Genomic DNA, 525,572 nt, shown 5'->3' on the forward strand with positions numbered 1-525,572 from the left:
TTCCAACTTTTACTCAATTCTGACTTAAACTGGAAGGATGACATAGGCAATGCTGCAGGGTGGGCGGGACAGAGACTGGGGAACAGTTACAAGATGCAGAGACACTGTCTTTAACCATACTGGAGACTTGCTGTAAGGGGTCCTTAGAAGACACGTTCGAAAAAGGTGAGTCGTTTCGAGATATGAGAGTGCCATGAATATGACTCACCAGTGGCTGCAATCTCCATAGGATCCAATGCAAACATGTGATAGAATGGAGAGACTTGATTCCAAATCGCTGATAGAATTTCTACCATAAATCGCAACACTTTAGATCCAAAAAGCCGCTGTATTGGTAATAGGTTTTGTTCATTTATTATGACTTCAATCTAGCACTGCATTTCGTAAGTGACTCCTCACATAGCACACAATCTGCTGTATGTGATTATTCTCCATGAGTCACCATCCTCCCTCACTATAACCCTGTGGACGTATTACAGAACCTCTGTTACACTGTCTACATGGCATGAAGATAGAATGCATAAAAAATATTGTTTGTTGGCGTGGGAAATATCTAGCACCGGTAAGAGGGAGTAGCAAATATCGGCTTGATACCACGTTTCTTAACAGAATCCCCTTCCAAACTCTGTAAAAAGGGCATTTCTTTTTACGTGCTTACACAGCTAGCGACATGCGCCTGCACTTTTGGTCTGTTAATACACACTTCGTGATCACTTTCTGCATTCAGTGTTGCGGTATTTGTGTGGAAGACCATATCTTGATTTATAAAACATATTTAGTTTTAACACGGATATCGTTAGCGATACTGTGGAATATAGACTGTTTTTATGCACGATGATATTAACATGGTCATTGTGATCGTGTTCTTTACACTTGGACGCTTGTAAGACGATTGCATCGCTCCTCGTAAGACACACCGCTGCCATACACAAGAGAAACAAATGAGGCCTGTCCACACATTACGGATTTTCACCTAATGTTGTATGACACCAGCAGCATTAAGTTACGGGCGAAGTATTATACATAGTAGGGGATGTGTAGTAGATTCCCTGCGATCAGCAGGCTTATAAAGCTTATGTCAGAGTCTAAAATTACTGTGATGATTGTTCTGACATGTGCAAAGAAAATGACTGTCTGGTCATTAGGGAGGTATGGATTTGATATGGGAGACTGCTATTTCGACGCACCAATAGCCTTAAGGGGGATGAAAGGTTTTATGTGGGAAATTAAGTCCAGTCATAAGAAGGAGTTAGATATTGATATTTCCAGAGCCACAGCTGTCAGGACGAGGTACTCCAATACCTCGCTCATTGTCGAACGTCATCAGATTGGGGAAGCATTCGTGATATTTAATTGCAATGACTGTCATAAATATGAGGGTAGTTTCCTAGGATGACAGTTTTTGGCATGCAGGGCACATGACGGAGGTAACCTAGGGCAGGAACGAATGGGCATTTCTGGTTTAGAGCTCTCATGAGCCTTGATATCCATATTCCTACCATTCCAATCATCCCCGAATGCCCTCCATGGCTGGAGGTAGTGCATCCCCCAGCAAACACATGCGTCCACGATGGCAGCTGCGGTCATGGCGGCAGTTTTATCTGACCTGTGAGCGTTGGTGTTGGTGGAGTATAAACTGACACTACAGACATGATCGTAGTTTAGGTATGTCCTTCTCAGTACATCCCAGTGGACTCTATTTTGTAGTGGCATTTGCGGTTTTCTCTATCCTATCATGCAGTAGGCCTTTCCTCCTCCTTCTTCCGAACGGAGTGGAGTAAATGAATTTAGGAATTCTGCAGTGCTTCGAAAACCCAATTCCAGCATCAAATTCTCAATTGGTAGTGATCTACAACTTCTAGTCACGACAAATACGACTGCTGTGGATTCGATTATGACTTACATGTATGGTGTTTAGTGCTTCTCAAAACATCACAGTGGATTCTATATTGTAGAGGTATTCGTTGTTGTCTCTATTCATTACTGCAACAGGCCCTTCCTCCTCCTTCCAGATGTCGTGGAGAGAAGCAATTTAGGAGTTCTATAGTAAATCAAATAACCAACTCAACATTAAATTCCCATTGATCAATTTATTTTTCCCGGTAGTGTTATTGCAAGAACACACACTGGTCCAAAAGTCTCGCAATTTGTTTAAGGGCACAGTATGCAAATGAGCTGAAATTTGAAATTTTCAGCTACCTCCAACGTAATGGACTCCCTGCTGAACGACCTAACTACGCCAGTATCCACCAAAAGGACGCAAGGAAAATCAAATTCAGTATGGTTTGGAAACCGAGCAGTTGCAGGGCCGAATCCTGCCAAATATACCAGTCCAAATATCCACCAATATGATACAAGGAAAAACTGGTCACATACAAAGGGTGTCGTCTTCATTAGTGAGTCAATCAATCTGCTAGAGTGAGGGAGTATTTCCAAGACATCTACAGTAGCGGGTTTGCCAGGTATTAGCTACTGTGTGCAGGACAAAGGTGGGGTTAGCGTGCCAGACGACATACTCTATACACTTCTTCTTGAATGTCTTTGTTCCATCCACAATTGGATTCTTAGTTAATGAGTCAATCAGTTTGCTACAATGAGGGATTATTTCGAAATCCTCCACAGCTGGGGATTTGCCAGGTATTAACTACTGTGTTCAGGACAAATGTGGGTCTAGTGTGGCAGACGACAGACACTACCTACTTCTTCTCGAACATCTTTGTTCAATCCACAGCTGGATTCCATAACAGTAGAAGTGTGAGAACAAAGGTCTGTACCAACAACCAATATCAGGTCTGCGTGAGTGGCGAGAGGAACAGGGGAGCGGTATGGAAAGGAGGAGGGGTGGAGGACCATCATGGTCTGTGTGTGTTTGCATGCGTTGTTTCAGACAACCAGGAAGCATCCACTTGAGAGATAGAGAGAGTATGTGCTTTAACAAGAATTTCTAGGGTATCAAGTATCACAGGGTTGCCACTACCTGAAGCTTATGTTGAGGGGCTAGTGTAACTTCTGGTCTGTGTGTTGCACGAGTCGGCTGTCTGTGCGTCAGCTGACAGCAGTCGCGGGACCGAGTGAGTTTAGTGCGGCCTGCACATGTGGGAGTATGCGATGCGGCCAGCCCAGCGAAGTGGACAGAACATGGGTGCTCAATTACTTGTGTTCAGAGCTAAAGATCTTTTACAGTGTAATTTCGTATGATTAGTGTTTCATGACCGTACAGCTTGCTTGATTGGTTTTAAAAGGCGATCTATCAGTTTATTTCTTTTTGATGAATTTTACAAGACCTGCATCTTCCAATGTCGCACAAAATAATGAGTAAGAGAAATCGAACCCCATCGAATTGAATTTTGTTAATAAACAGTATACCCTTGGCTATGCAGTTTAATTTCCTATTGTGAAATCCTTCCTCTTCAGCACTGATCCACCAATTTACAGTTGGAGCAGGGTGGTGTGGGACGGGAGGCTTGGAGGTTTACCACAGCTAAAGGAGTTAATTCATTTATCGATTTAATTAATTAGTCCATAAAATTGATAGTGTGGGAGAGGGCCACTTGAATAACTCAAGTCGAAAAGTGTACATGTACTGGCAAGGGGGAGGCGAGCGGTTTGGAGGTTTACCGGAGGTTTGTGGAGGGGGAGAAAGAGGGGGAGGGGTGGGGGGTTTCTTGGAAGCAGAGAATATCCCCTGGAGATCACAAATTAAACCCAGGAGGTCATAAATCATATAATAGGATAATACATTAAGGGAAAGGGAGGTGTCATAAACCATTCAAGTTTGCCCTCGAATGTACGAAACCTGCAGTAAGAAAATGCATGAAAATGAGGTTTGTCCAACTACTGATATGGCGTGTAACTACGTCGATCCATGAGAAACAGCGTGTTTCAATCGAGTTCCTAGTTGTAACATTAAGAGTGCAATAAGAATTCCACAGTTAAATGCAGAGGAGAGAGTGAGTAGGTGGAAAGAGTACATTGGAGGCCTCTATAAGGTGGAAGACTTGTTTGATATTATTCAAGAAGAAATAGGAGTCGATTTAGAAGCGATAGGGGAATCCACTATTAGAATCAGAATTTAAAAGAGCATTGTAAGACTGAAGTTCAAACAAAACAGAAGGCATAGATAACATTCCACGAGCATTTCTAAAATCCGTGGAATAAGTGGCAACGGATCGACTATTCACGTTGGTGTGCACAATGTTTAAGTATGGGGATATACCATTAAACTTTCGAAAAAAATATCAGCCACAAAATTCCCAAGACTGTAAGAGCTGACAAGTGCGAGAGTTATAGCACTACACTTACTCATAAGAATAACTTTCATAAGAATGGAAAAGGAAATTGAGGATGTGTTAGACGACGATCAGTTTGGCTTTAGGAAAGGTAGAAACACCAGAGAAACAATTCTGACATTGCGGTTGATAATGGAAGCAAGACTAAAGAAACATCAAGATACATTCAGAGGATTTTTGTACCTGGAAAAAGCGTTCGACAATGTGAAATGGTGCAAGATGTTCAAAATTCTTATGTATATAGAGGCAAGCTATAGGGAGAGTTCGGTTAGTATGCAACACACACGTGATAAGGTAAGGAATTAAGAGGTTCTGCATAGAATCAGAGAGGTAAGGAATGTATGGAAAACACTAATAAGAATAAGGGACAGAATGGTAGGACGTCTGTCAAGACGTAAGGGAATAACTTCCATCGTACTAGAGAGATCTGTAGAGGTAAAAACTGTAGAAGAAGACAGAGACTGGAATACATCCAGTGAATAATTGAGAATGTAGGCTGCAATTGCTACTCTGGGATGAAGAGGTTGCCACAGGAGGGGAATTCGTGGCAGTCCCCATCGAACCAGTCAGAAGACAGAAGACTGACGATAGGAAAAAATGAATGCAGAAGAACTCGCCCACACATAGAACAACCTGCCCGTCAGCGTGACAATTCCAGAACACACACGAGTCCTGCGTCATCTACAACAATCCGACGCCATGCGTTCACTGTCATCGATCGTCCTCCATACAGTCTCAACACAGTCCTATGCGATTTTCATCTGTTTCCAGAACTTAAAGAACACCATTAAGAACTTCACTTTGAAAGTGATGAAGAGTTTGAGGGGGAGATGAAGTTGTCGCTCTGTCGAGAACATCACACATTCTACACTGGCTGTATCAACAAACTGGTCTCTCGTTGGGAGCAATGTTTTCGTCCCCAGGGTCACCATATTGAGAAACAAATATGTAGACATAAAGAACAGAGGCCTAAAATACTAATAAAGTACATTTATTTTTAAAAATGCTTTAAGAGTTTTGACATAGTATATTCCGAGTCCTTACTTTGTAACACACCTAGTTAAATTCAGATGTGCTGCCCATCTGTTTGTAAATTATTAAATTGAGTTTATGTTTCCCTAAAATATAGTTATAACGAAAGTTTATTGGAATTTAAAGCAAACCAGTGGTTGTCGTTTCAAGGATTTCGATTACAGAGTGTTTTGATTAATATTTCTTTCTAAAAAACTGAGTACCGATTGGAAGTACTTGCTTCAAAGATCGTTATGCTTATGATTAATTTCTTGTGATCCTAAATCCGTTGAGTTTAACTCAGTCGGAGTGTGTAGAACATTATGCTGTGCTCAATTTTATTTCAGTTATTAACTCAAGTTTGTCGTTGTGTATTGATATTCACTCAATTTATCAATAAATTAAGAAGTGCTCAAATGTTAACTTGAACTTAGCCACTCGATTCCAATCATTTTATCCTGTCCCTCCAAGCCAGCTCGCTGCACCGTTGTGTAGGCGGTCTGCAACTGAAACTATAAACCATGAACCATTAACCGGGATAGGCTTTCAGTAATGTAGATAAATGCTGTATATTAATTTCTGTTTAGTTCCGACCGTCTTTCCAAAATCGTATCATACAACAGTATGTTTGTACTACACTCTGATTTACTGTTAAGAAAAAATGATGAATGATAGGTGTGTATGAATTTATTATTAATGAGAGACGATTAAAAGACAACTGCAGGGGAACAGACACGAAACAAAGCAGGACTTGAAAACGGGAATAAAAACCTGAAACGCATTACTCTACACCTTGAGAAAAACGTAAATGGTGCACTAAATTTTTAATTAAAAGATATGTTGAAGGATGATACGCAAAACAAAGTTTCCCACCCCTGTTCACGCTAATAAACAGCTACGTTAGTCAGTCACTACAAATAGTGGTTCACTAAATGCATTTTTATCGTTCTGTAACTCATAGATGTTAAACCTGAGGATCACCAGTTGAGAGGTACAACAGCTGGGCGGCGTCTGTTTGCTCTTTAGATTTGCAAGATCGCCCAGAAACCTGCCGCGTTGCCTATTAGGATGTGGGACTATGTGACACGTTGCCGGAATGGTCCCACCGTCCTGCTTGGTATTGTTTCTGAGAGCCGTCGCGGTCCCTGGCAGTAGCCGGACAACTTGGACTGCATCTCGAAATGTTTTATTCAGCGAACCGCTCTGGCCACGAGGACGCATGTGAATGTCATATGCGAGACCCGATCGGACACAAATGTGTGTTTCAAACTGCAGTAAATTATTCAGAGCGCCGGCCGCAGAACAATAGGCGAGGAACAGCGACTAGCTTTTAGAGAGATTCCACATGAAAAGCACGCACAACGCGTTCAGGGAACATCAGCTATAAATATTTGTTTCTAAAAATGACGTTTGAATTTCTTTCAGTTTCTGATCATCTGTGACGTTCACACTACTCTTATGCTAATTCTCATTCTTTAACATACTCGACGCTTAAGGAAAATTATAAAATTAGTTCCATATTTCAGTGATTAACTTAACAACATAAATCGAACCAATGTTGAACGATGTACAGTAGTTCACAGACAACATGTACGTCATTTGCTTGTGTATGTGGTTACATACTGGGAACTCAAGTATACGACTGGCCATTAAAACTGCTACACCACGAAGATGACGTGCTACAGATGCGAAATTTAACCGACAGGAAGAAGATGCTGTGATATGCAAATGATTAGCTTTTCAGAGCATTCACATAAGGTTGGCGCAGGTAGCGAAACCTACAACGTGCTAACATGAGAAAAGTTTCCAACCGATTTCTCATACACAAACAGCAGTTGGCCGGCGTTGCCTGGTGAAACGTTGTTGTGATGCTTCTTGTAAGGAGGAGAAATGCGTACCATCACGTTTCCGACTTTGATAAAGGTCGGATTGTAGCCTATAGCGATTGCGGTTTATAGTATCGCGACGTTGCTGCTCGCGTTGGTCTAGATCTAATGACTGTTCGCAGAATATGAAATCGGTAGGTTCAGGAGGGTAATGAACGCCGAGCTGGATCCCAACGGCCTCGTATCACTAGCAGTCGAGATGACAGGCATCTTATCCTAATGCCTGTAACGGATCGTGCAGCCACGTCTCGATCCCTGTGTCAACAGATGGGGACGTTTGCAAAACAACACGCATTTGCACGAACAGTTCGACGACGTTTGAGGCAGCATGGACTATCAGCTCGGAGACCATGGCTGCGGTTACCCTTGACACTGCATCATAGACAGGAGTGCCTCCGATGGTGTACTCAACGACGAACCTAGGTACACGAATGGCAAAACATCAATTTTCGGATGTATCCAGGTTCTGTTTACAGCATCATGATGGTCGCATCCGTGTTTGGCGACATCGCAGTGAACGCACATTGGAAGCGTGTTCAAATGGTTCAAATGGCTCTGAGCACTATGGGACATTACATCTTAGGTCATCAGTCCTCTAGAACTTAGAACTACTTAAACCTAACTAACCTAAGGACATCACACACATCCATGCCCGAGGCAGGATTCGAACCTGCGACCGTAGCAGTCCCACGGTTCCGGACTGCAGCGCCTAGAACCGCACGGCCACCGCGGCCGGCCCAGACACACAGTTACAGTTTTAAACATCTTACAATAGTTTCATCATTTGTTACATTTCAATTCTATCACAAAATTAATTGACATTTTACATAAACGTTAATATTCACATTGAAAATTGTTTACAGTTTCCTTAAGATAATGACATGAAACAAACAAAAAGAAATGAAATCAGAACATCAGTTACACCAGTTTATCGAAAAATCAGATGGAAAGAAATTTACTTATATATACAATAGTACAGCGTCGTTGTTGTTACAAAAGGTCAAAACTTTGAAGACATAACCGATATTCAAGTCAATGTGCACGTGAATTGAACAACATCGCAAAGAACTCTCCTGACAATTTCATATGGTTGTATGCGCTGTACACAAGTCGTGGAAGACTTTCTAGAACACCTGTAGCATTAAAACTGCTGTCTTACCGTTTCATTATTTTTTACTAATCCAGGCTCGAAACGTGTTGGACTAACATAGTATTATGTGCCTCATGAAATAGCAGAATCAAGCAACAAACGCTGAAAATGTAACTGATAGTGTGGAAAATAAACGAACCAACATCATGAAATATTAATGATATTTTTACTCATTAACGAAACCTGGCCTAATTTTTTGGAGGTAGATATCTCTTGGAAAGGGCATTTGAGAGGCCAAAAGCGAAGACTAATTATGATATGTGATTCTTATCCTCAGCGATCTTATAGCTAAGCTCTTCAATGTGTTAGGGGTTCTAATTAGATTCGTCAAACATATTCCATCCGAAGTTGTAAATAAATGCAGTTATATCCAGAAGTGCAACACCAAAAGATAAAATTACATTACCTATAATTAAAAGTCTTTAATGTGCAGCCTCATATATGTTGATTACTTTTTCAGTACTATAAAACATATCATAGGAAGCGATGTAAATTTTAAATCGAATCGGAAAAGGTAACAGCTTGTGTGGTAATGGTGGCGAAGATCTTCCCTTTTCTCATTATATACTAGTAGACATCACAAAGCAAGTTACGCATCGTTGTGGGAGGCCATGTAATTGTTACTACACGCTGGACTACACTGGTTCCACTAGTGACACAGATCAAGACATTATTTTTCAACATGAGCCACCAAGCCTCTGTAAACAGCAGTGTAAACGTTGTACTAATAGTTCAATTCCTCGACGTTAGAAATTCAGCCCTTGGCCTCTCGGAGCCATTTGACAACCGCTGTGTGTAGGTCTTCGCCTTCGGGAAATTTGCTATTTCTGCCAATCAGTTCCTCGGTTACCGGGACTTGACGTATTTTGTCGATTTCCATGACCTTCTTTCCCGATTAGTATCACGCACATCTGTGCTGCCTTGGTCACATTGTTGGCACCATTTCATTACGGTTGGGCGTGACACTACATTTGGTCCATATATCTCCAGAATGTCACTCTTAATCTGTCTGGGATTTAGACTTTTTGGCAACAAGAACCATACCATCATGCGTATTTCAATTATGGAGTACGTCATTCCTGTTCACTACATCAGTGTGATACAACGGAAGAGATGTGTCTGCAGAAAACCCAGGACATGAACTATCCTTTGACAAAGCACCGCTCATCTTGCACAACGATCTTACTATGGGACTACACGTCCCATCGTATCTTCACTAGTAATATTAGTTATGGCAATGATTAACATGTCATTAACAATTATCTTTCATAATACACTACTGGCCCTTAAATTGCTACACCAAGAAGAAATGCAGATGATAAACGGGTATTCATTAGACAAATATATTATACTAGAATTGACATGTGATTTCATTTTCACGCAATTTGGGTGTATAGATTCTGAGAAATCACTACCCAGGACAACCACCTCTGGCCGTAATAACGGCCTTGATACGCCTGGGCATTGAGCCAAATGGAGCTTGGATGGCGTGTATAGGTATAGCTGCCCATGCAACTTCAACACGATACCACAGTTCATCAAGAGTAGTGAGTGGCGTATTGTGACGAGCCAGTTGCTCGGCCACCATTGACCAGACGTTTTCAATTGGTGAGAGATTTGGAGAATATGCTGTTCAGGGCAGCAGCCGAACGTTTTCTGTATCCAGAAAGGCCCGTACAGAACCTGCAACATGCGATCGTGCATTATCCTGCTGAAATGTAGGGTTTCGCAGGGATGAATGAAGGGTAGAGCCAAGGGTCGTACCACATCTGTTCTAAGTTCTAGGGGACCGATGACCTCAGATGTTAAGTCCCATAGTGCTCACAGCCATTTGAACCATTTTTTTTTTTTGTGCGTGTGGTCCATACGTAGGCAATGTGTTAGAATATGTAGAATGCAAAACCTCGGGTGAATACCCGGTCTGTAAGGGAGCGGTAAAAGGTGGATGGCAGGCGAGCGCGGGAAAATGCACGTGGGCACTGCACGGCACAACGGGCTCACGAGTAATAGTTGGAGCTTGGCACTGGTTTGAGCAACACCTTCTGGAGCGAGGAGGCTCTCCTGGAAGACGTAGCTTCACTGAGCCTCGGGTATGCCGTTCCAGCGCTCACACAGCATGGCAAAAGTCCATAGGCACTACATGGAAAAGTACTGCGACGCAAAGAAGAATTAAAGTGCCGATACGTCAAGAGCCATAGCTGTGGTTGTATGTGTACTCTGTGCCTCCCATCTCGCCGCCCGCCAACCGTCGCATCGATGCAAGCAGGTTGAAACTTTTAGTACTGTATTCGTATTGAGTGAACCTTAATTTTACCAGAACTTTCCCATCATTTAATTATCCTCACGACTAACCTAGACAGGGTCCTTTCCAAACGTTGTGCAATCCGAGTGTCCCGAAATGAAAAATTAAATTTTGTGTTAATAATAATTACTTGCAGACCTACCTATGTTAGAATGGTGTTTAAAGAACTGTTTTGTTAATGACCCAGTAAATGAATAACGAAGGTCTAACGAAGTTGAAAGATAACTTTAATATTGATATAGTAATGAAGTTTAATTATTTCGAGACAGATATAAAGGTATTTAAATGAGCAATAAATAAGATAAAAAGAGTAGTAACTCATATACTGGAAATCTTGAACACATAATTATTTCAGTAATCAATTTTTTTAATATAGTGATCATAACAGTTTCAGGGTCCCCCCCCCCTTTTTATTCATTGGAATTCTGAAGTGCTCTAAATTGGTTTAATCAGCAAAAGTTAAAGTCAATATAAAAGCCAAAATTTATCAGTATTTTATCTTTATCAAAATTGACATTTTGTGTGTGGCTCGAAAGCGCTATTTCTAGGGTAACCTATGCCCGATTTTAATCAGATCAATAGACAGTACGAAGTTTTGTAGTATACATTATAGTGTAGTGTTATGTATTCGTGGTTTTCCATATCAGTACAGAATGTGAAACTATCAGTTCAATAGATATTCTGGTTCTAAAATTCTACTATATTATGCAGTGTTACAACTTGTTGTTTTGCATGAATATATACCAACTTGTACAGGGAAGAAACTCAGTTACTGCCTAATTAGGCTGGCGACCGTATTATTATCAAATTGGTAGCATCTTCTGGTTTGCTTTTGGTCCATCCTGACGTGTAATTGCATTTCGAACTTACTTGATGGATCATTGTTATTACAGAGTGGGTGTAAGTCTGATTTGCCACCATTCAGGTACACGCAGTCGATATCTGTACGAAAATCCTTTCTCATAAGATGAAGCCCGCTCACTTACCATAGTACAGCTTTAACGAGTATTGTGTGCCCCACGCGCACGTTACACTTTCACTTTAATTTCTTCCCCTTGTCTATTTGTGGAAGGTTTAGTCTGATCATGGTGTGATGGCTTCTTCCAGAAAAGAACTGTAGACATTTTTTGTTTCAATCTAGTCACCGCAGGCGTCCATGTGCCTTTGTTTTTCTTCAGGAAACAAGGTACACATTTCACAAACCTTTCTTCCTTTAACAGTGCGTTTTGGGTAGTGTTTTTAACTCTTGATTTAGAGATGTTACTCCACAGCAATTTGAAGCACAACATCTCTGACACGCTACAGTAGCATGTTAACTATTTAATACGGACTTCTCACAAATGATTGGTGAAATGTACATCTGTGGTTTCTATTTGTTCTTTGAAGATGCCACCTTAGCTGACGTCGCTTATATGCAAGTAATAAAATCAAAGTCAACTTTTTGGATGGGCGGTGTATGATCCTAGATGTTCAAAGTTTGATGAGAAAATATGCCAAAAAATATGGAAACTTTTGCTCTACTCACTGTTCTAAATTTATTGTTGCTGTTATTCCATATTTTACACAGAACAGAATGTCTTGTCTGCTCTTTTTTAGAAATTAACACAGAGAAACATTTGGTAATTACTGAAACGGCATCACTGGCCGTTTTACATAAAATTATTTAGTAGTGTTAATCATAAATCTTAGGTCATCTGAAGAAGATAACTACCAGAGCTTATCTACAATATCATTCAAGTATTTCATCACATGCATATATTACCCGGTGGTAATGGCTATTTTAAATCCTTGTAATAATTGAACAATAAACTCAGATGGCTTCCAATTATCAATCTTACTATGAGCTACAAGAAAACTGAAAATATAATTTTTTTATGTTTTGAATATTCAGGGTACACAGGGGTTAGTCAGAAAGTTTCCAGTATCAGCCTGAAAACATGAAGATATGTAATTAAGTTTCAGTTTGTTTGAAGTTACATATCTACAGCCCTGGTACACAACAAAATCCCCACTCAACAATGCCAACGTACGGCACTAGAGGAGTGAAAACGAAATGCTGCTGCCTAGTGATGAAGTGTGGTATCATTTGATAATGCGTATTTTTTCAAGTGAGTAACATAATGTACACAATAACATGCCTTGGAAAGACCACAAAATATAGCAACTGGCGATATATTATTATTTAAGATTTGTACCATCAACCTTTCTGAAATACAAACTGTGATATGCTAATTACATTATTTACAATGTGTGTGGTTACTCCTGAGTATATTACTTTTTCGAATATTTTGAAAAAAGTTGTCAGTGACGAAACTGAACGTTATTATCAACTTTGCATGGCTATAACATTGGTTGTAGAAGGCTGGATATTCGCCGTTGCAGGAAAGTTCCACCTCGACAGTCACCCTGTTGTTATCCTGGAAATGCACGCCACAAATAGATTCTTCATCTAAGGAAAGAAGTCACTGGTTGCCATGTCACCATGTGAGGGGAATCCGAGAGAGGGGGGGGGGGGGGGTAAGTAGCCCAAACAATCAGAATGTGTGTTTATAGTCTGTAAAGAATGAGTCAGAGCGTACTGAAGGGAAACAACCCTTCTACAACGCATTCAGAGTTTTGTGAGTGTAGGGAAACTATATAGTATCATATGAAACAGTGGTTAGATGGCGCAGACGAATTCAGTGTGGTCAGACAAGTCTTAATGGCGGAAAACAGAGTAGAAGTGGAGACGCTGAAGCTCTAACACATGCAGATCACAATAAAGGCGATAGAAAAAAACGTGAGAGCCAGGCATGGATCAGTTTTCATCTTGCACTACACTTTGGACATGACGAAGGTCAGCGCAGCTGGGTTCCACAACTACACACACCCATTCAAAAAGTTCGTCATTGTCAAGCAACAGTGTAATGTTTCAGTTGTGACAAGCCAGTGCGGGTAAAGTATTTAACAGTCTAATTACCAGGTGCAAGTGCTGAGTGAATCACAGTGATCTCGAAACAGAGGATTAAAGCTAGAAATGACAACATTCTGATCCACTACCATCACCAAATGTGACAAACACCCAACCAACATTGCGGAAGGTTATGATAAATGTTTCCTTGGTACTGTAACGTTGTGGTGTTAACTGACTTTGCTCATATGGGGCTAACAATCATAGGATGATACTAACGGAATCTCATGACGATGATTACAGCCACAGCTTTGCAGGAAGCCTTCCACATAAGTATTTTTGCTCCATTACATTGGTCCAACTTATTCTTCATGGAGTACAACCAGCACATATGCTGCTTTTTTGGGCTACCTAATCTCCCCCCGCCCCCCCCCCCCCCCCACACGTCTTCGATTCTCACATGGTGACATGGCCCGCAGTGGCGGTGAAAATCTAGTTTCCTTACTGACAACTTTTCTCAAAATATTCGAAGAAGAAATGTACTCATGAGTAACCATACATAGTGGAAACAATGTAATTAGCATTGCAGTTTGGATTCCAAAAGGGTTGCTTGACTGGAAATGTTATTGTTCATTCACTCATCAAACACTACAAGCCTAAACAACAACATAGCTCCAGTTGCTACGTTTTGTGATCTTTCCAAGGCATGTGATTGCATAGGCCAAGTTACTCCCACAGGATTCAATCTTGGGTCTACTTCCATACTTAATATATGTGAATGACTTTCCTCTTACAATTTATGAAGCGGAATTCGTACTTTTTGCAGTAGATACTAGTGTTATAATAAAGCCCATTAGCGAGGAGCAACAGAAGAGTTGACAACTGAATTTCCATGAATCCTTAAGTGGTTCTTTCAAAATGGACACATCCTAAACAACGAAAGAAAACCACTAAATTCAGTTCTGTGCAGTAAATAGAGCCATACCAACAATTGAAGCTGTACATGAGCAGGAGTCAGCAAATAGTGCAGAATGCTCCATATTTTGGGTGTGCATATTGATGAAAACTTGAACTGGCACAAGTATATCACTGAGTTTTCCAAAAAATCAAGTTCTTGATTTCATTGCTAATCTTGGAAGCAAACAAATCAACTGTCTGACAAATTTTGCACATTTCCACCCAATAATATCTTCTAGAATAATTTTATATGGCATCTCATAACTTAGAAAGAAATTATTGATTATACAACAGCAAGCAGTAAGAATAATATGAGGTTTTCACCCAAGGACATAATGTAGGTACCTCTCCAGGAAGCTAAGCATTTTAACAGTGCCATCAGATATATTCGCTAACGAAATTAATCATAAATAACCCATCATAATTTGAGGACAAAAATGATACCTACTACACTGGAGGGAAAAATGGCCTTTATTACACATTTTAAATCTGTCAGTGGTTCAGGAAGGGATTCAATACACAGCAACAAAACTTGCTTTCATACACCCAATAACATAAAATGTGTAACAGGTGGTGATGCAAATTTTAAATTTAATTTAAAATTAATTGTCATGAACAACTCTTCTATTACACTGACGAATTTGTATTTAAGAATTGGTAGCGAGTAAAAAGATAAGTGATGTTGAATAATGTTAACGCTGATCATGTATACATTTCCTCTTAACTGATTCGTTCCGTATCATTCTGATAAAAGAATTGTTCACATGATCTGTGGAATGTGTAATTAACTAACATGTCGCACTGAATGATGAATATATAGACAATGATTCACACCAGATTTATTGATTTTTTTTTCAAGACAATAATTCAAACTTAAGTTATTATTTCTAATTACATATCTACAGAGTGAATCAGAACACCACCAACATACTTCCTCACGATGTAGTAAGGACCAAAACACGAGAAAGTCCAGTAAACATTGTCACTAAATGTATACCTTAGAGCTATGAGCACTCATTCAGTACAAGTACCGTGTTTCAGGGTATCGAAAATGAACAAGCGATCCTAGCTCTCAAAGTATTCTTTCTCATGCTGGAAGCTCCTTCCTTTTATTCACCCAAGCATTTGTGGACACTAATGTGTCATCTTCTGTGTGTCAAATTTATTTCAGTAAAATGTAACATAAAGTTCATGGTCGTTTATCTATTTTAGTCCTACGAATTGAAAATGTATATTGTTGTGCTTTGTTTCGGCTGCTCAGATGAAAATTATTTGATTATGAAAATGTATTTTTACAGATCGGCTATTTTTTGCCCTTTCTTCTGTCCTTTTGACAGAACATCATTTTCTAAGTAGTCATGAAATTTGTGTTTTTTCGAAATAAAATAGTTGTCATGTATGTCACTGTACTTACATTTTCCATCCTGCTGTTTATCTTTCATGGTCTATTTCTATAAATACTTTGTATACTATGCTCACACCGTTTCCTATACAACTTTTTCTCACGTTCCCTTCACACATATTTTCCAAAAAACGTGATTTGAGCAAACAATTATGTCTCCATACTCGATGAGATGTGCTATGTCACTATCGCTGCTCACTTGTTCATCTTTTGGATTGCGTTTAGTTTGGTGCTAATTTTGAATGTCCCCTGAGAGCTATTATGGTGTGTCTGGTGGAAGAGAACTTATTTGAAGCGATTTGTGTGTATGTGCATATGAAATCAGAGAGAGAGAGTGAGAGAGACAGAGAGAGAGAGAGAGAGAGAGAGCTGGGAGGGAGAGGGAAGGGAATTAAGAAACAGAGGTTTTTTTGTAATTTATCGTGTACGATTTCTATTTTTATATGTGTAAGTGTCTTTATATAGTTCACTGAGGGTTCCAAACAGTGTTCTGTAGCACAGCGTCATGTTATTGTTCAAGACTTCTTTCCTTGTGTTATTGCTTTTTTATGTGGTAGTTCTCCTCTGTTGTGAGTTTTTCGTAGAGGCTGTTGCTGTCTTTGAGTAACTTAAGAGCAGTCTCAATGTTTTTTTCTTAAATGAGATGATCTGCAGAAATGGGGTGTTCAGAATATATTGTTTTAAAATTTTAGCGTATTTGGTCCATGTGTAAAAGATTGAAACGAATTGTAGATTATTGATGGTTTGACGGAATGAATTGATAAATTCCAGTCTTGGAGAATTTATCTGTGAAGGTGTTCTTAGTGACTAGATTTTCCTACACTGTGTTATTTATGAGGAATGATATTTCTAATCATTGTTCCTTCAGAATATTTGCAACTCTGAAGACGTTTTTGTTGATGTATTTTAATACATGCCATGCAGTGTTCTTTATTATGTTTTCCTGGTTCCCTGTGTATATAAAGCGTCTATTTTCCTGGTTCTCTGTTGCGGCTGATAATTTGTGTTTTTACTGTCTTTTTCGTCTTGTTGATAAGTTTGTTTATTATTTGTTTATTGTAGCCGTTTCTTCTCGCTATGTGCTGTATTGTGTTTAGTTTCTGTGTGTAGTGTTTGTCCAGTGGAGTTATGTTGAACCTATCTAGCATATACCTGAAAATTGAGAATCTGTATGTTGCTGGTGATTGGAATGGTTGTGGTTCTAGATTTCCTGAATATTCAATATTTACATTTGCTGTTGTTTGATGATGTCATCTACATAATAGTACCAGTATATAACCTTGCATTTTTTTAATAATTTCATTGAATATTTTGCTTTTAATATGGTTCTGAGCTATGTTTACAAGTAGATCGTAGCTGGGTTAGCCCACTGGTAGATCTTCTTTTTGCAGACAGAACTCCATGCTGAAAGTGAATTACTTCTCTTCTGTTGAAATCTTTAGGAGGGTTTCATTTTCACATAGCTAAGCATTTGTTGTGTTCCCTTGTCTCTGCAGTTGTTCTTTAATGATGCCGATTGTTTCTCCTACTGACAACTTCGCCTTCATTTTGGAGATGTCAACAGATATAAGGTTTGCAGATGATGGTATATTTATGGTTTTTTTTCTGTCAGTTCAATGTATGTGTGCACCCAGTTAGATGGTAAGATGGTACATTTATTAAGTTGAACTATTACATTTTTGTATTTTTTTTAAACTGTCTAAGTTACATGCTTCAGGATCGCTTTGTGTCATAAATTTAGCTTGAGCTGTTTTGGTGGCAATATTGATAGCCCTTAGAACTTTCTGTATATTTCTTTGCTACGTCCTGGTGGTATCACTGATTAATTTAATGATGTCCTCTTCTATGAATTCTTCTGTTTTGTTGATGTATTGTGCCTCATTCATAACAAGCAGGGTAGTCCATCGATTCACCCTGGTAGTGATTGCTTTGTGTTTTGTAACATTTTGTTTAGTTTTCCAGACATGTTTTTTCTACTGTTTTGTTATTGATCTTATATGGTCCTGTTCTCCCTGATTATGTGTGTTATCTCTTCTGCTACCACTTCCCTTGTAACGATGGCCCTGAAGTTTAGGTTTTACAACTTTTCTCTTTCATTATATCCTCTTTCCACAGTTAATTTTTCTTTTACTTTGAGTGTCATTTTTATGACCATATTGTGTTTGGCCCTCTTTTTATGTAATTTTATCTTTTGCTTTGGTCATTTTATAATAGCTAAACTGACATGTCTGTAAATGAATTTGTGTTGGACACCCATCTTATCTTCTTTCTTCATTGGTGTGGTGGATTTTTTGCAGTGACGTCTTTGAATCTTCATTTTCATTAGTATTTCTATGTATGATTTGATTCCTTGAGTGATATCATCGAAATGGTAAGATATTTTTATGAGATTATGTGATGCAATCTGCATTTTATATAACTAAACAATGAGCTGCTGTTTTTTAACATATAGCAAACTAGTTTCTTGTTTTACCCAAAAAATGTCGGCTTTTCTTTGGGTTACTTGTGCTGTGGGTCATTTCCTCTTTACACTAGCTTTTAGAAAACCGGACATTATACACTTCTGGCCATTAAAATTGCTACACCACGAAGATGACGTGCTACAGACGTGAAATTTAACCGACAGGAAGAAGATGCTGTGATATGCAAATGATTAGCTTCTCATAGCATTCAACAAGGTTGGCGCCGGTGACGACACCTACAACGTGCGAACATGAGGAAAGTTTCCAACCAATTTCTCATACACAAACAGCAGTTGACCGGCGTTGCCTGGTGAAACGTTGTTGTGATACCTCGTGTAAGGAGGAGAAATGCGTACCATCACGTTTCCGACTTTGATAAAAATCGGATTGTAGCCTATCGCGATTGCGGTTTCCCGCGATTGCGGTTTATCACAACACAACATTTCTGCTCGCGTTGGTCGAGATCCAGTGACTGTTAGCAGAATATGGATTCGGTGGGTTCTGGAGGGTAATACGGAATGCCGTACTGGATCCCAACGGCCTCGTATCACTAGCAGTCGAGAAGACAGGCATCCTATCCGAATGGCTGTAACGGAACGTGCAGCCACGTCTCGATCCCTGAGTCAACAGATGGGGACGTTTGCAAGGCAACAACTATCTGCTCGGACAGTTCGATGACGTTTGTAGCAGCATGAACTATCAGCTCGGAGATCATGGCTGTGGTTACCCTTGACACTGCATCACAGACAGGAGCGCCTACGATGCTGTACTCAACGACGAACCTGGTTGCACAAATAGCAAAACGTCATTTTTTCGGATGAATCCAGGTTCTGTTTACAGCGTCATGACGGTCGCATCAGTGTTTGGCGACATCGCGGTGAACGCACATTGGAAGCGTGTATTCGTTACCGCCGTACTGGCGTATCACCCGGGGTGGTGGTATGGGGTGCCATTGGTTACACGTCTCGGTCACCTCTTGTTCGCATTGAAGGCACTTTGAACAGTGGGCGTTACATTTCAGATGTGTTACGACCCGTGGCTCTACCCTTCATTCAATCGCTGCGAAACCGTACATTCCAGCAGAATAATGCACAGACGCATGTTGCAGGTCCTGTACGGGCCTTTCTGGATACAGAAAATGTTCGACTGCTGCTCTCGCCAGCACATTCTCCTGATCTCTTAGCAATTGAAAACGATTGGTCATTGGTGGCCGAGCAACTGACTGGTCACAATACGCCACTCACTACTCTTGATGAACTGTGGTATCGTGTTGAAGCAGCATGGGTAGCTGTACCTATGCACGCCATCCAAGCTCTGTTTAACTCAATGCCCAGGCGTATCAAGGCCGTTATTACGGCTGGAGGTGATTGTTTTGGGTACTGATTTCTCAATATCTATGCACCCAAACTGCGTGAAAATGTAATCACATGTGAGTTCTAGTATAATATATTTGTCCAATGAATACCCGTTCTTCATCTGCATTTCTTCTTGGTGTTGCAGTTTTAATGGCCAGTAGTGTATTACTACTCCGACAGAATTAGTGAAACTTAATGTTTAGGTTAGTTTTGCATAGCTGTACTGTTGTATTCTTGAATTTGCTGTTGAGCGTAATGGGAAATGCTTGGTATGGCTTTGAGAGAATCTTCTTGATAGGGCTGGAAAGTTTTGTTGTCCTGTTGGCGCTTTTTCTGTGTTTAAATTTTGAAATATTTATTTCTGTATAAGCACCATCTTTGCAAACACAATGTACTTTTATTTATTCACCAGACATTTTTGAACACATATGTGTCATCTTCTGTGGGTTAAATTTATTTCGCTAAAATATAGTTCTTTTCTATTTTAGGGCTAAAAATTGTAATGTGTGCATTTGATTTGGTTTGTTTCGATTGTTCAAGGGAGTCAAAATCTGTATACAGAATAAAGAATAAACAAAAAGGTTTTTCACATTTAACAGGTCTCTTCTGCGTGTGTAGTCTCGAACAGGGTGCCATTTCACTCATTGGTAGACACAATCTTTCTGCTTTCATAGCCCTTAAGCCGCAGGATTCGAAGAACTATACTGAAGGACTAGATTAGGCTGCTTCTTGCTTCCATCAAAAACGAACTGTTCCACTGCAGCAAGTCAATCGGCAGCTACCGACAACTCGACTTGTCATTCAAATCTCATATCAAGAGACCTCATTTTGCAACATTAGAAATCCGATTAAACGTTCTTTCAGATACGGACTTCTTCACGTGAGATGATACACCTCATACGAAGTTTCAGATCAACATCCATTGCAAACCAATAGGAAATCCAAGTCAGAAGGTATTTTATATTGTAGCACACATGTTTTCTCGCCTCCACTGGTTATGGAGTGCGGGAAGGAAGACTGCTTTAAATACCTCTGTGGGCAGTGTACTTAGTACGATTTTGTCCTCACGGTTCCTGCGAAAGGGAAACTTAGGGAACTTTAATATATTCCTAGATTCCTCATTCAATACCTGTTCCTGGAACATTAAGTATGATTTTGCAGGATAGCTGCCGTCTATCTCCAACAGACTTTCTGTTCACGTTTTTCAACCCTTTTGTGATGACCCTCCGTAACTCAAACAAGTCAGCGAACAATTACAGTAATATTGTTTGCGAAAATTAATTATATCCTGTTAGTCCTATGTTTAATGGTTCTCAGTCACTTGAGCAATATTCTAGGACAGGTCGCACAAGTGCTTTATGAGTAATCTCGTTTGTAGTCATTTCGTTTTTTCATTATCCTATCAACGAAATGAAGACGCCCATATGTTTTATATAATACGTATCCTTTGTGATCATTCGATGTGGTATCGTCACAAAGTTTTTAATATTTATAGATAGATATACTCATAATAATATGAGTTGTTATTGTGAATGTTCTCACTGTTCTTATAAGCACGTACGGCTTGCTTATAACCAGGTCATGGACACAGACGTGGAAGTTTCCACGACAAAAATTCGGTAAGACTTTATTTAATGCATGAAACACATGCACACAAAACTCTTCCAGTCACATTTTCGAAAAGTAACAACGTGCTAGGCGATGTTGGTCGCTCTTTACAGTCAGACGTCAAGCTGCGCTTCCTTTTGCACGCTAGGTGGAAACAGAACGTGGCATTACGATGAGAAGCCGCAACGAAGAAAGGCATTAAATTTTCATTTGACGTCTCGCAGTAAACTGCAAAATAAGTGCGCGGTACCAGTATGACGTACATTTAAGGTATGCTCCGTTTCTTGGACCCTGATAATTGCACAAAGCTGCTTTTTCCCAGTGTCCGTCATGTTAAATTCATAGGAATTCGTTTGTTATCTTTCTCAGTACTGAGTAACACAGAGAGCACGCTTTAAAATTTTCCCTCGGGAATTTCGCGCTTTCAGACGTTCCTCTGTGTACTGTCTCTCTACGGATGTTGCTTTACCTGTTTCCTTTATTTCCTTATATGTGTGTGCGTGTTGCTACCTGCCTAAATGAGAGTCATTATATCCGTCCTTTCATCCTTTTTCATCATATATACTTGTCCTGCGCCTACATCCGTCCTTGCAAACCCGAAAATATGACAAATTCGAATGTAATTATTCTCCCTCCTCCCACCGACACTCCCCTCCCCCCTGCTCTCACCACGCTGTCAACCCTCCCTATATGTACTGTTATGCACTATTCGTTTACATTTGTACGTCTGGGTGCACCAGTGTGATCCGTCATAGCTCATTACCTGACTCCTTCTCAATAAACACTTCCAAAGAGATTCTTGCGCATCAGAGTGAGTGAGCAACTACATCTACTTTACCCTCATGATTCTTAAATACGTCACAGTGTTTGGTGCAGCGTGTTTCGTGAAGAAACAATACTTCCCTTGCTTACTGTTCCACTTACTAATGCTGCGATGAAATGATGAACGTCGGTAACCTACCGCATAAGCCTTATTTGTATGTTTTTTCGGTTGCGATCATTTTGTGCCGTAATTCAGCACAAAAATCCACAGTCAGTTCTAGCATTCTTACTGTCTCCTATCGCCTTCTTCATCTCTGTAATGGGAAAGACGCCAAGCCGCACTGTGGTTTAGACAAGGTTAACACTTGCTTTTTATTTCATTCTGTTTATAGGATTTACCAGCATACACCTTTAAATATTTCTGATGCTACAATGAATTATCTATACCTAATAATTAATCCAAATGCGTGCAATGACAATATGTGAAATGGGTAACTTCCGTTAATAAGAACATATGTTTAAACATAAAATTTTGAACAGCACAATATACATTAGAGAATACAATTACAACACTGGTTTCGCTCCTTCAAACCCACCGGCTGCCTGGTGAAAACAACAGACCTATATTTAGCTTTGCCTAAAAATGGTCCGTAAACGTATTTGCTCCTCTTTTTACATAACTGCTTGCCCCTTTTCCTCCCTTCACACCCTCCAGTTTAAAAAGTCTTGCTAATGTTTCTACGTTGCGGTACTGCAATAGAAAGTGTATTTTTACCTTTGTGGCCTTTTATGCTGAAGCCAACTGATCTGACGTTTAGTGACTAGCAACGCTTTAATAGCTGCAAAGTTTCTTTTTTTTTTTTTTTTTTTGAGTCCTCAATCATCAATCCTCTGACTGGTTTTATGCAGCCAGCTACGAATTCCTCTCCTGTGCCAACCTCCTCACCTCTGAGTAGCACTTGCAGCCTACGTCCTCAGTTATTTGCAGAAAGTATTCCGATCTCTGTCTTCCTCTACACTTTTTGCACTCTACAACTCCATCTAGTTGGTTGGAAGTCATTTCCTGATGTCTTAACATATGTCCTATCACCCTGTCTTTAGTCAGTGTTTTCCACGTATTCTTTCCTCTACAGTTCTGTACATAAACTCTCATTCCTTACCTTATCAGTATTTCCATCATTCGCCAGTAGCACCACATCTCAAGCGCTTCGATTCTCCTCTATTCCCTTTTTGCCACAGTCCATGTTTCATTACCATGCAATGCTGTGCTCCAAACGTACATTCTCAGAAATGTCTTACTGATATTAAGGCCTATATTTCATACTAGTAGATTTCTCATTACCAGGAATTCCCTTTCTGCCAGTTCTAGTCTTCTTTTGATGTCCTTCTTGCTCCGTCCGTCATTGGCTTTTTTGCTGCCTAGGTAGTAGAATTCCTTAACTTCATCTACTTCGTGACCACCAATCATGTTAAATTTCTCGCTGTTCTCATTTCTGCTACTTTACATCAATTTACTCTCAGTCCATACGTGCCGGCCTGGGTGCCCGAGCGGTTCTAGGCGCTACAGTCTGGAACCGCGCGACCGCTACGGTCGCAGGTTCGAATCCTGCCTCGGGCATGGATGTGTGATGTCCTTAGGTTAGTTAGGTTTAAGTTGTTCTAAGTTATATGGGACTAATGACCTCAGAAGTTAAGTCCCATAGTGCTCAGAACCATTTTTTCAGTCCATACTCATTAGACTACTGTTCATTACATTCATCAGATCACGTAAATCTTCTTCACTTTCACTCATGATAGCAATGTTACCCGGAAATCGTACTATTGATATCCTTTCACCTAAATTTTAATTCCACTCCCGAACCTTTCTTTCGTTTTTGTCATTGCTTTTTCGATGTACAGATTGAACAGTAGCGACGAAACACTACATCCTTGTCTTACATCATTTTTAATTCCAGCATTTCGTTCTCAGTCGTACACTCTTATTATTATCTCTTGGATCTTGTACATATTGTATATTACCACTAACTCCCTGTAGGTTACCCCTATTTTTCTCAGAATTTCGAACATCTTGCACCATTTCACACCGTCGAACACATTTTCCAGGTCGACAAATACTATGAACGTGTATTGATTTTTTCTTTAATCTTGCTTCTGTTATTAATCTCAACGTCAGACTTGCCTCTCCACAGCTTTTACCTTCCCTAAAACCAAACTGATCCTTATGGAACACATCCTCAATTTTCTTTTCCATTCTTCTATATGTTGTTCTTACCAGCAACTTGGATGCATAGAGACCTTCAGTGTACTCTTCTCACCTATCAGCTCTCTTCTCTACATTTTACAGTGGAACTCCCGTTGAACTCGTACTGTTACCACCCTTGCTTTTAATTACACCGGAAGTTATTTTTACTTTCCTGTTTGCTGAGTCAGTCCGTCCGACAATTATTTCTTTTTCAATTACCTCACATTTTTCTGGTGCTGCCATTTCATCTTAGCTTCCATGAACTGGCTATTTATTTCAATCTTCAGTGACTTGTATTTCTGTTTTTTCTGAATTTCACTGAACATTGTTTTACTTCTTTCTTTCATCGATCAATTGAAAAATTCCTTGTGTTACCCATTGTTTCTTCGCAGCTTCCTTCTTTGTACCTATGTTTTTCTTTGCAACTTTTGAGAGAAGTCCTTTTTTCTTCAACTATACTTCCTACTTCACTATTCCTTTCTGCTGTATCTATAGCCTCAGAGAACTTCAAGCTTATCTCTTCAATCTTTAGTGCTTCCGTATCCATTTTCTTTGCGTATTGTTTCTTCCTGACTAATCTCTTCGGCCTACTGTTCATCACTACTACATTGTGATCTGATCTGTATTTGCTCCTGGGTACACCTGTGTCTGACCATGACGTAATCTAACTGTAATCTTTCTACATCATCCGGCCTTTTACAAATGTACCTCCTCCTCTTGTGATTATTGAACAGAATTTTCGCGGGAACTTTATTACAGAACTCTTTTGCCTATCTCATTCCTTGTCACAAGCCCATATTCCCCTATAACCATTTCTTCTAATCCTTCCCCTGCAACTGCATTCCAATCCTCGACGACTATTAGATTTTCATCGCCTTTTACGTACTTGATTATACTTTCAGTATTCTCATATACTTTCTCTATGTGTTCATCTTCAGCTTGCGACGTTGGCGTGTATACCTGAACTATCGTTATCGGTGTTGGTTTGCTGTCGGTCCTGATAAGAACAACCCTAACACTAAACTGTTCACAGTAACACACTCGCTGCCCTACCTTCCTATTCATAACGAATCCTACTCCTGTTACACCCTTTTTCTCTGCTGTTGGTATTACCCTATGTTCATCTGACCAGAAATCATGATCTTCTTCCATTTCACTTCAACGACCACTACTATGTCTATATTGAGCCTTTGCATTTCCTTTTCCGGATTTTCTAGCTTCCCTATTACGTTCAAGCTTCTGATATGCCACACCCCGACTCGTGGAACATTATCGTTTCGTTGGTTATTCAGTCTTTTTCTCATGGTCTCCTCCCTTTTGCAGTCTCCTCCCGGGGATCCAAATGGGGGACCATTCCGGAATCTCTTGCCAATGGAGAGAACATAATGACACTTTTTCAATTGTAGTGCACATGTTCTGTGGATACAAGTTACGTGTCTTGAATGCAATGGTTTCCATTGCCTTCTGCGTCCTCACGCCGCTGATCATTGCTGATTCTTCCGCCTTTAGGAGCAGTTTCGCACCCCTAGGACAAGAGAGTGCCCAGAATCTCTATCCGCTCCTCCGCCCTCTTCGACAAGGCCGTTGGCAGAATGAGGCTGACTTCTTATGGCGGAAGTCTTCGTCTGCCAATGCTGATTATTTTTGGAAATGTAAGTGCGGCGGGTTTTGAACCCAAAACCAAGGTGGTTTTCATTACTAATCAAAGTTGTTACCCCTATACCACGACTAGTACCTTGGGGAAAACATGGCTGGGGCATCTGCTACCTCAATGTAAAGATGGACCTTTTGGTCATCGATTTCAACATCATAGTTGGTTGTTGTAGAACGCCTGGTAGCTTCTTAGGAGATCGTTCATTGACAGTAACTATGTCATCCACTGAACTCAAAAGAAGCAAATTCTTGTTCTTTTTCCTCTTATAGCATGTTAGAGTCATGTCGCCTGACTTTTAACGAGAACTGTTACGTAATTATATGTTCTATAATTTTTGATCGACCCCTCTTCTTAAAGTCATGACATCCGCACAACAGCCTCCCTGTTTCCTCCGATCAGCCTCACTCCATCGCCCCTTGCCCCCTCCCCCCATCTGCAACATATACCTATTTAAAGCTTCTTTCCATTTCATTTCACTGACCCCTACTACATTGAGCCTTTGCATTTCTCTTTTCCCATTTTCTAGTTTCCATAACATGTTCAAGCTTAAACTGCAGCTGCAAAACACAGTACTCTGTTATGTGATTCTGAGCATTCAAGATAGATTGCTAACACAACTATATATAGGTAAATTCTACATTCATGTACACATATTTTGTAGAGTCTTGTACTGCAAGGAAGCAAGGGAGAGGATGTTGTTACATGTGGCCAGTATCCTCTTTCTATAACACAAATGCACACTCGGATTGATACGGTCATTTATTTACATGAACTGGAAACATTTACTTAAGTTCAATAAAGCCCGCATCTCGTGGTCGTGCGGTAGCGTTCTCGCTTCCCACGCCCGGGTTCCCGGGTTCGATTCCCGGCGGGGTCAGGGATTTTCTCTGCCTCGTGATGGCTGGGTGTTGTGTGATGTCCTTAGGTTAGTTAGGTTTAAGTAGTTCTAAGTTATAGGGGACTGATGACCATAGATGTTAAGTCCCATAGTGCTCAGAGCCATTTTTTCAATAAAGTCCATGTTTTGTGGTGCAAGCACATCAGTAATAGTCCCCTTGTGGACAGATGTGATGTCAGTATCAGTAATCTTGCTAATACGAACTTTTGGGTCCTCACTGTTAGTAAAGTAAAATTCTGGTAGAGGTAAACTAGTACCGCTGTAGTCACTAATGTGGTACTATGTACTGTCATAGCCTGTGATGAACTAAACCCACGCTGCGAGTAAACTCACAGACGCCAAACTGGATGGTTAAGTGAGGCCCACCGGTCAGTGGCAGCGGACTAAATACATGCTGTCAGGAGGGCGTTGGCGTCGTGTTCCCTGTGGATGTGTCTCTGCCCTCTCTGGTGGTAGACGCACTCGACCCAGTGCCCACTAACTGACCTTCGAGCTTCATCTCCGCTGACCAGTGTGCTGGCGACAGCTTGCGCCAGCACATATTTTCTTTTCTAATTATTATAAAATATTTGAAAGTACATATTTAATTTTTCTTTTTTTAGATCTGAAAATGATCAAAACTGATCGAAACATGTAATCATTGAAAATGTGCACCTGATACAAAGCAATTAATGAGAATTATCTTACGTTATATAGTGTAGTTGTGTGCGAAGGTATTACAGCAGAAGTTGCTGATTCAGTGAGTTCCCTTCTGTATCTCTTCAATGTACCTGAAATGCTTGTACGCACAACATGCTCTGCCTCCCCGTATGGCATTGCCCATCTTTTCCTACGTAAGGAAAACCATTCACCAGGCACTTAAAATTTGTATCAACTGCAAGCCAAACCTTTATTTGTGGATTTTTTTTTGGGTCATCAGTCTTCCACCACAAATTCATCTCCTGTGCCAGCCTCTTCATCTCAGAGTAGCACTTGCAACCTATGTCCTCAGTTATTTGCTGGGTGTATTCCAATGTCTGTCTTCCTCTAGAATTTTTGCCCTCTACGGTTCCCTCTAGTGACATGGAGGTCATTCCCTCACGTCTTAACTGATGTCCTCTCCTTTCTCCTTATCAGTGTTTTCCACTTATTCCTTTCCTCTCCGATTCAGCTCAGAAACTTCTCATTCCTTATCTTATCAGTCCACCTAATTTTCTACATTCGTCTGTAGCACCACATCTCAAATGCTACGATTATCTCCTGTTCCGGTTTTCCCACAGTCCGTGTTTCACTACCATACGATGCTGTACTCCAGACGTACTTTCTCAGAAATTTCTTCCTCAAATTAAGGCCTATGTTTGATATTAGTAGACTTCTCATGCTCAGAAATGCCGTTTTTGCCATTGCTAGTCTGCTTTTGATGTCCTCGTTGCTCTTTCCGTCACTAGTTATTTTACTGCCTAGGTAGCTGACCATCTCTTTCTTGACCATCAATACTGATGTTAAGTTTCTCGCTGTTCTAATTTCTGCTAATTCGCATTACTTTAGTCTTTCTTCGATTTACTCTCAGTTCATATTCTGCACTCATTAGATTGTTCATTCCGTTCAGCAGATCATGTATTTCTTCTTCACCTTCACTCAGGATAGCAATGTAATCAGCGAATCGTATCATTGATATCCATGCACCTTGAATTTTAATTACATTCCTGAACCTTCCGTTTATTTCCATCATTTCTTCTACGACGTACAGACTTAAAAGTAGGGAGGGGGAAGACTACGTCCCTGTCCTACACCGTTTTCAATCCGAGCACTTCGTTCTTCGTTGTCAACTCTTCTTGTTCCCTCTAGGCTCTTGCACATATTGTATATTACCCGTCTCTCCCTATAGCGCACCTCTGAAATTTCTCAAAATTTCGAACATCTTGCTCCATTTTACAATGTCGTAGGCTTTTTCCATGTGGACAAATCCTATGAACGTGTCTTGAAATTTCTTTAGTCTTGCTTCAGTTATCAACCGCAACGTCAGAATTGCCTCTCTAGTGCCTTTACCTTCTCCAAAGCCGAACTGATCGTCATCTAGCACATCCTCATCCGGCCAGAAATCTTTGTTTTCTTTCCATTTCACCTCACTGACCCCTAATATGTCTACATTGAGCCTTTGCATTTCCCATTTTCCATTTTCTAGTTTCCCTAACATGTTCAAGCTTCTGTCATTCCACGCCCCGATTGGTAGAACGTTATCCTTTAGTTGATTACTCAATCTTTTTCTAATGTTCATCTCCCCCTTGGCACCTCCTCCCGGAGATCCGAATGGGGGACTATTCCGGAATCTTTTGCCAATGGAGAGATCACCATGACACTTTTCAATTGCGGGCCACATGTCCTGTGGATACAAGTTACGTGTCTCTAATGTAGTGGTTTCCATTGCCTTCTGCATCCTCATGTCGTTGGTCACTGCTGGTTCTTCCGTCTTTTACACCGCTAGGACGAGAGAGTGCCCTGAACGTCTGTCCCCTCCACCGCCCTCTTTGACAAGGCCGCTGTCAGAACGAGGATGACTTCTTATGCTGGAGGTCGTCAGCCGCCAATGCTGATAATCATATTTTAAGCAGTGGAGGGATTCGAACCCGTTCAAGCTTCTGATATTCCACACCCCGACTCGTAAAATTTGTTGGTTATTCTATCTTTTTCTCATGATCTCCTCCCTTTTATTGTCCATCATCATGACACTCTTTCAATTATAGGCCACATGTCCTGTGGATACAAGATACGTGTCTTGAATACAGTGGTTTCCATTGCCTTCGCATTCCTCATGCCGTTGACCGTTGCTGATTCTTCCACCTTTAGGGGCAGTTTCCCACCCCAAGGACAAGAGAGTGCCCTGAACATCTCTCCGCTCCTCCGCCCTCTTTGAAAAGGCCGTTGGCAGAATAAGAGTGACTTCATATGCCGCAAGTATTGGTTGCCAATGCTTGTTATTAATCTAAATGTACGCAGTGGTGGGTTTTGAGCCCAGAACCGAGGACGCTTTGATTACTAAGACGCTACCCCTAGATCACGGGTGCAAGGCGTTCCTGGTTTACTGATCACATATTGAATGAGAGTGTATCTATCCTTGAAAGGAAACAGCTTCTCAGCCAAGAGTGATTTTTTCATATGGAACGTAATGCTACAAGAATCAGGCAATGAAAGAATTCCAAATACGAGTAGCAGGTGTAAAGCGACTTGTACTTAGTCTTTGGCAAAGTGTGTCCTTTTTTTCAACTCGCATAAATACCAAAATTTCTGTGACTTGTTCACATGTCCGTATCCACCAAAATCCATCAATAGTGGTCCTTCTACCAGTAGTTCATTGTGACACTTCTCATAAAGGTCCCTTCTTTGCAGATTTGCACCTCAAAATTACTTATTAAAAGTCATAGAAAATGGAATCTGTAGAATAAACTATTTACAGGAAGTATTCTACGAAAGAAAAGAACTCGCCAAAAGCACAGGTGCGGTCCTTGTAGTATTAAACGATGATTAACCCTATAACTGGCAGCAAAGCATTCAGTAAGTCGTATGAGGGCAAGGACGACACCACGTCCAATGATATGAGGGCTTGCTGAGAAAGTACGCCTCCGAATTTTTTATTCTGTTCTCAATATCGGTCGAGGTATTACATTTCATTCATGCTACTCGGTAGACTTTCCCGCTTTGCTGACGCAATTTACAATCCTCTGCCGCTAGAGGGCTCCGAATTACCGTGAGCAATATGGCAGTGTGCAACGTAACTACGTCGGTGAGTGAGAAACAGCGTACTGTAATCGCGTTTCTAATCGCAGAAAACGTGCTTTCAATTGAAATCCGTAGGATGATGAAAGCTGTGTACGTTTATGATTGTATCTAAATCAGGCATTGCGAGTTGGATTGTTCACAATTTTGACCCCAAGGACAAGAGAGCATCAGTGCAGTTCCGCTGCAAGGATACCAAACGCCAAAAAATTTCAAGGCCATTCCACTGGCAGGCAAAGTCAAGCTCACAGTTTTCTGGGATGATCAAGGCGCGGTGCATTTGCAATTCGTGCCTGAAGCCACCACCATAAACTCTGTACAATATTGCGAGTTCCTCAGAAAACTGAAAGCACGAATTCGAAGAGTTTGTCTACACGTGGATAACCTTCTCCTTCAGCACAACATTGCCAGACGACACACGAGCGCTGCGACATCTGCAACAATCCGACGCTTTGTGTTCACTTTCATCGATCATCGTCCATAGAGACCCGACTTAGGAAACCTTCTGATTTTAATCCGTTTCCAAAACTTAAAGAATACCTTTGAAGGTTTCACTTTGATGGCTGGGAAGCTGTGTAAGCAGAGGTGAGATTATGGCTCCGTCAACAAATTCAAACATTCTGCAGTGGCGGTATCAACAAACTGGTTACTCACTGGGAGAAATGTGTTCGTCGGCAGGGCGACCGTGTTGATAAATAGGTATGAAGACATAAAAAATGAAGAGACAGAATTTTAATAACGTTGCGTTTATTTAAAAAGCATTGAGAGTTTTCACGTCATAGATTTGGAGGCACCACTTTTCAGAACACTCTCGTGCTATTGTGCTGTACTAGGAATAGCACAATTATACTTAAACTAGCATTAGGCACCAACAAAGCTTTAATTTCATTATATTAGAGAATTAATACATTGTTCAACTTTTTTGAAGGGTTTGCTGTAGGAGTTACAACAGCAAACATCTAAATAATGCTCAAAGAATCTCTTCTGCTTATTTCCTTTGAATCTTCTGCGTCTACTTCGCTACTTCTTCCTGAGGTGGTCTCAGACGAGATATATCAACAGCTACATACGAGGGTTATTCCAAAAGTAAGGTCCGATCGGTCGCGAAATGGAAACGACTATGAAAATCCGATAAAGCTTTGCACAGATGTGTTGGGTAGTGTCTCTAGTATAACCCCAGTTAGCATCACGTCGCTCTTCTCATTTCTGAGCTCGCAGTGAGTGCGTAAAGATGTCTAGAAAATAGTGTCTGCCGCCAAGTACGAGGGCCTGGTGAGAAATTTCGCCTGAAGCTATGCAGCCAACATTACATAACTGTCATGCTGTTTCGTCTTCACGACAATTCTCAGCCGCATTCTGCAGGGGCAATAAAGATGCTCCTGCATTGTTTTCAAATGGAAATGTTAGATTACCCACAATACAGTCCGCAATTGTCTCCCCCTGAGTTTCATCTCTGGTCACATGAACCGCTGTCTTTGAAGACAACATTTTGACACAGACAACGAGGTGTAGGCCAGCGTGGAGAATTGGCGGAAAGCACTGGCGGCTGCCTTCTATGATGAGGCTATTGAAAAGTTGGTACAACGCTATGACAAAAGTCTAAGTCAGAACGGCGACTACGTAGAGAAGTAGCTGAAAGGTGTAGCTAATTGTTACAAGTAAAACATTTCTGATGTTCACTGTGGTTTCAATTTGGCAATCAATCGGACCTTACTTTTGGAATAACCCTCGTACATACTCCGGAAGCCACCGTAAGATGCGTGGCTGACGCTAACTTGTACCAATACTTGTCATTTTCTTTGCTGTTCCACTCGCAAATAGAGCGAGGGTGAAACGACAGTCTGTACGCCTTCGTATGAGCCCTATTTTCTCGTATCTTGCTTTCGTGGTCCTTACGCGAAGTGTATATTGGAGGCAGCAGCCGGTAACAAATCTAGCAGTCCGACCTGGTACGGATACCAAACACTCGAGCAGTACTTAAAATATGTCGCACCAGCACCCTGCATGCTGTCTCCTTTACAAGTGAACCACTCTTTCCTAAAATTCTCTCAATAACCGAAGTCGACACTTCGCCTTCCCTATCACAGGTCTCACATTCTCGTTCCACCTCATATCGCTCTACAACGTTATGCCCAGATATTTAAACGACTTGACTGTATCAAGCAGGACATTAGTAATACTGCATCCGAACTTTACACGTTTGATCTCCCTACTCTTCCGCATTAACTTACATTTCTCCACTCATCACACCAACTGTGAATTTCGTCTAAGTCGTCTTGTATCTTCCTACAGTCACTCAACTATGTGTAAAAATCGGCGGGACGATAGGTTTGTAAGCTACGTCCTTCGTGAGTGACTTACTTCTCGTCAGGATTATTCGAAAGACTCCCAGTCGAGTAACTCCCTGCGACTAGGTTCATATCACAGTGCAGTTTAAAGCGTTTCGGGCATTTTCACAACCTCATAATTGTTCGTCAATCGTGCCATCAAATGATTTTTGTATGCAAAAAAAAAAAGGTTCACATGACTCTGAGCACTATGGGACTTAACATCTGAGGTCATCAGTCCTCTAGAACTTAGAACTACTTAAACCTAACTGACCTAACGACATCACACACATCAATGGCTGAGACAGGATTCGAACCTGCGACCGTAGCGGTCGCGCGGTTCCAGACTGAAGCGCCTAGAACCGCTCGGCCACACCGGCCGGCAATACTTTCGTATGCAGTGCGTTACAATTGTGTCTGCTGTCAACCCCTGCTCCGATCATCGATCCCCTCCAGGTATTCCTGCAGTTCGACACTTTTTTCTGGAACTGCAACAGCTACAGCATAATTTATGATTAACCTCGTAAGATTTGATAATGTAAATCAGCCGCTGACCTGGTTCTGTGCGCTACCGATGGACACCCAAAACGTGTTGTTCAGGACTTTAGAGCGGACGTTGTGGGCAGCCGTGTGTGGGCGATGGTTAGGTGATTAAGAACACGATAAATGTGTGTTCAGTGACAATGACTCGGCTTCATCGCCATAATTCTACCGCTAAGAGCACAGAAGACTGAATTTACAGCACCTGGAGGCTACAGACAGACAGGTATGCTGCCTGCAAGAGGAGCTGAACGGTACGGCTAGATCGGAGTCGCAGCCCGCTCACCTGTCTCCCCTGCGTCCCCACGTGACTATTCTCGTTTCTCTGATTGGCTGCCAGGGATGCTTTAGACGAGCGTGCCTGCCTTAGCGACGATCTCCGAAGGCGGTACCCCATCAGGAGCACCCACTGTGAGAATTTTCTTATGTGAAGCGAGTATGGGTCGGTGCTGATATCCAGTCATTTCTGATGCTATGCCGGCCCACACCTACCACAACTCGACACTGATGCCTTTCTGCATCGTACAATGAATCAAAAATGACAAAACTAAATATTAAAGGTTTAAAATCACTAACAAAATTTCCTTCCCGCTCCGTCTGCCTGTCCACCATGTACAGTGCAGACTGCACCCGGGGTCCATTCGGCTAAACAGCCGCCAGACGCTTTGTTGAGAGCGATGGTGCCACTGGCTGCCGCTACTTTTGACACACAAAGCGACCCATCCCGTGAGACTGAGAGGCTGTAACAATCCCCTTCTGGTAGGTATAGAACTAACTCGCTGGTACTGTTGCAACAAGCGACGAGCTAATAAGCTCACGGCCTGCTCTGCAAATTATGCTGTTGCGCCGTCGAACCTCCGTTTAGGCAACAAGCACTGCGCCGCCCGCTGTAAACACGGCAAGTGCCGCAACAATAGCGCAGAGGGATGCGCTTAACTGCACCCCATGCAGAAATAAGCGAAGCAGTAGCGCGCCACAGTGTTGCACGTGAGAGGCTGAGGTGGTCGCCGCCGCCATTACCGCTTATGCCAACTACAAGTCGAAATTCACCAGAAACATCATAAGAACGTCAGTACATTACTGCAGGAAAGTCAGCAATGTGGCGGCTCTCCTATTCGGGCGTGTATAGGAAAGTTTAAAACTGTCTATCTGCTTACAGACTCCCATTCCCATGTGCTTATGAGACTGCACTACTGGCCATTATAATTGCTACACCAGGAAGATGACGTGCTACAGACGCGAAATTTAACCGACAGGAAGAAGATGCTGTGATATGCAAATGATTAGCTTTTCAGAGCATTCACACAAGGTTGGCGCCGGTGGTGACACCTACGACATGCTAACATGAGGAAAGTTTCCAACCGATTTCACATACACAAACAGCAGTTGACCGGCGTTGTCTGGTGAAACGTTGTTGTGATGCCTCGTGCAAGGAGGAGAATTGCGTACCATCACGTTTCCGACTTTGATAAAGGTCGGATTGTAGCCTATCGCGATTGCGGTTTATCGTATTGCGACATTGCTGCTCGCGTTGGTCGAGATCCAATGACTGTTAGCAGAATGTGGAATCGGTGGGTTCAGGAGGGTAGTACGGAACTCCGCGCTGGCTCCCAACGGCCTCGTATCACTAGCAGTCGAGATGACAGGCATCTTATCCGCATGGCTGTAACGGATCGTGCAGCTACGTCTCGATCCCTGAGTCAACAGATGGAAACGTTTGCAAGACAACAACAATCCGAACGAACAGTTCGACGTCGTTTGCAGCAGCATGCACTATCAGCTCCGAGACCATGGCTGCGGTTACCCTTGACGCTGCATCACAGACAGCAGCGCCTGCGATCGTTTACTCAACGACGAACCTGGGTGCATGAATGGCAAAACGTCATTTTCTCGGATGAATCCAGGTTGTATTTACAGCATCATGATGGTCGTATCCGTGTTTGGCGACATCGCGGTGAACGCACATTGGAAGCATGTATTCTTCATCGCCATACTGGCGTATCACCCGGCGTGATGGTATGGGGTGATATTGTTTACACGTCTCGGTCACCTCTTGTTCGCATTAACGGCACTTTGAACAGTGGACGTTACATTTCAGATGCGTTACGACCGGTGGCTCTTCCATTCATTCCATCCCTGCGAAACCGTACATTTTAGCAGGATAATGCACGACCGCATGTTGCAGGTCCTGTACGGGCCTTTCTGGATACAGAAAATGTTGGACTGCTGCCCTGCACAGCACATTCTCCAGATCTCTCACCAGTTGAAAACGTCTGGTCAATGGTTGCCGAGCAACTGGCTCGTCACAATAAGCCAGTCACTACTACTGATGAACTGTGGCATTGTGTTGAAGTTGCATGGGCAGCTGTATCTGTACACGCCATCCAAGCTCTGTTTGACTCATTGATCAGGCGTATCAAGACCGTTATTATCGCCAGAGGTGGTTGTTCTGGGTACTGATTTCTCAGGATCTATGCACCCAAACTGCGTGAAAATGTAATCACATGTGAGTTCTAGTATAATATATTTGTCAAATGAATACCCGTTCATCATTTGCATTTCTTCTTCTTGTAGGAATTTTGATGGCCAGTAGTGTACCATTGAAGGTTTCAGTTCAATTCAGTTTCAGTACAATAAATGTCTAGCCTGGCGAAACAGTCTAGTATCACGTCAGCAACGAATAATACAGAGCAAAGTTGAATGGTATATACTGTCTTTTCAGTTTCTTGACAGTAGCACTGGAGTCCAAATGCTCCATGGTAGCCACAGTATTGTCACCCTGCTGTCATCGCACATACAGTCTCGGTCGGGTACTTTATCTTCTCCAGAGGTTCCAGACATTGCAAATTTTTAAACCTTGCGCTTGTGAAATCAAAATGCATTAGAGGCAACACGGTGTCGAGTATAGACTCCAGATGAAAGCTGGCCTACGTGTGATAGTAACGAGGATTTCACAGTAAATGCGCCAAGGAAATTAAATACTGCTTCTGCAACACTGGAGCCTTTGGATGGTGGTAATATGAGGCCGAAACTAGTAGTGTGGTATACTAAAGGCATTCTTAAGATACAGCTGTGGTGATACATTTTCTCGCATGCTCCTACTTGATGTTGCAATTTTTTTCCGTATATATAATGATATTCTTAGAAACAGAGAAAAGCGGAATGGGCATACTAATATAGTTTACCTCTGAAAATTAGAGGACAAAAACCAAAACGCAGAAGTTGCGGGTCACAGGAAGAAAGGTATCGATAGCAATAGCTAGTTCCCTAATTCTAGGTGTGTAGAAGAAGACTGCGGTGAGGAAAAAACATGATGTTTCTAAAACTCGAAAGAGCAAGTTGCGAGGACTTCTATTTGCTGTTTGGGTACCTGTGACGCAATTGAATTTTCAGTGCTGAATTTTCCTGATATCGTGGTGGAAAAGAGCCGAGTACAATGGGCTGTTTCGGAAATAACGTATCTTACACAGATTGAAAAGTGAAATGAATAAATTGGTACGTATTGGAGAAAGTGTTTCTGTGTAGTGTTTCCCTGAACGTAAAAACACATAGCGAATCGCGGAAATTCAATTTTCTTCATCAAGGCCGGCCGAAGTTGCCGTGCGGTTAAAGGCGCTGCAGTCTGGAACCGTAAGACCGCTACGGTCGCAGGTTCGAATCCTGCCTCGGGCGTGGATATTTGTGATGTCCTTAGGTTAGTTAGGTTTAACTAGTTCTAAGTTCTAGGGGACTAATGACCTCAGAAGTTGAGTCCCATAGTGCTCAGAGCCATTTGAACCATTTCTTCATCAATCTACAGTAATCGTTCGAAGGAACACGAGAGGGAGGCAGAGTAAATGAAACAAGTTTTATAGGAACGTTAAGGTTCGTGTTAAGATACTATACAAGCCATAGCGTAATCAGCGGAGTAATAACACCGCTTAAAAGCAGCAATGAGACACTGCTAGAATGCAGACGAGAGAAAGAGCAGTAATTTTCCTAGATCGCTCTGCCAAAGCAGTGTTGGTTTGTGACTTCAACCTCTTTTTGCCCATCTCGTGTAATCCAGTTTCCGGAAAGAGAGACACGAAAACTTTCAGTCCCCACGGAGAAGCTTTATTCCAAATGTTTGCTGAAGAGTTTTTAATGGATCTACACAGGATCAGAGAGTAAAAGGTTTTTGCTTCTACCATCCTGAATGAAGACTACTACCTCTATACCTGGACAATTAAATATCACATATGATTCAATTAACTTAAGCCTAGACAGTAAAGGTTGTATTTCTTGTTGTTATCGTTTATGTACGAATCAGTATTCAACTGCGATGCATTTTATCATAACAATATTTGTTCAACAGTTTGCAGAAGTCCTTCCATACACGTTTCGAAATCTGTAAACCTGTAGACTGGATACGCATTTTTCCATGGCGCTGCTAAGAAACGAGGTGCGTTATTTACGATCACGTTTGAAATTATCAATCGATACGATTTCGCCGGTCTCGGTGGAAGAGCGGTTCTAGTCGCTTCAGTCCGGAACTGCGCTGCTGCTACACTCGCAGGTTCGAATCCTGCCTCGGGTTTGGATGTGTGTGATGTCGTTAGGTTAGTTAGGTTTAAGTAGTTCTAAGTTCTAGGGGACTGATGACCTCAGATGTTAAGTCCCATAGTGCACAGAGCCATTTCAACCAATAGGATTTCAACGATTTCTACACAACATACAGAGATGATGCATAAAGAAGATCACATATCTCGTACTCCAAAGCATAACCCACGCTTGAGAGATTATTGTCAATAAATGTCAACACTTTATTCTGAAAGCAGATATAACACTTAGGCAGAACAGAGTAGATAAAAATGGTGGGTTGAAATGATTGTTCCTCTGCAAACATCTTAGGAAAGGAGTTGTGGCTTTTCTGTAAATTTGTGACACACTGTTCTCCATAATAACTTGTTTCAACCGTGATCGTCGCTGGCATGTAACATTATGTGCACGGCTTCCATGCTATAGACCATTTATTCAATCATACATGGTTACAGAAACTGCGGTCTAACACGCGCTGCACCGGGCAGCCACAGTTACAACAAGTGCTGAAAATGGTTTCCATTTCCTTCAAACTCTTGCGCGTACGCACCTTAGCATGGATACGCTGCTCCAGTGTCTCCACATCTGGAATGGGCTCTGCATTCACGATACTTTTGAGGTGGCCCCTTAACCAGAAATCGTACGGATTGAGATCTGGTGTACGAGCAGGCCATAAAATTGGACCGCCTTGTCTGATCCATCGACCAGGCAAGACACGATTGAAAGGCGTCCCGACGTTAATCCGGATGTTAAAGGCGAAGGGAGCCGGAGCACCATCATGTAGCAGCCACATAACACTTCGAATCATCAGTGGCACTCCCTCCAGCAGGGGAGGCAAAGTCGCCCTAAAGAAGCGCAGATGGTTCCCCCCTGTTAGTTGGCCGCTGACAGGGAAGGAAGACTGATTCCAAAACACGGTCGCCAGTTATCCTGGCCCACAAATTCCGGATGCATCGATGCTGATGATTCGGTATCACCATACCATGGGGGTTCTGCATACTATCCCACTGTTATGATATTTGAAGATACGACTCCGGGTAAAGGTGGCCTCATCTGTGAATAGGATGGATGACTCAAATCCCGAAATCATGGTCCCATTTTGAAGAAACCAGTGACAAAACTGCTATCGATGTTGAGAGTCTGTCTCTAGTAAAACCTGCACACGCTGTTGAATAATAAGTGTAGTCACAGTTGTCATGGAGAATGTTCCACACTGTCGTCTAGCTTACCCTGTACTGGCGACCCAACTGCCTGGTACTGACACGGCGCTCGCCTTCTAAGGTGTTAATCACATCTTCCTCCAAGTCTTGTGTCCGAACATTTCGGGTACGTCCTTCATGATTTCCTGATTCCTGAAGCGACCCTATCTCATACCAACTGCGAAACACTGTCGCAAGCATTGAATGCTGTGGCTGGTGTCGGCGGAGATGCGTCTCCTGGTACAACCATGCTGCCGCCGCCGGTTGCCTTTTGCCTTTCCGTAAGTAGACAACATGTCGGCAAGCTCTCGATTCGAGTACGGAACTAATGGGTACAACGCTGTATCACATCCACTACAGGGCGAGTCAGCAAGAAAAGTGAATCGGACGCAAAATTACCAATGACTATGGCAGGAGAGGGCGCTAGGGTATGACGTATGAGGAACAGTACCACCTTCTAGGAGGAAACCATGCATACTGCAACTGTGGCTGCATGGTACAGCTCGGTCTCTGTAACAAAGTAATTGAATAAATGGTCTCTAGCATCGAAACCATGCATTCTAGGACATAATTTCATTAGACCTTTTCTGTTACGTATACTCTCATCGACAAATCCCTAGAGTTTGTATACGGTAGAAAAAATCACCCTGCATAACGCAAATATTATCGCAGCATTTTGTAATATTGACAAAACGAAGGGCCATATAATGCCACAGTAAAAGTATCTCTTCACTAGACTCTTCTTCCTCAGCCTTTACGGTTAGTTTTCACACATTCATACTTTTAACGTAAGATTCCTTTGCTTTCGATAACCGTCTACAAGTACAGCACAAATTGCCTGTAACCCACAAAGGTTAGCGATAGAAGTTATTTCGTGAGTTACTTGTAACTGCGCTCTCTACAGAATTTCCAATTACGGGAGACTAATCTCTAAAGATCGCAAGGTGATTTGGTTCAAATGGTTCAAATGGCTCTGAGCACTATGCAACTTAACTTCTGAGGTAATTAGTCGCCTAGAACTTAGAACTAATTAAACCTAACTAACCTAAGGACAACACACGCATCCATGCCCGAGGCAGGATTCGAACCTGCGATCGTAGGGGTCGCTCGGCTCCAGACTGTAGCGCCTAGAACCGCACGGCCACTCCGGCCGGCAGAAGGTGATTTACTTTTCCTGCAGTACCTATGCGAGCGATGGAGGTTTTGTTGACTATTGGAAATGGTGGCTGCGGCATGTCTAGAGCCGACATTGGCCGGGATACGACGAGGTGATTTTCCCAGGTCAGTCGGTCAGCTGACCCTACACAAGACAATCTACATCTACATCTACATCTACATCGATACTCTGAAAATCACATTTAAGTGCCTGGCGGAGGGTTCATCGAACCACCTCCACAATTCTTTATTATTCCAATCTCGTCAATCTCGTATAGCGCGCCGAAAGAATGAACACCTATATCTTTCCGTACGAGCTCTGATTTCCCTTATTTTGTCATGGTGATCGTTTCTCCCTATGTAGGTCGGTGTCAACAAAATATTTTCGCATTCGGAGGAGAAAGTTGGTGATGAGAATTTCGTGAGAAGATTCCGTCGCAACGAAAAGGGTCTTTCTTTTAGTGATGTCCAGCCCAAATGCTGCATCATTTCTGTGACACTCTCCACCACATTTCGGGATAAAACGTGCTGCCCTTCTTTGAACTTTTTCGATGCACTCCGTCATTCCTGTCTGGTAAGGATCCCCCAACGCGCAGCTATATCCTAAAAGAGTACGGAGAAGCGTAGTGTAGGCAGTCTCCTTAGACGATCTGTTACATTTTCTAAGTGTCCTGTCAATAAAACGCAGTCTTTGGTTAGCCTTCCTCACAACATTTTTTGTGTGTTACTTCCAGTTTATGTTGTTCGTAATTGTAATACCTAGGTATTTAGTTGAATTTACGGCCTTTAGATCAGACTTATTTATTCTGTAGCCGAAGTTTAATGGATTCCTTTTAGCACTCATGTGGATAACATCACACTTTTCGTTATTTAGGGTCAACTTCCAATTTTTGCACCATTAACGTATCTTTCCTAAATCGGTTTGCAATTTACTTTGATCTTCTGATGACTTCATTAGTCGATAAACGACAGCGTCATCTGCAAACAACCTAAGACGGCTGCTCAGATTGTCTCCAAAATCGTTTATATAGATAAGGAACAGCAAAGGGCCTATAACATTACCTTGTAGAACGCCATAAATGACTTCTGTTTTACTCGATGACTTTCCGTCAGTTACTACGAACTGTGACCTCTCTGACAGGAAATCACAAATCCAGTCACATAACTGAGACGATATTCCATAAGCACGCAATTTCACTACAAGCCGCTTGTGTGGTACAGTGTGAAAAGCTTTCCGGAAATCCAGAAATACGGAATCGATCTGAAATCCCTTGTCAACACTTCATATGAGGCTGGTCCCGGCGGAGGTTCGTGTGTGTGTGTTTGTCCTTAGGATAATTTAGTTTAAGTAGCGTGTAAGCTTAGGGACTGATGACCTTAACAGTCCCATAAGATTTCACTCACATTTGAAAATTTTTTGAACTTCATGTGAATAAAGAGCTAGTTGTGTTTCACAAGAACGATGTTTCCTAAACCCTTGTTGACTGTGCGTCAATACACAGTTTTCTTCGAAGTAATTCATAATGTTCGAAGACAATATATGATCCAAAATCCTGCAACAATCGAACTTTAGAGTAGACCGGACTGTTCCAACATTACCGCAAAGGGCATGGACGCTCCCAGGTGCCTGTCAATACGCCCGCAGCATGTGGAAGTAGTACAGGTTACCCATTAGGTTGCCCTGTTGTATGCACGCAGGTGGCACTTTGCCAACTCTGACTGAGGTCTCTTAGCCAGGGCAGTAAGACTGCACAGGCCACAGACAGCAGCCTGGCTGTCCACATATCAGCTGTTTGTTCAGCCGTTCCACCAATGGCCAGAGGACACGACTCTCCTCAGAGGATCAATCAGTTTGGAATATCCTGACGCTTTTTTTTTTTTTTGTCATCAGTCTACTGACTGGTTTGATGCGGCCCGCCACGAATTCCTTTCCTGTGCTAACCTCTTCACCTCAGAGTAGCACTTGCAACCTACGTCCTCAATTATTTGCTAGCCGTATCCAATCTCTGTCTTCCTCTACAGTTTTTGCCCTCTACAGCTCCCTCTAGTACCATGGGAGTCATTCCCTCATGTCTTAGCAGATGTCCTATCATCCTGTCCCTTCTCCTTATCACTGTTTTCCACATATTCCTTTCCTCTCCGATTCTACGTAGAACCTCCTCATTCCTTACCTTATCAGTCCACCTAATTTTCAACATTCGTCTATAGCACCACATCTCAAATGCTTCGATTCTCTTCTGTTCCGGTTTTCCGACAGTCCATGTTTCACTACCATACAATGCTGTACTCCAGACGTACATCCTCAGAAATTTCTTCCTCAAATTGAGGCCGGTATTTGATATTAGTAGACTTCTCTTGGCCAGAAATGCCTTTTTTGCCATAGCGAGTCTGCTTTTGATGTCCTCCCTGCTCCGTCCGTCATTGGTTATTTTACTGCCTAGGTAGCAGAATCCCTTAACTTCATTGACTTCGTGACCATCAATCCTGATGTTAAGTTTCTCGCTGTTCTCATTTCTACTACTTCTCATTACCTTCGTATTTCCCCGATTTACTCTCAAACCATACTGTCTACTCATTAGACTGTTCATTCCTTTCAGCAGATCATTTAATTCTTCTTCACTTTCACTCAGGATAGCAATGTCACCAGCGAATCGTATCATTGATATCCTTTCACCTTGTATTTTAATTCCACTCCTGAACCTTTCTTTTATTTCCATCATTGCTTCCTCGATGTACAGATTGAAGAGCAGGGAAGAAAGGCTACAGCCTTGTCTTACACCTTTCTTAATACGAGCACTTCGTTCTTGATCGTCCATTCTTATTATGCCCTCTTGGTTAATGTACATATTGTATATGACCCGTCTCTCCCTATAGCTTACCCCTACATTTTTCAGAATCTCGAACACCTTGCACCATTTTATATTAACGAACGCTTTTTCCAGGTCGACAAATCATATGAAAGTGTCTTGATTTTTCTTTAGCCTTGCTTCCATTATTAGCCGTAACGTCAGAATGGCCTCTCTCGTCGCTTTACTTTTCCTAAAGCCAAACTGATCGTCACCTAGCGCATTCTCAATTTTCTTTTCCATTCTTCTGTATATTATTGTTTTAAGCAGCTTCGATGCATGAGCTGTTGAGCTGATTGTGCGATACTTCTTGCACTTGTCAGCTCTTGCTGTCTTCGGAATTGTGTGGATGATGCTTTTCCGAAAGTCAGAGGGTATATCGCCAGACTCATATATTCTACACACCAACGTGAATAGTCGTTTTGTTGCCATTTCCCCCAATGATTTTAGAAATTCTGATGGAATGTTATCTATCCCTTCTGCCTTATTTGACCGTAAGTCCTCCAAAGCTCTTTTAAATTCCGATTCTAATACTGGATCCCCAATCTCTTCTAAATCGACTCCGGTTTCTTCTTCTATCACACCAGGCAAATCTTCACCCTCATAGAGGCTTTCAATGTATTCTTTCCACCTATCTGCTCTCTCCTCTGCATTTAACAGTGGAATTCCCGTTGCACTCTAAATGTTACCACCGTTGCTTTTAATGTCACCAAAGGTTGTTTTGACTTTCCTGTGTGCTGAGTCTGTCCTTCCGACAATCATATCTTTTTCGATGTCTTCACATTTTTGCTGCAGCCATTGCGTCTTAGCTCCCCTGCACTTCCTGTTTATTTCATTCCTCAGCGACTTGTATTTCTGTATTCCTGATTTTCCCGGAACATGTTTGTACTTCTACCTGTCATCAATCAACTGAAGTATTTCTTCTGTTACCTTATTTGTACCTATGTTTTCCTTCCCATCTTCTGTGATGGCCCTTTTTAGAGATGTCCATTCCCCTTCAACTGTAGTGCCTACTGCGCTATTCCTTATTGCTCTATCTATAGCGTTAGAGAACTTCAAACGTATCTCGTCATTCCTTAGTACTTCCGTATCCCACTTCTTTGCGTATTGATTCTTCCTGACTAATGTCTTGTACTTCAGCCTACTCTTCATCACTACTATATTGTGATCTGAGTCTATATCTGCTCCTGGGAACGCCTTACAATCCAGTATCTGATTTCGGAATCTCTGTCTGACCATGATGTAATCTAATTGAAATCTTCCCGTATCTCCCGGCCTTTTCCAAGTATACCTCCTCCTCTTGTGATTCTTGAACAGGGTATTCGCTATTACTAGCTGTTGTTACAGAACTCAATTAGTCTTTCTCCTCTTTCATTCCTTGTCCCAAGCCCATATTCTCCTGTAACCTTTTCTTCTACTCCTTCCCCTACAACTGCATTCCAGTCGCCCACTACAATTAGATTTTCGTCCCCCCTTACATACTTCATTACCCTTTCAATATCCGCATACACTTTCTCTATCTGTTCATCTTCAGCTTGCGACGTCGGCATGTGTACCTGAACTATCGTTGTCGGTGTTGGTCTGCTGTCGATTCTGATTAGAACAACCCGGTCACTAAACTGTTCACAGTAACACACCCTCTGCCCTACCTTCCTATTCATAACGAATCCTACACCTGTAATACCATTTTCTGCTGCTGTTGATATTACCCGATACTCATCCGACCAGAAATCCTTGTCTTCCTTCCACTTCACTTCACTGACCCCTACTATATCTAGATCGAGCCTTTGCATTTCCCTTTTCAGATTTTCTAGTTTCCCTACCACGTTCAAGTTTCTGACATTCCACGCCCCGACTCGTAGAACGTAATCCTTTCGTTGATTATTCAATCTTTTTCTCATGGTAACCTCCCCCCTGGCAGTCCCCTCCCGGAGATCCGAATGGGGGACTATTCCGGAATCTTTTGCCAATGGAGAGATCATCATGACACTTCTTCAATTACAGGCCACATGTCCTGTGGATACACGTTACGTGTCGTGTCTTTAATGCAGTGGTTTCCATTGGCTTCTTCATCCTCATGTCGTTGATCATTGCTGATTCTTCCACCTTTAGGGGCAATTTCCCACCCCTAGGACAAGAGAGTGCCCTGAATCTCTATCCGCTCGTCCGCCCTCTTTGACAAGGCCGTTGGCAGAATGAGGCTGACTTCTTATGCCGGAAGTCTTCGGCCGCCAATGTTGATTATTTATCAAAATTTAGGCAGTGGCGGGGATCGAACCCGGGACCGAAGACGTTTTGATTATGAATCAAAGACGCTACCCTAGACCACGGGTAGGCGAGGCTTAATCTGACACAAGTATACACGGCAAGCTTTTATCAACCACTAATGTAGAGGAAAACAGAGACTGGAATACAGCAGCAAATAAGTCTTCGGCTGCAAGTACTACTCTGAGATGAAGAGCTTGGTACAGGAGGGGAACTCGTGGAGAGTCTGACAGCCTGACGGAGGCGACGCTTTACCTGACACAACATTACAGGGCGAGCTTTTATCAACAACTACTGTAGAGGAAGGCAGATATTGGAATACATGCGCCGGCCGCGGTGGTCTCGCGGTTAAGGCGCTCAGTCCGGAACCGCGCGACTGCTACGGTCGCAGGTTCGAATCCTGCCTCGGGCATGGATGTTTGTGATGTCCTTAGGTTAGTTAGGTTTAAGTAGTTCTAAGTTCTAGGGGACTGATGACCTCAGATGTTAAGTCCCATAGTGCTCAGGGCCATTTGAACCATTTGGAATACATGCAGCAATTAAGTGAGGTCGTAGACTGCAAGTGATACCCTGAGAGCTCGGGGGAAGCCGCATCAAACCAATCAGAAGACGATGACTCACAAAAGTGCTTGTAGACAATGCACATCTGTGTATGTCACCTGTGAACAGGTACTGGAAGCATATCGTTCATCACAACTGTTACCTTCTTCCCTATTCGTTCCTGAAGATGAATGCATTAACTGGAAATCACAACAGAAATAGGTGTCTCATAGCAGTAAAGCGTGCCTAATTGGTTAATAAAACTAGAATTCCAGGACACCATTTGAAAATCAGTTCAGAATAGCGACCTTGCAAAACTACATGGACAGGATTACAATGAACTTACAGAATATTTGTTTGCGGCCTATTGTACACATACTATCAATAAAACAACTTTATCGAGCGTTTAAAGCAAATTGCAGGCAGATATGATCGGAACCTGATTTGAATGTTGACTCAACTCAAAGGTATGTTCATCCTCATGCACTGCCAGAAGTGTTCAGAAGTCTCATGTTACGGCTTTTCCTTAAAATTCTTACAACCATATCTTGCTGACTCGTGGTTATATGTGTGGCGGTATTTCCCCTTTCTGCCTCAGGCGCTGCTGCCCATCCACATCCATCAAAACCCCCTATCTGCATCTACATCAATAGGCATACTCCGAAAGCCAACTAATCCTCCGTGGCGGAGGGTATCATTAGCTGTTCCCACCTTCCCTATTCCATTTGCAGATGGCGCGTGGGAAGGATTGTCGCCGCAGCCTCTGTGTTACCTCTAATTTTTCGAATATTCACATCGAGGTCATTTCGCGAGATTTATGTGGTGGTGTAATACGTTTTGTGACTCTTTCGGAAAGTGCTTTGTCAAATTTCAATAGTTTCTTCGTGATGCATAATGCCGTTCTTGTACCGTATGCTGGAGTTTGTTGAACATCTTGCAATGCGCTCTCACCGACGAAACGATCCCGTGAGGAAACGCACCCTCTCCATTGGTCCTCTCTCTTCCATCACTCATACATCTACATCCATACTCCGGAAGCCACCTGAAGGTGTGTGGAGGAGGGTACCGTGAGTACCTCTATTGGCTCTCCCTTCTATTCCAGTCTCGTATTGTTCGTGGAATTAAAGATCGTCCGTATGCCTCGGTGTAGGCTCTAATCTCTCTGATTTTATACTCATGGTCTCTTAGCGTGATATACGTAGGAGGGAGCAATATACTGCTTGACTCCTCGGTGAAGGTATGCTCTCGAAAGTTCAACAAAAGCCCGTACCGAGCTACTGAGCATCTCTCTTGCAGAGTTTTCCACTGGTGTTTATCTATCATCTCCGTAACGCTTTCTCGATTACTAAATGATCTTGTAACGAAGCGCGCTGCTCTCCATTGGATCTTCTCCATCTCTTCTATCAACCCTATCTGGTACGGATCCCACACTGGTGATCAGTATTCAAGCAGTGGGCGAGAAGTGTCCTGTAACCCACTTCCTTTGTTTTTGGACTGCATTTCCTTAGGATTCTTCCAATGAATCTAAGTCTGGCATCTGCTTTTCCTACTGTTTATTTATGTGCTCATTCCCCTAACAGTCGGTCTGGACTGGATAATTACTTCTAGATATATTACAGTATATTCTGTTTCCAGCAAAGTTTTATGAATAGCGTAGTTGTACAGTAGTGGGTTTTGTTTCCTACACGTGCGAAAAATGTTATATTAACTCATATTTATGTTTAGGGTCAACTGCAAGAGCCTGCAACATTCACCAGTGCTCTTTAGATCATGCTGCGAATCGGTAGTATCTCCAAATGGTCCGACAGATTCTCGACTGGGTTTAAATCCAGAGAGTCTCGCTGCCAGACGAGTACGGTAAACTCATCCGGGTATTCTTCGAACAGTGCGCGTGCACTGCAAACCGTGTGATATGCTATCTTGTCCTGCTGGTATATTGCAGCGGGGGACATGGTCCCCACGGATAGATGGATATTTGTGTTGATACATTGTGCCTTTCAGAAGGTCGCGAAATGCCACCCAGGAAATGCCACGAAAATATCCCGCCAAACATAACGCTGCCTTCTCCGTCATGTACTCTTCCAACGATAGCTGCAAGCTCTTTGCTTCCTGGGTGATGGAGCATAAAACTTGACTAGACTGGAAGGGCCGCCTGTAACCACTCAATAGACGTCCAGTTGCCGTAGTGGCGTGCAAGTTCCAGCCGTTGTCCCCGATGTACAGCAGTCAGCATGGTTGCATGAAACAGGCACCTACTATGGAGGCCCATACGTAGCAACGTTCGCTGAACGGTCGATAAAGTATACTGTTTGTATCCCCTTGATTCATCTGTACGCTCAGTCACTCAACAGTTGCACTTTTGTTCGCCCGTACGCTTCTCGGCAACTATTGTGGACCCATTCCATTTTATGACACGTTGTGTACCATAGTTGCCTCGGGCCCAGTACTGGATAGCGCCATTTTACCATGCACGGTATGCACTATAACCGCGGGGGCACGTGAACAGTTTACAAACTTAGCCGTTTCAGTAATGATTCCAGTCTTGCGCCGAGAGCCAATTATCAGATAAATCACTCCGTTTCCGCATTACGACAACGACTGCACTATATTCGCATCCCTCTCGACGTGCTCTCTCCACTGCTAGTTCTACCACCGGCCTTCGGGGACTGGTCATTGCACGTCAGTGTCGACACAGTCTGCGGTCACATTAATGTGAGTACGTTCGCAACTAGGAGGGTTTCGTATGAGGCTCTGCGGACGCGCCACACTCTCCACTTTGAAAAGGATGTCATTCGTCACGTAGGGGAGAACACGACGACAAGTACTCAAAACATTGGCCAATCCGTGGGCTCCTGTACAGCTCATTGTTTTCGCTGTGTCCTTACTGAAGCAGGGTGTTTGAAAGTGATTCGATCTTCAAAGTTATTTTACATCGAAAAGGCATATTTCTGGGCACGGGTTCCTTATCAAAGCTTTATCTACAGAGTCACTTCCCCAGCCCTTAGAAGCCTGTAATAAGATTTGTGAAACGCCCTGAGTATATCAGCCTCTGGTCACAGAAGTGGTAACGCTAATGGTTTCGGCTTGTTACCAAGTCGTCAACTGATTATTTGAATATGTCACATTGTGAGAGCCTCTCTGGATCCCTGCACGGACGAGTTGTTATGTATCGAATTCAAATCATCTGATGATGAATTGGTTATACGTTACACCATCGAGACCTCAACCTCACATATAAAATAAAAAAATTTACAAAACATAGTGTTTTCATATCAGAAGATAAAAGTCTATGTAGAACCACACGGTTGTATTTAAACTGGAGGTCCAATGTGGTCTGTAATTATTGTACGGCAGCGGAACATGGTATGTATTCTTATGCGTTAATGCAGAACAGATTTACACTGAAAAAAAAATAGTTCTAATTTTGACCACCAGGTGTAAAACTGGCGCTGTGAATGCAATGAAGACCTATAGACATGTTTCTACATGATATGGATTATAATTGGGGCATAGGCAGAAAAGGTCAAAAAAATGAGAAAGGCATAATGTTAATTTTCTTACTAAACGACACTCACACAATTTGTACAGGGAGCACCGGAGACGTCGAACAGGTGCTGCATCCGTAAAATGACGTAATCATCAGTAGCTCGCAGCAGTTCCGCTGGAATATGAGCGACACGTTCTTTTATACTGACCTTCAGATCAGATAAAGACCGAACGTATCTCTCTATATAGGGGAGGGGGGGGGGGTGGGAGGGGAGCTTCTCCACGCCCACACCGGCATGACTGCCAACACAAAAGTCTACTGCCGTCCCTGCGTAGCGGTTACTGTTCACTAACTGAGGTCTTCGCAGGATGTGGGTACTGCGATGTTTGCGTACATCTGTTTATGATTAACCATTAATGCGCTATTTGAAGATAGTTTCGGTCGAAGATTTAACAAAGGATAGAGCATTGATGGGCAGAGAAGAAAAGGTGCGAATGCAAGAGCCAAGGGGAAAAACCTCTGCGATAGTCTGGTCGGATAGTAAGAGCAGAGGTTGCTCGCTTGCTATCTGCAACAGATCATGTAGGGGTTAGGTAAGTTAGTAGTGAGTATCATGCAGGAGGGTGCCTTTGTCGTTGCGTTGCATTGTCACTCGACGGCTGCAGCTGGGTACCGGCGTTGTCTTCTCGGCCGGCATGAGCATACCTGAAACAGCCGGATTCATCATCGGTTAGCATCCGACAGGTCATGTATCTGATGTACAGTGCAGGATAGTGTGGAGGTTTGTTTGTGTGCTAGTGTGCGAGTTTGTTGGCTTCCCTGCTGTTGCCTGTTGGTCGGCTATGACAGCAGATGGTATATTCAGTTAGTACTACTGATGTGCAGGGGCTCGCCGATGAGTTAGCTAGTGAGTGTGTGTTAACTCACCATAGGTGGTTACGCCCTAGGCGGCAGTGTCTTTGTTCGCTTTTGTTTCCACCTACGGTTGTGATCATAGTTCCCCATAGTCAAGATGAAAGGATTTTTCTAGTGTCTCCCGTTCCTGTATAGTCGTGTGGCAAGGTTTTTGAATACTCCCTTGAGGGTTTGAAAGCGGTATTCATTGTGAAGATTTGCCAGGCGAGTGTTGCGTGGACCATTGGTAATGATACGTAGCGTTTTTTTCCTTTTTGTTTTTTTTCTGTACAACTTGCAGGCGGCGCAGGCGTGTAGGAGTTGCTTATCCCCAGACAGGAGCTGTGTACGTCATCAGAGGTCTGATCAGCGTCATTTGGAACGTGTTCCTGGTAAACACATTCTTTTGCGCATCCCTAAAGCGAAAATTGGCGAGGGTTCAGACCAAGTGATTTTGCAGGCTATGTATCTGGAAATCCTCTGGAGATAACACGTTCGTGGAAATCAAAATATCCACGGGTGTGCTGCCGGTCTATAGTGTCCAACGGGCACAATATTTCGGCGATCATACATGTCGCCATCATCAGGTGAACTGACGGACTGAGCTCCTGTGAACGTGCCGGCACGGAGATCCGTACGCTATGGCTGCTCAGAGGGAACTGGGTTCGGTCGCGGCGGCGGCCGATTTAAATACCCTCCGCCCGCGGCGCGCTCCCTCCGCCGTCCGCGCCCGGCGCCACGGTCGCGCGGTGGAACAGATTGCGACGGCGTCTGAGATGACGTCAGTGTGATGTCTCTGTCCACCGTGGTCGTCACAACTATACGTCTGCTCGATTTACTCTTGATTAACCCGATCGCTGGTTCCCAAGCCTTGCTAAGATTATAGCCACAGTCACGGTTTATGAGGTCGTCATTGGTGCGAATTTCGATGGCCTCTCTAACAACGCTGTCCCAGTCTCTCGACGTCTGTACCAGAATCCTCGTGCGGTGATACTCCATGGCGTGATTTTCCGACAAACAATGTTCAGCGACCGCCGACTTGCTCGGATACATCAGTCGAGTGTGCCTCTGGTGTTCACGGCATCGATCCTCGACGGTACGCATCTTCTGACCGATATACGACTTGCCACAATGACACGGAATCTGGTACACGCCGGCCTTCCTCAAACCGAGGTCATCTTTGGCGCTCCCCACCAGTGCACGAGTTTTATTTGGAGGACAAAACACAGTTCCGACCCGGTGTTTCTTCAGAATGCGGGCGATTTTCCCCGAGAGTGCACCTGTATATGGAATAAATGCAGTGCCTACCTCCTCCCTCGCGACTTCATCCATCTCAATAGGTTGTGCTGCAGTGGTTGGGCGGAGAACACGTTGAATCTGCCACTCTGAGTACCCATTTTTTCGAAATACAGTTCTCAGATGTTCCAATTCCTGGGGTAGACTCTCTGCGTCAGAGATAGTGCGCGCCCTATGTACTAGAGTTTTAAGTACCCCATTCCTCTGTGAAGGGTGGTGGCAGCTGTCTGCGTGCAAATACAGATCAGTGTGCGTAGTCTTCCGATACACCCCGTGACCTAGGGTGCCGTCAGCCCTTCTCTTGACCAAGACGTCAAGGAAAGGTAATTTACCCTCCATTTCAGTCTCCATAGCGAATTTGATGTTGGGGTGTATGGAGTTTAGATGTATAAGGAAGTCAAGGAGTTTATCCATACCATGTGGCCAGATGACGAACATGTCGTCCACGTGACGGAAAAAGCAAGTAGGTTTCCATACGGATGGCGACAGGGCTTCCTCCTCGAAGTTCTCCATGTACAAATTCGCTACCACCGGTGAGAGTGGGCTACCCATGGTGACTCCCTCCGTTTGTTCGTACACTATAGACAGGCAGCACACCCGTGGATATTTTGATTATCAAATACGCCGGGAGAAACTCAAGAATCACACGTTCGTGGAAGATTATATCAAGCAGATCTTTCACTGGCCGAGGGATATGAGGTGTTGCCTTATCTTGCATCGAAAAACTTCACACAGCTGCGCTCTTCCACAGGATGAATCAGTTGCTGTGCAAGGAGGTTTGAATAACGTGCAGACGTCACTGTACACCTGCCACGCCCTCTGGCTGTAGTGCTTTTAGATCCACACTACACAGTCACATACGATAAGTGCAATGGCTCTTCGTGCACAGCACGTGGTGTAACAGCACCGCAGATTCTGAGTTCTGTGCATTCACTACACCCTGCAGTGTAAAACGTGCCTCGTCAGTCCATAGAATATTGCCCAGCCACATTTCATCAACTTCAGTTTTTGTCAGAATTTGAAAAGCATTTTCAGTACGTTGCTGTCCGCCCTGATAGCTGAGTGGCCAGCGTGACGGATTGCCGTCCTACGGGCCCCGGTTCGATTCCCGACTGGGTCGGGATTTTCTCCGCTCAGGGACTAGGTGTTGTGTTGTCTTCATAATCATTTCATCCCCATCTGGCAAGCAGCGCGCCCAATGAGGAGTCGAATGTAATAAGACCTTCACCAAGGTGGCCGGACCTGCTCCGTAAGGGGCCTCCCGGCCAATGACGCCAAACGCTCATTCACATTTCAGTACGTTGCAGCGGATCATGAGGTTTCAGCTTGTGCACCTTCTAGATCTTGTACAGGTAGCAGTGTAAAATAGACCGCAAAGCTTTGCGTACTGTTGACCATGGGGTGGACAATTCTTGTAACACTGCACGACCACTGATACTACCCGGAATACATGCTGCATGGTCAGTTACAGCAACAGCAACCTCATCATTAACTTCCACCGGGATAGGACGCCTTCCTCTTTCAGGTACCAAGCCAAGCTCACATGTCTTTCCGAATTTTATTATCATCTTCTTTAAGCGATTGAACGAAATTTGGCGTCTCCTCAGACCTCTCCGTGCAGTATTGTAGCGCCTGCCTTTCACGTAAAATAGTTTGACTAATAGCGCACGGTCTGCCTTCTCGATAGCCATAATGTTCAGTATTTTATGGCTTGTAAAATGACAGCGCGGACGTCATACGTCATACAAGCAGTGTAAAACACCAAATTTTTCACTTGGTGGCCATAACTCGAACTAATTTGTTTTCCGGCGTAAATCGATTCCTCATAACGCATTAGCATATTTATCAACTTTTCTACGGTGCGGTAATTGCAGACCGCACTGGACCTCCTTGAGGACTGAATTTTAATTGTAACCAACCGGTATTTATATTAGGATCATGCGCTATACGTATAAGTTATACCCTAAAATTTTGGGGCATCCTGTATTTGTAGAGTGCACACCTGGTAAAAAGAAATTTAATCTGAGGAACAAATTTTTTGAGAATATACGTCTGGAGCACAGCACTGTATGCAAGTGAGTCATGACCTATGGAAATGCGAATCGAAGTGTTCGAAAGGAGGTGCTACCGAGGGATACTGTAAATTACATAGAATGATAAGAAATGAGGAAATTCTTCGCAGCATTGGGGAGGAGAGGAAGATGTGGAAAATAGTGTCAAGCAGAAGAGACAGGATCACAGGATCTGTATTAATTCAGCAAGGAATACCTGCGGGGGTTATAGAGCTTTAGACCGTTGAAACAGTAGAGTAGGACAGAGATTGAAATACATCCAACAAATAATTGAGAACGTAGGGTTCAAGTGCGTCTCTAAGATGAAGACGTTGTCAAACAGGAGGAATTCGTAGTGTACCGCATCAAAGCAGCCACAAGACTGATACCTGTTGACCAAGTAACTGTTGTTCTGCGAACTAAAAGAATGTACAGTACTTCCTCCTTGCTCTTCGTTTTCGTCTTCGTCCTATCAGTCTCGAGAAAAAGTTTTATTTACTTCCCAGAGTAACTGCTCTTATAGAAGCTTTCACACGGCCACTCTAATCTGGCTGGCTAGTAGACTTCAGCTGTCTTCGTGCGTTATCATTCCAACGGCCTGAGAATGCAATAAAAATAGGAACTTCCCTATTTCTTGTTCTGTGTCTGTTGTCGTAACTGGTGCGTTCTTTTGTCGGTCGTAGAGCGCCTCTGCTAAACCAAATAAGAGCACGAGAGCTAAATCTCAAACAATGCGCAATAAAAGTGTTTATACAGTGCTCGTTAAGACTCCACTGAATGTCACTTCCCGCTGTCTCGTAAACGAAACCGAGCCACTTGGCAAGTGTTCCAAACAAATCTTCGGGAACAACTGGGGACGAGGAGTGCCAGCAATAAAAGCTACTGAATTAAGAGGGAAGCACTAAGTGAAACGTAAATATCGCCCGCCCACATTAATAACAGCTCGGAAATTATTCAAATGAAATGCAAACGAGGCGCCAGTAATCCGAGGGGGACGTGAGCGGCCGGCACGCATCGACGCCCTGCAGTCCCGTCACTGGTGGAAGATCCAGCGACGATCCGCCCGGGCAGTGGCAACCCTGCTGCACCACCACCTAACAAAGGAAAACATTATGTATAATTCCAAAGCCTAAGTAATAATTATTCTATCTGGATGTACACTGAAGTGCGATGCGAGGTGAGTCTGTAGACGTTCAAAAACGTTCAAATGTGTGCGAATTCTTATGGGACTTAACTGCTAAAGTCATCAGTCCCTAGGCTTACACACTACTTAACCTAAATTATCCTAAGGACAAACACACACACCCATGCCCGAGGGAGGACTCGAACCTCCGCCGGGACCAGCCGCACAGTCCATGACTGCAGCGCCCTACACCGCTCGGCTAATCCCGCGCGGCCTGTAGACGTTCATAAGAACTGTATCGGAACTGAGATTCTCCCTTTCTCGGCAGTATTAGAGAGCTGTTTGGATTTTCCTGGAAGTTCGTCGTAGGTCGGTGCAGCAATGAAGAATACTATTCGACTGGACAAAGGCGGTGGTCAGTCTGTCGTTGGACACATGAACACAATTCAGGCGTTAACGTGGAAAACGGTGTCAGTCACTAAAAAATCTAAAATCAGTTTTTGTGGAAAACGTGATAACAATCCACCCCAGTGGTATAAATGTGTATTCACACTACTCGTGCTTGCCAGACTTGTTCTCGTCATACTCGTCTGTCAGGAGAATTGTCAAACCTGTTGGCTTGCGCTCGTGCTGCTTCTGTCTTCGTCCACACTACTCCAGTTGCTTGCCAGACTTCGGCCCGTGAGCATCCGCACCGTACTGTCAGTACTGAAAAATGCCAGTTTTCTGATTTATAAAAGGACGAAGTGGTTACAGCAACTGCTAGCTTTCTTGTGACGCGTCTTTTAGCTGAGGAAGAAGGTAGAAGAAGACGCTACAAAGACGCAAGGAAACGCAGGTGGTGGATGACCGGAGTTTTCAGAAGCAGAAAAAGATATATAAGGAGTTATTTTATGGATGACTTGGATATTGAAAACATACATTTCAATACATTTTGCCGTATTTCCGCATCAGATTTTGAATATGTGATAATGTGATTGGACTGAAAATATCAAAGGCTGTTAGCAAATTTCGGAAAGCTATACCAATTACTGAGCGGTTGGCACTTACGCTCAGATAGCTAGCAACAGGCGATTCCTACACCAGCCTTAGTTTTGTATTTAAAGTCTCCAATAAAGTCATATCAAACATTGTCCTTGAAGTATGTGCAGCACTTACTGGCAGCTTGAAGGAGTTTGTGAACGTCAGTTAATGAATTATACAATTTTTTTACTAGTGCACCTTTATTCATCAGTTATAACGAAAAGAAATAGAAACATTTAGATTTAAAGAATGAGAAGCAATTATAGGCAAAGATTCTTAGTTTTGATATTATAGGTTATCTGCCTGGTGCTGACTGCAGTGTAATTAAGAAGAACTACACCCGACGCGTTTCGCTTTTATTTACAAAGCATCTTCCGTGGTACTGGTGTTTATTTCATTGTCTGCACCTTCACCTCTTGTTAGCAGTGGTTGGTGTCGACAGGCTTCATTTCACATCTTCATTTTTTTGGCATTTTGCGTTATTTCCTGCGCTGCACTATTTATAATTGACTTTCTTAATTGTTTTTCATTCATCACTGCTACAGTGTGGCGGATTGTGGAAAATGCGTTCGGAACACTTTCTCCCGTATTTCGGATAATAAGAAAGCCTATACTACTACAGCCTGAGAAAGCCCAAAGTGTTACTATGACTTGTATATACCACCATAATTTCTTGCGAAAAAGTTCTGCATCCAGACAAATTTATACCCCTGTAGGAGCAGTGGATGATGAGGAAAACGGACATTTAAAGCCAGGAACTTGGAGAAATAAGATCACTCCTGTTACTACGTTTACACGATTACCGAACATTCCACGACGTTCAACGCAGACTGCCCAAGACATTATAGATGAAATTCGCTGCTTATTTCATTTCCGAAGAGGGAAGATTGCTATGACAAGATGATTAACAATAACGTATTAGAGAAATTTTTTCAGCTTCTAGCTACGTACGTACCAGTGAGTGCCAGACTGCACACATTTCGAGTACCTACACTCCTGGCCATTAAAATTGCTACACCACGAAGATGACGTGCTACAGACGCGAAATTTAACCGACAGGAAGAAGATGCTGTGATATGCAAATGATTAGCTTTTCCGAGCTTTTACACAAGATTGGCGCCGGTGGTGACACCTACAACGTGCTGATATGAGGAAAGCTTTCAACCGATTCCTCATACACAAACAGCAGTTGACCGGCGTTGCCTGGTGAAACGCTGTTGTGATGCCTCTTGCAAGGAGGAGAAAGGGGTACCATCACGTTTCCGACTTTGACAAAGGTCGGATTGTAGGCTATGGCGATTGCGGTTTATCGTATCGCGACATTGCTGCTCGCGTTGATCGAGATCCAATGACTGTTAGCAGAATATGGAATCGGTGGGTTCAGGACGGTAATACGGAATTCCGTGCTGGATCCCAACGTCCTCGTATCACTAGCAGTCGAGATGACAGGCATCTTATACGCATGGCTGTAACGGATCGTGCAGCCACGTCTCGATCCCTCAATCAACAGATGGGGACGTTTGCAAGTCAACAACCATCTGCACGAACAGTTCGACGACGTTTGCAGCATGGACTGTCAGCTCGGACACCATGGTTGCGTTTACACTTGACGCTGCATCACAGACAGGAGTGGCTGCGATGGTGTACTCAACGACCGAACCTGGGTGCACGAATGGCAAAATGTCATTTTTCCGGATGAATCCAGCTTATGTTTACAGCATCATGATGGTTGCATCCGTGTTTGGCGACATTGCGGTGAACGCAAATTGGAAGCGTGTGTTCGTCACCGCTATACTGGCGCATCACCCGGCGTGATGGTATGGGGTGCCATTGGTTACACGTCTCGGTCACCTCTTGTTGGCATTGACAGCACTTTGAACAGTGGACGTTATATTTCAGATGTGTTACGACCCGTTGTTCTACCCTTCATTCGAACGCTGCGAAACCCTACATTGCAGCTGGATAATGCGCGACCGCATGTTGCAGGTCCTATACGGGCCTTTCTGGATACAGAAGATGTGCGACTGTTGCCCTGGCCAGCACATTCTCCAGATATCTCACTAATTGAAAACTTCTGGTCAATGGTGGCCGAGCAACTGGCTCGTCACAATAAGCCAGTCACTACTCTTGATAAACTGTGGTATCGTGTGAAGCTCCATGGGCAGCTGTACCTGTACACGTCATCCAAGCTCTGTTTTACTCAATGCGCAGGCGTATCAAGGCCGTTATTACGGCCAGAGGTGGTTGTACTGGGTACTGATTTCTCAGGATCTATGCACCCAAATTGCGTGAAAATGTAATCACATGTCAGTTCTAGTATAATGTACTTGTCCAATGAATACCCGTTTATCATTTGCATTTCTTCTTGGTGTAGCAATTTTAATGGCCAGTAGTGTATATATGTGAAGTTTTACCTTCATTAATTACTATTTTATCACTTTTATTTCCTCAAATAACATAATATACAAATAAAATACATGTAAATGTGCATTTGCTTAAATATAGTGTGCTTGAAAAATCAATGTTATTCATTATTATTTATTTATTACTAGCTGACTACCCAGCGTGCCCGATTTGTATTCCAGTCCTGTTAGTCCATTTCCTCCTTTCCCCTCTCTGACGTTCAGAGCTCATTTTGCCATAAACCCTACAATTTTAGCACAATTACATTTTTTTTAATTTTTAAATTTGAAATCTGTAAGCAATTACTAGGTATGTTCCTAATAGAAATGGCAGAAAGCTAAAATAAATATGAGAAAAATATCTTAAGATATGATATGATTAATAGTATATAAGGGAATAACACCAAAATATTTAAAAATAACAAATGTGGGGGGACCGAAATCTAAGCTGAGAAAGACGTACAGTTAAGTAGCCTTGGAGGCAGAAACAAAAAGGGACCAAACCCCAATAAGATTGATAATAGGTTTTTTATGTATTTCCAAAAATAATCATTTTTTTACTTACATCTGTGTTGATTGTCTTCCATGGATGATATTTGCTGTGCAGAAATTGAAACGCTTTGAAAGTGAACCAGTTTGGAGCATTCACTTCCTCTGTTGCGGTGGAATCCCATTCTTCACTTTTTTTAAGTTTATTTTGTAATGGGAGTTTGTTGCATCCCACAGCACAGGATATTGTTCATATGTATTTATGAATTTAATGGCAAAATCGTCGGACCACTCTATTTTAAAAGAAAAACCGATGTCCACAACAAAGAAAAAGAATAGTACCAAGGCCAAGCTGCACGTGTGCAGCGAGCCAACTGGTCAATGTTTGTTGCCGCCCACACCATTCACGCAGCTGGCACGCATCCCTTTCATGTACCAACAACAGCCGGAGCCAGACAAGCCGTATACTCGGAGCCTACCTCCATCCACATTACCCGTAAGGCTCGCAAGTCTCAGAAGTACACGAGCCACACGAGTAGTGTTGACGCACCTCAATGAAGCTAGCAAGTCGCTAGATGAAGTAGTATAGTTTCTGTAGGTTTAAAAAGATAATGTTAGTGACCCGTTGTGGCTGCTACGATTCTCGATATTGCGTGAGATGATGTCGATAATGGGAAGTATGATACGAATTTAATTTGGCTGTCAGTTTACCTTGTTTTCCTCACTAAACAGCGGTGTCAGAATGCACCTGCAGTGTTGCTATCGTCCCAACTGGGCTTGTATCATGCTCAGTCATGTCCAGATGCGAATTCAATATTCAATTGATGGAAAAAAGAGACAATACGGGGAAATCATATACCAAGGAAAAACACACAGGGCTGGTAAAATGATGCATATTTTGTCTCACAAGAACACGTTAAATGAGAGGTAGCCTGTTATAAGAGAAAATCGGTTACAGCACTCAAATTCAGCTAAGAAACTGGGGAGAAACAGTCTCGCTGCAAGTCAAGACACAAAAACAGTGAAATACGAAACAGTTACGGGCAATCTGAAGAATGGCCTAACCCCCAAAAGAAGAGAGAGTGTACCGAGAGATACTTGAAATACTAATATCATCACAATCAGGAGACCGTCGCAGGCAGGGGCAAGCAGTATACGATCACCGCACCTACTGTCTGACGCACATGCCATCGCGTTACGTCGGAATTATTAGCGATTAGCACGCGGAAGCTGATTGGCTGCCCATTCTGTAGTAAGTCGAGTGATCAGTGGCCACTATCAGTGTAACAAGCATGGGCATCCGTGCATAATGCACTTACTTGCTGACGATGGTAACGGACTTGCTCCAAGTAAGAACCGACTTCAGTTGGGGCGTCGATGGCGTCTCTCGTCACTTTCGTATATGAAGGCCCACCAACACTGTAGTCGTGTACCTCCGCTGACAAGAAGAGGAGTTCCGTGACGAACCTAACATCTGCGCCTCTTGCGAATTTGTTCGAGCCCTTGAAGACAGTGTCTGCGATCCACCAGCTGGGAGTCATAGAATAGAGGGCCTTCTGAAAAACAGCAGGCGGTGTGTGTCCGTCTGGTGTGATTCAAACCAACTGCTACCGTGGCCTTCCTACCTTGCAACCTCGGCCTACACTATTTGTTTGATTTCTGTATTAGGTAATTAATCTCAGGAGTCAGAAAATTACAAATTCTCCATGAGTAAGGGGTCTTGTGGTTACAAAAATCCACAGTGGTCCCTAACTGCTGGGGAAAATTCATTTTGCACGATTTACTTGGCGTTTATTTAAATCGAATTTTAAATTACGGGGGCGATATTCCCGTGATCTAGATCAGCCGACTTTTAATTTAAAACCAAAGCTGAATCTGTAATCAAAAGAGTTAATTAAATTTTATTTGGGTACTTTCCCTTTGTCACATGGCTGGACTAACTGCTACCATGGTTCCACGTACTTTGTGGCTAGGTAGGACAATATATCAGTGTTGGAATGAGTAAATTTCTTTTAATTTAGAACACGTTAAGAGCACGTCAAAGCTTTCTTCTCCAGTATAGCCATATATCTGGTTGTTGCAGAGCTCTCAATAGGAGTTTTCTACATTTATGTCAAAGAGATACAATTATTTGATTAAATGGGCAGTAACTCAATAAAAATTATGTTTTCTGTATCAATAAGTAAACGCTTCTTGTTCTCATGTGGCATAACTATCTCATTATAACTACAATCCTCAGGGCGTAATGTTTTTGTTCCTATATTCTGCTAGGTCGCTTGCAAGTTTTAGTAACAAACGTATGAAAATAAGGATATTTTGTCTTGCACAAATACATCATGTGCCATTAAAAGGAGTTTACCGTGTGCCGATGATCCTGAAACATCATGCCGCTGCTTCCACTTTCTACCACTGACAGACCTTCTGTGCTTGAAATTAGCACACGCTCGTGGCTCTAGGGCGACATGCCATTACAGTGACTCTCTCGAAGAGGAGAAAACAACTGTGACATTCGACACGGCATAACGCCCCCTACGGACATGAAGCAGGTGATATTTACGCCAACGTTCACCCACTCCAATCCATATTATAGCATTTTCCCGCCTATTGACAGGACAAAAATTCGTGTTTGTGGCAAATGAGTTCACAACGGTTTTTTACTGTTTCACAGTTACTTTTACAAATGATACTCCTCTTCGTCATACCGATAGAAGTTTTTCACTTTTAAAGGCAACTGTTGCTAGCCAAAGTACTAGCTGCTCTTGTGATAGGCAGATTGTAGATTGAATAAAATAATCAGTTTAAATGGCAAAGCCCTAGAAGAATATAGGTTGATTTTTGTAAATGGAAACAAACTGCTATAACGACAAGAAAACGTCATATGACCATATTGCAATTGCTGCGCACACTACAATATGTAGAGGTCCTTTTTTCCATCAGTATTCTGACTAGTCTGATACGGTCTCCAACGAATTCCTCTCCTTTGCCAACCTTTTCATCTCAGAGTAGCAGTTGCAATTTACATCCTAGGGGTGTAGCTTTAAAACAAGCACACAAGAGAACATACCAGGCAAGTGGTAATGTTCCGTTTGTACTAGTATTTCAGCTGGACACTCAAGACCGCAGTAGTATTGCCCATGACAATGGCTTGCTCTCACATCGGTAGTGGAGGGCGTGCACTTCACTGCTGTTCCCGAATCACTTCGTTGGAGACGTGTGGCGTGCAGAACTGTGCTGAGAAACGACGGTGAAGTATAAAAACCAGGAACAGGCAACATGATCTTTGCATACGTAGGGGCAAATGGCAATGGGTGGTGCTGGGAAAAGTATCTCCTCCAACAGTATCTGAATTGTAAACAGTTTGCAACATTGTTTCGTTGTTTATTCAGGGCAGTCTCCTTAACAGGAATGATTAGCCATAAAAGGCAAATACGCCCAGTACATACACAGAACTTTCGGTTGAACACAGTGAAATAACACGCCAGTATCTGCACCAGGCAGGTGGTCCGCCAGCATGGGGTAAGCCAGACGACAGTGAGAAACCTTTTCCAAGACAACTGTTACTATACGAGTCACTGACAAAGCATCCAGGCCTTATTATCTACCCAGATCTTTCCGCAGCAATACTATCATCCCTGGTTTGCCGCAAAGGCCACCACAGTGCAGCAATTTGTCACCCATCCTATTCATAGATGAAGCTACATTTTCCGGGGACGGTATTGTCAACCTTCACAACTACCATCTGCGGGCTGCGGACGGTCCGGTAGTGAACCATCAGCCCTGGTTCAACCCCATTGTGTTTCAATGGATTACTGGCGACTGCCTCCAGGGACCAGTAATCCATTCACAATGCCTCACAGGTAAGGCGTCTCTGCAATTCCTGCTGATGTTACGAAGGGTAATCCGATAGCGCACCATCTCACTTCTGCATTTCTGTGTGGATACATCTCGACAACATCTACTAAGGCCAGTGGTTCGAACACGCTGGTACAGTTGCGTGGTTCGCCCAATCACTGGAACTCAACCCCGCGAAATTTCTTCCTGGTGGAGCACCTGAAAGATGTCGTGAATGCAGAGCCAGTCCTAGATATACAGTTACTGGTACAATTAATGTATGCAGCATGTGATGCTGTTTGGTTGCAATGCCACATTTAACCATGTGAGTTAGTCGCTGCTGCTTCATATTCGCATATGCTTAGCGGTTCAGTGGTCTCATCACAACATGTCACACACTACATTGTACTATACAGCCGTGATGATCTAATTAATACTGTTTATCAGAGGCACCATGGATTCCCGGTAATATGTCCATGTAAACTAATTTGTTCCATGTTCTCTCAGCGATGGTGAGACATGAAATGTAAAATTGCTGGTGCCACAGAACGCCTCACCATCTGCATCAGACCTCCCGCGTCTCCCTGCACCCCCACCCACCGCATCCTTTCGTCAACCACCGACCGGACGCACACTGAGGCACCAGCCACTTACACTTCGTCCGCAGGTCGTTTAGAAGTTGCTTTTTTAGTTCTGCACTGAGCACTTCATCTAATTGAACACAGTCACTTATGTGCACCTTTTGCACCCATCGACAATTTTATACGTTTCTAAATCCTTGCCTAAAAGTGATGTAAATTTAATTTAAATTGATTTGGACGTATTTAGCTTACACACATGACCTATACGATAGAAAAATATAATGCTTTATTTTAAAAGTTGTAATTTGTTACTGTAACTTTTGAAAACAACTAAATAAACTAAGATCATAACCGTGTAGAATGAGTAACATTTCTTATGTTTACCTAACCAATTACATGTTCTTTGCACTTACTATTTTGTAAATAACATCCATCTGAAGCACCTTGCATATCCACATGAAGATATGGATCAGGTTATGTATCACTACTTTATCGTTTAATGCCTCTCGCTAACTCATCGTGCAGGGTGGGCCAAAAGTCACAAAGGGTTATAACTGCAAATAACATTTTAGACACTGGGAAGTAGTTTTCATTGACATTTCACTGACTTAAAGACCAAGAATGGGAGACTCTTTACATTTATGTATGGAATATAATCTCAGGTAGAAACGAGAGAAGAATAAACCCCTTCGTGACTTCTGGCCGACCCTGCACTTGCACTACAGGAGAAAATAGAGAATGATTCAGCAAACCATTAGTGTACAAGAGTGAAAAAATCAAAATAAATTCACAACGAGAAACTAGTGGTGAAATATACCAAAACATCACTCCCTGACAAGAGATAAACCCATCTCGAACAGTTTCACTCCTCGGTACGTTATTGGTCTCTCTTAAGACAATTACTCTTAAGTCTGCAATCGATTAGAAAAGAGTAATATCAGTAAAATTCATGCTTGCAGTAAATCGAAACCCAATGTCGTTATACATTCTTAAGAACTAAAAACTGAAAAATGCTACCACACAAAAATAAAATAACACTGCTTATGTCACGTGGGCCCTCGACATTATCATCCGCGTGCTCACTAACACATTACTTGAATTATTTCACAACGAGTGAGACACAGAGACTTCGTGTCATCACTGATTCTGTCTGCACAGCGTTAGAGTGCGCAACCCATCTTACTTTGTAGGGTCCCAGCTAGACATTCAGAAAATTTGGGAGAGAACATCCCCTTTCTTGAAAGCCTTGCAGGATATCACTGAAACCTTGTTGCCAATGTGTGAAAACTTTACCTGCATCTTCACTTAAAGTGCATCCTGTCTCTTCTCCACTGCTTTCTTGTTAGTGTCGATTCGTAGGTGCACTAGCTCTCTATGACGCAGGTGTATTTCGTTGGCATAGGCCCAACTTCCTTCACTTAATTCAACAGTTGACGACTCTTGAGAATTAGAATATAAGGCAAAGTAGTTGGCTCATAAGGAATCTTCTTATTGGTATTCTGAAAAAAGAGTAAAAATAATATTCCACAAGCGATATCTACTGTTTCAATACAACCTACAAAGCTTTCCTACTTCTTACGTGATTTTCTCAGTCGTGTTTGATGGGAGGCGATTTGTAGAAATGAATTCAGGCTTGGTCTTGGCAAAGACAGAACGGAATTGTGGACTACTACCAAAGATTACTTTGTCGCCATGTCCAACCTCTTCTTCCTCTTCTTCTTCTTCTTCTTCTTCTTCTTCTTCCAAGAGCTTTAGATCAACTGGCGCATTGCTGTTTCTTGATCCTTCCCCCTTTTTTGGGTGTACCGACGTTCCTTCTTCCTTTAGGAATGTATTGTAGCGATTGTTTTGGATACCCTTTTCTTTCTGTATGCTCTTTTGATTCACTCCTGTTTCCTTAATATTTCCATTTAAGATACAAGTTCCTACCTCCTTCCCGATAGTCTCGTTTTGTAATCTCTCTTTTCTTGTTACCCCCTTGAACTATTCGTGAAGCCTCATCTCACTTCCATGTAGTCAGCAAGGAACTGTTATAACCTTTTTAACTTTAGAATGGTGTCTCTTCGTAATTTCCCCTGAGTGTTCTTCAGATGATGCCACATATCATACTGATACTGAATCTCTCAATATATTTTTTCAATATCCACAGTCCCAGCCCAAGAATCTGGATGTGTTAACTTGTTCAGTAGTTTTGTTTCCTAATATTAATTTTCATCTGAAGAGTTGTGAGCCTTGCTATGCTATGTGTTCAAATTATTTTGCTTTCCTATTTTGCACAATTTATGTAGCGCTCTCTCTACGTTATCTTCGTTGCCCGTAAACATAATCTGGTCCTCAACAAACATAAGAATTTTGAAATTTCTTTCTTTGAAGATGCTCTGTATTTAAATTAATATTTCATTGTTATCAGTACCTCCAACGTCGTCTAAATGTAAATTACAAAGATCAGCGAAATAAAACATCCTTTCCTTGGGTGATATTTCAAGATTCTAGTTTTACAACTATTTGTTTTCCTTCAGGTGTACTTTGGGAAACTTCAATCAGATGTAGTGGTTTCCCTCTTCTTTTCACAATGTTCCATGGATTATCTCTGCGCACATTATCAAACGCTTTACTATAGCCTCCTGTGTGAATGTTGTGCGGGTATTTTCTTTTCTCTTTTTTTTTTAATGAGAAAGTCTTATCTGAGCAGGACCGTCCTTTCTGAAACCTGTTCGTTCTTCAAGTAATACGTACGCAATGTTTCTGATCGTATTTACTTTAATCTTCGTATATATTTTGTGTGCCATATTTTAGTTACACCTCTATAATTCCCTTCGTTTGTTCTTGACCCTCTTTTAAAAATGGGTATCACTATCGCTTTCGTCCATTCCTTTGATATTTTCCTTTGCTACCAGCATTGATTTAAAAATCCTAAAAACCTGATAGATATTCAGAAAGTTCTGTATTTAAATTATCCGTTCTAGGAGCTTTTCCGTTTTTAGAGCTTTTAAAACCTCTTGAAGTTCCTTAAATTCTATTTTTACCAATTTCCGAATGAGATCTGTTTATTTCTTCTTCTTCTTTATTATCGTCTTCTACCACCTCTTTCGATGACACGTTTCTTCAGAAATTCATCCAGTCTTCCCTGTTTAGAAGATTTAAACTTGACACATTCATTTGTTCTTTGTTTAGTCATCTCATTATTTTGAATTCGGCACATTTTATCAGTAAATTAAACGGCATTGTAGTACAGCCGGAGGACATATTGGACACTTTTGACATGGCGTCTCCGTTCGCCGTGGATCCGCTCAATGAAGTGTTGCAGCAGATGAATCGGATTTTTCCTCCCGACGTTGCGGAACTGTTTAAACATTGCCTCACAACCACGTACTTCAAATGGAACAAGGATTTATCTGAACAGACAGATGTTGTCGCTATGGAGAGCCCCTTAAGCCCGGCTATAGTGAAGTTCTTTATAGAAAAATTCGAGGAACAGGCACTGGAAACTGCGAATAAGAAACCCAATATTTGGTTCCGTTCCGTGAATGATACGTTTGTTTTTGTGGGGGCATGGCAGGGAGGAACTGGATTTTTATTAGAAACTCCTTTTTCTACATTAACGAACGAAAAAAGAGGGAATTGAAGGACAAAGGACCTACTCCTATACTCAGTGTAGTTTTAAGTGAAGCCAAACAAAAACGCACTTTTCAGACAGCCTGGTACTAAAAGTATGCTTGGCTGACTGCGAATGCAGTTAATAACAGAGTATATTGTTACGTATGTCTTCTGTTTGGTGGTGAAAAGGAATGATGCAATGAGGGCATTTGTACAATAAAGAACTTTGACAGAAAAGCACAAAAGTAAGAAATTTCAAAACGTCACCTGCAGGACAAAGAATCATTTCACATATTGGGCAAAAGTAGAATTGAGCACGCCCTTTCTGAAGCCGCTCGTCTGACGGCAAGAAAATAAAATGAACAAGCTGCATCCAACAGGAGAGTATTGGCTCGTCTTATTCAGGCCATTGTATTTCTTTCGCGGCCATCGAGAAGACGAATCCTCCTGCAACAAAGGTAACTATCTGAAATTGTTGGATTTACTAGCTCAAGGAGACCAGTTAATCCGAGACCATCTGTCATCATCTTCAACCTTTAAAGGAACTTCTCCAGATATACAGAATGATGTAATAGAAATTATAACTCTGGCAGTTAATAAGAAAATAAAATCTGAAATTCAGAATTGCAATTTCATTTCGATTCAGGCTGCTGAAACATTAGACGTGTCATGCAAGAGTCAAATGAGTGTAATATTCAGGTACTGTATTGCAGACAAAATTGAGGAAAGATTCATTGGATTTTATGACATTTCTGGAAATAAAACTGCTGAAGGTTTGTCAAACATTATTCATGCAGTATTGAAAGAATGTAATGTGGAAGGAAAAGTGGTTACTCAAACATATGAAGGCGCTTCAGTAATGGCGATCAGAGTAAGAGGACTACAACAATTGGTGAAGCAGTTCTGTCCCTATGCGCTGTTTATTCATTGTTATGCACACCAACTGAATTTGGTACTGTTACATGCCTCCAGAATCATACGACAAGTACGCATGTTAGTAAGTGATCTTACTGCATTCCATTCGTTTTTTTAGCAAATCATCAAAACGAACTGTATTGCTGACTGAGAAAGGATTTAAACTGTCGCATGCAAGCAACACTAGCTGGAACTTTCGTTCCAGGGCAGTTTCAAGAACGTCTAGTCATTTCTCAGGGCTATATAGTGTTTTTAATTATATATTTGATGATACAGACTCTCAGTGTGATGCACAATCCTTGAGCTGAGCTGTGCTGTGGGAATGAAACGACGGATGGATGATCCTACGTTTGTCTACTTGCTTTGCTTCTACCGAGGGTGCTTTGTTTATGTCGATCATCTCTTTAATGTTCTTCAGTCAAAATCTGCCACTATAACTGCTTGCCACGACGAAATAAGAAATGTTTTGAGAAACTTACAACAGTTAAGAACGGAAACATTCGTTGATGAATGCACTAAATGCAGCTTGTGTTTGAATGGCAACTTATCATTCTGTGACAGTCAAAAGACATCTCTCAGGGCATTAACTTACGAGATACTGGATTTGCAAATTGTTCAGGTGGAAAGAAGGTTTCAAGACTTTTCCCAAATTCAGTTTGTTGAACCTTTGAACGAAAAGTATTTCCCGAACTATCAAAAAGAATTCCCAAAGTTAAAACTACTTCAATTATTAGAACAGTAGCCTTCTTTCAAACAAGAACAACTTGAAAATCAACTGTGTAACATAAACGCTGATGAGAAAAACACTTATCTCCAAGAATTCTCTTTAAGTACATTGTCAACAATGATTTAAGCTCCGTTTATGAAGAAACAACGAAGTTCCTGCGTTTGGTTGTGACCCTACCCGCAACTACAGCAAGCACTAATCGAAGCATGAGTGCTCTTGAACGAGTGAAGAATTATTTAAGGAATTCAATGTCCACCATCCGGCTGTCTTGTTTGAGCACGTTAGCAACAGAAAAGACACTACTTGGAGAGCTACCCAGTGATCAGATCTTTGTAGACCGAGTTATAGACTTATTCGTGAAGTCAGTTATTATTATTATTATTATTAGTGGCGGTGGTAGTGGTAATGGTAGTAGTAGTAGTAGTAGTAGTAGTAGTAGTAGCTGTTGTTGTTTTATTTGATGCATTTTGTTTCATTTGTTTAAATTATTGTTTATTGTACTATTTTGTCTCCCTGTAATAACTACAGTCTCCCCAACCTTTACAACCACGCTACGCCACTGCAAACATCTGAACGATATCGAACCGAAGACTCAGTTTACGAAGGAGGAGGAGGCAGGTGGAAGATTAAATTTTCGTGAAGTACTAGTTTTCAAGAAAGAAGATGGCTGCTTGAGCCTCACAGTTTATGCGCACAGACTGGGATTCGAACCACCAGCCACAACAAAAGCGAGACGTCAAGAAAACGTTGTCGGATAGAGCGAGGAAAATCTGTGAACCAGAGCTGCTTGACGCAGAATTAAAATATGTCACCAATGCATTGCCCAAGAATGGTTATTCGTTCGCTGAGGTGAAAAGAGCGTTAATACCACAGCGTAGAAATCATAGTGATGCTCAAGCGCAGGTAAAATCGAAAGTTTCCCTGCTATTCATTAAGGGCGTGACATAACGCATAGGAAAAATCATGAGAAAGCGGAACATCGCGGTAATTTACACATCCACACGGAAGATACAAAATCATCTCAAATCGGCGAAGGATACTCGCCAGCCGCTGGAATAATCTGGAATTTGGAATTTATAGGATTCCGTGCAGTTTTGGTGAAGTGTACGTGGGTACTACGAAAGAAACTGTCAAAAAACGACTTGATGGGCGCAAGGACAATCTGAATAGCCGTCTTAGATTGTTTGCAGTCTAGTAAAGTCATCAGATGGCCAAACCGACTTGCAAAATGATTTAGATAAGATAACTGTATGGTGTGAAAGTGGCACTTGACCCTGAATAAAGAAAAGTGCGAAGTTATATGAGTACTAGAAGAAATCGGCTAAATTTGGATTACGCGATATCACACAAATCTGAAGGGTGTAAATTCAACTAAATACGTAGGGATTACAATTACAAATAACCTAAACTGGAACGATCACATAGATAATATTGTGGGTAGAGCAAACCAAAGACTGCGATTCATTGGCAGATCACTTAGAAGGTGCAACAGGAGACTGCTTACACCACGCTTGTCCGCCATATTCTGGAGTATTGCTGTGCGGTGTGGGATACGCATCTGGTGGGACTGATGGATGACATAGAAAAAGTACAAAGAAGGGCAGATCGTTTTGTATTATCGCGAAATAGGGGAGATAGTGTCACAGACATAATACGTGAATTGGAGTGGCAATCATTAAAACAAAGGCGTTTTTCGTTACGACGGGATCTTTTCATGAAATTTCATACACCAGTTTTCTCGTCCGATTGTGATTCTGTTGGTACCCACCTACATAGGATGAAATGATCATCACGACAAAATAAGAGAAATCAGGGCTCGCAAAGAAAAATTTAGGTGCTCGTTTTTTCCCGCGTGCCGTTCGAGAGTGAAACGTTAGAGACAGCTTGAAGGTGGTTCATTGAACCCTCTGCCAGGCACTTTATTGTGAATAGCAGAGTAATCACGTAGATGTAGATGTAGATGTAGATGTATATGAAGGAAATTGCAGAAGAGGCGGGACTAGCAGATCAGCTGTTGCGGAACACACTTTACAGGCAGGAGACCATCACATTCATTTTGACTGACAATGTTGAATGTTTATGGAAAAAGTTGAAGGCAATCGTAAAATGCGTTTTAGACAGGTACGTGCCGAGTAAAACTGTGAGGGACGGGAAAAACCCACCGTGGTCCAACAACTAAGTTAGGAAACTACTGCGAAGCAAAGAGAGCCTCACTCCAAGGTTAAACGCAGCCAAAACCTCTCAGACAAACAGAAGCTAAACGATGTCAAAGTTAGCGTAAGGAGGGCTATGCGTGACGCGTTCAGTGAATTCGAAAGTAAAATTCTATGTACCGACTTGACAGAAAATCCTAGGAAGTTCTGGTCTTACGTTAAATCAGTAAGTGGATCGAAACAGCATATCCAGACACTCCGGGATGATGATGACATTGAAACAGACGATGACACGCGTAAAGCTGAAATACTAAACACCCTTTTCCAAAGCTGTTTCAAAGAGGAAGACCGCACTGCAGTTTCTTCTATAAATCCTCGCACAAACGAAAAAATGGCTGACACCGAATTAAGTGTCCAAGGAATAGAAAAGCAACTGGAATCACTCAACAGAGGAAAGTCCACTGGACCTGACGGGATACCAATTCGATTCTACACAGAGTACGCGAAAGAACTTGCCCTCCTTCTAACAGCCGTGTACCGCAAGTCTCTAGAGGAACGGAAGGTTCCAAATGATTGGAAAAGAGCACAGGTAGTCCCAGTCTTCAAGAAGGGTCGTCGAGCAGATGCGTAAAACTATAGACCTATATCTCCGACGTCGATCTGTTGTAGAATTTTAGAACATGTTTTGTGCTCGCGTATCATGTCGTTTTTGGAAACCCAGAATCTACTCAGTAGGAATCAACATAGATTCCGGAAACAGCGATCGTGTGAGACCCAACTCACTTTATTTGTTCATGAGACCCAGAAAATATTAGATACAGGCTCCCAGGTTGATGCTATATCCCTTGACTTCCGGAAGGCGTTCGATACAGTTCCGCACTGTCGCCTGATAAACAAAGTAAGAGCCTACGGAATATCAGACCAGCTGTGTGGCTGAATTGAAGAGTTTTTAGCAAACAGAACACAGCATGTTCTTATCAATGGAGAGACGTCTACAGACGTTAAAGTAACCTCTGGCGTGCCACAGGGGAGTCTTATACGACCATTGCTTTTCACACTATATATAAATGACCTAGCAGATAGTGTCGGAAGTTCCATGCGGCTTTTCGCGGATGATGCCGTAGTATACAGAGAAGTTGCAGCATTAGAAAATTGTAGCGAAATGCAGGAAGATCTGCAGCCGATAGGCACTTGGAGCAGGGAGTGGCAACTGACCCTTAACATAGACAAATGTAATGTATTGAATGCTTAGAAAGGAGGATCCTTTATTGTATGATTATATGATACCGGAACAAACACTGGTAGCAGTTACTTCAGTAAAATATCTGGGAGTATGCGTGCGGAACGATTTGAAGTGGAATGATCATATAAAATTAATTGTTGGTAAGGCGGGTACCAGGTTGAGATTCATTGGGAGAGTCCTTAGAGAATGTAGTCCATCAACAAAGGAGGTGGCTTACAAAACACTCGTTCGACCTATACTTGAGTATTGCTCATCAGTGTGGGATCCGTACCAGATCGGGTTGACGGAGGAGATAGAGAAGATCCAAAGAAGAGCAGCGCGTTTCGTCACAGGGTTATTTGGTAACCGTGATAGCGTTACGGAGATGTTTAGCAACTCAAGTGGCAGACTCTGCAAGAGAGGCGCTCTGCATCGCGGTGTAGCTTGCTCGCCAGGTTTCGAGAGGGTGCGTTTCTGGATGAGGTATCGATATATTGCTTCCCCCTACTTATACCTCCCGAGGAGATCACGAATGTAAAATTAGAGAGATTCGAGCGCGCACGGAGGCTTCCAGACAGTCGTTCTTCCCGCGAACCATACGCGACTGGAACAGAAAAGGGAGGTAATGACAGTGGCACGTAAAGTGTCCTCCGCCACACACCGTTGGGTGGCTTGCAGAGTATAAATGTAGATGTAGAATCGGACATTCAGCAAACCTACGACCCCCCTTGGAAATGTCCTGCGCAGATGGGAGCGAAACGTCGGGTTTTTAAGTGAGATCCCTTAGACCACGGCATAATAGCCCGGAGTATTTTATTAATGGTGAATAGCGTCATCGTATGTGGTACAGACGGTGTCCGGTTTGTTGGTCTTGGAACCACTACTACTTAATCATGTAGCTCCTCCGTTGGTATCATGAGACTTATTGCACCACGTTCCATTCCTCACACCAAAGGAGAGTAGCTGGCAGTTCCGGGAATCGAGCTCGAGTCCGCCACTTGGTAGTCAGCTGCGCTGACAACTCAGCTAAGGAGGAGCAAATTTTGACAAGGAGATTAAAGAAATCCTTCTTAACAATGAATTGCATCACAGAAGTGAAGCACTTGGAGAAATAAACATTCAGACACGTAATTTGCGGGAGCGCACGCGCGCATTCACACATTAGAGAAACGATGTTTTTGCGATGTTAATGAGTCACATTTCAGATAGTAACTATTGTATGAATACATACTTTAGAACTGGTGCGTCCTCGGCGAATTTCGGTGCATGGTACTTCCTTTATCGTCCAAGTTCCTTCGCGAGTACCTACATCCGTGTAAGCCTAAGGGAAATCTCATTGCGCTGAGTAACATCCCTGTACCGCTTTTTGTGGAACTCTGGACGCACGATACTGGGGACGAAACGACATTCCACAAAAGACGCCTTGCAAGTGGTGTGCACGCGTGCCACTTAAAGGGGATTTCAGTCGGTAATGGCTGCACGGGGTACTTCCTCATTCACAAAGCGAGTGCACCTACAGGCGAAAGAAAAGCCACATTCCGCTGCGGCGCACCAGACCTACGAAATAACAGCCTCAAGACCCCCTTCCTCATTCATAAAGCGAAATCATCAAAAGCGCAAAGAAATTGTCTGAGCATTCACGGCCCTGCCGTCAGGTTGCGTAGATTATCGCTAATGGGAGGACGCCTGTAGAACACATACACTCGTAAGCGAAATAGAAATACCTTTTCTTAGCACATAAAACAATTTTCGAGCACTAAACCTTAAGATTAGCGTGTTTTCCAAGTCAGTTCGGGTCCATCTTCTACATAACCTACAGAAAATAATGGGAAGACATTCCAACTATCTTATGTAACAGTTGTCTGTATTAGCTTGTTACATATTTCGTTATAACCTATTAGTACAGGATTCTTAAAGAGAGAGGCTCCTTGGGATGCAGACAGAGTGTGAGAGCGCTCGGAATTCCTGGCGTACATCGGTTCTACGGAACATACGCCTGCACGGACGAGCCAAAACATTATGACCTTCTGATTAATAGTCTTTTTTTTTTTGAAAAAAAAAAACGGGACGCAGTAGCCGTTCTGCGTGGCACAGATCCGATAAGTACTTGCTGGGTTTCTGGACAATACCCTATGTGAACAAAAGTATCCGGACGGTCGAATCCCGATGGTCCCGTACCCGCTGCTGTCGTAATTGACGATGTCGTTACGTTAACTTGTGGACGCGTAGTGGTGGTCTGCTGCGGAACTCCATGTTCAAAAATGCACAGTGAACGGTGAGTTCCGAAACACTTGTTCGCGCACCAGCATTGTGCTCTTTGGCAGAGATGCTTTTTGTCAGGTGTCACGGACGCGCACCCATTTAGCGCCTAGTGGTGGATTGACTGTCCTGCCTCTTTCCGTAGATGCTCACGACAGTAGCACGTGTACATTCGACCAGCTTTGCCGTTTTCGACATACTCGTTCACAGGCTCTGCGTAATAATAATCTGCCATTTTTCAAAGTACCTTATCTCAATGGGTTTCCCCATTTACTGCCTTTACCTTCGCTGGAGTGGTTACCCGTCCGTGTATGCTCCGCTAACATACCTTTATAGCGCGTCGCGTGCCCGCAGCCCCACCAGGTGTTTTCCAACGACGCGGTGGGTAGTGATCATAATTGAGTAAGTAAGTAAGTACCTCAAAGAAGTGTAATAAAACGTACACTATGCATGTATGACTTACCACGCAACGTTCGGTACCGTCTGACGCACTTCATATTGGACACAGTTGTATAGAGGACTACAAGAAATTGTTACGAAATGCAGGGCTGTTTGCAGATGAACAATGCTTGATCAAAGAATGGTAGTTGTTAGTAAACACACCATGTGATCAAAAGTATCCGGACACCCCCAAAAACATACAATTTTCGTTTTAGGTGCATTGCGCTGACACCTACTGCTAGGTACTCCATACCAGCGACCTCAGTAGACATTAGCCATCGCGAGAGAGCAGAATGGGGCGCCACGCGGAATTCGCGGACTTCGAATGTGGTCACTTGATTGGGTGCCACTTGTGTCATACGTCTGTACGCGAGATTTCCACACTCCTAAACATTCCTAGGTCCACTGTTTCCGATGTGATAGTGAAGTGGAAACATGAAGGGACAGGTACAGCACAGAAACGTCCAGGTCGACCTCGTCTGTTGTCTGACAGAGACCGCGTACGTTTGAAGAGGGTCGCAATGTGTGATAGGCAGTCATCTGTCCAGACCATCACACATGAATTCCAAACTACATCAGGATCCACTGCAAGTACTATAACAGTTAGGCAGGAGGTGAGAAAACTTGGATTTCATGGTCGAGCCGCTGCTCATAAGCCACACATCACGTCGGTAAATGCCAAACGACGCCTCGTTTGGTGTAAGGATCGTAATCATTGGCCGATTGAACAGTAGAAAAACGTTGTGTAGAGTGGCGAATCACGATACACAATGTGGCGATCCGATGGCAGGGTGTGGGTATGCCGAATGCCCGGTGAACGTCATCTGCCAGCGTGTATAAAGCCAACAGTAGAATTCGGAGCCGGTGGTGTTATGGTGTGGTCGTGTTTTTCATGAAGGGGCCTTGCACCCTTTGTTGTGGCACTATCACAGCACAGACCTACACTGATGTTTTAAGCACTTCTTGCTTCCCGCTGTTGAAGAGCAATTAGGGAATGGCGTTCATAATGCACGGCCTGTGGCAGAGTGGTTACACGACGATAACATCCCTGTAATGGACTGGCCTGCACAGAGTCCTGACCTGAATCCTATAGAACACCCTACAGAACACCTTTGGGATGTTTTGGAACGCCGACTTTGTGCCATGTCTCAACGACCGACACCGATACCTCTCAGTGCAGCACTCGTGAAGAATGGGTTGCCATTCCCCAAGAAACCTTCCCGCACCTGACTGAACGTACGTCTTCGACAGTGGAAGCTGTCATCAAGGCTAAGGGTGGGCCAACACCATACTGAACTTCAGCATTACCGATGGAGGGCGCCCCGAACTTGTAAGTCATTTTCGGCGAGGTGTCCGGATACTTCTGATCACATAGTGTATGTGACACCACATGTCTACGCTCAAATCACACAACTCACCCAAATTACGGGCAGGTGCCTTGTGAGTGCACATCTGACACCCGACAGCGCTCCCGATGTGTTTCATTGGGTTCAGATGAGGCGATTTTGGTATGAATGGTATCACCATCTGTTCACTGTCATGACTTTAAAGCATTCTAGCACGATTCTGGCCTTGTGACATGTAGAGTTTTCTGCTGGCACATGTTGACGCCATCGGAAAAAATATAAAAAACATGAAACATTGCAGGTGGTTATCAATAATGTTCATGAAGTCCACAGCTTCGGACTTTCCATTACCACAACATCTACATCTACATCTACATGGCTCCTCCGCAAATCACATTTAAGTGCCTGATAGGACTTCTAATATTTTTAAAAATATCGGGAATCCAGATCTACATTGAAAAAATACCGTTATTAGCCCAATATATCCACAAGGAGTACTGATATATCGAACGAAAAAATATCGGCCTATAAAGATGTCAGCTGCACATCGTAAACATACTGCCGGTTTTAGAATTGTAGATTTGAGTATTGATTTACATCAACAAGCTAGCAGTCTCGTTATCCCCATTAAAGCAAAACTTAAAAGAAAAACACTTAATTAAAAGATCTGTAAGTTAGTGGTGGTACTCTGTGTAGATGAAAGCTTGTATTACAACATTTTTGTGTTCGACTGTTGTCGACAACTGGGTTTATGGTTCATTGTCATGCAATATTTCATTCCACTTAACCTCTTATACCTTATTTTCTTAATTTCTCATTGGCCACACGTTGGAATAAACCCTTTTCACGCCGATGTGGAAAAATTGCGTGCTGAACCTAAACGTTGCGGTATCCGTTGGTAGCGCCGAGCGCCGATTACGTCAGCATTTCTCCTCATTCGCCGGAAAGATCAGTTCTGTAGTTTAGAATTTTTTTCATCTTTTCAGCAACTTTTTCTGAAGAATGCCGATGTGAAGAAATAGCACACTAGTTGTGTTAATTTTTTATATTTTTAACACAGCTGGTGTGCTATTTCTCCGTATCGGAAATTTTGTTATTACATTCATACCGTGACGATTCAGTGCAATCGGACTTCTTTTGTGCCACCTATGCTTGCTTTACACAATCATAGAAAATGAGTGGAAGTGATGGAAGCTCAAAAAGTAGTAAGAGTCCGTCACACAGTGAAAGCAACATTATGTTCTACGCACTTTCAAAAGAACAGATTAAAAATATTTACGGAAAATTGCGATAAATATACATATCGGAAATGAAAATGTCGCCGATATAAATCGAGCATTATCGATTTAATGATATCATATCAACGGTCCTAGAGCAAAGCAGAGGATTAATCGAAGCATCTTCACACAAATTCTCTATTATACGGCTCTCGAACACGGTGATGGAGAAACGAACACCTATATCCTTCCATGAGAGTTCTGATTTCCATTATTTTATTATCAAGTTCGTTTCTCCCTACGTGCATCAGGACCAACAAAATATTTTCGCATTCCTAGGAGAGTGTTGGTGATTGAAACTTCGTGAGAAGACACCACCGCAACGAAAAACGCCTCTGTTTTAATGATTTCCACCGTGAATCCTATATCATTTCCGTGACGCTAACTCCCCTACTTCTCCATTACACGAAACGTGCCGTCCATCTTTGAATTTACACGATGTACGCCTAGTAAAGATCCCACATCACGCAGCAGTACTCAAAAAGAGGAACGAAAAGCGTAGCGTCTAAGTGTTCTGCCAACAAGACGCAGCCTTTGCTTCACCTACCCCACAACATTTTCTATGCTATTTTTCCTATTTCATTTGTTCATAATTGTAATTCCTATGTATTTAGCATTTGTACGGAATGTAGCCATCTATGGAAGTGAAACGTGGACGATAAATAGTTTAGACAAGAAGAGAATAGAAGCTTCCGAAATGTGATGCTACAGAAGAATGCTGTGGATTAGATGGGTAGATCACATAACTAATGAGGAGGAATTGAATAGAATTGGGGAGAAGAGGAGCCTGTGGCACAACTTGACTAGAAGAAGGGATCGGTTGGTAGGACATGTTCTGAAACATCGAGGGATCACCAATTTAGTATTGGAGGGCAGCGTGGAGGGTAAAAATCGTAGATGGAGACCAAGAGATGAATACACTAAGCAGATTCAGAAGGATGTTGGCTGCAGTAGGTACTGGGAGATGAAGAAGCTTGTACAGGATAGAGTAGCATGGAGAGCTGCATCAAACCGATCTCAGGACTGAAGACCACAACAACAATAAAATGTATTTAGTTGAATTTAGGGACTTAAGATATATTGTGTAATCGAAAGTTAACGGATTTCTTTTAGCACTCGTGTGGATGACCTCACACTTCATTATTTAGGGTGAAATGTCAATTTTCTAACCATTGAGATATATTACCTAAATCGTTTTGCAATTGGTTGTGGTCTTTTGATGACTTTACTAGACTATGAATGATAACATCATCTGCAAATAACCCATGACCTACTGAGATTGTCTCCTAAATCGTTTTTATAGATAAGGAATAACAGATGGGCTAGAACACTACTTTGGGGAAAGCCAGAAATCAATTCTTTTTTACTCGGTGATTATGCGTCAAGTACTACGAACTGTGATGTCTCTGACTTGAAAGCACAACTGAGACAATAATTTATAAGCTCGCAGTTTGATTACAAGCCGCTTGAGAGGTGCGGTGTCAAACGCCTTCTGGAAATCCAGAAATACGGAATCAATTGGAAAACCCTTGTCGTTAGCACTCAACACTTTTTCTGAGTAAAGAAAAAATGTTTCAGATGGCTCTGAGCACTATGGGACTTAACATCTGAGGTCATCAGTCCCCTGGAACATAGAACTACTTAAACCTAACTAACCTAAGGACGTCACACACATCCATGCCCGAGGCGGGATTCGAACCTGCGACCGTAGCGGTCATGCGGTTCCAGACTGAAGCGCCTAGAACCGCTCGGCCACAAGTCTGAATAAAGAGCTAGTTGTGTTTCACAATAACGATGTTTTCTAAATCCATGTTGACTATATGTCAACAGATCGTTCTCTTTGATGTAGTTCATAATGCTCGAATGCAATACGTTTTCCAAAATCCCGCTGTAAATCGACGTTAATGATATGAGCCTGAAGTTTAGTGGATTACTCTTATTGCTGTTCTTGAATACTGGTGTAACTGTGCACCTTTCGCGTCTTTGGCAAAGAATCTTTCGTCGAGCGAACAGTTGTAGATGATTGTTAAGTATAGAGCTATTGTGTCGGCATACTCTGAAAGGAACATAATTTATACGATCTGGACCAGAAGGCTTGCTTTTATTTTGTAATTTATCTTTATTCCTCCGATTCCACTGGCCCCTTCAGAACAAGTGAATGTTCTTCTTTGCATAATACTGCTCCTACTTTCCTGCGTCCTTGTTTCGATTCAGGTTTGAGCAGCCGTGCTCCTGAATATCGGCATATCCAGGCGCAACCACAGAGCTTGTTTCACAAAAACGTTATTCATCCGACCAGGCGACGGGTTTCAATTGACTCCGGGGTCCCGTCGCCACTGCAGTCGTAATTAATGTCATTTTGTCATCGTGGGAACATGCAGGTGTGGTGTGCTACGAGTTTCCATATCCAACTATATGCGCTGAACATGTATTCCGATAAACTTGTACACACACCAGCACTCTACACTTTCGTCAGATCTGGCACAGATTGCAGCTTATCCAGTCTTAAAGAACAGGCAAACCTCCGACCTCCACGTTAATGAGAGACGGACGTCGAGCACCTTTTGGCGCGTTTGCGTTTCACCGTGCTTCAAACACTTACCACAGAGTATAGACGTTTACGACAGTAGCTCGTGAACAGCCAACAAGCCTCGCCATTCCCGACCCGCGAATCCAGGAACCAGGGCTTAACAATATGCTTTTTTCAGTGGATTTCCCCACTTGCCACTTGTATCGTCGCTGGAATTATTTCCCATCCTTCTCTTATATACGCGTGCCTTACCACGCACCTGCCCGCCTCTCCGGTCTCGCATTGGGTGGTGGCTAGAACGCTTTTGGCTGAGCAGTTTATACAACATACTGCTGGTCGCCGAAATGAAAGAGCACGAAATCGGCAAGCAGGAAATATCAATTTGACGTGATGTGTTAGTAGTTTAAAATAACTGCCATATCAGCACTCCTGACCAGTTGGGTAGGATTAACGCCATTAACGTTATATACAAGGAAAGATTATGCTGCAAGAGGACAGACAAATTGTTCGTTCGCCTGTGTAGAGCGTCAATGACGAGCCTTGAGTCAGATATTGAACTTGGTTTTCAAGTAGAAATATCCACAATGACCGTCCGACAACGTCTGGAGCACCACTGCTGCTTCCCGTAACACTGAAGCACACACAAGCGCTCCGACTCTGGCGCTCCCAAATGCTGGAAATAGTGGTGCTAATACGTCGTCTTTATCCAGACGTGTCGGTACATGGGTACCAGTGTGTGGGTACTTATTACCACTAATTTTAGACCTGACATCTTGGGTTGTCGGGTGTTCTGCCGGATATCAGCGTCGTACTTGCACGATATTTCGGTCACGTAGCTCGTAACCTTCATCAGGTGCGACCTGAGACTGCTCTCCAAGTGGACCTGGTGCAGTATTTATGCCCATTGCCTTCCCCCTCCACCAACGGCTGTAGGCGCTTCCTCTGTGGTCCGCGCCCATTCCCTGCGACCTGCTGGAGCGTTGCAGCTCCGTTTTCCGTCCGCTGCGGTTCTAGATGTTCCCTCTGCGGTCCGCGCCCACCAAACCCGCTCCTGTGGGATTCATCTACGGTCTGGGGTACCAAGCGTTCCCCCTGCGGTCTGCGCCCGCTCACCACGACCTGTTGGAGCGTTGCCGCTCCGTTTTTCGTCCGCTGCGGCTATGGATGTTCCCTCTGCAGTCCGCGCCCACCAGTCCCACTTCTGGGTGTTCCATCTACGGTCTGGTGCGCCTGGCAGTCCGTCAGGGGCAGAGACATGGAGATGGAAAACGAGCCCCTGATGGACTGCCAGGCGCACCAGACCGAAGATGGAACACCCAGAAGTGGGACTGGTGGGCGCGGACCGCAGAGGGAACATCCAGAGCCGCAGCGGACGAAACACGGAGCGGCAACGCTCCGACAGGTCGTGGTGAGCGGGCGCGGACCGCAGGGGGAACGCTTGGTACCCCAGACCGTAGATGAAACCCCCAGGAGCGGGTTTGGTGGGCGCGGACCGCAGAGGGAACACCTATAACCGCAGCGGACGGAAAACGGAGCAGAAACGCTCCAGCAGGTCGCAGAGAATGGGCGCGGACCACAGAGGAAGCGCCTGCAGCCGTTGGTGGAGGGGGAAGGCCATAGGCATAAATACTGGACCAGGTCCACTCGAGGAGCAGTCTCAGGTCGCACCTGACGAAGGTTACGAGCTACGTGACCGAAATATCGTGCAAGTACGACGCTGATATCCGGCAGAACACACGACAACCCAAGATGTCATTAGATCGCCGAGAAAGCCTGAAGAGTTACAATTTTAGACCTGTTATCTCAAGCCGGCCACAGTGGCGGAGCGGTTCTAGGCGCTACTGTCTGGAACCGCGCAACCGCTACGGCCGCAGGTTCGAATCCTGCCTCGGGCATGGATGAGTGTGATGTCCTTAGGTTAGTTAGGTTTAAGTAGTTCTAAGTTCTAGGGGACTCATGACCTTCGAAGTAAGTCCCATAGTGCTCAGAGCCATTTCTTTTTTTTTTTGTTATCTCGAAGTTCTAAACAGGTCGTTCGTACTCAATAATCATTGTGCCGTACAATGCATTACAATGTGTACGTAGTAATAAGATAACAGCAACCATTCGTAATATTAACGTAGAAATAAAAAAGAATGCTGAAAGTATGAATCAATTAGAAAAAAAAACACAAAATTAACTCAGCTTCCAAGTGAATGACCTCCAGCTTATGCTACTAGATATGTTACTGGCAGCCTTGGATGAACACAAGATTTGCCGGATAACAACGAGTACACCATTTTGATTTTCAGATTGAAACGTGATTATTATTAAATGGTTCAAATGGCTCTGAGCACTATGGGACTTAATATCTGAGGTGTCAGTCCCCCAGAACTTAGAACTACTTAAACCTAACTAACCTAAGAACATCACACACACCCATGCCCGAGGCAGGATTCGAACCTGCGACCGTGGCGGTCGAGCGCTTCCAGACTGAAGCGCCTAGAAGAGCTCGGCCACACCGGCCAGCGATTATTACTGTTCGTTAATCAGTGAGATATTTTTGTTAGTAGGTAGGTGCTTCTGAGAGAGGATTACACACTACTTGGTATAAAACATTTTGTAAAATACAGGGGAAGTAATGGGAATAGCTATACATGGCCAAAGTTAACATGGATTTGTGGATACAAAGATCGGCCTATACTTCCACCACGGCTGTCAACTATAAATACATTTCTGGTCTGTAATTGTAAAACAGAATGAAGCACTGACCACCCAGAAAAAAATGTTGATATAAAGCTTTCTTTAGTGCTTTATTAAGCCTCATACAAGAATCAAACCTAGTACAGTACACGAATCAAGCAGTGTGATCCATCATCAAAATTATAAATATAATGAAAGCTTCTAGGATGGAGAACCACATACATAGCTCCAGATGTCATTGAGCATAATATCTTTAGTTTCACCCATATTGCACCTAAATCGACGTTTCAAAACTCTTAGTGCAGTTACACCTAAGGACATCTCTTCTCCATTTATACGCCGCGCGGGATTAGCCGAGCGGTCTCAGGCGCTGCACTCATGGACCGTGCGGCTGGTCCCGGCGGAGATTCCAGTCCTCGCTCGGGCATGGACGTGTGTATTTGTCCTTAGGATAATTTAGGTTAAGTAGTGTGTAAGCTTGGGGACTGATGACCTTAGCAGCTAATTCCCATAAGATTTCACACACATTTTTTTTCTCCATTTATGGAGTCAATAGTTGACGCTTGTGCCCAAACAAATTTTATTCCTTGCGTCTGAACATATTTGATATATCTTGTACCTGACCCACTGCCTGAACCAGTACGGCTTGAGGTTTGACGAATGGATCACTGACATTCATTTATCTTAGTTGTAGATACATTAATGAGCCTTCGTCTGTATACCAGTCGTTAATGTTTGTACTTTTTTAGATCCACACTATCATTGCCAACAACACTGCTTCCTAAATTGTGTACCTGTAAGCCTTGGGTAACAATTACCAATGGTCAAAGTAACTCCGAAACAGAAAAATCATCCACATGACCTCAGAAATCGTAATATACTGACCAAGAAACGAACCAGTGGTTTCCCGGGTTCGATTCCCGGCGGGGTCATGGATTTTCTCTGCCTCGTGATGACTGGGCGTTATGTTATGTCCTTAGGTTATGTAGGTTTAAGTAGTTCTAAGTTCTAGGGGACTGATGACCATAGATGTTAAGTCCCATAGTGCTCAGAGCCATTTGAACCATTTTTGAACCAGTGGTCTGTTTTGAGAACTGATCAAGTGATATAGATGATATAGTTGAATATACTGATGGCTTTGCAGTTAAATGATACATGTGGAGTTTGCACAACCAGATTGTAATGCACTATTCTGGTATACAATTGTAAGTCACAACATGTTCGCCAACTGTTGCTCAAGATAATCTGCACTACTTGGTACCATCTAGCGTATATTGGCGGAACTTTACCACCAGGAAATATATACTGAACAGTCAGCTGACAGCCAGCAGAGAGCTGCAAAATTTTTGGTGTATGATTGGTCAGAGTATCCACGGTGGTCAAAGTATATCTGGTTACAGTACTTACTTCTAGACCTATTGTTGCTACAGTATTTTACATTACCCACACATTACCGGCACTGGCATGTGTGTACCTTGGCAAGCCTCGAATCTACACATAATTCTGTGGGTGGCAATAGCATACAATATTAGATGCGTAGTTTCTGTCAATTGTATTTGTATGTGCCTATGATTATCGGTAATAGAGTGAGAGCTTCTTGTGATCTGTAGGCGTTATTTACATACCTGGAGCGTCCACTTGATCTTATAGACGGAAAACTGAGGGGTTGAATTGAAATATTCGATGTGCTACCATATTAACTGTAGTCCATAAGTTTTCGTCGCTTGCAATTATTTTCAGACTGCAGTCTAACTGTCTGCAGTCTCTTTCTGCTTGGATAAGGAGGCAACTGAAAATAACTTCATTAGATGCAGATATTTAGAATATCGAGCGTGACTTGTTAATAAGTGCACCATACTTCGGGTGGGAGCAATGTCGCGTAGTTTGATGCTGTGCTCTTTGCGCCTACTCGTGGTCTTGGGGTAGCGTCTTTGATTCATAACCTAAACGTTTTCGTTCCCAGATTCGAATCCCGTTAAACATTGACTAATAATCAGCATAAGAAGTCACCCTCATTCTGCCAACTGCCTTGCGAAAAGAGTGCGGAGGAGCGGACAGAGGTTCAGGACACTCTCTTGTCCTAGGGGTGGGAAACTGTCGCTTAAGGCGGAAGAATCAACAAAGATCAACGGCATGAGGATGAAGAAGGCAATGGAAACCACTGCTTTAACCATTACGTCTAAAAACGGAAGCATCCCATCAGTTTCAACCTCCATAGTAACGGTTTATAAAAAAACCAGATGGAAGTTTGGGACACAGTGTTCACCGAAAGCTGACACACACAGATTGCTATCTGCATCCTAAGAGTTGTCATCCACCACACCAACGTAGTGGCGTCCTTAGGACTTTTGTACGGAGAGCATATGCCATTTCCGACGCAGACAGCTTAACCCAAGAACTTGAACATTTGATGACTGTTTTTAAGGAAAATGGATACACCGAGAAGCAGATTCGTCGGGCTATGGAATTTGGACCATCTCCGGAGGTGTACGAAGAGGAACATAGATCTGTGGCCTTTCTTCCTTATGCTGGAGGCTTATCGTTTAAGATTGGACGAATTTTAAGGAATTTTAACATTAAGAGTGTTTTCTGTCCACCTTCTAAGATTAGGGCTCTGCTCGGCTCTGTGAAGGATGATTTGGGGCTTAGGAAACCCGGGGCGTACAAAATTCCATGTCAATGTGGGAAAGCTTACGTTGGCCTTTCTATTCGCACAGTGCAAGACAGGTGTGTGGAACATCGCCGACATACGAGGCTACAACAGCCGGAAAAATCGGCGATGGCAGAACACTGCCTAAATGAGGGACACAAAATGAAATTTGAGGAAAGTGTTGTGGTTGCCAACATTTCCGGTTTTTGGAACAGTGTGTATAAAGAGGCTATTGAAATTAGGTTTACTGATAATTTAATCAACAGAGACAATGGGTTTCCTCTTAGGAAAACGTGGAATCCTGTACTATCTCGCATCAAAACTGAACGTTCTTCGGTGCGGCCTTGATTGCGATATATTGTTGCCAGCAGTGTTTCACTAAGGGCAGCGCCACCTCCCTGTTTTGGAAGGCAGAAACCGTGATGGGCGGCGCAAGCGCCGTGTACTGAACGGTGGCCTATATAGGACGTCGATTTGCAACCTGGCGTCAGTTCTCAGCGGGACTCATCAGCATAAGCAGCATTTTCCTGAAGATGGAGAACAGTAGGATCGCAGAAATATCGAGTCAAGTTGATTTTAGGTTCCGGCAGCAAACCCGAAGAGACTTTCGAGACACGTAACGTGTATCCATAGGAAATGTGGCCTGTAATTGAAGAAAAGTGTCATGATGACCTCTCCTTTAGCAAAGATTCCGGAGTAGTCCCCCATTCGGATCTCCAGGACGGACTGCCTAGGGGGAGGTTACCATGAGAAACAATGAAAGAATAATGTTCTACGAGTCGGAGAGGGGGGGGGGGGTGGAGTGTCAGAAGCTAGAACGTGGTACGGAAACTAGAAAATCTGAAATGGGAAATGCAAAGGCTCAGTCTCGATATAGTAGGGGCCAGTGAAGTGAAGGGGAAAGAAGACAAGGTTTTCAGGTCAGATGACTCTAGAGTAATATCAATAGCAGCAGAAAATAATATAACGGAAGTAGGATTCGTTATGAATAGGAAGGTATGGCAGAGAGTGTGTTACTGTGAGCAGTTCAGTGATAGGGTTGTTCTGATCAGAATCGACAGCAAACCAACACCGACAACCATAGTTCAGGTACACATGCCGACGTCACAAGCTGGAGATGAAGAGATAGAGAAAATGTATGAGGATATTGAAGGGATAATACAGTATGTAAAGGGGGATGAAAATCTAATAGTCATAGGGGACTGGAATACAGTTGTAGGGGAAGGAGTAGAAGAAAAGGTTACAGGAGAATCGGGGCTTGGGACAAGTTATGACAGAGGACAAAGATTAATTGAGTTCAGTAATAAACTTCAGGTAGTAGTAGCGAATACTCTGTTCAGGAATCACAAGAGGAGGAGGTATACATGGAAAAGGCCGGGTGAAACGAGAAAATTTCAGTTAGATTACATCATGGTCAGGCAGAGATTCAGAAATCAGATACTGGATTGTAAGGCGTACCCAGGAGCAGATATAGACTCAGATCACAACGTAGTAGTGATGAAGAGTAGGCTGAAGTTTAAGACATTAGTCAGGAAGAATCAATATGCAAAGAAGTGGGATACGGAAGTACTTAGGAATGACGAGATGTGGTTGAAGTTCTCTAAGGCTATAGATATAGCAATAAGGAATAGCTCAGTAGGCAGTAGAGTTGAAGAGGAATGGACACCCTAGAAAGGGCGATAACAGAAGTTGGATAGAACAACATAGCTACATAGAAGGAAACTGCGAAGAAACCATGGGTAACAGAAGAAATACTTCAATATATAGATGAAAGGAGGAAGTACAAAAATGCTCCTGGAGACTCAGGAATACAGAAATACAAGTCGCTAAGAAATTAAATAAACAGGAAGTGCAAGGAAGCTAAGACGAAATCGCTTCATGAAAAAGTGAAGAAATTGAAAAAGAAATGATTGTCGGTAGGACTGACTCAGCATACAGTAAAGTCAAAACAACCTTCGGAGACATTAGAGCAAGGTTGACAACATTAAGAGTGCAACGGGAATTCCACTGCTAAATGCAGGTGAGAGAGCGGATAGGTGGAAAGAATACATTGAAACCATCTATGAGGGTTTAAGATTTGCCTGTTGTGATAGAAGAAGATACAGCAGTCGATTCACAAGAGATAGAGGACCTGGTATTAGAATCAAAATTTAAAAGATAAAATAAGGCAGAAGGAGTAGATAACATTCTAAAAACCGTTGGTGGAAGTGGCACCAAAACGGCTATTCACGTTGGTGTGTAGAATGTATGAGTCTGGCGACATACCATCTGACTTTCGGGAAAACATCATCCACACAATTCCGAAACGGCAAGAGCTTACAGGTGCGAGAATTATTGCAAAGTCAGCTTAACAGATCCTGGATCCAAGTTTTTGACGAGAATAACATACAAAAGAGTGTAAAAGAAAATTGAAGATGCGCTAGATGACGACAAGTTTGGCTTTAGGAAAGGCAAGGGCACCAGAGAGGCAATTCTGACGTTGCGAGTTAATAATGGAAGCAAGACTAAAGGAAAATCAAGACACGTTCATAGGATTTGTAGACTTGGAAAAAGCGTTCAACAATGTAAAATGGTGCAAGATGTTTGAAATTCTGAGAAAAATAAAAGTAAGGTGTAGGGAGAGACGGGTCATATACAATGTGTACAAGAACCAAGAGGGAACAATAAGAGAGGACGACCAAGAACGAAGTGCTCGTGTTAAAAAAGGTGTAAGGCAAGGATGTAGTCTTTCGTTCCTACTGTTCGATCTGTACATCGAGGAAGCAATGATGGAAATAAAAGAAAGGTTCAAGAGTGGAAATAAAATTCAAGGTGAAATGATATCAATGATACGATTCACAGATGGCATTGCTATCCTGAGTGAAAGTGATGAAGAATTCTATGATCTGCTGAATGGAATGAACAGTCTAATGAGTACAGAGTACGATTTGAGAGTAAATAGAAGAAATACGAAAGTAATGAGAAGTAGTAGAAATGAGAACAGCGAGAAACTTAATATCTGGACCGATGGTCACGAAGTAGAGGAAGCTAAGGAATTCTACTACCTAGACAGTAAAATAACAAGTGACAAGTGACGGACGGGGCAAGGAGGATATCAAAAGCACATTAGCAAAGGAAAAAAAGGCATTCCTGGCTAAGAGAAGTCTACTAATATCAAATATCGGCCTTAATTTGAGGAGGAAATTTGCGAGAATGTACGTCTGGAATACAGCATTGTATGGTAGTGAAACGTGGACAGTTGGAAAAACGGAACAGAAGGGAATCGAAGCATTTGAGATGTGGTGTTACAGACGAATGTTAAAAATTTGGTGAACTGGTTAGGTAAGGAATGAGGAGGTTCTGTGCAGAATCGGAGAGGAAAGGATTATGTGGAAAACATTGATAAGGAGAAGGGACAGGATGATAGGACATCTGTTAAGACCTGAGGGAATGACTTCAGTGGTACTAGAGGGAGCTGTAGAAGGCAAAACTGTAGAGGAAGACAGAAATTGGAATTGATCCAGCAATTAATATAGGACGTGGGTAGCAAGTGCTACTCTGAGATGAAGAGGTTAGCACAGGAGAGGAATTCATGGCGGGTCGCATACTGATACTTGTGTTGCAGTGCTTCTGGTCATACGGATTCAGCACCAGGCCTGTTTGTGTGCTGTGTATTGGGTACACAGCGCGAACACCTCTAGTTCACGTACCTGGCAATTTGGAAAGCAGCAGTTTCATTTCTGATGCCTGTTCCCTAGTTTCGTAGCTTTTAAACAAAATAACGCAAGACCTCATGTTACCCGTGCTGTCCTGACCTGCCTCAAAGCATGGTCGTTCGATAGCTGACCTGGCCATTATTTCTGCCCATCTAACACCCACTGGAAACATCTGGCCTTGGGATTCAGAGAGGCGGGCACGCAGCCATTCGGCAGCAACTGCAGCTGATGAAATGTGGCATAGAGTTGAAGTAGCAAGGAACGAGGTAACTTTATCTGTCAACCAGCTATCTTCGACTCCTTGCGTAACGGGGATGGACCCATTGTCTCTGTCAGTGGTGACTAGCTTGTGTAATAATTAATCACGCTCTATAGCTCCAAATGATAGAAATAATATTTTGTTTTTTTGCTGCCCAACTTTTGTTGAAATTTTAATCTACATCTACATGGTTACTCTGCAGTTCACACTTAAGTGCCTGACAGAGGATTCATCGAACCATTTTCATACTACTTCTCTATCATTCCACTCTCGAATGGCTCGTGGTAAAAAGGAATACTTAAATAGTTCCGTTCGAGTTCTGATTTCTTTTATTTTATTACGATGACCATTTCTCCCTACGTAGGTGGGGGTCAACAAAATATTTTCGCATTAGGAAGAGAAAGTTGCTGATTGAAATTTAGTAAATAGATCTCGCCGCAAAGAAAAGCGCCTTTCTTTCACTCCAACTCCCGTCTCATATCAGTGACATTCTCGCCCCTACTGCACGATAACAAGAAACGAGCTGCCCTTCTTTGCACTTTCTCGATGTCTTCCGTGAATCACACCTGGCAAGGATCCCACACCGCGCAGCAATATTCCAGCACAGGACGGACAAGTGTAATGTAGGCTGTCTCTTTAGCGGGTTTGTCGCATCTTCTAAGTGTTTTGCCAACAAAGCGCAGTCTTTGTTTCGCCCTCCCCACAATTTCATTTATGCGTTCTTTCCAGTTTAAGTTGATCGTAATTGTAATTCCTAGGTATTTAGTCGAATTGACAGCCCTTAGATTTGTGTGATTTATCGTGTACCCAAAATTTATCGGCTTTCTTTTAGTACCCATGTGGATGACCTCGCACTTTTCTTTGTTTAGTGCCAATTTCCACTTTTCGCGCCATACAGAAATTCTCCCTAGATCATTTTGTAATTGGAATTGATCGACATATGATTTTACTAGACGGTTAATTACAGCGGCATCTGCAAACAATCTAAGCGGGCTGCTCAGATTATCACCTATATCATTTATGTAAATCAGGAATAGCAGAGGGCCTTTGACATTACTTTGCGGAACGCCAGATATCGCTTCTGATTTGCTGTCTATCACTACGAACTGTGACCTCTCTGAGAGGAAATCACGAATCCATTCACACAATTGAGACGAAACTCCATATGCACAAAATTGGATTAATAGTCGCTTATGAGGAACGGTATCAAAATCCTTCTGGAAATCTAGGAATATGGAATGGATCTGAGATCCCTTGTCTACAGGACTCATTACTTCATGGGAATAAAGAGCTAGCTGTGTTGCACAAGAACGATATTTTCTGAATCCGTGTTGGTTGTGTATCAATAAGTCATTTTCGTCAAGGTGATTCATAATGTTCGAGTACAGTATACGCTCCAAATTCCTACTGCAAATTGAGGTCAGTGATATGAGTCTGTAATTCAATGGGTTACTCCTATTTCCTTTCTTGAATAATGGTGTGATCTATGCTACTTTCCAGTCTTTAGGAACAGACCTTTCGTCAATTGAGCGATTGTACATTATTGCTTAGAAAGGCGCTATTGTGTCTGCATACTCTGAAAGGAACCTGGTTAGTATAACATCTGGACCAGAAGACTTGCCTTTCTTAAGTGAGATGAGTTCTTTCGCAACACCTAAGATGTATACTTTTATGGCACTCATGCTAGCAGCTGTTCTTGTTTGGAATTCTGTAATGTTTACTTCGTCTTCTTTCGTGAAGGAATTACGGAAAAGTGTATTTAGTAACACCGCCTTAGTGGCACCATCATCGGTAACATTTCCATCGCTATCGCGCAGTGACGGTATTGACTGTTTTTCGCCCCTGGTACACTTTACATACGACCAGAATCTCTTTGGGTTTTCTACCATATTTTGGGACAATGTTTCATGGTGAGCAGTATATTTAATTTTTTGTCGCCGAATATGGAACGAAATCACTGAAGCGAAGTAATTGGTGCTTTAAATAAATAAATAAATAAAAAGTATTCCATATTTTGATAGGTAATAGTGTGTACCAAAACAAAACAGAAGTATCCACCAAACATGGGTTCTAAAACGCACACTATAAGAATTACGGGCATTTGTTCACAGCTACTGTGGAACACAGTTCTTCGACTGCAAGCTTTCTGCTATTACGAATGTCGTAATCAATTGAGGACAAGCTGCTCTGTTATTGTCCATGGATACAGCATGCAATAAACATCTATTTGTGGTGTTACCGTGCACTGTATTCAAATGGTTCAAATGGCTCTGAGCACTATGGGACTCAACTTCTGAGGTCATTAGTCCCCTATAACTTAGAACTAGTTAAACCTAACTAACCTAAAGACATCACACACATCCATGCCTGAGGCAGGATTCGAACCTGCGACCGTAGCGGTCAAGCGGTTCCAGACTGCAGCGCCTAGAACCGCACGGCCACTTCGGCCGACTACACTGTATTCCTTTTTCTGTGTAAGTACAGTGCATACATTATTTGTGATGCCACTTTTTTGTGTTCTGAAAAGTTTGTGCTTTTACACGGTAGTTTTATTTTTGCACTTACCGGCTACAGTCCTCTCTTGGTGCAGTTCTTCTGGAACAACTAATGCCCACTGAGCATACTGTGTAGCGATATAAGGATTACATTTCAATCTACATATTCCACAGGCTCAGAAATACGTGAGTATCAGTTTGGTTGAGTTCGGCCAAGGTGTTCGTGGTGTAGAACTTTCCATTTACGTCAGAGTAAATTGTATTCTGTCGTTATGAACCCATTTTAAGACACAGCTGTAATAATATTATCTGCAGTAATGCTATAATGGAAAGGTTCTTCACAAAAAGGTACAGATTAGGGTTGTTCGACATGTCATCCCAGGATTCATTAATTATCCAGTTTCCCCCTACCAAGTATTTCTAACACTTAAGTCCCATCCTGCTAACATGTATGCAGACTCATATCAAGAAGATAGATGCACAGACCGACTACTTTTTATTGTTATCTGGAAATACAGCACACTTCCCGTCAAACAGCAGCTTCTGTATCCAGAAAAAGCAAACACTCTGTCGTTGAGTCCGGACTGTCCTGGATAGCTGCTACTCAGCAACTTGCACTGAGTAAGGTGAGAAAGTGGACTGCTTCAATTCCCCATCCGGCCATCCAAATTGATTTTCCCTGTTTTCCCCAAATCTCTTAATCCAAACACCTGAATGGTTCATTAAAAAAAGACACTACCGATATTGCAAATATGAGCGTATTTCGAGATTGTACTTGACCACTCTTGACTTCAACAATGAAGGAAATTAACCTTTAATCGTCTTTTCTTCTTCAGATTGTGTGATGGTGAAGCAGTGGAAAAGTTTCAGTCATGGTCTTTCCCACGAACGTCTATCATCTCCCTCATCTTCCTGTCTAGCCAGCCACCGTTCTGTTAGTGGTTCAGACAAACTCTCGTACTTGTTTAGAAAAACTAATGTGGATCTTAGCACCGATATCTTACATTTTGTTACGCCACGATTCTGCCGGATGAAACAGACCGCTCTTGAGGCGAGTCAGCAAAACGGCATAAGGAGTGCCAAATAGGTACCATGTCACAAGAACACGCATTCAGTATCCAAAATCTGTATTCAGCAAGCTCACAATGAAGAAGTAACTGGACAGGGAATCTGAAGGGAGAGGTTGGAATTCCTTTACAGTATCGCCAGGACTGTGAAGTTACTGTTCGTTACTGTTCTGCTACCGCGCGCAGCGGAATTAGAATCAGCGCCAGACATCATGGACGTCAAAGATCCATAGAGGTCTCTGCACCATCGCGCCGTAGGTTGTGGCGGCGCTCGCCTCCTGGCCCGCTTTTAGTGTGAGGGCAGTACAGTGGAACACCTGGACCCAGCGGCCAATAGCGGCGCCTCCGATAGCGTACTTAAGTGCCTGCCTCGCGCTCAGCCATTACCTACCTTGGCCTCACTATTGACCGTCACCTCACTTGGATCCCTCATCTCCACTCCATCCAATCCAAAGCCCACAACCGCCTCCAACTCCTCAAAGTCCTCTCTGGCTGGACAAGGGGGTTGCACCCCTCTACCATCCTCCACACCTACAAATCCTTAATCCGTCCCATCCTCTGTTATGCCAGTCCTGCCTGGATATCTGCCTCCCCCCCCCAAATTCTATAAGTCCCTCCAGATCCTTGAGCTTCATGCACTCCGCCCCGCCTTCCGTATATACCTCCTGTCCCCCACGTGGATCCTCTATGATCTCAATCCTTTCCCCCATCTGCTACTATTCCTCGAACATATCCGCATCCTCTACACCTCCCGCTGCCTTGAACCCCCTCACCCCCTGGTTGCTCCTCTCCTCTCCCATCCCTGCCCCCTGCCACGTCATCACTGTTGTGTCCCCCTTACCCTCCATCTCTACACCCTACATCTCCTTTCCCAAGGTGGCTTCCATCAACTCCCCCTCCCAGATGATGCCCTCTCTCCCGCCATTTATCCCTCCTATCAACTCTGATCCTCACTCCCCCTCCTTTCCTCTGTCCTTTTCCCAGCCTCCCTCTCCCCCCCTTCCATCCTCTTTCTCCCTCTCCCCCCCTTCCATCCTCTTTCTTCCTCACCTCCCCTCTCTTTGCCCCCTTCTCTCCCCTGAGTCCCTTTACATTTCCCTCCTCTGCCTCCTCTCATTCCCTCTCGCATCAGCCCTTCTCCTCCTTTATTAGTCCTCTCCCTCCTTGGTTCCCCCCCCCCCCTTTTTTCGTTTTTTCCCTTCCTCCCTCCTTGTTCTTCCCCCTCCTCCAGGTCCCCCCCCCCCCATCTGCCTTTGGCTCAGGAGTGTCATCTTTGTGCCGCCACTTTTGTGCAGTGTTCTACATTTTCTACAGTGTGTGTTTTACAGTGAGTGTTCCGTGTTCTGTTTTTTGGGAAGTGTTGCGAACGGCCATCATACTGTCGCTGGGTGTGCCTTTTCTCTCTTGCGAACAGAAACCAGACTGTCGCCGTGTTTTTTGAATTGTGTGTGTACTATGTTACTTGTCTTATTCCTGTGTCTTTCATTAACGTTGCCAACCCCTTTCGCTTTCTGTTTTAACTTTCCGTATTTTTCCGCCATTTTACACTTGACGTCACCGTTTTACCGCCTGTTTTCCTTGTTTCTTTTCTTCTTCCGTTTTTTAAAATAAAAGTCTGTAGGCTGTAGAGCAGCGTACTAAGCTGCTGCCAGCCCGCCCCCTTCGGGGGGAATTGAAAATCAATAAAGGAAAAAAAATAGCTCAACCGGTCAGTCTAATCTCGCGTACGTCGGTTTACACCTCGCTTTGCGCTAGACTGCTTACTTCCTGGTTCATGTACGAGTGAACGTGTTTGTTTCCTTGTGACTCTGTTGTTCGGTCTTGTTGTATTCGTTCTGTCCTACGTTGGTCGCGTCCGTCCTCTTCCCCGTTGTGTTGTGGTTCGCGGGCCTCTTCCCGGGTCCCGCCGCACCTTCTGTCATTGCTACCCCGCGACCGTCCTGGTCGCAGTTACAACTGTTATGCCAGAAGACCTGGAGCAAAGTGTCATGGTTGGCTAATGGCTGGGCCTCAGGCCTTGGTTAGAGAGCAGAAGTGCTACTGTTCCATAAATGACAGCAGACCTGGATAATATATATATATATATATATATATATATATATATATATATATTACCAGATTTAGGCACCCACTTGTACTCACTATCAGCCACTAGCCGAAGGGAGGTCCACGACAGTCTAGACACCACGATGCATCAGCCAGCTGCCAGTGGTAGGCTCTGCCAACAACAGCCGCAGGCGACTTCCTGAGCTCAGTTACAATGCTGTCAACAAGGCGCGTTTCCATCTATCAGTCAGCTACCACTGGTAGCTATCCTGTCACATCGAAGTTTGAGCATGGGCTGTTTAACTGCCCAGTCGCCAGCACCTTGTGTGAACAAACACAATTGCTTTCCATCGCCCTGTGTGGGTACACACCATAGTCATCAACTACGCTAGAGACCACAGTTTGTCTCCGCATGCCCCAGTGTGCTTACTACTGAGACGTAGCAGCAGGCCAGTAGCTGCGACTGCCTTGTGTGTCAACCACTGGCCGCTGCAGCCACCGATCACTCTCCCCCCAGTGTCAGGGCCTCTGCTGTGTGCTGACTGCAGCGTCTCGCCAACCACTGCCACCACCATGGAGAACATGCAGCCCACCACCTCTCTGGAGGGGTAGTGCAGGCTCCAGGGCGCCACACCGGCTGAGACTGCTACGTCACGGAGGCCACAAACTGGCTCTGCAGCTAGGCCCCGGCTGCTGTAGTTGTTATGGAACGAGAGAAATTCAGTCAGCACTGTTTCCTTTAAGGATAACCATTCAATACCCGCCACCGCTCCACTGCAGCCACTCCATGGAACTTGACTTGCCATACATCCTAACCAATCGCAGACTGCTTCACCTTCCATCTCAGTGGCTGCTCGCCCTGACTGCTAAAATTTAATGTTGTTTGTAGGTCAGCGATTTAATTGGAGCAGGATCTGATGTACCCAAGAAGGAGCAGATGGCTGAGCTCATAAGAAACCTTTAAACAATTTGTACATCTTTTGTACATCTATTGACGTTTTATTGTTTATAAATACGCTTCGTTGAATGCGTTCTCATAGTTTTCCTTGTCTTACTTGCACATCTATCATAGATAGAAAGTAATATGAACTCATGGAGTATCTGTTTCATACTCTGATATGGCATTTAGGTCCCCGAAGCTTATTGTACATTTTAACATGCAAGCTTCATTGTCAGAGCTCCACTCTAACTTTATTAAACTTATGTTCTTTCCGAGATACTTACATAAGAGGAAGTTGTTGTTGTTGTTGTGGTCTTCAGTCCTGAGACTGGTTTGATGCAGCTCTCCATGCTACTCTATCCTGTGCAAGCTTCTTCATCTCCCAGTACTTACTGCAACCTACATCCTTCTGAATCTGCTTAGTGTATTCATCTCTTGGTCTCCCTCTACGATTTTTATCCTCCACGCTGCCCTCCAGTGCTAAATTTGTGATCCCTTGATGCCTCAGAACATGTCCTACCAACCGATTCCTTCTTCTAGTGAAGTTGTGCCACAAGCTCCTCCCCAATTCTATTCAATACCCCCTCATTAGTTATGTGATCTACCCATCTAATCTTCAGCATTCTTCTGTAGCACCACATTTCGAAAGTTTCTATTCTCTTCTTGTCTAAGCTATTTATCGTCCACGTTTCACTTCCATACATGCCTACACTACATACAAATACTTTCTGAAAAGACTTCCTGACAGCTAAATCTATACTCGACGTTAACAAATTTTTCTTCTTCAGAAACGCTTTCCTTGCCATTGCCAGTCTACATTTTATATCCTCTCCCAAATAGCAAAACTCCTTTACTAATTTAAGTGTCTATTTCCTAATCTAATTCCCTCAGCATCACCCGACTTAATTCGACTACATTCCATTATCCTAGTTTTGCTTTTTTTTATGTTCATCTTATACCCTCCTTTCAAGACACTGTCCACTCCGTTCAACTGCTCTTCCAAGTCCTTTGCTGTCTCTGACAGAATTACAATATCATCGGCGAACCTCAAAGTTTTTATTTCTTCTCCATGGATTTTAATACCTACTGCGAACTTTTCTTTTGTTTCCAGTATATTGATTGACTAATCTAGGAAAGTACACTGTCGTAACTTAACAGTAATTAACTCCTTGATATAAACGCCTCTCTTACTAATCGAACGCATGACAGATATTCTCTGTTTAAATTTCAGAGGATTCTTCCATTTAATGCCAGGTTGGCATCTATTTTTCCTACAACCTGCTTTAAATTACTTCGTACACCAACTCCCATATTTTTACTGGATGTCACTGTTTCCAGCGATTGTCGCCTGTTGTGTAATCAAACAATAACGGGTGATTCCGCGTTTTTCTGCGGAATACGTTATACTTGTATGTAGTCTGTTAGCTGCCAGTTTGCATCGATCACCTGCTTACCTCTGTGCATGTCGCTACAATTTTCTACCGCTGGAAGTTCTCTCTGTGCAACACATCCGCGAACAGTTTCATGTTGTTCCCACTGTTATCTAGTAGCTCATTTATATACATACTGTTTACAGTAATGGTCCTATAACGTAATTTCACTACGTCGGAAGCTATTATTACTTCCGATTGTTTCCCTTCGTTAAGAACAACACGCTACATTCTCTTATTCGGAACTCTGAAATACAGTGACTGACAAAGCTTGTCTGGTATTCATACTCTCGTATTTTGTACATTAGTTGCAAGTGCGAAGCTTTATTGGATTTGAATGTAAATTCAACTGCAGTCGACCGAGCAATCAGTGGCTTGTTTTTCTTTGGTTAATTTTTACAACGTTGTCTGTATGTATGAAACGCATCAGAATTGCATGCAGAGAATTTCTATGGACTTTAAATAATTCAGTCATTTGCCCTGGTGAAAAATTATTATTACTTTGTCTTCGAAAGTAATATTAACGAAGCACATTTTTGAAAATGATGTATATTCTTCATAGTATGACGTATTTATGTAAAGAAATATTCTAATTAATTTAGTGGTGAATTACGTACCAATTGTCGTGTCCCGACGTAGGTGGGAGAGGGAGAAAAGTGGTTACTGGTCAGTGTGGGCTCCCGAGCGGTACAGAGCAGAAGGCAGAAGGACAATTCACAGTGAAGGCATTTGATTCTTGTCCTCTATCTGAGCCAACACTGGTACAAGCATTTACTAGAAATGCAGGTGGTGAGACTTGGTAGGGAATTCGTTGTGGAGACTCTTGGACAAACAGAGTTTTGAAATAGCTGTTTATTCCAGACAGGACTAACGAATACACTGGTGGCTAGTTCTCGGGTTAGAAAAATCTTGACTAACACTGTTACAACAGCAGCCAGTGCAGACGTCCCAGGAGTGGATGCTAACCACAGTAGCAAACAGTAGCACATCTTAAGGCAACAACTTAGTTGCAAAACAAAACATACTGAATGTGCACTGTTCACTGTGGCAGACTTACGCGGGGCTGGACCGAGGCTGGAGTAGGCGGACGCAGCTTCGGCGCCCAGATCGTCTGACTGAGAACTCCGCCAAAATGCGGAATCTAGGGGTTTTAAAGAGTCGCGTGGGACCACTGTTTTTCCCACTTAAAGACACCCAGCCAATCCCGCAGGTCTCTTGCAGGCGCCTGATAATCACGGTTTAGTTAGGTCCCCCCTACTGCTCCTAAGGCGGGGATGTTAATGCACTAACTAAGTCCATATTTGGTATCAACATTGTTCAGCTGAAAGCTAAACGTAACTGCTCTGCCAAAAAAGGCTTGAAACATTATCTTTATACGTCATTTAGCCCCGCCCCTCGGGCTCCCCGGAGTAGGGACAGCTAGGTCAACAGTTTTTTGGCGTTTTCACGCTCTTCCTGACCCTTGTGAGCCTACTGACGTTGCTGTTCTCAGGGCTGGTATCAAGCTGGCTTTATACGTTAGTACGTGCCTGTTGGTTACAAAGTTCTACGGTGGCAACCTACCGCAGCGTCTAGACGACATATGACGTTACATGTTAATTCCTTGAAGAGTAACTAGCGCCCTTGGAACGCGTCTGGGGGCGTCTGTATTTTCGCAAGGCTCTCCCCTTACTGTTTACATCATGTAACGATATCTCTCCTAGTTTCGTCTGCCCTCAGCATCGTCTCTGCTTCCGCGCCTTGGAGCGCCTGTCCTCCTTTCTCACAGCTTCAAGATAACACTACAGTAGCAAGGAATAATCAATATATTACACAATGAATAATGTTAAACTAGATTCACTTATAACATATTCAGTACAAAATCGAGCGGTGTGAATCAGACAAATGTATTTGCTTCCGTTATAGGTCCAGTACCGTTGGGGCATACTGTTATTCTTATTAAAGAATGGGTCACACCTCATGTACAAAAATTATCCCATTTTTAACCTCTCATAGTCGGGGTTCACAGTCATGTAGATTCTTTTAAAGGACATCATATACGACGTTGACAGTAGAAATTATTTATTTCTTCATTGGAGTTTCGACCTTTGCGCCACTTTCAAGTGGTAATGCAAAAGATACTGCTTCAGCACATTCAGACTTTAAAATACTCCTGCATGTATATATGTCATCCCGTATAATATTCCCTATATCTGAAAGTCTTAACCCTTTCGCTGTTACAGACATGGTGTTTGCATTCTGTGCTGAGGCGGCTTTCGTTATGGCTGCACTGCTCGCCAAACGCTCGTGCCTCCATCTACATCTACATCTACATATACGTAGATACTCCGCAAGCCACCCTACGGTGCGTGTCAAAGGGTACCACGCACCACGACTTGTCATTCCCTACCTTGTTCCGCTCGCAAATTCAGCAACGGAAAAACGACGATCTACATGCTTCCGTATGAGTTCTAATTTGTCGTACCTTATACTCGCGGTCCTTACTCGCAATGTATGTTGGCGGCAATACAATCGTTCGGCATTTAGCTTCAGATGGCGGTTTTCAAAATTTCCTCCATAGTATTCTTCGAAAAGAGCGTCGGCTTTCCTCCAGGGATTCCCATTTGAGTTTCGGAAGCAACTCCGTGATACTTACGTGTTGTTCGATGGTACCGGTAACAAATCTAGCAAGCCGCCTCTGAATTGCTTCGAAGTCCTCCTTCATTCCGTCCTGATATGGATTCGAAACACTCGGGCACCACTCAAGAACAGATCGCACCAGCGTCCTATATGCGGTCTCCTTTACATCTGAACCACACATTCCTAAAATTCTCCCAATAAACCGAAGCCGATCATTCTCTTTGCCTACCACAGTTTTCACATGTTTGCTCCATTTCATGTCGCTTTGCAACGTTACACCCATATATTTAAACGACTTGACTGTGTGGGCACTAGTAATACTCTACCCGAATATTACAGGTTTGATGTTCCTACTCACCCACAATAACTTACATTCTTCCACGTTTAAGACACGAACTGGAAATTTTGTCTAAGTCTTCTGTATCTTCCTACAATCACGCAATTTCGACACCACCCACCACCAGCAAACGACCGCAGATTGCTGCCCACCCTATCCCCCAAATCATTTATGCATATGGAGAACATGAACCTTCCTATCACACTCCCCAAGGGCACTTCTGACGATACTCTTGCCTCTGATGAACAAACGCTGACGAGGACAACATATTGGCTTCTGTAACTTAAGAAGTCTTCGAACAATTCACTTATCTGTGTACTTATTCCATATGCTCGTACCTTAGTTTACAGCCCGCAAAGGCGCACCGTGTCAAATACTTCTCGGAAAGTTTCCAGAATGAGATTGTCACTCTGCAGCGGAGTGTGCGCTCTTATTAAACTTCCTGGCAGATTAAACTGTGTGGCGGACCGAGACTCGAACTCGGGACCCTAGCCTTTCTCGGAAAAGTGCTCTACCATCTGAGATACCCGAGCACGACTCACGACCCGTAGGCAGGAGACGAGGTACTGCCAGAATTGAAGCTGTGAGGACGGGTCGTAAGTCGTGCTTGGGCTACTCAGATGGTAGAGCACTTTTCCGAGAAAGGCAAAGGTCCCGAGCTCGAGTCTGGGTTCGGCACACAGTTTTAATCTGCCAGGAAGTTTCGGACCAGCGCACACTCCGCTGCAGAGTGAAAATTTCATTCTGGAAACATCCCCCAGTCTGTGAGTAAGCCATGTCTCCTCAATATCCTTTCTTCCAGGAATGCTAGTTCTGCAAGGTTTGCAGGAGAGCTTCTGTAAAGTTTGGAAGGTAGGAGACGAGGTGCTGGCAGAATTGAAGCTGTGAGGACGGGTCGTGGGTCGTGCTTGGGTAGCTGAGATGGTAGAGCACTTGCCCGCGAAAGGCGAAGGTCCTGTGTTCGAGTCTTGGTCCGGCACACAGTTTTAATCTGCCAGGAAGTTTCACTTCTCAGAAATATAGAAGTATGGAATCAACCTGTTCGCAGTACATCATGTGAGAAAAGGGAAAGTGAGTTTCGCACGAGCGATGCTTTGTAAATCGATGTTGATTCGAGGACGTAAGCTTCTCACTCTCAAGAAAGTTTATTACATTCGAACTGAGATTATGTTCAACGATTCTGCGCCAACCGGAAATTAGGGATATTGATATGTAATTTTGCGGGGTCCACTCTTTTACTCTTCCTGTATAGTAGAGTCAGTTGTGCTTTTTTCCAATCACTTGGGACCTTGTGCAGGGCGAGTTAGGTAAGGGGCCAATGCTTAGAGTACTCTTTGTAAAATCGGACTGGAATTCCAACCGTACGTGGTGATTTATTTGCTTTCAAATCTTTCAGCTGTTTCTCTACGCCAGGGACGTCTGTTAGTATGTCGCCCGTACGGAAGTCTGTCCGATGATCAAATGACGGAATGTTTGTAGGATTCTCCTATGTTGAGAGACGGCTTTCCGGCCGATATGAAATACGTATCATCTGGTTTTTCGAAAAGCATTAGGTGAAAAAAGATGATTTTTGCATAACTTACAGTCTGACACCTTCACTCGATAAAGAACTGAATTTATTTTCCTTATTCATCATAAATCCTGCGCCTCATCACATTACAGGAAAGTAAAACATTACGCGAAATTTTAAATAGTTCGCTAGAGACACATCTGCATCTACATATACACTCACATACATACCCGGCAAGCTATGGTATGGTGCGTGGTGAAGGGTACCATGCGCCACTACTACTCATTCCATTTTCTGTTCCACTCGCAAACTGAGAAAGTGGTAAGGGATTGCCTGTATGCCTTCGTACGAAACCTAATCTGTCTAATCTTATTTTCATGATCCTTACGTGAAATATTCGTTGGTGACAGTAAAATGGTTCTGCAGTCTCTAAATTTTCTCAATAGTGCTCCTCGAAAAGAATGTCGCCTTCCATCCAGTGATTCCTGCTTGAGTTTTCGAAACATCTCCGTACTACGTACGTGTTCGAAGTTACCGGTAACAAACCCAGCAGCCCGCCTCCGAATTGCTTCGATGTCTTCCTTTAATTTTTTAATCCTTTAATCGCAGACACCTGAGCAGTACTCGACAATCAGTTCATCAGTCGCCTTCCTACTACATCTTTACATGCTTATTCCACATAATATTGCTCTGCACCGTTGCACCTAGACATTTAACCGATGTCAAGCAGCAACATTCTAATACTGTATTCGAACATGTGAGAAGTCTTATCACGCGCTCTGGATAAATGGATGGATGAATGGGGTCATTGTATCATGAAGAGAAGAATAAAAGTGTAATGTAGGTTCTACCGTGACACTGGGTGAGCGAGGGCTGCCTAGGAGAAATTTTGAGAACTGTATTGTGAGGTCTTCGGTACTGGATTCTTGTGGTGGTGACTTAGTGTGGTGGTGACTGAGGGTAGTGGGACTGGAACTGTGTAAAGAAACTGGTTCTCTACTTCTAAAAAAAAAAAACCTTTTAAATAATAAAACATGACCTATACAAGGAATCTGATTAGCCCTGTTAGCCATGAACGAAAAAAAAAATTAGGTAATTCAGTACAGTTATTATATAGATGCGTTAAATCACTTTAACGGGGGCCAAATGAACAATTAAAGTCCACATAATTCCAGTAAACCTGCAAAAGTAAAAAAAAAAAATTGTAGGAGCCTACATAGACATCGCGCCTGTGCTAGATGCCCACAAAATACGTAATTTTGTTTTGAAGCTGACAGCTAAAGAGAAAATAGGTGCAGTTTTCAAGCAGTACTGGCGGACAGCATCAGCTGGTAATATACGTAATTTTATGATAGCTAATTTTACTACACAAAAAATAAAATATGTAGTCCCTCCAAAAGAAGTTACAAACAAACATTAAAATAAAATTATGACGAGCAGCAAAATGTCTGAGAAGAATTTTGAAAGAAAATTATTGATTGAACTTTAATTTGGCGGGTTCTCAGCACTATCAACAAGACGAAATAATGGACAGAATATTTATTGGGACTAAACAAAATTGAGATATTGTGACAGTATTTTTAAAATAGTTAATTCAACCGCAATTGTCTTTAATTTTGAAATGAGAGAGAGCGTAATAATTTTCTTTTAATGTCTTAACTGTGGCTGCAGGCAGTGCGATGACGTCAGCGGTGGTCAGCGCGGACGATGTGTGAAGTGAATCCTGGTTCGTGGCGTGAAGATAATGATGGATCCTCCTGTTTCATTAATATTCCAGTTACGGCGGTGGTCCACGTCTCCGTTGTAGTCGAATCAGCTGGCAGCACTGGCGCCATAATAATAGTTCCAGTATGCGCGTTGTCGTTACGCGAGCGACGTTTTATTATTAAAGGTTTATTAATCATGCGGTGGGGGGTAGGTCGGAATTATGCAACGTCATTAGCATTTAAGATATATATCCGTTTAATACCAATACTTCGTACAGTTCTTTCACTGTGTTACTACAGGAAAACAGTCACATGTGTTTTTTTACTGTAACAGTCCGTTAAACATCAGTTCAATTAAGTCGCCGTCTTTAAGACAGTTTGGACGATATTACAAATGTTTCTTGATCAAACCACAGCACTGTTCTTTTACTTAACATTTTGGTTTAGTCCACTTTAACGCAATTCTAACTGTTAGTGTCTCCACACGACAATGGTGTCTGATTCATGGCTAATTGTCACAAGTTCACACAGTTTGTAAAATGGTCACCGCAAACACTCGATACACTTTTCAGGTTTTACTGTTCACTTAATAATGCACAATCTCCTATTAACACAGCGGACGCACTGTAATTAATTGTTCCTCCGCGTATCACCGTCTTTCACGGCGAAATTTGGAACGTTTTGCACCCGCGAACCGACCACGTACCACAACTCACACGCTCTCTACCGATAGTCGTTCGCTCTCTTTCTCTCTCTCTCTCTCTCTCTCTCTCTGACACAATACTTCTCCGAGCCTAGCCAAAGATTTACAAACCATATAAAACCAGAACATTCATATTCGTACAATATAAAATATAAAACAGTAGCAAAATGAATGAAGAAAGAATGTGACGTATTAACAAATAAAGAATAATTGAAATAAATGATACATACTTACTATGACAAGGTAATGCACAAAAGAAAAAACTTACTATCGACTTTCGGGGAAAGCAACGTCCTTACAACTCGACATAAAAGTTTTCTGGGTTTGGTACCGCGTCATAATGTAAAAACTACTGCTGCTATAGAAAAGCCAACGTTTCGGCCACGATTGCAGCGGCCTTCTTCTGGGTCTAATGGTGCGTTCTAGCTATGCAGTGTCCTTTATATTTTGTTGTTAGTGTTCACTGCGCATGCCATTACGTCATAATTTTAAAAAGGTAGTTGGTTTATTGGTCACTTAAGGAAGAAGGAGAGGGAACTTTATTTTAATAGGTTATTGCGGTGGAGGGAGAACATGACCTCTGTTGTCCATCGGCTCTTGTGTTATGTGCCATGATTGGTGGCCACCGTCGAATGAGAAGTTTGCTGTGTGTTTACCAGCTGCTGGACGTCGGCCGCGCGGTGGCCACCAATCACGGCACATAACACAAGAGCCAATGGACAACAGAGGTCATGTTCTCCCTCCACCGCAATAACCTATTAAAATAAAGTTCCCTCTCCTTCTTCCTTAAGTGACCAATAAACCAACTACCTTTTTAAAATTATGACGTAATGGCATGCGCAGTGAACACTAACAACAAAATATAAAGGACACTGCATAGCTAGAACGCACCATTAGACCCAGAAGAAGGCCGCTGCAATCGTGGCCGAAACGTTGGCTTTTCTATAGCAGCAGTAGTTTTTACATTATGACGCGGTACCAAACCCAGAAAACTTTTATGTCGACTGACTCTGGCCGCGGAAGCCTACGCAATTATGTCCTTACAACTGCTGCACGTCATATGTTGCGAATGGGACTGAAGAAGAATATCTGGGCAGCAGAGAGTGAAATGGAATAGTTCTGGTACCTGTGGCCGTTTCAGTTAGATGCTATATATGGAACGGAAAGCCGGTCTAATGCACTGAACGTTATCATTCGGAGGGAAGAAAATTTTTCTTGATTGATGAATCTATGTGAATCCCTAATTACAGAATCGGGTGTATATAGATGATATAGAAGTCATAACATCCTTGACTTAAGGTTGGATACTCCGAAGATTTCACCTGTTAATTTGGTTGAGTTCTGTTTAACATTTGTGTTGGGATTGTCGGTCAACAACACTCTGTTTTCCTGCCGGATATTAGGTCTGGCGTTGCCAGGTACCAGCAGTTGTAGAGGCAGGCAGGTAGCTAGTAGCAGCCTAGTCCCACGCCTTCGCCGTGCGCTGCGGGCAGGCCCGTGCCACGCAGCGTTGGCTGCTGTGTTGTGATGCGCGCCACGCACCGCCCGCCGTGTCGGACGAGCTGAGGCGGTGGCGGGGCTGCGGGGGCGGCGTCGGCGGCGGCTGCGGCGGCGTCGGCAGCGGCGGCGGCTCGTGTGACGCGATCCTTGTAAGGCGGCGCGTGCCCTGCATTCAGCCGCTGCCAATGTCGTGGCGAGGCCGGCATGGCCTATGTACCGGCTCGACTCAGGGCGAACAGGACTGCGGGTACTTACGCAGTGTTGTCCACAAAAATTACTATACAACGAAGGATAGCACATTACGAAATTTTATTTATTGTGCGCATTCTTCGTGACTGATTTTTTTGCTATTTGGAGCTGTACGAGTTGCCCACCTCTGGCAGCATGTAACGTAACATTTTGTTATGGAAATCACTGTACCAGATACTGTGCCGTGTGTAGGAACCAAAGACGTTACTCCTTGCATAATAAAGCGAACATTATCATTGTATTGTCTCTGGTTTTTATTATCTCTGCTGTAGAATGTAATGTTAGTGACTCCGAGTTTGTTCTTGCTCTGACAAAGTCGTTGGGAACTTATAATTGTGAATGTTACGTATTACAGCTCGATTGTAACAGTAAAAGTTGTATTCAAGGAAGAAATAAACGAGTGCTCATCTGTGATAAATAATTAGGTGAGACTCGAACGTAAATCTTCCTCTTTCTAGTCACTCTAATTACTATTGAAAGTTACACTACGTCGACGTGCAGATAAAGAGACGCCGGGGAGTTTGGCGAACGAATTTGCAAATACACTACTGGTTATTAAAATTGCTACACCACGAAGATGACGTGCTACAGACGTGAAATTTAACCGACAGGAAGAAGATGCTGTCGTAGGCCAATGATTAGCTTTTCAGAGCATTCGCACAAGGTTGGCACTGGTGGCGACACTTACAACGTCCTGACAGGAAGAAAGTTTCCAACCGATTCCTCATACACAAACAGCAGTTGACCGGCGTTGTCTGGTGAATCGTTGTTGTGATGCCTCGTGTAAGGAGGAGAAATGCGTACCATCAGGTTTCCGACTTTGATTAAGGTTGGATTGTAGCCTATTTCGATTGTGGTTTATCGTATCGCGACATTGCTGCTCGCGTTGGTCGAAATCCAATGACTGTTAGCAGAATATGGAATCGGTGGGTTCAGGAGGGTAGTACGGAACGCCGCGCTGGATCCCAACGGCCTCGTATCACTAGCAGTCGAGATGACAGGCATCTTATCCGCATGGCTGTAACGGATCGTGCAGCTACGTCTCGATCCCTGAGTCAACAGATGGAAACGTTTGCAAGACAACAACAATCCGAACGAACAGTTCGACGTCGTTTGCAGCAGCATGCACTATCAGCTCCGAGACCATGGCTGCGGTTACCCTTGACGCTGCATCACAGACAGCAGCGCCTGCGATGGTGTACTCAACGACGAACATGGGTGCACGAGTGGTAAAACGTCATTTTTTCGGATGAATCCAGGTTCTGTTTACAGCATCATGATGGTCGCATCCGTGTTTGGCGACACCGCGGTGAACGCACATTGGAAGCGTGTATTCGTCATCGCCATACTGGCGTATCAGCTGGCGTGATGGTATGGGGTGCCCTTAGTTATAAGTCTCGGTCACCTCTTGTTCGCATTGACGGCACTTTGAGTAGTAGACGTTACATTTCAGATGTGTTACGACACGTGACTCTACCCCTCATTCGATCCCTGCGAAACCCTACATTTCAGCAGGATAATGCACGTCCGCATGTTAAAGGTCCTGTACGGGCCTTTCTGGATACAGAAAATGTTAGACTGCTGCCCTGGCCAGCACATTCTCCAGATCTCTCACCAACTGAAAACGCCTGGTCAATGGTGGCCGAGCAATTGGCTCGTCACAATACGCCAGTCACTACTCATGATGAACTGTGGCATCGTGTTGAAGCTGCATGGGCAGTTGTACCTGTACACGCCATCCAAGCTCTGTTTGACTCAATGCCCAGGGGTATCAAGGCCGTTATTACGGCCAGAGCTGATTGTTCTGGGTACTTATTTCTCAGGATATATGCACCCAAACTGCGTGAAAAGGTAATCACATGTCAGTTCTAGTACAATATATTTGTCCAATGAATACCCGTTTATCATCTGCATTTCTTCTTGGTGTAGCAATTTTAATGGCCAGTAGTGTACATACAGTGGCGTTCAAAGAACTCGAAAGCGCGCAACAAGAAATTTGACACAGCTCTTTACTAACATAATACCACACCACAAAACACACACAAGGTGAGTTTAGGTTCAGTGGGCATTTCCGTAAATAATTTTAAAACAAGAATACTTGCTAATCTTCTCTATAAAACCATAAAACACAATAAACGCAACAATATAGGCAGCAACTGGTGTAAACAGGCTGGGCATCGAGCCAAAGGAGCCTGTATGGCAGATATGGGTACGTCATCCCATGCTGCTTCAAAACTATCAGTTGTTGTGGTAATGTTTACCAGAGCCGATTTACGGCCCAAGCTACACAAGCGACCGCTTGACACGTCAAACTGAAAGGGGCACCAGACACACCCCTAGGGCACACTTTGTATGGAGGTGTATCGTTATTAGCAGCGAAAACAACATTTCCAATCTCACTATGTTTAGTTTTATTTTTAAAGATCTTGCCAAGAACCCAAGGAACTGCAACTAATGTGCAAGCATGGGTTGGAAGAAGGGGAGAGGCATGAAATGATATCACGATTGCGTAGCAAAATGTTGCCCAACGGACCTTGCCTATTAGATGACGCTCAGTTTAGCTGTAGCAAAGGTTAACTTACCAAAGGGGCAGTTCTGTCTTTGTGTTTGACCTTCCGCTGGCACGTTGGAAAAGTTACATGACTTGGCACTTGGGGTCTTCCAAGACCCCAGTTCATTTGACTGGAGCACTTTATTTATTGTTGGGTTTTGCCATTATTTCCCTGTTGTAACATGAAATTGTTATTTTCCACACTGCTTTGATTATTAGTAGATCATATATACCAAATGAAAATTTGTTTTTTGTATTTTATGGCACAAAATACACCATTACATAATTTTCGCACATTTTGTTTTACATTCCCTTTTGTTTCAATGACGTCATTTATTTTTTACAATTTAGATTCTTACATACTAAATATTATCAGGACATACCATTTTATTTGATCTTTTCGACGACAACTGATATATTTTCTTATTTACCTGATTTTGCTATATCTTTAGAGATTGTAACAAAAATGAAAAGAAAAAGGAAACTTCAGTACAAAAAAAAACTCTTCTAATTTCATTGTGATATAAATGGCCATGGCACCACGACACACTTACTCATTTTAACGACATTCTAAGCACATCACAATCTGTCTGGAATGAGAACTGCAAACAAATTTTCCACAGTAGTTACAAATTGTTTTTATTTCTTTATCTAGCTTTCCTGGACACAAAGAACACCTTCATCGTTTGTTGGTGGTTCGGTGATTCACAGGCGTACTGAGTCCTTGAAGCTCATAGTCATACCCAAGAGCAAGAAAACCACGTTTTGCTCCCTTGTGAAGGCATCTCCTATCAAGTAGTCTTCTGTTTATGCAAGGATGCACAAGCTGTCGTCCTAACTGCGGCAGGAACGTCCTCTTCTCATTTGAAGTCAGGTTTTGTGGGTAATGATACAACCATATAATCACTGCAGCGATTGCAATAATGTCGATCATACTATAGAAGAGTACAAGGGGCAAGGGCTTGGTGTTGCGCTTCACGCCTTAGGTTCCCACAAGTTGATCTATGGTGTCAACACCTCCCTTACGTTTGTTGTAATGCTCTATTACTTCTGGCTTCTTTTCGTTACCAACTACAGTTCGTGATGACTGAAGAGAGGAGACAAGTATAACTGCTGATAACTTCTTTGGTACATATGATACTAGTTATATGGAATCAGAGAGTCCAAACACAGAGGAATTTACTATTGTCGAACAATGTGGCTGCAGCTCTTTAGAAATTACAATCTTGTTTTTCCTTAGAGTTGCGACATAGGTGGTTTTCACCGCCAGCAATTCTCTCACTAAAGGTATGCTATTGAAAAAATCGTCAACTACAATTTTGCAGCCCTTACTGAACCATTTTGCAGTTAGATTTCTTATGACCCTGGAACTTTGATTTACTTCTCTCTGTTGGCGAGCTTGTTTTCCCAAGTAAATCTGTCCATTCAGTGCAAATGCATTTATAGAATCGCAAGCACGGCTCATTTTTATACCATATTTAGGAGGCCTGCTTTACATGTATTGTCGAAATGGACATTTCCCTCTAAACGCATCAAGCCGTTCATAAACAGTTATGTCAAAGCCTGGACTGTATATGGAAGAACTCTGTGAAATGAACATTTCCCAGATGCCTCCAAATGCAGCTAATTTATCATGAATCCCATGATCTTCCCTTGTTTCCTTATCGTCAAATCTGAGAAAATGTGCGATAGCTTGAAACCTTTGTAGGCCCACTGTTGCTCTGAAATTAGGCCTGCCATGTTCTTCCTTCCACTGTTTAGTCATATCTTCCTTCCTTGGTCTGCAGGCTCCAGAAGATATAAGCAAACCAATGTACGCCTCTAGTTCTTCCGCATCTAGTTCCTTCCATACCTTAGGTGCATTATTAGGATAATCTTCATTCCACTTTTTGTACACTCGCCTAGCCTCTCTGTTATTTTCCTTTACCACGACGGACATTATTTCTGGGGTAATTAGGAGCCCTAGGGCTTCTTTTATTGAACTAGGGGTACCACATTAGCACCAGTTTTGTCACGAATTATGAGATGAAGTTTGGCACTTAGTTGGAGGCTCTTTGTACCAAATCGTTCCATTTTTTCCAATGGAATTAGCTTTCATAGTGTTGTCATCACTAACAGTGTCCGCCCCCGTTAGCTGAGTGGTCAGCGCGACAGACTGTTAATCCTAAGCGCCTGGGTTCGATTCCCGGCTGAGTCGGAGATTTTCCTAATCATCATCATTTCATCCCCATCCACGCGCAAGCCGCCGAAGTGGCGTCAAATCGAAAGACTTGCAGCAGGCGAGCGGTCTACCCGACGGGAGGCCTTCGTCACACAACATTATTATTATTATTATTATTATCGATTATTCCCTTTTAAGAGAGCGTTTGAACTTGAATTCCTTCATGATGATTGTTTATGTTTTTTCTAAGCCCAAATTTTCTTCATGTGTTCACTGTGTTGTTTCTTTCGCTCCGCTGTCCATTTGCATCCCGGTCTCTTCTGTGTTGTGGTGTCAAATTTATGTTTTTTGATGATGTTCTGAATTCAGTTCTATTTTCTGTATCGTTTACTGTCATGTGTGCTTGTCTGAGGTCCTCTTCAACTTCTTTTATCCATTTTGTTTTTCCCCTGCCTGAGTTGATGACTTTAAGAATTCGCTTTGAAATTCTGTTTTCATTCGTCCTGTGGATATGTCCGTAGAACTGCATTCTTCTTTTCCTTATTGTATCCGTAATCTTGTCTGTGTATTTATATAATTCTGATGTTTGTCTCTTCTTCCAGATTCCTTGCTCTTGTATCGGGCGAAAATTTTCCTGAGAATTTTCAAAATGGTTCAAATGGCTCTGAGCACTATGGGACTCAACTGCTGTGGTCATCAGTCCCCTAGAACTCAGAACTACTTAAACCTAACTAACCTAAGGACATCACACACACCCATGCCCGAGGCAGGATTTGAACCTGCGACCGTAGCAGCAGCGCGGCTCCGTACTGGAGCGCCCTAGAACCGCACGTCCACCGCGGCAGGCTGAGATTTTTCCTTTCTTGTTTCTCTATTTCTTTGATTTTAGTTTGCCCACCTATTTGTTTTGTTTCAGATGCATACAGTGCCTCCGGAAGTACGACGGTGTTGTAGTGCCTCAATTTTGCGTTAATGGATGTGGACTTTTTGTTATAATAGTTCCACGTGAGTTTATATGCTTTCTGTAGTTTTTTTATTCTTTCCTCATTGGCCTTTAGGTTGATCCCTGATGGCTGGATGATTTCTCCCAGGTACTTAAAATGTGGTACTTGTACGATTTTCCCATGGGTTGTCACAATAGGCAATTTGTCTTGTGGCACTCTTTCTATCTACTGGGTTTTCTCATATGGGATTTGAAGGCCAGTTCTTTGTGCAATTTCGTGTAACTTCTCTATGGCATTAGTGGCTTCTTTTCTACTATGTGTGAGGATTGCTAGGTCATCCGCAAAAGCTAAACACTTCACATTGAATCTATTATCTTTTCTATTGCCAGTTTGGATTCCTGATAATTTTTTCATGAATGATATTAAAGAGTAATGGTGAAAGTCCGTCACCCTGTCGCACTCCAGTTTGGATTTCAAATGGTTCCGAGATATCCCCCATAAATTTAACCTTGGAGACTGTGTCAGTTAATGTTTCCCGAATGATTGCTCTTGTCTTTCTGTCAATGCTGAATTCTTCCAGCGCTTTGCAGAGCGCTACTCTGTCAATTGAGTCGTAGGCCTTTTTAAAATCTACAAAAGTAATCACTGGGTTTCGGGTGTTTCTCATCTGGAGAATCATTTTCAGATTCCAGATATGCTCTATGCATGATCGTCCCTGGTGAAAACCAGCCTGGTATTATCCTATTTGTGGGTCAGCTTGTTCTTCTAATCTATTCATGAGAACTTTTGATAGGATTTTATATGTGACCGGTACGAGTGGGATACCCCTGTAATTATTTGGATCAGTTTTGTCCCCTTTTTTGTGGAGTGGATGGATGAGTGAGCATTTCCATTCAGAAGGGATCTGTTCTGTTTCCCAAATGTTTAATATGATTTTGTGAATTTTTCCTGTTAATTTTTCATCATTTAGTTTCCATAGTTCTGCAATAATTCCATCTTCTCTTGGGGCTCTATTGTTTTTCAGTCTCTTGATAATTTCTACTATTTCGTTGATGGTTGGCGGTTTCGCGTCAGGATTTGGTGTAGACGTCTCGTAGTGAATATCCTCTGTAGGTCTTTCGCAGTTGAGAAGTTTGTTGAAATAGTCTGCGAGGATTTGGCAGTCATTCTTCGTGTTAGTTTCTAGTGAACCATCCGGTTTCTTGAAGCAAAGATTGGGTGGCTGGTATCCTGCAATATGTTCTTTAAATGTCTTTATAAAAATTCCTGGTGTTGTTCTTCTTAAAGTCTTGTTCTATCTCATCTAGTCGCCTTTTGTCATAATTTCTTTTTTCCCTCCGGATAGTTTTCGATGGTTGTTTTCGGATTATTACAAATTGTTGCCATTTTTCTGATGTTTTGTGACTATTGGAGTTTTTCCAGGCATTGGTCCATTCTTTTATTGCTTGGTCACATATTATATTCCACCAGCTGTGTTTTCTCCTTCTCGGGGGTTGACCCAATTTCATCGTGGATTTGAGGACGTCCACAAGTTCTGTCCAGTTTGTGGTGTTTGTCTGACTAATTTCCTGTAAGATGTTTTCCTTGTTGAGTTTTATGTATTCGGGGTCTGGTCTCAGCACTTTGTTTAGTTTTGGCTTTTTTCTATTGGGTTGTAATCTGGTCTTTATCTGTAGAAGATGGTGGTCTGAGTCAAAAAATCCTCTTCTCGTTTTCACATTCACAATTTCTGCTGTGTTACTCTTGGAGATGGCCACATGGTCTATCTGGAATTCACCCAACATTGTGGTCGGCGACTTCCAAGTATACAGTTTCTTGTTGGTTTTTTTTTAATTGTATTGACATAATTACGAGGCCGAAATTTTAGCAAAAGCTTATCAATCTTTCCCCATTCTTGTTAGTTCTCTTGTGAGCTGTATGGATTCCGGTGATTTTCCTGTATTTTTTCTCTTTATCTAATTGTGCGTTAAAGTCGCTTAACAAGATTATTACATGGTGTTTGGCAATTTTGTTTGTCGTCTCTTCAAGGTCATTCCAGAAGTCATCCACTTTCTGGCAGTTCTTCTTGTCATAGGTATTGTGGGTGCGTGTGCGTTGATCAAGGTATATGCTTTGTTGGCCGATTTGACGGAGAGCGTTGATATACGTTCTGAGGCAGACTGGAAGTCAATGACAGAGTCGCTGATAGATTTGTGGACTGCAAATGCTGTGCCAAACTGTTTGAGTCCTTTCTCGTTAATTTTAACTGCTTGTTTTCCTTTGTAGATCCTGTAGTTGTCTGTATCAAAATGGTTTTCGTCCGTAAATCGTGTTTCCTGGATTGCAAGGATTTTGATCTTGAATTTTTGCAGCACGTCTGTAAGTTGTTTGATCTCTCCCAGTTTGAAAAGAGTATTAGTATTAAGTGTACAGATGAAGTGTCTTTGTTTTGTGTGTAATAATTTGGACGTCGTCTGGTTCTCAACCTTAGGCGTAACATGATGCTCCTGGTCCCCCGGAATCCGATGACCAGGTAAAGCCAGCCTTGCGACTGGTGCCCGGGGTAGTGGATTCATTCCTTGTGTTACCATCATGTTTGGTTTTCAAGTTGAAAACTAACTTGTTGGTGGTCCTTCCGAGGAAAGATCACGAGGAATACGACTTGATTGTTGAGATCAAGACGGTTGCTGCATCCGCACCATCTAGGCGAACAGACGCTGACCCCTAACCGCTGGATACCAGGCAGACGTTAGTGGATTTCGGTTGATAGTTTTGGTCCACCCCAGAGTTTTTTATTTCCCCGGTACCCTCCATATCTGGAGAGCATTCCCCTATCCGCCACCTGGGGAGGCGCCCGATGGGAGACTATCAACTCCACACGGGACATGATATTATTATTATTATTATTATTGTTACAGTTACATCATCGGCACTGTGAATGACGTCATCTTCATTATCTTCCTCTTTCTCTTCCCTCTCTGATGGCAAGTATCCGTCACCATTCAGGTCAGAAATACTTTCATTATCGATATCAGCACCATCTTATCAGCATCTTCAGCCCAAACAAGTTTTCCATCAACCCTACACAAAAAATTAATCTCATGTGTGTAAATTCTAACATAAGTTATAAGACAATAGTTTCTCCCAAAATTCCCACAGTTTTCATAATTTGGACTTACATTATAACGAACAGACACTTCTCTTTTTATGAATAATATCATACATGAATGCAAAACTGTAAGATTTGAAAACAGATACTGTGCTTACCTAATAAAGCAGGCCTTCTCCCATTTCTCTGGCATCAACAATGCTGTCTGAAGCTTAACTACTGAGTAACCTTCATTGTTAATAAGTTCTGCCAACGTCAGCTATTTACTGGCAACACTGAGTCAATTACACCAGCTGGGGTCTTTGAAGACCCCAAGTGCCCGTTTTAGTTGATTCCTAAACTAAATCATCATAAATTAAAGAAATAATTAATTAATAGTATTTCAGAATGCTATTCATTTAGATCATAACTGCGAGAGAGATGTCAGGAACCATAAGTGTTGCAGGTCCAGTTAATAATGAAGTGCAAGAAGTGTATTGTATTGTACTGTATGTTATCTGGGGGCCTAGATACGACGGAGAGGCTCCGTCCCCGCCGCAGCCGCAGTGGTCCACAACCCCACGACGACTACCGCAGTCCACTTCACCCCTCCGCTGCCCCACACCGAACCACTCTTTCAGTGTTATTGTGCGGTTCGGTCCCCGGTGGACCCCTGCAAGGAACGTCTCACACTAGACGCGTGTAACCCCTATGTTTGTGTGGTAGAGTAATGGTGGTGTACGCATACGCGAAGAACTTGTTTGCGCAGCAATCGCCGACATACTGTAGCTGAGGCAGAATAAGGGGAACCAGCCCGCATTAGCCGAGGCAGATGGAAAACCGCCTAAAAACCATCCACAGACTGGCTGGCTCACCGGGCCTCGACACAAGTTCGCTGGTCGGATTCGTGCCGGGGACCAGGCACTCCTTCCCAATCCGGAAATCCGTGCGTTAGACCGCACGGCTAACCGGGCGGGCGCAATTAGTGTAAGTGGTATGGGGTCCCAAAAGGCACCACGTGTCCAGCGGAGGATTGATAATGGAAGCAAGACTGAAGTGAATTCAATGCACCACAATATTATTTATCGATTTAGAAAAAGCTTTCGACGATTTCAAATGGTGCAAAATGTGTGAAATTCTGCGAAAAGAGGTGAGGAGGGGTAAGCTATACGGAAAGAACGATAATCCAAAAATACGTGACCCAAAAGTATGTTCATATTTGAAAATTCAATAATTTACTTAACAACGAAGGAGGAGAAAGTAAAAATCGCCACACATGCTTGCAATGACATTAAAACAAAAGAGGTGCACATAATTATACAAAATTAATAATTAACGTAGCAACTGATGCTCTTTAGAATAAATGCTCAATATGTCGGCCATCATTCATCAACAACACGTGGTAGTCGAAGGACTACGTTGTGAACTGCACTGTACAGTATATGAGAAGGTGCGGTCAGAAATTACCGTCGAATGTTGTCTCTTAGCAACTGTCATAAGGTCGCACGATCGCATTAGACTTGCGACTGCAGGTAACCCTACAACCGATAACCTCACAGAGGGAGGTCTGGCGACCTGGGAGACTAAGCATAACGCAAGTGGCGGCTCAGCAAGCGATCCTCACCAAACGATGTGTGCAAGAGATCTTTCACACGTGTAACAATATGTGGTGGAGCGCCATCTTGCGCAGAAGTTGTACTTTCCAGCTGGTGTTTATCACACACAGCATGGCTGATACGATTGTGTAACTTTCGGCGTATCTCGCACCCATCACGATGACAGTCTGACAAGTAGCACTTCGTATTTCCTCTAAGATTGATGCGGTAAACCAACACCATACCGTGACTATCTCGTCATGCAGTCGGATTTCCACGACAGTTCTATAATTTTCGGCGGCCTACATTCTGTAGTTTTACACACGATTCTCACACGGCGTTACTGACATGTTACTGTCTAGCACCATATGTTGGCTGCTTTCTGCACCTTCGTTTGCTTTCAATAAAACTTTGTCATTTCAGGTATGTGTGTCAAGTCTTATCTCTCTGCCAACATTATTCAGTGAAATAGTGCATTTCTAAATGTTGACGGATTTTAAGGTCACCCTGTACAAGAACCAAGATTCAACAATGAGACTGGAAGACTAAGAACGAAGTGCTCCGACTGAAAAGGCAGTAAGACAGGGATACAGTCTTATGCACACAATGTTCTACATACGAACAAGAAATGACAGGAATGGAAGGTCAAGAGTGGAATTAAACTTCGGAGTGAAAGGATATCAATGATGTGTTCGCTGACGATATGATTATCGTCAGTGAAGCTAAGGAAGAATTATAGGCTCTGTTGAATGGAATTAACAGTCTAATGAGTGCAGAATGTGGACTGAGATTAAATTTTATTTATTTATTTATTTTCCGTGTACGCACGCTAAATAAAAGTACAGTGCAGTGACACAATATACTGAAAGTAATAACATAATACAGCAAGACATATATTTTTCCATTGAATGGACCAGTAGCCCCAGAATTGCGGCGGCTTTGATGGCCTTATCACTAGCTCCATTAAGATCCTCCGTGGTGTAAGGATTGGGCGGGTTTCTGCAGACCAGGAGACGTTATGTCTTCTGTTGGTCGCCACTCACATAAATCCTCAGTAATGTAGCCCCGCTTCCTGAGGTTCGCCTTGCATCTTGACAACACCATCTTCAGCCGGTTTAGAGCCTTCCACGTCGCAAATGGCAGATGAAAGCCCACAGTAGGTTTCTCTTTAATGTTCTTCGTGTCCCCTTCAGTTAATGAATCTCGCCATAGCTCTGTTCGAAAAGTTCTAGGTGCTGACGGAATTGCTGATGTTCCGTGCATGAAGCTCTTTCTTGACGTCAGCGTAGGTCTTTGTGCTTCATGCCCAAACAAGTGATGCCTGAGGTCGGATTCCTCCTTCTTTTTCTCAATTTCTGCGGCTGTTCTTCTGTGGATGTCAGGTGGCGTTGTTCCATCATTAAATAGATTTTGATGACAGGAGTTGGTCGTAAGCATCCATTTACAATGGATCCAGTCTCATCCAATGCGGTATCAATCTGTTTAGCACGTATGGAGTTGCACCACACAGGTGCTCATACTCTGCTACAGAGGAGCACACTGACAGGGCGATGTAAGGAGCACGTTAGGCTGTGAACACCAGGTGGTGTCAGTAAGTTTACGTATGTTTTTCAGAGCAAATACTTTCTGCCTTTTTTTTTTTTTTTAACTGAACATGCCGTCATTTGACTGTATTGTTGTTCATTTAATTACGACTCAGGTTTCGGCCTTTCATGCCATTTTCAGTGACTGAGTTTATGTCTTTAACATATATTGCAGACATCAAGTTCAAAATTGGTCGTAAATTAAGAAAAATATTCTTTCCCACGAAATTCCAGATGTAAAATCATCATCTTGTAAAAATATCAGTAAATCATGGTGGGAGCGTGTCATATTTAATAAAAACTGGTTTACTTTTATATAGCTACAAATGGAAACTTTTTTTGTAAAAAACGACATGCTCCCACTATTATTTATTGATATTTTGTAGAAGATGATGATTTTACATCTGGCATTTCATGGGGAGCGATTAGTTTTTTATTTATGGCGTATTTTGAACTTGATGTTCTGCAATACATGTTAATGACGTAAACCAAATCACTTTAAAATGGCATAAAAGGCCCAAACCTTGGTCGTAATGAAATAAAAAACAGTACAGTCAAATGGTGGTGTGTTCATTCAAAAATTATTGTAGGACTGTTGCTCAGTAATATCAAAAGCTTTCAGCATGGTTTCTTGGCAGTGATCTTTGAATGTGAGACTACCAACCAACTTCGGTACCAGGTACTTGGGAGTATCGTAGTGAAATAGTTGTTGCCCCCTCCGGGTAATATTTTATTTCCTCCTGGCTTCCTGGTTTCTCAGATGCCAGGCACAGACCTTTGTCATTCTGGGATTTGGTTTCAGATGGTTATTATCATAATTCTCGCCGAGATGCTCGAGGGCTGCTGCCAGCTGCGTCTCCTCTTCCTCAAAGGTTTTCCCTTGAGCTGCAGTTGCTGTGTCATCCGCATAAACACTGTCTGGAATGAGACCATTCTCCAAGGTCTCCCATCGGTTCTTTCTGTTATTCGCAGTGAGAAGAAACCTCATGTTTTGCTGGAAACACCGGATGACAGGTATTAAGCGGTAGCCTTTTGTGACTGAATATACCTTTACAATTAACTTCCTGTGGTTGACGACATTATACGATGCTAACAGATCTATGAATGCCTGTCCTTTGACTTACCCTCTTACGTATCTGTCTTCTACGTACTGCACCAGATCGAGGATCTGATTACATCGTGACCTTCCTGGTCGGAAACTCGACTGCTCATTTATAAGGTTTTTATAAACAAGTTGTGAGATGAAGTTCAGGATCAGCCTTTCTAGGACTAGGTATAGTTGTTAAAGAAAAGAAACTTATCGTAAGTCTTTGGGACCAGTTGGTTCCTTTCCACATAACGGAAGTGCTACAACGTCGGCTTTGCGCCAGATCTTGGGGATCTGTAATTCCGAAATGTAGGTGTTCGTTTAATTTAAGGTCAATTGCTTTGTTATTGACCAAAACATTTTAAATTGTTCTGCTCTTTGATCTACTAGGTCTTAAACTTTATTCTTCATAGATTGAAATGTTGCTTCCAGTTCTTCCATGGTGAAGGGAGTACCAACATAGTCTTTCTCATCAGAATTTCTTTGAAGCTTCTTGTACACAGTTTTTCTTTTAGTTTTCCCATTCGACAGTAGTTGACGTGCAATTTGATAAGATGTTACATTAAATATGCTCGAAGGAGAACTGGGGGTCATTGTTAAGTTTCTTCAGCAGTTCCTGCACCTGACGGCTGTTCTGTTACAGATCTAGCTGTGTCACTATATCACACTATTTCTCTCTTCTTGCTGCTGATACAGCGTTCAGTGGGAGAGTTAATTGAAGAAAGACGAAAGTAATGAGAAGTAGGAAAAACGAGAATAGAAAGTGATTTATCAAAATTCGTGATCACGAAGCAGACGAAGGTAAGAACTTTTGCTATATTGTTAATGGAAAATAACACATACTGGACGAAACAGGGAGGACATAAAATGCAGATTAGCTCAGGAAAAGGGGGTAGAAGGCATTAATGACCAATAGAAGTGTACTAGTCTCAAATAACAATGTACGATTTCGTCACAGAATTCTATGGCAGTGAATCGTGGGAAATTAGAAAACCGGAACAGAAGAAAAGAGGAGGACTCGAGATGTGGTGCTACGGACGAACATTAAAAACTGGGTGGAGTGATAAGGTGAGGAATGAGGAGGATCTCCCCAGAATCGATGAAAGAAGAAACATACGGAAAATACTGCAAGGAAGACAGGATAGAATGGTAGGACATACGTTAAGACATCAGAGAATAACCTCCATGGTGTTAAAAGAACCTGTAGAGAGTCAAAACTGTTGTGGAAGAAGAGAATGGAATACATCCGAGAAATAATTGAGGTCATAGAGTGTAAGTGCTCCTCTGAGATGAAGAGTTTGCATCAGGATTCGTGGCGGACTGCATCAAACCTGTCAGAAGGCCGTTGACTCAAAAAATAAAATAGATGTAGTTGATTGGAGAATGGTGGCGTGACAGTTCCTCGGTAAGTCGTGCTCACATGCTTTCAGTGGCTGAGAGATCTGGAGAATACGTTAGTCACAGTACGTTCGAACTGTAACGGCACAAAATTACTGCAGAACTTCCGCCTGCGTACCGTCCGTGTGACGAAGCCAGGTCAGTAACCAGGTGGAAAGAATTGCGGCTCGACCCACTGCTATTTACAACAGCCGTCCGATGCCTCCACTCCAGATAATATGACGTGACGCACTAACGTCGCACCTCCCACAACTGTCAGCGCATGCAAGCAGCGCTTAACAACGGCGGTGAGAGCCTACGTCAGGTTGAGACAGCCGGACTGTAAAGTGACGCCCAATCTGTGCTATGCTATCGCCGTAGTTCTACAGCCACTGGGCTGCGATGGAGGCACCTCAGCTTGTCCGCCCATCCCCCCAGCCCCCAACCGCACCACCGTATGACACCGTGTCTTTACTTTGTTTCAAGATTGCTAATATTGAGGAGAGGACAGCTCTCTCATAACAAATGTCCTCCGTCATGGAATTTGGTTTCTTAGTCTTTTCCCACGTATGCTTTACACCAGTCTTGTGATTCTTGACAATAGCTGTCCTGCTTGATAATTTTTTTTCTTTAACGTTTAACTGACCTACATCCCCTGGTCGGTCGTTCTAAAGTCACTAAACAAATTCTGTTGCAAATTGCAAGTAAATCTTTGTACTTCATTCTAGAAATACTCATAGTGACTTCAGATAACGTTGCACACAGTGAATCGTACAAATAGATGACCGTTGCCTGCCCATGATAAGCCCAACGGCTCCATGAAACCATTCCATATGACGAAAGAGGTATCAACGATTGTAATAAAGATCGAAATTTAGGGTCAGATAGTAATAAAACGATAGATAGCATCAGTGGGTGTAGTGAACGGTAAAGAATCTTAACGGTCCAACGCACTAGCACCCGAGAGAACAGATACATTATTAGTACGCTATGAACGATTGTACAGTCACGTCAAATTTCTTTAGTCAGGATATAGGTTGGTTTGCAACAAGGTAGGTATCCACGCGGCAGTGGTACTACGTATGCAGCAGCAATACATCATCGACATGGCGACTGTTGTTGCTGCTCCCTTTGATGCGGCTGAAGCTAGAGATACAACTCATGTGTTCCGGTGTCGCACAGGTGCACCAACTAAAACACAGAACACATTCATGAGTGGCAGCAAGTCGTATTTTCCCACCAATCCTTGCTTTCCATGCAGCATCACAACTGACGTATCTGTGTGTAGAGAAGCCGAAGAGTACGAACTTTGCTAGACAGCAGTGGCCATCGTCATGAAGGACTAGTACATGGGGAATAGTATGGGGTTCACTTGGGTTCAGCACTTGATTAACTCTGGTTTGCATAGTTAATTATTTGCATAGCAACGGTGACGTATCTGAGGTTTAGGCTGGAGGATGTGCAGTGGTCTGGAGGACATCGTGACATTACCTATATCCAAAGTAACAAAAGATCACAAGTAATACGCGCTGTCCTGACTAACCTCGACATAGAGGGTGTTCGACCATTTTCTGACCAACACATTCCCCTATAGGCAACACATCGTACTTCTACCAAATATAAATTTCTTCACATAGCTCGCCGGCAAGCTTAGCTGGGGGTTCTTGAGGCTATCTGCTTACTAACTGACGATATTCTATAGCATTACGATCGGAGAAACCGATACTTCTGCTCTTAATATGATAATGGCTTGGTACTATTAACTTCAAAATCTCTAGCTTATAAGAATATGTGCAGCATATCCAGTTCAAGACCTCTAAAACGTATACGCGTTGATCTAAAACCGAGCTGGAAATTCAGAACATTATTTTATCACAACTGGCAGTGGAGTAAGTACCGCGCATTTTCTTCTTTTGCAGATCGTGCTGTTAATAAAAATGATTTAAACTTCCAATAGCGGTTACATGTTTCCGCGGATAGCGACGCTGTGTATTTCCTCCGCGTGGAACGCTATAATAGTATAACGCCATGGGAATTACCAGATCAACGTTCGCGAGAGGTAATGTGTTGTTTTATTTTCTCCTTTATTTATCTCGTCGTTTCTGTTGTTTACTAAACAGGATACACAGGTAAAATATAAGGATAGTAATACCATTGCCTCTTGAAACGTGCGCTGTTGCCTTTATGAAAGAACATTACACTTTATAGCTTCGGCATTTTCTCGACGCTTTGAATGTGTGATAAAACTGCATACGGTAACTCTTCTTTCAGTACATACGGCTGAAGCGCTCTTCTATTATGCATGGAAAATATTCTAAAGCTTTATTGCTGAGGATACTAAATTAATTTCAGCTATTCATCAAGGCTGAACCGTACACATGCATAGTTTTAAAGAGATACCTATGGAAAATGCATACCTATGTAAATAATAGGGTCACTCCCAGATATCTTACCTACTTATGACTTCCCGACCTCTAAAATACACTGAAGTGACGAAAGTCATGGGATAGCGACATCTTCATATACATGTTGCGGTAGTATCACGTACACAAGTTGTAGAAGGACAGTGCATCGGCTGAACTGTCATTTGTAGTCAGATGATTCATGTTAAAAAGTTTCCAACGTTTTAATGGCCACAAGATGGGAATTAACCCTAGGACGCCTAAGGGGGGGTTCGTTGAACCCACAATTTTTTTATGTCCCCTGACTTTGCCCAAGTAACTTTCATACCACATATTCCCTTTGAGTTATTGTTTGTTGGCTATTTTATGAAACGTTAGTGTCAATATATTTTATAGAAAATTCCTGCTTTGAAAGAAAAAATAAATAAACTTATTATGGGTCCAACAACGCCCCCCCCCCCCCCTCAGGCTTTCATGCTATAGAAAATTTCCCTTAGAAGGATTTCGTATTCCTCATCTCCACAACAATGCAAGTTAGTTTCTTGTTGGTTGGTATTCTTGATATTCACAACAATCGGTTTACTTTCAGAGAAAGTGATTGTTGATGTCAGTCAGCTGTTATTTAGCTTGTAAACTTGCAGTGAGTTAGTGCAGTCCCCAACACATAGGCCTCCAGTAACTTTGGTGTCCTACACAGCAAAAACGAAACCAAGTAAGAACTTACTGATGTCAACAATGCACCAAGATAAAGGCACTGTTGGAGGAGAGAAGAATAAAACTGAGAGAAATGCATATTATAATTCCACTAAAGGTGGAACTGATACCATTGATCAAGTGGCGCGTATGTACACCTACAACAGGGGAACAAAGAGATAGCCTCTATCTGTATTTTACTCTCTCATCGACATTTGTGCTATCAATGCAACCACCATATTCATCCAGCAACATCCAAGATGGAATGAAGAGAAACACAACAAATGGAAACTTTATCTTCCGCAAGCTGGGATGGAACTAGTGAAATTGCAGGTAGAAGAAAGAAGTGCCAATACAAGAGGGTTATCTAACCAAATTGTTCAATCAATGGATACTATTGTACAAAAGAAAATCAAAGAAGTGACAACAGAAGCACGTCAGCCTCCTGCAGGGAAAGGTCGGTGTCATGTTTGTGTAAGAAAAGCTAAAACAAAGAAGCAGAAGTACAACAATCTAAGTAAACCAAAACAGTATTGTGGACAGTGTCATAAACATGTGTATAACACACATTCAGAAAAAAAATTGAAGTGTGTTTCTTGCCTTGAAGTTGAGGACTCAGAGTAGTCTATTGTATATGAACACATCTGTATTTTTAATTATAATATGTCAATTTTTTATTCACTCAATCTAATATTCATAAGAATTAACAACATTTATAAACCGATGCCTTAGTTAAAATACATAAACCATTTTGAAAGTTGTAATTTTTCGTCAGTTAACTTATTTAATACCTGTGGGCTCGCCGAACCCGCCCCTTAGGCATCCAAGTTAGAGAAAAAGGCTTGGGCGTCTTAGGGTTAACAGACTTTGAACGCGGAATAGTAGTCGGAGCTACGTGCATCGGACATTCCATTTCGGAAATAGTTAGGTAATTCAGTATTCAGTATTCCGAAATCCACAGTGACAAGAGTGTGTGAAGAATACAAAATTCAGGCATTAGTTCTCACCACGGACAACGCAGTGGCCGACCGCCTTCACTTAACGACCGAGAGCAGCGTCGTTTGCTTAAAGTTGTCAGTGCTAACAGACAAGCAACACTGCATGAAATAACCGCAGAAATCAACGTGAGTCGTACGACGAATGTATTGAGACAAGAAGGCGTAATTAGCCATTAATGGGCTACGGCAGCGAGTGCCTTTGCTAACGTACGACATCATATGAAGTGACTCTCCTGGGCTCATGACCATATTGGTTGGACCCAGCACAAGTGGAAAACAGTGGTCTGGTCAGATGAGTATCGATTTCAATTGGTAAGAGGTGATGGTGCCGTTCGAGCGTGACGCAGGCACCACTAAGCCCTGGACCCAAGTTGGCAACAAGGCGCTGTGCGAGCTGGTGGTGGTACCATAAGGGTGTGGATTGCGTTTACACGTAATGGACTGCTTCCTCTGGTTCAATTTAAACGATCATTTACTGGAAATGGTTATATTCAGGTACTTGGAGACCATTTGCAGCCTTTTGTGTACCTCGTGTTCCGAAACAGTTTCTTTATGGATGACAGTGCACAATGGCACCGGGCCACAATTGGTCGCGATTCGGTTGAAGAACATTCTGGACAGTTCAAGCGAATGATCTGGTCACCCAGAGCGTCAGATCTGAATCCCATCGAATATTTACTGGGTGTGATCGAGAGGTCAGTTCGTGCACAAAATCTTGTACCGGCAACACTTTCGCAATTGTGAACGGCTATAGAGGCGGCATGGCTCAATATTTCAGCAGAGGACTTCCATCGACTTGTTCACTCCATGCCACGTCGAGATGCTGCACTACACTGGACGAAAGGAAGTCCGACACGCCGGCCGCGGTGGCCGGGCGGTTCTAGGCGCTTCAGTCCAGAACCGCGCGACTGTTACGGTCGCAGGTTCGAATCCAGCCTCGGGCATGGATATGTGTGATGTCTTTAGGTTACTTAGGTTTAAGTATTTCTAAGTTCTAGGGGACTGATGACGTCAGATGTTAAGTCCCATAGTGCTCAGAGCCATTTGAACCATTTTTGAAATCCGACACGATATCTGGAGGTATCCCAAGACTTCTGGCTCTTCAGTGTACTTACAGAGCTTTTACTTGTGTTAATGAAAGAATTAATTCTCGGTCTATTGTTGCGTGCTCTTGCACTGGAAAGAAGAGCATACATACTTTATTGTACAGCAGCTTACGTTTGTTGCTGTTTCACTTGAAATTAAGATCCTATCAGTCTAAATTTACGTTAACATGTAAACTATGCTCACCACGTGGTGCAAAGTACCTCTGATATAGCTATCTCTGCCTCCTCTATCCAGCTCTATTATCGGAGAAGAGGTAGAGAAAGCCTCCGGATAAGCTCTGATATCACCAACTTTTTGCGTCAGTGTAATTTTACGAGGTAAAAATTTGACAAAGTAGAAAGTTGCCTGAGTCTTCTTGGAATTTACGCTCTCGGAGTTTATTAACAATTTTTTCCAGTGGATCACAGCACCTGCATTGTGAGGTCCGTCACTGGAGTTAGTTGCAGCTCTTACTAAAGGAATCCGTGACGAAACGCTAGGCTTCCACTTGAATTTAGTCTTTCTCCTCCATTACTCCTTCTTCGTGAAAGGCCCCAACCGATTTGTGAGTCACTTTTTCCGTGAACGAGGTAAATTTCGTCGAAATCCTTTCAATGCATCTCAGCCTGTCATGTTCGTTTCCTTTGCAAAAACAGATATAATGTCCGCAGGGACACCGCATTCACTTTTTTGTGCAATGTTATTTGTAATTCGTCTTGATTGCAAAATATTTATTCACACGACCGGTGGTTTCGGTTCCTCTAGAACCATCTTCAGAGCTGAAAATTTCGGTTACAGGAATAACCCGTCCACACTAAGGAACCTTCACATGATGCGTCACATTAAATTTAATGTGACGCAGCATGTGAAGCTTGCTGAGTGTGGATGGGTTACTCCTGTAACCGAAATTTGCAGATCTGAAGATGGTTCTAGAGGAACCGAAACCACCGGTCGTGTGAATAAATATTTTGCAATCAAGACGAATTACAAATAACATTGCATGTGCATTTCCTGTAACTAGTTTCTTGTGGTCGCTCCAGCATAGATCGCTACAAGCGTTTACTCCTTTCATGGCTGTTACTGTTGGAAGTGTTTTGTCGCGAATCATACAGTCGAACTGTAATGGTCCTTTTCAGCTATTTGTGAGCAATTATTTACGTTCTGGATTAACAGCCAGCCTCTCCACTATTCGTCGATCCTCTGCAGTACGGATAAATTGTACCGTACAATTCCACCCATCAGTTTTGACCTGTTGGCATCATACCGGAACCAAAGTTTTTACAGTCAGACAAGATTTCAAAACGACGACGATTATTCGTAGACAAATGAATATACCACAGTAAAAAAAGACACTGCACATTCATACCATAAATTACAGTCATAGTTGAAGCGAGGAATTACTTAAGCACGATTTACGTCACAAACCAAATGCGACAAGAAAAACAAAAATAGAATTCGTAGCAATAAACAACGAAAATGACCGTACTATTTCGGGGAAGTAGGGTTTTGGAGGCGACAAACTAAAATATAACACAACAATGCCAACATCAAATAAATTGTGACATACACACGACGGAACAACGACAGGTAATGCCGTCAAATCAACACAAAAAACCTAAAGGAAATCCTACTACATGCGTAACGGAAAATCACGAAAAATAACGAAACGGAATGGACAACCATAATTTACCTTTACAGGTCAATTCTACGTGCCTGTGCTTTCTTTATGGAATTTTATTTTTTAAATCGCACTTCGTGCTGGAGTTATATAGGTCAATTCTAGCTGTAAATTTCAAGCTGCCTTAATTGTAGTTATTTTTATTAGGTGTGTAACTTTAATTCGTTAAGGATTTATCTTTCGTTATCTCTCTCTGTAACACTGCACAAACGCATAAAATAACAAACGTTTGAATTGCCAACTCTATTTAAGCTGTTAGATCAATTATAGTTGTTGATTCCAAGGTTTGATATTTTACGCGTTTTCGCAGTAGGTGAGTATTGTGCCTGCCTTCAGAATTTTCATATTTGTAATCCTTCTAGGGATATGAGCTATATAGGTCAATTCTGACTGTCGACTAGAAGTTCCATTACTTTTGGTTATTTTTATTAAATGCGTATTTTTATTTAGTTAAGGATTTAATTTTTTGTTGTAGCTCTCTGGACTACTGCAGAAACGCGGTAAATAGCAAACTTTAGAATCGACAATTAGAATTGACCTATATAGCTCAAGTACAGATAGCGACAAAATAAATAGATTTTAAAAGAAATAATAATGTACACTCAATGGAAAAACACTAGCAGCAATTTCAACTGTGCTCTTAGATTCCCACCTAATCTTACCATCGGAAATCGTGTCACAGTCCAAGAAAAAGAACCAAATATCCGTGAGAAACAAGATTATTATATTCGTTTCAAAGCATCAATTTAAGCTGTTCTCTTAGGTTCCTCCCTAACCTGACCCTTCCAAATCGTACCACACTCGAAAAAACTGCCAAATTCTAATGAGATCCAAGATTACAAATAAGATAGCTACTCCTTTCATTTACAGCAACTTAAGCTATGCTAGATCGCTCCAGCTTGTACCCGTTTCATAGTTGTTACTGTTTGAAGTGCTTTGTAGCGGATGATATTGTTTGCGTTACGGGTTAACAGCCACCCTCAGCACTGTTCGTCGATTATCTGCAGATCTGATTTTCTCTGCAGCTTTCTAAGTCTGGAACAATGTCATATGTAAACAACCTCACGGAGTTTCCAACGTCATCCGCCATATCATTTACGTACGGGTCTGAGACCTTTTCTCTGGGATGTCCTAAAGCTACTTTTGGATCTGCTGATTTTTTCGTTGTACGAATGACGTCTCGAATCCAGCGAACCAGCTGCTGCGATATTCCGTAGGCTGGTCTTTTGTTCGCTAAGCGACAATGTGGACTTATGTCGAAAGCGTTCGGGATGTCAAGGATGGCATGGACATTAGCACCTTTATATTGCCTTCTGTATCACATGGACGAAACGAGGGAGCTGAGATTCATATGCTCGCTGTTTGCGAAATCATGTTGGTCCCTATAACGACTTTTCAAAAGTACCACAAAATGTTAGTAGCAAACGTGTTCCTTTATTCACCAGCAGACTGACGTCACCTAGTGGGAATGACGGGAATGGTCTGGGACTTTTTCCAACCACTCGGAACCTCCGTAGCTCCACCAACATGCAATACATTGCTGTAGGAAGGGGAGGAAACTTTTCTGCGTCGTCTACATTATTTTACAAAAATATTCATTCCTCTTCGATTGTTTATATTATTGCGGCAACTCTCCCCATCAATAATTCTCAACCAGCTGAGAAGTAGCCAGACGAGCTGTATAGGGAATCTTACTTCTAGATTCTCGATTACTGATGCCACAGTGTATTTCAGGACTCCAGCGTACCACAGTGGTGAGCTGATTTCTGTATGGCGTGCCCCAACGCTGCGCTGTCTTCGTCGCGTACATGACCGAAGTGCACAGTAACGTGACCACCTGTCAAAAGCCTGAATATCATCGTTTTGCAGTGCAGACCGCTGCGAGACATGCCGGGAGAGGGTCAGTGAGATTCTGGAAGGTACCGACAGGGTTGTGGGGTTATCCAGACTCCAGTGGCCTGGCCAGCAGCGCTAGGTTTCTCGGTTAACGATCCATGGGACGAACAGCCCGTTCAAGGTGGTCCCACAGATTCTCGATTTGCGTTTGAACACCTTAGTCTGGAGGCCACTGGAGTACGACAAAGTCATCGTAGTGCTCTTCGAATCACACACGTACACTGAGAGTTGACTGACAAATTGTATCGTCCTGCTAGCAGATGCCATCTCGCCGAGGGAATGCCACGAAAACATTCCACAGTCGATAACGCACCCTCCTCTGGCTTGGACTCTTCCGATGATTGTTGCTGGATGCTTGCCACCCCTCCGTTGGAGAATGAAACGTGATTCGTCTCAAAAGACCACCTATCGCTACGTAGTTGATGTCCAGTTCCGTGTAAGTGTAAGCAAGTCGGCAAGACTCAGCACAATCAGGAGCACCTCCGAAGATGTCCAACGTAGCTTTGGACGAAACGTCAGGGATAGAAGAGTTACATGGACCACGGCCATACAACCCTGAATAATTCTCGCCAGCTGAAACATCCGGTCGTGAAAGCCTTCGATGTATGACTGGAGTGTAAATTCCAGACTTTATAGTCGATGAACCGTAGTCAGCTCGGGTGTATGAACAAGTGCCTACTATGGAGCCCGTACGCAGCAGTGTTCGCTGAACGATTCTTGAAGAAGTTTTGGTAGCCCCTTGGTTCATCTGGGCGGCCCGTTGCTCAACAGTTGCACATCTATTCGCTCATATAAATCTCTGCAGCCACCGGTCAACCCTGTTATTTATGGTCCATCAGCACTACAGATGACTCAGCTGCAGTTTAGGATAGCACTATTTTGACATAGACGATATAATTTTAACACGGCAGCACGCGAACAGTTGACAAACTGAGTCGTTTGGGTAATGGTTTCACCCTTGGTTCCGCATTACGACAAATACAGCACAGTTTCCACGTCTCCCGACATGCTTCATATAACCTCCACTGCTAGTGCCGCGACTTGTCATCCGTGAGTAATTATTTCACGTTCACGTCAAACATAAGCGGTGGTCATACTAATGTGACTGGACCGTGTGTAAATATTCGGCAGTCAGACCCTAGCTTCAGGTCGACTATCCCCGATACTGTGACTTCACTCCAGCCGTCGATCCCGTGAGAGCCAAGCAGCTTCAACTACGTCTAGCAGTGTCAACAGCCAGGAGGTCCTGGGTTCAGCGCCTGTGCATCGTCGTGCCTGAGTGCTAAGAGCGGGCAGCAGTTCATTGTATGCTTCCGCCTGCTGGAAGCGTAACAGCAGCCTTGCGCCTGCCGGGCCACACCACCCGCTGCTGATGCTGCACTGAGACAGCACACAGCCGCCCGAATGTATTCCCACAAGGGAAACTCCCCATCGCACTCCCCTCAGAATTAGTGGTAAGAGGGTCCAGTGGACAGCCACTCAAAAACCGAACACAAATCAAGCATGAAAACAGGAAGGAGGTGTACCGGACTGTGAAAAAAAGCAAAATAGAAACAGTGAACTGCCCAAAAACAAGAAGTGCAATATATAGCAAATGCAAAAAGAAATGACGTTGTAGTTAAGTGGTTACAGTGGCGGACCCTCAAGTGGGCGAGCAGTCTTCAAGTCTTCCTCATCCCATCTTTCATCCTCCTTTTTCTTCGCTGTTCACTTTATTCTAATTTGTGCCTCTGCCTTGGCGTAAAGTTCGTTTGCGACATCAAGGTGTAAGGTAGGGACCTATAGTGACAGTTAATTCTGCAGAACTGCTCTGTTAGCAGCCGAAAGGAAGTGGCTTTCGAATGGGAACCGCAAACTCCTGATGACAAGGCGACAAGTCAACCGAATACTCCATCGGAAAACAAGTCTGGTATGTCATACGCGACGATAGTGACACTTCGTGCGGCATATGATAGGAATCTCTTACCGACGCACCTAATTTGTACGACTGGTAAGCGAGTGAGATATGCCTCCTTGCCCGATATAGGTGCTCACATGAATATGAGTGTGATTACTCCCAAGGCAATGATGAAAACCTAATAGTTTGTCACATAAGCTGCAACAAACGAACGCGACAGTTTCACAATCACACTGTTTCTATGTGCTCTTTCAAAACATATGTTTTTAAAATTTCTGATTATGGTTACGATTTGGATGTCTTGACTCTTGAATTCCTTCGTTGTAACATAGTTCGCACCCGCTTATTTCTTGTCTTCATTTCTGCGAGACTTCTACATCTACATTGATACTCCGCAAGCCACCCAACGGTGTGTGGCGGAGGGCACTTTACGTGCCACTGTCATTACCTCCCTTTCCTGTTCCAGTCGCGTATGGTTCGTGGGAAGAACGACTGTCTGAAAGCCTCCGTGCGCGCTCTAATCTCTCTAATTTTACATTCGTGATCTCCTCGGGAAGTATAAGTAGGGGGAAGCAATATATTCGATACCTCATCCAGAAACGCACCCTCTCGAAACCTGGCGAGCAAGCTACACCGCGATGCAGAGCGCCTCTCTTGCAGAGTCTGCCACTTGAGTTTATTAAACATCTCCGTAACGCTATCACGGTTACCAAATAACCCAGTGACGAAACGCGCCGCTCTTCTTTGGATCTTCTCTATCTCCTCCGTCAACCCGACCTGGTACGGATCCCACACTGATGAGCAATACTCAAGTATAGGTCGAACGAGTGTTTTGTAAGCCACCTCCTTTGTTGATGGACTACATTTTCTAAGCACTCTCCCAATGAATCTCAACCTGGTACCCGCCTTACCAACAATTAGTTTTATATGATCATTCCACTTCAAATCGTTCCGTACGCATACTCCCAGATATTTTACAGAAGTAACTGCTACCAGTGTTTGTTCCGCTATCATATAATCATACAATAAAGGATCCTTCTTTCTATGTATTCGCAATACATTACATTTGTCTATGTTAAGGGTCAGTTGCCACTCCCTGCACCAAGTGCCTATCCGCTGCAGATCTTCCTGTATTTCGCTACAATTTTCTAATGCAGCAACTTCTCTGTATACTACGGCATCATCCGCGAAAAGCCGCATGGAACTTCCGACACTATCTACTAAGTCATTTATATATATTGTGAAAAGCAATGGTCCCATAACACTCCCCTGTGGCACGCCAGAGGTTACTTTAACGTCTGTAGACGTCTCTCCATTGATAACAACATGCTGTGTTCTGTTGGCTAAAAACTCTTCAATCCAGCCACACAGCTGGTCTGATATTCCGTAGGCTCTTACTTTGTTTATCAGGCGACAGTGCGGAACTGTATCGAACGCCTTCCGGAAGTCAAGAAAAATAGCATCTACCTGGGAGCCTGTATCTAATATTTTCTGGGTCTCATGAACAAATAAGGCGAGTTGGGTCTCACACGATCGCTGTTTCCGGAATCCATGTTGATTCCTACATAGTAGATTCTGGGTTTCCAGAAATGACATGATACGCGAGCAAAAACATGTTCTAAAATTCTACAAGAATCTCGTCAGCCCTCACTATTCATGACACTTACTTGCGACGGTAACGTATTCTAACCACATGAATCATATTCTATAACCAATGTATAGTATGACGACTGCCAAGGCTACAGAGGGAGAACTAACATTTCAGTGACAGGACAGATAGTTTACAAAGTTGTGAAAAAAAATAAAAGTAAATGACACAAGAGGGTTTAGAACACAACTAGCGCACTTCACTGTGCAACACCGTTACCACTTTTTTTTTATTTTTTAAGCCCATTTTGTTCGTTGTATTCGTGTTATTCTAGGCGGACGTCCCATGACACCCGTTCAAGTTCAGCGTTGATCCATTCACTCAGTTTCTTATTACAGAGTGCAGCAAACTCGCTGACGTACAGGCAGATTAACCACGACAACATGGCTCTGACGCTTCACTCAATGTCGCACTTTTTGAGCTTGGACTATTCACTGTTTCATTTCCCTTTTTTTCATAGTTCAGTATACCTTCTTCCTCTTTTCATGCCTTATCTGTGTTCAGTTTCTCACGGGCTGTCCTCTCTGCCTTCTTGACACCAAATGTGACAGGTGTGCGATGGAAAGTTTCTGTTGAAAACGCTGGAGCCACGAACGGCACAGTGTGCTATTCTGAAGGAGCAACTCCTGTCTCGGAGGTTCCGAAAGCCACCGAGTCACCATCACCAACATTTGTACGGTCGTCTTAGAGAATAAGGCTGACTTCTTCTGATTCCGCTCCTGCAGCTACGCTGGTACCACGTAAGTACGAAAAGGAACTTGCGCCCCTTCTTGCAGCTGTGTACCGTAGGTCCCTAGTGTAGCGTGTCATAAGATTGGAAAAGGGCACAGGTCATCCCCGTTTACAAGAAGGGACGTCGAACAGATGTGCAGAACTATAGACCTATATCCCTAAAGTCGATCAGTTGTAGAATTTTGGAACACGTATTACATTCGAGTTTAATGACTTTTCTGGAGACTAGAAATCTACTCTATAGGAATCATCATGGGTTCCGAAAAAGACGATCGAGTGAAACCCAGCTCGCGCTATTCGTCAACGAGACTCAGAGGGCCATAGACACGGCTTTCCAGGTAGGTTCCGTGTTTCTTGATTTGCGCAAGGCGTTTGATACAGTTCCCCATAGTTGTTTAATGAACAAAGTAAGAGCATATGGGCTATCTGACCAATTGTGTGATTGGATTGATGAGTTCCTAGATAACAGAATGCAGCATGTCATTCTCAGTGGAATGAAGTCTTCCGAAGTAAGAGTGATTTCAGGTGTGCCGCAGGGGAGTGGCGCAGGACCGTTGCTATTCACAATATATATCAAAGACCTTGTGGATAACATCGGAAGTTCACTGAGGCTTTTTGCGAATGATGCTGTAGTATATGGATGGATTGCTTGGGAGAGGAGACCACACAGCGAGGTCATCGGTCTCCTCGGATTAGGGAAGTCGGCCGTGCCCTTTCAAAGGAACCATCCCTGCATTAGCCTGGAGCGATTTAGAGAAATCACGGAAAACCTAAATCAGGATTGCCGGACGCGGAATTGAACCGTCGTCCTCCAGAATGATGGTGTAGTATATCGAAAGGTTGTAACGATGGAAAATTGTACTGAACTGCAGCAGGATCTGCAACGAATTGACGCACGGTACAGGGAATGGCAATCGAATCTCAATGTAGACTAGTGTAATGTGCTGCGAATACACAGAAAGAAAGATCCTTTATCATTTAGCTACAATACAGCAGGTCAGCAACTGGAAGCAATTATTTCCGTAAATCATCTGGGAGTAGGCATTAGGAGTGATTTAAAATGGAATGACCGTATAAAATCAATCGTCGGGAAATCGCATGCCAGACTGAGATTCATTGGAAGAATCTTAAGGAAATGCAGTCCGAAAACAAAGGAAGTAGTTTACAGTATACTTGTTCGCCCACTGCTTGACTACTGCTCACCGGTGTGGGGTCTGTACCAGATAGGGTTGATAGAAGAGATAGAGAAGATCCAACGGAGAGCAGCGCGCTTCGTTACGGGATCATTTAGTAATCGCGAAAGCGTTACGGAGATGGTAGATAAACTCCAGTGGAAGACTCTGCAACAGAGACGCTCAGTAGCTCTGTACGGGCTTTTGTTGAAGTTTAGAGAACATACCTTCACCGAGGAGTCAAGCAGTATATTGCTCCTTCCCACGTATATCTCGCGAAGAGACCATGAGGATAAAATCAGAGAGATTAGAGCCCATACAGAGGCATCTTTCTTTCCACGAATAATACGAGACGGGAATAGAAGGGAGAATCGATAGAGGTACTCAAGGTACCCTCCGCCACACACCGTTAGGTGGCTTGCGGAGTATAGATGTAGATGTACATGTAGAGATACTGCTGCACACACCACTGGGACAGAAACACCTGTCCTGGTATTTAGTGGTTTACGCACCCACAGAACCATTACATTTTCCACATGAAAGCAGATGGAATTTGGATTGAATTTTCACTTACGCCTGCTACTACAAAATTTTGTTTCCTAAAGAACTATCCGAATCTACAAGCACATCTTTTATATGCTTACATCTCTCACTATTACATGAAGGATTAATGTTATCATTTACCTTTCACAAATAAATGTAAAAGAGGCAAACATCCAGGAGGCTTTTACGAGTGTTCCAGGAGTAAACCACATTCGCTACTGTTTTATGCAGCGGCGGAGTTTTCCAAAGTTGTTAAAAGGGGAGGTACATGGACTCTTTTACAAATAAAAGAAACAACAAAAAAAAACTCAACGTGCCCCAGTCAGACACCGTTGGGGGCCAATGGTGCAATCCGATGACGGAATACCCCATACACCTGCTTCGCCACTGAAGCGGCGCATTTTAAGGAATTCTTACAAGCAAGTGACCGTATGATGGTTCTCTGATTGGTTAAAACATGAAATTAGCGGTATATTGTCGCACGAATTCCGTAAAGAATGAGCGAGTGTGCTAACTGCACCACAGAGAAACATACCACCAACCACATGAACCGGCATCTTACAACTGGCACTGAAGCAAACTTTTAGTTTCGAGGTGTAAGTTAATAATCCGTTGACCCCCACTGGTTTCTGTCTGGACGTTTCGAGATGTGGGATGTTGTCTAGGAAAATGCGAATTTGCCTTCAAATAGAAGTATATCATACGAAATGATGAGTGATTGAGAACTGTCTGTCCCAGTGGTCTAAAAGTGAAACCATCTCATTAAGCAGCTATTTATCTTTTACCAGTTTCATCTGATATTCTCTGCTTATTGTGTTAATAAAGATTAAATTTGTGAAAAATTAAAACAAAATTTCGTGTTTTTGAGACACAAAGGAATAACTCCACGTTCCTATTCATATTCATGTAGAAAATACAGTATAGTCGTATGAAATCGCATGACTCTTTCTGGAACACCCTGCATGTAGATTCAATGTATTCATTGTAGCATCATTTCACTGGACCCTGTTGCCTCTGCAGACTGATATTAGCTGACTTTCCATTCCTTTTATGTTCTATAATCCTACTTCCGTGCGATCACTGTACCTGCCATTCGGCCAATCGTAGTATGTTTGGAAAAGAAAAACGTATTATTACAATCTACACTTATTCTTCTACGTATTAAAATTTTCTCACAATGCAAATTCACGTCGATACCCACCCTGCATTTGCTCTTGCTCCGCAACTGAACAGGCCCGAGTCAGAATGTTTTGACAATAAGAACCAAATGTGGGAATAGGCTTCCTTATTGGCTCCAACGGTGGTGCTGCAAATACGAAGGTCTTTATGATGTAAGAACTGATTTGTAATGGGGTAAGAAAAACTTTGTTTAAGAACATAAATTGTATCACAAGCTACAATATGCACAGCTTTTCGTTAATCAATATACACACCACGAACACTGAAACATTTGTCAAGTCGTGGCATCAGCTTTTTTTGGATCCCAGCGTCAAACAACTCTGCCGCCTGACCATCAAACCAGACAGTAACAGTTTCTTTCAATGTGTCATCATTTTCCAAGCCCTTTCCACCAAGAAATTCCTTCAGCTGTGGAAACAGATGAAAGTCTGATGGTGTTAAGCCAGGGCTGTATGGTGGATGATACAGTAAATCCCAATGAAACTTGTCTAGTTGCGTATTTCGTCTTGCCGCACGTGGGGCCTAGCACTGTCGTCAAGTAGAAAGACGCCCCTATACAGCAGTCCCTGCAGGCGATTTTGAATGGCGCGCCTAAGCTTTAATAACATTCCACAGTATTTCTCAGCGTTTACTGTCATTTCTCTTGGCAAAAAGTCTCACAGACGAATGCCTTTCTGGTCTCAAAAACCCGAGGCCATGGTTTTCAGTATCTGAAAGTTCGTGGTTTCAAATGGTTCAAATGGCTCTGAGTAATATGGGACTTAGAACTACTTAAACCTAACTAACCTAAGGACATCACACACATCCAGGTCCGAGGCAGAATTCGAACCTGCGACCGTAGCAGTCGCGCGGTGTCGTACTGAAGCGCCTAGAACCGCTCGACTACAACGGCCGGCGTGGTTTCATGGGGGAGTCTGAATGATGCCTGGACTGACGTTAATTCTCCGGAGTGTAGTGCGCAATCCACGGTTCATCACCGATCACAATCGGACTCAAGGATTCGTCACCGTCCCTGTGATACCGTTCCAAACCGGACAAATAATGTGACATTCGTTTTGTTTTGTGTTCTTCTGTCAACATTTTCGGCAACCATCTAGCACACGTATTTTTTTTCACTGAAGTTTGTCAGTAACAATGTGATAAACTGCTGATCTTGAAACTTCCGGAAATTTCTGATGCAGCTCGTCAATACTGAAGCGCCGGATTTGGGGAATTGCCTCATCTACTTTTTGTGTCAAGTCTTCATTAAAGACAGTAGGCCGTCAAGGCCGTTCTTCATAATGGAAATTTGTCCTTCCTTCATTAAACACCCTAAACCACTTACGCACATTTCCATCGTTCATTACACCTGCGCCATAAACTTCAACAACCTGCCGGTGAATTCAGCAGGCTGAACTTGTTTTGCTTTTAGGAACCGATTAACTTAGCATACTTCAGTCTGTGGGATTACTGATTAACATGACGACAAAAGAAGGAGTATAACCATACAACCAACACCGGCAGACACACTATGTGATCAAAAGTATACGGACACTCTCAAAAACATACGTTTTTCATATTAGGTGCATTGTGCTGCCACCTACGGCCAGGTACTCCGTATCAGCGACCTCAGTAGTCATTAGAGATCGTGAGAGAGTAGAAAGTGGCGCTCCGCGGAACTCACGGACTCTGAAAGTTGTCAGGTGATTGGGTGTCACTTGTGTCATACGTCTGTACGCGCTACTTCCACACTCCAACCCATTCCTAGACCCACTGTTTCCGTTGTGATGTGAAGTGGAAACGTGAAGGGACACCTACAGCACAAAAGCGCACAGACCGACCTCGCCTTTTGACTCACAGAGGCAACCGACGGTTGAAGAGGGTTGTAATGTGTAATAGGCAACATCTGTTCCAAAATGCATCAGGATCCACTGCAAGTACTGTAACAGTTATGAGGGACGTGAGACTCATAAGTCACACACCACACGGGTAAATGCCAAACGACGCCTCATTGAACGAGAGAGCAGTGGAAAAACATTGTCTGGAGTGACGAATCACAGTACACAATGTGGCGATCCGATGGCAGGATGTGGGTATGGCGAATGCCCGGTAAATGTCATCTGCCAGCGTGTGTGTTAACAGTAAAATTCGAATGCGGTGGTGTTATGGTGTGGTCGTGTTTTTCATGGAGGGGGCATGTACCCCTTCCTGTTTTGCGTGGCACTATCACAGGACAACCCTACATTGTTGTTTTAACCACCTTCTTTCTTCCCTCCGTTGAAGAGGAATTCGGGAATGGCTATTGCATCTTACAACACGATCGAGCACCTGTTTATAACGCACGCCCTATGGCGGTTACACTGCAATAATATTCCTGTAATGGACTGTCCAGCACAGAGCCCTGACCTGAACCCTATAGGACTCCTTTGGGATGTTTTGGAACGCTGACTTCATGCCAGGCCCCACCGACCGAAGTCGATACCTCTCCTCAGTGCAGCACTCAGTGAAGAATGGGCTGAGATTCGCAAAGAAGCCTTCCAGCACCTGACTGAACGTATGCCTGCGGGAGTGGAAGCTGTCATCAAGGCTAAGTGTGGGCCAACACCTTATTGAATTCCACCATTTCCGATGCAGGACGCCACGAACTTGTAAGTCATTTTCAGCCAGGTGTCCGGATACTTTTGACCAGGTAGTGTACGTGAAACATACTGCCGGCGTAGTGAGAAACTCGTCAAGAGTGGCCGACCGTGAACGGACGTCACGTGGCGGGACGCGACAACAGATGCAGTAACGGTTATTACTTCCAAAATTAGCCCCGAATATTAATACATGTAGCCTGTCTGCCTTAAACGGCATTCTGTACTTGTGCAGAGCTGCATCCGGCGATGAGGATCCTTATGTACTCTGACAGGGAAATAATTCGGTTTCTGCAGCTGGCTACGGCCTGAGAAACTTTTGCTGTCTTCTACTGCCACATCATTCTGGTCAACGAGTTACTATATAAAAGCCTTCGACCTGCTCCGCAATTTTCGCGTTCTCTTTTGAACCTGGTGTGCAGGAGAATTTACTTCCACAGCATTTTCCTAATTTTGTTGTTAAACCACGGTGGGTCTTTTGCGTTCGTAACCCACATATAGGTACATACTTCTTCAGAGCGTGATTTACAATCCTTTTCAACTTTGCCCATAATTCCTCTACGCTAACGGCCTTGCCGCAGTGGTAACACCGGTTACCGTCAGATCACCGATGTTAAGCGCTGTCGGGCTGGGCTAGAACTTGGATGGATAAGGATCCGGTGTGCGAGCGCTGTTGGCAAGCGGGCTGCACTCAGCCCATGTGAGGCCAACTGAGGAGCTACTTGGCTGAGAAGTAGCAGTTCTGGTCAGGAAAACTGACAACGGTCGGGAGAGCGGTGTGCTGACCACATGCATATCCGCATCCAGTGACGCCTATGGGCTGAGGTTGACACGGCGGCCTGTCGGTACCGTTGGGCCTTCATGGCCTGTTCGGGAGGCGTTTCGTTTTAGCTTATAATTCCTCTGCGTCCATCAACCTGGAACTAAATGATGTCGGTTCATTGCGCAAGTAGGATGCCAACATCTGCTCTTCTCAGCAAAAGTACTCTCCTAGCCTTCTGGATTGATTTATAAACATCGGTAATAATGACATCATGATCACTAATCTCTGTCTCTATACTGACACCGTCGATAGAGTCAGTGGCGTTGTAGCTAAAAGGTCTAAAATATTTCCATTTCGTGACGGTCACAGTGGTAACACCGGCTCCCGTCAGATCACCGAAGTTAAGCGCTGTCGGCTGGGCTAGGACATGGATGGGTGACCGTCCAGGCTGCCGAGCGCTGAAGGCAAGCGCGGTGCACTCAGCCTTGTGAGGCCAACTGAGGAGCTACTTGACTGAGAAGTAGCGGCTCCGGTCTCGGAAACTGACAACGGCCAGGAGAGCGGTGTTCTGACCACATACCCCTCCGTATCCGGATCTAGTGGCGCCCCTAGGCTGAAAGGATGACACGGCGGTCGGTCGATACCGTTGAGCCTTCCAAGGCCTGTTGAGATGGAGTTTAGTTTATAGGGGGCTGTCGAACTAGCTGCTCCAGATAGTTTTCGGAAAACGTGATCATAAGTACGTCGTATGACTGTCCGTACCCTTGCAATGAATCTGTAGACGTCCCAGCCTGTAATCAGTAGGCAAATTTCGTCTCCATCTAACACTGCATGATGTGGGTATTTCTGGGCTACCGAATTTCTTTGAGTGATTAAAATTATCAAAGTGGAATCCGTTGGCCGATAGAAACATTATTTATCATCACTGTGCCCTGTGACGGGTATATCGATCATTTATTCGACCGTTTCAATGTAACCGCTGCAGCAAACGTCTCTGACATGGGCTGACCGCTGGAGGCGCAGGTGGGGAAGAGAGACGTCTGCGCTAGCAGCGTGGAGGAACAGTCTTCACTGGTCGAAGGGTCAACGAGTGCTGTCGGCGGCAGCCGACTCTAGTACCGCACGGAGTTGGCACGTGTAATACTCTTAGTATTCACAAAACCTGATTCACGTCTGGCTACTTACTATTGCACTTGTGGAATTGCAAAGCTTCCGTAAAGCTCGCTTTTGGAAATACGTACATATCAAGCCCGACGGATTCGCTCGCCTTCTGTTCACTATAAGTGCCACAGCAGTGAGGATTACTTAGTGTAAATATTCCACCTTGTGGTTTATATTGCTTTAGCACAGGGCCGGCCAAACGCTGCACAGCGTGCAGACGTGAGGAAGTTCTGCACATGTGCGCACGTGTGCGACAGCAGGCGACAGCGACATCTGTTATTAGACATGTGTCCTAAATGCACGGCGGCGGCTCCACTTCCCTGTGGTGCAAGCAAGAGCGCAACATATCCAGTCTCGTTTACCCCTGGTGACCGTAACCTTAACAGCGAAGTACTGAGAAATGGCAAGTACTGTGAAAAAGCAAAGGACGGGAGATCTATGTTCTCATTCGTTTAAAAATGACTGGGAACTGCAATTCTTTTTTGTTGCCGTTGGTGAAAACTCACAGTGTTTGCAGTGCTGCCGAATAATAGGCGTCCAGTGTAAGTTTTCAATTTAAAGACATTACAATACATATCACAAAGACGAGTGTAGTGTACTCAACAGTGAAGAACGGCAAGCAAAATTAAATGTCCTTCAGAAAATGGATGAGACACATCAACTCGATTTTATTGTACGTCAAAGTAACTGATACTTCTTGAACTCTTAGTTTCTTGTGTTACATTTATGTCTGTTTTACTGTACGCTGTACAATGTACTGTTTTCAATTTTCCAGAGTGACAACCACACTAAATCTTCACTGCGAGCAAGTTTTAAAATCGCATTAAGAATTGCACAATCTGGGAAACCCTTTTCCGAAGGGGAGTTTGTGAAAGGGTGTCTGATTGATGCTGCAGAACTTGTGTGTGCCACGAACATTAACAGGTTCCAAGAAATCAGTCTATCCAAACAAACAGTGACAAGACGTATCAGTGCTATGGCCGGCGATCTGCACAGGCACCTAATAAATAAGGTTAAATACTTTGTTGCTTTCTCTGTTGCGCTCGATGAAGCAACAGATCTTACAGATTTTTTCTTTTTTTCTTTATTGTATTTCAATTCCCCATCGGGGCGGGATGGCAGCAGCATATGCGCTGCTCTTCAGCCGAAAGACACAGAACAAACAATAGAAGAAATTTAAAAATAGCAAAGGAGAGAGTATGGTGAACATAGATTATAAAAAGGGGGAACATCATGGAAGGCAATAGACAAACAAACGGGGTGACTGTAAAATGGCGCTAAAACTGTTTAAAAATCGTACAGATACAGCCCAGGTTGTTATATACATACGAGGTGTCGATGACGCACTTTGTGTAAGAGAGGAGCGACATCTGTGCGTAGAAACACGCACTACATGAACGCTGACGGATGCGGCTTGCACGCTGTGACCCGGAAGTTGCACATGTGCAAGAGCACCGCACGCGTGCAGAATTTCTGGGCAGCCCTGCTTTAGCATGTTTGTATGTGTTTTGTCCGATACTCTGAGAACTACGATTTATGTGCATGTAGTGCTCAAACTAGATGAGTCAAATACTATTTCTTCTGTATCTCACGGATAGCACCAGCCATTTCCGGTATGTCTCTAAGTTTGAATTTGTTTTTGACCTTCACGTCGTTTCTTGCCGGCCGCAAGTAGCCAAGCAGTTGTAGGCACTTCAGCCTGGAACCGCGCGACCGCAACGGTCGCAGGTTCGAATCCTGCCTTGGGCATGGATGTGTGTGATGTCCATAGGTTAGTTAGGTTTAAGTATTACACAGAGTACGCGAAAGAACTTACCCCCCTTCTAACAGCCGTGTACCGCAAGTCTCTAGAGGAACGGAAGGTTCCAAATGATTGGAAAAGAGCACAGGTAGTCCCAGTCTTCAAGAAGGGTCGTCGAGCAGATGCGTAAAACTATAGATCTATATCTCTGACGTCGATCTGTTGTAGAATTTTAGAACATGTTTTTGCTCGAGTATCATGTCGTTTTTGGAAACCCAGAATCTACTATGTAGGAATCAACATGGATTCCGGAAACAGCGATCGTGTGAGACCCAACTCGCTTTATTTGTTCATGAGACCCAGAAAATATATGATACAGGCTCCCAGGTAGATGTTATTTTCCTTGACTTCCGGAAGGCGTTCGATACAGTTGCGCACTGTCGCCTGATAAACAAAGTAAGAGCCTACGGAATATCAGACCAGCTGTGTGGCTGGATTGAAGATTTTTAGCAAACAGAACACAGCATGTTGTTATCAATGGAGAGACGTCTACAGACGTTAAAGTAACCTCTGGCGTGCCAGAGGGGAGTCTTATGCGACCATTGCTTTTCACAATATATATAAATGACCTAGTAGATAGTGTCGGAAGTCCCATGCGGCTTTTCGCGGATGATGCTGTAGTATACAGAGAAGTTGCAGCATTAGAAAATTGTAGCGAAATGCAGGAAGATCTGCAGCGGATAGGCACTTGGTGCAGGGAGTGGCAACTGACCCTTAACATAGACAAATGTAATATATTGGGAATACATAGAAAGAAGGATCCTTTATTGTATGATTATATGATAGCGGAATAAACACTGGTAGCAGTTACTTCTGTAAAATATCTGGGAGTATGCGTGCGGAACGATTTGAAGTGGAACGATCATATAAAATTAATTGTTGGTAAAGCGGGTACCAGGCTGAGATTCATTGGGAGAGTCCTCAGAAAATGTAGTCCATTAACAAAGGAGGTGGCTTACAAAACAGTCGTTCGACCTATACTTGGGTATTGCTCATCAGTGTGGGATCCGTACCAGATCGGGTTGACGGAGGAGATAGAGAAGATCCAAAGAAGAGCGGCGCGTTTCGTCAAAGGGTTATTTGGTAACTGTGATAGCGTTACGGAGATGTTTAGCAAACTCAAATGGCAGACTCTGCAAGAGAGGCGCTCTGCATCGCGGTGTAGCTTGCTCGCCAGGTTTCGAGAGGGTGCGTTTATGGATGAGGTATCGAATATATTGCTTCCCCCTACTTATACCTTCCGAGGAGATCACGAATGTAAAATTAGAGAGATTAGAGCGCGCACGGAGGCTTTCAGACAGTCGTTCTTCCCGCGAACCATACGCGACTGGAACAGGAAAGGGAGGTAATGACAGTGGCACGTAAAGTGCCCTCCGCCACACACCGTTGGGTAGCTTACGGAGTATAAATGTAGATGTAGATGTAGATGTATTTCTAAGTTCTAGGGGACTGATAACCTCAGATGTCAAGTCCCATAGTGTTCAGAGCCATTTGACCGGCGTTTCTTGGTTATCACTGTTTGTTAAGGTGTTTTGTAACCGTGTCCGTCGTTATAAGTTTCAGGTGACGTTTGCTTTAGTTTGTCTGAAACCCCACGACTTACTTATCTATATGTAGTGAGTGTATTCTGTTCTTCGTATTTTGCTTAATTGTTGTACTTCGCTCTGTACTCCGGTTTAATTGCGGAAGCACTCTGTAAGCTAAAAGGAGATGTCAGATGCGAGGTGACAGTTGGTTATTGGCTGTTTAAATTTGTGTATCGCCCTACCTATTCTGACTTGTTTGGGAACTATGTGTAAGTTCCTATGGGACCAAACTGCTGAAGTCAGCGTTACCTAGGCTTACACTCTACTTACTCTAACTTAAACTAACTTACGCAAAGGACAACACACACATCCATGGCCGAGGGAGGACTCGAACCTCCAACGGGGGAAGTCCCGCAAACCGTGGCAACGCGCCTAAGACGGCGCGGCTACCCCGCGCAGCAGTCTGCCTTACATAGCGACGTGTTGCCTCGTAGCTGGTACTGGTAACTATAATTAAAGTGTGTGGATATCGGCTTGTTGAGGGTCGCATACAGTTCACTCTGTGAGTAATTTAGTTCCTTTGAATAACATTATCTTGGGGTTTTAACATCTCCTTTCAGCTAACTAGCTTCATCTCAGCAGTAGGAGTAGATTACGCCTTACTCAAAATCTGTTACCTGTCATTTGGTTCCAGCACTGAAATAATTGATTTTAACTCTCTATTGCTCAAGTTCCAGTGTGGAGCGGTGGTGACTGTAAAACGTCTTTAATGTTTGTCTTGTACTGAGCGGTTGTTCATCGCGCGACTTGGTGTCGCGTGTTTCATACTTAGCCTTGGTGTTAAAAATTTTTCATTCCGTCTTTTTGAGACGTGGTCGGTGTTACACGATTTTCCACACTTTCTTCCTTTAAGGGTGCCTCACCACACGTGTAGTTAGTGTATAAATTGGGATTCTTTTAATTGAAAGAGCTTGTGTTTTCTAAATTCTGGGGTGAGGTACGTAACGTCTGATCTACGTTACATCTTTGGATTCTGTTAAGTAAACTGTTTTCTTAAAAGTGACGTACGTCATATGTAAATCATATATTGTCTTCTTATTGTGTTTAAGTGGATTTGCCGGCCGGAGTGGCCGAGCGGTTCTAGGCGCTACAGTCTGGAACCGCGTGACCGCTACGGTCGCAGGTTCGAATCCTGCCTCGAGCATGGATGTGTGTGATGTCCTTAGGTTAGTTAGGTTTAAGTAGTTGTAAGTTCTAGAGAACTGATGACCTCAGAAGTTGAGTCCCATAGCGCTCAGAGCCATTTGAACCATTTTTAAGTGGATTTCTGTTTTCTTAAATGTGGGGCGTGTCACATCTAAGCTATATCATGCCTTTAGACTCAATTTAAGTAAATTTATTTTTCGTTAATGGTAGCATAATTTTGTATAGTGACGTACGTCACTTTTAGATATTATATCTTTCGGTTCCATTCCTATTTTCTTAGAGGGACACACATCATGTCTACATATGTTATATCGTTGATTTAGTCTAAGTAGTCTCGTCTTTCTCCAAGTTCTTAAGTTTTAAATGTTAATGCTGTTGGAGTAAATTCTCGTTTTACGTAAGCTGATGTCACGTTGTATTTAAATTGACATCACACCATGACTTTGGAATATTCATGTACTTTAGTCTTTGATGGATGTATTTCTAGATTTCCAGAAGGATTTTGGCACCGTACCTCACATGCGGCTTGTAATCAAATTGCGTGCTTGTGGAATATAGTCTCAGTTATACGACCGGTTTCGTAATTTCCTCTCAGTGAGATCAGAGATCGTAGTAATTGACAGAGTAAAACAGAAGCGATTTCCGACGTTCTCAAATGTAGTGTTACGGGGCTTCTGTTGTTGCTTATCTATACAAACAATTTAGGAGACAATCTGAGCAACCGTCTGAGGTCATTTGCAGATGATGCTGTCGTTTATCGTCTCATAAAGTCATCAGAAGATTAAAAAACATTTGCAAAACGATTTAGAAAGAATATCTGTGAAGTGTAGTGTCCGCCATGATAGCTCAGTGGTCAGCTCGACCGAATGCCGCGCAGAAGGTCCCTCGTTCGATTCCCGGCTGGGTAGGGATTTTTCTCCGCTCAGGGACTGGGTGTTGTTCTGTCCTCATCCTCATCATCGTGTTGTGTTGTCTTCATCATCATCATCATCTCATCCACCGGGGTAGCGACAGGAAGGGCATTCGGCCACCCCTTCAATTAACCTTGCCAAATCCTACCATAACCATGCCGAACCTGCGACAGTGCGGGACAAAGGCACAAGGACAAGAAGATCTGTATAGTGCAGTAATTTGCAATTGACTCTAAATAATGAAAAGTGTGAGTTCATGCGCATGAGTGGTAAAAGCAATCCGCTTAACTTCGGTTACACGATAAATAAATCAAATCTAAAGTTAGCAAATTCAACTAAATACCTAGGAATTACAGTTACCGGCAACTTAAATAGAAAATAACGCAGAGAAAATGTCGTGGGGAAGGCGAACCAAAGACTGCCTTTTATTGGCAGAACATTTAGAAGATGCAACAGATCTACTATGGAGACTGCCTACACTACGCTTGTCTGTACTCTGGCCTCTTTTGGAGACTGCTGGGCAGTGTGGGACACGTGTCAGATAGAATTAACGGAGTACATCGTGAAAGTTCAAAGGAACGCAGCATATTTCGTATTATCGAGAAATAGGAGAGTGTCACTAATATGATACAGTTTTTGGGATGGACTTCAGTAAAGCAAAGGCGTTTCTCATAGATTTTCTGTCACCAACTTTATCCTCCGAATGTGAAAATATTTTGTTGACGCCGATCTACATAGGGAGAAAGTAAGGGTATCAGAGCTCGCTTGGAAGGATATAGGTGTCCGTTTTATCCACGTGCTGTTCGAGAGTGGAATAACAGAAAATTACTGTGAAAGTGGTTCACTGAATCCTCTAAAAGGCACTTAAGTGTAATTCGTAGAGTAGTCATGTAGATATAGATGCAGACTTGAAGGCCAAAGGTCTGGGTCTAGTTTAATTTAGTACTCTTTCCAAGGGCTACTGTGATTAGTCATGATAAATGAATTTTTTCGTTGTTCCATGAAAATTGCTTATACTATGTTGTTGCTGTTACGGGCCACTGTCTAACTATCAGCTACAACCGTTACCCTGAGCCATATCAATGGCAATGCCGGCAGTCACGAAGCACGTGAAGAAACTATTTAACGATTGCTCATATTAACCAGACTTTTCGCATGAAAACTTCTTTTTGTTCCCATCAGTGAAACAAAAATGGTTTGGACTGTGTTTTCGTCGTCTGAATTAGCGTCGAAGTTCTTCCGAATTCACGTTTATGAGTCACCAAAGCTAGATTAGAAAAAATATTTCCAAAAGTGTTTCGAACGCATGCAAAAGTGTCTGCAGTTTAAACGCCAAAATTTATAGAAACGTAGAAAAAACTACTGGTGTGTGGCAAGAGTTCAAAATGGTTCAAATGGCTCTGAGCACTATGGGACTTAACATCTACGGTCATCAGTCCCCTACAACTTAGAACTACTTACACCTAACGACAGCACACAACACCCAGTCATCACGAGGCAGAGAAAATCCCTGACCCCGCCGGGAATCGAACCCGGAAACCCGGGAGTGGGAAACGGGAACGATACCGCACGACCACGAGCTACGGACGTGGCCAGAGTTCATCGAAGCCGTTTGCGTTGAAGAGTAACTGTCCCGAATTTCGATGGAAGTGAAAGCAGAATTTGATGTACAAGACACAGGCGATCCTGCATTGCAGCCTGAATTTGACCGAGAGCAGGTTTGTCAGAGCTTACACAAGTCAGCAACAGTAAATAAAAATTTTTCCAGAATTCATCAAATGTCTGAGAACAGTGGAATCTGAAGGTTATTTGCGTTGTTGGCAAAAATCTTGGATGTGGGTGCCTTGCCATCAGATGTCAAGAAAAGAACGGTCATTACGTTACTAAAGGACTCAAGTACGGATAAGTGGGAGAACCATAGGGTTGTTAAGACGTCAAATCACACTTGTAAACTGCTGATCAGAACAATATACAGACGAATAGTGATGTACTGAACAAAGGTCGGTTTGGTTTCAGGAAGAGAGATAGACATAGGTAACAATTTTTGAAATTGCGCTTAGATAGCGGAAGGCATGTTGAAGAAAAATTGGGATACTTTCCCATCATTTGGGAATAACTTTCCGTATTAAAGGTGAAATGAGACCTTCATAGCGACATATAAATGAGAAAAGATAGGGCTGATGAAGAGTATACACAGAATAATAATTACAGAATGATGGGGGTAGATAAAGAATCCTCAGATCGTAAAAAGCCTATTGCAAAGAATAGCCAATGGAAGAATGTTGTCAGAAGTAGATTAGCAAGGCATAAAAAAGCTCTTGGACAAAATAGCTCTTTTGCTAATTTCTGTTGATATTAAAATGAGGAATAAGTTTCCGAAAGGGAACGTCTAGAGCACATCATTTTGTGGAAGTGAAAGGTGGATCATAGAATATTCGAAATAGAAGAAAATGGAATCATTTAATACATTACGGATTGATTGAACGATTAAAGACAAGAAACAGATCGAAAGGAATCGCCCGTTTGTTGGCTCTGTCATTTCCCTATTTCAATATTTGTAATAATTATTTTACAGCTATCTCAGAGACACTAAGCCAACTTCTATATCGATTTAATAGTTGCTAACTCTGCTCAACCACTACATCAAAATCTTAGTCTTTGTTGAGAGGTCTGATATCAGTAACAGCGTGCTTTGGAAGTTGAGAATAGCGTGTAATTACTTGCTCGAAACAGTGTTTGCCATTACAGTTCTCTCTTCAGCGCCTTGCAGTATTGAGTCGTGTCTGGTTCTTGATCTATATTTGAGACAGATGCTGCCCTGATGAAGTTACTGTTGTTAGCGGAGAGCCATAATTTTGAACAGTCTGTACAAACAAGATAGCTAGTAGTCATTCCAATTTCTATACTGTGGTAAAATTTTTTCTACAATTTGAGATTAGTCAGGTTGTCCATTTGTATCATTTTGTGTGCTTATATCCTTCCACATATTCACACGCAGTAGAGTTGGCTTTAGGAGGTTGCCAGTTGCTAAGTAATTCATTATGCAATGTCGTCAATTCTGTGCTGTCCTAAAGAGCGGGCAACGTGATACCTCCAGAAAGACAGAGTTCAGCGTCCCCTGTCAACGCTGATTTAACTAGGCGCACATATCTCGCCGGTCCAGTTCAATAACAGACTTCGAGAGCACCTGTTCTGAGTAATAGGAAGAAGTTACTTAACCTGCGTTCTGCAAGTAGTAATAGTAACTAAAATATTTGTTTGTAGAGGGCAAAGAAAGCACAGGAATCAAGAGGAGATTAAGTTAACCTTATTTTCTTTTTAGAAATAAAGTGTACTTCCAATTATAAAGTGTTTCGTACAGATGATTTTGGTTTCCTGTCACCGGCCTTTACTACTTCTCTCATTCCTTGTTTGTGTCGGTGCTGACTCCCACAGTAGCCGATACGACATCTGGCGATGAGCATTCCAGAATCAGTGCTGCCCTCGCTCTACACGGCTCCGTCCCCGTGTCAGAGTAATATGTTCCTGTTTTCTTTCAAAGGCGCATTGCTACTGATTGTTCTTTCTTATTCCTTGGTTCTACTTATAATTTGTTCCGGCGCTCCTATCATTACAATGGCCTTTAACCCACCTCCCACACCAGCTGCACCTACAACTCCGGCTGCTGCTAGATTTTATAGAACGCAGTTTATTCAATTTCAGAGCCACCAAATGCCTCAGTTGATGACGGCCGTCCAACAGCCTAGTAATCCACAAGTCACTGCTTCTTGGTTTCAGTGTAGCTGTGGACAGTACAATAGTGGTTCAATGATATGTGATGCCACTGCGTACAATGTGCTAGACAGTAGAATTCGTGAACAAGGTCTTAAACATTCTGATCCTACTTTAAAACAAGTGTTACAAATTATTGAACATCCGAACTCATGTGATAGTACTACGGAAAACATTGAGGTAGCTCCCATTCGCAGTGTCACTCAAACTGACAAGCTGGTACGCCCTTACGACCGACCGCCATGCGCATAGAGGCCACCGCGCCACGACCAGAGTAAACAAGTGTCACTGCATGTATCTGGTGTGAAATCATGTTGCCGCTGCTTTTCCATGCATAACCTTAGACCATAGATACTAGTAGACTGGCCTTGCTGTGCAGAAGCTATACGGCTGGTGTAGCTCCAACACATACCACGTGACTGTTGGCAAAACGTGGCGGGATTTCAAATCAGCGGTCTTCCATCCTATGTTTGTATCGTATTTTACCCACATTTCTCAGTTTCCTGCCAAACGCTTCCAACAAAAAAAAAAAAAAAATATATGTCAGAACTACATTTGACCTGGATTTGTTCACAGTACCATTTATAAAATCTAACAAATACATCGAACGCCCCTCTGGTGGGCAGCGGGACGAAATTACTATAAACTATCAATTAAAGTAAAATGTCGTTAAAATTCTTTTAAACAGTGAGAGTGGGCTCGTGTCAAAACTTTAAACATTGGATTCGCGGCGTTTTGAGCTCTAGTCACTTATAAAAGAAAATGGGATATGGGAAGTACTGGAAATGGAAAAAAGAACACATTGACACCGGTGTGTCAGACCCACCATACTTGCTCCGGACACTGCGAGAGGGCTGTACAATCAATGATCACACGCACGGCACAGCGGACACACCAGGAACCGCGGTGTTGGCCGTCGAATGGCGCTAGCTGCGCAGCATTTGTGCACCGCCGCCCTCAGTGTCAGCCAGTTTGCCGTGGCATACGGAGCTCCATCGCAGTCTTTAACACTGGTAGCATGCCGCGACAGCGTGGACGTGAACCGTATGTGCAGTTGACGGACTTTGAGCGAGGGCGTATAGTGGGCATGCGGGAGGCCGGGTGGACGTACCGCCGAATTGCTCAACACGTGGGGCGTGAGGTCTCCACAGTACATCGAGGTTGTCGCCAGTGGTCGGCGGAAGGTGCACGTGCCCGTCGACCTGGGACCGGACCGCAGCGACGCACGGATGCACGCCAAGACCGTAGGATCCTACGCAGTGCCGTAGGGGACCGCACCGCCACTTCCCAGCAAATTAGGGACACTGTTGCTCCTGGGGTATCGGCGAGGACCATTCGCAACCGTCTCCATGAAGCTGGGCTACGGTCCCGCACACCGTTAGGCCGTCTTCCGCTCACGCCCCAACATCGTGCAGCCCGCCTCCAGTGGTGTCGCGACAGGCGTGAATGGAGGGACGAATGGAGACGTGTCGTCTTCAGCGATGAGAGTCGCTTCTGACTTGGTGCCAATGATGGTTGTATGCGTGTTTGGTGCCGTGCAGGTGAGCGCCACAATCAGGACTGCATACGACCGAGGCACACAGGGCCAACACCCGGCATCATGGTGTGGGGAGCGTTCTCCTACACTGGCCGTACACCACTGGTGATCGTCGAGGGGACACTGAATAGTGCATGGTACATCCAAACCGTCATCGAACCCATCGTTCTACCATTCCTAGATCGGCAAGGTAACTTGCTGTTCCAACAGGACAATGCACGTCCGCATGTATCCCGTGCCACCCAACGTGCTCTAGAAGGTGTAAGTCAACTATCCTGGATAGCAAGATCTCCGGATCTGTCCCCCATTGAGCATGTTTGGGACTGGATGAAGCGTCGTCTCACGCGGTCTGCACGTCCAGCACGAACGCTGGTCCAACTGAGGCGCCATGTGGAAATGGCATGGCAAGCTGTTCCACAGGACTACATCCAGCATCTCTACGATCGTCTCCATGGGAGAATAGCAGCCTGCATTGCTGCGAAAGGTGGATATACACTGTACTAGTGCCGACATTGTGCATGCTCTGTTGCCTGTGTCTATGTGCCTGTGGTTCTGTCAGTGTGATCATGTGATGTATCTGACCCCAGGAATGTGTCAATAAAGTTTCCCCTTCCTGGGACAATGAATTCACGGTGTTCTTATTTCAATTTCCAGGAGTGTATGTCAACTATAGGTGCCAAAGTTGTCGACTTTAGGAGCAGGTCCATTTTAGAGTATCAATTTTAGGTGCACTTCAAAAGCTCAATTCCTACTATTTTTACAAATATTTAAACTATCAGTTTAAAAAAAAATGATATTTTAGATGACAGGTGAGGCTTTGAAGTTTCAGAAAATAATTTTGGGGCCTACATTTATGTAAGAGTATTAGAAGGTAGAAAAAAATTCTCTTCATGTGTCGACTATAGGTGCTCTTACCTTATTATAATTTCACTTGTATATACAAAAAGGCGCGTATGTGCAGATGGCTTAAAGTTTTTCCGTTTAGGGTCTGTATCCAAACCTGCCTTCGGTTTTCATTCTTGGAGAACCTATGAGTAGCAACGAGAAACAGTTATACTTACTTCTGTAACCGAATTATCACAGATTTCCAAAATGTAATATGAGTCTGACTTTACAGGCATCACTTTCAATACTTTAATTTACGTGAGACTCTATTTCAAGTGTAAAAAACATATAAAAGTCACGTCAGCAGATTTCAATAAACGCATCTACACTATCATAGAAACACTTACACGTGAAATGTAATGCCATTTCCCCCGACAAAACACTGAGTGCAGCCATAAGCGCAACACTAAACAACCATGTTTTGCCAAAATTCATGTGACGTCAGTGCCAGTCTATTATATTTATGGTCAAAGTGCATAACCGACAAAACTGCGCTTCGCCGAACATGACGTGCTGTGCTTGTGAGAAGCCAGGTCATGTACAGTCTGTGTGCTTGCAAAAGAAAAGGAACCCCTTTGCGTGGGGCAGCTTCTCACTCTACAAATGTAGCTTTTCTCTAAACCGCCTACGGGGACTAGTAATGACCAAATTCAGGATGTGTCTTTACCCCGAGCAAGTGCTGTGCAATGATAAACTGTTTGTGAACTTAGTCACTGCCGGAAGCTATGTGCTGTGCGGCTGGTCCCGGCGGAGGTTCGAGTCCTCCCTCGGGCATGGATGTGTGTGTTTGTACTTAGGATAATTTAGGTTAAGTAGTGTGTAAGCTTAGGGACTGATGACCTCAGCAGTTAAGTCCTATAATATTTCGCACACATCTGAATATTTTTGAAGCTGTGTGCGACTTTAGTTATACATTGGCGTTTTCCGTTACATTGCTTAACCATGTCACTTACGAACAGCTGGGCTCGCAACAGTTGACAAAATCTTGCACGTAACTTACTGTGTATGATAGCCAGGACATACCAGTGCTTGGAACATGTAGTGTGCCTGCCACATTCCGGTCTCACACCAGAACAGTGACATCTACAATTTTGTGTTCGTGAGACTTTGAAAGTATTTTTGGGTTAAATTCATTTGATTTGTTTGGTCTTCGTATTCGGGACATTGCAATTTCTGTCTCCGCTTTCAACCCAAAAGACAGTGTTACTCAATTGATTGAGGAGTTTCCTGATTTATTTTTTGCGGGACTAGGTGGAGCAAATAATTTTGTGGCGCACATGACAATGAAGGTCAACGCGCAAGCTAAGTTTCTTCAGGTGCATCCCTGCCGCCACCTACTTAGAGAGGAAGTGCCAAGTGAACGTAAAGAATGACAAGAAAATGGTGTTATTGCTCCTGTCCAGGCTAGTCAATGGGTTTTTCCCTTAGTAACCTTACCCTCGCCTCCTGGAAGACTTCATCTTTGAGTTGACTTTAAATCCATTGTCAGTCCACAAACAATAATTAGTACTTACCCTTCTCCTCGCCCTGAGCTATTAATGGACAGGCTTGGAGCAGGCCGATATTTTTCAAAAATTGACTTACGCGATGCGTATTTGCAAATCCCGCTCGATGAAGAGTCTCGGAAAGCGTTTGTGGTCAACATATATTTAGGATTGTTCACATTTTTCCGCTTCCCCAATGGCTGTGCTTCCACGCCTGCCATAATCCAACGCTACTTAGAACACCTTACTGCAATAATTCCTTTCTGTTCAAATTACTTGGACGATATTGTGGTGTCAGGACGAACATATCAGTAACCTTTACACGCTTTTTCAGGTGCTTTTAGTTGCAGGTTTGAAGCGTCGCCTGGAAAAATGTGCCGTTTTCCAGACTTGGAATCAGTAATTAGGCCATGTTCTTAATAATCAAGGTGTTCATCCCCTCCAGTCACCTTCGCTGGCCATCCGGGACCTCTCTTCTCCAAGGAATGTGACGGAATTACAGTCAGTTCTCACGAAGTTGACATATTATATCTGGTTAATACCCAACGCAGCCCAGATCGCGGCTCCGTTGCATCGTTTGCGCTGGAAGGATGTACGTTTGAATTGCAGCTGAGAATATCAGAATGCATTTCAAAAACTAAAATATGCATTGTTAAGTGACATATTGCTTGCTCATTTCGAACCCGCTAAGCGTCTGGTTTTGGCAATAGAGGCGTCTTCGTGTGGAATCGGAGCTGTGCTCTTGCCCAGATTTGGTTCACAGGATAGGCCGACTGTTTTCTTTTCCGAGTTATTGAGCAAGACTCCATTTAATTATTTCCATACAGACAAGGAAGGGCTTATCTGTGGCTTGACAAAGTTTCACCGTTATCGGTTTGGTCCGAAGTTTTAATTAGTGACGGACCGTAAGCCAAATGGCTCTGAGCACTATGGGACTTAACATCTGAGGTGATTAGTCCCCTAGAACTTAGAACTAACCTAAGGACATCACACACATCCATTCCCGAGTCAGGATTCGAACCTGCGACCGTAGCGGTCTCGTGGTTCCAGACTGAAACGCCTAGAACCGCACGGCACCGTAAGCCACTCCAGTCTTTGTTTCGTACGTCCAAACCTGTTCCATCGCGCCCGGCTCAGAAGCTGCAACGTTGGGCTTTGTTTTGGTCACAGTATCAGTACGAAATATTGTACCGACGCACGTCGAAACATGCAAATGCTGACGCCCTCTCTTGTCTTCCTGTTGCTCCTGACTCTGAATTCGATGCTACTGCCGCAACTTGTCAGAACGTTTAGAGACTTTTCTCCTTATCTATAGGCAAACTGCACAGGCCACCGAATCCGACACTGATCTGAACCTTTTGTGGCATTGCATCCGTACTGCCTTGCCTCGATCAGTGAAAAACATCAGAATTCTTTTGTGCGCCGATATTTGCTCTTCGGCATTGGCCCTGCGTCCAGAACGGTGTGATTTCTTTGAAAAATTACTGTAGAAAATCGCTTGTTCTTATTCCTAAAGTATTGCAAAAATATGTATTGCTCCACCAAGGCCATTGGGGAATTTCACGTATAAAACAGCGCGTCGGGACTGTACTTCACCGGGCATGGACGCCCACATTGAACAGATGACGTCGGAGTATCGCGCTTGTCCTGAAAATCTATCGGCCCCGCCGCAAACGTTTTCAGCTTGGCTAAATTCTCAAGCTCCATGGCAACAAGTGCATATTAACTTTGCTAGTCCCTTTTGGAACACTCATTGGCTTATTGTTGTGAACTCTTTTAGCAAATATCCGTTTGCCTTACCACATGAGCTACACTACGTCACACAGTACAGTCTAAGCTTTGCCGTCTACTTTTATGCTTGGAAGTTCTGCCTGAAGTGTTGGTTACAGACCACGGACCATAGTTTATGCTTCAGGACTTTGAACAGTTTTGTGCGGGCAGTGGTACCAAGAACGTTACCAGTGTTCCGTTTCGTCCTCAGTCGAAAGTAGAAGCTGAACGATTTGTGGCTACGTTCAAACAACAGATGACGAAACGAAGTACCTCCGACATACGGAAGCAAGCGCTGCTGCTTGTCCTCTCAACGTACCTACTACAGCCCCGCGACGGTCCATTGCCGGCGGAGATTCTACATGGCTGGCCCCACAACACGCTGCTCCAGCTGCTACACCTATCGAAGCGCACAGGGCCTCCCATCCTTTGTGCCTAATGATTCTATTCTTTTCAGTGTTTTCGGTCGCACAAGGCGCTGGGAGAGAGGAGCGATTCTTCGAAAGTTGGGCAATTGCTAGTATTTAATTCAATTTCCTGCTGGGCTGCTGCGCCACCATCAGAACCAGATTCATGCTTGTCAGTTGTGAAATTCTTCCACAGATTTTCTGTCCAAATATTCGCATCCTGCCGGGATTTTGTGGCCTGCGCAGCAGCCTCCGGAAACGATGGAGCTAGATGCATCACCTTCGCGGTCGCAGCAGCTCAACTTCCCGGCGCCGTCGTCGTCGTAGTCGTAGTCATCATCAACAACACCACCCTCTCCGTTTTTCGTCGGACCGAATCAGGAAGGGGGTGGGCGCCTTTCCGGCGGTTCTCCGACCGACGTTCCCCTCGGAGCCCGGGACGGATGTCGGGATGCGTATGGCGGCTGGTCGTCAGTCGCACCAGTTCCGGCTCCCCGTTCCACGTTCATCACGCCACCCAACTTCCAGCCTCACCCCCCCCCCCCCCCCCCCACCGTTTTGTCCTAACATGACTCACTACACGATAATAGTTCGGTATTTTGGAGCGGGATTGGGGGAGGGGGGGAGAATGAATGTGCAGTCCTAAAGCATCGACTGCACATGAACCAGCGAAGTGCCGCAAAAGGACATCATGAAGGCACTGACCTGCGTCTCAATGGAAAGAGCTGGCAGCACCACACCTCCAGGAAGACAGAGTTCGACGCCCCCTGTTAATGCTAATTTCAAAAATGGTTCAAATGGCTCTCAGCACTATGGGACTTGACATTTGAGGTCATCAGTCCCCTAGAACTTAGAACTAATTAAACCAAACTAATCTAAGGACATCACACACATCCATGCCCGAGGCAGGATTCGAACCTGCGACCGTAGCAAATGCTAATTTAACCAGCCTCACATCGCTGGTCGGCACAGAGCACGAGTACTGAGTAACAGGAAGATGTTACTTAGCCTGCGTTTGCGACCAATAACAGTAGCTGAAGTACTTGTTTACAATAGGAAAGAGACGCATAGAAATCAAGAGAAGTTAACTTTATATTTTTTTTAGATTTAAGGTATCCTTCTAGTCAGAAAGTGTTTTGTACACATGATTTTGGATTCCTGCCACTATTATCGCAACCTCTCTCCTTCCTAATTTGTGTCGGTACTGACTCCCACAGTAGCCGACAAAAAAAAAAAGAAAGGTATTTGTTAAAATGACTGTGAGTGCAAAGACTGTTTTGAGTGAGTTTTATTGGATTACTTTCCCAACGGTGGCTGCTTGGTTTTGTAAAGAGTAATACGAACAGGATTCTCATGACGAAATTGTAAGTTTTGTTCACGTTTCACTATTAACACGTGTTGCATAGTGATTTAGCACTAATATCATTCTGTCTATTCACGCCTCAAAGAGGGCTGAGCAAACTGCCTTTACTTCTGATAATATTGGGTCACTAAACTACCATTTCCCGCAGGAGAAGTATTGCTGCACTCTTGAATGTCTTTTAAGATGGTTAACTGTTGCATTCACTCTGAACTGATAAATACATGTTTTGGGAAACAGTCCCACTTGCTATAAGCGAGCAGCTCACTCGCGTTGGTGTTATATATTGCTTTCACGAAGTTGTATACTTACGTATTTGCGATATTTTCAGATATCCAGTCTCTTGACCCTCTCGTTGTCCTCATATACACCTGAAAGTGTGTCCTATGTCACAGTTTTATGAGTTTTTATGGGAATCAAATAGCATGAGAAACTTTTTCATGGAAATTACATATTTCATTTAACATACCCACACTCACACACACACACACACACACACACACACACACACACACACACACACACATCTTATTTTGGTCGACCCTGTCAGGATGAAACTTTGGATTCTTTTCATGAAGTTAATGGCTAAATGTTCATTCTTTTGATATTTTCTAACAAATGTTGGGTATGAGAATTTTAGCCTATCTGCACAGTACTTTCTTCTTATTGTGGGTTCAAATTACTTTTATCCACTGATGCCTTTATGTAGTTGCCATACCTCCATACATATTTTCATTCAAGATTTTTACTTGTGGAATGAGATACAATAAGGATCGCAGTTTATTTGTATTTAATTTCTGATGTGGAGTGACATTTATGTTAATACAGTAAAAGAAATTTGCAGGACTTCGTGACAGAAGGGTGTGACAAAAATTTTTATTTTGAAGTCAAAGAAACAGTGCAAAGTTATCCTCTGTTTGTGAGATGAAAAATGATGCCTTTTCTGATACACAGAAGGGTACTGTGTAAATTTTGTGGAAGTGGGTTACGAAGTAATTTAATAAATTTTTTCAGTTTTTCTGAATAATATAAATGTTTCATTGTGTTCTGAGAAAGCAGTAAACTGTGCTGCTGTGGTAGGATTTCTGCTGAAGTATTAATATTATGTCTTCTATGTTTTCTGTCACCTGTTATTTTTATTTCCATGCATTTTTCTTGGTGCAAGATACATGTACCTTGGTGACTGAGTAGAGTTAGGGATTGTTGCATACTTAATTAGGTTCCAACAGGAGAATTTTAGTACAGGTAACATCTGGTGATTGATGCCATTAAGACAGACACTCGTTTTATTAGGCAGAAATCTGGAATGTAATCATTGTTGAAACATTAAAATTTTAGATTGAAACAGTGAACTTAAGAAAATTTCACTTCCCCTCCCAACCCCACCTCACCCCCTTGAGTATCTTGAAAGAAAGTCTGATATTTCAAAGACAACTGAAGAGGTATTTCCACACAACTAGATATGCTGAGCCACTTACAATTTATTTCATTTGATTAATGATTTGCTGATGGTGGAAAATTTGTTTGAACTTGGGAGTGTTGTATGAGATTTCGACAGTATGGATTTGTTGAAAGTATTTAGCTTCTTGTGGATGCCTGGACAGTGCTTTTGGGGAAAGTTTTACAGGGGTTTACTGAATATTCTATAATTATGTTTTAACTTATTTATTTATGTTGTGTCTCTGTTTTGGATGGTCATGATGTTAGTTAAAGGAGGTTTTAAGTCTTTGCCTTCAATTTTGGGATAACTAGGTGCTTTGATGCAATTTGTTTGGTTTATTTTGGATTCTTTCAATTTTTTGTGAAAATTTTTGGTGAACTTGGTGTCCAAGGGAGTCAATAACAGATTGTTGTACAGTTTGTTGTGGTATTACTATTTAATTCTTGGTGTAGGAAACTACAGGTAAGCCCATCTCACATGGAATAAGGTTTATCATAAATTTTAGAGGTAACGTGCTTGATTGTTCGTTTGCGGCATGGTGTGACAGATAGGCTTCACATGCTTCCTTTGCACTTCCATGGCATATGATTCGGAATGGAAACTAGCAGGCTCATGTGACTGGATTAACAGCAAGGTGCTCCAGCTGAACGATCTGCAATGTTTCTTAACCAATTAAAAAAAATAATCATGAAGAAAAATTGATTCTTACACATCTCATAGCTTCATTCGTCAGCTTCGTTGTAAACTGCCTATCATTCTGCTATTGATCATGGTTAGTACGATACTTCGAGATTAGGTAAACTGCCGGCCGCGGTGGTCTAGCGGTTCTAGGCGCTCAGTCCGGAACTGCACGACTGCTACGGTCGCAGGTTCGAATCCTGCCTCGGGCATGGATGTGTGTGATGTCCTTAGGTTAGTTAGGTTTAAGTGGTTCTAAGTTCTAGGGGACTGATGACCACAGGTGTTAAGTCCCATAGTGCTCAGAGCCATTTCAACCATTTGATTAAGTAAACTACTGCAAGAAATTAAAGTTTCCATTGAATAGTGGTCCTATGGAGTTGCGTTTTGTGCATATTAGGTCATATGTTGCTATGTATGAAATGTAGCTAACATATTGAATTATTCTTTAAACTTGGAAGGTTACCGCTATGATTCCTATCTCAAGAAAATAGGTTATATGTAACTTAATACATCCTCAATGTCTGCCCTGACAAAAATGTGGTTCTTTACAGCGTAATGTAAGTTGCATATTCTTTCTGCATTTGTTCTGTACACATAAAAGCATCGTCTCTCATCTGCTGTATAAAAAGTATATGCATAGCCTTCATATTATTTCTCAAATTGTGGCAGTCTCTGATATAATTGAGAATGGCCTAAAGTGAAAACTAGTCATGTGGACTTAATAACACCCTGAACATACTAAGTAAGTAACTGGAGTGGGTTTCCATTAACAAATTAGAGGCTAGAGTTACTTCTTTACAACAACAGATACATTGTTTGGAACAAAATTTTAATGTACTTGTCACACATCTTAGGGGAAAACTGCATTGGTGAATTTCTGATGTTGAAAGTAAAGTGGGTGTTGTTGAGGAGAGCCAAGATCAATGTCATTGAACAGACTAAGTAACTGAATACTGATTTTCAAAATTAATGGGATAAGAGAGAAGAAACTGGGAAAAAATGAGAACATTTATGGGAATGATTAATTCCATAAAGGATTTGTAAGCCTAATTTTTTGGGCTATGCAACAACTGTGTGTATTGATGGGGAAGGAAATTCCTTGTGAGTGAGATACCCAAGCTCAGGCAGAATTTCAATGTGTGAAACTTGCTCTTTTATGAGTACTATACAGACTTACACAAAGAATTTCGTCTAAATTGAGAGTTCCTAGATGTTTCTTGTTGCTGAGCGTTTCCAGCTACGAGATGGGGTGATGAGGCACAATATTATTGCTTTTGCAACTCAGGTGCGCACTAAGTGTGAACACAATAATCGTCAGTTATGTTGCTCGAGGCTCATCCCACTGTATGGGACTCCTTGAAGCCCATATGCTACTTCTTCATTAGGGTGATTAAGCTTTATACAGATCATTGAGCAATGGAATTTTAATGGCGTGGCCTCATAGTCATATAGCTATGTGGGCACTGTATCTGCAAGAATGCCATTTCAGAATAGCATATATTCCTGCAAAGGATATGATCGTTGCTGACACATTGTATGGTGTCCTCTAGAGTTGATCACTGCATTGAGGATGACCATGAAGAGAAAATTTCAGTGCTATGTGCCTGCACAATTTTGTATTTGATTGATATTTCATGAGTGCACTTGAAAATATTATTAGAAAACAACATAAATATCCAATCTGAAAAGAGGTTAAGGAGAAGTGGAGAGATCGAGACAACATTGTGATTATACATTGTTATTTGGTGAAAGATGTTATTCTGTTTTGGAAGAAGAGTGGTGATAATTTGGAGTGGCTTGTCCCTATTCCTGATGAATTAATCAATAAATTGACCTGGCATGTGCATTTAATTCATGTACATTTTGGTGCAAAGAAGTGTTTCCACAGACATCATGAAATGCACTACTTCATTAAATGGAGCATTGCATTCACAGTGTTTTGGTTGTATGTACTACTTCATTAAATGGAGCACTGCATTCACAGTGTTTTGGTTCTATGTCAGCCCTGTCAAAACATGAAACCGCAAACTGTTCCACATCATGTACGTTTACTAGCAATTATTATGTCAAGTCTGAAAGAACTTTCTGTATTTGATCTGTTTTGATCTATGACAATAACTGTTCAAATTTATTTCCATGTTGCTATTGCTGTGCAAATGACTTCTAAATTTGTTTCACTCACCCCACTAAACAGAGCTACTAGCCAGTCTGTTGCAAAAGAATATCTGCATCATTTCCTATGAAAAGCTGGCCACATTGCAAAGTGATATCTGACAATGGTCCACAAATCAGGTCAATAGTTCCGAATCATGCCCCTGTACAAAAGACGAACCCAAAAAATTCAGATGTCACGTTACCTCCCAGTATCCAATCCCTCTGGGCATGTCATAATTGAGCTTGGGAAGCTGTATAGACTGTATTGGCAATGATGTCACAGACGTGATGTCATAAATCTGAGAATTCATATGTACGTGTATTTGAGAAAGTAGTCAATGTCGTGCCATAAGATTCGACATCTTTGTCACTTTCTTAGTGTTGTGTAATCAGTTTCCATCAAATAATCTAAGATAAAATGTAAGGTTTCCAACTTTTACGACATTGAAACAAAATGGTGTGGTGATATTAGCGTTTAGAACATTTGGAAGGCTGCAGAGAGGTATCAGAAAATGACTGGCACATAAGATGGGCCAAATTGTTCACAGTTTGTTGGAAAGTTCTAGTTAGTTTGCACAAACTGTCGCAAATACGACGTGCACTGAGATGTATTTTCTTTCAAATTTACCCCACTCCATTGAGTGTGCAACATTCAGCACACCCGAGTACTACAGAAGTTATTACATTGAGGTTCAGGAGGCTGAAATGAGTGCATTATGGTCCTAATGTAAAAGTGTTGCATGGGTAATTATGTTAGGATTTGTAGTGAAGAGACTCAATTTATCAAAAACTTTGAAGTGTCACAAAGATTTATGTTTATATGATAATAGACTAGAATATGATCAAATTTCTCTGTATGAGCAATTCCTTTTTACCATTCATATATTTTATGTGGATGAAAGTAGACAGCTAAAGAAAGAAGTAATGACAGACCTTCAGTATGCAAAGTCTTTAATAGACAACCCACCGAGTAAAGAGAAAGGATGTATCACACTGAGAGTGATCATTGTGTCCATGAGGTCACATATAAATAGAACTTATAAGGAGGACAAATGTTATGTAACAAAATCTACTGCTAAACTGAAAATTAACATGTGTAGAATAATTATTATTGCCATATTTAATTGGTCTCCTTTTACTTTCGTATATTTTGATACATTTTATGTACCATGTTTTTAGCATGATCAATTTATGAATGAATCAGTTTACGTGATACAAATCCTGGTGAGGACGATATGATCAAAGATTGTACCGTTTAAAAAAGAAAGACATGTTCTTGTACTCATTTTGCACTATTTCATGTACTAAGCGTGATACATGGATCTTAATTGTAAGAGATCTAAGGACATAAGAAGACAGGTGTCTCCTAATTCATTGTCCATTACCTGCAGGTTAGCATTTCAATTAGTAGTCACCAGTTCCATAGATAATTTGAACGATTCTTTTACCAAAATGGTGTGGAATTAAGGGGTTTACAGGATATGTGTGTGTAACTGACGTGATAACATTGCTGACCTCATTCTTTCTATTCCTACTCATTCAACTACACCTAAAACGTAGGTTTTCAAGAATTATAGACTTTTCAACAGAATTCCGTTCATACTCTGGAATAAGTTGCCCTGTAAATGTTCTTACATCAGATTTAAGACTTGCTGTACTACTTCTCAGACATTTTGTGTTGCTGGGAAAATTATCAAAATTTTTTTCTGTGCATTGAACTCCTTTCTAAGTCACTGACAGCTTTAATAGTTGGTTATAAAGGTCATTTCTTCCCTCAGGTCTTGTAGTTATTGACATCACTATACTTCTCAAACTGCAATGGGTAATTTATGACGAAACTTCATTAGTGAAGATATCAGTAGTAATGCTGCAGTTGACATGCTTAACTTCTTGAAGAGACATCCACGTGACGATTAGACGTTAACTCCACATATAATTCTTACTGTTCGCTTTTGTACAATTAGTAGTCTATTTCCAAGTCATGAGTTACCAGAGAAAATTATCCCTCAAGACATTAATGTGTCGAACTATGCAGAAAACGTCAGTAAGTTGAAACGTTTGTTTTCGAGAGTAGCAATTACACAAACTAGCTTAACTTAATTATTTTAGAAGATCAGTAATATTCTTCTTGCAGTTAAAGTTTTGATCAATACATACACCCAAAATTTGTAGCATTCTATGCCGTTACTGGCCCTGTATCAGTTGCTGTATCAGTTACTTGCATGACTCTATTTGTTGGGCACAACTGTATATAATCTGTTGCTCAAAATTTAGAGGGCGTCCATTTTCAGGGAACCACTAAACAATTCTCTGAAAAATGTCATTAGTTTGCTATTCCATTTTCTACTCTGGAATTTATTATAACATTTGTATTGCCTTAACGGTTCTACTTGTTGAATGTTAAGTAGGTTATTCACATATATAAGGAATGGTAGAGCATGCAAAATTGAACCTATGGGACTCCGTTTGTAGTTACTGCTCAGTCACTAAATATTCGTCCCCTTACAACATAATTTGCGTTATTTAGCACAGCTTTTCGCATTCTGTTTGTTTAGTAAGAGTCAAGCAAGTTATGTGCAAGACCATCAGTTACTTAAAAATTTTCTAAAACTGTACCCAGGTAAATGAGGTCTGTTTGAAACGTATCTGATCTATGGCCAAGGGGAAAACACTGGCTTACCTGCAGCGTTGGACACCTAAACACCCTCAAAGTAGTTCCTTTGGGACTTCAAACACTTCTACCAGAGGTGCCGCCATTGTTGAAAGTAGGCCAATAAACCCTTTTTCGGAGTGGAGTTAAGCTCGTTACTGCCTCAAAATCCTCTCTTGTCTGAAAATCGCGTTCCACTCAATGGCGTCTTCGCTTTGGTGAACAGCCAGAAATTGCAGTTGACCATAGTCGGAGAGTATGGAGCCTGTTGAAGCACGGAAAACCTGTCTCCCTCCAAAAATCCCTGAATCAAGCGCAAAGAATATGCTGGAGCATTGTCATGGTGGAGGTACCAATTTCCTTTTGGCCCAGATTCGACCTCTTAAGCCACACACAGCATCATGTTGGCGATGGGAGCCAATCAATGCGGTAAGCATCACTTCGACACTGCTGCGCACTTGGTGGGCCTTCTTTGGTCTTGGTGATGAGGAATGCTTCCACTGTGACGACTGGAATTTGGTTTCTGGGTCTTATCCGTACACCAGTACTCGTCACCAGTGATTATGGTGTTCAAGAGATTGGCATTATTGTTCGTGGAGTCCAAACTTCGGCGACACTATCTTCACGGTTAAATCTTCAGTCACAACGGAATTTGCCGAGAAAGTGCTGATGCCCACCTCTTCCGCAGTTTGTATGATAGTCATACGACCGTCCCACATCACAATGGCGTTCATGTTGGCAATGACCTCGTCATTTCGGCACGTTGATGGCGACAGGAGCGTGTCCCACTCTCCACTGATGGTCCATAAAAGGGATTAATGTAACCAGTCTTGGTCCCAACAGGATTATTGAACTTGATGGCATAATAGCAATTGATATGAAGTTGGATGTAATGTGAGTGAATCGTAGCTATTTCACCTAGTTAAAAAAGCGTGTTACTTGACCTAACATGAAATGTTTGTTTAAGCCGTGTACCGATCTGCGCTAGGACTTGATGCATGGTTGTAGGAATTCAGAATGACTGTATATGTCAGGAATCCACTTTATGAGATACCATTTTATCTTAAAATTCTATAGTAAATATTTATTGTTATTTTGAACTGTTTTATATTGATGTCATACTATTTGAAACTTTTGGAATGAGTTCGTAAACGGATGAAAGCTGTTACTGACCTTTATATGATAAATCGCTGACTGTACAGTATGACTTTTTTATACACAGACTTTGATGAGACCAACGATGGCGATATTAAAGCGTTAATTTAACTTACGCAGTACTGTATGTATTGTGGAGACTTACGTACTACTAGGAAAGAGAGTGACGAGAACAAGGAGAGGAATAGTGTGTGAAGAAACGTTATGGGCATGGAAGCATACAGGCTCATGGAGCATCCACTGTGGCTACTGAACTCAACCTGAGAGACCTGAAAAGAACCACAAGCAGTCTTCTGCAGGGATTACGGAGAAAGTCTGACCTACAGAACACTGTACAGATCCACTTATCGTGAGTGCCAAGTTGTGAAGGATACAGTAGGCATTGGGAACGAGACATGTAGTCAGACCATAAGAAACGTCATTGTAGCCTGGATGAAGTTTACGCCATTTTGATACCTTGAACGAGTGGATGGGCATCAACATAGTTTCTGAATCAAGAAACGAAGTATTTGACTATTTATCCATGTATTCAGTGACTCATTCCCCGCACCTGTAATTGATAAAACATTTAAATTATTAGGTCCTCATTAACTGAAAACAAGGGATGTGTAAGTAACTCAAAAAACCTGTATTTTTCTCTGGTATGCCAATTAACTAAGCAAGAGTTGACCACAGGACTCAAATGAAGCTTACCTACCTCTCTCTCTCTCTCTCTCTCTCTCTCTCTCTCTCTCTCTCTCTCTCTCTCTCTCAAAAGAACTATTACTTTGTGTCATAATGTTTAATGTTCTTAAACGTCTTGTAAAGTGTACATTGTCATGCTAAAGTCAAACACAACTATTCAGTTTATTTTTGCAATTTAACTTTGATATAGATGCAGTTTATTAACGATTGTGACATATGATTAAAGTTGATTAAAGTTTAATGATTGTTTTCAGTCACTTGTATTTTCAAACTATCTCACTATTTCCTACCTTTTGTTATTTTACAAAAATTTATTGAATGTATTATTTTAATTTTAAGATTTAATCTTCTGGTAACCACTTTAAAACTCATCACCATCTAGGTTCCGTATAGACATATGTGCCAAAAACGTCTATTGTTGATGTGTTCAGCTAGGGATTATTTCTGAATGCTTAAAGTACTTTGCATGTTGATACAGCGATTTTACTATGCCCTTCAAGCGCAAGTTGTGAGTAATTCAAATACTTTGCTTATTGATTTTATGATGCTGGTATGTTCAAGTAAGGATTCTGAACATTTAACATACATTACTTATTTTCATTGTAATGTTGATATGCCCTTCAAGCGTAAGTGAAGCATCATGAACAAAAATTGTACACTGTCAGCTGTCAGCTGTAAGGCATAAACATGATCTGCCCTTAGTACTCTGAACTAATATTTACCTGTTCATCTTAATAATTTTGTTATATTTAGAAACATATTAGGATATTATAATGCAATTTGGAATGTCCCCTGCTTGTCTCCTCCAGAGTACATTTCAAATATTCTCAACTCATTAAAGGGGAGGGGGGTGGAGGGTAACGAAAAGTGCTTGTTTGTTGGCTTTCTCATTTCATCACCTAGTTTCCTTTTTCAAGAACTTTAATATTTGTTTTGGCATCTATCTCTGAGGTACTGACTTAGATAGCTTCAGTATATAACGACAATGATTCTTTTGCTAACTCTTTGCTCAGCCACGTCAACAGAATCATGGTCTCTAGTGAGTGGTTGCCCATTAGCCAACAGTGTGGATTGGTGATTGAGATTGCCATGTAATTCCTTACTGAGTAGAAGTCCGCATTACTGTCACATTAAAGCTGCTTCACATTCGTTGTTCAGGTACCAGAAGTGGTAAGATGTGTCTGGTGCTGGAGCTGTATATAAGAGAAAGTGATGTTTTGATCAAGTACTTCTGTTTGACAGAGATCCATGGATTTGAACAGTCGGTATGACATGCAAGATGACCAAAAACATCATTCCAATTTGTATACTGAGCAGTAGTGCGATCTACATTTGAGTTTTTTCAGATTGCCTTCTACATATTAACACACATTAGTGTAGGCTTGAAGAAGTTCGAATTTTAAGTATTTGGACAATTCATTTCAGTTCCTCATGCTAAAAATGCTAGAATTGTAAAGCCCGTTTTGCGTGAGTATTCTTGGGTTATTTCCGCAATAGTAGAAGCTTGGTTTTGTAAAGAGTAATATGAACAAGATTCTCATCACAAAATTGCAGCTTAGTTGATGCTTACGAGGAGTAATACCTTCATTGTTAACAACACATGTTGCATAGCAGTTCATCAGAAAGATCATTCCATACTTCCATGCTTTAATTATACGTCTCAAAAAGGGCGCCAACACCTCGTCGTGATTTCATACGCTAACTGCTGAAGAGCACAGCATTATGATTAAATTAACGTGCTGAGAGACATGGTTGCGGTCTGATGATTAGCAGAATGCCTTCGCACGCTTGCTAGTTTTTCAGGAATTTTGTGAGGTAAGTCGATGTACTTTCCTGTGTTGCTGGTCGCTGCTGTGTTACCTGTGATTTCATTGTGTCGATGATTTATCATGTCTCATATGAAGATATTGGTGCACTGTTAAGTATCTTTTCAGACACTTAACATTCGCTCCGAAATTAGAAATACTTGTCTGGAGCAACAGCCCCACAGTACACCTGATCACTATAAGAGAGAATCTCACGCATGTTAGTACCACTTGTTGGATTTACCTACATACTTGCGTTATTTTGGGACATGTAGATTACTATCCCTTCTTTTGTGGTCATGTCCATGAATGTGGGTCCTGTGTCGATACTTTAGAGATGTTTATTTGAGTCAGATAGCGTTAGAAACGTTTTCATAGACATTACATATTTCATTTTGCGTATCACTAGAACATAAGGGCTTCCTCATCAATTCCTATGAGGGTGGTTGTACATTTGAAGGGTAGTTGGACATCTATTGTTCTATCCAGTAGTAACCAAACATGCTGGAAGGAGCAGCAGAGAGAAAAATAGTGGAAGTAGACAGATTTGCATGTCGTTGGTAGTAGTTTTATTTATCTGTGGATCAGTTTGCACAAGGATATTGAACATTTCATGGTACTGCAGTTCAGAAACAAACAAATATTATACCTACAGACTCTCACATACACAAGTTTTAGCTAGCAAAATTTTTTGGATTTGAGGTCCGCCAGTTATGCAAAACACCGTTTTTCTCAGTACCAAAACATGTTTCGGCACCACTGTGTCATCATCAGTGGGTTTTCGTTTTTCCACAAATAACGTAGTAAAACGCTTTTCACTGTACCAGAACACAATGTGATTATGGTTTGTTATGTGTCCCAGCCCAGTCAGCGTTCATTTGTTCACCAGAGAGTTCGGCGCCAAATTTGAATTTTATTTGCGTTTTATCTTTGTGTGTGTGTGTGTGTGTGTGTGCGTGTGTGTGTGTGTGTGTGTGTGTGTGTGTGTGTGTGTTTGTGTGTGTTGACTTTATCTGTTTGTGCTGTTTTTATTTGTAAAGTTCCTTTTATGTGTTAAATAGTGTGCCCTTGCAGAATGTAGTGTATTCGTTTAAGACCTGTTTTGCTTCCGCTATTGCCTTCTGTATGTGGAAGTTTTCCTCAATGGTCAGTTTGCTGTATAGGCTGTGGCTGGGTTTTAGAATTGTTAAGTCTGTTTCTGTTGTAGTTGGGTGGTGGTTGTTAGCTATAAGGCGGTCAGCAAATGTGCTATGGAAGCTGTTGCTTTTTAAAGCTCTGAGATGTTCCGAATATCTTGTTTTGAAGTTTCTGCATGTTTGTCCTATGTATACTGACTGGCAAGTGTTGCATGTGAGTTCATAATTTCCTGACCTGTTAAATTTAGCCATGGGTTTTTCTTGTGTTCTGATCTTTTTCTGTGTTGTGTTCTCCATCCTGTATCCTATTTGGAGTCCTTGTTTCTTTAATATGTTGCATATTCTGTGAACAATCTTGTTATTGTAGGTGAGCATGTGCCATTTCGTTTTGTGTATGTGTTGTTGCTCTGTTGTGTCTTGTGTGTGATCATTGTTTGTGTTTTGTGTTGTTCTGTGCTGCGTGAGTATTTGTGTGTGTGTGGTGTGTTTGTTTATGTACTGTTTGCATATTTTTTTATTTAAATTGTCTACCATATGGGTACGATAACCATTTTCTACGGCTATTTGATTTATTGTGTTTAGTTTTTGTGTGTAGTTCTGTTTGTTCAAGGGTGTTCTGTTTAACCTATGGAGCATGAATCTGAAGTTAGCATGCTCGTGTGTCAATGGGTGGTTCCCTTACCTATCAAGTTCGAAATGTTTAGTGAGGCAGGGTGTCATAGTGGGAACCATACCTACACTATAGCTGAGTCGGCTGAAGTTCATCCCTGACAGTTGCAGTGGGCTGACTCAGCAGCTTCGGGGGCCAACCCCAACCAATAACGTAACGCTATTTCGTAAACTCCTGTATGGCAACGCCTCAGTGTTTATAGACGGCTACTGTTTCTGCCTGCAGCCATTAGCGCTTCGTAATTGAAAGCTGACAACAGCGTTCCAACCTGTCAGGGATCTTCTTACACCTTCTCGACTATAATCGAGTAATATAGGGAAAGCACTTAAATCCACAGCAATGATGATTGGATGCCGGTTTGTGTATCGCAAGTTCTAGTTTGATTGCCTGAAAAACTGAGTGAGATGTGAGACTCAAAGTGCAACAACATATTGCTTTTAAATATATTGCAGGGATTTCGGAGTAAGGTTTCCCTCTGAAGAGAAGAGAAAAAAGCGTTACACTGTGGAAGTGCCATGTGAAGTGAAAGATACATTTATTATTATATTATTATGATTATTTACTAGTTTTACATTTTTACCAAATCTCTGCTGTGTTGTCCAAAAGATTTCACTAAGTTATTGACCATGTCGAAACTATGAGGGATGTTTTTTGAGATTTGTTGTGAGTGGGAAGGTGGGACAGAGAGTGAGGTACTGTGGACAGTCTGGTTATAGAGCTGTTTCCATCAAAATTGGCAGTAAACAAACGACTACAACAACAACTACTACTGAGGTACACTTCCCAACTTCAGAAGCAAAAGGCGAGATAAAGTATCTGAGTCTATTCACTCAGTAATTTAGTATGAAAGGGTAATGACAATCTAATAATCATGGGAGATTGGAGGCGATTGTAGGGGAAGGAATGAATAAGTTACGAGAGACTATGGTTTGTAATGGAAATGTCCGACAAAAAGACTAATTGAGTTCTGTAATAAGTTTCACTTAGTAATGGAGAATAAACTGTTCGAAAACTGCAAGAGCATTGGGTATACTTGAAAAAGACCGAGGGACAATGGAAGATTCCAGCTAGATTATACGAGTATCAGGCAATGGTTTCGAAATCCTTTATTGGATTGTAAGCAGACTAACACAGGCAAAGAAGGCCTTCATGGTCAAAAGAAGGCTACTAGTATCAAACATCGGCCTCAATTCCCGGAAAAAATTCTAAAAGTGTATGTTAGTTGCATAGTACTCTGTAGTAATGAACAATGGACTGTGGGAAAACTGGAAAAGAAGAGAATCGAAGCGTTCGAGATGTGGTGCTACTGAAAGACATTAAAAATTAGGGGACTCGACAAGGTGAAGAATAATGAGGTTCTCTGCAGAATGGTCAAAGAAAGGAGCATATGTGAAACAAAGAAAAGAAGAAAAGAAGAAAAGACAAAATGATAGGATCTGGGTTAAGATATCAGGGAAAAACTTCTGTGGTACTAGCGTGTTTTTTAGGGGAGTACAGGATTCGGAATATGTGTATCAAATAGTTACGTACAAAGCTGAAGATTGAAACAGGAATGGTCTCATTCCAAAAGGGTAAAATTATGTTAAAAGAATAAATAATACCAGCAAAAGCTGTTAATCACACCATATCTTCTTCACGTTATTTCCAATGTTGTGTTCTCATTGTCTCCTGGCTTTGTCACCGTATACGGTTTTCACCTGTTGCGTAAGAGCTGTGCCGATGGAGCATAGAAACAGTGACTGTCTAGCGCGGGGTCTGCAACAGTGTTAGCAGCTGCGAATACTGACTTTCGACGGAGTTGCCCTTTAAGTCAGAGGGTGCACGATCTCTTCCCAAGAGAGCAGCGACTGCCCTTGTTTTGAGGACTAGAAAGCCATTAATTCGGCAAATGGTGCGTGGTGCTGTGTCCTCCCCCCCAGACCTCCTCTCCATCCCCCCTCCCCCTCCCCCGCCCCTAACAGTGAATATGCATGAGCAGCGCAGACGGAGGCCGGCTCACCCGCAAGCCACATTATTCAAAATGCAGCCCCGAGTGTGGCACGCTGTGTACAAAGCCCACTGCGCCTCGTACAAGAACGTCACCACTGCTGAGTCTGAAATGGACTCTCAGAAATCGTGACAGATATATCACGCACAGTCTTTCCGCGCCGTATCTACCGGGTGATCAAAAGGTGAATATAAATTTTAAAACTTAATAAATCACGGAATGATGTACAGAGTGAGGTAAAAATTGACACACATGCTTGGAATGACATGGGGTTTTATTAGAACCAAAAAAAAACAAAGTTCACAAAATGTCCGACAGCTGGCGCTGCACAGCAAAGCGTCAGTGACTGCGCATGACAATCGTGTATGAAAGCAGCTGTAATGAGAGAGCGAATCAGATGCGCCAACAGTTGCAGCATGTTGACGTTGAAAAGGCGCCTTTAGTGAAGCTGTATTATTAGAATGGGGAATGTGCTAGTTCAGCGTTATGATCCTATCGCCATAGCAAGGAGATTCGAATGGGTAAAGGTCCGTTGACAAATGCAGCTGTGGCGAGAATGATTTCGAAGTTCGAAGCCACGGGTTGTTTAGACGATAGACCCCGTAGTGCCCGACCGAGCACAAGGCGTAATGCTGCTGAGACAGTTCAGGAAGAAATGGAGACTGTAGCGGGTTCGTCTATGCACGGGGAAGTCAGCGCTCGTGCAGTCGCACGTCGCACCGGCATTCCATACACTACTGTTAGGTTGGCACTGAGGCGTACCCTCCGATGCTATCCGTACCTGGCGATTTAGTGAAGCGGAGGGCACTTGCGGTGTGGGCGTTTCCAAAGATGGCGGAAGATGACGATTGGTTGAGTAACGTGTTGTCGACCGATGAAGCTCATTTCACGCTCCGAGGGTCTGTCAACGCCCACAACTGCAGAATTTGGGCTACCGAAAATCCTAGAACTGTCGTGGAAACTCCATTGCACGACGAAAAAGTCACGGTATGGGTTGCATTTACCACATCTACCGTTATCGGGCCTTTTTTCTTCGAGGAAATGCGTGATTCTGGTTTTGTAACTGCTATCGTGACGGGTGAAAGGTACGCCGATGTGTTACAGAATCACATCATCCCCAGCCTGGCTGATAAACACCTGCTGGAAAGTACGTTGTTCATGCAGGATGGCGCTCCACCTCATATTGCTAGACGCGTGAAAGATCTCTTGCGCGTCTCGTTTGGTGATGATCGTGTGCTCAGCCGCCACTTTCGTCATGCTTGGCCTCCCAGGTCCCCAGACCTCAGTCCGTGCGATTATTGGCTTTGGGTTTACCTGAAGTCGCAAGTGTATGGTGATCGACCGACATCTCTAGGGATGGTGAAAGACAACATCCGACGCGAAGCCTCACCATAACTCCGGACATGCTTTACAGTGTTGTTCACAACATTATTCGTCGACTACAGCTATTGTTGAGGAATGGTGGTGGACATATTGAGCATTTCCTGTAAAGAACATCATCTTTGTTTTGTCTTACTTTGTTATGCTAATTATTGCTATTTTGACCAGATGAAGTGCCATCCGTCGGACATTTTTTGAACTTTTGTATTTGTTTGGTTCTAATTAAACCCCATGTCATTCCAAGCATGTGTGTCAATTTGTACCTCTCTATCTACATTACTCCGTGATTTATTCAGTTTGCAAATTTATACTGACTTTTTATCACCCAGTAGGTACGTTCCAATATTAACAGTTAACTATCAGAGAAAGACTTATAACATAGGAATGTATAATAATGCAGTCAACGAAAACCAAAAGAGGTCGAGTAGGGGAAAAATTCGTGTAGCCACAGATTTTCGTTCATTCGTAGCAGGGAGTGCACTGAATAACGTACTAATAATCGTACGTAGTGAGGTGAGTGGGGGGCAATGGGAAGAGGCATTTACCTGTAACTTTTCATGTTTTTTCTTGAAAAAGCTCGAAAACCGCTGCGTCCAGCGTTAGTATTTCCCAATACAAAAATAAAAGTACATCACATTTACTACAAAAAACGCGCTAGTCTTTTTTTCTCCAGGACTAATTTTTTCCATGTTCCAAGGGATGTAAAGGTTGCAGATTATTAAAAATAGTGTTTTAATTGTAAGAACTTAATGTTTGCTGCTAAACGAAGTGGGTTAAGAACAAAATAATATTAAATGTGTGTACCACATCTAAGTGCAGGAGAACCACATTAGGAGAGAAACCGTGCTCTGTGGGTTGCACGAGGTAAGAGTGTGAAAGGTAAACGCATGAGGGAAAGCAGGTCGCCGTATTGCGTGCATACACTCCCCACTTCTGTAGATCTGCAAAGTGAAGGAGTAGGTGATCCCGCAATATCTACCCTACGCCGGCCGCTGTGGCCGAGCGGTTCTAGGAGCTTCAGTCCGGCGCCGCGCGGCTGTTACGGTCGCAGGTTCGAATCCTGCCTCGGGCATGGATGTGTGTGATGTCCTTGGGTTACTTAGGTTTAAGTAGTTCTTAGTCTAGGGGACTGATGACCTCAAATGTTAAGCCTTATAGTGCTTAGAGCCATCTGAACCATCGCTGCCTTACTATGGATGTTTCACAAAGTTGAACCGATCCTTCGCAGCTCGTCCTACGAATCACTGGGGATCCAGTGCGCAGACACTCGAAAGGAGTTAAGTATTTCTCAACTATGGACATGTAGGCCGTCTACAGGCAAATCGAAATTTACGAAGCTGGCTGGGAAAAGTCTGCCTTCATAATTCTTTATAGTCTCTAAGAGTTCAAAAATATGGCGTTTGCACTATGTAACGCTCCAGCAACCTTCGAATATTTGGTGGACATCCTGCTTCGACACCATAAATGGAAGATGTGGCTTTGCTCCCTGTATGACACTGTCGTTGTTTCGAAGGCAGTTAAACAACATCTAAGCTACCTTACAACTGTGATGAAGTGTGTTCAGACTGCAAGTCGTTGACTGAAACCGAAAATCTTTGAGCATCTAGTGAATGGCGATGGGATCGATCACTATCCAGAGAAAATGTGAACAGTCACAGATTTTCCGACTCCTCATCATATTCTTGATATGAGACGTTTTCTCTGAATGAACTCACACTATCAGTGATTTATGAATGACATCTGTATCAAGGCACATCTGTTGCGAGAACTACTGTCGGAAGAAGCTAAATTTTCCTGCGACGACGCGAAATGAGGCTCTTTCCTTTTCTTTAAGAGGGCACTAACATCTCCAGTTCTAGCATAGTACTGTCGGCCGGGGTGGCCGAGCAGTTCTAGGCGCTACAGTCTGGAACCGTGCGACCGCTACGGTCGCAGGTTCGAATCCTGCCTCGGGCATGGATGTGTGTGCTGTCCTTAGGTTAATTAGGTTTAAGTAGTTCTAAGTTCTAGGGGACTCATGACCTCAGAAGTTAAGTCCCATAGTGCTCAGAGCCATTTCTAGCATAGTACTACTGCACTCGCCTTAGTGTACTCTGCAGCCGAATACTGTGCACCAGCGTGGTTAACCAGCAAACATGTAAACAAGGTGGACACCCAGCTCAGTGCTGCTGTGAGAACCCTAACTGGATGCATAAAGTCTACCCCACTATATTGGCTTCCAATACTTAGTCATATAGCTCCACCCTCCCTGCGAGGACAGGAAGCTCTGATCAAGGAATACACAAAAATAATGAATAACCCCCTGCTTCCTATCCATGAAGATGTCCCAACTTTGGAAAGAACACGACTCCGCTCCAGAAATCCCCCTTTAAAACTGGCCCAACGAGTGTCAGCTGCCAACTTCAGCATGGATACTAAATGGCACGAGAGCTGGTGTGATAGTGCCTCCCCTGACAACCGTGAACTCATCCGTCCATCAGAGTAATCTAAGGGCTTTGAACATCCACGACAGCTATGGAAAAGCCTAAAGAGAATCCGAACAGGATTACGTATTTTATAGTGTATTTTATCATATAATTTCATAATGTAATTAGTGTAAACCATGTGTGTAGCGCCATACGCTAAATAAATAAATACTACGAGAATGCCTCGACAGAACTTAACACTGACCGTAGCGCTTTTTGAATAGTGACAGTTCTAGCACAAATTCAGGAAGGTTCTGAAAAAGTGACAGATGTGCTTCCAGAGAACACGCCAAGTCAGAGGCGAACTACTCTGTAGCAGAGAAAAAGTACCGTGCAGTAGTCTAGGCCATCTATAAGTTCAGGCCTTATTTATTTGGCAAACCATTCAGCCTGCTGGCTAAAGAATCCGTCAGGTCGACTGGTGGTATGGGCGTCGAGACTGCAGGAGTACGGCATCTCTTGGTACACATAAGTGGACGCAAATAAAAGGACGCCGACAGCCTTTCAAGGAATCGTATGGAGGAACGGAGCAACGCAGATGAAACCTTAGTCATCGCTGTATTAAATGACATTAGTGCTGACTAGAGGCAACAGTCAGCACTGCTGAAAACCACAGAAGTCTTAGTGGAGGAGGAACCCGCCAAATGATAATTCCACTCGTAGTTAACGGAGAACTGAAAGAGATGAATTTGATTGAGTGGAACAAAAGTGGTTGTTCGTCGTCCCACGTCTACGACTATTTATTGTGAAATATTTCCACGGCAGTCCACCATCTGGTCTCCTTCGATCCGTGACGACTTTAACCAAAACATATGCAGGTACCACCGGCCATGTCTCTAGCGATCCGTTAGGCGCTAAGTGAGCTACTGCAAGAAATGCTAGCGACGGAAGATAGTTACCTCCTGGATAACTGGTACAAATCCCGCCCACAGTAGCGCCATTCCGCAAACTTGTAATCAACCTCTTGCGGAGGTTTCCGAAATCGACAAGTCGTAATCGATCTATAATAGTGTGCACTAACTACCTCATCTGCTATGCTGTCATTAAATCTGTGGCGACTGCCGAAGCTCTTTAAATTGCAATGTTCCTTTTAAAGCACGGATAACCCCATGTGTTGATCTCTGATGGTGGAAAACTTTTGCAGTCGAGAGTAGTATCAGAGATAATTACATCTTGTGACATCACTCGCAGGATAATAACTGCATTCCATCCACAGACGAATGGTCTCACAGACCGCTTTAATAAGTCGCTGGCAGACGGGTTCTCATTTTACGTTGATGCCGACCAGAGAGATTGGGACACAATACTGAGCGTCGTGACATTAAAACATTCTCCGACACTTTCCCCCGATATAACTTTCATTTTAATTTTCCTTGCGTTGTGCTTATGGCGAGTGTTGTCTTTCTTTCGCGATGTAGCTCTCGCCGCTAGTTGTTGGGCGTGGAGCGTCGAAGCCTTAAGGCGGAAAGTTCGTGAAAAACACACACTTATTAAAGATGCACCAAGTCCATAATTTTGGAAATACGGCAATGAAATTTTGCAACATGTTTTACATGAAACTAACGCATTTACTGTTCAGTTCCTTGGAATTTAAAAAATTTATTTTCAAAAAGTAGGTCTAGAAAAGGCATATGACCGGGTTCCTAGGAGGAAGTTATTGTCTGTTCTACAAGATTATGGAATAGGAGGCAAACTTTTGCAAGCAATTAAAGATCTTTACATGGATAGTCAGGCAGCAGTTAGAGTTGACGGTAAATTGAGTTCATGGTTCAGAGTAGTTTCAGGGGTAAGAGAAGGCTGCAACCTGTCTCCACTGTTGTTCATATTATTTATGGATCATATGTTGAAAACAATAGACTGGCTGGGTGAGATTAAGATATGTGAACACAAAATAAGCAGTCTTGCATATGCGGATGACTTAGTTGTGATGGCAGATTCGATTGAAAGTTTGCAAAGTAATATTTCAGAGCTAGATCAGAAATGTAAGGACTATGGTATGAAGATTAGCATCTCCAAAACGAAAGTAATGTCAGTGGGAAAGAAATATAAACGGATTGAGTGCCAAATAGGAGGAACAAAGTTAGAACAGGTGAGCGGTTTCAAGTACTTAGGATGCATATTCTCACAGGATGGCAACATAGTCAAAGAACTGGAAGCGAGGTGTAGCAAAGCTAATGCAGTGAGCGCTCAGCTACGATCTACTCTCTTATGCAAGAAGGAAGTCAGTACCAAGACTAAGTTATCTGTGCACCGTTCAATCTTTCGACCAACTTTGTTGTACGGGAGCGAAAGCTGGGTGGATTCAGGTTACCTTATCAACAAGGTTGAGGTTACGGATATGAAAGTAGCTAGAATGATTGCAGGTACTAGTAGATGGGAACAATGGCAGGAGGGTGTCCACAATGAGGAAATCAAAGAAAAACTGGGAATGAACTCTATAGATGTAGCAGTCAGGGCGAACAGGCTAAGATGGTGGGGTCATGTTACACGCATGGGAGAAGCAAGGTTACCCAAGAGACTCATGGATTCAGCAGTAGAGGGTAGGAGGAGTCGGGGCAGACCGAGGAGAAGGTACCTGGATTCGGTTAAGGATGATTTTGAAGTAATAGGTTTAACATCAGAAGAGGCACCAATGTTAGCACTGAATAGGGGATCATGGAGGAACTGTATAAGGGGGGGCTATGCTCCAGACTGAACGCTGAAAGGCATAATCAGTCTTAAATGATGATGATGATGATGATGAAGAAAGTAGTTGTGTCTTTTTCTTAGAAGCTATTCAAGAGATTTCTACCAAATTTTCTCTATTTAACCTCTTTATATATAGTAAGCTACTATCGTGAGGTTTCATGAATATATAGCTAATTTTTAATTATAATTCTGTAAGTATGATACAAAATTAATGGGAAATTCCAAACACATTGCCCCATACCTCAGCTTTACTGAGAATTTCAAACATTTTTCTTGTGACTACTTTTGTTGCGTTATAGAAGTACGTTTTCTAAATTTCATAATTCTAGGCTACAAAGATTCTGAGAAAAAGGTACATAAACTTTAAAACAAACAGTTTTCAGGAAGTGCAGTTTCAAGCTCAACCTAATGGTTTTTTCTTATGTCACTTCCTCGGAAGGCCCCAGATTTGTACTCAGGGTCCTCTTTACCGTGAAGGCTTCTCTTCTGGTTTGTTGTTTCCTGCCTTCTTTACTTATCCAGGTCCTCAACTGACTTTTCAGCTGCATAGAGGCGCTGTAAATCTGTCTCCTTCAATATTTATTGAGTGGTATTTCCTATCTTAATGCCCATTCTCTAATATCTTCATCCTCCCTACGTTCCCATCATTAAATAAAATAGCTGTGTCCTAAGTTATAATTCTGACAACAGTAGCAGTTGAAAACCTTGTTTAAGGGCATATAGAGACTCACTTGGATTCTTTATTTTGCCGTGAATACGCTTTTTAGAAGTTCAGGATCGGTCATAAACCTATAAGTGGTCTTCACAACATCCAGAATACAATTTAGAAGCCTTCCCTTGTGAATATAGGGGTTGTTCAACGAGCTAATACTGAAGTTTTGCTTCATCAAGTGGGTGTGGCGGGAAGGTGGCGCCATACATTTAATTGTTTTTCAGGCATTTCGGATGCGATTTCATCATTGAAACTTTGCGAGCTTACTGCCCATGAGTTCTATCAATAAATAAAAAATAAATTTAAAATTGACATTTTCGGGTCAGGGCAGCATGCTGTCTGTCCGCCACTCTAATTTCAGATTACGGGAGGCACAAGTCGGTGTGGTACTTTAACAGTTGTGGCAGACAGCAGTGGAGATCACGCAGTGTGCACGGATGCATATCTAATGACAGCTGTGTTGGAAATGTGATGTCTGGAAGCTATATTAGCGGAGTTAGCAGAGGATAACTTCTCAGCGCGAAATGTTATTACCTCGTCGTGTATTGCGCGTGATATGAAGGGAGCTCCACGCTGCAGTAATCGCACTGGGTGGGGAATTGCGTGGCTCGCAAAAGTGGTATACGGTGTGCGCTAAGCGCCTTTAGCTTTGGCTGGTGGAGGGTTCTTCTGTGAAGTTCAGTAAAGGTGAACGACACTCCGCCACGAAAAGGGTGAACGTTTGCGAGTGTATAAAACTTTGTTCATTGCCCGTGATTTAATTGTCTTAGAGGGGTTTCGCCCTGTTCCCAAAAGCACTGTCTTATATTAGTTCTATGTGAATTTTGTATGTTACATCTATCAGCCCATGTGCTGACTTCACTTCAAGGACAGAGATTTTATTTCTATAGGCTATGTTGTGCTAAAGTTTTGCAGTTGTCTTTCAGTAATTTAGATTTTACTGAGCTATCTTAAGCAGTGCTGAGCTTCATTGAAAGAGACACTTAGTTTATTATTCTAATTTGAAATCATTGTCCCATTAGCTTACGGCAGTAAAGACTCGCAGACTGTTTTGTTACTGGATGGCTACTTCTACAGTTGCATTTCTTACAAGCAAATTAGCTGCTGAATATCTTTCGTTATTGCAGAGTAATTAGCTGACGCTGTGTATTATTCATTTAAAATTAGTTTTAAATGAAAATGTAAATCTACTTCCTATCCATGGTTATTCTTTAATACTAACTGCTACAATTGTATATTTCAGTTCCCGAGCTCCGAGCGGCTTGTGGCGTTTTTAGAATAATTGTATTTTATTGTTACCCGTATGTTCGTCTCTTGTTTTAGAAGCTACCTCTACTAACCTGTAAACGTAATGTTCATTATACTGCAGGCGGCCGCTGTCGCCATAATATGGGGCCTGGGAGCGAGTTATGCCCGTTTTGTATCTGACGGTGGAACAGTTATGTAATAAATAGTGTTTCTCAACTCTATTTATTTAATTAATGTGAAGCTTTGTAATAAAGTGCTGCGAATTTAAAATTTTGTTATCCTTGGGTTATGTTACTAGAATTCCCGAGTTTGAACGTAAATTTGTCCTTCCTCTTGTGTTTATAATTGTTCTTGAGCTGTATTTTAGTTGCTAGAGGTTCAAAGCTAAATTAATAGGCACATAGCCTAGTGTCAAAGAAGTCTTACAATTTACTGTTTTCCTTTGCTGATGAAAACGGGGTGGAGGAAGATTCAATAGAGACAAAACGCATCAGTTTCCATCGAGATAAATTAACTAACAATGTACTTGCATGTATCAATAACCGGAAACCCATTAGGGATGGAAATCTCTATTGATCGTGGACATACCTGTTGGTTCTGCGTCTTCGATGTCCATGCACGAATCCTTGACCTGTTAAACTTACCTCACCTTACCTACAATGCAGCTCCTAATACGTTGGGCACCAAACGTATCAACTCTAAGTTCTTCTAGGACAACAACACACAGAGAGAGGTTGGCAATCAGGTGAATGTCAGACAAATCTGGTAAAATCTTAATATATGGTTGAGACCACTGTCCTCTGTGTGGTATCGATAGCAACGATGCCACAGCTTAGTTGCAAGTACTTAAGTTGGCGCTACGACAGACACCGACGACAGCGCCCTCTAGCCGGTGCTGTGGAGAGCTCTACGAGCGTCGCTAAAGATTCTGCCCATTTGATCAAGAGCAGACGGCCGGTACACTTAGCTTCAGCTTGAGACTGTGCTCATCTGTACAAGTTATGTATGTCTCTGCATATATATTCAGGCTCCAGTAAACCACTTTTACTTACGTGCAGTACCGACGTATTTTTCCTGCTCCTGCTCCTACCTACGCGCTGCGTTCCAGGTGGTATACAAAACTCTGATTTTGTAGGTGTACTTTAGTTACACCAATGCACCAAGTTACACGTACTTTTCTTAGAATTCATGGAGCTGACACAACTGTAACTCCGTCCTTTCGACAGAACGCTACCGATACCAAAGCAAAACTTACTCGCAAATGAGTTCTAAGCTGCCACACTTTTGCTGTACGGCATTTGATTTATGGGGTCAGCCACGCAGGACTTCAAACCATGACACCGGGTAGTTCGGATCTCCTGGCAATTAATAACCTGATATCCTCCAAAACATACAAATAACCTAACCTCACTGCCGCGGCCGAGTGGCTATCAGCGCCGACAAATTCACGACAACGACGCAGTGAACACTGCAATAGTCACACCATCCTACTTATCGACTTGAACTGGAGTAAGTTTTACTCATTACGTACTCCCGTCTAAGTCAGTGCATATTGTCGCGAACCAAAATATACTTTGCCAACATCAATCAGAGTTACTTCCTACACGACTATACTGGATTTGGGGTTGTGAACTCGACATGAGCCTGAATAAAGCTTATTATACCACAGAAGTGCAGCTGATGTTCGCCGCACGTCCAAATTCTTCCAATACCCGCCGCGGTCTCCCTGACAGCCCTTGTTCATCCTGCGCCGCAGTGACGTCAGACCATCCTCTTTATGAACATCAATGCTTCTAATATTATGTAATAACTTAAATCGATGGTTTCATTGGAGATCATCTCAGTATCATACCGACACAATTTCTCCTGCACCCTGACTACGATAATCTGTACCTTTACGTTGGAGTATTTTATAACGACTGACGATCATTTGAATTCACCAAGTTTCTTCAGTGTACTACTGATTATTCAAGGCATAATTGGGGGGAATTCAGTAAACTATCTTAGTTTAGTTCGTTAAATTCCATACGAGTATATCGTGTAGTCCGCCTGTGTGGAGTCGGGATTCCCATATTTTCTCGTAATGTGGAGGTCCCCACTTCTAGTCAGACTTCATAAATAGCTGTACGTTTTCAAACTGCGGGATTTCTGAGTCTATCCTCGCGATCACCTGAATAGTAACAAAAGTTACGGTATCTAAAGTGAAATACTTTGTCACTAGCGGTAGGAAACTGTTCGTTAATGGCAGTACACTGTTGTTAGTTTGCCACCTGTTTTGACTGTTTAATGCAATCGACCGACTCTTGGAATTAACCTTCATATTACACATTTCGTGTATGAATCACGACTGTAGCACTCTGCACCACTACGGAACAAAATCACCTCTCACGCGGACTCGCACGATTGCACCTTCTGCTCTTACGACGCAAGTTGGCTACATTTCAGTCTTTCGACTATCTCGCTTTTAAGACCAGCTTACCGAATGAACCGCCTGTCATTCTTCACCGTACCTGCAACAAAAATCCCTCAACTATACTCACACCAGTCGTGGGCAAATTGCACGTTAGTAATATTACCACGGCAACTACGTAAACCCTTCCAGTACCTCATAGCTACGACCATCCCTCGAATCCTGTTTGTTCAGACACGCATTTGTTTCGTCATTATCTTCATGTGCCAAGAATTAACTTACATGTGAAACTAATGTAAACAAATAAATGATTTTCTGCATCATCCACTTACTTCTTCCACCAGCACATGTTTCGATGGCCCATGCCATGATCATCAGTTGGAGAATTGCGTAGTTACGATCTTGCTGTTAGTAAGGAACACAGACACAAGCTTAGGGAAGACAGGCTATTATTCGTCTTTCGAGGAATCATGATGACGTCCTTTAAGGTCGAAATAATTAATCTAATTAATTTTTAAGTTTAATTGCTGTCTATCTGAAAAAAGTGTCCAGTAGTAGCTACGAAAATATTTACTTCACGTTACCGATATGCAGTGCGTTAAAAGGAAAGTTTCATTTTTTAATGTGAAAGATAAAGTAGTACGTAACTTCCCAATGCCTATTACCATGGAGTGGAAAAAAAAACGAAAAATGCTTCAATAGTGTCCCAAGTAACAAAAAAAATTAAAATTTTCTATTGAATTCGTATTTCACCGAGTTGAAAACAACTTTTAACCTTTGGCCCACTGTTCATACACAACTTCTGACAACGTCTATGCTTACATTTCGCTGTCGTTTTCAGCAGAGACAGAAAGTCTCAGTCGAAGTTTATACATTACCTGATGAGTTCGGATCCAAGTAGTGCTTCTTGCAGTGTACAGTTGTTCTGAAACCCTAATTTTGTCAGTATGTCGACAAGGAACAGAGAAAAACCTTTCCAAAATATACGCACGTGTACTTGGTTCGAATTCGAGTACAAGAAACTGTGGTTTTCTCATCGACAAGCCTGCTGCCCTCGATTTCAGAATGTAGACTTCTATAGTAACTTAAAGCTGTGAATTGATCTAGGTCACCGTTATCTAGCTGCAATACTCGTGTTCACTCATCGCAAAACGCAGGCTTCCCGTTGATGACATCTCGGTAAACTGATGCAATACGATATGTCGTTGCCAATCTCTATGAATTCCTTTTTCTTTACATTTTAATAAAATTTACTTAAGTGGATCTTGGGTAAAATTTATGATTTAGTGAAACTTCCTGGCAGATTAAAACTGTGTGCTGGACCGAGACTCGAACTCGGGACCTTTGGTATTCGCGGGCAAGTGCTTTACCATCTGAGCTACCCAAGCACGACCAACGACCCATCCCCACAGCTTCAATTCCGCCAGTACCTCGTCTCCTACCTTAGTATTGTATGAACTGATCCATTCATGATGTTTACTTTATTCCACATTACATAAATATTACATTTCTTTACTTAAAAGTAGCCTCTTCAGATTTATAGCCAGTCACAGGCCACCATTACCTTCACGTAGATCGGTGCTTGGGGAGGTTAATCCTCAAACACTGTTTACTGACAAGGTAACTAAACCTGGATCCCTTCACGATGGCAGCTAGAAGTAGAATTTGCTATGTCGTTGCCTAAACTCTACGCAACGGAAAAAATTAAAATGTCCATTTGATGAGATATATATACAAGAAACATATTTAAGTTGGCTATATCTCAAGATATAATAATTCATTTGTGCTATATATTGTTGATCACCGGTTGTCTAACACTTAGGACAGGATTTAAGTGTAAATATTAAACCAGATGTTGGGTTTAATAAATTTATTACAAATATAATCGTATATACACGCGACAGAACGTAGCAATACTGACAAACAGAAGCAGCGTATTGTGGAAGCACACAGTTCGTATAGCGAGAATCATAACTTTTTGTTGTTTCAGTTTCCTGCTTACAGCTACTACCTCGATTAACTTTCCCAGTGACAGCGTACAAACATTGCGTTATAAACACACTGTTCCTGGAAGCTATGTCGACCAATCAGCATTCCTTATCGCAATTGACATTACAGTCTTTACAGATCAACAACCTCAGATAGAATTTTAATAGCATTTTGTTAGAAGGGGTGGTTTTTATTTTCAGCACTCTCTTGTCGCATCGCCGTATCTGAGGTACCCACAGAAGAAGTTAGTGTCTCAATTGTACTTTTTCCCCACTGCCAAGAAGTCACACGCAAAACTGATAAAAGAGCGAGTCGAAGGAAACGTGAAGATTTATCGTGTCCACAGTGCCACTTGCTGAGCTGCGTCTGACAAGTAGTTTTGTGGCAGCGTACGTCACAAATTTTTGTTAGGAATTACTAAACAACAGCGTCGTTCGCCATTCCTCTGTGTATCCCTTTACTTTCACAGTCACTTTGTAGCTGGTTGAATGACTCACGGGTCATGCTCCTGGAGTATGAATCGCATCTCAGACGATGAAAACACGCTCCACCTGTAACACAAACAAAAAAAAAAAAGCTGTAAGTGGCTAGAAAATCTTGTATCTGCTTGTATCTGTCTGTTCCTTACCAAACTAAAAAAAATGAGGCGTATAATTTCCAAATGTACTGCTCTCCTGTCATGTCCCACTTGCCAAACAACTAAGGGCGACAATATTAAGCTAAGGCGAGAAGAATACGTTTACCTGGACTCGAAACACCTATATCTGACATGTGTAGAAGGTTCTACTCCATTCAGTATTACACGGTCCATTAATTTACTAATGCGAAGGCTTTCTGTATGTAGTTCATCTGTAAAGGAGACAGCTTATAAAACACTAATACGACCTATTTTTGAGTACTGCTCGAGATTTTTGGATCCCTATCAGGTCGGATTGAGGGAGGACATAGAAGCAATTCAGAGGCGGGCTGCTAGATTTGTTACTGGTAGGTTTGATCATCACGCGAGTGTTACGGAAATGCTTCAGGAACTAGGGTGGGAGTCTCTGGAGGAAAGGAGGCGTTCTTTTCGTGACTCGCTACTGAGTAAATTTAGAGAACCAGCATTTGAGACTGACTGCAGTACAATTTCACTGCCGCCAACTTATATTTCGCGTAAAGACCATAAATATAAGATAAGAGAGATTAGAGCTCGTACAGAGGCATATAGGCAGTCATTTTTCCCTCGTTCTTTTTGGTAGTGGAACAGGGAGAGAAGATGCTAGTAGTCGTACGAGGTACCCTCCACCACGCATCGTATGGTGGATTGCGGAGTATGTATGTAGATGTAGATGTAGAAGGCAGCTAACACATACCACAAGGAAAACTAAGTAGCTTTATCTCAGATTTAAAGGAGAAGAAAGTACAATAGCAATCAACCAGCCAGAAAATTTGGGTCATCATCTACTGAAAGAATAGCGTTTAAATCTTGTTACTCGTTCAACCCGTCTGCAGCCGCTTACCGACCGAGCGCGAAACACTGCACAGTGGATGACATCCAAATCCTTGCTACTAGCTGGATTTTGAAGGCTTAGGAAGATGGACACATCCACCCAACGTGTTTTGGAATCTTGTTCGAGAATACATGTTATTCTACTCATATATGAGTACAATATTATTTTAAGACTATTCTCGTACTGATAGTCTGCAGCTACATACACGATTCAAAATCAAATAAAAAAACCCTAAGTAACTGAACAATTATCATGAAATGAAGCTAATGTTTTTCGATTGAAAAGGCAATCATACGAATCACGTTAGAGAAGACTACATCTCCTGCAGATACGACTTTAAAATCCAAACAAAATAACGCAAAACAGCGACGGTAGTAATTAAATAGCGGCATGCTACTTCTTTAATGGAACACTGATCGTTTCATTCTTTTATATTGCATCTGTGAACAGCAAAATAATGTTGAAAAGAAATTGATCTGTGTTACTAGCTGCAGGTTAGAAACTGTACAGTCTGACACGAGGAACAAAGCATGTTACGGATGTCCAAAAACAGTATATCACAAACGTCTTACTTTCTCCACTGTAAAGTACGCACGGGCGTTAGACGGCTGCATTGGGACAATGATGGTGACAAATAATCGTTGCGCACGAAAGTTTGAAAGCTGTACTTGCAGAAAGTCACAAATGCATACTATCAGAATTATGGCCGAAAGTTTCGTTAGGGATTGATTGATGAGACTGATATCTTGCAAGTGCTCTTTTTTCTCCTTAAAATATGACTTCTGACTGATATTGTTTCCTTGTTAGCACACAAAATTCGTTCTTGTAATTTGGCTTCCGAAAGGTGGCATTGGAAAATGCAATTTATTCGTCTGTATGCGAGACAATTACAGAGTTTAATGATGCGCACAGAAGGTGTTATAACTCTGTTCTCGCACAGCTCGGCAAGTAATCTATGATCGTCGCTGTCGTGACTCAACCACCGGCCGATAGGGAGACTGACACTTGGGTATCACCACTGACGCCATATTCGTCATAAAACTGACCGCTCCGGGAGAGACTGTCAGATCTTATGCTCTGATACTACTATTCTCTTGCCGACACTGTGCTTTCGATATCTTGCCTGGTTACCCTCAGGACGGCTAATTATACTGCTTCTGCGCAGCAATCCAAACCGTGCAATGAAATATATTTCTGTATCCAAGGTTCTCGGGTGTCCAGCCGGATCCGTTCGACGAAGTTCCATGATATTTCGGCGGATAACCGTTCCGCCATCATCAGCACCGCCTGATGATGGCGGAACGGTTATCCGCCGAAATATCGTGGAACTTCGACGAACGGATTCGGCTGGACACCCGAGAACCTTAGATACAGCACATTCGCCGGGAAAGCCTGAGATCTCATAAATATGTTTCTCATTTTGGAGATCAGTCTTCTGACTGGTTTCATGCGGTGCGCTACGGATTTCTCTCCTGCGCCAACCTCTTCATCTCAAGTAGCACTTGCAATATACTTCCTCAATTATCTGCCGCATGTAATCCAAACTCTGTCTTATTCTACGGTTTTTTCCCTCTGCTGCTCCCACTAGTACCATGGAAGTCAGTCCCTGATGTCTTAACAGATCTCGTATCATCCTCCCCCTTCTTCTTGTCAGTGTTTTCCCGATATTCCTTTCCTCTCCGGTTCTGCGCAAAACCTCCTCATTCCTTATCGCCGCGCGGGGTTAGCCGAGCGGTCGGGGGCTGGACTGTGCGGCTCGTCCCGGCGGAGGTTCGAGTCTTCCCTCGGGCGTGGGTGTGTGTGTTTGTCCTTAGGATAATTTAGGTTAAGTAGTGTGCAAGCTTATGGACTGATGTCCGTAGCAGTTAAGTCCCATTAGATTTTCTACATACCCTTACCTTATCAGTCCACCTAATTTTCAACATTCGTCTGTAGCTCCACATCTCAAATGCTTCGATTCTCTTCCATTACGATTTCTCCACAATTCATGTTTCATTACCACACAATGCTGTGCTTCAAACGTATATCCTCAGAAATTTCTTTCTCAAATTGAGGCCTATGTTTGATTCTAGTAGGTTTCTCTTGGCCAGGTTCAAAAATGGTTCAAATGGTTCTGAGCGCTATGGGACTCAACTGCTGTGCTCATAAGTCCCCTAGAACTTAGAACTACTTAAACCTAACTAACCTAAGGACATCACACACATCCATGCCCGAGGCAGGATTCGAATCTGCGACCGTAGCGGTCGCGCGGTTCCAGACTGTAGCGCCTTTAACCGCGCGGCCACTCCGGCCGGCTCTTGGCCAGGAATACCCTTTTTGCAGGACTAGTCTGGTTTTGATGTCCTTCTTGCACCGTCGGTCATTCGTTATTTTGCGGCCTAGGTACCAGAATTCCTTAACTTCATCTACTTCGTGACCATCAATCATGTTGTTAAGTTTCTCGCTGTTCTCATTTCTGTTGCTTCTCATTACTTTCGTCTTTCTTCTATTTATTGGCTCAAATGGTTCAAATGGCTCTGAGCACTATGCGACTTAACTTCTGAGGTAATCAGTCGCCTAGAACTTAGAACTAACTAAACCTAACTAACCCAAGGACATCACACACATCCATGCCCGAGGGAGGATTCGAACCTGCGAACGTAGCGGTCACGCGGTTCCAGACTGAAGCGCCTAGAACTGCTCGACCACAGCAGCCGGCATCAACTGCAACGTCAGAATTGCCACACTGGCCTTTATCTTTCCTAGAGCCAAAGTGATGGTCATCTAACACATTCTCAATTTTATTTTTCATTCTTCTGTATACTATTCCTGTCGGCAAATTGGTTGCATGAGCTGTTAAGCTGATTGTGTGACAATTCTAGCCCTAGTCAGCTCTTGCAGTCTTCGGAACTGTGTGGATGATATTTTTCCGAAAGTCAGACGGTATATTGCCACACTCACACATTCTACACACCAACGTGAACAGTCGTTTTGTTGTCACTTCCCCTAATGATTTTAGAAATTGGAATGATATCGATCCCTTCTGTCTTATTTGATCTTAAGTCCTCCAAAGCTCTCTTAAATTCTGTTTTTAAGACTGGATCTCCTATCTCTTCTAAATCCACTCCTGTTTCTTCTTCTTCTATCACATCAAACAAATCTTCCAGCTCATAGAAGCCTTCATTGTACTCTTTCCACGTATCCGCTGTCTCTTCTGCATTTAACAGAGGAATTCCTGTTGTGGTGTTAATGTTACCACTCTTGCCTTTAATTTCAAAAAAATGGTTCAAATGGCTCTGAGCACTTCTCAGGTCATCAGTCGTCTAGAACTTAGAACTAATTAAACCTAACTAACCTAAGGACATCACTCACATCCATTCCCGAGGTAGGATTCTAACCTGCGACCGTAGCGGTCGCTCAGTTCCAGACTGTAGCGCCTAGAACCGCACGGCCACTACCGCCGCCCTTTAATTTCATCTAAGGGTCAAGATGTTGTTGTTGTTGTGGTCTTCAGTCCTGAGACTGGTTTGATGCAGCTCTCCATGCTACTCTATCCTGTGCAAGCTTCTTCATCTCCCAGTACCTACTGCAACCTACATCCTTCTCTATCTGTTTAGTGTATTCATCTCCGACTTTTACCCTTCACGTTGCGCTCCAATGCTAAATTTGTGATCCCTTGCTACCTCAAAACATGTCCCTTCTTCTTGTCAAGTTGTGCCACAGACTCCTCTTCTCCCCAGTTCTATTCAATACCTCCTCATTAGCTATGCGACCTACCCATTTAATCTTCAGCATTCTTCTGTAGCACCACATTTCGAGAGCTTCTATTCTATTCTTGTCCAAATTATTTATGGCCCATGTTTCACTTCCATACATGGCTACACTCCATACAAATACTTTCAGAAACGACTTCCTGACACTTAAATCTAGACCCGATGTTAACAAATTTCTCTTCTTCAGAAACGCTTTCCTTGCCATTGTCAGTCTACATTTTATATATTCTCTACTTCGACCATTATCAGTTATTTTTTTCCCCAAATAACAAAATTCCTTTACTACTTTCAGTGTCTCATTCCGTAATCTAATTCCCTCAGCATCACCCGACTTAATTCGACTACATTCCATTATCCAAGGTGTGCTTTTGTTGATGTTCATCTTATATCCTCCTTTCAAGAAACTGTCCATTCCGTTCAACTGATCTTCCAGGTCTTTTGCTGTCTCTGACAGAATTACAATATCATCGGCGAACCTCAAAGTTGTCATTTCTTCTCCATGGATTTTAATACCTACTCCGAATTTTTCTTTTGTTTCCTTTACTGCTTGCTCAATATACAGATTGAATAACATCGGGGAGAGGCTACAACCCTGTATCACTCCCTTCCCAACCACTGCTTACCTTTAATGCTCCTCGACTCTTGTAACTGCCATCTGGTTTCGGTACAAATTGGAAATAGCATTTCGCTCCCTGTATTTTATCTCTGCCTCCTTTTGAATTTGAAAGAGAGTATTCCAGTCAACATTGTCAAAAGCTTTCTCTAAGTCTATAAATGCTAGAAACGTAGGTTTGCCTTTCCTTAATCTTTCTTCTAAGATAAGTCGTAAGGTCAGTATTGCCTCACGTGTTCCAATATTTCTACGGAATTCAAACTGATCTTCTCCGAGGTCGGCTTCTACCAGTTTTTCCATTCGTCTGTAAACAATTCGTGTTAGTAATTTGCAGCTGTGAATTATTAAACTGATAGTTCGGTAATTTTCGCATCTTCTTGCAGTCTGAGGGTATTTCGCCTGTCTCATACATCTTGCTCACCAGATGGTAGAGTTTTGTCAGGACTGGCTCTCCCATCTACATCTACATCTACATCTATACTCCGCGAGCCACCTTACGGTGTGTGGCGGAGGGTACTTATTGTACCACTATCTGATCCCCCCTTCCCTGTTCCATTCACGAACTGTGCGTGGGAAGAACGACTGCTTGTAAGTCTCCGTCTTTGCTCTAATTTCTCGGATCTTTTCGTTGTGATCATTACGCGAGATATATGTGGGCGGTAGTAATATGTTGCCCATCTCTTCCCGGAATGTGCTCTCTCGTAATTTCGATAATAAACCTCTCCGTATTGCGTAACGCCTTTCTTGAAGCGTCCGCCACTGGAGCTTGTTCAGCATCTCCGTAACGCTCTCGCGCTGACTAAATGTCCCCATGACGAATCGCGCTGCTTTTCGCTGGATCATGTCTATCTCTTCTATTAATCCAACCTGGTAAGGGTCCCATACTGATGAGCAATACTCAAGAATCGGACGAACAAGCGTTTTGTAAGCTACTTCTTTCGTCGATGAGTCATATTTTCTCAGAATTCTTCCTATGAATCTCAACCTGGCGCCTGCTTTTCCCACTATTTGTTTTATGTGATCATTCCACTTCAGATCGCTCCGGATAGTAACTCCTAAGTATTTTACGGTCGTTACCGCTTCCAATGATTTACCACCTATGGCATAATCGTACTGGAATGGATTTCTGCCCCTATGTATGCGCATTATATTACATTTATCTACGTTTAGGGAAAGCTGCCAGCTGTCGCACCATGCATTAATCCTCTGCAGGTCCTCCTGGAGTACGTACGAGTCTTCTGATGTTGCTACTTTCTTGTAGACAACCGTGTCATCCGCAAATAGCCTCACGGAGCTACCGATGTTGTCAACTAAGTCATTTATGTATATTGTAAACAATAAGGGTCCTATCACGCTTCCCTGCGGTACTCCCGAAATTACCTCTACATCTGCAGATTTTGAACCGTTAAGAATGACATGTTGTGTTCTTTCTTCTAGGAAATCCTGAATCCAATCACAAACCTGGTCCGATATTCCGTAAGCTCGTATTTTTTTCACTAAACGTAAGTGCCGAACCGTATCAAATGCCTTCCTGAAGTCCAGGAATACGGCATCAATCTGCTCGCCAGTGTCTACGGCACTGTGAATTTCTTGGGCAAATAGGGCGAGCTGAGTTTCACATGATCTCTGTTTGCGGAATCCATGTTGGTTATGATGAAGGAGATTTGTATTATCTAAGAACGTCATAATACGAGAACACAAAACATGTTCCATTATTCTACAACAGATTGACGTAAACGAAATAGGCCTATAATTATTCGCATCTGATTTATGACCCTTCTTGAAAATGGGAACGACCTGCACTTTCTTCCAGTCGCTAGGTACTTTACGTTCTTCCAGCGATCTACGATAAATTGCTGATAGAAAGGGGGCAAGTTCTTTAGCATAATCACTGTAGAATCTTAAGGGTATCTCGTCTGGTCCGGATGCTTTTCCGCTACTAAGTGATAGCAGTTGTTTTTCAATTCCGATATCGTTTATTTCAATATTTTCCATTTTGGCGTCCGTGCGACGGCTGAAGTCAGGGACCGTGTTACGATTTTCCGCAGTGAAACAGTTTCGGAACACTGAATTCAGTATTTCTGCCTTTCTTCGGTCGTCCTCTGTTTCGGTGCCATCGTGGTCAACGAGTGACTGAATAGGGGATTTAGATCCGCTTACCGATTTTACATATGACCAAAACTTTTTAGGGTTCTTGTTTAGATTGTTTGCCAATGTTTTATGTTCGAATTCGTTGAATGCTTCTCTCATTGCTCTCTTTACGCTCCTTTTCGCTTCGTTCAGCTTTTCCTTATCAGCTATGATTCGACTACTCTTAAACCTATGATGAAGCTTTCTTTGTTTCCGTAGTACCTTTCGTACATGATTGTTATACCACGGTGGATCTTTCCCCTCGCTTTGGACCTTAGTCGGTACGAACTTATCTAAGGCGTACTGGACGATGTTTCTGAATTTTTTCCATTTTTGTTCCACATCCTCTTCCTCAGAAATGAACGTTTGATGGTGGTCACTCAAATATTCTGCGATTTGTGCCCTATCACTCTTGTTAAGCAAATATATTTTCCTTCCTTTCTTGGCATTTCTTATTACACTTGTAGTCATTGATGCAACCACTGACTTATGATCACTGATACCCTCTTCTACATTCACGGAGTCGAAAAGTTCCGGTCTATTTGTTGCTATGAGGTCTAAAACGTTAGCTTCACGAGTTGGTTCTCTAACTATCTGCTCGAAGTAATTCTCGGACAAGGCAGTCAGGATAATGTCACAAGAGTCTCTGTCCCTGGCTCCAGTTCTGATTGTGTGACTATCCCATTCTATACCTGGTAGATTGAAGTCTCCCCCTATTACAATAGTATGATCACGAAACTTCTGCACGACGTTCTGCAGGTTCTCTCTGAGGCGCTCAACTACTACGGTTGCTGATGCAGGTGGTCTATAGAAGCATCCGACTATCATATCTGACCCACCTTTGATACTTAGCATAACCCAGATTATTTCACATTCGCATTCGCTAATAACTTCACTGGATATTATTGAATTCTTTACTGCTATAAATACTCCTCCACCATTGGCGTTTATCCTATCCTTGCGGTATATATTCCATTCTGTGTCTAGGATTTCGTTACTGTTCACTTCCGGTTTTAACCAACTTTCCGTTCCTAATACTATATGCGCACTATTTCCTTCAATAAGAGATACTAATTCAGGAACCTTGCCCTGGATACTCCTGCAGTTTACCAATATTACGTTAACTTTTCCTGTTTTTGGTCTCTGAGGACGGACGTTCTTTATCAACGATGATAATGTCCTCTCTGGTAAGCCGTCAGGTATTTTATCGTTTCGCCCAAGGGGGGGTCCCTCTAACCTAAAAAACCCCCGTGTGCACGCCACACGTACTCTGCTACTCTAGTAGCTGCTTCCGGTGTGTAGTGCACGCCTGACCTGTCTAGGGGGGCCCTACAGTTCTCCACCCAATAACGGAGGTCGATGAATTTGCAACCATTATAGTCGCAGAGTCGTCTGAGCCTCTGGTTTAGACCCTCCACACGGCTCCAAACCAGAGGACCGCGATCGACTCTGGGCACTATGCTGCAGATATTAAGCTCAGCTTGCACTCCGCGTGCGATGCTGGTTGTCTTCACCAAATCAGCCAGCCGCCGGAAGGAACCAAGGATGGCCTCAGAACCCAAGCGGCAGGCGTCATTCGTTCCGACATGTGCTACTAACTGCAGCCGGTCACACCCAGTGCGTTCAATAGCTGCCGGAAGGGCCTCCTCCACATTACGGACGAGACCCCCCGGCAAGCACACCGAGTGCACACTGGCATTCTTCCCCGACCTACCCGCTATTTTCCTGAGGGGCTCCATAACCCGCCTAACGTTGGAGCTCCCTATAACTAGTAGGCCCGCCCTCTGTGACTGTCGGGACCTTGCCGGAGAATCGGCCACTGGCCCAACAGGCGAGGCATCCTGTGGTGGCTCGGAAACGATGTCATCACCACTAGGAAGCACCCCGTACCTGTTGGAAAGGGGTAAGGCAGCTGCCACGCGGCCAGATCCCACCTTCGCCTTTCGGCCAGGCACGCGCGAGCCCACCACTGTCCGCCATTCACCCTGGAGTGATGGCTGACCGGTAAGATGCTCACTGCCGGAAGACGCAGCGACATCAGGGGTTCCATGTGATTCCAAGGCCACCGAAGTAGGCATAGGTCTCACCACAGTTGCCCCAACGCCACTACGAGCCGACGCCTGCGCCTCGAGCTCGATGAGCCTAACAGACAAAGCCTCCACCTGCCCCCGAAGAGTGGCCAATTCTCCTTGCGTCCGCTCACAACAACCACAGTCCCTACACATGACTATGTTTACCCTACTCTATACGGTGACAAATTCCCAAGATAATCTTCTGATGAGCTACTCTGACAATCAAGAAACACTCACTGAAATACGAGACGCGAAAACTACGCCAGGTTTTCCCAGAAAAACTATTTAAAAGCTAAGCGCAGCAAATAAGTACAAAAACGCTTTATACAAACAGTACTCGCTGCTGCTGGTGCTCTCGCTCTAGCTGTCACAAGACAACTGCTGATTCAAGTGACTAGTGGCTAACGGCCGCGAAACAAACAAAAGACGGTTTTAGGGCGCTTTCTGTTCTAAACGATCAAGAAAACACTAAGAAATCTAACACGAAAACTACGTAAAGTTTTATCAAGAACTGTTAGTTACTATGCAGAGCAGTAGTTCTAATGGAATGTTGCCTAATCCTGGGGCCTTGTTTCGACTCAGGTCTTTCAGTGCTCTGTCAAACTCTTCACGCAGTATCGTATCTCCCATTTCATCTTCATCTACATCCTCTTCCATTTCCATAATATTGTCCTTAAGTACATCGCCCTTGTATAGACTCTCTATATACTCCTTCCATCTTTCTGCTTTCCCTTCTTTTCTTAGAACTGGGTTTCCATCTGAGCAAGGTTTAGTGGTATGCAGAGATGAGCATTACTCGAGTAAAGTTCTATCTAGTTAATTAATCTAATAGGTAGAACATTCAAACAAAATATATTCACGAATAAATTATACGCAGGTAAGGGGATTATTCCACCCAGAGAATAAAAATAAATATTTATTTATTGTTCATAACTTGAATAAAGACTAACGTAGAACGCCACTCTATTTCCTTCGCCTACTTCTTTCATTGAATTATATAACTAGCGTTTGTTCCCTTGGCTCAGAGCAGTTTCTAATTACGAAATAACTCATTAATGATTTGTACAGAAATGTGACTCGGTGGCTGAGTGGGTTGCCGGCACAGTAAGTCAGGAGATTTGCCAGCCTCTGTTACAGAAAAACTGAGTGACATTTTCATCTATTGAATTTCCGAGATATCGTACGACATTGCAGAGAACTTCTGACGACAAAATGACGAAGAAACAGGAATAAAGAAAAGAAAAAGCGTTAAGCTCCCGGCTACGGAGCTAACGGTCTAAGTTTCGATCCTCCGTTAGTCCAACGGCATTTTACTGTTACTTCTCGCTTCTGTCTCCCCTCAACAACAAGAAAAAGACCAAGTTGCTGAGCTGAAGGTTCCCCTCTCACTGGCTGTATAATGCTGTTCAGAGGTGGGAGAATGGCAATGGCGCATCACCATGCCCGGTAAAGCACTGCAGTGCTCAAGCCCGCCTTCCGGTTGACAGTAGCTTTCGTTGCTTTACAGAGCATAAACGCAACATAAAAGTGGTTTCTCAGTGGCCGGCCTTACCGGTTACATTACCGGAACGGCCCAGTTCAGCTGACTGCACTTACCAGTACTTCCAGTTTCCCTATCCTAAAATGTGGAAGTGCTCCACGTAAATACTCAAAAATGACAATACAGCGAACCAGAGACTTAATCTACAGTTACTTCCTCCACTGTACGAACATTCCTAAAACAGTCAGATATGGGTGTCTTGTTGCTGTAAATAAACCATTCGATCGTGTTTATAGAGCTACATAGTGAATAAACATAGTATGAACATAGAGGTTGCTAATGACCAACGTCAAGTAACACTGAATCTAAAGAACTCCTCAAATGTTTGTGGAACGCTGCTGGACGTCGAAAGTCATTCATACATGTTTTAGGATTAACTCTGAGTATGCTTTCCGTTATAAGATAGAACGGTTTCTCGACCCGACATGTGCCTATGAAGTTATATAGAACTACGAGACTGAGAAATTTCGGAAGAGACATAGGTTTGAGTATTTAAAGAGCTTATATTGTTACTGCACACTGTCAAATTTTTTGTGAAGAAATTGTCAAGACACGATCGGAAAACTCTCTTTGCCTTTGGCATCTGCTGGAGTCATTTAGTACCGACTTAAACAGTACATCTGTTTCAGTTTACCACATCCTTTAATTATACCATTTTGTTCTTGTCCCATCTGCACTGGGATCTAAATTATAGCCACATAAGCTGGCCACACTATATCTTTTGCGTTTATGAAACTTTTGCACGTTTAAGGTAAAATTGAGCAATTTTCAAACTCTTTCATACTTAGAAATTGTATAGTAATTCTTTTCATTATACAGGGTGGTCCATTGATCGTGACCGGGCCAAATATCTCACGAAATAAGCATCAAACGAAAAAACTACAAAGAACGAAACTTGTCTAGCTTTAAGGGGGAAACCAGATGGCGCTAAGGTTGGCCCGCTAGATGGCGCTGCCGTAAGTCAAACAGATATCAACTGTTTTTTTTTTTTTTTTAAAATTGGAACCCTCATTTTTTATTACATATTCGTGTAGTGCTTTCTTCGCTTTGTGATAGATGCCGCTGTAATAGTCACAAACATATGGCTCACAGTTTTAGACGTACAGTTGGTAACAGGTAGGTTTTTTAAATTAAAATACAGAACGTAGGAACGTTTGAACATTTTATTTCGGTTGTTCTAATGTGACACATGTACCCTTATTATTTCTGAGAACGCATGCTGTTACAGCGTAATTACTTGTAAATACCTCATTAATGCAATAAATGCTCAAAATGATGTCCGTCAACCTCAATGCATTTGGAAATACACGTAACGACATTCCTCTCAACAGCTGGTAGTTCGCCTTCCGTAATGTTCGCACATGCACTGACAATGCGCTGACGCATGTTGTCAGGCGTTGTCAGTGGATCACGATAGCAAATATCCTTCAACTTTTCCCACAGAAAGAAATCCGGGGACGTCAGATCCGGTGAACGTGCGGGCCACGGTCTGGTGCTTCGACGATCAATCCACCTGTCATGAAATATGATATTCAATACCGCTCCAACCGCACGCGAGCTATGTGCCGGACATTCATCATGTTGCAAGTACATCGCGATTCTGTCATGCAGTGAAACATCTTGTAATAACATCGGTAGAACATTACGTAGGAAATCAGCATACATTGCACCATTTAGATTGCCATCCATAAAATGGGGGCCAATTATCCTTCCTCCCATAATGCCGCACCATACATTAACTCGCCAAGGTCGCTGACGTTCCACTTGTCGCAGTCATCGTGGATTTTCCGTTTCCCAATAGTGCATATTATGCCGGTTTACGTTACCGCTGTTGGTGAATGACGCTTCATCGCTAAATAGAACGCGTGCAAAAATCTGTCATCGTTCCGTAATTTCTCTTGTGCCCGGTGGCAGAACTGTACACGACGTTCAAAGTCGTCGCCATGCAATTCCTGGTGCATAGAAATATGGTACGGGTGCAATCGATGTTGGTGTAGCGCTCTCAACACCGACGTTTTTGAGATTCCCGATTCTCGCGCAACTTGTCTGCTTATGATGTGCGGATTGGCAGCGACAGCAGCCAAAACACCTACTTGGGCAACATCATTTGTTGCTGGTCGTGGCTGACATTTCACATGTGGCTGAAAACTTGCTGCTTCCTTAAATAACGTAACTATCCTGTGAACGGTATGGACACTTGGATGGTGTCGTCCAAGATACCGAGCACCATACATAGTACACGCCCGTTGAGCATTTTGATCACAATGGCCGTACATCAACACGATATCGACCTTTTCCGCTATTGGTAACGGTCCATTTTAACAGGGGCAATCTATCACGAAGCAAATACCGTCCACACTGGCGGAATGTTACGTGATACCACGTACTTATACGTTTGTGACTATTAAGCGCCATCTATAACAAAGCGCAAAAAGTGGTCCAACTAAAACATTAATATTTCATTACGTACTACACGAATATGTAATAAAAATGGGCGTTCCTATTTTAAAAGAAATGCAGTTGATATCCGTTTGACCTACGGCAGCGCCATTATCGGGCCAACCACAGCGTCGTCTGATATCCCCCTTCTAGCTAGACGAGTTTCGTTCTTTTTAGTTTTTTCGTTTGATGCTTATTTCGTGAGATATATTTGGCCCGGTTACTATAAATGGACCTCCCTGTATAGTGACCTCTACCACTTATGTTTCGTTCATCAGCACAGTGATGATCTATGACACCTACACATTGTCCTACAATTAGCACCTTACACCGTGAGCTACAATTAGCAACTAGACTGCGGGCTACTGTTATCACCTAGACCGGGAGTTACAATTAACACCCAGACATAGGGCTACCACAAGACGAATTGCCTTTACGAATTAATAAATTTTGGACTGTAACTCCTAAACCTTAGGCCGCGATAGCACCTAGACTTCCGCAGTATAAATTTACCATGTGTATACATGTATTTTACAGAGGGTAACTCTTACCATCTGTTGTGCAGAATGTCATAATGTTTCATACAACTAACTGGTTACGACGCTAATATTGTGTATAGTACCTGTACCTCGAACCACTACGCCATTAATACTTATGAATAATGATTAATTCTTCTATGATTTACATCAACAGTTCATTTCAACCGCTGACACGCGCTGAGCTTATAGATCAGTCTTTGCATTATCAACAAGAATAATGGATTTTTATTTAAGTACCTGATGTAAAGGATTGTACTATTCACCACATTGCTTAGCACCTACATCTCAAACAATAAGTTAGTGAAAATGTATTGTGGTGTAGAGATATCTTATATCTATGATTGTTCTGTTACATTTTCAAGCAAACATGATACCTCACCAGCAGTTGTAATAGATGCTTCTCTCATATGAAGCACTTAACTGTGAGCCATCTTGCTCGATGCTTCATCGTATATACAGCAGCTAGATTTTGAGCTACATTGAGATTGAAATTGGTCTTTAGATATATTTAACATTAGGAACTTGTAGTGGTAATTTATATTTTTACACCTACAGGCTGTTGATATTTTATTGTGTATAAAATACAGAGATATGGCTACTTACCATTGTTATAAACATACAACGGCTTCTGTATGTCACTTACATAATTGTTTCTCTTGTATTGATTTTAATAGTGGTCACTAATAAAGCTATTGTACACTACCGGTTACAACAACATGGAACCTTCAGTTGTTCGCTTATTTTATGTGAAACACTAAAATCTGAACTTCATTAATTGATATGTCAGTGTGCAACACCTAGACCTCAAGCTAAATTAGGATCACATCCCTCTCTGGTTTCAGATGTATCTATGCTTACTGCCCCTTGATACTTTTCCCTTAGACTTAGGCTACGTACTATTAATTTTATATGTATGGAGACCATGATAGCGCTTGAGGCACCTGTTAATCCTTTTTTGCTGGGATGATTGTTTTATTACGTTTTTGTGCATAACATATAATTTATACAGAATCTCAGTAAGTGCATGTCTTATATCAAGCACTTAAGTGTGAGCTACATCGCTCAATGCATCATGGTGTCTCTGGCATCTAGACAGCTACATTTGGTTTGTATCTGTTCTGTGTCTTACATATTCGCACCTTGATATCCGAATATACTTCAGTCAAGTTGTGACTTTACATACTCGATAGTGTGACGCCTTATTCTCTATCATACTTAAGCGTAAGGCTACCTATGACTATAATTTACAACTAAACGATCCAGCCACTTTCATGTTTCCCGTATTATCTTTTTGGGTTTCATAATACTTAGTAACCACATGAAATTCTGGCTATACTTAACACCTACACCTCAGGTTACAACATCATGTAATTTCACCTGCGCCCTACTTTTCTATGAAGCACCAAAACTGACTTATATTACTCGATAGCAACACACTCTGTGTGTAACACCTACACCTTAAGCTTCTTTGGGATGATACATAAGTCTATGTCGGCTGGATCGCCTGGATATTAGTTCTAATGTAAGTGTTCTCACGAATATTTATTACAAAGTAAACAAAATAATGCTTAGTGTTAATCAGTTAACTTCTATTTTGACAAGTATCTTATGAGTTAATGTTTGATGATACTTCTACAGTAATCACCTGGTTGTAAGTTAGTAAGTTACTATGAAAATATTCATGAAGTTCGACCCTTGTAACTTGTCTTAACTTAATATCTACTGGCTCAGTTGTACCACTTAGGTTTTATTCATTTATTTATGATTTTTAATTAAAGTCACTCACAACGCTGGATGTAATTGACACCTACACCTTGGTTTAAATTATTTCTCGCTTTATTATTTAGTATTACACGTTTTTAATTTGTTGATCATTGGCTCTGTGCATTCTTTCCTGTATCTTTAAATATTGTACCGCTTTCAGTTGCGGCCACATTAATTTCCTTCTTTTGTTGTATTACTTAACCAACGGCTTGTGTTCGGTATATGATTCCTAGAAATTGTAGAAACTGAACATAGTTCCCTAAATTTTATGTAAAAAGACCGTTACGTTGCAATTCATTGCATTTTTTGGAGGCCCGACTTCGTAAAATCTCGCTTGTTAGCAGCGCCATCTGGTAAGTAGAGTTTTCGTATAGCAATAATGTTACATATGCGGCCAGTTCTCTGACAGCCATAGTACGGCTGTTTTTCTTTTATTCTCGTAGCTAGCGTTGAGAGTGATACGCCATATTCACATAGGAATGTTTACTGTATCATAGTTACCACTGTCAACCCGTAGCGTTTAAACGCAAGTGTGTCAATACGAGCTCTGGAGATATATGTGGCTAGCATTGTGGATTGTGTAACCATGACGACCCATTTTAGAGTGTGATTCCACCTTTATACCATTTGTTGTTGCGCCTGGTGGTGTTGCGCCTGGTGGCTGATACACACTGAATGAACTTATTTTTTTCGTTGTTACCTATCACAGAATGGAGGTTAAAATATAAAATTTGTTTTGCTATCGTTCGCCTCTTTTACGCAATTTTCTGTATTTTGGATCTGAGTATGGCTCGTCAATGAGCTGACACAAGTAATCAGTAAAGGAATTTTAGTGACCTTCAGCCAGGATTTTTATCCAGACATTTTTCTCAGTTTTTGCTGAAAAAGATTGTGATTTGTGGGTCTTACGTTGTGGGAATTTACGGAGATGGGACCTGGATAAACTGACTAAACTAGAGGTTGTACAGAGTTTCAGGGAGAACAGATGGGAACAATTGACAGGAAGGGGGGAAAGAAATACAGTAGAAGAAGAATGGGTAGCTCTGACGGATGAAGTAGTGAACGCAGCAGAGGATCAAGTAGGTAGAAAGACGAGGGCTAGTAGAAATCCTTGGGTAACAGAAGACATATTGAATTTAATTGATGAAAGGAGAAAATATAAAAATGCACTAAATGAAGCAGGCAAAGTAATACAAACGTCTCAAAAATGAATTCGACAGGAAGTGCAAAATTGCTAAGCAGCGATGGCTAGAGGACAAATGTAAGGGTGTAGAGGCTTATCTCACTAGGGGTAAGATAGATACTGCCTACAGGAAAATTAAAGAGACCTTTGGAGAAAAGAGAACCACTTGCATGAATATCAAGAGCTCAGATGGAAACCCAGTTCTAAGCAAAGAAGGGAAAGCAGAAAGGTGGAAGGAGTATATAGAGGGTCTATACAAGGGCGATGTACTTGAGGACAATATTATTTAAATGGAAGAGAATGTAGATGACGATGAAATGAGAGATACGATACTGCGTGAAGAGTTTGACAGAGCACTGAAAGACCTGAGTCGAAACAAGGCCTCCGGAGTAGACAACATTCCATGAGAACTACTGACGGCCTTGTGAGAGCCAGTCCTGACAAAACTCTACCATCCGCTGAGCAAGATGTATGAAACAGGCGAAATACCCTCAGACTTCAAGAAGAATATAGTAGTTCCAATCCCAAAGAAAGCAGGTGTTGACAGATGTGAAAATTACAGAACTATCAGTTTAATAAGTCACAGCTGCAAAATACTAACGCGAATTCTTTACAAACTGGTAGAAGCCGACCTCGGGGAAGATCAGTTTGGATTTCGTAGAAATGTTGGAATACGTGAGGCAATACTGACCCTACGACTTATCTTAGAAGCTAGATTAAGGAAGGGCAAACCTACGTTTCTAGCATTTGTAGACTTAGAGAAAGCTTTTGACAATGTTGACTGGAATACTGTCTTTCAAATTCTGAAAGTGGCCGGGGTAAAATACTGGGAGCGAAATGCTATTTACAGTTTGTACAGAAACCAGATGGCAGTTATAAGGGTCGAGGGGTATGAAGAGGAAGCAGTGGTTGGGAAGGGAGTGAGACAGGGTTGTAGCCTCTCCCCGATGTTATTCAATCTGTATATTGAGAAAGCAGTGATGAAACAAAAGAAAAATTCGGAGTAGGTATTAAAATCCATGGAGAAGAAATTAAAACTTTGAGGTTCGCCGATGACATTGTAATTTTGCCAGAGGCAGCAAAAGACTTGGAAGAGCAGTTGAACGGAATGGATAGTGTCTTGAAAGGGGGATATAAGATGAACATCAACAAAAGCAAGACGAGGATAATGGAATGTAGTCGAATTAAGTCGGGTGATGCTGAGGGAATTAGATTAGGAAATGAGACACTTAGAGTAGCAAAGGAGTTTAGTTATTTGGGGAGCAAAATAACTGATGATGGTCGAAGTAGGGCGGGTATAAAATGTAGACTGCCAATGGCAAGGAAAGCGTTTCTGAAGAAGAGAAATTTGTTAACATCGAGTATAGATTTAAGCGTCAGGAAGTCATTTCTGAAAGTATTTGTATGGAGTGTAGCCATGTATGGAAGTGAAACATGGACGATAAATAAACTGGACAAGATGAGAATAGAAGCTTTTGAAATGTGGTATTACAGAAGAATGCTGAAGATTAGATGGGTAGATCACATAACTGATGAGGAAATATTGGATAGGATTGGGGAGAAGAGACGTTTGTGGCACAACTTGACTAGAAGAAGGTATCGGTTGGTAGGACATGTTCTGAGGCATCAAGGGATCACCAATTTAGTATTGGAGGGCAGCGTGGAGGGTAAAAATCGTAGAGGGAGACCAAGAGAGGAATACACTATGCAGATTCAGAAGGATGTAGGTTGCGGTAGGTACTGGGAGATGAAGAAGCTTGCACAGGATAGAGTAGCATGGAGAGCTGCATCAAACCAGTCTCAGGACTGAAGACCACAGCAGCAGCAACAAGGTTGTTATCTAGGAATAGAGGCGTTTCAGGAGATATAATACACTTATATCCTCTTCACGTGGGAAGAATTTATTTTATGTAGTGTGTTTACAACGTCTAATCTTACAACACCAAATAATTTTTGTGATCCGATCTTTGAAAAAAAGAGTTGTTTTCAAAACTAATTTAAAAACAGCAAGAAGCCTATGAGTATTAACGAAATCTCTCGCACACCGCACCTGCGTAAAAAGCATTCGCATTGGTCACGTGCGTGCAGGCTCTAGGGGGAACCACATCTTCCATAAGTTAAACTATTATAGGAAAGACGAACAATGGTTCGTTTCATATATAGAGAAGTTGAAACAAAGGGATGTAACCAAGTGTCGACAACAGTCAGGGAACTAATTTAAATCCGCATGGTACGTTCTAAAGTGGGGAGAGAGTGTTGCCATAGGATTCCGTTCCGGTTCTATTGCTTTCCTTAATACGTCAGGGTTGTAGGCTACCACCAATGTTATTCAATCTGTACATTGAGCAAGCAGTAAAGGAAACCAAAGGAAACTTCGGAGCAGGAATGGAAGGTCAGGGAGAAGAATTACATATTTTGAGGTTGGCCGATGACATTAATTCTATTAGTGCTAGCAAAGTACTTGGAGGAGAAGTTGAACGGAATGGATAGCGTCGTGAAAGGAAGATATACTCGTGAGGTGAACATCTACAAAACCAAAATAAGAACAATGAAATGCAGCCGAATGAAATCAGTTGATGCTGACGGAATTAGATTAGGAAACGAGATACTAAAATTAATAGATGAATTTTGCTATTTGGGCTGCAAAACAAATGTTGATGGCTGACATAAAGAGGTTATAAAATGTAGACTGGCAATAGCAAGGAAGCTGTTTCTGTGGAAGAGAAATTTGTTAACATCAAATATAGTTTTAAGCTGTACGAAGCACTTTATGAAGGTATTGGGAGTGAAGTCGTGTATGGAAGCGAAATATGGACGACCAACATTTTCGACGAGAAGAGACTAGAAAATGTTGATACGTGGTGCTACAGAAGAATACTGAAAAATAGATGGGTAGGTAATGCAGTTAATGAAGAGCTACGAATGGATTTGGGGAGACACGAAATTTGAGGCGTAACTTGACTGAAAAAGGGATCAGTTGATCGGACACGTTCTGAGACACAGAGGGATCACCAACTGATTACTGGAGGGAGAAGTGGAGGGGGGGGGGGGGGGGGGGGAGAGGGGTAAAAATCGTACAGGGAGACCGAGAAATGAATACAGTAAGTAGACTCATACGGGATATTCGAATAAAAATAAGTTTGCGCAGGCTAGAGTAACATGGAGAGATACATCAAACAAATCTTCGGAATGAAGACCACAATAATAATAATAATGATCTCACACTAAATATATTTGGTAATACAAATAGGTTAGGTGAAATGTTAGGTAATAAAATATATGTTAGTAGGTAATATCGGCTTGTGGCTTACAGGAAACTGATAGATGCTGACCTACACAAAAACATGTGGAAAACAGTTTCTGAAGCGAAATTCTCGTAGAAGTGAAAGTTAAGAATCATAAATGGATGATATAATTAGTGAAGTACAACACACTAATTTCCGAACAGAATATCCTAAATGTGATGATTAATATATATATATATATATATATATATATATATATATATATATATTAATCATCACATTTAGGATATAAATGCTGGAAGAATTATTAAAAAAAAAAACGTAGCTCCTTTTTCAAACGCGGGCGGGTCCGTCGGTAGCGGCTGAAAGCCGTGTCACCCTCATCGTTTGATGCCTTATGGAGCAGCGTGAGATCGACGCATTGTTCACCCGGCCGTTGTCAATTTTTGTGACCTGAAGCAGCTACTAGTCGGTCAACTACATCCTCAGTGAACTTCACGTGGGACAGGATGCCCTATTACCTTCCTCCCACCAACAAAAAATCCCCGATAATACCGGGAATCGAACCCAGAGCCTCTATATGGCAGTCAATCACACTAGCCACTTAGCTGTGGAGGCGCTGCTGTGAATGCTATTAGAATAATCTCCATTGTGCCTGCCATTGAAACGCGACAGCTTGTAAACGACGCATAATTTTATTGTGCTGCATCTTGCAGTATTATATTTTGAGGCAACTCTGAATACAACTCAGTTAGAAAGAGCAGTCAAAATAGTCTTCATTGTCAGTTTGCCGGCTTCGTGTAGGTAAATGCTTTATAATTTTGGTATCGCTGCTCATACAGTCTCTAATGACATTTGTGAATAATAACATTGACGCATTCGAAAGCGACAGTCACATTTACTCAGCGAGCGCCAGACGGAAAAACGATTTGCATTTGGGGAACAATTCATCAACCATTATCTTCAACAGGTTACGACCACCACTGTTTTAGCGTTGAACCTCGTTCTATTGAAACCAAATTCAGATATTATGTTCAAATTTTTTAATTATGTACAGCAGTCCATAGCAGTAATTTCAAGAATTACAGTGTCATAAATTGTTTTTGTATATACTACTGACAATTGTTTATGGTTTATTTTGTTATTGTTTTCTTTTTTTTTATTATTTTCTCTTTCAGTTTCGGTGAATTACACGTGGTGATTTTACTACATGGTAACAAACAGCAAGAAAGCTTGTGGACGACGAGATGTAATGATTAAATCGGCTATAGTCAGCCCATTTTTATACAATAGCTCAACAAATTCCTCTGTTTCACATAAAGGAGCAACAATGTTTACAGGTCTTACTTATACTTTCTCTCTATTGTTCTTAAATGGGTTTACCACGTATTCTTCTTCTCTACAGACTCGGTCATCTACAGCTATCCGTTAAGTATTACATAAATATCACCAATCTTACTATACGAACCGTTTCTTTAAATAAAAATTAAAAAAACTTCTCTATTTCTTTTTTTATCCTCTTTCTTTCTTCATTTCGCTTATTTGTACCCCTTGCACTATGGACTTTCTTTCTTTTCCAGAGTTTCAACGTTTCAATTTCTTACAAGTACGTAAGTGTTCTCAAGCAATATTTACAGACATTCGCGTGAATAAAAAATGTGACGACTGAATAACAATGTTTTTACGTCACCTAAAATCTCGGTAGATGTTCTTTCTACCTATACTATGTGGGAATAACTTGATGGAGAAGCAGTTTAATATTGTTAACATTGAGTAATAAGTTATTAATATCAATATACGCAGCTGTACCTGGCTCATCAGCGTCCACAGCACATGTAGTAGCAACAACAAGCATGGCTCCTGGGCTCCTGAAACAGAAAGCAACAAGAAGAAATTAGTCGATGTTTCTCGTTCTTCTTCAGATCCCTTATAATAAATAGTGTAAAAAATTTCGGGAGTACATTTGGTTAGGTAACATACTTGAGTGGCTGTCATTACAAGATCATAGGTTAATGTAAAAGAGAGATAACCATTGCAGATGTAAAATGTTGGTACATTAACAACCAGTGTTAATGCTAGATTGCTGAATGCAAGCATGCAACCGTACATTCGTTGTGTTGTACAAGCCCTGAATGTCATTTTGTGCAATAGAGTACCGTGTGTGTTGCTCTTGGTCTGTCAATACAGCGACGGTTGTGGATGACGCTCGAGTTGTTGTCCGATGATGTCCCAAACGCGCTCGACTGGTGATCGGGCAGGCCAAGACAACATGTAAACACCCTGTAGAGGTTTTGAGTTACAACAGCGGCACGTGAGTAAGCATTATCCCGTCGGAAAGACGTCCTGGAATGTTTTTCGTGAATGGCAGCACAGCAGATCGAATCACCAGATTAACGTACAAATTTGCAGTCAGGCTGCATGTGATGACCACGAGAGTGCTCCAGCTGCCATACGAAGTCGCATCCCAGACGATAACTCCAGGTGTAGGTCCCGTGTGTCTAGCACGCAGCCAGGTTGACAGCAGGAAGTCAACTGTCCTCCTAACAAATAAACGGCCATCACTGGCACCGAGACAGAACCATCTTTCACCAGATGTCCGTCCTGCCTTCCAATAAGCTCTCGCTAGACACCACTGAAGTCGCAAATGGCAATGGTTTGGGACCAGTGGGATGCACGCTACAGGACGTCTGGCTCAGAGCTGCCCTTGAAGTAATCAAATTGTTAACAGTTCGTTGTCACTGTGGTGCCAAATTCTGCTCAAACTGCTGCTTCAGATGCAGTACAATGCGACAGTGCCGTAATCTGAACACGATGGTCTTCCCTCTTAGTAGTTTCAAGCGGCTGTCCGAAGCCCGGTCTTCTTGCGACTGTACATTCTCGTGGCCACCGCTGCTACCAGTCGTGTACCGTGGCTGCATTCCCGCCACGTCATTCTACCATATCGCAGTACTCGTAGCCCTGTTACACGACGTCGTTCAAACTCAGTGATGTGTTGATAATGTCGTCCTTGTCGCCTTAAGGGGGGTAGGACGTGAAACGGGCCGACTTGCAGCAGGAGAGGCACCACAGGACATTTTGATTTACACTGTCTATACTTTTACAAATAAATTCATAAAACTTTGCTAGCATGACCAGGAAGGATTCAGGATTCACACTCATAGCAGAGGAGGTTCAAAAACATAACAAAACAAATTTTTTTACATGTGAAATTTCATCATTTTTTCACTTGGTATTAGCTGCATTTGTTGCTGTAGGTACACTTTTCTTCATAAGTAAGAGAAATTCTTCTATGAATTTTGCACAGCATACAAACCATACTTACAGGTGTATGAAACTCTAGAATTTGCCAAATCTGTTAAAAACTGTGGAAAAAATTGAGATAATTAACTATCAAATTCGAATTTTCTCTAAACACGAAGTTTAAAACGTAGCAGCTCATTCATTTTTCCATAGAGTTTCATACACCTGAAAGTATGGTTTGTAAGCTGTGCAAAATTCATAGAAGAATCTCTCTTACTTATGAAGGAAAGTGTACGTATAGCAACATATGCAGCCAACAGTAAGTGAAAAAAATCATGAATTTAAAAAATATTATTTTTTCGTGTTTTTGAACTTCCACTGCTATGAGTGTGAATCCTTCCTGGTCATGCTGACGAAGTTTTATGAATTTATTCGTAAAAGCAAAGACAGTGCAAGTTAAAATGTCCTGTGGTGCTTCTCGAAGTCGGCCCGTTTGACGTCCTACACCCCTTAAAGGCATTCTTGACTAACATCAACTCACCAACTCAATCGAAAGCACACGACCGTTAAGCGTGTTTTTAAAGCAATCCTCATTTTGCTGCTACCGCCACTCTGACGCAAATGTCGCAAAATTTGAATACACATCTTCTTTCAGATAGTGAAACACGCCTACCAACTATCGTTTACGCCGCACGACCCCTTGTTGGTGTTTTCTTCTGCCAGCATATGTAAAAAAACATTTGCTGCGAATAAGCTATTGTGAACAGCTACTGATCTTAAAAGTATAGCACAATAAATAATAGAAATGATGTTTGATATTATGGATTCTTATAGAATGGTGTACCGTGAAATGATGACGATGACCAAACAGAAAAATGCACCACGTAAACTCATCATTGAATAACAAGAGTCACTTCAGAAGAGAACTGCACTCAGCACGCTTGACAGGCATGCACCGTAAAGCACCATGCCACAAAGTGGGATCACTGCTAGAGCTTTTGCGACTATTTCCACAGGTCAGCAGCATTCTCTGTGCTGTGGACTGTAGGTAGTCCTTTGATCAGTGTACTTATGAGGCGACTTTAAAAACTCCGGCAGCACCAGTGGGCTTATACTGTGATAGTTGACCGTGGAAGTCAGAATGACTTTTTACCGAAGGTACACCAAGGCGCAAGTGGATATCAAGGCTAGCATTGCTTGTGTAAATGGTGGTTTCTATAAATAGTGACCGATGTTCTACAGCAGTTACACTTTAGTCCGACGAAGTCAGTCAGCCGGCCACTGTAACCGAGCGATTCTAGACGCTTTCGTCCGGAACCACGCTGCTACTACGGTCTCAGGTTCGAATCCTGCCTCGGGCATGGATGTGTGTGATGTCCTCAGGTTAGTTAGGTTTAAGTAGTTCTAAGTCTATGTGACTGAGTCCCATAGTGCTCAGAGCCATTTGAACCCATTTTTTTAATATTACGGTATATTAATAATTTTTACTATGGACCGTCTGACAGCAACTGAATACAACACAATTTTAGTGCCATACGCGTTTCGCCTTTATTTTCTGCAAGGCATCATCGGTGGCAGGTTGCGTGGACAATTTCCTACATACTACGCTCCTGTTGCATTTTTGGTGTTGTTCTTCTTCTTATGAACGCTTGTTTTAAAGCAATGTTTTTCAATATTTTTCAAAAACATTGCTTTAAAACAAGCGTTCAGTGCATAGTGTTGTGGAATGGGGAAAAAACCGCAAATTGGCGTTCATAAGAAGAAGAACAACACCAAAAATGCAACAGGAGCGTAGTATGTAGGAAATTGTCCACGCAACCTGCCACCGATGATGCCTTGCAGAAAATAAAGGCGAAACGCGTATGGCACTAAAATTGTGTTTTATTCAGTTGCTGTCAGACGGTCCATAAGTAAAAATTATTAATAAGCCGTAATATTACACGCAACTGAGGAAGACAGGACTATAAAAGTTGAAGATGTCCATTTTTTTTAAGTCGGCCATAAATACAACTGAAATTTGTAGTGAGTAGACTCTATGGACGTTACGTCTCCAATAACATATTTAAGTCCAGTTTAATCCTATGTCTGGAACTTGTTGTATCAAGTGGCGCCTTTATCCAATAGTGTTTTATTACTTATAATACTATTGTATTTTTATTAAATTTAATTTTTTGTTTGAAAATGTAATATCCTAAGTGAATAAAACTGTGTTCATTTCTGATTATTCGTGTTCTTTCACAAGCAGTAGTAAACAACCGATCATTTCAGAGCACATCATATTCCAATTCTACTTAGTACTATTGTTTCCAGATTTTCAAGTAAACTTCTGGAAATATTTCATTATAGTGATATTTTTAATTTGATATTCAAATAAAATGAAGCGAAAGAACATAGTAATCAACTACATATCATCCTGCATTACCTGCTTATCACCCCTGAGAAATTTTTTCTCTAGGGCTAATCAAACCTGCTGTCGTGCAGGCTTATAAACTGTTATTTAAACAGTCGTGGTGAGGATCGATCGACGAAGTTCTTGATCCTATACACAGAGTGTATGTTCCCCGTCTGTTTCTCTCAGATATATTGAAAAGACAAGATGACTATAGCAATGGGAATTTCAGTAAAATGTAACTAAGTAACATTTGACTGGTCTCAAATTACGAGTACATTTGGCAAGTCTAATTTAATGTCATGAACCATAGCACATTAGCGTTTCTAGCTCTCTTCCAACAACAACAACAGCAACAACACTAAATTTCTCTCAAAAAGACTGGTAGTATTGTTCTGAAATGACAAGTGCGCCAAAATCGCTTGTAAATATGTTTATTGATTACCGGTTTCCACGTATCTCTGCTGTCATCATCGGATCTTGTAATATATTAATAGAAGTGTTACAAAATCCGATGATGACAGCACAGATCTGTCGAAACAGGTAATCAGTAAAAGGATTTACAAGCGATCTTGCCGTACTTGATATTTCAGAATAATGTGAAAGTTCAGACTGGTCTCACCAGTTCACACGATGTCAGATATATGTAAGGCTGGTAGTCTCCACGTAAGTTTCCTATCACAATTTTTTTACAACGTTTGAAATGACACACAGAAATACTTCTCCTCCAATGAATGTTTCGTTCCAGTATTCACTAATTTTTGGCCCAGTCACCTATCCGCAATATGATATTTTGTTTGGGTGCTGTTTTACATTCCATGCATCACACTACAAAGTTTTCATACAAGACTGAGTGCGAAATGGACAAGACAGCGGTAGCCATATGATTGAGACATATGTCTGTTGGCTCTTTACGGATATGAAACATTCCTCTTTGCCCTCTGTGTGTACGTAATTCTGTAGGACGAATATTTATGGAATCTTGGTCGTATTTTCTCCAATTAAAATCTGTAAACACTTAGTAATGGAAAGGAACAAATAACTGGAAAATGTTAATTACTGTTTGGGCAAATCAAGTTGTTCATCTAATTTCTCTCATTTATCTAATCCGTCCTCTTCCTATAACCTATTTTGAAACAGTATGTCGGACTGGGACCTCATTAACAAGAGCAAATCGACTGGCAATTTCCCCAGTAATTGCAGAAACACATAACGGAGATCGCTAAGAGTAGTTTGCAGAGTCGTATTTGGAATAGCTGTCAGAAGTGCGATTCGTATACCCCCACGAGAAACAATCGGAACGAAAGAAACGCAGTGGTAAGCAAGACGAACAGTGACTTATTTTTCAAAGACCTCTAGTGGTAAAATGTTTCTACCAGAGCTTTGCCAGTTCAAAAAGTGTTGACCCTATCTTTTGTGCTTTACAAATAAGGAACATTGTAATGTAACTCAGTGACACACTTTAGAAGACAATATCGTCCTTCTTCGTGGAATAATAACCTATAAGTCAAATTTACATACAATTATAAGGGACTCCTTAAAGTAACTTACGGCGCCCAGCTAGTCTCAGTCACGTGACCACGTAAGCCGTGATCTGGAGTGCTGCTCCAAGCTGGATCCTTGCCTTTTTGGCCAACACTCTACCGACGACATTACGGAATACTTCGCAAATATGAAATTGGCTTAGCAAGTATTTGATAAATAGAACCCAAAAGTAATGCTTCTTATAAAGAGAATAGCTTTGTATTCTCTGATTACACGATTATTGAACATTATGAACACGTCAGATCGTCTAAATACGAAGGCTGTTCGGAAACTAAGGTCCCAATCGGTCGCGAAATGAAAACCACAACAAAAATCAAAAATGTTTTATTCGCAGCAGTTAGCCACACCTTCCAGCTATCTCTCTAAATAGTCATCGCTCAAACTTAGACATCTGTCATGGCGTTCTACAAACTTTCCAGTATCCTCGTCACAGAAAGCAGCCGCGTGTGCTTTGCGCCAATGCTCTACGCTGGTCTGCCTTTCGTTGTCTGTGCCAAAATGTTGTTCTTCGTAGCCAGTGGTTCGTGTGAGCAGAGATGAACAGCGGAGGGAGCCAGATAAGAGCTGTATTGTGGGTGATGAAACATTTCCCATCGAAAACGCTGAAGGAACGTCTTCATAGCCCCTACAGCTGAAAATTATCTTGAAGAAAGAAAGGCATGACATTTATGTTATGTGGGCTGCATAGCTTCAGGCAAAAAATCTCTCACCGGATCCATATACTTGGCGGGAGACACTGTTGTTTTAGGCACTTCTACGTGAGAACTTTGCGATCTGAACTGAAAAGAGCAACGCGAAGCGGTCGACAGGCACACTAAAGACACTGCCCAACACATCTGTGCAAAGTTCCATCGGATTTTCATAATGTTTTCCATTTCGCCCCTAATCAGACCTTACTTTCCGAATACGACTCGCATGTAGGGGTAATATCGACAAGCGATATGAAATCTGACGACTACGTAACATTAGCACTGCGTAAGGCGAAAAAAGAAGTACGTTCGTCGGAAGTGTTCTGGGAAAATGCAATAAAATGAATGTATAGACATTAGAACCTTAACTGGTCTCTATATCATGTACGAAATTGTAAGAGAAATGCTCTGCGAATGTAAATGGCAATCCCTGAAAGGAAGATGACGCAGTTGTCGTGAAATCATGTTCGTTAATTCGAAGACTATATGACCATTGTAGTCCCACCAAGGAATATCTTGCAGGGTGCTCGTGAGAATATGAGATTACAGCGCACACACAAACATATAGGTAGCATTTTTCCTTCGCTCAATACGTGATATTTACGATACGAAATAAAATCGATGATATTGTTACGATGTATCGCCCACCATGCACTGTACAGTAGCTTATGTACTCGTAGTTGTTTGTTTGGATGGTTGGTTGATTTGGGGGAGGTGACCAAACAGCGACGTCAACGGCCCCGTCGGATTAAGGAAGGATGCGGAAAGAACCATCCCAGCATCTTCCCCCTTTCAGAGGAACCATCCCAGCATTTGCCTGAAGTGATTTAGGAAAATCACGTAAAACCTCAATCAGGATCACAGCGGGCGAGTTTGACCGTCGTCCTCGCGAAAGCGAGTCCAGTGTGCTAACAACTGCGCCGCCTCGTTCCGTGCTTATGCAAAATTTGCTACCGTAGCATCACGTCTCAGGCGCTTCGATAGTCTTCTTTTCCAGTTTTTCGACATTCAGTGATTTGTATACATGTAATGCTGTTCTCCTGACATACGTTCTCTGAAATTTATTACTAAAATTACTTTGAACGACACCAGTAGACTTAACCTTCGACTTTTCTAGTACATATGTCGCCTTTGCCTCGTTGGTCGTGAGTTATTCTGCTCCCAAGATAGCCAGCCCCTGTGGCCGTGTGGTTCTAGGCGCTTCAGTCTGGTCGCAGGTTCGAATTCTGCCTCGGGCATGGATGTGTGTGATGTCCTTAGGTTAGTTAGGTTTAAGTAGTTCTGACTTCTAGGGGACTGATGACCTCAGACGTTAAGTTCCATAGTGTTCAGAAACATTTGAACCATTTGAGCTCCCAAGACAGCGAATCCCTTCATTTCGTCTGCTAGATGGCTCCTAATTTTGATAAGGTCATTGCTAATCTTATTTCTGCTTCTGTTCATTTCGTTTGTCTTTCTTTCGTTTTCTGTCAGACTATATTCTGTGCACAATATACTCTTTATCCCGTTCTACAGACCTCCCTCCCAAACACATAACACCACAATGTCATCAGTGATTTTTATCATTGATATTATTTCACTTTGAATTTTAATCCTATTCCCGAAACTTTTTTCTATTTTCTTCACTACTTATTCGACAAACGTTCTGAATAGAGGAGGAGGAAGACTACCTCCTTGCCTCATGACTTTTTAATCCGAGTATTTATCTCTTCGTCTCTGTTCCCCGTGATTTCCTATTACTTATGCCTTTTTTCTGAGAATTAAAAAATGTTTCTTCTAGATCGACAGAGTGTCTTGAATTTTCTTTCGCCTAGCTTATATTAACAAGTCTAACGTCAGTACCACCTCACCGATGCCCTTAGCTTTACTAAAGCAAAGCTGAGCGACATCTAATAGAACTTTAATTTCCTTGTAAATTGTTCTGCATTTTATTCTGGTTAACAACTTAGACAAAAGGGTTGTTAAACTGATTGTGCGCTGTTTATCGCATTGCTATCTTCAGTACAGAATGGATTATACTTTTTTACAAATTAATAAATTACCCTGCGCTATTCACTTACACTGAGGAGCCAAAACATTGTGCCCATTTGCTTCATAGATTATTTGTCCGTCTTTGGAACGAAATACATAATCGATTCTGCGTATCAGGCCCTCTGATTTGCATACGCATAGATGGCGCTCGATACCGACCCAGGCGGGTTTCATAGGGTTTACGTCATCCGACTTTGGTCGCCGAGACGTCAACGTGAGTTCTCTGTAATGTGTCTCAAACCACTATAGTACGGTTGTGGCTCCGAGACACGGATAATTGTAATGGTGAGAGATGACATCGTCATCGGGGAAGACAACAAGCATTTAGGAATGCGCCGGCCGCTTTGGCAAAGCGGTTGTAGGCGCTTCGGTCCGGAACCGCGCTGCTGCTACATCTACATCTACATTACATTTATACTCCGCAAGCCACCCAACGGTGTGTGGCGGAGGGCACTTTACGTGCCACTGTCATTACCTCCCTTTCCTGTTCCAGTCGCGTATGGTTCGCGGGAAGAACGACTGCCCGGAAGACTCCGTGCGCTCAGGAATCTCTCTAATTTTACATTCGTGATCTCCTTGGGAGGTTTAAGTAGGAAGAAGCAATATATTCGCTACCTCATCCAGAAACGCACCCTCTCGAAACCTGGACAGCAAGCTACACCGCGATGCAGAGCGCCTCTCTTGCAGAGTCTGCCACTTGAGTTCGTTAAACATCTCCGTAACGCTATCACGGTTACCAAATAACCATGTGACGAAACGCGCCGCTCTTCTTTGGATCTTCTCTATCTCATCCGTCAACCCGATCTGGTACGGATCCCACACTGATGAGCAATAATCAAGTATAGTTCGAACGAGTGTTTTGTAAGCCACCTCCTTTGTTGATGGACTACATTTTCTAAGGACTCTCCCAATGAATCTCAACCTGGTACCCGCCTTACCAACAATTAATTTTATATGATCATTCCACTTCAAATCGTTCCGCACGCATACTCCCAGATATTTTACTGAAGTAACTGCTACCAGTGTTTGTTCCGCTATCATATAATCATTCAATAAAGGATCCTTCTTTCTATGTATTCGCAATACATTACATTTGTCTATGTTAAGGGTCAGTTGCCACTCCCTGCACTAAGTGCCTATCCGCTGCAGATCTTCCTGCATTTCGCTACAATTTTCTAATGCTGCAACTTCTCTGCATACTACAGCATCATCCGCGAAAAGCCGCATGGGACTTCCGACACTATCTACTAGGTCATTTATATATATTGTGAAAAGCAATGGTCCCATAACACTCCCTTGTGGCACGCCAGAGGTTACTTTAACGTCTGTAGACGTCTCTCCATTGATAACAACATGCTGTGTTCTGTTTGCTAAAAACTCTTCAATCCAGCCACACAACTGTTCTGATATTCCGTAGGCTCTTACTTCGTTTATCAGGCGACAGTGCGGAACTGTATCGAACGCCTTCCGGAAGTCAAGAAAAATAGCATCCACCTGGGAGCCTGTATCTAATATTTTCTGAGTCTCATGAACAAATAAAGCGAGTTGGGTCTCACACGATCGCTGTTTCCGGAATCCATGTTGATTCCTACATAGTAGATTCTGGGTTTCCAAAAACGATATGATACTCGAGCAAAAAACATGTTCTAAAATTCTACAACAGATCGACGTCAGAGATATAGGTCTATAGTTTTGCGCATCTGCTCGACGACCCTTCTTGAAGACTGGGACTACATGTGCTCTTTTCCAATCATTTGGAACCTTTCGTTCCTTTAGAGACTTGCGGTACACGGCTGTTAGAAGGGGGGCAAGTTCTTTCGCGTACTCTGTGTAAAATCGAATTGGTATCCCGTCAGGTCCAATGGACTTTCCTCTGTTGAGTGATTCCAGTTACTTTTCTGTTCCTTGGACACTTATTTCGATGTCAGACATTTTTTCGTTTGTGCGAGGATTTAGAGAAGGAACTGCAGTGCGGTCTTCCTCTGTGAAACAGCTTTGGAAAAAGGTGTTTAGTATTTCAGCTTTACGCGTGTCATCCTCTGTTTCAATACCATCATCATCCCGGAGTGTCTGGATATGCTGTTTCGAGCCACTTACTGATTTAACGTAAGACCAGAACTTCCTAGGATTTTCTGTCAAGTTGGTACTTACAATTTTACTTTCGAATTCACTGAACGCTTCACGCATAGCCCTACTTACGCTAACTTCATTTAGCTTTTGTTTGTCTGAGAGGTTTTGGCTGAGTTTAAACTTAGAGTGAAGCTCTCTTTGCTTTCGCAGTAGTTTCCTAACTTTGTTGTTGTACCACGGTGGGTTTTTCCCGTCCCTCACAGTTTTACTCGGCACGTACCTGTCTAAAACGCATTTTACGATTGCCTTGAACTTTTTCCATAAACACTCAACATTGTCAGTGTCGGAATAGAAATTTTCGTTTTGATCTGTTAGGTAGTCTGAAATCTGCCTTCTATTACTCTTCCTGAACAGATAAACCTTCCTCCCTTTTTTTATATTCCTACTAACTTCGATATTCAAGGATGCTGCAACGGCCTTATGATCACTGATTCCCTGTTCTGTACATACAGAGTCGAAAAGTTCGGGTCTGCTACGGTCGCAGGTTCGAATCCTGCCTCGGACATGGGTGTGTGTGATGTCCTTAGGTTAGTTAGGTTTACGTAGTTCTAAGTTCTAGGGGACTGACGACCTCAGATGTTAAGTCCCATAGTGCTTAGAGCCATTTGAAACATTTGAAGGAATGCAGGCCTTTCGCAGATATCTGCGTGCCTTTAGTTACTAACACAGATCCCAAGCAAGCGCAGGAGAATGTCTGCCATGGCATAACACTGCTCCCACTAGCTTACGTCCGTCGCGCGATGCACGTTCAAGCCGCCGTTCATCTCGGTGACGATGTTTGTGGAGACAACCATCGACCTAGTGTAGCAAAAATGTGATTCACCCGAAGAGCCGACACGTTTCCGTTGATAGACAGTCGAATCCTGGTGGTCTCCCGCCCACTGCAATCGTAATTGCCGATGTCGTTGGGCTAATATGTGAACACGTAGTTGTGATCTGCTGCGGAACTCCACATTCAGGAATGTACGGTGAACGGTGTGCTCCGAAACACTTGTTCGTTCACCAGTATTGTGCTCCTTCGGCAGAGATGCGTTCTGTGAAGTGTCGTGAACGTCCAACAATTTAGCCCCCAGTAGTGGATTCACTGTCCTTCCTGTTTCCATAGGTGCTCAAGACAGTATCACGTGAACATTCGACCAGCTTCGCCGTTTCAGAGATACTCGTTCACAAGCTCTGCATAATAATAATTTGCCCTCTGTCAAAGTTTCTTATCTCAATGGGTTTCTCCATTAACACTCCTTATCTTCGCTAGGATGATCCCTCGTCCGTGTCTGTTCTGCTTACATACTTTTAAAGATTTTCTCGTGGCCGCAGAGCCACCAGGCGGCATACAAAGTCGCGGTGGGCGGTGGTCATAACGTTTTGGCTTATAAGTGAATATCAAACTGTATAAAGTTAATGTAAAAGTGGGTAGCTGATCCCCATGGTTCATGCAACATGTCTTAGTATGTTTCTGAACTGATATATTGTAGAAAGTATCCAGCATTTATCCACTTCCATATTTCATGTTTACTGCTTCAATAGTTGCTAAGAAGGATGGGTGTTTAGTTTCATTGAGACTAAAAACAAAAAAACACCTATTTTGGAATTATCGATGATGTGAAAGGCAAATTTCTCTGTTCGATCATGAAATCCCGAATGGTTTAGATAGAGCAGCTTGAAATCATGTTTTCCCACTATCTGGACGCACCCTCACTCCGTCTTCAGGCCACGAGTGGCCTACCGGGACCATCCGACCGCCGTGTCATCCTCAATGGAGGATGCGGATAGGAGGGGCGTGGGGTCAGCACACCGCTCTCCCGGTCGCTATGATGGTATGCTTGACCGAAGCCGCTTTTATTCGGTCGAGTAGCTCCTCAATTGGCATCACGAGGCTGAGGGAACCCCGAAAAATGGCAACAGCGCATGGCGGCTGGATGGTCACCCATCCAAGCGCCGGCCACGCCCAACAGCACTTAACTCCGATGATCTCACGGGAACCGGTGTATCCACTGCGGCAAGGCCGTTGCCGACTACCTGGACGCCTTCGACGGAATTCCTCAGCGTTGAACAGAAAAAAAATCGTATTTACGGAACAGTATGCGACTAAATCATAGATTAGCTGCTACCTTAACTGGGTATACTTCGTAATGAGGAGACAATTTAAAACCTAAAGTGAGTAAGCAAATACATCAAAGAAGTGTGATGAAACATTTATTATGCGTTTACGACATACCACGTAACGTTCGTTACCATCTGACGCACTTCATACTGGACACATTAGTATAGAGGAATACAAGAAATTTGTACGAAATGCACGACTGAAACATCCTAGCGGTTTTAAACTGTGTGCGGGACCGAGACCCTAACTCCGAACCTTTACGTTTCGCGGGCAAGTGCTCTACCAACAGGGCTATCCAAGCACGACTGGCGACATCTTCTCACAGCTGTACTTCCGCCAGTACCTCGTCCCCTACCTTCCTCCTGCGAACCTTACATGAGTCTAACTTCTGGAAGAAAGGATATTGCGGAGACATGGCTTAGCCACAGCCTGGGGGATGATCCCAGAATGAAGTTTTCACACTCCAGAGGAGTGAGCACTGATACGAAACTTTCTGCCAGATTAAAGCTGTGTGCCGGAGTGAGCTGAGTCGGCAGAGCACTTTCCCGCGAAAGGCAAAGGTCCCAAGTTCGAGTCTCGGTCAGGTACATAGTTTTAATCTGGCAGGAAGTTTCATATGACAGTTCACTCCGCTGCAGATTGAAAATTTCGTTCTAAATGCAGCACTGTTTTCAGACGAACAATGCTTGATCAAAGAATGGTAGTTGTTACTAAATATCAACAAATGTAATCTAACTCTTATAGTACGTCACTGGGAGGCATGAATGATGTGATTTAACGTGCCGTGATCGGTGAATGAAATCACAATGTGACGCAAAGAGAGATACCACGTGAAGTTGTGAAGTGAATTTGAAATTCGTGGCACGTCTTGTTTTTGTTCCGCCCAGCCGGCCGCGCTAACGCTGCTCTTACGCTAGACGTGGGAAGGTGGAGGGGGGGGGGGGTAGTTATGTGTTTTTCACTCTGCTGGCTCCGCTAAGTACCTGGATAGGCAGCACATGACGGAACAGGGAGGTTTTTGTGTGTGTGAAATCTTATGGAACTTAACTGCTAAGGTCGTCAGTCCCTAAGCTTACACACAACTTAACCTAAATTATCCTAAGGACAAACACACACACCCATGCTCGACGGAGGACTCTAACCTCCGCCGGGATCAGCCGATTAGGCCATGACTGCAGCTCCTCAGACCGCTCGGCTAGTCCCGCGTGGAACAGGGAGTTTTGGGCTGACCATCACTCAATCCGAATCTTAGTCTGACTAGCGGGCGAACCGGTCAGAGCTTTGGAGCCTTGGACTGTGAGCGGTAGTGTATGGTGGCAGCAAGGAACGGCCGCCCGGAGTTGTCTTACGGGCAGCAGTGGCTGTTCCTGATGCCTTGCGTGCCGTAAGCAGGGCCGGCCTTCGGTCACCCCAGAGATTGCCTGCGGAAGCAGTGGGAGCAATGAGTAGTGGAGAGCTAAGAATGGAAAGTTTTTTTCCTAGCTGGTAGCCAAGAACTGCCTTTGGTATCTCATCCGAACTTGCGACGTTTGCTTTACGCGAACCAGTGTTCATCAAATGAGCTACCCATTCACGAAAGATGACTCGCCGTCACAGCTTTGATCAGGCTGCGAGCAAGCGTCGTGACTCATGCTTTGCGTTTTCTGCTTTTCTTCGTGCCAATTTCTTCACGTTATTCGGACTCCCCGCTCCCCCATACATTGGTCTATATGTTGTGTTTTTCATCTTCTAGGGTCCAGCTCCCCTTATTCCGGAGTTAGAGTAGTAACATTCGGGCCGATAGGACGGCCTTACGGCACTGTCATGCCTGTACAGATACAAAATAATTTTCAGCCAGTTTTACCTGATCGAGTTAGGGTATGTACCTTGTTAGTAAGGTATGTGCTGTTGGTACTGAACCCTTTGGTAGCAGCCAACTCTGCAAATGTTTCTCTTCATACTGGATGTAACGTGTATCAGTGCAGAATGTACTGAACAACATGATATTAGTATTTACGTCACTTGCAGACTAACAATTATAGCAACTACAAGTCGTATGTTTTTGGTTGGATAGTAAGCATCGCTCAAGGAAGCCATTGATACGTATTTTTCACTGGGCAGGAGGTCGGATGTTTAACTTTGGACACGTGGACACAAAACGGCTAGTCTATACTCAGAGATGTAGTCCACTCGGAGGTGCAGTTACCACCACGCACAAAAAGCAGGTCGTAAACTTTGTGACGTGTTTGTGAGAGAGGTGTTCGACGCAGAGAAAAATTAGTCATCACACTGATGTGTGTACATATTAAGGTACCACATATGAAAATTTCTATACTTCTACCTGTTACACCATGTACATACATTCCACTGAACAACATTTTGTTTTATTACGTCATGAGCCACGGAGAGGTTAATGATTTTATTGAAAACGTAAGCAAACGACATGTGTTTCATATTACTCACTTCCTTTGTACTGGAATATCACAATGATTTTTTGGTATTACTTTTCATATTTATCCTGGTAATAGGTCCTATATTAAATACAATGCAGTTTTCCTTAGTGAGAAGAAACAGTACTTGTTATTTTTTACCCTGTGCTTGTGAATATCCAACGAGTAAAATCAAAACCATGTGGTGATGAGATGATTTGAGTGGCAGTGATCTGCTGTAGTAAAATCCTGACTCACAAATAAGATGCCACGTTTTGTTCTCTTGGGATAAATGAAAACACTTGACAAGAATGAAAATGCTGTTTTATCTAATTCACATTTCACAAGGAAAAATATTGTTTTGTCTGGAAGTATTTGGCCGTTACCTGAGGCATAAAAGTGCCGTATCTCTCAGTTGAGAGGCTGTCAATAGAGTCAAAGGAAAGAGCAATTCCAAAGAGGCGGCGCGACTTTTCACCCGAGCGAACAAGTTAACCGAGCCGAAGACACCTTTCCTTCCGCCGTAAAATTCTTTGTGTGACAAGTGCTCCTCCGAGCAACTCCTCGCTTTGAAGGCTGCGCGCCAGTCTTCTACCCTGCAAGAATTCCCTGCAAACTGCATAGTATCGGAAGGGATATATATTGGAACGCCTGTGTAACGAAGAGGCGACGTGCTACGTACTGTACCATTCCATTCTGTGAGCCTTCACATCAGTGTCTTGGATTTTCACGTACCGCATCTGTCTACGAATAGTTAATTAGCAGTTTACTAACCGATATTCAGTCTTGGTCATTCGTCATAATTTTCCCTATCTCTACTCCCTGCGCTATAAAATAAACTGATTCATGTGATTTGTACTGAGGAGACGCGTTCAGAAACGAAGCATTACTGCTATCAGCATCTTCAACTCCGCAGGCCACCTTATCGTGTGTGGCGGAGGGTAATTTTAGTATTACTGTCTTGTGGCTCCTTTCCCGTTCCATTCAAGAATGGCGCGTTGGAAAAATGACTGTCAGCAAAGCTATGTATTACAGAAATTGTTTCTAAACTTCTCGTCGTGATCATTCACAATCATTTCACTACTGGTGAACGGGAGAAAATAATGTACTGCCTGACTCTTCTTCCCTTCGGGGATTTGAGTTCCGTAATACTTGGGTGTCGATCGAACCTATCGGTAACAAATCAAGGAGCATGGCTCTTAATTGCTTCAACATCTTCTTTTAACCTGACCTAGCTGAGCTCCGAAACGCTCAATCATTACTCAAAAATGGATCGTGGTCTCCTTTATAACTGAGTTCAAAATTCTCTCAGTATACCGAAGTCGACCAGTCTCCTTCCCTACTACCGCCCTAATATCGACCTTCCGTGCTCATTCCATCTGATACCGCATTTAATAGCGACTGTGTGATGCAGTGCACCACTAGTTCCGTTTCTGAATATCGCAGGTTTAGTTTCATACTCATGTATATTTTTCTACATTTAGAGTAAGCTGGCATTCATGACAGCAAATATAAACTTCCTATACCCTCTTACAGTCAACTAAAAACGGTTCTTAAAAACTCTCGGTACGTACTTCTGTTTTTCATATTGAAAATGCAATGTCCTACATTTTCCTTACGGTCTTAGATTGATTTATGAAATTCTGTTCAGCGAGTTATCTCTCACTGGAACGTACAAGAATAATCTCTGCTCACTGACATACTTTGCGTCACTGTGAGCTACTTGACTTTTACTTTACATGTGGCAAGGGTCTTATCGATCATACGCCTGCTCTATGAGCCTCTTCCACCTCTGCCTGTCCAATGCGCTGTTTGTCCAGTTGCTGTTGCTGTTCATCCTAGTTGTGTCCTCCCGAATGTTATCCCGCCATCTGATTCTGCTGAATGCCATTCTATGTAGTCTATTCTCTGTCATTCTTGCTATATGACCTGCCCAATTCAACCTTCTCCTCTTGAGCACTTCGACGATGTTACTGTGTTTGTACAGCCAGCTTAATTCTCCATTGCTTCTTATTCTCCATTCCATGTTATTTTCGTCATATACAGGTCCAAAAATTTCCCTTAGTACTTTTCTTTCGAATATTAACAGTTTTTCTTCATCTTTCTTTTTAAATATTAATGTTTCGCATCCATATAACATCACAGGTACAATGGTCGATTGATATATACTGATTTTGAAGTTACTGCTAAGTGATCTTTTTCTTAGAATTTTGATGAAACTAAAAATTGTCTTGTTTGCTGTTGATAAACGGACATCTATTTCTATATGTGTTCCGTTGTTATTGAGCTAAGGTATGTGAAATATCTATCATGAATTAACAAACTATATTTACATGACGTTTCTTGCTTATTTCTTAAGTTCATTTACGTGCGTAATTTCAAATACTTTGAGTAAAGGAATAAAATTAATTTAACAGCTTCTTTTGTCCTAGGATAGTACGGGGTATGTAAATGTAAATAACGAAGAGCGAATCTGAATGCGGCCAGATCGTGGGTGTGGGACGTAACTCAGTGCAATCTTCTAGGTCGAGCAGGCATTGAGTGTTTCACACCCAGTCATCTCATAGACCTACTTGGAATACCTCTATGCACTGAAATCCGCAGCCGCCAGACGTGACAACGCTGAATCAAAACACGTTTGTTTCTGTCAATTACCGCGGGATGAAACAGCGTTTAGAAGTGCAATATTGCTAAAAATCACGCCCTCATTCAGTGAAAAATAGCAACAACCAATGATCAGACAGACTATCTAGAACAGTCTCCTTACAACATGGTACAGAAGCCACAACCAAAACGTGTACCTCCACTTAACTGTACCCACAGTCTGTGTACAGTGTACTTCACGCGCGACTCAAATGCATGCTGCGTCTGGCGTTCAACGGAAACAAAAAGTGGGGATGAATAGGACTCCCAAGGGATTCAGCAGTGTATTATTAGTTATTTTATCTTGATATCCAAAGATCCAATAGAATTACTTTGGGAGTAATATAGACTATTTGATCAAAAGTATTTGGACATCTGTTTTCTTGGCAGTTTTTTGAATGGTTTGGTGCAGCCCGACACGAATTCCTCTACTGTGATAACCTTTTCGTCTCAGAGTTGCATACGCAACATACTTCCTCAATTATTTGCTGCATGTATTTCAGTCTCTGACTTCCTCTACAGCTTTTACCCTCTATAACTCCGCCTAGCACCACAGAGGTTATTCCCTGAAGTCTTAACACATACCCAATCATCCACGCCATTCTTCTTGTCGCTGCTTTTCATATATTCCTTCCCTCACCGATTCTGCGAAGAATCTCGTCATTCCTTATCTTATCAGTCCACCTAATTTTCAATATTCTTCCTTAGCACCATATCACAAATGATTCATGTTGTGGACTGGCAAGACAGCCAATCCACAGTGACGGGTAGCCGAAAGGCACGCGTTTAAGCTCACGCAGGCTGGCGTGAGGTCTGGAACAGTTAAAGGAGTTATACTAGCAAGAAAAGTACGTAGCTGCTGGAATACTTAACTTTAATCCATAATTGGTGATCATCGGTGTGACGGTACATGCATCACAAGATAAATAGCAAATGATAATGGCGCATTGCTAGGTCGTAGCAATCGTAGCAATTGACGTAGCTGAAGGCTCTGCTTACTATCGTCTCGGCAAATGAGAGCGTAATTTGTCAGTGAACCATTGCTAGCAATGTCGGCTGTACAACTGAGGCGAGTGCTAGGAAGTCTCTCTAGACTTGCCGTGTGGAGGCGTTCGGTCTGCAATCACTGATAGTGGCGACACGCGGGTCCGACGTATACTACCGGACCGCGGCCGATTTAAAGTCTACCACCTAGCAAGTGTGGTGTCTGGCGGTGACACCACAGTTCGAACCTTGTCTACTCCTGTTTTCCCACAATCCATGTCTCCCTACTATACAATTCTGTGCCTCAAACGTAAATTCTCCCAAATTTCTTTCTCAAATAAGGATCTGTGCTTTTGGAAGTGCTAATCTGGTTTTTGTTTTTTTATCTACTCCTCGCTCCGTCGGTCGTGGATTGTTTTGATGCCTCAGTAACAGAATTCCTTAACTTCGTCTGCTTCCCGGTCACCAGTTTCGCTGTTGCTTTGCTCGCTATTCTCGTTCCCGCTACTTCTCGTCACTTTTCTCTTTCTCCGCTCTACTCTCAATCCATATTCTCTGTCCATTAGGCTGCACATTCCATCCAAAAGATCCTGTAATTATTGTTTACCCTCACTGAGGATAATAATGTTGTCAGCGAATCTTATCATTGACATCATTTAGCTCTGAATTTTAATCCCATCATCGCTTCTTCGATGTACAAATTGAACAATAAGGACGAGAGACAGTATCCCTATCATACCATCTCATTAATCCAACACTTCGTTTTTATTTGTGCAATCTTAATGTTCCCTCTTGCTTCTTACACTTACAGTACATCGCCTGTGTTTCCCTGTAGCTCACTTATTTTTCTCAGAATTTTGATCACATTGCTTCATTTTACGTTGGCTTCATTTTTTTGTAGTTCGACAAATACTGTGAGGGTGTCATCATCTCCCTTCAGTCTTGCTTCCATTATCCGGTGGCAAATGAAAACAGCCTCTCTGGTGTCCTTTTTTTCACCTTTTCTGAAGGCAAAATCATCATCACGTAATACATCCTGAAATTTCTTTTCCATTCTTTTATACTTTACTCTCGTTATCATTTTGGATACGTCGTATGTTAAGCTCATTTTGTGATACTTTTCGTACTTATCTGCCCTTTCTAACTTCAGAGTTTTGTGGATGATATTTTTCCAAAGTCTGCCCGTATGTTGCAAGCCCCATAGTCTTTACACACCAAGTTGAATTGTTTCGTTACTGTTTCCCACTCTCTCTCTAGACTCTTAATGTTACCACCGTTGCTTTCACTTGTTTTGACTTTTTCGTGGGCTGAGTCAGTTCTTCCACCGATTATTTCTTTTTAGATTTCTTCACTTTTCTGCTGCGGCCATTTCGACTTGACTGCCCTGAACTTCCTGTTTATTTCATCCTTAAGTGATTTATATTGCTGTATTTCTGTCTTTCTCTGAAAGTTACTGTGCTTCCTCCATTCGTCGATCAATTGAAATATTTTTTCTCTCACCCGAGACTTCTTCGGAGTTATCTTTCTTGTACCTCTGTCTGACTGTCCAGTATTTGTGATGCATCTGAACTGCCTACTATGCTTTTCCTGATAGCATTATCCACATCCGCAGCGAACTTCCAACGCGTCTCAACATTCCTCAGGACTTCAGTAGTGCACTTCCTTCTACACGTATTCTTCCGCACGAGTCTCTTAAACATCACTTTACTGTTCATCATTACTAAGTCATGATCTGTTTATCGCAAATGCACGAACTAAAGGTTGTGGATTCATTACCTGTCGAGGCGAATCAAATATATGAATGCTTGGTGTCTGTTCTTTCGAACATATCTGAAAGAACAGACTCCACGCACATTTCACGTAATAAGAGTTGCATTTACCGATTATGTAAGTTTAGGAAAAACTTCTTTTTCCATATGTATGGAGTATTTCTGCTAATTATGGTTTGAAGGTCGTAGATTCTAAAAATAACTTCCATCATATCCCATCTCACTTACAGATTTTTTGTAAAATGAATGCAAATTTTTGATAAAAAAATTATTACAATGAAGTAATATTATTTTTCTTACAACTAGTCAAAAAATTATTTCTTATATATACAAAGTTTAAAGCTTACTCTTTCTTTTGCTTCTATTTCTTCTTCTGTTTTATGCTTATCCGAAATCGTTTCCAAATTCCTTCTCTGGTTTCTCGATCGAGGATCCATCAATAGTCAGCTAGCGTACTGATACCCCATCTTCCTTGGTAATGTCTCTCGATACCACGGACTTCCTGGCGAACACCTTCAGCTTGTTCTTCACTACGGGCTTCTACGTTTACTTCAAAATAGTCAATATGGGAATGTAAGAAATGAATTTTCAAAGTTCGTCTTGGATCATTGAGCTTCTTAGGTTGCCAACATTCGTTGTACAAAGGTTTTGCAGTCAGGGTCCTTTGTATTCCCGAAAAGGTGGTGCATTCTTGAAGTGCAAATACTTTTCCAGTACATAGAAAGCCTGCTTTAAGGCTACCTTTCGAAGAATCAATGAATATACGAGATTCTGATGAATCATATTCTATCTGACGTCATTTCATGAGGCGATGAACATCATTGAATTAACAAAACTTCCCTCTTTGAACAAAAACTGAGTAAATTCTCTCTCGTGATGTCTGCGCCATGAAAATGAGACCCGAGATAATAGCAGATTTTTCGTGTTCTTGCCTTCAGCCTAAAAAACTTAAACATTAGTGTCATGCAATATTTTGTGTAATGTAATATCTTGTACAGACATCTTTTATTAACCTGACACGTTCCACATCATTATGAAGTGTCGTAATCATGATCTATGGAACAAGTATTAATCTAATCTAATCATCTTTTGAAAGACCTCTCTTACTAGGTCGTCGAACTGAGAAAGAAGTTGAGGTCCCTCGTCAATAGGGCAATTTGAGCTAAACTCGTCCTGACAATCTAAAGTCTCTGAGCCTTTGACTCAGTCAGGGTGTCATCTAAATCAGTAGGTGGCTGTGGAACTGGTATTTCAGAGCCTTGGGACACTGGACGAATAGATATTTTCTTTTTCTTTTTTCTAGTAGATGTTCCACATCTACCGAAAAGAAGTAGCAGTCAGTTGTGTGATCTTTCTCTTCACACCATATCATAGGAACGCCAAAGGAAAATGAGTTTTTCTTACCTCTAAACCACAAACTATGGATTTAGATGGTCTGTCATTGAAGTGGATGTGGGACTCCGTCTGGTCACAAACATGTAGAAACAAGAATTACTTACTGTGGTACTTTTTGTGAAATATATTAATTACCCACCAAGTTTGGACACTAAATTAGTGTTACCTTCAGGCCGCTATGCAAACTGAATGGTGACATACAACCTTCGGTGCATTAGGACAGGTACCACGCTCATTCACTGATCTGATGGATTTCTATTCACACCGTGTGCGCACTCCAGTCATCTAAAATCAGCTGTCAACTGTCACAGTTGTTGTTAGATGAAGCACTATTCGGACTGAAATTTTCACTCCATTGCAGAGAGTGATCTGATATCAGGCTTTTCGGCAGATTAAAATTGTATGCCAGACCGAATTCGAGTTTCGGTCCGGCACACAGATTTGCTCTTCCAGGAAGTTTTTGACCATCATTCAGTATCCATAGGAGCCTGAAGATGTAGTTTCTAAACTGGTCGCGTAATTAATGTTTCATAAAAAGTACGACTTTTGCTATTCGTTATTTCTACATAGAAAGAAAAAAATAAACAAATAAAGAACCGGATATCTTCCTCGCATCTTCTGCACGTCTTCTGCGGAGTCTATGCTTTGTCCTGATCTCCAAGTTTCAATTTGAAATACGCAAAACAAACTTTCTTTACAAACACACTTGTTTCTTTGTTGAAGTTTTAGTTTTAAGCGCATTTTTTTTTAATAAAAAATATTAAATTTTATGTTAATTGGGAATTTTACGCTAAACACAAAATAAAACTGGCGCTTAACAAAAAATTCACCTGATGGAGTTTCTCTGGTATTCTTTCGTTTCTACCAATTTGAAATCTATAAGTAAATGTACAAAAATGTTAAGAGAATTTTTAATTGGAGACCTGTGTAATCTATATTGTCCATTGTTGGTTACCATAAAGGAAAGGCTGCATCAAATTTCATTTCTGTTGAAGAATACAGAATGATTTCGCTGAATGGAAACAAACTGTCGCTAAGGACCTCTGAGGAGATAAAGAGCAAAAATTGCCACACGGAGAGGTAAACCTATTTAAAGATAGAGATAAAAGACAGCTGGCCACCAGGGTGGGGTAAGCCAAACGAACATGTGAAACATTCTCCTCGACATCTACCTCTATTCGTATCACTCACAAACCGTATAGGCCTCACTACATACAGACTTGTCCCCGTGGCGACGATTTTGTGGGTGGTTCGTCGCACAGGCCACTATGACAACATCTTCAAATTCAACAACATGCAACATACATACCCCTTGGTATGGTGACAACGAACCATCTGCACAGGTTCAGCCAGAGTGTGTTGGTGGGGATTATTTGTGACCGCCTCGTGGGACGAGTCATGCTTCCACTGTGCCTCGTAGGTGAGGCATAACTGCACTTCTTGCGGATGACTCTGCTTTCCTTGCTGGAAGACGTGCCATTGGTGTTATAAAGGGTAATGCGTTGCCTCAGCTCACTTTCCTCTTGAGTGTGGAGCAAAACCATTAGCAGAGAGAGAAAATTCTGACTTACGTGGTGTCATGTCTGCTTTCAGTCACTGAAACATTCACTACCCAAGATCTTTTATCTCCACCTTGAACTAGATGTAACTCCCTTGGAATGCATCTCCAGCCATATGTGCGAATGACTTTAATTGCTCCATATTCTCTCAATGATCGTTTCATGCAGTTTGGTCATATTTACCAAAATTGCTCTGTGTATCTAAATTACTTAAAAATCCTCCTGTTTTTTTCCCATAACCTTTTCCATTACACCCAAGGACATTTCCGCAGAAACAGCTGCAGTACGACAAACAACTGACGCTGGTAAGGTTATGATAGCGGAAGAATTTTCTTCGTGATAAGAAATTGTGTGTCTGAGAGTAGGGAAGCCCGTGAGAGCTATTTAGACTGTTCCCAAGAGGTGCTAGGCACCAGTATATTTTAAGAAAGTGGTGCCCCACAGCTCGAAAATATTTGAAGTACGCTATTATTTAACGCCAATAAGCGGACATGAAATTTTGATATTGAACAACCAGTTTTGGTCTGGAGACCACCATCACGTCGATAAAAACATTCGAAACCTCATACTGTGCGACAAAATCAATTATATCAAATGATAAAATCAATGAATTCGTCATGATTTCTCGATCTGACAACATTGGCGAATTTCTGGATTTTATTATTTGAAGTAATTGATTTTATCGCCTAATATGACACTGAAATTGAAACTTCCTGGCAGATTAAAACTGTGTGCCGGACCGAGACTCGAACTCGGGACCTTTGCCTTATGCGGGCAAGTACTCTACCAACTCAGCTACCCAATCATGACTCTGGCCCCGTCCTCACAGCTTTCGTTCTGCCAGTATCTCGTCTCCTACCTTCCAAACTTTACAGAAGCTCTCCTGCAAACCCTGCAGAACTAGCATTCCTGAAAGAAAGGACATTGCAGAGACTTGGCTTAGCCACAGCCTGGGGGAGGTTTGGAAGGTAGGAGACGAGATACTGGCAGAAGTAAAGCTGTGAGGACGGTGCGTGAGTCGTGCTTGGGTAGCTCAGTTGGAAGAGCACTTGTCCGCGAAAGGCAAAGGTCCCGAGTTCTAGTCTCAGTCCAGCAGACAGTTTTAATCCGCCAGGAAGTTTCATATCAGCGCACACTACGCTGCAGAGTGAAAATCTCATTCTGACACTGAAAATGTTTTTATGAACCTGATGATGATCTGTGAACCGAAACTGGTTGTTTGATAGGGGAATTTCAACAGCAGCTCCTGGCGATAGATAATGGCGTTCCCACTAAGTATCGTTCCATTTGATGATGAAGGCTCAGTTTGCAGCCCAGATACTGTTCATGCGTGGCATGACGATCTGGCCATTCCCTCCAGATGTCTGTGTACAAACGACGGTCTGTCTACTCGTGAGCTACACCTAGGGAGTGAGTGTGCGAGTGGGAGAGCTACGGCATGCGGAGGGTCATGCTGGGGTGAGGTGCGAGTAGCGGGCTGGGGTAGTGGGGTGGGGTGAGTACCTGTGGCGCCGGCCAGGGCTGGGCGCGCTGTGGGGCCCGGAACCCTCGCCGCCGGGGAGTCCCTCCTGCGGTCTGGCGGGGCTGACAGCGCCTCCTCGGCGCCCACCTTCTGCCGGGACAACGGCGTCGGCGCCGCGCCCTTCTCTGTGGACACACCACCACACCGAGCCGTCACTCCCCTGCTGGCTGAGGGCGCTGACGCACTCATCCCACTACGTGCTAGAGTGGTAAGCTGGTAAGAAGGCAGGTGGTGTTCTGGGTGAGTGGTCGTGACCACGTCACACACCACATTCTGAGCTGTCACTCTCATGGTGGGTTGAGGACGCTGACGCACTAATCCGACTACCTGCTAGAGTTGTGAGCTGGTAAGAAGGCTGGTGGCAGGCTGTGCGCAGTAGTGAGAGGCCCTAACCATATCATACACCACATTCTGAGCTGTCACTCTCTTGGTGGCTTGAGGATGCAGACGCACTGTTCTGAGTACCTGATAGAGCAGTGAGCAGGTAAGAAGACGGGTGGTGGGCTGCGTGCATTAGTGAGAGGTCGTGACCATGTGACACACCACATTCTGAGCTGGCACTCACTTGGTAGCTTCAGGATGCTGACGCACCATTCTGATCGCCTGTTAGAGTGGTGAGCAAGTAATTAGCGGTGGTGGCCTGACACACAGTAATGAGAGGTTGTGATCATGTGACACAGCACCACAATGAGCCATCCCTGCCTTGCTTGCAAAGGGCGTTGCTAGAGCAGTGAGTAAGAGAGAGCTGGGTGATGGGGCACCAGCCAGTGGCCCCATGACACTCCAGCCAGTAACATTATTTTGCTGGACTTGCCGACCAGTGCTCAGTATAAGTGACAAAAAGGAAATACCATAGTTATTAATTAAAGAAATGAGAAGAATGTGTCCCATGGACATCGATGATTGGCGAGAGGCTCAGTGGTTGGTTGGTTGTTTTGGGGAAGGAGACCAGACAGCGAGGTCATCAGTCTCATCGGATTAGGGAAGGACAGGGAAGGAAGTCGGCCGTGCCCTTTGAAAGGAACCATCCCAGCATTTGCCTGGAGCAATTTAGGGAAATCATGGAAAACCTAAATCAGGATGACCGGACGCGGGATTGAACCGTCGTCCTCCCGAATTCGAGGCCAGTGTAGACCCAGTGGCAGCAGTGTTGTTGGTTCTCCAGAGAGCAGACGACTACAAAACATCGAGTGGGACAGAGAAAGACAGAGAATATAAGAGTCACTACAAAATATTATCTTCTGTCACTGAGGAGAAAAGTCTTACGTAGCTACTGACACCCATTGTCAGTGACTTAATGGATATGACTACCCATTTTCTCAGCCAGAACCATACATATGTTTGACAATGGTCACCAGTTAAAAGTGTCTTAGTAAAAGTGTGTGAATCGTTAGTTCAGTGGTGACTGATGTCGGACAAACCATGAGGTAGCTTATTGTCTTGAATCTTTTGTTAATCGTCTCCCCTTTCCTCTCCTTTCTGGGACACAAGCTTTCCTCTGTTTTGTGCCTTTTATTCGCCAGTTGAAATCACAGTTTAGGTGACAGGGTCATAACTGATGGAACACAAGTTCAGAGTGAGGAGGAAAGCGGAAGCAAACCAGCCATGTCCTTTGAGGGGACACCCCAGCTCTTGTCATAAGCGATGTTAGGAAAACCTAAATCTGGCTGGAGCTTTGAACGCTGCCCTCCCGAGTGCCTTAACAGCGCAACACCTCTATCGATATTTGATGCTCCATAGTTTATTTGTTCTCATTGTGGTTTCAGGACTTTCTAGGCATCTGCTCGTCTTTTGCGTTCTTTAGTCAGCCCATCCTTTCAAGATCACTGAACCTATTTCCCAAGCAATGGTACACGCTTTTGGTTCCTCTTGGCAGTATTGTGTACAGAAACACCTTCATAAATTTCCAGTATGTAGCCCTACAACTATCTTGTAAAAAAGGAGGTGGCAGTATCTACCGTTTGCTTCTAACTGACGGTTTAATCTCAGAGTGTTGTGAGTCGATGGTCATAGAGTCATGCTGAAATGATATGTTACACACTGTTCATATACCTGACTGAGACAGTTTCAGCTCATCTAGCTGCTGTGTTTGCTGGAAAAAAGGCTACTTTGGGTCCATATTAGAGTACATGTAACAATGTGGGTGCTTCAGCTGCAAAGGACAAAATGTACTACTTGAGCAGCCTGCAGTCCCCCCTACGAGGTAGGGCAGAAAATAGAATGAATGTTGGGTACATGGATCTTTCTGTTATACGCGTCATATAGCTACACTATCTGAAAAAGTATGTAAATACCAATATGAAAAATGGAACTGACCATTAGCTACCACGAGAGGCGACCCACCAGTGTAAGAAGTGGTGTTTTCACTAGAGAAGCAGTGACAGCAGAATGGGTAGGTTAGGCAGTTGAGTGACTATGAACGTCTACCAGGCAGTGCATGTCACCTAAAATAATCAAGCAATGGCGTTTCAACGCTTCTAAATCTACCGGACTGTTGATGATGCGACTGTGAAGAGGAAACGCGAAGAAACAACCATAGGTCGACCAGAACCAAGCAGACCTCACGTACTGACGGACACAGACTGTCGAGTACTGCATAGGATGGTTGTAAAAATTACATGAAATCAGCGAAGGGAATCAACGTGATACTATGTAATACACTGGATGTACACTGCCGGAAAATGTATTACACCTTTTATGACCTAGCACTTCTATCAGACTCATTAGAAACTTCAGTGAGAAAACTCAACGTTCTCAGACACCAAGCGGCAAATGTTGAGCTTCATTTATCGCTTGAGAAAACGCAGTACATCACGAACATAGGTGAATCTCCTAGTACACTGCATCTAGACCAGGGTGAGATCAAGAAAACCAACAGATTTAACTACCTGGGAGAATGGCTGGAACCTAATCTATCTGAAGGAACAGCACTATCAACTCGAGTCAACAATCTAGAGCTGGCATACCAGCGGATCAAGAGTATAATAATAAAATGTGTCTGTCCTGTAACACTAAACTGAAGCACTACCAGACAGTCATCCGTCCTGAAGCCTTACATGTTACAGGATGTTTAATGTAAATGTCGTGTAGCTAGCGCCTCCCGGCGGGTGAATCATTCGCCTGGTTAAAGTCTTTCGAGTTGACGCCACTTCCGCGACTTCCGTGTCGATGGGGATGAAATGATGAAGATAAAGACAACGCAACACCCAGTACCTGAGCGGAGAAAAGTTCACACTCAGCCGTGTATCTAACCCGGGCCGTTAGGTAAGACAGTCCCGCGCACTGACCACTCAGCTACAAGGGGCGGACTGAATGTTTAATACTCAGTAGGCAGGGACTTACCGAAAAGCGCGAAATCCAGGAGAGAAAGATAATGAGGAAGATACTGGGGCCAGACAAGGAAGGCGGCAATTATAAAAGGCGACTCAACAGAGAGCTCTACAAGTACTGTGAACGAATAACAGATGTAGCTAGGAAAAGACGACTAGCATTTTATGGACACGTTTACAGGATGCATCGTGACAAGCTGACCAACTACTTTCTTTGTTACTGAAAAAAGAGGAAGACCAAGTCACCAAAGTTGATGGAAGTGGACAAAGATCTTCAGGAATTGGGAATAACAGAAGAAAACTCGAAGGATCGGACAGTACTCAGGAAGAAGATTAGACAAAAGAGGTTCCAGCACGGACTACCAAGAAAGAAGGCTGGCGCCCTCTGGACACAGGAGAGGAAGGAACAACACAGTCAGAGGACGCGTAACTACTGGGCAAACGTCAAAGCCCACTCCAAACGCATTAGTTGAATTTCGTGGTCCTTAGTTGGCCTATACGAAATAAGTAGAAAGAAGAAGTACGCCTTTTAGAGCTTTCCCATCAATTCAAGTTTTATTGTTACAACAGTGTACACGGACCACATGAAATGATTACATTTACAGACAAATAACACAATTGGTTCTGAGGTACCAGGTATCGACCCATGCTGAAGCACCCATGTTAGTACCTTGTGTAAACTACAAGGGCGCCAATGCAGGCACTAATTCAGGCATCCAGTCGATTGTAGAGATTGCGAATACTACCCTGGGATACGTTATTGCCGGCTGCAGTGGCCATGCGGTTTTAGGCGCTACAGTCTGGAACCACGCGACCGTACGTCGCAGGTTCGAATCCTGCCTCGGGCATGGATGTGTGTGATGTCCTTAGGTTAGTTAGGTTTAAGTAGTTTTACGTTCTAGGGCACTGATTACCAAAGAAGTTAAGTCCCATAGTGCTCAGAGCCATTTGAACCATTTTTTGGTACGTTATTTCAAGCCTGATCGACCTGATCAAGTAGTTCTGTAAGAGTCGTTGGTTGACGAGTAGCACGAGTCACTTGTCGTCCCATCATATTTCACACGTCGTCAATTGGATAAAAGTTAGAGGATTGTGCTGGCGGGGTAACTTGGTGCACGTCTTACAGAGCACGTCGAATTACATGGGCAGCATTATCCTTCCGGGCAACGGCCTTGCCGCAATGGATAGTCCGGTTCCCGTCAGATCACAGTAGTTAAGCACTGTCGGGCGTGGCCGGCACTTGGATGGGTGACCATCCGGGCCACCATGCGCTGTTGCCATTTTTCGGGGTGCACTCAGACTCGTAATGTCAATTGAGGAGCTTCTCGACCGAATAGTAGCGGCTCCGGTCAATGAAAACCATCATAACAACCGGGAGAGCAGTGTGCTGACCACACGCCCCTCCTGGCTGTATCCTCAGCTGAGGATGGTACGGCGGTCGGATGGTCCCGAGGGGCCATTTGTGGCCTGAAGAGGGAGTGCTTCCGGAGCAAGAAGGGCAAAATAACAAGTCTGACAACATTCTACACGCATCGAGCGGTGGTTAGCGTTACCTATACAAACACCAAAGGTGAACGACAGTTGTAGCTTTTTGTGTCCCAGACGGTAGGTCATGGAGTAGGGCCACTGTCACTTGGACGAATGCCCGGTTCGTGACAGCCCTCACGAGGTGTACGTTGTACGTGCGAACGACCATCACTTGCATGCAGACAGAATCTGCTTTCATCGCTGAAGACCATGGTGCTCAATTGCATCCTCCAAGTAATCCTATGACGGCACCAGTCGAACCGTGCACATCGATGCTGTGGCGTGAGCGGAAGATGGGCTAGAGGTGTTCGTCCCGTAGTCCCACTACTAATAGCCTGTTCACGACAGTTTGTGCTGACATGCCTCGGGTCACAAGCCTTCTCATCCCTGCTGTGGGAGCTGTACGATCTGGCACTGCTGCCCTCGCAACACGAGTACCTGGCGAGCGCCTGGGTTGCGTGGATTTTCGGAAACGCGTCTATCGTTGTGAGAATGTTTACGTCACCACTGATGTCGGCATCGTTCCACGTACATATCATATAGCTGAAGTGTATAACAGAGATATTGGAGCTTCGTATTTTATGTCTACAATGCCTCTTACTTTAAGAACTAATAATCACCGTAAAATTGGTGAATATGAATCTGTATGTGTCTGGGCTAAAGGCCCAGGCAATTGTTCTCATGTTCAATTTGTAGGTGATTTGACTCACACTTACAGAAATTAATAAAGTTCCTTTCCTTCCCTTGTGTCCTTTATTTTTTTTAAAAAAATACTATACTTGGCTCGTACTCAGTGATGTACTCTGTGTGAGGCATTTCTGTGTGACCTTGAACGCTGCTTCGCGCATGCGCACTGCTCATTTCAAGATGGCGGCGCCCATGTCACGGGTTCGTGCAGTATGTGTGGCAATTCTCCGATAGGACCATCCCTCCACTCGGAGGGCCACAATCTGATCCCTTCCAAAGTAGCTCAGTTGGCTGTAGGAAGTATGAGTGCCTCCCTGTGGCAAGGTTTCCTACATGTTTCACACATCTGCACCACACTTAGCCTTCTGTCTGTGAGCATTAGCCGGCCGCGGTGGCCGTGCGGTTCTAGGCGCTCCAGTCCGGAGCCGCGCTGCTGCTATGGTCGCAGGTTCGAATCCTGCCTCGGGCATGGATGTGCGTGATGTCCGTAGGTTAGTTAGGTTTAAGTAGTTCCAAGCTCTAGGGGACTGATGACCACAGCAGTTGAGTCCCATAGTGCTCAGAGCCATTTGAACCATTTGTGAGCATTACCTATCAAAAGGGTGGACACTGATGGCGATCTGGTAGCTATTCTACGAAGATTTCTGTTGAAAGACGACGTTGAAACCATTATCAATACGTCTACTATCCCCCATATCAAGTCATCGGATCAAAATCGACATCGTCTTTTTAGAATATTAAGTTTCTTCACGGCAGCGTAAGTACTATAAAGATTGGGTTCGAGAGCAAGTGATAAACCACACGTTCTATTGTTAAAGGAAAGCGATGCGTGAGGATCAGAATCACTTGTGTAGCGAGCTTATGTATAATGTCACACTTAACTACCGTCACTGTCTGATGCATTTATTGCCAATTTTAGATAGTTGTCGTTAAGATAATGTACTTCCAGTGTCTCAGTAGGTCAAATGGTTCAAATGGCTCTGAGCACTATGGAACTTAACTTCTGAGGTCATCAGTCACCTAGAACTACTTAAACCTAACTACCCTAAGGACATCACACACATCCATGCCCGAGGCAGGATTCGAACCTACGACCGGAGCGGTCGCGCGGTTCCAGACTGTAGCGCCTAGAACCGCTGGGCCACTCCGGCCGGCCTCAGTAGGTCAGACTTGAGGCTGAACTAGACGGTTCGAAACTAGTCGCCAAAATATATGTACTACAATTGCGACAGAATTCATATCAGCTATGGACCTATGGCCTCCCACTGGAAACTTTTTGATCGCCGCTTATAAACGCACTTTCTGGTGGACCTAGCCGGAGTATTACATGAGTTAAATGATCTACTGGGTAATATTGGAGATTCCAAGGGGCTGTTTGTGAATTATGTTGTTGTATATAGCCGAGCGGTTCTAGACGCTACAGTCTGGAACCGCGCAAACGCTACGGTCGCGGGTTCGAATCCTTCCTCGGGCATGGATGTGTGTGATGTCCTTAGGTTAGTCAGGTTTAATTAGTTCTAAGTTCTAGGGGAATTATGACCTCAGGTGTTAAGTCCCATAGTGCGCAGAGCCATTTGAACCATTTTATTAGCCGTTCTCCGAAATCGGCAGGTCGCACCCGGCGAGATGAGCACTTTCTTTGCTTGTTCGAGTGTCTTCGGTCTCTGTCTGTGGCGAGCAGGAGGGAGACGGGCGAGCGAGAAGGAGGTGGGCGAAGCTGGTGGGGTTGGTAGTGGTGGCCAGTAGAGCGTACGCATTTCTGGTGCACGGATTCTCTGGTGCGAGCGCCTTGAGCCGGTGTTTACCGTACCGGACGCTGCGGTTGTTGACGCAACGTGTTTGGCGAGGCTACCCCTGTCCTGGCTGTGATAGTTCGCGTGGTTCCGGGTTTCCTCCTGGAGAAGTCAATGCGATTCGGCGAAGCCTACGCGTCGTGCCCCGGGCTGCCCTAGTTGCTCGGAACGCCTTAATCGTGGGATTTTGCCGGACACCGGATCAACGCATTCTTTGGTTTTCCCGTCGAGGACAGGGACACGTCCTCCCCGCTTCTCTTTACGGGTGAGAATCATTTGTAATGTTCGCTAGAAACCTGTCTCGATTGTCTGCAGTCTGTCTGAATCAGCTTGGCGCTTGCCTTTCGCTTGGTTTTGAACTTAGATTGTGTTGCGTTCCCGCATTCTCCATTTTATTGATGATTATTCGAAGGGATCGCTGGCATATACTCAACTGCTTCCCATATGGAAATTGGCTTATTTGTTTAGAGTTTTTCGTTTGTTCCTGTTTTTAAATTTTGATTTGAAGGCTTTGCCGCCTGTGCTCAATTTTAAGTTAGACACTGTGTTTAACTTAAGAAAAGGGATCCACTTTAACTGGTGGTAGTAACTTCGTTCTTGCAGTTGGTGTATATCTCCCTCTATAGAAAGCACGACTACTCTTTGACGGAATAAGTGGAATATTTTATATGATACTCAAACGGTGCTTGCATCTGTTAAATTGTATATGAAACTGTATAGGGACGAATTCCACAAGGTTAACTGAAGTAGGCTACTTAAAAGCCCCTGACGGGACCATGAAGCTAATAAGCAGCCTACCGTATAACAAGGGTGAAGGAACGTTTTGAGTTGTGGATACCAGTTCTTAAAGCAGATTTCGCATTTGTCAAGATTGTGGTGATACTTGTTTTACGCTTAATATTTAAATAACATTTGATTCTTTGTTAGCCGGCCGCGGTGGTCTCGCGGTTCTAGGCGCTCAGTCCGGAGCCGCGCAACTGGTACGGTCACAGGTTCGAATCCTGCCTCGGGCATGGATGTGTGTGATGTCCTTAGCTTAGTTAGGTTTAAGTAGTTCTAAGTTCTAGGGGACTGATGCCCACAGTAGTTAAGTCCCATAGTGCTCAGAGCCATTTGAACCATTTGTGGTGTCTTTCAAAGCCAGACCAAAGGCTGTATTTAGTCTCGTTGTACCCTTTCACTCTTTAGAGAGCTTTTAATGTACATGTTGCAGTGATCAACTTAATATCACTTGCCTGGTTTTCGCCACGGTCTACAGCCGGTTCTGTTGTGCCGCTAGCGGTCTTGTACCCCGGTCTGACGTCGGGCTAGTCAGTTGTACTTTACTAATATTTAACGTGTCTGATCTTTTGTAATTGTGAAACATGTCTAAGTTGTTTATCATCTGGTATTTGAAGTTCAAAAATTTTTCTTAAAACTGATCTTTAATATTTTTTTTCCCTTTTTAGATAGGAAAGGGAACATTGATAGTTGTGCTTTGTTACTGTTTTGGAAAAGAATTTCTTGTTAGCCAATAAATCTTTGGCGGAGGTCTTAATAAGAAATGATGTTCAATGGTTTCCCTCAGTCCTTCCTCTAGGACCTCATTGTTGGTGTCTCTTAACCAGATACACGCCCTTGTTTCCAGTTCCAGCTTAAAAATCCCTCGTTCGACTGATACTTTAATATTGCTCCCGAGTGTGATATCTGCACCAGATAGAACTGGCTGAGAAAACGGAGTAAATTCGAAGACGATCAGCGGGTTTTTAACCACAAGTTTCTTGAGTAAACATGAAAGCGTCACAGAGATTGTATCCAGACGCAACAAGATGGCGTTTGCATCACGGTGTGGTTTACTGTTAAAATACCAAGAGCGTACTTTCCTAGAAGCGTCAACCAATGTATTGCTCCTCATATGTATTGCTCCTCATATGTATTGCTCCTCATATGTATGTACATCTCGTGAAGAGACCCTGACGTGAAAGCTAGAGAGATTCCAACCCTCACGGTGGCTTACCTACAGTCGTTTTTCCCTCCCATCTTTCTCGATTGGAAAGGAAAGTGACCGTGGTAGAGAAAGTACTCTCCACCACACAGTATTAAATGGATTTAGAAGCATAGATACAGGTGTCCTACGGGTTACGATAGCACGATTCGCTTCATGTGAGAGGAGCTCGTCATGTACACTACTGGCCATTAAAATTGCTACACCACGAAGATGACGAGCTACAGACGCGAAATTTAACCGCCAGGAAGAAGATGCTGTGATATGCAAATGATTAGCTTTTCAGAGCATTCACACAATGTTGGCGCCGGTGGCGACACCTACAACGTGCAGACATGAGGAAAGTTTCCAGCCGATTTCTCATACACAAACAGCAATTGACCGGCGTAACCTGGTGAAACGTTGTTGTGATGCCTCGTGTAAGGAGGAGAAATGCGTACCACCACGTTTCCGACTTTGAAAAAGGTCGGATTGTAGCCTATCGCGATTACGATTTATTGTATCGCGACTTTGCTGCTCACGTTGGTCGAGATCCAATGAGTGTTAGCAGAATATGGAATCGGTTGGTTCAGGAGGGTAATACTGAACTTCGTGCTGGATCCAACTGCCTTGTATCACTAGCAGTCGAGATGACAGGCATCTTATCCGCATGGCTGTAACGGATCGTGCAGCCACGTCTCGATCCCTGAGTCAACAGATGGGGACGTTTGCAAGACAACAACCCTCTGCACTAACAGTTCTACGACGTTTGCAACAGCATGAACTATCAACTCGGAGACCATGGCTGCGGTTACCCTTGCCGCTGCATCACAGACAGGAGCGCCTACGATTCGATCCCTGCGAAGCCCTACATTTCAGCAGGATAATGCACGACCGCATGTTGCAGGTCCTGTTCGGGCCTTCCTGGATACAGAAAATGTTCGACAGCTGCCCTGGCCAGCACGTTCTCCAGATCTCTCACCAATTGTAAACGTCTGGTCAATGGTGGCCGAGCAACTGGCTCGTCACAAAACACCAGTCACAACTCTTGATGAACTGTGGTATCGTTTTGAAGCTGCATGGGAGCTGTACCTGTACACTCCATCCAAGTTCTGTTTGACTCAATGACCAGGCGTATCAAGGCCATTATTACGGCCAGAGGTGGTTGTTCTGGGTACTGATATCTCAGGATCTATGCATCCAAATTGCGTGAAAATGTAATCACATGTCAGTTCTAGTATAGTATATTTGTCCAATTAAAACCCGTTTATCACCTGCATTTCTTCTTGGTGTGGCAATTTTAATAACCAGTAGTGTAATATTTGTGCATAGGGGAAGTGACTGACCGAATGACAGTCATCTTGTAATGGCGGTCACCAAAATATGTACGCAAACTACGAACATGGAGGCTTCATCAGCAGTAGTAGTTACCTATACGCCTACAAGTAACAGCACTTGCTGTGGTTGCCTTACCACAAATCACACTCTCTGCAACTGTAATAATTCAAGAATCCTCGTGTAAGAAATTTCAGTGTTTAGACCAACAACTGTTGGCAAATTTTACTGTGGCGTTGATCTTAAATTAAGCTGCAATAAAGCACTATTCTAAAGCACATTTGGTTTCACTAAACATTATTTCGTTAGTTTACACGAATGTTTCAAAATATCAGCATCTGTGGGGGTAACAGTTGTAAGGGTTGTCAGTTAATATTCTGAACGGCGTTACACCAACCTGACAAGTTTCTTCTTTGCCCCAGAGCGTAGAATTGGCACTAGATTCTCTGATAAAATTACAGCAGACTACGAAAACTATTCAAGAGGGAATTTCTATAACGAAAGGTTCAAAACACTAGAGGCTGCATATCTGAGGAACAAGAACTTCCCTTGAAATCAAAGAACCTAGTAAAAATGCTTTCCCTTGATGCACCTAAAATATTGTTCAAGTCCTTTCCTACAATCGCTACTATATGTACAGTACCAAGAGTTTTGAAATATCTTTCATACATAGAAGACTATATCTTATTGGAGACAGCTTCGTTACCAGTCACCTCTGCTGATTTTGTCAGCATATCACCTGGGCTTAATAGTGATAAATGATACAAATTCCGACCAGATCACTCATGTCACAGTTTGAATTAATTAGAGTTTGAACAAAATACGCCAGTTGTCAGTAGCTGTATTGCAGTACCAAAAGAAATAGTTCCATTACTACCAGGTCGTATGGAAATCAATGAAGGAAAGGCTTCAATTTAAAAAAAACTGTGATAACTAGTATAGCGCCCGATGCCTCTGTTGCATAGACTGTATGGTTTGCACAGATCCTTTCTTTCTCCTTAATCGAATTTTTACGTTGGTACTCCCACTGCAGTAATTTTGCACACTATAAAACAGTTAGTGACCCTTTACATGGCTGCCATTCTTTGCATAATTACAATGTTCCAACGTGTTTCATTTAATTTCATATAGCGACCTAAAAAGAAAGAAAGAAAAAAAAAAAAGAAAAGAGAGAGACAAGTCGGGTAAGTGTTTCTGTGGTTATTAGCGCCAGTCTTAAACCTGGTACTGAATTCTTTCGTTTCAAGCGGATATTCCTGTAGATGGAATCTACATCACTGAGTAGTTTGCGCAGTAATTGCAACAAAAATAATTTTATGAACATATATTAGGCCTAATGAAAAATTAATGTATTAACGATGTTATTCAATTCTGACTAAGCCGATTTGTCTTAGTGACTGTTAAATAGCTTTCTTTGATTTAGTTTAGAAGTTTTACGAGGCTTAGAAGGCTTTTCAAGTCCTTAGGGTTTGAATTTCCGAAACACTGAGACACGTACAGTATATCTTTAAGTTGTAACAGAGAAGTAATCAAACTTCACTTTTCGTAGATGTTGATTTAAAAGCTTTAGTAGTTGATTACTAAACTACTTTACAATAAAAAATCTCCCTATAAAAGCGAACAAGGATTCCGCGGCCAGCGATGTTGCAAAACTCTGCTCACACTGTTCTTCCAGCAGATGCACAGGGCAGTAGACATCGGCTCTCAGGCTGATGCCGTGTTCCTTTTTTTCAGAAAGGCCTCTGACAAGATACTGCACTGCCGTCAATGACGAAAATACAAGCTAATCCGATCTGTGAGTGGAATCAAGACTTCCCTGCAACACGTCACTCTTAACGGAACGAAATCTGAAGCAATAAAGTTAACTTCAGGAGTACCTCAAGGAACTTTATAGGACTGTTACTGCTTACACTAGATATAAATGATGTACATAACGTCGACTGTGTCTAAAAACGTAACAAGGCCACAACACGGTAGCGTTTTTCAGGAACACCTACAGAGAATGCAATGAATGGTGGAGGGAGTGGCAGCTGATCCTGAATGTAAGTAAATCTAACATACTGCAGAAACATAAGAGACGGAATCTGTTATGGTAAAATTATGCTACTAATGATAAATTGCTGGAAATAGTAATAACAGTGAAACTTTGTAGAGTGTAACAACTGTAGCATGAAGAGCTGTAGAAAATGCGTTCCATCGTGGATCCACGTTCGTGGAAGCGCTCTTCACGGGGTACTTTCTGACAGGTTACCACTAATGTGATGTAATAGCAAGTTCTGTTCTTCTATGTGTGACGAATGGGCCCTGAAAGTTGCGCTGCACAATTTTTATGCATCCCCAGGCCAATCACTAATGAATGTGTAATAGATTTTTCCAAAGCTGTTTCACAGAGGAAGACCGCACCACAGTTTCTTCTTTAAATCCTCGTACGAAAGAAAAAATGGCTGACATCGAAATAAGTGTCCAAGAAATAGAAAAGCAACTGAAATCACTCAACAGAGGGAAGTCCACTAGAATTGACGAGATACCAATTCGATTCTACATAGAGTACGCGAAACAACTTGCCCTCCTTCTAACAGCCGTATACCGTAAGTCGCTAGAGGAACGGAAGGTTCCAAATGATTGGAAAAGGGCACAGGTAGTTCCAGTTTTCAAGAAGGGTCGTCGAGAAGATGCGCAAAACTATAGGCCTATGTCTCTGACATCGATCTGTTGTAGAATTTTAGAACATGTTTTTTGCTCGAGTATCATATCATTTCTGGAAACCCAGAATGTACTCTGTTGGAATCAACATGGATTCCGGAAACAGCGATCGTGTGAGACCCAACTCGCTTTATTTGTTCATGAGACCCAGAAAATATTAGATACAGGCTCCCAGGTAGATGCCATTTTCGTTGACCTCCGGAAGGCGTTCGATATAGTTCCGCACTGTCGCCTGATAAACAAAGTAAGAGCCTACGGTATGTCAGACCAGCTGTATGGCTGGATTGAAAAGTTTTTAGCAAACAGAACATAGCATGTTGTTCTCAATGGAGAGACGTCTACAGACGTTAAAGTAACCTCTGGCGTGCCACGGGGGAGTGTTATGGGACTATTGCTTTTCACAATATATATAAATGACGTATTAGATAGTGTCGGAAGTTCCATGCTGCTTTTCGCGGATGATGCTGTAGTATACAGAGAAGTTGCAGCATTAGAAAATTGCAGCGAAATGCAGAAAGATCTGCAGCGGATAGGCACTTGGTGCAGGGAGTGGCAACTGACCCTTAACATAGACAAATGTGATGTATTGCGAATACATAGAAAGAAGGAATACTTTATTGTATGGTTATATGATAGCGGAACAAACACTGGTAGCAGTTACTTCTGTAAAATATCTGGGAGTGTGCGTACGGAACGATTTGAAGTGGAATGATCATACAAAATTAATTGTTGGTAAGGCGGGTACCAGGTTGAGATTCATTGGCAGAGTCCTTAGAAAATGTAGTCCATCAACAAAGGAGGTGGCTTACAAAACACTCGTTCGACCTATACTTGAGTATTGCTCATCAGTGTGGGATCCGTACCAGGTCGGTTTGACACAGGAGATAGAGAAGATCCAAAGAAGAGCGGCGCGTTTCATCACTGCGTTATTAGGTAAGCGTGATAGCGTTACGGAGATGTTTAGCAAACTCAAGTGGCAGACTCTGCAAGAGAGGCGCTCTGCATCGCGGTGTAGCTTGCTGTCCAGGTTTCGAGAGGGTGCGTTTCTGGATGAGGTAGCGAATATATTGCTTCTTCCTACTTAAACCTCCCAAGGAGATCACGAATGTAAAATTAGAGAGATTCCTGAGCGCACGGAGTCTTCCGGGCAGTCGTTCTTCCCGCGAACCATACGCGACTGGAACATGAAAGGGAGGTAATGACAGTGGCACGTAAAGTGCCCTCCGCCACACACCGTTGGGTGGCTTTTGGAGTATAAATGTAGGTGCAGATGTAGAGAGCGGAAGGTAACTCGTACCTATAGTACTCACTCGTTCCCCTTCTCTATTTGTATGCTTACTGAAGGAAAAATTAGTCCCAGTTTCTTTACACAATTTATTCTGTTACTTTCAGGGCACACACGTGCTACATGTGCGGTATGACGGTACAAGACTAGATAACAGGACTCGATGCCGTAAATGGGACACGTGCCGCATTATGCTGATGCAGCATTATGCCACGACACCCTCTGGCCGCCACCGTCCGCCTGTTGGTCAATGCCCGGCCGGTTACGGAAACCATGGACACTTGGACACGGGGTGAAGTGACATTTGTGGCAGCAACATCATACATAACCCACGTTTAAGTACTGGCCATCCGGCAAGGCTGGTCAAGAGACCGAATCGAGTCAACGCCCATCGCAGTGTCAGCTTCCACTGTTAGGTCGCTACCACCCCATCGCCATACTGACAGCACCGGCCGTCAGTAGCGCGGCCGCACCACTGATGGACTGAGGCTCGAACTGAGGCCCTGCAAGACACGTAACTAGCTTTTCCTCAAGCTTGACAGGACAACTGGTTCAGCAAAAGTCTAATGAGTTGCATGCTGCGCTGTAATAAATGAGTGGTGGAAAAGTATTGGTGACCACTACATAAGACGTAAAAATAACAAATAAGTACCATAGGGACCGCCGAAAACAAAGGAAAAAAAAGTGTTAAAAGGAATTCTTTTCCAAATGTTATGCTCAGCACTGAGAATATGTGGGAAATTGGCCTAACGCGTTGGCGAAATGCAGTAATGGCCTATGCAGCAACGCAGACGATACCTTGTAAGTAGGCTGTTTAGGTTTTTATGTTGGTAACGCCACGTAGCGCTCTGTATGAAAATCACTGGCTGTGCTGTGTGCAGTCTGTGGCTGGTTTGCATTGTTGTTGGCCATTGTAGTGTTGGGCAGTTGGCTGTTAACAGCGCGTAGCGTTGCGCAGTTGGAGGTGAGCCGCCAGCAGTGGTGGATGTGGGGAGAGAAATGGCGGAGGTTTGAAATTTGTAAGACTGGATGTCATGAACTACTATATATATTATGACTTTTGAACACTATTAAGGTAAATACATTGTTTTTTCTCTATCAGAATCTTTCATTTGCTAACTATGCTTATCAGTAGTTAGTGACTTCAGTAGTTTGAATCTTTTATTTAGCTGGCAGTAGTGGCGCTCGCTGTATTGCAGTAGTTCGAGTAACGAAGATTTTTGTGAGGTTGGCTCTGAGCACTATGCGACTTAACTTCTGAGGTCATCAGTCGCCTAGAACATAGAACTAATTAAACCTAACTAACCCAAGGACATCACACACATCCATGCCCGAGGCAGGATTCGAACCTGCGACCGTAGCGGTCGCTCGGCTCCAGACTGTGAAGCGCCTAGAACCGCACGGTCACTACGGCCGGCTTGTGAGGTAAATGATTCATGAATGGTATAGGTTATTGTCAGTCAGGGCCATTCTTTTGTAGGGATTAATGAAAGTCAGATTGCTTTGCGCTAAAAAAAATATTGTGTGTCAGTTTAGTGATGATCAGAATAAGTAAAGAGAGAACTGTCTGAGTACGTTCAGTTTTGCTCAGCTGTTTGAAAATCGAATAATGTAAGAGGTTTACTAGCACAGCCATTCATAGTTTTTCTACGGGAGCGTTACAACCTATGTAGAGACAGTGAGTATGAACAGCAGCCACCATTCTCAGAAAACATCGGAATCAGTTTTTCCAGCCACATGCCAACGTCATCCGACCGAAAAGAGGAAAGGAGGCGATGCCCTTCTCAACTGATATGAGAAGAAGCAAGACAGACTCCTCTGGGGACTCCTGTCTGGAACATCAGCCGAAACGACCAACACGAGAGGACGAAACCGACATGTTCTTCAAAGCAATGGCTATCAGAGTGAAAAAATTTCTCTCAAATCTCAATACTCAGACCAAAATTGCAGTTCTCCAAACCGACACAGAGAAGGAAGTGCTAACCCAACAGAGTCAACGCAATTCCAAGTTCACCAACTGCAAATTATAATTAAAGACATTCGTACTCGGAGCACTCGCAAGCACCACCGCCTAGGTCCACCACTGACACGCCTTCAACTCCTCTTAGCAAGCCGGCTGGTGTGGCCGAGCGGTTCTAGGCGCTTCAGTCTGGAACCCCGTGACCGCTACGGGCGCAGTTTCGAATCCTGCCTCGGGCATGGATATGTGTGATGCCTTTAGGTTAGTTAGGTTTAAGTAGTTCTAAGTTCTAGGCGACTGATGACCTCCGATGTCAAGTCCCATAGTGCTCAGAGCCATTTGAACCATTTTGAACCTCTTAGCAAAGTTACTCAAACAAGTAGCATTGTCACTCAAGTACTCGGTTTTTCGCTAAAATATCTTACTGATAAGCAGTAATAATGCAAGAAATAATATAGCACAATGTTTTGTGCAATGTACCATACATTTGTGCTATATGAGACTCTCTGGAACGTATGAATGTATGTAGGTGACTCATTGTTGTATGTTGTACTTTTGTAAAGCGTTAGTTTTTTTTTTCATAGAACCTGTTGCAAACAATGAAAAAGTTATTAATGATAACTAGTAACCAGACAGCTGGTATGGACTGAGTAGTCCGGTTTCATTTTTGAACAAACTTAAATGCGTGACGTATTAAGGTTTCCAGTCCCTGCCAACATAAAATGCCCTATCCTGTTCACCCAGCGCAAAATTCTTGCTCCTAGGAAAACTCATCTTTGGCGTCACTCCGTGCTCGTGCCGCGCTCGACGTAGCAGATTCTAAATGAAGACCTCACGACAACGAGTCACCGGCGATGTCTGGGAGATCGACGGTCACCACATCTGCAGAACATCGAAGCAGTGGATCGACGCCAGACTGTGCGACAGGACGACGGCGCCCACCTGTAAGTGCGCTAAGTTTATTGGGACAATAAAGAGCTTTCACGAAAGCCATCTGTTTCGCTACAGCCACCTTCTCGTCCAATGGATTCGTATAGCCCTCGCCAGCCCGTGGAACCCACAACGCCTGGGTGGCAGACCCGAACGTCATCCTGAGAAACCGGGAGGGTGGCTTACCACCCATTCGTAGCAGCCACAGCACACCATTTCGTTACAGTTCTAAAAAAGTAGAATTGGTTTTTTTTTTTCCTAAATTTACGCAACAAGGTTTCGCCAGAGGAATTTACATTTACTCCCAAGTATTGTCACTTAACTTCTCCGGTCACCTGCGCTACACTTCCGCATGGGCAAACCAAACTGTTGTGATCCTTGCACGACGACTGTCAATGCTTTTTGACGTCTGCTGCCACGTCTTTGTGATCAAGAAACCAAACACTTCAGTACAGCTCTAGAATAATCCCGGTTGTGCCTCAACATGATTTGCCCATTTTAGAATCCTTCCAACAAATTTAAGTCTTCTGTTTGACTTCACCACTACAGTAACATCTGTTTATTACTCGCAGACATTCAAGGGACGTAACAGGTTACAGCAGCGTAACACTAGTCTTGCAGTCAGATATAATCCAGCTCTTTATCCTACATACCTACATACCGGCAGATTCTTGCAGTGAAGATAGTTTTTATTCAGTACAGTTAAACTAGATGTTAATAGGGCCAAAACGAAGGCGCCGTATGTGGAATGTAAATACGTTGACCCACATGCTAGTTCTACATGCAGTCTTATGTTATCAGCGTGTTTCATATCAGTTGACATTCAACTGCGAAGTTGAAGATTCAAAGCACAAAAATCTTTAAGGCAATAGTGAAATCCCTCAACACCACAATACCTTCCACCCCCCCCCTCCCCCCCCAACCCGCAACACTCTCTACCGATTCCACAGTAGTTTATAGCAGAGACTCCAGCAAATTTGCAAAAGAAGGAATAAACGTGACAGTGAGTCAGATAGCAGAGTAATCATATTCCGTGACTCCTCAAAATGCTCAGATTTTCGTTTTGAAAACAAACCATACCGACTCTAAAATACAAAATCCCATGGACTCTCTATAAGTAATACAACAAGGACGAGCTGAAAAGTAATTCCTCCGAATTTTTTCCTTGAAAACTCTCAAATCTTTTTAAATAAAAAGAAGTTTTTTTGAAGTCCACACCTTTATTACTCGTGTCTACGTATTTATTTCTCAGTGTAGCCACCCTGGCGACGAATACATTTCTTCCAGGTTGAGACCACTTTGTTGATACCATCACTGTAGAATGTTCCACTTTGTTGATGGTGTCATCTCACCTCTTCTAGCACCGCTTCATCACTATTTAAATGAATCCCTCCAAGGTGTCCTTCAAGTTTTGGAAACACTCCAAGTTCTGTCACACACTTTGAGATTAGTAGCAAAATTTCCATCTTTAGGAGCACGAACAACCCAACGTTTCACATTACCGATGTCGATGGAATCACCACCGTACACGGCTTTCATTCTCCTATGAGTTTACATTTAAGGTACGTTTTCTGCTGTTACAACCGCAATTACAGCACGCTGGCCGGCCGGAGTGGCCGAGCGGTTCTGGGCGCTACAGTCCGGAACAGCGCGACGGCTACGGTCGCAGGTTCGAATCCTGCCTCGGGCATGAATGTGTGTGATGTCCTTAGGTTAGTTAGGTTTAAGTAGTTCTAAGTTCTAAGGGACTGATGACCTCAGATGTTAAGTCCCATAGTGCTCAGAGCCATTGAACCATTTTTGAACAGCACGCTGTATCTCACGCGCCGACATACCTACGTTTCACACCGCCATATTACTCGCTACAACTCGGAGCCCTCTAGCGGCAGAAGATTGTAACTTGCTTCAGCGAAGTGAGAAAGTCGACCGAGTAGCATGCATGACATGTAATATCTCCATCGATATTGACAACGAAATAAAAATTTGGAGGCGTGACTTTTCAGCACGTCATCGTACAACAGAGAGGTTGCAGCTGTTTCTCGAAAAACAGTTCAGCAGAACAAAATACAGGATGTTCAAGTGAAGTTAATAGCAATTTTTTTACATGATGGGGAGGGGGGGGAGGGAGGATGTATTGATGGGGAAGCTTCGCTCGTTCACGAATGAGTCGAAACCTCGAAGGGAAAATCCGAAATTTCGTATTTACCATTGAATGCCAACGATGATAAAAATTAGACCTTTTTTGTAATAATTTTATTTATATGCAAAGTTTGCATAAGCTGCAACATTCACAAAAATTACTCAAAGTGGCGTCCCCCAATTTCTATGCAGGCATTACATCGTCTCAGAAAAATCATGTCTACTATTTCCGTAAGAGGGTACAACACTTTTTCAGTATGGTTGACTGAACGTACACTTGAAATTGTAAACAGTGATTGCAGTCTTTTCGGTCTGCCTGACCTTCACATCACGTTACCTGCCTCCTGGCGTCATCTGGCGTTCTTGCTCCCCCCCCCCCCCCATTCACCCCATCCTCCACCTCCGACTCAAGAATCACGTCTACAAGGTGGTAGCTTTTACCAACTCTGCAGTTTTAGCAATGACATATATAATAAGACAGTTAAACCATTACACCAGACAAACAACGATTTCCGACATATCTCTTACCACTAGTGGAGTTATGACTCAACAAGCTTGGCTTCGCAATTTTGGCTCCCAGAACAGGAGTCCTTCTCTGAAACTGATACGTTTTCTATTCCGGATCATCCTTGGGTTTTTTTTTTTTTTGTACACACATGCAAACAGCCCGCACGTTAACCGTTTCAGTTTTACTGGAACCCACTCATCATGACGGCGAAGTAATAAGACGATTCAGACGCCCTTTTGGAAATACATATTTTGGCCTTTAGTGATTTATCTAAATCGCTTAAGACGAATGCCAGGATGGCTCCTTTGAAAGGATGCAACCTATTTCAATGACTGTGCTTCCTCAAAACAAGATCGTAATCGACAGGACGTTAAGCTTTCTTCCTCCTTTTCCTTTTACTAATGTGAGACACTTGTCTCATCAACATATATGGTTTCCAGTCAGTAGATACAAGACTGTCTCACTTATGCGTGAAGTTACGATATATTGGATTTACTACTTGAAGGCATTTTTTGTGACACTTAAGGGCCGGGTTTCCAGATGATGTCACACTGCTTTATCCTGAACGTTGTGTAGCGTAATTTTCCGCTATAATACTTAGGGTTGTAAGAAATTTAAGGTAAAGGAGAGGAGGTTTCATATTTATCATTATGTTGTTTACTACATACACACTGAAGAGTTGAAGAAACTGACCGTAATATAGTGTAGGGCCCCCGCAAGCACGCTAAAGTGCAGCACCACGACGTGGCATGGTCTTGACTAATGTCTGAAGTAGTGCGGGACGGACCTGACACCATGAATCCTGCAGGGCTGTCCATAAATTCGTAAGAATACGAGGGGGTGGTGATCTCTTCTGAACAGCAAGTTACAATACATCCCGGATATGCTCAATGATGTTCATGTCTGGGGAGTTCGAAGGCCAGCGGAAGTGTTTGAACTCATAAGAGTGTTCCTGGAGCCACTCTGAACCAATTCTGTACTTATGGGGTGCCGCATTGTCCTACTGAAGTTGCCCGAGTCCGTAGGAATGCACAATGGACATGGATGGATGCAGGTGATCAGACAGGATGCTTATGTACGTGACAGCTGTCGTATCTGGACGTATCAGAGGTCCCATATCACTCCAACTGCACACGCTCCACATCATTACAGAGGCTCCAACAGCTTGAAACGTCCGCTGCTGACACGCAAGGTCCATGGATTCATGAGGTTGTCTCCATACCCGTACATGTCCGTCCGCTCGATACAACTTGAAACGAGACTCGTCCAACCAGGCAACATGTTTCCAGTCATCAACAGCCTAATGTCGGTGCTGACGGACCCACGCTGGGCGTAAAGCTTTGTGTCGTGCACTCATCAAGGGTACACGAATGGGTCTTCGGCGCTGAAAGCCTCTATCGATGTTGTTCCGTTGAATGGTTCGCACGCTGATACTTATTGATGGCCAGCACTGAAATCTACAGCAGTTTGCGGAAGGTTTGCACTTCTGTCACGTTGAACGATTCTGTTCAGTCGACGCTGGTCCCGTTCTTGCAGGAACGTTCCCTGGCCGCAGCGATGTTGTAGATTTAATATTTTACCAGATCCCTGATGTTCACGGTTCACCAGTCAAACGGTTGCACGCGAAAATCCCCGCTTTATCGCTAACTCGGAGACGCTGCGTCCCTCGCTCGTGGGCAGACTATAACACAACATTCAAATTCACTTAAATCTTGATAACCTGCCATTGCAGCAGTAATAACCTATTTGTTTGATTTCTAAGACGTACCCGACTCATACGATAATAGTTGGTGGTAACTTTAATTTACCCTCGATCCCTCGATATGTTGGCGAAAATACATGTTTGATTCCGGAGGTACGGATAAAATTTCATCCGAAATTTTGCTAGACACATTTCCTGAAAATTATTTCGAGCAGTTAGTTCATGAGCCCACGCGAATAGTAAACGATTGTGAAAACACTTGACCTCTTAGCAACAAATAATCCTGAGTTAATAACGAGCATCAAAACCGATTCATGGATTAGTGAACACAGGGTTGTCGTAGCGAGATTGAATATTGTAATCCCCAAGTCAAGGAAAAATAAAGGAAAAATTTACCTATTCAAAAAAGTAGGTAAAAATGCACTTGACACCTTCCCGAGAGGCAATCTTCACTCATTTCAAATTAATAATATAAGTGTAGAGAAGATCTGGCTTGAATTCAAAGAAATAATATAGGCAGCAATTGAGAGATTTACACCAAATAAATTAACAAACGACGGAGCTGATCCTCCTTGGTATGCAAAACACTGTTTCAAAAACAACGTAACAAACGTGCCAAATTCAAACAGACGCAAAATCCCCAAGATTAGCGATCTTTTACAGAAGCTCGAAATTTAGCGCGGACTTCAATGCGAGAAGCTTATAACAGTTTCCACAACGAAACTTTGTCTCGAAACCTGGCAGAAAATCCAAAGAGATTCTTGTCGTATGTGAAGTATGTTAACGGCAAGAAACAATCAATGCCTTCTCTCCGCGATAGCAATGGAGAAACTATCGAAGACAGTGCTGCCAAAGCAGAGTTACTAAGCACAGCCTTCCGAAATGCCTTCCCAAAAGAAGACGAGGTAAATATTCCAGAAATCGAATCGAAAACATCTGCCAACAAGAGTAACATAGAAGTAAATATCATCGGAGTAGTGAAGCAACTTAGATCACTTAATAAAAGCACGTCTTCTGGTCCAGACTGTATACCAATTAGGTTCCTTTCGGAGTATGCTGATGCATTAGCTCCATTCTTAACAGTCAAATACAACCGTTTGCACGACGAAAGATCCGTACCCAAAGACTGAAAAGTTGCACAGGTCACACCAATATTCAAGAAAGGAAGTAGGGGTAATCCACTACATTACAAGCCCACTTCGTTAACGTCGATATGCAGCAGGATTTGGTACATATATTGCGTTCAACATTATGAATTACCTCGAACAAAACGGTCTATTGACACACAGTCAACACGGGTTTAGAAAACATCGTTCCTCGTTCCTGTGAAACACAACTAGCTCTTTATTCACATGAAGTGTTAAGTGCTATTGACAAGGAATTTCACATCGATACCGTATTTCTGTATTTCCGGAAGGCATTTGACAGGGTACCATACAAGCGGCTCGTAGTGAAATTGCGTACTTATGGAATATCGTCTCAGTTATGTGACTGGATTTGTGATTTCCTGTCAGAGAGGTCACAGTTAGTAGTCACTGACTGAAAATCATCGAGTAAAAAGGAAGTAGTGTCTGTGGTTCCCCAAGGTAATGTTATAGGTCCTTTTCTGTTCCTGATCTATATGAACGATTTGGGAGACAATCTGAGCAGCCGTCTTCGGTTGTTTGCAGTTGACGCTGTCGTTTATCGATTAATAAAGTCATCCGAAGACCAAAACAAACTGCAAAACGCTGTAGAAAAGATATCTGAATGGTGCGAAAAGTGGCAGTTGACTCTAAATAACGAAAACTGTGAGGTCAGCCACATGAGTGCTAAAAGGAATTCGTTAAACTGCGGTTATACGATAAATCAGTCAAATCTAAAAGCCGTAAATTCGGCTAAATACTTAGGTATTACGAACAACTAACTCGTAAATGGGAAGGAACAGATAGAAAATGTTGTGGGGGAGGCGAACCGAAGACAGCGTTTTATTGGCAGGACACTTAGAAAATGTAACAGACCTACTAAGGAGACTGCCTACACTACACTTGTCCGTGCTCTTTTAGAATACTGCTGCACGGTGTGGGATCCTTACCACGTAGGACTGACGGAGTACATCGAAAAAATTCAAAGAAAGGCAGCACGTTTGGTATTATCGCGAGCTTTTGGGAGAGAGTGCCACAGAAATGATACAGGATTTGGGCTGGACATCATTGAAAGAAAGGAGTTTTTCGTTGCGACGGAATGTTCTCACGAAATGCCAATCACCATATTTCTCCCCCGAATGCGAAAATATTTTGTTGACGTCGACCATTTTATAACCACGATAAAATATGGAAAATCAGAGCTCGTACGGAAGGATATAGGCGTTCATTCTTTCTAACGCGCTATACGAGATTGGAATAATAGATAATTGTGAAGGTGGTTCGATGAACCCTCTGCCAGACACTTAAATGTGATTTGCAGAGTATCCATGAAGATGTAGATGTAGAAACGACCGTCCGTTACGACCACTCAACACAATGCGGTATAAATCTACGATACGATGTCTCTTGAAGCGCCAAACGCTTCGGCTATCTCGGCGACCGAAGCACTCACTACACGAACACCAAAAATTTCCCCACGTCTGAATTCACTTACCTGCGACATAATGCAATAATGCACCCACCACTATACAGAAGGCTGTACTGACCATGACTGACAGTGACAACGTGTTGAAGGGGTCGCCTTTAGTCACATACGACAGCCCAATCTAGAGGCTTGGCTAGCATCTCATTTATGTCCAAGCTTGCATTTCTCTCTGTGTTTCTTCATCAACTGTACGCTGTTGCAGTGTATGTCCTACTACAAGAGGCATCGGATAAATGAGGATTCACGTGGAGTATTCGTGGTGCCGCAAACGTTTCGCTAGAATTTCCGGCACCATCGGACTGAGGCCATCATGCGTGACTTATCTAACGTCTCTGATAACGGGTAGATCCGCGCGCCGTTCTTTATCTGCTGCCGATGGGCAGCGCAGGGAGTAACTTACCGACGCGCCGGAAATTGAGTTCCAGGGGAGCCAGAAGAGAACTGGAAATATGAGCCTCGGCTCCACAGCCGCTCCCTATCTTTGAGCGGTGCGATTAATCAACTCGGAAATCGTCGTACTTAGCTGGCTGACGTACGGTGAGGAAGCCGTAGCTCGTTCGTTTAGACGTGCATACACACCGTAGCACGTCCCAGACACTGTCGTTCAGTGTATCGACGTATGCTGCACTGCAATGTTCGATACATTCGGCCAGTACGTATGAAAAGCTTAGTAAGCCAACAAGAACCTCCTCACCGTCCTCCTAACCCAAGTTACACACATTTTGTACTAATGATTAGATTAGATTAGATTAGTACTTGTTCCATAGATCATGAATACGACACTTCGTAATGATGTGGAACTTGTCAGGTTAATAAAAGGTATCTATACAAGATATTACGTTACACAAAATATTACATGACACTCAATATTTTTAATTTTTTTTTTTTTGGTGGGGTTGGGGAAATTACCCACTTACTATATCCAAAAATTCATCTAATGAGTGGAAGGAGTTGCCATTAAGAAATTCTTTTAATTTCCTTTTAAATGCTATCTGACTACCTGTAAGACTTTTGATGCTGTTAGGTAAGTAACCAAAGACTTTCGTGGCAGCATAATTTACCCCCTTCTGAGCCAAAGTTAGATTTAACCTTGAGTAGTGAAGATCATCCTTTCTCCTAGAGTTGTAGCCATGTACACTGCTATTACTTTTGAATGCGTTCGGATTGTTAATAACAAATTTCATAAGTGAATATATGTATATATATTGTGAGGCTACAGTGGAGATCTCTATATCTTTAAATAAGTGTCTGCAGGATGATCTTGGATGAGCTCCAGCAATTATTCTGATTACACGCTTTTGTGTAATGAATACTCTTTTACTCAATGATGAGTTAGCCCAGAATATGATGCCATACGAAAGCAGAGAATGAAAATAGGCGCGGTAAGCTAATTTACTCAGATGTATATCTCCAAAACTTGCAATGACCCTAATAGCATAAGTAGCTGAACTCAAACGTTTCAGCAGATACTCAGTGTGTTTTTTCCAGTTCAACCCCTCATCAATGCATACATCTAGAAATTTTGAATATTCTACCTTAGCTACCGATTTCTGATCGAAGTCTATATTTATTAATGGTGTCATTCCATTTACTGTGTGGAACTGTATATACTGTGTTTCGCCAAAGTTTAATGAGAGCCCATTTGCAGTGAACCACTTAATGATTTTCTGAAAAACATCGTTTACAATTTCACCAGTTAATTCTTGTCTGTTGGGTGTGATAGCTATACTTGTATCATCGGCAAAAAGTACCAGCTTTGCATCTTCGTGAATACAGAATGGCAAGTCATTAATATATATATATATATATATATATATATATATATATATATATATATATATATATATATATATATTAAGAACAGCAGAGGACCCAAGACCGAACCTTGCAGCACCCCGTTCTTGATTGTTCCCCAGTTTGAGAAATCACCAGTTTTTTGCATATTATGTGAACTGATGCAGCCTACCCACGTTTGCGATCAGGAAGACTGCCCCGTTCACAAAACGGCTTCATTTTAAGGAAACATGTAAACCGTAGTTTACAGGTGAGAAACACCATAAACATGTAGACGACGCAATTCCTGGAAAAACAAACCTCATCCAAACAAAACTGCAGATATTTACACTCGTTAATTTGCAATGAATATTCATTCAATAACGTATCTGCTAAGCCTGCGGTAGATAACAACTGATTTATTTTATTGCAAATAACAATATCGGGGACGAGAATACTAGTTTGAGATCGCTGAAATCAAATGTGCGTAAACTGTATTGCAACAGCGCTAGCCAGTAAGTCAGTAGATAGTTTGTGGAATCATAATGTCCCAGCGGAGTTCTAGATTTCGAATGCATACCTGGTTTATTTCTTTCTTTTAATAATTTTCTGACATGTGTCGAAACGTCCTCTTTAAGAATTCTAGCACGGATGTCTACCCACTCCACTAAGTAGGCACTGCTGTTGGAGTCACTCCACCAATTAGACAGTGATGCTGGAGCGATGGGGAAGGGGTTACAGCCTGTGGTAGAAGTTCAGTATGTTTTCGTACTTCATTTTTAAATGATCACATACGCTTTTTATGTCCCGCAATCCTTTTCTGAAATTACAATCATTCCTCTGGAAATTAAACTTTTCCCAAATTTGAAAACCCATACCGATGTACAACATGGTCATGTACCTAAGAACAAATATTCTATTGAAATTTAATGGCTTTGCAGTCGAGAAAAACTTGACAGTACTGTATGTATTACGTGAGGTGGCAGTCATACGTTGTCTTAGAATGGGTTTGGTCTACTTCCGTTGCCTTGTTTCAGTTTTGTGTATACAAACATGGTCATTACTTACTCAGTCACTAAACGTCATAGAAAAGCAGCAAGGGTCAACGAGATATTAGCGACGGAATTAGTGTTGTAATTTGTAGCTAATGAAAATCCATAGTGAAAGTAGGAACCAAGTAAGAATGGAAAGGGTTGTTGTGCTTGTTCATGCAGAGGCAGACAAAGGAGGAGTTACTGAAGAATTAGGGCAGGTTGTAGGGACAAGAAGAATTTCACAGAACATCAGAGAAGAGGTTAGTCGGAATCATTCCAAATAGCTTAAATACATTATATAGCACTACAACGTGTATAACGCGAAATATTGATAAATGCTACCCAAAACACAACCTCATGTCTAACAAGAACAAGAGTTGTGTAAAGTGGTGGAAACTGCTTATGGCGGTCTTTAGTGGGCATTATTTCATCTGATTCTAAAATCAGTCACTATTCTGAAGCATCGATCAAAAATCATCATGTGTTCGTAGGTACACTATCCACTATCCACACTCTTCCCTACTGAATGAAAATACTTTTTCTACACGTGATTGCTGTGTTACTATGTTAGCACTACTTTACTCCAATTTCATGTGCGGAGAAAGAAATTTTGTTACAATAATTTTTGTGTTACTAGCAAGAAGGGAATCATACTATTAAGTACGCTGTTTTCGTAAAGTATACTTAGTGTATCTTAAACGACAAAAGGTAACTACATGGTGTAACAATATGCCAGTTTAAGCATCTAGTCTCCATATTTATACGACTGCTATTCGGAAAGTAAGTTCTTTTAGTTCTGAGTGTACAGTGAGCACGTAAAGATGCCTAGAACAATAGTGTCTCCTGCCAAGGATGGGTGCCCGCTGCGAGATTTCGCCTGATGTCATGCAACCCCACATAACGTACCTGTCACACATTTCCTTCTTCATGACGTTCTCGCCCACGCACTGTAGGGGATATGAGGACGCCTGTGCACCGTTTCGTTTTCGATGGGACGTATTTGATTACTCATTGCAAATCCCGGACTTGGCTTCCTCCAATGTTTTCCCCTGTTCACACGAAATGCTGACTATGAAGATAACACTTTGGCACAGACAACAACCTGCAGACTAGAGTAGAAAAATAGCGGAAAGCACAGGCAGCTGCCTTCTACAACGAGGGTATTGGAAAGTTGGTACAACGCTACGTCAAATCTCTACGTCGGAGCGGCGACTACATAGAAAAGTAGCTAGAAGATGTAGCAAACTGTTGTGAATTTTGGTTTTCGATGTGCTTTCCATTTCGCGACCGATCGATTCTTTCTTTCCGAGTAGCTCTCGTAGGTTAGTAATTTGTCTATTTACTGAAGACTTTTTGCCATCTACGGCGAATCACAACGAAGAGAGGTTGATCGCATGTTTATTAAGCAGAATCTGTACTTGATAGGGGAGAATAAAGAATTATGGTACTACTTGATTGAAAGAACGTATTTTTCATACAGTTTTACAAGTAAACAGAAGTATCTACAACCAAATCTAAATGTCCATCTGTAACAACCAGGTCATAGCACTCGTAGGCACTTTGTGTAAGTCCTCAGATCACCGTCATATGCTCGTCTTGGGCAACCCTTAAAAAGTATTTTATTGTTTGCTCCTCCAATCTGCAGTCGAGGTCAGCAGATGAAAGGAAATCTCACTTCTTTAATCTATAACTACTACTCTCTTGATTCATCCTAATAAGATTCAGCCTCGACCACGGTTGGCCAGGTAGTCGGAGTCCCTCAACCTTCTTTGTTGAATCTTGAACTTGGTGACCGTTGCTGGGTGGGTAGTCATTCCAGCGTTGTCGTCCCTTGGAGGTCACGTCGAGAGGACTGATAATTTCTGAATCAACACAGGGTAGTTTACGTGACTAGAGAAGAGTTGTTACTTGATCTTGTGAGACATCGTGGTAGGGAGATTTGCTTATGACATGTGATCTTCTTGAGCAAGTTTAGCTTAGTCGCTATGCTCCTTATGTACTATGGAGCAATACTAGTTAGGACAGGTAACCACTGAATGGGCGTAGATCTAACAGTCCCACTGGTAACTCTCATGAATTCATTAAGCTGCACAGCCCTCTTCGTTGTGTGGTTGCTGTTTTTCCACATAGGAATATTGGCTCACAGGGCTCTGAGCGCTAAGGAACTTAGCATTTCAGGTCATCAGTCCCATAGAACTTAGAACTACTTAAGCCTAACTAACCTAGTGACATCACACACATCCATGCCCGAGGCAGGATTAGAACCTGCTACCGTAGCAGTCACGCGGTTCCGGATTAAAGCGTCTAGAACCGCTCGGCCACAGCGGCCGGCGAGCGGAACATTCACCGGCAGAATAGGCTTATAGGACATATCCAGAGGCGTCAAAGAACAGTTGATTTGGTAATCAAGATAAGAATTGGGGAGGTAATCGAGATGAAGACCAAGGTTTGTAAGCAGGTTCAAATGAATGTAGTGTGATATGAAGAGAATTGCACTAGAGAGACTAGAATAGCAAGCAGTGCCATACCAGTCTTCAGTTCGAAGACTGTAGCAGCACGATCCCTTTCAAGTCAATGAATTTTGTCCAACAGTTTTACATGTGAGTACTTCCTATCCTTAAAGTGCGCTTCTGTAAGGTCTGCAATATATGCAACCACAGACCCAACAACTCTTCGATGTATTTCGAACACCTTGTATGCCCAGCTCTTTGTATATGGTGAATATTTCCCAATGCATACACTATCAGATCAAACGTGTCTGTACTTTTACATTCAATGGGGAGTTGACAACTAGATTTCTTTACTTTACGTTTATGGTCACAAACATTTTGTCATTAGACTACCGGTTTCGGTCTATAATAACCATCTTCAGAGATGTTTTATAAAAAAATGCCCTAATGTACTACAGCCATTTAATTTTTTGTTTTGTTTTGATCAGTAGTGCTGCTGACAAGTTGACTCTTGCCTATGCTGTTATTTATATATATTGCTGGTTTTGATTTTGTGTTTAACATTTGACGATGCCACTATGGCTGCAGTACATTGGGGTTTCCTTTATATAAACAGATCTGAAGATGGTCATTATATACCGAAACCGGTAGCTCGATGCCAAAAAATTATGACCATAGACGTAAAATAAAGGAAATTTATTTTACATTCAGGAGACTGTTTTATTCGCGACCCTGTCGTAGCTTGTGACAAATAGATGCCAAGGGAACGGGATCCGCCAACGTAATATGAGGCGCAGTGTACTGTGTTGATAATAGAAAAGTAGTATGAGCAGAATGTGTCTGCCAGGAGAGATCAGTGGCTTCGAAAGTGGATCAATCACTGGATATCACCTAGGTGACACATCCATCAGGGATATTTCCACACCGAGGAACAACCACACTAAACCAAAACCAGGCAGATTTAATATTCTGACGGACAGACACCGATGAGCATGGCGGACTGTGGATGTAAGAAAATTGCATAAAAACAGGGTGAGTTTCAAAGTCCAGTTAGTGCTTTGCCCATGTGTAGGGAGTTCAAAGGAATAGGATACACTGATCAAGTAGTCTGTAGTCAATACTAAGCGACAATTGAGATGGTGTGAACAATGACGCCAATGGACAGTGGATGACTGGTTGCGTGTGACCTGGAGTGATGAGTCACGCTGTACCCTGTGGCCATCCAATGTTAGCGTAAGGGTTTGGCGAATGCTTCGCCAACATCACCTGTCATAATGAGCAGTGACAATAGTGAAATACGGAGAAGCTGGTGCGGTGTTCCGACATGGCGGCTTTTACCGTGGTTGGGGTGTCCCAACAGTGTGATTAAGTAAACGCTAAATGCTAAAGGATATGAACACATTTCACAACGTTGTGTACTGCGCACAGTTGAGGAACATTTCAGAGCGATATTTCTATCAGCTTGACAGTGTATTCTGTCATATCTACCGATTTCCGTCTCATTCGGGGTGCTTTGGTTCTTAGACTATAACGACAGTGAATTTGAACTATGTGCGCAAGCCCCTCTGAAGTCTACGTCGGTAAGCACGCAAAGATATGGAAAGTGTCTCTAAATGAACTGACATATTGTAGTGCAGCACCAGCAACCCTTCATGTCTCAAGTCTTCCCTGATAGCCACGACCTATTTCAGGAGGATAACTGTCCTGGCCATAATGTCGGAGTCATGATACATTCGTCTTACAAGGGAACCTCCCCATCGCACCCCCCTCAGATTTAGTTATAACTTGGCACAGTGGATAGGCCTTGATAAGCTGAACACAGATCAATTGAGAAAACAGGAAGAAGTTGTGTGGAACTGTGAAAAAATAAGCAAAATATACAAACTAGTCATCAGTCTTGGCCACATATGCAACATAAAGGAGAACGGAAGATCAGGAGCGCCGTGGTCCCGTGGTAGAGTGAGCAGCTGGAGAAGGAGAGGTCCTTGGTTCAAGTCTTCCCACGAGCCAAAATTTTACTTTCTTTATTTTTGCATAGTTATCATCTGTTCGTTCGTTCGTTGACGTCTTTGTTCACTGAAATAAGTTTAGTGTCTGTGTTTTGCTACCGCAACGCAAAACCGTGCGATTAGTAGCCGAAAGGACGTGCCTCTCCAATCGGAACCGAAAACATTTGATCGCAAGGTCATAGGTCAACCGATTCCTCCACAGGAAAACACGTCTGATATATTCTATACGACACTGGTGACGGCATGTGCGTCATATGACAGGAATATGTTGTCGACCCACCTAACTTTAACTTGTACACTTGGCGAATGGGTAAAAAAATTCTTCTACCTTGCCCGATTTAGGTTTTCTTGTGGATGTGATGATCACTCCCAAAAAAGTGATGAAAACATAAGAGTTTGTCACATAAACTGAAAATAAAAAATTAAAGTTTTCACTCGATGGAAGATATGAAGCAAGGACCTTTCGTTCCGCAGCTGCTCACGTTACCACGAGACCACAGCGCTGCTGCGGCTCCAGTGTCGTTAATGTTGCTTATCTTGCCATGAACTACTCAGTTTGTATATTTTGCTTATTTTTTCACAGTTCCACACAACTTCTTCTTGTTTTCTCAATTGATCTGTGTTCAGTTTTTCAAGGCCTATCCACTGTGCCAACTTATAACTAAATCTGAGGGGGTTGCGATTGGGAGGTTCCCTTGTTAGTGTGGCAGGAAATTCAAATAGATATCTTGGCCGCGAAATTCCTGTCTTCTAAAAACGATAAAAGACATCTTGGACGATATCGGTGCCGGCCGCTGTGGTCGAGCGGTTCTAGGCGCTTCAGTCCGGAAGCGCGCGGCTGCTACGGTTGCAGGTTCGAATCCTGCCTCGGTCATGAATGTGTGTGATGTCCTTAGGTTAGTTAGGTTTAAGTAGTTCTAGGTCTATGGGACTGACGACGTCATATGTTAAGCCTCATAGAGCTTAGAGCCATTTGAACCATTTTGAACGTTATCGGTTGCCCAAAAGCTACAGGGCAGTAATTAATGGGAAATGTGTGCCCCTTGCATGGACGTCTGTTACCACATAACTCAGAAAACCTACGAATGCGTTATTAATCATGTTGTCATAACATTTTGTCTCGTCAGTGTAGAGTCAGCAGTAAGGCAGAGCGTAGCCTACCATTGTTTTAATAACAATAAGGGACGGAGCATATGTGACTGACGTCTTGCCTCCATTGAGACCTTGTGTTTTCGTTCTTCTTCAACAGCCGCTGTCTGGCTCTTTGACGTATCCTCATACCGAGAAGTGATTGAAGAGACTTTTAAAAGAATAACTTAACGAACCAAACTCTTCAATAACCATAGAAGCTGAAATAATGAATTAAAATTTGTGCCAAGGCCAGGACTTACTAGGTAGACGTCCTATCCACTACATCAGCCTGGTTTTGTGGCTAACACAGCTGCACGGACTGTTACACTATAATTTAAGGAGGGGAAAGTCACATGGGCTGATCACACAGTTAAAAACAGCAGAAGAATCTCTCCTGTGCCTTTGTCTTTGGTGCGCCTAGACGACAAACTCTAGAGAAATAATAGCCATTCGCCCCTTACCCAACCACCTACTCCATTTTTATGGGTTCCACCCTGGGTCTTGTACAAAATTAAGGACAAAAAAGGAGAGGGAAGACCTGTAGTACAACTGGTGGAACGAGATACCCTAGCGGTTCCACTGTAGCAGCACCGTATTTCTTGAAGCACCCGCCCGCAAGACATCTCAGATCCTGATATGTCGGAACCGTCCGCTGAGTGTCGCGGACCGCGCCGTGGCTCGGAAGGAGGTGCGGTGCGGCAATCAGCCGGTAGCGGGAGGCGGGAGCCAGACCCCAGACCCCAGGCCCCAGGTCCCAGGTCGGGGCAGGGCGGCTAATTGCGTTACGCGGTTCACTGGAGGCCTGATGGCGCCTCCCGGGGCACCCCGCCCGGACCCGCTCTTCCCGCGGAGGAAGCGCGCCGCCAGCTGCGGATATTAATACGCGCGCCCGCGCCCAGGCGAGGACATAATTACCAAGTTTGCACTACCTGCCGCCGCGCCGCGGTTAATTATTCCACTGTAATCACCTCCGCGGCGCTTTTTAAGCCACTGCGTTCCGCTGCCGAGTCTTTCAGAGGAGACCGCTGTCGTGGATAACAGAAAAGAACGGGATTGCTGACGTATTTATGAATGTTGTAGCTTTGTACTGCGCGACTAGTTGTCCACCTGGTACTGTGTGACAAGTTTAATCGACACGTTGGATGGCTGATTTCGGGGAAGGGACCAAAGAGCGAAGTCATCGGTCCCATAGGATTAGGGAAGGATGGGGAAGGAAGTCGGCCGTGCCCTTTCAGAGCAACTGTCCTGGTATTTGCCTGAAGCGATTTAGGGAAATCGCGGGAAACCTAAATCAGGATGGCCGGAAGCGGATTTGAAACGCCGTCCTCCCGAATGCGAGTCCAGTATGTTAACCACTGTGCTACTTCAGTCTCCTAGCTAGTCTGATGCATTCCGCCCCTCGTCTCCCTTCTACCAATACTGCATGCATGAAAATTTCTTGATATCATGGAAGGTAGGAGAAGAAACCATACTGGTGGAAGTAAAGCTGTGACGTCGTCTCCCAATTCATGTTTGCGTACAAAAACCAATTTATGTTGTTTAAAAGATACTTCTTATGGATACAAATATACACTAAAATTGTTTGTTTCTTTGTTGTTTGTTAAATTTGTATTAATTATTTCCTCGATTAATGAAATACACTACTGGTCATTAAAATTGCTACACCAAGAAGAAATACAGATGATGAACGGGTATTCATTGGACAAATATATTATACTAGAACCGACATGTGATTACATTTTCACGCAAATTGGGTTCATAGATCCTGAGAAATCAGTACCCAGAACCACCTCTGGTCGTAATAACAGCCTTGATACGCCTGGCCATTGAGTCAATCAGAGCTTGGATGGCGTGTACAGGTACAGCTGCCTATGCAGCTTCAACACGATACCACAGTTCATCAAGTATAGTGACTGACATATTGTGACGAGCCAGTTGCTCGGCCACCATTGACCAGACGTTTTCAATTGGTGAGAGATCTGGAGAATGTGGTGACCAGGGCAGCAGTCGAACATTTTCTGTATCCAGAAAGACCCGTACAGGACCTGCAACGCGGTCGTGCATTATCCTGCTGAAATGTAGGGTTTCGCAGGGTCCGCAGTTCGTGGTCGTGCGGTAGCGTTCTCGCTTCCCGTGCACGCGTTCCCGGGTTCGATTCCCGGCGGGGTCAGGGATTTTCTCTGCATCGTGATGACTGGGTATTGTGTGATGTCCCTAGGTTAGTTAGGTGGAAGTAGTTCTAAGTTCTATGGGACTGATGACCATAGACGTTAAGTCCCATAGTGCTCAGAGCCATTTGAACTTTTTTTTTTTTTTGTTTCGCAGGGATCGAATAAAGAGTAGAGCCACGGGTCGTAACACATCTGAAACGTGACGTCCACTGTTCAACGTGGACCGAGACGTGTAACCAATGGCACCCCATACCATCACGCCGGGTGATACGCCGGTATGGCGAAGACGAATACACGCTTCAAAAATGGCTCTGAGCACTATGGGACTTAACTTCTGAGGTCATCAGTCCCTTAGAACTACTTAAACCTATCTAACCTAAGGCCATCACACACATCCATGCCCGAGGCAGGATTCGACCCTGCGACCGGAGCGGTCCCGCGGTTTCAGTCTGTACGGCCTAGAACCGCTCGACCAACGCGGCCGGCAATACACGCTTACAATGTGCGTTCACCGCGATGTCGCCAGACACGGATGCGACCGTCATGATGTTGTAAACAGAACCTGGATCCATCCGAAAAAATGACGTTTTGCCATTCGTGCACCCAGGTTCGTCGTTGGGTACACCATAGCAGGCGCTCCTATCTGTGATGCAGTGTCAAGGGTAACCGCAGCCATGGTCTCCGGGCTGATAGTCCATGCTGCTGCAAACGTCATCTAACTGGTCGTGCAGATGGTTGTTGTCTTGCAAACGTCCCCATCTGTTGACTCAGGGATCGAGAGGTGGCTGCACGATCCGTTACAGCCATGCTGATAAGATGCCTGTCATCTCAACTGCTAGTGATACGAGGCCGTTGGGATCCAGCACGGCGTTCCGTATTATCCTCCTGAACCCACCGATTCCATATTCTGCTAACAGTCGTCGGATCTCGACCAACGCGAGCAGCAATGTCGCGATACGATAAACCACAATCGCGATAGGCTACAATCCGACCTTTATCAAAGTCGGATACGTGATGGTACGCATTTCTCCTCCTTACACGAGGCATCACAACAACGTTTCAGCAGGTAACGCCGGTCAACTGCTGTTTGTGTATGAGAAATCGGTTGGAAACTTTCCTCATGTCAGCACTTTGTAGGTGTCGCCACAGGCGCGAACCTTGTATGAATGCTCTGAAAAGCTAATCATTTGCATATCACAGCATCTTCTTCGTGTCGGTTAAATTTCGCGTCTGCAGCACGTCATCTTCGTGGTGTAGCCATTTTAATGGCCAGTAGTGTAATTTGAAAATGAATTTCACCACAACAAAAAATATTAAAAAAAGAAAAACTCAGTCGGTAGAACTCTAGTCTGTGAAGGGGTGACAAGGCCGGGGGGAAGGCCGAGGGAAGACAATCTGGTCCAATGCTGCCTCGAGGCAGTCGTGAGTCGAAGTCCACCGACAAAATGGCTCCACTCAACCAACAAGCCAGGATGACGACGTCCCTAAAATCTCCTAGTGCCGTCTCTGTATCACTGTCACCATTCAGGCATGTTTGGTTCAAGGAGAGAATCCGGGGCGGGATACATCGAATGTGAGTGGCTACAGTCTGGGTATAACTTCGAAGTCACTGTTATCCTGGTGAGAGGCCGACAATGTTCAACATCCTCGCCTCCTGGATGCTCTCCATTGAGAACCCCACTCAGTGAACGGAGATAACCGTCTGTTGCCGAGGCTTCTGATCCTCTACTTCGTAGAACCACTACTAGTGTTCGAGAAAGGCATCTGCAATATCCTTTTGGGCCCTCAAGCGTTGCCAAACCGGTACGTGAAGGGCGCGTACTGTCGTTCTCCAACATCTCCGATTTTTGCTTGTTTTATTGTGCATGGGCAGCGGTTCGCCTCTGATCCAGTCCCAAAAGTGCACACATAAAAGTGTGCCCTCCAGACGCCGACGCATGAGCATAATAATCTTCGCCTTATCCACTGTAATTCCCCATGGCATGCAGCAGACAGTGCTTGGATGCAGAACACCCTCAGTAGCATGAAATAGTATTCCAATTGTTGTCAACGCATTGTTTCATGCGCATTTGAAACCGCGTGTGACGGAAGGCGTACTTGGCACAGTGAAGCCATCACCTAAGCATGGACAGATATGATAGAATGTGCCTCTTACATTTCTTCCATTTCTCCATTATCAGCTGCTGGCACTCTGTTTCCTTGAGGAGCGCAACGTTCAGTTTCCATAAGCCCTGTCCATGTCACACATACTTACATGGTAAGGATAACGTTGAGACATTACCGACATGGTCAGAGAATGCCGTCTGCCATAGCTCCACATTGAGCGACGGCACTGTAAGTCCTGGATCATTGAGTGGCTGAAAGTTTCCCTCCATGCATCGCCAGGTATCTATCAGTTGCAGTCTGTTTAACCGCTGGTTAAGTCTGAGCTTCTAGTGAATTGTGGGATTTGTCCCATCGGGATAATATGCAGCAAAAGTCGCTAATGTGGACGATGTTGTTATACTGGTCACCAATACTGGAGGGAACGTAAACCTTGCTGACCCTGATGTCCCGAAAACTGACAATGAGGTTCCGAACTGATGGGAGGAAGATCATGTCATCCACCTTGATTTCTTCCTTCAGGAACCTGGCCATCCCACAGTCGGTATCCATGTACGGCATTTGGTAGATGTCATACCCATGAATCAGCGAAAGCAGATAGAGGCGAGCCTCCTGCAGGAGAGTCACCCTCAACATATGGTCTATCGGTTGTATTTCATGTTCGTGAGTGAAAATTAAAATAAATAATAGCACTCAATATAAGTTGTTTCTGGGGTTTTCGATACAAATATGCCTGTCTACTGTAGTTCATATTTTTTGTGAGTGAAAATAAGAATTAAAAAAATATTGAAGAATATAAGATGTTTTCTAGAACTTTTAATACAGGTATGCCTATCTATTGTATTTCATATCAGTCTGAGAGTGAAAATTAAAAGAAAAATTAGTAAGGAATTTGAGCTTTTTTCTAGATTTTTGAATGTAAACATGCTTATCTATTGTATTTCATATTATTGTGTGAAAATTAAAATAAAAAACTAGTAACGAGTATGAGATTTTTCTTCTGTACCCCAACAGAAATTTTCGAAAGTGCCCAGACCTGATATTACTTTCCGATCCTTGTCTCAGGTGTTTGACAATTTGACTTAAAACTGGTTTTATTGATTTTACAAATGTACAAGTTATATTTTGGATATTTCGCCAATTTCTGTATTATACGTTTCAGTTATGCCCGAGTTGTTTTAAATGCGCTAAGGTAGACCACTCTCTTGGGGTCAATGTTTGATGTGGCGTGAATCCGAGAGAGTATAAAAATTACTTCCACAGTGCTCTACCCTGTGTGACAAAGGTACATTTGTTGGTCCGCTATTTTAATCTCTGTATCAGTTCAAATGGCTCTGAGCATTATGGGACTTAACATCTGAGGTCATCACTCCCCTAGAACTTAGAACTACTTAAACCTAACTAACCTAAGGACATCACACACATCCATGCCCAGCATACACATCCGTAGCGGTCACGCGGTTCCAGATTGAAGCGCCTAGAACCGCTTCACAATGGCCGGCTCTGTATCAGCAAACTGGTTTAATTTCACTTAATGACTCTTTCATTTATTTGACTAATTATTTCGTCCTATCTGAATTTAACTGAATTCCTGTCTTGGTGTAATGTTTAAACCAGCCGCTGCTGTTGAGCTCTGAAGTTCGAGTATCTTGGTTAATGACCTTATAGTAATAACTACAGCTAAATTTTGTTAATCTTTGATTGGATGTGAATCGTACGTTGCGCAAAACTGTTTAATCAGGGATCTCTGAAATTTATAAATATATCGAGTTTGTTTGAAAAATGCGTATTGTGTGCGACACTTTCATTTGGGCACCAGCAAATTGCCGCTCCAACCTAGCTCCCTACTGCCTGAATTTTGTTATCACTTTAGTTGAACAAACATGTGAAGCTAATCTTGAACACATTACTTTTCGACATTTTGAATAAAGCTGTCAAAAGTGAGATTGGGTTGTAGTTGTTAGCATCAGACTTATCCACCTTTTTACCCAATGATTTAAAACTAACATATTTAATTCTATCAGGAAATATACCCTGTTTCAGTGATCTATTACCCATGTGGCTTAGAATCCTACCCACCTCTTGGGAACAACCTTTTAGTGATCTGTTGAAAATGCATCAATTCCATGCGAGTGTTTCCTTTTGAGTGAGTTTATTACTTTCCTAATTTCAGAATGAGGGGTGGGCAGAATTTAAATTTTATTAAATTTCGTAACTGCTGCCTCTGCTATGTATAATGTCTGTATCCTATGATGTCCATAACATTTAAAAAGCGATTATTAAAATTTTTTTCAATTTCTGACTGTTTGTTAATAAACGTTTCATTCAGTTTGGTGATAATATGATCTTACTGTGCTCTTCGCTGCCCTGGTTCCCTTTTACAATATTGCAAACTGTTTTATTGTCAGAAATGCTAATCTCAGACATAATACACAGACTTACGGACCCTTAAAAAACTCTTTTTAATTCAGTACAACAGTTTTTTTAATAGTTGACTGTCTCTGGGTCATTATTCTTTCTTTCCTGGTTACAAGATTTTTATACTTTTATTAAGTCGTAGTTTCGTATAAATATATTTCACTGTTTTCAAAGGCAAACTGTTTTCAGATACACTCAGAAAGGTATCGAGAAATAAGTTACATTTTAAATAAGCATCAGGTTCCCAGTAAACGTCACCCAAGTCTTAATTCCCGCAAGCTTTCCATAAAATTTGCAGTTGTTAAATATTTAATTGAACCCACAATTTTGGAGAAGTGTTTTGCTTTACTGTATGACGTTCTGTCATTTATTGTAACTAGCTGCGCATCATAATCAGAAAAACATTCTTAAGAGGATAAATATCTAATGGATTAAATTTATCTTGATCTATTAAAATGCTTTCCAGCACTACCCAACTAGGAAAATAAATAACTGATGTCAAATTGAAAGAATCGACTAATACTTGAGAGTTATTCTTCCTATGAATCTCTTACAGTTCCAGAAACAGCTAAAAATTTCCCTGTGGGGTGCTATACATAGTTATAAATATAAAAGTACCATTATTTAGTTTAAGCTCACAGGCGCATGCTTGTATATGTTGCCCTCCATAAAAATTTGTAGTTTCTAAATTTTTCAAACTACGATAACTTTTAACACATGTGGCAACACCCCTTTCTCCCATACTTTCCCTACTTACACGTACTGAACGCTTGTATCGCCTTAAGTTTACATTTTCCATATATAACTGTTCAGTCAGGCATAGTAAATCTATTATACTCACATATTTCAACCAAGAATCTTCTCTACTTTGTTTCTTAATCCTCTGATATTCTTATGCAAAAATCTAACATTATTTTTCACTGCACTTTTATGAGAATCTTGTAATATTCTAATATCTTCAGTACTTGCCTGTCCGAGCTTCAGTGTTCCCCCCCCCCCCCCAATTCTAAAGATTTTAAAGATTTTACTATCAAACCAACGATTTTACCCTTCCCTTTCCCACTGAGATGCAACTGGCCATGCCTAGTAAAACCCAACGTATCAATAGCATAAACAAGAACTAAACCCATATCTGGCCCGATAGCAACCCGAAGCAGCCAATCTAACTCCATGTTGACCCTACTTACAGAGCTGTTAAACAAGGGCCGATCATACGGCATGCAAGCGGGCACCAATCCTACATTTGTACGGTTCGTTACAGAAGCAATTTTTACCATGTCAGTGTCACTATTGTCGCCCATAACTCCTCAATTGAAAATCACAAGGCTGAGTGCATTCCATACCAGTTCTCCCTCCAAGGAAAAATACCAGGCAGTAACTAATAGCAGCCATCTATGCTGACCACTCCGCTTCGGAGGCAAAACAAATACACTACTGGCCATTAAAATTGCTACACCAAGAAGATGGCGTGCTCCAGACGCGAAATTTAACCGACAGCAAGGAGATGCTGTGATATGCAAATGATTAGCTTTTCAGAGCATTCATACAAGGTTGGCTCCGGTGGCGACACCTACAAAGTACTGACATGAGAAAAGTTTCCAACCGATATCTCTTACACAAACAGCAGTTAACCAGCGTTGCCTGATGAAACGTTGTTGTGTTGCCTCGTGTAAGGAGGAGAAATGAGTACCGTCACGTTTCTGACTTTGATAAAGGTCGAATTGTAGCCTATCGAGATTGCGGTTTATCGTATCGCGACATTGCTGCTCGCGTTGGTCGAGATCCAATGACTGTTAGCAGAATATGGGATCGGTGGGTTCAGGAGGGTAATACGGAACGCCGTGCTGGATCCCAACGGTCTCGTATCACTAGCAGTCGAGATGACAAGCATGTTATCCGCATCGCTGTAACGGATCGTGCAACCACGTCTCGATCCCTGGGTCAACAGATGGGGACGTTTGCAAGACAACAACCAGCTGCACGAACAGTACGTCGGCGTCTGCAGCAGCATGGACCATCAGCTCGGAGACCATGGCTGTGGTTACCCTTGACGCTGCATCACAGACAGAAGCGCCTGCGATGGTGTAGTCAACGACGAACCTGGGTGCGTGAATGGCAAAACGTCATTTTTTCGGATGAATCCAGGTTCTGTTTACAGCATCATGATGGTCGCATCCGTGTTTGGCGACATGGAGGTAAACACACATTGGAAGCGCGTATTCGTCATCGCCATACTGGCGTATCACCCGGCGTGATGGTGTGGGGTGCCATTGGTTACACGTCTCGGTCACCTTTTGTTCGCATTGACGGCACTTTGAACAGTGGCCGTTACATTTCACATGTGTTACGACTCGTAGCTCTACCCTTCATTCGATCCCAGCGACACCCTACATTTCAGCAGGATAATGCACGACCGTATGTTGTAGGTCCTGTACGGGCCTTTCTGGATACAGAAAAAGTTCGACTGCTGCCCTGGTCAGCACATTCTCCAGATCTCTCACCAACTGAAAACGTCTGGTCAATGGTGGCCGAGCAAGTGGCTCGTCACAATACGCCAGTCACTACTCTTGATGAACTATGGCATCGTGTTGAAGCTGCATAGGCAGCTCTAAATGTACACGCCATCCAAGCTCTATTTGACTCAATGCCCAGGCGTATGAAGGCCGTTATTACGGCCAGAGGTGGTTGTTCTGGGTACCGATTTCTCAGCATCTATGCACCCAAATTGAGTGAAAATGTAATCACATGTCAGTTCTAGTATAATATGTTTGTCCATGAATACCCGTTTATCATCTGCATTTCTTCTTGGTGTAGCAATTTTAATGGCCAGTAGTGTACATGTACAGGTGGCACACAAATTATTTTACAGACTCTGAAGGGTGATAGAGAGCAAACGAAAGTATGGGACAAAAGGGTTATTTGTCTAGTTTCTTGTAAGTTAATTGCGCTTGTAAAATCGCGTATTTAATTGTGTGATGCTGAAATGCAATTGATGTTCGTGGCTCAATCAAAAGAGTAGTGGTTTATTCCTGCTTCAATTTTAAATATTGTCCTCCTTTTCTACGCGAGCGTTATACACTAAGGTGAAAAAAAGTCGTGGGATACTTCCTACTATGATGTCGGACCTCCTTTTGCCCGGCTCAGTGCAAGGACTCGACGTGGCATGGATTCAAAAAGTCGTTGGAAGTCCCCTGAAGAAATATCGAACCATGCTGCCACTATAGCCGTCAATGACCGCGAAGCTGTTGCGAACTGACCTCTGTGTTATGTCCCACAAATGTTCTATTAGATTCAGGTCGAGCGATCTGGGTGGCCAATCATTAACTAGATATGTCGAGATTGTTCTTCAAACCAATAGGGAACAGTGTGTTCAAAACATGCTTCAAATGGCTCTGAGCACTTTGGGACTCAACTGCTGAGGTCATTAGTCCCCTAGAACTTAGAACTAGTTAAACCTAACTAACCTAAGGACATCACAAACATCCATGCCCGAGGCAGGATTCGAACCTGCGACGGTAGCGGCCTTGCGGTTCCAGACTGCAGCGCCTTTAACCGCACGGCCACTTCGGCCGGCTAACAGTGTGTTGCTGTTAACAAAAATTCCATCGTTTTTTGGGAACATTAAGTCCATGAATGGCTCCAAATTCTCTCCAAGTAGCCGAACATAGCCATTTCTATTTTATGATCGGTTCACTTGGACTAGAGGACGCAACCCATCCCACGTAAACACAGCACACATCATTATGGAGCCATCACCATTTTCCACAGTGCCTCGTTGACTACCTGGGTCAATGGCTTTCGTGGGGTCTGTGCCACACTCGAACCCTACCATCAGTTCTTACTCTAAAATCGCAGCTCATCCGACTATGCCATAGATTTTCAGTCGTCTACGGTCGCACCGATATGGTCACGAGCTTAGGAGAGAAGCTGCAGGCAATGTCGTACTGTTAGCAAAGGCACTCTCGTCGGTCGTCTGCTCCTATAGCTCATTAACGCTATATTTCGCTGCACTGGCCTAACGTATACGTTCGTCGTACGTCCCACCTTGATTCCTGCGGTTGTTTCACTCAGTGTTGCTTGTCTAATAGAACTGGCACCTCTACACAAATTGCGATGCTCTGATGTTAAGGGAAAATCTTCGGTCACTGTGTTGTACGTGGTGACAGGTAATGTCTGCAATTTCGTATTCGCGGCACATTCTTGACATCGTGACTCTCGGAATACTGAATGCAGTAACGATTTCAGTAACTGAATGTCCCATGTGTCTAGTTTGAACTACCAGTCCACGTTGAAAGTTTTAATTCCGGTCGTGCGCCCATAATCAGGTCAAAAACCTTTCCACATGAATCACCTGAGTACAAATGGCAGCCCCACCAATGCACTGCCCCTTACGCCTTGTGTACGCGATACTAACACCATGACTTTTGTATCCCATGACATTTTTCACCTCAGTATAATCTGGTCACTGCCTTTGTCGACTGACAGCGGTTCATCAAGGTGAGAGCTCCCGGTCACGTTACATACCTTTACAGCACTTGTGATGATCATTCTCGACTATTGGCGGCACCATAGTAATATTCGCCAGACAGAATTAAGCAGAAGAAGTGATCAAAACTAAGAATTAATTGAAAAACTTTATTACTGGTTAAACTTCGAAATCTGAAACCCCTCCAGATAGCCGTGTGTAAAAACACCGCCTCCAGGACGGGGAGATGCGCCGGCCACGCATCGAATGAGCCCGGCGGATTAGCAACGAGGTTCGGTGTGCCGGGCAGCCCTGTTGCGGTTTGTATGCGGTTTCTCACATCCTACAAGGTGAATTCCAGGCTAGTCGAAGTAGAGAGAATATAAAATGTAGACTATCAATGGCAAGGAAAGCGTTTCTGAAGAAGAAAAATTTGTTAACATCGAGTATAGATTTAAGTGCCAGGGAGTCGTTTCTGAAAGTATTTGTATGGAATGTAGCCATGTATGGAAGTGAGACATAGACGTTAAATAGTTTGAACAAGAAGAGAATAGAAGCTTTCGAAATGTGGTGCTACAAAGGAATGCTGAAGATTAGGTGGGTAGATCACATAACTAATGAGGAGGTATTGAATAGAATTGGGGAGAAGAGGAATTTGTGGCACAACTTGACTAGAAGAAGGGACCGGTTGGTGGGACATGTTGTGAGGCATCAAGGGATCACAAATTTAGCATTGGAGGGCAGCGTGGAGGGTAGAAATTGTAGAGGGAGACCAAGAGATGAATACACTAAGCAGATTCAGAAGGATGTAGGTTGCAGTAAGTACTCGGAGATGAAGAAACTTGCACAGGATAGAGTAGCATGGATAGCTGCATCAGACCAGTCTCAGGACTGAAGACCACAACAACAACAACCCAAATCCCGCCACAGTTACAGGATTCGTATACATTTAAAAAAACTTTCGCCCACGTTCACGTTAATAACAGCGCACAGAGACAGTTGGGCTACACATATTCCATGCTGGGGGCTAACAGGGTGGCAACAGGAAGGGCATCTGGTTACCCCTTAACTTAACCATTCCAAATCCGTTAAGTACCATGCATACATTGCAATGATGCGGCACAGGGAAAAGACTTACTAAAATTTGAACACATACACGTGCCTTTTACTGATATAACACAAAGATTTTCCTTTGGTAAGAAGTGGTGTTAACTCCATTTTACAGCTTGATGTATTTCGGCGCTAAATAAATTATTAACTATCGCCAAAATGGCAGTTACCGTTAAAAATTGAACCTTTGTGAGTAAGTATCAGTGTATGCAGTGGTATTCTCGTGAAGCGAAACTGGCGGTAAAACGTCGCCAGAACCTGACAACAAAAAAATCACAGACTGGTTCCCTCAGAAGTTTCTGCCCAATTACCCTGTTAGCTTCGTCTCTCCACTCTCGTCAGTCACCTATTTTTCTGTGGATATTTGTCATTAAACAACACCCTAGGAGGTCACCTATCTTTAGTGTTTACCTGGACTCCCAGGAGCCAAACACACTTCCGAGATCAGTGTAGTTAGCCACCAGGACGCATAATGTACCTCTGATTTGGGTGCTGCCTTGGTAAAGTTTTTAGTAAACACTGAAGCCACATAAGAACAGGGAAATAACTTTTGCAGTAAACAATCGTTTTGCGATTCGCGCTAGTTCTTGGACTAGTGATTTATGATCTTATACACCCGCTCAGATATAGCCGTTATATTGTTACCCTTCTATGTCCCTCGTGCTGGCCTCATTATAGGTGCTTGTTACGACTTGTGAATTCCTTTATTTTTATTCCGTCATCCCAGCAACGACTGCAATATTTGTTCTTATATCCATTTTTCATGCTAAAAGCAATATTTGCTTCTCGCTCTAGCTTTTTTGAAGCCCATGTACCCGTATAATTCGAATATAAATACGACTGTCATCCGATGACTGTTTCTGAACCTCTCCTTCTTTCCTGTAATTTATATATAGCTTTAATCTTGTCAAATGTAACTGTGCAGAAAGACTGGGCTTAATTTACTCTGTCAGCAGAAAAAGAAATTTCGGGCAACTTTCCTATTCTAGCCCAACTTAGTCGAGGGTGTGACACAGAACGAATGAAAAAATGGTTCAAATGGCTCTGAGCATTATGCAACTTAACTTCTGAGGTCATCAGTCGCCTAGAACTCAGAAATAATTACACCTAACTAACCTAAGGACTTCACACACATCCATGCCCGAGGCAGGATTCGAACCTGCGACCGTAGCAGAACGAATCACATCAGGAACAAAGGGAGCATTTTTTGCTTTAATAAATAATGTTCTACACAAATTTAGGAAAACATTCGGATTTCCAAAAGATACTGCAACGATATTTTGTTTCCAAGTCTCCATTGTCAAATGTAAACGAATGAAGGCTCTCTTGTGTAAGCTTCCGCGGTTGTGTGCTTGCTGCGCGTAATTTTCTGCACGGGTGTTTCCTGAATGCACGCCCTTTTACTGTAAACCTCACCCTATGTAGTGAAGACTTTTCTCTCCGACAGCAGATTATTCTCATTTGTTCAACAAGCAGAAAAATGCCTTTTCCGAAGAGAAAGGAGTCCTCTATTGCCTTAGTCTTTCCCGGCATCCAACTACTGTAGCAAATGAAAAGCGTTACACCACGAAGCACCAGTCAAATATTTGTCAAACACTGCGGATATTGAAAGACTAAATGTTCATTCCGTTCAGACCTAATTTCCATTATCAATATTAGTATCAGTTCATGACCACCATGAGCACGAATTCTCATTTGTATTCGGTGTAGCGTATAAGCAAACAGCCTCAAAATGTCACGTAAAGTAATTTCTTGCCTTTCCTGGAATGTCTCAGGTCGCGAATATTACCAGCTGGAGACTGATACAAATGTATGCGCCCTCACATAGTGCCCCAGAAAGGCTCTATGGAGGGCCGCAAACCAGATAATCGCGCAAGCCAATCAAGTATCCGTACGTCTCTCGAAATTTCTCCAGTGCGAAATCCAGTGTGGGGTCTTCCATTATCCTGCTGGAATAGCCCTATTCTTGCCTGGTCATGAAGTATTTAATAACAGAACTTATAGTTTTTACCAAATATTGGCAAGCATTCAGCCTTCCTTCTACAATTACCAAAGTTATACAAACAGTTGACTCACCGACAAAGCTTAATGTCACACTCCAAATCAGTACTGTTGTCATATTCAATAGCTATCCAGAGTACGACTGCAGGACTAGGAGGTGCAACGGTCTGCTTCCTATGGTCTTTCAGCAAGTTTTCTGTGGACGCCTGTCTCATAGTTACAAAATGATATTCATCACTGAACAACACAAAATGCTAGTCGTTGTCGCAGCTGACTCAGGTAGCTCCGGACCATGAAATTCTCTGTTATCAATGGCATGACGTAAAAGACGAATGACAGTTCGAAATCTCATCAAGCTTCCTGTAATTCTTTCACGGCTGTCCTTGGGGAGCGTCTGCCATTAAACTCCGCCCCGATTTCAGCTGTTGTCATACGCCTGGTTGTTTAGCCAGTGCGAACAAACACGTACCTGTTCTTCTTTCCGTACTGTTATCCGAAGTCATCATTCGATTTGTACTTATTGATACACAATCGTCTGTACGATCCCTCGATATGGTTGTCCCACGTCCGTCATGCAAATGAGTCGACGTTTGTCGAAGTCCAAAAGATGACATTAAGTTGCAAGTGCACATCGCGGGGACATTCTGACTTGCGATCTCCACTTAAAATTTTCCAGTGCCGTTAAACAAGCCTAATAACCACCGTATGCTCCTAACATGCTTCATTTGTAGAACCGGCTTTTTTCTGTGCGGAAAGTAAGACCACGTCAGGATGATTTTCAATCAACATATCAGTCAAGCATGGAAATATTGGGGCCATCCACTTTCAAAACGGACAAGAACATCTAAACTGCTGAGCAAATTATTTGTGATGAAAATCATGCACGACTGATGATGTCGCTCATGGGTTGAATATTAACCACGGTACAGATTTTTCTATCTGTAATGGATCGTTGGCCAATCTAAAATGTCGAGAATATTCGCATGTGCTTCTAGCACGTCACATAAACTGACAAACAGACACGAACAAGAAAGACTGGAAAAGTGGAAATCACATTTCAGGTGCTTTGAAAGGAAACAGAAGACTTAGTGGAGTAATAACAGTTTTTTCACTACGAACCACAGAGCAAGCGACAAAGCACTGTGTGGAAGTACCCATCTTTTCCTACAGCAAAATATTTGAAAAAACAAACTCGTCTATGAAACATGACGATGGTAGTGTTATGGTACACGAGAGTTTCAACACTGATTGGTAACACTCCTACAGGTCAAACATCGAGTAGTGACGCCTAGAGGTGTGAACCTAAGAGAGAAGGAAAGGTATTGTTTTGCTTCAAGATTATGTCCATCGTCAAACATTTTTGAAAAATAAAAATCCAGTACATTCAAAATCCTTATTATGAGCTTCTGGAACACCAAACGTTCAGTCCTTGATCTACCTTGAAGTGATTTTCACCCTTCTGACCTGATGAAACGACGATACGATACTGCAGTGCCTGTGCTAATCTGAAATACAATGTAAAGTTCTCTCGGACACGCTTGTATATCCGAAGGAACTTTACATCGTACTTCGGATTAACACAGACACTGTAATATCGTACTTATCCGCCAACACCGGGCAAGCGACATCCAAGAAAAATGTCTCGCCTGTACGGGAGTATACATAATGGATGTACGATTACAGATTGTAGACGCATGGTTGATGACGTATGGAAGTCTGGCTCTGACCGTCAATCGTGCACGGATAGCCAAATGGTTAGATGACTACACGCTGTACGAGGTCTATGATTAAGAAATTTGTTGCTAGCGCACTCGAGCAGATGTAATTTCGATGGATTGCTCACGCGCTGCCTGCGATATGTAAGCTATAAGAGAATCTCAGACCAAAGAGCAGTGTTGTATGCAGTACGAACTGTGTGGCAGTTGTAGTAGTTGCTAGCGAGCAGTCGTGTGTATCGAGTTGGCTGGGCCGGTCGTGGGGGAGCGATGGCGGAGCCTGAGCGATATAATGTAAGGTAAAAGCAGCCTCGCGCATATCAAGTATTGTTATATCAAGCCCCATGTAAATGTTTAGAAAAATCTCTTAATAATAATCTGTTTTATAAAAATTAAAAAAAAAACATCCGTAACCTCCCAACAGTAAAAACACAATTATTTATAATTCACATTCTAGCGTAATCTCCCAAAAAATAAATTGCGCAACCTATCAATAATAAAATGTGACTAATCTCTCAATAAAAAATTGTGCCTCACTTATAATATTTCAATAATTGACTGTGAATTTAAACTGATGTCTGCTCTTATAATTATTTTTTCTGGCACAGCCCAGTGCAATGCCGGCCGATAGATTTGTCATGTATAAAAGGAAACAACTGATATTTCTTTACAATAATCGGGATGACCAAGGATTGGAGAAATCAGTAAATTCTTTAAATTGAGATGAATGATTGTCAAAAGTTAAGTTCTATATAGAAGATTATTATTAAGAGATTTCTTTTTAAAAACATTTACATGGGACTTGATATAACAATACTACATATGCGCGAGGCTGCTTTTACCTTACATTATAGCGCTTAGGCTCCGCCATCGCTCCCCCACGACCGGCCCAGCCAACTCGATACACACGACTGCTCGCTAGCAACTACGACAACTGCCACACAGTTCGTACTGCATACAACACTGCTCTTTGGTCTGAGATTCTCTTATAGCTTACACATCGCAGGCAGCGCGTGAGCAATCCATCGAAATTACATCTGCTCGAGTGCGCTAACAACAAATTTCTTAATCATGGACCTCTTACAACGCGATAAACGATAAACTCGGGTTCGAATCTTCGTACGGAACAACTTTTCGCTATCGTCATTCCATTATGCAACTGATGGTACACCCTATTTGCAAGTGCGAATACGTTTCATTTACGATGAAATAACGTCTGCGTGACTAAGAGTTTTCGTCGGATGACGAAACTATGAAGGAAGCGTAAGGGCGTATCTGCACGATGTCACAAAACGTCTTCCAGTTTAAAATTAGACACTTTGTCATAAGACTAGTCAATTGCATACAGGTTGAAGGAGATTCTGTAAAGAAATGATTTTTCTGGCAATGTGGATTTCCCAACAAAACTTCCTTCAAAAAATTTACTTTACTTTGTAAATTGCTCTTATACTTTACCAGTAATATTATTGACAAAGTTGGTCTCTCTTGAAGCAATCCAAAGTCCCTTTGACAGAGTAAACTAAATTATTATGCAAATTGAAAATCATTGCCTGAATTTTATTATAGGTAACAGTGAACCAATAGTCAGCTTCTATATACAATGGCACTTCAGCCATTATAAATAACATTGGTTCACAGTGGTGACGTGTCGCAACATTGTTTCACGGACATTAGGCTTTTAAATAGTGTACTGTTTACTGAATTTATAACAGAATGTGTTTTTCGCACAGTATTTGCGCTTGAAATTCAATTGAATTTGTAACAACATGTACAAATGCAAATAAGCGAACGGCATGGAGGTAATTTGCGTCCCTGTAATAGTAATTAAACTAAACTTGTTTCTAGCGGCTTTCCCGAATACTGACAAACTGTGACAGACAACATGAAATGGCATTGGGCTAATGCACAATCGAAGAGAACGTGAACGCCTGGTAACTTATAAGTTTCATCAGTTTTAGGTTACCGTCAGTCACTCATGGGGAAAACAGTGAGTAGTTAGGCAGTGCCACTCCTGTGTAACATTTCGCTACAGGTTATAAAAGCTAATTGTGTAATGGCTACTTACACAACTATTTAGTAAGTAATCGAATTACTGTGAATATCTATATGTAGAACGACAAATCCATGGTTTCTGTAGATACCATATATACCTTTTAAATATTTAACCACGTTGCCATTTTGCGTCATCTACGGTAAGGGTCAATGTCGCCAGGTTGACTGTGGAATTTTGGACGCTTTTTCATAAACACACAATGACTAAAAAGATGAATTCAGTCTTGTCTTTCGATCAGGGTTGTTGAAAACCTGGGTTGCTTTCGTTGGGCACAGAGAAAGCACAACTTACAACATTCCATTGATCAATCATACGGCATCAAATTTTGTGTGGGACTCGGAAACTTCGTAAAAGTAACATTCACTGTTTTGCCGCAGACAACTGGATATGACTCCCTCGAAGGAACTAGAGTTTTTTAAGTTGAGATCAGGGAGGGTTGGCAGGAGATACAGGACATAGCATTCTGGAGCTCTATAGAAGGGTAAATCAGAGGACAATGTGAATAATGTGCACGAATGTTTGGATACTTAACACAGTTATGTATTAAGATGATAGTACAGACTTTAAGGATGTACAAAAAACATCGTAATGGAACCCTTTGACCTGTACTTGCTCCAAACTGGCTTACAGTATTAGCTGGACATAAGGTATGCTCCATTTTGAGTTTGTAACTGAGGGGCAGAAAATCAACACACTGACTTTCGCAAAAGTGCTCAAAAGACTGATGCAAAAGTCAGCGTGGCCAGAAAAAACATTACTGCCAATATTGGCTGTTGCATAATTACAACACACCAAAGTCACCTGCCTGCCAGCCACTTATTTCGAGAATAAACGAGTGGAAACTTTACCCAACCCTCGAAATCGCTCGTTTTGCACCTTGTCAATTTCCTTTTATTTCTACGAAACAAGGATACGCTGAATAAACTCCACACTGATACGATGGACAAACTGAAGTTGCTAACACAAATGGCCTACTTGCTGTGCAGGAAAAGACTTACAGGGTGCCTACCAGGTTTGGAAACAGCACTGGCAAAAGTCCGTCAATATTTCGTTCTAAGAACCTTAATCAGTTGCACTAATATGTGTAAGTAATAAGTTTCACAAACTCTATCGAATCACTTCCAGCCAGAAACTGTACTAGAGGCAGCAATAATTTACTTTCTTTCTGAGGAATGGAGAACATTAGTTCCACATCTTTAATCGAATGCTCTAGTCCATTAATAAGTCATTCAATGCGGTCGGTTCTAGTTGTGCCTTGAAGGGAGTCTGTCAAATTTCCTCAGAATTCCCATGTGGTGAACATTAGGTAGGAGCGTCAGTAGACTTATATAGATGAGTTCCGATTCCAAATATTATCACACACTGTTAAGCAAGCCACTGTTGAAAATCCGTAAATATTTTGCCATGGATCAAAAGTGTGCTGCTGTCGCGAAAAGATATCCAAGGCCTTCATATCAGACCCACGTAATTTAACTACCGCCAAAATATAAGTACACTATTTGGTATGAATCCTTCAGGAAAACGCATGTCAGCGTTGAGCACCTGAAGAAACTGTTAAATTTCTGTAACTAATACCAAAAAATATTGTGAGCTCCTAAAATTACGGTCACTTTGAACTCACAAGGGGAGGCCGCCAATTGTGAAATTCAGATTCGATTCATACTGCGCATAATAAAAGCTCATGGCCAGAGGTGTAATGTGGCAAAGCACCAAGATGCACTTCTCAGCCGTTGTCGAGAAAATCGACAGTTAAAAGAAACCGTTGCGGTGAAATATTCTCTACAATTAACAATTTTCTACAGCGTCGTGGCTCAGCGGTAAGCGCTCGGGTTCGTAATCCGAAAGTCGCCAAGTTTTTTGTAATTCAAATATATATATATATATAAAATTAATTCCCGGCAATCAGTTGCAACTATTATGCGTATAATAAGTTGTTGAAAGTCGGTTGTCGTGGAAAAACTGGCGACTTCGAACATCATTATGTTTTCTGCAAACAAAGTTGTATTTCACAAATATTATTGTCTTCATACTGTTAACCACGTATAGTTAACGGAAGACGTAGAAACGATATTCCGAAACGAATACGTATAGCGTAAGTCAAACGTTCGAATTAGAATAGAGACCCCACGAACACAAATTTGCAGTGGCAGGTATGAAATATAAACTCCGTTACTCGCTCGTTACACCTGAAGGACAGATGTTGAATGGGCCGAAACGAGCCACCGCATAACAGCGTAGTTGCCTGCTAACTTCGAAAGAAGGTAGATGCGCAACTTATAACATCGTCGAAAATCATTGCGGACGGGAGAGCTTTGGTCCACCCTGTTAAAAAAGACGGAAAAATGGAGGCGGTACAATTGGAGAGCGATCCGCCTTCACCAACATGCATAAGCAATTCATCAATAGTTATATATATATATATATATATATATATATATATATATATGAATTACAAAAACTAATAATAAAAAAAATTGCATGGCGCGAGTTTCGATCCGGCGACCTTCGGCTTACCAACCCGAGCGCTTACGCTGCGCCATGACGCTGTACAAAGTTGTTAATCGTAGAGAGTATTTCACCGCAACGGTTTCTTTTAACTGTCGATTTTCTCGACAACGGCTGAGACGTGCATCTTGGTGCTTTGTCACATTACACCTCTGGCCATGAGCTTTTATTATGCGCAGTATGAATCGAATCTGAATTTCACAATTGGCGGCCTCCCCTTGTCAGTCCCCTTCACAAATATTTGTCTGCGGAACCGTTACTCGGACATATAGTCCATTACCAGTGGCAACTGATACGAAGGAGCAACAAACTAATGTATGCATATCGATGTCGATAACACAAGAACATTCTGCATACACCCAGTGGCGGATACATATGGGGGGAGCGTTGGGCGCCCCCCCCCCCCCCATCCACGCCCATGCCAGGCCGCCAGCATTGCCACCCGCGCAGCCCCCGCCAGTCAGCCCGCACGCTATTCGTTCGTCTCTGTCGTCAGTCGACTCGACTGAATCGAGTTATCGAGTAGTTGTCCGCGTCATCGTATTTCGTACGTTTCTGTCTGGCACGTAGATAGCTAACACATGCCTACGGGAAAAGTTGCGTCCATTCTAGTGATCTCGATACATTTTGAAGGAGGATCGACATCATTTCTTAGCTATGTTGAACACTCACCCTGACATTGATTGCCCTATTTACAATGGAATTATCCAATTTGCCGGGAAGAATAGGCGGATAGAATTCATCATTTAAGGAAGAGAATCATAATTGTAACTTTTTTATATCATAAGATGGCATTGTCTTGTATATGTGTGTAATCAGTTTAAATAAAAGTTTCATAGACTTTGCTTGTAACTTCTTTATTTCGTAGTACGGTAAAAGTAAAGGTAGCTCAAGATATCTTTAGCACCCCCTCCTTGAGGTTTTTCTGAATCCGCAGCTGCATACACCAAAGTAGAAACATTAGATTACTTTTTTAAAAAGAAAAAATACTATATCTAACGACCTATATGTCAACTATAAAATCGTTATGTTGGTTAAAATGACGCGTACACAAAATTTTCTTATGAACTTCAGCTCATGTTGTCCTTTACCAAATATATAATCTGCGGAGCACCCTTCATACATGATTTTCAGTCAGTTCTCTGTAGTAACGTATTCCAATAGAGAAGAGATATTCGTGCTGAACAGAAGGACCCCGATAAACTGTTAATCACGATGAGTTTGCACAAGTTATACATTTCTGTTGATATTTTTGTGGACATGGTTCGTTTCATTACACCTCGTCTGTGTACGTGTGTGTGGGGGGGGGGGGCTATGTGCGTGTATCAATGACCTTATGGGCGCACAATGGCGAGGATATCAGCCATACGCCACGCTTTGTGGCCGTGCGGTTTGAGGCGCCATGTCACGGATTGTGCGGCCCCTCCCGCCCGGAGGTTCGAGTCCTCCCTCGGGCATGGGTGTGTGTGTGTGTGTGTGTGTGTGTGTGTGTGTGTGTGTGTGTGTGTTGTTCTTAGCATAAGTTAGTTTAAGTAGAACGTATATCTAGACCGATGACCTCAGCAGTTTGGTCCCTTAGGAATTCACACATATTTGGAGGCATACATCAACACTGGGGTACCCTACCCTATTGGGGTGTCAATATCCCACAACATGTAGTCGAAACGAAAGAAATGTGAACGCGAAATGAGCGTACGTGCATCGAACTAGATCCCTCTGCTTGTCAAAAAAAAAAAAAAAAATATCTTATACATGGTATTGGGCACTATCTACTTTGTGTTTCTAGCCGTTTTGTTCATAAAAGTTTTCACTATACGCAATCTTTAATTGCTAAAGTAAGTTTAAAAGGTATACTATTTTTGTTTTAAAAGAATTCTTATTGGACGTGGATAAGCTCAGTAACTGGATTATATGGTCCTTCTTCGGGCTTATTAATACAGCTTTAAAAGACTGACTAAAAATGCGTACTTACTTCTCTCTTATTGTTTTCTTTATACAGTCCCAGTCTATACCTAACAGCAGATCAACAGTTTATCATATGGTTTCGCCAGTGTTTTACATGAGTATTCTGCTTTTTTTATCCGTTTGATACGTTATTATTGTGTTATACAAATTTCTGTATTCGATAAAATTATTTAACGTCATTTCATTTATTTTTCCAAATTAATGGCCTGATTGTGGTCTAAATCGGTCGAAACCGGTAATTTCTGTTGAACTTTTGTGTTACTGCGCTGATGAATAATTTTTTATTGAAGAAAGTTATACTCGAGATGTTCAGCGGGTAATCGCGACGCAAACCATTAGTATGACATACGAAGTCTACAATTTTTTCTGTAACGGCTCTAGAAAAACTTCACAGTTCGCAAATTCAACTTTAACAATTCAAATCGGCCTGATAACTTGCTTATTCCCGAGTTCCGAAATTCCAGAACTGTAACATCTGGAAATCTAAATGTCACATCAATATTGTGCATGATCTGCCTCTAAGGCTCTCTTCATCCAGCTACTATGATTTCCACACATCACAGTATATACCACAATACTCCAACAATTTTCTAAACTTGTTTAATAAAAGTATAAAGGTTAAGATGGTCGTTTTAATGCTTCACTTCTTCCACATAGTCTCCCCCAGTTTGACAACACACGGAAGTTTCATACAACCATGAGAAACTGTCAGAGAGGTCATTCTTTGGGATGTTGTTCCACTCGCATGTCACATTGGTTTTTAAGTCGGTTATTTGACCAGAGCGTTGATCCTTTCAATTTCTGCACTTTGTCGTTTTGCGGTAGGTTCGTCTTGCTAACTCCATTTCTTGTCAATCGTGATTACTTTTTCCGGGAAGGAATTGTCTGTGTCTGGCATTTCAAACAAGTTGTGGCAGGCATCCATTTTGTTGGGGAGTCAGGTGTGTGAGAAAAACTTCGCACACACTGTTCTCTTCTTGAAGACACTCTGGAGAAGAACAAATGATTTAGAGATGTTCCTCCATTTCGATTTGTGAGACAACGCTGACATTATACGTCCGCACGTTCGCTATTTAACACTACCTGCTCACTGTTGACTTACCGAATGCATATCTGTCGTTTACAGTTGTTAGTTCAAGCCGCGACCGTAGTTACTCCGCTGACGATGATTTTAACTGATATACTCAGACCAGGAACTCTTCGGCCGGATGTTGTTCTTATTTTACTCCAAATTACTCAAAATCTAAGAAATTATTTCGATTTTGTTAGTTTAAATTTTAGGACAAGTCAGATTTTAATACACAGCATACTTTTGGTGTGCTAGTTGTACAATACTGCCAGCTGAAACACATGGAGCAGATGACTCATTGCGGTGGCCGTGCGGTTCTAGGCGCTTCAGTCCGGAACCGCGCGACTGCTACGGTCGCAGGCTCGAATCCTGCCGCGGTCGTGGATGTGTGTGATGTCCTTAGGTTAGTTAGGTTTAAGTAGTTCTAAGTTCTAGGGGACTGATGACCTTAGATGTTAAGTCCCATAGTGCTCAGAGCCATTTGAACCATTTTGACTCATTGCATTCCTGAACAACTACACAAAAGTAGTCTACAAGTAATACACACTGAACGGGGGATGAGGGCTTTTAGGAACAATGTTTTTGTCTCTTATCTTAAACCGATCCAATCCTTATGAAATTTTTTTCGTGAATTATCGTGATGTTACTGAAGATCAACTTCAAATTACTAGTGATGAAGTACTCCCGAACGCCGCTATATGAATTACATATCGCAGAAGATATAGTTGAGAACATAAACTGACATTCGGACCACAAATACAGTTTTATTTCATACTCGACCTTCTGTGTAAACTCCTCCGGATCCATAGTGGTGCCCGGTCTACCGAGTGATAAATCTCCATAGCGTCGGCTACCCTCTAGGGTAGTAGCTTGACAACAAAGTGTGTAAGTTTTAATACTGGCAGTAATGGTCACAATTTACTTTATGTGAAGAGACCATTTTAATTGCTGTATTTTTTTCCCCGCTATGTTGAATGCTCTAAAGCTAGTGCCTCTTGTTATTGTGGTCTTCACAGCGAAGACTGGTTTGATGCAGCTCTCCATGCTACTCTATCCTGTGCAAGTCTCTTCACGTCTGAATAACTACTGTAACCCACATCAGTCTGAATCTGCTAACTGCTTATCGCACTCATCTTTTGACTCCCTCTGTAACCCCCCCCCTCCCCCCACCCTCTTCTCACCAATACCAAAGTATCGATTCCATGATGTCTTAGAATGAAACCTATCAGCTGATTCCTTCTTTCGTTATGTTATGCACAAATTACTTTTCTTCCCTTACCCATTCGGATCCTCTCATTAGATACACCATCTACCCATCTAATTCTTAGCGTTACTCTGTGGCACCACTTTTCAAAAACTATTTTCCTCTTATCTGAACCGCTTATCACCCACGTTTCACTTTCTCAGACGGCTGCACTCCGCCTTCAGAAAAAATTTAATAACATTTAAATTTAGGTTTGCTGTTAACAAATTTCTCATCTTTAGCAACACTATCTTTTCTAATTTATCTCCTCTCTATTTCAGCCATCAGCAGTTGTTTCACTGCCCAAATAACAATACGAATCTACTACTTTTACTGTCTCATTTCTTAATTCCCTCAGCATTGGACTACATTCCATTACCATTATTTTGGTTTTGTCAATGGTTATCTAACATCCCCTTTTCCAGACATTGTCCATCCCGTTCAACTGCGCTTCCAAGTCCTTTTCGGTCTCTGACCGAATTACAGTGTCACCGGCAAACCGCAAAGCTTTTATTTCGTGTCTCTGAACTTTAATTACCTTTCCAAATTCCTTCTTGGTTTCTTGCACAGTTAACACTGTCAAAAGCTGTCTCCAAACCTACAAATGCTATAAACGTAAGTTTGCCTTTTCTTAACATGTCTTCTAAGATTGGTCCTAATGTCGGCTTCAACACGGTTTCCGTTCTTCTGTAAAAAATTTGTATTTTTCAAGCATGACCTATTAAACTGGTAGTTCTGCAGTAATCACACCTTTCAGCACCCGCTTTCCTTGGAACTAGAATTATTAAAGTCTTCCTGAAGTGTGAGGGTATTTCGGCTGTCTCAGATATCTTGCATATTGGGGGCAACAATTTAGTCATAGCTGGATCTCCCGGGGATGTCAGTAGTTCTGAGTAATGTCATATTCTCTAGAGGCCTTGTTTCGGGTTAGGTCATTCAGTGCAATGTCACGTTTCTCTCGCAGTGTCAAATCTCCCATTTCATTTTCATTTTCATTGCCTTCCCTTCCTATAGTATTGACTTCAAGTTCTTTTCTCTTATACATTCTCTATAGACATACCGTGTGCGATTCTTATCTGAACCCGGGCGTGTTGTATCAATAGTGGCTGCGCTGTGGGAACGTCTTTGGCCGGTTGATGGGTGACTTTTGGACGTACTTCTGCAAGGGGGCAGCGCTCGTTGGGAAAAGCAGCAGCCTGGCCTTTCGATGGTTGGTACTGAAATGCCTGTCTCAATTGGAGCCACTAGCCACTCAACAGTCTGAAGGATGTGAACCAGATCTGTAATCTCTTTTCACCTGGAAGCTATTGGAATCGTTATCTTTCAGCATCTATCACTGTCATTGTGCAGCGATCTGAACTTGTTAAACAAGTCTCCTGAACGATTGATATCCTGGTTGTGTCGCCCCCTGCAAGTGTGTTTTCTGTTCTTTCGGTACAACTGTGAGAGAGTGCATTTATTAGTCAATTATATTAGGCTGTTTGTGCCCGCGGGTCCTCTGTTGCCCGCTCGAGGTGGTCCCACAGACTCTCGACTGTACTGCAATCCTATGAGTTTAATATTCTCACCCTCCTACTCTTCAAATCGCGTGCTTACACTGCGAGCTGTCAGGCATATTGCATGGTCCTGCCGGTAGATACTATCGTGCTGATGAAAAACAACCTATATGTTGGGCTGGTCGTGGTCCCCGAGGATAAGTGCATACTGTGACTTCCAGAAGCACGTAAGAAAGGCAAGTCTTCCGGTCCAGATGGTATACCAGTCAGGTTCCATTCAGAGTATGCAGACACAATAGCGCCTTTCTTAGCAATCATTTACAAACGCTCATTTGACGAAAGGTCTGTTCCTAAAGACTGAAAAGAAGCACAGGTCACACCAGTATTCAAGAAAGGAAATAGGAGTAACCCATTGAATTACAGGCCCATATCACTGACCTCAATTTGCAGTACGATTTTGGAGCATATACTGTTCTCGAACATGATGGTCTAGGTGATAATCTGAGCAGATCCCGTAGATTAAATTTCAGATGACTCAGTAATTTACCGTCTAGTAAAATCATCAGACGATGAGTTCCAATTACAAAACGATCTAGAGACAATTTCTGTATGGTGCGAAAAGTGGCATTGGGCACTAAACAAAGAAAAGTTCGAGGTCATCCACATGGGCACTACAACAAAACCGGTAAATGTTGGATATACGATAAATCGCACAAATCTAAGGGCTGTCAATTCGACTAAATACCTAGGAATCACAATTACGAGCAACTTAAATTGGGAAAACCACACAGATAATATTGTGGGGAAGGCGAAACAAAGACTACGCTTTGTTGGCAGAACACTTAGAAGTTGCGACAAACCCACTAAAGAGACAGACTACATTACACTTGTCCGTCCTCTGTTGGAATATTTCTGCGCGCTGTGGGATCCTTACCAGATAGGATTGACAGAGGACATCGAAAAACTGCAAAGAAGGGCAGCTCCTTTCGTGTTATCGCGCAATAGCGGTGAGAATGTCATTAATATGATACGCGAGTTGGGGTGGCAGTCACTGAAACGAAGGCTGTTTTCTTTGCGGCGAGATCTATTTACGAAATTTCAATCACTAACTTTCTCTTTCGAATGCGAAAATATGTTGTTGACACCCACCTACGTAGAGAGAAATGATCATCATAATAAAGTAAGAGAAATCAGAGCTCGAATGGAAAGGTTTAGGTGTTCCTTTTTCCCACGTGCCATTCGAGAGTAGAATGGTAGGGAAGTAGTATGAAAATGGTTCGATGAATCCTCTGCCAGGCACTTAAGTGTGAATTGCAGAGTAACCATGTAGATGTAGATGACGAGATCACCCAGGAAATGCCAAGAAAACATTCCCCACGCAATAACGATCCCTTCTCCTGCCTTTCACACGTTTCACGCAGTGCACATCAACAGCCTTCTGTCCTTTGGAGCATAAAACATGCTTCATCTGTTGCCAGCCCCTCGGTTCGTCGGACCCGCCAGTTAGCTAACAGTTGCACACCGGTTAATCAACAGCTGCAGCCGTCTTTTTCCACTGCCGTGTATATCAGACGGTGCAGTGCAGTTGCCTCGGCGGCGGTTTTAGATAGCGCCATTTTGCCAGGCACGGCACACTTAATCCAAGGCGGCAAGATTACAAACAAAGCCGTTTCGGAAATGCTTCCACCGTTGCCCCAAAAGCCGTGCCCTTTTGGACGTCAGGTAAATTGCTCTGTTTCCTCATTAGGACAACTATTGCACTATTTTCCGCCTTCACCCGACACGCTTTATATTCCCTCCACTGCTAGTGCCACCACTGGCCGTCTGTGAGTCATTATTGTGCGTTGACATTGAATGTAGGCGGTGGGCACCGTGACTGGACCCAGTAATTTCGTCTGTTCATGGGAGCAAGGGATTATTATCACTATTATTGTTACTGTACATACATGTTAAAAAGACCGGAAGGGGGCCTCACTGTATAGTCCTACGTGCCTCCCATCAAGCTCCCCAGTTAACAATTAATTCAAGACAAAGAGCCATCTTGATGTACTACTTAAGTTCTGAGTGTAGCGGCTAATAAAGTTATACTTCTTCTTTTACTAAAGCAGCTCGGCATATATACAAATCAAAACAAGTTTTGCATCACCTCGGTTTCCAGAGTTCCGGAACCTGTACAGAAAATTGGAATAGAGATCAGCATAAACATAATTTCCGCCATTTTTATTGCTCATGAAAACCACACATTGCATGTTGCATCACCATACAGCGAGACCTTAAGAGGTGTTGGTACAAATTGCTGTACACACCGGTACCTGGCTGGCTCTGAGCACTACGGGACTTAACATCTATGGTCATCAGTCCCCTAGAACTTAGAACTACTTAAACCTAACTAACCTAAGGACAGCACACAACACCCAGTCATCACGAGGCAGAGAAAATCCCTGACCCCACCGGGAATCGAACCCGGGAACCCGGGCGCGGGAAGCGAGAACGCTACCGCACGACCACGAGCTGCAGACACACACCGGTACCTCTAATACCCAATAGCACGTCCTCTTGCATTGATGCATGCCTGTATTCGTCGTGTAATACTATCCACAAGTTCTTCAAGACATTGTTGGTCCAGATTGTTTCACTCCTCAATGGCGATTCGGAGTAGATCCCTCAGGCTTGTTCGATAGGGTTCACGTCTGGATAACATGCTGGCCACTCTAGTCGACCGATGTCCCTATCCTGGAGGAAGCCATGCACAAGATGTGCGCGATTGGGGGGGGGGGGGGGGAATTGTCGTCCACGAAGACGAATGCCTCGCCAGTATGCTGCCGATACGGTTGCTCTGTCGGTCGGAGGATGGCATTCACGTATCGTAGAGACGTTACGGCGCCTACGATGACCACTAACGGCGTACGTCGGCACCACATAATGCCACCCCAAAACAGCACGAAACCTCCACCTTGCTGTACTCGCTGGAAAATGTTTCTAAGGCGTTCATCCTGATCGGACTGCCTCCAGACACGTTTCCGACGGTTGTCTGGTTGAAGGTATATGCGACACTCAACGGTGAACAGAGCGTGACCCTTGGGCGGCCTGAGTGAGACATGTCGTCGACAGTTCCTGTCTCTCTGTATCTCCTCCATGTCCGAACAACATCGCTGTGGTTCACTCCGAGACGCCTGGACACTTCCCTTGTTGACAGCCCTTCCTGGCACAAAGTAACAATGCAGACGCGATCGAAGCGCGGTATTGACTGTCTATGCATGGTTGAACTACAGACAACACGAGCCGTGTACCTGCTTCCTGGTGGAATGACTGGAACTGATCGGCTGTCGGACCCCTTCTGTCTAATAGGCGCTGCTCATGCATGATTGTTTACATCTTTGGGCGGGTTTGGTGACATCTCTGAGCAGTGAAACGGACTGTGTCTGCGATCCAAATCCACAGTCAACGTCTATCTTCAGGAGTTCAGGGAAGAGGGGTAATGCAAAATGTGTTTAGGTGGAACATAAAGAATATCCCTAAGAAAAACAGAAATGTGTGCAGATAACAGATTAATGCGTGTAGTTAAATTTGTGCGCTTCTATTCTAATTTTTTAACGCCTGGGGCGCATTTTCGCTGATCTGGATCCTTTGTGACACTGCCTTCATTTTCTGTTCTTATCTATTGACCTGCTTCCCTCTGCTGCCCCAGTGGACGAAAGTTAATTTAAGGATTTTGTATTTTCTATTCCTAGCTGTTCAACGAAATTAACTGTTAACCTTTTCTGTAAACGATTATCAAATATTTCATTTTTTTAAGTAATTTGCTTATTACTGGGAGGAGTTTTACCTGATTCATTAATGTGATGTCAGAAGCCGTTTTACTTAAATATTTAGGCTGTAAGATCCCCTCAGTTGTATGTAATTGCTACTCCATTTTGCGTATTATTGCTCTAAGGCGCTCGTTCAAAGCTTAATTGTAGGTAGCCGTTGATGACTGTTGCTTTCGGTGCAAGTCCTAGTGATGTCGTGGAGCGGCTTTCAATTTCTAACTTGTAACTGGCTGTTGTCGGCGAAGTCTGACTCAAAATTGTCTTTCTTATCTTCAGTGGGCCTCACCTATATTCCAGTCAGTTGTACTGTGTATGTTATGTACAGTTTTGAGGTGCCCCGCTTACTGTAAACTTATAATTGATCGTTGGCCGTAAATATTTATTTTTGAATTTTTAATTATTTATTCTTTTTCCAGTAGGCCTCAATCATTTTAAAAAATTTGAATTTTTTAAATATTGTTAAGTTCTTACTAACCTTGTCTTTGTCTGTGATCCTAAAGAACAGTACCACATCTTTTTCTAAATTACTTTCTGGGTGGAGAACGTGATATTCATTATTTCTGCCTTCCAAGACGCTTTCCCCAGAACCGTAAGAAGTTCCACATCGAATTTTTACTATGTGTAATTGCTGACTCTTAATGTTAATAATTTGTAGTTAATTTTTTTTGTTTTATCAGCGCAGCACCTTATCGCTCACTCTACCAGGTCCCTACCTCTTCAGCTGCCTTCAGGTTTATTCCTCTTGTATGGACCCTCTAGATTTTCCTTCCTCCTTTCAGCATTCTCGTCAGTGGTTGGTACCGGTTTTCAGTTTGGGCCCTTGATATTGACAAGGACGCTCCTTTTTTCTCCAGAGAAGTATTTAATTCTCCCGAGGCGGTATCTATCTTTCCCCTAGTTATACTTGCTTCTGTAGGCTTACATTTGTTCTCTAGCCATTCCTGCCCAGCTGTTCTGCGCTTCCTATCAATCGCATTTTATAGACGTTTATATTCCATTTCGCCTGCCTCGTTTCCTGCATTGTTATATTTTCTACTTTCATCAACTAATCTCCTGTGATATACAGGGATTTCTACTAACTCTTGTCTTTTTACCGATGGTCAGAATCCAAATCTGCCCATGGAAATGTCTTACACTTTAAAATCTGGTTCCAAATTCGCTGTCTTACCGTTACATAATCAATCTGAAATCTTCGAGTACCTCCAGATCTATGCCATGTAAACAACCTTCTTTTATGATTCTTGAAGCAAGTGTTGGCTATGACAGAATTATTCTCATCGCAAAATTCTCCCAAGTGGCTTCCGGTTTCATTCCCTCCCCCCCGCCCCCACCACCATATTCTCCTACTGGTTTTCCGTCCCTTCCCCCTTCCAGTTACCAAATTCCAGTCATCTATCATAATAAAGCTTTCTTCTCTCTTAACTATCTGAATAATTCCTATTATCTCATTCTTTTAATCGCTTCATCATCGGTGTAGCCAGTACTTTTACTACGGTAGACGCTGACATTGAGTGTGTCTTGGCTACGATAACGCGTTCGTTATGCTACTCATAGCTGCTCACACAAATTCCTACTTTCTTATTCATTGTTGCACCGACTGCTTCATTACTTCTACTTGATTTGGTGTTCGTAACATTTGTATCCACCTAGCCTGAAGCTCATTAGATCTTGTCATAGCACTTCACTAATTCGTACTATATCTTACTTCAGTTGTATCCAGTTCTCTTCTCAAATTTTCCAACCTACCTACCCGATTAATGAATTTAAGATTCCATTCTCCGATCTGTACAATCTCGGTTTTGCTTTTCCTGATGGCGACATCCTCCTGAGTAGTCCTCTTGTCCGTGTGGCTGGTCCCGGCGGAGGTTCGAGTTCTCCCTCTGGCACGGGTGTGTGTGTTTGTCCATAGGATAATTTTGGTTAAGTAGTGTGTAAGCTTAGGGACTGATGACCTTAGCAGTTAAGTCCCATATGATTTCACACACATTTCCTCTTGTCCCCGGATATCAGAATGGAGGACTATTTTTACTTCAGGAATTCTTTACCCAAGAGAATGCCATCATCATTTAGCGATGCAGTAGAGCTGAATGTCCTCGTGAAACGTGGAAGCAGTAGTCTCCCCTTGCTTTCAGCCGTTCCCAGTAACTGCGCAGTACGGCCACGTTGGATGATGTTACAAAACCAGATCAGTCAATCATTCAGACCGTTGGCTTCACAACTACTGAAAAGGCTGTTGCCCCTCTTCAGGACGCACATGTTTGTCTGGCCTCTTTACAGATACCCCTCCGTTGTGGTTGCACCTACGGTACGGCTGCCTGTATCGTTAAAGCACGCAAACCACCCCATCTCAGCAATACCTGATGTTCATGTGGCAGCAGGTCCTGTTACCCCTTCAAAAATTCAAAATGTTATGCAAAACTGCGAATTCTACGCTTTATTTCGACAACAAGGTCACTGACCTGCTGCAAAGGTCAAAGCTAGTTCAATTTCCAGGTTATCTTCTTACGCATTTTAAGCCGTTTCTCGTAACTCTAGACATATATTTGCCCTTTAAACGTCGATATCTCGTGTCACTTTTCAATAGTTTCTAATTTTCAGTAACTCATGAAAACGACACAGAATTCATGAGTACAGATTAATTAGTTAAATTGGCGCATCGATTTTCCTGACCTGGTGCTATTTTGATTGAGTTGTCATGTGAAAGGAATCCAGTCTTTCTACGTGACTGATATTTCGTTGTTTATTCCAACTTAACAGTGTGTCTTATATGACTTTCAATGTGTACTTTTGTATTACCTATAAATCTACTTTTGACTGAACCGTCATGTGAAAGGAAGCCAATCTTTCTATGTACCTGAAATCACGTCCTTTATTAACACCGAGCGAGGTGGCGCATTGGTTAGCACACTGGACTCGCATTCGGGAGGAGGACGGTTCAATCCCGTCTCCAGCCATCCTGATTTAGGTTTTCCGTGATTTCCCTAAATCGTTTCAGGCAAATGCCGGGATGGTTCCTTTCAAAGGGCACGGCCGATTTCCTTCCCCATCCTTCCCTAACCCGAGCTAGCGCTCCGTCTCTAATGACCTCGTTGTCGACGGGACGTTAAACAACACTAACCTAACCCTAACCTTTATTAACATCTCAATAGTGTGTATTATCTGACTTATAAGTTGTTTAGTTTCATATTACTTATAAACCTCGTTAGCCTATTCCGTGAGAGTGTCCCCGAGAACAACACTCTACATTCAGAAGAGAGCAGCACCGACAGGAAGCTAGGGAAAATTATGAAAAATGGTACTCAGTCAGAGGAAGGGAATACTGTGGTTAATAACATTTGTACTGCAATTAGCCACCAAAGGTCCTAACTTGCATCGCACCATTAGTAACAAAAATGAAAGTGGACAGTGTAGTGATAATTTATCTCTTCGTACCGCTCAGTGTAACTTGCCTAGTGCACGTTAAATTACTTGCGTTGCCATTTCGATTATCTGCTATGACTGTTCCAAACATGCATGCTTGACTGTATTGCAGTTACGTACAAAGGTGGATGTTTTGAGAATGGACACAATGTCCAAAATTAGTCACCGTCGATAAATAAAGGATGCCTGTCAATGTTAAATACGACTGAATTCCAACCATTTATTTCAGAATAGTGTTACTTATGTTGTGGAGTGTAAGTCAGTCAGTAGACAACATTATATCATAATAAGACCCATTCACTGAGCTGAAAGACAGCAGATTGACGGACTCCTTGAGGAAGGATGGATATTCTGTTTTTGCCACTTCTGTTGCTGTCATCAGACTATGAAGACGGTGTTCGTATTGCCCTCGGATTTCCAGACGGCTGCAGTCTTTTGCGGAAAACAACAGCGTCCGTTGGAATCATATTCAGGTGACACGAGCAGAGTGAGTACACCTCGTACGGCTCCCCACTCCTTCCCTTTCCACCCTGCCGCATGCCGATTCTGGTGGAGTGCTGGGGGGGGCAGACACCATCGCTACATGCTAGTCGCGAGCTCCAGTTCCTCAGGGTTTCTGCCGCATCCGTGGGACACAGAAGACCTCACGGCCGATGTTGCGAGTCGTCGGCTGAGCGCTGGCTCCCACGCTGTACTGCGGTCGAAGCTACTGTCTCTAGTGATCGGGCCGTCGACCACTCGTATTTCAACAGCTTTCTCTACTGCACAATCCCTATACGGAGCGGCCTGTGTTATCAGGCTGTTGAAATACAAGTGGCTGCCGGTCTGTTCAACAGGGAGCTTCACTCTCAGTAAAGCGTGCCACATAGAGGTCAGTGTAATGAAGTAACAACTTCAGCAGAGAGCTAATTCCACGCCCGACGGCGGCGTCATTAACACTGAGGGACCGGAATTCGCACCCAGCATTTGCCATCGCCTCCGTCCTCCACTCCATACGACGTTGCGAGCGGCTGAGTAGTGAGAGAAAGGCTGGGGAGCATTATTGATATGAAGGAGGCGCAAGGCGGCGCCTAAAGTTGACGCCAAGGTAAGCTGTCGAATGTTTCGTAAGCGAATTCACCCGGCTCTGCACCCAAGAGAAATAGCAACAGAAGATTCTCCGGTAAAACTATATGTAGCAAATGTGAAAATGGTGTTTAGAAATAGTGAGCATAGGAGGGAAGTCATAACTTAGGAAAGGTTCAGAGCGACTCACAACAACAATTTGAACGTCGTCTCGTCTTTAAACAAATGTGAATACAACAAACGGCGTCATTGTCCACAAACCAACATACCGTGCCATCACAGGCCATCTCACTGTTCCTACACATGTCGCCAGACTTCTTGCAGGACGATACTTGCTTTTGTGACGTTCCACACCCAAATCATCGTCGTTTTCTCAAAAACCAGCATAGTTGTTCAGATTTTTTTATGTTTTCAAATGGTTCAAATGGCTCTGAGCACTATGCGACTTAACTGCTGAGGTCATCAGTCGCCTAGAAATTAGAACTAATTAAACCTAACTAACCTAAGGACATCACACATATCCATGTCCGAGGCAGGATTCGAACCTGCGACCGTAGCAGTCGCTCGGTTCCAGGCTGTAGCGCCTAGAACCGCACGGCCACTTATGTTTTGAGGCTGTACCGCCGCCTAACAACGGGTGTCTGGCCGGCTTTGTTTTGTTTCCGATCGGACGAGACCCGCTTCCGGGTACGAAGGTTTGCGAATGCGCAAGCAAGTCCAGCATTCGTTGTTGAACTCCACAGCAATAGAATTGGGTCCATGATCATATACACATGAATATTTCACTATTCGTATTGTGATTACGAGACAGCATTGCCGTCACGATGTTCTGACACCTGCCTTTTCATTCATGGAGTGCATACAAAGAGAACGTATTCGAATGTCTTGCCCATCCATACCCAATTTGTACTTGTGCCTCTAATAATACCGTTGTCGACAGGACGTTAAAATCTAACTTCCCTTCTTTGCTATGTCGACTAGGTCTCAAATGGTACAACTGTGGAATCTGTTGCTTTGCAATCTTTGGCGCTAGATCTGCTGGAAATGATGTTTCAAGCTAAACATGTATGGACTGATTATCTCTATAATACAAAGGCACAATTAAATACTCCATGTACGCAGGTAGGTGACTGGATGTAATGTATAGTTCAAATGTAAAACAGTTCTAAATAAAAAAAATCTCAATACTGCATTATGTTGCCGTAACTGTCAGCTGCCCTTTTAAGTTTCATTCCATTTTCATAAGACTTCCTGTGTAGAATCTTTTCATTGTCATTCGGTGTATACTTCTAATCCTTAAAGGAGTTATAAGTAATCTATTCCACAAAGTTATTACATTTCTCTGTGCCACAGAGAAGTTTATATCTTTACTGAAAATATTGCCCTTGGAACTTTAATTCTGCTGCAACTTGGCGTGTTCGTTATTGTTGTGTTACCCTTAAAATGATTGCTCAAATCACGCGTCTAATTTGTGAGATTGGTTCAGGGCAGCTATCACGGACCATCACAAAAATTTCCACACATACAGACCGTGGATTTAATTTTTCAACATTATTTTAGACGATTAAAGCATGCACCATGGTACCAAGACAAAGAAGTATTCCATACTTCACGTTATTATGGGTGAGAGTAGGAAGTATTCCGTAAGCCTTCACATTACTGTCGGTGAGAGTAGGAAGTATTCCGTAAGCCTTCATATTAGAATAAAGATAGTAAGAGACACCTCACCGGAAGATGAAGGGTATGACATTTTTCGAAGCGGTGCGAATGTGAAACGTTACCACAAGGCTGGAAGCCCAAGAAATTTCTATCAACAAGGTTGACAGCTCTTAAGTTGCCTTCAGTTGTAAGCCAATACTTCTTAACTTCAGACTTACACCGCCATGTAGGTGGTTTCAGAAGGTCACTCCAACCGCTACGGATCTCTCATTGTGAGTAGAATCAGAAGAAAACTCCTAAGATTCACAGGGATGGAATTATCTCTGGAAATATGAATGTGTTCTTACCTGCTTTGGTGGTTCCACTGCGCACTTCTGTCGCCTTGGGCGGCGTTGAAGGTCGTGGAATTTCTGAAAATCAGGAGAAATACTATTTTAAGCGTATACACTGCAGAAACCAAAAATAAGGGTACAGATTATCGCAGTATTTTTCCACTTTCCAGGTGACTGAACATCCAACTTCAGAAAAGATCTATGGTGCAGACCACTCACAGGACACAAATGCGTCGGAGACAGAAATTACACGTATATAAAAATTACTCATTACTGTAGATGATTTTCGGAACATCACTTGTCTGAACCAGTCGATTGAAGCAGTGAGAGTATTTTAGTAAACAATGCTGCAACCTTTCATAACTTTGTTTGAGAAACATTGTAGTGTTGTTGGTTTGTGAGCTCTTGTAATAGCCGCTCGAAACCTGAAGCCTTTTTCACCGCCCCTGCATAACAAGCGCTGCGGCAAACAAATTGTCAGAGGCCATTAAAAATGTCAGTGCGGGCGTTCGATACTTGACGTCGTTACGAGGACTCTCCAAAGGTCGTTTCACGCCTGCAATTAATGTGCCCACAAGATCTGCCGCTAAAGTCACCCCCAGAGCGGCCAACCGGCAGAATGCCAGACTGTCTCCCGCGGATCGCCATCACTACGCTATCTCGGTCTAAGTGAGCGACGTGACGTTACTAGACAGTATTGTATAGCTGCGGAATGTAGGTTTCCCCCTCTCATTTCACTACTCAACTGTAGTTTGACAGGTATCGCGACCAGAAAGTCCTTTTGTGCAAAAGGCTAAGCGGCTGCAAACACTAATTTTCCTAGTATCAAAACCATCGCCGCATCAGAAACACTTCGAGAATCGTTCTGGACGTTTTCTGAGATATTGTCGTAGCTATAGGGAGAGCTGCGTTGGTGAATCATAGTAATTTGAATAACATAGCAGGCAAAAGATATTGAAGATAAAAGAATATTTAGGGTCGATAGATCAATAAGAGGTGGCACATTGTACTTCAAACAGCTAACTGTAAAACTTCTACCACAGAAAAAGGAGATACGCTGACCAACCAAAACATTATGATCATTGTCCAGCGTGACGTTGCGGGCGCGTGACGTACTAACAAAAGTGTGGAAGTGGAGCAGACACGGACAAGGAATCACCCTAGCGAAGATATGGGCTAAAAATGGAGAAATCCACTGAGATAAGCGACTCTGACAAAGAACAGATCATTATAGCGCAGAGCCTGTGAACGTGTATCTCGAAAACGGTGAAGCTGGTCGAACGTTCACGTGCTACTGTCGTGAGCATCTACATATAATGCCACATACCACTACAAACCTACTAACAAACTGTAGGATCCCTGATCCGCAGAATCAGTGATGTATTTCGTTCCAAAGACGAACAAATAAGCTATTGAGCAGGTGGTCATAATGTTTTGGCTCATCAGCGTATTTTTACGGTAGAAGTTAATGTCAGCACGTCACAAATAAAACACCACGCATACATACAACATGTTGTCCTGTATGTTTTAATTGCGTCGTATTTTATTTGAGACACGCTGGTGTTCCCTGCCAATTTTTCTTACAGTTTGACACACGATCACTACCTGACATTCAGTATTGTAATAAGGGTGCACATCATCAAGAAAACGTCGGCCGAAGAACCCAAGACAGAAACCAGAAGGTAGCTTGTCACCAAGAGGCCACGAAGGCCTTAACAATTTTGTACAGCTAATAATGTGGCAACATCCGATTATGACAGCGTAGATCTGGCGAACCGGTGTTAGTAAGCAAAGTGATTCATCTGAAAGACCATCTGTCAAAATTCAATGGGGGGGGGGGGTCTCTTCTTTTAGTCATAGTCTTCTGACTGGTTGATGCGCCCCTTCAACAATACGTTGACGCTGTCCAAACTACGTCCTCAATTATTTGCTGGATGTATTCCAGCCTCTGACTTCATCTACAGTTTCTATCCTCCACATCTCGCACTAGGACCATAGAAGTTATTCCAAAATGTCTTAACCGATGTTCTACCATCTTGTCCATTCTTCTTTGCAGTGTTTTCCATATATTCCTTTCCTCGCTGATACTCCGGAGAACCTCCTCATTCCTTATCGTAACACCCATCTAATTTTCTACATTATTCTGTAGCACCACATCGCAAATGCTGCAGTCCTGTTCTGTTTTTGGCTTTTTCACAGTCCATTGTTCACTTCTATTCAATCATGAGCTCCAAACGTACATTCTCAAATATTTCTTCCTCCAGTTAAGGCCTACGTTTGATACTAATGGGTTTCTCCAGGACAGGAATACCCTTTTGCCAGAGCTAGCCTGTTTTATGTCCTCCCTGCTCCGTCCATCATGGGTTATTTTGCAGTCTAGGTTGGAGAATTTCTTAAGCTTTTCTACTTTCTAAATCCCAGTTCTTATACTAAGTTTCTCGCTACTCTCATTTATTCTTCTACTCATTACTTTTGTCTTTCTCCGATTTACTTTCAGTCCATATTCACTAGAAAGCTCATTCCACTCAACAGATCCTGTAATTCTTCTTCGCTTTCACCGAAGATACCACTGTCGTCTTCGAATCATATGACTGATATCCTATCACCTTCAATTTTAAATCTACTCTTTAATCTTTTTTTATTTCCGTCAATGCTTCTTCGATGTATAGACTGAATAGAAGGGACGAAAGACTACATCCCTGTCTTACAACCTTTTTAATCCGAACACTTCGTTCTTGGTCTTTCACTCGTATCGTTTCCTCCTGGTTCTTGTACATATTGTATATTATCCTTCTTTCTCTAGAGCTTACCCCGTTTTCCTCTGAATTTCGAACACCTAGCACCATTATACATTGTCGAACGGTTTTACCAGGACTACGAAAACTATGAACTTTCCTTGATTCTTCTTCAGTCTTGCTTCCATTATCGGCCGCAACGTAAGAACTGCCTCTCTGGTGCCCTGACCTTTCGTCTAATAGGTCCTCAAATTTGTATTTAATTCTTCTGTATATTATCCTTGTCAGCAACATGGATAAATTAGATGTTAAGATGCTTGTGCAATAATTGTCGCAATTGTTGGCTTTTTCAGTCCTCGGAATTCTGTGAATGACGATTTTCCGGATGTGTAAGGGTATATCGGAAGTTTCATACATTCTAGACACTAACATGAATTGTCGTTTTGTTGTCACTCCTTCGAATGATTTTAGAAATTCTAATGGAATGTTATCAATCGCTTCTCCCTAATTTAATCTTAAGTCGTCCAAAGTTTTCTTGAATTCTGTTTCTAATAGTGGATTTCCTATGTCTTCACTCCCGACTCTCTATAATTCTTCCAATACAACATCAAACAAGTCTTTCCCGTCGTTGTGGTCTTCCCCCCTATATACTCTTTCCACCAAACCGCACTCTTCTCTCCATTCAACAGTGGAATTCCATTGCAGTCTTAATGTTATTGCTATTGCTTTTTACTTTACCGAAAATTGTTTTGAATTTTCTGTATCCTGAGTCAGTCCTTTCGACAGTAATTTCCTTTTCGATTCTTTCACCTTTTTCGTGCAGCCATCTCGTCGTGGCTTCCCTGCACTTCCTGTTTCTTTCATTCCCAGGTGACTTTTATTTCTAGTTCTCTTGCAAACGTTTGTGGTAGCCCTTTTTACTACAGATGTCCATTCCTTTTCAACTGAACTGCCTATTGATCTACTCCTTATCGCAGTGTCTATAGCCTCAGAAAATATCAAGCTTATCTCTTCGTTCCTTAGTGCATCTGTATACCTTTTCTTAGCACACTGATTCTTTCTGCCAAGTCTCCTAATCTTCAGCCTGCCGTTCAGCATTACTAAATTGTGGTCTGGGTCTATTTCTGCTCCTGGGTATGCCTTACAGTCCAGTATCTGATATCGGAATCTCTGCCTTACCATAATATTACCTAACTGTATACCTCCTCCTCTTGTTATTTTGAAGAGATAGTCGGTATTATTAGCTGAAATTTACTGGAGAACTCAGTTAGTCTATCTCTCCTCTCCTTCCAATCACAAAATTGATATTCTCCCGTAACCTTTTGTTCTATTCCTTCTTGTGCAACCGCACTCCAATTCCCCATGAATATTACATTTTCATCTCCATTTATGTACTGAATAGCTCGTTCGATATCGTGATATACTTTATCTATCCCTTCTTATTTTGCTTGCAACTTCGGCATACATACCTGAACTATTCTTGTCGGTGTTGGTTTGCTATTGATACTGACAACGAATGCTACTCCTGTTACCCCACTTTCTGCTGCTGTTGATGTTACCCTGTACTCTTCTGACCAGAAACCATAATCTTCTTTTTTTTGCACTTCACTGACACCCACTATTACTATATTGAGCTTTTGCATTTCCCTTTTAGATTTTGTAGCTTCCCTAACACATTCAAACTTCTGACATTCTGTCGCCCGTATCGTAGAACGTTACCCTTTCCTTTGGCTATTCAATTTTTTTCTCATGGTCAGCTCCTCCTTAGCAGTCCCCTCGTGGAGATCCGAATGGGGCAGCAGTACATAATCTTTGGCGATGGAGACATGATCATCACAGTTTTTCAGTTGAAGGATACATGTCCTGTAGATAGACATTATGTGCCTTTAATTCAGTGGTTTCCATTGCCTTCTGCGTGCTCATGTTGTTGATCATTGCTGATTCACCCGCTTTTTAGGGGCAGTTTCCCACCCCAAGGTCAAGAACCTCTGTCCGCTACTCGGCTCTATGGACAAGGCCACTGGCAGATCAAGGGCGGCTTCTTACGCCGGACTTCTTCGGTCGCCATTTCTCAAGGTTTTAGTAGCGGCGGGGTTCGAATATGGGTATTGGTGTGCCTCCTTCGCCGTCGTTCAACAGCAGTCAGCATGGATGCTTGATCCAGACACCAGCTGCGGAGGCCCATAAGAAGCAGCGCTCGCTGAACGGTCGTAGAGGAGACATTTTTGATAGCTCGTTGGTTCACCTAAGGGGTCAGTTGTTCAAACGTTGCACGTCTGTTCTCCCGCACACATCTCTGCCCGCTGGTGCACCACAGTCTCCTCAAGTCTCCTCGCCGCCGTTTTTGGATAGCGCCATATTGCTATGCACAGTATACAGGGCTATTACAAATGATTGAAGCGATTTCATAAACTCACTGTAGCTCCATTCATTGACATATGGTCACGACACACTACAGATTCGTAGAAAAACTCATAAAGTTTTGTTCGACTGAAGCCGCACTTCAGGTTTCTGCCGCCAGAGCGCTCGAGAGCGCAGTGAGACAAAGTGGCGACAGGAGCCGAGAAAGCGTATGTCGTGCTTGAAATGCACTCACATCAGTCAGTCATAACAGTGCAACGACACTTCAGGACGAAGTTCAACGAAGATCCACCAACTGCTAACTCCATTCGGCGATGGTATGCGCAGTTTAAAGCTTCTGGATGCCTCTGTAAGGGGAAATCAACGGGTCGGCCTGCAGTGAGCGAAGAAACGGTTGAACGCGTGCGGCCAAGCTTTACGCGTAGCCCGCGGAAGTCGACGAATAAAGCAAGCAGGGAGCTAAACGTACCACAGCCGACGGTTTGGAAAATCTTACGGAAAAGGCTAAAGCAGAAGCCTTACCGTTTACAATTGCTACAAGCCCTGACACCCGATGACAAAGTCAAACGCTTTGAATTTTCGGCGCGGTTGCAACAGCTCATGGAAGAGGATGCGTTCAGTGCGAAACTTGTTTTCAATGATGAAGCAACATTTTTTCTTAATGGTGAAGTGAACAGACACAATGTGCGAATCTGGGCGGTAGAGAATCCTCACGCATTCGTGCAGCAAATCCGCAATTCACCAAAAGTTAACGTGTTTTGTGCAATCTCACGGTTTAAAGTTTATGGCCCCTTTTTCTTCTGTGAAAAAAACGTTACAGGACGCGTGTATCTGGACATGCTAGAAAATAGGCTCATGCCACAACTGGAGACCGACAGCGCCGACTTCATCTTTCAACAGGATGGTGCTCCACCGCACTTCCATCATGATGTTCGGCATTTCTTAAACAGGAGATTGGAAAACCGATGGATCGGTCGTGGTGGAGATCATGATCAGCAATTCATGTCATGGCCTCCATGCTCTCCCGACTTAACCCCATGCGATTTCTTTCTGTGGGGTTATGTGAAAGATTCAGTGTTTAAACCTCCTCTACCAAGAAACGTGCCAGAACTGCGAGCTCGCATCAACGATGCTTTCGAACTCATTGATGGGGACATGCTGCGCCGAGTGTGGGAGGAACGTGATTATCGGCTTGATGTCTGCCGAATCACTAACGGAGCACATATCGAACATTTGTGAATGCCTAAAAAGACTTTTTGAGTTTTTGTATGTGTGTGCAAAGCATTGTGAAAATATCTCAAATAATGAAGTTATTGTGGAGCTGTGAAATCGCTTCAATCATTTGTAATAACCCTGTACATTAACCCCGGCGGGTCTTTCAGCTTTCCTCACAAACTCCTTTCGGAAATGCTTCCACCGTACGCCCGAAAGCCAATGAGCATGCCCTTTTGGAGATCAAGTAAGTCGCTCCGTTTCCACGTTACGACAACTACAGCACTGTTTTCTCCTGCACCCCCCTCTCCCCCCCCCCCCACCACCGCCCACCCGCCACCGCCCCGGACGTGCTGCTACCCGCCATTTGTGAGTCGTTATTACACGTTGGCTTCAATGTAGGTGGTGGTCACGTTGATCTGACTGGACCGTTCATAATAGTGCAATATATTCGAAATTTTGAGAAACATAAGTGTACAATACATACAGCAAGTGACATACAATACACGGGTTGGATCACGTGAAACTTGCACTGGAAATATTGTGGAACTGGAAAATGCAATTGATGTGCAGTTTTCATGGAATCGATTTGTTGTCTGGGGCTCGCAGTGCTCCTCAATCAAAGGTTCGTGATAATATTTAGAAAACGTTTTTTTGTGGAAACCTACTCTTTTTAAACGGAAAAATACCTACTGATATTATCAAACGAAGAGTAAAATAAATCAGAAAGTCAGTGATATTCGTTGCAGAATTCTATTGCGAGTCGTTTACGAGATATCGTATTTTAGAAAGTTTCCACACCGACACGTGAGCAATACGTATGGTAGCACATATTAAAGAACTACACAAGTGCATACACTAGAGCTGGCCGCTGTGGCCGAGCTGTTCTAGGCGCTTCAGTCCGGAACCGCGCTGCTGCTACGGTCGCATGTTCCAATTCTGCCTCGGGCGTGGATGTGTGCGATGTCCTTAGGTTAGTTAGGTATAAGTAGTATTAAGTCTATGAGACTGATGACCTCGGATGATAAGTCCCATAGTGCTCAGAGCCATTTCAACCATTTTGAGCATACACTAGTTATCTGGATTCTGACTCGTAACGAGAGAATTGACCTTTACAGGTTGTGTTCAAAACGACCGCCGGCAGCGGCAGTATATGCTTGCAGTCCGGTTTGGAACGACTTATGCACACGTACTAACATTTCATCATTTGCAGCACACAATTGCAATCTCTGGCGTAATAAATGTCGTACACGCCGCAGTTCATCTGGTGTAATGTCGCCGCAGGCTGCCACAATACGTTGTTTCATATCCTCTGGGGTTGTAGGCACATCATGGTACACACGGTACATGATGGCCACCACATTGAACATCTATTGGCCTGACATGTCGGGACACACTCTATTCCACTCCGTAATTGAAAACGGAAACCACGTGTTTACGTGTACCTCACCCCTCATGGTAATGTACATGTGCGTCAGTGAAAAAGACCAATAAAAAGGTGTTAGCATGTGGACGTAATGTGCTCTTCCAGTTTCTTCTGTATCTAGGGTCCATCACCGTTCCCTTTGGATCCCTACGTAACTCGGTGCTCTCCGATACACACGATCGAACAGCGGAGGAGTGGTACTCAAGCGTCAACTTTAGGTTACAATAACTCCGGATGTAATTAACATTTTACAATGCAACAAACGACACTGATTACGTATTTGTTTATATGTTCAGGTGTGCTAACAAAACTAACGTGGTTCCATTTAAAAAAACATAGGTTTGTGTTGTTGTTGTTGTGGTCTTCAGTCCTGAGACTGGTTTGATGCAGCTCTCCATGCTACTCTATCCTGTGCAAGCTTCTTCATCTGCCAGTACCTACTGCAACCTACATCCTTCTGAATCTGCTTAGTGTATTCATCTCTTGGTCTCCCTCTACGATTTTTACCCTCCACGCTGCCCTCCAATACTAAATTGGTGATCCCTTGATGCCTCAGAACATGTCCTACCAACCGATCCCTTCTTCTGGTCAAGTTGTGCCACAAACTTCTCTTCTCCCCAATCCTATTCAATACTTCCTCATTAGTTATGTGATCTACCCATCTAATCTTCAGCATTCTTCTGTAGCACCACATTTCGAAAGCTTCTATTCTCTTCTTGTCCAAACTATTTACCGTCCATGTTTCACTTCCATACATGGCTACACTCCATACGAATACTTTCAGAAATGACTTCCTGACACTTAAATCAATACTGGATGTTAACAAATTTCTCTTCTTCAGAAATGCTTTCCTTGCCATTGCCAGCCTACATTTTATATCCTCTCTACTTCGACCATCATCAGTTATTTTGCTACCCAAATAGCAAAACTCCTTTACTACTTTGAGTGCCTCATTTCCTAATCTAATTCCCTCAGCATCACCCGACTTAATTAGACTACATTCCATTATCCTTGTTTTGCTTTTGTTGATGTTCATCTTATATCCTCCTTTCAAGACACTGTCCATTCCATTCAACTGCTCTTCCAAGTCCTTTGCTGTCTCTGACAGAATTACAATGTCATCGGCGAACCTCAAAGTTTTTATTTCTTCTCCATGAATTTTAATACCTACTCCGAATTTTTCTTTTGTTTCCTTTACTGCTTGCTCAATATACAGATTGAACAACATCGGGGAGAGGCTACAACCCTGTCTTACTCCCTTCCCAACCACTGCTTCCCTTTCATGTCCCTCGACTCTTATAACTGCCATCTGGTTTCTGTACAAATTGTAAATAGCCTTTCGCTCCCTGTATTTTACCCCTGCCACCTTTAGAATTTGAAAGAGAGTATTCCAGTCAACATTGTCAAAAGCTTTCTCTAAGTCTACAAATGCTAGAAATGTGGGTTTGCCTTTCCTTAATCTTTCTTCTAAGATAAGTCGTAAGGTCAGTATTGCCTCACGTGTTCCAGTGTTTCTACGGAATCCAAACTGATCTTCCCCGAGGTTGGCTTCTACTAGTTTTTCCATTCGTCTGTAAAGAATTCGTGTTAGTATTTTGCAGCTGTGACTTATTAAGCTGATAGTTCGGTAATTTTCACATCTGTCAACACCTGCTTTCTTTGGGATTGGAATTATTATATTCTTCTTGAAGTCTGAGGGTATTTCGCCTGTTTCATACATCTTGCTCACCAGATGGTAGAGTTTTGTCAGGACTGGCTCTCCCACGGCCGTCAGTAGTTCCAATGGAATATTGTCTACTCCGGGGGCCTTGTTTCGACTCAGGTCTTTCAGTGCTCTGTCAAACTCTTCACGCAGTATCATATCTCCCATTTCATCTTCATCTACATCCTCTTCCATTTCCATAATATTGTCCTCAAGTACATCGCCCTTGTATAGACCCTCTATATACTCCTTCCACCTTTCTGCTTTCCCTTCTTTGCTTAGAACTGGGTTTCCATCTGAGCTCTTGATATTCATACAAGTCGTTCTCTTATCTCCAAAGGTCTCTTTAATTTTCCTGTAGGCAGTATCTATCTTACCCCTAGTGAGATAGACCTCTACATCCTTACATTTGTCCTCTAGCCATCCCTGCTTAGCCATTTTGCACTTCCTGTCGATCTCATTTTTGAGACGTTTGTATTCCTTTTTGCCTGTTTCACTTACTGCATTTTTATATTTTCTCCTTTCATCAATTAAATTCAATATTTCTTCTGTTACCCAAGGATTTCTACTAGCCCTCTTCTTTTTACCTACTTGATCCTCTGCTGCCTTCACTACTTCATCCCTCAAAGCTACCCATTCTTCTTCTACTGTATTTATTTCCCCCATTCCTGTCAATTGCTCCCTTATGCTCTCCCTGAATCTCTGTACAACCTCTGGTTCTTTTAGTTTATCCAGGTCCCATCTCCTTAAATTCCCACCTTTTTGCAGTTTCTTCAGTTTTAATCTACAGGTCATAACCAACAGATTGTGGTCAGAGTCCACATCTGCCCCTGGAAATGTCTTACAATTTAAAACCTGGTTCCTAAATCTCTGTCTTACCATTATATAATCTATCTGATACCTTTTAGTATCTCCAGGGTTCTTCCATGTATACAACCTTCTTTCATGATTCTTAAACCAAGTGTTAGTTATGATTATGTTGTGCTCTGTGCAAAATTCGACCAGGCGGCTTCCTCTTTCATTTCTGTCCCCCAATCCATATTCACCTACTATGTTTCCTTCTCTCCCTTTTCCTACACTCGAATTCCAGTCACCCATGACTATTAAATTTTCGTCCCCCTTCACAATCTGAATAATTTCTTTTATTTCATCATACATTTCTTCAATTTCTTCGTCATCTGCAGAGCTAGTCGGCATATAAACTTGTACTACTGTAGTAGGTGTGGGCTTCGTATCTATCTTGGCCACAATAATGCGTTCACTATGCTGTTTGTAGTAGCTTACCCGCATTCCTATTTTCCTATTCATTATTAAACCTACTCCTGCATTACCCCTATTTGATTTTGTGTTTATAACCCTGTAGTCACCTGACCAGAAGTCTTGTTCCTCCTGCCACCGAACTTCACTAATTCCCACTATATCCAACTTCAACCTATCCATTTCCCTTTTTAAATTTTCTAACCTTCCTGCCCGATTAAGGGATCTGACATTCCACGCTCCGATCCGTAGAACGCCAGTTTTCTTTCGCCTGATAACGACATCCTCTTGAGTAGTCCCCGCCCGGAGATCCGAATGGGGGACTATTTTACCTCCGGAATATTTTACCCAAGAGGACGCCATCATCATGTAATCATACAGTAAAGCTGCATGCCCTCGGGAAAAATTACGGCTGTAGTTTCCCCTTGCTTTCAGCCGTTCGCAGTACCAGCACAGCAAGGCCGTTTTGGTTATTGTTACAAGGCCAGATCAGTCAATCATCCAGACTGTTGCCCTTGCAACTACTGAAAAGGCTGCTGCCCCTCTTCAGGAACCACACGTTTGTCTGGCCTCTCAACAGATACCCCTCCGTCGTGGTTGCACCTACGGTACGGCTATCTGTATCGCTGAGGCACGCAAGCCTCCCCACCAACGGCAAGGTCCATGGTTCATGGGGGGGAGGTTTGTGTTAAAGAACATATTTCCGTGCATTTTTGTATGGTTTGTATTAAACAATTACACTAGCCCCTCTCCTCACGTTCGGTCTGTGGAATCGGTTCGTCAGTATTTGATGTGGTTTACGAAATATATCCAGCGGTAACGTTAGGTGACTCACCCTGTATGTATGGAGAGGCCAATGTCAAAATACCCTGACTCGTGAATAGAGGTCGACAAGAGGTTTGTGAACTAACACCACTTATTGCCCGAACCGCGCGTTTCTGAGCCAAAAATATCCTTTTACAATGGGAAGAGTTACCTTAAAATATAATACCATACGACAATAGCGAATGAAAATAAGCAAAGTAGTTTAATTTTCATGTCGAACGATCACTCACTTCTGATACCGTTCGAATAGCAAAAATGGCAGTTTTAAGTCTTTGAACCAGATCCTGAACGTGGGCTCTCGACGACAGGTTACTATTTATCTGAACATCTAGAAATCTGAACTGTCCAGTTTCACTAATAATATGCCCGTTCTGTGAAATTAAAATGTCAGGTTTTGTTGAATTGTGTGTTAGAGACTGTAAAAACTGAGTCTTACTGTGATTTAAGGTTAGTTTATTTTCTACAAGCCAGGAACTGAGGTCATGTACTGCACTACTTGAAACCGAGTCAATGTTGCACGCTAGTGTCATCAGCAAACAGAAATATTTTAGAGTTACGTGTAATACTATTATTTATATAAATAAGGAACAGGACTGGCCCCAACACTGATCCCTGGGGCACCCCCCACCTGAAAGTACCCCACTCAGACCCCACATCACAGCCGTTATCAACATTGTGAATAATGACCTTTTGCTGCCTGTTGCAAAAGTAAGAGGTGAACCAATTGTGAGCTACTCCCCGTATTTCGTAATGGTCCTACTTCTGGAGCAATATTTTGTGATCAACACAATCAAATGCCTTAGTTAAATCAATAAATATGCCAAGCGTTCGAAACCTTTTGTTGAACCCATCCAGTACCTCACAGAGAAAAGAGAACATAGCATTTTCAGTTGTTAAACGACTACTAAAGCCGAACTGTTCTGTCAATGAAAAATGGGTCTGGGAGCTGATGGTTCACTATCGTACACCACACCACACGTTTACGCTCTATGGACTCTGACGTTCCACCTGACAAAGCCAACGGGGATTGTCGACACACCAGTAGTGAACGTTTCGATGTTTTACCTAGCTGCGATGGTAAATATGGCTTGATCACTAAACAAGATACGCGATACATCTGGAGCACCCTTTCCAAATTCCCGTGTCCAGAAGTTAACACGAGTCTCATAATCGGCCCCGTGCAGCTCTTGATCGCTTGCTCGCTTACGATCGTTGTATCTGCTCGGGGCAGACGTCGTAAGACACCCGTTTCAGTTCGTTGTTGATCGGTGAACTCAGTTTTTTTTATTACAGAGGGCAGCTAACCCTCTGACTGAACACGCTGAGCTACCGTGGCGGCACTCTCAGCTACCGGGGGCGGACAACGCTCGATCATAGATCTACTGTTGTTTCTCGTATATGTAAACGATCATCCGTTTACATATACAACAAACAGAATTAGTTCTTTTTGCAGACGTCACTAGTACTGCAATCAGTTCAAGCGCACGCACAGAATCAGAACAAATGGCAAACAATGTTCTTAAAACAATCACTGACTGTTTTTCTTTGATGGTCTCACGCTGAAATAAATAAGATACTATATATATAGTTCTGTACAACTAGCTGTATTACACTGATGGTAAGTGCAGCACATGATGAGGCAACAAAAAAAATTCAAAAATTTTTGGTGTCCATACCGATGAGAATTTAAACTGGAAAAAACACGTTTTGGAGCTCGTAGATCGACATCGTTCAGCCACATTTGCACTCAGAATTACTGCAAATCTTAGGTATAGTGTTGTTGTTGTGGTCTTCAGTCCTGAGACTGGTTTGATGCAGCTCTCCATGCCACTCTATCCTGTGCAAGCTTCTTCATCTCCCAGTACTTATTGCAGCCTACATCCTTCTGAATCTGCTTAGTGTATTCATGTCTTGGTCTCCCTCTACGATTTTTACCCTCCATGCTGCCCTCCAGCACCAAATTGGTTATCCCTTGATGCCTCAGAACATGTCCTACCAACCGATCCCTTCTTCTAGTCAAGTTGGTCGACAAACTATTCTTCTCCCCAATTCTGTTCAATACCTCCTCATTAGTTATGTGATCTACCCATCTAATCTTCAGCATTCTTCTGTAGCACCACGTTTCACAAGCTCCTATTCTCTTCTTGTCTAAACTATTAATCGTCCATGTCTCACTTCCATACATGGCTACACTCCATACAAATACTTTCAGAAACGACTTCCTGACACATAAATCAATACTCGATGTTAACAAATTTCTCTTCTTCAGAAACGCTTTCCTTGCCATTGCCAGTCTACATTTTATATCCTCTCTACTTCGACCATCATCAGTTATTTTGCTCCGCAAATAGCAAAACTCCTTTACTACTTTAAGTGTCTCATTTCCTAGTCTCATTCCGTCAGCATCACCCGACTGAATTCGACTAAATTCCATTATCCTCGTTTTGCTTTTGTTGATGTTCATCTTATACCCTCCTTTCAAGAACACTGTCCATTCCGTTCAACTGCTCTTCCAACTCATTTGCTGTCCCTGACAGAATTACAATGTCATCGGCGAACGTCAAAGTTTTTATTTCTTCCCCATGGATTTTAATACCTACTCCGAATTTTTCTTTCTGGGTAGAGTAAAATCTATAAATTGACAAATTTAGCATATTTATCCTTCATTCATATTATATGGAATATTTTTTCGGGAAATTACATTCGTTACTCCACATTAAGGCTGTCTTTAGCACAAAAAGGGGTGTACACTGCTGCTATTAAAATTTTTAACCACTTGCCTAGGTATATAAAATTTGTCACAGTCAGCACAGTAAAATTTAATAACAAACTGAAAAAGCTTCCCTCTGTCAACTTCTTTTATTCCATAGACAAATTTATATTATTGCAACGCGTAAAAGGTGATGTGTAGGAATTTATGACTCACATCCTGATGTTTTTTTTTTCCAAAGGAACGTAAAACTAAGTGACTAAACGAGGACGTGGATGCAAGTGCTACTCTGAGATAGAAGACAAACGACTTGAAAACATTGGCCCAGGTGAGAGCGCAAAGGGACTCACCATAGAGCCTGATGGAGCCCTCCGTTTCGCCCAGCGAGTTCTTGGAGATGCAGCGGTAGTTGCCGAAGTCGTTGGCGGTGAGGCCCCGGATGGTGAGCCTCATGTGCGAGCGGTACGACGTCTCCTGGATGTCGGTGTGGTACTTGCTGGTGGGCAGCAGCATCACGTTGTTGTAGACCCAGTAGCTGATGGCGCGCGGGTACGCCTCTGTGTGGCAGTCGATGGTCACGTCTGTACCAGACGGCGCGCCCACCAGCTGGTTCGGCACCCAGATCATCGGGGAGACTGCAACAGGGCAGGCACTCGGTGACAGACAAGTAAAGAATAGTGCAGACATAGGAAAAGTCATTGCATTAGGAGATTCCAGAGCGGGAAGCCGGCCGGTGTGGCCGTGCGGTTCTAGGCGCTTGAGCCTGGAACCGCGTGATCGCTACGGTCGCAGGTTCGAATCCTGCCTCGGGCATGGATGTGTGTGATGTCCTTAGGTTAGTTAGGTCTAATTAGTTCTAAGTTCTAGGCGACTGATGACCTCAGAAGTTAAGTCGCATAGCGCTCAGAGCCATTTGAACCATTTGAACCAGAGTGGGAAACAAACTAGTTGGATCTTTGTTCAAATGTTCAAATGGCTCTGAGCACTATGGGACTCAACTGCTGAGGTCATTAGTCCCCTAGAACTTAGAACTAGTTAAACCTAACTAACCTAAGGACATCACAAACATCCATGCCCGAGGCAGGATTCGAACCTGCGACCGTAGCGGTCTTGCGGTTCCAGACTGCAGCGCCTTTAACCGCACGGCCACTTCGGCCGGCAGTTGGATCTTTCCACGGGAAAACGTACCATCACGAAAATATTCTACCTGGTATGTAAGATATATGAGACACGTGAAATACCCTCATACTTCAAGAAGAATCTAGTAGTTTCTAATCTATAGAAGGTTGGTACTAAGAGGTGTGAATTTTACGGAACCATTAGTTTAATTACTCCTGGCTGCAAAATACTGTCAAGAGTTATTTGCAGAAGAGTGGAATGAAGAAAGAAGTCAAGCCTGGGGGAAATCAGTTTGAGCTTAGGAGAAATGTAAGGACACGCAAGGCAATACTGAGGCTACGACTTATCTTAGAAAATACACTGAAGTAAGGAAAACCTATGCTTTTAATATTATTAGGCACAGATTAAGGTGTTTTTTTTCCAATACTGAGCCCAAAAGACTCTTCGAAATTCTGAAGGCAGCAGTGATAAAATACAGTTGGAGAAAGGTTATTTACAAATTGTACAGAAGCCAGACTGCACATATAATAGTTGATGGACATCAAAAGAGAAGCAGTTTATATGGAGTAAAATTGGGTTGTGGTCTATCCTCGATGGTATTCAGATTATGCACTGTAGAATTAGTGAGGGAAATCTAGGAGAAATTTGGGAAGAAAATAAGTTTCAGAGATAAAAAATAAAGGTTTTGAGTTTGACAACCAAGCAATTGTATCAGACACGGGAAAGCGATATAAAATGAAGACTACAAATTTAAGGGGGGTAGGACGTCAAACGGGCCGACTTGGAGCAGGAGAGGCACCACAGGACATTTTATTTTCTACTGTCTATACTTTTACAAATAAATTCACAAGTAAGAGAGATTCTTTGATGAATTTTGCACAGCACACAAACCAACTTACAGGTGTATGAAACTCTAGAATTTTCCAAATCTATTAAAAACTGTGGTAAAAATTGAGATAATTAACTACAACATTTGATTTTTTCTAAATCTAAAGTATAAAACGTAACAACTCATTTATTTTTTCATAAATTAAATAGATTCTAGAGTTTCAGACACCTGTAAGTATGGTTTGTATGCTGTGCAAAATTCATCGAACTGTCTCTCTCACTTATGAAGGAAAGTGTACCTATAGCAACAAATGCAGCCAATAGTAAGTGAAAAAATGATAAAATTTCACAATTAAAAAAATTATTTTGTTATGTTTTTCAACTTCCCCTGCTACGAGTGTGAATCCTGAATCCTTTCTGGTCATGCTGACAAAGTTTTATGAATTTCCTTGTAAAAGTATAGATAGTGGAGATTAAAATGTCCTGCGGTGCCTCTCCTGCTCCAAGTTTGACGTCCTACCCCCCTTAAACAAAAGTCTTTCTGAAAACGAAATTTGTTGACCTCGAATGTAAATGTGTTAGGAAGCTGCGAGTATCCAATATCATCAGGTATTTAAATGTTGTGTATTAGCAGTAACATTTGACAGTATATTTATCGAAGTGCTTAATTGCAGTGACTGTATTGCAGCTACCTCTGATTTCGCAGAGGTAGAATTTTAAATCAATCGCTGTCCAATTATAATATTGTGAGTTAATTATTATTGCTGTCACTGTGCTCGAGCGCTCAGTAACAGTTGGCAGCAGCTGGTCGCAGTAAAAGCAGAGCAGAAGCAAACGCGTTCTGGCATTGTGCGCATGACGTCGGAGAGGAACACTTCGCGCCCATGTTTGTATGCTGGAAGCTGTGTGGTTTCGTGAGTGTTGTCATTTTCGCTTGGTTACTTTTGTAAAGTGGAGTGATTTGCAAGTGAAAGTATTTTGAGCGTGCGCAAGCAGTGCCAAGTTGTGTTGCTGTTCGCTGCATTTACCACAATTGCAACATTACAGGGACTGAAGTATGCTTCATGCTTTCCCTCACGATGCAAATCTGCAAAAGATTTATCTGTCGAAGTGCTGTATAAATGACGCTTTAAATGTTCCAAATGCTTGAATATGCTCTTTGAGCTGTGTGCGGCTCGAGTTCGCCCCGTTTTTTGTTTGTCATCGACTTTTAAGGTATTGCCACCTCGTTTTCTTATTCCATTTACTCGCGTCAATAACTTCCTGCCTAAGCTGCCCGTGAGTGGAAGCAGCAGCGCTTAGCGATAATAGCACTGTCGTACCATCTCTGGAGCGACCGATAGTATTTCCGGGTCGTCGTGCGTCTGGGGTTCAGTTGGGAGCTTAGTCGGAGCGTAGCTGCAGTGAAGTCGTGACGCAGCAACAGTGAAGTCGGGGACGGAGCGCCAGTGAGGTGCTGACAGCCAGTGCTCGCCGACCGCCGGCGACACACATGAACTGTCCGACGGAAGGAGATTGGAGCGGAACAACCGTTTGTTGGTCGTCTCATCGGGCGACGTGTATTTGGTCTTTTGACCATTTCTGGGCCCCGTCACTTGGTCATCGTGCCCGACGTGGGTCGGTTCCTTCCTTGCGCAGAGATGTCGTGGCCAATGGGTAAGAGTTACCTCTGTATGGAAGGGTCCGAGCCAGTGTACCTGGGTCGCCGTGTGTCCGAGTTCGGAACGGACATGGAGTGGAGTCGGGTTGGAGCCGCAGTCAGCTTCGGACAGCCAAGACTCGCTCCACCGTTGCCATCACACGTAACTTGAGTGGTAACGATCTCGGTTGGTCGATCGGTCGGTCGTCTCATCGGACGACGTGTATTTGGTCGCCGACCGCTTGTGGAAACTCTCTGTGTGTCGAATGGATTCGTCCTTGTTGTCCCAGAGTGATCGCTTATACGATTGTTTGGGTTCTTGTGCAAGTGTGTTTACGTGGAATCGTGCGTGTAGCTTATGTGATTTCCACTGAGCAGATGAATGCTGTATGCGTACTGGGGTAGTCAGTCGGTCGGTTGAAATAGAGCAGCGAGTGTGTCGTTTGAAGGGAATTGATTATGCTGTTGGTTGGTTCCTCAGCCATCCCTAGCTCGTGTTGCCACCCGATTGTTCAGTGTTACGCTTCGCTGTCTGTCTCACCTAACCTGTGGTTAGAGTTCACTCCAAAAGCCGACGCTTGGAACACTTCTGAGCACCACTGTTTGTTGTTTGTGATTGTCATTTTAGTTGGTAACAGGTACTGTGCCAGGGATTCAGGCGTGTATTAATATTGTCTGTTTTCTGGTTAGTATATGACCTTCAACCGTGGTCCGCAGCTCGTGGTCGTGCGGTAGCGTTCTCGCTTCCTATGCTCGGGTTCCCGGGTTCGATTCCCGGCGAGGTCAGGGATTTTTCTCTGCCTCGTGATGACTGGGTGTTGTGTGATGTCCTTAGGTTAGTTAGGTTTAAGTAGTTCTAAGTTCTAGGGACTGATGACCATAGATGTTAAGTCCCATAGTGCTCACAACCATTTGAACCTTCAGCCGTGTTTCATTTAAAATTCTTGTTACTCTGGATTTAGGCCTTCAGTCGCGTTTGTTTCAGAATCTGTGGATTTAATATGTAAATCCTTGTCTGTAAGGTTTCTCTTTAATTATTTTGAATTCTTGAAACGGCCTTCAGCCGTGTTCTGTAAATGTTTACCTTAAGGTTGCCTTTAATTATTCTTGAGTAATTGCTTGAGCCTTCAGACGACAAGATGCTTCAAGTTTTCTTAATATGTTTTTCTGTTGTTTTGTGTAAAGTCTTATCTTTAAGGTCTCTCTTTTGTTAGTGTAAAGAAAATTTCTTTTATTTGGGCTTACAGCCGAAGAAATAACTTGAATTTTCCTTAATATGGCCTTTAGCCGGAATTTGTAAATGCCTTGATTATGAAGAATTCCTTAGCTGATCTGAAATATTATTTCGGCCTTTAGCCGGGAAATATTGTAATTTTGCTTAAGTAAGGCCTTCAGCCGTCACTTTAAATCCTGGTGTTTTAAAAGCAATCATTTGAAGTTATTCTGGAGAAGTTATTTGGGCCCTCAGCCGTGAACTGATCTTTGTTGTTTTAAAGAGAAAACTGAGCATTTGTTTCAGGAATAATGTTGAGTGCGTTCTTGTATAACTAACAGTAATTGAATATGGCCCCTTTCTACAACCTTCACTCTTGTCATTTTAAAGAAACTGGTTGTGTTAGAGCATCCGGAACTGCTAAATTTACCGCAAAAATGAAAGCTTAAGGGCGATGCTTTTCCGTCGTAATTTACCTCGTGGAATTAGCGCAAGTGATTCCACACAATATCCAACGAGCAGAAAGAAAGGAACAGTTCAACAAAAGTGATATCCTTAGAAGAAGCACAGAGACAAGACTTTAGAAAAGCTTCCACTACTGAATGACTGCCGATAAAATGTACATTTTCAGATCAGTTTGATGATTGAGATAGAACCAGTTTACTGAGGAGAAATGCCTATCTGAAAACAAGTGCATGGAATCTCGAGCACGTACTAAATAAAGTCAGTTGCCATCAACAAAACAACGTCTGCACGATGAAGAGAGAAATAAAATGCACTTGAGTCTCGTGAAATTAATTGAGTACTGGGGTAAATATATTCACGCAATGAAATCACATGTTTCTTATGAGGGTCAAAATGGGCTCCATGGATCAGAGTGAACATTTGCAAGTCAAAAACTTTCGGCATTGTTTTGCAGTAAATTACAACTTTTTCAGGCAAAAACTCGGATATCCTCTACTTGCAGTGCCAGCTTTGCGTTCGTGGATTATTCATATTTTCAGCTGCCACTCAATTATTTTTCAAGGATGTTTCACTTTTCATTAGCTACATTGAAGAGCCAAAGAAACTGGTACACCTGCCTAATATCCTGTATACGCATAAATACAGCAACACGACGTGGCATTGACTCAACTAATGTCTGAAGTGTTGCTGGAGGAAACTGACAGCACGGATCCTGCAGGGCTGTCCATAAATCCGTAAGAGTACAAGGGAGTGGAGATCTCTTCTGAACAGCACGTTGCAAGGCTTCCCAAATATGCTCAATAATCCTCATGTCTGGATCGTTTGGTGGCCAGCGGAAGTGCTAAAACTCAAAAGAGTGTTGCTGGAGCCACTCTGTAGCAATTCTGCATCCGTGGCGTATCGCATTGTCCTGCTGGAATTGCCCGAGTCCGCCGGAAGGCACAACGGACGTGAACGGATACAGGTGATCAGACAGGTTTCTTCCGTACGTGTCACCTGTCACACTCATATCTAGATGTATCAGGGGTCCAATACCACTCCAGCTGCACACGCCTCATACCATTGCACAGCCGCTACCACCTTGGAAGAGTCACGTGCTGTCATGCAGGGTCCATGGATTCACCCGTCCGTACACGTCCATCCACTCGATACAATTTTAAACGAGACTCATCCGACCAGGCAACACGTTTTCAGTCATCGACAGTCCAATGTCGGTGTTGACATGTCCAGAGGAGGCGTAAGTCTTTGTGTCGTGCAGTCATCAAGGGTATAGGAGTGGAACTTCGGCTCTGAAAGCCCATATCGATGATGTTTTGTTCAATGGTCCGCACGTTCCTATTTTTAATGGCTCAGCATTGAAATCTGTAGCAATTTTCGGAAGCGTTGCACTTCTGTCCGCTGACGATTCTCTTCCGTCCTCGTTGGTCCCGTTCTTCTGGCCGCAGCGATTTCGGAGATTTGATGTTTTGCCGGATTCCTGATATTCACGGTACGCTCGAGAAATGGTCGTACGGGGAAATCCCCACTTCATCGCTACCTCGGACATGCTGTGTCCCATCGCTCGTGCGCCGACTACAACACCACGTTCAAACTCACTTAAATCTTGATAACCTGCTATTGTAGCAGCAGTAACCGATATAACAACTGCCCTAGAAACTTGTTGTCTTATATAGGGGTTGTCGACCGCAGCGCCGTATTCTGTCTGCTCACATATCTCTGTATTTGGATACACACGCCTATACCCGTTTCTTTGGCGCTTCAGTGTAATTCTTCTGCTTCTTGCAAATAACGCATTTGTTTAATTCTTTTTGTAAAAATGGAAGTGTCCAGCTATTAGCTAAAGACCTTTTAAATTTGTGACGCCACATAACATGAAAATGAGGGCTATATAGATCTTGTTTACTCGTTAAAACTTTTCTCACAGCCAATTTAGAAAACTTCAAGCTCATTTCGAGCATTTACTTTGACAGAAAACTGCAAGAACGAATTACACAACACTCCTCTATCTGGATGTTTCGAAAATGCTTGAAGCTTTTAAAAACAGCCAGTGTCTCTTTAAGCGCCAGAAAAGTTACAGGATGTAACATTCTAGCAATAGCAGATTAGTAATTTTACATTTCATTATTTCAATAGAAACTAAAACATACTACAAATACGCGTTACGGCACTGTTCCGGAAGGAAATGCTGTTCCTTAGTGACGTCACAGCGTCCGCGAGTAGCGGCTCAGAACGCTTAATCCCCGTCCTTATTCTTCCACGGACTTTGGTTGGCAGTCTGCTGCCGGCATGTGAGCAGCGAGGTTGGGTTGAGAATATGAGCGGGTCGGCACTGTTCGGTAAAAGTTGCTACCTATATGGTATTGGTATATGATTAGCTCCGCCGCGTTATTTCACTTCAGAGTTTCGGTGTGAAAATAACTATGTCGCATAGTGGCACGAAGAACCTTAATTAACTGTGCATGTTTCAAAGAACCTGCTGTGGGTTTCGTTTCGATAGTAAATCGTTTGTTCGTGACCTCGTAACAATAACTGTTCTTCATAGTACCTGCCATTATGCGATTCTCCATATCGTCAATCCCTGAATTACCTGTCTTTCAATTAAAGGAACTGTGGGAAACAGCAGTATCGTTGCAATGTAGCATGGTATCCAACGGCCGTGTCGCAAAGTGTTTTCTGAATTATTTTGTACTGAGTGTAATCCTATACGGAAGGTAAACGTGGCCAATGATTAGTTCACATAAGGAGAAAATAGAAGATTTTATATGAGGTAGTAAAGAAGTATGTTGTAAATTAGACGGGGAGATAGACTAATGAGATCCTGAACATAATAGAGGATAAAATAAACTTATGCGAGAACACGAAGAAAAAAGTATTCGTATTATATGACTCATACTGAAGCATCAGGGAATCGTCAGTTGCCTAATGGAGGGTGTTGTAGCCGTCACAGGGCTAGATATACCATATCAAATTTAGTGAAGACCGGAGTATTGTGCACGAAGAAAATATTGACTCCTAAGTAGCCAAAAACAGGGGTCACTGATACTGAGGCACTGAACACTTCATGGCGAGTTACCAGGAGAAATCTTTTCGCCAGTAACTGTCCGTAATTTTCAGATTGTTTTTTTTGTGTGTGTTACAGGAAGAGGGAATAATATACAAGTAACTGTCCACAAATCCGCACGTCCAAGCTGAGGTCCGGGTCGACGCGGACTGTATCAATAAGCTCAGAGTGTGCTCTATTGGGTGGGACGTTGGGCGCGGCCTGCGTGAAGCCCGTAACGTAAGTGAATGCTGATTGCTAGTCAAGGAAGCATCATCTCTATGAGAAATTGCTCTGTATTGATGGTACAGTTTTAACCGAGTGGGTGTTGCCTGCTACTCAGTGTGGTATTGTTTAGTTACTGTCTCTCGTGTCTCAGTGTGTCTGCGCGGTATCAGGTATTAGGTTTGACCTGGAAGTCAGCTTATTGTGCACCATTGCCTGTCAAGACGGCCACGGGCCGCTTGTAGCGGTCGGCGACGTTGTTGAGTTTCCCAAGGCGACGAATCAAATACTTTAGAAGTTCCTGCCTTTCACCCTTTCAGGCTGTTCAGTGTTTTGAGACTTCTTCGAGGAGAGCCTTACTCAGCGTATTAGTTCCACAGAGAGGTCTATAATACTCTGTTGCACGCATAAAACTGTCAGTGTGTGACGGTACGTTGGATGCAGGTGTCTTCTGTCACTGTTTGCGGTGTGTTGTGGCCGCTTACGTCTGACGAAGAGCCCCCCGTCGAATTCTAGCCGACCGACGTCCCATGAGAGGTAAACGATCTTGTCGTACTTCCCGCTGGAGGTCGGGCTGCGAGGTCGCTGCCTGGCCAACCTGTTTGTGGAGCTGCGCGGTTTTCGGATCTAGAGGCTGGACGCCCCTCTAGCGTCGCCGTGCATTTGCGCACGATGCAGCCTCCGTAGCTAGCTGTGTGCTGTGGTCACAGTTGCAGAATTTGGCGGCTGTTTTCTTTCAAGGTGGGCATTCGAGACCGTCGTGGTCGCTGCTACATTTCGCACACTTATATCTACCTCTACATCTACATTGATACTCCGCAAGCCACCCAACGGTGTGTGGCGGAGGGCACTTTACGTGCCACTGTCATTAACTCCCTTTCCTGTTCCAGTCGCGTATGTTTCGCGGGAAGAACGACTGCCGGAAAGCCTCCGTGCGCGCTCCAATCTCTCCAATTTTACATTCGTGATCTCCTCGGGAGTTATAGGGAGGGGAAAGCAATATATTCGATACCTCATCCAGAAACGCACCCTCTAGAAACCTGGACAGCAAGCTACACCGCGATGCAGAGCGCCTTTCTTGCAGAGTGTGTCACTTGAGTTTGCAAAACGCTTATCAAATAACCCTGTGACGAAATGCGCCGCTCTTCTTTGGATCTTCTCTATCCCCTCTGTCAGCCTGACCTGGTACGGACGCACACTGATGAGCAATACTCAAATATAGGTCGAAAGAGTGATTTGTAAGCCACCTCCTTTGTTGATGGACTACATTTTCTAAGGACTTTCCCAATGAATCTCGGCCTGGCACCCGCCTTACCAACAATTAATTTTATATGATCATTCCACTTCAAATAGTTCCGTATGCATACTCCCACATATTTTACAGAAGTAACGCTACCAGTGTTTCTTCCGCTATCATATAATCATACAATAAAGGATCCTTCTTTCTATGTATTCGCAACACATTACATTTGTCTATGTTAAGGGTCAGTTGCCACTCCCTGCACCAAGTGGCTATCCGCTGCAGATCTCCCTGCATTTCGCTGAAATTTTCTAATGCTGCAACTTCTCTGTATACTACAGCATCAACCGCGAAAAGCCGCATGGAATTTCCAACACTATCTACTTCGGTGGCATGCTGCAGTGTCGGCCTACATGTTAGAGCTCCTGATACCTGAAGCACTGCTGTGGCCCTCTGCGTGCTCGTAACTTCTCTTCTCCGACGATGAGTGCGTAGACGCGCGACACGTCCAAGATTGTTAAGTGGTCTCAGAGAGAATTCGCACTCTCACTGGAGTTTCCTTCTGTGAATCTAGAGTCCTGTGATTGTCGACAATTGATGAAGTGAAGCCTGTATTTTAAGCGCTTTCTGCTCCGTTACATGAGACATCGCTTTGGAGCGCGCCTTGTAACTCCTTCAATTTCCTTCGGTTCCGGGGACAGGAAAAGTTTGCGTGGGATCCATTGTTTTCCGCCATGTTCATCACTGTTACATAGTCGCTGGTGGTAGTACAAGACAGCTTCAACCTGTCATCATTTGCTTGTTTGGCAGTGAAAGATTTTTGAAGCTTCTGCGCCAGTCAATCATATAAGGTCGTGTAGTTTTTCGAAAACTGGAGAATTATAGGTGGTATCTCCAGACTGTGCTGCTGTTATTGCTGTTGCTGGTGTTGTTGTGTTTGTTGTTGTCTTCGCTCCGTAAGCTGCTGTAGCCCTGCTACGTAGCTAGTCGGGCCAGGATCGCCATCTTGCAAGGCGACGAAGGTGTAATTCGTCTCTATTGGCGGTGTCTGTGCGGCGAGGCTGGGTTTTACTCTGCTGTGCAGGCTGCATATTACAAATCACCAACCTCAGAACGGCGTCTTCTCGACGTCCCTCCACTCAGCAACCTAGATACAATATGACGTAAAAGCAGCGTTGATGAAAAACACCATCTAATATCTGCAATTACTGAGGCTACGCAACTATAGTAATGAAATAAAGTTCTGTAGAAAAACTGTCATTAAAAAATTTATCAGGCAGTAAGAAAATGGATTGGCTTTTGGAAAATAATTTCGAAATTTCCACACAAAAGGTTCATTTTGTCTATATAGCCAAAGTTACCGTACTATTCAGTCCACATTTAAACTAATGGCTGTTATCATCCTGTTCACAACTTATACCCACATTTCACACGCACAGAAGCCAGAAATATGTCCAAATCCGATCGCAATCAAACAAAATTTCCACAGTCATTAATTTCACCACTAATTCTAGTTCTTACATTTGGTCCTTCTTGTGGATTTCTAAAAGAAAAAAATTGCATTCCACAAAATGCTCAATGGTTGAATACAGAACATGCCACGCGGATACTATGAAGGTCAAATTTTCACACACGAATATCATTCCAACAAAACAATTCCAAAACTTCCAGACTTCACAAAACTGTCCATAACTACATCAGCGTTAGTCACGCCACATATCAAACGTGAAGAACTCAATATTCCTTCATTTTACACATAATTAGAAACATCACATTTAACATGCACTGCCGCGAACGAAGCTGGCAACCGACGCCCTTCTTGCAGCCTCACTTCGAGTATAACTATCACGTAACGAGCGGGAACCGTCTCAATTCTGATTGGTTAACCATAGTCGCTGCCAATCAGAATGCTCGCTCATGATCAAACTCGCGCCAAAACTGGTCTGCACCAATCCTTACATACAGACGCATCTACATCATTCTGATATACCAATATTAAAGTAATGTTTAATAAATGAAAACGAGAAGGCCATCAATCTGGAAATGTCCTTTAGATACAGATAATACTCCAGTTGACTTTCTGGCTCCTCTGTTACAATAGCAGTACACCTAGAGAACTCTTGGCGGTTACTTAAGACGGTATATAACGCAACATTAAAATTTGACGAATGTCCTACATGCACATTCTCAGTCACTCCCATAACAATTATAGACACCAATAATAATTTTGTCTGATTTTTATATTACAAATACGAAAAATAATTAAAGTTTTGATATGAAAATCTCAATTAGTTAATTCTGCACACTGAGATTTCTGCTTATGTTTCCCAATTATACCAAAAGATAAACCATTATATTTCCAAACTGAATTTAGTTCCCTAAATCTCGGTTTTTGACTTTTTAGCATTTTTTTCTATCTCTGAAACTGTGATAGTTATAAAGCTGAAATTTGGGTATAATCTTCTCCTGAATGTCAAAAGGTAGTGCACCGACTTTGAAAATTATTGAATAATATTAGATATCATTTATTTAGTTTCTTACAGATGGTGAATATACGGTCTCTAAGAAGTGACACAGGAGCCGTTCTCACGCTGCCGTAGTAGCAGGTGTACATGACTCATTGGCTAAGACACAAGTGGCGGTTTCTCTCACAGCCTCCGGCTCCAATACTGCGGTCTGTATAGCAACGAATGTTATCGCGCATTACCTCGCGACGTTACATCTGGACAATTCTCGGTTTTCATTGCTTTTTCCACGCTGGCTTCGTAAATCTTCCATCGCTTGCTGTTGAAGTTTGAAATGCCTCGTTAGTGGCAAATGCGTCACTGCGAATGCATCTGGAGGTCGTGACAGAGACCTCTAATTCCGTTGTTCGTTCGGATGAGTCCGTGCTGCAGTCGTTCTCGAAGTCCACGTTTGTGCGCCGAGACGTCGTATTCGATGTGCCTTCTGCCGTTGGCAAGTTCGTCTTCAGTGGAGCAGCCGAAGAGTCTGACGGCGGGGTAATCCCTCCCTGATGGCGATCACAACACGTCCGTACGATGTTCCACCGCGCGCTGTCAACTTATCCTGATTGCTTGTCGTCTTAACCTGGCAGGCGTAAAGATTTCCGCGCACAGCACATGACCAGATTTCTACATATTCGTCGTATGAGGCCGAGACTGGTGCTTCATGTGGCGATTGCAGGTAATACCAGGAACTACAAGAAAGTTTACATAAACGTGGAGCATGCCCCGGCCGGTACTTGCTTGCCGGCGCGTCGGCTGGTTCCGGAGGTCGACTGAAGGCTGGCAACACGGCTGAAGCGGCTGTATTTCAGGTTACCAAAGTGATCGTCAAACAACCGTAAACACGACGGAAGGAAGTGCCGGGGCTAAAAAGTGTAGAGGAGACCAAGGCTGACTGTAGTAAGTCCAAATCAATTAGGTTATGCAGTTATTCTGACAAGATGAGGCTTGCACGGATAAAAACAGTGAGGAGCTGCATCGAACAAGTCTTCAGATTGAAGAACACAGTAGCTACAAGACTCAATGAGAAAAAACTGTGCGGGATAGGATTGTTTAGAATGGAGCGCGAATGGACGAAGACGGTAGCAACAAGTAAGTGACGCCAATATGAATACATAAAGTGCGACAGAAAACGAGGAGGAGTGAACGTAAGATTAGAAGACGCTGATTTCGAAGCGAAGGACGAGACCAGATGTAACGGCGTAAAGTCAATCCCCGGCACGCCAGTCGGGAACGACAGGGAAGAGAAGGCTGTGAGAAGGGGTCAGCCAATCGCACGCTGACCGACCTCCCTTCCAGGACAACAACGCGACAGCAGCGGACCCTAGGTGAAGAGGACATAAGCGCCGCGCCCGCCTCGTGAAGGCTCAGTTCAATCCAGCTTCAAGATTAGTGAGTTGGATGGCAGCGTCAACGTTACACACTACGATACCTGTTCAGGAAAGACTTCTGTCAGCTAGAGATCAGCAGTCACTGCAAAGACTGATTATTTCGTATGTCGCCCTTTGTTTGCGAAACATTTGTGTGGTTGCCAAAGCTAAGTATTGTATATGATCAATTGTAATAAAGCTCATTAATACGACATTTTTGATTGTTTGTCTAGCGGAACGAGCATGCAAGCTTTCTAGACACTACACCATGGGCTAAAATACATGGTAGTAAAGATGATGGTGGAGATACAAAAAGGATACCCATTGGACACCCGTCGGACGTTCGAATCCTCCCTCGGGGCTGGCCGTTGTGGCCGAGCGGTTCTAGGCACTTCAGTCCGGAACCTCGCTGCTGCTGCGGTCGCAGGTTCGAATCCTGCCTCAGGCATGGGTGAGTGTGATGTCGTTAGGTTAGTTAGGTTTAAGTAGTTCTAAGTCTCGAGGACTGATGACCTCAGATGTTAAGTCCAATAGTGCTTAGAGCTATTTGAACCTCCCTTGGGCATGGGTGTGTGTGTGGTCCTTAGTGTAAGTTTAAGTTAGATGAAGTAGTGTGTAAACTTATGGACCGATGACCTCAGCAGTTTGTCCCATAAGACGTTATCTCAAATTTCCAAAAAGAAATTTCAGACGTCAGAGGGTAAATATTTATCGTAAGGCATCCGCTGGACGCATGTGGATATTGCAGAGAAGTTGATCAAGACGACTGAATGTTTGGACTTGTTGACGTAAGACTCTCGACCCATAGACGCATAGTGAAGGGATCATTGTAGAGGTGAAACATGTCAGGGAACATTCAGTGAATACAATGGTTACTCTATCAATGAGTTAGTTAAAAAGCAGTTTTATTTGCTATTTAGAACCTTATTTAGCTATCGACTGACCACTCTGTTATACTGATTGAAGAGACACTATCAAAATGCGTTAACGGCCATCAACTAATAATCAGAAATACGGCAGCACAGTTGAGATGCGTCGTTTCGAATACGGGTGACATCTCAGGTACTATCTAAAGCAGTTGATTCTAACAGCTAACGCTCCTAAAGCAGACGTGTCTCATGACACTGACATCGAAAATGTTCGACAATTTTCTCACATACCCGCACATGCTCAGATGTAGAAACACGTAATGCATCCAGAAAAACTATCGAACATGACCTTTTTGATAGTCCAGATCTTATGGCATGAGGAGGTATAATATTTGAACACGGGAAACTCACCGTTCAGAGTTACTGTGATACTATTATTTTTCTCCGTGTGTGTCCATTCGGACCGTATTCCCACCTGACTTCAATTTCATGGAGGACCATGCGGAGGATATTAGGTGAATACACTTGCCAGCCAGTTTCCCAGACTTAAGACCAATCAAGCATGTGTGGGATGCGTTGGAGAGATGCACAGCACCACGTCCACATGCACCTATGACCGTCTGGTAGTCGGCAAAAGCGCTAGAATACCACAATATCAATGCCCAGGAGGCCCTCATAAATAGCGGTGACTTCAGTGTGATTACTGGCAATGCTTAAAATGGTCTCTTCTGTTCGTCTCATCGTGTATTTTTTTCAGTTGCCTTCGTAAGTACACTGTAGCAATTGTTTCTATGTATGGTCGAAGTTTCATCGAGGAATGTGACTTGACAACGCGGAAGTTGATTCCGTTCTTAAGTTTTACAGACTTGAAACTGAGTTCTTGAGGACTTCGTACTATGTTATATTTTTAATTACTGCAAAACGATGGATCCTACGAGGTTGATTTATATGGATCTTTTTCCATTTTCCTTCATCCAAACTGTTAAATATGTCTGTTCCATACTATCCGATGTTTTTACAAATATCTCCATCCACAAGTTCATTGACAAGACAATTCCTACAGCACAATAAACATCTATTAAATGATCACGAACGACACACTTTGACAGCTAGGTCTGCCAACAACCAAGTCCACTCACACTCGACGTCGACGGTGATCCTCTTGCTGACGGAGGGCGGCACGCCATTGGAGGCTATGCACAGGTAGGCGCCCATCTCGGTCCGAGAGATGCGCGTCACGTTCAGCTGGTTGCCGTCGTACACGTTCACTGCAACACAAGCACAAAAGTTGACTGGTTACTTTTCCTGACAGGCAGCGGTACATTGTACAAGTGGACGTCCAGCTCGTTCCGCAAGATGGTGTCACATTCAAGCTCGTTGCTGCAGTACACGATCACTACATTACGAATGCAGCTGTCTGCTGTTCAGCTTTCCTGGAGGACAGTAGTACACTAAGCTGTTAGTAGGACGAGCAATCTCATATATGCTAAGGATTAACGACAATGAAAAGTTTGTAAAAATAATGCAGTACTATTTGCCCCTCCACTAAACTGGAGATTAACTCCAGAAGTCCCTTACGATGTTTCCTTATTCTTTAATACACGCCCTACTAATTTTTGTAACCTCCCACCAGATAATGTTCCCAGATGCCCATACAGTCAGCTGTGATATGGCAAGAGCAGCAGCGGATTACATATTTGAAACGTTCAATTCCGACGCTGTAGCTACTTGTAACCGTTTCCCCACCAGTAGCTCACGGTACTTCATCTAAAAACCCTTCACATTTCATTCATAACAGGGGTGGCACGAGATAGTTGCTTGTAGAAAAATAAAGGACCTTATGCTTCAGTAGGTGCTTCATTAAATAAAATTTGCTATATTGTGTCCGCAACATCCTTGCTTCCAGGAGTGCTAATTCTGCAAGGTATGCAGAAGAGCTTCTGTGAAGTTTGGAAGGTAGGAGACGAAGGTACTGGCGGAATTAATGCTGTGAGGACGACTCATGAGTCGTGCTTGGGTAGCTCAGTTGGTAGAGCACTTGCCCGTGAAGGGAAAAGATCCTGAATTCGAGTCTCGGTCCTGCACACACTGATAGCACTGTCTGAGCTTGTATTGTATTGTATTGTATGTTAACCGGGGACCTAGAAACGACGGAGAGGCTCAGTCCCCCTCCGCAGCCGCAGTGGTCCACAACCCCACGACGACTACCGCAGTCCACTTCACCCCTCCGCCGCCCCACACCAAACCCAGGGCTATTGTGCGGTTCGGCCCCCGGTGGACCCCCCCCCCCCCCCCTCCCAGGGAACGTCTCACACCAGACGAGTGTAGTCCCTATGTTTGCGTAGTAGAGTAATCGTGGTTTACGCGTACGTGGAGAACTACTGTCTGAGATTACTTAAAACTGTAATAATTTGCTACGAACTATGAGATTAGGTATTGTTCGGAAATTCATGTTGTCGCTCTGCATGCTTTTCTCTGCTCTGTCGGTCGATTTATTTAAATATTTGTAGTAAATCCATAATAATTGTATAATCAAGCGTAAGATGCCAAAACAACTCTTAACAACTGAATTACTCTCACGGCGTAAGTAAAAAAATCGCTTTTGACTTAATACACTTAGTCAAGCTCACACAGAGTAGCTTACCAAACTGAACAGCTGTTGACAGTGCACACCCCGCACACCCTGTTTGACATGAATAAACAACGACAGCTAGTCATACGGCAACCACGGGCTTCCGCACAGAAATTTCTATCCCTGCAAAAGCACGCAGTGCGCTGTTAAGCACCTTGTTGGAAATTAGGTGAACTGATAAGGAATGGAGAGGTTTTACACAGAATCGGTGAAAGGTAAACACTGACAAGAAGAAGGAACAGGATGATAGGAAGTGAGTTAAATCAACAAAGAATAATTTCCGCAGTATTTGAAGGAGCTGTAGAACGTAAAAACTGCAGAGAGAGATGGTAATACAGTCAATAAGTAATTTATGGCATTAGGTGTAAATATTATTCTGAAATGGCTGACAGAGAAGAGGAATTCGTGGCGAGCTACGCCAAACAGGTAGAGGGCTAAGGAGAGAAAGCAAAAAAAGAAATTCAGAAAATCATGGAAAATAATAGTACCATTAGTAGAATCATGCTAAAGTGAGGGTAGGACACTCCGTAGTGAAACATTGTGTGTGTGTGTGTGTGTGTGTGTGTGTGTGTGTTCAAAAATGGCTCTGAGAACTATGGGACTTAACATCTCTGGTCATCAGTCCCCTAGAACTTAGAACTACTTACGCCTAACTAACCTAAGGACATCACAAACATCCATGCCCGAGGCAGGATTCGAACCTGCGACCGTAACAGTCGCGCGGTTCTGGACTGAGCGCCTAGAACCGCATGGCCACCGCGGCCGGCGCGCGTGTGTGTGTGTGTGTGTGTGTGTGTGTGTGTGTGTGTGTGTGTGTGTGTGCGCGCGCGCGCTCGCATTCGCTTCATCTTGTGTCTTCGGAGACCACTAATAATAGCTGACAACTCTTTTTTTTGTATAGAAAACACGTGAGACAGAAGAAAAATCTCTGTAGACAGTGCTATTTAAAAGAGGACCTTCATGAATTATTAGTTAACCAATGATGTTGATGAAATTTGAAGCGGTGTTAGATCTGACGACTGTAAGTCACTGAAAAAAGGTTGAATATATCTGGAAAAATTTTACAAGTTGACATGTTGTTGTGGAGAGAAACTGAAGGGACGGTATCAGGACGGTAGAGGTAACGACTGAGTAGCCGAGGAAGCTATGGACGTGGTCAGGTCAGGTGATTCGTTGAACAGTACAGATATCTTAAGCACATCTGGGAACAAGTGTTTCAGCATTTTGCGGTTGCAATACTCTTTTAGGTATTGGTTCAAAAATTTGGTATTAACGCAGTAAATCTATCTCTCTCTCTCTCTCTCTCACACACACACACACACACACACACACACACACACACTGTAAAATTCTCCGACGAAAGCGCCTTCGTATGTGTGTCTGCGTCTGAAGGGTAGTTTTATCACGGCAGACCGACGTGTAGAAGTGAAGGCATAGCTCGTTCAGTGCTGTAATTTTTCAGGGCTAGCTTCCGAGACTGTGGAGTTACTACCAGAAATCTCCAGAGTTGTTCGCCGACAGAGTAACTCCTGAAACACTGATGAGTATTCCAACAAGAGAGGTGTTTAGTACTGTGATACCTTACGGAACGAACTAAACGTCACCTGAAAAGTGGTACCAGTCGGAACTCCTGTGGTTCAGCTGTCATTGCTGAAGATTCGAGGTAGAGGATACCACATATATAATCCACTGAGGCGTCAGACCATCACGCTAGCCGCCACTCTCGTGTGCAACGTGATATGCACCCACGGATATTCGGTTCTCTTATATAGCACCTACATATTCATGAACATAGTTACTACACATTCAAGGTGCATAGTGCATGGTGGCGGGTTCATAGTACCATTATTATCAGTTTTGGTTCCTGTACGGCTAGCTTATTGATCGACGGAAAAATGAGTAAATGATTGTCCAAATGCTTCTCTAAGCACCTAATCTCCATTATCTTCCTCAAGATCCCTATACGAGATATGAGTTGGTGGCAGCGTAATGGTTCCACGGTCATCCCCTACAGGGATTCCCGATGAGTATGTCGTCTTTCTTCCAAGGATTTCCGTTTCAGTTCTCCGGAGGTTTCTTTTATACTTTCATATGGGATATATCGACCTGCTATGACCTGAGCAACACATCTCTGAACTCGTTCGATGTATTGTTACGTCTACTTAATAATGATTCCGTACACTGGGAGAATTTCTTAGACCTGGTCGCACTAGTGTAGTGTATGCGATTTCCTTTGCAGATGCACAGCATATTTCCAGAACCTTTCCAACAAATTCAAGTCTTCGATTCGCCTTCCCTAATGCTGGTATTACGTGATCGTCACACTTAATTTCGCATCTTAGTATTGTTTTAAAGACTTACATGATACGGTGTGTTCAAGAAGTTCACCACTTATCTCGTAATCAGATACTATCTGATAGCTATTATCTTTCTTTTATCAACATTTAAGAAGGGCTACCATACATTATTTCCGGTAGAAAGGTTGTTCATGCCTTTCTCAAGATCATTCAACGACGGTACTGAACTGTACACGACTAGACCGCACCGAACTATTTTATGGTATTGTTGATTCTACCTTACATATAAGTCCTAATACACTTCCACGCCCGACGTTACTTCCGTTTGGTGGAACATTAGCGTCTAGTGTAGCGTTCTGAGCTCTATTAGTCAAATATTCCTCTATGCAACCACATATTTGCGAAGATATTCCCAATGATTTGACCTTGGCTTGTAGTCGATAATGTTTCACTGGTAACGGACCATCACTGTCCCCTTGATGACTGAAGACTGATCGAAAAAGTCAGTTTGTTACTGACTGAGCTCTCCGTGTTCGTACTGAACAGCCTGTTGCAGCCGGAAGTGTCTTTGTTTTCCGTTCACTCGCCCTCATTTAGCATAATACCTTTAACTGATGATGTTCACTGCCGCCCCTCACCAAGGAAAGAATCGACTTAAAGCAATGCTCCAAGGTTTTTCCGATGTCAGTGAACTGTGATATACGAATTATTAGCCTCAAGGTCAAACAGTTGCCATGACAGTGTAAGTGTTCCTAAAAGGACGCAAAAAAAGTAAGAGGCAAATGCTAGTTCAAGGTAGGAAAACAGTTCTTTGAGGATGACTATGCGGTTGCGCACTCAGTTTCATCATTTCACAAAATTTATGCGATGAGACAGATTACTGCCCCTTCTCAACCATCCCATTCCCCAAGAATGCATTCCATGTGATGTTGTCATGTTTCCAAAATATAAAACAGATAAACAGCAAACATCACAGTGATCAGAAGAGTGTTTTTACATATTTTTACCAGCTTAAAACAGGAGCGACTGCAGTAATGGATAGGAACTGTGAGTGCTCTGTACAGATGCGAGCTGAGTGGGCAACCTTTCGCTCACAGTTCCAGGCAGTGTTGGCTTCTGTCACAGAGTTTGAGGCTGCTGCCAAAGGGCATCAATGTGGGGGGTCGGAGGCGGGGTTGCGAGGGACGTCGAGCATGTCCCACATGTCCCCCGATCGGTTCACTGCTGTGGCCACCCCAAGTACTGTCTGCACTGAGGTTGACCCCTCACCCATGGTCGAGTGGGAGATCATTCCAGTGTCTGGCAGGCAGCGAAAAACTTTCTGAAAGGCCGATCGTAGGGCCTTCCCAGTTCGTTTGACGAACAGGTTTCGAGCGTTATCTGTGGCTGACGATGTCTCTAAGATGGATGCAGTCGTCCACCCTGTTCCAGAGGAAGCTTCTCGGCCCGCAAGGTCTGGGCATTCATAGAGGGTGGGTTTGCATGTAGTTCGGAGCTCCAACGTTAGGCACGTAATGGCGCCCCTTAGGAACATGGCGGTCAAGGAGTGGAAGGAAGCCAGAGTGCACTCCGTGTCCATACTAGGGGGGAGTCATTCCGGATGTGGAAAGGGTGCTTCCGGATGCCATGAAGAGTACAGGGTGCAGCCAACTGCAGGTGTTGACACATGTTGGTACCAATGACGTTTGTCGCTTTGGATTGGAGGAGATTCTCACTGGTTTTGGGCGGCTGGCGGAAATGGTAAAGTCTGCCAGGCTTGCTTCGAAGATTAAGGCGGACCTCACTATCTGCAACATCGTCGGTAGAACCGACTGTGGTCCTTTGGTGCAGAGCCGAATAGAGAGTCAGAATCAGAGGCTCAGGCGGTTCTGTGACCGAGTAGGCTGCAGATTGCTTGACATGCGCTATCGGGTGGTGGGTTTCCGGGTTCCGCTTAATAGGTCAGGAGTCCACTACATACAGGAGGCGACTACACGGGTAGCGGGGGCTATGTGGAAGGGTCTGGGGAATGGGCGGTTTTTTAGGTTAGAGGGTCTCAGGGAACCGCAGAAGGGGCGTCCGTCAGAAAGTGGACAATAAAACACAGTAAGGTAGTTGTAGAAACGATTGTTATTGTAGTTGTAAATTGTCGTAGCTGTGTTTGAAAAGAACCAGAGCTCCAGGCCCTAATAGAAAGCACTGAAGCTCAAATAGTTGTTGATACAGAGAGCTGGCTAAAGCCGGAAATAAGTTCAGCCGAAATTTTTTCAAACGATCTAACAGTGTTCAGAAAGGATCGATTAAATACAGTTGGTGGTGGAGTATTTATTGCTGTTAGAGGTAGTTTGTCTTGTAGCTAAATTGAAGTAGATAGTTCGTGTGAAATAGTATGGGTTGAGGTTATACCTGACAATGGGACTAAACTATTAATTGGATCATTTTACCGACCCCCCCCCCCCCCCGACTCAGAAGACATAGTTGCTGAACAGTTCAGAGAAAACTTGAGTCTCATTTCAAATAGGTACCCCGCTCATATAATTATAGTCGGTGTCGACTTCAATCCACCGTCGATATGCTGCAAAATTTATACGTTTAAAGCCGGCGGCAGGCATAAAACGCCATCATAAATTATGCTGAATGGTTTCTCAGAACATTATTTTGAACAATTAGTGCAAGAGCCCACTCGGAGCATAAATGGTTGCGAAAGCATACTTGACTTCTTAGCAACAAATAATTCTGGACAAATGGGGCGTATCATGACGAATACAGGGATTAGAGACCACAAGGCAGTTACTGCTAGGCTTAATACCGTAACACCTACAACCATCAAAACGAAACGCAAAGTATTTAAAAAAAGCTAATAAAAATGCTCTTAAGGCATTTTTAAGAGACAGTCTTCACTCCTTTCGATCTGATCATGTAAGCGTGGAAAAGTTGTGGAATGATTTCAAAGAGATAGTATCGACAGCAATTGATGTATACCACATAAATTGATAAGTGATGGTACTGATCCCCCCCATGATACACAAAACGGGTCATATCGCTGTTGCAGAAGCAGCGAAAAAAGCATGCCAAATTTAAAAGAAGGCAAAATCCCCAAGATTGGCAAAGTTTTGCAGAAGTTCGAAATATAGCGCGTACTTCAATGCAAGACGCTTGTAATAATTTACACAACGAAATTCTGTCTCAGATCTGGCAGAAAATCCAAAAAGATTCTGGTCATACATAAAGCACACCAGTGGCAGGACACAATCAATACCTTCACTGCGCGATAAGAACGGTGAAGTCACTTATGACAGTGCCAATAAAGCAGAGTTATTAAACACGGTTTTCCGAAATTTCTTCACCAAAGAAGACGAAGTAGATATTCCTGAATTCTAATCAAGAACAAGTGCCAAGACGAGAAACATAGAAGTAGATATCCTCGGTGTAGCAAAGGAGCTTAAATCACTTACTAAAGGCAAGGCCTCCGGTCCAGATTATATACCGGTCAGGTTGCTCTCGACGTATGCTGATACAATAACTCCATATTTAGCAGTTATATACAACCAGTCGCTTACAGAAAGATCCGTACCTAAATACTGGAAAATTGCTCAAGTCACACCAATACCCAAAAAGGAAAGTGGGAGTAATCCGCTGAATTACAGGCTCATGTCACTAACGTCGACTTGCAGTAGGTTTTTGGAACATACACTGTATTCGAACATTACGAAGTACCTCGAAAAAGCGATTTATTGACTCAGAGTCAGCGCGGATTCAGGAAATATCGTTCTTGCGAAACACAACCAGCTCTTTATACTCATGAAGTAATGAGTGCAATCGCCAGGGGATGTAAAATTAACTCCACATTTTTAGATTTCCAGAAGGCTTTCGACACCGTTCCTCACAAGCGTCTTCTAACGAAACGGCGTGCCTCTGGAATATCGCCTCAGTTGTGCGATTGGATTCGTAATTTCTTGTCAGAAAGGTCACAGCTCGTAGTAATAGACGGAAAGTCATCGAATAACACAGAAGTAATATCCGGCGTTCCCCAAGGAAGTGTTATAGGCCCTTTATTGTTCCGGATCGATATTAATGCCTTAGGAGACAATCTGAGTAGACGTATTAGATTGTTTGCAGATGATGCTGCCATTCACCGTCTTATAAAGTCATCAGATGGCCAAAACTAATTGCAAAAGATTTAAATAAGATATCTGTATGGTGCGAAAAGTGGCAATTTACCCTGAATAAAAAAACATGTAAAGTTATTCACATGTGTACTAAAAGAAATCCGTTAAACTTCGATTTCGCGATATGTCACACAAATCTGAAGGCTGTAAATTCAACTAAATACTTAGAGATTACAATTACACATAACCTAAATTGGAACGATCACATAGATAATGTTGTGGGTAGAGCAAACCAAAGACTGAGATTTATTGGCAGAACACTTAGAAGGTGCAACAGGTCTACTAAAGAGTTAGCTTACACCACACTTGTCCGCCCTGTTCTAGAGTACTGCTGTGCGGTGTAGGATCCACATCTCGTGGGACTGGCGGATGAAATCGAAAAGGTACAAAGAAGGGCAGCTCGTTTTGTATTAACACGAAATAGTGGAGATAGTGCCACACACATGATACGTGAACTGGAGTGGCAGTCATTAAAACATAGGTGTTTTTCGTTGCGACGGGGTCTTCTGATGAACTTTTAATTACCAGTTTTCTCCTCCTATTGTGAAAAAATTCTGTTGGCACTCATCTACATAGGGAGAAATGATCATCACGATAAAATAAGAGAAATCAGAGATTGCACAGAAAAATTTAAGTGCCCCTTTTCCCGCGCGTCGTTCGAGAGTGGCACGGTAGAGAGACAGCTTGAAAGTGATTCATTGAACCCTCTGCCAGGCGCTTTACTGTGAATTGCACAGTAATCACGTAGACGCAGATGTAGATGTACTTTGAAGGATACAAGAATTAATCGTCTGTAACCAGAATAAAAATAGGTGAGAAGACGTGCCTGCTAACCATCAAACCTATTCTTTGAATCTATTAGGAATGTTCCAAATTATAGGGAATTAGCAGAGTTGTGTCAACATTGCATCGTATCGCTTTGTGCGTGAGCGAGTCGCTTAAGGAGTTCTAGAAGGTATGTCTGTTCTATGACACCATATAAACCAATAGTATGACGATCATGAACGCACATTAATTTGGTCTCAGCTAGATGAAGAAACCAGTCACATATACGAACGAAGAACATGAGAGTCAGTACTGTTTTGCTTGGGGAGTTCTGTTATAGTCCTCTCGCTTACGAAATCTCTGCTCGCGCCTGGCTTTAGCCTGTGAGAAGCGACGTGCTCAAAGGACGGGAGCCTTAGGTGAAGAGTAATATACAGCAATGCCTCGCTGCGTAAGGTACTTTCCGTAACATGGAAGAAAAAAAAATCCGTGCATCTGCCTCAAGGTATGTGAAACATTCCGTATCTTTGCCCTTGCTACATCACTTGCTCAGTGTGTTTTTGGAGCTTAGATACCTAATTTGGTGACAAAAATCCCAGAAACGGATGACCTGCCATTTAAGTAAACCTTTACTGTCTCATAGAGATAGTGAACTCTGATTAATTCTGTGAACGAAAGGCAGCGGAAATGGAAGCTGCTGTGCGGACATCAATAAAAATAGCACCTATATTGAAGCAGTAAGTAGATAAATTCGTTTCTCGACACAGCTTATAGAGTCGTTAACATTTAGGGTCATAGACTGAAGAGTTTGCTAAATTATTGTCACAGATCTAGTTTCCGGCATAACGCTACAAACATTAGTATGTAACTTCTGCGTGCTAAGGGTTGAAAATTTGTTAATGGTAATAAACAAGTGTCTCATACGTGGCCGGTTGAAGTTATGTATTTATATTCATTTAATATACAGTCACTGCGATCTACGATCTACAGCGAATAAACCTGCTTGGATGCTATTTTTAAATTTCCAACCGACTGGGAATCAAATCGAGAACCTCGCCTTTCGCAAGTATAGCTCCCAGTTCCAGTTCTTCTAATACTTCGAGAGGAGCACTCCTGCAAGAAAAAAATACAGTTGAAAAATGGCTTAGCCAAAATCTAATCCTTTTCTGCACAGTACAATAGCACATGACCTGTTTTCGCGGCTGATAACAACTCTGTACTGGTTGGCTTTTCGTCTGCTATATCTTCAGAGTCGATACCCCTGTTTTCTCAGAGTGATTGATTAATGTTTTTTAACGACACAACCAACTAAAAAACCAAGCAAATCAGCTGTCACCGAACACTGCCTCGAGTATAATCACGAAATTAAATACGATGAAATCAGTATTGTGATCGAACGCCAAATTTCTAGGACAGCATAATTAAGGATCCCATCGAAATAAAGACATCGAGAGACTTAATTAACTGAGAGGGAGGTTTCAATTTACATAAGGCTTCGGGCCCGGCAATCAATCAAGATTTCGCCTGCCACCACATCCATCAGATCTGGGAATCGAAGAGAGAATATGCGATTTACTGAATATCAGTGCGGGCTAAGAAAAACAAAAGCATCAAATGTCGTGGTGAGCATCGAGAGTCGAGAGTCGAACTCAGCCATAATAGCGGCGAGAGACCAGTGATAGTTGCATGTTGGTTCCAGGCGGCGATTGCACATACCAGCAAAACTCGGAGAAGAAGCAGCTCACGACTGAGGCATTCGTAGAAATACTGCGCAGAAAATGGGAGGAGGAGGAGGAGATCGGTGTTTAACGTCCCGTCGACAACGGGGTCGACAGGGCCAAGCTCGGATAAGGGGAGGGTGGAGAAGGAAAGCGGCCGTGCCTTTCCAAAGAAACCATCTGAAATTTGCCTTAAGCGATATTGGGAAAACACGGAAAACCAAAATCAGGATGGCCAGACTCGGGTGTGAACCGTCGTCCTTCAGAACACAAGTCCAGTGTGCTAACCACTGCGCTAGTCAACTCGGTTGTATAAAATGAGATCAGTCACTCGGCTGAACAACCACAGGGACACCATTAATCTTAAAGTTTTTCTCCATGAGTACCGATTACGTGAATTATTCATGTTGTGTCCGAAATTTGTGATGTATTTATAAATTTGAAAACATTTCGACTTGTCTGGACATAAACTGGTGTACAAGATGGCAGCCAGTCAAGGAACATTTTAGGGAATTACTTAAAAAATTTTATTTCAAAGGCCCAGTGGAATCTTTACAAGTTTTCTCCCAGAGTATTTCACGCCGTGTCTAGGTGACACAAGTTGCTTGTTTTCAAAACCGAGGCAGTTGTGTCCACTTAAAGCTACTGCAAGAGACGCCTTGATCCCTCTGCTGAAACTGCTAGCGACTTCACGCTATTGGTTTTAGCCAATAGCGTGCACGGGCTACCGATCACGTGTGTGGACCATGGAGTGTTCTACGGTGCAGAACACAGTTCCTTCTCTCTCTTGTAATCCAGACCTCGAGCAGAACATACGTCTTCCTGGAAGGCAGAGCCTCTGGCTCTGCTTTTCACGACCAGCCACCAACGTAAATTAACATGAACCGCTTCCCCTTCCGTTTCCCACTTCAGTTAATTGTTCGACCTCCTAGACTGGCCTAAACCTGGTAACTACCGACCCTATGGGCGCCCCTTGTACACTGTACGTTGAAAAACATCCTATTTATTGTACCTAATTTCTTTATTGTACCTAATTTCCTGTTTTGTTATTTAACGGCAACCCTGGATGCCCACTCTCTAATCCTGACCGCTCGACCTCCTGCACCCTGTCGTCACAAGGCGTATGTAACAACCGCCTCCACGCTTTCCCAAACCCTGTCTACATTTACTACTGGTGTCCAGAAGTGGGATCATTGGTGTTAGGGATCCTATACATTTACAATTGGTGTCAGAAGTGCCTGTATACCCTATATTGGTGACGTAAAGTTGTTAGTAGCAGGTCTTTCACAGTTCACTGGAAACAAAACAACAGGACTGCACGTAATGTGCCTCAGCACCCTTCCGTGGTTGCAGACACGTACTTCTCGGCTCGCTACTGAAAGCAAGGCGCGCTGTCACGATCGAACAGCAAGCTCTGTTGGCTGCAGCGAGCCACATATTGTGTCGCAAATTTCCAGTTAACCAGACTTATTGTATAGTATTGTATTGTATTGTATTGACCTGTGGATCTAGAAACGACGAAGAAGCTTCGTCCCCGTCGTAGCCCACAGTGGTACACAACCCCACAACAAGCTACAGCAGTCCACTCACCCTCACCGCCGTCCCACGCCGAACCCAGGGTTACTGTGCGTTTCGGGCCCCAGTGGATCACCCCGGGAACGTCTCACACCAGACGAGTGTAACCCCAATGTTTGCGTGGTAGAGTAATTATAGTGTACGCGTATGTGTAGACAGTATTTGCGCAGCAATCGCCTACATAGTGTAACTGAGGCAGAATAAGGGGAACCAGCCCGCATGCACTGAGCCAGATGGAAAACAGCCTTAAAAACCATCCACAGACTGGCCGGCACACCGGACCTCAACACTACTCCGCCGGGCGGCTTCGTACCGGGGACCGGCACGCCTTCCCCCCCGGAAAGCCTGAGAGATTCACACGGCAGCCGGAGGATTGTTGAAGACGATCATCGTCCAACACCACCGTAATCAAGACGTCAACAATTTATAAGGGAGCTCGTCTAGATTGTTTACTAAGTTAAAGGCAGACCTAGTGCATTTTTTGCATTTAAATAAAAATAACACATTTGTGATTTCGTACTTAAGACATGTCATTATCCTAATGACGTTATTATCTGAAATATGACCCTACAGGTAACGATAAGGAAAACTCCATTCACAGGTTCTAGCAAGTGCATCGGTACCGACCGATCGGGGTCTCATCCTCTGCAAATAGTGTCGCTGGATTTGGCCCAGAGGGTCGTGGGGTCAGCACGACTGTTGCAAGTTCTCATGTCCCGTGTCACAAATCAGTGCGTGTCGCAATGTCAGAGATCACATTGTAATCTGTCTCGCTCCAAATGATTAGCATCTTGTTCCACATATTTGAAAATAATTGAGTCACGTAATGTGTCCTTCTTATTCTGCTTGTTACCTTTAGACTCGCGACTAACTTTACGTAAGGATGGCCGCGCTGGGTAGCCGCGCGTTCTCAGGCGTCTTGTCACGGCTCGTGCGGTTCCTCCCGTCGGAGGTTCAAGTCCTCCCTCGGGCATGGGTGTGTGTGTTTTCCATAGCGTAAGTTAGTTAATAAGCTTAGGGACCGATAACCTCAGTAGTTTGGTCCCATAAGACCTTACCACAAATTTCCAAATTTCATGTAAGGATGCATTTCCTTATTCTCTGTGATTTTCGTTAAAATAATACTGTTATCTAAATTCATTTGCATTTATATTTAGAAGCAATTGGTCCATATTCCATTATCTATGGTATATATACAGCCTGTTTGTCTTTCGGGTATTTAAGTACTTTGGGAAGCGACTGGTATGTGACGTGTCAATTTCGCGGTATCAGGGCACCATCATGCAAACATTTGTCTTTACAAGTCAAACATTGCAGTCTAAATTTCTTATTACGACGTCCAAAATCTCAAATCTCAGTGGGTGTCATCATGTGCGTCTCTGCTAGCTCCTTATCAATTGGCTCGTGAGCCACATCGACCATTCCTATCCTGCATCGTTACTGGTGACAACAAAGGGTACTTTATGCTAACATAAGCATAATAAAGGAATTGTTAAGCCAAAAGAAAGCAGAGACTCCCCGCATAAAGACCTGCGTGCATCCACAAAATATAATATTATACATCTTGTGGAGCAGCGACGGTGTGGTGTGCTACGAATTGTTCCCTGAAATGTAACATTCATTGTCAGCAACTGAGACGCCTTGCATATGCAGCCAAAGAATAACAGTGAGGAACACTGCGTGGAATGATCCTGCTCCACGATAACGCCGGTCTGCATTCAGCTTGACTGACAAAAAATGCTATACAGGAGCTGGATTGGGAATTCATTGCACACTCACCTTATTCACTTTATCTTGCACCATTGCCTGTTCACCTTTTCCACTCTCTATCGAGTAACATTCAATAAACTTCCTTTACGGATGAAAATGCGTTCCGAATATAGCTCGACAACGTCCCCACAGCTTCAATTCTGCCAGTCGTTCTTGGGTAGCTCAGATGGTAGAGCACTTTCCCGCGAAAGGCAAAGGTCCTGAGTTCGAGTCTCGGTCCGGCAGAGTTTTAATCTGCCAGGAAGTTTCATATCAGCGTACACTCCGCTGCAGAGTGAAAATCTCATTCTGGAAATAGCTCGACAAGTTTTTCTCCTCAAAACCACTTGATTCTACAGTAGAGAAATCGAAAAGTTACCGCAGCGTTGGCAGACTATTGTAGACTGTGAAGGAGAATATATTGGTGATGAGTGAAGTGTTTTTTATGTAAATCTGTTGTATTTCTTAAACTTATGGGACGTGTGCACCAACTTAATATTTGATGCATTATACTACATATTATCGCTGTCCTCCGACACTAAGCTTCCGCGCTCCCCAATGACGACTCTGCACTTGACTCTAAAAGATAATGAAAATAGCAAGCAATAGATCCCTGTTTCGCCTAGTAGGATCCTTAATATAAGTCAACAAACAATTCTGATTATCTATGTTTTTTAATGTGCTACCGATGTGATTACTGTGATATGCCCCAACTCCGAATAATTAACATTTGCAGGCTTAAGGTTCATTCTGTGATGGATACGTTACCCCAGAAGCCGCTACTACTCTATCAAGTAGCTCCCCAGTTGACATCAGGAAGCTGAGTACCCCACTTTCCAGTCCTCACTCTATGGGAAACTCCCTGTCAGTAACGAACTGAACACCGGTCTTCCGATTGGCAGTCAGCCGCCCTATCTACTTTTTCCTTTCGATCTGTTTATTCGTTCGTGTTTCGTCAGTGATTCTGTGCGAGTGTCACACGACATCTTTCAAATTCCGTTGATGAGAACATCACTTAGATTAGCGGATGGTCACACCACTGACCCCGCACGCTGAAATACCGTGCCCCCGACCATCTACGAAAGCAATAAGACCCTAATTCCGACCAGGTGTCATTGGGTTAATGAACTAATACATTTTCTTATATTTTACTAAATTAAAATCTCCATTCTCGTTTTTTTTTGTCCCTATATTAAAGATAATCTCACGAACTACTGTAGGGGTTTTGATACAGTTTTCACTAATATGTACACTGATTCTCGAGGGAGTTTTTGCTTATAATTTATAACGTTTCGTCGAAATTATCTGATCTATGATGTATCAAAAGTCCCTCACCACGTTTTTGTGTCTTAAATTTTGGTAAGTAATCAATGATATTCAAGTAAATTGATTTAATTCGTTTACTAACAGTTAGTCTGGCATGAATTACTTTTTTATTTTCTTACATGTTATTTAGTCTGTGATTTGACTGATGTGAATTTATTGTGGTTTGGCGTGCAATGTTTCGGCTTTAAATTATCATTCTGAGTGCTACATTGGGTCATGTGCTCCTCAGAAATTTTTTTTGTCAGTTTTGATCTGATCAGACAGTGCAAAGCTGTACCCGTAATTGTTAATGTATGGCAACTCATTTTGCATTCGCGTGTTTGTGTTACTTAAGCCACTGTAATCTCAGTACGAAATGTTGTATTATTTCTTGTTTCAAATTTGCCATGAAGTATGTTATTTTAAACCGTGGTAATTTAATTATGAAGACAATAAGTGAATTACCGCTTTATGCTCGCGACATATGTTTGCGCAATAGTAACTGCTCTTATACGTCTTAATTACGAGAATCGCAGCTGCGATGATTAATAAGTTACGCAGTGGCATTGTTCGGAGTGAACTGGCGACCGTATTGTTTTATAAAAATTATTTTATTCTTTTTTGGCGAATACTGAGTACTTGTACCGATTCAGAACTATACTGATTTATATCGCATTTATTAAAATTATCTCGTACTTTTATTCGAAGTTGACTATGGGAGAACACTGACATTTTCGGCATTAGATGTGCTTTCTAGCCGGTTGAGATATAGCTCAATTGTTTTGAGATATAACCAAATGGGCTGTGGGGGTTGTACTGCCATCTCCATGAAGGAAACGATGTCGTGGACATCCTGGACGGTTTTATCTGCTGTGTACATGTGACAAGTATGATACGTAATGGTGGTAGAAAATAATTTTTCAGCACAATTCATTGAAATTAGAGCATTTAATGCTGGTCTCCTTTCAGAATGGCTGTTAGAATATAACGTGAAAAGTCTCTGAAAGCTTCATTCCTTTCAAATACGCATTGTACTAGCTGGTTCGTTTCTACTTTCTGGGTTTTCGAAAAGAGATATCAAGAGGGTTGTACTTGAAATGGTGTAGGAGGCACCAACTTTCTTATGAAGTTACCACTGTATTGAGCAGATCAGACAGAAATGAAAGTAAGCTTCCGCCTCACGTCCACTCGCTATACCTGCTGCTAAAACGACAAAGCAAACAATTCTTTTCCCTTCCGTCAGTGTGCAAACCTCTCCTCTGTTTATTCTGCTTTTTACTTTATTAATGAAAGTTCAGTCAGTTATAGCGGCAGTTGGGCGAGTGAAACGGCTGGTGTTTACATAAGATACGTAGAAATTGAATTTTACCATCCGCCTAACCAACCAACGCATTGTCTCCTATGTGTATGGCAATCTAAGCTTAACGACATGGTAAAGTCGTAATTCTTCAGTCTTTCTCGGTGATCTGTTGACATCTTGAGGCGGCAGGTATTCTACCTGATATAAGCGTTGTTCTCGACGGTATTTCGACAACGTGACTCAATATCTTCATCAGGTGCTACCAGAGATTCAAATAATACCAGATAACGATCTCGAGTCACGTTGTCGAAATATCTTGCCAGAACGACTCTGATATCCGGCAGAGTACCCGACACCTGCAGATGTCATTATAAAAATCACTCAATTTTAACAAAGTTTATTTATCCTTGAAACAAGTTGAAACTTGCGTCCCAGTTCTCGACCCTAGTCGAGGAGCGTAACCGTAGTGCTCCTTATAAAATATATCTCTAATCACGCTGGACAAGCAAGTGCAGTGGTTGTTCTTTGCTTTCTGTTCTTAATATGACTAATAGTTGACTTTCACCACTGTATAGAAGGATAACGCCGTCGCGGTGAACGCAGCTAGCTTAGGTCTGCACCTTGTTGTATGTATTATCGCCTAACAATAGAAAATTTTTAGAGGAATATAAAGAATCTTAATATGTAAGTCAAGACTGAGTTTAACAGATATTAATTACTCTTATGACTGGAAAAACCGCAACAAGAATTGAGAGGAGTTAGAACGGAAAATGTTTCGTTCACATTTTAGGAATTTTATCTCGCTATAAATATATACCATTTTATTCGGAAAATTATATATATATATATATATATATATATATATATATATATATATATACCATTTTATTCGTAAAATTGCAAATTTTATAGCGAGATAAAATTCCTAAAATGTGAATGTAAAAAAAATACGGTTTGTGTTTTTCAATATAACCTACACCGGTTGAAAATGTTAAAAATTTTTACGTGCGTAACTTCAAGATCTAATAAATCGGTAATTTTTTATATAGATGGCTTTGGATTGCTGTGTTATAAAGGTTATGTCCAGAAGGTTGAGGAAGTTGAAACAAAGTTCGAGAGAGAAGAAACTTTCTGACGGCAGAACCATACGGGGCAGGCTGATAGACAAAATTATTGATGAACTACAGCAGTATAATGAGATGGCCATCAGAAATAATACTGACGATTTGTTTAAAATGAAGCAGGCAGTGAGGGCTACCTTCTTCCACAGTCTGCAACTGATGAGAAACCAGTACACCATCGTTGCCCTCCTGGACCTGATTCATGGTGCAATTACCGCAATGCCCAGTACCCAACAGTTTATACAGCCATAAACATTCCATCCCAGCAGCAACCATGGGTATCGTAAAACCTATTCACAGAGTTTTGGCAAATCCTGCATTATTGAAGAAGTATCAGCATGGTCAGACTCAAAATCCCAATGAATCGTTCAATAATCTTATATGGACTCGCTTACCAAAAAATGTTTTTGGTGAAATGAAGACACTAAAGTGGGGCGTCAGTGATACTGTTATTGCCTTTAATGATGGCAACATTGGTAGCGTGAAAGTGCTACAGTATATGGGAATTAATCCTGGAGCAAACTGCATCAGAGAACTTGAAAGGATGCACAAGGTTCGCATTGATAAAGCAGAGTATGCAGCACAGTTGGCCACTAAGGAGTCCAGAAAGAAGGAAAGAAGAAAAAAACATGGAAATAGATCAATAGGGAGATATACAGTATGGCGTAGTGTGCTTCTGAGTGACTAAAAACAAAAAATTAAGCATATATTAAGAGAGTTTCAGACTGTTCAATCTTTAGAAACCGTACCCGAAAATTTACATTTCTGTTGCGTTTTTCCCTAAATCTCAGAAACCACTTCAAGCACAGTATTCAAGTTTTCCGGAAGTAATAACATACATACCCTGAGTCTACTGAACTAAAAGAAGAACATAATGTTATGTATAATTAAAATTATTTAGGACAACGTACAAAAAAGTACACAAAATTTTAACTGTGTAGTTAAAAAAAAATGTGTTTCCGAAAGCAGTGGATGAAATACATTTACTGTAGTTCAGTAGTCTCAGAATGTACAGTTTAATGTCCTGCATAAGTTTCATGTCAGTGGCTACAGTGGTTCCTGAAGTACCTGGAAGCCAAGTCACTAAATTGAACGTTGTCTGAATAGGGTGTTCCAGCTCCCCTTACCATATAACTACGTTCTCTACACTTCAGATCAAATGACAAGATGACCATAACATTGTGGTGAGATACCAAGAAGTTCAGAAGACTGTGTGGAGAAAGCACAACAAAGAACTGTTCATGTAGGCAACTCGCAAAATCAAAGCTAGGAATACAATTACAACCAAATTAAACAGCACAAGTTGGGTGACAGAGTAAACAAGTAACGAGCTGCTTACAATGTGAGTCACACTAGCACAATGTGTCACATTTCCCCAGAATCAGCAAACCGTGCAGGTAACAGCACCAGACAGCATCCAGAAGATTACTGACCCTCATGGCGGAGGACGATCGAATGACCATGAAACAGATCTACTTCTACAACTCTCCACTTTCAGAAAAAGTCCATACAGAGGGGACTACTCAATTCTGACTCCAATGTGATGAATGAAAATATCGCTTGTTTCGTTTATGTTCAAACGTGTGTGAATTTCTAAGGGACCAAACTTCTCAGGTCATCGGTCCCTACACTTACACACTACTTAAACTAACTTACGCCAAAAACAACACACACACCCGTGCTGGCGGGAGGATTCGAACCTCCGGCGGGTGGGGCCGCACAATCCATGACATGGGGGAAGGGGCGGGACTTTTCAGAAATGTCCCTCTCTTGGTATATAAAACGTACCTTAAGAAACAAGTGGTTGGTTCTTTCATGGAGCACTATCCCAGTGTTTAGTGCTCTTCGCACTAAATACCACTGGAGGGTGGATCAGTTCGAATGTCTACACAAAATTTTGAAGCGAAAGCAATGTATCTTCCCATGCTAATCATGCGGATACTTGGTGGCTAGTTCACTGATATCTGATGAGAAAAGAATAAAAAAATAACTTGTTGTTCTCAGTAATTCTCTTGGGATGGCAGTGGAGCAGTGGAGGCACCGCGCCTTCTGCTCAAGGCTAAGAGAGTCGCTGGCTGTGCCAACAAAAACACAAAGCAGGCCACAGCCTTACTTCGCCGAAAACTGTCCAGTTCCTAGCAGACTTCGCCCGTCCTAATAACGTTCACTGACTGCCTTCTGTCAACACAAAGAGAAAGTCTTCCCAACGAGAGAAAAGCAATACTTTCCTCATAGAATATGTGTCCAGTACACTCTAAATAACTACATCTACATCTACATTTACATGATTACTCTGGAATTCACATTTAAGTGCTTGGCAGAGGGTTCATCGAACCACAATCGTACTATCTCTCTACCATTCCACTCCCGAACAGCGCGCGGGAAAAACGAACACCTAAACCTTTCTGTTCGAGCTCTGATTTCTCTTATTTTATTTTGGTGATCATTCTTACCTATGTAGGTTGGGCTCAACAAAATATTTTTGCATTCGGAAGAGAAAGTTGGTGACTGAAATTTCGTAAATAGATCTCGCCGCGACGGAAAACGTCTTTGCTTTAATGACTTCCATCCAACCTCGCGTATCATATCTACCACACTCTCTCCCCTATTACGTGATAATACAAAACGAGCTGCCCTTTTTTGCACCCTTTCGATGTCCTCCGTCAATCCCACCTGGTAAGGATCCCACACCGCGCAGCAATATTCTAACAGAGGACGAACGGGTGTAGTGTAAGCTGTCTCTTTAGTGGACTTGTTGCATCTTCTAAGTGTCCTGCCAATGAAACGCAACCTTTGGCTCGCTTTCCCCACAATATTATCTGTGTGGTCTTTCCAACTGAAGTTGTTCGTAATTTTAACACCCAGGCACTTAGTTGAATGGACAGCCTTGTGAATTGTACTATTTATCGAGTAATCGAATTCCAACGGATTTCTTTTGGAACTCATGTGGATCACCTGACACTTTTCGTTATTTAGCGTCAACTGCCACCTGCCACACCATACAGAAATCTTTTCTAAATCGCTTTGCAACTGATAATGGTCTTCGAATGACCTTACTAGACGGTAAATTACAGCATCATCTGCGAACAACCTAAGAGAAGTGCTCAGATTGTCACCCAGGTCATTTATATAGATCAGGAACAGCAGAGGTCCCAGGACGCTTCCCTGGGGAACACCTGATATCACTTCAGTTTTACTCGATGATTTGCCGTCTATTACAACTAACTGCGACCTTCCTGACAGGAAATCAGGAATCCAGTCGCACAACTGAGACGATACCCCATAGGCCCGCAGCTTAATCAACTTGAGATCCCCTGTCGATAGCGGCCATTACTTCGTGCGAATAAAGAGCTAGCTGCGTTGCACAAGAACGATGTTTTCTGAAACCATGCTGATTACGTATCAAAAGATCGTTCCCTTCGAGGTGATTCATAATGTTTGAATACAGTACATGCTCCAAAACCCTACTGCAAACCGACGTCAATGATATAGGTCTGTAGTTAGATGCATTACTCCTACTACCCTTCTTAAACACTGGTGCGACCTGCGCAATTTTCCAATCTGTAAGTACAGATCTATCGGTGAGCGAGCGGTTGTATATGATTGCTAACTAGGGAGCTATTGTATCAGCGTAATCTGAAACGAACCTAATCGGTATACTATCTGGACCTGAAGACTTGCCCGTATCAAGCGATTTGAGCTGCTTCGCAACCCCGAAGGTATCTACTTCTAAGAAACTCATGCTAGCAGCTGTTCGTGTTTCAAATTCTGGAATATTCCATTCGTCTTCCCTGGTGAAGGAATTTCGGATCTAACAACAAAATAGTTTGAAAAATAAATCAATATCGCGTAGCGATATGTTTTAGTAATGTCACATAGGAGTAGATTATGATCCATAGTCAGTCTTACATCACTCATTCTGTCTAATCACAATGAAAGGTTCGTCATATAATTTACATTTGGGAAGATTTGACTATCTCTCTAGATATCTCAATAAGCTATATGACTTCTACCGCATCAAATTGTGTAGTTGATCACCTTAGCAATATTCAAATTACCATGCGGCGTCAATCGCTGCCACTCGGGTATTACGCCATGATCGTCTTTTATTGTTTATGGCTTTTTATGCTTCACTTGTAAACTCGCAAAGCTGCTTCTACAGGTATATAAAAACATCCTCTGTTTACAATATTTCTCATAATATCTACCTAACTAATACTTCTTCAACTATATTAATTTATTCCTTGCCTGGACCATTGCACGACTATCCCTTTGGCCACACTTAAGCAACTGAACTACATCTCAGCGTCTCCGGAGTGAACGCAGTCTGTTAAATGACTCCCACTCCATTGGTGCGAAACTACCTTTTCTGGAACCTTCTAGGAAACCAATGATACAGTAATCAACAAAAGATAGAGGCTGATATCGATTATTAGTAAAGGTATCGTTAATGGTACACTTACCGGTGACAAATGAAAATTTTCGGAGCCAAAGATGTATTTACCCAAATGAGCACCTCATCTTTAACAAACGAAGCATGAAAGAAAAGGTAATAAAGCAATCGCTACATCCATAAGTAAACAAAATAACCGTGTTCTGTTGCAGACGACGGCAGCGTGAGAGATTGCAAGTCGCAGTTTTAATGAGCAACTCATCCCGTGTAATCAGGGTAAGGAATATGGCTTAAGAGGTTCACGTGAACGAGACATTAGCAGCTCACCCTTCTTGCGCCTGTCGATGTGTATGGCCTGTCCATCTTCACGGCGCCACATGATCTTGGGCGCGGGGAAGCCATCAGCCTTGCAGGTCAAGGTCACGTTCTGGTTCTCCCGCACAGACACAGAGGATGGTGTGGACTCGTCGTCCACGATATTGGGCGGCACTGAAACAGCGGAAAGACGAAATCAAATCAGCGCAGAGGAACGGACTCAATGAAGTACCTCTAGCTGTTACCCAACAGAACACTCCTTAGCCTACTCAGTAGGCAGAAAACAACACAAGTCAATTGAATAATGAAATTGTACTGGAGCGCACTGCAGAACTAGACAGAATTGGAAAAAACTAAGCTTTCGGTTTATCTGAAATATAATACACTATGTGATCAAAAGTATTCGGACACCTGGCTGAAAATGACTTACAAGTTCGTGGCACCTTCCACCGGTAATACTGGAATTCAATATGGTGTTTGCCCACCCTTAGCTTTGATGACGGCTTCCACGCTCGCAGACATACGTTCAATCAGGTGTTGGAAAGTTTCTTGGGGAATGGTAGTCCATTCTTCGAGGAGTGCTGCACTGAGGAGAGGTACCCATCTCGGTCGGTGAGGCCAGGCAGGAAGTTGGGATTACAAAACATCCCAAAGGTGTTATATACGATTCATGTCAGGACTCTATGCAGGCCAGTCTATTTCAGGGGTGTAACCACTCCGCCACAGGCTGTGCATTATGAACAGGTGCTCGATCATGTTGAAAGATGCAATCGCCATCTCCGAATTGCTCATCAACAGTGGAAAGCAAGAAGGTGCTTAAAACATTAGTGTAGGCCTGTGCTGTGATAGTGCCATACAAAACAACAAGGAGTGCAAGCCTCCTCCATGGAAAACACAACCAGACCGTAACACCACCGCCTCCGAAATTTACTGTTGGCACTACACACGCTGGCAGATGACCTTCACCGGGCATCCGCCATACCTACACCCTGCCATCGGATCACCACATTGTGTACCGTACTTCTTCACTCCACACATGTTTCCACCGTTCAATCGTCCAATTTTTACGCTCCTTACACCAATCAAGGCGTCGTTTGGCATTTACCGGCGTGATGTGTGGCTTATGAGCAGCCGCTCGACCATGACATCCATAGTAGTTGCAGTGGATCCTGATGCAGTTTGGAATTCCTGTGTGATGGCCTGGATAGGTGTCTGCCTAGTACATATTGCGACCCTCTTCTACTGTCGGCGGTCTCTTTCAGTCAACAGACGAGATCGGCCTGTACGCTTTTGTGCTGTACGTGTCCCTACAAGTTTCAACTTCACCTTCACATCAGAAACAGTGGACCTAGGGATATTTAGGAGTGTGTAAATCTCGCGTGCAGACCAATGACACAAGTGACACCCAGTCACCTGACCACGTTCAAAGTCCGTGAGTTCGATGGAGCGCCCCTTTCTGCTCTCTCACAACGTATAAGGGCTACTAAGGTAGCTGATATGGAGTACCTGGCAGTAGGTGGCAGCACAATGCACCTAATATGAAAAACATATGTTTTGGGGATATCCGGATACTATTGATCACATACTGTATCCGTAGTCTCTGTCCATGTCCTCCGTGCTGAAATGGAGAGGGAAAGCGGGTAGGTGGCGCTTTGAGGGAATGGCGGGACAGGCAAGGGGCGTACGAGACAGTCCGCGGAATCGCGAAAAAACTCTTCTTTTGTGGAGCAGTCTCGGGAATTTCGACAGCAAATCACACTGTGGCGCTGGCCGAGCGGTTCTGGGCCCTTCAGTCTGGTACCGCGCTGCTGCTACGGTCGCAGGTTCGAATCCTGCCTCGGGCATGGATGTGTGTGCTGCCCTTAGGTTGGTTAGGTTTAAGTAGTTCTAAGTTCTAAGGGACTGATGACCTCAGCAGTTAAGTCCCATAGTGCTCAGAGCCATTTGAACCGTTTTTGAACACTGTGGCGAGCAACATACAATGTATACAACAGCATAATCTGCGAGTAGCCTCGGAGAACTCTAAATGTTATCCACAACTGCGAAGTTTGTTAAGCCGTTTTGAATGTTACGTAGAAGCTACGTTATCGTTCAGTGAAAAGTTATTTTTTCCTTGCCTCTTCATGTTTCCTGCTTTATACACTGAAGCGCCATATAAACTGGTACAGGCATGCTTATTGAAATACGGAGATATGTAAACAGGCAGAATACGGCGCTGCGGTCGGCAACGCCTGTATAAGGCAATACGTGTCTGGCGCTGTTGTTAGATCGGTTACTGCTGCTACAGTGGCAGGTTATCAAGATTTAAGTGAGTCTGAACGTGGTGCTATAGTCGGCGCACGAGCGGTGGGACACAGCATCTCCGAGGTAGCGATGAAGAGGTCTTTTCCCGTAAGACCATTTCACGAGTGTACCGTGAATATCAGGAACCCGGTAAAACATCAAAGCTCACACATGGCTGCGGCTGGAAAAAGATTCTACACGAACGGGACCAAGGACGACGTGACAAAAGTGCATCCCTCCCTCAAATTGCTGCTCATTTCAATGCTGGGCCATCAACAAGTGTCAGCTTGCGAAGCATTCAACGAAAATCATCGATATGGGCATACGGGGCCAAAGGACAACTGCGTACCCTCGATGACCCACAATACAAAGTTTCTCGCCTCTCCTGGGTCCGTCAACATCGACATTGGACTGTTGATGACTGGAAATAAGGTGCCTGGTCGGACGAATCTCGTTTCAAAGTGTATCTAGCGGATAGACGTGTACGGATATGGAGACAATATCATGAATCCATGGACCCTGCATGTCAGCATGGTACTGTTCAAACTGGTGGAGGGTTTGTAATGGTGTGGGGGCACCTACAGTTGGACTGACATGGGACCCCCCCCCATACGTCTAGGTACGACTCTGACAGGTGACCTGTACGTAGGCATCCTGTCTGATCACCTGCATCCATTCATGTCCATTGTGCATTCCGACTCACTTGCGCTATTCCAGCGGGACAACACGATACCCCACTCGCCCAAAATTGCTACAGAGTGGCTCCAGGAGCACTCTTCTGAGTTTAAACACTTCCACTGGCCACCAGACTCCTCAGGCATAAACATCATTGAGCATACCTGGGGTGCCTTGCAGCGTGCTGTACAGAAGAGACCTTCACTCACTCGTTCTCTTAGGGGTTTATGGACAGTCCTGCAGGATTCTCGGTGTCAGTTCCCTGCAGCACTACTTCGGACATTAGTCAACTCCCTGCAACGCCGTCTTGCAGCACTTCTGCCTCCTCGTGGGGACGACACACGATATTAGGCAGGTGTACCAGTTTATTTGGCTCTTCAGTGTATTAGACTCAGCCTATTGTACACCTATCTCTCTATTCAGATGCAGAAAAATCTGGAGGTAATATAAAGCAGGAAATATGCAGAGGCAAGGAAGAAATAAGTTTTCAGTGAACCTTAACATCGTTCCTAAATAAATTGAGTACAAAAATTAAATTTCCGGAGATTTTGCAGTACGTGTGCACGATTGCTAAAAATGATACAGAACAGAGTTATATCAGCAGTAAGACTATTAACAGTACAAAGATAATAAGTCTGTGCAGACGAAACAAGTAGCTGTCAAATCGCTAATCTTACTGAGACCTCAGTGTTGAAACAGTAGTAAAGTAAAATTTTCTTATAATTACCTGTTACATATTTTCTTTGAGATTTTTCTGATCTAATGATGGCTGTCACAAAATATTATTATCGGAAGAATCTGGGACCCAATATCCAAAATTTTTCACAGATATTATGATAAATATGAAACGCCAAGATCATTTCTGTCGTCCTTACAAATACGTTTCCCACGTCAACATTGCAAAGACTGAAAATTTTAATAGAGCAATGGGGTAGAGAATGTAATACAAAGCAGGAAGCATGCGTACGTTGTACTGTATATGGTATATGGCTAATAAGTTTATTTCCTGCTCTCACATTAGTGTCATGAACTCAACTTAATTACAAACGATTTCAGTAAGTGACAGGCCACAACTGTACAGTTGTGTTACCCAAAGGAACCCACGCACGAACGATAAATCGCTGATGATATCTTCTGCTATAGGTCGACCGATTTGACCGCGCCACACAAGCGATTTACCAAGCAATTTCAATAAGTCTTTAGAACGCCTTATGTCGTGAACGTCTGGTAAAGAAAATGAACCGTTATGTTTAGCAATAGTGGTAGATACATTCCATACATCGAGCAATACTTTAAGACGCGCGGAGTGGCCGTGCTGTTTGAGGCGTAATGTCACGGAATGCGCGGCCCCTCCCGCTGGAAGTTCGAGTCCTCCCTGGGGCATGAGTGTGTGTGTTGTTCCTAGCGTAGGTTAGGTTAAGTAGTGTGTAAGTCTAGGGACCGATGACGCAAGCAGTTTGGCCACTTAGGAATTCACACACACTTGAACATTTAAACAATACTTTAAAAATGTGGAAATGAAAATCGAAATTCGTTGAAATTGTTTTGGAATGCATTTCTTGGGAAAGTAGGCTATGTTATAGAATACATTACAGTTTTCATTGCTGCCAAGTGTGGGGTGTACGTTTCCGACAATTGTTTTACATATATACTGTAATATCATGAATTCCTTTTTCATTACTCGTGTAGTTTAACTCTAAATATTTACTCACAGTCTTTGCAGTTTCGCTGTTTCTATATAAATATTAATAGCAGTACTGTTGGTTTCCATCACTCTTGTCTGTTGGCTAATGGCCGGCTTCTGTGGCCGAGCGGTTCTAGGTGCTTCAATCCGGAACCGCGCTGCTGCTACGGTCGCAGGTTCGAATCCTACCTCGGGCTTGGATGTGTGTGACGTCCTTAGGTTAGTTAGGTTTAAGTAGTTCTAAGTCTAGGGGACTGATGACCTCAGATGTTAATTCCCATAGTGCTTAGAGCCATTTGAACCAATTTGTTGGCTGATGAAGAGAGATTATACGAAATGACGAGCACTGGTACACGTAGGAACTAAACATTTGAGACAAAAAGTGCACTTAATATCAACTCGTCCTGTTTAGAGGTTCAAGCCTTTAATAATGTGTCATGTTGTTTCATAAATAACTCAAAATCACCAGCAGGAGGCCAGAATATTGTGATTGTTAATGTGAATCTCAAATGCATTTCTTCTCCGAGTATGGCATTGTGTGACTTCTTTCTCTATCTGCTACATCTTTCACCTGCATAGCTCATATGATGATATGGTAGTGGACTTTTAAAGCCGATATACAACATAATTTAGTACCTGTTTAACATCACATCGTACGGTTCGTTTCTGTCTAGGCGAAACGGCTGCTTTTGCCAGATAACTTTAGGATATGGTTTGCGGAGAATATGGAATCCACTTGTTTTGCAACTGTGTTAACCATCGACTATTTTGCTTCTGATACGTCATTGTAGAAGATCTATGCAAGCTGCAGTATTTCCTTAGGCCTGGTGGCATCATTCTGAATTAAGGTCTGCCGGCCGGGGTGGCCGAGCGGTTCTAGGCGCTACAGTCTGGAACCGGGCGACCGCTGGATGTGTGTGATGTCCTTAGGTTAGTTAGGTTTAAGTACTTCTAAGTTCTAGGGGACTGATGACCTCAAAAGCTAAGTCCCATAGTGCTCAGAGCCATTTGAACGAATTAAGGTCGTATTTTGTATGAGTCAAATGCGTGTAAACATTTGTGTGAACGAGATAATATTTCAAGCCAACAAAAACAATAATTGCTGTTTGCTTTCATTGTCTACATAATACACCATATAGAACGTTCTGAGAGAATAGTAACATACATACCGTTCATATCACATGGTGTAGGATGGTAGCAGGTTTTTCACTCTGACAGAAGTTTCTAGTCGATGGAGTCCCCTATACGTTCAGTGTCCGTGTGTGACATAATACAATGTAGTAAATAGAGTTTCTTCCGATTTACTGCATGGAGTCATTAAGTAGTAATCTCCAGCCTTTTTAATAGTTAAGACCGGCCAGGGTGGCCGAGCGGTTCTGAGCGCTACAGTCTGGAACCGCGCGAACGCTACGGTCGCAGGTTCGAATCCTGCCTCGGGCATGGGTATGTGTGATGTCCTTAGGTTAGTTAGGTTTAAGTAGTTCTAAGTTCTAGGGGACTGACAACCTTAGAAGTTAAGTCCCATAGTGCTCAGAGCCATTTGAAAAATTTTTAATAGTTTAGGGTTCACCATGGTAACTTATTAGTTGATTAAGAACTACTCTTCACTGTTTGATCGCATTTTTAAGGATGGTAACTTATTTTATAATACTCATATAATACTCAGCTCAGTAGCCATACTGCTTTGACATTGAAACGGGCGCAAAAAGTCACGAAGATATGCGAGTGTGGCAAGAACTCTTATTTCCAATACTTTTTAATCTAAACAATGAACATTGCCACCATCATCAGATTACCCTCAATTACCTAAGTTCGGCAACATCACTGTATAGATGTGGCTGCGATAAACATTTATAATTCGTGTTAATTACTGATAATAACGTAAGGGCTATTGATTAGTAGTCTGAAGCTCTTTCTAATTTTGACTCTAATACTGGCCCCTCTATCTCTTCCCAGTCGACTCTTGTTTCTTCTTCTATCACGTCATCAGGCGGTTCCTCCCCTCACAGGAGCGTCTAGTGTACTCGTTCCACATGTCCGCTCTCTATTCTGGATTCAACAATGGAATTACTACTGCATTCTTAATGTTGGAGCAGTTACTTTCAGTTCCACGGGAAGTTATTTTGACTTTACTATACGCTGGTCAGTCCTTCCAACAATCATTTCTTCTTCCATCTTTTCACATTTTTCGTGCACTCATTTCGTCTTAGCTTCCCTGCCATTTCTATTTATTTCGCTCCTAAGTGGCTTTTACTTTCGTATTCCCTGCGCATTTTTGTACCTGAACTACTGTTGTTGGTGTTGGCTTGCTTTCGCTTCTGATGAGGACGACCTGATCACTGAACTGTTTAAACTAACTCACTCTCTACCCTGCTTCCTTATTCAAATCGATCCCAACTCCAGTTGTACCATTTTTTGCTGCTGTTGACATTTCCTTATACTCTTCTGACCAGAAATCCTTGACTTCTTTCCATTTCACTTTACTAACCGCTAACACATCTAGGATGTGCGTCCGCATTTCCTTTTTCTGATTTTCTAGCTTTCCTACCACGTTTTGGCAGAGAAGAGATCATCGTGACACTTTCTAATTACAGCGTTCATGTCCTGTGGATACACGTTATGTGTCTGTAATGCAGTGGTTTCCATCTACTTCTGTATCCTCATTTCTGATTCTTGCTCCTTTTAGGGACAGTTTCCTATCCAAAGGGCAAAAGAGTGTCCTAAATTTCTGTCCGTTCCTCCACAGTCTTTGACAAGACGACTGGCGTAACAAGTGTGACTGCTCAGGCAGAAGGCATTGCTGATGAGTTTTTACTCCAAATTTCAGCAGTGGCGAGGTTCGAACACGAAACCGAGGACGTTTTAATTACTATTTGAAGATGCTACCCTTAGACCACAGGTGCAAGGCTACTATTAGATGGTGCTGGTTACATGCCTATCGTAATGTGTTTAACTGGTACAAAAAATTGACGATGTTATTTTGGAACTGCACAATTTCAAGATATTTGTAAAACGGAATTCTACTGGAGAATCCGGTTGGGGAATCCGAACATTAAAGTGGCTGCGCGCTGCATAATTTTCTGCAGACAGTACTCACTTCCCACGACGTAAAGTGACTTCGCCGCCAGCAGCAACAAACCTAGCAAGATGAGCCCAGAGCCTTGCTCTAACTGGACTTGAGGAGACAAATACTACAAAAGCCCCTGTAATTTCGCTTATCGTACTGAATTATTACTGGAGGGTTTCCTAAGCAAAGCTGTTGCTCTCCATACATCATCGGTGGTGGGATAGTTAGGTATGTAGCCAGATCTTCCTACACCCGTCATAACACGGGACGATTAGTCATCTTTGATGTGGACCTCTAGAAGTTTTTTGACGTCATTTCCTGCTACTGTTGGTTGAGAAACAATTTCATCATATGAAACACAAAAGTTCTGTGATATTCTGCAAAGTGCCACGTAAAGTATAACCAGTAGGAAGCTGGAATGCTCCCTACGCCTCAGGCAGAAAGCAAAACATCGTACTGTGTATGCCGTGTACAGTAGCATATTCGATGGATGGTGTGTTATACATTACACCCTATAAATACATGTTCTTTCTAAGCACCAGCACATTGAATATCTTGAGAACGAATTTTTGCAGCTACGATTTATTGCAATAAAAAGCCAGGAAACGCCACATTGGTGGCTAAGGAATTTTCGCATTTAGCTGTTTCTCCATTACAATTCGCGTGTCACGAGAGCCGTTTTAAGATAAGGACCGATTTGAAGTTTCACGATAACGTGCCTCTCTCGTTAGGATTTGTTTTGATTAAATGTCAATAACAATTTGACCATTAACGATTTAGAAGATTGTAACCGGTAGAGAATTCGCACCCTGTTTTAAGCCCTGTTTTTTTTCGATTTCACGCTTTTCAAAAAGTTTTGAGAGTTTCGTATGAAAGAGGCAGAAATAATGTCTGTAATCCAGAATGAGATTTACACGTTGCAGCGGAGTGTGCGCTGATATGAAGGAGAGCTTCTGTAAAGTTTGGAAGGTGGGAGATGAGATACTGGCAGAAGTAAAGCTGTGAGGACCGGGCGTAAGTCGTGTATCGGTAGCTCAGATGGTAGAGCACTTGCCCGCGAAAGGCAAAGGTCCCGAGTTCGAGTCTCGGTCGGACACACAGTTTTAATCTGCCAGGAAGTTTCAATGTCTGTAATATTTATATTTGATGTTATGTAATTATAAGTTTGCTTCTGTCAGGAGTGTGTTGGTTCGATATGGTGAACTGTTATAAGCTAATCTTCTTAATGACTGGATATGTATCTTCCATTTTTGTCTTAGTATATGCTCATGGATATTGAAGCTTTTATTTATGTATACTACAGGTTGAACAACATAACGAGCATATAGTTAAGAAAGGAAATGTGCATTTCAATAGAGCTGACATAGGTAATCTGTGGGCGTCCTTTTTTGTGAACAAACTGTATGGTTTTCGAGCCAAATAAAGCCGACAACTGCCCCCAAAGAGTGCTCGGGGTGCAAAATCATGTTAACCAGCTAGTGCCGTGTGACGATGGCGCTGTGTCTAGAGACGTTGGATACTCCATCTGCGTGCAGACAAACATTAGCTGCCTCATGCCGTGTGCTGATTGCATTGCAGGAGAGCCTATGCGGTGATTTGTAGGGGACGGGGGTCTGGGCCTGTGGTATGGAAGACTTTAAACGTTTTGGAAGACGAAGAGCAACTAGTAAGTAGGCACAAAAGACGTTCCACTTACGACCCTTTCGAGAACCTGCATAATACCGACTTTTAAAACATTTCGCTTAGAGAAAAACATTTTACTACACTATTTTTCCCCTATCTGAAGCCCTGAGCGGGGGGGTGGGGGTGGGGGGGGGGGAGGGGCAGGGGCCTCCCCTTGCCCCGGATATGTGTGCCCTTTCTACCTAAGACTATACATTCTACCAGGTTGTGGTCATGTTATGTTCCATATCGCTCAAGACTGTCGTGAAAGAAAAGTTGCAACTATGTTTTGATGTTGTTTTCTTTTTTCCTACATTCACTACCTGTTTTTCGTCTCATTAGCAATTTTGTCCTTAGTGTTGTAAGTCCAAAAAGAATACACAAACAGCCCCACGATGAGCACCAAAATATAATGAACTTAAATTAATTGAGAAGTCACAAACAAGGTTGCCCCAATTGAACGCCAATTCTAACTAATTGCAAATCAGGTTGAAGCGAAAAGTAACTGATTACTGGACCAACAAAACAAATGTATTCTCAGGACATATTTTCCTGGATGTGGACGTTACTCTGTAATAGGGCATTTGGGAGCAGCAGGGGTGTACTACAGATTCAGTTTTACATGAAGGCATTTGCAGCAGATGTAAAATTGGTGCCATATGTGAATCATCCCTCGTCACCTTGGGCTGCTTTATTCGTTCCTTCTTCTGTGCTTGCTGGCTCCCTCAGATATAGCGGGGTCCCGGCAGCTGATGTGGTATTATTGTACTTGCGCTAACCGTCTCTCTTCTGCGGTGGTTAACTCGTTGAAGCAGTATTAGCGTAGTATTTGGAGGCTGAGGTCAGACGAGGAAGAGCAGTCGAATGCTTAAAGATTCGAGCATCGGAATGTCCATCCGACATGCAACGGTAATAATTATGTCCCAAAATAACCCATTTTCTGAAGACTGAGTAGACAATAGGTTGGCATGTGTGTCCCTCTCTCTCCTCCAATTATTATCTGCCTGCATTGCTGACTTCTCACTAACTGAGTGATCTATGTGATTGTTCTCGCTGACTGGATGGCTGCTGCTCCTGCTTGGCAGTATTTGTAAATCGTCCTGCAGTATGTCCTTTAGGACACTAAATTTTCCGACGTACCGTCTATGCCAGTGATGGGCCCAGTTTTTAATAGCACCCAATGAACGATCGCCACTGCCCAGCCACGCAACGCGGTCATTGTACATTTCCAGTCTCGTGGCAGCTGGTGTGTAGCATACGAACTCCTGCGGCACTCTCATGTGTTCCGTGTTGCAGCACTTCACATCGCGAGCTGCTGCTCCGTAGCGTATTTTACACCGACTTCAAGTGTACCACACAGTCTGCAGCAGAGAAAAGAAGGGAATCAGCTGAAAATTCTTCTATAGGATCACTAAGAGGCAAATATGCTCCTCTTTAAAAGACTCTGACGGAAAATTGGGGAACCAGCTGCCTCAGTCCTCATGACGCCTTCTTGAAATTTAAGATGCGAAAGTATTCTGCTTTTTTGTACTGAAAGACAGTAGCAGTGAGACAGTGACGATAGAACAGAGATGAAACAGTACCAGTGCGAGAGAAAGAGAAAAGTAGACACTGATGGTGGGAGGGAGAAAATAGCAGTGAAAGGGAAAGAGAGATGGATGAAGACAATAGCAGTGGGAATGAAAGGGAGGAGATAGTGAAGCTCAGTGAGAGACAGTAGCAGTAAAGAGAAACAGAGATAGGTGAAGATGAGAGTCTATACCGTCCTCTTCTACATCTACATCTACATACATACTCCGCAATCCACCATATGGTGCGTGGCGGAGGGTACCTCGTACCACGACTAGCATCTTCTCTTCCTGTTCCACTCCCAGACAAAACGAGGGAAAAATGACTGCCTGTATGCCTCTGTACGAGCCCTAATCTCTCTTATCTTATCTTTGTGGTCTTTCCGTGAAATGTAAGTTGGCGGCACTAAAATTGTACTGCAGTCAGCCTCAAATGCTGGTTCTCTAAGTTTCCTCAGTAGCGATTCACGAAAAGAACGCCTCATTTCCTCTAGAGACTCCCAACCGAGTTCCTGAAGCATTTCCGTAACACTCGCGTGATGATCAAACCTATCAGTAACAAATCTAGCAGCCCGCCTCTGAATTGCTTCTATGTCCTCCCTCAATCCGACGTGATACGGATCCCAAACGCTCGAGCAGTACTCAAGAATAGGTCGCATTAGTGTTTTATAAGCGGTCTCCTTTACAGATGAACCACATCTTCCCAAAATTCTACCAATGAGCCGAAGACGACTATCCGCCTTCCCCACAACTGCCATTACATGCTTCCTCCCACTCCCCTCCAGACCGGCGAACTTCAACGTGAAAGAATTTCCTCACTTCCCCCCCCCCCCCCCCCAACCCTATACCCTCATTTTATAGTTTCTTGGTGTGAGGGTCACATCTCCAGCAAACCATCCACAAGGACATTTGTGGAGAGGAGACAATGGTGACTGAATAGAAAGACAGCAGACTTTATGTGAGAAAGAAAGAGGCAGTGGCGATGGGAGAGAAAACGAATGGTACAAAGGCAATGAAAATATTGTGGTCACGAAGAGCGAGAGAAAGGGATGAAGTCACTTTATTTGTTTAATCGTATGGCTAGGAATCGCACGAGGATGGTCTTGTTCTAGAGCTCAGTACTATATCGATGAGAGGTGGCGCAGTGGTTAGCACACTGGACTCGCATTCGGGAGGACGACGGTTCAATCCCCCCCACTGTCAGGCAGACCGTTCTCCGGGTGCCAGTCTTTCAATTTGACGCCACTTCGGCGACCTGCAGGACAGCACAACACTCAGTCCCTGGGCGGAGAAAATTTCCCGACCCAGCCGGGAATCGAACCCGGGCCCAGAGGATTGACAATCCGTCACGCTGACAACTCAACTACCGAGGGCTGACGTGAAGACAGTCATAGGGAGGGAGACAGGAGATAGGTAAATGTGTCACTGGAAGAAAAAGGAGGATACTTGCAGGGTGAACATTAATAAAACTGAAAAACGGCAGGTTCGGATTCCTGACCGGAAATGGAGGAAAAAGTTCCTATGAACATATATCCAGAAATGCATCGTGGCCAAGGTAGACGACGCTGACGAATGACAGTTCCCCTGACAACGTGTTGTGTGCTCCTTGTGTGTTGCAGGCTGCGTGATTGACACAGCGTACTGCAAGCAGCAGAATGATCCGGTATTCATGTCGAGAAAAAGCTGAAATGGTTTTTGTGTACAACCAAGCAGATGGAAATGGTCGAGAGGAAGCACGGCTATCCCAAAACAAGCACCCTCACACACACAAGCCGCATCACACAACATTTAAAGCCCTTTTTGGGCGTTTGTGTGATCATGATTCCTTTCAGACCGGCGAACTTGCAACGTGGCGGCGGATCCCCCGCTCGTTCGTCTGTCTGAAAGGAGTGTGAGTACACTAGATCCTGAGGGCAGGGTTCTATGGGCTATTGAGTCGAACCCTAGTACAAGCTCCAGGCAAGAGGCCCGCCAACTTGGTGGAAGCCAAAGTACGACTTTGTGTATCCAGCGTGACAACTGCTATTATCCCTATCATCTGCAAAGAGTGCAAGGATTATCATCTGCAGATTTTCCGCTATGGGAAGGATTTTGTCAGTTTTGCACCAGACGACCGGAATTATGGGACTTCTGTCACTAATTCTCTTTCCTGACGAACCAACCTTTATCATCACTGACATCATCAGTGTGCACAGCCCTCATTTGTGGCCTAGAGACAATCCTCGGGAAACAGTTGAGTCGTCTCATCAGCATCGGTTCCGCATCGCTGTATGGGCAGGGATTTTGGCGGCTACATACTTGGTCCAATTATTACTCCACGACGCCTCAACGGAAGCACGTACCTGACTTCCTGCAGAATACTCTGCCTAAGCTGCTTGAGGACGAGACTTCGGTAATACGGCATGTTATGTGGTGTCTGAATCACGGAGCACAACCCACTTCCGCATTACAGTTCGCCGACGCCTCAACAATATCTTCCCCAGACGTTGGATAGGAGGCGGAGAAATGTTCAAATGTGTGTGAAATCTTACGGGACTTAACTGATAAGGTCATCAGTCCCTAAGTTTACACACTACTTAACCTATATTATCCTAAGGACAAACACACACACCCATGCCGAGGGAGGGCTCGAACCTCCGCCGGGACCAGCCGCACAGTCCACGACTGCAGCGTCATAGACCGCTCGGCTAATCCCGCGCGGCTAGGAGGTGGAGACCCTGTAACATGGCCTACTAGATCATCAGACTTCAACCCCCTGGATTTTTACCTCTGGGGCATCTGAAAAGTGTTTGTGTGCTGAACCAGTTCCTGATGTGCAGATCCTTCAACAACGTACTCACGACATTTTTCACGCTAATTCGGAGGGAGGACGGAAAGTGCGAAAGAGTGCAGCAATCCACGATGCGACATGTGAACGCGTTCTGTGTTAAAAGAGGGCGAATGTGATCGCACGCCGAAACGTCAGCCATGCAGAATGAAGATGAGGCAGCTGATACCCCACTTTTCAATCATATTCAATTAAAGAGCAACATATTCTCCTTTTTTGTGCTCCGGCAGGAGCATTTTTCAGCTGGTACAGAAAATACCTACAACAGCAGAACCGTGTGTCTGTATTGACACTATAGACTACAGTCATCAAATTATTTTGCCTTTCAGACACAGAAATACTACTTTGAAACAGAAAGGTGCTGAAGAGGCCGAACTACTCACTGTAAACAGAATGATATTGAAGAAATCTAAGAGACAACCGAAAAGAAATTTTAAAAGATGTCTCTCCGAATTACCCTGAAGAAGTAACATACCTGGTAAGAGGAAACAAGAAAATCGAAAAGAGCATCAACATTCATTCGAATACGAAGGACACGTAGGCTAAATATAAATGGAGGTATTAAAAAAGACAGGTTGTGGAATTCTACAAAAATTGCAGTAAGATCAAACTGAGAGAATGAAATGACGACCTGAAGGAGGCAGAAAATTCGTTACTGATCAACTGGAAAAACCCAGGAAGACGGGAATAATTTGGTATGAGAATACGAAAAGAGCCCATTCTGACAGAATGAAAGTAATATGGACAAAGAAATTCTAAGCAAAAACTCTGAAATCCCCTTGTTTGTGCACTGAGTTGTTCTATAAAATATTAATAAAAAGCTTGAATATGCCTTTTTAACGGTTGTCGTTTGCTGTAAGACGCGATGTTATTTCGTCTCTCCGTAACAGGAAGTGAGCTTAATTGGCACTCTAACCAGCCCGCTTGAATCTTCAAAGGCAGGTGCACGGAAAGAACAGCTGGAAGGTCAACCTTCATTACTTCCCTCGTGAAAATTTTCTGACTGCAAATTAATAGTCCACAGAGTATCGGTTGAGGTGTATTGCGGCAGCAACCATCACAAATCACAGGTGGCACAAACATCCGAAACACTGTATAACGTTTAATATCAAACGCCACAGTCACTGCCGGAAATATTTTTCTACGCTCCCCTCCGACTGGAATGGTTTTCGAAGCAGATTACAAAATTTAATATTTGCGCTCACATTAACAACGTTCACAAAGGGATATTACATACAGGGCGTTTCAAAAAGAAAGAGCAGATTTCAAACATTTATTTCTCAAAAACTACAAATGATAGAAACACAATTCCAACGGTCCTTCACTCAATATGAGTACCAAATGTTACACAACAAATATCAAAACTGTACCTCAATATGAGCACCATTTGTTACACGACAAATATCAAACCGGTATCTCATTTCTTGCCACACACGACGCAACTGGTCTTTAGTTACCGAATTCACGGCCGCAACAATTCGATGTCGTACCTCTTGAAGAGTAGCGGGCATAGGTGGGACATAAACACAGTCCTTTATGTACCCCCACAAATAAAAATCGCAGGGAGTAAGGTCTGGTGACCTGGGAGGCCACAGACGATGACATTGATCTTGTGCTCCTGCTCTTTCAATCCACCGTCCTGGAATGGTGTTATTTAGGTACCGTCGTACAGGTTCAGAGAAGTGTGGTGGGGCGCCATCTTGCATGAAGATGAAGTGATTTGAATCTTCCTGAAGTTGAGGAAATAGCCAGTTTTCTAACATGTCCAGGTAAATGGTTCCTGTGATAGTTTTCTCAATGAAAAAGAAAGGTCCATAAACTTTGTTTACCGAAATTGCACAAAAGACGTTAACCTTTGGTGAGTCTCTTTCATGTTGAATAACGTCCCTCGGAGTTTCACTCGCCCAAATTCGTACGTTATGCCGATTAACTTTACCAGAAATGTGAAACGTTGATTCATCTGAAAAAATTAATCGTTCGGCAAAAATGTCCTCTTCCATGTCCTGTAGAATTGCAGTTGAAAATTCGAACCTTTTGTTGTGGTCGTCAGGACGCAATGCTTGCAATAACTGCAGTTTGTACGGCTTCATGTGCAGACGGTTACTCAGAACGCGCCATACCGTTGTTTTAGACATGTTTAGTTCGTGACTTGCCCGTGCCGTGGATTTTCTAGGGCTCCTTTCGTAAGCTGCACGGACACGCTCGACATTTTCATCCGATGTGCGTGGACGACCCGTGCTTTTTCGCTTGCAGATGCAACCATCTTCTACGAATCTGTGATGCCACTCATAAATTTGCTTATGACGAGGCGGCTGTTTGTTGAATTGACGGCGGAATGCACGTTGCACACCAACAATGGACTCTAACTTTGCAAATTGCAGCACACAAAATGATCGTTCCTGTGGTGTCGTCGCCATTTTCCTACAAACAAACGCCAGCGCCACTGCGGATTTGCATGGAACTTCTGCGCGGACCATTGAAAAACTTTGAACCTTTCTCTGACAAGAAACGTTTGAATTGTGTTTCTATCATTTGTAGTTTTTGAGAAATAAATGTTTGAAATCTGCTCTTTCTTTTTGAAACGCCCTGTATTACCTGTCGCTTTAGCGCGCTGTTTTGTGTGTGTTCGTGTGTGTGTGCGCGTGGGTGTGTGTGTTTTATTACAACAGGACGCGCCGTAAAAATATTTGCGAACGACGTGAGATATACAGCATAGCCAATCCTGCAAAAGCGTTCCGCGGTCTCCAAACTATTTACTAAATATACGGACAAGTGCTGCAAAACCGACAGCTAAATCATTCGTGGCACGCTCGCTAAAAAAGCACAGCGGACAGCCGGGTGCGGCAAAACCATTGATTTGTGTTCGGCGTTAACCGCAGCAGCCCATGCCTGTTTATCTTAGGGATTTTCCGGCGCATTATCGCTTCGAACGCAGGGGGAGCAAAAAGACGCCAAGCGTCCGACATTCCCGTGTTGTCGCCGTTCACCGCAGTTTCATCTTATCTTTCGAACCGTAGCCATATCGAAGTTTCGCAACGTTAATTTACGTTCCTCTTGCAGTTTTCCGTGTTCGCGCATTAATTTTTCGTACGTCTCGCTACGATCGTGTTGCGTCTTCCTGTGAAATACTAATATTCAAATAATTTGAATAGTTATTGGGATATTTTTCTTATAAACGAGCAGAGCACCCAGTGTTGTTCCATTTATTCCATTTCTGCTGTCCCGTCTCCTCTTTTTCCCTGTCTATGTCTATCTCCTACGCACTCCGCTCCGTCCCTCCCTCTCCCCCACTCTCTCTGTCCACATCCTCCTGCTCCCTCTCTCCTCTCTCTGTCCCTCTGCTACTTCCCACTCTCTCTCTCTCTATATGCTCCTCCCCACTTTCTCTGTCCCTCTGCCCCACCCGATCTGTCGATCTGCTCCTTAAACATCTGTCCATCTCCTACTTCTGCATCCTTCTCCCCTCTGTCCTCCTTCATCCTCCCTACTCCCTTTACTTTTTTCTCTCCCCCCCTCTCTGTCCATCCCCTCCTCTTCCTGTCTCTGTCCAGCTTGCCCCACTCCCCCATCTCTCTCTCTCTCTCTCTCTCTCTCTCTCTTTCTGTATCTCCCCTTTCTATTTCCTACTCCACCTCTCTCTGTCCATATCCTCCTCTTCCCTTTCTCTGTCCATTTCCCCGTCTTCCTTCCCCCTCCCTGTCACCCTTTATCTACTCACGTCGTCACCACTACCCCAACAGGAGTCTGCTGCTTTTTACCTCTACAGTATTTCTTTCCAGATAGTCAGTAATACGTGTACCAAGTTGGGTTGAAATCGATCCAGGGGCTTAGGGTGAGCTTTCAACCCACGACTTTATCAGGGTACGCACATCTCACATATATTTCACAAATATTTAACGTATTTCGTACATATTTGTATACATATTTCACCGGGCTACGCGCAGCAGTTACGTTTTCTCGCAGCTCAGTCTCTGTAACATAATATCTCCTGAACAATTTGTGTTGTTGTTGTTGTTGTGGTCTTCAGTCCTGAGACTGGTTTGATGCAGCTCTCCATGCTACTCTATCCTGTGCAAGCTTTTTCATCTCCCAGTACCTACTGCAACCTACATCCTTCTGAATCTGCTTAGTGTATTCATCTCTTGGTCTCCCCCTACGATTTTTACCCTCCACGCTGCCCTCCAATACTAAACTGGTGATCCCTTGATGTCTCAGAACATGTCCTACCAACCGATCCCTTCTTCTGGTCAAGTTGTGCCACAAACTTCTCTTCTCCCCAATCCTATTCAACACCTCCTCATTAGTTATGTGATCTACCCATCTAATCTTCAGTATTCTTCTGTAGCACCACATTTCGAAAGCTTCTATTCTCTTCTTGTCCAAACTATTTATCGTCCATGTTTCACTTCCATACATGGCTACACTCCATACGAATACTTTCAGAAATGACTTCCTGACACTTAAATCAATACTGGATGTTAACAAATTTCTCTTCTTCAGAAACGCTTTCTTTGCCATTGCCAGCCTACATTTTATATCCTCTCTACTTCGACCATCATCAGTTATTTTGCTCCCCAAATAGCAAAACTCCTTTACTACTTTAAGTGCCTCATTTCCTAATCTAATTCCCTCAGCATCACCCGACTTAATTAGACTACATTCCATTATCCTTGTTTTGCTTTTGTTGATGTTCATCTTATATCCTCCTTTCAAGACACTGTCCATTCCATTCAACTGCTCTTCCAAGTCCTTTGCTGTCTCTGACAGAATTACAATGTCATCGGCGAACCTCAAAGTTTTTATTTCTTCTCCATGAATTTTAATACCTACTCCGAATTTTTCTTTTGTTTCCTTTACTGCTTGTTCAATATACAGATTGAACAACATCGGGGACAGGCTACAACCTTGTCTTACTCCCTTCCCAACCACTGCTTCCCTTTCATGTCCCTCGACTCTTATAACTGCCATCTGGTTTCTGTACAAATTGTAAATAGCCTTTCGCTCCCTGTATTTTACCCCTGCCACCTTTAGAATTTGAAAGAGAGTATTCCAGTCAACATTGTCAAAAGCTTTCTCTAAGTCTACAAATGCTAGAAACGTAGGTTTGCCTTTCCTTAATCTTTCTTCTAAGATAAGTCGTAAGGTCAGTATTGCCTCACGTGTTCCAGTGTTTCTACGGAATCCAAACTGATCTTCCCCGAGGTTGGCTTCTACTAGTTTTTCCATTCGTCTGTAAAGAATTCGTGTTAGTATTTTGCAGCTGTGACTTATTAAGCTGATAGTTCGGTAATTTTCACATCTGTCAACACCTGCTTTCTTTGGGATTGGAATTATTATATTCTTCTTGAAGTCTGAGGGTATTTCGCCTGTTTCATACATCTTGCTCACCAGATGGTAGAGTTTGGTCAGGACTGGCTCTCCCACGGCCGTCAGTAGTTCCAATGGAATACTGTCTACTCCGGGGGCCTTGTTTCGACTCAGGTCTTTCAGTGCTCTGTCAAACTCTTCACGCAGTATCGTATCTCCCATTTCATCTTCATCTACATCCTCTTCCATTTCCATAATATTGTCCTCAAGTACATCGCCCTTGTATAGACCCTCTATATACTCCTTCCACCTTTCTGCTTTCCCTTCTTTGCTTAGAACTGGGTTTCCATCTGAGCTCTTGATATTCATACAAGTCGTTCTCTTATCTCCAAAGGTCTCTTTAATTTTCCTGTAGGCGGTATCTATCTTACCCCTAGTGAGATAGGCCTCTACATCCTTACATTTGTCCTCTAGCCATCCCTGCTTAGCCATTTTGCACTTCCTGTCGATCTCATTTTTGAGACGTTTGTATTCCTTTTTGCCTGTTTCACTTACTGCATTTTTATATTTTCTCCTTTCATCAATTAAATTCAATATTTCTTCTGTTATCCAAGGATTTCTACTAGCCCTCGTCTTTTTACCTACTTGATCCTCTGCTGCGTTCACTACTTCATCCCTCAAAGCTACCCATACTTCTTCTACTGTATTTATTTCCCCCATTCCTGTCAATTGCTCCCTTATGCTCTCCCTGAATCTCTGTACAACCTCTGGTTCTTTCACTTTATCCAGGTCCCATCTCCTTAAATTCCCACCTTTTTGCAGTTTCTTCAGTTTTAATCTACAGGTCATAACCAATAGATTGTGGTCAGAGTACACATCTGCCCCTGGAAATGTCTTACAATTTAAGACCTGGTTCCTAAATCTCTGTCTTACCATTATATAGTCTATCTGATACGTTTTAGTATCTCCAGGGTTCTTCCATGTATACAACCTTCTTTCATGATTCTTAAACCAAGTGTTAGTTATGATTATGTTGTGCTCTGTGCAAAATTCTACCAGGCGGCTTCCTCTTTCATTTCTGTCCCCGAATCCATATTCACCTACTATGTTTCCTTCTCTCCCTTTTCCTACACTCGAATTGCAGTCACCCATGACTATTAAATTTTCGTCTCCCTTCACAATCTGAATAATTTCTTTTACTTCATCATACATTTCTTCAATTTCTTCGTCATCTGCAGAGCTAGTTGGCATATAAACTTGTACTACTGTAGTAGGTGTGGGCTTCGTATCTATCTTGGCCACAATAATGCGTTCACTATGCTGTTTGTAGTAGCTTACCCGCATTCCTATTTTCCTATTCATTATTAAACCTACTCCTGCATTACCCCTATTTGATTTTGTGTTTATAACCCTGTAGTCACCTGACCAGAAGTCTTGTTCCTCCTGCCACCGAACTTCACTAATTCCCACTATATCTAACTTCAACCTATCCATTTCCCTTTTTAAATTTTCTAACCTACCTGCCCGATTAAGGGATCTGACATTCCACGCTCCGATCCGTAGAACGTCAGTTTTCTTTCTCCTGATAATGACATCCTCATGAGTAGTCCCCGCCCGGAGATCCGAATGGGGGACTATTTTACCTCCGGAATATTTTACCCAAGAGGACGCCATCATCATGTAATCATACAGTAAAGCTGCATGCCCTCGGGAAAAATTACGGCTGTAGTTTCCCATTGCTTTCAGCCGTTCGCAGTACCAGCACAGCAAGGCCGTTTTGGTTATTGTTACAAGGCCAGATCAGTCAATCATCCAGACTGTTGCCCTTGCAACTACTGAAAAGGCTGCTGCCCCTCTTCAGGAACCACACGTTTGTCTGGCCTCTCAACAGGTACCCCTCCGTTGTGGTTGCACCTACGGTACGGCTCTCTGTATCGCTGAGGCACGCAAGCCTCCCCACCAACGGCAAGGTCCATGGTCCATGGTCCATGGTTCATTGTGTTACAATGATATAATTTTGCAGGTGGGATATTCGGGTATTGTCGGTGAAAAGTGTTGGGAATAGATTTAGTATAAAGACGTAATAAATTAAAACGTTATGCGTGATGTGACCGTTTTTCGCGATTCCAGTGTTTATGACATCTTATCTCCTGATCTATACGTCGTTCGCTGGTATAATTTTGTTGGTACATTGAGCCGTAGTTTTTCAAGCGTCTCAGTGTTCATCAGTCATATCCCCTGAACTAGTGTCATACAGTGATTTAATATTGCAGCTACATTCAGCGGTGTACATGAATACTGTCTGTTGACCACAATTGGTAGTAAAGAAGTATCGCCTGATGTGCCAGTTTCACTGCATGAACAGCGAAAATATGGCAAGCGTTGTCATGTATAAAGGGCCTTCACAAAGAAACGAGCCGGAGGCATAATTACAGAAACCAGTACCTGTATGATAAAAGCATTGATCCTGGCTGTTGAGACACTTGTCCCACTGTGACACAAGATGGTGAATGGCTATCTCATAAAATTCCTGGGGCAGCTATGTCAACCAGTTCCGCACGTACAACTGAACTTCGTTGTCTGAGGTGAATCGTTTGCCCCTCAGAGCCTTTCTAAGGGGACCAAAAATGGCGTAATGACAGGGAGAGAGGTCCGTACTGTATGGAGGGAGAACCTTCTATTTGAATTTTTGCAGAAATGCCATGACTGTGTTAGCCGTATGAGGCTTTGCATTGTCGTGGAGCAGAATGACCCCACAGGTGAGATTGCCTGGTCGTTTTGATTTGATTGCTTGGCGAAAGGTGGTCAGGGTTTGCGAGTAACTCTGGGCATTCACTGTTGCCCCGCGCAGCAGGAAGTGAATCAGATGGGGGCCATCCTGGTCAAAGAAGAACGTCAGCATAATCTTTTCTGCACTCGTGTGGATGGACTTGGCTTTTTTTGGTGGTGGTGACCCTGGATTCATCCACTGGAGACTTCGTCGTTTTCATTCTCGTTCGAAGTGATGATACCATGACCCATCTCCAGTCATCACTCGTGCCAGGAACGCATTCCCTTCCAGAGCATAGCGCTGCAGATGAGCAAGACATGATTCCTGGTGTGGTTGAAGACTGTGGGGCACCCATTGGGCATACACTTTGCGCATGTGCAGTCATTCCTTCATGACGGTGTGCACACTTCCGACGCTCAATCTGACCACAGCAGCTATGGCTTTCACTGTCATTCGGCGTTCCTGGGTAATGAGTGCATCGGCCAACTGGACGATGTCATCGGTGCTCCAGATCGTGCATCATCGGCTAACGACGCCCGTTCTTCCCTGAAGCGCTTGTGCCACATCTTGACCCTTGCAAGGGACATGCAGTGTTCGCCGTATACTTGTGACATTCGTCGTTGAATGTCCGTTCATCCTACTCCTTCCGCTGTCAGAAAACCTCTTTGTTCTTCTTTTGACGGCTCCATGTCATTGTTTGCAAGGCGACTGGCAGCGTTGGACAGTTGATACATACGTGATGCTGCTAGCTCTGTATAGTCACGTGACGTGCACGCGTGCGCTCTAGCGACGTGCTGTGAACTTCCACGCTCTGGTCTGAACCACACCTCGTTACACACGCCACGATATGACCCTCCTGTCACCGGTTTGCGCATTCCAGACTCTGCCTCGTTTCTTTTTGAACGCTCCTTACACACTACCTTTTCACCCCTACCCCCACAGCTGTTCTAACCAGACAACAAATTATATGTGTACCAAGTTTGGTTGAAATCAGTCCGATGGCTTAGAAGATGTTGGACATAGATACATGCAAACACACATACATACATTTTTGTAATATGTGTCGATTACAGCCTCGAGTCACATAAATGGCATTAAAGATGTACATATAGATGTTTTACTTTCGAAGAAGTCTTCATCATTTGCTGTCGCGGTTTTCAGTCAGAAGTCGACTCTATGATTCCATGTTGCGAAACCGTCTTCGTCTCGTCGTATATACCACAACCTACATTGATCTGAGCTCAGTTACTGCATTCGAGCGTTGGAAGCCCTCCACTGCTTTTATACCCCTGCACTCCCCTCCATTACTATATTATCAATTCCTTGACGCCTCAGGGTGTGTCATGTCAATCGATCCCTTCTTTTAGTAGAGCAGTACCACAAATTTCCTTTTCCCCCAGTTCTATTCATTGACTCCTCGTTAGTTACTCGACCTACCCATATCATCTTCAGCATTCTTTTGTAGCACCACATTTCAAAAGCTTCTCTTAATACTCAGACTGTCTGATGATAACTTGCAGCAGTGCGACCTGAACCTGAACTGCGTTCTCCTAAAACAGTATGCTAGTCTATGTAAGTAGTTATTGTTCCTGTACGCTAAGTGACAGTTTGTTTTTCAGTTGCCGGCCGGAGTGGCCGAGCGGTTCTGGGCGCTACAGTCTGGAACCGCGCGACCGCTACGGTCGCAGGTTAGAATCCTGCCTCGGGCATAGATGTGTGTGATGTCCTTAGGTTAGTTAGGTTTAAGTAGTTCTAAGTTCTAGGGGACTGATGACCTCAGAAGTTAAGTCCCATAGTGCTCAGTACCATTTGAACCATTTTTTTGTTTTTCAGTTATCTAGCATGAACATTATCTGAGCTTTCTTTATATTTAATGCCGCGTTCGTATTGTCCTGCGTAATTTCGGTAACCAATCTACTTTTTTTTGTGTGTGCTTATCCGGTCTTACGGTGTCCGCAGCTTCTCATGGTTCGACAAACGTATTTAATTTTAATTTTGCCCTTCCCGTCGCCACACGCTTCATTTGGCCCGAAAAAAGCGTGGTCTTTGAGAATTTTTTTCTCTGGATGTGTTATAGATATCAACGTTAAATTTGGTCAAAATTTATATTGATATGTCCTCTACAAACTGGAATTTTTTCGACCGTAAATGTCGAAGAGCAAAGGCGGAAGTGCCATTGGAACGAAACAAAATTTTTCGGCTTCGTCGGCCAATTAAACATTGATGTATCGGAATAAAAGTGGTACAACTCCTAGACAATTTAGTTAGCTTCGTCGGGAACACAGAATCATGCCAATCGGTTCAGTGGATTTGAAGTTAGCATACCGCGCGATAAAAAACGTCATTTCGTGAAAAACGCGTTTGAAGTTTGACTGCATATAAATGCAAAATTATGCAACGTACGTTCAATCTGCTATTCCGGGTCCATAAACTACTCCTTCCTCTTCCTCATAGACGGCGTTCTGCACGATATGGGCTATCTTGCGCTGCTCCAGGGCCGCTTGTACGTCCGGTGACAAGCGGTTTTCGGCCGCTTGAATCCAGTGGTCGTCCAAATGCTTGTCGAACTACGTCGAATAGAGTCCCAGGGTGACGTCCATCGTTGTCATGGTCTTCCGAATCGCTGAATACCCGTCGTCGAAGCTTGTCACTGCCTGGAAAGTCGCAATCTCTACAGTATTCACACCAGAATGCAAAGGCTTGGGGGCTAACTTCCAAACACACGCGTGCAAACTTTCATTTGAATTTTGTGTGTTTCCTCCTAAGCACAGGTACAATAACTCGTCCTCCGAAAGAAAAAAGCTGGTGCGTGAAAAAGGCCGATTTCAGGCAGGTGCAGTTTTTTCAGTCGCGTGCCCCTACAGCTGCGCTGCCGCGTTCCCTACAACTGCCACCGTAGCACGAATGATTACGCCGCTGGCAATGAGATGCAAGCATCCTCTCTGTTCAGATTCAGCAGCGGGTGTATTTAATTTCGAAAATTGATGGACTGACCCTTTTCTATGTATTTTCCAGTTGAGTAACGCTTACAGATTTTCATAGTGGCCAGGGCTCGACAACTTCTGATGAGAAATGTACTGAAGAGTGATAGATTTGTAAATCTTTTCTACCTGTATATGCTTCTACATTCAAATCAACTGTTAGCAACTGACGCTGCCGTTACAGCAATGAAGTTATCTACTATTTTTACTGCCTTATATTAGATACGAAAGATTACGCCAGCTTTGGCGATTGTAGTAAATAGTAAAGTAGATTGTATTATTGATGATGGAAGTCTCTGTTATGTGTCTGTGGTGTTTATTACTATTATAGGAAAACGCTACAAACTTACGCAAGAACCCAGTACATTACGTTCTGTTACTGTGTGGCATTGCAATTCACGCGAAAGTATTGGAAAGGGAGGACATAGGTGGAGTCTTTCAAAAATCTCCAGAGAAAATGATGTGACATAAATTAATATCTGAATTCTCTGTTTATGAACATCATCTGTTTCTCCTCCTGTATCCACTAAAGGAACACACAGTGCGCACGGAAGATATAACACGAGTAGAAACTTTATCTGAGAAAGGATGGGTCAGAAAATCGGCAGCTTGCCTTAATTTAATTAGGGAACCCGTGTAAAACCTAGATCTGGATAGCCGGCTGGGGATCTGAACCTCTGTCCTCCCGAATGTAAGTGTCTTAACTACTGCATCACCTCACTCAGTACGGCAGTATGTTCAGGATGAACGCAAACAGTCTCTGCAAGAAAAGTTTTGAATATTGGAACCAGGAAACCACCACCGAGCTTCAAATGGCTGCTGCAAATGAGGAGTAAACTGAAAGCGAACAATATGGATGGCCATGAGACTCTGTATTCGTAAGAAGGCTTTAGAATCTCACCTTCAGAGGAAATCGAACAGATAAAACTGGAGCATGCTTTTCAAAGGATCGTAAACGACAATACTGACACAGTGAACAACATCAGAAAAACCCAAAGCTAAGGCATTAAAGCATAAGTATAGATGAGAATCTCTTGGGTATTCAGTCGGATGGTTTAATGGGCTCCGTACTAGCTGAAACCTCGACATTTTCATGTTTTGTTTTGTTTTGCTCTTATTCTACAGAATTTACTCGTTACATAGAATAAATCTACCCGTACTCGTTACATAGAATAAATTCTGTAGAATAAGAGCAAAACAAAACAAAACATGAAAATGTCGAGGTTTCAGCTAGTACGGAGCCCATTAAACCATCCGACTGAATACCCAAGAGATTCTCATCTATACTTATGCTTTAATGCCTTATATATATATATATATATATATATATATATATATATATATATATATATATATATATATATATATATATTCTGGTTTATTCATTCAAAATGGTTCAAATGGCTCTGAGCACTATGGGACTTAACATCTATGGTCCTAACTAACCTAAGGACACCACACAACACCCAGTCATCACGAGGTTATTCATTCATTTAAACAAAATGCTGTGTGAGTGTGACCACAAACGTTTGGTAGTCTACAAACTAAAATTTTATTTTTTTAATCGCCGGCCTCCGAGGGCAATTATTTAGGAGATAGGGATTCAAAGCCTTTCAAAGCAGTTGAGTAAGAGTAGTCCCGTGGTGATAATGTTGCCATCAGTAAACTGAAGCGCAAAGTTCATGTACAAAAGCGAATGGGTACGAGGCTGCGCCGACTTAAAACTGCAACGCACGCCACTTAAACGAGGAGACCCGCCGAATGTCATACCCCAATCTTGCAGAAACTTTGCTCAGTGATAGAGGAGACAAAATAAGCGAATACATGTATCGGCTTATCTGTATATACTCGACCGCTTCTGAGAAAACGACGGTCAAAGATTTCAATGCGCTCTTGCTGTATTCTAGATACCTTTTAGCGTGTGATTCAATTGAAGCGGTGACTCAGCGGCTACAGTTGCGACTTCAGAACTTTTCTCTGCGAGTTCAAACCCGGTTGTTTCTTTTCCCCCCCCCTCACTCTCTGAATTATCTACGAATGTTTATTCCAATTTATGTTGAAACCATGTTATCATTATTGGTCAATTAATTTACTGTGTAATGAGAGAAGTTAAAAAAAATAAACGAATGAGAAAATGATACGAAATATTTGTGAATGTCCTTGCAACCTTAGAGGTTGTAAGGAGTTTCAAAAATATTTCACATTATTTTCTCATTCGTTTATTATCTTTTTAATGCATTAATTATTGATTATAATATTTCATTATTATCTTGAAATTTCATTGATATAGAAGTTCACTTTTTTACACCACCAAGGGACCGTATACCGCAGAAAGTGCTATACATTTCCGCATATTATGTCTACCCGTACTCGAGGTAAATGGGTTTTAAGGGTTGAGTAGACAGACGGTCAAGAAAGTGAGAATAGTAGAGTTCCATTTTTACCGATTTAGGTGACGAAATCCTAACAACGAAAATAGCTAGGACAGTTGCTGAAGATGAGGGCCGCATAAATAATTTCCCCTACTCTTTATTCGAAATGTTCTATTTGCAGTCTTACATCAGCATATTAATCGTAGCTACGCTTTCGATCCAAATCACGTTTACAGGAATGCAAATAAAATCCATTTGCCTATACACGTGGTAATTCAGATCCCAGTATTAATGCCACCGCGTTTTAGAAGTGCGAGCATTCCCATTCCTAGCTAGCTTAACAAACACTTCGGCTAATGAACGTTTTCTGGCTGTGGCGAGTCAAATGGAGAATATTCGAAACATTGTAGAATACGTTTGGCAGCTATGTCGCCGTTTATTTTCTGGGGTGGTGCAGAATTGTCCTACTAAGTTTCCTCGCTAATAACAGTATTTTGTTATTTCGATAAACATCCCGAATGATTGTCACGCAAGCGGTGACATAAAGGTAGAAAATTCTTGTTTTTGAGTCCAGAAAGCTCTATGCAACAGAAACTGCAGATCTATTTGCCATTTTCATTGCGAAATTGCCGGCTTAGCCATGTCTGGGGTAATAATAGAGGACTGTTTGCCTGGGTTGTCTGCTAGCGTGGTGAAAGGTTTTTGCTACTGCAAGGGAAGTCTAGTTTGTTTTCGGTTTTAATCTCGATGGAGGCAGATAGACTATCAGTAAAGCAATTTTAAGAAATTCTCGCTCCACCAATACGTTTTATTGCTACCTTTATTCTGTACCGGCGCCCTGTGGATGTGAATATGAAACTCTTGTAGAATTTCATACTTGTTACTGCCTACTTTCTCCGCTTCCGTCGATAGTTGAATTGACTTAAGTGTGGCACTGAATGATTTTTAACTGAATTTCGTTATGAATCTTCAAGCATTGCTAAATTTGCACACTTTCATGGTAGGTCAGCAACGGTAATCCAGTATGACTGGTCTGAACCTTGACACAGACCGTTTCGTGGCCGAATGCGCATAATATTTTGCTAATTCGTACTGGGGTACTTTGTCTTACTAAAACATTTATGTATCTCGATAAGCTGAAATTCATTTTTTTTCATACTAATTAGCGTTTCGTCTTTCATTTATATCTTATATTTAGGTGTTGTGTTTAACACACTAATCAGCATTAATATAGTCTTACATATGATTATATCTGAATAAGTTTCCGAAACCGGTGATGTGAGTCTTGTCGTAAGAAGGTAATTTTGAGGTAATAATTTATTATCTGTGGTACGCGTAACCAATTAACCGTATTGCATTATGTAATATGAGAGTTCCATACACTGTTATCTATGATATGCGCAACGGACTAACTAACCGTGTTGCACTGTGTGAAGTAAGTCTCTCCTACACAGTTGGTTTGTGTTCGATACACCTACTTTATCTCACGCACTGATACCGCGTTTGCCCAGCAGAGTCGAAACGCAGTGCACCCCAGACGAATTATACAGACTCACCCACGACCTGCAGGTAGCCGGTCTGGCTGATCATGGGGTTGGTGTTGACTTGGCACATGTAGAAGCCGCGGTCCTCCCGCTGCACGTCGCTGACGTGCAGCAGCCACGTCTTCTGGTTGTCGTGCGACACGCTGAAGCGCGGTACGCGCGCGATCACGTGCCGGTGGATCGTCAGGATCATCTGCCGGTCGATGTGGATCCACGCCACCTGCAACAACCAGTCATCACCAACTTCACTACTGTGTTGTTGATGCTGTCAACTGGCACATCTTCATTACGTCTCCTTTCATTTTTACACTACTTGACAAAAACTTCCTAAGACACTTGAAAAGGCTCTATGCCAACATAAAACATACCATGGAAGTAGAAAAGGACAAAAAACTGCCATTTCCAGATGTGCTGGTCACAAGGGATGGCGAAAACCTGGTACACAGCGTGTATCGAAAAACAACACACACGAGCCGATACCTGCACAAACTATCAAACCACCAGCCGAGCCAGAAAAGAGGCATCATTAATACGTTTGTAACGCGAGCAGGACGAATATGTGAGTCGCAGCACCTCAGACGCGAAAAGCAACACCTGGAAAGTGTTCTGAGGAGCAATGGGTACTCCACAAATTATATTAGAAGTGTAACAGAGCCAAACACTCAGCGAAGTAAGAAATCAGAAAAAGGAAAGTCGGGTGCGGCCTTTGTGCCATACATTCCCAGAGTGACGAACAGAATCGGCCGTATATTGCGCAAACGTGGCGTAAAGACGATTTTCAAACCGACAAGGAAGATCAATGAGTGTCTTAGGTCGGCAAAGGAGAAATAGAGAACCACACGCAATGTCGGGAATATACCGTATACCATGCACATGCGGAAAAGTTTATGTCGGAATGACCGGACGATCAATCAACACCAGGATCAATGAACATAAGCGACATTGCAGGTTGGGGCAGGTGGAGAAATCGGCCGTGGCAGAGCAGGTACTGAGTGAGGCCGGTCACGTAGTAAAATTCGCCGACAAGGGAGTTCTGCCTGTAGAGAAGCAGTATCACACGCGCTGTAGAAATACAAAAACACGCGAACAGCTTCAACAAGAAAGAGGAAAGCCTTAAGGTAAACGGATCCTGGCTTCCCGTACTGCAGCGAACGACCGTCGCTGGTAGCAAGAGGAGAACCGCACCGGAAATGACCGCGGGGAAGCCCTCGGACGTTGGTGCGCCAGGTACATATTGTCTGCGGCCGTCAGCTCGGCTATAGTTCACCACCGGTAGTGGAGGGCGAAGCTTTGACAATGCCAGCCACTCGTGCTGGTGAAACGTCAGTAAAATCATTAGATGAACGTCGGCCGAAGAACCCGAGACAGAAGCCAATAGTCAGTTTGTCAAAAAACTGAAGCACCCAGAAAGTGAGGAGGAAACTAAACGAGACTTCTTGGGTTGAGAAGGTATATGGTGTTCTTTCAGAGGTTAAGAAATGGAGCCAAATTTACAAAAAACCTTGCAGAATGAACTCCCTTATTAGCATGATGCTGCATCATCAGTAGCCTTGGTGGATGCACTGATTCCGTTCGGATGGGCTCCATAAAGCTGTTGCATCCTTTCCTGAGGCAAGCTGACATACAACTCGAGAAACACTAGGACGGAGCTGACGTTCTAGCTGGTCCTATCAGGGACGTTTCTGGGGAATCATACTGGCGACGAGACTAACTCAACATCTTTATGCAGATCTACATCTACATCCACACTGCGCAAGCCTTTTTACGGTGTGTGGCAGAGGGTACTTTAAGTAACTCTATCGGTACTCCCTTCTATTCCAATCTCGTATTGTTCGCGGAAATAAAGATTGTCGGTATGCCGCTGTGTGGGCTCTACTCTCTCTGATTTTATCCTCATAGTCTCTTCGAGAGATATACGTAAGAGGGAGTAATATACTGCTTGACTCCTCGGTGAACGTATGTTCTCGAAACTTCAACAAAAGCCCGTACCGAGCTACTGAGCGTCTCTCCTGCAGAGTTTTCCACTGGAGTTTATCTATCATCTCCGTATCGCTTTCGCGTTTTCTAAATGATCCCGTAACTAAGCGCGCTGCTCTCTGTTAGATCTTCTCTATCTCTTCTATCAATCCTATCTGGTACGGATCCCACACTGGTGAGCAGTATTCATGCAGTGGGCGAACAAGTGTACTGTAGCCTACTTCTTTTGTTTTCGGACTGCATTTCCTTAGGATTCTTCCAATGAGTCTCAGTCTGGCATCTGCTTTACCGACGATTAATTTATATGGTCATTCAATTTTAAATCACTCCTAATGCCTATTCCCAGATAATTTATGGAATTAACTGCTTCCAGTTGCTGACCTGCTATATTATAGCTAAATGATAAAGGATCTTTCTTTAAATGTATTCGCAGCACATTGCACTTGTGTACATTGACATTTAATTGCCATTCCCTGCACCGTGCGTCAGCTCGTTGCAGATCCTCCTGCATTTCAGTACAATTTTCCATTGTTACAACCTCTCGATATACCACAGCATCATCCGCAAAAAGCCTCAGTGAACTTCCGATATCATCCACAAGGTCATTTATATATGTATTGTGAATAGCAACCGTCCTACGACACTCCCCTGCGGCTCACCTGAAATGACTCTTGCTTCGGTTAAGGGACTTCGGCTGTTCAGGATAAAATGTCGAATTAAAACACCTTCAGCCGTCTAAATTTCCAAATGTTATTTTATTTGAACCACCAGTTTCAGCGCTATATTACGCCATCTTCAGCCCCCTGACGGACGTGTAGTAAGAATCCCACCTCTGGACCAGTCGAAATCGGACCAAGCATTCAGTGACTGATTTCGGCAAATGATGATCGAAGAGACCGCAGGGTCAAAAATCTATGGATCAGTCGCTGCATGTTGCCCCCCATTTCCACTGGACCCGGAGGTAGGATTCTTCTAGACATCGGTCAGGGGGCCTGAAGATGGCGTAATGTAGCGCTGAAACTAGTTGCTCAAATAAAATAACAACTGGAAATTCAGACGGGTGGAGGTGTTTTGACTTGACTTTTTATATCTCAACACGGGGTGAAGTGACAGTTCATAGAGACATGTTCCATGTGTGAACGGGCACCACCCTGTTGATAAATGCTGCCGCGGTACTTTGACATGAGATATAACAGAGGAGACGCATGATGTCCATGACATACCTCCATGCCACCAGATTTCCCTTAATCACTGCCAGCCATGACCTGAAGTCATACCAGTTGTTTCCGCATACGACGGCGCCAGGAGCTATTCCACTGAGCCTCTCCAAAACACTGGGCGAACGGGAACTCTCTCTGTGTCGACATAATCGGTGACGGTAGTGATCCGAGATAATGCAGTAAAGCTATTCATTGCTCAACACAATGCAACATCTTTCGTCAGTAGACCAGTACCAGATCACAGCAATGCTGCAGCCGTTTGTGTTCTTGTGTTAATGGCAGCCTACAAATGGAACAGAGTTCCTTGTATGGCTGGTACTACTCTCAGATAAAAGGTGTGGGTGACACAGAATGCGTTATTTCTTCCCTGTTGGCAAACGCAGATATGAAGGTCTTATGAGGTGCTTTGTTCATAATAAGGCGGTCCTCCCTGCTGGTAGTCATACGTGATCAACCTCAACCTTGTAATTGGTACACCTGTCTTCATGTTCCCTTGCAGTCCTACACTGGACCACTGTCACATTAGAATGAACAAGAAATCTGTATATTGCACAGTTCGACCAGATGGTGAAATGCAGAACCACGCTGAAGCCCATTCCAAGTTCTCTCAGGTGATAATAACACTATCTCACACCAGTATGTTGCATCTGCGCGTCTTTCATACTGTTCGCCAAACATGAGGCTCTGTTCACGGCTCTTATCTACAATACCAGGCCTGGTAACATCACTACACGTGAACAACACTAATGCACTGAGGTGGTCTTACAACCTGTCACAGAGACTTGCATCTCTGATCATTTTCTTACGCGCCTGTGGTGTGTAAGTGTACAAAGTTAGATTACCATTCGACGATGTCTTTTGGATGCTTCACATTTTTGTCGGAAAGTATATATCTCCCATGACATCGCAATAAATGTGGTGGACGGAAAGTACTCAAGTTGAAGGGCTACCAGCTGTCTTACTAATCTGTTAAAACGTTCACTCGGTGACACGACTCTAGTTTTGCAGATTGCTTACCTAATGGCTTACAGATGAAACAAAAATTACATTTTCAGTACTTCGTGTAACTATCCAGCGAATTTAAAATTGTATAATGCTGTCATAATCTATTTTTTGGCTCTGAGCACTATAGAACTTAACATCTGAGGTCATCAGTCCCCTAGAACTTAGAACTACTTAAACCTAACTAACCTAAGGACATCACACACATCCATGCACGAGGCAGGATTCGAACCTGCGACCGTAGCGGTCGCGCGGTTCCAGACTGAAGCGCCTAGAACCGCTCGGCCACACCGGCCGGCCATAATCTATTCATCAATAGGTATGACAAGTATTACAGTTGGAAACGGAGTATACGAGTACATCTTGAGGCCATATAACTCCTAGTTCACAAATTATCCAAACTATATTCATCCGCGGTTTGAGAATGAGAAAACTTAGCGACTTCCAACAAGTTCCACAGATAATTTCAAACCTTTTCTTAACTTTTCCCGTCGACATACCAATAAAAACATTCAAGCAAAAGCGATCATCGTTTACCATGTTTAGGCTCTTCATGCATTAAAATTTCAGCATCAGGCATGGCGTTTAAATTTATTACTTGATTACTACTAAATCTGTATTGAAGAGAGTGTAGACATGTGCCATCAAATTTACCCTCAAAGTTATAGCGTTGTACGACACATTGTTCTTGCGATCATTTTTTAAGTTTATGTGACACCGTACACCATACGTCATAGTAATTCGCGTGAGGATAATACGACAGATATAATGGTGTGTACGAAGACACTCAGACGCGTGCAGGTCTCCAAGTCGCGTAACAATAACCTCGAAGTTTTCATTAAAAATATCTTCTTGTATAGTCCTGTTGTTATTCGTTGTGGCCTAAGTGCCAAGTATGACCGTCGCATCAGCAGAGGCTATTTATTTCCGTAGAAGCTAACACTGCTGACAATCTGCGCTGTCTCGCTTCCTTCTACTCATTAGACGAATTTTTGGATATAATACGTGGGTAATTTCCCCAACCCCCACAAAAAATTAAAAATATTAAGTGCCATATTTTGTGTAATGTAATATCTTTTATAGACACCTTTTATAAACCTGACAAGTTCCACATCATTACGAAGTCTCGTATTCATGATCTATGGAACAAGTACTGATCTAATCTAATCTAATCTCTAATGTAATCTTTGTGTAGCCAATAGGGACCGTGGGAGAGAGATTACGTGTTGACTGATACCTGCCACAGATGAGAGTGTGGTTGCAAACCCTAAGGGCGAATCACGATTAGTCGATACACATATGCAAATTATTAGTGCCATCATGGCTTTACCAGTATGTTTACCACATTGTTCTAAAAATAATTTTATTGTTTCACACCCACAATGTGTGCTTCCAGAGAATTTTCGTTTCACTTTAAGGGACCTGACACTCCACATCTACATCTACATGATTACTCTGCAATCCACATTTAAGCGCTTGGCAGAGGGTTCATCGAACCTTAATCATACTATCTCTCTACCATTCCACTCCCGAACACCGCGCGGGAAAAACGAACACCTAAACCTTTCTGTTCGAGCTCTGATTTCTCTTGTTTTATTTTGATGATCATTCCTACCTATGTAGGTTGGGCTTAACAAAATATTTTCGCATTCGGAAGAGAAAGTTGGTGACTGAAATTTCGTAAATAGATCTCGCAGCGACGAAAAACGTCTTTGCTTTAATAGCCTCCACCCCAACTCGCGTATCATGTCTGTCACACTCTCTCCCCTATTACGTGATAATACAAAACGAGCTGGCTTTTTTGCACCCTTTCAATGTCCTCCGTCAATCCCACCTGGTAAGGATCCCACACCGCGCAGCAATATTCTAACGGAAGACGAACGAGTGTAGTGTAAGCTGTCTCTTTAGTGCACTTGTTGCATCTTCTAAGTGTCCTGCCAATGTAACGCAACCTTTGGCTCGCCTTCCTCACAATATTATCTATGTGGTCTTTCCAACTGAAGTTGTTCGTAATTTTATCACCCAGGCACTTAGTTGAATTGACAGCCTTGAGAATTGTACTATTTATCGAGGAATCGAATTCCAACGGAATTCTTCTGGAACTCATGTGGATCGCCTCACACTTTTCGTTATTTAGCGTCAACTGCCACCTGCCACACCATACAGCAATCTTTTCTAAATCGCTTTTCAACTGACACTGGTCTTCGGATGACCTTACTAGACGGTAAATTACAGCATCATTTGCGAACAACCTAAGAGAACTGCTCAGATTGTCACCCAGGTCATTTATATAGATCAGGAACAGCATAGGTCCCAGGACGCTTCCCTGGGGAACACCTGATATCACTTCAGTTTTACTCGATGATTTGCCGTCTATTACTACGAACTGCGACCTTCCTGGCAGGAAATCAGGAATCCAGTCGCACAACTGAGACGATACCCCATCGGCCCGCAGCTTGATTAGAAGTCGCTTGTGAGGAACGGTGTCAAAAGCTTTCCGGAAGTCTAGAAATACGGAATCAACTTGAGATCCCCTGTCGATAGCGGCCATTACTTCGTGCGAATAAAGAGCTAGATGCGTTGCACAAGAACGATGTTGTGTTATTGTTCTTAGCATTTCATAGGTTCGGTTATATTTATTTTGCACTCCAGGTTTAATGAAGGCTAACTAGAGATTCTGTTCTCTCTTGTGGGATTTTCTCACCTTAGTTAGCTCTTGCCTCTATGGCAAGTGTTACCTTTACCAACATTTAATGTGCGCATGGGTTTATTTAAAGAAAGTTCTTTATAAGGATGCCTTAGTAATTGTACTTGTGTTAAACGTGTGTTGCAGACAACTATCTGTTCCTAGTCTTAGCGCTCACTGCTGTGCACAATGAGGATTACAACGATCTCTTCCACCAACAACAGTGATGTAAGGCCACGAAAGACAAAGGCTGCAATACCTTTCCTAAGCTAATCTGGCAAATGCTATGATTTGTCGGCCTTACGGAAGGGGGAGGGATGTAGTGGGCGCCCAGTCAATTCTATAATGGTTACCTCGAATTTCTCATTAAAATTATATATATTTTTTTGTACACTATTGTTCGATGTAGATTACGTGTCGGGTAATAACATAGCTTGTCAGGAGAGATTGTTTGTTTCCTTGAAATTTGTAATGCTGACAATCCATTCCCTACGCACTCGCTATGTGTAACCAATAGGGATCGCGGTGGAAGAATTCAAGTATTGACTGTTGGCCGCCAGTGAGGCTTTCTCTTGCACCGACACCCCATGATACATAACGTGTTTCCTTTCTGACTTCATAGAGAACCTGTATCCGAAATGGCAATGTTATATTTCTAATGTGATCACCTCTCGACCAGACGAGACTGGCTGACGGGCTAGCGTTTCATCGCGGGGGCTCCCAACAGTGTGACGTGTACAATAAAAGGAAGTTCCTTATGGTCAATGAGCAACTAACCCTCCAAGCTAGACGCTGCCTACAGATGTTCACTCCTTTACTACCCTAACCAGCTAAATTTCCATCGCTCCATGCATGAATGAGATAGGGCGTAATTTCTGTATTTATCATTTCATTTGCTTGGACGCATCACCTAGTATTCAAAATAAGATCATATATACAATTTAAGCAAAATTCATTTGAATTAATGATTTTTAAATGAATTTACAGTATTAAACTTGCATACACAATAAACTTGGATAGCTAAAACATACACAGATTTAATAAAGAAGTAATAAATATCGAGAGTTAGGATAAGAAGAAGGAAGGAAAAGAACAAAAAAAGAAAGAAAGAGGAAAACGCGCTGTCCACATTCCAGAGTTGGTATGGTGGAAGCGTAAGAAGAAAAACACTCAGTTTTATCCTTCCCAATCGCAGATAACACTATCCACTCGTAGCTTCTATTTGGCCCTTGACACTACCTATTTATAGTTTCTATTTGCCCTCTGACATTTCATCGCATAATGCTACGTGGGACAGTGGTAGAATAGGCAATGGTATATATGGATAGAAAATACCGTGCGCCATGCTCTCTGAAGTGGTATACAAGGTAAACGTGTAGATGTGTATGCTTCCTGCAAGTTTACCTTCGTATGATCCAGAATTTCTCTAATTTTACATTTCCATCGCAGTTTCTAACAACCCTACCACAACAAGTTCAAAATTTAATTATGATTGTGGTGTTGCTCACGCTGCTAAATACTGCATTTTCGAGCAACAACAAAGTTATATTATGTGGCAGGCGTCATTAGAGCACAGTTAATAAAGTCATTTCATGAAATAATGGATAAACTAGGCCCTCATCTTTTCGTGTTTCCCACGCTGGTCTCGTTGTGAAATCATGGCTCAGTCGTCGAAAATCTAGGTGGTGATGATTCCAAGCTCGGATGCAAAGAGGCCTAGGTGTTATTCTGCGATATTCAAAAGTTTTATAGATGTGTTTCATAAACCATTCTTGAGGATTAAACTTGAAAATAACTTCCTCGCTGTTAAAGTTCACATTTCATAAACTGACTACAATTTGCCTTTTTTCAACATGACGACCGAGACTTGACTCTCTAATAACTGCTTACGCGCCCAAAAATCAGAGTTACAAGTACGTCAAAGATCACAGTGACAAAAGAAAAACTACACATAAGAAGAAAATCATTGCAACATAAACATATCGATGCATCAAAGTACCTCTACATTAATGAAATCAAATCTGAATGTTGTCTCAGAAATATGTTAACTACTTTACAGAAACAGAGTAGAATATTGTTGGTACCGAGAGGTTGAGGTGAGGTGCCGTAATGGTTACGTAATTCAAGTACCATTACAAGTTATAATCGTAACTAACTAGCTAACTAATGGGAATTAATGTGAGAAAAAATAATACGATTCCAGAATCGTCTTGCATCATTTCTCCTTCGCAATTTATCTTATCCTTCAGTTAATCCCCATTGGTGACAAATAATGACCATGAAACAACGAAAAAACATCTACCTGGATGAATACTTTTCACTAAAAACCACTACATTGAACCTGGATCTAATATCTGTGTTTCCAACACCTAAATAAATTCTGCCTGTATCTCTATATTCTGCCTGTATCTCTATATACACTACGAAAGCCAGGGAGCCAGGGTGCTGTGCGTGAAGGAGTGTACTTCCAACCAGTTTTATTCCAGTCACGTTTTGAGCGAGAGAGAAGTGACTTGCTCCATGAACCATGGTGATAGAACTGACGCACAAACGACTTCGAGTACAGGGTATCTAAATTTACTCAACAGGGTTTCGCGTGAAGTGCATCATGGTTCTTTCAAGAACTGCCATTTAAGTTCCCTGACCGTTCCCGTTACACTTCCGTATGGGCTACACTGACCGTTTACGAGTCTACCCGCGCTTATCCGTTCTTGGTCAGTGTCTTCGTCATGCTCAGTTGAAATGTACTCCAGCAGTGGAACAACAGGACTGGTCGCAGTACGGTTTATTTACTTCAGAGATGCACTGAGCTTCCCAGAACGATTTCATAAAATCTAGATACTCCCTTATACTCATTTTACGTGATCGTCTCACTTCATATTCCGTTTTGCTATCACCTCAAAAAATGCGGCGTCCGCAAGACGTTCACCAACAGCCTCACAATCCCATACTGTGCATTTCTTTTGTTTTCTATAGGCATTATCTTGCATTTATCTACATTTAAAGCAAGTTTCCTTTCATTACACCAAGTTGAAATTTTGTCCAAGTCTTTATGCGCCCCACGTTAAGTAGCTGGCTGCATACCATTAGACCTTTGATTTCAAATATTTGTAGGTGATTATGGAACATGGCTCCTGCTTAAAATAAATAAGAAAAACCACGGAAAGCAAAAATCGACATGACCTCAAGTGTACCTGAATCTCGATCTTCCGCGGATTAAAGTCCAGTGTCTAATCCCTGCAGGGTGATGGGATCTGTACTACAGTGCCACATAACTCGCGTAGCACTGTGGGTGAAAGTCGCAGAAACATTTAAATGTTTTCCTCCTCAAAATTTCAACAGTGTTACGCAATCGCGTAGACACCTAGAGGGTAAGCAATATCCGGCAAATGAATAACGAATGGTGTACGAATTCGGTTCCTTTGGCAGAAGTGGACGGTCCAATAGCAAATTACGGCTACAGAATCAGTTCTTCAGTAAACGTTTGCACTGTCGTACCAAGCATCCAAAGAAATCATTTAACAAAAATGGCTCTGAGCACTATGGGACTTAACTTCCGAGGTCATCAGTCCCCTATAACTTAGAACTACTTAAACCTAACTAACCTAAGGGCATCACATACATCTATACCCGAGGCAGGATTCGAAACTGCGACCGTAGCGGTCGCGCGGTTCCAGACTGTAGCGCCTAGAACCGCTTGCCAATCATTTAACAACTCTGGCTTGACTGAAATGTAAAAATAATGTACATAATGAACTGAAAAAAAAACGGAATAGATGGTGGTTGGGAAGCAAAAGGAGGAGTCTCTGACATATTGAATAACTGAGTTAGTCCAGCACTCTTGCTCAGATGACGTCATCAGTAGCGCTCTGCCCGCGAAAGGCAGTGACCACGGGTCTCCTCAAAGTCTGGCACATAGTTTTCAACGGGTTTTGTTCAATTTACATGCGGCAGTGATCCGTTTGTGGGATGCATAAGTGGGATAAGCGTTACATTCGCTTACAATTGATACTGGTTTCTGTAGACAGGGCATAGCAAATTATGCTGCTCAAAGAAACACTAAAGAGGGAGAGTACAGTGACAAAACAGTTCCTAAAAACAAAATAACGAGAAGGAACGCAAGGAATGATTTCGACTGTAAAAAAATTCTGAAAAAATTTTCTAAAATTCCTACCTTTCGCAATAAAACAAATCTCTGACATATTTCAAGACTGGCAGCTGATGTGTGGGCAAAGCTGCTGAGGCAAAATTATTAGAAATTTTCAACGATCTCATAAATTCTCTTTTCCATATTTGGGTTCACAACCGAAATCAATACATTTCTCCTGTATGAGATGTAATCATCAATAATTACTCTAGCGAGTGGGCAGTTATGACCCTTCACTTTCAGACGTACACAATCAATTACACCGTGTTTTTGGGGTAATCAGACTCTTGATTTGTTCATTCACGTTTTCCGTGACACAGTGCAGTAGTGAACACATTTCCTTTAACAAAAAAAGTTTTCGTGTCGTATTCGCATAAAATATTTCAGGGGCTAAACTGATTTCATCAGTCATTTACAATAGTCCATGTATAATTCTTGGCCAAAGGCAGTATCAAAATATGTAGAAAGTCCCTATTTGTGAGAGACCCTACCAATAGAATGTCCAAAACAACGTAAGTTCAAAACAATTTAACTATACAAATCGTTTACGCGAATAGTTTATTGCAATAAACTTTATTCTGACTAATACACTGCTGGTCACCGTAAATGCAACACCAAGAGAGACAAGAGGTAGCACAACAAAATTTATTTTGTAGATAACATGTTGACCAAGTATCAAATGATTACGTTTACAGACGTCTGTGACATGTGGTTCCTGGCAGAATCAGCAGCCAGAGTAGCCGCCATTGTTGGAGATCACCGCTGCCACACGACTCGGCATTGAGTCAAAGAGACGTTGGATGTGTTCCTGGGGTACAGCAGCCCAAGCAGCTTCCACACGTTGCCAAAGATAATCTGGTGTGGCAGCTGGGGATGTAATCTGGGTCACTCGTTGAGCAACCATGGACCACATGTTTTCTATCGGCGAAAGATCCGGAGAGCGAGCCGGCCAGGGAAGGAATTCAATCTGGTCATTGACGAAGAACCTTTGGACAATGCGTGCCACGTGTGGTCGCGCATTATCCTGTTGAAATATGGCTGTGGCCGAGCCCTGAAGGTAAGGAAGGACAACTGGCTCCAGCACCTCGGATATGTAGCGCCGGCTATTTAAAGCACCGGCAATGCGTACTAGAGGCGTGCGAGAGTAATATCCAATACCGCCCCATACCATAATACCCGGTGCAAGACCAGTGTGGCGGTGCATAATGCAGCTGTCCAGCAACCTTTCTCCACGGTGTCTCCACACTCGAGTCCGACCATCGTGGTGCTGCAGACAGAAGCGTGCCTCGTCAGTAAATACAACGTCATTCCATTCTGCCGTCCACATCCGTCTGTCATCACACCATTGGCGACGGAGACGTCTGTGGTTCTGCGTCAATGGTAGACGAAGCAAGGGACGTCTTGTGGACAGACCACTCTGCTGTAAACGGCGTCGATTGGTACGCGTAGACACTGGATGATACGTTACAGACGCAATGTGCTGTGCTATGGTTCGGGATGTCACTGAGCGATCCGTCACTGCCATGCGCACAATTTGCCTATCAGCACGTGCAGTGGTGCACCGAGGTGAATGCGATCGACCACGTCGGTCCGTCGTACCCTCCTGCATCCAACGGTCACATATCCGCATTACAGTTATTCGGTTTCGTCCAACACGACTAGCGATTTCTCTGTATGATAATCCACAATCTCGGTAAGCCACTATCCTTCCTCTGTCGAACTCGGATACTTGATCAAAAGATGTTCGCTGTTTTCTACGAGGCATAACTGATCGTCTTGTGAAACAACCACAAGTTAAACACACGTGCCGAACGTACACTCGTCAAAATCGCCAAGCCTTAAATGGCGCTATGAGGTGGCGTCACAGGCGCGCGTGATGTGCGTCTGCGCTGAAATTCTAATCAGTTGCATATCTCATCGCTGCAAACTCATGGTGTAAATTTCACTTGATTCGGATGCTTCCTTCAGGGTGTTGCATTTACCGTGGCCAGCAGTGTATGATGCAACTCACCGAGACTTCCTCAACTGCAACAATCTCTTCTCTTACATTTAATGTTTTCAGTTAATGTTTAATACAAGTCTTCACATACCATTTCTGCCATCTACTGCTACTTCTTAAACCATAGAACCATTTCATTATGTCTTGTGCTATTGTCTTGTTCCTTCTTCCAGTTACCGTTACGGATAAATCTCATTCCTCGCCAGCTATGCGAATGTCCTCATTTCTTAATTATTTCATTTCGTTGTAAGGCAGTGTATCACACGTTATTAAATGCAAACTGTTGTCATCTTTGCGTTGACGCTGTAATTTAGGCAGGGACGGCAAAAGTCTTGGAATAGCAGTTGAACAGAATGGGTAGCACCTTCAAAACAAGTTCTAAAATTAATATTAACGAAACAAAGATAATGGAGTATAGTGTAGTGTAATCAAGCGTTGCTGATAGTATTAAATTAGGAAATGAGGCATTAAAAGCAGTAGATGACTTTTGCTATCTGGAAAGTAAAATAATTAACAATGGCCCAAGTGGTGAGGATATAAAACGTGCACTGCCAATGCCAAGAAAAACGTTTAAGAAAACGAATAATTTGTAAACATTAATTATAAATTTAGATCTTATGAAGTATTTTCTCGACGTATTTATATGAAGCAGGACATTATGAAGTGTGGTGCTGCAGAAGAATTGCGAGAAAATGAAATTTGTCGGTAACTTGACTAAAGGAAGGGATCATTAGTGGACACACACTGTGGTATCAATCTATCGTCGTACTGGTAATGGTAGAAGTGAGGAGGGTAAAAACTGTAGAGGTAGACCAAGTTTTGAGAACAGCAAACAGGTTCAAATGGATGTGAGCTGCAGTAGATATTCGGAGATGAAGTGGCTTGCACTGGGTTGAGTAGCTTAGACGGCTGCAAGAAATCCGTCTTCGGCTCATGACAACAACATCGGGACAGTACTGTAATCGGAGTCTATGAAAAGTAGAACATTCAGTAATTTCCAAACGTTGTCAGTGATGTATACAATGAAAAACCGTAATAAACGTTTAATAATTTCGGAATCGAGGATTTAACAATAAAACTTATATGTATTCGTGTACTCCACTTCAACACAAAGAGAATGAACGATGAAATTTTCTGTAAATACTTCTTTACTGTAGTTACTATTGCTGGTTACGGCAACAGTGCATAGAGATGAAATATTTAACGTGGATCAGGAATTCAGACTCTCCTGAGAAAAAAAGGAAATGAGGCTATACTTACGCTGCCAGGCGCATTTTTCAGCGGGAACATGTACGCTCTCAACGTGACGTCACATAATGGAGGTCAAGCGCAGAGCTACACCCCCGTGGTGCATTTTTCAGTAAAGCAGCTTCCGCGCCTGTCCATACCTATCGGAATGCCGTTACGCAAGAACGATATGGGGACAGCAATTTCCGTCCATAAAGAAGCTGTGGCGAACTATCACCGCCAACACGCGGTCTGGCGTCTCCTATAAAAGTTTAGTATGTGTCGGCGCTATCAACGCAAGTGCAGACCTGATACCAGGCGCATGAACGTCGGCGGCAGCATGTAACGCTGGAAAAATACGGGCCCAAAAAGTGACTCGCCCTACATAATTCTCCGTCCATGGGGACAGCACACGAACGCAAAAAAGGGGAAAGAAATTCTGCGATGGACGTCATCGGGATAAAGCGATGAGCGATGCATGCGGACGACCTCCTGACAACACTGCCAAAATGAGTTAGGGAGTCCCATAAAACAAGGGAAATCTATTTTTCCCCCTTGTATCGACGTGTCGATATTCTAAGACCTTGAATACTTAATGAGCCTATATTATCAACTGCACAATGTATTGCACAGTATTTAACACTATTCTGCAGCTAAAACTTAGCAACTTTTTCTTTTATCGTACAAGAAAATAATCATAATTCGTCTGAGATCAAAAATAGTTGTATTTTGGAAGTTAGTAAAATTCCATTAAAAAAAAGTAATTTTCCGACAGTCAAGAATTTAAATAAATACAGTGATGTAATAGTTCACCTTCAGTGACTATGTACGATGATCTGATAACACTTTCAGTGTTCATACATAAATTTGGAAAGTTTTTAGTTTCAGAAAACCTCTGTGACTTTTCTATGATAATAATTTCAAGAATTCTAAGTAAATATGTGTATTGTGTGTTAGGGTGCATGTGAATGAGAATGCGTGCGTGAGAGTATGTGGGACGTTCGTCATTATTAAAAATCATTCATGTAATTCCCTACAGGAACTGGCAAGTGTTCAAACTCTGTAACGTGGGAACGAATCCAATAGTGGTTCCCCTACTAGTGAATGTCGGATGTCCAAGTATGTATGTTTATGTATAAGACAGCCAGAACATTCGCGACTACGTAATAAATTGCCAGATGTAGAGTAAAGCTTATAGTTCATTTTGTTTTGTTTATTTAATTAGAGAGTTTTGTGTTACTTAATTTGATGACGTCAATGAGCCTAGAGAAGTGGTTGGTGCTTGCTAGATTTTGGCGCGAGCCGCGCCCTAGAAGTGAGTTCTCATTGGTCGTAAGTGCTGACAGCCAATGAGAAGCGCGACAGTTGGCCGCCTAGCGAGGAGATATAGTTTTGAGTGTGGGAGAGTGAGAGAGAGAGAGAGTGGCGAGCTAGCTTTGATTGAAGGCGGTTGTGCTGGATGTGACTTTTCGCATTATATGTAAGATGAAGTATTGGGATGACTTCCGCGTTATGGTCCAGTGTTAATGGTATCTGGCAGTGACCAGAAACTGTTTATGAAAACGTTAGAGTGTTGTGATAATTCGTTCCGACGAAAATCGCGAGTGAACTTTGAATTATGTAGCGTGGCGGCACTGAGTATATTCTTACTGAGTATTTTATGGCAAGCATAGACTTACACTAAAGACAACCACTGAATATCGTGTGCAGAAGTAATTGGCCGAACATTGACTGTGTTACAAGTAATTGGTTTCGGAATTTGGGAAGGCAAAAGTTCGGGCTGTTTTAGGTATGGTGATAACTGTGAGCAGAAACTTTAGTAATTTTCGTAAATGTGGGCTGATGATCTTGCTTAACGGCAATAAAGATCTATTGAAGGTTTAAATTTGAACTTCATGTTTAAAGTACGAGTGACATCCCCTTTCCGAATCATTTCTTTAAAGTACATAGACAATTTTCAGCAAATTTTACTTATAGCGGCCTCCGGCGTGTAGCTATGAGGTTACAGTTTCCTCAACACTGCTTTTCTGTGATCTCGTAAGTAGCTGCAGTCAGGAGTTTACGTGCGAAGATCTACCACTGTAAAGAGGCAGGTGCACAAAAATTATAAAATAAATTGCATTCCAGCAGCAACGTATAATCCGTCGCAAGTGACTCTCTGTCACGATCATTTACTTTCATCCGCGTTGTGACCTACCGGATGAGTTTTTTCCGCTTTCCCGGTATCCGGTACAAATCTTCGATTCGGTGCCTCTTGAAACATTAAATACTTTTACTATCTTCGTTACGAAATACACTTAGCTCCGACGTAATAGGTACATAACTAAACAGAACTGTCTTCTGACCATGAATGCCACTTGTAACGTATTGATGACATCGTACAGCGCCACCAGCTGGCTTAACAAGCATCTGCGTCTGTGTTCAAGCATACATTTCTCGTGGTGTTTCCATATTTCTTCACAATCCCTGAATTTTTCAATAGAGAGTCATGAATAAATTTGAAAGGAGTTTCACACAAACAATAAACTAGGAAGCACTGAAATGAGTTGCAGAACTTCTGTTACTGTGGGGAATTAATGATTAAGGAATTAAACATGAAAATGAGGATAAAAGAGAGAGATTCTATCTTGCTGTGGCACATAGCCGAAGAACGTTAATGTTTCTGTATTACCAGTGGCATACATAAATCTGTGGTTGGGATACGGTCGTAACTGCGAGTTACTACCGTAAATTCGATGTATCTAACCGTCGAAACTAGCGAGAAACCTCTTCTTTCTTTACGTAGACGGGGTTACCGTCTAGTACCAGGTCAGCTATAGTCAGGACGCTCTTCGTCCGTCAGTTACCTAACTGAGGCAAGTCATATGCGCCGCCTGCATGCGAATTGTGTGAACTTCATTCTGTATGTTAACGTACTTTAATTGTTTGTGCATCGTATTTTCTAAGGTGGAGACTGGGGAGCAGCACAATATTTACGTTCCCAAAAACGCCTGCAGCGGCCATGGTCGTTAATTCTCCGAGTGGATTCAATCCCGGTGTGTTACACCTTCCTATATCACGATACAGTGTGCTGCGCATTACGCTATAGGAGCAGGTGCGCAACGAGCGAGCAACAAGATTCGAAATTGTGTTTCTGGACAAAACCGGCAGCCTTTCCTGAACTTCTGAGGTCTGAAGCATTCAGGAAAACTACTGCAACAGTGCATCTTAAGTTGTATGTCCGTATGACCTACAGACTGACAGCACTAACCACAAAAGAGGAGTTTTGCCTGTAGAAGATCAAGCAGCAAAATGAGACTCCCCACTAGTTTTGAGTGTTTTTCAAAACCTCAGCCTTCAAAAGAAAAAATTCGACTGCCCATAGACGTAGTACTTTTTTACAGCCAGCCGTTCTGTGTTTATTTTTACACATTTGGCTCCTCAGGCAGGTAAAGTTGCCAGACGTCTCCTAATGGCCGAAGCCACCTATGTAGGGCGTCCCTGCCAAGACACTGATCACGTTTCCGCAGTGGCTTGGTTTTAAAACGCATTTCGGGGAAATTACTAACGTCTTAGTGAATGTGAATAATGAGTCTGAAAAAGATGAAAAAAGCCATCTGTACCTACGTATAATCACTATCTAAATAGTATCTCTCACCTCCAGTTTACAAAGAACCAGAATTATGGGGATCTTTGATCAACAGTAGATTACGATGCTAAGGCTGTTTCACCAAATTTGCTATTCCATTCCTTTTCCAGCTATGTTTTACCTAAAGCTGAGCCGGCCGCGGTGGCCGTGCGGTTCTAGGCGCTCCAGTCGGGAGCCGCGCTGCTGCTACGGCCGCAGGTTCGAATCCTGCCTCGGGCATGGGTGTGAGTGATGTCCTTAGGTTAGTTACGCTTAAGTAGTTCTGAGTTCTAGGGGACTAATGACCACAGCAGTTGAGTCCCATAGTGCTCAGAGCCACCTAAAGCTGCAAGTCTGAAGTACAAGAGGTGAATTAATGGGGTCGATGTATTTTATGGAAATATGTATTTAAATTTTACAGTTCTCCAAGTTCCTCTGTAATAGTTTGGAACATTATTTTTATTTTAAAATAAATTAATTATGCTAGAAATTATATGCCGCCCGTGGTGGCCGAGCGGTTCTAGGCGCTTGAGTCCGGAACCCCTCGGCCATTGATGTGTGTAATGTCCTTAGGTTAGTTAGGTGTACGTAGTTCTAAGTCTAGGGGACTGATGGCCTCAGATACTAAGTCACGTACTCCTTAGAGCCATTTATAAATTCTGATTGTTTTATCTGGCCATAAATGGTATATATTTCACACTTCATAATATTTTGGTTACGAAATTTATCGTAAGTTTTACTGTCTATCAAATCAAGAACTGTTATATTTTTTCAAAAGCAAACTCAGATTTTCATGAGTGACAGCCATATGAGAGAAAGCATAATCCTTATTATTTTGACATTTTTTGTAATTTTTACGGGTCTCTATTTCAAAGTTACATACAAATATAGATAAGTAATTTGATTTTTAGAAATATTGCGGATCTCAGGAGGCGGGTTTCCTCGGTAACTGTTCACTGACATATGCAGAACACTGAGTAAAAACATTAATTTGACCATTTGCTGGTTCTGGAACAATCTAGAACTTCGTGCTGCAGTATATCGTTCATCATACGGGCTCTTGTAAGACTATCTTTGTTTGAACGCAAACTTGTAAGTTAGTCTTGGTGCTGTGGACAGAATGTGCGGCAAGAACGACTTTTTGTGAACTGTGATTTGTACTGAAAAGGTATTCGGAATGCTTTAAGAATTTCTTGATTGAGGACAGTTAGCAGTACGAAATCTGCATATGCTAGAAAGGAGAGTCTCTTTAGTGATGTGTAGCAATCTGATATATAAATTTTATTGTTTTGTAGCCCTGGATGGGACATAAAAGAAAATGTGAATAAGTATCTTCACTAATGTTCGGCAAACCTGGCCTTTTACATCATCCGCTAAACCAGAAGTTTGTAGCCACAAATGCGTTCACGAAATCAGATGAGCATTGAAATTTTTGCTCATTACATCACCCAGTTCACAACCTATTTTTATACGTTGCTGTTTCTTGTACTATAATTTTTACATAGCTACGTAACTAGCTGAAAAATGCGATTAATTATTATCAAACTTTGTAACGAAGACTTTTCAAAATGGCTCTGAGCACTATGGGACTTAACATCTGAGGTCATCAGTCCCCTAGAACTTAGACTTACTTAAACCTAACTTACCTAAGGACATCACACACATCCATGCCTGAGGCAGGATTCGAACCTGCGACCGTAGCAGTTGCGCGGTTCCGGACGGAAGCACCTACAACCGCTCGGCTACCGAGGCCGGCGTAGACTTTTAAATGGACATAGAGAATAGCAGTGTTAGACCTTCCATCACACACAAAATTAATTTCAAAAATTAAGTAATTCACTAACAAATTCAAATTTCTGAATTATATCTGGCTTCAGAGGGATCTTCGATTTTATATTAAAAAACTAGAAGCCCGCCTCGATTGCGAAAAAGGCACCTAGTGTTAACCCAGGTTTCGGCGTAGATAACTACACCTTCTTCAGAACAATAAAACCCACAAGTGCCTAAGAAGACCTTTGTAAATGATTAAAAGAACACCATAGCTATACATTTATAAACGAAAAAAGGAAAACACAAACAGTACATGTGTACAAATTCTAAACCGTTACTTAACTTAATGGTGTAACCTCCACCTGACACCGGCCTATGTTCGATGGGCCATGACCCGCCATAAACTGCAGCTAGAAATCAATATATATTAACCAACGATTGCTGACCCGCTGCGATGTTGAAGGTTCTTAAATCTTGGGTTTTAATTATCCTAATTATTCTTTCATTGATTAAAGTTTTGTTGTCAGTGGGGCAAGTAGCTATAGATTCTGAATATTGTATATGGTGCGCGATAGCGGGGCTATCATGGAGCAAAGGGTACGACGAGGAATGGATAGAGCCATAGGGGATATCAATCAGTGCCATCGGGGATATCAAACAGGAATTTTTTTGCATAAAACCGTAGGTCTCTCGCGCGTTTCTTATCACTAGAAGTATTCTGAATGCGATGCTGGTTACCCCTACAACTTTTTCTATAAGATCCCCTCGTGTGATGCTGGCGTGGGAGTGGAGCCGAGAAGCGCAACCAGTCGATACGTGTGTTAGCCTGCGGCGCTCGGCTACAGACCACGCGCGGTGGGATGCGATGCGATGCGGGGGCCGCTATAGCTTCTGGACGGCTTTCGCTGCCTTATCGACAGGTCGTTCTGCCTGCTAGGCGGCGAACGCAGGCTGTCTGTGTCACAGTGTGTGCCGAGGGGGGCGTGGCACACGGCGAGCGTTCCTCGTTAATGCTGCGGTCGGGCGCGATGTGCCGCTTCAACACCGCCACACAAGCCCACCGTGCATTCATTGTGGCGGTGTATCCCGTTTGAGGAACGATCTTTTTACGTTCCCGTTTTCAAGAAGGGACGTCGAACAGACGTGCATAACTATAGACCTATATCTCTAACGTCGATCAGTTGTAGAATTCTGGAACACGTATTACGTTCGAGAAGAATGACTTTTCTGGAGACTAGGAATCTACTCTGTAGGAATCAGCATGGGTTTAGAAAAACACGATCGTGTAGAACCCAGCTTGCGCTACTCGTCCACGAGACTCAGAAGGCCATAGACACGGGTTCACAGGTAGATGCGTTCCATACAGTTCCCCACAGTCGTTTAATGAACAAAATAAGAGCATATGGACTATCAGACCAATTGTGTGATTGCATTGAAGAGTTCCTAGATAACAGAACGCAGCATGTCATTCTCAATGGAGAGAAGTCTTCCGAAGTAAGAGTGATTTCAGGTGTGCCGCAGGGGAGTGTCGTAGGACCGTTGCTATTCACAATATACATAAATGACCTTGTGGATGACATCGGAAGTTCACTGAGGGTTTTTGCGGATGATGCTGTGGTATATCGAGAGGTTGTAACAATGGAAAAATGTACAGAAATGCAGGAGGATCTGCAACGAATTGACGCATGGTGCAGGGAATGGCAATTGAATCTCAATGTAGACAAGTGTAATGTGCTGCGAATACATAGAAAGAAAGATCCTTTATCATTTAGCTACAATGTAGCAGGTCAGCAACTGGAAGTAGTTAATTCCATAAATTATCTGGCAGTAAGGATTTGGAGTGATCTAAAATGGAATGACCATATAAAATTAATCGTCGGTAAAGCAGATGTCCGACTGAGATTCATTGGAAGAATACTAAGGAAATGCAGTTCGAAAACAAAGGAAATTGGGTTACAGTACACTTGTTCGCCCACTGCTTGAATACTGCTCACCGGTGTGCGATCCGTACCAGATAGGGTTGATAGATGAGATAAGCGCGCTTCGTTACAGGATCATTTAGTAATCGCGAAAGCGTTACGGAGATGATAGATAGACTCCACTGGAAGACTCTGCAAGAGAGACGCTCAGTAGCTCGGTACGGGCTTTTGTGGAAGTTTCGAGAACATACCTTCACCGAGGAGTCAAGCAGTATATTGCTCCCTCCTACGTATATTTCTTGAAGAGACAATGAGGATAAAATCAGAGAGATTAGAGCCCACACAGATGCATACCGACAATCTTTCTTTCCACGAACAATACGAGACTGGAGTAGAAGGGAGAACCGATAGAGGTACTCAGGGTACCTGCCGCCACTCACCGTCAGGTGGCTTGCGGAGTATGGATGTGGATGTAGATGTAGATGAAACGCACCGTATCACAGACGTTTTGCGAACAAACTAAGTAATCGAAGATGTGTATTTTGCGGATTTGTAATGACCAGCACACCGCTATTCGAGAAAAATTTCACCCTCAGAGAAGTGACCAACATTTAGAAATTTAAATCGCACTCGAAGAAAAGTGTACGTAATCAGTGACTTGAATTATACGGTAACAGTTGCTGTGCAGATTGATGATGTTCCTTCGAAAGAACGCGTTGGTTTTGATACTAAGTTTGTCACATTTAATGGCACACGTTGACAAGTTGAAAGCTGCAGAATACCAGACCAAAAATTTATCAAGGGGCATGGGTCCGCAAAGGATCTGAGTTAATTGAGAATTCTATAGTAAAAAACTTAATTGTTTTTAATTGCAGTCTTATCTAGGAATGTGGTAATGACGATTGCTACAGCTCTGAAGATGTAATGCATTTCTCCTATAAAGAGTGTAAAAATGGGCCTGCCAAACTTTCTTGACACATTCAACAGACACACAAGAAAGTCTTTTATTTGGATACTGGCCCTGAAATGATTTATGCTAGAATCGTCACAACGTTTCATAATACATTAGATATGGCATACAGGAACATAAAGTACCAACATACGACATAAAACACTTTAATACTCGGAATGTTGGAAATGCCTTCTGTTAGTATTGTATACTTGTCAGTCCGCCGTAACAACAAAAATTGGAAAGGCTGATTTGTATGTGTGGTGAATGTGATTTCATAGCTTTCCACAATAAATGCACAAAGATTTTCTATAGGGTGTCCAGGTAAGAGATGTACACAAACAAGTCATTGTAACGAAAGAACTCGATATTTTATGTTGTTGGGTAAATATGAAATGGATGGAGACACTCTCCAAGATGTGGTAATACCTGTCGTGCTCATTAACACGTCGAGAGACGTGGAACACCGTTTCGATATCTGTCGAGCTACAGACGGTGTGCACACCACTGAATTGTACGAACACTCACAAATATGTTTGAGCTCCTGTGTACGATGTTGAACAAAGAAAGTTATAAACCTTAGCAGGTACTGAAACATACGGAAATGTTTTTATTTACTTCTAGCTCAGAGAACCTGTACAGCTTGTAGCAGCTTTAGAAACAGAAAATATTTTGTAACGATGGAGAATTCGACTTACACAGTTTGTTAAAAAATGTTTCGACATCTATATCTACATACGGATCCCTCAAACCACCTCACGGTGCGTGTCGAAGGGTACAGTGAGTACCACTGTCGCTTCTTACTTTTTCTCTTCCAGTGGCGAGTGGTTCGCGGGAAGAACGATTTCTGGTAATCTTCCAAGTCAGTTACAATCGGTGTAATTTATCTTCATTGTATTTTCGCGGGATGTACATAGGAGGAAGCAATATATTGCTTGACTCTAGAAACGTACGTTCTTGGAACTTTAACAGTAAACAACACCTTGATGCAGAACGCCAGTCTTGCAACGTCTGCCGCTGGAGATGGCTGACCATCTCCGTGACGCTTTCGCGCTTACTAAGTCTACCCGTAACGAAACGCGCTGCTGTTCTTCCGATCTATTCAGTTCCGTTATCTTTCAGGCTCTGTAACAGCCCACAATAGCGATTAACATTATCATGTGGTAAGTAGCTGCATTTAGAGGCAACTGAAAGTTTCTTTGGGCAGTTTTTGCTACTTTGTTCAAGTTTTTAATGTCTCTCTGGCAAATGATGTCTGTGTGTGCCGAAAGCTTTGTTTATCGCAGACATTTGTACTAAGGTACCTATATACGTCTTTTCTCTTCACTCTGGTCATTAATTCTGATTGTGGGGTACCTTCATCTTGATAATACTCCTTTTAACAATACTGAGACAGTTTTCCGTACAGCTATAGTCAATTTCTTTTCTAAGCTCCAGTTACTAAATGTTTCAGGAATTTCCCTACTATTTGCCTCTAACGTAGCCTTTGTGTTGGCAAATACTATAATTATCATACAGTCTCATTAGGGGATGCAGCCTCTAGTGTCTGTCATACTCTGTAGCTGGTTCAATAATGACTCTGTGACAACGTGCTAGACTTCTAGACCACAAACAGATGCTTGCGGGCAGGCTTCAGTGACATTTTTTCCCTTTTTTTAGTACATTCCAGTTTCATCAGCCACACTGAGCAGCAGCTCGGGGAATGTTACACAAACATCTGCGACACTCTATGCGGTTCTGTCTTTCGCACAGGGCAGACAAACATTAATCATGGAATGTGGATGACATCGGAAGTTCACTGAGGCTTTTTGCGGATGATGCTGTGGTATATTGAGAAGTTGTAACAATGGAAAATTGTACTGAAATGCAGAAGGATCTGCAGCGAATTGTGCGTGGTGCAGGGAATGGCAATTGAATCTCAATGTAGACAAGTGTGATGTTCTGCGAATACATAGAAAGGAAGATCCCTTATCATTTAGCGACAAAATAGCAGGTCAGCAACTGGAAGCAGTTAATTCCATAAATTATCTGGGAATAGGCATTAGGAGTGATCTAAAATGGTAGGACCATATAAAATTAATCGCCGGTATAGCAGGTGCCAGGGTGAGATTCATTGGAAGAATACTAAGGAAATGCAGTCCGAAAACAAAGGAAGTAGGTTACAGTACGCTTGTTCGTCCACTGCTTGAATACTGCTCAGCAGTGAGGGATCCGTACCAGATAGGGTTGATAGAAGAGATAGAGAAGATCCAACGGCGAGCAGCGCGCTTCGTTACAGGATCATTTCGTAATCGCGAAAGCGTTACGGAGATGATAGATAAACTCCAGTGGAAGACTATGCAGGAGAGACGCTCAGTACTTCGGTACGGGCTTTTGTTGAAGTTTCGAGAACGTACCTTCACCGAGGAGTCTAGCAGTATATTGCTCCTTTCTACGTATATCTCGCGAAGAGACCATAAGGATAAAATCAGAGAGATTAGAGACCACACAGAGGCATACCGACAGTCCTTCTTTCCACGAACAATACGAGACTGGAATAGAAGGGAGAACCGATAGAGGTACTCAAGGTACCCTCCGCCACACACCGTCAGGTGGTTTGCAGAGTATGGATGTAGATGTATAATGTCTCAGCTTTATCAGTCATTTTGCCTACACTTCTGTGCTTGTCGTCTGAAGTTTTCACAGTATGCAGTGCTTAATTTGCCGTATTCTCGGTGTATTTCCCTTTCCTGGAACTGCACTGGAGCGGGCTCACGCCAGTTACCAGTCTGTGATACGTCAGACTTCGGCAAAGAGGCTTTTCCCTATCCTTCGTCTAGGCCATTTACCAAACAGATCGGCCTGCAAGATTTCGGTTCTCTTGAGTCATTGTCTGCACCCCCCCCCCCCCTTTCTGTTTAGTATAACCATATTCGAAATTTTTCCGGATTTTGGGCATCTGTCACAGCAAAAGATTATCGTTTGCAACACGATTAGGTATGCAACGATTTGGTCTATTAGCTCATGCAAAACACTTCTGTCATAATTGTATTTGGCCCAGGTCCTCTCTTCTTCTGTAGCATCATTACTGCCAGCCTCACTTCCTCCTAGGCAAGTGGAATCACAGTTCTACAGAGTGGCTCAGGAAAACGGAAACTACTCAACTGACGCCATTTGCGCTAATAAATGCAGAAAAACATTTGTTATTGACGTAAGTGCATGTATAAGTATCCCATTCATATTTTCACTACAAAATGTAGCAAACTATTTCTTTACTTCATAAGTATAATATTAGGAACGTATGCGCCCTTTAGGAGTTGACATTCAAATACTCTATTAGTCTTGAATCTTTTGTTTCAGTTCATGGATAGTTGCAGAACATGTACCATACACTTGCTTCTTCAGTTTTTCTTACTTTTTTATTTCTTACGAAAATAAAACTTGTTAGACAGAAATTTCATAATTCCCGGATTCAAAATAAAATAATTTTTTTTCTCTAGGAAGATCACAATGAGGGATTTCTCCAGAACAAGGAAAATAAAGAAAGAAAGTTATCCAATAACTTAACGATTAAAGCCAAGGTGCAACAAATTGGTAAATAGGGCACTATAATGTGGAAGACTCTGCCGTTTCCAATGCACGTTCTCCATAAATTGGCGAAAAACACGGGGTTTAGAATTGTTGTGACGCCCGGATACATAGTGAGCATACTGTCCGAAGAGCCACACGATCGAATTAGTCTTCGTCCGAGGGAAAACGGAAAAGTCCGGACACAAAAGAACCGAGAAAGCAGCTTCAGCTGATAGGGTAAGAAAGGCCAGTTATCAGCGCATCCAGTGCCAGTGTTCTCGTCCACGAGAGACAAATCTGTGTGGGAAGGTATCAGATCGATGAAATGTGTCACAAAGACTAAGAACAATAACGATGGAAGCGTTCGCTGGTTGGGAACAGACTGTGAATGAATGATCCTATACCATGATGAGACGATTTGCATCGGCAGGACAGGAAGACTGACGTTTAACAACATTGTTTCCCAGGATATAAATGGCCCGGCCATTTCAGTCGGGTAGAGGGATGATTCTGCTGCCCAACGAGAAACTAAGATGGTAAGATGCGTCACTGATAAAGTTTTGGGTCTCCGAAAACTGATCATTATATAAAATTCTGACGTGTGCCACAACTTGCAGTTGATCCGACCAATATCGGCAGGGGTAGTCATATTGACCGGTCGAAGACACATACGTAAACGAGATGGAGTGAGTAGTTTGCGTATATATTAAAAAGTTACGCCGTATAAATGATACTGAAGCGTTCATGTTGTTATTGTGAGGTTCCAGACCTCCAGTTGTACGGGTCCTCGCTATGATTCATACTGAGTCGAAAAATATGACTTTTCCAATGGAAACGACGGGATAATTGCATTAGTTTGCGTGCCAGGATCGCAGAAAGTGGTAATGTTTGTACAACGTAGAACACTTTACCGAAAATGTAAAATGTAGGATCTAAGATCCTTACTTTGTGAATAAGGCTAAGGGAACAGCGTTCGTGTACACGAATTTCCCGTTGAATTCCATATGTCACCTCCCTCTATTTGAGTGGATCCTGTTTCATCGGGCAGCGATCCTCGGTAATCCCCAACAATTTGTGGCGAGCAACCACTGTTGCCTATGGAATGACAACTTGATGAAAACCGCGCATTGACAACAAGGTACATATCCCTTAAGCAGTGCAGGCTCCAGAGACGAACAAGGGAGAACAAAAGAAATCGCCGGCCTGTGTGGCCGAGCGGTTCTAGGCGCTTCAGTCCGGGACGGCGCGATCACTACGGTCGCAGGTTCGAATCCTGTCTCGGGCATGCATGTGTGTGATGTCCTTAGGTTAGTTAGGTTTAAGTAGTTCTAAGTTCTAGGGGACTGATGACCTGAGATGTTAAGTCCCATACTTAACAATACGATAACATCATCCGCGTACGCTTTACCGAGAAGGTTTCCCCCAACATCTTCCAGCCACGTAATTCATCAGCAAAATGGCGAAGCACAGGTTCTAGGGAGAAGACAAAAATTAACATCAAGAGGGGGCTCTCCATCGGGTGGTGATCTGGGATGTAAGATGTCCGTTCACTACGATCGCTGATTGAATACCATTAAAAAGATTTGATAATACCGGACAAGCAGTAATAATTGAGACCGGTAGAGCACCTACATCAAGAAGCTGTGACAGATCCTGTCAAACGTCTTATTGCAATCAGTAAAAAAAGGCTTTAAAATCTGAAGAAGTTGCAGCTACCGAGATGACGTCCCGGCATTCGACTGCAGCAATCAGGATCGTGCACCCAGGTACCCAGCTTTGAACAGCAAGAATTTTCTCTATCAGTATCAACAAACCCCCGCCCCCCGTGAACCATGGATCTTGCCGTTGGTGGGGAGGCTTGCGTGCCTCAGCGATACAGATAGCCGTACCGTAAGTGCAACCACAATGGAGGGGTATCTGTTCACAGGCCAGACAAACGTGTGGTTCCTGAAGAGGGGCAGCAGCCTTTTCAGTAGTTGCAAGGGCAACAGTCTGGATCATTGACTGATCTGGCCTTGTAACAATAACCAAAACGGCCTTGCTGTGCTGGTACTGCGAACGGCTGAAAGCAAGGGGAAACTACAGCCGTAATTTTTCCCGAGGACATGCAGCTTTACTGTATGATTAAACGATGATGGCGTCCTCTTGGGTAAAATATTCCGGAGGTAAAATAGTCCCCCATTCGGATCTCCGGGCGGGGACTACTCAAGAGGATGTCGTTATCAGGATAAAGAAAACCGGCGTTCTACGGATCGGAGCGTGGAATGTCAGATCCCTTAATCGGGCAGGTAGGTTAGAAAATTTAAAAAGGGAAATGGATAGGTTGAAGTTAGATATAGTGGGAATTAGTGAAGTTCGGTGGCAGGAGGAACAAGACTTCTGGTCGGGTGACTACAGGGTTATAAACACAAAATCAAATAGGGGTAATGCAGGAGTAGGTTTAATAATGAATAGGAAAATAGGAATGCTGGTAAGCTACTGTAAGACATTTCAAGGGGCAGATGTGGACTCTGACCACAATCTATTGGTTATGACCTGTAGATTAAAAGTGAAAAAACTGCAAAAAGGTTGGAATTTAAGGAGATGGGACCTGGATAAACTGAAAGAACCAGAGGTTGTACAGAGTTTCAGGGAGAGCATAAGGGAACAATTGACAGGAATGGGGGAAAGAAATACAGTAGAAGAAGAATGGGTAGCTTTGAGGGATGAAGTAGTGAAGGCAGCAGAGGATCAAGTAGGTAAAAAGACGAGGGCTAGTAGAACTCCTTGGGTAACAGGAGAAATATTGGACTTAATTGACGAAAGGAGAAAATATAAAAATGCAGTAAATGAAGCAGGCAAAAAGGAATACAAACGTCTGCAAAAATGAGATCGACAGGAAGTGCAAAATGGCTAAGCAGGGATGGCTAGAGGAGAAATGTAAGGATGTAGAGGCTTATCTCACTAGCGGTAAGATAGATACTGCCTACAGGAAAATTAAAGAGACCTTTGGAGATAAGAGAACGACTTGTATGAATATCAAGAGCTCAGATGGAAACCCAGTTCTAAGCAAAGAAGGGAAAGCAGAAAGGTGGAAGGAGTATATAGAGGGTCTATACAAGGGTGATGTCCTTCAGGACAATATTATGGAAATGGAAGAGGATGTAGATGAACATGAAATGGGAGATACGATACTGCGTGAAGAGTTTGACAGAGCACTGAAAGACCTGAGTCGAAACAAGGCCCCCGGAGTAGACAACATTCCATTGGAACTACTGACAGCCTTGGGAGAGCCAGTCCTGACAAAACTCTACCATCTGGTGAGCAAGATGTATGAAACAGGCGAAATACCCTCAGACTTCAAGAAGAATATAATAATTCCAATCCCAAAGAAAGCAGGTGTTGACAGATGTGAAAATTACCGTACTATCAGTTTAATAAGTCACAGCTGCAAAATACTAACACGAATTCTTTACAGACGAATGGAAAAACTAGTAGAAGCTGACCTCGGGGAAGATCAGTTTGGATTCCGTAGAAACACTGGAACACGTGAGGCAATACTGACCTTACGACGTATCTTAGAAGAAAGATTAAGGAAAGGCAAACCTACGTTTCTAGCATTTGTAGACTTAGAAAAAGGTTTTGACAATGTTGACTGGAATACTCTCTTTCGAATTGTAAAGGTGGCAGGGGTAAAATACAGGTAGCGAAAGGCTATTTACAATTTGTACAGAAACCAGATAGCAGTTATAAGAGTCGAGGGACATGAAAGGGAAGCAGTGGTTGGGAAGGGAGTAAGACAGGGTTGTAGCCTCTCCCCGATGTTATTCAATCTGTATATTGAGCAAGCAGTAAAGGAAACAAAAGAAAAATTCGGAGTAGGTATTAAAATCCATGGAGAAGAAATAAAAACTTTGAGGTTCGCCTATGACATTGTAATTCTGTCAGAGACAGCAAAGGACTTGGAAGAGCAGTTGAACGGAATGGACAGTGTCTTGAAAGGAGGATATAACATGAACATCAACAAAAGCAGAACGACGATAATGGAATGTAGTCGAATTAAGTCGGGTGATGCTGAGGGAATTAGACACTTAAAGTAGTAAAGGAGTTTTGCTATTTGGGGAGCAAAATAACTGATGATGGTCGAAGTAGAGAGGATATAAAATGTAGACTGGCAATGGCAAGGAAAGCGTTTCTGAAGAAGAGAAATTTGTTAACATCGAGTATAGATTTAAGTGTCAGGAAGTCATTTCTGAAAGTATTTGTATGGAGTGTAGCCATGTATGGTAGTGAAACATGGTCGATAAATAGTTTGGACAAGAAGAGAATAGAAGCTTTCGAAATGTGGTGCTACAGAAGAATGCTGAAGATTAGATGGGTAGATCACATAACTAATGAGGAAGTATTGAATAGGATTGGGGAGAAGAGAGGTTTGTGGCACAACTTGACCAGAAGACGGGATCGGTTGGTAGGACATGTTCTGAGGCATCAAGGGATCACCAATTTAGTTTTGGAGGGCAGCGTGGAGGGTAAAAATCGTAGAGGGAGACCAAGAGATGAATACACTAAACAGATTCAGAGGGATGTAGATTGCAGTAGGTACTGGGAGATGAAGAAGCTTGCACAGGATAGAGTAGCATGGCGAGCTGCATCAAACCAGTCTCAGGACTGAAGACCACAACAACAACATATCGACAAACGTTATTGAACACCCGGGTGACAGTTTTGTAATCGAAATTAAGTAGTGTGATTGGGCAGAATTTATCACTGTCTGGACGTCCGGTTGTCTTCGGAATTAGAATGATTTTACTAACCTTGAAAGGATCAGGAATCAAGCGCCCCCCCCCCCCCCCCCCCCGCATCACATTTACGAGCGACATATGGCATCGCCTATAAGAAGGCAAAAATTTCGTAAAATTCCTTAGGAACACCGTCGAGTCCCGGAGATTTTCGAGATGACGAACTAACAAGAAGTCGGTATATGTCATCTCCAGTGAAGTCACTTACAAGTTCATCATTTAATACCGGAATCACCACGCATTCCAGGAGATGTAAATGCGTCAGGGACAATCGCGTCAGTAGCACAGATGTCATAAAATTCGGTAAAGTAATTAAAGATCGCTGTGTAAATGTTAGGTTGGGACGTCACTAAGTGACGATTGGTGCGAGTGACGGACGCCATACATGCTCTTTTTCGATGGGTCTGCAACTGGATAACATGATTTAAGACACCATTTCATCCTGTCGGAGTGAGCGGGATTTTGGTCGCACCCTGAGCGCTTCCATTTGTTGTCTCCTTAAATGAAAAAGCTCCTCCTTAACATGGCAGATATCCATATTTCGTAACGGAGCTGGTCTGTCTCCTTCGTAAAGTTGTCGTAAGACGGAATAGGAAAATTCCTGGGTCCTAAGGAGACCCCTCGCCCTCTCAGCGCCGTAACGCGTTAAGGCTTTCCAGAACAACAGTTTTGTACGCCCTGACCACCACTACAGAAGAGACGGGTAACGGTACTGTGAACGGAAGCTATGGGCTCAAACTTCTCGAACTATTATCTCGAGGGAAAAGTACTCTAAGAGAGATGTGTTCAACATGCAGGCTAGGCCATACAGTTTTACTGGTTGCGTCACAAGATCTAACGTTACGGCTACGGCACAATGATTAGTAAAACAAGTAGGTATCATGTCTGTCGCTAAAAGTTGCCCACATAAATAACCACAAACATAAAAACGGTCAAGTCTGCTGCTGGAAGTAGCTGTAAAATGGGTATACCTGACGAGAGTGGGATAGTGACATATCCAAACGATCTAGTTCCTTGCTGAAATTAAAATTTGTGTCTGATCCATAGGGCAAAAAATTAAAATCTCCGCCTAACAAAAGTTTCTGCGGAGTCTTACGAAATAAATAAATTACATCCTCTTCGTAAAAATGCGGTCGATCTGTGAAAAGGCCAGATCCTGAAGGGGCATAAAGACGAATTAAAGTAAGATCACGAAAAGTGCAGCCTACCCCTCGGGTGTTATCAAGAACTTCGAAATCAGTCAGTGGTATTCCCTCTCATTAAAATATCGCAGTACCAGTAAAATATTCAGGAGTCACAATTAAAAAGGTGGAAAAGCTGGGAATATAAAAATGATCAAGTAACACTTCTTGTAAAAGTATCACGTCTGGACTTGAAATGTAAATAAATTGTCGCGGAGCCGAAAATCTAAGATCGGAACTCATTCATTTCACATTCAAGGTAAGAAAGGTATAGGCCTGCATCTAGCTATTACCAAAACCGTTCAGCTGATTACTTGCAAGCAATCTTCAAAGTCGTGTATCATACTCCATGGCAGAGTCAACGGATGAATCTCAACATAAAGTGTTGGATCTCTCTCTTCCATCTTCTTTCGGTTTCTTCTTTTTTTCGCGATGCCGTACGCTCAGGTTGAAAACGCTGTTCTTTGCGGCTTTGCAAGGAGACAACTGCTGCATGGGGGAACGTGTGGGATCGGGGAGGGGGGGGGGGGGTTAACTGTGCAAATTCAGGATGAAGTACCAGAGGACACACACATCCCACTCTTCCAAAAGTGGGCGGTGCTGCTCCTGAGATTCAACGGAAACGAAAACTGGCGGTATGCCTCTTATCCTCGCCACGTGTTCCACTTGCACACTTGTGCCAGTCTGGTTCTGATCAGAGCCGGCCTGTGGCATGATTTCCCCATCTGGGGGCGCAAAAGTAGGATGGAAATAGGAAATACGTTACAGACCCAGGGATGCCCGGCAAGTTTGTTGGGCTGATTTGGTGGAAGAGACCAAACAGCGAGGTCATCAGTCTCATCGGATGGGGAAGGAAGCCGACCGTGCCCTTTGAAAGGAACCATTGCCTGAAGCAATTTACGGAAATCACGAGAACCCTAAATCACGATGGCTGGACGCTGGATTGAACCGTCGTCCTCCAGAATGCGAGTCCAGTGTGCTAACCACTGCGCCACCTCGCACCCATATAGTACTGAGCTCCAGAAGAGGTCTATCGCCGTGCGATTCCGAAGCGGCGACCTCAGTCTCGGGAGACACATCAGAGTGGATGCTCGACGCTTTCGACTCTAGAACAGCAGCTGATACGTTATCATCTGGTCTGAAGCCCGGGAGAGGTCTCCTCCAACGGCTATCTTTTCAGTAGAGCGGAGGAGGGAGTAGGAACCATCTGACTCCTCACTATCTGGCGTCTCTCTACGCTTATTTTGAAGGCGATGGCGGCGCGAAAGCTACAGTGGCAAAGTCCCTACACAAGGTTAACGCCGTAAATGCACTAGAATCACCAAGCAATGCCCATCCATCCCCTCAAGAATTTGGTAGGCACAATGGCTGCCACTTGGGGGACCAGATCCGCTGAAGTTAGCCTGTTACGATGTTCGTAAGCGACTTTTAAGACCGTGGCTCCACGCTGACAATTTGTGCGAAAGTTTCCACCTTCGCTACGTATAAGACAGGTCCCTTTTTATCCTGTATAAACTGTATGTACCCGGCATAAACCCACCTGAAAATTAGAGGTGCTATCCCGTTTTACGACCATGTCCACGGATTGAACACCACTGTAAACTTGTTAACGATGTTGAGCGGGTCATCATTCCAGCTGTATATTCCACATGCCCCCAATCGGAAGCAGGAGGATCCTGAGGAAACTGTCATCAACTTCGAGCGGAAGGTTAAACACCTCCGCGTTCGCCAGAATAACAGTGCTAACAGAACAATCGCTATAAGTGAAATGAACTATTTCACCGTGCTCTGAAAGGGGCCTGTCAACGTGAAGTGGGTCTAGTAACTTGATATAAAACACATACGATTCAGAATCTAGCCAACGGCTCCGCCGCTGCGGTAACACTGCTTCCGTCAGATCACCGCAGTTACAGGCTGTCGGGCTTGGCTAGCACTTCCGTGGGACATGCCGAGTGGTGCTCGCAAGCGGAGTGCACTCTGCCCTTGTGTCGCCAACTGAGAAGCTACTTTTGAGGGGTAGCGGCACCGGTTACGAAGACTGACAACGGCCGCGAGAGCGATGTGCAGATCACATGTCCCTCCATTTTCGCGTCCGGTGACGCCAATCCTGAGGACGACACGGCGGCCGGTCGGTACCGTTCGGCTTCCAAAGCCTGTTCGGACGGTGCTTTGTTTTTGTTTGTTTGATTCAGATTTGATATAAGCCGTGTGAAATTGTTCTGAAGTTACTTTGCTCGTGTGTATAAGTCAGTTATGTATTTCTAATGAACCTGGCTGCACAGCCCGCGTCGACTTGTGTAAACTAAAATTGACTGTATCTGTACGTGGAATTTTCCTGGGAGCTATGTACGATGTCATGGCGCAAGAAGACGCCGTCTCAAATTGAATCACAAACATGAGACGCCAAGAGATAAACAACAATGCGACACACATACGGACACATACGACACTAGCGAAGAAACAAGGAAGCTCTTGGAGCGGTACGATAGAGGAGGGAACAAAAAAAAAAAAAAAAAAGGCTCTGAGCACTATGGGACTTAACATCTGTGGTCATCAGTCCCCTAGAACTCAGAAGTACTTAAACCTAACTAACCTAAGGACATCACACACATCCATGCCCGAGGCAGGATTCGAACCTGCGACCGTAGCAGTCGCGCGGTTCCGGACTGAGCGCCCAGAACCGCTAGACCACCGCGGCCGGCAGAGGAGGGAACAGGCAGAACCTACTCGCGAAACGCATTAAGCGAGAATACCTAGACCACGGGTGCTACATTGACAACACTAACGTTCAAAATTTCCCGCATCCCCGCGCCACCCTGTATTGCTCACTTGCTGCGTCGGAATGAGAGCGAAAAGTACCGTTGGTACTCAGTGTCTTCCACCGTGCCCGTCGCTTGGATACAGTAGGTACTGCTACAGTGTCAGCAAAGTCGAAAATTGTCAAGAATGTCGTCCTGCTGCACATCGCACAGTGAACATTCATTTTCGATCAAGTAATATATAGTAATCAACGCTCCAAGGAAAGGGGTGGTTTCATTGACGGTCCTTACGCCATCTCCTGAGGGTTTTTCGTATCGATTCTGATCGACGATATGTATGAAATGTTTTCCTCGTCCATGCATTAGAAAACTGCATGATTACATCACTGCGTGTCTCGGATCTTTGCAAAAACAGACATAATGTCTTATGGGATAACAGCAATCAGTGATTTTATAATGTTACTTTAAATCCGTCTTGATTGCAAATTTTTTTATTATTCATATGACCGGTTTCGGTTCATTCAGAACCACCTTCAGATCTGATATTTAAGTTACAGGGATAACCCGTCCAATTCAGCAACTTTCACATGCTACGTCACGTCAGGTGACGTAGCATGTGAAAGTTGCTGAATTGGACGGGTTACTCCTGTAACTTAAATATCAGATCTGAAGATGGTTCTGAATGAACCGAAACCGGTCATATTAATAATAAAAAAATTTGCAATCAAGATGGATTTAAAGTAACATTATTATGTCTCGGATCTGACCTCTGTCACACAGGCGACAAAAGAAGGGGTGAAATGTGGATAAGAGCGGGTGTGACAATCTTTCCAACGTGTGACACGTAACGATGGCTTTGAGCGTTGTGGTGAAATTTGGCGCCAATGTGACATCATTAACCCAGCTTACAACTCACATGAACTTCTGAGCTGTGGGGTTGTTTCGCGTGTATCGTCACCTTGCTGTCTGTAGCGTCAACGAGCCCGGGGGTTACATTTTAGGCATAGTAACATTGTAGGTACCTTTGAGTCAAAATTAAAATATGCGTCACTGTTTGGAAATCGCAATGGGCTACTATTACGCAGCTTCAAAAAAGCGATGACTGATGTCTATCTAAACATTAAATTTGCTGTAGAGATGGGGAGGGACCGCAAACTTGCGTTCTTGGACGCTTTAATTGAGCGGAAGGCACGAAGTCGGCTTGGTTCAAATGGCTCTGAGCACCATGGGACTTGACATCTGAGGTCATCAGTCCCCTATAACTTCGAACTACTTAAACCTAACTAACCTACGGACATCACCACACATCCATGCCCAAGGCAGGATTCGAACCTGCGACTGTAGCGGTCGCGCGGTTCCAGACTGAAGTGCCTAGAACCGCTCGACCACACCGGCCGGCGCCGACTTGGTCATTCAGTGTATAGAATGACAGGAAACCAATGCACAAACGCACACCGACCGGTACTTGAACGCAAGCAAACTTCACCAACCTGTACACAAGAAGGCGTTCCGGAACACGTTGGTGCACAAAGCAAAGTTTATTTCCGAAAAAGGCCATCTAGTCTGAATAGCAGCACCTGAGACGCGTACAACGATTACAGCAAATAAGACATTACAAACATTTTTAGGTGTTAACGACGAAGAACGTCTCGTGAATCGGCGCATAGGCTTGCATTTCTTCCATATTGTCGGCCACCGACCAGCAAGATAGGACGCATGCTCCAGAGACATGAACAGAGATCAGTGTTCCGGCATGCTTCCTAGATACGAGATATTTTACACCCACTTAAAGATGACGTAGGTCTCCCAACGCCCGGTGTGCGAGATGTCTTTTGTGACTGCGACTGCATCCGTCTAGCTCAGACTATTCGCATTGATGCTGAGCGATGTGCTGAGCACACACGACATGTTAGACAACGGAGGCTTGGGAAATCAATCGTGGCTTAACATTACTTTGTGAATGGGTACAAAAGAGAAAAGACAGAAGAACAAAATGTGTTTCGGATGGGATGATCTTGCTTGAACAGTGTTTCCCAGTCTGTCAAATTATTGGAAAACACGGAGAACACAAATTTTGCTCATACCCAGCCTTTATCGGCTCTGAGGAATCTTTTAATTGAGTTGATAGAGTGAAATTATGAAAAATTCTAGAAAAGAATAGTGTACCTTAGCATCTAATAAGGGTAATTCAAAGTTTGTGTTTACGCAATAAAATCAAAGTACAAAAAATAACTACCTTTCGAGAAGCATGTCTCACGGGAGTGAGAAAAGGTGTATTTTGTCACCCACTTCGTTTAACATATACCTAGACGACGTCTAAAAGACAGGACAGAATAAAGCAGTGCACCATTATAAGCTTAATAAAGTTGTGGACCCTCCCGCCGGAAGTTCGAGTCCTGCCTCGGGCAAGGGTTTGTGTGTTGTTCTTAGCATGAGTTAGTTTTAGTTAGTTTAGGTAGTGTGTAAGTCTAGGGTCGGGACCGATGACCTCAGCAGTTTGGTCCCTTAGGAATTCATACGCACAATAAAGTTATAAATACACTTCTTTGCAGATGATAAAATAATCTCAGCGGACTCAAAATACAAATTACAAAGAGCAATTTTGTCCTTACACAAAGTAGCAGAGAGTTATGATATGACAATATCTAAAGATAAAACTAGGATAATATCATTCGATGGTAAAAAGCGTTTAAGAACAAAAATAATAACTTATGACAAACCGCTAGAACAAATAAATACTTTTAAATACCTGAGATTTGAGATATTGTACATTGCATCTAATGATCAAGAATGCAAACGGCGAAATTTTCAACAGTTGGTACGTACTATAAATTGTACTCTCATCAGAAAAGTTAAGAAAGTGACAATACTAAAATTTTGTAATGTGATAGCAGCAACATTTCTTATCTGTGGTCCAGAGGCTCTAACTGCCAGTCAACCGAAGGGGACTGAAGCAGTAGAAATAAATCTCCTAAGACCTCTAGTTGGTTACAAACACGTGAAACGGATTAAGAATAGTGAAATACAAAATAAATTGGGTGTCAAAAGCATAATTCAGAAAGTAAAGGAGTACAAAAAGAAATGAAACGAATACGTACAAAGCATGTAAGATTAACGAATATCTATATTGACAGACAATCACACACTTCAAGAGGAGAGCAGTGTTGGGTGTCCTGAGAAGAGTTGGATAGATCAGCTGCTGTCTGAAATCGTAACAGGTAAGGATGCTGGAGTAATTCTGGTAAGCAGTAAATTTTTTATATGTTTTCCCATTTTTTCATAAATTTATAAAAATTAAGAACGTGAATTCTACATGTACACTTCAACGAATTGAATAGTAAGGAAATGAACTGAACCAGGAATTGCTCTTGCATTTATAAACAAGGTCAGTGAGATCCATAAACAAAACTAATTTTGTAAAATACAGGGAGTTTCAAAAAGAATATACGTATTTCGAATACATGTGTTTATTATACTTTAAGACCTACAAATATGAAACTTTACACAGGTATTTATGAATCTATCAAGTTCAGATTACAGAAGTTCAATATATCCTCCATCAGCGACACGAACATTATCACATCGATATTCAAATTCCTCCCATACTAGCCGGCTTTTGTGGCCGAGCGGTTCTAGGCGCCTCAGTCCGGAACAGTGCTGCTGCTATGGTTGCAGGTTTGAATCCTGCCTCGGGCATAGATGTATGTAATGTCCTTAGGTTAGTTAGGTTTAAGTAGTTCTATGTCTAGGGGACTGATGACCTCAGATGTTAAGTCCCGTAGTGACTAGAGGCATTTGAACCGTTTGAACCTCCCATACTGGGGCAAGTATGCCCTTCGTCACTGATAATGTGGCAATATGGATCCGGGTGTTCAACTCTTCCAGATTCAGTGGGAGTGGCGGTACATAAACGTTCTCTTTAACGAAACCCCACAGAAAGAAGTCAGAAGGTGTCAAATCCAGTGACTGTGGAGCCCAGCTGAGACATGCTAAGTCGCAAGCTCCTTGACGACCAATCCATCGATTCGGTGGAGTTTCATTCTCACATTCACGCACTTGGCGACTCCAGTGAGGGGGTACCCCGTCTTGTTGAAAAATTAAGATGTCTTCGTACTGCCTCGGAAACAACCAGTTTTTTAACATAGCGAGATACTGCTGACCGTTAACCGTGTTTCCGTCAATGAAGAATGGGCCGTAAACAAATGATCGGGATATCGCACAAAACACGTTGACTTTGGACGAATCTCGTACATGTTCAATGGCTGCATGCGGGTTGTGTAAGCCTCAAATTCGAACATAGTGTTTGTTTACCTGACCACTAACAAGGAAAGTCGCTTCATAATGAACACGATGCGTTGTGCGAAAGTGTTATCATTGTCAATAGCATCAATAATCTCGTTACAAAATGCCACAGGTTTGCGTTTGTCATCAGGACGTAGAGCTTGTAACAGCTGTTACTTGTACGGCTTCATAACCAGCCGACGTTTCAAAACACGCCAAATGGTTGTTGTAGGTAGTTGTAACTCCCGACTGACACGTGATTTAGAAGGACTACGTTGGAAAGCAGTTTGAATTCGTACAACATTTTCTTCAGGAACACTATGGCTGTCTTTCCTTTACATACACATCCTGTATCAAGAAACTGTCGATACCATCTGCGAATGTTCCACCCATTCGGAGGATCAGTTAGATGCCTCAGCCTGAAACATATTTGCACTGTCATCACGGAATTGCACTTCGAAAACTCGAGAACACAAAATGATTTCGGCTGTGGAGTAGCCAATTTAAACATACGACGGTTACTAAGCAAAACAGCAGACAGCTGACGTCTAGCGGCTATTAATATAAACTAGACAATGTATTCGTTTCTCCAATAACCGAGCCGAGGCGCAGCGATCGATAGTTTGGACAAAATAATTCTTCGTAATACGTATATTCTTTTTGAAACATCCTGTAATATACTAATAAAGCATAAGTCAGATTATTATAAATAAGACAATTGTGGTGCCAGTAACTAATCTTCAGTTTCACTCACTCCTCGTTTCCTTTGAGTGATAATACAATCCTGTGAAAATACTAACGGTGCAGGGTCACATTTTTCTGTTGGTTTTCCACTAGCATACTCAAACATTTGGCAGTTCATTCTTATAGCACGTGGCGTGGACAGTGACACTGAATCCCAAAAAGCGCTTGAGTGGAAACCCTTGTAGGAAGGACGAAAATGCGCTGGAAAAGTAAAGCGTGATGTTCTCGTTCCTGTGTTTTGTGCCCGTAGTAATTTATGAAACGCTTTATCTCTCAGATCCCAATGAGTGACTTTGCCGATGATGTCACCTGTTGTACATCAACGTTTTGCTTCTTACAACGGCTTCAAAGCTGATGTTACACACTCTAACTAATAAACCTTCTCATACGTCGTTAATGTTTGGTGCAAAATGCCTATAGTTCAGTTCTTTTATCTTGGCGGCTCGCGCATGCCCGCCCAGACGCTGGAGATTGCTGCGTTGCCAGTTGCACACGACGCACACGCCAAGAGAAGCAGCGCCTTAGTATAGCATAGTTCGCAAGCTTACGTTTAGGGGGGAGCGCGCAGATCATGAAGTAAAGCCACCACGGCCGCATTAACCCTTTCGCTGCTACAAAGACGTGCTCCCTGCATTCCGCGCTGTGGGCGATATTGTCACTGCACTACTTGCCTGTGCAGACACATTGTGTTCCGACTGCTTTGACACTCTTTATCATTCGATTCCACAAAAACTATTCGGCTCAAAAATTAGATTCTTGACTGATACCTTCCCCACACAAATGACTTAATTTTGTTTCGATGTTCAACGCAGTTATTATGCAGCATTAAATATAGTAAACCATTGCACGAAATTTTGAAGAGTTTGCAGAGGTAAAGTCCATAGAGTATACTTTCCGGATGGTCGATTTTAGTTGCCACAATGTTGAGAATGAAATGTGGACAAGGTACCTATATATTTCATTTAATTTAAGTACCACATAAGTGTCGTATGTAATATTGAGAAATATTCCACCTTTCGCGACTGTAACAAACGTTTTACTTACACTGGGCACGTTTGGCTTATTTTAAAGCACTTCAATCATAAAAAGGAAGTACACAAAATACATTAAACAAAACTGTGGACTTACAAAAACATTAGGACTTGAATATACCGTCTGTCAGTGAAGTGCTCAGAGCTATGTCAAATATAATTTTGTGTGTGGCACACACAAACAGCATTTATTTGCTAAAACACTGATCAGCCAACACAAACGTTGAATATTGTGCTACTGCAGCACAAAACTACGAAATGTGACTTGGCAATGGAGGACACAAAATGCAGTCCTCTTATGATGCTTCAAAAGACAGAAACGCGTCTGGTCTAAATAAGTTATTACAGTTGCAGAAGAGGGATATATTTCAATATCATTGGCAAAACTGCGACTGTGGAACAAAAACAAGAAATAGAACATGAATACCATTGTGTATGTGCCATACCTTTCACCGATGGAAGTGCTTTAAAATAAAGCCAAACGCGCCCTGTATAAATAAAACTTTTATTACAGTCGCCAAAGACGGAATATCTCTCAATATTACATACGACACCTATGTGGTACTTAAATTAAATGAGATATTGTTATACAGTAAATATTATATGAAATTTAGGTATCTCGTCCACATTTCATTCTCGACATTGTGGAAACTAAAATCGACCATACGGAAATTATACGCTATGGACTTTACCTCTGCAAACTCTTCAAAATTTCGTGCAATGGTTTACTACATTTAATGCCGCACATCAAAACAAAATTAAGTCATTTATGGGGGCAAGGTATCAGTCAAGAAGACGTGTAAAAATCAAATTTTCTGGCCAAATAGTTTTTGTGAAATCGAATGATAAGTGTGTCAAAGCAGTGGGAACACCATGTGTCTGCACAGAAGAGAAGTGCAGTGATGACAAAATCGCGCACAGCGCGGAATGTGGGGATTACGTGTCTGCAGCAGCAAAAAAGTTAATGAAGAGGCAAAGCACTAGAAATTTCATTCAAACGAATAAAATTCGTGAAGTAAGGCACTCCAATATTGTTTTTAAATAAAGAAAATATTAAGCACCACACAAGGTTTGAACTCATAACCCTTCGCTTGGCAGCCCAACACCTTAACTGTTCCGCTACCTTAGCTCATTGGACAGTGTAACTACATAAGGACTCTAACACCTCAAGCAACTACTTGTAAACACTGTTGGTATGACTATGAATTACTCACGCTTCGTCGAAGTACAATAGGAAATAAACAATTACCGCTGATCTTTATTGCGAAAAAGCAGTTCGTGAGATTGAAACAAACACCTTTCCTTGCTATCGCCTGAATTAGGAGTCTTATTGCTTGTTTGGTTTAATTAATTAATTGAATATGAAGCAATTGGTATAAAGAATGCTTTTTCCAAACTTTCTATAAAAGAAAGTCTGCTATCAAGACATTGCTTTTGTTCTATTACTTTATTTATGACTGAACGTTTCTAAAACTGAAGACACTCGTCCGTGCTCTGCACTGCAGTCGAGATCTGGCAACGTCGTTCTCTGTTCATTGGCTGACTGTGTTTTGTGACGTCAGATGCGCAGAACGAACCTAAACTCGGCCGCCAAGATATATGACGCGCAGTTTAGTCGCCTACAATTTCTCAGTCTGAACAGCGAAAGGTGGTATATTCTTTGGACAATGAACTTTACGATTGATTGTAGCAGTATCTGAGGTTTGTTCATGATCTGAACACACCAATGCCGGCAAAGCTATAATGCAAAAAGGTTTGACAAAGCCTCTATTTTAGTTAGTTGCATATTCCATGGCACAAACTCTCGTAATGATGTGAAACGAGTTACTTTTATAACTATGGTATACTTTCTCACTTGAAAATTTGGCAACTGCGAAACATTTAAATTATTATTTAAGCCACTGTTTTGTTTTTACAAGCAGTAATTTGCAATTGTGTGTTCAGTCTCTCACTCTCTCTCTGTCTCTCTCTCACTCTCTCTCTCTCTCTCTCTCTCTCTCTCTCTCTCTCTCTCTCTCTCACACACACACACACACACACACACACACACACACACACACAGATCAAACCTTTTCGAATGATCATTGTGGTATCCTATCAGGTGTTTCCATTGTTGTTAATTGCATATTATATATCCAAGCAATATGCTTAACAGATGCGACCGTTTCTTTTAACAATCAGGGCAATACAAAAGTATTCATCATTTCGTATTGTATAAGATTCATGGCATAGTTAAGTACAAACTGAATTAGCTTAAAACATAATCTCATTATGCGTAAAATTATATCGAATTTTAAGAAGATGCCAAGCCGATGATTACTGATTGGGTGACGTTTAAAAAAGTCACAATTAATAAACATGAAATAGAATATTTACTGTAGGATACGTAGAAGTATTGAGTCTCGTCCCGCCATTGTCAGTAATGTATATAGGAATAAGTTGAATGACAAGCATGCAGTTTTGCTAGCATATAAGGGCTCGGCTAAAACATCTGACAGTTTTAATTAACAGTACCTCGCCTATAACGCAACATGTTATTCATACAACATAAGGGGGTACATATTCAATTTAAGAGCTAAAAAGTAGAAATTTAGAAAAAAACCTTAGGGTTTGGAAACGACGTCATCTAAGTACTGTGTATTTTTCACAATATCTTCTTCATCTCTGTTGCTGAAACTCTCAAAAACACAACTCAACTCTTGACTTAGTATAGCAAATATTTCCTGATGGGTCATCCTTTTAAGTGCGCCCACTGTACGAAGTTTTCTACCGTACGCATTTGATATAAGGAGCACGCACAACAGAAAAGAAATCAAATGAGCCCTGTGATGGATTCGAGCCAATCAGTGACAACATTGCGAGAAAATAGGTGACCAAGGAATTTTATTACTACAACCATCATCATCATCATGATCTTCCTTTCAAGGATTAGGCTATTGCCTGTTCCGAACTCACACACTCCAATATCTCTTTTCCCTTTCCGCTTGAAGTTCATGACCTTCCGTGGAATTCTGTCATCTAGCATTCTCATGAGGTGTTGTCCCCACTTTCACGATACTTTTGAAATATTTCATTCAAGTTGAAAACAGTTAATTCTGGTCTTATATTTTCAGTTTTAACCACATCTTTTCTTATGTATCCCTTCGTCCTTAGAAACCTCATCAATGCTGTTTGACTTTATTTATTTATTTATTTATTTGTTTTCAATTCTACCCTCAAATAACTCATTACACTGTCTGCTAAGCGATCAGTTGCTCCATCTTGCCAGAACCAGATTCAGTTTCGATAGAGGCATCGTCTTCTTATGTTGGGCACCAGGAAATGTTCAAGTATTGATAGCAACGTACTGCTGTAGCTGTTACTGTTTGTCCACCATCATGCACTTCTTCATAAGTAAATCCACACTGCATCTTTGGCTCTGTGTTGGGGAGATCGATGCTTATTCTCAGAGTTCTTATGTTACCAGAAGCACAAGTTGTGATGGTTAAAAAACAAAAGAAAGCTTCGTCGCTTGTCATTGGAAGCATCAATCATCACTTAAAACATGTTCATCAAAGCTTGCATTAGCTTAACTTGCACTAAACATATGCCAGGCTGTAAATGGAAGCCAGAAAGATGGCTTTAAGGAAGATAAGCGACAGTACATCTCCGCCACTTACTTTAACAACAACGGTATTATCAGTCCGCGGAATAGGTACAAGTCTGCCGATGCCAACAAAAGTCAACAAGACACTAAATTATGTACAATACAATATGTAAACGATTCTCATTGGCCCCAACTATCTAAACCACCTCTCAGGTACTAAACGAAGTCCACAACATGGCCTGCTTTTAGTCATCTACGCTCTGGAGTCGGAGATCCAAATGTAGTTCCTAAAAATTGCGATTTCAGGCGTCATTACCAGCTTTAGGAGAAACACATATGTAGACCACTTGCTCTTCTGCAGCGAGGAAGTTCTATAGAAAGAATTCTGAAGATGTTACGCGTATGAAGAATTCTGGACACGTTAAGCTTTCAAAAGTTTTGGTAGCATTTTTGGGAAACAGCGATCTTGTAAGCCATGTAAAATTAGTGAAACAACGGTCTGGATAGCAATGGTTATTTTATTTCTAACGACCGGTTTCGACCTAGTCTTAGGCCATCCATCAGCTGAAGTTGACGATGTCCAGAACAATCAGTAGACATCAGTCGCTGAAACTGTTATACATTTTGAATAATCTTGAGTATTTAGTTGTTAACCTACGGCCATTTAGTAAGGGTGAAAGAGTAAACAATGATGAAACATTTGTTTTGCGCTGCGACCAGAAAGATACATAGTAGAACTTTGTTTACTGGATGACTGATATTGAATTATTTCAATAGCATATCTTACTGGCTCGATGTCGATTGTGCTCCATCAACGAACGACCTTCATTTCTATTCCACAGTTCTACGTTTACATCTCCATCTAGAATCAGCAAGCCACCTTACGGTGTGTGACAGCGGGTAGATTTTGTACCAGTCCCACTCCACCCCCTCCCCCTCCCCCCACCCTCCTGTTACAGTTTCGAATGGTACGCTGGAAGAGCAATTATTTGTGATCCGAGGAATTCACGCCGATCAGCTGTTTGCACTGTTGTCGGTTGTCCAGCCAGATGCCGTCGTTTTGTAAGGGGTGATATGGATCAACGATAGGGGTTAAAAGCTAATGGAGGCGGTGACCTGTGGGAGGCGGGGAGTGAGAGGTACACATTAAACTCAAGACGGAGCCCCAGCGGCGCTGGAAGGCTTTCGTAACACGATAATTGGACAGCGTACCTTTCCGACATCTTCAGGTGATACCTGTACGACGAGCGTCTTTGCTGCATGCCGCCTCTTTTATAATCTTATCGCCCCCCCCCCACCCCTTCTTCCACTATCGGCCGCACGCCATGGCGGGTGGAGTGGTGACAGGGGACGACGACACCGGATAACTGGGGGCGAGCGCTGCTCCCTCAGTTCTCTCGTGGCCTGCCTCAGGTGCAGAAGTCGCTCTCGACCGACGCTATGATTTTAGTTGGCTGAGTCCTGGGTCCCAAGCTTTGCTTTGAGTCAAACCAGTGTCTCTGTTGGTCAAACCGTCAGCCACTCGTATTTCAACTGCCTCCTTCGGAACGCAGTCCCAAAACGACGAGGTCTATCCGCATTCACATATAACAGTGTAAACAACTGGTTTACGGAGCCTTAAGTCGTCTTTCAAAATACCTAATACGGCAGGCCGGCCGCGGTGGTCTAGCGGTTCTAGGCGCTCAGTCAGGAACCGCGCGACTGCTACGGTCGCAGGTTCGAATCCTGCCTCGGGCATGCATGTGTGTGATGTCCTTAGGTTAGTTAGGTTTAGGTAGTTCTAAGTTCTAGGGGACTTATGACCACAGATATTGAGTCCCATAGTGCTCAGAGCCATTTTGGAACCTAATACGGCAGCGTTTTCTGTGATGGACGGAAAATGGATTTAATGTTATGTCGAGCTAGGAGTCCGACGATTTTGTTTGATACTTTGCCGGCGTACGGCAGATACGCCATTGTTTTTTCTTCCTCGTCGTTTTCTGTCTTCTGGGCTTGTACTTTCTCAATGAAAACACGTCCGATTTGTCGCTCTTCGTATCCGGTCTTCTTCAAAAACGTGAGTAAGGTGGTTACGCTCCCTTGGTAGGTATTCTTCGTCCGGTATTGCGAGGGCCCTGTGTATCAGCATTACGAAAACAACTGCGCCCGGGTGGACATCCAACAACAGTAGAAAAAGCGCAATTATTGTTGGAAAGTCTCACTGTGAATTCTAGTCTCTCTAATTTAGCCTCCATGGTCTAGCCATGATGTAACGAGTTATTGTTGGGGTCTTCCATCCAGAGACTCGTTTGATGCAGCTCTCCATGCTACTCTGCCCTGTGCAAGTCTCTTTATCTCCGAATAATTCCAGCAACCTACATCATTCTGAATCTGCTTAATGAATCCATCTCTTGGGCTCCCTCTACGATTTTTACGCTCCACGCTTCCCTCCAACACTAAATTGGTGATCCCTTCATGCCCCAGAACGTGTCCTACGAACCGATTCCTTCTTCTAATCAACTTGTGCCACAGATTCCTCTTCTCCCCAGTTCTATCAGCACCTCCTCATTATTTACGTCATCTACCCATCAGATCATCAGTATTCTTCTGTAGCACCACATTTCGAAAGCTTCTATATTCTTCTTGTCTAAACTAGTTACCAACCATGTTTCACTTCAATACATGGCTACACTCCATACAAATACTTTCATAAAAGACTTCCTGACACTTAAATCTATACTCAATGTTATTCTTCAGAAACGCTTTCCTTGCCATTGCCAGTCTACATTTTATATCCTCTCTACTTCGACCATCATCAGTTACTTTTCTCCTCAAATAGCAAACTCATCTACTACTTCAAGTGTCTATTTGCTGGATGTATTCCAATCTTTGTCTTCCTCTACAGGTTTTGCCATCTACAGCTCCCTTTAGTACCATGGAAGTCAAATGGCTCAAATGGCTCTGCGCACTATGGGACTTAACTTCTATGGTCATCAGTCCCCTAGAACTTAGAACTACTTAAACCTAACTAACCTAAGGACATCACACACAGCCATGCCCGAGGCAGGATTCGAACCTACGACCGTAGCGGTCGCGCGGTTCCAGACTGTAGCGCCTAGAACCACTCGGCGACATGGAAGTCATTCCCTCATGTCTTAATAGATGTCCTATCATTCTGTCCCTTCTCCTTATCAGTGTCTTCCACATATTTCTTTCCTCTTCGATTCTGCGCAGAGCCTTCTCGTTCCTTACCTTATCAGTCCACCTAATTTTCAACATTTGTCTGTAGCACCACATCCCAAATGTTTCGATTCTCTTCTGTTCCGGTTTTCCCCACAGTCCACATTTCACTATCATACAATGCTGTACTCCAGGCGTACATTTTCAGAAATTTCTTCCTCAAATTAAGGCCTATGTGTGACACTAGTAGACTTCTCTTGGCCAGTAATGCCTTTTTTGCCATTGCTGGTCTGCTTTTGATGTCCTCCGTGCTCCGTCCGTCATTCCTTGTTTTACTGCCTCGGTAGCAAAATTCCTTAACTTCATCTACTTCGTGACCATCAATCCTGATGTTAAGTTTCTCGCTGTTCTCATATCTACTACTTCTCATTACCTTCGTCTTTCTCCGATTTACTGTCAATCCATACTCTGCACTCATTAGACTGTTCATTCCGTTCAGCAAATCATTTAATTCTTCCTCACTTTCACTCAGGATAGCAATGTCATCAGCGAATCGTATCATTGATATCCTTTCACCTTGAATTTTAATTCGACTCCTGTACCTTTCTTTTATTCTTGTCTTACACCTTTTTTAATACGAGCACTTCGTTGTTGATCGACAGTATACAGATTGAATAACATTGGTATAGGCTACAACCCTGCCTCACTCCCTTCCCAACCACTGCTTCCCTTTCATACCCCTCGATTCTCATAACTGCCATCTGGTTTCTGTACATATTGTAAACAGCCCTTCTCTCTCTGTAATTGACTCTGCCACCTTCAGAATTTGACAGAGAGTATTCCAGTCAACATTGTCAAAAGCTTTCTCTAAGTCTACAAATGCTAGAAACGTAGGTTTGCCTTTCCTTAACCTGCCTTCTAAGATAAGTCGCAGGGTCAGTATTGCTTCTCGTGTTCCAACATTTCTACGGAATCCAAACTGGTCTTCCCCGAGATGAGATTATACCTGTTTTCCCATTCGTCTGTAAAGAATTAGTGAAGCGTTTTGCAACCGTAACTTATTAAACTGATAGTTCGGTAATTTTCACACCTGTCAACTCCTGCTTTCTTTGGGATTGGGATCATTATATTCTTCTCGAAGTCTGAGGGTATTTCGCCTGTCGATGTAATGAGTTGGAGAGCCCAATAAATTGGTCGGCTCTTCTCGCAAGTTTAGCAGCGAACTACACCGCGATGCACAACGCCTCTCTTGTAGCGTCTGCCACAGGAGCTGGATGAGCCCCTCCGTGTCGCTCTCACTCCTCCCAGATGAATCAACAACGAAACGCTATTCTCTGGAACTTCTTCATTTTTTCTGTCAGAACTATTTGATACGGATCCCAGACTGGGCAATATTCCAGCATTGGTCGGACGAGGGATCCTTTCAATAAATCTCTTTCTGACATCTGCTTTACCTGCAGTGGTCGTCGACTTTAAATCGCCATGCACGCATCCTCCTAGAATTTCAACGGACGTGGCTGATCCCAGTGATTGTTCTTCAGCCGTGTTGTTATTGTTGTTGTTGTGGTCTTCAGTCCTGAGACTGGTTTGATGCAGCTCTCCATGCTACTCTATCCTGTGCAAGCTTCTTCTTCTCCCAGTACCTACTGCAACCTACATCCTTCTGAATCTGTTTAGTGTATTCATCTCTTGGTCTCCCTCTAAGATTTTTACCCTCCACGTTGCCCTCCAATACTAAATTGCTGATCCCTTGATGCCTCAGAACATGCCCTACCAACCGATCCCTTCTTCTAGTTAAGTTGTGCCACAAACTTCTCTTCTCCCCAATCCTATTCAATACCTCCTCATTAGTTATATGATCTACCCATCTAATCTTCAGCATTCTTCTGTAGCACCACATTTCGAAAGCTTCTATTCTCTTCTTGTCCAAACTAGTTACCATCCATGTTTCACTTCCATACATGGCTACGCTCCATACAACTACTTTCAGAAACGACTTCCTGACACCTAAATCTATACTCGATCTTAACAAATTTCTCTTCCTCAGAAACGCTTTCCTTGCCATTGCCAGTCTACATTTTATGTCCTCTCTACTTCGACCATAATCAGTTATTTTGCTCCCCAAATAGCAAAGCTCCTTTACTACTTTAAGTGTCTCATTTACTAATCTAATTCCCTCAGCATCACCCGACTTAATTCGACTACATACCATTATCCTCGTTTTGCTTTTGTTGATGTTCATCTTATACCCTTCTTTCATGACACTGTCCATTCCGTTCAACTGCTCTTCCAAGTCCTTTGCTGTCTCTGACAGAATTACAATGTCATCGCCGAACCTCAAAGTTTATATTTCTTCTCCATGGATTTTAATACCTACTCCGAAATTTTCTTTTGTTTCCTTCACTGCTTGCTCAATATACAGATTGAATAACATAGGGGAGAAGCTACAACCCTGTCTCACTCCCTTCCTAACCGCTGCTTACCTTTCATGTCCCTCGACTCTTATAACTGCCATCTGGTTTCTGTACAAATTGTAAATAGCCTTTCGCTCCCTGTATTTTAGCCCTGCCACCTTCAGAATTTGAAAGAGAGTATTCCAGTCAACATTGTCAAAAGCTTTCCCTAAGTCTACAAATGCTAGAAACGTAGGTTTGCCTTTCCTTAATCGTTCTTCCAAGATTCGTCGTAGGGTCAGTATTGCCTCACGTGTTCCAACATTTCTACGGAATCCAAACTCATCTTCCCCGAGGTCAGCTTCTACCAGTTTTTCCATTCGTCTGTAGAGAATACGCGTTAGTATTTTGCATCCGTGTAATGATTGAATATTTGGCCTATCTGCCCATTCATTCGCAATATCTTACACGTTTTTATATTGAGGGTCAATTGCGAATCCCTGCACCAACATCAAACGTCACATCTTCCTGCTGTTCGGTACATTTTCAAACGTTGCACACATCAGTAGCACACGCGGGAAGCTTGATGGAACTTTCGACGATATCCAATTTGTCATTGATATATATTGTGAAAATTAAGGGCCCTGTAACACTACTTTGGGGCACATCCTCATTTACATTTATCGCCTGACGATTTCTCTCCGTTGAGAGTGGCAGATTGTGTTCAGTTTGCCAGAAACTCTTCTTTCCCATGGCGCATTTGTTCTGTTTTGTCTTTCGCTCAAATTTTATTCATTAATCAGCAGTGCAGAAGTGTATCGAACAACTAATGGATTTAAGGAAGCACGGCATCAACCTGGACATCGGTAGATACGACTTTGCTGGGTCTTGTGGAAGAACAGAGCGATCCGAGTTTGAACTAGTACAATTGGTACGGAATGTAGCACCTCGTGTTAGACCCATATTGAAATGTTGGCGGTACTAATGCACAGTTGCAGTGCAAGAATCACCATTTTTCAATACCGCTTCAAACTCAATTTAATGGTGTTTATTTGACAACAGCTCCATGGTTCTTGAAATGATACAGCAGAAGCAGGAGTTTGTCATTATGCAATAATGAGGATGTTGTTTAGTTTTGAGTTAATAATGACGGTCAAACCATTTCTCACATACGTACAAGGAGGAAATTAAAAATTTGTGGATGTGGAAAATAGTATAAGACCTGATAAATTTATTTAATCTTTGTCTGAAGCTTTTGGGACATCATTCTTTTTTATTACAGTGTGAGAACGTAAATGTACAATTTCATTTGTCTGGACTGCAATACTGCCTTTGTGGGTGCATGAGTTCTGAGTGAAGCAACTTTAAACCAAAAACATATTTTTAACCGTAAATAAATGCTTCCTGGATAGCTTTCATTAAATAATTAAAAGTGGTACCGGGAACACCAATCGAACGGGCATAAGCGTTCGTAATAAAGGGAGTACATACTTCAAACAAACATAATCCAAATTTATTTCGAGATTGGTTCTTTTATGTCATTATTGTGAAACAATAGGGGGGCAACGCCCTGCAGTGGGAAATTATCTGGAATCACAAACGGCGAAAAGGCCAAATTTTTCCTCTAGCTAGTCATGGACAATTTCAGCCTTTTTATGGTGCAAATTTGCGTAGTCCACAAACGACTGCTGAACGATCCACACAGGCCGACAGTTATTATAGTCCGTAATTCAATAATGGCGATCATCAAACGTTAATTGTAAATGTATACAACTGTTTCCGCTACCAACGGAGATGAAAAATGGGAAGTACAATATGATTCTCCGTTATTGTACTGGGTCCGAATGAAGGTAATTCAAGCCAGTGACCTCCTAAACGAAGTAAAACGACTTAAAACGCATCTAGAAAGAGCTGTTTTCATCATAGGACTTAAAAACACATTTGCAAACAAATCATAGGTCCTTCTTCCACTGTTTCCGATAGTTACAAGAGTTACAATCACGTTTTGTTTTTGATAAATTTACATGAACAGTTATTCAGTAGTTGCATGCAAATAAAGACTGAATCATGATGAGGCGAATATTTGTTATTCCTCGCAAAAAATTAAAACAGATAATTACTGTTGTATTGTGCAAATTATATAATTTTTATTAAACTAAAAGTTCATAGCTTTTGATTCTGAATAAGGTCGGATACGTTGACATCGCTGCCAACCGTGAATAGGGGTAATTAAGAGTGTAAAACACGGTGTTAGTTACTCTCCAACGTATTTGTTAACCTTAACTTTAACGGACAGCCATAACATTCGGTTTATTCTACGTCGACTGACGTAGCATATCGAAACTGAAGATCAAGTACGTAGTGGTAGTGTAAGATTATTTTTTATGAAGTTATTTAATGTGTTAACATTCGTAAATGAAAATGATATAGTTGAAGAACTGTGGTCAGAGAACCAGTTGTTAGGCAACGGTGTATTGTCTCGGTGGAAGCACTGTGGAGTCATAGAATCTTCGACAATCAGTAGCGGATAGCTGCAATGTGCAGCAGGCGGGGTTTCGTCGAGTGTACAGTCTAATGAAAAATGCACTTTTCGAACTATGGGAGTGGCACATTTATTACGAGGAGAAATGATGAGTCAAAACATTGGTTGGATAGCATACGGACATAAAAAAAAGTTTTCGTTGGTCCACTTCACCCTCGTCACAGTCGCGTTTTTGATAATTATTCTATTAACTGATCTTCTGAGTTGATCTACTGCACCATGGAAATTATTAGATTAAAGGAATTTTCGTATTAGAGTCTGTAATTGTCTTCTTTCATAATTCCTGTCCCAACTGAAATTTCAGTACTTAAAGCTTGAGCACGTGTTTCATTGGCATTCTGTGTCAAGATTATGACCCCAATTTCCCTGAACCAACTGTAGTTAGTTCTTAGCAGCATTTTTTTGCTGTTGTGGTGTTTTGTTGTGTTGCTGCTTCTGCCAATAATACTTTATTTTGCATGTGATATTCATAATATGTGATTGTTTCGTTTCCTTTGCACAATGTATGTTCTGTCAGTTTCTTTATTTTACCAGGGCCTTATGTCTGTGCGAAAATTTTCGTGTGTCTCCGGTTACTTTTTTTTCCCAAACAGTTCGCACTGACCAAGTGTACTGAGCGTTAAAGCATCGGTTTGCTTATTTATTTGCTTATAGATGAGATTTGCTTTCACACACGCACACACACACACACACACACACACACACACACACACACACAAAGGATTCATTCTATTTATTTGCTTATGGATGAGATTGGTTTTTCACGCACACACACACACATACACAAAGGACTCTTTTCAATTTCATGTAAGTGAAGTGGTTTTGAGATCAGTAGCACATTTAGCTTGTCAGTTTACGTTCCCAGGATTGTATTTATGATAACACAAACAAAGGTAAAAGGCTACTTACATTTGTTTTAAGAAACGGAGAACCAGATGCTTTTTTCTCTAGTGTGTAAGGTTTCTTATGAATCATTGCAAGTTCAATATTATTCAAGTGTTTTCTTTTAATAATGGTAATTTGCGCTAAAATTTTCTCTTGTTACTTACAAAAACATGTATAATAATGGACAAGTATTTCATTATTCTTCATTTAATTTTCCTGATTTCTAAGTCTAAACTAACGGTGTTCATACGTCTTCAGATTCATTCCTGATCATCTGAACTTAACTGTCTTCAAAAACAAAATTTCCTAAGGAAAAACAATTTTATACACAAATCTGTATTATCACACGGGGCACTTTAGTTCCATGCATTCAAAACATTACATCCTGCATTTCTACTAACCTTTAAGCACGATAATCCAAAAATATCAACAAGCAAAGCTGGATGTGTTTATCACCATTGAGTGTCCGCCAACCTTATTTATTCAAAATTGTCCTTTTTTTCTGTCTGCTGATCGATGTTTTTTATTTCGAATTTACCGATTTCGGGCAATGTCGCCCATAGATCCTATGTTATAGTTATATAGTAACCTGTCGTAAAAGAACTGTCAGTTCGCTGTCGTATCCTAAAAGTATACTAGCATGCCGTCGCTATTTATAAATCTGGACATCCTGCTAACGAAGAAGGCAGGTGGTACGCTAGGCAAAGTAGTTTACAGGAAGAAGACCAACACGCACCCGTACTTGCATACGACAAGCTATGACCATCCGGATCAGGAGGCACATATTGCTAACCCCCTGGTGTTTAGATCCCTAGTCTGTGACAACGAGAGCCTCCCAGCGGAGCTACAACATCTGAAGTAGGCATTCCGTCTGACAGGGGACAGTAAGCCGAAATTTCGATAGTCATTTCCGTAAAAGATATTAACGTTTTCGACATTACGTCAATAAAATCACTGCATACAATCCTACTACTTGTCAATGACGGCGCTCACAATATTGGGGAAGTTGCCCAGAGCCATAAGACACGCGATCTTTCTTGGGATGACGGATGGGCCGGGTAATGGTTGCAAAAAGCTCATCGGAAAATGAATAACGGCATCCTCGCGGAGTTTGTTTCAGTTTCTTGGTTCATGAAAAGTCTAATGTAGTTATTTCATAACTGTAGGGTGAGCGAGGTAGTACTTCCCAACCATAGCCCCACATATACTACTTTGGCGGTGCGCGGGCAAGCGTTTCTCTGAGGAGACCGGCGCAGCCTCGAACATGTGGTGATAAATTTTACGCATTTTTCTGTTCTGTTGTTTACTGTATACACGTAATGCACTACTGAGACAGTTCGTTCGCGTGAATCTTTGTCTGTAATGATGCTTCAAGTATTATTATTGTTATTATTATTATTATTATTATCATTTGATAGAGTGTGGGGAGGGTTGAAATCTTCGCATGTTCACTGTTATTTCTAATCCGTTTCAGACTTCAATCCGCGCTTCATCAATAGTGACTATCTTATGCACTAAAACTTGCCTACCACGCACAATATTCATTACATCAAGGTAGAAATGTCTAGGACTTTTCATTTCTGTTAAACACTCAAGCTGTGAGGGACCAACTGTGTACAAACTTTTTTTTTTGTTTAACTCGTTTCTTACCTTGGTATAGCCAATGGAATCTCGGGAGGACACGCATGTTGCCTTGCGCATCTATTTAGGATCAGAGTGATAGACTGTCTCACATACAATGGGCATCGAGAAGACGATGGAGATCGAAACACGTCGTAGTAGGGTGCTCCAAACGTGGTCCACATCAAAATGAACTATTGAGAAACCTCGTAAATATTGCAATTCTCTTGCCAACAAATATACTCGTGCCCACAACAGACGGAAATTTTCCAAGATTGATATTATTTTCCCGAAAAACAGTATACACCTTGTAATGGTACTTGAATTACGTAACCATTACGGCACCTCATCTCAACCTCTCGGTATCAGCAATATTCTATTGTGTTTCTCTAAAGTAGTTGACATATTTCTGAGACAACATTCAGATTTGATTTCATTAATGTAGAGGTACTTTGATACATCGATGTGTTTGTATTGCAATGATGTTATTCTTACGTGTATTCTTTCTTTTGTCACTATGATCTTTGACGTACTTGTAACTCTTGATTTTTGGGCATGTAAGCGGTTATTAGAGACTGGGACCTTGAGAAGGTCAAGTCTTGGACGTCATGTTGGAAAGACGCATATTGTAGTCAGCTTATAACTTTAACAGTGAGGAAGATGTTTTCAAGTATGTTTTGTATTGTGAAGTGATGTTTTGCGTGTTACGTGATATTGCAACAAAAGCAATAAAAAGGAAGTGTAACTTAAATTCGGAGTACTGATTATTTTTTTACATCACCATTGTGCTAACTTTCAAAGATTTAATCTTCAAGAATGGTTTGTGAAACACATCTATAAAACTTTTGAATATAGCAGAATAAAAGTTAGGCATCTTTGCATCCGAGCTTGGAATCATCACCACCTAGATTTTCGACGATTGAGCCATGATTTTACAACGAGACCAGCGTGGGAAACACGAAAAGATGAGTGCCTAGTTTATTCATTGTTACATGAAATGACTTTATTAACTGTGCTCTAATGACACCTGCCACACAAGAACTTTGTCGTTGCCCGAAAATGTAGTATGTAGCAGCATGAGCAACACCACAATAATTACTAAATTTTGACCTTTGTTGTGGTAGGGTTCCTGCAGAGCTGGTCACAAGTTTTGAAGTGGTTGGTGGAAGTTGACGTGATGCAATCCGACTCCCCGTGCATATCAGACATGCTCTACGGGATCCAGATCGGGAGAACGAGCACGTCACGCCATGGGTGCAATATCTTCCGTTTCCGAGAAAACATCAACCACCTGTGCTCTACGATGTCGAGCGTTATCGTCCATCAACACAAAGTCAGGGCCCACAGCACCTCGCAACTACCGCACATGAGGTCGCAAGATCTCGTCACGATACCCGATAGCAGTCAAACCTTGGGGGCGGTTCACCCGCACAATTTTGTGAAGAGATGTTCGTGTGGTTAATATAAACCCTCCCCACACCATTAGGGATCCTCCTCAATATCGACCTCTCTCCACAAAATTTGTGTCCCGAAATCGAGTTCCACGTTCCCTGCAGATGCGAATCCGTCGACAATCACTCTCCAGAGCAAATTATTACTCATCTCTTAGAAAAATATTGGCTAACTGTTCGACGGTATGGGTGACATACCGACAATTCCACTCAAAACGTTCCCTTCTGTGAAGACGCGTCAGAGGTACACATAAAGAGATTTACAACAGTAAAGGCCACTCTGCCGAAGCCTTCTTTACACCGTTTCCCTCGATACAATTCCGTGGATGCTGCGCGGTCGGATACCTGTTGCCATGTACTACTAAGGTGGTACCGTTGTGCCCTTACAACCAAATAACAATCCTCTCTTTCTGATATCACAAATGGTCGGCCCTGCCCTGGTCTTCGGGATACAGCTTCGGTCTCTATAAACTGTCGCGTCATCCGCGAAACTACTGAGCGATTCGCATTAAACCATCGGGCCACATCGGTCTGTGAGTGTCCTACTTCCATTCTTCCTATGGCCCTCCACCGCAGATGGTCTGGTAGACGTGTTCTCTGTGCCATACTGCAACGCTAGTGGTCGTGTACACTACCCCGTTTGATGGATGGCCTGACGTCATCGTTTGTGTGGTTGTCCGTTGACCGTAGTGCCACTTTCCGTGCAGAACACGATCGTACGGACACCTGTTGACAATTTATATCATTATATTGTGAATTAGACACAGAACTGGGAAACAGGGGTTTGTTACTTTAATTCTGAGAACCAGTGTATTAAATCAGTAATGTATCAGAACTATATCGAAATTAACGATTTCACAGCACGTTACTAGCAAGGACCGGATATTATAGTACATTATCGTTTTCCACGGATCCCTTGGAGAGGAGTCTATGTACAATTCTAATGCAGACAGAGTTACGAGCTATAATCCTTGTGAAGATATTCATTGATGGAGTAGAAGGAGTTGGCCAACAAGAAGTTCTTTATTTCACTCTGAAACCGATCTTTGTCACAAGACCTTTGATATGCTCTGGTAAGTTATTGAATATACGAGTACCCATGTATTTGACTCCTTTTTGTACTGATGTTAAGCTTTCATAGTCCTTATACAGATTGTTTTTGGTTCTGGTATTATAATCATGTTTTGCACTATTTTGAAACATGTTGGAAATGACAAAGGACACCAATGAGTAGATGTACTGAGAAGTAGTAGTTAGAATACAAAGTTTCATAAACAGGTCTCTACATGATGATCTAGGACTGACACCAGATATAATTCTAATGACTCGTTTCTGAATTTTGAAAATGTTCTCTGTGTGAGATGAGTTTCCCCAAAAGATGATTCCATAACTCATTAGTGAATGGAAGTAGGCTGAATAAACTAACTACTTCATTTCTAAGTCACCTATTTCTGCTATCATGTGTACTGCAAATGAAGCTGAACTAAGACGTTTCATTACGTCTAGAGTGTGAGTTTTCCAATTTACGTTGTGGTCAATTTGTAGCCCGAAAAATTTCTCTTCAGCTTTACTTCAATTGTTTGAATACATTATACTTATAGGATCAGGTTTTCTTCGTGAGGTACTAAACTATTTGTACTGGGTCTTGTCAAAATCCAGTGACAATCCATTTCCAGTGAACCACCCACTGATACTTACAAATATTTCATTAGCTGACTGCTCAGTTTCAAAACTGGTACTGTTTTTTATACCAATACTTGTATCATCTGCAAATAAGACAACATTTGCATTTTGTGACACTGCATATAGGTCATTAACACTGTGTATGGGTCATTAATATATAATAGGAACAATAAGGAACCTAACAATTTTCAGATGGTCTCATATTTTGAATGACTATTGATATGTGGTGAGCCTGATACAGACTACCACTGTTTTCTATTAAAAAGATAGGATGAGAACCATGAGCCTGATACTCCTGTTATCCCGTAATATTTTAACTTTTGTTTAAGGATATCATGCTTAACACAATCAAAAGCTTTAGGCAGATCACAGAATACTCCAAGTGGTGGTAACTTTTGATTTATTGATTGTAATATATCATCTGGAAACGTGAATATAGGTTGATGAGTTGACAATCCTTTCCGAAATCCAAACTGATTGAGAATGAGAATATTTTTCTGTACTAAGTGTTTATAAAGTCTGTTTTACATAACTGTTTCAAACACTTTTGAAAATATTGTCAATAATGACATGGGACAGAAGTTTTCCACTGATGATTTGTCTCCTTTTTTGTATAAATCTGTAACATGATATTGTTGTGCCTATGTAGTTAAGAAGCACAATGCAAAATTGCTTCAGACATGCGTGCATGGGCCGTCATGAAATACATGAAATGTATTCGCAATTGCGTATACGGACAACCGTCAACTGTATAATGGAAAGACAACATTGAAAATTTGTCTCAGACCGGGACTCGAACCCGGATTTCTCGCTTTACGCGAGCGGTCGCCTTAAGCATATTTCACGTATTTCGTAATGGCTGTAGTCACTACAGCGCCTGTTCCTTCGAATATGCAAGCGTGTGCGAAATAACATTGCACCGCACTTCTTAACAACCCAGAAGCTGCAATGTCGTATTTATCCGCCGATACCAGGAATCGACTTTAATTTCAAATGTCCTCACCCTGTACGGGAATTACATAATGTGTACGAGTACCGGTTATAACGCGTGAATGGCAACATACGGAAGTTTATGTTTGGCCGTGGTTCGTGCACAGACAACCAAAGCGCTTAAGGCGACCGCTCGCGTAAAGGGGAAATCTGTGTTCGAGACCGATTCCGCCACAAATTTTCCATGTCGTTATTCCATTATACAGCTGATGTTAGTCCAAAACTATCTTCTCTAACATCACATAGCAGATGTGATGGATATATTGATTTCAGTAGAATTCCAAAACATTATTTAACAAAATCATCTGTATGAAAACCGAATACTTCTTGTAGTTTCAGGAATTTCCTTACATGTTGCACAGTGAACTTCTTAAATATTTCACCCTCCGTCTTCATTTGTGTTTGGCCCCCCTCGCGTTGGATCGTTTATTCTCAAATGACCTTCAAGAAGACGGTTGGTGCAACGAGAGACTAGAACAGTCCAAATAGTTCACTTACATGACTATTCTTCTTGGTCTGATTTTGCTACGTTTAAGTTTCAATCTCTATGTACTACCTTTGGTTCTTAACAGCCACTGTATATGAGATTCGCGCAGACGCTATTTGTGGCTTCTACTATTGCGAAACAAAGCATTGTATTGATGGAAAAAAAGTACGGGGTACTTCTACAAGGGCTGACGAACATTATGGATAAGTTATTCACTCATCAGTGTCGATAACCGATTTATTTAGGTGACACGCCACTGAACAGGCTACATTTTTAGCACTATCTTCACCCTCATAGTGCAACTGATCTATAAATGAGAGATAGCTCAAAATTCTCACACACCATCGGAGTCATTAGTCAAAGCACTTCCCAAAAAGTCATTGAGATATTTATTATATTTTGCTACTGACAACGATATTTATAATAGTATAAAACCTGCACAGCTTGGAAAAAGAGTCAGAGTACAGACAACATTCACGTAAGATTTTTAAGCCTCCAGCTTCTTTCCCTGATGCTGATCTGTGAAAAAGGCAAGTAATTTATTTTACTACAACAAAAATATTTAAAAATGTACCTCAAATATCTCCGACATAATCATCATGTTACAAATTTTTCAGGGAATAGTAGGCAAGGGAGGTAGAGGAGGTCATTCTAAATATCTGTACTAATTTTTGTATACCAAATATTCTATGATATTTGTTTACATTCGAACCATAGCCTTCTAGATATGCCTGCATGTCGTTTCTGGGTGTCAGTGCCTTCTAGAATACACCTGTGTTAACGATCCGTAACTAACAATGGAAAAAGCGGAAGAACAAAATAATGCATCACGTATTCTGACGCACTTCAGATTGAAACATGAGTGAGGCTCCTGTGCAAGGTTATGTTCAATCTTAGAACGAACGGAAATTATAATTCCCATAAACTATACATTTTTGAAATCAGCATGAAATGGTCTTTTCTATAGACCAAGAACATTTTTTTCTAATTTTTGTTCATTTTCATGAGCATGTCCGCTCAAGTGTGCAACGTTACGAGCAAAGAAAAAAAGCGAAAAGGACGAGAGATGGAACAGGACTGAGCGTGCAGAAGTTCTAACATAGCCTCTGGAGTGGTGAGACCGAGGGGTGGATAGCTTCTTTTGTATAAACAGGACATCTGCAATATTCAGGCACTTCACTGGGCGAAACGACTATGACACGTGTCAAACCGCCGCAATGTTTCAACAAATTGGTCAGTCAGATACATATTCCACAGATCATCTGAACGATCCTTTTATCGAAATGATGTGGAACGATTCAGTTTACATGCTCAGTGTTAACATTAATAAATGGATTATTATTTTTAGTCTTACTGATGCGACTACACTTTTTTTTACTAACTGCCAGTTTTTAAGTTGAAATTATTCAACAAAATACAAGGAGTTGACCAGGAGAAATGATTTTAAATTATATTTAAAACTTGCTTCGCTGTCTGTCAGACGTTTATGTTACAGGGGACATGATCAAAAATTTTTGTTGCTGCTTATTGAACTCATACCTGAGTCATTGACAACTATCACAATGGGTAATAAAGGTCATTTTTCCCTTTAGTGTTGTAAACATGTACATCACTGTTCTTCTGAAGTTAGCGAATATATGTGTTGTGCAGTTAAGATAACTAGCCCCTTAAAGTGGTATCTACATGTCGTTGGTGTGTGAATCCCACATATTATTCTTACTGCTCGCATTTGTGCAATCAGTACTTTCTTTCTAAGTGATTAGTTACCCAAGAAAATTATTCTGTACGACATTACTGAGTGGAAATATGCAAAGTGTGTCTGGAGGTTCTACGTTTGTTTCCAAAATTAGCAATTATACGAAGAGCAAAAGTAGCTGAACTTAACTGTTTGGGGCTACTAACTACTGATCATGTGCTACTTCAATTGTTGGTACGACTGTTTGTTATGCAAAACTGAATGTGGTGTATTTTTAAAAATTTAGAGAAAGGCCTCTTTCAGAGAACCACTTAATAATTCCTTGTAACTAACTGTTCAGTTGCTTTATTTCTAACGGCATTTATTGTGACACTAATTTCATCTGCAAAAAGCACCAAATTTTTTTGTTGAATATATATTGAAAAGTCATTCACAAATATAAGGAATAGGACTGGACCCAAAATTGAACCCTGTGGGACTTCCTTTGTGATATTTTTTTCCCAGGCGCTAGCTTTTCGATATTGTCTGAATTATTCAGGACGCCTTTTGACATTCTCTTTGCAAAGCATTATTCAAAACAGCTGTGTGTGAAGACATCAGTTCCATAAAACTTGTGTTTTTAAGAAACTGTCATCATTTACGCAAGAAACGTCTTGGAAAGGTCATAAAAAATACCAACTGGCGATATATTATTGTTTAAGGCTTATACTCTGTGGTGGATGAGTGTACAAATAGCATTCTCATTCGAGCAATGCCAGCTGTATCCACCTGAGTGGGAAGCTTACGCAACAGAGTTTTGTGAGAAAAAAATAGTTTTTTTTCCATATAGATTTGTTCACATTCGAAGCGCACCTCACTGCTGTTACTGTAGTAGTGCAATTCCGAGATCGATGTCTGTTGTCATGCTTCAAAAAACAATGCTGGAGTATTAACTTCCAGGTTGATTAAAATATTTTTCTTGGAACATTGCCTTTCGGGGGCAATGCCGTTTCTCCAGAGGATTCTAGTCACATAATGTATGACGGAGAACATCCATGAAATTTGGAATGTAGGAGACAGATACTAGCCAAGTAAAGCTGCGGGGGGAGGGGGGGAGGTGCAAGTTGTGCCCGGATAGTACAGTTAGTAAGAGCATAAGGTCATTGGCTTATATAGGAAAAGGTTCCGGGCTCCACTGACTATCTGCCACGGAGTTTTGAAACACTCCATTCACTGCAGAGTGAAAGTTTTTACTGGAGTCTACAACTGGTCCCCCTAGTGTTGTACTGTATATGTTAGTTCCTTCATAAGCGGCTTTCCCTCTCACATAACCCATCCAACTAGTTTAAGTTTGCTATTCACGTTCTCAGTTACTTATTTTAAAGTTATCATCCGATTTTACCTTGCTATGTACTATTAACCCAAAATATTTAAACGATGTGACAGGCTCTAACATTTAAACTCTTTCCTTGTGACGGACAAATGTGGGAATCTGATGCAAGTGTGTCTCTCACTAAAGATGCCGATATCTGCACAGCTGCAGTTTCTGTAATTTGTCGTTAACAGCTCTTCCTCTTCTATACAGAGCCATAACGAAGAAAAATTACATAAAACAGCTTACAGTAAAATATGCAATCAGTTTGCTGAAGTTTCGAAACTAAACATGCTATTTTAAAGCTTCAATTTGTTTGCAGCTATTCAATGGCAGTTGTCATTCGAAAAGAAAACACTGATTTTCGAGTCGGTGTAGGCTTCTTTCCTACCCAAGGGAACGAATGTTTTGAAACTAGCAGTGAGTCCAGTAATAATAAACGCCTCGTGAGGACAGAACAAAGGCGCGAAGGGACGAGCGGCGAGAAGAAGTGACACCGCACTTATTTGCGCTAAGTGTGGCCCACAAAGACGGAGTTCAGGATGAGTTCAGCTCCCAGCGAGGCGACGCAATCTAAGTTTTCCACGCCAGCTGAAACGAGAGACGGTAACGGAGTCCCCACTGGAGTCGGCAACTCGAGGTCGCAGTTCGCAGCACGTCCCAGGCCGTGTTAATCCTCCGCAAGCTCTGACTTTGACCGCTGAATCAAGATGGAGTAGTGTTTCGTTATACAGCAAATTCATGGAGTGGTCGTTGGAAACGCGAAGCGCTCGAGCGTGCAACAGTCTGATAGTTGACTTAGACAGAAGGCATTGTTCAGGTAATTTCAACATTTAGTTGATGTAGGATGTAATGGTAGTTGAATTACGTAACCATTACGGCACCTCATCTGAACCTCTCGATACCAGCAATATTCTACTGTGTTTCTGCAAAGTAGTTAACATATTTCTGAGACAACATTCAGATTTGATTTCATTAATGTAGAGGTACTTTGATACATCGATATGTTTATATTGCAATGATATTATTCTTATGTGTATTCTTTCTTTTGTCACTGTGATCTTTGACGTACTTGTAAGTCTGATTTTTGGGCGCGTAAGCGATTATTAGTTAGTTGGAGAGTTAGAGACTGGAGAGTCAAGTCTTGGACGTCAATATGGAAAGACGCATATTGTCGTCAGTTTATAAAATGTGAACTTTAACAGTGAGGGGAGATGTTTTCAGGTATGTTTTGTATTGTGAAGTGATGTTTTGTGCGTTAGGTGATATTGCAATAAAAACAGTTAAAAGGAAGTGTAACTTAAATACGGAGTGCTGATTACTTTTTTTACCTCACCATTGTCCTGCAAAAGTGTAATCTTCAAGAATGGTTTGTGAAATACATCTACAAAACTTTTGAATATCGCAGAATAAAAACCTAGGCCTCTTTGCATCCGAGCTTGGAATCATCACCACCTAGATTTTCGACAATTGAGCCATGATTTTACAACGAGACCAGCATGGGAAACACGAAAGGATGAGTGCCTAGTTTATTCATAACTACATGAAATGTCTTTATTAACTGTGCTCTAATGACACCTGCCACATAATAACTTTGCTGTTGACCGAAAATGAAGTATTTAGCAGCGTGAGCAACACTATAATCATTATTAAATTTTGACCTTTGTTGTGGTTAGAAGGACCAACAACCCTTTTATTACATAAGGCGTTGATTACAAATCTGCCACACTTGCAGTACATTTATGTTTTGGCGACCAGTTTCGAAGCGACTGTTTCATTCTCACGCCTTATTAAGAAGGCTGCGCTGAAAGTGCTTGATGTAAATGAAAACCATTTAAATTGGCAATAAATGCATCACACTGTAAATGTTGGTAAATGACACAATGTACATATGCTCACAGTACAAGTCAAAATCAATGGCAATCAAGTCTGTCAACTATCGGAGTGTTGCGTGGTTGGCTGTTTCGCATTAATGACGAGAGCTCCATGTATGTGGTGTATAACAAAATGCTATTCCAACTTATCTTCATTGAGTGGTCTTTTGACTTTTAATATAAGCATATACACAGTGACATTTATCCCCTGTCACTGTGTGATGCGTGTATTGCCAATTTACATGGTTGTTTACATGGTTGTCATTAAGATTAGACATTATAAGTGCAGCCTCAGTAGATTGGGTTTCAGAAACAACCAGTGGGATCGAAACTAGTAGCCAAAAAAATAAAGGTATGGTACTGTGACCTATCTGTTATTGTGGTAGGCTTGGTTCAAATCAGGGACAGCGTCTTTCCAACTATCGTAATAAACCGAGCAAAATTAGTCACTTGGCCGCAACCTATTTAGCAACAATGGTTGATACTGATGAAATCATTGTCCACTAGGCCAAATACTACATGCTTCGAAGATCATGCAGCAAAAATGAGTAAATTTTTTATACCTGTCGTGCGCAGCTGCAAGGAAAATGAGTGGGTTTCAGATTGCTGATGTAGCCTGTATGTAATGCTTCTAATGAAGTAACTTTCCGAAGTCAATACAGACATCCGTTGATAATAAGAAGCGTAGACAGTAACCTGTTCCACTTAGTGTTGTTTCGCTGCATATGTATTACTGAATTACTCACAGAATACATTGCAGCGTGTATTCTAGAACAAAATGTTTTTCTAAACATGATTTTCTTTTCATTTTTGTCTGCTGCAAAACTGTTTTTTTAAAATTATTATTTATATTCATACATCTCGACAAATATGTGCGACCGTGGAAAATCTCCCTTTTATTTGCGTAAAAACATCATAAAAATTGGGAATGGTTCTTTATTATGGGCTTGAAACTAGAGCTACGACTTTCGTACCAAAGATCACGAAGACTGGAACTGCCGATAAATTCTTGTGTACGATACATTTGTGGCGTATCGTACCAGCCGACGAACTATTATCGTGGCTACGTGCCGATAAGAATAGAAACTATCATACTCTATGTTTGCTCTATTGTCCTCTAAGTCATTTCACTTCCTTTTACATGTCTTCAACTCTTGTTGTACTATCTGAACAGCACAGTAGAAATACTCCTTCTCAAAAAAGTAAAGTTCTCTTTATACTGTCACATAGCATTACCTTGTTTTCTATGTCATTTTCTATATCAGGAACACGACTGTGGAACAACCTTCCTCGAAATATTTGAGAAATTAAATCCCTTTCACACTTCAAAAGACGACTAATGGTCCTCCTCCTACCGCAACAGCCATCTCTTCCAGATTCTGCGCACCTCATTCTTGTCAGTTCCACTCCTCCATAGCTAGTTCCTAGCCCTCGTTTAGCAGAGTTCTATTTTTATATTCTGTACTTTCCTAACACCCCCTGTCACTGCCATTTCAACCTCCTCCTCTTCCTTTGTCCATTCTGCTTCTGATAATGCTAAACATGGCCTCAAATGTGCTAAGGTAATCTATATCATTTTAAAAGCTGTTTATTATTATTAGTAGTAGTATTGTTATTAATGGGTCTTAAGGTCCTAATCTGCTCAGGATAAATAAACGACAAATATATTAATAAAATTATGAATAAAACGGTAACTATAACTTGAATCTTGGATTTCGTAATAGTCATTTTCAGTCTAGTGGGAATACAATGTTCTCCTACCCAAATGTGTGTTACACACACGGTATCGACGTAGATGACACTGAATTCGAAGGAGCATGGTTTAAATCCACGTTCGGCTTGCCAGCAAAGATTTTTTCTCATTTCCCTGATCGATTAAGGTGTAGTGTAGAATCTTTGCTTTGAAAAAGAGTCGTTCTGCTTCCTGACTCAACCTTCATCAACTTGAGCCTGTGCTCCCTCTCTAAGGGAATTGTTGTCGGGTCTCTCCAACATTCCTTCGCTGTTTCCTAAACTTAGAATGAACACTATGTCACGCCAGTTATCAACTAATTATGGTTGCTCTGGTACACTTCTTCATTTCTCCCTCATATACTCATATCTAGGCATGCCCCTTCCACCACCCCTTCAACTACAATTTCCACCGACGCCTCAGGTCGTAGTATGTCCCCACTGTTCTCTCCTTTCATTCCACTCTATTCTTTATTAGAACCACACTCCTCGTCTCCCTACCATAACTATTTTCTCGATAATTTGATATTCCTCAACAAGGAGACAGATGTGTTCATAGAATTTTTTAACATGATAAGTTAGCCAAAAGAAGGATATAGGTGACGCCATACTGTTCTTCTGATTAACACATTGAGCTCATTCACTCACCTCTACAGAATCTTCTATATCTCTATTCGTTACGTCTGCAGCTATTGCAATTAGTATGTGAGAAGTTGTACACATTAGAAGGTGAGCCAATTTTGTTTTTCTTATGCGCAAAATGAACGTTTCCTTACATATGCTCATATGTAACACTTAATCTATATAGTTTCCTCTATAGTTCTTTCGACAGTCACCTGCAATAAAGCTGCATAGAACATCATCGACTGTCTATCTTTTATACTCATTTCTACACTCGACCCTGTGAATCTTTCCCTCAACCACCGTAGTATGTGTCAGTTATTCTTTAACTTCGATTCATTGAAATATTTGTTACGTGCTTCATCTATCATTCCTTACCCGATCAATACATCTTTTCTGAACAGTCAGCTGCTGTAACACCATGGCACTTCAGATGCTTCTAATGGTTTCATTTACGTCTTCCACCATTGTCCCTGTTTCACACCTGTATAAAGATGTATTTCTGTCGTACTTTTAATGACTTTTTTCTCGAAGTTAATATTTTGGACCTTAGCAGCTGTTCCTTTTTAACTTTGAGCAATACTTGTCAAGGCATTTCGTGCATCTTCATTCTTTATCTATTCCATTTACATATTACAATTCTCCTACTTCTAGAATCTCAAGATAACATTTAGCCCTTCATAAAGTACATTTGCTGCACACACATTTGTGTAGTTTTACTATCGTTTCTTTGCATATTACACCGTTTAACTTTTTCCTAATTAACTACTCGATTCCTATTCACTTCCGATGAACAAAGATGTATTATCAATGAGCCATATAATACTAATTTTCCAACCGTGGCAAACAACGTCCAGAGGTAAGCTCTTTATTTTCATCCTTCGTCTCTTGAATATACAGGGTGACCTAAAAGTCCGTTAACGTTTAAAAACTCAATACTTCATAGAAGAACGTAGACGGAGAGGTAAAAATGCTTGAAATGACCTGAGGGTTTATTGAAAACCAAAAATGCTTCACAAAGTGAATAAAAAGTAATAATTAGCATAACAACTGATTTTTAGTAAAGTCGATGTTCCTTGTATCAAATGCTCCAGAGGTCGCTGTCATTCATCAACAATAGTTGTAGTCGAGAGTCATTGTTATGAGCAGCACTGTACAGAATATCAACAGGTACGATGGGAAATTGCCGTCAGATGTTCTCTTTTAGCATCCCTAATGAGGCCGGACGATCGTGGCTTCAAGTAACCCCACAACCAATAATCAGACGGACTGGGGTCTGGGGACCTGGAAAGCCAATTACGACGGACGTGACGACTCAGCAAGCGATTCTCACCAACCGATATGCGCAAGAAATCTTTCATACGTGTAGATGTAGGGGCGAGGCGCTATCCTGCAGGAAAGTCGTACCTGTCAACAGGTGTTTATCAACCTGGCTTCTGTAACAGATCGGCAGGCCTCACACCCGTCACGCCCACAGTTCGAAAAGTAACATCCCGCATTTCCTCGAAGAGCAGGGGTCCGATCATGACTGATGTGAGTAATCCACTACACAACGTAACATCCCTGTCATGCAGTAGGGTTTCCAAGACAGTTCTCAGTCTTCGGGTAGCCGAAATTCTGCAGTTGTGGGTGTTGACAGACGCTCGGAGTGTGAAATGGGCTTCATCGGTCCCCAACACGTTAGACAACCAACCTTCCCCAATTTTTGGATGTTTCCAAACAGAAAATGCTCTCCGAATCACAAAATCGGTCGCTAGCAGTTCATGTTGACACTGGACTTTGTATGGATAGCACTGGAGGGTAAAACTTAGTGCTCTCCAAGCACCTGTGTCGATGCGACACGCTGCTTCGCGATCGCTGACTTCACCATGCGGAGATGGACCCACTAAAGTCTCCACTTCTCCCTGAACTGCCCGAGCAACAGTAACATTTGTGTCTGGTTGCCCACTAAGGGCCTATCGTCGAAGCAACCTGTGGCTTCGAACTTCGTGATGATTTTCTTCACAGTGATACTTGTCACAGGACCTTTACCCGTTCAGATACCCTTGTTATGGGGGTAGGATAGTAAGGCTGCAGTAGCGGGTTCTCTGTTCTGATAGTAAAGCTTCACTAACCGTGCCTTCTCTGGTAAAGTCAACATGCAGCGATTTTTGGCACATCTGACTCCCTCTCCCAATACAGCTCATTTTATGCACGATTCTCATGCGGCGTCACTGACGATGTTGCTGTCCAAAGACATCTGTTGGTTGGTTGTTGCCCTCATTGTTTGTTTAAGTGAAACTCTATGTCATTTCAGGCATGTTTGTCAAGCTATACCTATCTACCTGTATTATTCCATGAATTAGTGCATTTTCAAATGTTAACAAACTTTTGGGGTACACTGTACAAGTTAAATTTCAGTGATGAGAATGATCAATCGTATTTTGCAGCTTTCCTTCTTTTGACCTTATAAATGGAAAACATTTGCCATTTATTACTAACTACAGTACTAAAATTTCTTCTGGAGTTCCGTAGACTGACGGAATGAATATTGGTCTGTTCCCTTAGTACTTTTACGAATTGCAGTGCTGAAAAAACAAATTCCGTTTTGACGAGAAACCATAAGAAAGTCGTTCTCTACATCTACATCTACGTGATTACTCTGCTATTCACAGTAAAGAGCCAGGTATAGGGTTCAATGAACAATCTTCAAGCTGTCTCTCTGCCGTTCCACTCTCCAACGGCGCACGGGAAAAACGAGCACTTAAATTTTTCTGTGCGAGCACTGATTTCTCTTATTTTATCGTGATGATAATTTCTCCCTATGTAGGTGGGTGCCAACAGAATGTTTTCGCAATCGCAGGAGAAAATTGGAGATTCAAATTTCATGAGAAGATACAGTCGCAACGAAAAACGCCTTTGTTTTAATGATTGCCACTCCAATTCACGTGTCATGTCTGTGGCACTATCTCCCCTATCCCACGATAATACAAAACGAGCTGCCCTTATTTGTACTTTCACGATGTCATTCGTCAGTCCCACCTAATACGGATCCCACACGGCACAGCAATACTCCAGAATAGGGCGGACAACCAACCGAACCAAAATTTCAGCTATAAAAACGGTGTCGCACGAATTTTTCCTAAGCAACGTCGTAACCGTCAAAGGTCGGGTTGATGCTGTTGCTGTGTTCCATGAACTTTCCTATTATTGGACCATGGACCAGGTCTGTGACTGAACTCAAGTCTTCCTTGCAGATGGAACTCAACACGTCTATCTTAACAGAAGAAAACGACATGTGTCGAGGTAGTTTTCAGAGTACTTCAAGCAAGTTTGATAGGACCGTTACTGTGTAAAACGTATATAAACCACCTAGTAGAAAGCGTCGGCTGCTCTTTAAGACTGTTCGCAGGTGATATGGTTTCCTTAAAACAGTAACAATGCCAGAAGATAGTATAGATTTGCAGAAAGACCTGCGGAGGATTGATGAATGGTGGACGCTCTTGCAGTTCACCTCAGACGAAAAGAAATGTAGCACATTGGGCAACTATACGAAAAGAAATACACTACTGCACAGATACACTATTGATGAGATATTCCTGCATGAAGTATCTACCGAAAAATCTGTAGGAAGAATTATCCAGAGCGACCGTAAGTGGTTGACAACATAAAACAAATAGCAGGAAAAGCTTCAGAGGAAGAATGTTGAGGAAATGTAGCTCATCCACGATATAAGTGGCTTACATGGCGCTTCTTAGACCGATTCTGGGATCCTTACTAGGTAAGAGTAATAGAAGAGATACGATAAGATCCAACGAAGAGCAGCGCGTTTCGTGCCGGAATCGTTTAGTCGACGCGAGAGTGTTACAGAGATATTCAACAAACTCCACTGGCGATTGTTACAAGAGGGGCGTTACTCATCAAGGACAGATTTGCTACTGAAATTCCGAGAGAACACTAACCGCGAAAAGTGGGGCAACATACTACTTCCTGCCACATATGGCTCGCGAAATGACCATAACGAGAAAATTAGAGAAATTAGAGGTAATATAGAAGATTAGTGACAACTATTCTTACCACGCACCGTATGCGAGTGGAACAGGGAGTAGGGATCAATTAGTGGCATCAAAAGTACCCTCCGCCACGCACTGTTAGGTGTCTTGACGAGTATGACGTAAATGTAAATATTTGTCAACGTCGACATTGAAAGCACAGATTTGTCAAGCCGCTACAGCAATTCTGAATTTGTTACTGAATTTTAAGCGAAAGAGTTTAGCACAATTAAACTGTTCTATTTTCTTACCGTCATGATCAGGCTTATATCGGAAGGGAGCGCCTGTAATTCCTGAATTGCATGTAGTTGACTTTCTGAAGTTTAGAGACAAAAAACTGGCTATGAATCATTAATTAGTGTCCATGAAAATGTATTAACCTAACCTCCTAAAAGTATAATTAATTTGCTATTTATTCCAGTGATTGTATCATCTGCAAGTAAAACAATCTTGGCATCTGGTAATGTCACTAATAAAAAATGATTAATAAACACAAGAAAAAGTAAGGGCTCTAAGATGGAATCTTTTGGGACACCACATGTAAATATATGAGAGCATGTGTCTAGCGTGTCACTGTCGCTTTGGAAATTTGGTTAAGCTTCCTTCTATATGGATTCCGGACGTACGAAGATAAAGATAAGTAGTCATTTCGTCACTGAGACGGTGACCTGAGACCAACGGGCCGAGTACCATAACACTGCTTAAGTTCAGCTGAGCCAGTCGCAGTGGAAAAGTGAACCTCCACTAAATAGAAATGAATGCCATGAGATTTGCATTTGCTATTTAAATTGCAAGAGTGGATGGACTTTTTTCACGGGATTAAGCTGATTGGCAATAAGATTTGCGGAATTCATTTGGACTCTTTCCAGCTGTATTTTAATGAAAATGAATTGCTATAAAATACTCTGACGAAGTAGTAGAAATAGCTTTGCAAGCTGAAATTAAGCTTTAAATTCTTTAATTATGTTCCAGTACTAAACGTATGAACATTAATGATAAATTTATGTAAAACAACTGATACGGCAGACAGATAACGGTACAGAGAAATCAAAAGAGCTAGAATTGCTTAAATCGTGATTAATTCACTTCTAATTTATCACTAATAAGCATGATGATCAGAAAACGAAACAAACAATGATTTTCAACAAGTAGTATTACATAATGAGCCAACCATTTTTTTATTTACTGCAAAAAAATGTATTTAGCAGTTGTGAACGTCATCAGAAACCTTATACTTGCTACAAATTTCTTGTTACTGATGTATAGTGAATTGGCTGTTGTAATGCGGCCCTCTCCTCTAACATTACCTTTTTTCTATAGAAATAACCGATACATGTATACTATCGATTCTTGTATCTCAGTTGTTTAACTGAATGAACTTCATATGATTTTGTATATGATGTGCTATGTTTCAGGCTAAAATATGTAAAAAAAATAATTAGTTAGTACTCTGTACATACAGTTAAAATTACTCTTCTTGTAGAAATATTTGAAATTACAAAATATCAGGCATATTTAAAATTCATATTATTAACTGCACAACCTAAAGCTAATTATTAAATTTATTCCTGGATTAATTTATAAAATAATCTTATAACTTGGTGATGATTCTTCTTTTGTCTAGAAATATGTAAACTCTTTTGCTTTGTTAAGTCTTTGGAATATTGTGAGTACCATAGAATGTAAGTAATCGTGGGCATGTCTCTGATCGAGTCAGACGTATTTATACGATAGACACTAATAATGTAATTTGGAATATTAAGTGAAAATTGTAAAAACGGTGTGATATTCAAAAATACGACAAAGAACAGAATTAAAGAGTAGTACAGGCAAATCTTCATCAGTTATTTAGTCATCAGGAACCCACAGCGTTAAATCAAAATTTCAGTGGCAAGAGTGTATACCATATGCCTCTTGAAGCTTTCAAAATATGTGCAGAGACAGAGAATTTTAGTAGTGATGCGTGGGAGGGTAAGATTACAATGTGATATCTATTAGTAGTATTACTCATTACCGGGCCAATGGCAAAAAGGCGTTTTAGGTGCTCTGTTTGATTATACGATATTATTGTTCTGTTTCAAAGACGCTGAAAGCCTGCTCTCCTTTAATTATCTTCAGCCTGGGGCTTCATATGAGATTCTGACCCTGTTTTTAATCTGACATGTATCTAAATAAAGGAAATCTGACTGAGATCATTAAAGTTTCAAAGTTTCATGGTGGCAATAGCATCAGATTAGAAGAAGGGGTTAACAAGAGCTACAAAGACAGAACTTCCTCTATTATTTCATTTTTTCCGAAAAGTTTAATTTCGAAAACTTCATGTGTTATACCAACGCTACTGAAAGAACATTTAATCGTAGAATTAAAGAAAAGAAAGAAATTGGACGATTGAATTGCAGATAGTAAATCGGTATAATTTTAGATGTTATGGTCTGCCTCTGATGATCCGCCGCTATAACGAGCATAAAACAAAACTCTCTTGTAAAAATTAATTTACCAATGCAAAAATTGTAACTGGGGACACTAGAATTCTTAGCTGACTACTTTTCATAATGTTCTGCCGCTCCAGGCACCGACAACCACTAAGGTGTACCCAATTGAAAAGGAGATTACAGTTATACGAAAACAAATTTTAATACCAGTATTATAACTACAGCTCATGTGGAACAATGCATCCATACACAATGGCAATTGACGTCGATACACCAGCATGTACGAATGGAGTGGATGGCTTCAGTGTGGGAACTCCTGGTTTGCTGACGGATCCAATTTTCCACAGTGTCCTGCACTCCTCTTTGTAACAGGTGAACCTCTTCTGATCTTTCTGAGATTGTTTAAAGCGCCCGAAGATATGCGAGTCATATGGGGAGATATCGCGGCCGTATGAAGAACGTTCCCAGGCCTCCCATCGAAAGATTTGGTGGAGCTCGAGGATTTTCAGGCACACACATCCCTCGTCATAATGCCGACACCACCAAAATATTGCATACCGTGCGAGTCACTGCTATTCGTTCACCTCTCTCATCCTGTGATGAAGCATGCTCCCCTTTCGAAGAAACTGGATAATCGCTCTTTGTGGTGATAGGGAGGAATCAGTCATACAACGAAACGCGACAGCAACTCTACAGAAATGGGTAAGTTGTTGCGAAGCCGTTAAGGGGGTGGCCCTCTTTGAACGCATAAAACATGTGTGATTTTTAAGATTTTTTCAGGTAAAATAAAATATAATGCTTGATCAGATGATATGCTTTTATTCCTTATACTTTTTTCTTCAATAAATCATTTTTGTGACGGAACCGAATCAATATTTTACAGAGGACATTTGAGTTCTCCAAAAACATCAACATATAAGTACTACAAAAATAACAGAGCGGACAGTACTTAACTTCCTTTCATTCCATACAGTCAAATCGCAACATTCTTTTGGATAGTTCATCGAGTGAAACTAAAATTCTCGAAATAGAAATGTTGTGATGTGCCCTGCAGAGGCCTGTTCTCGGATCTGGGGAATCTAACTGCCGCTTCCCAATATCTTTATTCCTTAATGAAATTTTGGTTAAGTAATAAAGCTTTTTTTAAACCAACAGCTCAGTTCATGGGATCAGTACTAGAAATAAGAATGATCATAATGGTTTAAAGTCAGTTACTTTGGTCTGTGCCCATTATTCAGAGGAACAAAAGCTTGTCATCAGCTATGCGATGTTCAAATACTAATAAACTTCAGTTCCAGACAAGCCAAAGGAATTTATATGTGATCAACTCCTTCTACCCCATTGATAAATTTGTTAGTTGAATCAACTCATGTACATACTAGTATTGGTTAAAAACACTCTTGGTTGCAATTTAGTTTTTTTATTTTTCAACGACACGTTTCGCCTTTTCTAGGCATCTTCAGGTGTCTAAATAGAAAACAGAGAACAAATACATCCATTTAACAATCGCGATCGGGTTGTGCAGACTTGGATAACCAACAAGCATGTATAAACAGCTCACCTATTGTAAATATAAACAGATCACCTATTGAAAGAGCAAATATCTTAATTTGATATTTCTTAAGAATCCTTTAGTCAGTGTAGCCAAAGGGCATCGTCGATTATATCAGGCCAACATTGCCGTCGTTAAACTCGGTAAAAACTAGAAATATAAAGTAGTAAAATCATTACCTTTTCTAGATGGACGCGGGAGGCACCAAGATCTGCACAACGCGTTCCCGTTCGCAGGAGCGAGTAACAGTAAGATGGGGGGCCCAGGTAGTGAGCATAATGCACCCCAGCGTCGTGTGCCAGTACTGAAGCCTCTAATACAGAATCACCTCAAGAGGTGGCGCTGCGACGCAGCAGTGATTAAAAATGAGATCGTAAACTGGATATAAATACCCACTAAAACTTTATAAATGTAATTCACATAAAACATTGATAAGATGGAATTAATAGGGGCAACACCTGTGCTTAACGTAACCTAAAATTTTGACGAAGTAAAATATAAATGAAGGCAGAAGCATACTTTCAAATATAGAGGCCGCCCATATAACACTCAATACTGCGTCATTCTGAGCTAGAACGTCTAGCAATAAAACTTTTTTTATAAAATACAAGTAAAATTATTAGGCTTAAAAAATACACACCACCGTGGAAGACGGACGTTATGCGGGTCAACTCCCGCCCCCCCTTTTTTTATAGCTACATTTAAATGTGTAAAATGCGTCATAATTTAAAGCGGCAAACTCGCAAATATCCTATTTGAGTAAAAAGAAAAAAAGAACCTAATGGCTTTGCTAAGAATACGACATAAGACTAGAGAGGAACAGGGCTCATGTTTAGGCAGAACTACGGGAGCTCCAGGATCACATAAATAACACCGATTTCATAACTTCTAAAAAGGCCTGATTGGCGCCAAATATTTGGTCGTTAAGGAGAGACAAATCTTTGTCTTCCATATGCCTAAATATTTCAATTTCTTCCAAAATGTTTAACTTGTTACCCTTTTGCGCAAAATGCAAAATCTTAACATTTTGTACTTGCGGAGGACTGTGGCCACTGGCTTTAAGGTGTTGGGCAAAGGCAGAGCTCTGTTTTACCTGTCCCCATCTATTAAGAAGATGTTCTTGCAATCTAATTTTGAAGGTTCTGCCTGTTTGTCCAACACATCCCGCATTACAATAGCGACACTCCGACAGATATACCCCCGATGCCAAAAGGCTGTTCTTTTTAGGTGATTCTTTATGTATGTACATAAACTGGAGATTGGTAGCCGTGGAGAATACTATACGAGAGCCCACTCCCCGGAAAAGTTTTGCCAGTTCATAACTAAAATTTCCCATAAATGGTAAAGAAATGTAATTGTGCTCCGCAACAGAAGGTGCACTGGGTGAACTCCGAAGGGCTCAAATGGTTCAAATGGCTCTGAGCACTATGGGACTCAACAGCTGAGGTGATTAGTCCCCTAGAACTTAGAACTAGTTAAACCTAACTAACCTAAGGACATCACAAACATCCATTCCCGAGGCAGGATTCGAACCTGCGACCGTAGCGGTCTTGCGGTTCCAGACTGCAGCGCCTTTAACCACACGGCCACTTCGGCCGGCACTCCGAAGGGGCATCGTTGTTTTGTCTTGGTATATCTTATCAACGAGCGCAACACTGTAGCCATTATTACGTGCAATATACTTTAGATTGTAATGTTCTCTATTAACTGCGTCATCAGATAATGGCAATTCGCATAGTCGCCTGATCATAACTCTAAAAAGACTGATCTTATGGTGGCGAGGATGGCAGGAAGAATCATGAATAATAACATCTGTGGTCGTGGGTTTCCTAAAAATATCTATGGATACTTTGTTATCACGTAGCTGTAGCCGCAGATCTACGTAATTGAGGACTCCGTCAGTATTCATATCCTCATGTGTGAAAATCATCTTTGTGTGAACGGCATTAAAGTCATCAACGAAACCCGAAATTTCTGATTGATCACCATTAAACACAACAACAATGTCGTCGACATAACGCCGATAAAATAAAATTTTTTGACAAAAGTAGGAAATACGTTTAAACACCTATACCTCAATGTAGTTGACGAAGACATTAGCTAAAAAACCAGCTAAAACGCTGCCCATAGCCAGCCCATCTCTCTGACTGTATATGTTGTCATTGAACGAGAAATAATTATATGCCGTAATAATTCAAAGAAGAGAGATAACCTCGGTAATTTCATCTGTTATCAATCGCTTATTATGAAAGAGATTCTCCTGAATAATCATAATGGTTTCTTCTATCGGCACATTTGTGTACAAATTCTTTATGTCAAGGGATAACAGACGACAGCCTGTCGGGAAGACTTGATCCTGTAACAACGTAACCAGTTCTTTCCGAATCGTTAACGTCAAAGTCTGCTCAAAAACGAATTCTTTTTTCAAAATCTGCAAGGAAAATCTTTGCGCAGGTTCACCTATATTCCCTCTTGCATTTATTAATTAACGGGCGGATAGGGAAACCTTCCTTATGAGTCTTAATTTGGGCCCTCAATGCAGGAATTTTGGGATTCATAACACGCAGTCTTGACAGACCGTTAGGGGGAATGATAAACAAACATCCTTCAAGGCAATCTTTAAGTTCCCTCGCATAAGTCTCCGATGGATCGTGGTCTAACCGGTGGATGTTATTCTCTTCGAAGAATGACAGAACCTTATCCACATATACTTGTCGATATATAATAACGGCTGAGTTCCCTTTATCTGCGCGGGTAACAAGGGCTTCCTCATCCTCTAGTTTTTTGTTTATAGATCTCAGAACTGACATCTCATCATTATGGGCTTGTCTTTTTACCGCCTTAGTTATTATATCACTCGCCCTACAGGCCAATTTGACATTTTCTTCTTTAGTACACTTCGAAGTGTCGATGGCCATTTTTACATCTGCTACTAAAGTGTCGATCTTTCTACCATCAACTGAGTACTGCATTTTAAGCCTTTCGTCCATAGATCCATACTGTCCATACTGTTATTAATTTCAAACAACAAGAGATTTATGTAGTATCTTCCTTCTGCACATGTTCACAGCAGTAATATGATGAATGTATATCAGTGTTGTAAAGTGATTTTTTCGTTTGATGATGCGTACATACCGTACTCAAACCACTATCGTATACACTTCGGTGTATTGTTCAAGCCGGCCGAAGTGGCCGTGTGGTTAAAGGCGCTGCAGTCTGGAACCGCAAGACCGCTACGGTCGCAGGTTCGAATCCTGCCTCGGGCATGGATGTTTGTGATGTCCTTAGGTAAGTTAGATCTAACTAGTTCTAAGTTCTAGGGGACTAATGACCTCAGCAGTTGAGTCCCATAGTGCTCAGAGCCATTTGAACCATTTTTTTGTATTGTTCATTTACAGGTTTTATGTAATTTGTGTTATTACTTCTTAAACGAAAATATGTTTAAAACTTTGTGCGACATTGCAGAGCTTGTATTGTTCAGAAGTAAGATCACCGTTGCGAGTCTGGACACCAATCGGCAGTATAATAGAATGACGGCAGAGAAAATTTATGCCGGATCAGGAGTGGATCCCGGATTCCCTGCTTACCGCGAGCGGTCGCCATACTATTTCGCTATCCGAGCACGATTCACTGCCAAAACATTTCATGGAAAACTTTTTGACTTACTCCACGTCCATTAGCACCGCTCCACATCGAACTCTCTCTCTCATTTTCGTATGTAGGTATCAAGTATTCTTGTATTTGGGCATCCTCTACCCTTGCGAATCTCAGTACTATGGACCTACGGACTACGAGAGCGTTGCGCACACCTCCACACCTGTTTAGCGTCCGCACTGAGTGAAATGTGCATACGGCATTTTTGGCAGGGAATCATCTTTCGGAACGTTTGGCCGATGGTGCAAATATTTTTATATGTCGTCACTTCAGCGACCAGTTTGTCGATGATGATGAAATGATAAATAGAACAACACAGGACATACATACCTAGAAACACCCCAACCCGACTATTATTCGAACCTGGGGCCGCGCGATCGGGAGACAGCAGCTCTGAGAACAAGAACAGGAGCTGGTGTTTCCTCACCACCCAGGCCACCGGACTAACCGGAACTTCGAAATTTCTTAGTTAGTGCACCATCCTATTACTCCCTATAAGTGAAACTCGAAACATCAACAGCACATTCTAAGACAGTCGATGAATAGTGGTCGGATGCGAGTACAATACGCTAATGGAAATGGAAACTACTACCAGGTGGTTATAATTAAAGTGCACTTACTCGCAGAGATCCAGTGTGGGCTGTAACTGTCATACGCCAGAGAAACTAGGCAGATATTCTAATGCATTGATGCGACATACCATCATCTTTCGGAGTAATATCATCCACACAGTTCCAAAGGCTGCAAGAGTTGACAAGTGCTAGAATCATAGTACAATCAGCTTGAGAGCCCATGCAACCACGTTGCTGACAAGAATACTACACAGAAGGATGGAGAAGAAAATTGAGAATGTGTTAGATGACGATCAGTTTGACTTTATGAAAGTCTACTCCGATAAAAGAGAGTGTAGTAGGACTAGCGTAATGCGTATTAGATTAGTTAATCTGCTAATGGAGAAAGACTTGAGTGAGGAGAATTGTTCGACGGATTGTAGAGCACGGTGCTGATTAAAAAAAAATAACAAGCTTTCTACTTCGCCCAACAACGTGCACAATTCATGTGTTTATCCATTCGCAGATTAACTAATCTAATACGTCTTACAGATGTACCAGCACGTAATCTATAAAAATAAAAATGTCAACGTTCGTCTGTTCAGAATCATATGACTCCGAGACTTCTAGAACGGTTGCTTTGAAATTTTGACACAACGTTGCTTTCTAACACATGTACGTTTTTAGGAATACAGATTCCTAAAAACACACACACACACATATATATATATATATATATATATATATATATATGTGTGTGTGTGTGTGTGTGTGTGTGTGTGTGTGTGTGTGTGTGTGTGTGTGTGTGTGTTTTTAGGAATATATATATATATATATATGTGTGTGTGTGTGTGTGTGTGTGTGTGTGTGTGTGTGTGTGTAAATTTTTGTAACAACGCTTCCCTTTCACCAAATTTATGAAAGATAAGTAAAAAACTTTCGGAGATTTTCGATCAGAAACTTCTACACTTTCTGTATAAGTACAAACATAGACATTAGTTTCTTCAAAATATCAAATCTCCGGAAGTTCTTCATGGATTGCGTTGAATTTTGAAAAAACGTTGCATTCGGACACACAAATGTTTTCATGCACCTACTGGAACGCTGCCTGGTATATGTGTAATAAGAGATGAAACGTAACAAAAATCACTGAAACCTAATCTTTGAAAGTTCTTGACCGATTGCTTTGAAATTGTGACACGCTTTTGAATTATAACGGAAACGTGTTTTTAGGTACCTTATTCTTTAATTTCTGTATATTTTTACTACATATAATACATAAATATATGCGTAATGTGCAAAGAAAAAACATTGCTACGAAAAATCTGAAAATGTAACTTTCCGATTTACTTCAAACATTTATATGCTACGGTAATAAACATTTAGACACATATAGGTCATGTACTTTTTAATGTATACAATAGGGAAATGTTGTTAACAAACAGGAAAGATGTATTTATGGCTTCAGTTTATGATTAGATCACTACTATAGAAGCTGAATTTGTAATAACCATAAATAAGGTTTAAGATCAGAGAGATGTGGTGGGAGATGGGGTGAACAGAGGGGTGGGAGGAAATGGACATAGAAAACAGAGAGAGGGGGAGGAGGACAGAGAGAGGGCAGAGGAGAAGATGGAGAGAGAAGGGGTGGAGGAGATGATAGACAGAGAGAGGGAGGCGAAGAGGATGGACAAAGAGAGGGAGTGTTAGAGGATGGACAGAGGGAGGGGGAGGAGAAGATAGAGAGAGGGGGAGGAGAAGATGGACAGAGAGAGGGTGGGAGGAGACAATGGACAGAGAGGAGAGGAGGAGAGGATGGAAGAGTGAGGGGGAGGAGAAGGGTGGACAGATAGAGGTGGGAGTAGAGGATGGATAGAGGGGGGAGGAGGAGAGGATGGAAGAGAGAGGAGAAGGAGAGATGGACAGAAATAGGAGGGGAGGAGAGGATGGACAGAGGGGAAGGAGAAGATGGACAGAGTGATGGAAGGAGAGGATGGACAGAGAGAGAGGGTGAGGAGAAAATGGAGAGAGAGGAGAGGTGAAGATGGACAGAGGCAGTGTGGAGAGAGGATGGACAGAGAGAGGGGGGAGGAGAAGATGGACAGATAGAGGTGGGAGTAGAGGATGGACGGAGAGGGGAGGAGGAGAGGATGAAAGAGATAGGGGAAGGAGAGAGGGACAGAAATAGGAGGGGAGGAGAGGATGGACAGAGAGGGGAAGGGGAAGATGGACAGAGTGATGGGAGGAGAGGATGGACAGAGAGAGGGGGTGAGGAGAAAATGGAGAGAGAGGAGAGGTGAAGATGGACAGAGGCAGTGTGGAGAGAGGACGGACAGAGAGAGGGGGGGGAGGAGAAGATTGACAGATAGAGGTGGGAGCAGAGGATGGACAGAGGGGAGGAGGAGAGGATGGACAGAGAGAGGGGGGAGTGGATGGACAGAGCTAGTGGGAGAGAAGAAGATGCACAGAGAGAGGGGAAGATGGAGCAGGAGGACAAAGGGGAGGGGGAGATGGAGAGAGACAGGAGAGAAAAGGATATTAGGGTGCATATCCAATTGCCATACTTGTTAGAAACGTGTGCTTTCTCTTTTCTTTTTTTCCATTTAAGCAGATTGAGCTTCAGTAAAGCATGAATACCGGGTACTGCCAGCGGTTTATTTGATACTGCTTCGAGTAACTCTTACGTGTTAGCACCTGTCCTGTGTACTTTTCTCAGGGTTTTGTCTGGTGATCTTCCCCCAAATTACATGTATGTGATTCAGCCGTTGTCTCGACGCAGCAAACAGTATGAATCCGATACGTGGAACCCGTGTGCAGTTCGTTACACCCCGAATAGCACATAAAAACACAGTGCTTCACACGCGAAATTCACTTTAATGTCCGGGAGCAAAATTGCACTGTTAACAGTGTCCAACAGTACATTTAGAATTTGCACACGCTTTCATGATGTTAGTAATGCAATTTCGGCTGACGTTACCAGAATTATCCACATTACTCGACTATTGTGTCTGACTGCGGTTAGAATAGCACCACAGGTTTCACGCCGCACAGGACGGAATTCTGCTACGAAACTTAATGCAATGCAAGAGTGATATTAGCCTCTAGTTAGTAAAGAAGATTGTTACTCATCTGAGCAGTAATATTTAAATGCCACGTTTAAGGAATCGTTCACGCAAGAGATTCGTACAGACATAGCGTAGTTTGACAATCGAACAGTCTCCTATACGGACGACATAGTAGACCCCTGGCGTAGAGAAACAATTGAAAGAGTTGAAAACAAATAAGTGGAATCCCAATTCGCTTTTAGAAAGAGTACGCTACAGCATTGGTCTGTTATCTATCCTGCATTTATCGCGAATCTCTCACCCAGTGAAAAGTCCCAAATAAGTGGAGAAAAGCTCAGGTCACTCCTGTATATAAGAAGGGTAAAACAACGGACCTACAAAATTAAAAACCAATATCCTTAAAATTGGTTTGCTGCAGAATTCGAATATAATACATTCCCTAGAGACCGAAAAGGTAGCGTCCACGAGTCAGCTAGGCTATAGAGAGCATCGCCCGTGCGGAACTCAGCTTGCCCTTATCTCACCTCACATACTGCGAACTATGGATGAAGGGCAACACGCACATCCCATATTTCTTGTTTTCCGAAAAGCATTTGACACGGTGCCGCACTGCAGACTGTTAACGAAGGCACGAGCATATGGAACAGATTTCCAGATATGTGAGTGGCTCGAAGACTTCTTAAATAACCGAATATAGTATGTTTTCCTCGACGGCGAGTGTTCGTTAGAGACAAAGGGTATCGTTAAGAGTGCCCCAGGGAAGTGTGATAGGTCCTCTGTCATTTTCTATATACATAAAAGATCTGGCGGACAGGATGAGCAGCAGTCTGAGGTCGTTTGCTGATGATACTGTGGTGTACGGTAAGGTGCCGAAGTTGTGTAACTGTAGGAGGACGCAAGATGACGCAGAAAAAATTTCTAGTTGGTGTGATGCATTTCAGCTAGCTCTAAATGCAGAAAACTACAAGTTAATTCTGATGACTAGCAAAAACAAGCTCGAAATGTGCCGCTTGGCACAGTCATATCGTTTAATACCTGGGTAGGAAGTTGCAAAGCGATATGAAACGGAACGAGCGTATAAAGGTTATAGTGGAGAAGGCGAAGGGTCAACTTCTGATTATTGACATAATTTTGGGAAAGTGTGGTTTATCAGTAAAGGAGACTACATATAGCACGCTTGTGCGGTCTGTTCTTGAGTACTGCTCGAGTGTTTGGAGATCCACAACTGATCGGATTAAAGGAATAAATTAAAGCAATTCTGAGGCAGTCTGCTAGATTCGTTACCGGTAGATTAGGAAAACAGGCAGGTATTGCGGAGATGCTTCGGGAACTGAAATGGGAATCCGGTAAGGGGAATGCGACGTTCATTTCGAAGAACATTATTGGGAAAATTTGGAGAACCAGTATTTGAAGCAGACTGCATAAGGGTTCTACTTCCACCGGTATATATTTCGCATACGAGCCACGAAGGTAAGGAACTAGAAATTAGGGCTAGCACTGAGGCTAAAAACTGTTGTTTTTCCTTCGCTGTATTTGAAAGACGAACAGGGAAGGAAATGACTAGTAGTGCTTCCGAGTACCCTCAGCCACACACCGTACAGTGGTTTCTGTAGCATGTATTTACGTAGATGTACATAGCCAACTTAAACTTGGATTTCAATAGGGCTACTCTACCGAGTCAGCTTTTTATACACTTACTAAGCACGTAATAAAATCTTTAGATGGTAAAATATCACCAGCTGGAATGTTTGTGTCGTATCGAAGGCATTTGATTGTACCAATCATATTATTCTGTTACAGACATTTAGTTTTTACGGAATACGTAGTACAGCACTTGAGTCGTTGAGTTCATATTTAAAGAAAAGAATGAAGAAAGATACCACAGACTATTTGAGTAATACAAAGATATGCAGTAACCCATAGTTATTCTATCCTTGGCACAGAAAGGGGTGAAATATGAACTCTTAGTCTATCTGTAGAAATAAAATATCTGACAAGCATCAGATATATTTTCAAACGTAGATTAAAGATGTTTCACTAAAATCTCCTATGCCACAGTGGGATTCGTGAGTAGAATTAATTAATAATTTTTACAGAAGAATCCGTAAATTTTCCGCATGTAACCGTAAAAAGTATTCGTCATCTATAAACTACGCATATGGGTTGGTAGGTGGATGCTAGTGTTTGTGTCTTAACATTTATTGTGAATATGATTTAGGGAACGAGTAACTATCTACCTTACCACACAGTGCTGATGGCGATATTCAGCAGTTTACCAACATTGAAAAAACGTACAGGCTGCACGGTTTAATTTGGTTATTGACTCTTAATGGAAAAGTAATTACGGTTTTATACAACCTGACTAATCTTAAAGACTTGTTACATTCAAGTTATAGACAAATGTGTTCTAATTTCCACATTTATTCGTCTATTGCCTTTAAATTTGCAGAAGCAGGTAACACACCATTTGTCTGTGACGTAGTTATCCACATCTTTTATTAGATCGGAAATGAAAAAATTCTGGGATAGATTCTTAAAATGTCATTAGGAGTCCACTAATCAGCTTATCCACCCAATAAACTACGAACTTTACACTAACATAGCTGGATTTCAATTAACTAGGTACTTACGTCACATCCTTTACTGCTGCATCACACCACTAATAATTCCATGTGTGTCTTACACCGACAGTTGGCAACATTTTTCAAAATAATAAGTTATGCTCGCACAGGTTTGCTTAAAATTTATCTGTACATTCCAGTGTTATGCTTTACATATGATCTCTTCTTACACCACCACGATCTCTGGAGTTAAATGCCTTCGAGCCTGTCATTCATCAGCATAGCAACCTTGAGAACTAAGAAAACCGCATTCACTCTCGCGTATTTTCACTTACCCCCTGAAATTAGGAAAATATTAAACTCACGCAACAGTAAAAACTTGCACAGAACCGATAGCATTTCCAACAGAGCACTAAGATCTTGTTTGCATCAGTTAAATAGATTCTCAGTCACATATGTAATAGTTCACTGTTACAGGACGTTTTTCATGATAGACTGAAATATGGTACTGTTAAACCATTTCATATAAAGGGGGACAGATTTGATACCAACAACTAGGGCCTAATCTCACTTCTGACTGCTTTATCCAAATTCATGAAAAAGTAATATATTGAAGAGTAGCTTGATCTATCTGTAAAATAAAGAACTAACAAAATGACAGTTTAATTTTTAGAAAGGGTTTTCAATAGGAAACGATTTATATGCTTTTAATGAAAAAATATTAAATGCTTTGAATACCAAACATCATCCACTAGGATCCTTGTGATCCTCAAAACCTTTTTACTGTGTAAATAAGGAATTCATCTAGCTAACCTTAAGCATTATGGTGTGAATGAGACAATGCACAAATGATTTGATTTTTATGTAAGAGTACAGAAGGTGAGTATAAAAAGTTCACATTATGCTGAGAAATCAGCAGATTTCTCAGACTGGGGATGGATCTAGAATGGGGTCCCACAGGGTTCAGTCTTGGGTCCTTTACTTAATATGTATTAATGTCTTGTCAGTCTGTATTCATGAAGATGTAAAGCTAGTTCTTTTTGCTAATGATACAAGTTCAGTAATCATACCCAAAAAACAAGAATTAGTTGAGGGATTTTGATATGGTTTTGGGCAATAGATTCATGAAGAAAGTTTAGGTATGTAATTTGTCACCGATACGCCAGATAAGTAGGTAGTCGCTAGTATACACAAGGTTTCTCACCGTTCGTGTTACAGGCTTCTAGGGTAAGACGACGAGACTCAGTAAATAAAGTTCTGACAAGGAACCCACTTCCTGAAATATACGGTATGGATATAAAATAAGTCTGAAGGACGTACCTCTTCCAAACCTCCCACTTGCCCCTATGCACACAAACTGAGGAGACGGCGCCGTCGTCAGTCCCTATTGTAATTGTGACATCACATACCATTTTCGGCCGAATACAACAACGACTGCGAGAAAGTGGTACATTCGCAGCTCGGACGGTTGGCTGTGGTGCTCCACGGACGCATCGCACTCTCGACTTTCAAGATGACGTCCTTCGCCAAGTAGGAGAGAACACGACGATGAGTACACAAAACATTGTCCATGCCATGGGCTCCTGTAGATCTGTGTTTGCACCGTGAAGAGGAAGATTTGAAAGTGATCCCATCTTCAAACTTATTTTACATCCGAACGGTACATTTCCTGCTATGGGTTCCTTATTAAAACATAACCTACGGAGTCAACTCCATAATACCTAGAAGCCCGTACTAGAAATTGTGTTGTGAAACATCCTGTATATAAATGAACTAGTAACCCATCACATCTTTGCACTGGTAGCATTAGTATATATGACCGGACGAGTTGTGTGATGTAATGGCAGTAAATTTTAATAAAATGTATGCACACATATTTTGTGTAACGCTTTTAGTTAGTTACAAAAAACCGTTACAAAACAAAACAAAACCAGTGAAAATCTTTATCTCACTATAATGATTATCTGTCTTTAGTAGTGAGTATGTCATCCCCGCACACGGACGAGTTTTTAAATTTTGCGACAAAAATGTGCAAGATGGAACCATCTAGAATGACATTTTCACTCTGCAGCGGAGTGTGCGCTGATATGAAACTTCCTGGCAGATTAATACTGTGTGCCGGACCAAGACTCAAACTCCAGACCTTTGCCTTTCGCGAGCAAGTGCTCTACCAACTGAGCTACCCAAGCACGAGTCACGCCTCGTCCTCACAGCTTTACTTCCTCCAGTACCTCGTCTCCGACCTTTGGAACCATCTAGTTTATCTTGAGGTCTTAGGTCCAACTCCTCAATGGCAGCTTCAGTGAGGTCATTTGCATTCTTTGTCTGGGGACTGTGCTGGTCAAAGCAATCGGTTGATGTTGCATCTTTGAAGATACTGAGACACTGCCAGAGTACGGTGTACCTTGCATTGTCATCGACTAGGATAAAGTTGTCACCGACTTCACGTCTATAGGAACTTACAACCGCTTGTAGGGCCTCTTGGAGGTATTAGAGTCCACAATCCCATCATTATTGCCGCCCATCTGAAAACGGATGGACTTCCTGAACATATCGGCGTTACTGGTGTCGTCTCGCGCTTCTCCAAACCCTAACATGTCTAGTGACCAGTCGCAAACCTATCCTGGTCTCGTCAGCAAACATGACATTACTCCATTCTGAAATGGTGCAGTGTTGATGTGCAAGAGCCCGGTTCCGTTGGTTCAGTACAAAACTTCTCGTTCGTCCTCTGGAATGAAGACTACCTGGATGCAATCTTCTAAACACTGTTTGGTCTGAGGTACGAATCCCTGTGCCCGAAGTCATTTCCAATATTTCTGGCAGTTGATGTTGGGCGCCTGGGAGACGACAGTCGGAGGAACCGATCCTGCATTGATCTTGTCATTCGAGGACAACCACTGCGAGGAGATACTTTCTCCACACCTTAGACACAACACTTTGAGTGACATGTAACCGATCGGCAACATATTGCTGTTTATGACCTGCTGAAAGTAAAGCCACTATCCTGAATCTATCAAAGTGTTGTATGCCTCTACGAGGCAAGTTACTGCAGTGCTGAACACAAACTGAACGAAGCTATTGTTGACAATGGACTGCCTGCGGTGTGCCGCTGCGGCAGCGGTATGTTTACACGACTGGGAAACGGCCACAATGCCTGCCAGTAGTAAGCACCGTCCACAATGTGGGCTCTAAATGCATGAAGTATCGAGATCATTGAGACTTCTAGTATCGTAGACTACATTTTACGGTAGTGTTCCAAATTTTTTATATTGCTCATGCAGCCAGAAGGTACTTGAATATATTCATCACACACACAGACGCATTGTATGTAAGTAATATATTATCTATTTAAATAATACAGACGTTTCTGATACACCAGTCATACCCTAATATTATTTTTTTCCACACACATTAACAAAATCTATTGAGGACACACACAGTAACTCCAAATTTAGATTCTACGTCTCTGCCCAAGAAAGGATTAGAACTGTATATCTTAATACTTACTGAAAGAAACTAAATTTGTGTAGAATGGAAAAGGAACATGCATAGATACAGGGTAACAATTACTAAACTATAAGAAAAAAATATTAATTAGTTGTAAACTATGGCGTGCACACATTTTGTTCAACATGTAAACGTCACTACAGATATCCGGATTTAGGTTCTGAGATGTTCGATATACCTGCCTTTATTGGCGATGATGTGGCGTAGACGAATAACGAAATTCGACATCCACGCTGTCGATGACCTCCTGAATGGCTGTTTTCAGGTTTTGGAGTTATTGCTGCACAACCTGTCTTTAATATAGCCCCAAAAAAGGAGTCGCATGTGTTCAGATCCGCAGAATATGGCGCTCAATCGAGGCCCATACCAATGGCCTCTGGGCACACCAGAGCCAGAATGTGTTCCCCAAAGTGCTCCTGCAGGACATCAAACAATGCTACGATGTAGCCGATTTAACCTGCATGAAGGAAGGATAGATGCTGACGTGGGTGTTGGAGTGCTGTTCAGTTTCTAATGCCGTCTGTTCTGCTTTCTTGCGGGTGAGGTACTCGTTACTTGACTGCCGCATGTGCTGCCGTGTTCAAGCTGCTCCCTCTATGTTGGATTGCCTGTGTTTCTCCATCACTCAGTTTCAGGAACTTAATTTACCTTTTGGTGCCTCTGACATTATTTCAATGCCACATTTGTCTGTTTTAAAATTTCCTTTAAATAAGATTTGTCCCCCCCCCCCCCCCCATGAACCATGGACCTTGCCGTTGGTGGGGAGGCTTGCGTGGACTGAGCGATACAGATAGCCGTACCGTAGGTACAACCACAACGGAGGGGTATCTGTTGAGAGGCCAGACAAATGTGTGGTTCCTGAAGAGGGGCAGCAGCCTTTTCAGTAGTTGCAAGGGCAACAGTCTGGATGATTGACTGATCTGACCTTGTAACAATAACCAAAACGGCCTTGCTGTGCTGGTACTGCGAACAGCTGAAAGCAAGGGGAAACTACGGCCGTAATTTTTCCCGAGGGCATGCAGCTTTACTGTATGATTAAATGATGATGGCGTCCTCTTGGGTAAAATATTCCGGAGGTAAAATAGTCCCCCATTCGGATCTCCGGGCGGGGACTACTCAAGAGGATGTCGTTATCAGGAGAAAGAAAACTGGCGTTCTACGGATCGGAGCGTGGAATGTCAGATCCCTTAATCGGGCAGGTAGGTTAGAAAATTTAAAAAGAGAAATGGATAGGTTAAAGTTAGATATAGTGGGAATTAGTGAAGTTCGGTGGCAGGAGGAACAAGACTTCTGGTCACACAAAGTCAAATAGGGGTAATGCAGGAGTAGGTTTAATAATGAATAGGAAAATAGGAATGCGGGTAAGCTACTACAAACAGCATAGTGAACGCATTATTGTGACCAAGATAGATACCAAGCCCACACCTACTACAGTAGTACAAGTTTATATGCCAACTAGCTCTGCAGATGACGAAGAAATTGAAGAAATGTATGATGAAATAAAAGAAATTATTCAGATAGTGAAGGGAGACGAAAATTTAATAGTCATGGGTGACTGGAATTCGAGTGTAGGAAAAGGGAGAGAAGGAAACGTAGTAGGTGAATATGGATTGGGGCTAAAAAAAGAAAGAGGAAGCCGCCTAGTAGAATTTTGCACAGAGCACAACATAATCATAGCTAACACTTGGTTTAAGAATCATGATAGAACGTTGTATACATGGAAGAACCCTGGAGATACTAAAAGGTATCAGATAGATTATATAATGGTAAGACAGAGATTTAGGAACCAGGTTATAAATTGTAAGACATTTCCAGGGGCAGATGTGGACTCTGACCACAATCTATTGGTTATGACCTGTAGATTAAAACTGAAGAAACTGCAAAAAGGTGGGAATTTAAGGTGATGGGATCTGGATAAACTGAAAGAACCAGAGGTTGTACAGAGTTTCAGGGAGAGCATAAGGGAACAATTGACAGGAATGGGGAAAAGAAATACAGTAGAAGAAGAATGGGTAGCTTTGAGGGATGAAGTAGTGAAGGCAGCAGAGGATCAAGTAGGTAAAAAGACGAGGGTTAGTAGAAATCCTTGGGGAACAGAAGAAATGTTGAATTTAATTGATGAGAGGAGAAAATATAAAAATGCAGTAAGTGAAGCAGGCAAAACGAATACAAACGTCTCAAAAATGAGATCGACAGGAAGTGCAAAATGGCTAAGCAGGGATGGCTAGAGGACAAATGTAAGGATGTAGAGGCTTATCTCACTAGGGGTAAGATAGATACTGCCTACAGGAAAATTAAAGAGACCTTTGGAGATAAGAGAACCACTTGCATGAACATCAAGAGCTCAGATGGAAACCCAGTTCTAAGCAAAGAAGGGAAAGCAGAAAGGTGGAAGGAGTATATAGAGGATCTATACAAGAGCGATGTACTTGAGGATAATATTATGGAAATGGAACAGGATGAAATGGGAGATACGATACTGTGTGAAGAGTTTGACAGAGCACTGAAATACCTGAGTCGAAACAAGGCCCCCGGAGTAGACAACATTCCATTGGAACTACTGACGGCCTTGAGAGAGGCAGTCCTGACAAAACTCTACCATCTGGTGAGCAAGATGTGTGAAACAGGCGAAATACCCTCAGACTTCAAGAAGAATATAATAATTCCAATCCCAAAGAAAGCAGGTGTTGACAGATGTGAAAATTACCGAACAATCAGTTTAATAAGCCACAGCTGCAAAATACTAACACGAATTGTTTACAGACGAATGAAAAAACTAGTAGAAGCCGACCTCGGGGAAGATCAGTTTGGATTCCGTAGAAATACTGGAACACGTGAGGCAATCCTGACCTTACGACTTATCTTAGAAGAAAGATTAAGGAAAGGCAAACCTACGTTTCTAGCATTTGTAGACTTAGAGAAAGCTTTTGACAATGTTGACTGGAATACTCTCTTTCAAATTCTAAAGGTGGCAGGGGTAAAATACAGGGAGCGAAAGGCTATTTACAATTTGTACAGAAACCAGATGGCAGTTATAAGAGTCGAGGGACATGAAAGGGAAGCAGTGGTTGGGAAGGGAGTAAGACAAGGTTGTAGCCTCTCCCCGATGTTATTCAATCTGTATATTGAGCAAGCAGTGAAGGAAACAAAAGAAAAGTTCGGAGTAGGTATTAAAATCCATGGAGAAGAAATAAAAACTTTGATTTTCGCCGATGACATTGTAATTCTGTCAGAGACAGCAAAGGACTTGGAAGAGCGGTTGAACGGAATGGATGTGTCTTGAAGGGAGGATATAAGATGAACGTCAACAAAAGCAAAACGAGGATAATGGAATGTAGTCGAATTAAGTCGGGTGATGTTGAGGGTATTACATTAGGAAATGAGACACTTAAAATAGTAAAGGAGTTTTGCTATTTGGGGAGCAAAATAACTGATGATCGTCGAAGTAGAGAGGATATAAAATGTGAACTGGCAACGGCAAGGAAAGCGTTTCTGAAGAAGAGAAATTTGTTAATATCGAGTATAGATTTAAGTGTCAGGAAGTCATTTCTGAAAGTATTTGTATGGAGTGTAGCCATGTATGGATGTGAAACATGGACGGTAAATAGTTTGGACAAGAAGAGAATAGAAGCTTTCGAAATGTGGTGCTACAGAAGAATGCAGAAGATTAGATGGGTAGTAGATCACATAACTAATGAGGAAGTATTGAATAGGATTGGGAAGAAGAGTAGTTTGTGGCACAACTTGACCAGAAGAAGGGATCGGTTGGTAGGACATGTTATGAGGCATCAAGGGATCACCAATTTAGTATTGGAGGGCAGTGTGGAGGGTAAAAATCGTAGGGGGAGACCAAGAGATGAATACACTAAGCAGATTCAGAAGGATGTAGGTTGCAGTAGGTACTGGGAGATGAAGAAGCTTGCACAGGATAGAGTAGCATGGAGAGCTGCATCAAACCAGTCTCAGGACTGAAGACCACAACAACAACAACGATTTGTTCAAAGCCTGATTATTTCTCAGTTGGGTCTGAAATTAATTGTCATATGTTTTAGGCCGCTACGTGTGTTCGTGGCCACTGAAGTCGAAATTGTGTCTGATTTGTATTCGAAGATGTTACTTCCTTGACTGAAGTAGGTACTGTGACAAACTGCCTATTGGCTTCTGTCTCCGGTTCTTCGGCTGACGTTCGTCTAATGATTTTACTGACGTATCAACAGCACGTGTGGCTGGCATTGTCAAAGCTTCACCCTTCATTGCCGGTGCTGAAATGGAGCCGAGCTCGCGGCCGCAGACTACACTCTTGGAAATGGAAAAAAGAACACATTGACACCGGTGTGTCAGACCCACCATACTTGCTCCGGACACTGCGAGAGGGCTGTACAAGCAATGATTACACGCACGGCACAGTGGACACACCAGGAACCGCGGTGTTGGCCGTCGAATGGCGCTAGCTGCGCAGCATTTGTGCACCGCCGCCGTCAGTGTCAGCCAGTTTGCCGTGACATACGGAGCTCCATCGCAGTCTTTAACACTGGTAGCATGCCGCGACAGCGTGGACGTGAACCGTATGTGCAGTTGACGGACTTTGAGCGAGGGCGTATAGTGGGCATGCGGGAGGCCGGGTGGACGTACCGCCGAATTGCTCAACACGTGGGGCGTGAGGTCTCCACAGTACATCGATGTTGTCGCCAGTGGTCGGCGGAAGGTGCACGTGCCCGTCGACCTGGGACCGGACCGCAGCGACGCACGGATGCACGCCAAGACCGTAGGATCCTACGCAGTGCCGTAGGGGACCGCACCGCCACTTCCCAGCAAATTAGGGACACTGTTGCTCCTGGGGTATCGGCGAGGACCATTCGCAACCGTCTACATGAAGCTGGGCTACGGTCCCGCACACCGTTAGGCCGTCTTCCGCTCACGCCCCAACATCGTGCAGCCCGCCTCCAGTGGTGTCGCGACAGGCGTGAATGGAGGGACGGATGGAGACGTGTCGTCTTCAGTGATGAGAGTCGCTTGTGCCTTGGTGCCAATGATGGTCGTATGCGTGTTTGGCGCTGTGCAGGTGAGCGCCACAATCAGGACTGCATACGACCGAGGCACACAGGGCCAACACCTGGCATCATGGTGTGGGGAGCGATCTCCTACACTGGCCGTACACCACTGGTGATCGTCGAGGGGACACTGAATAGTGCACGGTACATCCAAACCGTCATCGAACCCATCGTTCTAACATTCCTAGACCGGCAAAGGAACTTGCTGTTCCAACAGGACAATGCACGTCCGCATGTATCCCGTGCCACCCAACGTGCTCTAGAAGGTGTAAGTCAACTACCCTGGCCAGCAAGATCTCCGGATCTGTCCCCCATTGAGCATGTTTGGGACTGGATGAAGCGTTGTCTCACGCGGTCTGCACGTCCAGCACGAACGCAGGTCCAACTGAGGCGCCAGGTGGAAATGGCATGGCAAGCCGTTCCACAGGACTACATCCAGCATCTCTACGATCGTCTCCATGGGAGAATAGCAGCCTGCATTGCTGCGAAAGGTGGATATACACTGTACTAGTGCCGACATTGTGCATGCTCTGTTGCCTGTGTCTATGTGCCTGTGGTTCTGTCAGTGTGATCATGTGATGTATCTGACCCCAGGAATGTGTCGATAAAGTTTCCCCTTCCTGGGACAATGAATTCACGGTGTTCTTATTTCAATTTCCAGGAGTGTATATGTACCTGGCGCGCCAACGTCCGAGGGCTTCTCCGCTGTCATTTCCGGTGCGGTTCTCCTCTTGCTACCTGCGACGGTCGTTCGCTTTCCTCTTTCTTGTAGAAGCTGTTCGCATGTTTTTGTATTTTTACACCTTCTCTGAACAAGCAGGTGTGACAGTGCTTCTCTACAGCCAGAGCTTCCGTGTCGGCGAATTTTATTACTTGGTCGGTCTCACTCAGTGCGCGCTCTGCCACGGCCGATTCCTCCACCTGCCCCAGCCTGACAGAAGCCAATAGGCAGTTTGTCAACAAGTGGCCACGAAAGCCTTAACAATTTTGCAGCTACTGTGAATTTGCCTACAGCTGTGGTAAGCAAACGCTAGCGGCCCAGTGAATCAAGGCTTTTTTGTGCAATTTTGTTTCATTGCTGTGATGAGATATACCCTTTCGGGGAATTAATATTTACTGTTTTAAATATGACTCCGATTGTAATTTTTTGAGCACTAGCCTTCAAGATTTCCCTGTTACCTTATAAGCCACATAACTTCATGTGAGTGACGGTTGTGTGTGATTATTACATTAAATTGTTATATTTTATTCTAAGATTAAGTTAATCATTAGTAATTCTTTTGTAAAATTCTGGTTGTTCCGCGTAAGGTTTGGTAAGAGCTTGGGGCCACGCTCAAGTTGAGTTTTTGTCTTGGCCTGATCGTTTTCATATGTTCGACGATTATTATTATGTTGGCTAGTTTTGTCTTGATCTTCCAAGATGTTCGCAGCGTTTGGCTGCTCAGGGGCCTTATTTGTTGCCAGCTGGTCCACCGGGCGCAGCCTATCCGCGTTGGCTGTATACGTAAACGCGAACGGCGTGCCGCTTCCCGTCTCACCGCAGCCTCTGAGACATTGCGGCCTCCTGGCTTCCCATGGCATACCACATAAGTTGAGTTTCTGTCTCGTAGCAGTTTGGCGTTAATTTACCTAGCAGTATGCGTTATTTTTCGATGTTATTCAGCCGGCCAGGGTGGCCGAGCGGTTCTAGGCGCTACAGCCTGGAACCGCCCGACCGCTACGATCGCAGTCTCGAGTCCTGCCTCGGGCATGGATGTGTGTGATGTCCTTAGGTTACTTAGGTTTAAGTAGCTCTTAGTTCTAGGGGACTGATGACCTCAGATATTAAGTCCCATAGTGCTCAGAGCCATTTGAACCATTTTTTGTTGAATGGTATTTTACTATTTTTCCACGCCAGTATATTGAATATGCCAAAGAGCCTACCCTGGTTGATTAATTATGTGATACACTTTGGCTAGTGTTATAAGAAATTTGCCTTTTTATTTGCTTATGTTGGACCTATTGTCTGTTGTTTATTTGTAAATCTGAATTGAATAGTTTCCATTTTAAATGTGTCTTTGAGAAATGCTCTATATTTACGGTGCTAAGGTGGACTAAAAGAATTCAGAAGAATCGTGTTTGCGAGGTAGCCTTCTCTGGTTGATCAAGTATGTCTTCAGAATTGTGGGATAGTTTTGGCCAGTGTTATAAACAACTTTTTTTTTATTTATAGTGAACCTACTCGTGCCGGCCGGTGTGGTTGAAATGGTTGAAATGGCTCTGAGCACTATGGGACTTAACAGCTAAGGTCATCAGTCCCCTAGAACTTAGAACTACTTAAACCTAACTAACCTAAGGACATTACACACATCCATGCCCGAGGCAGGATTCGAACCTGCGACCGTAGCGGTCACGCGGCTCCAGACTAAAGCGCCTAGAACCGCTCGGCCACTCAGGCCGGCTGGCTGGTGTGGCCGAGCGGTTCTAGGCGCTTCTGTCTGGAACCGCGCGACCGCTACGGTTGCAGTTTCGAATCCTGCCTCGGGCATGAATGTGTTTGATGTCATTAGGTTAGTTAGGTTTAAGTAGTTCTAAGTTCTAGGGGACTGATGACCTCAGACGTTATGTCCCATAGTGCTCAGAACCATTTTGAACCATTTTTTGAACCTGTTCGTGATCTGTTTACCTGTATATATGAATTGAAGAGTTTCCATTTTTAATGTACGGGGCGTTCAAAACGTCTCTCCGCCGTGCTGTATGATTGTCAGCCGCGCGTGCCGTGTGATTGTTCCCCTGCCCGGGTTACTTCCCTTCAGGTGGACTCTCCCAACATTCCACTGTTTCGTTTATCTCAGCCAGCGTCAGTAGTATCTTTGGTGTGTGTCGTTACGTGTTGACATGAAAGTTTAAGTTTAGTTCCTTTGTTCGTTTGTTTCGTTTTTGTCACTGTTAAAATGCTGACCATTGAAGAACGTGTGTTTTTAGTCGAACACGCGTTCAAAGCTGGCAGTAAATACAAAGTTTGAGTTAATGAAACATTTAATTCAGTTTTCCCGGAGACAACACTCCCACATCGCGATACTGTGCGAGATTGGATTAACAAATTTCGGAGTAAGGGTTCAGTGACAGATGCACCGAGAAGTGGTCGTCCTAGCGTTTTGTCTGAGGATAAACTGCTCGATATTTCTGATAAAATGTCCAAGAGTCCGAACAAGTCAGTAACAAAACTCGCCCAGGAAATGTATGTTAGTGTCGGAACGGCCCACACGGCTGTAAGGAAAAAATTAGAACTTTTCCCACACAAAGTGACAGTCGTGAATGAACTGAAAAATACTAATCATGACAAGAGACTGGATTATTGTCAATAGTTCAAAAATTTCGTTCAACAAAATGGAAGGGATATTCTTAATGAAACGTTTTTCACTGATGAGACGTGGTTTCATTTATTCGGGTACATTAACTCGCAAAATTCTCGTATGTTCAAATGGTTGAAATAGTTCTAAGCACTATAGTACTTAACATCTGAGGTCATCAGTCCCCTAGAACTTAGAACTACGTAAACCTAACTAACCTAAGGACATCACACACATCCATGCCCGAGGCAGGATTCGAACCGGCGACCGTAGCAGCAGCGCGGTTCTGGACTGAAGCGCCTAGAACCGCTCGGCCACAACTGGCGGTTTCTCGTATGTGGAGTACTGCAAATCCATTGTGTATTCATGAAAAACCACTTCGTTCTGTGAAAATAGGAGTTTTGATTGCAATTTCTAGACGTCGGGTTGTGGGTCCCATATTTTTCAACGAAACAATAAACGCACAACGGTACTGCAGTGATATTCTGTAGCCATTCATAGGAGAACTTGTGATAAGTGAAATACCGAACGGTTATTTTCAATCAGATGGTGCAACCGCGCATACAGCTCGCGTTTCAATGTCACTGCTTGCTGATGTGTTTGGTGATCGCATAATTTCACAGGGACTTTGGCCTCCGCGATCGCCTGACCTGACACCACCTAACTTTCTCTTCTGGGGTGCAGCGATAGCAACTGTCTATAAAAACCGTCCGAAATCCATCGATGAAAAGAAAACTGCAATATCCACTTTCACTGCTTCTGTTTGCAGATGAAATGTTCCAGCTTGCGTTTGGAAACATGATTAGACGAATTGAATTGTGTATTCAACAGCAGAGGGGACGCTTTCAACATTTAATGTGAAAATTTGTAAGTGAAAATGAATAATCAATAAATAAATAACTTCTATTTCACTGAGTTTCATTTCGGTATATTCACTGCGGCATAAGGCACGCGCGGCTAACAATCATACGGCACTGCGGAGAGACTTTTTCAACACCTCGTATGTACACTACTGGCCATTAAAATTGCTACACCAAGAAGAAATGCAGATGATAAACGGGAATTCATTGGACAAATATATTATACTAGAACTGACATGTGATTATATTTTCACGCAATTTGGGTGCATAGATCCTGTGAAATCAGTACCCAGAATAACCACCTCTGGCCGGAATAACGGCCTTGATACGCCTGGGCATTGAGTCAAACAGAGCTTGAATGGCGTGTAAAGGTACAGCTGCCCATGCAGCTTCAACACGATACCACAGTTCACAAAGAGTAATGACTGACGTATTGTGACGAGCCAGTCGCTCGGACACCATTGCCTAGACGTTTTCAATTGGTGAGAGATCTAGATAACGTGCTGGCCAGGGCAGCAGTCGAACATTTTCTGTATCCAGAAAGGCCCGTACACGAACTGCACCATGCGGTCGTGCATTATCCTGCTGAAATGTAGGGTTTCGCAGGAATCGAATCAAGGGTAGATCCACGGGTCGTAATACATCTGAAATGTAACGTCCACTGTTCAAAGTGCCGTCAATGCGAAGAAGCGGTGACCGAGAGGTGTAACCAATGGCATCCCATACCATCACGCCGGGTGATACGCCAGTATGGCGATGACGAATACACGTTTCCAATGTGCGTTCACCACGATGTCGCCAAACAAGGATGCAACCATCGTGATGCCGTACACAGAACCTGAATTTATCCAAAAAAAAAAAGACGTTTTGCCATTCGTGCACCCTGGTTCGTCGTTGAGTACACCATCGCAGGCGCTCCTGTCTGTGATGCAGCGTCAAGGGTAACCGCAGCCATGGTCTCCGAGCTGATAGTCCATGCTGCTGCAAATGTCGTCGAACTGTTCGTGCAGATGGTTGTTGTCCTGCAAACGTCCCCATCTGTTGACTCAGGGATCGAGACGTGGCTGCACGATCCGTTACAGCCATGCAGATAAGATGCCTGTCATCTCGACTGCTAGTGTTACGAGGCCGTTGGGATCCAGCACGGCGTTTCGTATTACTCTCCTGCGCCCACCGATTCCATATTCTGCTAACAGTCATTGGATCTCGACCAACGCGAGAAGCTATGTCGCGATACGATAAACCGCAATCGCGATAGGCTACAATCCGACCTTTATCAAAGTCGGAAACGTGACGGTACGTATTTCTTCTCCTTACACGAGGCATAACAATAAGGTTTCACCAGGCAACGCCGGTCAACTGCTGTTTGTGTATGAGAAATCGGTTGGAAACTTTCCTCATGTCGGCACGTTGCAGGTGTCGCCACCGGCGCCAACCTTGTGTGAATGGTCTGAAAAGCTAATCATTTGCATATCACAGCATCTTCTTCCTGTCGGTTAAATTTCGCGTCTGTAGCACGTCATCTTCATGGTGTAGAAATTTTAATGGCCAGTAGTGTATTAGCAATGCTATCTATTTATGGTGGTAAGATCGAGTCAGTGGGAGTGTGTTGTGCCAGGTAAGATCGAGTCAGTGGGAGTGTGTTGTGCCAGACAGCTGCATTATAACATCTATCTGTGCAATAAAATATTGTTGAACATTTGTGAAGTAACAAATGACTTGTGATAAATAGCCGCACCTTTCCGTGGCGCTTTAGTTTTTCCATTACCCTGAGCCGTCCACGCCGGCCGGGGTGGCCGAGCGGTTCTAGCCGCTACAGTCTGGAGCCGCGCGACCGCTACGGTCGCAGGTTCGAATCCTGCCTCGGGCATGGATGTGTGCGATGTCCTTAGGTTAGTTAGGTTTAAGTAGTTCTAAGTTCTAGAGGACTGATGACCTCAGAAGTTAAGTCCCATAGTGCTCAGAGCCAATTTTTTTGAGCCGTCCACTGGCATTTTACGAATCGAGAATCTGTTGAACGACCTCGATCGACCCTCATGGCTCCACATATGTGTTGGTATCTTGCAGAACGTCACTGGCTCTCTTCCTCCACATCTCGCAGCGATACGCACTGCAAAACATGCTTATTCGGGCTTTCCACAGGTGTTCACGTTAGTGTGACTGGACAGTGTAGTAAATATGCTCGAGCAAGCTCCGTGTTTTTATCAGTGGAGTTCAGGTTCACACAGTGTACCATCGACGCCGGTAAGAAACATCAGGGAGCGCCAGTTGTTAGTGCTTCCTGCATTAGCAGGTACATCCTTCCGGCGTGCCTTGCTGTGTCAGTAAGACAGTGAATGGACGTAACTGCGGTCCCCTCATCCTGCATAGAGCAGAGCAGACTGCACTCACGGGCAACGCCATTCGTCTATCGACCGCACAGCGGCAGCTGTTGTTTCGGTGGCGAGCGCTTGAGTTTCCGCTACGCTGCACCGTTGGTGACAAGTTCCGGCCAACTACTGCGACGCGACGGCTGCGTCCGGCAGCTCTAGGTATTCTCTCTTCTGTTTAGTCTCCTACAAAAGAGCACTGCGCTGTTTCTGATACCGCAACACAGTTGTCACCACTGAAATAACTTTCCTTCGCTTTTTACACATACAATTATGTCATTTTTTTCATTCTGACAAGGGAACCTCCCCATCGCACCCCCCTCAGATTTAGTTATAAGTTGGCACAGTGGATAGGCCTTGAAAAACAGGAAGAAGTTGTGTGGAACTACAAAAAAATAAGCAAAATATACAAACTGAGTAGTCTATGTCCAACGTAGGCAACATCAAAGTTAACTTGAGCTGAGGACCGCCGTGGTCCCGTGGTTAGCGTGCGAAGCTGCGGAACGGGAGGTCCTTGGTTCAAGGCTTCCCTTGAGTGAAATATTTAATTTTTTGTTTTCAGTTTATGTGACAAACTCTTATGTATTCACCACTTTTTTGGGAGTGATTATCACATCTACAAGAAAACCGAAATCGGGCAAGGTAGAAGAGTCTTTTTACCCATTCGCCAAGTGTACAAGTTAGGTGGGTCGACAACATATTCCTTTCATGTGACGCACATGCCGTCACCAGTGTCGTATAGAATATATGAGACGTGTTTTCCTGTGGAGGAATCGGTTGGCCTTGCGATCAAATTTTTTCAGTTTCCATTGGAGAGGCAAGTCCTTTCGTCTACTAATCGCACGGTTTTCCGGTGCGGTCGCAAAACACACACTAAACTTATTACAGTGAACAGAGACGTCAATGAACGAACGGACAGATCACAACTTTACGAAAATAAAGAAATTAAACTTTTCACTCGAGGAAAGACTTGAACCAAGGACCTCTCGTTCCGCAGCTGGTCACGCTAACCACGGTGTTGCCTATCTTGCGCACGGACAACTCAGTTTGTATATTTTGCTTATTTTATCGTAGTTCCACACAACTTCTTCCTGTTTTCTCGATTGATCTGTGTTCAGTTTTTCAAGGCCTATCCAGTGTGCCAACTTATATCTAAATCTGAGGGGGGTGCGATGGGGAGGTTCCCTTGTGAGATAAAAATATAATGTTGTTGTTGTGTGCTTCAGTCCTGAGACCGGTTTGATGCAGCTCTCCATGCTACTCCATCTTGTGCAAGCTTCTTCATCTCCCAGTACCTACTGCAGCCTACATCCTCCTGAATCTGCTTAGTGTATTCATCTCTAGGTCTCCCGCTACGATTTTTACCCTCCACGCTACCCTCCAATACTAAATTGGTGATCCCTCGATGTCTCAGAACATGTCTTACCAACCGATCCCTTCTTCTAGTCAAGTTGTGCCACAAGCTCCTCTTCTCCCCAATTCTATTCAATACCTCCTCATTAGTTATGTGATCTACCGATCTAATCTTCAGCAATCTTCTGTAGCACCACATTTCGAAAGCTTCTATTCTCTTCTTGTCTAAACTATTTATCGTCCACGTTTCACTTCCATACATGGCTACACTCGATACAAATACTTTCAGAAACGACTTCCTGACATTTAAATCTATACTCGCTGTTAACAAATTTTTCTTCTTCAGAAACGCTTTCCTTGCCATTGCCAGTCTACATTTTATAGTCTACCTGCTTCGACCAACATCAGTTATTTTGCTCCCCAAATAGCAAAATTCCTTTACTGCTTTAAGTGTCTCATTTCCTAATCTAATTCCCTCAGAATCACCCGACTTAATTCGACTACATTCCATTATCATCGTTTTTCTTTCGTTGATGTTCATCTTATACCCTCCTGTCAAGACAGTTTCCATTCCGTTCAAGTGCTCTTCCAAGTCCTTTTCTGTCTCTGACAGAATTACAATGACATCGGCTAACCTCAAAGTGTTTTTTCCTTTATTGCTTGCTCAATATACAGATTGAATAACATCTGGGATTGGCCACAACCCTGCCTCACTCCCTTCCCAACCACTGCTTCCCTTTCATACCCCTCGACTATTATAACAGCCATCTGCTTTCTGTACAAATTGTAAATATCCTTTCGCTCTCTGTATTTTACCCCTGCCATCCTCAGAATTTGAAAGAGAGTATTCCAATCGACATTGTCAAAAGCCTTCTCTAAGTCTACAAATGCTAGAAACGTAGGTTTGCCTTTCCTTAATCTTTCTTCTAAGATAAGTCGTAGGGTCAGTATTGCCTCACGTGTTCCAACATTTCCACGGAATTCAATCTGATCTTCTCCGAGGTCGGTTTCTATCAGTTTTTCCATTCGCCTGTAAGGAATTCGCGTTAGTATTTTGCAGCTGTGACTTATTAAACTGATAGGTCGGTAATTTTCACATCTGTAAACACCTGCTTTCTTTAGGATTGGGATTATTATATTCTTCTTGAAGTCTGAGGGTATTTCGAGTTTTGTCAGGACTGGCTCTCCCAAGGCTGTCAGTAGTTATAATATTATATATAATATTGTTCAAATATTGAGAAATACAGTAGTCAAAATAAATTTTGCATATTTGCTGTAACTTTAAAACTGAACTTTGTGATCCAGAAACACGTTACTATATCAATACGTTCATTTGTTTGTAATTTAATTCTAACGGCAACAGTATATATTTCTATCGTGAGGGGGAGTACGTACAGTCTATGGCAACCATGTAAACTGTAAACATTGCAGTACATGCGCTGTGTATTATCACGAGAGCCGTGTTGGTTCAAGATGGTTTGGAAAGCAGTAACGTATGATCAGACGCTCTGTCACTTCATAGAATACTGAACTAGTTTCAAGCGACAGAATCAGCTCAGCTTTGTCACAGTAGTAATCGTGAGAGAAAAAAATAACAAGAGTGAAGGATGAATATCTGTGTATAACAGATAGTAGACACGCTCAACACAATGCGATACGTCCACGGCGGTAGTTAACAGCTACAGGAGTGCAATTGTCAACACAAATAATACCAAACAGGTTCGATAATCTGGGACTAGACCTCTGCCAGAAGACCTCACAAAGCTCTTTGTCTAATTGTGAGCAAGTCAGCAGGGTGACATAACGCTCTTTTCTGACGAGATCAGCGTCAGTCTGCACCTTGACAACGTTTACACCCTAACTGTGTCGTGGACCGCCACCATTAGCGGTTTAGTTACGTTTTGGTGTCGAACCAAGTGTGGTCGCAGGACAGCCCTTGTGCCAATACCAGAGAAGATGACTGGTGTGAAGCATCGGAACGACCTCCCTGCACGCATCGTGGCACGGTTTTCTGACTCCCGTTGATGGTCGACAGTGAACGCCCTCTTCGTCACACTCTGGTGAACACCTTCCTAGCGGAGCTATCGTGTTTGAAGGTGCCCACAACCACACCGCGAATGAAAGCGCCAGATTTGTTCATATATCAACGCCAAATGTCAGACATGTCTACAAGGAATAACAGCCGTCAGAGATTTTGGCTTCCTATACAGAAGTGAACATTCTGAAGCACGAGTGAACATTGTGAAGGGAACTTTATGCCACAGACATTTGGAATTGGGTACCACTTCATTGCTCACAACGCCACGTGGGGCTGCACATTTTGAATGGAGCGAATAACACAGAAACTGGTCCAGTTGAATAGAGGCTTGTAGAGGCTTCCAGTATTCCAGTGGGTCTCTGTTGTGCAAGGCATCAAGTGCCCCGAATGCCCTATAACGCGTTTATTCAACTGTGCATGGAGAATATAAACCAGGCCAGAGGCTGTTCTGTGGTGTTTTTCGTAGCATGATTTGGTGAGTCGTACTCATGAACAATGATGCTTGTTTCGGCAATCTCGGTGACCAAGTGTTGACCATTCTTTAACATCTACATCGTGGATATGTAGAGAACCCTTCTGTGTTAGAAATGTTTCCATAAATCACACTTATAGCTGACCGGAGTGGCCGAGTGGTTCTACGCACTACAGTCTGGTGCCGCGTGACCGTTACGGTTGCAGGTTCGAATTCTGCCTCGGGCATGGATGTGTGTGAGGTCCTTACGTTAGTTAGGTTTAAGTAGTTCTAAGTTCTAGGGGACTTACGACCTCAGCAGTTGAGTCCCATAGTGCTCAGAGCCATTCGAATCATTTGAATCACACGTATATGTTCCTGGTTTAAGGATACGTTAGCACTACACCTCAACTGACCCGCTAAAAAACATGACCTAAACCCTGTAGAAGTTCTCCGGTACTACCTGCATTTGGCACAATGTGTGAAACGTACCACTGCAACACGCCAAATCTGATAGGTGTAAGGGGTCATAGCTGAAGGAACTTCTTCACCACATTGATGCAATTTTTTCAAAGCCAGAGGCGATGTTACAAGATATTAATGCGGTACCTCTTGGGCAGGACCAATTTTTTCTTCAGTGTACTTGCTACAAGAGCTACTTTCTTTTTTCTTCAACATCCGATCGGTGGCAAAATGAATACCACAATGAAAACCAAAAACATTTAGTTTGCAACATTTAGCTATGCCTTCCAGTTACCTCTCTCCATAATCGCCACTTCTGTCAATTGTAGTAGGGTGGTTTGGGGAAGGAGACCAGACAGCGATGTCATCGGTCTCATCGGATTAGGGAAGGATGGGAAAGGAAGTCGGCCGTGTCCTTTCAAAGGAACAATCCCGGCGTTTACCTGGAGAGATTTAGGGAAATCACGGAAAACCTAAATCAGGATTGCCAGACGCGGGATTGAACCGTCGTCCTCCCGAATGCGAGTCCAGTGTCTAACCACTGCGCCACCTTGCTCAGTACAATTGTAGTAGTGTGGTACCATCTTTCCAATGCCCTTGTCAAAGAAGGCAGCCGCTTGTGTTTTCGAGCCTTTCCTTACATTGGTAAGGAGCTGGTTGTCTGCGCCAAAATGCAGCCCAGAACTGTCAGAAGAAGGATATGCATGACAGTTACATTATGTGGGATGCATACAATCAGGCGAAGCACCTGCACAGAAATTCACGTTTGGCGGGAGGCTCTATGTACTAGGCGCTTTTATGGGCTCTCTCTGCGTTCATTACAGAAAAATGCAACTTGATGCAATACACTGGCATACTAGGAAGACTGTGCAAGACACCTGCGCAAACCTTCACCGTATTTTCACTGTGGTTTTCATTTCGCTACCCATCGCAGCTTGAAAAGAAGTTCCTCTCAAACTGTACGCAGATGGCAGTGTCACTGACCTTGAACTCGCCCAAGTTGTCGACGACGCAGGAGAGCGACGCATCCCTGCCCAGCGCGGCCGTCACATTCTGTATGGGCTCCACGAACCGCGGGCCGTCTGTCAGAGCTGGAATTGAAAAGAGAAACGCCTCACAAAAACTGCGCTGCACAGCCACGGAAATCTGGCGCGGCGGGCGTGCCTCCAGAGAAAACACTCAGTGGTCGCAAAATTGTTGCTTCAGTGTAGTAATGACAAAAACACTTCTGCACCTTGCGAATTATGACATTATAATCATCACAGCTACATGTGTTAAAATCATTCACTTACTGCCTTCCCTACATGGCCAGTTTTCAAAGGCATCAGCTGATTTCAGACCTAAAAACAAAGAAGAAGAAAAAAACAGTCTTTACAAACGTTTTAAGTATAATATATGGAAAAAGACATTTAATATTACGGAATAATGAAATTCTCATAAATATACAAGGTGGTCCATTGATGGTGAGCGGGCCAAATATCTCACGAAATGAGGGCCAAACGAAAAAACTACATAGAAGGAAACTTGTCTAGCTTGAAGGGGGTTGGCCCGCTAGATGGCGCTCCCATAGGTCAGACGGATATGAACTGCGTTTTTTTTAAATAGTAACGCCCATTTTTTATTACATATTCGTGCAGTCTGGAACCGCGCGACGGCTACAATCGCAGGTTCGAATCCTGCCTAGGGCATGGATGTGTGTGATGTCCTTAGGTTAGTTAGGTTTAAATAGTTCTAACCTCTAGGGGACTGATGACCTCAGAAGTTAAGTCCTATACAGGTCAGAGCCATTTGAACCATTTGAACATATTCGTGTAGTACGTAAAGAAATATGAATGTTTTAATTGGACCATTTTTCTCGCTTTGTGATAGGTGGCGCTGTAATAGTCACAAACATATGGCTCACAATTTTAGACGAACAGTTGGTAACAGGTATGTTTTTTAAATTAAAATACAGAACGTAGGTACGTTTGAGCATATTATTTCGGTTGTTCCAATGTGATACATGTGAACTTATCATTTCTGAGAACGCATGCTCTTACAGCGTGATTACCTGTAAATACCACATTACTGCAATAAATGCTCAAAATAATGTCCGTCAACCTCAATGCATTTGGCAATACGTGTAACGACATTTCTCTCAACAGCGAGAAGTTCACCTTCCGTAATGTTCGAACATGCATTGACAATGCTCTGACGCATGTTGTCAGGCGTTGTCGGTGGATCACGATTGCAAATATCCTTCAACTTTCCCCACAGAAACAAATCCGGGGACGTCAGATCCGGTGAACGTGCGGGCCATTGTATGGTGCTTCGACGACCAATCCACCTGTCATGAAATATGCTATTCAATACCGCTTCAACCCCACGCGAGCTATGTGCCGGACATCCATCATGTTGGAAGCACATCGCCATTCTGTCATGCAGTGAAACATCTTGTAGTAACATCGGTAGAACATCTATAAAATGGGGGGCGAATTATCTTTCCTCCCATAATGCCGCACCGTACATTAACCCGCTCGGGTCGTTGATGTTCCACTTCGTAGATTTTCCGTTGCCCAATAGTGCATATTATGCCAGTTTACGTTACCGCTGTTGATGAATGACGCTTCATCGCTAAACAGAACGCGTGAAAAAAATCTGTCATCGTCCCGTAATTTCTCTTGTGCCCAGTGGAAGAACTGTACACGACGTTCAGAGTCGTCGCCATGCAATTCCTGGTGCATATAAATATAGTATGGGTGCAATCGATGTTGATGTAGCATTCTCAACACCGACGTTTTTGAGATTCTCGATTCTCGAGCAATTCGTTTGCTACTGATGTGCGGATTAGCCGCGACAGCAGCTGAGGCACCTACAAAGGCATCATCATTTGTTGCATGTCGTGGTTGACGTTTCACATGTGGCTGGACACTTCCTGTTTCCTTAAATAACGTAACTATCCGGCGAACGGTCCGGACACTTGGATGATGTCGTCCAGGATACCGAGCAGCATACACAGCACACGCCCGTTGGGCATTTTGATCACAATACCCATACATCAACACGACATCGACCTTTTCCGTAATTGGTAAACGGTCCATTTTAACACGGGTAATGTATCACGAAGCAAATACCGTCCGCACTGGCGAAATGTTACGTGATACCACGTACTTAGACGCTTGTGACTATTACAGCGCCACCTATCACATAGCGAAAAAAGTGGTCCAACTAAAACATTCATATTTCTTTACGTACTACATGAATATGTAATAAAAAATATGGGGGTTTCTATTTTAAAAAACGCAGTTGATATCCGTTTGACCTATTGCAGTGCCATTAAGCGGGCCAACCATAGCGCCATCTGGTTTCCCCCTTAAAGCTAGACAAGTTTCTTTCTTTGTAATTTTTTCGTTTGATGCTTATTTCGTGAGATATTTGGCCCGGTCACTGTCAATGGACCAGCCTGTATACTGTACAATCTATTGTAACGTCTCCTGGTGGCAACTGAGCGACATGAGACAATGGTGAGCAAACTGGACTCGCATTCTCGAGGACGACGGTTCAAATCCCCGTGCAGTAACCGGATTTTGCTAAGTTATGTCAGGCAAATGCCGGGATGATTCCTCTCAAAAAGTGGCGTCTATTTCCTTCCCTATCCTTTCGTAATCCAAGCAGTCGACGGAATGTTAAATTCTAGTCTTCCTTCTTTTTCTCTCAGCCATTTCAGCTACACGGTAAAGATGAAGAAATTACAAGACCGGAGCAATTTTCAGCAGCTGTGATATTACTAATTTTTGACAGTGGTTAAAAATGCCTCGTTTAGCATTGTTTTTTATTTTTTATTTCTTTATTACTTTTTATGTCTTGTTTATTTTTTAACAAATGAAAATTCCTACACACTAGTATATCCAAATTTCATACAGTGGCTATACGTCCGCCATGTTAGATGCTAATTGAACTGCCATGTTTTCTGAAATAAAAGCTATCACCTAGACTCCACAGCCCAACAAAATTTTATCTAGTTGCCTTTTGAAAACAATTCCCTGATTTAAATAACTACTGACTACTGAATATCGACGTGCGTCAGGATCCGCCGCTGTTGAATACTGACTGATACATTTTACTCCAGAAAACACGGCACTTCAATTTGCCTCAAACACTGCAGACGTATAGGGACGTTCGTCCACTCTATGAAATTTATCTCTTTGACTATATCACTATCCGGGTATTTTAATCTCTTTGAATATATCGCTCTCCGACTATTCTGGTCGTTGTAGTAGACGGACACATTTGTGAGCCTTAACGTTAGGAGACATATAATTACTGTGACGGAGCACTTAGAGGCCTTCAAACAACTGATTCTTTGAAAGCTTATTTATTAGTCACCAACGAATTACGACATAAAAAAAATATGTGAGCCTAAAGTTTAGGCAACAGCAAAGACAGAGAGCCTGATCGCACATTGCCTGCCTACTAGAATGTAACGACAGCAAGACATGAGTAAAACTTTAATTAGTTTCACCCCAGTTCCGACTGACTTCAATAGAAATCCAGAGAACAGCAATCCCGAATAAAATACACTCCTGGAAATGGAAAAAAGAACACATTGACACCGGTGTGTCAGACCCACCATACTTGCTCCGGACACTGCGAGAGGGCTGTACAAGCAATGATCACACGCACGGCACAGCGGACACACCAGGAACCGCGGTGTTGGCCGTCGACTGGCGCTAGCTGCGCAGCATTTGTGCACCGCCGCCGTCAGTGTCAGCCAGTTTGCCGTGACATACGGAGCTCCATCGCAGTCTTTAACACAAGTGATAAGGGACGGAGAGTCTATACATTTTTTCCGAACATAACGGAAAGATTAAGAATGAAACATGCCGATCCTAGCCGCGGCATGGTGCATTTCTTGACTGGCCACGGACCTTATCCCACGCACTTAAATCGCGTGAGTCTTAGAGACACATCAACGTGTACATGTGGAGGTATGGGAACTCCCGAACACACAATCCTATTCTGCGGGAAATACAGACAGCACAGGAACACACCTGGGATACAACACCTACAGACAGAGGAACACATATACGATGCGATCAGAACACCTGAACTTTGGGACATACTGAACGCACTAACAGACAAAATTTCTGACGAATGCCACAAAGAGTACAGGAACAGAAGACCACACAGACAATAAACCTATATGCAGCACCCAGACAGACATCATAGTGTGGAAGAACTAAACTAAGTCTCAATATAAAACAACTGACATGCAATAGACTTACATAAGTAGACCTAAAACTGACAATAGATTAATGTATAAAATTAGACATAAACAGTGTCGGCGCACCGTCGCAATTGCCATCAGCTACCACGGCACTCTAAACCTGTATACAAGTAACCACATAGAACATAAATAGAGATATCAAACGCCATAAATAGAATAGAATAGAACTTCCTTTGCTAAGGTTAGGGGACTGAGGATCAGAGGCTTGAAGATAAATCCCAAGGCGCTCATCCTCAGCCCCCTACGGTGGTGGGACTATCATCTCTTCCTTTCCTATCGTCTTTTCTCCTCTTCAGACTAAACTATTCCTTGTATTTCCTTCTTCCAATTCAAAATTAATTTTTGTAAAAATTTTGTTAAATCGGTTTTGGGAAAGCTGCCAAAGTAAAGAAAGTAATAAGAAAAAAAAAAAAAGCACAGACCCGCCTCCACGTGGCGGGACACGGGCAACGGTGCGACCGGATGCGGGAACTGGTGTGAGTTTCATCAACTACATCAGTGTCCGCACACCGGTCGTAGCGGCCAAGTGGTCAAAATAGACCCACCTTAAGCACTTAGGTGGTGGGTCGTAAAATCAGGGCGGCAAGTGAAAAAAAAAAAAAAAGAAAAAGTCTTTCACACTGGTAGCATGCCGCGACAGCGTGAACCTTATGTGCAGTTGACGGACTTTGAGGGAGGGCGTATAGTGAGCATGCGGGAGGCCGGGTGGACGTACCGCCGAATTGCTCAACACATGAGGCGTGAGGTCTCCACAGTACATCGATGTTGTCGCCAGTGGTCGGCAGAAGGTGCACGTGCCCGTCGACCTGGGACCGCACCGCAGCGACGCACGGATGCACGCCAAGACCGTAGGATCCTACGCAGTGCCGTAGGGGACCGCACCGCCACTTCCCAGCAAATTAGGGACACTGTTGCTCCTGGGGTATCGGCGAGGACCATTCGCAACCGTCTACATGAAGCTGGGCTACGGTCCCGCACACCGTTAGGCCGTCTTCCGCTCACGCCCCAACATCGTGCAGCCCGCCTCCAGTGGTGTCGCGACAGGCGTGAATGGAGGGACGAATGGAGACGTGTCGTCTTCAGCGATGAGAGTCGCTTCTGCCTTGGTGCCAATGATGGTCGTATGCGTGTTTGGCGCCGTGCAGGTGAGCGCCACAATCAGGACTGCATACGACCGAGGCACACAGGGCCAACACCCGGCATCATGGTGTGGGGAGCGATCTCCTACACTGGCCGTACACCACTGGTGATCGTCGAGGGGACACTGAATAGTGCACGGTACATCCAAACCGTCATCGAACCCATCGTTCTACCATTCCTAGAGCGGCAAGGAAACTTGCTGTTCCAACAGGACAATGCACGTCCGCATGTATCCCGTGCCACCCAACGTGCTCTAGAAGGTGTAAGTCAACTACCCTGGCCAGCAAGATCTCCGGATCTGTCCCCCATTGAGCATGTTTGGGACTGGATGAAGCGTCGTCTCACGCGGTCTGCACGTCCAGCACGAACGCTGGTCCATCTGAGTAGCCAGGTGGAAATAGCATGGCAAGCCGTTCCACAGGACTACATCCAGCATCTCTACGATCGTCTCCATGGGAGAATAGCAGCCTGCATTGCTGCGAAAGGTGGATATACACTGTACTAGTGCCGACATTGTGCATGCTCTGTTGCCTGTGTCTATGTGCCTGTGGTTCTGTCAGTGTGATCATGTGATGTATCTGACCCCAGGAATGTGTCAATAAAGTTTCCCCTTCCTGGGACAATGAATTCACGGTGTTCTTATTTCAATTTCCAGGAGTGTATTTAGTTTAGTAGCCAAATCCAATAGCGCAGATACGTCTTCGACGAATAGATTGATAAAGCGAATATCATTTGAAAACCTTTCGGGTTTTTGACTGTCTTCATTCACTGACACTCTAGTACAATATGTCATTAAAAGGCGATACGTAAATTAGTCATATAACGGGTATTGAAATAGCTATTACGTGTGAAGCCGAAAAACAAGAGAATTGAAGCATTTGAAATGTGATGTTATAGAAAAATGTTGAAAATTATGCCGCGCGGGATTAGCCGAGCGGTCTTGGGCGCTGCAGTCATGGACTGTGCGGCTGATCCCGGCGGAGGTTCGAGTCCTCCCTCGGGCATGGATGTGTGTGTTTGTTCTTAGGATAATTTATGTTAAGTAGTGTGTAAGCTTAGGGACTGATGACCTTAGCAGTTAAGTCCCATAAGATTTCACACACATTTGAACATTTTTTTGAAAATTATGTTGACTGTTAAGGTATGGCATGAGGAGGTTCTCTGCACAATCGTCGAGGAAAGGAATATGTGGAAAACATTGACAACAAAAAGAGACAAGATGGTAGGATACCTGTTAAGACGTCATATAATAAGTTACTTGGTACCAGAGGGACCTCTACAGGGTAAAGGCGGTAGAGGAAGACGGAAACTAGAGTACATCCAGCAAATAATTGAGGACGGAGGTTGCAAGTGCTACTCTGACATGAAGAGATTTGCACAGGTGAGGAATTCGTTGCAGGCCGCATCAAACCAGTCAAAGGACTGATGACTCACAAAAAAATCTTTTTAATCACTTCTTTGTTAAATATATGATGTGAGAGTACATAAGGAAACCAGCCGGTTTCACGAAAGTAGATTGTTTCTGTAAAAGCAAACTACAAGTTCAGTTTTATTTACTAAGAGCTAAACAGACTACACTTTAAAAAGGTAACAAAATTCATAATAAAATAATAAAAAAACATTGGTCAATATCTAGCGGCAGAGTCTCCTCTTCGACTTATTATTTGTTGACGCTGTAATCGTTAATTTCACAGCTCTTTCAGAATTTGGTAGTAGAATCACCGATATGGCTGCCATACGCACTCACCGACAGGAAGAAGGAAGATAAGTGTTCAATGTTCCGTCAACAGTGAGGTCATCAGAGACGGAGCACAAACTCGTATTAAGGAGGGATAAGGGAAGAATGGAGAAAGGAAAGCGGCCGTGGCTTTTCAAGGGAATCATCCCGGCATTTGCCTGGAGCGATTAAGCTAAATCGCAGAAAACCCAAATGTGGATGGCCGGACGGGTATTTGAACCGTCGTAATCTCGAATGAAAGTTCATTGTATTAACCACTGCGTCTGTGACACGGGACTAACGTATGTTCGTTTGAGCTTTGAAGAGAGGAAACAAAGTATTAGGGGGTAATCATTTATTGAAGCACCCTGCATGTATCCCGTGAACCGGCATTTTCTTAGACACGAGACCAGGGTAAATATCGAAGTATTCAGCCGTAATAAACTCATCTACATTCAGATATTTTGCCAGCAGCTCCATGTTTTATAACTCACCCGTTTTGTCCATCGGGATATTGTGTCCGCCGCCGTTAGCTGAGTGGTCAGTGCGGCGGAATGCGACGCCAAGAGGCCCCGGTTCGATTCCTGGCTGGGGCGGGAGATTTCCTCCGCTCAGGGACTGGGTGTTGTGTTGTTCTCATCATCATTTCATCCCCATCTCTTACGTGCAAGTCACCAAATGTGGCGTCGAATGCAATAAGTACTTGCCGTCGGCTGCCGGACTTCCCCGAATGGGGGACTCCGGGCCCACAATGCCGTACGCTCATTTCCATCGGGAGATTGTCATAATTTCATTCAAACATAGCACACGTGCCAAATTTTTCTTAGATTATAAGTTACTGCTTTTGTCTAAGGAAAGATTGTTGTAAATCAGTATTTTTAAAATTCTTGTGATAATAACACACACGGATAAAAGAAATTTATCTCAAGGCCTTCATTTTTTTGCTGTTAGGTTATTTGTTCTATACTACAACCATTAATTGAAGCTGTCCTCAACCGAAATTGCGCAGATCAGTGGATTTTCTCGTTCCTAATTCCACAAAAGTCGCTTACTGTCATTGTACCAGGTGGCAGGACGAACTGGGGAGTGTAGTAAGGTGACGGTTGCGTAGCGTAGCAGCATTCTATATGTTGCTAAAATCTGCAGGACGTGGTCCACGGCCGTAAAGACGAAGGGAACCAGATTGTTTCAAGTTTCTCAAAAACCGTGCCATTTCCGTACGTAGTGACGAGCTGTGAATAAATCAGTCCTGGTCTTCAACAGACTGCGGTCTCGTACTAAATCTTACATCACCGTACTATTGCCAGGGTTGTTTCTAGGCGCTTCGGTCCGGAACCGCGCTGCTGCTACGGTCGCAGGTTCGAATCCTCCCTCGGGCATGGATATGTGTGATGTCCTTAGGTTAGCTAGGTTTAAGTAGTTCTAAGTTTAGGGGACTGATGACCTCATTGCCGGCTGCGGTGGTCTAGCGGTTAAGGCGCTCAGTCCGGAACCGCGCGACTGCTACGGTCGCAGGTTCGAATCCTGCCTCGGGCATGGATGTGTGTGATGTCCTTAGGTTAGTTAGGTTTAAGTAGTTCTAAGTTCTAGGGGACTGATGACCACAGATGTGAAGTCCCATAGTGCTCAGAGCCATTTGAACCATTTTTGATGACCTCAGATATTAAGTTCCATAGTGCTCAGAGCCATTTGAACCAGGGTTGTTTCGACAGCACTCCAGAAATTTTAGTGGGGAGCCCTTACACGATCTCCGCACAGTCCCAGTCCCTTCCTCCGCTGTTTCCATATTTCTGTAGCCCTGCAGAAACTCATCCGTGGCCTCCAATTAGCTTCGTATGAAGCGGTGCATCCCTGGGTACGATCATGGTTTCATAGGCCACCTCAAATAATTTTCCATGTAGTTACTGATAGCCTCGTCTCACGCTGGGATAAATGTATTAATAGTTGAAACAATAAAAGTTTTATTTAATTCCCATCTGTCTAATTTTTGTTTGTTTGCCCCTTATGCAGGATGAAGAAAAAACGCTGCCCTTGGGGGTCGGCATAAGATTCCTCATCGAAATTCAAGACGGAAGTAGCTCTAGTAAAACCTAGTCCCGCCAGTAGGTTTAACAGAAATGCGATTTAAAAAAGCGAAGCTCTGGCAATGCTGTAACTGTGTGCAGAGTGGCCTATTAGCTCAGTGCGTGCCGGCACAGTAGCTCGGCGTGTTCGGCCAGAGGGTTAGCCGCCCTCTGCAACAAAAATCTGAGATAATGGAACGTCGATGAACTTGAACAAGCGTCGTGGGACGTCCGCCCCGAACAAATAGAACGAACAAAGACAAAAAAAAGTGCGACGAGGCAGAGCCGTGGGGAACAGCTATGTAGACTCGCTAATGTTTGTATCTCGTTCGCGCTAAACATTTTTTTCTTCTTTTTTCAGTCAAAGCGTCAAATTCTATCCAATTTACATCTCCACAATGCGATATCTTGTGTATGTCTATTACTGTTACCTTTATTTAAACATTAAAACATAACATGAACTTCTAACAGGCGTAAATGCGCACTTTGTTTCATCCAATTCACAAATAAAGACAAAAGAAAATACAGTAGATACAGTAATAGTATCTGTATCCAAGGACGTACAAAAAACACAATTGGTAGGCTACACTAAATTGCACACATGCTAACCATAAGAATTCCATTCTGTACGTTTCACGTCCACGCTTGCCTTCACAGAACCGGTACGAACATGTACGAGCAACGCTCACTTTAAAGAAGATGACCGAAGCGAACACCTTGCATTTACGAGTACAAACAGTTCTCCACATTCTAGATCATATTTTGTTGGACCCTACGAAATACAACAGCATCCATCACTCCCAAAGCGTCATGCACACGAGCTATTAGGTCTTCATCCATGGGTGGAGTACTATAAACTTGCTCCTTTAAGTGACGCCCCAAATAAAAATCTACTGGATTAAGGTGGAAAAAACGTGGAGGCTGAAACCATAGCTGCCACCAAACACCAAGTGGAACATTTTCTAATGCATCGGGAAAAGCATTGTAAAGAAACGTATGATACTGAGGCGCATTCATCATTTCTGGCAGTAGGTAAGGGCTCAAAAGAGCTCCTCCCACTATTCCAGCCCACAGGTTTACGGCAAGGCATGCCTGAAAGCACCGCTCGTGGGTAACGCGGGGCTTGTGTTGTCACAAATAACGGCAGTTGTGGAGGTTGAAAATACCTTTACAAGCGAAGCTAGATTCGTCAGTCCATATCGAACTATTTATAAAACGTTCGTTACCTTCCATTTGTTGCAAAAACCATTCACTCGCCGAATACGGTCTTAGGTCCACTGGTGTTGAATTAACGTCAGTTCTTGATTTGCAGCACTGTAACAAATATTCTTTGAGATATCTGGAACTACCAGGCAAAAAGAAATGATCGTGTGACATGTTTGGCCGGGAGGCTGCAACTCTTATTTCAGATGACTCCACATTGAGCGACTTGCGTGTCGATGATGATGAAAGGATACGAGGAGAATACAATACCCAGTCCACGAGTGGAAAAAATGTCCAACCCGGTCGAGAATCGAACTCGGATCCGCTGTAAGGTAGGCAAACACGTTACCACTCACTTAAGTTGGCGGGCACTGCCGTGCAATATCATGTGTACTTCGCCGAACTGACTGGTGAATGGTTTCAAGAATCGCGTCCTCTGCTTGTGGAGTACGTCTGTTCTTTGAAGGACCTCTTTCCATTACTTCTGGACGAAGATTACCGCCGGCCGGGGTGACCGAGCTGTTCTAGGCGCTACAGTCTAGAAGCGCGCGACCGCTACGGTCGCAGGTTCGAATCCTGCCTCGGGCATGGATGTGTGTGATGTCCTTAGGTTAGTTAGGTTTAAGTAGTTCTACGTTCTAGGGGACTGATGACCTTACAAGTTAAGTCCCTTAGTGCTCAGAGCCATTTGAACCATTTTTTGAAGATTACCGATTTCCCGAAAGCGTTGCTCCAGACGACGGAAAACATTCTCATCTGTCTGGCGCCTCTGAGGGTCCCCTGCAGCAGATGCATAAGCAGCAGCAGCCTCTTGGTTATTTGATGCATCCAGCACCGAAAGTATATAGACGTATTCATCGTTTGTGTACTCCATCGGAACCCGCTCTACACGAACTTCACAGGACCAGGTATGGTTGTGTACAGTGCGGTTTGCAGACACACACATGAAGTTTAATGGTACCCACTCTCATGTGATAGACTACTGCCGTATGACAAAATGGTGTTCTGCTTATAAACGACGAGAACTAGGGGACGGACGTCTAAAAATTTTAAAAAAGGAACCTGATGAGAGTTCGAACCACAGCTCCATTGTGTACGTGAGTTTGACGTCCCAGTAGTGTGCTCAATCACCTACGACGGCTGGTCGCGTAGTTTGGCGTACATTTCGATAGGCTGCATGATGTGAAAGTGTTGTCAGCTCCTCGTTTTCACTCATGTGTTTTCAGAATGGAGTCAATCTCATATAGGTAGATTTTGTCTTGAATCTGCATGCCGACCTCCAAGTGCGCGCGCCATTTTTTTCACCTTGTATATTAATGACCCAGTATGTAACGCTGGAAACACCGTGAAGCTTTTCACGGACAATGGTGCTGTCCAAAGGAAGGTTGCAACTCTAAAAGACTAAAGCGAAGTGCAGGAAGACCTGTAAAGGATCGACATTGGAGCAGTGACTCGTAGTAATGCGTTTCACATAAACAGATGAAGAGATCCACCGCTGCTCGATTACACTGTAGGCGACAACTCACTGGAAATAGCGAGGAGTGACCATCCGCAGCGACCTAAAATGGAATGGTGACGTAAGAACAAATGTTAGACTGAGATTCATTGGGGCAATCTTAGGGAAATTTAATTTATCCGTGAAATATGTGGCTTCCAAAAGGTTCTAGGGTACTTTTCATCAATCTGGTACTCTTACCAAGCTGAATTAATAGAACAGATAGAGAAGGGTCTTTTGCTCCTGCGGGCAAGTGCTCTGCCAGCAGAGCTATCTGAGCACGAGACACGACCTATCGTCGTGGCTTTACTTCCGCAGTATCCTTTCTCCCAGGAATGCTAGTCCCACAAGTTTGGTAAGACAACTCAACTTCTGTGATGTTTGGAAGGTAGGAGATATGATACTGGCGGAAGCAAAGCTGTGAGGACACACTGTGAGACATGCTCAGGTAGGTCAGTTGATGGAGTACTTGCCTGTGAAAGGGGAAAGTCCTGAATTCAAGTTCTGATCCGTCACACAGTTTTAATCGGCCAGGTAGTTTCACTAACTCCTTCACTTCCCTGTCATCTCATGTGCTGTATCTTTCGTAAAACCAATTTCTGTGATGAACGGTATATTTTTCCGAGCACTCTGAAGTGTTTGTTCTTTTTTTCTTTTATTTTTACATTTCAGTGACAATTGTGTAGACCTCCTTTAGGACCGACGAACAGTTATCAATAATTTTGATGCACGTAACTGTCTGCATTTGTAATTTGATATTTATTTTGATACATACACACCAATTTTGATGCATACCATCTCAGTGTCGCAATTCTTGTGCATTTTTAAGGGGAGTTGGAACGTTCTGTCCCGATAATGTTAAATTTAGTAACTTGGCTTCCCTGTATTTCAGGAACCACTGTAGCCATTGACACGAAACTTTTCAGGACATTAAACTGCATGTTCTGAGTCTACTGAACTACAATAATTGCATTTCAGCCACTACTTTCGGAAACACAATTTCCTAACTACACAGTTAAAATTTTGTGTACTTTTTTGTACATTACTCTAAAAAATTTTATTTATACATAACATTATGTTCATCTTTTAGTTCAGTAGACTCAGGATATGTGCGTCGTTACTTCCTGAAAACTTGAATAATCTACTCGAAGTGGTTTCTGAGATATATGGAAAAATGCAGCCGAAAATGTAAATTTTCATTAACTTCCTCTTTTCTTCTTTCTGGACTCCTTAATGGCCAACTGTGCTGCATACTCTGTTTTATCAATGCGAACCTTGTCCATTTGTTGAAGTTCTCTGATGCAGTTTGCTCCAGGATTAATTCCCATATGCTGTAGCACTTTCACCTTACCAATGTTGCCGCCATTAAAAGCAAAAACAGCACAACTGACCCCTCCCCCTCCCCCCCCCCACTTTAATTTCTTCATTCCAAAAATAAAAAAAAAACAATTTTTGGTAATCGAGTCCATATAAGATTACTGAACGACCCATTGTGGTTTTGAGTCTGGCCATGCAGAATGCAGACACTTCTTCGGTAATTCCGGATTTGCCGTATCTCTGTAAATAGGTTTTATGACATTCATGACTGCTGCTGTGCTGGAATGTTTATGGCTGTATGTACTGTTTGAATACTTGGCATTGTGGTAATTGCACCATGAATCAGGTCCAGGAGGGCAAAGATGGTGCACTGGATTTTCATCATTTGACAGTCTGTGGAAGAAGTTAGCCCAAACTGCCTGCTTCATTTTTAACAAATCCTCAGTACTGTTTCTCATGGCCATGCCGTAATACTGCTGTAGTTCATCAATCATTTTGTCTGTCAGCCTGCCTCTTATGGTTTTACCATCAGAAAGTTTCTTGTATCTCAAACTGTGTTTCAACTACCTCAACTTGTTGGCTATCCCCTTCTGGACATAACCTTTATAAAACAGCAATCCACAGCCTTCTGTATAAGAAATTACCGACTTTTATTAGATCTCGAAGTAATGCACGTAAAAATTTTAACATTTTCAACCGATGTGGATTATATTTAAAGAATAAAATAGAATATATATATATATATATATATATATATATATATATATATATATATATATATATATATATATATACATATATATATCATTTTATTTGGAAAATTGCAAATTTTATAATGAGATAAAAATCCGAAAATGCGAAAAAAATTTTTTTGCCCTTTCTAACTCCCCTTATATTTACAACGATTATTTTGAAGGTATGTGGTAATTATGATACCAATTTGTTTGATATTCGCTACGCTCGATGTCGTAATTATGGAACTTATTTATCCATTCATACATCAATTCATTTATTCGTTAACACAAGTGTTTTCATATGGGAATTTATCCATAGCTTTTAGCATTCATGTATTGTATTTATAATTCTACATGTTGTACATCGCCACAATCATACACCCTGATTGGTTGTTATGTATTCATATTTCTAAAAATATCAATATATTTTTGTTATTATTATTGATCAGTGTGGTAAATTATGTAATAGGTTATGTTTATAATGGAATGAATGCTTTGATATTATACTATAATGAGTGTAGATTTACACTCATGTTCAGAAATAAACAGAACACCTTGAACAACTATAGATAGTACGCTCATATTCACAGGACACGTACATCAGTATGTTCTGCATGCCTCAGTTCAGCATGTGTCCTGTTGCCTGGTAGACATCCTGCATGTTGCTTAAGTCACAAGATGCATTACCTCAGGTTTATAGCGACAACGAGAGCCGTAGGTACATTTTACCAGTAGGTGGTGTTGTGCGTGATATTGATGTTGACCTTGAACCCGCAAGGCTGACATTTTTCAAATGATAATCATTTCTGCAGCCACACTAATGTACGTGTCCTGTGAATATGAACGTCTTCTCTCTAGTCATTCAAGGTGTTCTGCTTTTCCTGAACATGAGAGTAGTAACTAATTGTACATTGATTTGAATGGGAGTTGATTTTGAATTCAAGTTGTGTACAGCAATCTGGACCACCACCTCAGAAGTTCTCGCTGTATGGTGGCACAACACGCAATGTGTGGTGTTGATGAGCAAGAAAAGGGAGGAAATGATGTTTATGTTGATATCTATTCCAATGTTCTGCACAGGTTCCGTAACTCTCGGAGCCGAGGTGATACAAAACTTTCTTATATATATATATATATATATATATATATATATATATATATATATATATATATAAATTGGAATAGAGATCAACATAAACATCATTTCCGCCCTTTTTTTGCTCATCAACACCACACATTGCGTGCTGCACCACCATCCAGCGAGAACTTCAGAGGTGGTGGTCCACATTGCTGTACACACAGGTACCTCTAATGACCAGTAACACGTCCTCTTCCATTGATGTCTGCCTGTATTTTTCGCGGCGTGCTATCCATAAGTTCATCAAGGCACTGTTGGTCCAGATTGTCCCACTCCTCATTATGTGTTGGCAGAAGAGCCAACACCGTGTTGCTAGAGGAGGCCGAAATGCACGCGTTTACGCTCAAGCAGACTGCCGTGAGGTCTGGAACAATTAAAGGAGTTGAGTCTAATAAATAAAGAACGTAGTTGCTTGAATACTTAACTTTAATCCATAATTGGAGAACATCGCTCTTGTTGATACATTAATAACAATCTCAATATAAACTGGTAATGGCGCCTTGCTAAGTCGTAGCAAATGACGTAGCTGAAGGCTATGCTATCGTCTCGGCAAATGAGAGCGTATTTGTCAGTGAACCCTTCCTAGAAAAGTCGGCTGTACAACGGGGGCGAGTGCTAGGACGTCTCTTTAGACCTGCCGTATGGCGGCGCTCGGTTTGCAATCACTGACAGTGGCGACACGCGGGTCCGACGTATACTAACGGACCGCGGCCGATTTAAAGGCTACCACCTAACAAGTGTGGTGTCTGGCGGTGACAGCACTCCTCAAAGGTGATTCGGCATAGATCCCTCAGAGCAGATGATGAGTCACTTCGTTCATAAACAGCCCTTTTCAGTCTATCCCTGGAAAGTCTAACAGGGTTCGTATCGTGAGAATATGCTGGACACTCTAGTCGAACAATATCGTTATTCGTAAGATGTGCACGATGGGGGCGCGAATTGTCTTCCATGAAGACGAATGCCTCGCCAATATGCTGCCGATATGATTGCGCTATCGGTCGGAGGATGGCATTCACGTATCGTACAGGCGTTACGGCGCCTTCCATGACCACCAGCAGCGTATGTCCACCTTACATAATGCTACCCCAAAAACGGCAGGGAACCTCCACCTTGCTGCACTCACTGGGCAGTGTGTCTAAGGTGTTCAGCTTGACCGGGGTGCTTCCAAACACGTCTCCGACGACTGTCTGATTGGAGGCATACGTGACATTCATAGCTGAAGAGAACGTGATGCCATTCGTGAGCACACCACTCGGCATGTTGTTGGGCCAATCTCTACCGTGCTGCATGGTGTCATGGCGGCAAAGATGGACCTCGCCATGGACGTCGGGACTGAAGTTGCGCGTCATGCAGCCTATTGTGCACAGTTTGAGTCGTAACAGGACGTCCTGTGACTACACGGAAAGCATTATTCAACATGGTGGCGTTGCTGTCAGGGTTCCTCCGAACTATATTCCGTATGTAGCGGTCATCCACTGCAGTAGTAGCCGTTGGGAGGTCTGAGCGAGGCATCTCATCCACAGTTCCTGTCTCTCTGTATCTCCTTCATATCCGAACAACATCGCTTTGGTTCACTCCGAGACGCCTGGCCACTTCACTTGTTGAGAGCCCTTCCTGGCACAAAGTAACAATGCGGACGCGATAAAACCGCGGTGTTGACCGTCTCGGCAAGGTTGAACTACAGACAACACGAGCCGTGTACCTCCTTCGTGGTGGAATCTCTGGAACTGATAGGCTGTCGGATCCCCTCCACCTAAGAGTCTCTGCTGATGCATGGTTTGGGTGGGTTTAGTGACATCTCTGAAAGTCAAAGGGACTGTGGTGTCTGCGAAATAATATCCACAGACTGCGTCTATCTCCAGGAGTTCTGGGAACCGGGATGATGCAAAACTGTTTTTGATGTGTGTATAGTGTAAACAGCAACGGTCCTATCACACTTTCCAGTGGTACTCCGGATATTACATTTACATCTGTCGATTTAGCTCCGTTAAGAGCGACGTGTTGAGTTCTATCTGCAAGAAAGTCTTGAATCCAATCGCAGGTCTGCTCCGATACTCCGTAGGCTCGTAATTTTTTCATTGAACGGCAATGCGGGACGGTGCCAAATGCCTTACTGAAATCAAGGAACACGGCATCAACCTGAGCGCCGTTGTCCACCGCTCTGTGTATCTCATGGAGGAACAGAGCGAGCTGAGTTTCGCAGGATCTCTGTTTGCGGAATCCATGTTCATTTTACAGAGGAGATGTTCGTTTTCCAAAAACGTCAGAATTCTGGAGCAAAAAAAATGTTCCATAAATCTACAACAGACTGACGTCAACGATATGGGTCTATAATTGTGTGGATCTGTCTTACGGCCTTTCTTAAAAACTAGAATGACCTGCGCTTTTTTCAAGTCGTTAGGTACCTTTCGTTGCTCAAGCGATCTACGATAAATTACTGATAGAAGGGGAGCAAGTTCTTTCGCATAATCTTTCAAGAATCTTACAGGTATCTTATCTGCTCCTGAAGCCTTTTCGCTATTAAGCGATTGTATGTACTTTTTAAGTCCGCGATCGGTTATCTCAATATCTGCCAGTTCGATGTACGTACGACGATTGAAAGGAGGGACAGTGTTCCGATCTTCCAAGGTGAAACAACTTCGGAAGACCGAATTCAGTATTTCGGCCTTCTCCCTCTTATCTTCCGTTTCGGTACCGGTGTGGTCGGTGAGAGAATGAATAGATGATTTTGACCCACTTACTGATTTTACATACGACCAATATCTCTTACGGTTTTTACTCAGGTCGGTTGACAACGTCTTACTTTCAAAATCATTGAACGCTTCTCTCATTGCTCTCCTTACGCTCATTTTCTCTTCGTTCAGCTTTTACTTGTGAGTTGGGTTTTTACTTCTCTTTAATTTGAAATGAAGTGCTCTCTGTCTACGAAGCCCTTCAATAAGACAATAAGAAGTTTCCATTTAAATACGCTGTTATTCTTAAATTTTGCATGATTTTATGGGGATCTTCGCTTCCCAGTAGGTCACCAGTGGTTTGGGTTATAGCAACTCAACCGACACTTCAAACTATGCGCAGACATTGTGCTTTCTGGCGTGCTAGTAGCACTTCAGAAATAATGACTGATTCCTTCCACCGATGTCATACAATTATTTACAGCTAAGCTCTGCTATTCTCGATTGTCCTTGCCTGTCAGTATATGAGGCCTCTCTGGTCTTGATTAGTTGTGACTGTTCATTCGTGTTTCCATTCCACAATGACATCGTCAACAGTCGACTTGGGCGGCTTTAGAAGGAGTGAATTTCTGTGATGGACTTGTTACCCAGGTGCCATCCAATGACTAACTAGCATCCGACGTCACAGAGGTTTGATGAGTGTTACATTCTTTTGTTACTACTTTCTGCTGCCTTGCATGTCGACCGTCTGTCTCTTGTCACATCTAAGGATCAGTAGTTACACATAACATAAAGCTGATCAGTTACTTTCAAGCAGACAGAGCAGATGTATCCAGAATGAAGTTTTTAATTTGCATCGGAGCGTGTACTGGTACGAAACTTTGTGGCAGATTAAAACTGTGTGCCAGAATGTGACTCGAGCTTGGGATCTCTGCCTTTCTCAGCACTCTACCTACTGGGCTACCCAAGCACTTCTCACGACCGGTCCCCAGAGCTTCAGTTCCGACAGTTTCTCGTCTCCTACCTTCCAATCTTCACAGAAGCTCTCCTGCGAAACTTCCAGAACTTGCAGTCTAGAAGAGAGGATATTGCGGAGACATGGCTTATCTACCTGTGAAGTTTGGAACGCAAGAGATGAGGAATTGGTGGAAGTTAACCTGTAGGGAAGGCTCGAGGGTCGTGCTTGGGTAGCTCTGTCGGTTGAGCACTTGCGCACGAAAGGCAAAGTTCCAGAGTTCGAGCCTCGGTCTGGTATAGAGCTTTATTCTGCCAGTAAGTTTCAGAGTAGATCTAGATGTAGACATCGACTCTTCCGAATTGTCTGGAATGTTCTTCAAATCAGTCACGAATGACTGTTGACCGGGTGCCGTGCCATCGTTACTTGGGAACATGAAACTCATGAATGGCTGCAAATGGTCTCCAGTTAGCCAAATATTGCCGTTTCCAGTCGGTGATCAGTTCAGCAATCCATTCCACATAAATGCAACCCACACCATCATGGAGCCGCCATAAGCTTGCACAGTGACTTGTTGACTACTTAGGTCCATGGCTTCAGTGTGTCTGCGCCACATTCGAACCCTACCAACTGTAAAGGACACTCATCTGACCAAGCCATAGTTTTCCAGTCATCTAGGGTCCAAAAGATACGTCACGAGCCCAGGCAAAGTGCTGCAGACGGTGTCTTGCTGTTAGCACAGGCGTTCGCTTCGTCGTCCGCTGCCATAGCCCATTAACGCCAAATTTCTGAGCAATGTCCTAACGGAAACGGTCGTCGTATGTCACCCATTGATTTCTGCGGTTATTTCACGCAGTGTCAACTCTACGCAAACGCCTCTGCTGCTGATGCCCGTCGGCCACTGCGTAGTCCATGTTGAAGTGCCTGAAATTCTCAGTACACTCTTGACACTGTGGATATCTTAATATTCAATACTTAACGATTTCCGAAATAGAATGTCCAGTGAGTATTGGGTCTAGTTACCATACAGAGTTCATGGTAAGTCCAGGCTGAGCCGTGCGCAGTTCATGTTATTCCGTTTAATGTTTGTCAAAAAAAAAAATGGTTCAAATGGCTCTGAGCAATATGGGACTTAATTTCTGAGGTCATCAGTCCACTAGAACTTAGAACTACTTAAACCTAACTAACCTAAGGACATCACACACATCCGTGCCCGAGGCAGGATTCGAACCCGCGACCGTAGCGGTCGCACGGTTCCAGACTGAAGCGCCTAGAACCGCTCGGCCACACCGGCCGGCTATTGTTTGTCATCTTCTCTTACCGTACTGCCGCCTCGTTTTCTTATTCCATTTACTGGCATCACCAACTTTCTCCCTTACCTGCCCGTGAGTGGCAGCAGCAGCGCTTATCGATAAGTGCTCTGTCGTACTATCCTTGGAGCGACCGATAGTATTTACGGGTCGTCGTGTGTCTGGAAGTCAGTCGGGCACAGAGCAGCATTCGGGAACGGAGCTGCGGTCGGAGACGAAGGAGCGTCGGGCATGGAGCACCAGGGAGGTGCGGACAGTCAGTACTTGCCTGTCGCTGGCGACACACATGGACTGTCCGACTGAAGAAGACTGGAGCGCGAACGACCGTTGGTTGGTCGTTCGGTCGGTCGTCTCATCGGCCGACGTGTATTTGATCTTTTGAGCGTTTCGAGCTGTGTGGCAGTTGGTCAGTTGCGGCGGAGCAGCGAGGAAGTCTTTGCGGCGTGTGTTCAGGCCGGGGCCGCTGGCAGCATGCATGCGCGGTCGGAGTTGTGTGGCACTAGCTGTGAGAACTGCTAAGTTTGTCGCCAGCTGCACCTGCGTACTGGAGTTCAGTAATTAGTGAACCTGTCTCGAAAGCTCAACCGTTGTGACATCTCTTTGTTGACTGCTGGTTATTGCATCCTGGGCTGTCCCCGCAAGCAGCAATGTGATGGTGTGTTGGGGTCGGCACATTTTGAAGCCGTCTCCCTGTATGGTGTTTAACCTTTGAAATGATTTTAATTTATTAGTGAAGTGCACCAGCGGTATCTTCTGCTTTGTGACCGTAAACGTTCCGGTTACCTGCCCTGGCCGTTAGCGTAGTTTTGCAGCAGTGTGTTTTCCTCGCCGTGTTGATGCTGTCCGGCAGTCTAGTTCGACAGCTTGGTGTTGTTCTCTTTTTCTCTTTGAGTGTTTATTATGCCTTGAATGTGTTTATACGCCAATTATTAAGACATAATCCTGCCACGATCCTCATCTTCGCTGATACCTTTCGTTGTCGTGCTGTTGGTCGGATGGAAGGGAATTGATGAGGCGGTTGGTTGATTTGTCAGCCGTCTGTAGCTCGTGCTGCAACCTGACTGTTTAGTGTAACGCTTGGCTGTCTCACCTAAATTGTGGTTAGAGTTTCTTCCCCTGGCTGACCCTTGGAACACTTCTGAGCACCACTGTTTGTTGTTTGTGATTGTCATTTTATTTGGTCGCAGGTACTGTGCCAGGCCTTCAGCCATGTATTAATATTGTCTGTTTTTTGGTAAGTATATGACCTTCAACCGAACTTCATAACAGTTTTATGATTAGGCCTTCAGCCATGTTTCGTTTAAAATTCTTGTCAGCCGTCTGTAGCTCGTGCTGCAACCTGACTGTTTAGTCTAACGCTTGGCTGTCTCACCTAAACTGTGGATAGAGTTTCCTCCCCAGGCTGACCCTTGGAACACTTCTGAGCACCACTGTTTGTTGTTTGTGATTGTCATTTTATTTGGCCGCAGGTACTGTGCCAGGCCTTCAGCCGTGTATTAATATTGTCTGTTTTTTGGTACGTATATGACCTTCAGCCGAACTTCATAACGGTATTATGATTAGGCCTTCAGCCATGTTTCATTTAAAATTCTTGTTGTTCTGTATTTAGGCTTTCAGCTGCGTTTGTTTCAGAATCTGTGGCTTTAATATGTAAATCCTTGTCTGTAAGCCAGCCGGAGTGGCCAAGCGGTTCTAGGCGCTACAGTCCGCTACGGTCGCAGGTTCGAATCCTGCCTCGGGCATGGATGTGTGTGATGTCCTTAGGTTAGTTAGGTTTAAGTACTTCTAAGTTGTAGGGGACTGATGACCTCAGAGGTTAAGTCCCACAGTGCTCAGAGTCATTTGAACCATTTTTTGAACCTTGTCTGTAACGTTTTTCTTTAATTATCTTGAATTCTTCAAACGGCCTCCAGCCATGTTCTGTAAATGTTTATCTTAAGGTTGTCGTGGGTAATTGCTTGAGCCTTCAGCCGACAAGATACTTAAAGTTTTCTTAAGATTTTTATCTGTTGTACTGTGTAACAGCTTATCTTTAAAGCCTCTCTTTTATTACGTAAAGAAAATTTTTTATTGGGCTTTCAGCCGAAGAATTCACTTGAATTTTCCTTAATATGCCCTTTAGCCGTAATTTGTAAATGCTTGGCTTTTAAAGAATTTCCTTAGCTGATCTGAAATATTATTGCGGCCTTTAGCCGAAAAGATAGTGTAATTTTGCTTCAGTAAGGCCTTGAGCAATTACTCTAAATCCTGGTGTTTCAAAAGCAACCATTTAATCTTATTCCAGAGAAGTTACTTTGGCCCTCAGCCGTGAATTGATCTTTGTTGTGTGAAAGATAAAACTGTGCATTGGTTTGAGCAATAAAGTTGTGTGTGTTCTTGTATAACTAACAGTAACCGAAACTTCCTGGCAGATTAAAACCGTGTGCCGGACCGACACTCGAACTCGGGGCCTTTGCCTTTCGCGGGCAAGTGCTCTACCAGCTGAGCTACCCACGCACGACTCACGCTCCGTCCTCACAGCTTTACTTCTGCCAGTACCTCGTCTCCTACCTTCCAAACTTTACAGAAGCTCTCCTGCGAACTTTGCAGAACTAGCACTCCTGAAAGAAAGGATATTGTAGAGACATGGCTTAGCCACAGCCTGGGGGATGTTTCCAGAATGAGATTTTCACTCTGCAGCGGAGTGTGCCGGCGAAGCCAAAGGTCCCGAGTTCGAGTCTCGGTCCGGCACACAGTTTTACTCTGCCAGGAAGTTTCATACAGCGCACACTCCGCTGCATAGTGAAAATCTCATTATGGAAACAGTAATCAACCTTGGCCCCTTTCCACAACCTGATCCACTCTGTTTTGCCAAATCAGATTTCACAGTCGTTCGGCAATAAACACGTCGGAAGCCTTTTCACATAAATCACGTGAGCACAAGTGACAGCATGGTCAATGCACTACCTTCTTAAACTTCGCGATACTACCACCATCTGTATGTGAGCATATCGCTATTCCATGACTTGTCAGTTCAGTGTAGAACTGTCCGGATACTATTGAGCAGAGCTAACATATGTAGATGTAAATCTAAAATCCCTCCAATTGCACAACGCCCGCCAGAAACGCTTTCCAGTAGCACTCTCTGGTTGCCTTCCGTACACCTCACTGCAACACCTAGACGTGTCTAGCAGGTCAGAGAAACAACAGCTTCAACTGCTGTGGCTATCCTCCCCACCCACCTTTCCCCCCTCTTTCTGCCTTTCCTCCCTGCTTACACCTCCCACTCCCCGCCACTGGCGGTTTAATTACGGCGGCACACGCAGCGCCGCGGTGCGGACCTCGGTGAAACATTTACGATGGCCGGCCGGCAGGCCAGCGGTGGGCACGCCGCAAGAAGCCGGCGGCTAGCGGACCGGCCGGGCTGAGCGATGGGCTGCGCGCGCATCCGTCTCACCTGCGCCATTAGACCGGCGCGTCGCAGTCGCCACCTAATGCCCGCACATAAATACTGCAGCCGCCCCGCGCCGGGCCGCCGCTAATATACATTAGTCTGCCCTGTTTTTTTCCGGCGATGATGTTGCGCACTTAATCTTCTCAGGAACTTACCGGCTACGGGCGGTGTTGCGAGCTACAAGCTGCGGAGAAAGCCAGCCTCCACATCTCAAGAACGTCGACAGCACAGCACTGCAGATGCGAGCTTGATCCGCTTGGAATTCTCTTCGTTGCAGTGTGCCAGAGAGAGAGGACGAATGTACTTCGCATAACCTGGCGTAAGTGGGCGGACAGTACCTTGCTAAAAGGGCCATCACACACTCAATATTTATTGCGCAATAATATTGTACCAATGTTGTTGTTGTGGTCTTCAGCCCAGAGACTGGTCTGATGCAGTTCTCCATGCTACTCTATCCTGTTCAAGCTTCTTCATCTCCTAGTACCTACTGCAACCTCCATCCTTCTGAATCTGCTTAGTGTATTCATCTCTTGGTCTCCCTCTACGATTTTTACCCTCCACACTGTCCTTCAATACTAAATTGGTGATCCCTCGATGCCTCAAAACATGTCCTACCAACCGATCCCTTCTTCTAGTCAAGTTGTGCCACAAGCTCCTCTTCTCCCCAATTCTATTCAATACCTCCTGATTAGTTATGAGATCTACCCATCTAATCTTCAGCATTCTTCTGTAGCACCACATTTCGAAAGCTTCTATTCTCTTCTTGTCTAAACTATTTATCGTCCACGTTTCACTTCCATACATGGCTACACTCCATACAAATACTTTCAGAAAAGACTTCCTGACACTTAAATCTATACTCGATCTTAACAAATTTCTGTTCTTCAGAAACACTTTCCTTGCCTTTGTCAGTCTACATTTTATATCCTCTCTACTTCGACCATCATCATTTATTTTGCTCTCCAAATAGCAAAACTCATTTACTACTTTAAGTGTCTCATTTCTTAATCTAATTCCTGCAGCATCGCCCGATTTAATTCGACTACATTCCATTATTCTCGTTTTGCTTTTGTTGATGTTCATCTTATATCCTGCTTTCAAGACATTGTCCATTGCGTTCAACTGCTCTTCCAGGTCCTTTGCTGTCTCTGACAGAATTACGTCATATTGCGCGAAAGTGGTAGGCCAGGAACTTCAAGATATTACTGCGCAATATTTATGGCCAGGACATTTCAGTTAAAACTCTGCCTTTGTAGCGAATATGTCGGCGCTTCAGCATATGAGTACATGCCTGAAACTGCAGACAGGTCCGCGTCGACCAATTACACAGTACACTGGAGATATTCGGGGCTCGAATCCGTGCGTGCAAACTAGACTTCAATAACACGTGAAAGTGCGACGAGAATGATTTCTTGTAATGTCGTTCATCCCTGAGAATGGAAGGTTCCAAACAATTAAGTATTTGTTGTCTTGCAAAACTATCTAACAGAATTATGTTATTAGCTTGTTGAATTATGAGTCCAATGTTCGTTTTATATTACGGCATTTTTCACACAAGGATAATTTCATTCAGTTTAAGTTTATACAGCATTTTGTACATGGATGATGCAGTTATTTTGGAGAATATTGACCTGGTACTGTTTGGAACTCTTAGGGACTAGGGCATAACGACGACAATGACGAAAATCCAGAAGTCGTTGGGTTCTGCCCTGGTTCGAAAGAAGGGACGATGGCAGGAGATATACTCCAAATTAATGAAAGAATTGAGGCCCGAAGATCCGAGAGAATTTCAGAACTTCATGACAGTGGAAGTGGCTTGTTTTCACAAGCTGCTGTCGAAGACACAGGCAGAAATGCGCTTAAGTGCCACAGTAACATAGTAATTCCTCGCGAATACAATCAGCCCCTCCTTTCTGGCATGCTGAAAGAAAGTGAAAGATGTAAACAAATCAAACGCCGGCCGCGGTGGCCATGCGGTTCTAGGCGCTGTAGTCCGGAACCGCGCGACTGCTGCGGTCGCAGGTTCGAATCCTGCCTCGGGCATGGATGTGTGTGATGTCCTTAGGTTGGTTAGGTTTAAGTAGTTCTAAGTTCTAGGGGACTGATGACCTCAGCAGTTTAGTCCCATAGTGCTCAGAGCCATTTGAACAAATCAAACAAACTTCCATCAATTGAGGTGCTATGTTTGCGATGTAAAATCACAATTGTAAATTTATAGGCTTACTTACTCAGAAATAAACGGTTGCTCACTTATTTTATTACGATACAGCGGGTCGAAAGGATCACATAGACACCTTTACTCGTTGTACTCCTGGATTAGGACGCTTAATGCTCATTTTGTCCATTCGATTTCTAGACTAGGAAGCAGTGAGTGCAAATTATGCTTTCCGGAACCAGCTCATATGAAAGAAAGCCTGCTGGCAAAAAAATGTTTTGATTGAGTTTAATTACTGCAGTACACCATTTCTGAGAGTGTACGTCTGGAGCACAGCGTTGTCTGGTAGTAAAACTTGGACTGTGGGAAAACCCTAAAACAAGGGAATTGAAGCATTTGAAATGTGGCGATACAGAAGAAAGTTGAAAATAAGGTGAAATCATAAGGTGGGAAATTGGAAGGTTCTTCGCAAAATCGACGTGGATAGGAATACGTGGAAAACACTAACAAGAAGAAAGGGCAGTATACTAATACATGTGAAAGATATGAGGGAATAGCCACCATGTCGCTAGTGTCATCTGTAGAGGGTTAAATCTGCAGAGGATAACAGAGATTGAAATACATCCAGCAAATAATTGAGGATGTCGGTTGCAAGTGCTGCTCTGAGATGAAGAGGTTGGCACAGGAGAGGAATTTCTGGCGGGCCACATCAGGCCAGTCAGTAGATTGATGACTAAAAAAAAAGCATTAACAAGACAAAAAGAAGGCATATTCTAAATACTCCCTTCTGCAAATACGTGAGTTTTCGTCGTCTAGTGTACATGCGCAGATTCACGTCAGTTTGCAACTGGTATGTACTTCCGCGCAGATAATGCGCCTCCTAAACTTTGTAGTTCCACCCGTTCTACCGCCAGATAGCTGTAACATTTGTGGCGGATCGTCGTCTAACACCTTAATGGTGCGTTTATACTACCTCTCTGCTCGTCAGCACAGCCCGGCGAGGTGAAGCAAACCCCTGACTCACGCTAGTGCATTTGATCTGCTCCAACGCTGCCCGCTACGAATCTAACCAAGCGATGATATATCATGCTAGTGTGTGTTTCGAGCTGCGACCATCGCCTCCCATCCTGAAACTTAAGTATTAATTGGTTGTTTCAAAGTCACTCTCGGAGTGCCGTATTTGACTGCGCCACGCCGCGCGGTTTGTTCTGCGGTGTACATCTAATTCTACACACCTGTCTACGTCTGTACATTTCAGACTACAGTGAAGTGCATGGGAGGGTTACCTCCCATTGTATCATCTATTATGATATGGAGCGTGGGAAAACAACTTCTTAAATACCACTGTGCAACATGTAATTAAATTAATCTCAGCCTCGCGATCACTGTAAGAGCACTGCGGAGCTCCAGTATATTCCGAGATTCTTTACTTACTGCTGATGCTTGTGTCTAATTTTTCGGTATCCTACAAATTAAACCACGATTAAACCATGTAGTGACAACTAAAAGTTACGTTTTACACAGGCACTTGTTCCAGCCGTTTTGCTGACACAAAGCTATGTTCTGTGTTAGCAGAGGCATACCGATCATCATAACTGATTCATGATGGATGACGTTAGCTGTAATACATTTTTGTAAACTACTTCCTCCGTTTCACCTAATGTATCTCATTTTTTTCGTTAGATATCAGTATGAAAATCTAAAAGTGGCAGATATACAGGGTGTTACAAAATGGTACGGCCAAACTTTCAGGAAACATTCCTCACACACAAATAAAGAAAAGATGTTATGTGGACATGTGTCCGGAAACGCTTAATTTCCATGTTAGAGCTCATTTTAGTTTCGTTCTTCCACCTACGCTCAATGGAGCACGGTATCATGATTTCATACGGGATACTCTACCTGTGCTGCTACAACATGTGTCTTTACAAGTACGACACAACATGTGGTTCATGCACGATGGAGCTCCTGCACATTTCAGTCGAAGCGTTCGTACGCTGCTCAACAACAGATTCGGTGACCGATGGATTGGTAGAGGCGGACCAATTCCATGGCCTCCACGCTCTCCTGAACTCAACCCTCTTGACTTTCATTTTTGGGGGCATTTGTAAGCTCTTGTCTACGCAACCTCGTATTCTGGACGGCTGTGATACAATTCGCCATTCTCCAGGGCTGCATCAGCGCATCAGGGATTCCATGCGACGGAGGGTGGATGCATGTATCCTCGCTAACGGAGGACACTTTGAACATTTCCTGTAACAAAGTGTTTGAAGTCACGCTGGGACGTTCTGTTGCTGTGTGTTTCCATTCCATGATTAATGTGATTTGAAGAGAAGTAATAAAATGAGCTCTAACATGGAAAGTAAGCGTTTCCGGACACATGTCCACGTAACGTATTTTCTTTCTTTGTGTGTGAGGAATGTTTCCTTAAAGTTTGGCCGTTCCTTCTTGTAACACCCTGGAGTGTTTAAAGTAGCTGTTGATAAAAACTGACGAAATATTACCTGAGGGTATACAGGCGTACGATGCGCTCTGCAAGAGAAACTACGGTAATACACTACTGGCCATTAAAATTGCTACACCAAGAAGAAATGCAGATAATAAATGGGTATGCATTGGTCAAATATATTATACTAGAACTGACATGTGATTACATTTTCACACAATTTGGGTGCATAGATCATGAGAAATCAGTACCCAGAACAACCACCTCTGACCGTAATTACGGCCTTGATACGCCTGGGCATTGAGTCAAACAGAGCTTGGATGGAGTGCACAGGTACAGCTGCCCATGCAGCTTCAACACGATACCACAGTTCATCAAGAGTAGTGAATGGCGTATTGTGACGAGCCAGTTGCTCGGCCACCATTGACCAGACGTTTTCAATTGGTGAGAGATCTGGAGAATGTGCTGGCCAGGGCCGGATTCGAACATTTTCTGTATCCAGAAAGGCCCGTAGAAGACCTGCAACATGCGGCCGTGCATTATACTGCTGAAATGTAGGGTTTTCGCAGGGATCGAATGAAGGGTACAGCCACGGGTCTTAACACATCTGAAATGAAACGTCCACTATTCAAAGTGCCGTCAATGCGAACAAGAGGTGACCAAGACGTGTAACCAGTGGCACCCCATACCATCACGCCGGGTGATACGCCAGTATGACAATGACGAATACACGCTTCCAATGTGCGTTCACCGCGATGTCACCAAACACGGATGCAACCATCATGATGCTGTAAACAGAACCTGGATTCATCCGAAAAAATGACGGTTTGCATTCGTGCACCCAGGTTCGTCGTTGAGTACACCATCGCAGGCGCTACTGTCCGTGATGTAGCGTCAAGGTTAACCGCAGCTGTGGTCTCCAAGCTGATAGTCATGCTGCTGCAAACGTCGTCGAACTGTTCGTGCAGATGGTTGTTGACTTGCAAACGTCCCCATCTGTTGACTCAGGGATCTAGACGTGGCTGCACGATCCGTTGCAGCCATGCAGATAAGATGCCTGTCATCTCGACTGCTAGTGATACGAGGCCGTTAGGATCCAGCACGGCGTTCCGTATTACCCTCCTGAACCCACCGATTCCATATTCTGCTAACAGTCATTGGATCTCGACCAACGCGAGCAGAAATATCGCGATACGATAAACCGCTATCGCGATAGGCTACAATCCGACCTTTATCAAAGTCGGAAACGTGATGGTACGCATTTCTCCTCTTTACACGAGGCATCACAACAACATTTCAACAGGCAACCGCGGTCATGTTTGTGTATGAGAAATCTGTTGGAAACTTTCCTCATGTCAGCACGTTGTAGGTGTCGCCACCGGTGCCAACCTTGTGTGAATGCTCTGAAAAGCTAATCATTTGCATATCACAGCATCTTCTTCCTGTCGGTTAAATTTCGCGTGTGTAGCTCGTCATCTTGGTGGTGTAGCAATTTTAATGGCCAGTAGTGTAATTTTAGGTCGAATCTTCATATCTTTAGGTATTCTAGTACAATAATATTTAAAATAAACTGGAAAATTTGTTATGACATTTGTAATTGTCTTAAAAAGTGCTCTGGATAATTCTTGAGCCGCTTTTAGAACTGATCCGCATTCAAAGGATGGAACCGTACCTCTTCTTCTTTCTCATTGTCAAAAACCACATTTTTTGGGTGAACGAACCAATGTTACTGTCGTCAGACGATGTGTGGAACATAGTTTTCGCTTCACGCACTAGACCAGTGATGCGAACAAACGCAATGTAAAGGTTCCTGGCGGGAAAAGCGAGATGCTGCGCCATCAGCGCATAGCGATGTGCCAGCAGCGAGGTTGTAGCGTGACAATAACAATGCACCAGGCTAGAAGCGAGGTGCGATGTGCCCCTAGCGAGCAGTGAGCTTCCAGCTGCCTGTGCGCATAGCCCGCCGACCTTCAGTGTGCAAAGCTCGATGTTCTTGCTCTAGGTCCAGGGCTGTGCTGTGGTGCAGATAGGCGCCACGTTTCCTCAGCTGGGTGACGGGAGCGCTCGCCTGTTGAGTTGCAATTGGGGAGAGCTCGCCCTGCGACAGCATGAGTGAGGCTGAACTGCGAGGATAACGAGAGATAAGGAGCGGCTATCACTGACTCGACTTTGTCATGCAGTCGCAGTACTCCAAAAAACAGTACCTTAGTTGTGTGTGGAGACCTCCAACTGTACGCGCCTTTACCCTCGCGTGATCAAAACCTTTTTTTGTGGTCACTGCTCTTTTAAATGCGTCATGGATGCCTTCGATTGCTGGAAATGATTTATTCTGAAAATCCACTATAGCTATTTTCAAATAGAACTCAACGATAATTTTGACAAATGGTAAAGCACAAAATTTGTTCGATTCTCCAAAGACGTTTCTTCTCAATTTACGTGCCAGGTTGTGCACAGAGGGAGGACAGGATAAAGATTCAGAACTGGGATTAAAATTTTGGGAAGAACGCTATCAAGTTTCCCTGGTGAGAAACTAACGAAGAGTTAATTGTAATTTCTCATCACTACTAAACGGTCTTTGTATCCCTCGGATGACATACAGCATCCCCACTTTAATGTGAACTTGCCAAGGTCTGAAAATTCCCTTATACGAGGGCGAGTCAAATGAAAACTTTAAATTTGTAATAACAAATCGAAATTTCGCGCCGCTGTCCTGTAAGTTGGTAAGCGTGCTACAAACAGCGTGCAGAATGGCCTGTAGGTGGCAGCATAGTGCAGATGCACACATACCGTCGCGGTATCGGTAGAAAGATGCCCCCCCCCCCCCACCACCACCACTTGCGACTTGCATCAGGGAAGAAAAGCGTTCTGTTATTCGGTTTTTGCGTAGTGAAGGTGTGAAACCTATTGAAATTCATCGACGAATGTTTGTCACAGCAGCAAGACTACGAATAGAGTAGGAAGTTCGCAAATGGTGTGACTTCAGTGGAAGATGCTCCTCGTCGAGGTCAGGCACAACAAGTTGTGACTCGACAGAACATTGCAGCAGTTGAAGCCATAGTGAAGGAAAACCGCCGAGTGACACTGAATGACATTGCAGCATCTTTACAGATTAGTCGTTGGTCAGCACACCACATTGTGCATGATGTGCTCCAGTTTCACAAAGTGTCTTCAAGATGGGTGCCACGGCAGCTGACTCCTGAAATGAGTGAACGACGTGTTGATGCTTGTGAAGAACTTCTTCGGCGCTTTGAACGAGAAGGTGATGGCTTCCTGACAAGAATCGTTACTGGGGACGAAACCTGGGTTCACATCCAAAACCAAAGAAGTTTCGAACAGAACCAACAGCAGGGAAGGTTATGCTGACACTCTTTTGGGACGAAAAAGGCGTCATTTTGGAGCATTACATGCCTAGAGGGACCACTGTCACCAGTGCATCATACACAGATCTATTAAAAAATCAGCTGCGGCCTGCAATCAAATCAGAGCGACGTGGATTGCTATCAGCAGATGTCCTTTTGCAGCATGAAAATGCAAGGCCCCACACTGCCCGTACAACAGTTGCAATAATCACAGATTTACATTTTGAGTGTCGTCTTCATCCACCATACTCACCAGCCCTTGCCCCAAGTGATTTCCATACGTTTGGACCACTCAAAGACCCAATGGGAGGAAAGAAGTTCCGTTCTGATGAAGAGGTATGCCACGCGGTGCATGAGTGGTTGCGCGGACTACCAAAAGAATTTTTTTCTAAAGGAATTTATGCTCTTTGTAAGCGCTGGAGGACTTGCATTACGCGTGGGGGAGATTATGTTGAATAGCAATCTGTGTGATTCATAGTACAAGAATATCCTTCTGCTTTGTTTAGATGGAATGGATGTACCATGTGCTTTCAAAAGAGTGCATATTGTGAACCACAAATTTAATTACAGATAGAAACACTGCGATGTCGGTTTGAGAATTCCAAGCTCGAGAATTCTAAGCTTTTTAAATAACAGTGTATGTGAGGCTCAAAAATCGCATACTGTCCAGAACTAAAACATAAAATGACTCAATTTCTGTTTAGACTGACATGTCTGGTACAATGGCGTAGTTCGTCTCTCACGCACTCTTTTCTCCGCCTCTCTAGCTCGGTAAGTAGCGTCGCCGAATCCGCAGCACAGCGCTTGCGACAATGCCGGCGACAGGTGGAAGATGGCTGAAGGGTATCGGGTAAAAATTACCGCGGGAGCCGCTGTCAGCTGGCGGCGGCGACGGCGACGGCGACGGCGAGACAATGGCGCGTCGTGAATGGGGACTGCGGCCGCCCCAGGCGAGCCGAGCAGCGCCGCGCCGCGTCGATAGGCAACCCACCCTACGCAGCCGTCGCGCAGCGCGGCCTAGTGAAAGCGAACAGGGGGCGCTTGCTTTTTCGCTGTGCATAATAACACGTTCAGACTTTTGTTACTCATACGTCATCGCACAATTCATGCTTGAGCAGTTATCGAACGTTCTCATTACTTAATGGTGTAAATTGTATAACGGGCGTCTTGGAACTAACTAATGAATGAATTCCATATTATACGAGTACATCATGTACGCTGTAACTGACCACAATCAGTGGGCGAAATCCCTGTCGTTAGACTATTCTGAGTGACAGTTTGAGTGTCTTACCGAATCTTTTAAGAGAATCCATTACAGATACTGCAGAGCACCATTACTGTATATTACACTGAATATTCCTTCACTTCCATTTTTTACCCTTTTCAGGCTCTTCCTCATATGAGATATGGGGACATTATGTAACATGTTTGTAGCAGATGCTTCTCTGTAAGATGGGTACATTTTAATGTGTCGTCTTGTGTGTTAAAATTATTTGGGAAAGTGTGTCGAAAAATTTATGACTATATTTACTGCACCAATATGGACAGTACACCACATTTAGAATGCTGCAAATTGCTATTGGCAATCAATGCTTACAAAATAATACTAACTAATAGTTAATTGCGCTGCACTCCTTGTCTCAAACGCAATCGCAATGGAAGCTAACAGTTGGATGTCAACATTTGAACCGCCCATCCTACCGGGGTCATGTAACTAATGCACAAGCCGACACTTTATAATGTTTCCTACCTTCTTGTCACCGAAAACCAGGCTCCAGTACTTCTAATCGCGCTACAGACAAGAATATGCAACTTCTGCGTGTCTCATCTGAAGTTGACACTGGTGAGCTCGAAGCTGGTTGATGGAAGTAAACAAATATTTCGCAAGATACTGGTTCTTACATCTATGTGTCATCTTATACAGTTCCTCCTAGATGCAATAAACTCACGCAAATGTGCACTCAGTTTGTCAAAGAGATGTCAAATGTCATTTTGAAGGACAGTATTCCACACTATTTTTCACCTCCCAACATAAGTGGCCGAACATCCGTAAACTTTAAGCTGGAAGTGATAAACTATAGCTGGAAATGATACAAATATTCAAGTTTCCTCAGCCAATGCGAAGGACATGTTAAAGCGTGTAGTGGTGTCTGTTCACAGAGTACAGTGAATACTAGGTGACAGAAGCAAAACTTCAGACGACGAAGCGAGAATCATCTGTGGAGTCGCTTGGGTGAGAAGTAGCGTCTATGGGTAGTACTATGTTACGAAGGGAGATAAGATCGTCTGGAAGAAATGACACTAGCCTCTGGAATCCAAAGTCTTTTGCTCTTAATTAAAGATGTCATTGACCTTCTTTGGAGCATCTTACAGTAACGGTATGTCACTGCTTTAAGAAAAACCCACGAGAAATACACGGTAATTTTTTAGGTTACACACGTATGGCCTCAACTGCTGGAAAAGAAGTTCGCTGTACAGAATACTGAGTAGCCGTGAACAGGTGTGTGTGCTAAAAAGAAAACTATGGAGAACGAAAAGAACGATACAAAGGCAACAGTCGAATGGGTGTTAAACAAGAATCAGTTGTAGCGGAACACAATTTGCGATAGGGAAACTAGAGGATTCCAACCGTAAGACCCAGATCCTGGAGGCCATGAGCAGGTACTATTAAGTGCTCCATAAAGAAATACGACAGTAATTTCAATCGTAAGTAACAATATGTTTAAGTCAATAGTATCAGTCTTCCGCTATTGAACAGCGTTAATGTAATTAGTCAGTCAGTTTCAAGTTCCATGGATCACTTTGCCCTATAGATCGTAATGATGCGGAACGAGTCATTTTACATTCATACCGGTAATTAATTTATACATACACTTGCATTCTAAACAGTTCTAAGTTTTTTTTTTTTTTTTTTTTTTTACAAAAAGAAGGTGGATATACAGACGTGACTTAGTAATCTCTACGTATTACAGTAACGGACATTCTTCTAGCGAATGGGAGTTGTCAAGAGGAAACTTTCGTAGTTTGTCTTCAAATTTTATTTTGCTGTCACTGGCTATGTGATAAAAATTTTTTGTTGCAACATTGTGCAACCTATTTTGTGCTAATGACTACCTTAATGTGGAATGAGGACTGTCATTTCTCGCTCTGGTATTGTAATTGTGTGCATCATTGTGCCTTCTAAACTAGAGTGGATTATTTACAACACACTTCATGGGGGATAAATATACTGTGAAGTGGTAGTCATAATGCCCAACTTCTTAAACAGATGTCTACAAGACGACCGTGGGCGACCCCACATAATATTGTTACAGCAGGCATTTTGGGGTAATAAAGAATTTTTTCTTAATGATGGGTTGCCCAAGAACATTATTCCACACAATATTATTGAGCGAAAATATGCAAAATGTGGACTTACTGATTTACTTCTTCCCAAGATTTGCAGTGATTCTAAGTGCAAATGTGTGTGAACTGAGTTGTTTCAGGTGTTCCAAAATGTGCTTTTCTGATTGAAAACCTCATCGATATGGCTTGTAAGAATTTTGAAGTTTACACCCTATTTATTATTTCTTCGCCATGGGTTACACTTTCATTGTTGTAGGCCCCTAGGTGTGATGAGTGGAACATGTTGTGTCTTTTCTTTTGAATGATATATCTTGTGAATGATATATTTAAGAGCGTTTCCTATTTCTTCTCTTTCCGTACATATGCTTGGATTGGTTACAGTATTAGTGTTGATTACAATACTAGTGCCATTTGCAAAAAGAACTAATCCTTCTGATTGTATATTAGCCAGAAGATCGTTTACAAATTTGTGAACAATAATGGACCTAAGATTGAGCCTTGGGGAACCCTAAACATCATATCTCTGCAGTGAGAATTATGTACCTGGACTACATTTGATGAATTAATATGTAGAACACCATCAAAACCAGAAGAGTTTTAATTTTTGAGAGACTCTACAATTTTCTTAGTTTCAGATGGAGAAGTTGGTGATACATTCATATAACTGAAACACCTTGTGATGATAGCTGCAGTGTATGGAAGGCAACAACCAACAACGGCCGACTGCACTGGAATTTCAGAAAGTGTCGTCAGGCCTCGTATCGTGATATATCTCCTTAACACATATTATTTAAGTCAGTTTTGTGCCACTTATGCAGTAAATCGAAACTACAATATCCCCTGAAGTTGTCTTTCGCATTCGGCGTCGAAACGTTTGATTCACTCAGAAAATCCGTTTGGCGGCGGGAGAATAGCCAGGGAAACTGTACTCAGAGATTACAGTGTAGATCGGGCTTGACGCCTCACATTCCAATACGCCAAAATGTGGGTTAGTGCGAGATAATGGCCGTAACATAAAGGCAGAGGATTAGTGTTGAAATTTTATACCACGCCTCATTCCTTGAATGTTTATGATTCATACTGATGGGGATGTACTAAGTATAACAGGGGAACAATTAATTTATAGAGCAAGTAATGTCAAAGAAGGCATTATGAAAAAATTGTGGAAGGGTACTATGATTTGAATACAATAAGCAAGCGCAACCAAACAGGTGTCTATTGCAGTACTTTTACAGAGGTGAAGAACCTTGCGCATCATAGACTAGGATGAAGAACTGCGTCGAACAAGCCTTGAGACTGAAAATCACAACAACACCTTTCGCAGCAATATGAAATGAAAGGAACACTTAAAACCTACAGAAGTGAACACAAATGGAAATTTATTTTTTGGATGAGTTCTGGAAATCGCTGTGTATCTCAAAAGAAACTTGCTTACAAGACGCTGGTGCGAACAAGTCTATAGCAATTAAGAGACGCCCTATTAATACTGTAACAAGTCGGTATTGCACACACGAAAGTAGAGAGAAGGTGCTAGGAGGATTTGAATTATAATCTGTGGCAAATAATATTGCTTTTGCGGAACTCTAGAGAAAATGTCAAGAATCGCTCTATAAAAACCGTTCCTAAGTTCAGTCGTATATCTCGGGTAGATATTATAAGTACAAGAAGAGAGAGATTATGGAGCGTGTACAGGCATAAAGGCTGTTATTGTTCACTCGCTCAATACTAAAATATAATAGGACAGATAATCTCTAACATTGGTAGAGACATTCTAAGCACGCCCTTATCATGGCTTTTTGCTATTGTTAACAAGAGGTCATCAGTTGGTAAAGCTTCATTTATTTACCTATTTCGAGCAAGACCTTCATCTAAATGTCTGTCAAAACCATCACAACCGTCATGGTTGGTTGGTTGGTTGATTGGTTGGGGGAAGGGGGCCAAACAGCGAGGTCATCGGCCCCCCACTGTCATGAAAGCACCACTTACAGATGGCACTTTGCAAGCCGTCACTTGCTTTAATCATAAATATCTGTCCGAGTCATTCTAAACGTTATTATATTTACATAAAGGAAAGTATTATCTTCAAATCGTGAGCTAAATCATTAATTTTTTACATATAAAATTAGTGAATCTCTTCATGGCACTTTTGCTGCCCATGTCTGCAGTCACTTTCAGAACTCAAATTAATAATCGAATTAATTAACTGAGTAATACTTGACAGTGAATTTCTGGTGTAGCAATGTATCACCACAATAAAATAAAAACAGTGAATAATTGAGGGACTATGAGTGAGAACAGTGATGTACTTAAGTGTACAAAAATAATGAAACATTTTACTAATCCTTTTATAGCTACAGTGAGTTGGTCAGTCTTAAAAAATATGACAATCACAATTCAGAAAAGGGATGGTGCTTGGTTGCCAAAACATTCATTATGGTGGAAGCTGTACAAATGCTCCCCTGGATTAATCCCTTTTACAACGCAATTCGACTTTGTTTACATGAATGCACTGTGCTCTATCAAATGGAATCAACTACGACCACGTACACCACAAACTATGGTTCACGTAGAACAGGGAGCTGTGAATATCATTTAACAACCCTACGCCAGTGCAGCAGTACATTAGCCTTTCATCTTGATTCAGGCAACAGCAGAAATCGGTGCACTGTGGGCGAGGAGTGGCACACTGCGGCAGCTGTTCTGACACATCCAAGAAAATTTGCAGACTAGGCAGACTGGCCTTCTGATTATTAGAACGTGGGAAACTTCCCTGTTAGCACCCTGAAATCCCAGAAGATTTCAATGTGAGGTGCACCCGTTCGCTGGTCTGGCTAACCCAATTTCACTCTCAGGCACGACGGTGATTGCTGGAATTTTCAAACGTCAGGCGGCCTCGTAGCAGAATCATTTCAGTTCACTTTGTGGCTTCTCGTTGTCGCGTAAATGTATGTAAATATCATAAAACGTACAGGTCTGTCTATCTTTTGTTTCGTATTACTTTTTAAATGGCTCGATCTGACAAGATGTTTCGCACTACATTTAATTTATTCTTCCTATTATTCCCTTTTATTTTGTGAATTTTTGTACGGTTTAGAAGACGCCACGACGGATAATACTTCTGACGTACTTCGTAAATCTACAAGAGGCCCAAGGAATGAGAGAATACGGTACAGTGATGCCATCTTTGAAAAGAATCTTCCTGAGTGATTGCATGGAGAGCCATAATGAATACGAGCTGGAAAATGATTACTCAGATGCGGATTCTCATTTCATAATTGCGATGTGGGAAGATGATCAGAGAAGAAACGACATTGGTAATAGGTTGGTAGCAAGTGAGAGTAGTGATGATGATGATGATAATGATGACTGTGACAATATACCGGAAGATGACGAGAAATAGTTAGCGACAATACATTTGGAAAACAAGGTGGCATGCCAGATATTTTTGTTGGTTATTACACAATTATTGCGATTTATTGTAGCTGAAGATTAATTCTGTAACTGTTTATGAAAAAATCAATTAATTCTGAGTAAACAAAACTTAAATAACACTAATATTGATGTTTCATACTAAAAGAACGAAAATATCACCCTGAACACATAGAACAAGCTAAAAATGGTAAATCTATGAAAAAATATGATTGGGAAAAATTAGGTCTCTCAGACTCGTTATTTATAATTATGTACTATCGACCTCTGTTTCTCTTTGGATAATGCTGTGAAAAACAACCTAGATAAATGTTAAGGAAGGTAACACGTAAATGAATACACAGCTCCGAGACATTTTTATAAGACACACTAACATCAAATTTAAATCTAAGTAACTTACATCTACAGATGTACTCAACAGATCATCTTACTGTGTGTGACGGAGGTTGCTAGTAGTAACACAAT

The 525,572-nt window shown here is 42.8% G+C and overlaps 1 protein-coding gene and 1 non-coding gene across 2 annotated transcripts; both read right to left on the minus strand.

The window, feature by feature from the left end:
* Positions 1-184,192: 184,192 nt before the first annotated feature.
* On the minus strand, positions 184,193-487,255 carry LOC124780250 (lachesin-like). Its single transcript, XM_047253767.1, has 10 exons — positions 487,219-487,255; positions 486,915-487,021; positions 381,779-381,986; positions 353,039-353,200; positions 330,848-330,976; positions 315,544-315,828; positions 300,981-301,043; positions 231,480-231,623; positions 206,903-206,961; positions 184,193-184,877 (listed from the first exon to the last, which is right to left on the minus strand). Exons 1-10 carry the CDS (start codon positions 487,253-487,255, stop codon positions 184,854-184,856), a joined length of 1,218 nt encoding a protein of 405 aa, XP_047109723.1. The 3' UTR covers positions 184,193-184,853.
* On the minus strand, positions 477,419-477,502 carry Trnas-gga. Its single transcript is given in 2 exon segments — positions 477,419-477,453; positions 477,463-477,502. It is a non-coding gene; the product is annotated as a tRNA-Ser (tRNA).
* Positions 487,256-525,572: the final 38,317 nt, after the last annotated feature.

This window comes from Schistocerca piceifrons, chromosome 1 (genome assembly GCF_021461385.2).
Source record: "Schistocerca piceifrons isolate TAMUIC-IGC-003096 chromosome 1, iqSchPice1.1, whole genome shotgun sequence".
NCBI lineage: Eukaryota > Metazoa > Arthropoda > Insecta > Orthoptera > Acrididae > Schistocerca > Schistocerca piceifrons.

Coding starts and splice junctions, on each gene's coding strand:
- LOC124780250 (XM_047253767.1), bottom strand. CDS start 487,255: ATGCCTTTGAAAACTGGCCATGTAGGGAAGGCAGTAA. Junction 381,987..486,914: donor ACAACTTGGGCGAGTTCAAG/GTCAGTGACACT, acceptor TGGTTGTTGCAG/GTGGCGTGGATCCACATCGA. Junction 330,977..353,038: donor CATCGACAGGCGCAAGAAGG/GTGAGCTGCTAA, acceptor CTTGTGTTGCAG/TGAACGTGTACGACGGCAAC.